This window comes from Scyliorhinus torazame, chromosome 15 (genome assembly GCF_047496885.1).
Source record: "Scyliorhinus torazame isolate Kashiwa2021f chromosome 15, sScyTor2.1, whole genome shotgun sequence".
NCBI lineage: Eukaryota > Metazoa > Chordata > Chondrichthyes > Carcharhiniformes > Scyliorhinidae > Scyliorhinus > Scyliorhinus torazame.
The window spans coordinates 195,588,033-196,164,748 of NC_092721.1; the positions used below are offsets into that span (position 1 = coordinate 195,588,033).

The 576,716-nt window shown below is 49.2% G+C and overlaps 1 protein-coding gene and 1 non-coding gene across 5 annotated transcripts; one reads left to right on the forward strand and one right to left on the reverse strand.

Moving 5' to 3' along the window:
• Positions 1-46,048: 46,048 nt before the first annotated feature.
• Positions 46,049-368,225, reverse strand: nlgn4xa (neuroligin 4 X-linked a). 4 transcript variants are annotated; one of them, XM_072477358.1, is made up of 7 exons: positions 368,097-368,225; positions 346,911-347,656; positions 250,469-250,528; positions 249,110-249,259; positions 96,513-96,698; positions 49,499-50,288; positions 46,049-48,624 (listed from the first exon to the last, which is right to left on the reverse strand). In XM_072477358.1, exons 2-7 carry the CDS (start codon positions 347,368-347,370, stop codon positions 47,772-47,774), a joined length of 2,499 nt encoding a protein of 832 aa, XP_072333459.1. In that variant the 5' UTR covers positions 347,371-347,656; positions 368,097-368,225; the 3' UTR covers positions 46,049-47,771. The 4 variants fall into 4 exon arrangements, with proteins under 4 accessions (XP_072333459.1, XP_072333461.1, XP_072333460.1 ...); XM_072477360.1 differs by lacking the exon at positions 368,097-368,225 and adding an exon at positions 367,802-367,821; XM_072477359.1 differs by lacking the exon at positions 368,097-368,225 and adding an exon at positions 366,366-366,444.
• LOC140392208 (U2 spliceosomal RNA) lies at positions 317,490-317,675 on the forward strand. Its single transcript, XR_011935272.1, has one exon. It is a non-coding gene; the product is annotated as a U2 spliceosomal RNA (small nuclear RNA).
• Positions 368,226-576,716: the final 208,491 nt, after the last annotated feature.

The window sequence follows — 576,716 nt, forward strand, 5'->3', positions numbered from 1 at the left end:
TCATTGAGACAGTGTATTGAATTAAATTGTGGCATGATTGCCATGACTGAAGTTACTTATTAATTCCCAAGTAGCCCGAATGGATTAAAGAAGCCGAATATCAAGCTTCAAATTGGATTCTTTTTCTTTTAATATCCTTTCACGATGTGGTGGTGCGGGCATCGCTTGGCTGGGCCAGCATTTGTTGCCCATCCCTAATTGCCCTGGAACTGAGTGGTTTGCGAGATTATTTTGGAGCGGCAGGTAAGAGTCAACCGCATTGCTCGTGCCTGGAGTGGCATGTGGGCCAGACCCGGGTAAGGGTGGCAGATTTCCTTCCCTGAAGTGGGATTAGTGAACAAACGACAATAATCGATGATAGTCTCAGGGCTCCCGTTACCAAGGCAAACTTTATAATTCCAGACTTTGTTCACTGAACTCAAATCCTACCAGCTGCCGTGGGGAGGATTTGAATCCATCCTGCAAGCAGCCCCCCCCCCCCCCCCCCCCGCAGAGCATTTGGCTGGGCCTCTGGATACTCATCCAGTGACATCACCGCCACACCATCATCTCCCCGGTTCCAAACTGTAATAACGCCCACGACACCCACGGGGATGACCTGATTGATTGCCCCCTCAAGCTTGAGGCATACAAGCTACGCTGCTGAGGGGGGGGGGGGGGAGGTCCAAAAGCGGGGTTCATGGCCGCCCACCAATAAAAGCAAGCCAGGAAGGGAAACTGACATCTTTGGATGGTCCCGTCTGGGGTAGAGGTACTCCCCGCCGCTTTGCGGTTTTGTTTTGGCTCGTTGAATAAATCTTCCTATTTGAATCCTTCTCAGGACTCCTGAAATACTGGCGACGAGGAAAAATGGGACTACAGGCTGCGATTCTGAATGTCCAGACCATGGCTGAATCTTGCTGCACAGGAGCAAGGTCAGAACAGATTTTAAAATGCCGTTCTTCGGGAGGTTCAATGCTTTTGACGTGAGAGGACAAGACTGGGCCCGGTATCTGAACAAATGTGTTTCTTTTTTTGGGCGAACTGCATTATAGAGGATGACCAGCAGAAGGCGATACTCCTGAGCGCCTGTGAAGCCCCTACTTTTAGCATCATCGAAATCCTGATCAACCCTGTGGCTCCAGAGACCAAAACATTTGACGAATTGGTGGCACTGTGGCAGACAACTATGACCCCGAACCATCGGTCATTGTCCAAAGGTGAAGGCTCAATACAGCCAAAAGACCCCTAGGGGAGTCAGCCACAGAATTCTTGGGTCGCCTACACAAGCTGGCTGAGAACTGTGATTATGGACCATCCCTTCCAGAGATGCTGAGGGACCGCCTTGCGTGCGGAATTAACAACATAGTGACTCAACGTAAGTTGCGGGCTGAACCATCTTTGAGCCTGAGAAATGCCACAGAGGTCTCGCTTTCACATGAAAACACGAAGAATCCAAAAGCTACAGGGCTTGCTAGAGATGGAGATAAATAGCGCTGGACTCTCCCCATTCAGGTGAACAACACCCCCTAAGAGGAGAGCCTCTGGGACTCAGACACTGCCCGAGCAATGTCGGAGTCAGACCCACTGGCCGAGGGCCTGTGCAGCCCAGCGAGGTGTCTGCCCTGAGCCCCAGGGGGAGGACCCACAGCGGTGCCGCACCTGTAGTCAGAGGAACCATGGGGACCAGGAATGCCAGATCCGCCAACAAACGTGCCACCCTGGTCGGGGGACACGACCATCTAGAGCCAGAGCGTTACACCCGGTGCAGCCCAATGAGGACGAGTACATGCAGCTAACTGCATCGCCGCACCAAGAATGGCCCCCATTAAAGTCACCGCCCAGGCTAACAGCACCCACTTGAAATGGAGATTGACACCGGGCCTGCTGGCTCGGTAATAGGATGGCAGACCTCCCAAGAAATCCGGACAGGAATCCAACGTCTGGACCCAAGGCGCATTTGGCAACGTACAGGACAGAACCGTGACATCGCGGGCACGACAATGACTCCAGTTGCCTACAGGCAGCAGTCTGTCCATTTGCCATTGCTAGTGATACAGGGGCCTGGCCCCAGTCTGTGGGCCGTGACTGGCTGCAGAGGCTCCACCTGGACTGCCAGCAGATTTTGAAGATCGGCCTTGGGGGATTGTACAAGTCTGAGGGGAATACCTGGAGGATTTCCAGAATGGTCTGGAAAAAAATAAAGGGTGCCATCGCTAAAATGTACATAGACCCAGATATCCCGAAGGTTTGTGACCATCAATACCCACAGGCGTCTTTGCGAATACACCAGACTTTCATTCGGGGCATCGCTGCCTGTGCGATTTTTCAGCGGGTCTTGGAAAGCATCCTCCAAGGGCTTCTGCGAGTGGCTGTTTACATGGACAATGTCCTGATCACCGGAGCCACCGAAAAGGGGCACCTGAACAACTTCGGTGAAATCCTCCCTTGGTTTTCTGAGGGAGGCATACGCCTAAAAAGGGGTAGTGGGTTTTTTCTCACAAAAGAGATCACATGCATAGCGTACCGCTCTGGTACTTTCATAACTGTAAAAACTGCAAGGGTAAATGAAGTATCTAGAGTAGCCACTAGATGGAGCTACAGTTATAAGTATATAAGGCAGTGATGCTAAGCCTTGTGGGAGAGTGTGTGAGGAGTTAGCTAGAGAGGGTCAGAAATACAAATAGTGTGAGTGAGAGCAGATTATAGTTTATATCAGTATTGAGATTAGCTGTGGATGAGTGTAGTTTAAATGTTAATAATCAACTCTGCATTCTTTAGGAGTATGTGTTGAATCCAAATTAGTAGTGTTAATAAATTTCTAGTTTTGTTTAAATTCAAGCTATGTTGTGGTCTTTGTGAACACTGCGCCAAACATCCTGAAATAAGCAACACAAAGAACACCACAACCACGTCAACAAGGGGAGCATGCACTCGATGGAAAAGAAGGTATGAGCCATCAAGCGCCTGAGAATGCGACTGAACTACGGCCGTTCCTTGGATCTCGTAAATTATTACGGTAAATTCATCCTGAACTTGGCAACCATCCTAACACCGATACATGCACTCCTTAAAAAACACCAGGACTGGTGATGGTGGGCACCGCAAGAAGGAGAGTTTGCAAAGGTGAAGTGACAACTGTTGTCCTCAAGGCTGCTGACCCACTGTGACCCTTCCAGGCCACTCTTGATCATAGAACAGAACATAGAACATACAGTACAGAAGGAGGCCATTCGGCCCATCGAGTCTGCACCGACCCACTTAAGCCCTCACTTCCACTCCATCCCTGTAACCCAATAACCCCTCCTAACCTTTTTGGTCACTAAGGGCAATTTATCAGGGCCAATCCGCCTAACCTGCACATCTTTGGACTGTGGGAGGAAACCGGAGCACCCGGAGGAAACCCACGCACACACGGGGAGAACGTGCAAACTCCATACAGTCAGTGACCCAGCGGGGAATCGAACCTGGGACCCTGGCGCTGTGAAGCCACAGTGCTGTCCACTTGTGCTACCGTGCTGCCCATCATGTGTGATGCCTTCCCATATGGCAGTGGGACGGTGTGGTCCCACCAGTTGGACGCTGGGATAGAACATAGAACATTACAGCATAGTACAGGCCCTTCGGCCCTCGATCTACACTATTCCATTATCATCCATGCATGGAGAGGCTAATAACCTGCTCATCAAGGACCTAGACCAAGACAAAGCTCAGATTAAGAAGGAAAGCCTGGCCGTCATCTTTGCAGTCATGACGTTCCACAAATACATTCATGGGCGGTGCTTTACAATAATACCGTTGCTTGACTTGTTCAAGGAGGACAAGGCAATTCCGCCGAAAACGTTGGCCCGCATACAGCTTCGGGTGCTACTATTGGCGGCAGATGAGTGTGTGTTCAAGTATCGCCCGATCGCACAAATCGCAGACGTGGGCGCTTTGAGCCGGCTCCCATTGCCGACATACGCCTCGACCCCACCAATATCAGACAAAGTCACGTTGGCCTTGGATTCCCCGGACACCGTGCCGCCACATCCTCGCAGATCCGCGAGTGGATTCAACAGGACCCGACCTCAGTGAAATTACGCCACATCCTGCACGGTGGGGGGCAGCAGGGAAGTATGTCTCAGGAGCTGCGGGTTTTCACGACTAAGCAACAAGAGCTTAGCGTGGGGGAAGCCATTCTCCCGTGGTGAGCTCGTGTTCTGGCCCTGAGCCAAGGCAGAAAGATTGTGGGCACGATTCAGCGACCGCTTTGCGCCCGGCGTGGATCTGGATGCAACAGATGAATCATGGGAGAGATCCCCAAATCGGGCTCCGCGCCGGGCCGACCGCGAGGCATCTGACTCACTCCACCTGGAGGGATCTGGATCTCGCCCTCGCGATATTTAAATAAGCCATTAGGGCCAAGGGGCAACACCTCCCAGAGGCCGGGACACAGAGGTGCGTGAGGTGGAAGGCTCAGGGTCAGACATGGAGACACAAGCGTCCATCGTCTCGAACGACAATTTGGCCAGGGAGCAGTCGCTGACAACACCCCCCCAGATGCAGAAGCGACGCTCCCAAATGCATTACACCTCCGATTTGTGTGATCGGGCGATACTTTCGCCGTCAACGAGGCTCAACTCTGAGTCATTGCGCAGTATGTTGTAGTTAAATTGACTGTCTTGGCTTCTCCTTCAGACAAGTTGCTCCGTTAAGTTTGAACTTAATTCCAGCGAGTAATTCTTTTTACAGAAAGGAACTAAAAAATATCAAGCTAAAAACGTTTGAATTTTCCAACACAAATTTCACTTTTCAGAGGCCGCACCACTGGAATGATAATAGAAATGTTGGAAATGAATGAGAATGACAGCTATTTTTTTTATATCAACTAAGAGCTTTCACTAGAGCCCAAGAATATGATTAGCGTAGAAGGTTTTCCATATGTACACAAAATATAACTGAAAGAAGTAAGTATATTGATTCGAGCAAAACGGTCAATCCTGAGTAACGCAACATTTGTTTTTAACATGATGGAGTATTTTCAGCATGGTGGAGAGGTATTTGACTTTAATTACTCTGCAGCTAAAAGAGAATTAATGCGATTTGCAAAAGCATCGACCAATAATCTGAAATAATATACTTGTCTATGAAAATGTTTTAAAAAAAGGTATTAAATAATCCATTAATAGGGCACAGAGACACAGCATAAAGCCTGGATAAGAAAGCAATTACAGGATATTCTGAGTTTAATTCCCTCTGACTGTTGGGTTTAATGCACCCTTTAACATAATAATATAAATTCCTGTTCGCAGGCATTAACCCATTCACTTCAACCAGTAGAAATGGAGTTTTAAGTGAATGAACACAATGAAGGGCTGCGTGGGTGGGATTAAACTCATTAATGTATGAAAACTATGGGTTATTTTACTATTAAGGTTGATAGACGGCGGGATACTCCGTCCGCCGATGTCGAAATCAGGAAACGTGGTTGCTTGGCGAATCGGTTTTGACGGCGAAAGCATGGCGAGTGGCTGTTTCACTCCAAATTGCAATTCTCCGGTGCCCTGACAGCGTCGTCAAGCCTTCCAGAACGCACATACGGTAAATACCCTGGGTATATCAATAGCGGCCTGACCCGGTATTCACCGGGGCCTCCGCAATTCTCCGCCTCCACCGGGGCAACTTCCCGACGGCGAGGTTCACTTGTGATTTTAAGAATTGTGAAACAGGCACCGTGGCTGCTTACGGAGAGAGAGGGGGTGCGGAAAGTGTCCAACATCGCCACAGTTTGCTGGCAGTCATGTGGCTGGCCGGGGGGCTTCTGCCAGGGTCGGGGGGAGTAGCAGCGGGTAGCCAGGGGATGGGCTTTGGTGTCGGGGTGGACGGGCGTGGAACACCATTACCGCGGACGACAAGGCAGCCACTGCCCGCTGTGAACTTAGGGCCACAGGTCGTATGGGTGTCCCCCCCCCCCCCAATCCATCACCTAGGTGCCCTCTGGCTCCAGCCGACCCATCAGCGAAATGGGCACGCTCCAGTGGAACCTGTGCCATCTTGTTGGCTGGGATGGTGTGTGTGTGTGTGGGGAGTGTAGTCTGTACATGCGGCTGCAGCTTGTCAGCCTCCCGAATGTCAATCACGGCCCTGGCGGATCCGGCACCGTTTCTCACTGGAGTCGATTGTGTTCCACGTGGCGCCGGTGCGAGCCCCTCTACGGTCGCTGAATCGGTCCAGGTGCACCGCCAGGTTTGCTGCCACGGTGCCAACACTTGGTCTCAGGAATAGGAAATTCCGCCAAGAATGTCTGCATTAGAAAAATCAAACACTTTTAAGAACATAGGAATTAAGAACAGAAGTAGGCAATTCAGCCCTTTGGGCCTGCTGAGCCATTCAATCACATCATGGGCAGCACGATAGCACAGTGGTTAGCACTATGGCTCCACAGCGCCAGGGTCCCTGGTTCAATTCCCCGCTGGGTCACTGTCTGTGCGGAGTCTGCACGCTCTCCCCGTGTCTGTGTGGGTTTCCTCTGGGTGTTCCGGTTTCCTCCCACAGTATAAAGACATGCAGGTTAGGTGGATTGGCCATGATAAAATGCCCTTCGTGTCCAAAAAGGTTAGGAGGGGTTATTGGGTTACGGGGATAGGGTGGAAGTGAGGGCTTAAGTGGATCGGTGCAGACTCGATGGGCCGAATGGCCTCCTTCTGAACTGTATGTTCTATGGCTGATGTCTTCCAGGTCTCAAATCCAACTCCCTGTCTGTTCCCCATATTCCTTTAACCGTTTTTTAAATTAGAAATATATCTATGTCCTTCTTGAAACAATTTAATGACTCAGATTCCACCGCACTATGGGGCAGTGAGTTCCACAAATTCACCACCCTTTGCGAGAAGTAGTTCCTCCTCATTTCAATTCTAAATACTACTGCCTTTCAAATACCAAGCCTTTTAGCTTGGTATTTTTTTGGTTGCTTTTATTTTGGCAAGATAGTGGCACGGTGGTCAGCACTTCTGCCTCACAGCGCCAGGGTGACTGTCTGTGTGGAGTTTTCACTTTCTCCCCGTGTCTGTTCGCGTTTCCTCCGGGAGCTCCAGTTTCCTCCTTGACTGGTGAAGCAGTAGATGGAACAAAGCAAACCAGTGGTGGTGGTTCTGTTCTGAACTAGCTTGACTGGTTACGGCAGAGGCTGCAGCATAATAATCTAAATTGTATAATTACAGTAGTGGATGATGAACCATTTTCTCATTATTCTGGATGTTAGATGTCTCTCTGCATGCATGGAATATATATTTCCAACTGGTGCTGTTTGCATGATTGCACATTTCTCTTCTTCTCAAATTGTTTTATTTGCTTTTTGTAACACGGGCATTATCCCATGTAAATTATGGGAGTTAACAATTGCACTGAAGAATAAAGCAGATTAATTTACAACAATTTGCGAAGCCACACTGTCCCTTTGAAAGAGCTACAAAATGCACCCTTGTTCTTTCCCTGGAGTCCCACAAGCAATTCCTGGCTTGGGTCACTGTCTCCCCGTGTCGGCGTGGGTTTCCTCCGGGTGCTCCGGTTTCCTCCCACAGTCGAAAGATGTGAGGTGAGGTGAATTGGCCAAAAAGGTTACACACTCATCTGCCGCCAATAGTAGCACCCAAAGGTGAATAGGTGAAGTGTCCAAAAAGGTTAGGTGGGGCTATGGGGATGGGGAGGAAGTGTGGGCTTGGGTGGGGTGCTCCTTCTGGGGGCCGTTGCAGATTCGATGGGCCTAATAGCCTCCTTCTGCACTATAAATTCTATGATTCTATGTTTGTAGATGTATGCAGTGTGCCACACATGTGTTCTCTGGTTTCTGACCTTCAGGCCAAAAGAAACATTTCTCCTCATTTATTCTATCAAATGCTGTCATCATTTTGAACTCTTCTGTGAAATCTCCCCATAAATTCTCTGCCCGGAGTAGAACAATCTCATCTCTCTAGTTCTGACATGTAACTCCTATCTCGTCTATGGAACCATTCCAGTGAATTTCCTCTGCCCCCCAATCCCATTCCTAAGGTCTTGACATCCTTCCTGAAGCCCCATGGCTGGTTTAGCACACGGGGCTAAATCACTGGCTTTTAAAGCAGACCAAGTAGGCCAGCAGCATGGTTCAATTCCTGTACCAGCCTCCCTGAACAGGTGCTGGAATGTGGCAACTAGGGGCTTTTCGCAGTAACTTCATTGAAGCCTACTTGTGGCAATAAGCGATTTTCATTTCATTTCGTTCATGAACACGTCGGAATTTTAATTTTGTATGGGAATGCATGATATACATTCAAGCAGGTACTGAGGGGGCGGAGGGGGGGGGGGGGGTGGTGAGTGGGTCACAAGTGGATCAGGTCCGACACAGATTTCTATTGATGTGGTGAATATCCACCTCCAACACCATCTGGATTCTGATTACCAAAGAACGTTTAAAGATGGTTGGCCAATCTCCTTGTGAGAGCAAATAGACCATTTTCCCTCAAAGGTAGACCTGCATCAGAGGTCAAACCATGGCCTTACAAGGCAATGATAAACTTTGGAGCGTTGGCCGACTAGATTTAGAACTGGTTCAGTACAAGATGAGTGAGTGTGATGTGTTGGTAAATTCAGGAGAAATTATCACCCCACTGATGCATCCATCTACATATATATCAGTCAAAGAGGAAGAGCACTGTAAGAAGTCTTACAACACCAGGTTAAAGTCCAACAGGTTTGTTTCGAATCACTAGCTTTCAGAGAACTGCTCTTTCCTCAGATGACCTCCTTCCTTCATTCACCTGAGAAAGGAGTTGCGCTCCGAAAGCTCGTGATTCGAAACAAGCCTGTTGGACTTTAACCTGGTGTTGTAAAACTTATTACTGTGCTCACCCCAGCCCAACGCCGGCATCTCCACATCATGACTACCAAAGAGGAAGATGTTACCCTTCAGTTGTATAGAGCCTTGATCAGATTCCCATGAAGGACTTCCCATGAAGCTCTGGGCATCATACCTCAGAGAGGATATGTGGCCATGGAGAGGGTGCAACATCAGAATGAGGGAGGGGTTTAGAGCAAGGGTAGATTGCATAAACATGGCTTGGCGTTCTGTTAAGTTCAGAAGATTCAGGAGTGGTCTGCTGGGGCTATTTAAAATATTGGAAGGTTTTGAGAGGATTAATATTGTGGTGAGCCACGTATGGCTAGGTAAGGCTGTTGTATATATGTTCTACTGTTCTCATAGAATTTACAGTGCAGAAGGAGGCCATTCAGCCCATCGAAGTCTGCACCGGCTCCCGGAAAGAGCACCCTACCCAAGGTCAACACCGCCACCCTATCCCCATAACCCCGTAACCCCACCCAACACTAAGGGCAATTTTGGACAATAAGGGCAATTTATCATGGCCAATCCACCTAACCTGCACATCTTTGGACTGTGGGAGGAAACTGGAGCACCCGGAGGAAACCCACGCACACACGGGGAGGATGTACAGACTCCGCACAGACAGTGACCCAAGCCGGAATCGAACCTGGGACCCTGGAGCTGTGAAGCAATTGTGCTATCCACAAGGCTACCGTGCTGCCCTATTAGTATTGTTCTCTCCACTGTTGTATATACTTATTGTTATTGCTGTTCTGTTATTGGTTGTTGCTGTTGTACTGTTGGAATGTTATTATTGGTGCTGCTGTTGGCTCTGCCTGTGGCTCCGCCCAGCGGTGGAGGTAAAAAGCCCGCTGACCTGGGTCAGCCCTGCAGTGTGGGAGGAGCTACAGGTCGGCACATATTTAGCTCATTGAAGCATCGGTTCGCCGCTTCTCAGCGTCTCGTCTGAATTGATGTCTGTCAGATATGGAAAAAAACTAACCGGGACAAAAGGGCATGATTTCAAAACTAGAGCTAGGCCATTTAGGAGCATTATCAAGGGGTGCTCTTTCACACAGAAAACAGGTGAAATCTGGAACTGTCTCCTACAAAATGGCTGCTGTGTCTGGGACTAGTGGAATCTGAGAGAGTTATGGGTTTGTTAGGCTAGGGGAGAAGCCACAATGTTTTTGTAAAATGTATTCTAATTTGTTCATGGGACATGGATGAAGGCCAACATTTATTGCCCATCCCTACTTGCCCTTGAGGGGGCAGTTAAGAGTCAACCTCATTGCTGTGGGTCTGGAGTCACATGTCGGCCAGACCGGGTAAGGACGGCAGATTTCCTTCCCTAAAGGGGCATGAGTGAACCAGATGGGTTTTTCCAACAATCGACAATGATTTCATGGTCATCATTGGACTTTTAAAATCAAGATGTACTGTTCAGTTTTAATCCCACCGCCTGCTGTGGTGGGAACCGAACCCAGGTCCCCAGACCATTATTCTGGGTTTCCAGTGACAATACCGCTCGGCCACTGACTCCCCGAGAACTTGTCAAACCCAAAGTTCTGCTCAGATTTTCAAAGATTGAAGCGTCTATCTGTTATTTTTAAGCGATGTCCAAGTCGGGCCTGTCCAACACTACATGTCAACATCACTTTTGAACCTTGAAGGTATAACTTTTGCGGACGCCTGTTTTGGGTGCAAGGGATTCGGTAGCTTTCTACTAATTGGTGCCGGAAATATTTTTGTTTTGTTATTTGCAGCACAGAAGGAGGCCATTCAGCCCATCGTGTCAGCACTAGTTCCCAAAAGAGCTACTCAGCTAGTCCCATTCTCCAGCCTTATCTCCCTCGCCCTCTACATTAATCCCTTCCAGATATGTATCCAGCTCTCTTTTGTAACCTCCGATGGAACCCGCCTCCACCACTCTCCCACGCAGCGCATTCCAAACCCCAACTACTCTTGCTGACGATACGGCCATAGTGGGACGGATCTCAAATAACGACGAGTGAGAATACAGGAGGGAGATAGAGAACCTAGTGGAGTGGTGTAGTGACAACAATCTCTCCCTCAATGCCAGCAAAACTAAAGAGCTGGTAATTGACTTCAGGAAGCAAAGTACTGTACACACCCCTGTCAGCATCAACGGGGCCGAGGTGGAGATGGTTAGCAGTTTCAAATTCCTAGGGGTGCACATCTCCAAAAATCTGTCCTGGTCCACCCACGTCGACGCTACCACCAAGAAAGCACAACAGCGCCTATACTTCCTCAGGGAACTAAGGGAATTCGGCATGCCCACATTAACCCTTACCAACTTTTACAGATGCACCATAGAAAGCATCCTATCTGGCTGCATCACAGCCTGGTATGGCAACTGCTCGGCCTAGGACCGCAAGAAACTTCAGAGAGTCGTGAACACCGCCCAGTCCATCACACAAACCTGCCTCCCATCCATTGACTCCATCTGCACCTCCCTCTGCCTGGGGAAAGCGGGCAGCATAATCAAAGATCCCTCCCATCCGGCTTACTCACTCTTCCAACTTCTTCCATTGGGCAGGAGATACAGAAGTCTGAGAACACGCACAAACAGACTCAAAAACAGCTTCTTCCCCGCTGTCACCAGACTCCTAAATGACCCTCTCATGGACTGACCTCATTAACACAACACCCTCTATGCTTCATCCGATGCCAGTGCTTATGTAGTTACATTGTATACCTTGTGTTGCCCTATTATGTATTTTCTTTTATTCCCTTTTCTTCCCATGTACTTAATGATCTGTTGAGCTGCTCGCGGAAAAATACTTTTCACTGTCCCTCAGTGCACGTGACAATAAACAAAACCTATCCAATCCAATCCAATCTCTGAGCAAAGAAGGTTCCCCACATAGAGGTCTACAAAATTATGAGGGGCATAGCAGAGTGGATAGCCAGAGACTTTTTCCCAGGGGGTCAATTACTAGGGGCATAGGTTTAAGGTGCGAGGGGCAAGGTTTAGAGGAGATGAACGAGGCAAGTTGTTTACACAGAGAGTAGTGGGTGCCTGAAACTCGCTGCCGGAGGATGTGGTGGAAGCAGGGACGATAGTGACCTTTAAGGGTTTAAGGGGCATCTTGACAAATACATGAATAGGATGGGAATAGAGGGATATGGACCCCGGAAGTGCAGAAGATTTTAGTTTAGATGGGCAGCATGGTCGGCGCAGGCTTGGAGGGCCGAAGGGCCCGTTCCTGTGCTGTACTTTTCTTTGTTCTTTGTTCTTTGTTCATCGCAGTCCGAGCCTGTCTTGCTGACCATCTTGAAATTGTGACCCCTAGTCACTGACATACCAACTATTGGAAACAGTCTATATAGTCTAACTGTCAGTCTGTAACTGCAAATGTGATGGCAAAAGAAAGACACTAACACCATGTTGTGTGGCCTGACACACGATTCTGAGTGCTGAGGGCAGCACTGTAGCACAGTGATTAGCACAATCGCTTCACAGCTCCAGAGTCCCAGGTTCGATTCCCGACTTGGGTCACTGTCTGTGCGGAGTCTGCATGTTCTCCCCGTGTGTGCGTGGATTTCCTCCGGTTTCCTTCCAAAGATGTGCAGGTTAGGTGGATTGGCCATGATAAATTGCCCTTAGTGTCCAAAATTGCCCTTAGTGTTGGGTGAGGTTGCTGGGTTGTGGGGATAGGGTGGAGGTGTTGACCTTGGGTAGGGTGCTCTTTCCAAGCGCTGGTGCAGACTCGATGGGTCGAATGGCCTCCTTCTGCACTGTAAATTCTATGAAAAAAAAAAATTCCTATTCATATTGGCATATTTTCCGTGTATATTGCCGTTCTGACAGGGGTGTAGCGTGCTCCCGCTTCAAGATTCGCACGACGAGTTTGCAGCTTGAAGCATTGGGGAAAGTGATTGGCTTTCTACTCACTCACTCGGCGGGGTTAATCACAGTTCGACTCAAGCAAGAGAATATTCAGAGCCCCACAAGTCAAAGCTCCTTGTTACCCAGTGACTGTTTCCTGCACTCTTGCAAATCTCCCTGCCAATTTGTGGACGTTGGTGCTTTCACCAAGCACGGTCAGCTCCAATTAAGTGTATTGATGTAGCGGCATTTCTGTTTGAAGGGGAGTCTGCTCTGATAAGGTGTATTTATTTCAAGTTTCAGATTTTGCAGAATCATTCTCCCCATTGCGTTGCCACCACTCTATGAATGGAGCCCAGCCTGTCTTAGTCACCCAGCTGTCTCTTTATGCAGTACTGAAATGTCATGTTGCCAGTACTTGACTCTAATATTCTGACTAGCTCATTAAAATCTCCAGAAGTAGGAGTGAGATGGCGAGGTTCAATGGCTATTGTTCACAATTTACAGCCACACTAAATGGATGCACTCTGTCCACTGGCTTTCCCCTTAAATCAGGGGCTGGTTTAGCACAGTGGGCGAAACAACTGGCTTGTAATGCAGAACAAGGCCAGCAGCGTGGGTTCAATTCCCTTACCAGCCTCCCCGAACAGGCGCCGGAATGTGGCGACTAGGGGCTTTTCACAGTAACTTCATTGAAGCCTACTTGTGACAATAAGCGATTAACTAATTAATGGGCGGCATGGTGGCGCAGTGGTTAGCACTGCTACCTCACAGCGCCAAAGATCCGGGTTCAATTCCGGCCTTGGTTGTCTGTGCGGAGTCTGCACGTTCTCCCCGTGTCTGCGTGGGTTTCCTCCGGGTGCTCCGGTTTCCTCCCACAGTCCAAAGATGTGCAGGTTAGGTGGATTGGTCATGATTAATGTGCGGGGTTACAGGGTAGGACGGGGGTTTGGGCCTAGGGAGAGAGCTCTTTCAGTGGGCCAGTCCAGACTCGATGGGCCGACTGGCCTCCTTCTGCACTGTCGGGATCCCATGGATAGATTTCACTGAGTGCAAATTTAGTTACCGAAGCATGTAAGATCTTGAGGGGCCTTGACAGTGTCGATGCTGAAAGGATATTGCCTCATGTAGGAGTAACTGGAACTCACGGATGAGGTTTAAAAATAAGGGGCGGGACTCTCCGTTCCCCGAGGTCAATTTCGGAATTGGCAATCGGGCGGCGAATCCCTTTTGAAGCTGAAACCTGTTTGACGCAGGTTTAGTATCGATACTCCGTGCCCCCCCCTCCCCCCATGGGCTGAGCTACCGACGGCACGGTTCACTTGCGCTGCTGGCGAGCTGCTGGCCGGGGGGGGGGGGGGCGGGGGGACACACACATCCGCGGTGTAGGAGCATTTCCAAGGCCTGAGTATTGAGCCAGCCTTTACGTGGGGTTCTTCCCTCTTTGTTAGGCCTTAGCTTCATAAACAGAGCAGACACACAACAACCTGGACAAGGTGGCTTTTATTATCCCAAGCTTGGTTTCGTGTACACCGGAGATGGACCTGGATAATGCCAAGATTGATCAACTGAACACTGATAAAAACACATCAATTATACAATTCCCAAAAATAGCCCACCCCAGTTGGACTTGATCCAATCCTTGAAGCTGTCATGTTCAAACTATCCAGTAAAATTGTGATCAGCCCATGATTTAACCCCATTGTTATCATGATATGCAAACATGCAGCTAATGAACACATAGAATAGGACATGGCCAATGAGCAGTCAGGACACTCAGGGGTGGTATCTCACTATAAAAGGGATGAGACACTCACACCCCGCCTCTTTCCACAGGCCAACATCTACAGAGTGAGACAGGGGGTATCCTCAGCATCACACCCCAGCACGTGGCTTAGAGCAAGGCTGGTTCAGTTAGACTGAGTTACTACATTTAGATTGATGTGGAGATAACGGCGTTGGACTGGGGTGAGCCCAGTAAGAAGTCTCACAACACCAGGTTAAAGTCCGACAGGTTTGTTTCAAACACTAGCTTTCGGAGCACTGCTCCTTCCTCAGGTGAAAGAAGGAACAGTATCACCTGAGGCAGGAGCAGTGCTCCGAAAGCTAGTGTTCGAAACAAAGCTGTTGGACTTTAACCTGGTGCTGTAAGACTTCTTACTGTGCATTTAGATTAGCAGAGAGTCGAACTCATTGAGAACTCTGTTAATAGTTCAAAAAAACACATTGAACTCACTTCAAAGTCTGTAGCATCTTTTACTCAAAACTGCATCAAGTGGCAACTTGTGTTATTCCAAATTACATAACACAACAATCGGGTCACCTGTTGTTTACCAAGGTTCTGTGTCCATTTTAAGTTGTTTTTCCCATCCTAATATCTCCGTCATATCTTGTCCATCTAGGGCAGGACATCTAAACCTGCTTCCTCTTTACTCCATGGATTGTTTCAGAGGATATTGGGGGCCACTGATAAAACTTGTTTACATCCACTATGTAATCTACTGACCACCCATCTCCTGTGTCTCAAAAACATGAGCAAGTTAGCTAGCCTAAATCCCATCATGCATTGCAGCCACTGCTTGTAGCCAGAGTTTACATGATTATCACTGCTTTGCCCTAAAACACAGGTTTAATGGTTAATAATGATTACTGGGTATACTTTCTATCATTAATCTCAATCCTTAATAAACTAATTTATGTAAAACTGGGTTATTGGGTTCTGGGGATTGGGTGAAAGTGAGGGCTTAAGTGGGTCGGTGCATTCTCGATGGGCCGAATGGCCTCCTGCTGCACTGTAAGTTCTATGTTCTATGTTCTATGTACTCTAATGGCATCCTAGCTATTCAGTTTTAAGAGGTCTCATCGCCAGACACCCCCTTCACGCGGGGGCTGGGGTGACTGGTGGGGTGGTGGCCAGGGGGTGGTGAGGTGGTGGCCAGGGGGTCGCTATCTGGCAGGTCGGGCCCACGCACGGCTGGCGCCACGTTCTACAGCGTGACCGCTGCAGGTTGTCGCTGTGCGTATGTGCGGCCACTGACCCGGCCGTTTATTTCGTGGAGGCTGGGAGTTATACGTGGCGCGGCTGCCAGCCCCCCCCCCGCCGGTCGCAGCACCGGTGAGGGGGCGCCGACGATTTTTTTCCACGTAAAATGCCACAGATCCTCCGCACTTAGCCTCAGAATCGAAGAATGTGCCCCAAGGGATTTTAAAGACTGAGGTGAGAGGAATTTGTTTTCTCATCGATTCATGGGCCTGTGGAATTTGGTTTCGCAGACAGCATTGGAGATAGGGTCGTTTTCACAGTAACTTCATTGCAGTGTTAATGTAAGCCTACTTGCAACACTAATAAAAATTATTGTTAATATTATTAAATATTTTTACAGTAAAGTTGAACATATTCTTGACCAGCAAGAGAGTCAAGGTTTTCAGGGGTAGGAAGGAAAATGGAGTTGAGGCCACAATCAGATCAGCCATGATTTATCAAATAGCGGAGCAGACTCGAGGGACTGGACAGCTTACTCCTGCCCCTAACTCAAACACTCATATGAAGGAACGTGGGAGGCAATCAGGGAAGCAGGTTTCAGCCTTTCCCTGTTCTGTAACTCAGCTATTCAATTTCCAGCTTGTTGGAAATGAACTGACTGGGGATGGTAAATCCCGGGCTGTGTCGCCCCAGTTTCACACAACACTCACCTACCGTGGGAGATTTGAACTTTGCTTTATTCAGTGTAAAATATGTTAGTTTTGCAGTATAGGCCGACATATTGCTGAAAATTTTCATAGGCCTGAATCTTGCGCTCATTGGGCGCGCGCGATCGGAGGGCATGCAAGCGGACACAATATGCACCTCCAGCCACGATGGGTCCCCGGATTATGATGTCACGCAGGCCGACCAGCTAATTGCCAGCCAGCATGGAAAGCGCGCTGCGAAAGGCGGGTAGAGGTTGGGCAGTGAGAGCAGCGAGGGTGCGGCTGGCCACGGGCAGGGGGCCACCTCGGGGAGTCTGTAAAAATGAAACGAGCTCAATAAAGTGCTGCAAACGTTGTCAATGCTGCAAATGGGCAGCACGGTAGCACAGTGGTCAGCACTATTGCTTCACAGCTCCAGGTTCCCAGGTTCGATTCCCGGCCTGGGCCACTGTCTGTGTGGAGTCTGCACCTTCTCCTCATGTCTGCGTGGGTTTCCGCCGGGTGCTCCAGTTTCCTCCCACAAGTCCTGAAAGACGTGCGGTTAGGTAATTTGGACGTTCTGAATTCGCCCTCTGTTTACTCGAACAGGCGCCGGAATGTGGCGACCTGGGTTTTTTCACAGTAACTTCATTGTAGTGTTAATGAATGCCAACTTGTGGCAATAAAGATTATTGAAGATTAAAGATTATTAAATTCAAGAACCCGACAGCAGACAACGCTGCCCTTCACCCCTCAAATCTTTTATTTTATTGAACGCCGGACGTGGTAACAAAAACTTGAAGGCCACCTGGCCGATTAGTCCATCTACCAACTATAAAAGTGGATGGGCCAGGTTCAATTGCTGACAATTGGCTCCTTAATGGGCTTAATTGCCCGCTTAATTGATGGAGGGATTTCTTCTGAGGCCCACGCGCACCCGCCAACCATAACAGAACCGTAGAAAGATAGAAAAAAGGCACCGGAGCGGGTCATTTGGCCTTCTGAGTCTGTTTCACCATTCAGCAGATTCATGGCTAGTCCTCTATTTCAATACCATTCTTCCAGTCTCTCCATATATCCCTTGACGCCTTTAGTTTCCAGAAATCTATCGATTTATTTTTTAAACGCTTCAGTGACTAGCCGTCCACTGCCTTGCGTGATAGAGAACCCCACAGGTTCACCACCCTCTGAGTGAAGACATTTCTTCTCTAATGCAAAGATGCCAGGGGGCGCACCCGACACCTTCTCTTGCGATTTCATGCGATTCCGGGTCGTGCACGCACCCGCCCTCTTGACTTAAAATTCTGGCCAACATTTCTGAATTTTGAAGCGAGAGGGGTGGGATTCTTCGAAAACAGGCGGGGCGGGCAACTCCGGCGCGAAGGAGTGGCGTGAACCACTCCAGTGTCAGGCCGCCCTTCATCCTCCGCACCTTCAGGGGCTAGGCCGGCGCCGGAGTGGTTTGCGCCCCGCCAGCCGGCGTGGAAGGGGCTTGGCGCCACGCCAACCGGCGCCAACGTGCCTCCGCCGGCCGGCGTGAGTTGGCGCATGAGCGGGAGCGCCAGCGTGTGCTGGCGTCATCCCAGGACATGCGCAGGGGGGTTCATCTCCGCGTCGGCGATCTCGGACTGTTGCAGCGGCCAACAAAGAGGTTTTCATATTTCAACACAGACTGATTGCGCGACGTGCCACCGCTTACTCAACAGAAAAACTCATCAATCACAGAACCTCGGTAAAATTAATTATCAAAGAGAGACTGATGCAGAGAGATGGATCTACTGCAGTTTACACACACATATTGAATGCCCAATTGTTTAATTAAGTCGGCAATGATAGAAACGGGATATTTTCCTTTGCAGTCAATGGAAGGCTTGAGTGAAAGAAAACTGATTTGCAGTTCAAATCGGTTATACATTTAATAAGCTTCATGTGAATCAATGGGACCAAGAGCATTAATTGTTAAGAATAATGATTGTGTGTTTAAGGAAATTGCTTTAGTGTGCATTTACTTTAACTCAATTGAGGATTTTCGTTTAAACTCAAAATAGAAAATTGCAGCTTTTGGAAATCAGACATTAAAAGCCATAAAATACTGGAACTGCAGATCGGGGGCAGGATTCCCCAATAGTGGGGCTATGTCCCCACTCCAGCATCAAAATGCTGGCGAATCACTCTGGACTTTCTTCTACCTGAAGGGTGCTAGCAGGGCCCTGAAGTGCTCCTCGGAGCCCCGGCTGCCGATAAGGGGCCTTGCACTTCCGGTTGGGGGGGGGGGTCAAGCACATGCGCACGGTAGCGGCCTCCGGCGGCCGCCCCGCGCGACATGGCGGACCCACACTGCAGACTGGCGCCAAAAAGATAGACCCCCACCCCCCCTCCCCGAGATCGCGCGGCGTGACCCCGCAGCCGCCATTCCCGACAGGCAAAACGTGGTTCGAACCACGGCATGGGGAACTCGGCCAGTTACACTTGGAGAATCGCCGCGGGGCCTCTGGCAATGGCCCCCTACCCGCGCCGTGTAGACCGCGCGTGCGATTCGTGGCGATTCTCCGGGGACTGGCATCGGACCGGACTTTGGGTTCGATGCCCATTCTCCGCTCCCGCGCCGATCGCAATTTCGGCTCAGAGAGTCCCGCCCAGGTTTATGGATACCTATTTGATCTCAACACCAAATACTTACATTTATATAGCGCCTTTAACATTATAAAATTTCCCAAAGCACTTCACAGATTTTGGGGGGGGGGGGCTCTCCAGTCTCCCAGCTGGGGCAGCATTGTGGATAGCACAATTGCTTCACAGCTCCAGGGTCCCAGGTTCGGATTCTGGCTTGGGTCACTGTCTGTGCGGAGTCTGCGCATCCTCCCCGTGTGTGCGTGGGTTTCCTCCGGGTGCTCCGGTTTCCTCCCAGAGTCCAAAAATATGCAGGTTAGGTGGATTGGCCATGATAAATTGCCCTTAGTGTCCAAAATTGCCCTTAGTGTTGGGTGGGGTTACTGGGTTATGGGGATAGGGTGAAGGTGTTGACCTTGGGCAAGGTGCTCTTTCCAAGAGCCGGTGCAGACACGATGGGTCGAATGGCCTCCTTCTGCACTGTAAATTCTATGAAAAGCAGCGCACTATTTAAACGGAGAGCAAGGCAAAAGGAATCTCAGAGTTAATTGTGAGGGGGATGAAATATAAAAGTAGGGAAGTTTTACTGCACAGGACCTTGGTGAGACCACATCTGGAGTACGGTGGACAGTTTTGGTCTCCTTATGTAAAAAAGGATATAATTGTGTTAAGCGCAGTTTGGAGAATGTTCTCTCGACACAATCCCGGGATGAAGGATTTATCAAACGAAGGAAGGTTGAGCCTTTACCCAGTGGAGTATAGAAGAATGAGAGGTGATCTTATTGAAAGGTTTCGGACATTTTCTGGAGAGGAACTTACTGTGGGAAGGGAAATAACGCAGTTGCCATGGTTCACGTAGGTACCAGTAACATAGGCAGGACATTTTTGCATAGTCAATATGAAGAGCTAGGCACCAAATTAAGAAGAAGAACCTCAAAGGTAATAATCTCTGGATTGTTATCTGAGCCATGTGCAAATTGGCAGAGGACAAATAAGACTAGAGAGACGAATACACGGTTCAAAGATTGGTGTGGGAGAAGTGGGTTCTGAAACGTGATTCACTGGCCATCAAACAGTATTGGTAAAATAGAGCATGGTATAAATCAGGAAACTATCGCCGCATTGTATTAGACTTGGTATTGTACAATGCGACAGGATTAATTCATGATCTCAAAGTAATGGAAACCCTGTGCTGCAGTGATAATATGAGTGAATTTTCCATCCAGTTTAAAAGGGAGAAGAGTGGGTCTTAGACGAGTATTTTAAACTTAAATAAGGTAAACTATGTGACCATGGATCCATGGAAGAATCCATCGAATTCCTACAGTGCAGAAGGAGGCCATTCGGCCCATCAGATCTACACTGACCCTCCGTAAGAGTACTCCATCTAGGCCCACTCTCCCGCCCCATCCTTGTAACCCCGTAACCTAACCTACACATATTTGAACAATAAGGGGCAATTTAGTATGGGCACTACACCTAACCTCTCATCTTTGGACACTAAGGGGCAATATGGCATGGCCAGTCCACCTAACCTGCACAGCTTTGGGCTGTGGGAGGAAACCGGAGCACCTGGAGGAAACCCACGCAGACACAGGGAGAAAATGCAAACTCCACGCAGTGCCCAAGTCCGGAATCGAACTCAGGTCCCTGGCGCTGTGAGGCAGCAGTGCTAACCACTATGCCACCATTTCCCCCCCCCTGAAAGCTGAGCTAGCTAAAGTGAACTGGGAAACGAGGCTAGAGGATAGATCAATAGAGAAATAGCGGCAGACTTTTAAGGATATTTCAGAATATGCTGAATAATTATAGTCCTACGGCAAAGAAAATTTTGAAGAGGCGGAGCTACCCTCCAGGGTTAACTAAAGAAGTATAAAACTTAAGGAAAAAGCATAGAATTGCACAAAGCTGAGTGGCTGGTCAGGTGATTGGTCAGAATATAAAGAACGGGCATAGGGCAAGATTAGAGAGTATGAGAGGAAGCTAGCCAGAATTGTAAAAATGGATAACAAGAGTTTCTGCAGATATATATATAAAGGGTGATAGTTGGAAAAGTGAGTGTTGGTCTTCCAGAGAATGAGAATGGGGAGTTAATAATAGGTAATAATGCTCAGTGGGTTAGCCCTGCTGCCTCACGGCGCCGAGGTCCCAGGTTCGATCCCAGCTCTGGGTCACTGTCCGTGTGGAGTTTGCACATTCTCCCCGTGTTTGCGTGGGTTTCGCCCCCACAACCCAAAGATGTGCAGGATAGGTGGATTGGCCACACTAAATTGCCCCTTAATTGGAAAAAATGAATTGGGTACACTACGTTTAGAAAAAAAAAAATAGGGAATAAGGAGATGGAAGATGAAATGACCAAATATTTTCTTTTGTCTTCACTATCGAAGATGCAAAAACATTCCAGTCATAGCTGTAAATCAGGGGGAGGAGGGGTGAGGGGAACCTGATGAAATTACAATCACTGGGGAAGTCATACTGAGCAAACTGGGGGAGATGTGGCTGACAAGTCTCCGGGTCCTGATGGACTTCATCCTAGGGTCTTAAAAGAGGTGGCGAATGAGGCAGTAGATGCGGTAATATTAATTTTCCAAAATTCCCTTGGTTCTGGAAGGATCAATCAGACAGCAAAGTAGCAAATGTGACCCCTTTTTTCGAGAAGGGTGGGAGGGAGAAAACAGGAAACTATAAATCGGTTAGCTTGATGTCTGTCATGGGGAAGGTGCTTCAAAAAACACAAGGTAATCGGGAAGAGTCAGCATGGTTTTGTGAAAGGAAAGTCATGTTTAACCAATTTATTGGAGTTCTTGGGTGGAGCAACATGAGCTGTGGATAAAGGGGAGCATGTGGATGTACTGTACTTGGATTTCAAGAAAGCATTTGATAAGCTGCCACGTCAAAGGTTATTGAGAAAAATAAAAGCACATTGTATAAGGTGTAACAAATTAAAGAGGATAAGAAACTGGGTGGCTGGCAGAAAACAGAGAGTATGCATGAATGGATCTTTGTCTGATTGGCAGGATGTGATGAGGGGAGTCCCACAGGGGTCTGCTGGGGTCTTAACCTTTTATAATTTACATCAATGACTTTGATAAGGGGGAGAAAAATTGCTAAATTTGCAGATGCCACAAAGATAGGTAGGAAAATACGCTATGAGGGGGACAGAAGGAGGTTGCAGAAGGATATAAATATAGGTTGAGGGATGGGACAAAAATCTGGCAGATGGAGTATAAGGTGAGAAAATGTGAAGTTGCTCACTTGGGCAGGAAGAATAAAAAGGCAGAGCATTACTTAAATGCAGAACGGCTGCAGAATTTCAGGTGCTGAGGGATGCAGTGGAAATAGGGGAAACAGTTCAGGAGTAAGAGTTGGATAGATTTTCAAAAAACAAGAGTCCAGGGTGTGAGAGGCAGACAGAAATTAAAACCACACCCACACCAACCACGATCTTATCAAATGGTGGGGAAAGCTTGAAGGGCTGAATGGCCTAATTTGTTCTTAGATCCCATTCTCCGATGTGTACAGGGTGAGGCCCACCGGACCCTGTCGAGAGTAAAGCGCATCGAAAACATTTGTTCCCTACAGAAATCAAGATAACCGATGTAATTCATACAATGAGTTCTGGGGTAAGATCACGGACCCAGAACGTTAACTCTGTGTCTCTCCACCGATGGTGTCTCACCTGCTGTGCAGTTCCAGCATTTTCTGTTTTCATATCAGATTTCTAGCATCCTCAGTAGATTCAATCCTTTCAAACCCATTTCAACGAGAAGCACCCTAATCATTTTCCAAAGTAACAAGCCTGAGGACATTGTTTCTGTCCCAGTTAATTTGGATTAATGTAGAGACAGCAAAGCCATAAGCATCTGCTTTTTCTACAATGTAGAGGCCAAAAAGCCTCCAGGCTTATCACCAAGCTCACAAGAATCTAATTGTGGGATCAGCACGAAAGAGACGTCTAATCTGAATCAATGCTCTGTGAAATTCTGAAGTTGAGTCGGTTTTCTGTCTTCTTTGGGTTTTTTTCAAGTTGCAATCTCATTCATGTTTGCCTGTCCAGAGCAATGGAAACATAATCCCTACAGAAGTTCTCCCCGCACAAGTCAAATTCAGCGTCTAATATTTTATTCAATTCACCAGAAGTGCTCAACTTAGATCAGACGTGAAGTTCCCCATTAAGACGAGGTGGAATCTTCACCAGCTGCTTCATCATGGACCTCCCTTCCATCATAAAGAGATAGATTTTTTAGTGGGGGAGCATTTTGGAGATAGTGACCACAATTCTGTGACTTTCACTTTAGTAATGGAGAGGGATAGGTGCGTGCAACAGGGCAAGGTTGACAATTGGGGAAAGGGTAAATACAATGTTGTCAGACAAGAATTGAAGTGCATAAGTTGGGAACATAGGCTGTCAGGGAAGGACACAAGTGAAATGTGGAACTTGTTCAAGGAACAGGTACTACGTGTCCTTGATATGTATGTCTCTGTCAGGCAGGGAAGAGATGGTCGAGTGAGGGAACCATGGTTGACAAGAGAGGTTGAATGTCTTATTAAGAGGAAAAAGGAGACTTATGTAAGGCTGAGGAAACAAGGTTCAGGCAGGGCATCGGAGGGATACAAGATAGCCAGGAGGGAACTGAAGAAAGGGATTAGGAGAGCTAAGAGAGGGCATGAACAATCTTTGGCAGGTAGGATCAAGGAAAACCCCAAAACCTTTTACACATGTGTGAGAAATATGAGAATGACTAGAGCGAGGGTAGGTCGGATCAAGGACAGTAGCGGGAGATTGTGTATTGAGTCTGAAGAGATAGGAGAGGTCTTGAACGAGTACTTTTCTTCTGCATTTACAAATGAGAGGGGCGATATTGTTGGAGAGGACAGTGTGAAACAGATTGGTAAGCTCGAGGAAATACTTGTTGGGAAGGAAGATGTGTTGGGCATTTTGAAAAACTTGAGGATAGACAAGTCCCCCAGGCCTGACGGGATATATCCAAGGATTCTATGGGAAGCAAGAGATGAAATTGCAGAGCCGTTGGCAATGATCTTTTCGTCCTCACTGTCAACAGGGGTGGTACCAGGGGATTGGAGAGTGGCGAATGTCGTGCCCCTGTTCAAAAAAGGGAGTAGGGATAACCCTGGGAATTACAGGCCAGTTTGTCTTACTTCGGTGGTAGGCAAAGTAATGGAAAGGGTACTGAAGGATAGGATTTCTGAGCATCTGGAAAGACACTGCTTGATTAGGGATAGTCAGCACGGATTTGTGAGGGGTAGGTCTTGCCTTACAAATCTTATTGAATTCTTTGAGGAGGTGACCAAGCATGTGGATGAAGGTAAAGCAGTGGATGTAGTGTACATGGATTTTAGTAAGGCATTTGATAAGGTTCCCCATGGTAGGCTTCTGCAGAAAGTAAGGAGGCATGGGATAGTGGGAAATTTGGCCAGTTGGATAACGAACTGGCTAACCGATAGAAGTCAGAGAGTGGTGGTGGATGGCAAATATTCAGTCTGGATCCCAGTTACCAGTGGCGTACCGCAGGGATCAGTTCTGGGTCCTCTGCTGTTTGTGATTTTCATTAATGACTTGGATGAGGGAGTTGAAGGGTGGGTCAGTAAATTTGCAGACGATACGAAGATTGGTGGAGTTGTGGATAGTAAGGAGGGCTGTTGTCGGCTGCAAAGAGGCATAGATAGGATGCAGAGCTGGGCTGAGAAGTGGCAGATGGAGTTTAACCCTGAAAAGTGTGAGGTTGTCCATTTTGGAAGGACAAATATGAATGCGGAATACAGGGTTAACGGTAGAGTTCTTGGCAATGTGGAGGAGCAGAGAGATCTTGGGGTCTATGTTCATACATCTTTGAAAGTTGCCACTCAAGTGGATAGAGTTGTGAAGAAGGCCTATGGTGTGCTCGCGTTCATTAACAGAGGGATTGAATTTAAGAGCCGTGAGGTGATGATGCAGCTGTACAAAACTTTGGTGAGGCCACATTTGGAGTACTGTGTACAGTTCTGGTCACCTCATTTTAGGAAGGATGTGGAAGCTTTGGAAAAGGTGCAAAGAAGATTTACCAGGATGTTACCTGGAATGGAGAGTAGGTCTTACGAGGAAAGGTTGAGGGTGCTAGGCCTTTTCTCATTAGAACGGAGAAGGATGAGGGGCAACTTGATAGAGGTTTATAAGATGATCAGGGAAATAGATAGAGTAGACAGTCAGAGACTTTTCCCCCGGGTGGAACAAACCATTACAAGGGGACATAAATTTAAGGTGAAAGGTGGAAGATATAGGAGGGATATCAGAGGTAGGTTCTTTACCCAGAGAGTAGTGGGGGCATGGAATGCACTGCCTGTGGAAGTAGTTGAGTCGGAAACATTAGGGACCTTCAAGCAGCTATTGGATAGGTACATGGATTACGGTAAAATGATATAGAGTAGATTTACTTGTTTTTAAGGGCAGCACAGTAGCATTGTGGATAGCACAATTGCTTCACAGCTCCAGGGTCCCAGGTTCGATTCCGGCTTGGGTCACTGTCTCTGCGGAGTCTGCACGTCCTCCCCGTGTCTGCGAGAGTTTCCTCCGGGTGCTCCGGTTTCCTCCCACAGTCCAAAGATGTGCAGGGTAGGTGGATTGACCATGATAAATTGCCCTTAGTGTCCAAAATTGCCCTTGGTGTTGGGTGGAGGTGTTGAGTTTGGGTAGGGTGCTCATTCCAAGAGCTGGTGCAGACTCAGGGGGCCGAATGGCCTCCTTCTGCACTGTAAATCCAATGATAATCTATGATTAATCTAGGACAAAGGTTCGGCACAACATCGTGGGCCGAAGGGCCTGTTCTGTGCTGTATTTTCTATGTTCTATGTTCTATAAAGTCAGAAGTGGGGATGTTTGCGGATGATTGCGCAATGTTCAGCACCATCCGTGACTCCTCATTAAACAGTCCATGTCCAAATGCTGCAAAACCTGGGCAAGATCCAGGTTGGGGACGACAGATGGTAAGAAACATTAGCGCCACAAAAGTGTCCGGTGTTGCCCATCTCCAATAAGAGAGCGTCTAACCATGACCCCTTAATATTCAACGGCATTACCATTGCTGAACTCCCCACTGTCAACAACCTGGGGTGGGTTACAATTGACCAGAGATTGAACCTGATCAACCATTAAAATACTCTGGCTGCAAGCACAGGTCGGAGGCTGAGAATCCTGCGGCAAGTAACTCACCTCTTGACTCCCCAAAGCGAATCCACTACCGACAAGACACAAGTCAGGGGTGCAATGGAATTCTACTACTATTACTACTAATAATAATCTTTTATTATTGTCACAAGTAGGCTTACATTAACACTGCAATGAAGTTACTGTGAAAAGCCCCTAGTCGCCACACTCGGATACACAGAGGGAGAATTCAGAATGTCCAATTCACCAAACAAGCACTTCTTTCGGGACCTGTGGGAGGAAACCGGAGCACTCGGAGGAAACCCACGCAGACGAGGTGGGGGTGGGGGGTGGGGGAGAGTGTTCAGACTTCGCACAGACAGTGACTCAAGCCGGGAATCAAACCTGGGTACCTGGCTCTGTGAAGCAACGGTGCTAACCAATGTGCTACCTTGTCGCCCTCTCAGCTTGCCTGGATGAGTGCAGCTCCAACGACACTCAAGAAGCTCGACACCATCCAGGACAAAGGAGTCTACTTGATTGCTACCCCTTCCACAAATATTCACTCCCGCCACCATCTACAAACAGTAGCTGCAGTGGTACCATCTAGAAGATGCATTGCAGAAACTCACCTCAGGCAGTACCTTACAAACGTACGATCACTACCATCTGAAAGTCAAGAGCAGCAGATACCTGGGAACCCCAATACCTGGAGGTTCCCCTCCACTCCACTCTCACCACCCTGACTTGGAAATATATCGCCCGTTCCTTGACTGTCGCTGGGTCAAAATCCTGGAGCTCCCTCCCTAACAGCACAGTGGGTGCACCTACACCACATGGACTGCAGCGATTCAGAAGATGATACACAAGCACCTTCTCAAGGGCAATTAGGGTTTGGCAATAGACGCTGGCTGAGCCAGAGACATTCACAGTGCACGGCGAGAGACAGCGGGCACGAATTAACCAAAATGTTTCTGAGTAGGGTAGTGAGGCCCTATAGGTTTCTCGCTGCAAATAATGGTCTGATTCGCCCAGGACCGTGCTCGCCATGTCCCCTTCTAACAAGGGAGAACAGCACTTAATAGGCAATGGCTCCTGCACGGCTCCGCTAGTTTCTTCTGCCTTGAGACACATTAATCCCTACATTACTTCCCGCTGCCATATCTTTCCACTATTCAGTCACTATGTTCCTGCTGGGATGGTGGAGGAGGAGGGGTGGGGCGCGGGAGCCTGCGGTATTTTTGCCTCCTGGCACCAGTACGAGATTTGACAACGTCGGATCTGCCCCTGATGCACCGCTCCCAATTTTCATTTTCATTCCAGTTCTACATCATCACTCGAAATTATAATCACGCGCCAAATTTGTGAAGGAGCAGAGTGGCTGCAGAGGATGAAATGAAAATGGCTGGCAGTTACTGTGAAAAGCCCCTAGTCGCCACATTCCGGCGCCTGTCCGGGGAGGCTGGTGCGGGAATCGAACCGTGCTGCTGGCCTGCCTTGGTCTGCTTTCAAAGCCAGCGATTTAGCCCAGTGTGCTAAACCAGCTCATTGGAATCGAGAAAAACATGCAAGAAAGGAGGGAAACCCTCCATCCCTTATTGTTCTAATTGCTTCAGTGAACATAGGAATGGGTGCAAAGCAAAACATTTCAAAAGGTTTCACACTCAGAAACCTTTTGGTTAATTCCCTGGAAAAGAACGTTGGATGTATGTTTCCCAAATCTCTCCACCACCGCACTTCTGACAGGACTTTGGATCCCTGTTCCCAACCCTGAAATGGGGATGAAATGTGGGTTGTAAATCCAGAAATCTGGCGGTGGGACCCCAAGGAAGATTTTAGCGGAGGGGGGCAATTAAATGGCTGCCTCCTGGAGCCCTGTCCAATTAAAGGTGGCAGAGGGGGCTCCCGAGTATGAAGGGCCAATAGGAGATTCACCAGAACTAAAGGATGGAGGGGTGTGCGAGAGCTGGTTACCAGTCACAAATGGGGAATATAAGAAGGATCAAAGTGTTGGCGCCATCAGGCAGGATGCCGATGCCCTCACAGTAATGGACACTGCCATAGTTGCAGCGGTTTATTGGCCTGATGACTTTCCTGTTGAATAGAGCCTCCAACTCCAACGGCTACCTGATCTGCCTCTGGAAGGCCACCACCAATTCATGAAAACCCGGACCGCATCGGGAGAGTGCCCTCAATAAAGCACTGAAGGGGCTGAATAGCTGACTGTCATGGACGGCCAGGTAAGCCATTCTGCGAGGCTATCTTGGCGAGGTGCCTTCTGCAAAACCCTATGCTGGTGAATAAATGTCATGGACTCGGCCCAATGTTCCCTGTGCCCACCCTCTCCACCAACTCCTGACCCTCCTCCATGGGTCCTTGAAAGTTCTACGCTGTAGGTCTGGGCCTGTTATAGTCAGAGTCAATGGATGGGAGACGGGTTTGCGTGATGGACTGGGCGGTGTTCACGACTCTCTGTAGCTTCTTGCAGTCTTGGGCCAAGCAGTTGCCACAGCAGGCTGTGATGCAGCCCGATAGAATGCTTTCCAATGGTGCATCTGTAAAAATTGATAAAAGTCAATGTGGACCTGCTGAATTCTCTTAGTTTCTTGAGGAAGTATTGTTTTAACCTGTTGTTCAAATTTTTGAGATACTTGACCTTTTGAGACTAATTAGAGGGAGATCAGGTAATTTTCAGGTCCTAAAGTTTCCCATTTATGAGTCTGAGATACAAATCAAGCAATGATCAGATCAGGAGAGCGATTTCTGCAAGATAGCTTTGACATGTTCTATTTTGGCATTGAACTTACAAAGTGAACAAATGGTTAAGGCTACATTTACAAGATTGCTAATAAGGGTAATCTTATCACATGCGTAGCTGTACGAATCCCAACCTCTTTATCTATCAATCTTGGCTTTAAAATTAACAATTGTACTTGTACCAATTGCTATTTGTGGAAGATGGTTACAAACATCCCTTTGAGTGAAGAGTTGTTTCCTAAATTCACTTGTGAAAGGTCTGCCTCTAATTTTCAAACAATGCCTCCGAGCCCAGGAGCCCCAGAGGAAATGATGACATCATGGTCATGTCACTGGACTAATAATCTATTATTAGTCCAGTCTAGGCTAATGTTCCAGTGACACGGTAGCACGGTGGTTAGCACTGTTGCTCCACAGGGCCAGGGTCCCAGGTTCGAGTCCCGGATTGGGTCACTGTCTGTGCGGAGCCTGCAAGTTCTCCCTGTGTCTGCATGGGTTTCCTCCGGGTGCTCCAGTTTCCTCCCACAAGTCTCGAAAGACGTGCTGTTAGGTAATTTGGACATTCTGAATTCTCCCTCAGTGTACCCGAACAGGCGCCGGAATGTGGCGACTAGGGGCTTTTCACAGTAACTTCATTTGAAGTCTACTTGTGACAATAAGTGATTTTCATTTCATTTTCACAGTAACTTCATTGCAGTGTTAATGAAAGCCTACTTGTGACAATAATAAAGATTATTATTATTATACGGTTTCAAATTCCACAACAGCAGCTGGTGGAATTTAGATTCGTAAAATAGAATCACTGCAGTGCAGAAGGCCGTTCCACCCATCGAGTCTGCACCGACCCTCTGAAAGAACACCCTACATAGGCCCACTCCCACCCTATCCCCGTAACCCAGTAACCCCACCTTGCCTTTTGGACACCAAGTGGAAATTCAGCATGGCCAATCCACCTAACCTGCACATCTTTGGACTGTGAGAGGAAATCGGAGCACCCGGAGGAAACCCATGCAAACACGGGGAGAACGTGCAGACTCCACACAGACAATCACCGAGGCTGGAATTGAACCTGAGCCCCTGGTACTAAGAGGCAGCAGTGCTAACCACTGTGCCACCATGCCGCCCAGTTAATAAAACCTAAAACTGAAGGCTAGCCTCGGTAATAGCGACCATGAAACGATTCTTGATTGTCGTAAAAACCCATCTGGTTCACTAATGTCCTATAGGGAAGGAAATCTGCCAACCTCACATGGTCTGGCCTACATGTGACTCCAGACCACAACACTGTGCTTCAGCCTTAACTGTCCTTTGAAATGGCCTTCTGGGCAACAAACATTGGCCATGCCAGGGACAACCACGTCATGAAAGAAGATTTTTATTAAAATCTGAGGGAAACTGTTTCATCCTGTCATTCCCTTTAATATCTTGAAAACATTATCGCTTACTTTTCTAAAAGTCCATGAAAACTCTAGTTTGGGTAATTTTGTCTTATATCTGGGGTGACGGGGATAGGGTGGGGGAGTGGGCCTCGGCAGGATGCTCTTTCAGAGGGTCGGTGCAGACTCATTGAGCCAAATGGCCTCTTTCTGCACAGTGGGGGTTCTGTAGAATTTAAACCTTGGAATCCAGTTATCATTCACATAAGTAGCAATGCATCTCACTGCCAATACATTCTCCCTAAGGTGTGGTACCCAGGACAACTCATAGTACTCCATGTCTGGTCGACCCAAGATTTTTTTATCCAACTGAAGCTTGATTTGCATCCTTTTAAAGAACATAAGAACTGGGAGCAGGAGTAGGTCATCTGGCCCCTCGAGCCTGCTCCGCCATTCAATGAGATCATGGCTGATATTTTGTGGACTCAGCTCCACTTTCCCGCCCGAATACCATAACCCTTAATCCCTTTATTCTTCAAAAAACTATCTATCTTTACCTTGAAAACATTTAATGAAGGAGCCTCAACTGCTTCACTGGGCAAGGAATTCCATAGATTCACAACCCTTTGGGTGAAGAAGTTCCTCCTAAACTCAGTCCTAAATCTACTTCCCCTCATTTTGAGGCTATTCCCCCTGGTTCAGCTTTCACCCACCAGTGGAAACAACCTGCCCTCATCTATCCTATCGATTCCCTTCATAATGTTATATGATTCTATAAGATCCCCCCTCATCCTTCTAAATTCCAACGAGTACAGTCCCAGTCTACTCAACCTCTCCTCGTAATCCAACCCCTTCAGCTCTGGGATTAACCTAGTGAATCTCCTCTGCACACCCTCCAGTGCCAGTACGTCCTTTCTCAGGTAAGGAGACCAAAACTGAACACAATACTCCAGGTGTGGCCTCACTAACACCTTATACAATTGCAGCATAACCTCCCTAGTCTTAAACTCCATCCCTCTAGCAATGTAGGCCAAAACTCCATTTGCCTTCTTAATCACCTGTTGCACCTGTAAACCAACTTTTTGCGACTCATGCACTAGCACACCCAGGTATCTCTGCACAGCAGCATGTTTTAATATTTTATTTAAATAATAATCCCTTTTGCTGTTATTCCTACTAAAATGGATAACCTCACATTTGTCAACATTGTATTCCATCTGCCAGACCCTAGCCCATTCACTTAGCCTATCCAAATCCCTCTGCAGACTTCCAGTGTCCTCTGCACTTTTTGCTTTACCACTTACCTTAGTGTCGTCTGCAAACTTGGACACATTGCCCTTGGTCCCCAACTCCAAATCATCTATGTAAATTGTGAACAATTGTGGGCCCAACACTGATCCCTGAGGGACACCACTAGCTACTGATTGCCAACCAGAGAAACACCCATTAATCCCCACTCTTTGCTTTCTATTAATGAAGCAATCCTCTATCCATGCTACTATTTTACCCTTAATGCCATGCATCTTTATCTTATGCAGCAACATTTTGTGTGGCACCGTGTCAAACGCTTTCTGGAAATCCAGATATACCACATACATTGGCTCCCCGTTATCTACCGCACTGGTAATGTCCTCAAAAAATTCCATTAAATTAGTTAGGCACGACCTGCCCTTTACGAACTCATGCTGCGTCTGCCCAATGGGACAATTTCCATCCAGATGCCTCGCTATTTCTTCCTTGATGATAGATTCCAGCTTCTTCCCGACGACCGAAGTTAAGTTCACTGGCCTATAATTACCCGCTTTCTGCCTACCTCCTTTTTTAAACAGTGGTGTCACATTTGCTAATTTCCAATCCGCTGGGACCACCCCAGAGTCTAGTGAATTTTGGTAAATTATCACTAGTGCATTTGCAATTTCCCTAGCCATCTCTTTTAGCACTCTGGGATACATTCCATCAGGGCCAGGAGACTTATCTACCTTTAGCCCGATTAGCTTGCCCATCACTACCTCCTTAGTGATAACAATCATCTCAAGGTCCTCACCTGTCATAGCCTCATTTCTATCAGTCACTGGCATGTTATTTGCGTCTTCCACTGTGAAGACCGACCCAAAAAACCTGTTCAGTTCCTCAGCCATTTCCTCATCTCCCATTATTAAATCTCCCTTCTCATCCTCTAAAGAACCAATATATACCTCAGCCACTCTTTTTTGTTTTATATATTTGTAGAAACTTTTCTATCTGTTTTTATATTCTGAGCAAGTTTACTCTCATATTCTATCTTACTCTTCTTTACAGCTTTTTTAGTAGCTTTCTGTTGCCCCCTAAAGATTTCCCAGTCCTCTAGTCTCCCACTAACCTTTGCCACTTTGTATGCTTTTTCCTTCAATTTGATACTCTCCCTTATTTCCTGAGATATCCACGGTCGATCTTCCCTCTTTCTACCGTCCTTCCTTTTTGTTGGTATAAACCTTTGCTGAGCACTGTGAAAAATCGCTTGGAAGGTTCTCCACTGTTCCTCAACTGTTTCACCATAAAGTCTTTGGTCCCAGTCTACCTTAGCTAGCTCTTCGCTCATCCTATTGTAATCTTCTTTGTTTAAGCACAAAACACTAGTGTTTGATTTTACCTTCTCACCCTCCATCTGTATTTTAAATTCCACCATATTGTGATCGCTCCTTCCGAGAGGATCCCTAACTATGAGATCATTGATCAATCCTGTCTCAGTACACAGGACCAGATCTAGGACCGCTTGTTCCCTCGTAGGTTCCATTACATACTGTTCTAGGAAACTATCGCGGATACATTCTATAAACTCTTCCTCGAGGCTGCCTTGACCGACCTGGTTAAACCAATCGACATGTAGATTAAAATTCCCCATGATAACTGCTGTACCATTTCTACATGCATCCGTTATTTCTTTGTTTATTGCCTGCCCCACCATAATGTTACTATTTGGTGGCCTATAGACTACTCCTATCAGTGACTTTTTTGCCTTACTATTCCTGATTTCCACCCAAATGGATTCAACTTTATACTCCATAGCACCGATGTCATCCCTTACTATTGCCGGATGTCATCCTTGAATAACAGAGCTACACCACCTTACCATCCACTCTGTCCTTCTGAATAGCTTGATACCCTCGGATATTTAACTCCCAGCCGTGACCGTCCTTTAACCATGTTTCAGTAATGGCCACTAAATCATAGTCAGTCACGATGATTTGCGCCATTAACTTATTTACCTTATTCCGAACACTACAAGCATTCAGGTAAAGTACACTTATGTTGGCTTTTATACCTCTGTTGTGAATCTTAACACCTTGATCAGTAAACTCTCCTAAGTTATATTTCCTCTTAACTTTTCTCCTAATTTTCCTTGTCGTTGAACCCACATCTTCATGTAACAACCTGCCGCTTCGCTGACCATTTATGTTTTTACTTCCCATTTTATTCCTTTTAGTATTACTGGGCCTATTCATTGAGCTACCCTCAGTCACTGTACCTTGTACTATTGCCCTTTTTGATTTTTGACTATGGCTTCTCTGCCTTACACTTTCCCCCTTACTGCCTTTTGTTTCTGTCCCTGTTTTACTACCTTCCGACTTCCTGCATCAGTTCACATCCCCCTGCCACATTAGTTTAATTCCTCCCCAACAGCTCTCGCAAACACCCGCCCTAGGACATCGGTTCCAGTCCTGCCCAGGTGCAGACCGTCCGGTTTGTACTGGTCCCACCTCCCCCAGAACCGGTTCCAATGCCCCAGGAATTTGAATCCCTCTCTCTTGCATCAACTCTCGAGCCACACATTCATCCTTTCTATCCTGACATTTCTACTCTGACTAGCTCATGGCACTGGTAGCAATCCTGAGATTACTACCTTCGAGGTCCTACTGTTTAGTTTAACTTCTAACTCCCCGAATTCAGCTTGTATGACCTCGTCCCGTTTTTTACCTATATCGTTGGTGCCTATGTGCACCATGACAGCTGGCTGTTCATCCCCCCCCCCCCAGAATGTCCTGCAGCCGCTCCGAGATATCCTTGACCCTTGCATCAGGGAGGCAACATACCATCCTGGAGTTTCGATTGCATCTGCAGAACCTCCTGTCTATTCCCCTTAAGACTGAGTCCCCTTTCACTCTTGCCCTGCCATTCTTCTTCCTGCCCTGCTGCGCAGCAGAGCCAGCCACGGTGCCATGAACCTGGCTGCTGCTGCCTTCCCCTGGTGAGCCATCTCCCTCAACAGTATCCAAAGCGGTATATCTATTTTGCAGGGAGATGACGGCAGGGGACACCTGAAATGAAAAATGAAATGAAAATCGCTTATTGTCACAAGTAGGCTTCAAATAAGTTACTGTGAAAAGCCCCTAGTCGCCACATTCCGGCGCCTGTTCGGGGAGGCTGTTACGGGAATTGAACCGCGCTGCTGCCCTGCCTGGTCTGCCTTAAAAGCCAGAAATTTAGCCCTGTGCTAAACCAGCCCCTGCACTGCCTTCCTACTCTTGCTCTGTCTTTTGGTCACCCATTTTCTATCTCCCTCAGTAACTTTCACCTACGGTGTGACCAACTCTCTAAATGTGCTATCCACAACGTCCTCAGCATCGCAAATGCTCCAAAGTGAGTTCACCCGCAGCTCCAGAGCCGTCAAGCGGTCTAACAGGAGATGCAAGTGGACACACTTCTTGCACGTGAAGGAGCCAGGGACAGTGGACGTGTCCCTGAGCTCCCACATCGCACACGAGGAGCATGACACGGGACTGGGATCTCCTGCCATGTCTTAAACCTTAGGTTAACTGATACAACTAGAATTCCAAAAAGTGAAAGAAAAAATAAATAAATAAGTTCGACAATGAAAATAAAACTACTTACCAATCACTTACCAGGGTTAAAAAGCACCTCCTCCCCACCCAGCTTCGAATTCCCCAACTCGCTCTTTGTTGTGTCTCACTCTGGCTGTGTCTTCTCTGGCTCACTGGGAGAACTCACTGGGAGTGAGTTACAAGTTTCTCTTTTAAATTGGCCTGAGTTGACTCTTCCCCCACCTGCTTTTAGATCAAAGTATATTAAGGTGACTGACACTTAACTGCCAACCAGTTATGTGAGTGGTTGGGGCAGCCCTTGTTAACCTTCACTTTGTTACAGTCTTCCAATTTAAAGGTCAGCATTCTATCAGCCTTTCTGATAATTTTTGTACCTGTTCATGCCTATAGCATATGCCGTTGCCATGTGTATTGATCGTCAGTGAGAGTTTCCCCTTTGTTGTGATTCATGCTGGGGGCTTTCCTGTCTCTTTTGACAGGATACGTGAATCGGAGCTCTGGGCACCCTGCTGATCCATTGGTGTGGGCTACCTCCTCATGCAGCATTTCCTTGCTGCTGCGGCCATCTTCCAGCCTGTGCATGTGCCCAAGCCAGAGAAGCCTTCTTTGCTTGACTAGCGCAAGCAAGCTTGGCATGTTTGCCCTAGAAAAGACTGCTCCATTGTTAACTTTATCCTTCCATGTGATGTCATGAATGCGTCGTAAATACCCAGTGGATTCGCTGGAATAAGAGCTACGTGTTGTAATGAGGAGACAATGGGATCCACATTCCTGATGGGCAAGATTAAGAAAGTTCGGGGCCTTCTTTGCTGGATCTTCTGAGGTGTCCCCACACAACAGGGCAATTCCTGTGTTGATGGATCAGAGATTATGGGCGGGATTCTGCGGGAATCGGCGGGGCGGGCAACTCCGTCGCCAAAGGAGTGGCGTGAACCACTCCGCCGCCGGGCCGCCCCAAAGATGCGGAATCCTTCGCACCTTCAGGGGCTAGGCCGGCGCGGGGGTGGTTTGTGCCGTGCCGGCCGGCGGGGAAGGGGCTTCGCGCCACGCCGACCGGCGCCGAAGGGCCTCTGCCGGCCGGCGCATGCGCGGCGTGTGCTGGTGTCATCCCAGTGCATGCGCGGGGGGGGTTCATCTCCGTGACCGCCATTGCGGAGGACCACAGCGGGCGAAGCGGAACAATAGAGTGCCCCCACGGCACAGACCCACCCGCGGATCGGTGGGCCCCGATCGCGGGCCAGGCCACCGTGGGGGCACCTCCCGGGGCCAGATCCCCCTGCACCCCGGAGGCCGCCCGCGCAGCTAGGTCCCGCCGGTAAGTACCTACTCTAATTTACACCGGCAGGACCGGCCGAAAACGGGCCATTGCGGGCCGGAGAATCGCCGGGGGGGGGGGGGCGCTGCCAGCGGCCGCCGACTGGCACGGCGCGATTCCCACCCCCACCAAATCCCCGGCGCTGGAGAATTCGGCAGAAATTCGGCGGGATTCACGGCGCCCCCAGGCGATTCTCCGACCCGGCGGGGGTCGGAGAATCCCGCCCTATGTCATTTCTGGACAATAACTGGCCAGGTTAAACCATAACAATGTGCATTCAGAGGGAATTGGTGCATTAAGTCACAAATTAATGGTCACTGTCGTCAATACAGAAAAGGGCAGTAAGACAGCCTTCAAATATTATTCCGCGGTGAGAAACTCACCTCTTGACACTCCAGAGTCCCAGGCAAAAGTCAGGAGTGTGATAGAATGCTTTCCACTTGCCAGGATGAGTGCAGCTCAAACACTTAAGTTCGATATTCTCAAAGACCAAAGCAGCCCTCCTGATTGGCATCCCATCTTCCACCTTAAGCAGTCACTCACCACCACATGGTGCACACTGTGGCAGCAATGTGCACCATCCACAAGGTACATAGCAAAAATTTCCCAAGGCCTCTTTCAAAAGCTCGACATCGACCATCTCAAAGGGCAAAGGTGCAAGTTTTTCTCCAAGTTGAACACCATCTTGATAAGGACAGCTATCACCATTCCTTATCATTACTAGGTCAAAGTCCAGGAACTCCCTTCCTGACAATACTATGGGTGCACCTGTGGACTGCAGCAGTTCAATGTGGTGTATTGTCACAAAATTCTCAAGAAAAATTAGGTATGGCTCATATGTTGCCCATGATGCCCACAATCCTTGAAGAAAATGTTTCAGGGGTGATGTTACTCAAGCATTCAAGATTATCACCAGAATAGACCAGTCAAATTGTGACAATATGTTCAATATTGACACAAGCCAAGATTGAGGGGGTACAGTCTCAAGTTTAGGAGATAGAAAGTACAAGGTGAGTTTATATTGAAATACTTTCAGAATAGGATGGTAAAAGCCACAATTATGGAAGTCCAAACCCGGACCAGACACCTGTCAGGGGCAGATTATAGTTTGCACACCTGTGTTTCACAGAGGCAATTGTAATGTGTAAAAGTGCAGCTGCCTTCAACAGATTCAATTTTAACTAATAGGGTGTCGAAAAAATGGCTTGTGGGCTTTACATTTTTCAAGAGGAGGGCTAAATTTTCCACAGATCCTTGGAGAGAGAAGGCGCCCTTGTGAGAGGTAAGGTACTCTTTTGGATTGGTCCAATAATACCTTTGGGAAAGATGAGGTGTCCTCTGGGGGAGGTCAGGTGCCATTTTGGAGAGGTCACGTACCCTTTAGAATTGTTAATGTTGGCATGAATATGAGTAAAAAGAGGAAATGCTCTCTCAACCTGTCAAGTTGTTAAGGCATTTAAATCTTATCCTTTAAATTTAAGAACAGTCTGCATTTAAAGAAACAATATAGTGATTCCTATTTCACTTTGTCTGTTGGCATAAGCCTGAGGGTTATCATAGGAATTGTGCTGCATGACTGATTTTACAACCTATCATTGTCACAGTGGGGTGCCTGTCAATTCACAGTTCATTGACAGTTCCAAATGGTTATAAGGTTTTGATGTGAGCCTATGCAGACAAATTGTTTTTATTAGGGATTAAGTATTTTAGGGAAATGTTTGTTTTTCATCGTGATTATTTGGTTGAAAGAATTTCAATGTGGTAAATTGCTTCTTAACAGAGAGTGCTTTCTTTAAATAGTGAAGTCATCAATTGGACATGTAGAACGTAATTTTACTTCAGCACGGCATGGGCCCTGCGATTTGCTCAGGATGGAACTGGTGGATTGACACAGAGGGTGCAAGGGAAAATGGTGGTGGGTGGGGTGCATGAGTTGGCACTAAGTTGGCATTGTGGCTATATAGGGTAATGCAGAGGGGCATAGGGTGGCATGGAATGTATGAGAGGCCTTTGGAGTTGGGTGAGAGGCATGAGTTGGCTTTGGTAATGAGAATAGAAGAACAGAATATTTCGAAAAGACGTTAAAATTGTAAATGTTGACGTTCAGAGGGACTGGGGTACACAAATAAAAGGAGCAGAAAGTTTGCATGCAGGTGCAACAAGCAATTAAGAAGGCAAATGGAAAGTTGACATTTATTGCAGGGGGATTGGAATACAAAAGTGGCTCAGTCTTACTCCAATTGTACAGGGCTTTGGTGAGCCCACGCCTGGGATACATATTTAAGGAAAGATATGCTTCCCTTGGAAAAGGTGCAGTGAAGGTTCACTAGATTAGTCCTTGGCATGAGAGGGTTGTCATTTGCTGTGAGAGGCTGAGTAAATTATGCCTATATTCTCTGAAGTTTAGAAAAATTAGCGACGCTCTCATTGAAATATACAGGGTTCTGATGGGGCCTGGGCAAAGGAGATACTCAGAAGTTCTGGTCACATCATTATAGGATGTGGAAGCATTGGAAAGGGTGCAAAGGAGATTTACCAGGATGCTGCCTGGATTGGAGGGTAGGTCTTATGAGGAAAGGTTGAGGGAGCCAGGGCTTTTCTCTTTGGAGCGGAGGAGAATGAGAGGCGACTTAATAGAGGTTTATAAGATGATGAGGGGGATAGATAGAGTGGACGTTCAGAAACTATTTCCTCGGGTGGATGTAGCTGTTACAAGGGGGCATAATTATAAGGTTTGGGGTGGGAGATATAGGAGGGATGTCCGAGGTAGGTTCTTTACTCAGAGAGTGGTTAGAGTGTGGAATGGACTGTCTGCTGTGATAGTGGAGGTCGGGCACTTTTGGAACTTTCAAGCGGTTATTGGATAGGCACATGGAGCACACCAGAATGACAGGGAGTGGGATAGCTTGATCTTGGTTTCGGACAAAGCTCGGCACAACCTTGAGGGCCGAAGGGCCTGTTCTGTGCTGTACTGTTCTATGTTCTAAGTTGTTTCCCTTGGCTGGGGGCTCTAGAACACAGTGGCATAGTGTCAGGATAAAGGGGCTGATCATTTAGAACTGAGATGAGGAGAAATACCTTCACTCAAAGGGTTGAGAAGAACCTTTGAGGGTTATGGATGCTCCATCGTTGCAGACATTTCAGGCCGGGATAGGCAGATTTTGGTCTCTCAGGGATTTGGAGAGAGGGCGGGAAAGTAGATTTGAAGTTGAAGATTAGCCATGATTGTATTGAATGGTGGAGTGGCTCGAACAGCCATGTAGCACACGCCTGCTCCTATTTCAGATGTTTCTACGTCAGGTGAAAGGTTTGTTGGTTGACATCAGCGGTGCAAAATCTTAGCCTCCTGATCAATGAAATGGATGTGCAATTATCATTATCCTGTGAATAATATATGAAAAGTTCTGTGGATTTCATTGATCCTGGTTGAAAGGATGCATGAAGGAAGTTATAATCAATGTTATTTGCTGGAAATTACACAGTCTCACAATGATAACTGCTGATCTTCTGAATTCCTTCAATCCAGAGCTGGACCTGTATCTGTCTGGGGAGGGAATCATCTCGTACAAGAGTTAGGCCCTGTTTCACACTCCTCAGGGCTAGAGTTGGCCCGTGCACTAGCTTTGCTCATGTAAAGTGCTTGGAGAGGTATTCCAGACATTTTCTCTGGCACAGTGGCACAACGGTTAGCGCTGCTGCCTCACAGCGCCAGGGACCCGGGTTTGATTCCAGCCTTGGGTGCTTGTCTGGGTGGGGTTTGCACATGCTCTATCTTCCTGGCTACTTTACACCATTATTACTCGTTTTAAAATGGGCAAATAGTTGGACTGCTAAAATGGCCATGGCTGACCACATGATGGTGGTTCTGGAAGTTTCTGAGCAGTTATGATTGGACAAAGGCTAACCCATCAAACTCCTGGAATGTAACACTCCTTGAATTGCATGAACATGCCAGCCAAGCCAACACAAGGGGCTAGTAGAAGAGGCGACTGCACCAGCCAACTCTGGACAAAGCAGAGCTATTGAGACCCCTCGGCCCCAACATTGCGCGAATGATTCTCTGTGCAAAATGCAATGGGGCTGGATTCTCCTCTGTTTCGCCGGCAACGCACTCACGCCCGCGGATTTCCCGACGGCATGGGGGGGGCTGCTCACAATGGGAAACCTCATTGACCGGCTGCTGGGACAGAGAATCCCACCGCCGGGGTGAGGGGGGGTGGGGGGCCACCAGAAAGCGGGTGCGGCGGGACAGAGAATCCCGCCTAATTTGTTTTAACGAGGGGGCCTCGTTAGCTGAACAGCTCAACTCAAAACATGACCAAGGCATGAATTGCTTTAATTATACAGCTTTTGGGTCCCATCTTCAGGCACGGTTCAGCCTCAGAAGAGGACTCTGCTTACCATTTACCACCTAACAGGGAGCAAAGTAAAGAGCTCTGACCAAGTTTAAAATTGCCTGGTCCTCACCTACACTGTGTTCCACGGCAACATTTGAACATCTGAATCTGAGTCGACAAGGCTAATTCATCTCTGTCTTCTCCCATCATGCAAGTCATCACTTCTGGAAAGGTGGATCACCCTGCATCAGTTTCAGACAGCTAACATCTCTGAAGGAATACACCATTGGTTTTTTTTGACTGCGCTCTGGATTCACATGAAACCATAATTATTATTTTCTTGTCTGTGGTCTTGGCCCAAACTCCTCTCGCCCCTCTTTTACTCTATGGATATACCTGGGGTTACGTGGCGACACCCCCCCCCCACCCCCCCTCCACATTTTGAGTGCTTGTCAAATAAACTAACCCTCTGATCTTACCCCATCCCAAGTTTGCCGTGGGGTTATCAATGGAGGATCGGATCACTCCCCAAACCGAAGGGTTGAGGAAAATACAGCACACCACTTATAAAAGGGGGAAATAAAAAAAAAACCTTCTGCGTACTGATTGGTAGTGAGAGGAGAAAACAAGGCCGGTCTAAATTAAATTCCCCACTCTCTGTAAGAGTCATCAATCCGAAACCCTGGGTGCGATTTTAACTCACTCCAAACCCGTTCATTGAAAAACTAAAATCCGGCCGTTGACTCTGTTTCTCTCGCTACAGAGGCTGCCCAGAACTGCTGAGCAGATCCAGCATTTTATGCTCTTATTTTTGATTTCCAGCATTGACATGACTTTGTTCTTGCCTGAGTTTGCATCTGTTCTTTCGCTTTTCTGAGAAGATTGTGCAGTTTGAGGGTTGAATGGTGGGTGTCCGTATTGCGGCACTTAGCACCACAATCATAGGTGACACGTCAAGTAGGCAGGTGGATGTTTTCCTGTCCATCATTTTTCATCTGCTCATAGGTATCAGTTGCACAGGGGCAGCAGTGTGTACCATCTACAAGGTGCACTGCAGGAACTCACCAAGACTCCTTGAACAGCCCCTTCCAAACCTGCGACCCCTACGATGTAAGACAAGGGCAGCAGATGCATGGGAACCCCACCACAAGGGGGTTCCCTCCAAGTCACGCACCATCCTGACTTGGAAATATATCGCCGTTCCTTCACTGTCGCAGGGTCAAAATCTTGGAACTCCCTCCCTAACAGCACTGTGGGTTTACCTACGCTACACGGACCGCAGCGGTTCAAGGAGGACAAATGGTTGGACCACCTTCCCAAGGGAAACTAGGTATGGGTAAGGAATGCTGGCCCAGCCAGCGAACACCACATCCCGTGAGCGAATAAAAAAGTTTATGAAGTCCTCAGTTGATTCCTGTTGGCAAAAGATCAGATGTGAATGCAAAGCAGGTTTCCATTGCAATGAGGAAGAGGTTTCCCTGCCTTATTATAGAACAAAAATATTTGCATTTCTGTAACACATTTCACCATGATAGGATACCCTGAGGCACTTTACAATCAATGTACCACATATTGGATCTCCATCACAAGCTAACTGTAATGAAATATGACATGACAATCAATTTAGCCGCAGCAGGGAACCAGGAGACGGCAAGGTTAGATCTGACGTAAATAATATTGGACTTTTATATGTGCACTTTATTTCAATGCAGTTTTGAGAAATCGGTCGTCCTTATATTATAATGATAACTTTGACAAAGAGTCATCCAGGCTCGAAATGTTCGCTCCGTTCTCTCTCCACAGATGCTGGCAGACCAGCTGAGACTTTCCAACATTTGTTGTCTTTGATTCTTATTTTATGCTGTTTTAAGAGAAAGGAAAGAAAGACTTGCCTTTTTACAGTACTTTTCACGAGCACCGCGCCTCCCGAAGCCAATGTAACACTTTTTAAAAATGTTGCCACTATTGTCATGTAGGAAACACGGCAGCCAATTCACACACAGCAAGATCCCACCCACCGTGTGATGTCAGTTGTGGGATGAATATTGTTCAGGACACAGGGGAGAATGCCCCTGCTCCTCTTCAAAGGAGGGCCTTCGATTTTTACTACCCACGCCAGCAGGCGGATGGAGCCTTGGCTTAGGGTCTCTACTGGGATTTCCAACCAATGTCGTGCTTCGTCAGTAAAGGAGTTTATTTTGGCAGGAATAGATAAGGGGTGGCATGGCAGCACAGTGGTTAGCACTGTTGCTTCACAGTGCCAGGGTCCCCGGTTCGATTCCTGGTTTGGGTCACTGCCTGTGCGGAGTCTGCATGTTCTCCCTGTGTCTGAAAGACGTGCTTGTTAGGTGAATTGGACGTTCTAAATTCTCCCTCTGTGTACCCGTACAGGTGGAATGTGGTGACTAGGGGTTTTTCACAGTAACTTCATTGCAGTGTTAATGTAAGCCTACTTGTGACACTAATAAAGATTATTAATATTAACAAGGGCCCCAAGTTCGCACATTTTACTGAGCAGCCTGAATATTGAAGAGAGGCATCAATCTGTTCTGGTTTTGGGAGTGGATTAGGAAGTCACTAAGTAATATGCTCCTCTAATTTACACTGTCAGCCTGTACCACGGGACCCATGTAATAAGAGTAACCCATTTCTCAAGCTTGTGGTCTTTGTCTCCTGTATTGTATTGCCTCTGTTGGCAGTGATCATGTTACTGGACATATTTTTGAGAGCTTTGTTTGAATGTTGTCTGGCCAAGATTTGCTACCTCACTCACAAATGCAGAAAACTAGCAAACCACTGGCACAGTATAACTTGACGCTCCCCCCTCCCCCCCCCCAAAAAAAACGGCATGAATATAGATTCATCAAATATGTGGCTGTCCCTTTGTCCCACCACTGACAGTCACTGCAACTAACCACCGAGCCACCTTCCCTTCAATCTTCAGGTGACTTGCCCTCAAACGTTGTTTGGTCATGCCCTGTGAAATCCCTTGGGATGTTTTATTACATTGAAGGTGCTATGCAAATGCAAGTTGTTGCTGTTGTTTAACTCCCTTGCTTTAAATGATGCATTTTGGTATGAAGAATATGCAGAGACAAAATAAAGGGTAACATTCTTAAGGAGCAGAAGGACCTGGGTGAAGACCATTGAAGGTGGCAAGACAGGTGAACAGAGCAGTTAAAAAAGTAGATGGTATTCTGGACTTTATTAATGGGGGCATAGGGTGCAAGAGCGAGGAGGGGATGCTGAACTTATACAAAATGTGGAGATGCCGGCGTTGGACTGGGGTGAGCAGTCTTACAACACCTTCACCTGAGGACGGAGCAGCGCTCCGAAAGCTAGTGTTTGAAACAAACCTGTTGGACTTTAACCTGGTGTTGTAAGACTTCTTACTGAACTTATACAAGACACTAGTCAGACCTTAGCTGGAATATTGTGCACAGTTCTGGACACCACACTGTAGGACGGATGTGAACACTTTGGAGTGAGGAAGAGGCGTAACGAGAATGTTTCGTGGGATGAGAAACTTCAGTGATGAGGATAGATTGGAGAGGTTGGGACTGTTCTCCTTGGCGAGAAAAGGAGATGGAGATTTGATAGAGATGTTCAAAGTCATGAGGGGGCTGGACAGAGACGACAGGGAGAAACTGTTAGCGCTTATGAAATTATCAAAAACGAGAGGGCACAGATTTAAAGATTTGCAAAACAAGGAAATGTGACGTGAGAAAAAACGTTTTCACACAACGAGTGGTTGGGGTCTGGGATGCGCTGCCTGAAAGTGTGGTGGAAGCAGGTTCAATCGAGGCATTCAAGACGGCGTTACATGATTATTTTAAGAGAAACAATGTTCAGGGGTACAGGGAAAAGGCAGGAGAACGGCACGAAGCCAGGATGCTCGTTTGGCGAGCTGGTGCAGGCACGATGGGCCGAATGGCCTCCATCTGCACCGTAACAACACTGATTCTGTGAAATGTTTCATGACGACTGTTGTCGATTGTTGTAAATGTCACTACTGCCGTTCAGAGAAGAAAACCCTCTGTACTTCTCCAATACAGACCCATACTTAATTTAACTTAACCGCCCTTTGAAATGACCCAGCAAGACACTTAGTTCAAGGGCAGTCAGGAATGGGCAATAGGGCGGCAGGGTAGCACAGTGATTAGCACTATTGCTTCACAGCTCCAGGGACAAGGGTTTGATTCCCGGCTTGAGTTATTGTCTGTGCATAGTCTGCACGATCTCCCTAGGTCTGCGTCGGTTTCCTCCGGGCACTCCGGTTTCCTCCCACAAGTCCCGAAAAACGTGCTTGTTAGGTGAACTGGACATTCTGAATTCTCTCTCAGCGCACCCGAACAGGCGCCGGAATGTGGCGACTAGGGGCTTTCCACACTAACTTCATTGCAGTGCTAATGTAAGCATACTTGTGCCACTAATTAAGATTATTATTATAAATACTGGCCCAGACAGTAATTACCACATCCTGTGAAAGCACACTGGGCTAAATCGCTGGCTTTGAAAGCAGACCAAGGCAGGCCAGCAGCACGGTTCAATTCCCGTACCAGCCTCACCGAACAGGCGCCGGAATGTGGCGACTAGGGGCTTTTCACAGTAACTTCAGTGAAGCCTACTTGTGACAATAAGCAATTTTCATTTCATTTCATTTCATGATAGATTGAAATGGTAGCTTGAAAACTTGAAATACGGTTTTTCTTTAAATCCTGAAGTAAGAATCGGTGGAAGTGACCATGAAGCAGGCGCACTGTTGAAAAACCACAATTAATAATAATAATAATCTTTTATCGTCACAAATAGGCTTACATTAACACCGCAATGACGTTACTGTGAAAAGTCCCTAGTCGCCACACCCCGGCGCCTGTTCGGGTACATAGAGGGAGAATTCAGAATTCTCAGCTGGTACGGGAATTGAACCCGCGCTGCTGGCCTTGTTCTGCATCACAAACCAGCTGTCTAGCCCACTGGGCTAAACCAGCCCCAATTAATTCGGTAACCCCCTTTAGAAAAGGGAATTTGCCATCCTTAGGCAATCTGGCCTCTCTGTGACTCAGTCCCACACCATCATGGTTGAGGTTGGCTGCCCTCAGCAGTGGTGGGGAAAGGCGCTCAAATGACTGCATCTCCTTCTCAGGGCAGTAAATGCCGAGCTTGCCAGCAGTACACGGACCCTGAGGGCGAATTTTAAAGTTTCCATTTAAAACAGAGGATGAGGAACATCACACAAATGCATCAAAATGGCCGGAATATTGAAGGCAGCGAAAACATTGGACCTGGGGTGGTGTGGAGTTCCTCTGGGGGTACGAGCAATATAATTATACAGAACAAAAGTACAATAAATTAGAAAATAGTGTGATCATTTTATTTAAAAAAGCTGCTGAAAATTTTATATATATATATATGTCCAGCCAAAAGGTCATTGTCTATTATCACTTAAGGCAAACAAAAGTTGAACGGAAACATATACATCGATATACTACATTTAGAGACCCTTCGTGCTTTAAAATGGATAGGACATAATGAGGGAAAAAATGCACACAGTCAACAAGATTCAAATGAAAGTCTATTACTTGTATTCTAGGTTTGTGTCCTTACGAGGCAAGTTTCTCCCAGTGGGGAATGAATTTTCAATCTCTGCGTTATTCCCTTGACCTTTGTATCCCAGACATCATGAAGCTCGTGGAGTAAAAAAGTTTCATTACGGACCTTCTAGAATTGCTACACACTCTTACAAACCTGACTAAACCAATTGCCTTCCCTCAGTCACATCGCCTGGACCTGCTATCCAAATTGAGTCAATAATCAGGTTCCTGCCTGCCCCCCCCCCCCCCCCGCCCTCCCCCCGAAGGCAAATAACAAAAGCGTTGTACTGAAGAAGTGACATAAGATGGACGATGAGGGAAAACTATTTTTGTCTGCTCTTAATATTAACAGTATTGTTTATTTGTAAACCCTCCCCATCCCACCTAACCGTCTGCTCGTCCTCTCGAATGAATCCCACTTCGCCTCGCGACCCATTTTTCCTTTCTCAGAACGTACCAAAAGAAAATACCGATTCACAGTCGCTCGCTACGATACTTAAACATGCACTAACATAATCTAAAACAGAGATAAGCTAAGTTACATAGAAGAAATGTTTCGGGCAGTAAGCATAAGCGAGCACCAATATCTTCTACAGAGGTTGATGTTACGAATTCCCAAGACTCAAAAGTACTCCAAGAACCATATTATCCATGGAAAGTAATTGGTGGAGGACGGAGATGTATCTACAGAAAGAACATGGTAGAAAGCACAAGCTGTCCAAAAGCTGATTCTTTTAAACTTAAAAAGAACAATAAAAGCTTTTTTTGTTTAACCCACAGCTATTTACAAATGTTTACAAAGTTTCATAAATACAGTTCAGAAGGACAAGTTGGTCTTACTTCATACAGACTTGGGATCCACGCAACTGAATTGTCCTTTCAGCGGTGAAACACCATCATATTCATCAATTGGAGTACAGCACACATTTCAAAGCAAAAAAAAATCCTTTTGTTCAGTAATCAATCCTGGCAGTAAGGGTATAACACAACATGGCACATTGAAGATACTGTACAGTCACTTACTTTGAAACTAGAGCAATCCTTTGTTCAATACACTGTCCCGTAGTTTATATTTCCCAGTCTCTGCCAGATGGTCATAAAGAGCCCATTCCCTGTGTGGTTGGACTGAGCTGTCAGTTTCTGAGGGATCCATCTGATACAGTGGATTGTGAAATTAGTTTTCAAATGTTCACCATTTATAAAAGACTGATGCTGTTTCTTCTGATTGTAGAATGCACTGTTACTTTTCTGTCTTTCCCCCATTAATTTTCACTCCCCAGTATTGAAACTGCGAAAGTGAATATATGAACCCCCCCCACCCCCCACCCCCAAATAAGTAGCTACTCAATACTTGTCTTCTACTTGTAGGATCCAGATGGTTTTCTGACAAGTTCTGCTTCAACTCTTGTTAAAATCATTTCAAAAATGAGCTTTCTACCCAAATAAGGAGCCACGAATGGGGGACACCGCGACGAAGGGAGCTATACTCGAGTCGTCGAATGTGCGTGGGGCAAATTCGTACTGTTCTGGCCTCCGGTGAAAGTATTGAAGGTGTGTAATTGCTGCATCCCAGCCAACGTGTTCGGGATCATGGTGATGGTGTTGGGCGTCATGAGCGGGATATCGTCTGGAGACCTCCGCAGGGTGAGGGTGTAGTCGGGCGGGCAGGTGAGCCTCAGGGTGTCGTGGGTCTGCATCGACTCGCACTCGTGGTCGTGGTCCATCTGCTTCATCTGCAGCGACAATATCTCCTCGTTCTGCAGGTGGGCCAGGTCGTTGGCGGTGCCGCGCTGCGGGCTCTGCCGCCGGTGCGTCTCGTGGCGCCGCTTGTCCTTCTTGTAGTAGAGGGCGGCGAAGGCCAGGATGTTGAGGAAGAGCAAGGAGGCCCCCACCGCGATGGTGACGCTCAGCTCGGTGGAGTAGTCCCGCTTGTCCTCAATCAGGACCGTTGTTTCGTCGGGGTTCGACTTGTGGGTCTCTTTCGCCTGCTTGGGGTTGTGGGAGGGAGTCAAGGGTGGCCGTTTGGTGGTGGAAGACCATAATTTCCCTGGGGCCCGCCTGGTCACATACGGGAACGGAGTGGAGTCCGTCTGCGGGACCTTTGTGGTGGTTGACACGTACTGGAAGATCTCATTCAGATTGTGCAAATGGGGGACAAGCTCCAGCCAGAAGGCTACCTTTGTGGCCCGGTAGTGTTCCCGCACCCTTGGCTTCAGGCCAATGTGAAGGTACAGTTGATCCTTCGGGTTGTACTTTGACCAGGCAACCTCCTCAAACCGATTCGGTTTTGTGTGGATGAACTTTGTGTCTTGTGGAACCGGCTGATTGGGGTCACTGAAATACAACATGGAAGGGAATCAGAAAATAATTTCAACACACACAAAAATTCCAAATGGTTTCCGCCAACAGGTTTGCGGCAAGATTATTTTGGGCAGGGAACCTAACTGACTTTCAGTGGCTCAGGGTAAGGCGCACGGCAACTGTCGGAATACCAGCCCCTCCCCTCCTCCCGAGTGATGTGAATTTGAGGCCTAGGCCGTTCAAAACTCCTGGGGCTCAGTTACTACGTGCCATCCTGAGACATGCACAAAACCAAGATTGTAGCTCGAGCCTGGAGGCCATGATAGAAACCAACGCGATGAAAGCGGAGTCAAGTTCCAGAAAGAGACGATGATTCCATTCCACAACATTAAATCCCAGGCCTTGAAGAGCGAAATTTACCCTATCGTCTTTCAGACATGGGAGCCCCAAGGCTTTCACAAGTATTCACAGGAATACAATGGGCAAATATTGCACAGTAAGTTCTCACAAACAGCAATGAGATCACATCCCGATATCGCTTTTGGTGATGTTGGCTGAGCTGTAAGTGTTGGCCATGCCACCAATGAAACTCCCCCGCTATTCTTTAAAGAGAATTCCAAACCTTTTTCACGTTGAGAGAACAATTGTGGGCCTAAATTTCGTGCTTCACCTGAAGGACAGCACCTTCCAGTAGTCCCAGCCTAGAGTTTGTTCTCAAGCCCCGTGGAGTGGAACTTGAACCCTCAACCTTCTGATTCACAGGCATGGGTGCTATCAACTAAACCACGGCGGACACTATATTCCTTTAAGTTAGCCCTACAAGTTGTGTCGCTCTTGAAATAAATTCATGAGTTTAATCTAAAAAAAACTCCCAAAATTTCAAAGACTCTGTGTAAAGTCTGCTTACCCGGTTTTGGCAAAGTTGGTCCAGTAGGTCATGACCACGGCGCTGAGCATCACGTCGTTCTTTGAAAAGTTGCAAGGGAAAAGCTCAGTGGGTCCAATCATGGGGACACCAAAGACATAGGGGACCTCATCGCCATGGGCAGCATCAGACCAGCCTGGCTTCATGTCACTCTGGCAGTGGTGGTAGAAGGCGTAGAAATAGGTGGGTGAGCCGTACTGTGCATGCAGGTCGGCCGTGGCCACCGCCGGCGCCACCCATTGGTGGTCGGTGAACAGCGCCACCAGGGTTTTGCGACGCGTCTCTGGGTTCTCCTTGTCCGCCCAGTCGGTGTACATGAACTTGATGGTCTCCCGCAGGGTGTCCTTCCCCTCCGGGTAGCCGTAGAGATTGTCGACAAAGTTGGAGACGGCAAAGTCAAAGTCGCTGGCCGAGATGCCGTCCTCGTTGTCCACCATGTTCTCCACGAATTTAAGCCCCTCTCCTTGGTTGACCCCCAGCATGATGTCATAGTTGAGGAACTCGCCCTGCTCCATCAGGATCTGGGGGTCATCGGGAATGACGTCACCATCGATCACTGGCCCGAAGGCGATGTGGTAACGGGCGGGCATGATGTCCTGCTCAATCAGCTCCTTGTAGGTCTTCATTCGCAGGCACTCCACCAGGTCAATGGTGTCGAGCATGCTGCAGCCAACCTTCTCAGCCAACAGCCGGGTGTACTTGGCAGGCTGGTAGTTGACAGCCCAGCTGGATAAGGCTGTTCCACTCTGGATGATCGCCTTCTGGAACAGACCTGTTGATTCAAGAAGATAATAGGAGAAACAATTTAATAATAACATAAAACAGAGGGGGTAGGAGAGCATGAAATCGAGGAAGTCAGAGCAGAAAAAGGCTCATGTGGAACATAGGATCATAAGAAGTAGGAGCAGGAGTAGATCTTACAGCTTGTTGAGTCTGCTCCGCCATTCAATACGATCAGGGCTGATCTTCAGCTTGAAGTCAATTTTCCCTCCATCTCCCCACATCCCTTAATTCCTGGAGATGCCAAAATCTGTCTATCTCAGCCTTAAATGAATTGAACAATGGAGCATCCACAACCCTCCAGAGTTGAGTATTCCAAAGATTCACAACCCTTTGAGTGAAGTACTTTCTCCTCGTCTCAGTCCTAAATGATTGACCCCCTCATCCTAATAATAATAATCTTTATTATTGTCACAAGTGGGCTTACATTAACACTGCAATGAAGTTACTGTGAAAAGCCCCTAGTCGCCACATTCCGGCGCCTGTTCGGGTACACAGAGGGAGAATTCAGAATGACCAGTCCACCTAACAAGCACGTCTTTCGGGACTTGTGGAAGGAAACCGGAGCACCCGGAGGAAACCCACCCAGACACGGGGAGAACGTGCAGACTCCGCACGTATAGTGACCAAAGCCGGGAATCGAACCCTCTGTTGATGAACAGTGGCAAATATTTAAGGAAATATTCAATTCCTCCCAACTAAAATATATTCCAGAGGAAGAAAGGTTGTAGGGGGGGAAAATGCATTTTAGGCTAGGAGGTTAAAGATAAGATAAAGACAAAACCTCAGGCCTGCCAGAGGCAGGCTGGAGGATTAGGAAACTTTTAAAGACTTTTAAAGATGGTTACTAAAAAGGTAATTAAAAAAACCCAAAAGTAAATTATGAAAGAAATCGAGCGCAAATTATAAAAATGGATAGCAAACGATTCTATAATTACATAAAAGGGAACATTGCAACTAAAGTCAAGAATGATTCCTTAGCGGACGCAACTGGTGACTTAATAATGGGGAACACAGAAATGGCAGAGGTACTAAATTAATATTTTGCCTCAGTTTTCATGGTGGAAAACACTGGAACCATCCCAATAGTAACAGGTAACGCAGAGGTTGTTGAAAAGGAGCAACTTAAAAGAGTCATCATCATTAGGGAATAAGTACTGAGTAAACTATTAGGATTAAAGGCAGACAAATCCCCAGGGCCTAATGGCCTATATCCTCGGGTCTTAAAGGAATTGGCAGCAAAGGTAGTGGGGGCATTGGTTATAACACAATAATAATATAATAATCTTTATTATTGTCACAAGTAGGCTTACATTAACACTGTAATGACGTTGCTGTGAAAATCCCCTAGTCGCCACACTCCGGCGCCTGTTCAGGTACACGGAGGGAGAATTCAGAATGTCCAATTCACCTAACAGCACATCTTTCGGGACTTGTGGGAGAAAACCGGAGGAAACTTACGCAGACACGGGGAGAACGTGCAGACTCCGTACAGACAGTGACCCAAGCCGGGAATCGAACCTGGGAACCTGGCGCTGTGAAGCAATAGTGCTAACCACTGTTATGTCCCAACAAGGGGAAAAATCCATTCCATATCTATCCTGTCAATCCACTTTAATCTTGTGTACCACCATTAGATTTCCTGGGCATGATTTAACGGGCTCGCCGCCCGGCTTGGTGTCAGGATGAGGCTGTTGAATTTCGCGAGAGGCCTCTGGCGAGATCTGCGTCTCTCCAAATGTTTCCCCAGATTTAACGGCATCTCTTGAGACGTCACAATCTGGATATCGCCCCCACTGGGCGTGATCCAGGACAGCGTATTTAAATGAGCCATTACACTAATTTGAATGTGTGTTCATGGGATTCTCGTGGCACCCAGGACCTCTGTAAGCCAACTTGTGACAATGAAGAGTATTATTATTATTACATTCTGGAACGAGAGGCCTCTGTTTTAGGCTAAGGGGTGGAAGACTGAAAACAGAATTGAGGAGGTGTTACTCCATTCAAAGGGTGGCGAATCTGTGGAATTCTCTACCCATAATACAGTGGGTGCTGGAACCCAAAACAAATTTAAGGAGGGGACAAATGGGTCTTTAATTAGTCGCGGGATGAAGGGTTCTGGGTAGCGGGCAGAAAGGTGGAGATGAGGCCGAGATGCGATCAGCCATGATCATATTGAATGGCAGAGATGACTCGAGGGGCTGAATCACCTACTTCTGCTCCTAGTTCTAATGTTATAACAGGATGGAAACAGATCATTGGGCCCAATTGATCTAAATCGATGTTAGTGCTCCTGTACATGTCCCCTCACGACACACTTTACTACACTTCACCTCACCTACTCACCCAGCTATTACTTAGTTTCACTGTCCAACCATTCATGAAGTCCCTCCTGAATTTCCGATTGGACTTATTGTTGTCATAGCGATCTGGCTCAGGACAGCTCCTCTGCTCATTTCGTCATGCCTCGCCGTCCCGTACTTTCCTCTTCAGTTACTCGCGGGAGCCTCCCATTTTCCATTTCAGTGAACAACATGTATGATCATGGAAAAGGGCACATGAGGTGATATTTCCATTCCCTTTCTCATGTGCGCTTAAAGGAAATGCAAGTACTCTTCCTGAAGGACCCTCCGCCTGCAAGCGGCCACGGACCTTCAAGCTCTTCCCCCGTCGCCATCAAAACTTTGCTTGTTCGCCCGGCATCGGCCATGGCTCGTAGCCCTGAGCATGGGACTCTCACCTGGGCCTGGGGCTTGTCGCAAAAGGGCAGGGACCACCGACCCCCTGAGGTCCCAAATGACCCTGCTACGCTGATCTATTTGTGACGACTAGCTTATAATTATAGCTGTTCGCTTTGGTCTTGCCCGCAAACGAAAATACCTTCTCTACATCTATGCTGACAAACCCTTGTTTAATTTAATGAACGATAATATGCGGCACACTGGCTAATTACCAGATAGTAATATCCTTCACAGATTGTTCCTACCATTGCATATTACAGGTATATAACACAGCCAGCGTAAGCAATGATGGTTGTATTATTATGAAGGCTTCACGTTCGCAGTTTTCATTTGCCCTATTCATTGCCTGCCTACACAATGAGCATCAACAGGTTATTCTCCAGTGGGTGCCAGCGCAGCTGCACTGGACTGATTCCTGCAATGAAAGGACTGTCCAGTGAGGCGGTATTGAGTTGGCTGGGCCAATATTCCTTGGAGTTTAGTAGAATGAGAAGTGATGTCATTGAAAGCACAAGATTCTAAGGGGCCTTGAGTAGGTAGACGTTGAGAGATCAATATCCCTGGATGTAGAGTCAAGAACCAGGGGGCTGGTTTAGCACACGGCTAAATCTCTGGCTTTTAAAGCAGGCCAACAGCACGGTTCAATTCCCGTACCAGCCTCCCTGAACAGGCGCCGGAATGTGGCGACTAGGGGCTTTTTGGGCAGCACGGTAGCATTGTGGATAGCACAATTGCTTCACAGCTCCAGGGTCCCAGGTTCGATTCTGGCTTGGGTCACTGTCTGTGCGGAGTCTGCACATCCTCCCCGTATGTGCGTGGGTTTCCTCCGGGTGCTCCGGTTTCCTCCCACAGTCCAAAGATGTGCAGGTTAGGTGGATTGGCCATGATAAATTGCCCTTAGTGTCCAAAATTGCCTTTAGTGTAGGGTGGGGTTGCTGGGTTATGGGGATAGGGTGGAGGTGTTGACCTTGGGTAGGGTGCTCTTTCCAAGAGCCGGTGCGGACTCGATGGGCCGAATGGCCTCCTTCTGTACTGTAAATTCTATGATAATCTATGATGTTCACAGCAACTTCATTGAAGCCTACTTGTGACAATAAGCGATTTTCATTTTCATGTGTCTCAGGATAGGGAAATGGGCTATTTCAGGCTGAAATGAGGAGAAATGTCTTGACTCGGGGTTGTGAGTTGTTACAATTCTCCAGCCCAGGATGCTCTGTCGTCAAGTGAATTCATGTCTGAGGTTTGTGGGCGCCGGGGAATCGAGGGGTTTGGGAATCGGACAAGAAAGTGCAGGTTAAGGGCCTGTATTGGGCCATGGGACAGCAGCACAACCAATATCATCGCCGTCGCTTGTAAAATCATGGCCGGATCATGCGGGCTGGCAGTGGGCATGGTGTCTGATTTCTGTTTCACCTGCCTGCTTCCCAACTCAAAGAGTGATGAGAACGTGATTAACGTCGTGGATGCATCTCAGGGGAAGCCATGTAAGTACACGATGGAAGAAAGAAACAGAAGGATCGTCCAGTAGGATTAGATGAAGTAGTGTGAGTGACAACGTATAAGCCCAATTGGGCCCAATGACCTGACTCTGTGTTCCATTTTCCATGAAAGCAAGCAAAAAAAAATTTCTTGCAATTTTCCTCTTTTGCAAAGATCGTCTAACTTTTTCTTCATGGAGAGTGCTCGTTCAGCAAGCACTCCTGAACAGGATAGATTTGTTAACTTTACCTATGGTCGTTTGATAGGACAGAGCTTGAATATTGCTGAAAAGAGAGACACATTGTCGCAGCTTTTCAGCTTGCACTCAGCGGGACAAACACAAGAATGTCAAATTTCAAACTATTGCAACAATTTATACTACAGGAGAAAAAATTGTGCTGGCTGATTGGCAAGCCAATCCTGATTGGCTGAGGCGGTGCGACGGGGGAAGCGATGGGGAACCATAGTTTCCCCAAGTTCCTGGGTAATTCAAAAAAAGGTGCAAGGTTTGAACATGCTCTTTTTGTTTGCAGAGCATGGGTCCCTGCCTGTGCAAATCAACTGTCTGATGTGAATCTGCAATTGGGCAGCACTTGCTGAACAATCATGACTGCGCTATTAGCTACACGAATAGGAAGTTAGAAATAATCAGTCAAGCTTATAACAGCTTATTTATGCTTGCCAAAAGAGAAATACATTGATGCAAGTATTGGGTACCCAAGTGAAAACAGCGACCCATTCGAGGGAAGCTGTTTGCACTTGTGATACAAAGTGCAAAACTAGGGAGCACAAATATGAGATAATCACTAATTAATCCAATAAGAAATTCAGGAGAAAAATCTTCAACCAGAGAGTGGTTATCATGCAGGACTCACCAACACAGCTGGAGTGGTTGAGGCTAGTAGCACAGATACATTTCAGGAGAAACTAGATAAATGTATAAAATCTTTTCATAGGGCGTAGGCATCACTGACAAGACCAGCATTTGTTCCCCATCCCAAAATGCCCTTGGACCGAGTGGCTTGCTCGGCCATTGCAGAGGGCAGGTAAGAGTCAACCACATTGCTGTGGGTCTGGAGTCACATGTAGGCCAGACCAGGTGAGGGCGTCAGATTTCCCTCCCTAAATGATACCAGTGAACCAGATGGGTTTTTACAACAACAGTCAGTGATGGTTGCCATAGTCACAATTGCTGATGGTAGCTTTCAATGCCAAATTTACGAATTGATTCAAGTTCCTAAACTGCCAAGGTGGGGTTTGAACACATGTCCAGCCAGAGCAACCTTCTGGGTTGCCAGTCAAGTGATATTACCACCGCCCCACTACCTCCCCATGTCCGCTGATAGGGTTAGATGAATTAGAATGGCAGGAGGTTTATACGGGGTGGAAACACCAGCATGTACATGTACACAATCTTTTATTTCATGAGATCTCCTCTTCCCAACAATGGCGCACAAGATCATGCCAGATATTAAGACACAAGTCTGCCTCCTATTACTTTGTAACCCAGTGCATTGACGCTCCATCATCTGCAAATGGATCGGAATAACCTCAAAATGGCTCAGAGTGTAATATTAGTCCAGGCTTCAGAGGTGAACATAAACTGATGTCAGTTTACTTCACCAACAAAGAGTTGAGGATTTTCTCCAGAGAAGTGCCTATCAGCTGTCAGTTCAGCTTAGGCTTGAACTGTGGCAATACATAGCTTCATATTTTACAGATTAAACAGCAAATGACTTAAGATCAATTTACTCATACATATCAAATTGGAACGGTGAAAAGTGACATCTTGATCAGACAACTACTGCTGAAAAATGATTGCCATGTTTCAGGACAAGCATGCCTGGCATGATCGCTGTTCACTTACCCATTGTCGAGTCCGAGATTGAATCCACCATTCCAGAGCCATGGAATAAACCCATCACTCAAGACCCAGAGAACAGACCCATAATTATAGACCCACAGAATAAACCCCCATCATTACAGATCCATGGAATAAGCCCATCATTACAGAACCTTGGAATTACCCTATCATTACAGACCTAGAGAATAAACCCATCATGATGGACTCACAGAATAAACCCATCGTTACAGGCCCATAGAACAGTCTGTCGTATTTAAAGTTGATAAGGCACTAGGACTGGATGAAACGCATCCAAGGACACTGACGAAAGTGTGAGCAGAAATCATTCAGAAACTGGCCAAAACCTTTTCATCTTCCTCAATGATGCCAGAGGAGTGGAGAATTGCAGATTTTGCACCCTAGTTCACACACGTGTAAAGATAAACCCAGCAAGAACAGGCCAGGCATAAACATGTGTTGAGGAATCTTCCAGCAACTATAATTCGGTACAAAATGAATGGTCATTTGAGAAAATATCAATCACTTAAGGAACGCCAGCAAGGATTTATTGAAGAAAAATTGTGTTTGACTAACTTGCTTGTGTTTTTCAAACGGCAAGAGGAAGGTTGATGCGGGTAATGTGGTTGGAGTACATGGCCCTCCAAAGAGGATTTGATGAAGTGCCACACAAGGGACTTGTGAGCGAAGTTAGTGCTCATGGGAACAAAAGGGACAGGGGCAAACTGATATGAAATTGGTTGAATGACAAGAAACAGAGAGTAGTGTTTATTGGTTGTATTTTGGGCTGGATAAATGTTTACAGTGGAGTCCCCCAAGGCTCGGTGTTGACACCCCTGCTCTTCCTGATGTATATTAATAACCAGGACCTCGATGCGCAAGGCATAATTTCAACATTTGCAAATTACACAAAGCTTGGAAATATTGTGAAACATGAGGAGGATTGTGTAGAACTTCAGAAGAACCTGGAGAGGTTGGTAGAATTGGAAGACAAGTGGTAGATTAAATTTGATGCAGAGAAGTGCAAAGTGATTCATTTTGGTAGGAAGAACACAGAGAGAGACCAGAAAGCGCACAATTCGAAATGAAATGAAATGAAAATCGCTTATTGTCACGAGTAGGCTTCAATGAAGTTACTGTGAAAAGCCCCTAGTCACCACATTCCGGCGCCTGTTCGGGGAGGCTGTTACGGGAATTGAACCGTGCTGCTGGCCTGCCTTGGTCTGCTTTAAAAGCCAGCGATTTAGCCCAGTGTGCTGAACCAGCCCCAGTTCCAAAGGGGGTGCAGGAGCAGAGGCAGCAGGAGCAGAGTGACATGGGTGATCCACTGTCGAGTGCTCCAGCAGCCCACAACACACCCATACCCATCGTCACAGCTTCCAAAGTCAGATCGGCCTTCCTGAAAGTGAACCCTCAGAAGGCGATGGGTCTGGACGGGATCTCTGGTTGTGCACTCAGAGCCTGCGGGAACCAGCTGGCAGATGTGGTCACGGACACCTTTAACCTGTCCCGATTCCGTTCCAAGGTCACCACCTGCTTCAAGAAGATCACCTTCATACCGGTGCCAAAGAAGAACCAGGCAACGTGCCTCAATGACTACTGTCTGGTGGACCTGACCTCAGTCGCAATGAAATGCTTTGAGAAGTTAGTCATGAAGCACATCACCTCCATACTCCCAGAATACTGTGAGCAATTTTGGGCCCCACCCCTCAGGAAGGACATACTGGTGATGAGGAGAAATTTCTTCAGCCAGAGAGTGGTGGGTCTGTGGAATTCATTGCCACAGAGGGCGGTGGAGGCCGGGACGTTGAGTGCCTTTAAGACAGAAGTTGATAAATTCTTGATTTCTCGAGGAATTAAGGGCTATGGAGAGAGAGCGGGTAAATGGAGTTGAAATCAGCCATGATTGAATGGTGGAGTGGACTTGATGGGCCGAATGGCCTTACTTCCGCTCCTATGTCTTATGGTCTTAATGCCTTGATCCACTGCAATTCGCATATCGCTGCATCTGGTCCCTCCCTGGCCCTACAGTCATCCCGAGAGCATCTCGACAACAAGGACTCCTACATCAGACTCCTATTTATTGACTACAGCTACGTCTTAAACATGATAACCCCATCCAAGCTCATATCAAAGCTCCAAAACCTAGGACCTGGCTCCCCACTCTGCAACTGGATCCTCAACTTTCTGACCCACAGACCATAATCAGTAAGAATAAACAACAACACCTCCTCCACAATAGTCCTCAACACCGGGGCCCCACAAGGCTGTGTACTTAGCCCCCTACTATACTCCCTGTACACACATGACTGCGTGGTAAAATTTAGTTCCAACTCCATCTACAAGTTTGCTGACGACACGATCACAGTGGTCAGATATCGAATAATGACGAGTCAGAATAAAGGAAGGAGATAGAGAACCTAATGGAGTGGTGCAACAAAAACAATCTATCCCTCAATGCCAGCAGCATTAAAGAGCTGTTCATTGACTTCAGGAAGCAAAGTACTGTACATACTCCTGTTCTACACAACAGTGCCTATACTTCCTCAGGAAACTAAGGAAATTCGGCATGTCCACATTGACCCTTACCAACGTTTACAGATGCACCACAGAAAGCATCCTATCGGGCTGCATCACAGCCTGGTATGGCAACTTCTCGGCCCAGGACCGCAAGAAACTTCAGAGAGTCGTGAACACCGCCCAGTCCATCACACGAACCTGCCTCCCTTCCGTTGACTCCATCTACACCTCCCACTGCCTGGGGAAAGCGGGCAGCATAATCAAAGACCCCTCCCACCCGGCTTACTCACTCTTCCAACTTCTTCCATCGGGCAGGAGATACTGAAGTCTGAGAACACGCACGAACAGATTCCAAAACAGCTTCTTCCCCGCTGTTACCAGGCTCCTAAATAACCCTCTTATGGACTGACCTGATTAATACTACAACCTGTATGCTTCACCCGATCCCGGTGTCTATGGAGTTACATTGTGTACCTTGTGTTGCCCTATTATGTATTTTCTTTTCTTTTCTTTTATTTTCATGTACTTCATGATCTGTTGAGCTGCTCGCAGAAAAATACTTTTCATTGTACCTCGGTACACGTGACAATAAACAAATCTAATTCAATCCAATCCAATGTACATAAATCATTCAATGTGCCAGGATAGGTTGTGAGAGCGGTTAATAAAGCATACAATATCCTGGGCTTTATCAATAGGGGTGTGGTAGAACAAAGAACAAAGAAAAGTACAGCACAGGAACAGGCCCTTCGGCCCTCCAAGCCCGTGCCGACCATGCTGCCCGACTAAACTACAATCTTCTACACTTCCTGGGTCCGTATTCCTCTATTCCCATCCTATTCATGTATTTGTCAAGATGCCCCTTAAATGTCACTATCGTCCCTGCTTCCACCACCTCCTCCAGCAGCGAGTTCCAGGCACCCAATATCCTCTGTCTAAAAAACTTACCTTGTACATCTCCTCTAAACCTTGCCCCTCGCACCTTAAACCTATGCCCCCTAGTAATTGACCCCTCTACCCTGGGGAAACGCTTCTGGCTATCCACTCTGTCTATGCCCCTCATAATTTTGTAGACATCTATCAGGTCGCCCCTCAACCTCCGTCGTTCCAGTGAGAACAAACCGAGTTTATTCAACCGCTCCTCATAACTAATGCCCTCCATACCAGGCAACATCCTGGTAAATCTCTTCTGCACCCTGTCTAAAGCCTCCTCATCCTTCTGGTAGTGTGGCGACCAGAATTGAACACTATGCTACAAGTGTGGCCTAACTAAGGTAGTCACCACTGTTGTATTATATTGTATACATGGGTATTACGGTAAGGCCCCTGTACTACAGGTACGGGGGTAGATCTCTGCCTGCTGGCTCCGCCCAGTATGCGGAGTATACATGTGTGTGCTCTCCGAACTGCAGCATTTTCACCAGCAGCTGTGGGAGGCCACACTTCTCTGTGTAATAAAGCCTCGATTACTCTCTACTCTCGTCTCGTCGTAATTGATAGTGCATCAATTTATTACACAGAGATTTTTCAAAGATGGACCTCCGCATTAAGCCGGATCGCCTGCACCTGAATCCTCAAGCAGGCAATGCCAAAAAGGACTTTGCACATTGGCTAGCTTGCTTTGAAGCATACATCGGGTCTGCGACAGACCCAATCTCAGAAGCACAGAAGCTCCAGATTCTGTACACGCGGCTGAGCTCTGATGTTTTTCCCCTCGTCCAGGACGTGCCTACCTACGCAGAGGCCATGGCGCGGCTGAAGGAGAACTACGCTCAGCAGACTAACAAGATCTACGCCAGGCACCTCCTGTCCACGCGGCACCAACTTCCCGGTGAGTCTGTGGAAGATTTCTGGCGTGCCCTGCTCGCCCTGGTGAGAGACTGTGACTGCCAGGCCGTTTCGGCCGCTGAACATTCGAACCTGCTAATGAGAGACTTGTTTTTTACGGGTATAGTGTCGAACTACATCCGCCAGCGCCTCTTAGAAGGGGACACGCTTGACCTCGCGTTGACCAAGAAACTAGCGCTCTCGCTCACAGTCGCCTCACGAAACGTACAGGTTTATGCCCCCGACCGCACGGCCCACCCCTCCTGGGCATCGTGGACCCCGCCAGCGGCCACCCCATCGTGGACCCCATCAGCGACCGCCCCCAGCAAACCCCACGCCTGCGCCGCGCGGCAGCCAACCAACCCCGGGGGACCCAAGTGCTATTTCTGCGGACAGACAAAACACCCCCAGCAGTGCTGCCCGGCGCGGAGCGCGCTCTGCAAAGTTTGTGGCAAGAAAGGACATTTTGCTGCAGTGTGCCAGGCCCGCACAATCGCCGCTAATGTCCCGGCACCCCCCACATGCGGCCAGTGGGCGCCGCCATCTTGCTCCACCCGCAACACGTGCGGCCCATGGGCGCCGCCATCTTCCCCACCTCAGGACCCCTGCCCGTCGGGCACCTCATCAGGCTGCTCATTGCCTGCAACCGCCACCGACAAGCCGCGACTCGCGGCCGTCACGATCGACCAGTCTCGACCGCACAACCTCGCGACTGCGTCGACAAAGGTGAAGGTTGACGGGCACAAGATATCCTGCCTTCTGTACTCCGGGAGCACTGAGAGCTTCATCCACCCCGATACGGTAAGGCGCTGCTCCCTCGCGGTACACCCCGTTAACCAAAGAATCTCCCTGGCCTCCGGGTCCCACTCCGTGGCGATCCGGGGGTACTGCATCGCCACCCTAACCATCCAGGGCGTAGAGTTCAGCGGCTTCCGGCTCTACGTCCTCCCCAACCTCTGCGCTGCCTTGCTACTCGGCCTGGACTTCCAGTGCAACCTCCAGAGCTTAACCCTGAAATTTGGCGGGCCTCTACCACCCCTTACTGTTTGTGGCCTCACAACCCTTAAGGTCGACCCGCCTTCTCTGTTTGCAAACCTCACCTTGGATTGCAAACTCCTCGCCACCAGGAGCAGCCGGTACAGCGTCCAGGACAGGACCTTCATCAGGTCTGAGGTCCAGCGGCTGCTGCGGGAAGGTATCATCGAGGCCAGCAAAAACCCCTGGAGAGCCCAAGTGGTAGTGATGAAAATTGGGGAGAAAAACAGGATGGTCGTTGACTACAGTCAGACCATCAATCGGTACACGCAGCTCGACGCGTACCCCCTCCCACGCATATCTGATATGGTCAATCAGATTGCACAGTACTGGGTCTTCTCGACAATGGACCTGAAATCTGCCTACCAGCAGCTCCCCATTCGCAAGGTGGACCGTCCATACACTGCCTTTGAAGCAGACGGCCGCCTTTACCATTTCCTTAGGGTTCCCTTCGGCATCACCAACGGGGTCTCGGTCTTCCAACAGGAGATGGACCGAATGGTTGACCGGTACGGACTGCGGGCCACTTTCCCGTACCTGGACAATGTTACCATCTGCGGCCATGACCAGCAGGATCACATGCTAACCTTTCCAAATTTCTCCACACCGCCACACTCCTCAACCTAACTTACAACAAGGAGAAGTGTGTGGTCAGCACGAACCGATTAGCCATCCTCGGCTATGTGGTTCAGAACGGAGTTCTAGGACCCGACCCCAATCGCACGTGCCCCCTCATGGAACTCCCCCTTCCCCACTGCCCCAAGGCCCTCAAGCGATGCCTGGGGTTCATTTCGCACACGCCCAGTGGGTCCCTAACTATGCGGACAAGGCCCGCCCCCTCATCCACTCCATCGGTTTCCCACTGACGGCCGAAGCTCTCTAGGCCTTCAACCGTATCAAGGCCGACATCGCCGAGGCTGCGATCCACGTGGTCGACGAGACGTTCCCCTTCCAAGTCGAGAGCGATGCATCAGATGACGCTCTGGCTGCCACCCTCAACCAGGCAGGCAGGCCCGTGGCATTCTTTTCCCGCACCCTCCATGCTTCCGAAATTCGGCACTCCTCCGTCGAAAAGGAGGCCCAAGCTATTGTTGAAGCTGTGCGGCACTAGAGGCATTGCCTGGCCGGCAGGAGATTCACTCTCCTCACTGACCAACGGTTGGTTGCCTTCATGTTTAACAACACACAGCGGGGTAAGATCAAAAATGATAAGATCTTGCGGTCGCGGATCAAGCTCTCCATCTTTAATTACGAGACTTTGTATCGCCCCGGTCAGCTCAACGAGCCCCCCGATGCCCTGTCCCGATGTACATGTGCCAGCGCACAAGCGGACCAACTCCGAACCCTGCACAACGATCTCTGTCACCCGGGAGTCACCCGCTTTTATCACTTCATTAAGGCTCGCAATCTGCCCTACTCCATCGAGGCAGTCAGGGCTATCACCAGACACTGCCACGTCTGCGCGGAATGCAAACCTCACTTCTACCGGCCAGACCGGGCGCGCCTGGTGAAAGCCTCCTGCCCCTTTGAACGCCTCAGCGTGGATTTCAAAGGGCCCCTCCCCTCCACCGACCGCAACACGTATTTTCTCAATGTGGTCGACGAATATTCCAGATTCCCCTTCGCCGTCCCATGCCCCGACATGACGACTGCCACCGTCATCAAAGCCCTCAACACCATCTTCGCTCTGTTCGGTTTCCCCGCCTACGTCCACAGTGACCGGGGATCCCCATTTATGAGCGATGAGCTGCGCCAGTACCTGCTCAACAGGGGCATTGCCTCGAGCAGGCCGACCAGCTACAACCCCCGGGGAAACGGGCAGGTGGAGCGGGAGAATGGGATGGTCTGGAGGGCCGTCCAGCTGGCCCTACGGTCCAGAAATCTCCCGGCCTCCCGCTGGCAGGAGGTCCACCCCGGCGCCCTTCACTCCTTTCGGTCGTTCCTGTGCACGGCGACTAACAAAACCCCCCATGAACGTCTCTTTGCCTTCCCCAGGAAGTCCGCCTCCGGTGTTTCGCTCCTAACGTGGCTGGCAGCTCCAGGACCCGTTCTCCTCCGCAAGCACGTGCGGCTCCACAAGGCGGACCCGTTGGTTGAGAGGGTACAGCTACTCCACGCAAACCCGCAGTACGCCTACGTAGCGTACCCCGACGGCCGCCAAGACACGGTCTCCCTCTGGCATCTGGCACCAGCTGGGTCCCCACACACCCCCTCCTCTGCCCCGGCACCACCCTTTCACCCCCCAGTGCACCCCAACTCAGCCCCCGCTCCAGGACAATCCGTCCCCCCCTTGGTCCCACCTGGCGATGAAGAGGATGTCGACACGCTCCCGGAGTTACCGACGACCAAGCCGACGCCTGATTTGCCACCAGCACTGCGGCGCTCTCAATGACAGATCAAGGCGCCCGATTGTATAAATTTGTAACCTTCTCTGAAATTTCAAAGCCAACCTGTATGTAAATAGTTTTCCACCACCCCCGCTGGACTCATTTTTAACAGGGGGTGAATGTGGTAGTCACCACTGTTGTATTATATTGTATATACTGGTATTACGATAAGGCCCCTGTACTACAGGTACGGGGTAGATCCCTGCCTGCTGGCTCCGCCCAGTAGACGGAGTATAAATGTGTGTGCTCTCCAAACTGCAACCATTTCGCCAGCAGCTGTAGGAGGCCACACATCTCTGTGTAATAAAGCCTCGATTACTCTCTACTCTCGTCTCGTCGTAATTGATAGTACATTAAGGGGCATAGAGTACAAAAACAAGGAAGCGATGGTAAACCTGTACAAAACACTGGTTCGGACTCAACTGCAGTCCTATTTTGTTCTTTCATGAGAATTGTGATTTGCAGGCAAAGCCATCATCTGGTGCCCATCCTTTGAACTGAATGGTTTGCACTGGCGGTTTCAGAGGGGCAATTAAGATTCAATCAGATTACTGTGCGTCGGGAGTCACATGCCGGCCAGACCAGCGAAGGATGGCAAATTCGAATGAATCCCGTTCTTCTGAAGCTGTTTGAATATTTAGTGAGGGGGAATAATTAGACAGGGAAGCCCGTTAATGATATTCAAATTTATTTAAATTAATTTAAATAAAGCTCCTGCCCTTTGTGGGCAGGAAGCTTGTTATGTCACCAGCGAGGGGCAGGGAAAATCAGGGAACAGGCGAGAATCTCGGGGGCGATTCTCCGATATGAAGGCCAAGTGTTTGCGCCGTCGTGAACGCCGTCGTGTTTCACGACGGCACGAACAGGGCCTGGGCACGACCTATTCCGGCCCCCACAGGGAACCAGCATGGTGCTGGAGCGGTTCACGCTGCTCCAGCCTCCGTACGCGGCGCCAAATGGGTGCCTCGCCAACCCGCGCATGCGCAGTTGGGCCAGATCAATCCTGCGCATGCGCAGTTGGGCCGCGCCATCCTGCGCATGCGCGGGGAACTTTCTATACGTGTTCAGGGGCCGGCCGCGCCGGAAAATAGGTCCGGGGGGGGAGAGGCCGGTCCGCCGACCGGTGGTCCCGATCGCGGGCCAGACCCCTTCGGAGGCCCCCCCCCCCTCCCCACAGGCCGACCCCTGAGCGTTCCAGCAGAGTTCCCGCCGGCTGTGGCCAGGGGAGAACGGCGTCGGCGGGACTCTGTCATGTCGGAGCGGCCGCTCGGCCCACCCGGGCTGGAGAATCGGCGGCCCCGCCGATCCCAGCAGCCCGTGCCACGCCAAACGCGCCGGTGCAAATGGCGCCGATTCGATGCACCTCGGAGAATCGCGCACCGGAGTCGGGGCGTCGTGGCGCAGTTGCTCCGATTCTCCGGCCTGGTGCGGGGCTCGGAGAATCGCCCCCTTGGTTCTCGACTCACAAGACTTTTTTTATATCAGTCCATAAGACCATAAGATATAGGAGCAGAATTAGGCCCATCGAGTCTGTTCCGACATTCAATCATGGCTGATATGTTTCTGATCCCCATTCTCCTGCTGTTCTCCCCATAACCCCTGGTCCCCATATTAATCAAGATCTATCTTTATCTTAAATACACTCAGTGATTTGGCCTCCACAGCCTTTGGCGGCAAAGAGTTCCACAGATTCACCACCCTCTGGCTGAAGAAACTCCCTCTCATTTCTGTTTTAAAGGATTGTCCCTTTACTCTGAGATTGTGTCCTCTGTTCTAGTTTTTCCTGCAAGTGCGGAGTCTGCACATCCTCCCCGTGTCTGCGTGGGTTTCCTCCGGGTGCTCCGGTTTCCTCCCACAGTTCAACGATGTGCAGGTTAGGTGGATTGGCCATGCTAAATTGCCCTCAGTATCCAAAATTGCCCTTAGTGTTGGGTGGGATTACTGGGTTATGGGGATAGGGTGGAGGTGTTGACCTTGGGTAGGGTGCTCTTTCCAAGAGCCGGTGCAGACTCGATGGGCCAAATGGCCTCCTTCTGCACTGTAAATTCTATGATAATCTATGATAAGTGTAAACACCCTCTCCACGTCCACTCTATCCAGGCCTCGCACATCCTTCCTGGTGTGTTGGCCTTGGAAAAGGTCCAGGGGAGGTTCCCAATTCCCAATTCACGACTCCAAGGACCCAAGTTCGATCACGGCCCCGGGTCACTGCCCATGTGGGGTTTGCACATTCTCCCCGTGTCTGCATAGGTCTTGTCCCCACAACCCAAAAGATGTGCTGGGTAGGTGGATTGACCACGCTAAATTGCCCCTTAATTGGAAAAAGAAAAGAATTGGGCGCTTTTTTTAAAAAGGAAAATAATTCAGCAGGGATTCGCCACATAATGCAATGCCAGGGATCAATAATAATAACAGCGAGTCAGAATAATTTTCCCTGAGTTCATCAGAAACAAGAAGGAATAAGTGTCTCAGCTCATGTGTGTCCTACCTGAAAAAAGTCTGCTTTTAAGTAGTTTTTCTGCTGAAGTTAAATAATAAAATGACTATAATCACTGTCAGACATTATTGTAGCTCCAGTGAATAAAAGTTTACTGTTTTTATGTCACCGTTTTCTCAGTAAGCGGGTGCTGGTAATGGTTCTGCTGTAACGACTTACTCCTCCTCTGGACCTATCTTTTGATGCATTACTTGTTATCATCTGTTTTGCCGTGCACTATTATCCCTTGCGGCGTTCAATCAGTCCTGATCTCAACCCTATTACAGACCTTCCCATTTGTTCCTTCTTCCCCCCCCCCCATCCCCACCCGCCTACCTTTTCCTGACACCACATTTGCTGTAAAACTGTTCGATCTCTGAGCTCTTCAAATTCTGCTGGTAATTCCTTGGCCTGCAATGTTAACCCTCCCCATAAGCAGCCTGACCTGCTGCCCGTTTTGTGATTTCACTGATGAAGGCATAAAGGCATCTTCCTTTGTTGGGTTAAACATGATGCTCCATGAATCAATCCTGGATGGAATCTAAAAGACTTTCCTGGCATTAACTGCACAAGGCGTGCGTGATGCTTTATTCCAGTCTCTAAAAATTTGCTTTCCAATGGGCATGGAGCTCCAGTTAACATTATTTAAATGATGTTGAGGCCTTATGATTGCAATTCCTGGAGCTAAGGATAAATGGGTAAGGCCATCAAGTATCTCCTGGTGGATTCATCATAGATTATCATAGAATTTACAGTGCAGAAGGAGGCCATTCGGCCCATCGAGTCTGCACCGGCTCTTGGAAAGAGCACCCTACCCAAGGTCAGCAAGGTGGTGTGTGGCACAGTGGTTAGCACTGCTGCCTACGGCGCTCAGGACCCGGGTTCAATTCTGGCCTTGGTTGACTAGGGAGTTTGCACTTTCTCCCCGTGTCTGCGTGGGTTTCCTCCGGGTTCTCCGGTTTCACCCCACAGCCCAAAGATGTGTAGGTTTAGGTGGATCGGCCGTGCTACATTGTCCCTTAGTGTCCAAAGCGGTACAAGGTTGCGAGGATAGGGCGGGGGAGTGGGCCTAAATAGGGAGCTCTTTCGAAGGATTGGTGCAACATTGATGCGCTGTAAAGGTTCTATTGGATAAACAGGAGTCAGTTCTTCCCGCATTGGATGACCCTTGAACTGCAAGCCAGGACAATTTCTAACCTTGCTTATGGGGTGGTCAACAATGGTGTGGAATCGGGAGATGGAGGTTGAGAGGCAAGATAACCCAATGGGTGAAGGTTGGGAAAACACCATCAAAGAGATGTGTAAACAGCCTGAATGTTGCAAAGTCTGGAAGCCTTACAGCGCCTTTGGGAAGAATTTAATAAGGACAAATGGTTGGCAGGCTCTTGCTTTGACAAAGTCTGGTTGGGGGCCTTGGAGATAGAATCATAGAATTTACAAAGGCCTTGGAGGCGGCTTGTGAGGGGGGAAGGAGGGCTCCGTTCCCGGGGGGGCCTCCGGAATGGCCTGGTACGCGATCGGAACCAACCGATCGGCGGGACGGCCTCTCTCTCGGCGGGCCTCCTTTCTTCCGCTGGCATGCCTGGATCCATTCGCCATGTTTTTGCGGGGCAGCCTGGGGGAGGACGGCCACCGCGCATGCGCTAGTTGGCGCCGGCCAAACTGCGCATGCGCGGGACGCAAGGCGCTGTGTCTTTTACGCGGCGCCGGGTCTCTGACGCCGTGCCGAGGCCGCGCCCCCGTAAATCGCGTGACGCCCCTGCTAGCCCCACGGAGGGGGGGGAATAGGGGTCTGGGAACGGGCGCCGACGCCGGAGTAAAACACTCCGGTTTTTACTCCGGCGTCGACACTTAGACTCCCGTTGGGAGAATCCCGCTCTATATGTCTGCTAAAGTTGTAAGTAAGAAGTAATAAAAAGTGAGCTCATGATTGATTCTAACCACTTACATGTTTACATATAGAGGGTTAATGGAACATTATTATGACTGCTGGAGATTCCCTGGAGTGGATAATCTATGAGGTATTGTATTTAGTCCTAGCTAAGTAGTCATGTGATATCTTAGTGGTATACAGATGATGAATTAATGGGAGGTGCCAGGTCCGTCTGTAGCTTTGCAGTTTGCCACAGGATTTGAGTTAAACAGCGGTTTTGCCAAATGCTGCGAGGTTGAGCAGAGGTGTACTGGTGTTGCTCCTGAAAGGAACTCTCCCCAAAGGTCTATAAAACCAAACGATAATCTGTTTGTTAACTTTATCTATAAGTGGCATTTGAACTGCATTGGGTTGCTTAATTGGTGTCAGTAGCAGATATAAGGAGTAACATCAAGTTTTTCCTTGTGTTTAAGAACTGTTTAACTGAAATTATAAGACAATTTTCTTTGATGGTTAATTCTGTGTTTAAATTAAAGTTTGTTTTAACATAAAATATACCTATGAGTCAGAATCATAGCTCCTGGGGTGATGTATCCTTTCCTAACAGCTTTACAAATTTAAAGAAAATTGTTTGAGGTTCTCGTCTGATATCCTAACAAATGTTGGGGTCTGGTCCAGTATCCTACTTCGGAACATAGAAACATAAGAAATAGGAGCAGAAGTAGACAATTCAGCCCCTCGAACCTGCTTCGCCATTCAATCAGATCATGGCTGATCTCTTCCTGGTCTCAATTCCACGTCCCCACGTGTTCCCCAGATCCCTTTAGCCCATTTTAAAAATCAGAAATATATATAACTCCTTCTTCAAACCTTCTTGAAACTCAGGTTCCACTGCATTATTGGGCAGTGAGTTCCACAAATTCACCACCTTCTGCGAGAAGTAGTTCCTCCTCATCTCAGTTCTAAATCAACCACCTCTCAACCTATATCCATGACGCCTCATTCGACATTGCCCCACAAGGGGGAACATTTGGTCTACGTTTAGCTTATCAATCCCATTTTGTATTTTATAAACCTTGATCAGGTCACCTCTAATCCTCGAAACTCCAGTGAGTATAAGTGCAAACTGTTTAACCTCTCCTCAACCCTTTCACTCCAGATTCAATCTGGTGAACCTCCTCTGAACTGCCTTCAATGCCACCACATCCTTCCTCAAATAAGGAGACCAAAACTGGACACAATGCCCCAGATGTGGTCTCACCAACACTCTATTGAATTGCAACAACACCTCTCTACTTTTATATTCCAGTCCTTTTGCAATAAACGCTAACATAGAGCAGCATGGTAGCATATGGTTAGCACATTGCTTCCCAGGTTCGATTCCTGGCTTGGGTCACAGTCTGTGCGGAGTCTGCACGCTCTCCCCGTGTGTGCGTGGGTTTCCTCCGGGTGCTCCGGTTTCCTCCCACAGTCCAAAGATGTGCAGGTTAGGTGGATTGGCCATGCTAAATTGCTGTTTGTGTCCAAAAAGGTTGGATGGGGTTACTGTGTTACGGGGATAGGGTGAAGGTATGGTTTTGGGTAGGGTGCTCTTTCAAAGGGCCGGTGCAGACTCAATGGGCCGAATGGCCTCCTTCTGCACTGTAAATTCTACGCTGAACATTCCATTTGCCTTTTTAATTACATGTTGTACCTTCTTCATACCAACTTTCTGAGATTCATGAACAAAGACACCCGGATCCCACTGCCCTGACGCATCTCAGAAATGTTGGTCAGATATCCTAACAAATGTAGGAGTCTGGTCCGGTAACCCTAACAAATGTTGGGGTCCATTATCCTAACAAATGTTGGGGTCCATTATCCTAACAAATGTTGGGGTCCATTATCCTAACAAATGTTGGGTTCCATTAACTAACAAATGTTGGGGTCCATTACCCTAATAAATGTTGGGGTCCGTTACCCTAACAAATGTCGGGGTCCAGTATCCGAACAAATATTGACCAACACGCCATCATCCCGTGCTAGCCCTTTAAAACTGTAGCACAGTTAAACCCATTCCATTGCCCTTGCCCCAGAGCTCCGTAAGATTTTTTTTTTACCCCTTTCAATTGTTTATCTAATTCTCTTTTGAGCCGACTTCCAACCTTACGGGCAATGCCCTCCAGATCAAAACAAGACCCTTGTGCAGAAAAAAATACATGTTCTCATGTCTCCTCTGTTCCTTGTGCCAATCACGTTAAATCTGACATTGAATCTATTCGTGGCGAACCAGGCCCTCTCATTTCCACGGTAACAAAACCAGCCAGCCTCGTATTGACTGATCGGGTGCACTAATTATTAAACTGGCCACCTGGACAACATGTTCTGTTCGCCAGCCAGTCAGTGAAGGATTGACAGGTGACCACACTGACAACGATTGTTGCCTGTGAGCGAAATGAAAACTGAGATTCAAGTAACTGCTTGTTGGAGGTTTGGTCCAATTTGCACTGCGTAAGGCTGTGACCGTGTAAAAGCGGAAAAAAAATCACCTCACGTTCGTGAAGCACTTTTCGTGACCTCAGGACAGCCTTAAAGCATTTTAAAATCACTATAGAATCCTGGATTAATTTACCAGTGCAGGGCCCTGAAATGCCATTTTATATAATGAGAGCAAAAGTACTGAGGTGCTGGAAATCGAAATTTAAAAAAAAGAAAATATTGAGAAAGCTCAGCAGGACCATTTTATATGTTTTACAAGCTCAGCATCGTTAGAGGCCATGGGCTGGACTTCGCCGTCCCTCTCAGCATTGCATGGTAAGTTAGCGAAAGAAGACAGGTTGGAGTGACCATCACCCTTCCGTCGCCATGGCATTTTATCAGCAGTGTGGAAGATGGCCTTGGCACCCAAGCGATTTAAAACTCAGAAGAGGCCAATCAAGGATCTCTTCCTGCAGGTGCTGCCATTTTACCAGCAGAACGTGGGCACTCTGCCTCATGAGGGGGACATCCCAATGATTGCTGGGAGCCTCCCTATGGTCGGCAAGGGGAGGATGACTGATCAGGCATTCTGTGGCCCACAGAGGTGCGCCATGGAAACCGCACACTCAACCTCCCCACTTAATCTTCCCTTCCCCTCTCGCCTGTGCGTGCCTGGCTGGTCCCAGCAACCCCACTCACTGGCTATCAGGGCAGTCAGGCCCTATGGTGTCCCAGCAGTGGCAACGTCAGATGCTGCCCCCCGCCAGCGTGACGTTACGCCGGGAACAATCATTACTGGTTTCCGAAACCTGAAACTAGTCCTGATTACCATGCCGGTGACATGGAGGTGAGTGTAACCCCCGAGTGGTGGGGAACATGGCTAAGCAGTGCTTCCCATCCCCCCCCAAATTGCAATGGTTCTGTTTCCCTCCCTCTCCCCCTTCCTCCATCTCTTCTCCTATCTCCATCTCTTCCCCCATCTCTTATACCCCTCCCTCCTGTTCCTCCTTCTCTTACCCCTTCTCCATTTCCTACCCCTTCCCCTATCTCTTACCCACTCCCCCAACTCTCTCCCACCCCTTCTCACTCCCTGTCCCTCTGTTATAGAATCATAGAATTTACAGTGCAGGAGGCCATTCGGCCCATCGAGTCTGCACCGGCTCTTTGAAAGAGCACCCTACCAGACCACACCTCCACCCTATCCCCATAACCCTGGAACCCCACCCAACACTGAGGGCAATTTTAGACACTAAGGGCAATTTAGCGTGGCCAATCCACCTAACCTGCACATCTTTGGACTGTGGGAGGAAACGGCACGGCAGCAGAATGGTCAGCACTGTTGCTTCACAGTTCCAGGGTCCCAGGTTCGATTCCCGGTTTAGGCCACTGTCCTTGCGGAGTCTGCACGTCCTCCCCGTGCCTGCGTGGGTTTCCTCCGGGTGCTCCGGTTTCCTCCCACAGTCCAAAGATGTGCAGGTTAGGTGGATTGACCATGCTAAATTGCCCTATAGTGTCCAAAAGATTAGGTGGGGTTACTGGATTACGGGGATGGGGTGGAGGTGTGGGCTTAGGTAGGGTGCATTTTCCAAGGGCCGGTGCAGACTCGATGGACCGAATGGCCTCCTTCTGCACTGTAAATTCTATGATTCTCTCTTCCATTCCTTACTACTAGCATTCTTCACATCGCTAGATTCAAAATGCATATATATTATAAATTAAAATTCCGTCATATTTTAGCACAGTTAATACATTTTATAACTGGGCAATTAAAATGTCAAGATTCACATCTACCTGACGTGCATTAATTAACGTGTTTTAAGTGCACCTTGGTTTTATCTGTCTCCAACCCCCTCCCTGACCAGTGTTTGAAGCTGAAGTGGACTGTTCGTCAGTCCGATGTCCTGTGGCTGCACATCCTCTATATATCATCCTGCAATATCGACCATATCCTCTCTATGCCCTGGACTAGTGACTCCCACTGCCTTATCCACTGCCTCATCCTTATTACCCACCATCTCTGACCCTGTCTCAGGTCAGCTGCTGCTGAAACCCTCATTTATGCTTTTTTCAACTCCAATCTTGACTATTCCCAGACTCCCCTTGCCAGCTTCTCATCTTACTCTTTTTATAAACTTTAGCTCTTCCAACAACAAATCGCATTTATACAGCGCCTTAAATGTAGTAAACTGTCCCCGGGCAAGTGCAATGCTGGCACAGCGGTCAGCGCTGCTGCCTCACAGTGCCAGGGACCCGGGTTCAGTTCCGACCTTGGGGTGACTGCCTGCGTGGGGTTTGCGCATTCTCCCCGTGTCTGCGTGGGTTTCCTCCCACTGTCCAAGATGTGCAGGTTAGGTGGATTGGCCATGCTAAATTGCCCCTTAATGAGCAAAGATGTGCAGGTTTGGTGGATTTCCCCTGCTAAATTGCCGCTTAGTGTCCAAACGTTAGGCGGAGTTGCGGGAATGGGACGAGGTAGGGTGCTCTTTCAGAGGGTCGATGCAGATTCGAAGGACCGAGAGACCTCCTTCTGCACTCTAGAGATTCTATGAAGGCGTGGCACAGCAGTGTTATCAAACCTAACTTGACACTGCTGTGCATCAGGAAATAATGGGATATCTGGAGGTAGCTTTGAAGGAGACTCTGTATGGTGAAGCGAGAGAGGGGGCAAGAAGCTTCTCAGGAGGGATTTTCAGAGTTCTCAAGGCAGCTGAAAGCATTGCCGCCAATGTGGGAGCAGTTACAATATGGGACATGCAAGTGACGAATGTGATATAAAATAGTTAGTTCAAATATTAGTTACAGTAATGTAGATGTAGGCCAGTTTACTTCTAGTGAGTTCACAAAGGGCAAAGCACAAAGGAATTCAGAAAGCATGGCAAGGACGATGGGTAAAAGGATGCTGGGTAACAAGAGGCCCAGGGTTAAGGAATGCGAAGTGAGCCAATCAGGATGTATGGCTCGGTCAGGAGGGGTATAGGATGACCTATGGGAATCATGTATGTGAAACGTGATGCCATTTGAATGTATTTGCAGAGATCTCTTTGTCTCCGACCTCATTCATTTTCGAGGGGTCCAGGAGTCAGTTTCTGTGTTCTGAGTCTCTGTGAAGCGAGTCAGCCTTGCAAGTTGGTTAAAATAAATAATACTATATCCACGAATCTACCTCGAGTTTTATTGAGGCCAGACTGACGGGTAAAGAATTCAATATTGTCATTTGGTGCCGAAAACCCGGGATTTCTCCAGACGGTCACCGGCCAGCCGCGAAATCAGAATTAGACTGATGTTGGACAAGGAAAGTGGAAATGGGCCCACAATGTGTGTAGCTGGAAAATGACCCACATTGGTTTTCCCCTCTTCTCATGGTCTGATTGGTCTGGTCACTCGCGGTTGGTACGGAAAGATCGTCTCGACGAAATCAAAGGTCAGTCTGGGGATTAGAAAATTAAACTGATGGGATATCATAATTGATAGTTCAGTTTTGGGTTAATTGTGGAACTGATGGGACTTCGGAAAGATGGTTTAGTTCCACGAGTGCTTTTGATGAACTGATGGGACATCGAACGGATGGTTCAGTTCCACGAATGTTTTTAAAACTATAGTTGATTAAGCTAAAATTGTATCCTTGGACTGTAGTGGCGAGAAACACAGTCTTGAGGACTAGTTAGAGATTATGGGGAATTGCTGGGATAAATTTCAAAACAAAGACGCATCCATAGAACTGGATGCTTCATGTTAGTTAAAGCAGAAGTCTCTCAAAGGGTTAACAGCAGCCAAAGTTAAAGACTACAGACAGTGCTTCTCACACGGGCCTTGAGATAACAGCAGCAGCCTGTGGTGTAATCGGATACCTTTCCTTTGAGTCAGTGAAACTCCAGCAAAGTTACGTTTTGAATTAATTAAAGGAAACCAGTGGATTTCTCCACCTCTTTGATAAAAGTTAATTATTTTAGCAAGCAATTGATTGAAATTGCCAGAATCGTAAGTTTGAATTACCTGAAATAATGTTTATTTCATTTTATTTGTGAATTAATAGAAACTTAAAGAAACTCACTGACACCATTTTAAAAAAGTGTAAATCTGGAGATGACAGTTGACTTTACTCCGGTATAAATCACCGCAGCTAACTGCTCCCTCATTGATAGCAGCCAACATTTTTGTGAATGTAAGAAAAACTTGTTAAAAGAAAAATTGTTAAGATAAAGAATTAATTAAGTTGTAAAAGTTATACATGTTTGTGTTAAGCAAATCGTAAATTCAGTTCTGAGTCAAGATCGGCACTAAGCTTGCAGTTTGCAGTAATTCAATTTGAATTTTCAAATATTTTAAGTTTTAAAAGAACACTGTTAAAACCTTTTAAATAACTTTGCCAAGTAGCAAAAATTGCCATTGGTTATAAATAGGCAAATAAATAAATAAATAAAAAAGAGCCAAAGTATGAAAGCTAAAGAGTTAATTGGATTATGGAGACAATATTGTCAAGAGGAGAGGGATAAGATCATGTTATTAAGTTGGCAAGAAAATGCCCTTAAAATGGGAATTCCAATTAGTGAAGGGGGGAACCAGAAACTCTGGAGATCTTGAAAAAGGAGTGTGCATTCAAAAAACGCGTAAATAAAGAGAGGGTGGACTCGAGTAAAAAAAAAAGGGCTACGTAGTTCAATGGCTGGCCTTGCATTGACAGACGCAGATGATGGCCTAGAGAATTGGACCATGTCGGCTAGAGTCCCGACTGCACCAGTAGCATTGTCTGCACTAATTCCGGAACCACCAGGGTATCATAATTTATATCCAGACACTGTTCCCAGATTCAAATCATGCCAGCCTCTCCAGCCCATTCGGTTAATAGTTTGGGCCCTATTTCTGCACCTTCACCGCCTGTTAGAGAAGGGGAGCTCTGTTCCACAAGCCCAGTTAGCTCTAGGACCCGATCTCGGACAAAGAGAGAGGGGCCTGATCCTATCCAGAAACAATTACGCATACCACCTAGATTCCTTAAGACCGATATAGTAGGACAGAAAAGTAAGAGAACAAAGAAAGAGGATGGGAATGGTTCTGAGGTGCTGGAGCTCCCCCTAGTGGAAGGGAAGGACGTCGAAGTCTTTGAAGAGCCAGAGGAATCCGCTAAAACGCCCCCTAGTGAGACTCTGAGACAGTTGCCAATTAGGAAAATACCCAATCCTGAGATGGCAACAGCAGCAGCCCAGCCCACGATAGACGTTCATTTCCCATTGAGACCCAGTGAGATGATGGCTATTCTGGCTGCAATCCCAGACAGGAAGAAATCTCCTGCTGCTTTCGTGGACTATCTGAGAACTACCATCTCAGTTTATCAAGGTGATTCAAGGGACCTCTTGGCCCTAGTCCAGTAGCTTTTAACCCCAGCAGAGCACCGCAGTTACCTCAACCACTTGAATTATGCTAGCCACGCCGCACTTCAGCAAGCCCATGCCTTGGACGATGATAGACGGGCACAAATCCTGAATGCGTTGAATGTCACATTTCAAAAGCCCATAAACATCTCTGCTATCTTAGACTCAAACCTAAAAAGACTGAAGAGCCAGAGGAATTTCTGGAACGTTTTAATGAAATCTACCATGGGCAGTCAGGCGACTTGCTGTACCAAAATGGTCAGAATTCCCCATAATATCGTGCTATGTTAATTCATTGCCTACCACTTTCCGTGGCTACTGCCGTGAAATGTAATAACATGAATTAGACAGAGAACGACCCTTCCCAGATGGCCCGGGCAGTCAGGTTTTATTGGAAGGAGGGTGTGGGCCAGGAAGGAGGCTCAGTTACAAAGATTAAGACTGAGTATGAAATGAAAAAGGATGATCTGAGACCCCAACCAGCGACAGATATAGAGGGAACAGTGCATGTTTTAATTGTGGCCGTACAGATCACTGGCATCAGGAATGCCCCTTTAAAAGACGGGCAGCAGAAGGAGACTACCCGTCCCAAAAGGAGGGGGTACTCACCAAGGGGAGGACAGACAAGGTACACCGACTTCTCCCAGGCAAATCCTTTCCCAACACAAGATTGACTAGCTAATTTAGTCATAAGGACTCTCCAATCGGACAGGGAACCTATTATTTCTCTGCAGATAGGAGATCAACACTGACCATTTGTAATCGACACTGGAGCAGCCATGTCTTCGGTGCAATCAGAACTTCGACTACCACTCTCCGACCACACCCAGCATTTGTCGGGGTTCCAAGGACAGGTGTTTGAGTATCCTATTTCTGAACCTGTGACAGTCAGTTACGAGAATAAGTCTGCAGATCATCAGTTTGTAGTGACTACTGGATTGGACTGTAACTTGTTGGCCCGAGATTTACTGTGTATCTTCCAGCTACAGCTAGAGTGCGGAGACGAAGGGGTAACGGTTCAATCATGGAGGATGAGACAACAGTGCTATATTTCTATCACACCCCAGTGGTGGACGTTAGACATTGAATATTCACTGCACTACGTTACCCTGGCCTATGACAGAACCGGACAAAACAGGGAGTTGGAGGACAAATACCAGCCGTTAATTGGGACCGAATGGCCAGTCAAGGTTACAGCCACAGTCACGGGAAAAGAAGGTACAGCCGATTTTGTTACAATACCACCACATTTATGGCCACAGTCAGCTTCTGTAGGCCCTCATATTACACGTCAGGTCCACGACCAGTACCATGCCAAGGATCTGGGGCCTATGGTAAGAAGGGCAGTGGATTATTCAGATCCAACAGAGTACGCACTTCAAGTCACGCCAGACAGCACTTCCATAAAATATTTTGAGGTCCCTGAAACGGTTAACACTCGACTTCAGCCAACCCACAGCTCTGGAAGAATAGGGGATTCCTTACCTCGGCCGGCACAAAGCAATTGCACCGGTCCCGGCGATGGGAGGGGAACATTACATGGACATTGCCTTGCTTTTGGAGTACATGTAAATTTGATTTTGGATGTGTTAAGATTGGTGCGATGAAGGTAAAGTCAGACAGTCAGGAGAGGGAAGGAAGAGGTTGTGAGAGAGAGAGGGGGACTAGAGAGAGGACGGAGCGTGTGAGAAGGGGAGTACAACTAGAACGTGGGTTATCAGGCGATATACTTAATTCATTTAGGACCCAGAATGAGGGAAACCTGGGTAGTATGAATCTCTTCTACCAGATCTACCACCGCTTGTATGGCCAGGGATGGGTGTCTGCTACCCGAACCCCACATCGGTGTCTAGGTTATTTTCTGTTTCACCGCTTTGGGGCACTCCCCAAACAGTGGTTCATTGTCAGCGTGCCGAGACACTGCCCGAGCAAGTCACTCTTCCTTATGATCGGGTTCCGCACCACCGGCTATTTGCCTTCCCCTTCCTCAGAATAATTCCCACTCACCGTATGATAGGCTGCAATGGTGGAGGGCATACATACCTACCCACTTCACTCCCAATAGAGACTCCCGGTCGTATGAGAATTGTTTCAGCAGTGTCGGGTACGGCTGTTTGCTGGTAGAGGTGGAAACAAATATAACATGTCTGTTCCCCACCTGTACGGACAGGAGGTGTCACATCACTCAGGCATTTGGCCACTGCGTCTGTTACAACACCACCTGCGTTCCATTGAACGCCGGCCTCCAGCTCCTTTGTGGCTGGGCGAATGTCTCTCACATCACTAGGGACTAGGGCTTTCCGCATTGCTGGGAGGCCCAAATGGGCGTTCCAAAGCTGGATAAACTGGGCTACTGGGGGATCCCTACGCAACCGATATACTGATTGTGATGCTAGCCTGAACACGGAGCAAGGATACTACTTTTTTTTAATGGCACAGCGCCCAATGTTTTGTCACCCCCATTTCCCCGCCAAATTGCTATCGGGTCTCTAGTCCCTACCACAGTCCCCTGCCCCTCGGCGTGGATGCTGCACAATCAGTTGGCACGCCGGGCAGTCTCAGCCGAATTCTGCAAGAACTGGAAAAAACCTCAGGTTCTCGCACCCAACCGGGGCCACTCAGCCGGATGGGGAATTCTGAGCGTCTTGACACTGGGAGGTGTGGGGGGGTTCCTTGACGGTTAGCGATAGGAATTATTTTATTTGTGGCCTTACCATCCTGGGAAACAAAACCTTGGGAGCCCTCGGGGCAATAACTAAGGAATTGTCTCAGGTGCGGTTGTTTGCCATGCAGAACCGGTATGCTCTTGACTATCTTCTGGCCTGTGAGGGTGGGGTATGCGCCATAGTGCAGGGCAAGTGTATCATGGGAGTTCAAGACCTAACCAGGGGCTGGTTTAGCATACTGGGCTAAATCACTGGCTTTTAAAGCAGACCAAAGCAGGCCAGCAGCACGGTTCAATTCCCGTACCAGCCTCCCCGAACAGGGGCCGGAATGTGGCAACTAGGGGCTTTTCACAGCAACTTCATTTAAAGCCTACTTGTGACAATAAGCGATTTTCATTTTCATTTCAACCGCTAACATCACTAAATTTATGGATCGCATACGGGATCACCTGGACGGTATGCAGGACCCTAGCACTTGGGGTAACTGGGGATTCAGAGGTTGGAAGGACTGGTTGATAAATATGGCCGTGTATTTAGCAGTGGCACTGGGTTGCATCTTTGTGGGCCTGGCCATCCTTAAATGCGTGCTGGGTAAAATGCAGGGTGCACTGGAACGGATAGACGCCCCTAGAATCTTGGATGTTAGTATCCACGAGGGTACAGCGGGTGACGGAGTGCTGCAACAGGAATTGGAAATGCAGCAATGAATCTTCTTAGATGAGGGGCCATAGCTATGGGTTGAATAGATAGGTTATCATGAAATGATAAAAGGAGGGAATGGCGAATGTGATATAAAATAGTTAGTTAAAATATTCGTTGCAGTAATGTAGATGGAGGCCAGTTTAATTCTAGTGAGTTCACAAAGGACAAAGCAGAAAGGAATTCAGAAAGCATGGCAAGGAAGATGGGGGAAAGGATGCTGGGTAACAAGAGGCCCAGGGTTAAGGAATGCGAAGTGAGCCAATCAGGATGTATGGCCAGGTCAGGAGGGGTATAGGATGACCTATGGGAATCGTGTATGTGAAACTTGATGCCATTTGAATGTATTTGCAGAGATCTCTTTGTCTACGACCTCATTCGTTTTCGAGGGGGTCCAGGAGACAGTTTCTGTGTTCTGAGTCTCTGTGAAGAGAGTCAGCTTTGCAAGTTGGTTAAAATAAATAATACTATATCTACAAATCCATCTCGAGTTTTAATGAGGCCAGGCTGGCGGGTAAAGAATTCAATATTGTCACAAGAGGCCAGAATTAGAGGATGATAGGTATTGCAGAGGGCTGCGTAGCTGGCGGAGGTGACAACGATGGGGAAGGGCAAAAGCAGGGAGGGATTTAAAAACTGGGGTGCGAAGTTTAAAATGGAAGGTGTTGCCGGACCGGGAGTGTGCACACAAAGGCACTGCAGTTAGAAGAAAAACCTTCTTAATCACCATGCGAACCATTAGTCCAGGCTTCCTGCTGCGTTAATCAGCAAAGCTCAGGTACTGAGTCATTACTCGTCCCACTGATAGGATGAAATATTAGGGCCACAACAAAGCATTTAACCGAAGCCACTAAATTGGTGTATGTTTAATTTGCTTTTTGTTTTTAGCTGTTGAACGGGAGACACATTTATTACGTATCCTAACCCGGTGTCGTTTAGAAAACAAATAAAATGAAGCCTGATTCTGAATGCCTGTCTTTTCTTTTTAAACTCTCCTTCATCCATCCGCTCTGTCTCAGACCTGCAACTATTTTCCTTAACATCTCTCCTCTCCTCTCCTCTTTGTGCCTTTGACACCAGACCTTGGCATCGGAGAATTCCCACTTCCTGATTTACCTCAGCGTCCCTTTTAAGCCTCGCTGCCCCGGTGGCGTTCCACACATTGACCCTCGACCCTTCACCTAGATTTCTCCAATTCTAAAAAGGCTAAATAATAATTTGAGCGGACAAAAGCGATTTGGCCTTTCGAAGGGTGGCGGGGGGGGGGGGTGGAGAAATGATAGGCAGTTCAACAAGTGGAGATCATTACATAAGGCCCCATAGATTTCATAATCCATGGCATTATTTGGGAAATTCGGCACAAAAGCATCTATGTACTGCTCAGTGTGATAGGCCACATTACTAAGTCATGAATAGATGACTGAACAGTCTTTGTTCACTCTGCTCAAGCCATGTCACTTGTGAAGAAAGTAATTCAAACTGAGAACAGACTTCATTCTTAGAGCAGGGAAAATACTGGGGGAGTATACAGTGGGAATGAAGTATTGGATTAAAAAAAAAAAATCTTCAAACAAGTGCTTGGAGCCAACAAGGAGGGTTCGGTCCGTCAAGTTGGCATTCAGTGCTGTTCCGTCCATTCACTCACAGCCCAAGGGGAACAGTGCGATGTCTATGCAGCAGAATTTGTTGCTGAATTGGAAAAGAGAGGGCACTGTGTTCTCCCAAACTCTGCTGCTGCCAGCAATGAGTGTCTGGCACTGTGCGCGGCCATAGATTTTACTCCCCGGTCCCGGGTCACAGGGGGCTGAGGAAGTCAGCGAAACGAAATGGGAGGCATGCACATTGTGGCCTCAATGGAGTCAAAGTGGGATGAGGAAGGCGGAGATGGAGAGGGGCCGGGGGAGGGGGATTGCGCGGAGGGAATCTACATCTTGAAACCTAATAATCGGGAAGCTCCCAGCGTCACAAAATATCCATCGAGGGTTATGTGACCTGTTGAGAGAAACACGTACAAGCTGCAGAATTAATGATGAAGTATGCAGCCACTGAAAGATGCAGAATCATAGGACGATCCATGTGGAAGAATGCCAGCCCTTCGTGATAGCTGTCTGCTCGTTATTAAATTAGTCCGATTGCCCTGCTCTTTTTTAATAACCCTGTAAGTGTATTCTCCTCAAGTGTTTATAAAATTCCCTTTTGACATTCCGACTGAATCAGTTTTCACCATCCTGTTAGGCATTGCATTCCCAAAAGTAACAAGTCAATTTGCGACAGAGAGAGAGAAACCGAGTTAATATTTCAGATCAGCGATCTTTCACCTAAACAGGAAGTTGTGGTCAGTTTTTAAGCAAGATGCAGTGATCACTTTTTCTGTGTTTGATTATGTGTATCTGCTTACTATTGATGCTCACTGTGTTTGACTAGTTAAGCTTGGGTGTGGACTCAAGGGGGATAAAAAAAGAACTGTAGCAAGAGTTGGAAGTCAGAGCTGAAACATAGACCAGACATTTTAAATCATTGTGAATAAACCCTGTTACATAGGAACTAGTGTTAGAAGGATTGTGGGGGGGGGGGTTCTTGAATAATATGGGGATCAGGGGTTATGCGGAGAAGGCACGAGAATGGGGATGAGTCATGATTGAATGGCTAAGAAGACTCAATGGGCCGAATGGCCTAATTCTGCTCCTATATCTTTTTTATTTTTATCGTTCATGGGACGTAGAAGCGGGGCTGTGCCAGCATTTGCTGCCCATCCAACTGCCCTTGAACTAAGTGGTTTTCTCGGCCATTTCAGAGGGCAGTTAAGAGTCAACCACATTGCTGTGGGTCTGGAGTCACATATAGGCCAAGCCAGGTAAGGATGGCAGATTTCCTTCCCTAAAGGGGCATGAGTGAACGAGATGGGTCTTTATGACAATCGGCAATGGATTCATGGTCATCATTAAGACTTTTAAAATCCAGATTTTTATTGAATTCAAATGTTACCATCTGACATGGTGGGATTTGAACCCAGGTCCCCAGAGCATTATCCTGGATTTAAGGTTTACTCATCCAGTGACAATACCACGGCGCCGCCACCTCCCCTTATGGCCTTATCTCTGCACAGATCCAAGATTTAAACATACTATACAAATTACGAAAAGGCAGAGGAAGGGAGCTGAACAAAAAGGGCAGCACGGTAGCATTGTGGATAGCACAATTGCTTCACAGCTCCAGGGTCCCAGGTTCGATTCCGGCTTGGGTCGCTGTCTGTGCGGAGTCTGCACATCCTCCCCGTGTGTGCGTGGGTTTCCTCCGGGTGCTCCGGTTTCCTCCCACGGTCCAAAGATGTGCAGGTTAGGTGGATTGGCCATGATAAATTGCCCTTAGTGTCCAAAATTGCCCTTAGTGTTGGGTGGGGTTACTGGGTTATGGGGCTAGGGTGGAGGTGTTGACCTTGGGTAGGGTGCTCTTTCCAAGAGCCGGTGCAGACTCGATGGGCCGAATGGCCTCCTTCTGCACTGTAAATTCTATGAAAAACGTCAAGGGATTCTTTTTATTCTTTCACTGCCCACCTTTCTCTGTCTCTGGAATTTCAGAGAAGCTGTGGCGCTCCAACATCTCCCAGTCCTGATGAAAGCTCATTGACCCAAAATACTAACTTTGTTTTTTTTAACTCTCTCCAGGTGCTGCCTGACCTGTTGGGGTTTGTTTTCCAACATTTTTCTGTTTCCGTTTCCCATTTCCAGCAGTCTGTTTTTGTCACAGCCATGTTAATGCTGCTGACGCCAGCAGTGACGACGCAGTGCCGCGGCCCGAGAGTAAATGAGGCAGGTGTCCTCGGCTCCAGAGGGTTGGGGGTGCCACCTGGTTATGGCGGCATCACCATCACCCAGTGGGAGAGGGGAATCCTGCCCCAAGTGCCACATTAAAATGGGTTGGGGTGCACGAACGTGGTGGGCACCCAGGACCCCATCGTCGCAAAATTAGGCTTAGACTGCTCGCACCTCCATCCTGGCAAATAAATGAATGGAGGTTCATGGGGAGCTGGCAGCCAATCTTAAAGTGGAGGCTGCTTCCTTGGCAACCCCCCTGCACTGAAAAGGAATGCATAACCCCGTGGTTCCCAACCAGTGGCCCACTGGTGGTCAATGCAAGTACTGTAAGTACTTCGTTATGTCTCATAATAAATGTTACATTACTATTCACAATGTCATTTGCTTCACAAGCACTCTTGGATGGCATTCTCCAGTCCCCCAGCCGCCGCGTGTTTCTCGACGGCGCACCGATCGCTGGTGGCGGGATTCTCTACTCCCGTCTCTTGTCAATGGGATTTCCCATTGAAGCCGCCCCACACCAACAGGAATTCTGGCTCGTGTGGAATACAATCCGCAATGTCTATGTGAGGGTGCATCATAAACTATTAGAGATAGCTAAAAACCCGTTGATACATAAGTTTGACTCCCGTCAGCCATAGGCAATACAAAAAATAATGTTTAAGTCGGTCTGCATATGGTGCGACCCGCAAAAGTTTTTGATGATGATCTATGGTCCTCATAAAGTGGGAACCATTGGTCTAACCCCTGTCTGTGTTGTGTTATGAACTCTGGGATAACACAGGCTGCAACTCGATGCAGCTTTGACTAAAAGATACTCCAGACTTTGAAGTAAGTTCAGTGTGATTTATTGAACCATTAGCACAGTTCTCTATGAGTTCGACCCTCCTGCTAATCTTGCTGTAGTAACTCAGTCTAACTAACCAGTCTGCTCTAAGCCACGTGGTGGGTGTGATGCTTCTGATCTGCCCCTGTCCTACTCTCTACGTGTCGCCTGTGGAAAGAGACAGAGCATGTGTACCCTGTCCTTATATATGGGTTGCGTCATGCCCCCTTGTGGTAGTGTCACCTCTGGGTGTCTTGACTGCATTGGTCGTGTCCTATTCTATGTGGTCATTAGCTGTATGTCTGCATTTCATGGCATCTCCGATGCTCCCTCTAGTGTATACTTAGTCGTAGTGGATTTACATTAACCCCTTGTGTATTTACAGTGATGCATATCACCACAGTCTGTATCTCAACTCAATTATTCCAAGTCTCTCCTGATTGGCCTCTCACTTTTCTCCCTCCATAAATGTCAGCCAAAATTATGTCTTCATCCTAACTCAAACAAAGTCCCGTTCGCTTTCCAACATTGGCTCGTAGTCCTCCACACCTCCCTCAATTTCAAAACTTTCAAATTGTTTTCAAATCCCTCCAAGGTCTTGCCCCCTCCCCATCTCTGTAATCTCCTCCAGCTCACCAAGACCTCCACTCTCCTCCAAATTTGTGCATCTTCAAGCTCTGGAATTCCCTCCCTAAACTCTGCGCCTCTCTACCCCACTCTCCTTTCCTGGAAGACACTCCTTAAAACGGGTACCTTTGACCAAGTTTTTTGTCATCTGTACCAGTATGTCATTACGTGACTCAGTGTAAAATTTTATTGGTGAAGTTCTTTGAAGCGTCGCGGCAGGGTTTACCACACTGAAGGATCGAGAAGGAGATTGACCACCACCTTCTCAGGGCAGCAACAAATGCGGGACTTGCCAGCGATGCCCAGCGACACTGACAATGAATAAAATGAGAGGATATGGGATAAAACTGTATATAACACTGGAACACGAGTTAGCCCTATGAGCTTGCTCCGCCATTCAATGGGGTCATGCCTGATTTGTATCTTAACTACATCCACATGCCATCACTCCATATCCTTAGAATCAAGCAAAGATTGGCATCACAGTTGGCAGGATGATTGGTGTAGGAGGCACAAGGTGTTGTTCTGAGGTTACGGACATGGAGGGTGATCGAAACGCTGGCCAAGACTGAAAAAAGGCTGGCAGCATCTGGCACTGTTACTGGCAGTGGAAAATAGCGCATTACTCAGCATTGAAATCTGTCAACACACAGCGCAAAAAATACATTGTTGGAAATCACAAATCATTTTTAAAAAATGACTGGTTGAACTTGCCTCGTCTTTGACATTGATCGCCTCATTCCTCAAAAGATTCGCAATCAATTGTTGAGTGGAGCTAGCTGAGTTCGACAATTGATATCACATTTCCTCCTGTACTCTCCACCCCCCCCCCCACCCCCCCCCCCCCCCCCCTTTCCCCACCTAGTTGCAGCAGTGGATATTCCTCTTATCTCCTCCCCTCATTGGGCTTGCTGACTGTGCTGACGGTGGGATCAAAACTCTACCATTGACATCCATCAGCCTAATTGGGAGAACTACGCAGTCTCATCAATCGCAGGCAGCCACTCAGCTACTCATATCGAAATGGGCCCATGCTGCACATCCAGTTATTAATCAGAACCTAGCACGCTGTCTGAAGAGACGGCTTTGGTTTATACACGAAGAAGTCCTCACTCCGAGCCGGAAGGGGGTGGGTTAAAACCCACTTGAGTGCAATCGAAGCTGAATGCTGAGGGAGCGCTGCACTGCCGAAGGCACGCTTCTTCAAGTGAGACGTCAAACCTAAGGGCATTCATTGCAGGTCCCGAAGCACTTGACAGCAAATGAAGTATTCCTGAAGTGCCATCTCAAAAAATGCAGCATCCAATTTATTGTTTTTAATATAAATTTGGAGTACCCAATTCATTTTTTCCAATTAAGGGGCAATTTAGCGTGACCAATCCACCTAACCTGCATTTGGGTTGTGGGGGTGAAACCCACGCAGACACAGGGAAAGTGTGCAAACTCCACACGCACAGTGGCCCAGAGCCGGGATCGAACCTGGGACCTCGACACCATGAGGCAGCAGGGATAATCCACTGTGCCACCGTGTTTATTAACAGAAAGATCCCACAACAAATGAGACAGATGACTGAAAAATCTGTTGATTGAAGGTTAACCATTAATATTTAAAGAACAGATTATCCAGTGATCTGTCTCTGTTGTTTTGTGGGACCGTCATATAATATCATCCCCATAGTGCAGGAGGACGCTATTTGGCCCATCGGGCCTTGCTGTGCACAAATTGGATGCTGCATTTTCTAGATGAAAAAAGGCAGGCCTGGCCGGGATTCTCCGTTCAGGAGCCAGCAGAGAATCAGGACTGGTCTCTGCTGGAACAAGGAGCGGGGCCCAGGTGCGGGTCTCTCTCCTTGACCAGGCAACAGTAAGCAAGGGGGAGAGCTCGCCGGATCCCGTCATCGGGCCGTCCATTCAAAATGAATGGCTGCCCAATCCCGTGGTCGGGCAACAGGCCCCGTCAACCCCCCCCACTCCCCCCTCTCCTCCCCCCTCCCCCGCTCCCCGTCTCTGAGTCAGATGGGGTCTGAGCAGCATGGAAATATGATTCCAAAGGTTACAGCACAGAATCCAGGTGGATGTTCCGGTGCAATCCGGGGAGTGCTGCGCTATTGCAGGTGCTATATTGCACGTGAGATGTTAAACTGAGGCCCCATCTGCCCTTACTGGGGGCCGGAAAAATGAAACCCTCACAGGGCAGGCAGTACTTGAACTCATGACCCTTCTGAATCAGAGGCATGACCCACACAGTCATTGCTGGAATGCTATCAACTGATGGCAGCTTCCTCCAGATAACAGGTTCCATATTTGGATTCCCAGAGCTGCGTACAGAGGAATATTCCAAGAGTATATTTCCCCTCCCCACCCCCTTCACTGTGCCCCTGTGCCATGATCACATGTGTGTCAAAAAGGAATATCTACCCCACCCCTGCCCCCTGATTTTGCTGATTTTAAGGCAAGAGGCCACAATTGGAGGGGTGCAGAGATCATGGAGGTTTGTAGGACTGGAATAGTTCACAGAGTTGGGGAAGGGGTCGAGGTCATGGAGGGATTTCAAAAGAAACAAGAGCATTTTCGATCTGGGGCACATGCAATATTTGCAGCCATTCCCAGAGCAAAATCCCAAAAGTGGTGAAGGAATGCTGGGAGCTGAACTAAGTGCTTACCCGGCAACTTAACAAGACCCTACCGACAACACCTGCCGAACCCATAATCTCTGCCATTTGGGAAAATGTAAATGTTGCTACAGTCCCAGAGGACCATAGGCTGCTCCCCTACCTTTTGGGAGAGAGCTGACTGGGGGTGATTTAACCTGAGCGTCACCACACCTCAGACAAGGGGCAAGGTTGAGAAGACGGTGCCTTCAGGAAGAGCCTTAGCCTACTAGAAGATCAAGGGCAGCAGATGCAGGAGAACACCATCACCTGCAAGTTCCCCTCCGAGCCACTCACCATCCTTACCAAGAAAAATCTGGAATTCGCTCCCTAACAGCACTGTGGGTGTACCTACACCACATGGACTGCAGCGGTTCAAGCCGGCAGCTCACCATCACTTTCCCAAGGGCAATTAGGGATGGGCAACAAAGGCCAGCGATCCCATATCGCTTGAAATAATTTTTTTCAAATTCTCACTCCAATCGAATCTGGGGCAGGGGCATAAGTAGTTGACAAATTCTGCCCCATAATCTTTAAAATTCAGTAGGGAGGTCTCTGCTTGAGTCTCTCAAAGGTGCCTTGGTAAGTTCCAATCGCAACAAATGAGCCCTCACATAGAACATTTTGACCAAATGGATATCTCCTAAAGGACAATGAAAATAAATAGAACAAGGTTAAAAAGGGCAAACACTGGATGGGATTCTCTCAGCCCGGGGCCGGGCCGGAGAATCCCCGCGACCGGTGCGAGTCGCGCCACGCCGCCCCGACGCCGGCATGCGATTCTCCGCAGAGCTGAGAATCGGCGTTGTTGGTGCCTGCGTGGTTGGCACGGTGCCGAGAGCAGCGCCCCCCTCCACCCCGCCGATTCTAGGCCCAGGCTGGCCTAGAATCGGCGGGGTGGAGGGGGGGGCTGCTCTCGGCACCGTGCCAACCACGCAGGCACCAACAACGCCGATTCTCTGCTCTGATTTTGTTTCTTGACACTCTTGTAGAATCTTTGGGCTATATTATTATATTGTAGGTGCGATATAAAGGAGCTTGTTTTTTTCCCTCCAAATCTGCAGAGTTTGGAAAGATCTGAAACACACTTCGTGCTTTTCCCCACGAGCAGGAGAATCCGATTTTCCGAAGAAGAATTGGATCCTTTCACCTTCCACTTTGGAATCTTTACCAGACCCTTGGATGACCCATTATTTGTGGGTTGGAATGGGATTATTGAACAGCGTGAAATTTAACTTGTTAGGGTTATTTGATCATCAGTGCAGTTTTCAGTGTGCCGCCAATGTCTGTAATGGATGCTAATGTAATGAAGGATGGGTATAGAGGGATCTGGGCCAAATGCGGGCAACTGGGAATAGCTTAATGGTAAAAATTGGGCGGCATGGACAAGTTGGGCCGAAGGGCCTGTTTTCGTGCTGTAAACCTCTATGACTATGACTATGACTAACCGTAGAGAGGCAGCATGAATTGAGAGGGTGCTGGTTAATAGTTCCTTGCGTTTTCAGTGCCAGTTGGACAATTTAATTTTGTTGCATCTCAGAGAGGTACAGGCAGCGTCTCCTCAGCAACTAGGTGTGGGCAACAAAATGCCGATTTTGCCAGCGGCTCCACATTCCAAGACAATTTTTTGTAAAAAGCTGCGTCACTATGTAGATGTCAAAGCGGCTTTCTGCTTTTTTGTGACCTACATGTTCGCTAAATCTTGGAGAATCTGTGCTGTATCCATAATGGTGCAGGGAACCCGAATCTGTAAATCCTGCCCCCATTTCCGATAGGCCCTGTGTTCGACACGAGGGGAACTGAGTTCACACACATGCCAATTTGTGCTGGAGGGCCTTATCCCGTAGTGTGTGAGTGACGTGTTTTAAGAGTAGATGTAACTGGACATAAAAGATGGATATATTTCTATAATGTCTGTGGAATTGTCAAGCTGTCAAATTATTTAAATCACCTGATGCTTAAATAAATAAAACAAATGCAGCCTGCCTCATCTGTGAGTGGAAACAAAATGTGTGCTTACTGTTTCAATAGCTGTTTGTTGATACAGCCTTAAGTGCTAACATTATACAACACTATTACTGCTTGACCATAACTTATCATTATCACTGTGGGGGTCTGTCGGTTCACAGTTTGATTGACAGCTCAAAGAGATTATTAAGTGTCATGTGAGAGTACCTTTAAGACATGGATGTTTAAGCAATGTACCTTTAAGAAAACAGTGATGTCAGAGAGTGGGTGGAGCTGGGCTTTAGGTCAGCCATTTAGCAGGTTTTTAGTTGCAGTTTAAAAAGCAGCTTGTGTGTGTCTGTGTGTTTTCAGAGAGCTGCAAGTTTGAAAAGAGCTTGGGAGTGTCTGTGTTTGCAGTGAGCTGGATCTCTGCCATGAAAGACTATCTCTGGATCATTTGGGTGATTTAAACTCATAATTGTAAAGCCTTTCACCTGATGTGATTTTGTTTAAAGGTGTTAAGTCTCTTGGAAGTTTGAAGGAACATTTTAAGGAATTATTTACTGTAGCAATATTTTCTGAGTTATCTTTGAAGTAAGGGGTGTTAAGAGATCCAATGTTTATTTGAGATGTTAAGTTGAGTTCATGGAACAAACAGTGTTTTGTGTTTAAAAACCTACATGTCCATAATTGTAATTCCACACCTCGGGAACAAGCCGCGTGCTCAGAAAAGCAACAAATCCATTAAAGGGAGAGGTTGGTTGAACTCCATGAGACATTTTGGGGCTCTGAAAACACCTCGCCCATAACAATTGGGGGCTCGAGGGGGATAAAAGTCTTATCTATTGGATTAGCTTTTGTGAACGTAAAGACAGTGAAGGATTGTTGCTTTTCTGGTGTGGTATTTTAGTCTAAGTTGGGAGAGTGTTGTGAACAATGGCTCTTTCAGAGGCTCAGAAGTTTTTGGGGGTGGAGAATGTCACATGTAGTACTTTACGGACAGAAACGAAAAGCAGACTGTTAGATTTGGCAAGAACATTGCAGTTAACATTATCTGACAAAACGCGAAAAGATGAGGTAATTATGGCAGTGGTTAAGCATTTAAAGTTGCCTGAGATAGCGTTTGACTCATTGGAAATGGCAAAAATTCAGTTGCAAATTAAACAAATGGAACATGAGAAAGAATTAAAGTGGCTTGAATATGAGAGTGAGAGAGAGGAAAAAGAAAGAGAGCGAGAGGAAAAAGAAAAGGAGAGCGAAGAAAGGAGAAAGGAAAGAATAGCCCTAGCAGGACAAAATGAAAAAGAAAGGGAGATACAGATCAGGGAAAAAGATAAAGAGAGGGAGTTTGAACTTCAGAAAATGGCCATGAAACATGACAATCAGTTAAAATTGGCAGACGTAAAGGGAAACGTACAGTTGGAGGAGATGGATGAGGATAATGACACAGAGCGTCATAGTCGAAGACGTGGTCAGGGTCTATTTAAATATGTCCAAGCATTGCCAAGGTTTGACGAGAAGGAAGTGGAAGCCTTTTTCATATCATTTGAGAAGGTAGCTAAACAAATGAAATGGCCACAGGACATGTGGGTGTTACTGATTCAAACAAAGCTGGTAGGTAGAGCTAGTGAAGTGTTTGCTTCACTACCGGAGGAGGTATCTGAAACGTATGAGGAGGTGAAGAAATCCATATTAAGTGCATGAGCTAGTGCCTGAAGCTTACAGACAAAGATTTAGAAATTTAAGGAAAGAATTTGGTCAAACATACATGAAGTTTGAAAGGCTCAAACAGAGTAATTTTGACATGTGGATAAAGGCTTTGAAAATAAACTAAACGTATGAAGCTCTCAGAGAAATTATACTTTTGGAGGAGTTTAAAAATTCAATTCCTGATGTCGTGAGAACTCATGTGGAAGAACAGAGGGTTAAAACTGCGAGATTAGCAGCGGAAATGGCAGATGATTATGAATTAGTTCATAAATCAAAGATTGGTTTCTGACATCAGTTTCAGCCGGTGAGGGGTAGAAACTGGGTACATAATACTCAAGTGGCAAAGGTAAAGGTGATCTGATGGGAGACAATAAAGAGAGTGTACCTCAGATTAAAAAAGAAATCCAGGAGGGTGGAAAAGAAATGAAAAGTTTCAAATGTTTTCACTGTAATAAACTAGGCCATGTAAAGTCACAGTGTTGGTGGTTGAAGAAAAGCACTGGGAAGGCTGATGTGGTAAAACAGGATAAGACGGTGGGGTTTGTTAGAGTGGTAAAGGAAGGCCCAAGGGAAGCGAAGGAGGTGCAAACGATTGTACAGCCTGTTCAAGAAGTAATTGTTAAGAAGCTGCTAGATGTCTTTAAAGAATTTACTTGTGTGGGTAAAGTTTACTCATGTGTACCAGGAGGAGCAGGTAAAGAAGTCGCAATTTTAAGAGATACAGGGGCTAGTCAATCTTTAGTGGTCAGAGATGAGAAATTATGTAGTTTGGGAAGAATGTTACCAGAAAAGGGGGTGATATGTGGAATATGTGGAATTCAGGGCGAGAGGAGTAGTGTTCCATTATATAAGGTAAGGTTGGAAAGTCCAGTGAAAAGTTCTGAAGTGGTAGGAGTAGTAACAGATAAACTATCGTGTCCAGGAATACAGTTTATCTTGGGTAATGATATAGCTGGATCGCAGGTGGGAGTGATGCCTACTGTGGCTGATATGCCAGTGGAAAATCAGACAACTGAAGGGCTGAAGGATGAATTTCCTGGGATTTTTCCGGATTGTGTAGTAACAAGGTCGCAAAGTCACAGGTTAAAACAAGAGGAGATATCAAAGAGTGAAGATGAAGTTGAAGTGCAATTATCAGAAACGATTTTTGATCAGATGGTTGAAAAGGAACAAGAACAGGTGGAGGATGAGGCGGATATCTTTAGTTCAGGAAAATTGGGGGAGTTACAATAGAAAGATGTAGAAATAAAACAGATATATCAGAAAGCATATACGGAAGAGGAATCTGAGAGTATGCCAGTGTGTTATTACCGTAAAAATGATGTCTTGATGAGGAAATGGAGACCTGTACATATGCAGGCGGATGAAAAGTGGACAGAAGTTCATCAAGTAGTATTGCCGGTAGGGTATAGAAAGGAGGTGTTGCGAGTTGCACATGAGGTACCAGTGGGAGGTCATTTAGGAATAAGGAAAACTCAGGCTAAAATCCAGAAATATTTTTATTGGCCTGGACTACATAAAGAGGTAGTTAAATTTTGTCAATCATGTCACACATGTCAAGTGATAGGGAAACCTCAAGCAGTGATAAAACCAGCTCCCTTAATACCCATTCCAGCATTTGACGAACCTTTTACAAGGGTCCTAATCGATTGTGTAGGACCGCTTCCTAAAACAAAAAGTGGGAATCAATATCTTTTGACTGTAATGCATGTGTCTACTAGATTTCCAGAGGCCATTCCAGTACGTAATATTACAGCTAAAAGGATTGTGGAGGAGTTACTAAAATTCTTTACTAGATATGAACTACCCACAGAAATTCAATTGGATCAAGGATCAAATTTTACTTCAAAGTTATTCAAAGAAGTTATGGATAGCTTAGGAATAAAACAATTTACATCAACTGCGTACCATCCAGAATCGCAGGGAGCGTTAGAAAGGTGGCATCAGACATTAAAGACAATGTTGAGGGCATATTGTTAAGATTATCCAGAGGATTGGGATAAAGGAATCCCATTCGTATTGTTTGCAATTAGGGATGCACCTAATGAGTCGGCCAAATTTAGTCCTTTTGAACTAATTTTTGGTCATGAGGTAAGAGGACCACTTAAATTGATTAAGGAAAAATTGGTGGGTGAGAAATCGGAAATTACACTACTGGATTACGTGTCAAATTTTAGGGAACGATTAAAAAGAGCAGGTGAATTGGCTAGACAACATTTGAAAGTTGCACAAAATGTGATGAAACAGGTAGCGGACGAGAAATCCAAAGTTCGTAGTTTTGCCAGTGGGGATAACGTTTTAGTGTTGTTACTAGTGGTAGGGGAGCATTTAAAAGCTAGGTTTTGTGGACCGTATCAGATTGAAAGGAAATTAAGTGAGGTGAATTATGTGACAAAAACACCAGATAGAAGGAAGACTCACCGAGTGTGTCATGTGAATATGCTTAAGAGGTACTTTGAAAGGGAAGGAGAGAAAAAGGAGGTTTTAATGATTCTAACTCAAAGTGACAAACCAAATCCAAATGGCTGTGAATTTGACATCTCTCAAATTAAATTGGAAAATGAGGATGTTCTTAAAAATTGGGATGAATTGTTAAGTTACCTTCCAGAGGAAAAACAAACTGACCTGAAAGAGTTATTGATATCACATGGGCAAGTTTGTAGAGATAAATTGGGAAGTACTAAAATGGCTATTCCTGATGTAGATGTAGGAAATGCTGTTCCTACCAAACAACATCCATATAGACTTAATCCTTTAAAATTGGCACAGGTTAATAGAGAGATTGAGAGTATGCTGAAGAATGGCATAACTGAAGTGGGTTGCAGCCAATGGAGCTCACCCATAGTGATGGTACCTAAACCAGATGGTACCCAACAGTTGTGTGTGGACTACAGAAAGGGGAATGCAGTTACAAGAACGGACTCTTATCTTATCCCACGTTTGAGGGATTGCATTGAGAAATTGGGACAATCTGCTTTTATTTCCAACTTCCAGACATGGAAAGAACATTTAAAACACCTTATGGAGTTCTTCGATCGACTTCAGGTGACGGGTTTGGTGATGAACCTAGCCGAAAGTGAATTTGGAGAAGCCCGAATCACTTTCCTTACGGAGTTTCCGATACCCTCAAGCCGAAGGGAAATAATGCGATTTCTTAGCATGAATGAATTTGATTGAACAGTTGTGCAAAGGTTTTGTGGCGTGATTACTCCACTGATGGAATTGCTGAAGAAACGTTAAAAATTTCAATGGACAGCGGACTTTCAACGGGCATTTGACTGCCTGAAAGCTGTGATCACCAATGCTCCTGTATTGGAGAATTGCAAGGGACTCTGTGGTCAGATTGAACTAAATTATCTGATTCTGAAGAGAAATGCCGAGGAATAGAGGAATGGATGGATCGTGCAGAGACTTTGTTCAAAGAGACTGTCAATTGAGAAGGTTTTCGGTTGGAGGAAGAAGAAAGAAAAATGGACTATATTACTATACCTGTTTGAGTGTGTTGTTTTCTTCGAATGAAAATGTATATTTACTGTGTACATTTCTTAGTGGATGGTGCAAAGGTGAAAAATGAAACCATCTTGAAGTTGATGGTTTATTTTTTTTCTTGGGGGGAGGTGTCACGTGAGAGTACCTTTAAGACATGGATGTTTAAGCAATGTACCTTTAAAAAACAGTGATGTCAGAGAGTGGGTGGAGCTGGGCTTTCGGTCAGCCATTTTGCAGGTTTTTAGTTGCAGTTTAAAAAGCAGCTTGTGTGTGTCTGTGTGTTTCCAGAGAGCTGCAAGTTTGAAAAGAGCTTGGGAGTGTCTGTGTTTGCAGGGAGCTGGATCTCTGCCATGAAAGACTATCTCTGGATCATTAGGGTGATTTAAAATCATAATAGTAAAGCCTTTAACCTGATGTGATTTTGTTTAAAGGTGTTAAGTCTCTTGGAAGTTTGAAGGAACATTTTAAGGAATTATTTACTGTTGCAATATTTTCTGAGTTATCTTTGAAGTAAGGGGTGTTAAGAGATCCAATGTTTATTTGAGATGTTAAGTTGAGTTCATGGAATAAACAGTGTTTTGTGTTTAAAAACCCACGTGTCCATAATTGTAATCCCACTCCTTGGGAAAAAGCCGTGTGCTAGGAAAAGCAACAAATCCATTAAAGGGAGAGGTTGGTTGAACTCCATGATACATTTTGGGGTTCTGAAAACGCCTCGCCCATAACATAAGTTACAGGACCAGAGTCACGGGTTCAATTCCGGCTTTGGGTGACTTTCTGTGTAGAGTTTGCACATTTTCCTCGTGTCTGTGTGGGATTCCTCCAGGTACTCCAGTTACCTCCCACCATCCAAAGATGCTAAATTGCTCCTTAGTGTCCAACATTGTATAGGTTATGTAAAGGGATCAGAGAGATAGGGTGAGCAAGTGGGCCCAAGTACAATGTTCTTTCGGAGGATCGTTGCAGACTCAATGGGCTGAATGGCCTCATTCTACACTCTAGGGATTCTATGATTAACTGAGTTTGAAGTAGGTTATGAATACAAATGCTTGTTTTTATTAGGATTAAGTACTTGAGTGGATTTAAATGAACTGAGCGGGCTTTAATGAATAAGAGGGACATATTATATAGTAAGGTCTGTAATTATTATTTGGAACATTATTTCTTTTCAGCCGAGCCCCTGAGGTTTGCCTATGATGGATACTGGAGCACGGAAAGTTTAAGGCACTTTATGATGGGTGGGGATCATAGGTTGGCATGATTTGGCAATAAGTTGACATAGGGGCAATGAGGGGCCATGTGGGTGGCTGGGAGTTCACAGGTGAGCATGAGTTGTCAGGTATGGGAACGGAAAGCGGGTTGGCGTGATGGGGATTGGAGTGAGGCCTAGAAAGGCTAATATTTAACTGGGGTGAACCTCCAGAGAACCAAGGCAGGCTTTTTAAGTAGCCCGTTTCGGCAGTGAGCAGCTCTGGTGGCTGCCTCAGATTTTCATTCAGGGGATAGGCACACCCAATTCCATCCTGCGTACCTTCCCCCGGAATGGAGACTCTGCCATTTGGGACGCGTTTTCCAGAGGTGGGTGTGCCAAGCCAGGAGATTTTCTGACGATGCAACGCTGGTCTCCATGGCAAAAACCTAGGCCGGGAGTTCCTTGTACAACTGTCTAAAATAAATCACATTGGTTATAAAGCCTCTTTAACAAATCCTCGGGAGGCCGAGGCCAGGTTGCTTTCTTCCTGTTGTTCTTCGTGTTCTTACCTTCTGAATAGTGGGAGAGCGTTAGCAAGCTGACACAGGATGCTCCAGCGCCAGATCCAAAGACTGTAATCCGCATAGAATCGCCTCCAAAAGCTCCGATATTTTCACTAATCCACCTTAATGCTTGGATTTGGTCAAGCAATCCATAATTCCCTTTGGCAGCTTGGTCCCCTGTGCTTAGGAAGCCTGCAAAGAGGAAAAAAGAATGGATTTAGTGTGAGATACCAGCCAGTGACCATTATGAGACAGTGGAGATTTGGCTTTCTATCTGTAAGGTTTCCAAGTGATCATACGGTTGTATATTTCATAGCTCAGGTCTACGCAGAGATGACACACCAGCTTATATGTGTATAGACACTTTGTTTACATTAATTTTAAAGTGTCTACCACACACTTCAGTTCTACCCTCCAGCTCTTCCTTCACCTTTGTTTACATTTTCACGAAGACCACACCCAGGTTTAACTCACCCAGCATGGTGAGCACAAATAGTAAACAGACTCACATAATCAGACATGGAACAGTTGAACCACTGAACACAACACAGACCTCCTTGAGCCTTCAGAGCTACCTCCAATACCTCTGAGAATTGGACTTACATGCCATTAAGATGAATAGGCTAAAGTCTCTCCTTTTTTTGCCACTTCTTTGTGGATTTAATGGGCATGAGTTGGACCAACATCAGCAAAGCACCCAAGGGAATCTGGGTCCTTAGCACCAAAGCTGTCATCAGCTGTAGCTAACAGAATCATAGATATATACGACACAAAAGGAGTCATTCAGCACATTGTGTTGATGCTGATTGAAAAAAAGCTATCTAGTCCAATTTGCATCTGTAGGTTCGGGCACTTCAAATGCACATTCAACTACCTTTTCATGTCTTTGCCGGCCGACACAGTGTCGCAATGTTTAGCACTACTGCCTCACGGCGCTGAGGATCTGGGTTGGATTCCGGGCCCACGTCACAGTTCCTGTAGTGTTTGCACATTAACCCTGGGCGCGATTCTCCGAAATGGAGACAGAGCGTTCACGCGTCGTGAACGCCGTCGCCTTTCACGACGGCGCGAAGCATACGCGGGCGCTATCTGTTCTGGCCCCCACAGGGGGCCAACATAGCGTGGGGGTTCAGGGGCCGGCCGCGTAATAAAATAGGGCCGGGGCTGGAGAGGCCGGCCCGCCGATCGGTGGGCCCTAACCCCATCGGAGGCCCCCCCCCCCTGGTGAAGGAGCGCTTTTCCCCGCCCAACAGGCCACCCCCCGACGCTACGAGCAGAGTTCCCGCCGGCTGCGAGCAGGTGTTAACGGCGCCGACAGGACTCTGCCGTTTCCGTGCGGCCGCTCGGCCCATCAATGCCGGAGAATCGGTGGCCCAGCCGCGGACAGCGGATCGTGACCGCCAAACGCGCCGGCGCAAATGCCCCCGATTCTCCACTCCTCGGGGAATCGCCTGCTGGCGTTAGACCGGCCAGCGCCGCGGGAAAAAATGGCGTGAACGGCGTATCTTCCATATGGCGCGGCATGGGAGAATCGTGCCCCCTGTGACTGGGTGTGTCTCACCCCCACAACCCAAAGATGTGCAGGGTAGGTGAATTGGTCATGCTAAATTAGAAATTGGAAAAGAAGAATTAGGTACTCTAAATTTATTTTTTTTAAAAAAAAATTTAAAAAGAGGACGGGCGGGATTCTCCGGGCCGGAGAATCGGCAGGGGGCGGCGTGAATCCCGCCCCGCCGCCGGCTGCCGGATTCTCCCGCGCTGGTTTTTCGCTGGGGGCGGGAATCGCGTCGCGTTGGTCGGGGTCTGTTGGCAGCGGTCCCCCCCGACGATTCTCCGGCCCGCGATGGGCACTCTTCCCCTCCCCGCCAGCCGCTGTAACGGTCCGCCATGGTCGGCGCGGAGAAGAACCCCCCTGAGCATGTGCTGGGATGACGCCAGTACACACTGGCGCTCCCGCGCATGCGCCAACTCGCCCCGGCCGGTGGAGGCCCTTCTGCTAAGAAGAATAGGTCCTACCTATCCAGTCTATCTAGGCCGCTCAAAATCTTACACACCTCAATTAAATCCATCACATCCCGGGAATTACCATTGAGTAGAAACTTAACTGGACTCGCCAAATAAATACTGTGGCTACAAAAACAGCTGGGAGACAAGCAGTGCTTGAGTAACTCACCTCCTGACTCCCCAAAGCCTGTCCACTACTGGCAAGGCACAGGTCAGGAATGGGATGGAATTCTCTCCACTTGCCTGGATGAATGCAGCTTCAACAACACTCAAGAAGCTCAACACCATCCAGGACAAAGCTGCCCACTTAGACACCCAGCCCATCCACAAACATTCAAACCTTCTACCACCGACGCACAGCAGCAGCTGTGTGTACCATCTACACGATGCACTGCAGGAAGCCAAGACTCCTCAGATAGCACCTTCCAAACTCATGCCTGCTGCCATCCTGAAGGACAAGTGCAACAGATATCTGGAAACTCCACCACCTGGAGGTTCCCCTCCAAGGCACTCACCATCCTGACTTAGAAATATATCGCTGTACCTTAACTTCTACTGGGTCCAAATCCTGGATGTCCCTCACCTAAAAGCATCATTGTGGGTGTACCTACACCCCTTGGCCTGCAGTGGTTCAAAAAGGCAGCTCACCATCACTTTCCCAAGGGCAATTAGGGACGAGCAGTAAATGCTGACCTAGCCTGTGACACCACATACCAAGAATGAATGTTAAACAAATCTCCCCTCAGTCCCTGCTGTAACAAAAAAAACAGCCCCGGCCTATCAAATCTTTCCTTATAGCTAAAATTCTCCAGCCCTGGGAATCCTCATAAGTCTCCTTGTGCCTTCTGTATTGCGATCGCATCCTTCCAGCCTTTGATCCAATTCTCCCCAAGTGCTATATCCAGCCACCTCTTGAATATATTCAATGTTTTAGCATCAACTACTTCCTGTGGTAATGAATTCCACAGGCTCACCACTCTTTGGGTGAAGAAATGTCTCCTCATTCTGTCTGAAATGGTTTACCCTGAATCCTCAGACTGTGACCCCTGGTTCTGGACACACCCATCATTGGTAACATCTTCCCTGCATCTACCCTGTCTAGTCCTGTTAGAATTTTATAAGTCTCTATGAGATCTCCCCTCATTCGTCTGAACTCCAGCGAGAAGAATCCCAACCTCGTCAATCTCTCCTCATATGACAGTCCCGCCATCCCTGGATTCAGCCTGGTAAACCTTCACTGCACTCCCTCGAGAGCAAGAACATCCTTACTCAGAGAAGGAGTCCAAAACTGCACACAATACTCCAAGTGTGGCCTCACCAAGGCCCTGTACAATTGCAGCAACACATCCCTGCTTCTCTCCTCGAAACCTCTCGCAATGAAGGCCAACATAGCATTAACCTTCTTTACCGCCTGCTGCACCTGCAAGCGGTTCAGCGAATGGTGCACAAGGACACCCAGGTCCCGCTGCACACTCCCCTCTCCCAATTTACAACCGTTCAGGTAGTAATCTGGATACCACAATCTGCCTTCCTGTTTTTGATTCCAAAATGAATAACCTTATACCATGGCACTAATTTAAATAAAAGCAGGGTAGTTCTCTCTGAAGCCCAGAATACCATTCAATCAATTATCTGTTGTGTAGTATTAAGGTGTTCGGTAGCGCAAGGCTTAATATGGGAAAGAGTATCGCACACATGACGATGTTGAGAGTGACTTAGGAGAAGTAGAGTGTAACAGGGAGTCTGTTGGAGATAATAGGACTGTAGTTGCGTATAGTAAGTAAAGTCGCCATAGTCCCAGATGACCATAGGCTGCTTTCCCCTTTGAGGGAGAGAGCTGACTGGTGGTGATTTAACCCGAGGATCACCACAGCTCAAATTGAGAAGGTGGAGTCTTCATGAATAATTGTGTATAAGTATATAGTTATGTGTTCTTAGTAAACAGTGCCTGCTGAACCATTCAAGCCTCTCGGCTTCTTCAGGAGACAACACATGACCTTCCAACAATTATCACCTTGATGTTTCTGGGAGTGGCTGCCTTGTTCACTACAACAGTACTTCATTGCACACCACCATATTGGGCTGCCTTAAGGGAGCAAAAGGCGTTATATAAATGCAAGTTCCATTTACGATCGCTTGAGAAATTGAGTCCTCGCAGTCGTGTGGATTTATGTTGTTGGAACGAAGGAAAGGAGACTGGCTCAGTCGAGTCAACTCTAGGGAGGGTAAGATTGAGCGATGGAACCAGTCAAGCATTTGGTCCAAAGAGGAGCAGGAAGCTGATTCTCTGGCACTTCCTATCAACCAAAAACAAATTAAGGGGGCGATTCTCCGAGCGCCGGGCCGGAGAATCGGCGCAACCACGCCCCGTCGCCGGCGAGCGATTCTCCGAGGTGCGGAGAATCGGCACCATTTGCACCGGCGTGGTCGGCGCGGCGCCGGCCGCTGGAATCGGCGGGGCCGCCGATTCTCCGGCCCGGATGGGCCGAGCAGCCGCGCGGATACGACAGAGTCCCGCCGGCGCCGTTCACCCCGGTCGCTGCCGGCGGGAAGTCTGCGCGAAGGGCCGGGGCGGCCTGTGGGACGGGGAAAAGCGATCCTTCACCGGGGGGGGGGCCTCCGATAGGGTCTGGCCTGCGATCGGGTCCCACCGATCGGCGGGCTGGCCTCTCCCCCCCAGGGCCTACTTTCCTGCGCGACCGGCCCCTGAACACCCGCGCCATGTTGAGTCGGGGCCGGCGCGCGGAATAATTCCCCCGTGCATGCGCAGGTTCGTGCGGGCCCACTGCGCATGTTGGCGCGGTGCCAATTTGGCGCCGGGAAGGTAAGCTGGAGCAGCGTGAACTGCTCCAGCGCCGTGCTGACCCCCTATGGGGGCCAGAATCGGTCATCCCTGTGCCCGTTTTGCGCCGCTGTGAAACGTGATGGCGTTCACGACAGCGCAAATATTTGGGCTCCATTTGGGAGAATCGCCTCCCAAATGTTGGAAGGTCTGAATCAGTGCGGGTCAATTTTGATCAGGAGAGACTCGGATGAGCTTAATTTATTTATTTTAAAAAATATATAAATTTACAGTACCCAATTCATTTTTTCCAATTCAGGGCAATTTAGCGTGGCCAATCCACCTACCCTGCACATCTTTGGGCTGTGGGGGCAAAACCCACGCAGACACGGGGAGAATGTGCAAACTCCACACGGACAGTGACCCAGAGCTGGGAATCAACCTGGGACCTCAACGCCGTGAGACTGCAGTGCTACCACTGCACCGTGCTGCCCCTGGATGAGCTTAATTAAGTTTATCGAAGGTGGACATGTACAAACATACACGAGCAAAAAAATGGAAGCAATTTGCCATAACAAGAACATTCGTTTCAGTTCCAGACTGTATGGAGTTAACAAAAAAAACAAAACAACTAAAGTTATTTTTTTTAAAAGAGGAGAGACGTTCGAGGAACAACTAGGGTTACTATAAAATAAAAAATAGAATATTGAAGCAACATAGTTGGAACTATTAAAAAACACAACTGGAGATATTGAAAAATCTGGTTAATTAAATAAAATACCAATTAGGACTGTTATAAACACTGTGGCCTTTAAAAAAAAGTGCTTAAAGTAACAAATGAGTTATTAAAACAATCGGAGCTACTGAAACTAATAGTGGAGTTATAAAACCAGTTGGGTTTGTTATATTAAAAAAAGACTAGTTAATAAAAGGTGGTGTTTTAAAGAGATCAGCTGAAGGTACATCACAGAAAAGGCAAAACTTAGGTATTTAAGAAAAACTAGGAGAACGTGGTCTTGCTGTACAGAATTAACTTTCTGCTGTTGGTATGTGTGTTTCCACTTCATGCGGCATGTTTCCTGGGAAAAAGGAATGGTTAGCCTGGAGCAGCTGGAGTTAGTTCTCCTTGGAGCAGACAAAGATAAGATTTGATGTAGGTGTTTACAATCCAGAGCATCTTTACAGTGCAGAAGAAAACCATTCGGCCCATCGAGTCTGCACCGACTCCCCTAAAGAGTACCCTAGCTAGGCCCACTCCCTCGCCCTATCCCCATAACCCTACGCATTGATCAGAGCCAATCCACCTAACATGCCCATCTTTGGACTGTGGGAGGAAACTGGAGCACCCGGAGTAAACCCACGTGGGGAGAACGTGCAAACTCCACACAGAGAGGTCGGAATCGGACCCGGGTCCTTGGCGCTGTGAGGTGGCAGTGCTAATCACTGTGCCACCATGCCGCCCATGACATGTTTAGAGTGAATAAAGAGAAACTCTTTCTGATGGCTGAAGGTTCAGTAACTAGAGGGCACAAAATGAAGGCAAAGGAACCAAGTGGCAAGATCCGAAAAATGTTCTCTACACGATGAGTGATTAGGATTTAGAATGCACTGCCTCACAGAGTGGCAGAAACAGGGGCGGGATTCTCCCAGCCCTCAGCCGGGCCGGAGAATGCCCGCGAACGGGCCACGCCGCCCCGATGCCGGCACGCGGGAGAATCGGCGCCATTGCCGCCGGCGTGGTTGGCGCGGCGCCAGTCGCGGGCCGCTCTCAGCCAGCGGGAACTCAGCGTGGAAGGGTCGGGTGGCGGCCTGTGAGGGGGGGAGGGGGGCTCCGACCCCGGCGGAGGCCTCCGATGCGGCCTGGCCCGCGATCGGGGCCCACCGATCGGCCTCTCTGGCTGGGGTCCTCCTTTCCTACGCGCCGGCCCCTGTAGCCCTGCGCCATCTTGCATTGGGGCCGGTGCGTTGAAGGAAGCCGCTGCACATGCGCGCATTGGCGCCGGTGCCACTGCGCATGCGCGTATCCCGCTGCGCCCCGTTCGCGCCGGGATCAGCAGCTGGAATGGCGTGAACCACTCCAGTGCCATGCTGGCCCCCTGTAGGGGCCAGAATTAGTCCTGGGAATGGCCCGTTCACGCCATCGTAAAACTCAACGGCGTTTACGACGGCGCGGACACTCTGCCGCGGGATGAGAGAATCCCGCCCCAGATTCAATAAGAAATGGGAACGTATTTGAAGGAGGAAAAGATTAAGAATACATGGAAAGCATAGGTGAGTGGTATGAACTGGATTGTTCTTTGAAAGGACAGTCATAGACTCGATGGGCTGAATGGTCTGTTTTTTCCCTTAATTTGTTCTTGGGATGTGGGTATTGCGAGGAAGGCCAGCATGTGTAACCCATCTCGAACTGACCTTGAAGCAAGTGACTTGCTGCACCATTTCAGAGTCAACCACATTGCCTTGCGTCTGGAGTCACACATAGGCCAGACTGGGTAAGGATTAGTGAACCAGATGGGCTTTTTACATCAGTGATTGCTTCATGGTCAGCACTGATTTATTAATTGAATTTAAATTCCACTAGCTCAACACATGTGTCTGAAGCACAGTCTGGGCTTCTCAATTATTAATCCAGTGACATTTCCACTGCCCACCAGCGGCACTATGCTGGACTGTTCGATGATTCTATGATTTCCCCGTAGACTTCTTAGGTGGAATTGTTAATTCACTTGGGGTGATGTTATTTGTATTGTACAGTTGTCAGCTGCAATTAGCTGAGTTGGAGAGGGTGGTGAAGAAAAATAAAATTTGCTTTGATATAGCACCTTTCATCACCTTGGGACATCAACAGAGCTTAAGAGCAAATTAGGCGCTGATGGAGTAGAGGTACTGTTGTAATGCTGGAAAGGGTACTTCTTGTTGATTCCCTGTTTATTTCCTTATTTCCTCTTTCTTTTATTTTTGCTGTTACATTTTTGATCCATGGATGATTAATGGACATGCCACTTGAAAGCAAGCAGCACGTATCTTTAATTCAAGCAGGACAAATCCGGAAGGGCGTGCTGGTTTAATCTGGAGTTGCAAACTGGCTGGCATCAGTGACAGAGAAATGAGTTGGGACGCAGTTTGATTGGTTGGCTGGTGGTCGATGAATTGGCTCAAAAGGCTGTGCTCTGCCCGGTAACAGGTGTGATTGGCAGCGGAGGCCCCCCCCCCCCCCCCCCCCCCCCGGGTCGGACCCCCCTCACCAGGCCGCCTCGGAAAGGATGCGCGCTGACGTCTCACCGGGTAAGACCACACGTGGACGGCGCCGGCGGGACTCCGATTTTATTTTGCGGCCACTCGTCCCATCCCGGGTGGAGAATCGCCGGGGGGGCCGCATAGAGCGTCGACCGCGCCAGCGCCAATGACGCCGATTCTCCGCTCACCGGAAAATCGGCGGACCGGCGTCGGGGCGGCGTCTCGCGATTCGCGCCCGGCCAGCGATTCTCCGACCCGCCGTGGGTTGAGAGAACCCCGCCCCAGCTGCCTCTCGAGGAAAAGCTGTGAGCAATGCATTTTTAAACTACAAGGAATCTGAATGAATGGATCTACAAAGAAGATTGTTGCAGGCTGCAAAGACTTTAATCTGCAAACTTCCTGTGAAGAAACATGTGCTAAAGCTATCATCTGGAACACAGACTCTTTCTTCCATCCACTTTTAATTTTTACCCCCTTCCACCCCTCTGTGTTTGTCTGTCTTGGGTGTGTGTGTAGAGGGCAGGGACAGGTTTAAGTGGGTACCAGTTGTATTTACTACATATTACATTATAGTTCTTGTTATAAATAAACAGTAATTGTGTTTACATTCACAAACCTGGTGACTGTTGGGCAGCCAGGGGCCAAGGACTTTGGGTTTTACGATAAGAATTATTGGTTAAGTCACTTGTGTTGTGACTCCAGGGCACACGGGACTGGAATTGACCGCACACTAGCCCAGGGTGTCATAACAATGTAGGCAAGCTCTGCAGCCCTGCTTCATCCAGTCGTGATGAATGGTGGTGGACAATTAAACAACTCACTGGAGTGATATCTCCATCCACAATAATGGGGGAGCCCAGCACAACAGTGCAAGAGGTAAGGCTGAAGCATTTGCAACAACCTTCACCCAGAAGTGCCAAGTGGATGATCCATTCCGACCTCCTCCGGAGGTCCCCAGCATCACCGATGTCAGTCTTCTGCCAATTCGATGCACTCTACCTGATATCAAGAAATGCTGAAGGCACTGGATACTGCAAAGGTAATTGGCCCTGACAATTTTACAGCAATAATACTGCAGACTCGTGCTCCAGAACTTGCTGCACCCTGAGCCAAGCTATTCCAGTACAGTTACAACATTGGCATTCTACCCAGCAATATGGAAAATTGCCCAATTATGTCCCTTACACAAAAATGAGGACAAATCCAACCCAGCCAATTACTCTCCATCATCAGTAAAGTGATTGAAGGGGTCATCAACAGTGCTATCAAGCGGCACTTGCTCAGCAATAACCTGCTTATTGACACTCAGTTTGGAATCTAACAGGATCACTCAGCTCCTAATCCCATTCCAACCTTGGCCCTTAACAGACATGCCCGCTGACAAGCGGCAAATAACATTTGTGCCACCACAAGTGCCAGACAATGACCATCTCCTACAGGACAGAGTCTAATCATCATCCCTTGTCATTCAATGTCATTACCATCACTGAATCCCTGCTGTCAATATCTTGGGGGTCACCATTGATCAGAAACTGAACTGGACTAGCCGTATAAATACTGTGGCTACAAGAGCAGATCCGATGCTAGGACTCCTGTGGCAAGTAACTCACCTCCTGACTCTCCAAAGCCTGGCCAACACTAACAAGGCATAAGACAGGAGTGGGATGGAATACCTCCCACTTGCCTGGATGAGTGCAGCTCCAACAACACTCAAGAAACTTGACACTGTCCAGGACAAAGCAGCCCCGCTTGATTGCCACCCCAACCACAAACATTTGCTCCCTCCACCATTAATGACCTGCAGCAGTGTATACCGTCTACATGATGCACTGCAGGAACTCAGCAAGCCCCCTTTGACAGCACCTTTCAAATCCACGGCCTTTACCATCCAGAAGTACACCCTTAGCAGTCAGCGCCACCTGGAAATTCCCTTCCAAGACATTCACAATCCCGACTTCGAAATTTTATAAAAATTCTTTGAGGGATGGGAGCATCGCTGGCTGGATCCCTGCTGGTTGCCCAGCCCTAATTGCCCTTGATCTGAGTGGTGTGCTGTGCCATTGCAGAGGGCATTTAAGAGTCACATGCAGGCCAGACCAGGTAAGGATGGCAGATTTCGTTTACTCAAGGACATGAGTGAACTAGATAGGCTTTCACAACAATCGGCAATGGCTTCATGGTCACCATTAGACTTTTTTTTAAGTGTTTTTAAGGCAAATTTTGTGGTATGCAAAACAAGGATAAGCGTGGACAAACATTAGGAGACAGAGGATAAAGAAAAATGTTTACACCTCGGTCTGTTTCTATAATTTATATCATTCTTCTTGCATTATTTACAGTGGTGGCTACGAATTCCTGTTTTTCTTTTGCGGTAATTTTTTGATTCTGGTTGTTTCCCCTGTTACCCCTCCCCTTTTCCACCCCCTTTCCGCCACCCCCCACCCCCAACCCGGTCATTTATCCTGCCTTCTTAACTCTTCTGCTCTGGTACCCTGCTCCAGTTATGTTGGTGTGATGCTGTGTCTCGTGTTTTTTTGTGGGGCATGGTTGAGTTCCATGTCTCCACCCCCCCCCCTCCCCCCCCCCCCCGCCCCCCCTCCCCTCTCCTGCCCCTCTTTTCTGCGTTGCGACTACCCTCGCCTATATTTTGGCTTCTTGGCTCTTGGCCACAAACAGCTCTTGGAACAACCGAGTGAATGGCTCCCACATTTTGTGGAAACCCTCCTCAGTTGGCGAATTTAATTTCCTCCATTTGGAGAAATTCCAATAGGTCGGACAGCCAGTCGGCAGCTTTAGGTGGTGCTGCCGACAGCAAGCCGAGCTGGATTCTCCGGCGGGCGATCAGGGCGGCAAAGGCAAGGGCGTCAACCCTCCTCCCCATGAATAGATCAGTCATGTTCTTGTGCTATGGCCGGTAGGAATGATGCACAATAGAATATCTAGTTCTTGACTAGTTAAAGTATTTTATTATGAAAGAAATGCATGGTAAAGATAACTAAAATAAATATATTACAAACTACTAATACGAACAAATTATCCTGGAGCTACTACAAGTATGACTGTCCACTAACACGACTAACTCCCAACTCTCCCAGATACAGAGTCACATGGCCGATTTACTGCCACCTGCTGGTCGGACGGCAGCACGGTAGCATAATGGTTAGCGCAATTGCTTCACAACTCCAGGGTCACAGGTTCGATTCCCGGCTTGGTCACTGTCTGTGCGGAGTCTACACGTTCTCCCCGTGTGTGCGTGCGTTTCCTCCGGGTGCTCCGATTTCCTCCCACAGTCCAAAGATGTGCAGGTTAGGTGGATTGGCCATGATAAATTGCCCTTAGTGTCCAAAAAATTGCCCTTAGTGTTGGTTGAATGGGGTTACTGGGTTATGGGGATAGGGTGGTGTGGGCTTGGGTAGGGTGCTCTTTCCAAGAGCCGGTGCAGATTTGATGGGCCGAATGGCCTCCTTCTGCACTGTAAATTCTATGATGCCATGTACATCATTATATACATGATTACTTATGCACATCATCACAAGATCTGGCTGTTCTGATACCAGATTGTTTATGGAATTTAAATTTCACACTCTGCTGTGATGGGATTTGAATCTGGGTCCCCAGGGCATTATCCTGAGTCCCGTGACAATGCCATTACGCTAGTGCCTCTTTCATCGTTCATTCACTGTCGCCAGGTCAAAATCCTGGGACTCCCTCCCTAACAGCACTGTGGGTGCACCTACACCACATGGGCTGTGCAATAAGGGTTGGACAATAAATGCTGGCCCAGTCCACATTCCAAAATTGAATTTTTTTGAAAAAGCTCAGCCAGAAACATTTGTACGGAAAGCTGTCTCGAACAACAATGCCTGGGAATCTTTCACACTCAGCTGAGTGGCCAGACAGGGCCTCATCTGAAAGAGGGCATCTCTGACAGTGCAGCACTCCTGCGATGCTGCAGTGGAATGGCAAACGTGATACGGTCACTTGAGCAAGGTTAGAACCCGCAGCTTTCTGACTTAAGAGGTGGCTGGGTTACACACTGACTCTAGGCAGCGCGGGAACATACTTAATCGTGTTTCCACAGCGACGGTCTCCCTTTCAGGCCTAAGAGAGAATTGAAAATCAATGCAAAACAAATACAGGATTTGACAGCAGGAACATATAGTTTCTGGTTCTGGGCCTTGAACTTCACATGTGCTTTACACAGCGCTATGTGCCCAAAGTAATTGCCATGCACTGTAATATTAATAGAGACACACAGTGTTAATCTCTCCCTGCAGGTGCACCAATAATCTCAACACTGAACTTGCTGAAGAAACCAGGCTGGCTGTCAGTCCCACAGATATCTTCACCTTGACAGATGCAGACTTCTAACCTCCGCGCTATTGATTAAAGTTGTCAGCTTCTTATGGTGTGGAATAGTGCGGAGCTACCTGTGGGAGGCTGGTGGCAAGGCTGCTGTCGACAGGGGCAGCTTTTGCTGAAACAAGTCCCGCCCTTTGAAAGGCAGTGTGAGAAATTAGCAGCAGGATCACACAGCCGGGTATGTTTGGAAGCATTAAGCAAGCGTCCAATCCTTCAGCCTCACCACAGGGCCCAAGCCGAGAGGTGATGCTCACCTGCTGACAGCCTCAGCTGGTGACAGGGTGGCCGAAAGGCGCAAGTGACTTGTTGCATTTGCCTCCTGTGAGTGTCTTGGGAGCATTGGGATGAATACGGCAGCAAACATGGGTTCAAATCCCACAACAGCGTGATAACTTGAATTCAGTTTTATTTTCATGTGTTGTTTTGGGGGACAGTGAGGCTTTGGGATTGCCAAAAAGAACCAAACATTAATGCCCGGTTTGGGCAGCATAGTGGCACAGTGGTTAGCACTGCTGCCTCACAGTGCCGTGGACCCGGGTTCAAAAAGCAAGGATTTAAGGCAGTGGAAAATTAAGCAATGGGCGAAATGAGGAAAAGTCCTTTCACCCAATGAGTGGTTAGGATCTGGAATGCACTGCCTGGGAGTACAGGAGAGGCAGGGTATGCCGTGGCTTTAAAAAGACAATTGGGCAATTATCTGATGAAAAATGAAAATTGCTGGGATACGGGTTAAATGCAGGGTTAGTGGGACAAGCAGAGCAGATCTTACAGGGAGTTTGAAGGCTTACGACGGGCCAAATGGCCTGCTTCTGTGCTGTAACCATTCTACAAATCTGAATCCTGAGAGTATGAACTTGTTTCCTGAGACCCATCTCCCAGCAATTATCATTGCTATCCTTTACGACATCAGGATTTGAGGATGCTGAGAAAATTATTATCTGGCTGGGGAATCTAGAACGTGGTGTCGCAGTCTCAGTGTTAGAGGTTGGCCATTTTGCAGTGGCACAATTGCTAAGTATGTTTAAGATAGAGGTCAACAGATTTTTTGGGATACTGAGGGAATTAAGGGTTCGAGGGATAGTTGGGGAAGGTGGAGTTGATCAGCCATGATCTTGTTGAATAGTGGAGTAGGCCTTAAGAGCCAAATGGCCGACACGAGCTTCGATTTCTTGCGTTCTTGTTTTCAAATGGAGAAAATCTAAGTACCTAACAGTTATTAGACATGAAGTTAAGAGTAATTGATAACAATGTAGGAGCAGGAGGAACCCATTCAACACTATAAATTTGATCATGGTTGAGCTAGGAATAGGCCATTCAGTCTGATGAGCCTGCTCCACCCTTCAGTTAGATAACGGTTGATCAACTATCCCAACATCACTCTTCCGTGTTATATCTCCATATCCCTTGATGTCAATATCTCCACAAATCTATTGATTTTGGTCTTGAACATGTTCAATGATTGAGCTTCCACAGCCCTCTGAGGTCAGGAATTCCAAAGATTCACCGCCCTCATGAGTGAAGAAAATCCTTCTCAGCTTAGTCTTAGAAGGCCTGCCCCTTATTCGGAGACCATGTCCCCTGGTTCTAGACTCACCAGCAAGGGGAAACATCTACCCTGTCATGCCCTCAAATAAGAATTGTGAATTTTCAACAAGGTCACCCTTCATTCTTCAGAGCTCTGGGGAATACAATCCCAGACTCCCCGGTTTCTCCTCATAAGACGGTCCCACAATTCGTTGCACTTCCTCGATCGTGTTATGGGCGAGGTATTTTCAGAACCCCAAAATGTATCATGGAGTGCAACCTACCTCTCCCTTTAATGTATTTGTTGCTTTTCCTAGCACACGGCTTTTTCCCAGGTGTGGGATTACAATTATGGACACGTGGGTTTTTAAGCCAAGTTCCGCACACATGAGTGCGGCCTCAACCGGGACCTGGGATTCATGTCGCATTACATTCACCCCCCACCATCTAACCTGCGAAATCCTACCAACTGTCCTGGCTTGGTACAATTCACACCTCTTTAACCTGGGGTTCCCCCATCTCTGGATCTGTAAAGATTTAATCACCTGCTACTGCTCGCATTCCAAGCATTGTCTGGCATCTTTGAATTTGTCTATATATATGTTTCTGGAACATACCTCTTCATTCACCTGAGGAAGGAGCAGCGCTCCGAAAGCTAGTGACATCGAAACAAACCTGTTGGACTTTAACCTGGTGTTGTAAAACTTCTTACTGTGCTCACCCCAGTCCAACGCCGGCATCTCCACATCACTGTTTATTCCATGACCTCAACTTAACATCTTAAATAAACATTGGATCACTTAACACCCCTTACTTCAAAGATAACTCAGAAAATATTGCAACAGTAAATAATTCCTTAAAATATTCCTGCAAACTTCCAAGAGACTTAACACCTTTAAACAAAATCACATCAGGTTAAAGGCTTCACTATTATAAGTTTAAATCACCCACATGATCCAGAGATAGTCTTTCATGGGAGAGATCCAGCTCACTGCAAAACACAGACACACACCCAGCTCTTTTCCTCTAAACTGCGAAACTGAACTGCAAAATGGCTGACCTGACCTCAGCTCCACCCACTCTCTGACATCACTGTTTTCTTGAAGGTACATTGCTTAAACATCCATGTCTTAAAGGTACTCTCACATGACACCTCCCCCCAAGAAAATAAAACCCCATCAACTTCAAGATGGTTTCATTTTTCACTTTTGCACCATCCACGAAGAAATGTACAGAGTAAATATACCTTTTCGTTTTTTAAAAAAACAACGCATGCAAACAGGTATAATAATATAGTCCATCATTTCTTTGTTCTTCTTCCTCCAACCAAAATCCTCCTCGATTGACAGTCTCTTTGAACAAAGTCTCTGCACGATCCATCCATTCCTCAACTCCTCGGCATTTCTCTTTAGAATCAGATACTTTAGATCAATCTGACCACAGAGTCCCTTGTAATTCTCCAATACAGGAGCATTGGTGATCACAGCTTTCAGGCAGTCAAATGCCTGTTGAAAGTCCGCTGTCCATTGAAATTTTTTACGCTTCTTCAGCAATTCCATCAGTGGAGTAATCATGCCACAAAACTTTTGCACAACTGTTCAATCAAATCATTCATGCTAAGAAATCGCATTATTTCCCTTCGTCTTGAGGATAAAGGAAACTCCGCAAGGAAAGTGATTTGGGCGTCTCCAAATTCACTTTCGGCTAGGTTCATCACCAAACCCGCCGCCTGAAGTCGATCGAAGAACTCCATACGATGTTTTAAATGTTCTTTCCATGTCCGGAAGTTGAAAATAAAAGCAGATTCTCCCAATTTCTCAATGCAATCCTTCAACGGTGGGACAGGATAAGAGTCCGTTCTTGTAACTGCATCTCACATGACAATAGCAAGTATATCTCTCCTTAGATAAGGGGACCAAAACTGCACACAGAATTTCAGGTGAGGTCTCACCAAGGCTCTATACAACTGTAAGAAGACATCTTTACTCTTGAATTCAAACCCCATCCCGATGAAGGCCAACATGCCATTTACCTTCATAATTGCTTGCTGCATTATAGCTTTTAGTGACTCATGAACAAGGACACCCAGGTTCATTTGGACATCCGCCCTTCCCAATCTATCACCCATGTACGAAGTACTCTCCTTCTTGTTTTTTCTATCAAAATGGATAACTTTACTCTTATTCACATTATATTCCATCTGCTATGTTCAAGCCCATTCACTTTGCCTGTCCAAGACCTCCTGATGCTTCCTTGTATCCTACTCACAACTAATGTTCGCACCCATTTTCATGTCATCAACAAATTTGGCAATAATATAACTGGTCCCCATATCCAAATCATTTATATATACTGTGAACAGCAGTGGACCTAGTACTGATGATGCAGTACCCCATTGCCATCCTGAAAATGATCCATTTATTCCTACTCTCTGTTTTCTGTCTGTTAACCAATTCTCAATCTGTACCTCTATATTACGCACAATCCCATGCACTCTAATTTTATTTACAAATTGAGCTGTGTGGCACCTAATTAAAAACCTTCTGAAAATCCAAATACACCACATCCACTTGCTCTCCTTTATCTATTCTGCAAGTGAGATCCTGAAAAAACCCCCAATAACTTTGTCAAATTTGATTTCCCTTTGATAAAGCTATGTTGTCTCTGCCCATGTTTACCATTATTTTCTAAATGTCTCATTATCACATCCTTTCTAACAGATTCAAATATTCTTTCTACTGCTGACATTAATTCTCCGACGCCCTGCCAGGTGGGAGAATCACCGGGGGTCGGCGTTATTCCCGCCCCCGCCGTCCTCCCAATTCTCCCGCCCCTCAAAGACCGGTGTGGCGTGAGTTGCGCCTCCCTCCTCGGAGAACGGCAGGGTCCGGCGCGACTCAATGGGCGCCGGGGGCACCCGGATTCTTCGGCCCGCGATAGGCCGAAGTCCCGCCTGCCTGTAGACGGTCCCGCCGGCGTAAATCAGAGTAGGTCCCTTACCGGCGCGACCTGGTGGCACGGGCGGGCTCCGGGGTTCCTGGGGAGTCGCGGGGGGGGGGGGGATCTTGCCCCGGGAGGTGCCCCACGGTGGCCTGGCCGATCCACGGGCCGATCAACGTGCCGTGGGGGGGCACTCTATTCCTTCCGCGTCGGCCATTGTGGTCCTCCGCGATGGTCGATGCAGAAGTGAATCCCTGTGCACATGCATGGGGTGACGCCAGCACGCGCTGGCGCTCCCGCGCATGCGGCGACTCGCGCCGGCTGGCGGAGGCCCTTTGCCGCCGGTTGATGTGGCGCCAGGCCCCTATCCAGCTGGCCTGCGGGGTGCTAACCACTCCGGGGCAGGCCTAGCCCCTGAAGGTGCGGAGGATTCCGCACCTTTGGGGCGGCCCGACGCCGGAGTGGTTCACGCCACTCCGTCCTGCCGTGACCCCCCACCCCGCCAGGTACGGGAGTATCCCGTAGTTCACATTCTCTCTTTTCCTCCCTTCTTAAATAGTTACATTTCTTACCTTCCAGTCGACAAGCACCTTTCCAAAATCTAGAGAATTTTGAAAGATGACCTTCAAGCCACCTTCCTCAACACTCTGGGATGCAGGTCACCTGATCCTGGGTTTATTAATCTTCAATCTAGTTAACTTTTCAAGTACTGCCTCTTTGCTAATGTCAATTTCTTTTATTCCACATACCCCGTGGTCGCCTCGTATTTCTGGGAGATTTTCTGTATCTTCTTACGTGAAGGCAGACACAAAGGAACTGTTTCGTTTCTCTGCCATACCCTTTGTTTCTGCCACAAATTCTCCTGTCCCCGCCTGTAATGGGCCCACATTTGCCCCAGCTCATCCTCTCCTTTTCGCACACCTAAAGAGGCTTTTGCAGTCCGCCCTTATGTTCCTCGCGAGTTTGCACTCATTTTCTCTTTTCCCTCTCTTCACCAGTTTCCTGATCCTTCTCTGCTGGATTCTAAATTGCTCCCAATCCTCTGGTTTACCACTTTTTCTGGCATGTTTATAAGCCACTTCCTTTGATCTAATACAATTTTTAACTTATTTTGTTATCTACAAATGATTTACCTTTCCTTTTTGGGTGTTTGTGCCTCAGACGAATGTATGTCTGGTGTAGATCATGTGGTATTTCTTCAAATAGTCGCCATTGTTTGCTCCCGCCAAATCTTTTATTGGGTTTTCCCAATCCACCACAGCCAACTTGTCCCTCACACCTTCGTAATTTAGTTTCTTCAGAGTTCAGACGCCAGTTATAGAATTAACTATATTGCACTCAATCTTAATGCAAAATGTTATCATGTATTAGTCACTTTTGTCCCAAAGGCTCCTCAATGCCCAGGTTATTAATTGGCCCTTTCCCGTACCACAGCATTACATCCAAAATAGTCCAACCCCTCGTTGGCTCCCCTGTGTGCTGCTACAGAAACCCCATCTCGTTTATGCTCCGGGGATTCCTCCTCTACATCATTTTTATGGGCAGCACGGTAGCATTGTGCATAGCACAATTGCTTCACAGCTCCAGGGTCCCAGGTTCGATTCCGGCTTGGGTCACTGGCTGTGCGGAGTCTGCACATCCTCCCCGTGTCTGCGTGGGTTTCCTCCGGGTGCTCCGGTTTCCTCCCACAGTCCAAAGATGTGCAGGTTAGGTGGATTGGCCATGATAAATTGCCCTTAGTGTCCAAAATTGCCCTTAGTGTTGGGTGGGGTTACTGGATTATGGGGATAGGGTGGAGGTGTTGACCTTGGGTAGGGTGCTCTTTCCAAGAGCCGGTGCAGACTCGATGGGCCGAATGGCCTGCTTCTGCACTGTAAATTCTATGAATTACTTCTATGAATCATTGGTGCTGATTTGGTTAACCTTGTCTATGTGTAAGCTGAAGTTCCCCATTAATACTGTATTTTCTACATTACATGTACCTCTACTTTCCCCATTTACACTGTGCCCAAACATTACCACTACAATTTGGTGACCTATGAATAACTCCCATCAATGTCCTTGGATCTTCAATTCCCAATCTTGGTCACCCTGCAGCCACTTCTCCGTAATGGTAATGAGATCATACTCATCTACCTCATTTTGTGCATTCAAATCATCAACCTTTTTGCGAATGGTCTGTGCATTGAGACAATGAGCCTTTAACTCTCCTTTTTTTTACGTTATTCTCTATTCTGATCTATTTGATGCTTACCTGCGCTTTGCCTGTCTTCCATTCTTGTGTTCTATATTTCTACTTTCTTTTACCAATTTTGCTTCCCTCGAATCTGAGCTTCCTTTTAGGTTCCCATCCCCTTCTCAATTTGGGCGGCGCAGTAGCACTGTGGTTAGCACTATTGCTTCACAGAGCCAGGGTCCCAGGTTCAATTCCTGGCTTGGGTCACTGTCTGTGCGGAGTCCGCACGTTCTCCCCGCGTCTGCGTGGGTTTCCTCCGGGCGCTCCGGTTTCCTCCCACAAGCCCCGAAATCTGTGCTTGTTAGATGAATTGGACATTCTGAATTCTCCCTCTGCATACCCGAACAGGCGCCTGAGTGTGGCGGCTACGGAATCTTCACAGTAACTTCATTGCAGTGTTAATGTAAGCCTACTTGTGACACTTATAAAGATTATTATTATCTCTAAAGTTGTTTCAAGAATCACACTTTCAGCGACAGATTTACCATCCATTTGTTTTGAAGCATAGGCACTGGGGGAGAGGATGCACATTCCCTAATCCAGTCTGTTAAGATCTACTTCTGGAGGGTTAATAGTGAAAATTCTCCTTAGCGACACAGGTGGTTAGATAGACGCCAGCGCTGATTTTCAGTCAACGTTACGGACAAGATTTACACCAACCAATCGGACAGGATGGAAGTCGACAGACAGTTAATTTCAAACTACCGGCCACTGTCCCAGGTTTCCAGCACAATCTCGCATTTTCCCAAAGGCCGTATCAGCGTTTCAACCATTGCCCACCCCAAGTATGAGAAAACCAACGGAGGTGAGTTAAAGGCCAATTATTAGCTGGCTTATGACCCCCCCACCAACTTTGTGCGATCAGAGGCAGAGCAGCTGGCTGGAGTCAGCCACCCAGTGGTACCACTGCTCCCGGCAGGTTCTGAGGCCGGGCTGCCCTGGGGAAGGGCCCACCTTAACCTCGATGGCCCCTATGGAAGCTAGTGCCAGTTTTCACTTTTAATGTTTTAAAAGTGCTAAGAAGGTGCCTTTAGGCGGAGCTGCCCTCTCCTTCTCTCTTCCCGGCCTACAACTTCAGGCTGCAACTCGCCCCTTGCTGGCGGGCATCAAATAGGCCCTCAAACTTTGAGAGCCCGACTGCCTTCTTTAATTGGATGGCGAGCAGTTGGCCACTAATTGGCCAATTTAGATTCTATCCCTGCCAGGCAACTGTTTGTGACACAGAGCGGTGTCAGAACCTGGGACCCAAAAGGCAAAACGCTACCCATTCTGTCAGCGAAAACGCCTCTCGGGATTAAGAGGAAACACAGTGATGTTGCAGGCAACCCGTGGGAGAGTGAAAACGAGCTTTCACTAAAAGATGTAGGTAATCTGACCTTACGAAAGAAAGGCTGTTGCTAATCCTTTTAATCGCCTTTGAGGAACACATGTTTCACACAATATTTGGCAGATATGAAAGGGAAAAGTTGGAAGAGTGCAAACCTTAGCCTTTTTATTAAATTGTACCCTGACCACAGTCAGATAAGGGAGTAATGTGTTCTGTCTGCTCAGCAGAGCAGTGAGGGGCCAGCTACTCGAGGTCTTGGCATCAGTCCGAACAAATGTTATCAGGCTGTGAGATCACCTTACTGTTTACAGATCTCCAGAAAGGATTGCTTCCAAACCACCGGAGGAATTTGAATGGCGAACAATATAAACAATCGTAATTTGTATTCATATAATGCCTTCAACATATTGAAGCACCCCAAGGTGTTTGACAGGAGCACTAGCAAATAGAATTTGGCACCACGTCAGGTGAATGCGAGAGAGGTGATCAAAAGCCTGGCTGAGGGCATAGATTTTAAACATGCCTTAAAGGAGGTGAGGACAGCAGAGAGGTAGAGAAGTTCAGGCAGAGTATCCCAGAGCTGAAGGTGTAGGCAGCTGACAGTGCAGCCATCAAGGATGTGCTGAAAACCAGGGGTGCGTAAGGCGCCAATCTCGGAGGAGCGCAAAAAGCCCAAGAGTGTTGTAGGGCCAGATAGGGAGGGACAAAAACCGTCAACGGCGCCATCGACCGGCTGCGTTGCACCCGAAAGGCAGCAAGGGGTGGCCAGTAGGGAGACCCCTCTTCCGCGATCTATCCAGCTCGCCACACCGAGAGAGATCTCAGGCGATCTCGCGAAATCACGTGATCTGAATGCCGCCCATTGTGGGCAGGATCGCTAGTTTGCAAATCTGCATATCAGAGTGAGACAGTTCGTTCTGTCTGCTCAGAACAGACAGAACACCCTCCCCCCCAGTCCGCCCCCCCCCCCCCAACCACCCCCCACAAACAGATGCCTATTTACGTGTTAAAAACAATATTGCCAATTGTACAGAGCTGCTGTTGTTCAGTTATTTTATTCTAATGTCTTTTTTGTAGTTGTTTGTTTTGATTTTTGTGCGTGTTCCCTTCTCTCTTGTGTATATATATATATATATATAGATATGTATTCTATTTTGTGTACATAATGGTAAATATACTTTGTTCAAAAACCCAACAAAAACATTTATAAAAACAAAGAACAGACGAAACAGACAGAATGGCTGTCTGGGGGTGTTCCCAGGGGAGCAGTGGCCCCCAGATGCTTGCCCCCTGGGTAGGATGGCACCCTGGCACTGCTCGTGCCACATGGACACCCTGGCAGTGCCACCTAGGTGCCAGACCGTCACTGCCATGGTGCCCAGGTGGCACTGCCAGCGCCCCTGCCAGCTGGCATTTTTCCCGTGCCGGGGATTGGTTCACGGGGGTGTGCGGTGGTGTGTCGGAGGCCTGAGGTAAGTTGGAGCTTTTGGTGCCATTGCGTCGGGATGGGGTTGGGGGGGGGGTCGAGAGATCGGGTCGCCATTCAAAAATGGCGTCCGGATCTCCTCCTGCACTGAGGAGTTCTGGTGAGCGGACCTCCTCAGTGCAGGAAACGGGAGGAAGTGCGGCCTCGGCGTGGGGATTCCCCGCTAAGGCCCCGAATGGAACCAGAGTTCCGATAGATAGCGTGGTGTTTCCTGGCACTGGCAAACACCTGGCTAAACACACTCGTCAGGGGACTCTGATCCAATTTAGTTAGATCGCGCCCCAAGTTTTTTGAAGACAAGCTGGGAGCCAATGTAGGTTGGCAAGTAGGAATGTGATGGGTGGATGGAACTTGGTGTGTGTGAGGGGATGGGCAGAAGGGTTGAGGATGACCTCACGTTCATGAAGAAACGGTGTTGGTAGGTTTTCAAATTGTTGACGAGATGCAAAACTGGTGGTTGCAGAATTGGCACCCAGAAGAGAACCACAAAGTTTTCCCATTCTGAACTGAGCACAATTGGTGTAACGGGACGGCCATTTTGAGCACAAATGGCAAGGTGACAATGACCAGGTAAAGAGATCAAAGAGATCTAGGTGTACAGGTCCACAGGTCAATGAAAGGGGCAACACAGGTGGAGAAGGTAGTCAAGAATGCATATGGCATGCTTGCCTTCATTGGCCGGGGCATTGAGTATAAAAATTGGCAAGTCTTGTTGCAGCTGTATAGAACCTTAGTTCGAACACACTTGGAGTATAGTGTTCAATTCTGGTCGCCACACTACCAGAAAGATGTGGAGGTTTTAGAGAGGGTGCAGAAGAGATTTACCAGGATGTTGCCTGGTATGGAGGGCATTAGCTATGAGGAGAGGTTGACTAAACTTGGTTTGTTCTCACTGTAACGAAGGAGGTTGAGGGGCGACCTGATAGAGGCCTACAAAATTATGAGGGGCATAGACAGAGTGGATAGTCAGAGACTTTTTCCCAGGGTAGAGGGGTCAATTACTCAGGGGCATAAGTTTAAGGTGCGAGGGGCAAGTTTTAGAGGAGATGTACGAGGTAAGTTTTTTACACAGAGGGTAGTGGGTGCCTGGAACTCGCTGCCGGAGGAGGTGGTGGAAGCAGGGACGATAGTGACGTTTAAGGGGCATCTGAAAAATCCCCAGCCATGAATGAGGATGGAAACTTTTGGCCTTCATGCTGAACCAACATAAAGAGGTCACGTGACTATATTTCCCTTCCTGGTGCAAACATTGGCTACAGGTCCTTACTCATAATAATTGGTGACACTCTAATAAAATGGCAAGGCTGCAAGCATTTTCAAATGTGTAGCCTGTCAGGATATGATTTCATAAGTATTAATAAAAACAAGCAAGCAATTAGGATGCAGCTGCAACAAGGAAACTTTAATGTTTCTGAAGCAGCTGTGAACTATTTAACTGATTTAATTGCTGACAAATCCATTAATCCAGTGATGAGCCGCACAACTTTTGCAAATGGCCCAAGCAAAATGGAGGTAGTCCCAATTTTATCTATTTATGTAGCAGAGAATCAGGTCATTCTGCCCAACAGCTCTGTTCTGGGGTTTATGTTGCACACTAGCCTCTTCCCAACCCCTCCCGTCTCCCCCAGTCATGTATCCTTCTATTCCTTTCTGTGGCAGCAGGTTCCACATTCCAGTCAGTTTCCGGGTAAAGAAATACCTCCTGAATTCCTTATTGGATTTTCTTCTTGACAGCATTGAATGTAGATATAATGAGAAAGAGGGACATGTCGCCGAAGCTTTTCATTAAGCACGCATCTGAACAATTGTAAGAATATTAAATTAATAATAATAATAATCTTTGTTAGTGTCACACATAGGCTCACATTGACACTGCAATGAAGTTACTTGTCGCCACACTCTGGCGCTTGCTCGGGTACATTGAGGGAGAATTCAGAATGTCCAATTCACCTAACAGCACAGGCGGGATTATCCGACCCCCCACCGGGTCGGAGAATCCCCGGGATGCGGCGTGAATCCCGCCCCGCCGCTCCGACGGCGGCTGCCATATTCTCCGCCGCCGGTTTTCAGGTGGGTGCGGGGATCACTCCGCGCCAGTCGGGGGCTGTTGGCAGCGCCCCCCCGGCAATTCTCCGGGCCCCGATGGGCCGAGCGGCCGTCGGTTACTGGCCAGTCCCGCCGGCGTGAATTGGACATAGTCCCACACGGCGGGACCTGGCTGGTAGGCCGGCTGGTGCGATCCTTGGGGGGGGGGGGCGCGGGGGGATCCGGCCCGAGGGGGGCCCCCATGGTGGCCTGGCCCGCGATCAGGGCCCACCAATCTGCGGGCGGGCCTGTGCCGTGGGGGCACTCTTTCCTTCCACGTTGGTCTCTATAGGGCTCTGCCATGGTCGGCATGGAGAAAACACCCCCCGGCACATGCGCCAGAACACGCCGGCTGGTCTGCGCATGCACGGGACCACGCCGGCCCTTCGCCGCCGGTTGGCGCATCGCCAACCTCTCCAGCGCCAGCCTAGCCCCCGGAGGTGCGGAGGATTCCGCAACATCCGGTGGGCCCGACACCGGAGTGGTTCACGCCGTTCTTGGAGCCCGCGTCGGGCCAACCCGCCAATTGCGGGAGAATCCCGCCCCACGTCTTTCGGGATTTGTGGGAGGAAACCGGAGCAGCCGGAAGAAACCCACGCAGACACGGTGGGAACGTGCAGACTCCGCACAGACAGTGACCCAAGCCGGAAATCAAATCTGGGACCCTGGCGCTGTGAAGCCACAGTGCTAACCACTGTGCTACCGTGCCGCCAATTTCAAACGATTATCTTAAATTGAGTAATAGTGCCTTGATAAGTGTAAGATGATAAACTTCTGCAACATGTTCAGGAAAACATATTGACTTGTTATTTACAAAGACGTCTCAATGGCAGGTGGGTAACTTTATCCAAAAGAACTTGCGAATTGATTGGAAGCAAGCCTCAGGTGTGTAGCCCTCTGTGTTCACTCACTCACGTCTGTATTGTTCAGGGTTATGACATTTCTGTTAACATTTGTGCTGGCTGCCCAGTATTTGTTCATATTATAGGCTTAGGTCCTTAGTGAGTGCTGAAGCACTGCCGGTTTTTCTGGTATTTAGATGGAGGTGAAAATGAAAAGGTTTCAAGGACACAAGACAGCAGTCAAATCTACATGTTTAGCTCAGTGCAAGGTATAGATGCTTAGTGGAACATGCTGGTTGCTAAGCTAATGGGCCCGTCAAAAAGCCACATCAGAAAGAAAACTGGCCGACAGTGAATAACTTAAAGTTGGTTACGTTTTGTGGAGTTTCCTCGCTTTACCTTCGAGGGGCAGCGTACTAACTTTACTGCTCGCTGTTCCTCCCCCCCATGCTCGCCCCCTCCCCACCCATCTAAACAGTCGGAAACCAACCAAACATGGGAACATTGATGCACGATCAATAACCTCAGAAACGAGATTGGAGACAACTGAAGGCTTTAATATGCTAGATGTTTCCCCCAGCAGCGCAGGTACAGAAGGAAGCTGCTGGGGCGGCACGGGATCTTATACCCCACCTTGCAGGGCGGAGCTAACATACAGGCTTAACCAATGGGAACAAGTACATTCTCCACCAATGGTATTCCGGCATTACTAGGTACCGTAATCCTCCTAACACAGACTACCACAAACATATAAACATATCAATCAGGAGCAAAAGTAGGCAATTCGGCCCCTCCAGCCTGCTCTGCCAATGAGTAAGGTCATGGCTGACCTGATTGTGGCTTCAATTGCCCATTCCGCCTGCCCCCCATAACATTTGACTCCCTTTATCGTCGAGACTCTAACTCCCTCTGCCTTAAGAATATCCATTAACCCTGCCCCCACCGCTCTCTGAAGGGTCATGTGACCCACACGTCCAATCTGTAGCTAGCAGAATCACTGAACACAGCGCAGGGCATTGGCTCAGTTCAACCCAGGAGGCAGACTGGCAGCATCTTGGCTGCACTACTCTGCAAATTGCATGTCGTGTAAATAAACATTTGCTGCTTGCACCTAACCGGTGGGGCCAAGTTACTACATTACACGACGAGGTAAGATAACAAGCAGACAGTGCCCTTGCAAGATCATCAGCTGAGAACCTGGTCCACTCGACGTCAAGCTTGCGGAGTGGTAGCGAGCTGCAGAGGTGCCTGTATTAAGGTGCATCCCTTCGCCACCTCTGCTGAAGTACGGGTGCGGTTTGTTGAGAGATTAGAATTTTTCTTCAGAGCAAATGGAATTGAGGTGGAGGGGAGGGTCCCAGGTTCGATTCCCGGCTTGGGTCCCTGTCTGTGCGGAGTCTGCACTTTCTCCCCGTGTCTGCGTGGGTTTCCTCCGGGTGCTCCGGTTTCCTCCCACAAGTCTCGAAAGACGTGCTGTTCGGTGAATTGGACATTCTGAATTCTCCCCCAGTGTACCCGAACAGGTGCCGGAATGTGGCGACTAGGGGATTTTCACAGTAACTTCATTGCAGTGTTAATGTGAGTCTACTTGTGACACTAATAAAGATTATTCTAAAATAATTATCTTATTGTTAAGAGCGTGTGGGACCCAAATCTATAGCTTAATCCATAACCTCACGCCCACAAACATGCCTGATGCAAGCTCGTTTATAGAGATCGTGGATTTATTAAAAGGGCATTACCACCCAAAGCTCTTTATAATTTTGCAATGATTTAAATTTCATCTGCTTCCATAGCGAGTAATTCCCAGAGCAGGTCGCTAGTCTGTCGGCAGAGGCTTATAGCTTGGGAGCTGCCACACCACCCACTCATGGCTGATCAGGAGTCTCTCCCGCTCTTACCACCAGGCATTTGCCTATAGGAAGGATTCACAGGTTGACCGTGAGCCTGTTTATCCCATTATGAATGTACCTTCCTTGGCCATCATGTTCTGGGGTGGGACTCAAAGCAGGAGCACCTGGCTCAGAGGCAGGAACATGGGCAGCACGGTGGCACAGCGTTTAGCTCTGCTGCCTCACAGCGCCAGAAACCCAGGTTCAATTACGACCTTGGGTCACTGTCTGTGTGGAGTTTGGATGTTCTCCCCGTGTCTGCGTGGGTTTCCTCCGGGTGCTCCAGTTTCCTCCCACGGTACAAAGATGTGCCGGTTAGGTGGATCGGCCATGCTAAATTGCCCCTCAGGCTGGGGTTGCAGGAATAGGGTCGGGGATTGGGCCGAGGGTGGTCTTTCGAAGGGTCGGTGCAGACTCGACGGGCTGAATGACTGTCGGGGTTCTATGTTCCCTGTGTTACGTACTGTGCCGTAAGAACTGGCTTGTATTTCCTTCTTCTATCTCATTCCTTCCTTGAATAGAGGAGTCACATTAATTATTTTCCAATCTGTTGGGACGTTTCCAGGAGCTAGGGAATTTTGGAAAATTAAAACCAATGCATCTACACCTCAGCAACCACTTCTTGTAAGATCGTAGGTTGATCGAGGGATTGTCAGCCCTTTGTTCCGATAATTTTCTCAGCAAACTTTCTCTGCTGATTGTGACTGTTTTACATTCCTCCCTCCTTTCCACTACTGGGAGGTTATTTGCATCCTCCATAATGAAGGTAAAATTAAAATCCACCCTGCAGAAATAACGCACTATGGGCAGCAAAAAGAAGAAATGTGTAGGACTTCCTCCCTTCATTCGGTACAAGTCTCACCCTCAGGAGCTTCCACCCAATCGGACTGTCCAGCAGCTCATGCAGTTCTGGCTGTGCCAGAGCTCAGTAGACCATAAGACATAGGAGCAGAATTAGGCCACTCGGCCCATTGAGTCTGCTCCGCCATTCAATCATGGCTGATATTTTTCTCATCCCCATTCTCCTGCCTTTTCCCCATAACCCCCGATCCCCTTATTGATCAAAAACCCATCTGTCTTAAAGACATTCAGTGATTTGGCCTCCAAAGCCTTCTGCGGCAAAGAATTCCACAGATACACCAACCTCTGGCTGAACAAATTCCTCCTCATCTCTGTTTATAAGGATTGTCCCTTTAATCTGAAATTGTGTCCTCTGCTTCTAGTTTTTCCTACAAGTGGATATATTCTCTCCACGTCCACTCTATCCAGGTCACGCAAATTTCAATAAGATCCCCCTCAGCTTCTAAACTCCAACGAGTACAGACCCAGAGTCCTCAACCATTCCTCATTCGACAAGCCTTTCGTTCCATGGATCATTCTTGTGAACCTCCTCTGGACGCTTTCCAAGGCCAGCACATCCTTCCTTAGATACAGGGCTCAAAACTGCTCACAATACTCCAAATGGGGTCTGACCAGAGCCTTGTACAGCCTCAGAAGTACATCCCTGGTCCTGTATTCTAGCCCTTTCGACATGAATGCTAACATTGCATTTGCCTTCCTAACTGCCAACTGAACCTGCACGTTAACCTTAAGAGAATCGTGAACAAGGACTCCCGAGTCCCTTTGTGCTGGGTGTTGACTTTGCAAGAGTCCTTCCTGTTTATTTGCTTTGTTCTCAGTTACTTCATTTTATAATTAAAATCTATCGATCGCCTCCTTAAATTTGTTTAGTGTTCCGGCGTCTACTGTACTCTGGGTTAGAGAATTCCACAGATTCACCACCCTTTCATTTAGTTTTAAATCTGCCACTCCTTAGACGAAAACCAAGACCTCTTGTTCTAGAATGACCAACAAGGGGGAACACTCGCTCTACGTCTACCCTGTCAATCCCCTTTGGCATCATATACACCTCAAGTAGATCTCCTCTCATTCTTCTAAACTCCAGCGAGTATCAGCCTAAACTTCTTAATCGGTTTAGAAGACAGCAATGGACTTCTGACTGCCTGCCCACACCAGGGGAGTTTTCGTGTGGGCACCTTGATCTTGGGGTCAATTGGTTTGTTATCAAGCTCAATTGACCCTTAATTGTCTCTTTGCATATATGGTGTGTGGAAGCCCACCTCCCCCCGCCGTACTGTGGGGAACAGCTCAGGGGGTGGGCGAGAAGCTGATTGACTTGTCACCCATCCCATTTTACATGCCCACCCACTAAAAATATGCCCAACAAGGGTGGGTCCATAAACTCCAGCCCAGTGTCTCAATCCCTTGGGACTGAGCCAATGCCAGGTTTCGATTCTGGGCCGAATGGTGGGTCAGCTCGGGCGCGTAGTGTAATGAGGATGGGCGGGATACCCCGTCCGTCGATGCCGAAACCGCGCTCGGCGATCGGCCGGAGAATCCTCGTTTACACCGGAATCGGGGGCGGCGCCGTTTGTGCGATGCTCCGCCCCCTCAAAAACGGCATACTCGGGGAGTACGTCGCACGCCGTGAGGACGACCTCAGGGTGGCACCTGAGGCCCTCCCCCGATGCTCCGCCCCCGACGGGCCGAATTTCCCGCTGGCGCTTGTCGCGTGTGCTCACACCGTTTGGGGATCTCGCGTGGCGGCTGCGGTCTGAGTCCAGCGCCGTCATGGTCGGGCGGGGGGGAGCCGTTCCGCTGTCAGGGGGCCTTCGTCGGGGGCTGGGGGGTGGTCCGGGGATGGCGTGGTTGGTCACAGGGGGAGGGCAGTTTTTGGTAGGCCGGGTCCGTGCGGGGCCGGCGCCATGTTGCGTGGCGCGGCCGCCGCAGGATGCCGCCTTGCGCACGTGCGCCCATGGAACCGGCCGTATGAGAATCCAGCCCGGCATGTGTTACAAGTGAGGATTGCAAAGGGCAGGTTTTGAAAGGAATAGGAAGAAGGCAGAAATTTAAGCCAGGAAATTCTTTGGAGGCACTTCAAATCCTTTGGTGTTACTCTGTGGGTCAGAAGCTCTGTTTCTGTGAACGGGGCTGCTGCTGCTCTTCAGTGAAGTGTTGGTGCTGGAGCCAGAGCAGCTCCAAGGAATTTCCTAGCCGTATAGTTAGACCAAAGTAGTCAGTGAGGAGGGAAGGTCAAGTGATGGCAGCTAAAAAAAATATCAGTTGATGAAAATTGCCTGTTTTCGGACAGCCAGATTTGAGACACTGTACCCGTGTAAAAGTATCTGTCGAAAGAGTGACCTTGTTTGGCACCCAACCTTTTCCTATTGATTGTTTTTTTCTTACATTAAGGGATTTGTGTAACCCCTTAGACTGTTTGTGATGTACTTATTAAGTTGTCAAACCTAGCAATAGACCAAAGGCTTGGACAAACCTAGCAATAGGCCAAAGGCTTGGACAAACCTAGCAATAGGCCAAAGGCTTGGACAAACCGAGCAATAGGCCAAAGGCTTGGACAAACCGAGCAATAGGCCAAAGGCTTGGACAAACCTAGCAATAGGCCAAAGGCTTGGACAAACCTAGCAATAGGCCAAAGGCTTGGACAAACCTAGCAATAGGCCAAAGGCTTGGACAAACCGAGCAATAGGCCAAAGGCTTGGACAAACCGAGCAATAGGCCAAAGGCTTGGACAAACCTAGCAATAGGCCAAAGGCTTGGACAAACCTTGCAATAGGCCAAAGGCTTGGACAAACCGAGCAATAGGCCAAAGGCTTGGACAAACCTAGCAATAGGCCAAAGGCTTGGACAAACCTAGCAGTAGGCCAAAGGCTTGGAAAAACCTCGCAATAGGCCAAAGGCTTGAACAAACCTAGTAATAGGCCAAAGGCTATTGAGTTGGACATGTCCAAGGGAGTAATAAATTGTTGATTAGGTGACACCATGTGTACATTGTGCCGATGATTGAGATTTCACAACTATCAGTTCCTGGATATATATTTGCTTGATTGCTAATTTTAGAGCTATTACTGAATGTGACACTAATGAGGTTATTAAGTGTGACATAAAGCCAGTATCAGTAAGCATGGCTGGTTTCCTTTGTTTGATAATCTGACAGCATCACAGTCATTTTTATTGACACCAACTTTTTAAAACAATTTAACTTTTGTTACAAACCAAATTCAAATTTCTCAAGGACCATCACAGGGCACAAACTTGCCTCCTCTAGACTGATGAGTCCAGGGAGAGTGCTTTCAATCCAGAGTCGGGAACCCAACACCCGGATCATTTCCGGGTCCTGACCCTGTGCCTTCTCAACACCGCTGATGTGACAACACTTTAATCATGGAATCGCTACAGTGCAGAAGGAGGCCATTCGACCCATCGAGTCTGCACCAACCCTCCGAAAGAGCACTCTATCTAGGCTCACGCCCTCACCCTATTTCCATCTAACTTTTTGGACACTAAGGTCAATTTAGCATGGCCAATCCATCTAACCTGCACATTAAACTCCACCCGAGGCCAGATTTGAACCCGGATCCCTGGCGTTGTGATGCAGCAGTGCAAACCACCATGCCGACCCTACAGGAAGCCGCTCATTGAGCCAGGGACAAGAAATATTAGCAGGAATAGACCATGCGGCCCATCGGGCCTACTCTGCCTTTCCGCACGATAATGGCTGATATTGGGTTTCAACTCCATTTACCCGCCCTCTTCCCCCATATCCTTAAATACCCTGAGAGACCAAAAATTGGTTTATCCCAGCCTTAAATGTGTTCAAAGCTGGAGCATCCACAATACTCTGGGGTGGAGAACTCCAAAGATTCACAACCCATTTGAGCAAAGTAATTTCTCCTCATCTCAGTCCTAAATGATCGGCCCCTCATCCTGAAACTGTGCCCCTTCAGTCCTCCCGTGTTTCAGATTCCCTGACTAATGGAAACAATCTCTAAGTGTCTACCCTGTCAAGCCCCTTAATGATCTCTGCTCGTTTTAGTGAGGTCGCTTATCTTTCTTCTACGTCCCAGAGAATATAGGCCCAATTTACTCAGTCTCTCATTAAGCTTAACCGCGAGTGGTGCAAGGCACTGCCTGGAGGCAGCTACTGGCTCTGCCGTGCAATCTGCCAGGGTAGATGGCAGCCATAACAGGCCTTGGAAAACAGAAGAGGGAGATGAGAAGGCAAACAGCTTCACGGGGCAGGGAAGCAGCCAATAGTTAATCAGAAGGAGCTTTATCTGCCCTGTTCAGACAACAGGAGCTTTGTGTCGTCCAGAAGGGGGGAAAAGCAGTACAACGGGGAAATAAAAATACTGGTCCAAACTGTTTTTTCCCTCTGGGAACCGCATGACTACCTCAGTTTAAAAAAACATCTTCCCTCAACGCACAATTTCTCCACACCATGGCTCCCCACAGTGCTCCGAACACTGGAACACCTCAGACAGTTCGCTCTTCCCGCTTTGAGAATTCTACCTGGCCTTCTCCAACCATGAACAAACTCTTCAATGAGCTTATCGTGCAGTTAATTATTGGTGGGCGTGTTGCTCTCGCCTGCCCACAGCACGTACAGGAGGTGTCGGAGGACTGGTGCACCACCCAGGAGCACAATTTACAAAGTTTACGCAATTTACCAACCTTGCAAACCCCCCCCCCTTCACATCATTTAAAAATCATGCCTCCGAATTACGCCAGTAACATAACAGCTACACCACCATAATCACAGTTTAACATTGAGGTTATAGCTACTATGTTCTACTACAAGAAGAACGAGCTAAGATTAACGGCTAAAATAAAAATGTTGGGCCACGATATCTGTCTGTTTGCCCTCCCCCTTCAGCATGCCACGCAGCCGTTCAGTGACATCCCTGACCCTGACACCTGTGAGGCAACATTCCATCCTGGAGTCTCCTCAGCGGCCGCAGAAATGCCTCTCTGTTCCCCTCACGATTGAATATCAGGGCACCGGCTGTCTCGGTATTTGAAGAGTCATGAATGGCACTGAAAATTGTGCACTTTTGACCTTATGATGGTCACTGATGAAGCAGCTGAAGATATTTGGGCCTAGGGCACAAACCTGGGACTGAGAAGATTGGCTTCAAACGACCACAACCATTTACCTTTGCGCTTGCTATGACTCCAAACAGCGGAGGGTGTTCCCCCTGATTGACTCCAGTTTTTCTGGGGATCCTTGGTGCCACGCTCGGTCAAATGCTGTCTTGATGTCAAGGGCAGTCACTCTCACCTCACCTCTTGAGTCCAGCTCTTTTGTCCACGTTTGGACCAAAGCTGTAATGAGGTCAAGAGCTGAGTGACCTTGAGTGAGCCCAAGCTGAACGTCAGTGATAGACCAATCCAAGACCAGACCCCAACAGTGGCGAGGACACGGGACCGAAACCCCAATATTTTAGCTTATTTGTAAGATTGTGTGGAAAGGCCAATTCGCTCCATGAAAAAAATAGGAATTCGGTATTTTAAAACAAATACAATATTAAACTCTTTAACTTCACACCCAAAAACACCAGCTTGCAACAATTACCCCTTAAACAATCGTACTCAACTCCCCATTAAGCAACAATTAAAAAAGAATCAGCTCTCAATCCATGTCTCAACTCAACATGGCACTGAGTAATACTTGCTTTGCAGAACAGATTTGGGCTCTGGTTAGAGCCTCTGCAGACTCCGGCTGGAAGTCTACAAAAGGCTGTCCCCACTGGATTGTTTCAGCTTCTTCCTTGTCCTCCGACAGGACTGCTCTGCTTTTAAATATTATTACATTTTTTTAACCTACCCTTCTGTGAGAGAATTGTGGACTCAATGTTAGACAGATCAGACTTCAACTCCCCTCTCCAAAAGCTTTTTCAAAATGTCTCTCGCTCCCTGAGCTTCACCCATCGTCTCCCCAAGCTGAAAAACAAATTAACTTCCCAGAGACTGAAAGTACATTAACTCCCCAGGGACTTTCCCCAGTCAAACCACAGTGCATTAGCCCCGACTGAAAAACACATTCCTCTGTCAAGGTCACCTTCTGGCTGCTAAACGCTCCCAGGATTTGCAAAGCAGAGGGGCACTCTTTCCCTTCCACCTCCGCCACAGTCTCCACCATGCCGGAGGCAGAAGAGACTCCCTACACTGCGCATGCGTGGGAATGCCGTCAGCGGCCGCTGACGCCCCCGCGCATGTGCCGCCCGGAGATGTCATTTCCGCGCCAGCTGGCGGGGCGCCAAAGGCCTTTTCCGCCAGTTGGCGGGGAGGAAATTCGTCCGGCGCCGACCTAGCCCCTTAATGTTGGGGCTCGGCCCCCAAAGATGCGGAGCATTCCGCACCTTTGGGGCGGCGCGATGCCCGTCTGATTTGCGCCGTTTTGGGCGCCAGTCGGCGGACATCGCGCCGTTTCCGGAGAATTTCGCCCCTGCTGTCAGCCAGCTGGAATTCGGCATGGAAGGGTCGGGGGGCGGCCTGTTTGGGGGGGGGGGGGGAGGGGGGGGGTCCGACCCCGGGGGGGGGGGCCCTCCGATATGGCTTGGCCCACAATCGGGGCCCACCAATCGGTGGGCCGGCCTCGCTGGCTGGGGGCCTCCTTTCTTCCGCGCCGCCCACCGTAGTCCTGCGCCATGCTGCGTCGAGGTTGAAGGAAGCCACTGCGCATGCGCGCATTGGCGCCGGTGCCACTGCACACGTGCGGATCCCACGCTGCCCAGTTGACGCCGGGATCAGCAGCTGGAGCAGCGTGAACCGCTCCAGTGCCTTGCTGGCCCCCTGTAGGGGCCAGAATTGCTGATGCTGAGGCCGTGTTGATGTTGTTGAGAAACGCAACGGCATTTCCGACGGCGTCAACACTTAGCCTCAGGATCACAGATTCCCGCACATGACCACTGCAGTCAAACATATGCTAACCCCAAGCTTTTAACCCTTTGATAGCCCAATATATTTATAATCCGATTTTCCTGAAATCCTCCACCCGTCACAGTGAGCAGGTTATTGCTGAGTAAGTGCAGCTTAATAGTACTATATGTGAACACTTCCTTCACTTTTCTGATAGAAGTGAAAGTGCCTTTAATGACCAGAGCACATCCCAAAACTTTTTTGTCCGTTTTTGAAGTGCAGTCTCTGTTGTAATGTAGGAAAAGCGGCAACCAATTTGCGCACAACAAGCTCCCACAAAACAAATTATTTCACAGTATGCTACTGTGGGCAGCACGGTAGCACAGTGGTTAGCACTATGGCTTCACAGCGGCAGGGTCTCAGTTTCGATTCCTGGCTTGGATCACTGTCTGTGCGGAGTCTGCACGCTCTCCCCGTGTCTGCGTGGGTTTCCTCCGGGTGCTCCGGTTTCCTCCCACAAGTCCCGAAAGACATGCTGTGAGGTGGGGCGTCATTCTCCGACCCCCCGCCGGGTCGGAGAATGGCCGTTGGCCGCCGTGAATCCTGCCCCCGCCCCCGCCGAAGTCTCCGGTACCGGAGATTGGGCGGGGGCGGGAAACGGGCCGCGCCGGTTGGCGGGACCCCCCGCTGGATTCTCTGGCCCGGATGGGCCGAAGTCCCGCCCAGAAATTGCCTGTCCCGCCGGCGTAAATCAAACCTGGTATTTACCGGCGGGACCAGGCGGCGTGGGCGGGCTCCGGGGTCCTGGGGGGGGCGCGGGGCGATCTGACCCCAGGGGGTGCCCCCACGGTGGCCTGGCCCGCGATCGGGGACCACCGATCCGCGGGCGGGCCTGTGCCGTGGGGGCACTCTTTCCCTTCCGCCTCCACCACGGTCTCCACCATGGCGGAGGCGGAAGAGACTCTCCCCACTGCGCATGCGCGGGAAACTGACAGCGGCCGCTGACGCTCCTGCGCATGCGCCGGGAAACTGACAGCGGCCGCTGACGCTCCCGCACATGCGCCGCATTTCCGCGCCAGCTGGCAGGGCAACAAACGCCATTTCCGCCAGCTGGTGGGGCGGAAATCCCTCCGGCGTCGGCCTAGCCCCTCAATGTTGGGGCTAGGCCGCCAAAGATGCGGAGCATTCCGCACCTTTGGGCCGGCGCGATGCCCGTCTGATTGGCGCTGTCTTTGGCGCCAGTCGGCGGACATCCCGCCGTTGGGGGAGAATTTCGCCCGTGAATTGGAAAGTCTGAATTCTCCCTCCGTGTACACGAACATGCGCCGGAATGTGGCGACTAGTGGCTTTTCACAGTAACTTCATTGCAGTGTTAATGTAAGCGTACTCGTGACAAAAAAGATTATTATTGAAATTTAACAATGCGATAGTGACCAGATAACCTAACATTAAGATATTAGCTAAGCGATAAATATTATCCAGGATATCGGGGATAGCTCCCTTGCTCTTCTCTGAAGTAGTGCCATGGGATCATTTACATCCAAGCTGGAGTGTTAGCTTTGATTTCTGTACTCTCGTCCTGGCGTGAAATTCCAACACACAGACTTCTGACTCAGAAGCAAGAATAATGAGTGACACAATACAGAAATGGGAACCAAGGTAATCCTTCTGTTTCAGTTCAAGCAGTCATCACGCAGGGTCGCGATTAGCATCGGCTCCACTGGAAGTAAAAGCCTTTAAATGGCCCACCGCGGCGATTCTCCGCGGTCGACCGGCCGAACTCCCGCCGGCGTGGTTTACATGTGGTACCACGCGGCGGGAGCTGGGACCCGCGGCCGCGGTCCTGGTGGCGGACATCTGACTCCGGGGGGGGGGGGGGGCCCAGAGCGGTGGCCGGTCCCGCGATTGTGAGCCACCGATCGACGGGCCATCGTGGTCTGGGAAGGACCTACCTCCCTTCGCGCGAGCCCGCTGTGTGGCCGCCGTGCGCCTGTGCAGCCACGCGGTCTGGACAGCAGGGCCCCTCCGGCAGCCAGAGCTGCGGGGCGCATGCCGGGGCTCCGCTAGCCCCTGGAAAACGGAGAATCTCCCCGGACCTTCGAGGAAAAAAATCCGGAGTGATTCTCGGCGGGCGAGGCGACATGAATCCCGTCCCACGTATTCCCAATCCTCCGACATGTGCCTTAACCCTGAATTCAGACGAATGCCACTGTGGCTTTTCCTTTTCTCATCCTAGCCTCTTTGTTTTTTTAATTTTGAAAAAATTATTTTTTTCCCAATTAAGGGGCAATTTAGCGTGGTCAATCCACCTAACCTGCACATCTTTGGGTTGTGAGGGTGAAACCCACGCAGACACAGGGAGAATGTGCAAACTCCACACGGACAGTGACCCAGGGCTGGGATTCGAACCCGGGTCCTCAGTGACGTAGTCCCAGTGCTAACCACTGCACCACGTGCCGCATCTATACTAGCCTCTTTGAGAGGTGTTGCTATGTTAGGGCCGATTGTTTGCCACATTTGCTGAAGGCTGTGGGGCAACTCTGCGTTTCAAAGCAGGAATCACGCAGTTAACAAAGACTGCCATCCCCTAAATCTGACTGCCAGTTCCATCGGTGAGCTATCCTGCTGCATTACCTCAATCTGTCCCTGGCACGTATTTCTACAGCCATTATCCATCTGCCTCACCTGTTCCTCAATAAATTGGCTTTAGCCAAAGATCACCTTCTCACAGGTCCTCACAATCAGATAAGGAGAAAGTGACCCGTACTGTGGGGATTTCAAAGCCATTCTTCCATTCACCGAAGGCCCCACCTTCTCAACCTCGCCCCTCGCCTGAGGTGTGGTGACCCTCAGGTTAATTCACCACCAGTCAGCTCTCTACCTGAAAGGGGAAAGCACCGTATGGTCATCTGGGACTATGGCAACTCTGCCACTTTACTTATTCATACTTCTGTTGCCTACAGGCTTGATCATAATAATAATGCTCTCCTGGTTGGCCTCCCACCTTCCACCCTCTGTAACCATCAGCGAATCCAAACATCAGCACTCCAGGTCCTCCCTACCCCAATGCCCCCCTCCCCAACCCCCCCTCCCCGCCCACCCGCCCCCCTCCACTCCCAAAGTCCATCTCTGTAACCTTCTGCAACTGGACAATCCTCCAAGAACTCTGTCTGCCTCCACTTCCTGATTTCCATTGCCCCATCGTAATAGCAGCTATACATTCAACTGGAACCAAACCTTGGACTTCCCTCCCCAATCCTCTCCCTCTCTCGGCCTTTCCCTCCTTCTGTGAAGAGCTTCTCGAAGCGCATGGCTTTGCTGCTCGCTTTTGGTCATCCTCCACATAGGCATTGATCACCCGCTATCAAATGTTTCACCTGATCAGACCCCTGTGAAACATGTTGGGGACCACCTTTCCACATCAAGGATGTTCTACCAATGCAAATTCTTGTTGTCTTAATGATCTAAATGCAGAATAACATCCAACCGAATGTAACTTGGAGCAAAATGGCCCTTAGAAGGGCTCTGGCTGACTCTAGCCCCCGGTGGAGGGGGACGAGGGATATTCAGGAGAAGAGGAAATGAGACTGGAAGACGGAACGAGGCAACAATTAAGCAGACTGTACAGCAGTGAGTAGCCACAGGAGACTTGCTCCAAGGCAAGACGAACAGCTTTTATTTGTTCTCATCGAGTTGTTGACACAATAGAAAGCGACGCTTCAGAATTGTGTGATTTGCTATTTGCCTCACAAGCTCCAAGACAAGAGGTTCATTCATGTCCATATTGCACATCATTGACTACTTTGTCAGTGTGCAGTGAATTAACACACACAGAATTTCTGTTTGGCATCCCGCAACGTGGCCTGCCGGTTTATGAGCCTGCAAAGCTCCAGTTAGCCATCTGCCTGCGTGTCACTGTATCTGACACACATTTTCAATGTTAAATCGAAAAGTTGGAAATATTCTTGAATGAAGGTATTTTCCATCTCGTTGGCCAAGATGATGAGGTAACGGCTGCAAGAGTTGAAATATAATGCGACGGAGGCAGATATTGAAGATATCGAGACATAGAATCTTCCAGTACAGTGGGAGGCTAGTGGCCCCGCCATGCCTGTGCTAGCCCTTTCAAAAAGCAACCTCATTAGTTCCATTCTTTCCCCAGAGACATGTATACTTTCTTTATCCGGTTTTCCACATTCTGAGCAATATGGAGGAACAGAGAGATCTTGGGGTTCATGTCCACAGATCTCTGAAGGTTGCCACTCAAGTGGCCAGAGCCGTGCAGAGGGCCTATAATGTATTAGCGGTTATTAACAGGGGGCTTGAGTTTAAGAGCCGCGGGGTTATGCTGCAACTGTACATGACCCTGGTGAGACCACATTTGGAGTATTGTGTGCAGTTCTGGTCACCACACTATAGGAAGGATGTGGAAGCATTGGAAAGGGTGCAGAGGAGATTTACCAGGATGCTGCCTGGTTTGGAGGGTACGTCTTATGAGGAAAGGTTGAGGGAGCTAGGGCTTTTCTCTTTGGAGTGGAGGAGGATGAGAGGTGACTTAATAGAGGTTTATAAGATGATCAGGGGGATAGATAGAGTGGACGTTCCTCGGGTGGATGTAGCTGTTACAAGGGGGCATAACTGTAAGGTTCAGGATGGGAGATATAGGAGGGATGTCCGAGGTAGGTTCTTTACTCAGAGAGTGGTTAGGGTGTGGAATGGACTGCCTGCTGTCATAGTGGAGTCGGACACTTTAGGAACTTTCAAGCGGTTATTGGATAGGCACATGGAGCACACCAGAATGACAGGGAGTGGGATAGCTTGATCTTGGTTTCGGAGAAAGCTCGGCACAACATCGAGGGCCGAAGGGCCTGTTCTGTGCTGTACTGTTCTATGTTTTATGTTCTTTCAGTTCGTGTTTTTCAGTTAGCTCACGAGTTTCCAATTTTCCATTCATTTCTCTTCACTCCTATCCACACTGAACATTTGAGTGTGTGTGTTTTGACTAAGTACTCGTAACTCTGTTCGGAAGCACAGGTCAACGTCAAATTTAATATGGTTTCTATTGACTGTTTTCTGAAGGGAGTTTTCATCATCATTCTGTATGTTAATGAGAAAAGGCAAATACACAGACCTGTCTGGAATATGGGGCGAGATTCTCCGACCCCCCGCCGGGTCGGAGAATCGCCGGGGGCTGGTGTGAATCCCGCCCCCGCCGGTTGCCGAAGTCTCCGGCACCAGATATCCGGTGGGGGCGGGAATCGCGCCGCGCCGGTTGGCGGGCCCCCCCCCCCCCCCCCCGCGCGATTCCCCGGCCCCGATGGGCCGAAGTCCCGCCGGTAAAATGCCTGTCCCGCCGGCGTGGATTAAACCACCTACCTTACCGGCGGGACACGGCGGTGCGGGCGGGCTCCGGGGTCCTGGGGGGGGCGCGGGGCGATCTGGCCCCGGGGGGTGCCCCCACGGTGGCCTGGCCCGCGATCGGGGCCCACCGATCCGCGGGTGGGCCTGTGCCGTGGGGGCACTCTTTCCCTTCCGCCTCCGCCACGGTCTCCACAATGGCAGAGGCAGAAGAGACTCCCTCCAATGCGCATACGCGGGAATGCCGTCAGCGGTCGCTAACGCTCCCGCGCATGCGCTGCCCGGAGATGTCATTTCCGCGCCAGCTGGCGGGGCACCAAAGGCCTTTTCCGCCAGCTGGCGGGGCGGAAATTCGTCCAGCGCCGACCTAGCCCCTTAAGGTTGGGGCTCCTGCCCCCAAAGATGCGGAGCATTCCGCACCTTTGGAGCGGCGTGATGCCCGACTGATTTGCGCCGTTTTCGGCGTCAGTCGGCAGACATCGCGCCGTTTCCGGAGAATTTCGCCCATGATGCTGAATTCTCCTGTCACTTATACAGATGAGTGTACAGGGAAAAAAAACAATTTACAGTCTACTCTGATGTCGTCTCATGTGTGACGTTAGACCGAGTCTCGATTTGCAAAAGCGATTGCGAAAGCTGAATTTGAAGTCGGTGTTAGAAGGGTGGATGGAGTCATTGACTTTGCACAGAGCTTGCTTGCGCTTAAAGCTTTGTTCTCCTCAAGTATCCAAATCACTTGATGACAGGGACTTCTCCTTTGGATCTGTCCAAGGTTGTTTTGCCCCATGTATAGGGATCCAATTTGCAAGCCCAGAGGCTGAATTTTAGGTAGTCTTTGTATCCAGATTTGAGGAGTTCTGTGGAGCAAGTTTGTGCTCAGCTGCCTTTGGTTTGCGGGAATCCCCCACCTGAGGAAGGATGTTCTTGCTGTGGAGGGAGAGCAGCAAAGGTTTACCAGGCTGATTCCTGGGATAGCGAGACTGTCATACGAGAAGAGACTAAATTAGGTTAGGATTATATTCATTGGAGTATAGAAGAGTGAGAGGGGATCTCATAAAAATTTCTAACAGGATTAGACAGGGTAGATTCAGAAAGAAAGTTCCCGATGGTGAGGGAGTCCAGAGTTTGAGGATAAGTGAACCTTTAGGACTGAGATGAGGGGAAAAAATTTCACCCAGAGAGTGGTGAATCTGTGGAATTCACTACCACAGAAAGTAGTTGAGGTGAAAACATTGTGTAATTTCAGGAAGGCATTAGATATAGCCCTTGGGCCGAAACGGGTCAAGGGATATGGCGGGGAAGGCGGGATCTGGGTATTGAACTTGATGATCAGCCATGAACATAATGAATGGCGGAGCAGGGCTGGAAGGACCGAATAACCTCTTCCTGCTTCTATTTACTATGTGTGTTTCTATGTATGTGAACTACATGACTGACCCAGTGAGTCTAGGCTCTGTTGAGCACGTTTTCGACGCCAAATAGTTGATAATTTACAAGAGCTTTGCTTTTGCTGATTTTGTCCGACCACCTAATGTTGCAAATAGATCGCTGGCATCAAAAGTAGAGATTTACTAGTTGCTTTACGTGACGCCGGTAGTTTGTTCAAAGGACTAGTGTAAGAACCTGCCTGGTAAATTCGATTGTTGTTCCGAGGCGAGCACCATGTTCTCTTCAAGGTCAAACATTTTCACACAGCGAGCGGTTCGGATCTGGAATTTGCGGCCTGGAAGTGTGGCGGAGCCAGGTTCAATCGGGGCATTCAAGAGGGAATGAGATTGTTATTTGAATAGATACAATGTGCAGGGGTACGGGGAGAAGGAAGGGGAATGGCACTGAGCCATGATGCTCATTTGGCGAGATGGTGCAGACACGATGGGCCGAAGGGCCTCCTTCTGCCCGGTGACTCTATGACTATGGGATTTTGGAGTATGTGACCAGTGGGGGATCAATCCAATATTCCTGTCTTCTTCAGGCGCATTGTCAGGCCAAAGTATTCTGAGGCTAAAGCAAAAGAGATCAACACAAAGCCAAATGTCCTCCGCAGTATGTGCTAGGTGTCCATGAACATGAGTTCACTCGGTAGCTGTTCAATAATCCTTGCACAAGATTTGAGCTTTTGTAAGTTGAAGATCAAGGTTGCCTTCTGTTCTGAATTGTGTCAAGATTTGTGAGTGCCTACAGAAGCATGACTGAGAAGTATACGGCAAACAGAGCTGGAGCTGATACACCGCCTTGCTTGGTGTCATTGGTGACAGGGAAGCCATCCAATGGAGTACCACTTTGAGTCATGCCATTGTGAGATGGGCGAATGACATTGATCATAACTAATCAATGACCAGTGTAGGAACATAGGAACTGAAGAAGACCATTCAGTCCTTTCTGCTGTTCCGTGGCTGTATCTTCAGTCCGTCTGTGCACCTTTGTTCCGTAACCCCTCATGTCCATGCCTAATAAAATTCTATCAATGTCCGTGATTGAACTTTTCACCTGGCCACCAGCCGTGACAACTTTTTCCAAATTTCCTCCACCCTTTGTACGAAGAAGTGTTTCTTGACACCACCCCTGAGAAGCCGAGCCCTAATTTTAAGGCAGTGTCCTTTTTGTTCTGGACTCGCTCCACCAAAGGAAATCGTGGCCGGGATTCTTCGATCCGAGTTCTCCCTGCCACCGCTGCCAGCGGGAACGCAGCAGCTGGCGCTCAGCCCCAACTCCATTCACTGCAGCAGGTCCGGAGAATCCCACCGGCGGGAACAGAAGGAGAATTCCGGCCAGTTTCTCTCTAATTCTTTAACCAACTGCTAGCTTTTAAGAATAGCTCTGTCACGAGTGGAAACTTTGCAAACCCTGAGCTCAAGAGCAATCCTATAAATGCCAGTGGAGCTTTGACGACAATTGAACCATTTTTCCTCAGACTCACACAAGTAATGAAAATCCAGAGTTGCCTCCTTGATTTTCTTTGGATTATTCCGCTCGTTCCCATTGCTTCCCCCATTCATATTGGAGCTCTGCTAACTTTCATAGATTATCATAGAATTTACAGTGTAGAAGGAGGCCATTCGGCCCATCGAGTCTGCACTGGCTCTTGGAAAGAGCACCGTACCCAAGGTCAACACCTCCACCCTATCCCCATAACTCAGTAACCCCACCCAACACTAAGGACAATTTTGGACACTAAGGACAATTTAGCATGGCCAATCCACCTAACCTGCACATCTTTGGACTGTGGGAGGAAACCGGAGCACCCGGAGGAAACCCACGCACACACGGGGAGGATGTGCAGACTCCGCACAGACAGTGACCCAAGCCGGAATCGAACCTGGGACCCTGGCGCTGTGAAGCAATTGTGCTATCCGCAATGCTACCGTGCTGCCCTTGGAGTGGGATTCTCCGGCTGTATGTTTCTCAGCAGCGCATCGTTCGCCCAGCGGCGGGATTCTCTACTCCGGCCGCGTGTCAGTGGGATTTCCAATTAAGCCACCCCGTGCCACCTGAAAACCCATGGGCGGGGGTGCACTGCTGGTGGGAGCAGAGAATCCCACCAGCTGGAGAATTCGGGCAGTAGTCTTTTTAATGCTGCAACACAGCTGCGGGCAGGATTGAGATGGGGCAATGCCTCCCTGCCAGCAGGTCACATGCACTATATGCCCCAGAAGGCATCCCACTGAAACAGGAAGCAGAGGTGGGCATAAAAAGAAGAGAGAGCTTGAACAGAGGGAGTTGGTTGTCTAAATGTCCAAAGTAAACGGACGTGGTGGTGTTTGATCGCCTGGTGAGCAACCTGAGAGGAAATGTGTTGACTACCGGGCTTTGAACTTTGTGTGACCTATTATTGGGATTACCCGGGTCCAGCCTCAACTTCTTCAGCAATGACTGAGCGATTTTCTGTCCGCTTTGGTTGACTGCGCTTGTAAATAGCTTAGCTTTTTGAAGGCATTGTAATGTTCGGTAAACGTGGTGAAATTAACACAGAGCGTATTCCATAAACAGCAATGAAATAATAGTCCTATAATTATGTTTTATAGTGCTGAAGTCTGAGCGATAAAGATTTGACAAGGCCCAGAGGAAGCTCCCCTGCTCTTTAATGCCATTGAAACATTTTCATTCGCCAAAGAGGGCAGACAGGTATTCTGTTTATCATCACAGAGCCTCCACCAATGCAGCATTCCTTCACAAGTGCACTGAGGTAGCAATCTTCATTGTATGGTCAAGCCACTAGAGTGGGATCTGAAGCACTAGCCGTGTGGCTCAGTAGACAAGAGCGCTGCCAATGTGCCTCCACCAATAGCTGGGTATCCAACTGGCTCTTGTGCTCTCGACACCCTCTGAAGTACCTTTGTGAGCGAGGCAGTTATTTAACAATCACTTTCAAGGCAAAGACTCAACGCCATCTTGCCAAGGCAACTGGGGATGGACAATAATTAGCAATGGCAACAACATCTGAAAACAAGCTTTCCCGCAGGATCAGTGAATACCTTTTATTCAACCTGTAAGAGTTTCAGATTTAGTGCGCCATGATGAATGCCGAGATAGACAGGCAAATGCCACCATTAGTAAGGCAGCAATCAGACAACTTCAGAAAAGAAAAGGGAAAAAAGGTGATGAAGAATGGGGAAACAAAGAGCGAGAGAGAAGAGAAGTCGATTACATTTCAGCCACTTGCCTGCCCTTGCCATACTTAGCCAAGATTTTATTCTATTTTATTCTCTGGTTTGAGCGTCTCGGGTACAAAGACCACAAAGAGTTCACACATTGGATTTATCCACCTTGACAGATCTTTATTGTGCCAGCTAACATTTGACACTGTTGGGCGGAACCCTGGCTCCAATCAATTGATAGTCGGAACACCTTTAACTTTGAATCAAATCACTTCTTCATTGAACACAAGATAAAAATCCCAATACTTATCGTTACTACAAGCGAGGTTCTACCATACACTGTATCAAAACTCAATTACACACAAAGCTCTGTTCGACAAAGGTATCAAAACTCACGGCTTTGACCTAAATGTCACCCGTTAAAGGGTGAAGTAATCAAACTCCCTCTTGGTGGATCCCGATATCCTCTCTGAGTCCCCGACCTAGGCCATGGCTTCTGACGAAGGTTATTTCTGCAGGTTATCGCTCCAGGAGTCTCTTTGTCTCTCCTGATCTCGCTGGCACTAATCTCGTACTTCCAGTCATGTACTCAAAGGACAGCACTGATTACTCAATGTCTTTGAGCCACAAATGCTCAAAGAGTCGTGACTCATTCGGGGGTCGCAATTCTCTCAGGAGTGCGACACACAGGGGTCTCTATTTAATCACTGTCCGTCCAAGGCAAATCAACAGCCATTGTCCAATCAGCTCCTGTGCTCACTCCCTGGCTGCAAATCCTGTTCTGCCCTGCAGACCCCTCACTGTTTATGTTGCTTACGCTGATACAGCCTTTTTAACCATCAGGATTTGCTAGTGTCTTCATTTTGCTGGTGTCTTTATGAATATACATCAGGCTACATCACCTTCCCAGCACAATTTTTCCAACCTATTAAAGGTCTTCACCACATCTTCTAGGAAGTCATCAGCATACAGCTGAATTCTTGCGGGTTGTGTTTTCTGTGGCAACTCACCCAATTTACCACCAGAATGTCAGCAACAATTTTGTGGACTATTTCCCAGTCCATTCCAGAAATGTTACAATGTACGACCTGAGATTCAACTCTTGGATCACTGAGTCTTTTTTCCCATTTTGTATCAGCCGATCTTCTGTAGATCTTCCTTCGGCCACGTCACTTCTTTACCAGGTCCCAGCGGAAACATCGGACTGCCTCTCGCTGCTAAAGATGTCCATTTAATTGTTCTGCGCTTCAAGCATTTTCAGATTTGTTCTATACGCATATCCGCACCTCAAATGATGCATCAGTCGTAAACTGGGTCACCATCTTTCCTAGATTGTCCATGAGCCTTTCGGACTTGGTGACTGATCATCTGGATACTGCTGTGGTGCAGAAGACATCCAAGAGCTTCCGGCCTGTGGTTTGCGACAGTGAGCTTCCTTCGCCATAGAATCATAGAGGCCTGCAGCACAGAAAAGGCCCTTCAGCCTATCGCATCTGAACCGGTCAAAAAACAACCAGCTAACTATTCTAATTTCTAATCCCATTTCCCAGCACTTGGCCCATAGCCTTGTATGTCTTTGCATTGCACGCGCACATCTAAATGCTTCTTAAATGTTATGAGGGTCTCTGCCTCCACCACCCTTTCAGGCAGCGGGTTCCTGACTCCCACAAACCTCTGGGTGAAAGAGTTTTTCCTCACATCCCCTCTAACGCTCCCACCCCTGACCTTAAATCTGTGCCCTTTGGTTATTAATCCCTCCACCAAGGGGAAAGGTTTGTTCCTTTATTTTACCTGCCAGTACACTTTTATGTCCCTTTTCCTGTTTAAGTTCCCTCATGCACAGTCTATAGTCCTCTCGGGCTTCTGCTATTTGAGCCCTCGATGGCTGCTGTAAGTCTCCCGTTCTCTCCTGATCCGATGCTGAATATCCCTCGATATCCACGTCTCAGTGGATTTGTTGATCCAACCCTTTTTCTTTTTTGGAACACGTTGGCCCTGTGCTCTCCCTATTTCCTTCTTGATGCGCCCCACTGTTCTATCACAGATTTACCTAAAAGTGTCTGTTCCCAGAGCACACCGACCAAATCATATGTGATCTTATTAAAATCAGCCTTCCTCCAGATTGGAACTTTGATTTCAGGCCCATCCTTGTCCTTTTACATAACAATCTTGAATTGAATGGAGTTATGATTGCTGTCTTTGTTATCTAAAATTAAGTCCAAAACTATCCCCTCTCTTTTAGGGCCTTCCACATGCTGGCTTAAAATGTTCTCCTGAATGGATATTAAGAATTCTGCTCCTTCTTAAACCATTTGCACTAGACTACCCCAGTTAATGTTGGGGAAGTTGAAATCTCCCACAATCACTACCCCAATCGCCACCCCAATTACTTTTAACCTTGTCTGAAATTTGCCTACATATCAGTCCTTCTATTTCTCTCAGACTGTTAGGCCTATAGAACACTCCCAGCAATGTGATTGTTTCTTTTTGCTTTCTAAGTTCAATGCATATTTCGATACATTTATTTGAAGAGCCTCCTGAGATGTCGTCCCTCCTGCTGACCGAAATTGTGACATCCCCTCCTCTTTTACCTCCTTCCCTGTCTTGCCTGAAGATCTTACATCCTGGAATATTGAATTGCCAATCCTGACCCTCTCTCCATCAAGTCTCAGTGACATTGGGCGGGATTCTCCGACCTCCCGCCGGGCCGGAGAATCGCCGGGGGGGGGGGGGCGGTGTGAATACCGCCCCGCTGCCGGCTGCCGGATTCTCCGGCGACGGTTTTTCGGCAGGGGCGGGAGTCGCATCGCGCCGGTCGGGGGCCGTTGGCAGCGGCCCCCCTGGTGATTCTTCGCCCCGCGATGGGCCGGTGTGGCTGCCCATTTTGGGCCAGTCCCGCCGGCGTATATTACACCAGGTCCGTACCGGCGGGACCTGGCTTTGTGGGTGGCCTGCGGCGTCCTCGGGGGGATCTGGCCCCGGGGGGGCCTCCGCGGTGGCCTGGCCCGTGATCGGGGCCTGTGCCGTGGGCGCACTCTTTCCCTCCACGCCGGCGGGTGTAACGGTCCGCCATGGCCGGCGCAGAGAAGAACCTCCCTGCGCATGGGCTGGGATGATGCCAGTATACGATGGCGATGGCAGAGGCCCTTCCGCACCGGTGGGCATGGCCCCAACCGCGCCGGCGCCGGCCTAGACCCTGAAGGTGCGGAGGATTCCGCACCTTCCAGGTGGCCCGACGCCGGAGTGGTTTACGCCACTCCTCGGCGCTGGTACAGCCCGCCCCGCCCGATAGTGGAGAATCCCGCCCATTACACCTACATGCTTTAATTTTTTTAATAATAATTTTTTATAATCTTTATTGTCACAAGTAGGCTTACATTAACACTGCAATGAAGTTACTGCGAGAATTCCCGAGTCGCCACATTCCGGCACCTGTTCGGGTACACAGGGAGAATTCAGAATGTCCAATTCACCTAACAAGCACGTCTTTCGGGACTTGTGGGAGGAAACCGGGGCACCCGGAGGAAACCCACGCAGACACGGGGAGAACGTGCGGACTCCGCACGGTCAGTGATCCAAGCCGGGAATCGAACCTGGGACCCTGGCGCTGTGAAGCAACCGTGCTACCCATTGCGCAGCGATTATCCACACATTCAAACCCGGGGGTTGGTTGTAACTTCATACATGCGCACACCATTAGAAGGTAGGAAAAAGGAGATTTTACAACTATGAATAACGTAAACCACCACAGATCGACATATTTGTTACTGCCAGAGTCCAGAAAGTCAGAATACAGTGAGGGTTCCTTCACGGAGGAACCACAGTTTAGTTAGCTGAAGAAGTATTTTTGAGAATTCTTGCAAAGTTGATGATGAAGCAGCGAGATGAGATCGGTCTCCAGAGATTTGGTCTGCCTGGCAGGCAATGACAGAAATTGTCCTGAAAACAGAGTTCAAGGAGGTTTAGAGTGGTGCAGACTGTTGGCCAACATGGAGGCCTGCTTTGATGTTTGCAAGCTGGAATTTAAACAGCAGACTGAGTTGAGAATCTGGAAATGGAGTGTTACAGCTTTCTAAGGACCAGGAGCTTAGACCATCCAATGTTGCCTATTAACGAGTCAGTTGCAGGTTCGCAAGCAGTTTCTCTGCGTCTGGTCAAAATCCAATATTCGCTTCAGGAGATGAATGGTGGATTTAACGGTCTCTGTCTGTATAACAGGTTTTGTTGACTTCCCGTTTGTGATAGGACCAGGCTGGGGAGGCAGGTCTCCTGCTGGCCCCTGGTTTTGGCAATTGTAATGTGTCTTCAAAATGGGAAGTGTGAGATTCCACAAGAACAAGGACTGAGTTCTTGTCCTATAACTGCTGTCGGTAATTTCTGGAAACTCTAGCCAATTTTTCAATCACGTGACCTATGGCAGCAATCTTTTGGTTCAACAAAGTTAACTTTTATTAAATTAGCAAAAAGGTAAGGTTTGATTTAACAGTCAATGGTCTCTTTCTTGTCTTAGGAGCATGACAAACAGATTAGCGAGCTGTTTAGTTGTGAACTAATCACTTCAAGGAGAAGGTCTACCATCTTCTCAAGGCAGTTCGGGATAAACAATTGCATTTGGCCTTGCTGGCGGCGGCTACAATCCAAAGTAAATAAAACAGCCAAGACCATTGCATGGGGTTAGAGAATGGCCTTTTGCTAAAAGTTTGCACGCCTCAAGATTTAGTGCACCATATTTGGTGCTATGATGAGGAGCTAGATATCTATACCTTCACTTCTGAGAGAGGGAGAAAGCAAGAGAAAACTGCAGCAGATATCACCAAAAGGTAGACATCAAAGAGAAAGGTGCAGAAAGAGAAAGAAAAGAGGGGATAAAAAGTGGAAAAGCTAAAGAAAAAAAGGGAACAAAAAAGTATTGACGCAGAATCCACTCAAGTAACTTTTAGCCATTTTGTAGCATTAGTGCCTCAGGTGTGCAAGGGTCACAAAGACTTCACATCGTGGGCAGCACGGTAGCATAGTGGTTAGCACAGCTGCTTCACAGCTCCAGCGTCCCAGGTTAGATTCCTGGCTTGGGTCACTGTCTGTGCGGAGTATGCACGTTCCCCCCATGTGTGCGTGGGTTTCCCCCGGGTGCTCCGGTTTCCTCCCACAGTCCAAAGATGTGCGGGTTAGGTGGATTGGCCATGCTAAATTGCCCTTAGTGTCCCAAAAAATGTTAAGTGGGGTTACAAGGTTACGGGGATAGGGTAGATACGTGGGCTTCAGTAGGGTGCTCTTTGTAAGGGCCGGTGCAGACTCGATGGGCCGAATGGCCTCCTTCTGTACTGTAAATTCTATGATTCTATGGATTTCTCCAATCTTGACAACTCCTGGTTTTGTTGCCATTTGCCTTTCAGCAATCTTTTCCAGCTTGTTTCAACAACTGTTTCCAAGCTGTTCAATCCATTCACCTCTCAGGTGGACATGGGCTCTGTCTTGAAGACCAGGGGAGTTCTCTCTGGCATTGTGGCCAACATTTATCCCTTAAACAACATCGCTATAACAGATGATCCTCCCAGCATTATATTGCTGTCTGTGGAAGCTTGCTGTCTGCGCCAATTGGCCGCTGGTTTTCCCATATTACAACAGTGACGCAACACCAAAGTACCTCATTGGCTGTTCAAGCGCGCTTCAGCATGGTGAGGTGGCGAAAAGCATTGGAGCAATGCAAGATCCTTCTTTCACAGCCGAGTTTAACTTTTCCAACTATGTTGGAGACGGGCCAAGGGATTACATTGTGGAATTCCCTGCTTCAGGACAGAAGCAGACAAGCTCACATAGGAATCATGTCAGTAATTGGCTTCAGGTTAAGGAGCCGAGTGGCATCCGGTTGCATCCTCTTTTTTATTCATTCATGGGATGTGGGTGTCACTGGCTGGTCCAGGATTTATTGTCCATCCCTAATTGCCCCTGAACTGAACAGAGCTTGTTTGGCCCTGTCTGAGGGCAGTTAAGAGTCAACCACCTTGCTGTGGGTCTGGAGACACATGTCGGCCAGACCGGGTAAGGGCAGCAGATTCCCTTCCCTAAAGCACATTAGCGAACCAGATGGTTTTTTTTCACGGCAACCGATCCGTGGCCATCATTAGACTTTTAATTCCAGATGTTTATTGAATTCAAATTTCATTATCACCCTTGGTGGGATTCGAACCCGGGTCCACAGGGCATTACCATGGGTCTCTTGATTATCAGCCCAGTGACAATGCCACTGTGTCACTGCCTCCCCTTACTGGAAGTAGCATCTGGTTGCAGCTGCAAGTAATGGTACCTTTTGCAATTCTGTCACGATTTTGGAACACAGCAAGGTGTTTGCTGATACGTCACTTCAAAACGTTCTTGCCTTTTTGACTTGGTTTTCTGGAGCTTCAAAGAGCTTCCACAAGACCAGCCTGAAATGGATCCGCACCTGAGGCCTACTTTGATATAGAGCAGTTAATTGAAATTTTGACCAAATCAATCACTTCTAACGAACTGAAGCCGAGAGTCTGCAGAGAATTCTTTCCTTCTGACCCATGCTATCATCAGAACTAAATACAGCTGATAAAGAATCACCGCTAGTTTTGTTCAACCAAACAGATTGAAGTCCGCAAAGCCCTCATTACCAGGCAGACGTTTGCCTCGCAAATGTGTTGTCAGCTTGGGTTACACAGAGGGAAGGTAAAATTGATCAATTCGGCAAGAAACTCCTATCAAAAGTTAAGACTTGCATTTTAAGTGACACTTTTCATGACCTTAGGACTCCCCAAAGCTCCTTGCAGCCAATGAAGTAATTTTGAAGTGTCGGCCGGAATTCTCTGGCCGCTGCGATTCACGTTTCCTGCCGGCAGCGCATCCCCGCCCGCAGCGCATCCCCGCCCGCAGCGCATCCCCGCCCGTGGGTTTTCTGGCGGTGTGAGGTGGCTTCAATGGGGAATCCCATTGACAAGCAGCGGGAGTGTAGAATTCCGCAGCCAGCGAACGGCGTGCCGCAGAGTAACACACAGCTGGGGGACCGCAGAATCCAGCCCATAGCTGCTGTTCTAATGAAGGAAATCTGTCCCTGTGATGTTTGGTTGAGAATTAAATAGCCACCCATCCCTGATTGCCCTTGAATCGAGAGTTGGTAAAAGTTAACCGCATTGCTAGGGGTCTGGAGTCGCATGTGGGCCAGACTGGGTAAGGGTGGCAAATTTCCTTCCCTAAAGGACATGAGTAAAGCAGGTGGGTTATGAACATACGTATGAGTTAGGCTCGAGTGGTAGGATTTGTACCCTTGCCCCCAGAGCATATTAGGCTGGGCCTCTGAATTTACGAGCCTGTGATACTAGGCCTGTATTGGATCCTTCCGTAAAACAGGGGGATCCAAATCTCTGTGTCATCAATTCGGTCTGGGTTAAAACGTGCGATCCAAAGGTGAAACGCGTGCGGTAACCCGTCATGTCTCCTGATATCTAATTGGTTCTGTCTCAACTGGGGAATAATTTACGAACATTCAAATCTATTGACTGAGCAAAGACCATGAGGGGCCTGTAATGCCCGTTTAAGGCTCTCCCCTTACAAAAATTAAACATCACAGAGCATTCCACCGGAATGTGATGCTCTAGATTCTACAACAACCAACGCAGTTGAGGCTGCACCCGATGACGTGGGCTAATATTTTATTTTCTAAATAGATTTGGAAATGTTGCTAAGGACCCAGGAGATGCAGAAGTGGCCCCTGCCTCCACAATGCCCTGTCGAACTTTGAGCAATACAGTAAAAGTGAGCTCATACCAAAGTGCAGATCTATTACACATACTCCTTACTTCACTTCAGTTGTGAAGGGCAATCAGACATGGTCAGCTGTGGGGGCTTGATTCAACATTAGCCAATTCTACACCAACAACCGGCGATAAAACTACCCCCATGTGATGAACTGTGGATCTGTAACAGGGGCTGATATAATCCACTTGCAGAGAGGCTGAAAGGAATGGTTACGAACGCTGAGTGCAGAGTGGATATGTGGGGGCGGCAGTGGGCACCAGAGTGAGCGAGAGAGCGAGAGAGAAAAAGAGAGATTGCTTCATTTGTGATCAGCTGGCAAACATTTTGGTTTAGATTTTCAGGCCCCTGCCAGGCTCTGAGGCGAATGGGGGCCAATTGAACATAGAACATTACAGCGCAGTACAGGCCCTTCGGCCCTCGATGTTGCGCCGACCTGTGAAACCACTCTAAAGCCCATCTACACTATTCCCTTATTGTCCATATGTCTATCGAATGATAGCCCCAGCAGCCGGTGCAACCGGATCTCTGGTGCCATCCCGTCTTTGAGCCATCTTTCCCAGAGGCGGGATCAGGGAGATGGTGGCCTAACACAGCCTCACGTGCTGGGTAGCCACTCAGGCTCGTGGAGGCCAATTAAAGGGAGTCAACTGAAATTTTCAGCCAGACTCCTAGTTGCCGTAGGCAGCTGGGGCCAGTTTAGGTGTCTGGGGGAAGCCTCTGAGCTGATGGCTGGAAGAAATAGAGGCCGGGGGAGGGGGGGGGCGGAAATAGAGATCCACACAGGCCTGGAGGCCCTTCCTGTCTCCCTGGATGTAGAAGCAACCAAAGGCACCCTGTAGAAGGTTTCCCCAACCTCTGCCAATAGTAGGGACTGCAGGCTGCCATTTACATTCATGATATTAAAAGATTGGAGATAGTGGCATCTATCTTGAATACCTCTCTCTTTTACTCGCCTGCTTTTGCAGCCTACTGCCCCTTTCAGGATGGAGGATCTCTGATTGAGCTTAGACTGTTGGCAGTTAATTGGCCACACCAGGGGAAAAAGCAGGTGTGTGATTCGCCCCTCTCCCTCCCGGTTTTGTGAAGGGTAGGTCGTGCCTCACAAACCTTGTTGAGTTCTTTGAGAAGGTGACCAAACAGGTGGATGAGGGTAAAGCAGTTGATGTGGTGTATATGGATTTCAGTAAAGCGTTTGATAAGGTTCCCCACGGTAGGCTACTACAGAAAATACGGAGGCATGGGATTCAGGGTGATTTAGCAGTTTGGATCAGAAATTGGCTAGCTGGAAGAAGACAAAGGGTGGTGGTTGATGGGAAATGTTCAGACTGGAGTCCAGTTACTAGTGGTGTACCACAAGGATCTGTTTTGGGGCCACTGCTGTTTGTCATTTTTATAAATGACCTGGAGGAATGCGTGGAAGGATGGGTGAGTAAATTTGCAGATGACACTAAAGTCAGTGGAGTTGTGGACAGTACGGAAGGATGTTACAAGTTACAGAGGGACATAGATAAGCTGCAGCGCTGGGCTGAGAGGTGGCAAATGGAGTTTAATGCAGAAAAGTGTGAGGTGATTCATTTTGGAAGGAATAACAGGAAGAGTACTGGGCTAAGATTCTTGGCAGTGTGGATGAGCAGAGAGATCTCGGTGTCCATGTACATAGATCCCTGAAAGTTACCACCCAGGTTGAGAGGGTTGTTAAGAAGGCGTACGGTGTGTTAGCTTTTATTGGTAGAGGGACTGAGTTTCGGAGCCATGACGTCATGCTACAGCTGTACAAAACTCTGGTGCGGCCACATTTGGAGTTTTGCGTGCAATTCTGGTCGCCGCATTATAGGAAGGATGTGGAAGCATTGGAAAGGGTGCAGAGGAGATTTACCAGGATGTTGCCTGGTATGGGGGGAAGATCTTATGAGGAAAGGCTGAGGGACTTGAGGCTGTTTTCATTAGAGAGAAGGTTAAGAGGTGACTTAATTGAGGCATACAAGATGATCAGAGGATTGGATAGAGTTGGTGATGTCTAGCACGAGGGGACATAGCTTTAAATTGAGGTGAGATAGATATAGGACAGATGTCAGAGATAGGTTCTTTATTCAGAGAGTAGTAAGGGCGTGGAATGCCACGCCTGCAACAGTAGTGGACTCGCCAACACTAAGGGCATTCAAATGGTCATTGGATAGACATATGGACGATAAGGGAATAGTGTAGATGGGCTTTAGAGTGGTTTCACAGGTCGGCGCAACATCGAGGGCCGAAGGGCATGTACTGTGCTGTAATGTTCTATGTTCTTCCCCAGGGGAGGGTTTGGGATCTGGAACCCTGACCAACATGGAAACATCCAGCCCACATTCTGTCATTTGGACTCTCTCCTCGGGCGGGATTCTCCGACCCCCCGCCGGGTCGGAGAATCGCCGGGGGCTGGCGTGAATCCCGCCCCCGCCAGTTGCCGAATTCTCCGGCACCGGATATTCATCGGGGTGGGAATCGCGCCGCGCCAGTTGCCCCCCCCCCCCCCCCCCGGCGATTCTCCGGCCCGCGATGGGCCGAAGTCCCGCTGCTGGAATGCCTGTCCCGCCAGCGAGAATTAAACCACCTCTCTTACCGGCGGGACAAGGCGGCGCGAGTGGACTCTTTTCCTTCCGCCTTCGCCATGGTCTCCACTATGGCGGAGGCGGAAGAGACCCCCTCCACTGCGCATGCGCGGGGATGCTGTGAGCGGCCGCTGACTCTCCCGCGCATGGGCCGCACGGCAAAGTCATTTCCGCGCCAGCAGGCGGGGCACCCAGGGCCTTTCCCGCCAGCTGGCGGGGCGGAAATCAGTGCGGCGCGGGCCTAGCCCCTTAAGGTGAGGGCTCGGCCCCCCAAGATGCGGAGAATTCCGCACCTTTGGGGCAGCACGATGCCGGACTGTTAATTTGTACACATTCAGACTTCAAAGTCCATCGGCGTGTGTGGACATTCAGCGTGAGCTTCTTCCCACGTCAACGCTTTGCCACTCGCAATTCAGCGGCAAACCAGAGTCGAGGAGAAACTACTTCTCCCAAAGGGTTGTGAATCTGTGGACTCCGCTACCCCAGAGTGCGGTGGAAGCTGGGACAGTGAGTAAATTTAAGGAGGAGTTAGGCAGATTTTTAATTGATAATGGGTTGAAGCATTTTGGAGAACGGGCAGGACGGTGGAGTTATGGCCATGATCAAATGGCGGAGCAGAACAGGTGGACCAAATGGCCTAATTCTGCTCACTATATCCGATGAACCCACGAACGTCTGAGAGTTTGACAACCCCGCATTGATCGTCACATCGATGGCCCCTGTGCCGGTCAGCCCAATGTTTTGGACAGCGGGAGACTTGGAGACAGGCAGGGTGATCATGGAAGGCAACGGGTTCTTAAGTTACTTTTAAAGTTAAGACAGGGTTAAAATAGGCACATCAGTTTGAAGAAAAGTAAAACTTAGAAGTTGAAATAATAAAATTACACGTTGGATCTTCCAGTGGATGGCAGAAAATGTAATAAAAATGCCACAATTTTCTGTCCATTGTTACCACAAAGCAAGAGAAGGAGAGACAGTAAAAGTTTAAAAAAAACAAAGAGACTACAGGATACGGACTACAGGCTACAGGGCAGCACGGTAGCATAGTGGTTAGCACAATTGCTTCACAGCTCCAGGGTCCCAGGTTCGATTCCGGCTTGGGTCTCTGCCTGTGCGGAGTCTGCACATCCTCCCCGTGTGTGCGTGGGTTTCCTCCGGGTGCTCCGGTTTCCTCCCACAGTCCAAAGATGTGCAGGTTAGGTGGATTGGCCATGATAAATTGCCCTCGGTGTCCAAAATTGCCCTTAGTGTTGGGTGGGGTTACTGGGTTATGGGGATAGGGTGGAGGTGTTGACCTTGGGCGGGGTGCTCTTTCCAAGAGCCGGTGCAGACTCGATGGGCCGATTGGCCTCCTTCTGCATGGTAAATTCTATAAGCAGAATTACAATTGTTTCTGAAGTAATCTACGGTAGCACAGTGGTTAGCACTGCTGCTTCACAGCTCCGGGATCCCAGGTTCGATTCCCAGTTTGGGTCACTGTCTTTGCGGAGTCTGCAGGTTCTCCCCGTGTCTGCGTGGGTTTCCTCCGGGTGCTCCGGTTTCCTCCCACAAGTCCCGGAAGAAGTGCTGCTCGGTAATTTGGACATTCTGAATTCTCACTCCGTGTACCCAAACAGGCGCCGGAGTGTGGCGACTAGGGGCTTTTCACAGTAACTTCATTGCGGTGTTAATGTAAGCCTACTTGTGACAATAATACAGATTATTATTATCAAGGAGACAGGAAGCTAAAGGTTTATTTATTTTTTATAAATTCATTTTTTCCAATTAAGGGGCAATTTAGCGTGGCCAATCCACCTACCCTGCACATCTTTGGGTTGTGAGGGCGAAACCCACACAAACACGGGGAGAATGTGCAAACTCCACACAGACAGTGACCCAGAGCTGGGATCGAACCTGGGACCTCGGTGCCGTGAGGCAACAGAGCTAACCCACTGCGCCACCATGCTGCCCTGGTAAAACCAAATTTAACTACGTGGAGGGAGCCACAACCTGGGGGGGGGGATTGCAGCAGTCCAGCTAAAGGTCCATTGAAGATGGTAGATCCCGCCAGTGGGAGGGGCTATTTTTTAAAAAAGTTGCTCTTTTCAATTTGATGTTCAGGATTAATATTACGACAGCAGCAATTTGCAGCGGAAAGTAACTTTGACATAGTTTAAAAATAATCCCAAGGCACTTCATAGAGGCATAGGGCATAATCGGACAAACTCTGACACTAAATCATGTGGGCAGCATGGTAGCAGTGGACAGCATGGTAGCACAGTGGTTACCACAGTTGGTTCACAGCTCCAAAGTCCCTGGTTTGATTCCCAGCTATGGTCACTGTCTGTGCAGAGTCTGCACATTCTCCCCGTGTCTGCGTGGGTTTCCTCCGGGTGCTCCCGTTTCCTCCCACAGTCGAAAGATGTGCAGGTTAGGTGGATTGGCCATGATAAATTGCCCTTAGTGTCCAAAAAAGCTTAGTTGGGGTTACGGGGATAGGGTGGAGGTGCGGGGATAGGGTGGAGGTGTGGGGATAGGGTGGAGGTGTGGGCTTGGGTAGGGTGCTCTTTCCAAGGGCCGGTGCAGACTAGATGGGCCGAATGGCCTCCTTCTGCACTGTAAATTATATAATTCTATGCATAGAGATGTGAGAACAGGAACCAATAGCTTGGATGCTTGGAGGCTTTCAGCTGCATCGTAAAGAAGGAAAGAGAGGTGTAAGGAAAATATTGCAGCGCTTAGGGCCCAGACATCTGAAGACACGGCCACCAATGGTGGAGCGAGGAAAGTTGGGGGCCGCAGTGTTACGTTTACTGTGACATCTGAGTCGTTTCATTACCACAATATTAGTGTGCATTCCAATGTGACACAGTGTGAGTCAGCTGAAAAGGACAGATGGGGCCTGGTTAACCAGATTTTCGGCTGGCCTGAGGAAAAATTGGCTCAAGATAATCGGATGTGACAAAAACGTCCAGTGGCTCTTTGGCACAAGATAACATCAATGTGGCACATGATATGTGACCCATCCCCCAGGTCATTCCTTTGAGTGGCAACAAATGTTTTCATTTTCCTTGCAAATTGAAATAATGGTAGCACCCTTCTCGGGCGAGGCTTTTACTTGATTAGAATGCATCTGTAATGCCGACATTTTCAATGTTAACAGGCAGTCGATTTAAGGTTTTAGGCTTGAGTAGCAGATTTAAACCCTCCTCTATCATATCCTCCAAATATCTTCCATGCAGCTCAAACATGTGAATATTAATTACATGGGGCGTTATTCTCTGACCCCCCGCCGGGTTTAAGAATCGCCGGGGGCTGCCGTGAATCCCGCCCCCGCCGGTTGCCGAAGTCTCCGGTACTGGATATTCGGCGGGGGCGGGAATCGGGCCGCGCCGGTTGGCGGGCCCCCCCCCGCTGGATTCTCCGGCCCGGATGGGCCGAAGTCCCGCCGATAAATTGCCTGTCCCGCCGGCGTGGATTATACCACCTTTTGAACGGTGGGACAAGGCGGCGTGGGTGGGCTCCAGGGTCCTGGGGGGGGTGCGGGGCGATCTGGCCCCGGGGGGGTGCCCCCACGGTGGCCTGGCCTGCGATCGGGGCCCACCGATCTGCGGGTGGGCCTGTGCCGTGGGGGCACTCTTTCCCTTCCGCCTCCGCCACGGTCTCCACCATGGCGGAGGCGGAAGAGACTCCCTCCACTGCACATGCGCGGGAAACTGTCAGCGGCCGCTGACGCTCCCGCGCATGCGCCGCCCGGGGATGTCATTTCCGCGCCAGCTGGCGGGGCAACAAAGGCCGTTTCCGCCAGCTGGCGGGTTGAAATTCCTCCGGCGTCAGCCTAGCCCCTCAATGTTGGGGCTCGGCCCCCAAAGATGCGGAGCATTCCGCACCTTTGGGGCGGCGCGATGCCCGTCTGATTGGCGCCGTTTTGGGAGCCAGTCGGCGGACATCGCACCGTTTCGGGAGAACTTCGCCCATGTGGTCTTACCGTAGGGAACTCAGGGCGCAATTCTCCCATCGGGAGACTGAGTCCCGACGCCGGTGTGAAAACCGGAGTGTTTCACTCCGGCGTCGGAGGCCGTTCCCAGCCCCCTATTCTCCCGCCCCCGGGGGGGGGCTAGGACCGGCGCCGCGTCATTTACACGTGCCGGGCCTTGGCGCCGCATAAAAGCGGCGCCGTGTAAATGACGCGACCGGCGCCGCGTAAATGACGTAACCCGCGCATGCGCGGTTGCCGTCCTCCCCGCGGCCGCCACGCAAGAAGGTGGGGGATCGATCTTGCAGGGCAGCGGAGGAAAGGAGGTCCCCCTTCAGAGAGGTCGGCCCGCCAATCGGTGGGCACCGATCCCGGGCCAGACCCCTTTTGAGCCCCCCGCCCCGGTGCAGGAACCCCCCTCGCCCCCCCACAGGCCGCTCCCCCCAGCGTCCCCGCACTGTTCCCGCCGGCAGTGACCAAGTGTGGATGGCACCGGCGGGAACCTGGCGTGTTGGGCAGGCCGCTCGGCCCATCCGCCGGAGAATCGCCGCTCGCCCATTACCAACGGCAAGCGGCGATTCTCCCAGCGGCCAGCCGTGATTCGCGCTGCGCCGGTTTGGGGGGTTGGGAGAATCGCATGCGGGCGTCGGGACGGCGTGGCGGGACTCGCGCGGCGCCCGGGCGATTCTCCCACCCGGCGTGGGGGGGGGGGTAGAATTCCGCCCTCAGTGTGGCGGCTGCGGATTCAGTTCAGCGCCGCCCCAGTCGAGGAAGGGCCAATCCACGGATAGGGGGTCATTACTCGGGGCTGGTAGCACTGTAGGGGGGGGCGGGGTCCGGGGCACATGAAGGGCCAAATTTGGGGGACCATTTCGCAGGCCAAGTCCGTGAGCGGCATCCGTCGTGCAGCACGGCGCGGGAACTGCAGGACGCCGCCCTGCGCATGCGCCGCCATGGACCCGGCAATTCTTCAGGCCTTATCGGCATCTAGAGCCGGGTGCTCGATACTGCCTCCCTGCTAGCCCCCAGCAAAACGGGGAATCGGTGGACGTTTTGCGCCAGTTTTCCCACCGTTCCCACACCAGGGGAGGATGTAGTCTTCAAGTCGGAGAATCCAGCCCAAAGTCTTTCAAAACATTGTCTTCCTCATAAAGAATTTCAGCTCCTCTTCTTGGATGTAGTTTGATTCCCAGCCAACTGCAAAGCACAACCAATCCAAGTTCCACAGGCGCAGTCTTCACCAGAAATGGCACATACCTGAAGAACCTCCTCAAGTTTGCTTACGATGGTCTGAATGGCATAGATACACCAATGCTACCTTCAAGTAACAGATATAGCTGCAGAAACTGTATATGTGCCTAATCCCAGTTCCGGTATTGAGCCTCTGCCTTCTTCAACCTGCCTGTACTGCACCACTGAAATCATCGTCTGGTTGCATATGTCTTAAGTTTTCATGTTCTTGCACATACCTTTTTGCCATTTAAGGCTTGAGGTGCAACTCTGTTTCACAAGAGTAACAATTTAAAGCACCTTTACCGCAAAGCAATGTCCTAAGGAATTTCACAGAAGCCTCATAAGACAAAGTGTTGTAAGGAGATATCAGGTCAGATGACCAAAAGTTTGGTCAGATGTAGATTTTACGGAGGGCCTTAACGGAGGAAAGTGATGTAGAAAGTTGTATGGAGGAAATTCCAATGCTTGCGTCCTTGGCAATTGAAGGAATGCCCACCAATATCAGAGCGATTATAACTGAGCATGCACAAGAGGCCAGAATTAGAGTATTGCAAATATCTTGGAGTGTAGGGGATTACAAAGACAGGGGGCGAAATTCTCCCCCAACGGCGGGATGTCCGCCGACTGGCGCCAAAGACGGCGCCAATCAGACGGGCATCGCGCCGGCCCAAAGGTGCGGAATGCTCCGCATCTTTGGCGGCCTAGCCCCAACATTGAGGGGCTAGGCCGACGCCGGAGGGATTTCCGCCCCGCCAGTTGGCGGAAATGGCGTTTGTTTCCCCGCCAGCTGGCGCGTAAATGCGGCGCATGCGCGGGAGCGTCAGCGGCCGCTGTCAATTTCCCGGCGCATGCGCGGGAGCGTCAGTGGCCGCTGACAGTTTCCCGGCGCATGCGCGGGAGCGTCAGCAGCCGCTGAAAGTTTCCCGCGCATGCGCAGTGGGGAGAGTCTCTTCCGCCTCCGCCATGGTGGAGGCCGTAGCGGAGGCGGGAGGGAAAGAGTGCCCCCACGGCACAGGCCCGCCCGCGGATCGGTGGGCCCCGATCGCGGGCCAGGCCACCGTGGGGGCACCCCCCGGGGTCAGATCGCCCCGCGCCCCCCCCCAGGACCGCGGAGCCCGCCCACGCCGCCTGGTCCGGCCGGTAAATACCAGGTTTGGTTTACGCCGGCGGGACAGGCAATTCCTGGGCGGGACTTCGGCCCATCCGGGCCGGAGAATTGAACGGGGGGTCCCGCCAACCGGCGCGGCCCGATTCCCGCCCACGCCCAATCTCCGGTACCGGAGACTTCGGCGGGGGCGGGGGCGGGATTCACGGCGGCCAACGGCCATTCTCCGACCCGGCGGGGGGTCGGAGAATGACGCCCAGGGACAGGGTTACAGTGTGTGAACTGAAAACTAAAGCAAGCACCTATTCTGGGCGAACATTCATTTCAGATGCGTCGCAGTAACAACGAAGCCCATGTTGATGCTAACTCTGCATCCGGTTTATTTATTTTAATGTCATTACCTTTCTTCTTTCCTGGCACTCCTGATTTTTTTTCCCCCCAAGTGCTCATCTAATTCTCTCTTAAGAATAATGATCGAATCAGTTTCAAAAACCACTTGTGATAATGTATTCCCTCAATCCAATGACATTTTTCAGATTCTTTCTGCCATGGGTGATTAGAATATGGAATGCATTATCAGGTTTTTTTTTAAATCAGTGGTAGAAGGCACAGAACAAGACCGTTTCAGATGCACACAACCCATGATTTAGGTGCTCATACCTGCACCCACCTCTCTGGAGGCCTGTTCATTGCTCTCCTGTCCGTCCTACCTCTGTTGGCAACCTCACCTGTTCATAAGAAATCTGCAAGATTCCAACATGGTTCCTTTAAGATTTGGATATGAGAATTAAGAGCAATAATGAGACAATACCCAAACTCCAACAAAACGCTAATGCCTGTACTAGGTTTGTCAAACAGCCAAAATAGCAATGCTCTGCAATATAATTTCTTGATTATTAACAAATGCATTAGCCCTGCACCACAGTGTACTACTTTACAATGTCTAATATATTATATTCATCCGGGGAGCAGACACTACGGGCGGGATTCTCCGACCCCCCGCCGGGTCGGAGAATCGGCAGGGGCTGGCGTGAATCCCGCCCCCGCCGGTTGCCAAATTCTCCGGCACTGGATATTCGGCGGGGGCGGGAATCGCGCCGCGCCAGTTGGCGGGCCCCCCCCCCGGCGATTCTCCGGCCCGGATGGGCCGAAGTCCCGCTGCTGGAATGCCTGTCCCGCCGGCGTGGATTAAACCACCTCTCTTACCGGCAGGACAAGGTGGGCTCCGGGGTCCTGGGGGGGGGCGTGGGCGATCTGGCCCCGGGGGGTGCCCCCACGGTGGCCTGGCCCGATCCGCGGGCGGGCCTGTGCCGTGGGGGCACTCTTTTCCTTCTGCCTTCGCCACGGTCTCCACCATGGCGGAGGCGGAAGAGACCCCCTCCACTGCGCATGCGCGGGGATGCCGTGAACGGCCGCTGACGCTCCCGCGCATGCGCCGCCCGGCAAAGTCATTTCCGCGCCAGCTGGCGGGGCACCAAAGGCCTTTTCCACCAGCTGGTGGGGCGGAAATCAGTCCGGCGCGGGCCTAGCCCCTCAAGGTTAGGGCTCGGCCGCTCAAGATGCGGAGGATTCTGCACCTTTGGGGCGGCGCGATGCCGGATTGATTCGCGCCGTTTTTGCCGCCGGTCGGCGGACATCACGCCGATTGCGGAGAATTCCGCCCTACATGTCAATTGTAATTTCTTCAGTGAGCGACCAAGTCACTCTTCCTTCTGACTGTAGCAACAAGGTTCCTTCAACAACAGCTTCTATGTTGTTCTTTCAACAGTGGGTGGGCTGTTACTCTCACAGGACCTCAGTGTCCTATCCAAATCTATTTCGGCTAACGTTCTGAAGGTATGTCAAATTCTTTGTTTAAACCATGGAGGGAAAGTGCGTCTTTGTATTTTTCATCCTCCATGAGCTTCTAAAGCTCTCACACTTGGCATCTGCCTTTGATCAAGCAAGCTTCTACATCGTCTTATTTTATCTCATCCGAGGGGCAGCACGGTAGCATGGTGGTTAGCACAATTGCTTCACAGCTCCAGGGTCCCAGGTTCGATTCCCGGCTTGGGTCACTGTCTGTGCGGAGTCTGCACGTTCTCCCCTTGTCTGCGTGGGTTTCCTCCGGGTGCTCCGGTTTCCTCCCACAGTCCAAAGGTTAGGTTCGATTGGCCATGCTAAATTGCCCTTACTGTCTAAAATTGCCCTTAGTGTTGGGTGGGGTTACTGGGTTATGGGGATAGGGTGGAGGTGTGGGCTTGGGTAGGGTGCTCTTTCAAAGAGCCGGTGCAGACTTGATGGGCTGAATGGCCTCCTTCTGCACTGTAAATTCTATGATTCCAGGCTGCATTTCATAACGCTCTTGAAATGTCTGGGGTGGGATTCAATGCTCAGTGTTGACAGCAGGGCAGGATTTGTGGAGTTCCGCAACAACGAAACGGCCGCCGCACCTGGACCAATTCAGCGACCGTAGAGGGGCTCGCACCGGCGCCACGTGGAACACAATCGACTCCAGTGAGAAACGGTGCCGGATTCGCCGGGGCCGTGATTGACATTCGGGAGGCTGACAAGCTGCAGCCGCATGTACAGACTACACTCCCCACACACACACACACCATCCCAGCCAACAAGATGGCACTAGTTGCGCTGGATCGCGCCCATCCCGCTGGTGGGCCGGCTGGGGCCAGAGTACACCTAGGGAGATGGCCTGGGGCGACACCCATACGACACGTGGCCCGAAGTTCAAAGTGGGCAGTCAGTGGCATACAGAGCTGCATGGCTGCCTTGCCGGCTGTGGCAATGGTGTTTTGTGCCCATCCACCCCGACCCCACAGCCCACCTCCTGGCCACCCCCCTACTCCCCCCGGCCCTGGCAGAAGCCCCCCCTCCCCCCGGCCAGTGGCACAACTGTCAGCAAACTATGGCGATGTTGGACACTTTCTGTTCCCCTTCTCTGCCGCTCAGCAGCCACCACACCTGTTGCTCGGTTTTTAAAAGCACAAGTGAACCTCGCCTGCCGGGAATTCCCCCCAGTGGAGGCGGAGAATCGCGGAAGCCCCGGAGAATACTGGGTCAGGCCCGCTAATGATATGCCAATGGTGTTTACTGTCCGTGCGGAGTGGAACGCATTGACGCCACTGTCGTGGCGATGGGGAATTGTGATTTGGCGTGAACCCGGTGCCTGTCATAGTTTCAGCGTCAAAATCGATTCTGCGCCCAATCGCGTTTCCGCTTCCGGCGTCAGCCAACTGAGATTCTTGCCCCTCGTCTCCGATTTATAAATCAACTTTCAAAGCTGAAGTGTTGGGTACTCTGAGACACAGACGAACAAACACGGTTGCGAATGGTACAACTCAGTTTTATTTCATTTAACTATTGACATAGTAAACTCTGGTACTCAGCACATGGTGACTGTCTGAGTGGCTGGCAATGAGGTCTGTGCCCTGAGCCGTCTCCTCTTGGACTGCCCAGGAAGTGTCGTGTTCCTTATTTTGTACTGTGTCTGCTCTTGTCTGTGATTGGCTGTCGTGTTGTGTGTGCTAATTGGTCCGTTGATCTGTCCATCATTATGTATGTATATATGTGCTGTGATGTTCACTTGAATATCATGACATCCTCCCTTTTCTACAAGATTATGTGCCTACGTGGTTATAAATAGAGATGTGTACTGAGTGCAGCTAAATGTGTGTGTGTGTAATATTTACAGTATGTACATGGGGCTTAACTATATACAAGGGGTGATGTCGGGTGTGACATAATAACGAGGTTGTACCATAACAAAGAACGGGGAAATGTGGAACGATAAAACTAATTCCTGTAACGATAAGAACATAAACATATTAATACAGTGGTTGCATGAGTTCAACGTGTAAACAGTCTCATAAGTCCAGTCTAGTAGGTGGGCGACGAATTTGGGTTGACCGTCAGGGTGGCACACCATTCATCACCCGGATTGATCGTGTTGACTCGGTTCCCATCAATGACCGCAACCCGGAAGGCGTCTCGGTCATCTGTGTCACCGGTCTGGATGTTGTCTGGGCCCGATTCGTAATGGGGAGGCTGAATGGTCCGCACGTCCCTGCGAGGTTGTCGGAGTTGTGGAAGATTGACAGGTTGAGTTGCTCGACAGTAAGCAGCGTAGTGGCCCACCTTGCCACAGCGGAGGCATTGTCGGGTTCTTGCGGGACATTGCCGCTTTAAATGTGCAGCTGCACAGTCACCGCACGTCGTGACATTATGGCGTTCGTTGCGCCACTGCGCATGCACAGTTCGGTCTTGCGTCGAGCACGCCTGCGCATCACGTCCCTCAGTGTTGCCGTAGGTTTTGGCGCGCACAAGCGCGGGAGGCCTCGAAAAGCGCGCTAAACGGCTGCCCTCGTCCGGGCCGCGGGCCGGGAGGAACTCGATCGCCTGGACCCATTCGGCCTCGTGGGGCACCTGGCTCGCCGATCCGGTCGCGTAGGACCCCCTCCGCGCCGATTTGGTCGCCTGAAATTGGGCATAGCGGCTAGCCGCGTTCTCGTGCAGGACACAGGCTGCGATTGCAGAGGCGAAGGTTAGGCCTTTTATTTTTAAAAGCTGCTGGCGTAGGGTGCCCGAGGTGATCCCAAAAACGATCTGGTCCCGGATCATGGACTCTGAGGTGGTGTCGTAACTGCAGGACTGCGTGAGTATGCGGAGATGCGTCAGGAATGACTGAAAGAGCTCATCCTTACCTTGCAGGCGCTGCTGGAAGACATATCTCTTGAAGCTCTCGTTGACCTCGACGTTGAAGTGTTGGTTGAGCTTGAGGAGGACCATCTTGTATTTAGATTTGTCCTCGCCTTCCGCGAACACCAGGAAGTTGTAGACATGGATGGCGTGCTGCCCTGCGGTGGTGAGGAGGATGGCGATCTTTCTTTTGTCCGAGGCGCTCTCTTTTTCGTTGGCTTCCAGAAAGAGTTTGGAACGCTGTTTGAACAACGTCCAATTTACGCCAAGGTTCCCAGCAACTTGCAACGGCTGCGGTGTGTTGACGGTGTCCATAGCGCAGGATGGCAGATTTGTGGATCGGTATTAATTCACTTCTGATACCATGAAGTGTTGGGTACTCTGAGACACAGACGAACCAACACGGTTGCGAATGGTACAACTCAGTTTTATTTCATTTAACTATTGACATAGTAAACTCTGGTACTCAGCACATAGTGACTGTCTGAGTGGCTGGCAATGAGGTCTGTGCCCTGAGCCGTCTCCTGCTGGACTGCCCAGGAAGTGTTGTGTTCCCTGTTTTGTACTGTGTATGCTCTTGTCTGTGATTGGCTGTCGTGTTGTGTGTGCTAATTGGTCCGTTGATCTGTCCATCATTATGTATGTATGCATGTGCTGTGATGTTCACTTGAATATCATGACAAAAGCTTCCTTGTTCTTGCAAAGGTTCGATGCACTCATTAACGTTGTGTTCCAGCAAACCTAAATCCTTAACACAGCTTCAAAATATGGTTGCGTGTTCATTCCCTTCTCCTTTTTGATAGTGGACCTCACAACCACCCATTGCATGAAAAATCCTGTTTTCCCATATCTGTGACAAAGCAGACTTCTGGCCTTTCAAAGCATACTGGTAAAATTTGGTCAATTTTTGAGTTTGTTTGACTTGTACCAAAAATGTATTCTCATAAGCTCTATCTCCAGATCTCAGCCACCAAATCTGCAGGCCCTTGCCCGAAACATGCTAAAGCCTGAGTCTTCCAACGGCAACTAAAACATCCAAGAGTCTGAAAGGACTTGCCTAACTTGTGTTTCCTCCGGGTGCTCCGGTTTTCTCCCACAGTCCAAAGGTGTGCAGGTTAGGTGGATTGGCCACGCTAAAATTGCCGCTTAGTGTCCAGTGATGTGCAGGTTGTGTGTGATTGCGGGGATAGGGCGGGGAAGTGGGCATGGGTTGGGTGCTCTTTCAGAGGGTGGGTGGGCCAAATGGCCTCCTTCTGCACTGTAGGGATTCTATAGTTCAATGATTCTGTGACTTAACTACCAAAAGAATGGCGTTATCACTTTAAATGGGCATTGGAAAGCCAGCCCACTCATTAGGTAGCTTCTCGCCACTGCTGAAGTCTTATTAGTTACCTGTCAATAAAGTTTAAATAACCATCAAGGCAGTCTTGGCCTCTTGCTCATGAAGTTCGATGGTGCATTGGTCTTAAGACACTGCCCAATGAACACCTCAGCAGAAAATTGACTCCCACCGATCACTGAAATCTGAGATGCAACACTATAAAGGCAACCTTCAACCAATTTGGATTCAATCAGCAAGTTCTACTCAAAAGGGTTGCACCGCAATGACTTCCGTTATCAATAAATTACACTAAGCACCAGAATCCAATTTTTATTCGTTCATGGGATGTGGTCGTCGCTTAACGGGCCAGCATTTATTGTCCATCCCTGAGGGCATTTAAGAGTCAAACACTTTGCTGTTTGTTGCTGTGGGTCTGGAGTCACGTGTAGGCCAGACGAGGTAAGGGCGGCAGATTTCCTTCCTTAAAGGATAACAGTGAACCAGGTGGGTTTTTAACCACAATCAACAATGGTTTCCTTGTCATCATTAGCTTTTTAATTCCAGGCTTTTTTCTTCAATTCAAATTTCACCAACAGCCATGGTGGGATTTGAACCCAGGTTCCCGGAGTCTCTGGTCTACCAGCCCAGTGACAATACCACTCTGTCGCTGCCTCCCCACAGAATTTTACCGAATCATCGAATGGTACAGCGCAAAATGGTGTGGCACAGTGGTTAGCACTGCTGCCTCACAGCGTCAGGGAGCCGGACTCTATTCCGGCCTCGGATGACTGTCTGTGTGGTGTTTGCATGTTCCCCTCATGTGTGTGTGGGTTTCCTCCGGGTGCTCCGGTTTCCTCCAACAGTCCAAAGCTGTGCAGGTTTGGTGGATTGCTCATGCTTAAATTGCCCCTTAGTGTCCAAAGGTGGAATTACAGGGATAGAGCAGGAAGTGGGGAGGCTCGGGTGCTCTTTCAGAGGGTCAGTGTAGACTCAATGGGCCGAGTGGCCTCCTTCAGCACTGTAGGGATTCTATGATTCTATTCTTCTTAGGCCCTTTGGTCCGTCGTGTTGATGCTGGCTCTTTAAAACAGCTATTGAAATAGTTCCCCTATTCTGCCATTTCCTCATAGCCCGATGATATACCATCAATTACCATGAGACAAGTTCGCTGGAGGAAGGGGGGGGGGGGGGGGGGGGGGGCGGCGCTGGGGTGAATGAGGCAACCAGGGGAGAAAGGAGCGGTGTCAGGTCGGGGGCCGTGGGTGGGGACCCAGTGGGTGCCAGGTCCCGGAGGAAGACTGTGTCCTGTCGCCGGTCGAGGTGTGCCACGTAGGCGTACTGCAGGTTTGCACGTAGGCGGTGGACCCTCTCGACCAAGGGTCCGATTTTTGGCTCCGCACATGCTTCCGGAGGAGGACGGGTCCAGGAACTGTCAGCCATGTTGGGAGCGAGACCCAGGAGGTGGACTTCCTGGGGAAGGCAAACACACGTTCGTGAGGGGCCTCATTAGTGGCGGTGCAGAGGAGCGACCAGATGGAGTGGTGGGCGTCGGGGAGCACCTCCTGCCAGCGGGAGACCGGGAGATTTTTAGACCGCAGGGCCAGCAGGGCGGCCTTCCAGACCGTCCCGTTCTCCCTCTCCACCTGCCCATTTCCCTGGGGGTTGTAGCTGGTCGACCTGCTCGAGGCGGTGCTGTTGCTGAGCAGGAACTGACGCAGCCCATCGCTCATGAAAGAGGATCCCCGATCGCTGTGGATGTAGGTGGGGAAACCGAACAGAGTGAAGATGCTGTGCAGGGCTTTGTTTACCGTGGCAGAAGTCATGTCGGGGCATGGGATGGCGAAGGGGAACCGGGAGTACTCATCAATAACGTTGAGGAAGTACACGTTGCGGTCGGTGGAGGGGAGGGGCCTTTGAAGTCCATGCTGAGGAGTTTAAAGAGGCGGGAGGCCTTCACAAGGTGCGCTCTATCTGGCTGGCACTCAATGGAGTAGGGCAGGTTGCGGGCCTTGACAAAATGGAAGAACCGGGTGACCCCTGTGTGGCAGAGGTCATAGTGGAGAGCCCGGAGTCGGTCCACGTGTGCGCTGGCGTCAGGATAGGGCGTCAGGGGGATCATTGAGCTTCCCCGGGCAATAGAAGATCTCATAGTTATAGGTGGAGAGCTCGATCCTCCACCTCAAGATCTTGTCATTTTTGATCTTGCCCCGCTGTAAATTATTAAACATGAAGGCAACCGACCGTTGGTCAGTGAGGAGAGTGAATCTCCTGCTGGCCAGGTAATGCCTCCAACGCCGCACAGCTTCCACAATGGCTTGGGCCTCCTTCTCGACAGAGGAGTGCCGAATTTTGGAGGCATGGAGGGTGCGGGAAAAGAAAGCCTGCCTGGTTGGGGGTGGCGGCCAGAGCCACTTCCGATGCATCGCTCTCCACCTGAAAGGGGAGGGACTCGTCGACCGCGTGCATCGTGGTCTTGGCGATGTCCGCCTTGATGTGGTTGATGGTCTGGCGGGTCTCAGCCGTCAGGGGATATACTGTGCACATGATGAGTGGGCGGGTCTGTCCGCATAATTAGGGATCCAGTAGGCGTAATATGAGAAATACCCCAGGCAACGTTTCACGGCCTTGGGGCAGTGGGGGAGAGGGAGTTCCATGAGGGGGCGCATGGGGTCGGGCCTAGGACTCCATTTTCCACTACATAGCCAAGGATGGTGCAGAACACGCATTTCTCCTTAATGTAGGTAAGGTTAGGGAGTTTTGCGGTATGGAGGAAGTTTTGGAGCTTTGCGTCGTGGTCCTGCTGATCGTGGCCGCAGATGGTGATGTTATCTAGGTACGGGAATGTGGCCCGCAGCCCGTACTGGTCAACCATTCGGTCCATCTCTCACTGGAAGACCGAGACCCCAATGGTGACGCCGAAGGGAACCCTAAGGAAGTGATAGAGACGGCCATCTGCTTCGAATGCAGTGTATTGGCGGTCCTCCCGGCGGATGGGGAGCTGGTGGTAGGTGGACTTTAAGTCTACTGTGGAAAAGACTCGATACTGCGCAATCTGATTGACCATGTCAGATATGCATGGGAGGGGTTACGTGTCGAGCTGCGTGTACCGGTTGATGGTCTGACTGTAGTCAATGACCATCCTGTGCTTCTCCCCAGTCTTCACTACCACCACTTGAGCTCTCCAGGGGCTGTTGCTGGCCGCAATGATCCCCACCCGCAGAAGCCGTTGGACTTCCGACCTGATGAAGGTCCTGTCCTGGGCACTGTACCGTCTGCTCCTAGTGGCGACGGGTTTGCAGTCCGGAGTGAGGTTCGCAAACAGGGAAGGTAGATCGAGCTTGAGGGTCGTGAGGCCGCAGACGGTGAGGGGGAGGAGGGGTCCGCCGAATTTCAAAGTAAGGCTTTGGTGATGGCTTTGAAAATCCAGGCTGAGCAACAGGGCAGCGCAGACGTGGGGGAGGTCGTAGAGCCTGAAGTTGCCGAACTCTATGCCTTGGATGGTGAGGGTTGCAATGCAGTACCCTCGGATTTCAACGGAATGGGATCCAGAGGCCAGAGAGATTTTCTGGGTGACGGGGTGTATCTTGAGGGAGCAGCGCCTTACCGTAGTGGGGTGGATGAAACTCTCTGTGCTCCCGGAGTCAAAGCGGCAGGTCGTCTCGTGCCCGTTGATCTTCACCGTCGTCGTAGTGGCCGCGAGGTTGAGGGGCCGAGACGAATCCAGGGTGATGGAGGCAAGCTGAGGAAGATGCTGGGAGGTCCGGGGCTGATCAGCGGTGGCGGAGGTAGCAGTAGGCGGCGAACGGCCAGACGAGCAGGGATGCTGAGGCGCGGTCCAAAATAACGCCGAAAATGGCGGCGCCCACGGGTCACATGGCGGGCGGCATCAAAGATGGTGGCGCCCGCGGGCCACACGTGGCTTGTGGTGGAGAAGATGGCAGCGCCCACGGGCCGCACGTGGCTTGCGGAGGAGAAGATGGCGGCGCCCCTGGGTCGCACGTGTGGGGTGTAGAAATGTTGGGCCTGGAAACAGCGGCGATCGACCGGGCCTGGCAAACGGAAACAAAGTGTCCTTTCTTCCCACACCCGTTGCAGGTCGCGCTCTGCGCCGGGCAGCGCTGCCTGGGGTGTTTGCTTTGTCCACAAAAATAACACTTAGGCCTCCCAGAGTTGGCTGGCTGCCGCGTGGCGCAGGCTTGCGGTGAGCTGGAGTCGGCTGCTGGTGGGGTCCACGATGCCCACGAGGGTGCCGCGCAGTCGGGGGTGTAGGGCTGCAGGTTTCGGGAGGCCACTTCTAATGAATTAGCAAGATCGAGCGTACCCACTTCCAATAGTCGCTGGCGGACGTACGTAGACTTCATGCCTGTGACATAAGAGTCTCGAATAAAAAATTTGGTGTGTTGGACTGCCGAAACTGCCTGGCAGTCACAGTCCCTACCGAGAATCTGTAGGGCCTGCAAGAAATCATCCAGAGTCTCCCGGGGAGTTGCTTTCTCGTGGCCAGGAGGTGCCTGGCGTACACTTGATTCACCGGTTTAACGTAATGTCCCTTTAGGAGCGTCATCGCTTCGGAGTAGGTGGGCGCATCCCGGATGAGGGGAAAAATGTCAGGGCTCACCCGTGAGTGGAGGACTTGGAGCTTCTGTGGGTCCGAGAGTTCTTCAGTGGCTGCTCTGAGGTAGCCTTCGAAGCAGGTGAGCCAGTGGTTGAAGGTGGACGTGGCGTTGGCTGCGTGAGGGCTCAGCTGCAGGCAATCAGGCTTGATTGGGAAATCCATATTTTACAATCTTGTTCAATAAATTGATGTACTGTCAATTACTATGGGACGAGAATGGTGGAACAATCGAGGCTTTATTGAACAAGATGTTGTGCCTCCTGTAGCTGGAACCAGAATGGCTGCAGTGCAGGAGAGCAGACACTTTTATACACCACCTGCTGGGCAGAGCCAGCAGGCAGGGATTTACCGTCGTACCCGTAATATACGGGCAGTGCCGTAATACATACAATATATCACTAGTGTCATTTACCACACCCGACAAGTATTTCCCCCTCAAATATTTATCCAGTTCCCTTTTGAAAGTCATTCGCATCTGGGATTGGCATTCTGACTTGTTCATTGCCATGTGGTAACGTTATAACTTCTGCCTTAAACAGAAAGTGGTGACGGTTTCCACCTTTGGAGTTTAGCAGCTTAACCCATGGAACCTTTGATCTCCCAAACCCATTTCTAAGCCATACTGAGCTGAGAGACGAAACATGAAGTCTGCCCCAATTCCCTAAAATGGGATCAGGAAAATTGAATTGGGCCAGTTTACCTGATTAATAGGAGGTCTTGTGGGGGCAGTGGGTCTGAGCCAGACGCTCCTGGTTCGAACCCCACTTCCGGATTTGATGACCAAGAAATGTGTTCATATCGCGGCCAACCAGGTTGAATATCGGTGTGCAAATCCTCCTGACACAGGCAATGTCAGGCGGAAAGTGTGGGGGAGAGTCCCGGTAAGTCATGTGATGGAAAGGGAGTTGGAGTCTCTACCATCGCTGCCCAGAGCCCGTTGCCACAGAAACCCGGACTTCCTGAATGATCTGTAGCACACCACCGCCGCCTGGCACTCTTGGTGACTAACTGAACTGTCTGGTGGGTCTTGCAGGCCAAGAACTCCCGAGGTGCCAACCCTGGCCCACACTGAGCTGAGAGAGCTTGGGTTCGGCGAGGATCGTCAGGACTGACCCAAGGCTTACAAAACAGACCAAAGGAGAATTCTTTTCACACAGAGAGTGGTGAGCATCTGGAACGAGCAGTCGTAGAAGCGGGTACAATTTTTTCCTTTAAAAAACAGTTACATGGGCAGGGTGGATATAGAGGGATCTGGGCCAAATGTGGGCAATGGGACTAGCTTAGTGATAGAAACTGGGCGGCATGGACAAGCTGGGCCGAAGGGCCTGTTTCTATGCTGTAAACATCTATGACTCTATGACTCTAAGGCTTGGTTTTTCAATCCGGAGTTGGGAATCCGATGCCCTGACAAAAGCCGGAATTCTCTGGCCATTCGCTGGTGGCGGGATTCCCTGGTCCTGCCGCCAGCTCATCACCTTGAGCGTGGGGTGGCTTCGATGGGAATTCCCGCTGGCAGCGACGGGACAAGAGAATCCCGCCGCCAGCAAACGGCGCACTGCCGCCCACCGCCGGGAAATCACGCACCTGGGAAGCCGGAGGATCCCGCCCAATTTCCGGGACCCGTTGTCATTGCTCCTGTGCTGCTGTCGTCAAATAGTAATGCCCCGTCTGTGTGGAAAGCGAGCTCTGCGTGGAGATGGGAGCTGCCTGCTGGAGCAAGAACATTAAAGGGAGGCAGCAGCCATGATCGGGCCTGTCACTGTCCTGAGAAAGAGAGCTCCAGATGCCACAAGGTGCTGAGAATCAGACAAATTATACCACGGCTGATCATGCAGTGAAGTCCCGAAGGCAAAAATGCTTCCAGTTTTAAAAAAAAGGAAGTTTGCAGCTCAGCACATTGAATCCAATAGCTGAGCTCTAAAATGCACATGACTATTTGGCTTTGGAAATTTCTGATTTGAAAATCTCATCCTGGTCCTCCCAGGCCCATGCGCAATCTCCTCAAGGAAGCGAATGGGCTGTTAATTGTTCATTGTTCCTCGCCCCTGCCTTTCGAAAATCCCAAGGCGTTCCGAAGACATTGAGAATCAGTGACACCCTTTGGAAACACAATTTTCAACGTGCGCCGCCCCGCTCACACCAACCTCACAAGTGCAAATTGAAGCCAGGGATTTAAAAAAAAGAAAGAAATTAGGCGGTTGGGGGGAAAAAAGCAGAAATTAAAAGAAAAACATTTGTCCCATTTGCCATTCGTTCCTCTCTTTAACTATCTTTACCTGGGCCAGTAGAACAACTTTTTTTTCAAACACAGGAGACATTGGAACATCAAATTGAAGCAAAAATAGAGCAAGGAACAAATGCAATACAACGACGTGATATCCTAAATAAAGTCCTTCCCTGAAGAGTTTCTGATTCTGTGCCAGCACATTAAAGCCACATATTTGTTTTAGTGCAGTATGGCATTAATTTATCAATGCCTCTCTTAATCCTGTAGCATCTTGTATCCCTCTAGATAAGAGGTCTTTGCTTCCGAGTGTTCAGAGCTGTCCTCATTTATAATAGGCGAGGGAATGTGACCATTACATAATGGGACTTATTATTTATAGCACCAAAGCTGACCATGTGGTCCATCATGGCCATGCTGAGAGTCTTCTACCCTTCTTCAAGGTGACCTTATCAATGTGTCCCTATCCAGCTTTTCCTTAAATGTTACTTGACTCCATGTGGTAAAGTTCCAAATTCTCACCGCTTCCTGGGTAAAGATTTTTTCCTGCATTCCCTATTTGAAGGTATTGGTCACTATCTTATATTTATGACCTCTAGTCTATCCTGCAAGTCGGGCAAAATCTTTTGGAAGGCACAATGGCCTCAACCACCTGCTCCCATCCCCCGCCCCCCACCCACACTGAGTCCCACGTATTCACAGGGAGGCCTGCCGCATCGTGTACCACACATGTACTTGGCAGGCCAGCAGTGGTCCTTTGCGTCCCTGTCCCCCCCTCAGGTGCCATGAGGCTGAAGACCCGCCCACCGGCAGCTGCCAGCCAATCAGAGGTTGGCAGCTCTTCTTTACTCAACAGCGCTAATGGAGATGCAGTGGCTGATGCCGGCAACTGCACCCACCTGAGGCCTCGGACTAAGGAGGGACCCAGGTATAGGTAGTGGTGATAAGGTGATTGCGGGTTGGGGGTTGAGTGGGGATGTGACGGCAACATTGGCATGGAATGGTTCCTAGTCGGCCCCCTGGGCGGCGCGGTAGCACATTGGTTAGCACTATTGGCTTCACAACTCCAGGGTCCCAGGTTTGATTCCCGGCTTGGGTCACTGTCTGTGGGGAGTCAGCACGTTCTCCGGGTGCTCAGGTTTTCTCCCACAAGTCCCAAAAGACGTGCTGTTAGATGAATTGGACATTCTGAATTCTCCCTCTGTGTACCCGAACACGCGCCGGAACGTGGCGACTGGGGGATTTTCACAGTAACTTCATTGCAGAGTTAATGTCAGCCTACTTGTGACAATAAAGATTATTGTTATTATTTTCCTGCTGGCCGGGTCCTTTCACCAAGCGCTGAGTGCCTTTGAATGAGGAAGCACACCAAACTAAATCAACATCTGCCACTTTCAGTCCGGTTAAATTCCCCCAACCACCAAAATCGTCCTAGGGGAGGAAACAAGATTCCAGATGCATCGACCCGATCAAACCATTCCATTATTGTATATGTCGTGTTAGGTACACTGGTCTAACACTGGCTGCAACTGGATGCAGCTTAGATCAGAAAGATACTCCAGACCTTGAAGTTAGTTCAATCAGGTTTATTGGACTAATAGCACAGTTCTCTGTGAGTTCGACTCTCTGCTAACGTAAATGTGGTTACTCTGTCTGACTGAACCAGACTAGCTCTTAGCCATGTGGTAGAGGTGTGAGATTGTAACAACACCCTTGACTGACTCTCTAGATGTACATCAGTGGAAAGAGGCGGAGTGTGAGTGCCTTGTGTCTTTTATAGTCAGATCCCACCCCTGAGTGTCCTGCCTGCTTATTGGGCATGTCCTGTTCTCTGTGTCCATTAGCTGCTTGTCTGTATATCATTATGTGTGTGTGCCTGCATATCATGACAGTATAGACATCAATGCGGTCCCTCCCTCAGTCTTCCCCTTTCAAGAGAAGGGCCCGGCCCCATTCAGCCTCTCCATCTATGCATGACCTTTCAATTCTGGTGGCCTTCAAGTGAATCTTTTTTGCATCTTCTCCAGTGCCTCTTTGTTCCTTTCATAATCAACACGCATTTTCATTTCGAGAAAACACAATATTTCTTGTCTCCTTCCAAGGCAAGAATGTTTTCTTCCAATGAGCGGTCCATTAAATAAACTACAAAGCTTCTCGGAAAACTACCAAGGACAAATCAATTTTGACCGAAGAAAGAAGGAATTTAGATTTCGACAGGGCCTTTTGTGAATCCAGGAGGTTCCAAAGTGTTTTGCAGCCAATTAAGTACTTACTGTTGCAAAAGCTGAAGAGATATCAAAACCTACGCCTGTGCTGCCTCTCAAAATTATTTGAAAGAAGGGAGGTGTTGTGTATTCATGTTTGTTCCTAGTTGGAATAAGGTCACCTTTAGAGTCCGAGCACCTGATGTATTGATGACATAATCAGCCGTTTGCGCGGGCAAACGGGCAGTTTATCTGCACAGCCTGTTGAGTAAACACCTTTCCAATAAAGCTCTTGTTTCCGTGTATTCGTGGTCTGCCAGCCTATCCTTTAAAAATACCACAGGAAGAAATGAACATTTCGAACTGAAGCTGTTTCAGCATTCTTGCAATTGGCCTCATCAGCTTATCTCACACGATTGTTCATACGCACGTATGTATATTTTAGCAACCGTCTGGTGAAAGATTGTTTCTGTTAACTGAACTTCAACCCCCTGATCTTTACTCTTGATGGTTCCTTCTCCTGTCTAAACCTATGGCTTTGGGATCTTGTTACCACACCACCTGGAAACACCTCAGGGTATGCTTCTTGCACCATCCATTTGACTTTGCACCAGCTTTTCAACCACCGTAGGCATCACTCCCAACAATGATCCAGCTGTACCATTACCCAGGATAAACTATATCCCTGCAAAAAGTAATTTCTCCATTACTCCGACACCACTTTGCCCGGATTCTTTAACCTTACCTTACATAATGGAACGCGCCTCACTTCACCAGTCACCTCACCAGCTCCGGAGACCCAGGTTCGATTCCAATTTTGGGTGACTGTCTGTGTGGAGTTTGCACATTCTTCCGTGGCTGCGTGGGTTTAATCCGGGTGCTCCGGTTTCCTTCCACGGTCCAAAGATGTGTAGGTTAGGGTATGCTAAATTGTCCCTAGGTGGGATTATGGGGATAGGATAGGCAATTGGGCCTAGATAGGGTGCTCTTATAAGGGTCGGTGCTGATTCGATAGGCCGAATGGCCTCCTTCTGCACTGGAGGAACTCTATAATTCTATGATATAACTATCTTTTCTGGCAAACTCCTTCTGAACTACATATCCCCTTATGAAATGAAAATGAAAATCGCACCATTAAAGATTGGCTTACTCCTGTAACCCTCAAGATAACAATAATAATCTTTATTAATGTCACAAGTAGGTTTACATTAACACTGCAATGAAGTTATTGTGAAAAGCCCCTAGTTGCCACACTAAGGCGCCTGTTCGGGTACACTGAGGGAGAATTCAGAATGTTCAATTCACCTGACAGCAAGTCCTTCGGGACTTGTGGGAGGAAACCGGAGAACCCGGAGGAAATCCACGCCGACACGAGGAGAACGTGCAGACTCCGCACAGACAGTGACCCAAGCGGGAATCGAACCTGGGACCCTGGCGTTGTGAAGCAACAATGCTAACCACTGTGCTACCGTACCGCCCATTATCTTAACTTTCTTACCTATACCACCTTGTACACATAAGTAAACCTTACCCTCACAAATAAAATCTTTAAAAAGATCTGACACCTTCTTATCAACCAACCTCTGAACAGGCTGTACACCCTTTTGCACCCTCTTCCACTGGAACCATATTTTTGTTTCCACTTTAATAAATCCCACTGTCTTATCCTGTTTTAAAGAGCCTGTCTACGACACCGACACGGTGACTTTGTGTGCCCAACCTTATCACAATGAAAGCATTTAAGCTTTCTTATCTCTCTTCCACCCTGATAAGTTTCCTTTTTAACCTGAGGCAAATCTTTTTAAAATCGCCAACTAGACCTCCTTTGTCTTGACCAGCCTGTGGATTTCTTATTTCCTCAGTTTCTAACCTTCACAGATTGAATTCGATGTTGAAAACTTAACCTTGATTATGATATAATTCAAAATAATCTGCCATCGCTGCTGCCTGTCAAGCAGTTTTAACACTTAGCTCTTCCACACGATTTCTATCTACTGCAGGAAGTCAACCTTTATGATCCTCCAAAAAAAAACATTTTCCTCAGAGCTTCATACGTTACGTAGCTTTTCTCAACTCATCATAATCCCTGGACATTTCCTCCATTGATGACGCAAACTAGGTCTATCTCCTAATTTTGCTTGAACAACAATACCCACATGGCTTTTAGCCACTTAAATTGTTTGGCTACTTTTTCAAATGAGATTTTTTAAAAAGGCCCGTACATCTATCTCATCAAACCTTGGATATATTTAAACATATCCCCACCAGGACTTGCACTACGAAGTGTTGCGCCTTCCTCTAAACTTTCCTCAATTTCTGCCTTGACCGTCAACATTTTCTGACATTCAAATCTCTTTCCTTTGCTTTTAATTTGAATTCAAGCTGTCTCAATTGTTCATCATATTGGAACTTTAATTTATGATTGAATTTTAGCTAATTCCAATGATTCAGATTGCCTCTGGCAAATATAAATGCTCAGCTATTGTTTTAATTATCTCCACCTTCCTCATCCCTTTTAGTAAAGGTGTTTTAAAAAAAACAAATTTAGAGTACCTAATTTTTTTTCCAATTAAGGGGCAATTTGGAATGGCCAATCCATCTACCCTACACATTTTTGGGTTGTGGATGTGAGACCCACCCAGACACGGGGAGAATGTGCAAACTCCAAATGGGCAGTGACCCGTTGCCGGGATCAAACCCATGTCCTCGACGCCGTGAGGCAGCAATGCTATCCACTGCGCCAACATGCTGCCCCCCTTTAGGTAAAGTCAACTGCAGAGTGACAGCCAAATCAAAAAGCTTTTTTTAACCATCCTTTGTAAACCCCCGAGAATGACCTCTTCAATGCCCAGAAAACGCTTAGCCACTGAAAGATCCATTGAACCAGTTACTCCATATTTAAACTCACAGAATTCAACACTGGAAAATACCAGTTCCTCACATTCGCTGTTCTTAAATTCAATAACCCAAACCAAACTAGGAATTATACTTTTTAATCCCAGTAAAGAGCCCCCAAGTTTGTTTGCATACCGGACCAGACCCTAACTTTTGTTGGGATACTGGACAAGAACCACAAACATTTTTTCTATTTGTGAACCTCTGTAGTGATGACTTTGACCAATAGATATCTTTTATGTTAAAACAAACATTAATTTAACCCAGAATTAATCATCTTCACATTAAGGAGTTAAACTGTTCTTAAATAAAAGGAAAAACTTTAACTTATTATCTACTCCTGTTATTAATTCCAAGTAAGCAACAGTTCAAATGCCACTTATAAATAAAGTTAATAAAACAGGTTACTTGTTTATCTGCGCAGACCATTGGTGAGAAATCTTTTAAGAGCAGATCCAATACAGGCCTGTCTCAACCTAACAGAATTTGGCAAAACTGCTGCCCAACGTAAAATCCTTTAACAGACTGCAAAACCACAGACAGACCTGGCTCCTCCCATTAATGATACTATCTGTACACACATTGAGGTCACCACGGAGACCCTGGTCCTGCAAAATGGCTAGTTTCTGCTGCACATGTACATAGGTCTGCACTCCATCGCGTTAGCAACGGGGCGGTTTTGTAGTGGCAACATGAGAGAGGGACGAGGCACCTCGACCTCCCTTCTGATGCACCTTTCCTCATGGAGTCAGGCTTGGGCCTTCGGGTGCCCAAAGGGAGAAGGCATGGCAGCTGTATACGGCTGGGTCATCCACTCAGAAATCGCAGGTGTCCCCTGCATCCTTCCAATCTCGTTTGCCTGTGACCGCTTCAACGTCTCTCTCTCTGTCACTGCAAAGGAAGCAGCAGGCCCACCGGTGGAAAACCAAGGCCTCTGAGCTTCGGAATGCTTCGGTGCAGAGGGATCTGGGCGTCCTCGTGCATGAATCACAGAAAACGAGCATGCAGGTACAGCAGGTGATAAGGAAGGCAAATGGAATTTTGGCCTTTATAGCTAAAGGGATAGAGTATAAAGTTAAGGAAGTGTTGCTTCAACTAAACAAGGCATTGATGAGACTGCACCTGGAGCACAGTGTACAGTTTTGATCCTCTCATTTTAGGAGGCAGTTCAGAGGAGGTTTCACTAGATTGATTCCAGAGATGAGGGGTTTATTTTCGGAAGATAGATTGAGCAGTTTAGGCCCATATTCCCGAAAGTTTAGAAGAATGAGGGGAGATCTAATTGAGGTAAATAAGATGATAAAAGGTATTGACAACGTAGACGTGGAGCGGGTGCTTCTCTTGTCAGACAGCCAACAACGAGAGGTCATAGATTTAGGATAAGGGGCGGCAGATTTAAAACAGAGATGAGGAGAAATTACTTCTCCCAAAGGGTCGTGAACCTGTGGAATTTGCTACCCCAGAGTGTGGTGGATGCCGGGACATTGAGTAAATTTAAGGAGATAAACAGATTTTTAATTAGCAATAGGTTGAAGGGTTATGGAGAACGGACAGGAAATTGGAGTTGAGGCTGAGAGGAGATCAGCCACGATCGTACGGAATGGTGGAGCGGGATCGAGGGGCTGAATTACCTACTCCTGCTCCTGGTTCTTATTTGTTATGTTCCCGAGGAAAATCGCTGAAGTCACCCAAGGCAAAAGTGCCAACTAGTCAGCTGGCTGCCTCAGCCCCTGCCGCTGACATCGGGAAGCTCCTCGAAGAAATGGTAGGCAGAGTAAAATAAAGACATTTTGATCATGACAGTAGAGCGGAGCTGCTGATTGGTGTTGCAAGGGAAATTTGCATACCTCCGTCGTGGTCACCCTAAATTGAAGGTGTACCTGAGCTAGAGACCCGAGCTGTTCGAGTGAAGACAAGCATCCAGCAGAGGGCAGTACAGCGGAGCTGCTGATTGGTGTTGCAAGGGAAATTTGAATACCTCCGTCGTGGTCACCCTAATTTGAAGGTAGTTTGTGGAGGAGCTGTTGTCAAGTCACACTTAAACCCGAAACACTTCTTCAGTGTTTCCCTCTCCTACCCCCTCCTCTAACCAAAAAAAAACAACCGCTGTGAAGATCAAGAGGAAGGCTCGAGGTCAGTGACTGGTAAGTAGTGTTTCTGTTTTCTTTTTCTTTTCATTGGTATATTTATATATTTTTTTCATCGTTGTTTATTTATTTATTTAATTTTTTTTGGTAAATTGTAATTGTTGAAGTTAACCGAAGGTTTAAGACATTGCAGGAGATCTCAGACCCGTGTCATGCTCCTCGTGTGCGATGTGGGAGCTCAGGAACACATCCACTGTCCCTGGCTCCTTCACGTGCAAGAAGTGTGTCCAGTTGCAGCTCCTGTTAGACCGCTTGATGGCTCTGGAGCTGCGGATGGACTCACTTTGGAGCATCCGCGATGCTGAGGACGTCATGGATAGCGCGTTTAGCGAGTTGGTCACACCGCAGGTGAAAGGTACTGAGGGAGATAGAAAATGGGTGACCAAAAGACAGAGCAAGAGTAGGAAGGCAGTGCAGGTGTCCTCTACAGTCATCTCCCTGCAAAACAGAGAAACCGCTTTGGATACTGTTGAGGGAGATGGCTCACCAGGGGAAGGCAGCAGCAGCCAGGTTCATGGCACCATGGCTGGCTCTGCTGCGCAGCTGGGCAGGAAGAAGAATGGCAGGGCTATAGTGATAGGGGACTTAATTGTAAGGGGAATAGACAGGCGGTTCTGCGGACGCAATCGAGACTCCAGGATGGTATGCTGCCTCCCTGGTGCAAGCGTCAAGGATGTCTCGGAGCGGTTGCAGGACATTCTGGGGGGGGGCGGTGAACAGCCAGCTGTCGTGGTGCACATAGGCATCAACGATATAGGCAAAAAACGGGACGAGGTCCTACAAGCTGAATTTAGGGAGTTAGGAGTTAAACTAAAAAGTAGGACCTCAAAGGTAGTAATCTCAGGATTGCTACCAGTGCCACAAGCTAGTCAGAGTAGGAATGTCAGGATAGATAGGATGAATGCGTGGTTCGAGAGATGGTGCAAGAGGGAGGGATTCAAATTCCTGGGACATTGGAACCGGTTCTGGGGGAGGTGGGACCAGTACAAACCGGATAGTCTGCACCTGGGCAGGACTGGAACCGATGTCCTAGGGGGGATGTTTGCTAGAGCTGTTGGGGAGAGTTTAAACTAATGTGGCAGGGAGATGGGAACCGATGCAGGAAGTTGGAAGGTAGTAAAACAGGGACAGAAACAAAAGGCAGTAAGGGGGAAAGTGTAAGGCAGAAAAGCCACAGTCAAAAATTAAAAAGGGCGACAGTACGAGGTACAGTGACTGAGGGGAGCTCAGTGAATAGGACCAGGAATACTAAAAGGAATAAAACGGGAAGTGAAAACATTAATGGTAAGCGACGCGGCAGGTTGTTACATTAAGATATGGGTTCAACGACAAGGAAAATTAGGAGAAAGGTGAAGAGAAAATATAACTTAGGAGAGGTTACTGATCGAGGTGTTAAGATTCAGAACAGTGGTAAAAAAGCCAACATAAGTGTACTTTACCTGAATGCTCGTAGTATTCAGAATAAGGTAAATGAGTTGATGGCGCAAATCATCGTGAATGACTATGATTTAGTGGCCATTACTGAAACATGGTTGAAGGATGGTCACGACTGGGAGTTAAGTATCCGAGGGTATCAAACTATTCGGAAGGACAGAGTGGATGGTAAGGGAGGTGGTGTAGCTCTGTTATTTAAGGATGACATCCGAGCAACAGTAAGGGATGACATTGGTGCTATGGAGGATAAGGTTGAATCCATTTGGGTGGAAATCAGGAATAGGAAGGCGAAAAAGTCACTGATAGGAGTAGTCTATAGGCCACCAAATAGTAACATTATGGTGGGGCAGGCAATAAACAAAGAAATAACTGATGCATGTAGAAATGGTACAGCAGTTATCATGGGGGATTTTAATCTACATGTCGAGTGGTTTAACCAGGTCGGTCAAGGCAGCCTTGAGGAAGAGTTTATAGAATGTATCTGCGATAGTTTCCTGGAACAGTTATGTAATGGAACCTACGAGGGATCAAGCGGTCATAGATCTGGTCCTGTGTAATGAGAGAGGATTGATTAATGATCTCATAGTTCGGGATCCTCTCGGAAGGAGTGATCACAATATGGTGGAATTTAAAATACAGGTGGAGGGTGAGAAGGTAAAATCAAGCACTAGTGTTTTGTGCTTAAACAAAGGAGATTACAATGGGATGAGAGAAGAACTAGCTAAGGTACACTGGGAGCAAAGACTTTATGGTGAAACAGTTGAGGACCAGTGGAGAACCTTCCAAGTGATTTTTCACAGTGCTCAGCAAAGGTTTATACCAACAAAAAGGAAGGACGGTAAAAAGAGGGAAAATCGACCGTGGATATCGAAGGAAATAAGGGAGAGTATCAAATTGAAAGAAAAAACATACAAAGTAGCAAAGATCAGTGGGAGACTAGAGGACTGGGAAATCTTTAGGGGGCAACAGAAAGCTACTAAAAAAGCTATAAAGAAGAATAAGATAGATTATGACAGTAAACTTGCTCAGAGGATAAAAACAGATAGTAAAAGTTTCTACAAATATATAAAACAAAAAAGAGTGGCTAAGGTATATATTGGTCCTTTAGAGGATGAGAAGGGAGATTTAATAATGGGAGATGAGGAAATGGCTGAGGAACTAAACAGGTTTTTTGGCTCGGTCTTCACAGTGGAAGACACAAATAACATGCCAGTGACTGATGGAAATGAGGCTATGACAGGTGAGGACTGAGAGGATTGTTATCACCAAAGAGATAGTGATGGGCAAGCTAATGGGGCTAAAGGTAGACAAGTCTCCTGGACCTGATGGAATGCATCCCAGAGTGCTAAAAGAGATGGCTAGGGAAATTGCAAATGCACTAGTGATAATTTACCAAAATTCACTAGACTCTGGGGTGGTCCCGGCGGATTGGAAATTAGCAAACGTGACACGACTGTTTAAAAAAGGAGGTAGGCAGAAAGCGGGTAATTATAGGCCAGTGAGCTTAACTTCGGTAGTACGGAAGATGCTGGAACCTATCATCAAGGAAGAAATAGCGAGGCATCTGATGGAAATTGTCCCATTGGGCAGACGCAGCATGGGTTCATAAAGGGCAGGTCGTGCCTAACTAATTTAGTGGAATTTTTTGAGGACATTAACAGTGCGGTAGATAACGGGGAGCCAATGAATGTGGTATATCTGGATTTCCAGAAAGCCTTTGACAAGGTGCCACACAAAAGGTTACTGCATAAGCTAAAGATGCATGGCATTAAGGAGAAAGTAGTAGCATGGATAGAGGATTGGTTAATTAATAGAAAGCAAAGAATGGGGATTAATGGGTGTTTCTCTGGTTGGCAATCAGTAGCTAGTGGTGTCCCTCAGGGATCAGTGTTGGGCCCACAACTGTTCACAATTTACATAGATGATTTGGAGTTGGGGACCAAGGGCAATGTGTCCAAGTTTGCAGACGACACTAAGATAAGTGGTAAAGCAAAAAGTGCAGAGGATACTGGAAGTCTGCAGATGGATTTGGATAGGCTAAGTGAATGGGCTAGGGTCTGGCAGATGGAATACAATGTTGAAAAATCTGAGATTATCCATTTTGGTAGGAATAACAGCAAAAGGGATTATTATTTAAATGATAAAATATTAAAACATGCTGCTGTGCAGAGAGACCTGGGTGTGCTAGTGCATGAGTCGCAAAAAGTTGGTTTACAGATGCAACAGGTGATTAAGAAGGCAAATGGAATTTTGTCCTTCATTGCGAGAGGGATGGAGTTTAAGACTAGGGAGGTTATGCTGCAATTGTATAAGGTATTAGTGAGGCCACATCTGGAGTATTGTGTTCAGTTTTGGTCTCCTTACCTGAGAAAGGACATATTGTCACTGGAGGGAGTGCAGAGGAGATTCACTAGGTTGATCCCAGAGTTGAGGGTATTAGATTATGACGAGAGATGGATTTGACTGGAACTGTACTCATTGGAGTTTAGAAGGATGCGGGGGAATCTTATTGAAACATATAAAATTATGAAGGGAATAGATAGGATAGATGCGGGCAGGTTGTTTCCACTGGCGGGTGAAAGCAGAACTAGGGGGTGTAGCCTCAAAATAAGGGGAAGTAGATTTAGGACTGAGTTTAGGAGGAACTTCTTCACCCAAAGGGTTGTGAATCTATGGAATTCCTTGCCCAGTGAAGCAGTAGAGGCTCCTTCATTTAATGTTTTTAAGATAAAGATAGATGGTTTTTTGAAGAATGAAGGGATTAAGGGTTATGGTGTTCGGGCCGGAAAGTGGAGCTGAGTCCACAAAAGATCAGCCATGATCTCATTGAATGGTGGAGCAGGCTCGAGGGGCCAGATGGCCTACTCCTGCTCCTAGTTCTTATGTTCTTATGTTATGACTCACTGCACAAGTGCACAAATATTGTCACAATCGAATCTCTGTAAATATTATCACTTCCACTACATAATGTCCACTGTTTCCTTTCAGAATCATTCTTGAGCGCGTGAGCCCCCACCACATGCTCTTGTCATGCACACAGCCAACCTCACGCGTGATTCTATAGGGAGCTCGGTGTGTGGCAAGGGCCTCTCAGAGCCAGGTGTAAGCACCCAAGCAGGGCTTTCCTCCATCAAATTCATATCACTGGCCCCTAGTAAACTCAATACTGCCTGCTGGCGTTTCCTTTCAGTTCCTTCCCCTCCCACGCACTGATCCAACTCCCATTAAACACTTTTGCCCGTCCAATACAAGGCTCTGTTTGCTTTCAATTCTGTCAGCCTAGTTGTTGTAACATATTTTTTGTGCTCCCCTTCTATTTAGCCTCCCTCAGTCACCTACACCCTTTCCCCCATCACCACTGGTCCCCGGGAGAAAGCCCAAAGTCCGAGCAAAGTCCCCGGCAGAAGACCCAAAGCCCGAGCAAAGCCCTCTGGAAAAGGCTCCAAGCCCGAGGGAAGTCCTGTGGAGAAGGCCCCAACGCAGAGCGAAGTCACCGGGAGAAGGCCCAAAGCCCAAGAGAAGTCCTGTGGAGAAGGCCCCCAAGCCCAAGTGAAGTCCCGGGACAAAGCCCGAAGCCTGAGGGAAGTCGCCGGGAGAAGGCCCGAAGCCCGATCGAGCACCCTTGGAGAAGGCCCAAAGCCTCAGTGAGGTTGCAGCATTGAGAACTCCCATGTTGCAAAACTGCTGGAGCTGCGTGGATGAGGCTTCATCCACCCTGCGACGCAGGTCGCTCCAGGGTCTGATCGATGGAGGCTTGCATCTTCTTCGCATTGAATGTCCCCAGGCTGGCCAGGGCCCTGAAGGTAAGTGCTGACTTTCATGAGATATTTCCAAATCAGGATGGTTAGTGGCTTGGGGAAGAACTCCCTGATGATGGTGTTCCTATGTATCTGCTGCCCTTTTCCTTCTTGGTGGTGGAGGAAGATGCTGTCGAAGGAGCCCTGGTGTGTTGGTACAGTGCATCTTGTAGATGGTGCACACGGCTGCCACAGTACGTTGGTGGTGGAGGGAATAAATGTCTGACCTTGCATGTTCCTGATTGCTACATAAGTTAAATGCTTGAAGCTGGTAGCGGTGTGGCAAGACACTCATTGAGGCAACTAACCTGTCAGTCAGGGAATCGTGCAAGAAAATATGTTGTCGGAGAAGGATCTCTGTTATTTTTTCCTTCAGGTTGAAAACTTCCCAGAGCAGCACATGGGATTGTCTAATTTAGCGGCGGAGGCTTCTGTTTAATTTCCCTAACCCACCATTTACTAAGATTTGAAAGTGTTTCCTCGGTAGAGTAGGCAATAGACAGGAGTTTTCTCTACATTGCTGCAATAAAGAAACATGAAAGTAGCTGCAACTGCATTTTACAACCCACAAGGTGCGGAACACTGCATGTTGGAGCAATTAGCTGCTGCTCTCAGGGGAAGCTTATCTTTTGTACATGGAAAGAGGCATTTAAAACAGTTTGAGCTTCTGAGAACGGGGCGGCATGGTAGCAAAGTGGTTAGCACTGTTGCTTCACGGCACCAGGGTCCCAAGTTCGATTCCCGCTTGGGTCACTATCCGTGCGGAGTCTGCACGTTCTGGTTCAGGGGCTGGTTTAGCACACTGGGCTAAATCGCTGGCTTTTAAAGCAGACCAAGGCAGGCCAGCAGCACAGTTCAATTCCCGTATCAGCCTCCCCGAACAGGCGCCGGAACGTGGCGACTAGGGGCTTTTCACAGTAACTTCGTTGCAGCGTTAATGTAAGCTCGGTAATAATAAAGATTATTATTATTATAAAGAGTTCATGCTCAACTGTAGGCCTGCAGACAGCGACAGGGAAACCATTTCCTGGGATTCCTGCCTTGTTCTGTTTTCAGCTCATGTTGACATTTTATTCGTTCTTGGGACGTGGCCGTCGCTGGCTGGGCCTGCATTCATTGCCAATCCCTAATTGCCCTTGAATTGAGTGGTTTGCTCGGCCATTTCATTGGGGGGGGGGCAGTAAAGAGTCAACCTCATCGCTGTGTGGGTCTGGACTCACTTGGAGGCCAGACAGTGCAAGGGCGGCAGATTTCCTTCCCTGAAGGACATTAGTGAACCAGATGGGTTTTTAGGGAAATCAACAATGGTTTTGTGGTCAGTATTAGACTTTTAATTCCAGATTTTTATTCAATTCAAATTTTACCATCTGCTATGGTGGGATTCGAACCCGGGTCCCCAGAGCCTTACCCTGGGATTCTGGATTATTAGTCCAGTGACGATACCACTAACCCACCGCCTGCTGAATAAGAACAATCATGGTACAGTGGAAGAAATAAAGATACGCTGACACGAGGGTTGCCAACTCGTCAGGATTGGCCTGGAGTCTTCAGGAATTGAAGATCAACCTCCCAGACATCATCGCGAGCAACCCCGAAGAAAAAGCATAAGGGTTTAAAAAAACATTTCTTTGAAGGCAAGGCCACATGAGGGAGGCCATTTTGCATGACTAATGGAGAGAGAGTGCTGGGGCAGGGCCGTTGTGGACAGGAAGCTATGTGACGGGGAATCCATTCAACCAGAGTTGGAAATCATGGGCTGGATTCTCCGTTATTGGGACTCTGTCCCCACGCCGGCGTCAGATCTGCGGACTATCCCGCCAGAAAAAGTGGCGTGAAAGGGCCACGTATTGCTAGCCCTGCAGGGGGCTAGCAGGTACCCAGTGTGGATCTCGCAGCTTTAGCTGCAGTTAAGGGCCCCCGCACGTCCGGGTCGGAGGCCGCGCACGCGCACGGCGGTGGCCTCCAGCGGCCGCGCCTTGCTCTATGGCAGACCCGGACCACAGAGCTGGACCCTGAATATAAAGTCCCGCTCGGCCGCGCGCCCGGCCCTCAACACCCACACAAACATTTCCCGGCCGAGTCTAAGGCCCCCCCCCCCCCTCCCCCCCCGCCCTCCGATCAGCCCGCCCCCGACCCGGGAGGCCGCGGACTGAGTCCGCGGCCGCCACGCTAGTTTCCCGACCGGCTGGACCACATTAGATCCACGCTGTCGGGACTTCGGCCGGTCGGGGGTGGCGAATGGCGGAGCGGGCCTCCGGCAATGGCCCCAGGTAGGTGCTGGGCGGCGCTCTCGGCGAGTACGCCGCTTTTCGTGCCTGCAGAATCGGCGAACTGCCGCCGGTCCCGGTTCCTTGCGGGGAAATGGATTCACTGTCTCCGCGCCGGCCGCAATTTTGCCGGCGGGGTGCGGACAATCCAGACCCATTTTCAATACACCAGGTATTGAAAAAGCAATTTTCAGGTCCTTCACTTCAGATGAGTTTGAATCCCCGGGGGAGTGTCTCGATTAGTGTGTTCATGCACTTGGCCTACCGGTCACTGGAGTTCGTTTTAACATTACAGATAGTGTAAAATGGGCCTTATTGAATCGCTCGCTCATTATACAGAAGTTAATGTAAATAAAATTGGGGTAGGGTGTGAAATGGATGTCCAATGTGAGTTACTTACACCATCGGCCAGCATTAAAATTAGCCCCGTTGTCTCAAAAAATCCAAATAGAATCAAAAGCACGAGGGTTAACTTTCACATTTGGGTGATACGACAAAATGCAACAACTTTTATTTTTTCCAGGTCGAACTCCATAAGACATAGGAGCAGAATTAGGCCATTCGGCCCATCGAGTGTGCTCCACCATTCAATCATGGCTGATATGTTTCTCATCCCCGTTCTCCTGCCTTCTCTACTTATTAAACAAGAACCTATCTCTGTCTTAAAGACACTCAGCGATTTGGCTTCCACAGCCTCCTGCGGCAAAGAGTTCCACAGATTCACCACCCTCTGGCTGAAGGAATTCCTCCTCATCTCTGTCTTAAAGGATCGTTCCTTCAGTCTGAGCCTGCGCCCTCAAGTTCTAGTTTCTCCTCCTATTGTAAACATCCTCTCCACGTCCATTCTATCCAGGCCTCTCAGTATCCTGTAAGTTTCAAAAACATCTCCCCTCATTCTTCTGAACTCCAACGAGTGCAGACCCAGAGTCCTCAAATTCTCCTCATATGACAAGCTCTTCATTCCAGGGATCATTCTTGTGAACCTCCTCTGGACTCTTTCCAAGGCCAGCACATCCTTCCTTAGATACGGGGCCCAAAACTGCTCACAATACTCCAAATGGGGTCTGACCAGAGCCTTATACAGCCTCAGAAGTATCTTGTATTCTAGCCCTCTCGGCATGAATGCTAACATTGCATTTGCCTTCCTAACTGCCAACTGAAGCTGCACATTAACCTAAACGTTGTCTGATGTTTTATGTATGGAAGCTACATTTACAAGGATTGCACCAACGTACACATAGAATTACACGGTATTTTCAACACAGCAAGAGATCATTCAACCCAACCAGACTAACCCTCTTCCCAGCATACTTCACATCACCCGGTGAGCTGATCCCGTTATTCCTTGCTCCCTCATCTATTTATCTAGCTTCTAGTTGAAATGATCCATGTTAATTAGGATGTACTGAGGTTGTAAAATGGATATAAATACAAGGCATTTCGTTTTAAACCACCATCCTAAATAACGAGTCATTTCGGATCTTCGCAAATTACATTGCCGACATATATACAAATGTAGGCAATGGAGTAGTGCTGATTGTCTACCTCGCCTCCTTCTGAATAGCAATTAGATCTCACTGCTCATAGGATGAATGGTTGCAGCCTTCCGAGTTGTACAGACAATGTGTGCAGTGCTAACCAAGCAGGAGACGTGACAAGCTCCAAATAAAACCTCTTTCGAAAGAGCTCTGGTCTCTGTGCCAGTTTGCTGCATTTGACATGTTTGTTTTAGTAAAGTATGGCTATCATTTATCAATGCCACTTGTGATCCTTGAGCGCTGCATTGCTTCAGACGGGGCTGATTACTCCTGGTTGAGTGACCTGACACATCAGAATCTCTGCAATTGGACTGGTTATGATAGGCACTCATATCATTAATGTGCAACGGTTACACAAGCTGGAAATATGGGAATCAAATCTGCATCTTACCCAGACGGAAGCTAACACACACACACACACGCACACAGACACACACGCATAATCCAATGTTCACCTTTGCAGGCAGATAGCAGTATTGATTAAAATTTCCATTTGTTGGACCATCTTGAAGCAGGTTACCATTTTTTCCCCAGCGAGCATTTATATTTGTGGTCTGGAGGAAGGATTTAATTACTTTTTAGAAGCAGTTCAGAGAACGTTCACTTAACAGACTCCTGGGATGAAGAGCTTGACAAATGAGGAAAGGTTCAGCAGGCTGCAGCCAATACCCACTGGATTTTAGAAGAATGAGAGGTGATCTTATCCAAACGTCCAAGATGCAAGTACGGAGGATGCTGAGGTGTTTCAACTTGTGGGAAAGATGAGAACTAAGGGGCACAGTTTTGAAATTAGGTTTTCTCCCATTTAAGATAGAGATGAAGAGGGATTTCTTCTCCCAGAGGGTCATTATTCCGTGGAATTCTGTTCCACAGAGAGCAGTGGAGGCTGCGGGTCATTGAATATATTCAAGGCCAAGTTAGACAGATTTCTGATCGAAAAGTGAGTCAAAAGTTAAGGGGGCAGAGAGGAAAATGAAATTGAGGCCACAGTCTCTTATCGAATGGCAGAGCAGACTTGAGGGGCTGAATGGCCTACTCCTTCTCCTGATTCTTGTGTTCTTAATTGTGTTCGTAGAAGCAGCTACCTAATTCATCGCCCTGTTGCATCTAGTTGGGGGCATCTACTCATGTATTTTGGTTTTCAGGCCTCCCTGTAAGCTTGACCTAGGATGGCACTTCCGCCATTGTAGTGGGCGAGTGCTTCATTGTCACAGGCAATGTCACACTGAGATCAGGCGTTGGACTGATTTAGGCAGACAGAGTGGGGGTGACATTCAGCTTAAGGCGGCCGTGCAAAATGGACTGTCGTCAATCAGCTGGCCACTTCACTCTGAGCCTCAGGATGGCAGGAGAGGTGTGTGCGTATACATGTCGGGAGAGGATTGCCGCCGGGCTCTTTCGTCACTGTGGGGTGACTGAACAGAGATCTTTAACACGGTGAAAGGCTTTGATGGCGGATACAAAGAGAATGCTTCTTCTTGTGAGGAAGAGTACAGCCAGAGGCTATCGATAGAAGATCATCGCCAAGAAGTCCCAACAGAGAGTTCAAAAGAAATTCTTTTAGGTTAGGAGAGATGAGAATGTGGAACTCGCGACCGCAGGGAATGGTTGATGTGAATTGTATGGACATATTTGAGGGGAAGCTGGACAAGCTTATGAGGGGGAAGGGAATAGTGGGCTACAATGAAGGCCGGCACAGTGGCATCGCAGCGCCAGGAAGGCTGGTCCAATTCCGACTTCAGGTGGCTGTCAGAGTGGAGCTTTCACTTTCTCCCCGTGGCTGCGTCGGTTTCCTCCGGGTGTTCCGGTTTCCTCCAAGGACGGGCAGGTTAAGTGAATTGGCCATGTTAAATTGCCCCCCAGTGTCAAAAGGTGTGTGCGTTGGGTGGGGTGGCGGGGATGGGACGGGGGAGTGTGCCCAGGCAGCTCTTTCAGAGGGTTGGTGCAGAACCAATGGGCCGAATGGCCTCCATTTGCACTGTAAAGATTCTATGGATTGTATGGATACCATAGATTTATGATGTGGAGAAGCCGGCGTTGGACTGGGGTGAGCACAAAGTCTTACAACACCAGGTTAAAGTTCAACAGTTTGTTTAAAATCACGAGCTTTCAGAGCGCTGCTCCTTCCTCAGGTGAATCTGAGGAAGGAGCAGTGCTCCGAAAGCTAGTGATTCAAAACAACCCTGTTGGACTTTAACCTGGTGTTGTAAGACTTCTTAGCATAGGTTTCGATGAGGAGAGATGAGAGGAGGCTGGAGTGGAGAGCAACCAGGGACATGGTGGTGAAGTGGGAATGTCACTGGGCGAGTAACGCAGAGGACCAGGCTAATTCTCTTGGCACATGGCTTCAAATCCCGCCACAGCGACTGATGAATCTGGAATTGAAAACTAGTTTGTGATGCAGAACAAGGCTACCAGCTGAGAATTCTGAATTCTCCCTCTGTGTACCCGAACAAGCGCCTGAATGTGCGGCTAGGGGCTTTTCACAGTAACTTCATTGCAGTGCTAATGTAAGTCTACTTGTGACAATAAAAAAGATTATTATTATTATTAATATGAATGCACAACAAATTCTGGAGCAATGCCTAAATCCCATCAAATAACTTTTTCCAAACACCAGCATGCACAGGTTGGGCTGAATGGCCTGGTTTTACGCCTATGTGGTCCTACCTACTTTCCATTGGGCCGCAGTAGATGGCACAGCACTATTCAACGGTATCTGTGTCCTGGGAAGATTTACTCGATGATGCACTATCAATTACGGCAAGACGAGAGTAGAGAGTAATCGAGGCTTTATTACACAGAGATGTGTGGCCTCCTACAGCAGCTTACGAAATGGCTGCTGTTCGGTGAGCACACACATTTATACTCCGCCTCCTGGGCGGAGGCAGCAGGCAGGGATCTACCCCCGTATCTGTAGTACAGGGGCCTTACCGTAATACCCATATATACAATATAATGCAACAGTGGTGACTACCACATTCACCCCCTGTTAAAAATGAGTCCAGCGGTGGGGGGGGGGGGGTGGAAAACTATTTACATACAGATTGGTTTTAAAATTACAGAGAAGGTTACAAATTTAGACGATCGAGCGCCTTGATCTGGCGTTGAGAGCGCTGCAGTGCTGGTGGCGACTCAGGTGTCGGCTTGGTCTTCGGTGATTCCAGGAGCGTGTCGAAATCCTCTTCATCCCCGGGTGGGAGCAAGGGGAGGACGGATTGTCCTGGAGCGGGGGCTGCGGTGGGGTGTGCCGGGGGTGGGTGGCACCGGGGGGGGACGGGACACCCAGCTGGTGCCAGATCGCTGAGCGAGGCTGTGTCTTTGCAGCCATCGGGTTACGCTACATAGGCGTACTGCGGGTTCGCATGGACTAGCTATACTCTCTCAACCAACGGGTCCACCTTGTGGGGCCACACGTGTTTGCGGAGGAGAACGGGTCCTGGAGCTGCCAGCCACGTTGGGAGCGAAACCCTGGAGGTGGACTTCCTGGGGAAGGCAAGGAGACGTTCATGGGGGGTTTCGTTGGTCGCGGTGCACAGGAGCGACTGAATGGAGTGAAGCGCGTCGGGGAGGACCTCCTGCCAGCGGGAGGCCGGGAGATTTCTGGACCGTAGGGCCAGCTGAACGGCCCTCCAGACCATCCCATTCTCCCGCTCCACCTGCCCGTTTCCCCGGGGGTTGTAGCTGGTCGTCCTCCACGATGCGATACCCCTGTTCAGCAGGAACTGACGCAGCTCATCTCTCATGAATGAGGATCCGCTGTCGCTGTGGACGTAGGCGGGGAAACCGAACAGAGCAAAGATGGTGTTGAGGGCTTTGATGAAGGTGGCAGACGTCATATCGGGGCATGGGATGGCGAAGGGGATTCGGGAATACACGTCGACCACATTTAGAAAATACGTGTTGCGGTCGGTGGAGGGGAGGGGCCCTTTGAAGTCCCGCTGAGGCGTTCAAAGGGGTGGGAGGCCTTCACCAGGCATGCACGGTCTGGCCGGTAGAAGTGCGGTTTACACTCTGCGCAGACCTGGCAGTCTCTGGTGATAGCCCTGACTTCCTCGATGAAGTAGGGCAGATTGCGGGCCTTAATGAAGTGGTAAAGGCGGGTGACTCCCGGGTGACAGAGATCGTTGTGCAGGGTCCGGAGTCGGTCCAGTTGTGCGTTGGCACATGTACCTCGGGACAGGGCATCGGGGGCTCGTTGAACTCACCGGGGCGATACAAAATCTCATTATTGTAGGTGGAGAGTTCGATCCTCCACCTCAAGATTTTATCATTTTTGATCTTACCCCGCTGTGCATTATCGAACATGAAGGCAACCGACCGTTGGTCAGTGAGGAGAGTGGATTTAATCTCCAGCCAGCCAGGCAATGCCTCCAGTGCCGCACAGCTTCAACGATCACTTGGGCCTCCTTTTCGACAGAGGAGTGCCGAATTTCGGAGGCATGGAAGGTGTGGGAAAAGAATGCCACGGGCATACCTGCCTGGTTGAGGGTGGCGGCCAGAGTGACGTCTGATGCATCGCTCTCGACTTGGAAGGGGAGCATCTCGTCGACAGCGTGCATCGTGGCCTTGGCGATGTCGGCCTTGATTCGCTTGAAGGCCTGGTGAGCCTCGGCAGTCAGTGGAAAACCGGTGAAGTGGATGAGCGGGCGGGCCTTGTCCGCATAGTTAGGGACCCACTGGGCGTAGTGCAAAAAGAACCCCAGTCATTGTTTGAGGGCCTTGGGGCAGTGGGGAAGGGGGAGTTCCATTCGGGGACGCATGCGATCGTGGTCGGGCCCCAGAACTCCGTTCTGAACCATATAGCCGAGGATGGCTAATCGGTTTGTGCTGAGCACACACTTCTCCGTGTTGTAAGTTAGGTTGAGGAATGTGGCGGTGTGGAGAAATTTGGAAAGGTTAGCATGTGGTCCTGCTGGTCGTGGCCACAGATGTTGACGTTGTCCAGGTACGGGAAAGTGGCCCGCAGCCCGTACCGGTCAACCATTTGGTCCATCTCCCGTTGGAAGACCGAGACTCCGTTGGTGACGCCGAAGGGAACCCTAAGGAAATGGTAAAGGCGGCCGTCTGCTTCAAACGCAGTGTCTGGGCGGTCCGCCTTACGGATGGGGAGCTGCTGCTAGGCAGATTTCAGGTCCACTGTCGAGAAGATCCGGTACTGTGAAATCTGATTGACCACATCAGATATGCGTGGGAGGGGGTACGCGTCGAGCTGCGTGTACCGATTGATGGTCTGACTGTAGTCAACGACCATCCTGTTTTTCTCCCAGGTTTTCACCAATACCACTTGGGCTCTCCAGGGGCTGTTGCTGGCCTCGATGATACCTTCCCGCAGCAACCGCTGGACCTCAGGCCTGATGTAGGTCCTGTCCTGGGCGCTGTACCGTCTGCTCTTGGTGGCGACGGGTTTGCAATCCGGGGTGAGGTTTGCAAACAGGGAAGGTGGGTCGGCTTTAAGGGTTGTGAGGCCACAAACAGTAAGGGGTGGTAGGGGCCCGCCGAATTTCAGGGTTAGGCTCTAGAGGTTGCACTGGAAGTCCAGGCCGAGTAGCAAGGCAGCGCAGAGGGTGGGGAGGACGTAGAGCCGGAAGCCACTGAATGTTACGCCCTGGACGGTGAGGGTGGCGATGCAGTACCCCCGGATCGCCACGGAGTGGGATCCGGAGGCCAGGGAGATTCTTTGGTTAGCGGGGTGTACCGCGAGGGAGCAGCGCCTTACCGTATCAGGGTGGATGAAGCTCTCAGTGCTCCCGGAGACAAGAAGGCAGGATATCTCGTGTCCGTCGACCTTCACCTTTGTCGAAGCGGTCGCGAAGTTGTGCGGTCGAGACTGGTCGATCGTGACCGAGGCGAGACGCGGCTGGTCGTCGGCGGTTGCAGGCGATGAGTGGCCTGATGAGGTGCCCGATGGGCAGGGGTCCTGAGGCGGGTAATATGGCGGCTCCCATGGGCCGCACGTGTCCCGGGGCAGGCAAGGTGGCGGCGCCCCCCGGGCCGATCGTGTCCTGGGGAAGGCAAGATGGCGGTGCCCATTGGTTCTGAGGCATGCAAGATGGCGGCACCCACGGGCCGCACGTGTTGTGAGTGGAGGGAGCAAGATGGCAGCGCCCACGGGCCGCAAGTGCTCTGAGGAGAGGAAGATGGTAGCGCAGGTGGGGGGTGCCGGGACAATAGTGGCGATTGAGCGGGCCTGGCACACTGCAGCAAAATGTCCCTTCGTGCCACAGGCGTTGCAAAGGACGCTCCGCGCCGGGCAACGCTGCCAGGGGTGTTTTGTCTGCCCGCAGAAGTAGCACTTGCGTCCCCCGGGGTTGGTTGGCTGCCGCGCGGTGCAGGCGTAGGGTTGGCTGAGAGCGGTCGCTGATGGGGTCTATGATGGGGTGGCCGCTGGCTGGGTCCACGATGCACAGGAGGGGTGGGTCGTGCGGTCGGGGGCATAAGCCTGTACGTTGCATGAGGCGACTGTGAGCGAGAGCGCTAGTTTCTTGGTCGCCGCGAGGTCAAGCGTGGCCTCTTCTAAGAGGCGCTGGCGGATGTAGTCAGACCCTATGCCCATAACGAACACGTCTCTCATTCACAGGTTCGAATGTGCAGTGGCCGAAATGGCCTGGCAGTCACAGTCTCTCACCAGGGCGAGCAGGGCACGCCAGAAATCTTCCACAGACTCACCGGGAAGTTGGTGCCGCGTGGATAGGAGGTGCCTGGCATAGATCTTGTTGGGCTGCAGAGCGTAATCCTCCTTCTGTAGCGCCATGGCCTCTGTGTAGGTCGGCGCTTCCTGGACGAGGGGAAAAACGTTGGAGCTCAGCCGCGTGTACAGAATCTGAAGCTTCTGAGATTGGGTCTGGCGCAGACCCGATGTGTGCTTCAAAGCAAGTTAGCCAATGTGCGATGTCCTTTTTGGCATTGTCTGCTTGAGGAAGCAGCTGCAGGTGATCCGGCTTGATGCAGAGGTCCATCTCTGAAAAATCTCTGTGTAATAAATTGATGCACGATCAATTACGATGAGACGAGAGTAGAGGCTTTATTACACAGAGATATGTGGCCTCCTACAGCAGCTGATGAAATGGCTGCTGTTCGGAGAGCACACACATTTATACTCCGCCTCCTGGGCGGAGCAGGCAGGCAGGGATCTACCCCCGTCCCTGTAGTACAGGGGCCTTACCTTATATATACACAATATAATACAACAGTGGTGACTACCACACTCGAAAGACTTCCTCTCTCAGCCAACACCACAGAGTCAGATCATTAAACCCATGACTGACTGTGGGAACTTTGCTGTGCGCAGACTGGCTGCTGTGTTTGCTCACAGGACAATGGTGAATGTATCGCAAGGTATTATGGGAAGAAAAATGGATTGGTTTTTCCCTGCTCTCCAAGCCAATATTAAGCAGTACAGCAGGCGTAAACAGAGAGGAAAGTGAATCAAAGAGTCCTAACCTGGCCAGTCTGTCTGCTAAATTCCCTTGTTTTAATCCCCAACTGTTGCTCAATTATGCATAATATAGGAACAGACTAAAAAAAAAGGCAGCCAATTCACCTGCCTCTGTGCTGTTGTGCTAACAAGCTGATTCTGCTCAGTTTGGGGAAAAGCACCTCAGGAAGGATACTTTCCCCTTTCCTCCATCGCTTCAAATATCCAATTTCCCTTCATTGGCTTAATGGCATGTTGGTCTCTCCAGGAAGCAGGAATTCAAATGAGAGGAAGCATTCCTCTCTGGTTCCCATCTGGAGTAACTGTGTTCAGTTCCAGACTTCTGGAGAGATAAATGGGGTGGAATTTTCCATAAAATAGGCAGAGTATCGTAATGGGCAGGAAAGGAGGCGTTGATGCTGCCAACCCCAATGGTGGCTTTCTCCGCCGTATCATTCTGCTTGGAATAAAAATGGCGAGGGGGGTGGCGGGTGGGAGGGTCACTCGACATCACACGAGCAGGACAGGCTCTGATTGAGCTCGCCCCGTTAGCAACTTGGGACGGAATTCTCCGACCCCCCGCCGGGTCTGTGAATCGGCGCGGCGTGAATCACGCCACGCTGCCCCGACGCCGGGGCGCACGTCTCAGTGCGGAGAATTGCCGCCATCGGCGTGGTTGGCGTGGGGCCGGTTGGGGTATGCGGCGACTCTCCGGCACGGGAAGGCCGCCCATTCTCCGGCCCAGATGGGCCGAGCGGCCGTCATCAAAATGCCGAGACCCGCCGGCACCGTTCTACCATCCTCTGAGCCGCCAGGACCTCGGCGTTGAGGGGTTCGGAGGCAGCCTGTGGGGGGGGGGTCCGACCCCGGGGGGCCCTCCGTAGTGGCCTGGCCCGCGATCGGGGCCCACCGATCGGCAGGCCGGCCTCTCTGTCGGGAGGCCTCCTTTCCCCCGCTCCGGCTCCTGCTGCCCTGCGCCATTTGGTTGGCTGGGCCGGAGCGGGTAAGAAGGCCACTGCGCGTGTGCTAGTTGGCGCCGGCCCAACTGCGCATGCGCGGACCCCGCGGCGCCGGCTTCAGGCTGGAATCGGCAGCCGGGGCGGCGGAGGCCGCTCCAGCGCCATCCTAGCCCCCCGTGGGCCGCAGAATGGGTCTCGGAATGGGCGACGGAGTAAAACACTCCCGGTTTTACTCCGGCGTCGGCACTTAGCCGTCCGATGGGAGACTCCCGCTCTTGGTTTTTTAAAAGATCGGGGCGCCGTTTTTAAAGGCAGCTTGCCAACAAAAACAGAGAATACTGGACAATCTCAGCAGGTCTGAGAGCATCTGTGGAGAGAAAAGGGAGCGAACCTCTCGAACCTGGGTGACTCTTTGTTAAAGCTGATTGTTAACCTCATTCAGAAGTGAAGCTCAAATAACAATGATAGAAATCTGGAAGCCTTTCCCAAAACTGGTCTGCGGATGTCGGGGGACAACTTCAAGACTAAGGTGGAGTTTTGTTTGGTAAAGTTTCAAAGGTTGAGCAGATGCAGTTGACAAATGAATGGGGGGCAGGCTGAATGGCCAACTCCTCTTCTTAAGCCACCGGCGTTAAGAGAGGGAATAGCACAGCCTCAAGCATCATCTAAAAGATGGTGGCCAGCATTTCCCACTCCTGTTTACGTTGGGCGGGTTCGGCACGAGGAGCGGAACCTATCACGAGAAGTGCAATGTCGTGTTTTACGTGGATGCAAATATATGATGCAGCTGTCTCCTCCCCCTGTCGGTGACAGGGCACATTTCCCAACGTTTAATGTCACGCACCTCATTTGAATACATTACCATGTAACTAACGTTGCCTGGACGCCAGAGTCATTCCCCCAGCAACCACCCCCCCTCAAAAAAATCCAGCAGCGGCGTGGGGGCAGAAAGGCGTGAAGCACGACTGGTCTCCCAAGACGGGCAGCTGGTGAGCAGACCCCCCCCCCCCCTCAGGGGAGCCCAGGTGTATGCAGCGCTCGGGGGTGGGGGGGGGGTCATGCCAGGGTACTGCCCTGGCACGACCAGGCCACCTCTCAGACAATACACAGGTGGTGCCGGAATAGTGCTTGGGGGTATGTTCGGCCAGTATGGGGGAAGTGCACATGGGGGGTTTCCAGCGTTAATTGGTTTGGACGCTGTGCGCTGGGGTAGCCTTTTATAAATGGCACCGCGATCCTCGCGTTTCTAAGTTACTGGCAGGGCCGAGTGAATTGGAGGCCAGCAGTACATCATGGGAACCATTCCTTTAAGCTTTTCTTTCTAAGTTCCAGACTAAGGATGCACAGTCGCCGGGAGTCGAACCCAGTTCCCTGTTGCTTCACAGCGGCAGGGACCTGGGTTCGATTCCCGGTTGCACGTTCATTCCGTGTCTGTGTGGGTTTCCTCCGGGCGCTCCTGTTTCCTCCCACAAGTACGGAAAGACGTGCTGTTAGGTGAATTGGACATTCTGAATTCTCCCTCTGTGTAGCCCAACAGGCGCTGGAATGTGGCGACTTGGGGCTTTTCACAGTAACTTCATTGCAGTGTTAATGTAAGCCTACTTGTGACACAAATAAAGATTGTTCTTCGTATTATCATAGAATTTTTTTCACAGATTTTACAGTGCAGAAGGAGGCCATTCGGCCCATCGAGTCTGCATCGGCTCTTGGAAAGAGCGCCCTACCCAAGCATATCTTTGACGGGGCAGCACTCCCCCAGCACTGCCCTGGAGTGTCAGCCCACATTGCATGCTCAAGTCACTGGAGTGAGAATTGAATTCATGGCGTACATGGACTTTTGGGGGGGGAGGAGGGATTGGGGAGGGTGAGGGGCGGGGGGGGGGGGGTGGGGTGGGGAACACGGGGGGAGGGGGGGGGGAGTGCTGTGGGTAGTGTTACCAACTGAACCTTTCCAAGCATTGAGCAAGACTCAAACAACGAAGTTGTAAACGATATGTCGCAACACCAACATTTCTGTTTATGATGCGAAACGCAATTGGAGCCAACCGTCCCTCAATTTCCCGGAACACTTTGAACAGCTTCTGGAGATTGCATGGAGAACAGAGATCAGCAAACCGATCAAGTGCTGCAACAATTGCCGTCTCTCAGATTGCATTCCAAACAGCCATCAGCCCTGAGGCACTCAATGCCTAGCTCCAGCAACAGAGAAAGAGTGTAATGAGGCCCTCTCGGCCACTAACGACCAAGATGTCTGAGTGAAACGATGTTACTATTACGCTATTATCAATCTGAGGCCTATTTCTGTGCTACGATGTGTGAGTGCTTTGTCATGCTGAGCATGGTGCAGAGCCTGAAGTGCGGGAGCACTGTAGATTTATAAATTTTACAGCCCAGATCACCAATCTCGAGCTCTGCTCCTCTGCAGACAGCTGCTACGTTTGTGAGTACATTTATACCGGCAGGGTGACATTGCAGTAAATGTCTTTGATTGCCTGTTGGCTTTGGGTTGAGTAAGTGATTAAAGGGACCAATTTTTCCTCTCCCTGTGTTTAGCTACATCAACCCTCGCCTGGCGCAGAGGGAAGCCAGGCAAATCTTTCATATTTAAATAGGCAGAATATTGGGAATGCTGCTAACGGCTATGTGAGCCCCCTGATTTTGGTCACCGAACTAGTCCTGGGTAATCCAGTGCAGGAAAATCACACGTTCACATTTTCCTTAATTAAAAATTAAACAATTTCAGCAGCACAGCTCATTAACATAAGGACTAGTTGGGCCGTAGCAATCCGGGAGAGCTTTAGGTTTGATCCACGGACTACATTCTGGGTAGGACAGGACCCTGTGATTGGACCGAATAACACTGGGTTAGGATGGAGAAAGTCTGCTCCAGATTATTTTCTTCTTTCCCAGTGTGGATCACTGGGAAGGCCAACGTCTATTGCCCGTTTAGAACATAGAACATACAGTGCAGAAGGAGGCCATTCGGCCCATCGAGTCTGCACCGACCCACTTAAGCCCTCACTTGAATGAAGTGAATGAAATGAAAATCGCTTATTGTCACAAGTAAGCTTCAAATGAAGTTACTGTGAAAAGCCCCTAGTCGCCACATTCCGGCGCCTGTTCGGGGAGGCTGTTACGGGAGGCTGTTCCTGATCTCGAGCGTCATGATTGGACAATATTGGGCGGCACGGGGGCGCAGTGGTTAGCACTGCTGCCTCACGGTGCCGAGGACCTGGGTCCGACCCTGGCCCCGGGTCACTGTCCGTGTGGAGTTTGTACCTTCTCCCCATGTCTGCATGGGTCTCACCCCCACAACACAAAGATTGGCCACGCTAAATTGCCCCTTAATTGGAAAAATTAAAGGAAGATAAAGGATTGGACAATATCCATGTCCAGCCACCGTATAACCTTCTGGGAGAAGCAAAGCAAACTCACCAAAAGAAACCTACAGTGCCGGAAATGTGGAAAACATTCAGAGAATTCCCCTTTGACCCACCTCACGGAATCAAAACTAGTGCAGAAAATCATATTGACCAAACTATGCATACATTAGCTGTCAAGCCGCTGCCCTTCTACTTGATGTGACCTCTACCCGAACTAATTCTGGTCCACCTCCCCTTTGAAGATATACAAGAGAGTCAGCACCCACTGCACAAACTGGCAAAAACATTCCAAAGATTCACTACCCACTGGGGACAAATGAAATGCTTAAGATTGTCACGAACTATCTAAACTTAGCGTGATCTGATTGAATGGCAAAACAAGCTCAGGAGGCTGAAGGCCTCCTCCAGTTCCTATGGTCCTAGCACCAAGACAATTGCCACTCCTGTGTGGTTCAAATGTGTCAATACAAGTTCTCGCCAATCTGTCAACGTGACATACCCGATCTGTCCTCACATGGTCAGGAACCTCCATGTCAACACTGCTTTAAAGTAAATAGTCCCATCTCTTTAAGAGCCACCTGAGTAACTTGGGCTGAGAATCAATGTTGCACCTCTTCTCTGGCACCTTTCCCAGGCCACCATCTGGGTGGTCTACAACTGGATTCAATAGTCTCTTAGTGCCTCTGAAGTAATGTTGCCATGCAGCTCTATTTTTCTGGACTTTTCCCGGAGGTGAGACTTCATTTTACGCAGGACGTTGTTGTGATCCGGAACATGCTGCCCTAAGGTGCAGCGAAAGCAGATTCAATAGTAACTTTCAAACAGGAATTGATTATATAGTTGACAACGTTTGCATGGCTACGGGTGGCAGAGTTGAGTGGGAGTAATGGGAAGCTCTTTCAAAGTGCCAGAATAGGCAGGATGGGCCAAATGGTGTTACAAAATTCTATAACACAACTAAGAAGCGCATTGTATAATTGGAAATGGGCTGCTTCACACAGCCGGAGGGTGTCAGCTCATGTATAATCTGTGCCTGGAGCTAAGCACATTACCTCTCCTTTACCTGGCAAGCTCGCCTTTCACACTTGGACCTTTCCTGCTCACCGAATTTGGCTTCCGTTAAAATGTTAACGGATAAGAAACTTTCAGCAGGGACATTAATGTGACTCGTGGCATTGGTTGATTGAGCGAGCATCAATCTTGGTCAAATGTTGGACATTCTGCTGATTGAAAAGAGTAGATTGAAGTGATGCCGTGAGTGAACCCTGAGGGCATGCGGAAATTTAAGAATTAATTTGACATTCACTCTTGTGGCTCAACTGAAGATTGCAAACATCTTTCTTCCACTTTGTTAATCAGCTCCAATTCGAGGCTGATTCATATTGAAAATGTTCATTAAAACCAAAATGACAGGCAGATCAGGTCATTATAAAGTACGACAGAGGAGAGAGTCGTTTTTTAATCAGAAGCCTCCAATAATATGACTTTTTAATTGATTACTGTTCTTGTTTTCCAATGACTCAGATTCATGAAGTGACAATTAAAACTTTCATTTCAATAATTAGTGTTACTTATATGTTGCTACTGGCAGGATAATGTGACTGCAGAGACAGAAATGGTTAAGGGCGGATAAAATAAAGGCAATGAAGGGCTATATGCCCTCGAAACGTTTACTGTCTTTCTCTCTCCATAGATGCCGCCAGACGTGCTGAGTTTTTCTAGCATTTTGTTCCGACATACGGTTAATGACAGACCCTGGCGCACTGTTATTAAAGCCTTGCCTTCTGTTTGCAATCCATTAAAGATTAAAATCGTTACTCTCTGGAATGCACGGAGAATGGATGATGCTGGATGATCAAAAATGCCGGTGACCTCAGAGTGCCACTTTCAACCACTCCTGGGAGATCTTGTGGTGTGCAATACCCCCACAACGTCCATCCTTGTATGCAGAGCAGGCAAACAACCCTTCTTTTGAAATCGGAGCATCTCAAACTCCAGGGCACGAACAGGGGCCGTCAGCATCTCCGTGGGTATGTTAGCCCGTGACTCAGCCTCTTTCTGTATCCATGGATATGTTGACTTGCCACTCGGCTTGCTGTCACTCCCAGACTTGCCAACTCTCAAGAACGGGTCGGGTGAGTCACAATTTCTCAGACAAACGCAGGCTCGCTCACCATTTCGCGAGAGGGCTGTGAAATCTTGGGATAATCCTGATAACGCTGACTGGAATCGCGGTGTCAGTGCTCTCATAAAATCCATACATTGCAGAAGGAGGTATTTCGTTCCTTCCAGTCTGCACCGACACTCCAAGAGAGCAACCCCACCCCACTAAGCCCACAGCCCCATCCTATCCCTGCAGGCCCATAACCCCACCTAACCTTTGGACACCAAGGGGCAATTTAGCGTGGCCAATTCACCTTTAGACCTCTTTGGACTGTGGGGGGAGCCGGAGCACCCAGAGGAAACCCACGCAGACACGGGGAGAAAGTGCAAAGGTTGGAATTGAACCCGGGACGCTGGAGCTGTGAGGCAGCAGTGTTAACCACTGAGCCACCGTGCCTCCCAGACCTTTATGCTCTTGGCTCCAGCATTGCAGAAGTGAGCTCATTTTCAAATTCCTGAATTCTGGCTTTCCAGTTTATCCTGGCCTCTTTTGCCATGAGTTTAGTGGTGTGTTTACTCGTGAGTTTAGTGGTGTGTTTACTCGTGAGTTTAGTGGTGTGTTTACTCGTGAGTTTAGTGGTGTGTTTACTTGTGAGTTTAGTGGTTGATTTAAAATAAATTGAGCTGTCTGGAATTCAGGTTACTGGAGAATTCCAGCTGGTACAGTGTCGAATAACACCAATATAGGAATTTGAAGCGTGATCTGATTGAGATTTCTAAAACATTAAGAAGACGACCGGCTACATACAGAGAAATGATTTCTTCTGATGGGGAAGTTGAAAATGAGGCGGCATAATCTTTAAATTAAAGAAATAGGTCATCATTCTTCACACTAATGTCAGCTAAAACCTGGAATTCTTGCCATTAAGTGGCTGTGGCTGCTGGAGATGAATTAGAGCTTTCAATAAGAAGATCGAGCGATCTTTGTTGAGTAAGTGGCATCAAGGGATATGGAGCTAAGGCAAGCAAATGATTTAACTGATCGGCAGAGGAAGGTCAAGGGGCTGAATGGATGACTCATGTTCCTACGTTCCTCAGGCACCGACTTTAGCGCCTGTTCCAATGCAAGGAAAAGCTAATACAAAAGCAAAAATACTGCAGATGCTGTTATAGGCCAGGGTTTAGGGAACCCCAAAGTGTCTCATACAGTTCACCTGACCCACAACGTTTGATAGAGTGTGGTATGGGGAGCGCACGCCCCACTCTACAGGTGTGGTACAGCAGAAATGGAAAAGTATTTTTTAAAGCAAAACAATGTTTATTCTATGAACTTTAGTTACCTTTTTAAAACATACAGTGAACATCTTAGCAACCATTAATTCAAACACAACCCCCAAAGAATACAACACTAAGTAATCCTTAATAACTTGCCAAACAACATCCAAAAGACAAATGAAGCACATCAGGTAAAAGTCACTACTGAGAACATTTATAATTCTGAATTCACGAAATGATCAAGAGATAGTCTTTACATGGCAGAGAGAACAGCAGTACACCTGCTTTGTCTGGCTTCATCTCCAACACTGAAAACGAAACTAAAACACACCCTGCAGCAAACAGCCTAAAACGAAAGTAAAAAGCTGCCAGACAGCCCAGCTCCACCCACTCTCTGACATCACGCAGTAATAAACACCCATTTCTTAAAGTTACTCTCACTACAGATACTTATATATACACCCATTTATAAACACCCATTTCTTAAAGGTACCCTCACATGACACCTCCCCCAAGAAAAAAAATAAACCATCAACTTCAAGATGGTTTCATTTTTCACCTTTTCACTATCCTTTAAGAAATGCACACAGTAAATATACTTTTCCGTTTCAAAAAACAACACACTAAACAGCTATAATAATACAGTCCATTTTTTTTCTTCTTCCTCCAATTGAAATCCATCTCAATTGACAGTCTCTTTGAACAAGAAGGTACCTACACGATCCATCCATTCCTCTACACCTCGGCATGTCTCTTCAAAGTCAGATACTTTAGTTCAATCTGATCACAGAGTCCCTTGTAATCCTCCAACATAGGATCATCGGTTATCACAGCTTTCAGGCAGTCAAATGCCTGTTGAAACTCCGCTGTCCACCGAAACTTTTGACGTTTCTTGAGCAAATCCATCAGTGGAGCGACCACACTGCTGAAATTCGGGACAAATTTCCGGTCAAATCCACTCATACCAAGAAATCGAATTATTTCCCGTTGAGTAAAGTGTATCGGAAACTCCCCAATAACTTACGTTTTCACATCCCGTGGGACCATTCGACCCTGGCCAAATGTATGGCCAAGGCTTTTCCAAATTCACTTTTGGCTAGGTTTATCACCAAACCCGCCTCCTGAAGTTGGTCAGATACTTTAGTTCAATCTGACCACAGAGTCCCTTGCAATGTTCCAATACAGGAACATTGGTGATCACAGCTTTCAGGCAGTCAAATGCCTGTTGAAAGTCTGCTGTCCATTGACATTTTTTATGTTTCTTCAGCAATTCCATCAGTGGAGCAATCACACCACAAAGCTTTTGCACAAATGTTCGATTGAATCCACTCATGCTAAGAAATCACATTATTTCCCTTTGTCTTGAGGATAACGGAAACTCCGCAAGGAAAGTGATTCGGGCTTCTCCAAATTCACTTTCGGCTAGGTTCATCACCAAACTCGTCTCCTGAAGTCGACCGAAGAACTCCATACGATATTTTAAGTTTTCTTTCCGTGTCCGGAAGTTGAAAATAAAAGCAGATTGTCCCACTTTCTCAATGCAATCCTTCAATGGTGGGACAGGATAAGAGTCCGTTCTTGTAACTGCATTCACCTTTCCATAGTCCACACACAACCGTTGGGTACCGTCTGGTTTAGGTACCATCACTATGGGTGCGATCCATTGGCTGCAACCCACTTCAATTATGCCATTTTTAAGCATACTCTCAATCTCTTTGTTAATCTGTGCCAATTTTAAAGGGTTAAGACTGTATAGATGTTGTGTAATTGGAACAGCATTTCCCACATCTACATCATGTGTAGCCATTTTAGTACTTCCCAATTTATCTCCACAAATATGCCCATGTGATATCAATAACTCTTTCAGGTCAGTCTGTTTTTCCTCTGGATGGTATCTCAACAATTTATCCCAATTTTTAAGAACATCCGCATTTTCCAATTTAATTTGAGGTATGTCAAATTCACAGTCATCTGGATTTGGTTCGTCACTTTGAGTTCGAATCATTTTTCTCTCCTTTTTCTCTCCTTCCCTTTCAAAGTACCTTTTAAGCATATTCACATGACACACTCGGTGAGTTTTCCTTCTATCCGACGTTTTTAACCACAAAATTCACCTCACTTATTTTTGTTACAATCTGATAAGATCCACAAAACCTTGCTTTTTAAGGTTCACCTACCACTGGTAACAATACTAAAACTTAATCCCCACTGGCAAAACTACGAACTTTGGATTTTTTGTCCGCTACCCGTTTCATCACAATTTTGTGCAACTTTTAAATGTTGTCCAACCAATTCACCTGCTCTATTTAATTGTTCCCTAAAATTTGACAATAATCCAATAATGTAATTTCTGATTTCTCACTCACCAATTTTTCCTTAACCAATTTAAGTGGTCCTCTTACCTCATGACCAAAAATTAGTTCAAAAGGACTGAATTTGGTTGATTCATTAGGTGCATCCCGAATTGCAAACAATATGAATGTAATTACTTTATCCCAATCCTCTGGATAATCTTGACAATACGCCCTCAACATTGTCTTTAATGTCTGATTCCACCTTTCTAACGCTCCCTGCGATTCTGGATGGTATGCAGTTGATTTAAATTGTTTTATTCCTAAGCTATCCATAACTTCTTTGAATAACCCGGAGGTAAAATTTGATTCTTGATCCGATTGTATGTCTGTGGGTAGTCCATATCTAGTAAAGAATTTAAGTAACTCCTCCACAAACTTTTTAGCTGTAATATAATGTACTGGAGTGGCCTCTGGAAACGAAGTAGACACATCCATTATCGTCGAAAGATATTGATTCCCACTTTTCGTTTTAGGAAGCGGTCCTACGCAATCAATTAGGACCCGTGTAAAATGTTCCTCATATGCTGGAATGGGTATTAAGGGCGCTTGTTTTATCACTGCTTGAGGTTTCGCTATCACTTGACATGTGTGACATGATTAATAAAAGTTAACTACATCTTTATGTAGTCCAGGCTAATAAAAATGTTTTTGGATTTTAGCTTGAGTTTTCATTATTCCCAAATGACCTCCCACTGGTACCTCATGTGCAACTCGCAACACCTTCTTTCTATACCCTACCGGCAATACTATTGATGAACTTCTGCCCACTTTGCATCTGCCCGCATATGTAAAGGTCTCCATTTTCTCATCAAGACATCACTTTTACGGTAATAACACTCTGGTATACACTCAGATTCCTCTTCCATGTATGCTTTCTGATAGATCAGTTTTATTTCTATATCTTTTTGTTGTAACTCTGCCAATTTTGCTGAACTAAAAATATCTGCCTCATCCTCCACCTGATCTTGTTCTTTTCCAACCATCTGATCAAAAATCATTCCTGATAATTGTACTGCAACTTCATCTTCACTCTTTGATTTCTCCTCTTGCCTTCACCTGTGACTTTGCGACCTTGTTACTACACAATCCGGAAAAATCCCAGGATACTCGTCCTTCAACACTTCAGTTGTCTGATTTTCCACTGGCTTACCAACCACAGTAGGTATCACTCCCACCTGCGATCCAGCTATATCATTACCCAAGATAAACTGTATTCCTGGACAAGATAGTTTCTCTATTACTCCTACTACCACTTCACCACTCTTCACTGGACTTTCCAACCTTACCTTATATAATTGAACACTACTCCTCTCACCCTGAATTCCACATATTACCACCTTTTCTGGCAATACTATTCCCAGACTACATAACTCCTCATCTCTTACCATTCGAGATTAACTTGCTCCCATATCTCATAAAACTGTGACTTCTTTGCCCACTCCTCCTGATACACATGAGTAAACTTTACCCGCAAAAGTAAATTCTTTAAAGAGATCTGGCACCTTTTTATCAATCACCTCTTGATCAGGTTGTACAATCTTTTGCACCTCCTTTGCTTCACTTGGGCTTTCCTTTACCACTCTAACAAACCCTCCTGTCTTATCCTGTTTTACCACATCAGCCATCCCAGTGCTTTTCTTCAACCACCAACACTGTGACTTTACATGGTTTTATTACAGTGAAAACATTTGAAATTTTTCATTTATTTTCCATCATCCTGGATTTCTTTTTTAACCTGAGGTACACTCTCCTTATATTGTCCCATTAGATCACCTTTACCCCTTGAGTATTTCTCTTTTCCCCAGTTTCTATCCCTCACAGGCTGAAACTGATGTCGGAAACCAAGCTTTGATTTATGAACTAATTCATAATCATCTGCCATTTCTGTTGCCAATCTCGCAGTTTTAAACATCTGCTCTTCCACATCAATTCTCACTACATTAGAAATTGAATTTTTAGCTCCTCCAAAAGTATAATTTCTCTGAGAGCTTCATACGTTTGGTCTATTTTCAAAGCCCTTATCCACCGATCAAAGTTACTCTTTTTGAGCCTTTCAAACTCCATGTAAGTTTGACCAAATTCTTTCCCAAATTTCTAAACCTTTGTCTGGGGGCTTCAGGCACTAGTTCAAAAGCACCCAAGATGGATTTTTTTCACCTCCTCATACGACCCAGATACCTCCTCCGGTAGTGATGCAAACACTTCACTAACCCTACCTACCAGCTTTTTTTGAATCAGTAATACCCACATGTCCTGTGGCCATTTCATTTGTTTAGCCACCCTCTCAAATTAATTGAAAAAGGCTTCTACCTCCTCCTCGTCAAACATTGGCAACGCTTGGACATATTTAAATAGATCCCCACCAAGCCTTCGACTATGACGCTCTTTCTCACTATCCTCATCACTATCAACCAACCATATGTTTCCCTTTCCGTCTGCCAATTTTAACTGACTGTTTTGTTTCATGGCCATTTTATGAAGTTCAAAATCTCTCTCTCTTTATCTTTTTCCCTGATCTGTATCTCTCTTTCTCTTTCTTTTTGTTCTGCTAGGGCTATTCTTTCTGTTTTCCTTTCTTCTCTCTCTTTTTCCTCTCTCTCTCTTTCTCTTCCTCTTTCTTTTTCCTCTCTCTCTTTCATATTCAAGCTGCTTTAATTCATTCTCATGTTCCATTTGATTAATTTGGAACTGACTTTTTGCCATTTCCGATGAATCAAACTGTATCTCGGGCAACTTTAAATGCTTAGCCACCGCCATAATGACCTCATCTTTTCACATTTTGTCAGGTAATGTTAACTGCAATGTTTCTGCCAAATCTCACAGTCTGCTTTTAGTCTCTGTCCATAAGGTACTGCGTGTGACCGTCTCCACCCCCAAAAACATCAGAGCCTCTGAAAGAGCCAGTGTCCACAACACACTCCCTACTTAAACTGAAATACCACACCTGAAAAGCAACCACAATATGTTCACCCCTCACTGTCTTTAAGTTCACTAAGCCAATCCAATAGATGGACTTTTATCCCGCTCAGGCCCCCAATTTGTTATGGCCCAGGGTTAGAAAACCCCAAAGTGTATCATGGAGTTCACCTGACTTTTAATAGATTGTGGTATGGGGAGCACACGGCCCACTCTACAGGTGTGGTACAGCAGGAATGGAAAAGTATTTTTTAAAGCAATACAATGTTTATTCTATGAACTCAAGTTCACCTTTTTAAAACATACAGTGGACATCTTAGCAACCATCAATTCAAATACAAACCCCAAAGAATACAACACTAAGTAATCCTTAATAACTTGCCAAACAACATCCAGAAGACAAAAGAAACACCTTTTAACAGAAGCACATCAGGTAAAAGTCACTACTGCGAACATTTATAATTCTGAATTCACCAAATGATCAAGAGATAGTCTTTTCATGGCAGAGAGAACAGCAGTACACCTGCTTTGGCTGGCTTCAGCTCCAACACTGAAAACAAAACTAAAACACACCATGCAGCAAACAGCCTAAACCGAAAGTAAAAAGCTGACAGACAGCCCAGCTCCACCCACTCTCTGACATCACTGCAGTAATAAATACCTATTTCTTAAAGGTACTCTCACTACAAATACTTATATACACACCCATTTATAAACCCCCATTTCTTAAAGGTACTCTCACATGACAATGCTGTAAATCTGAAATTAAATTACACAAGAGGTTAGACAGCATCTGTGGAGAGAGAAACAGTGAACGGGCTAAATCTAGCATGCCCAGCAAGGATCCTGTCCACACTTGGGCGATCCTAGCACAAGAGTTTTTTTCAAATTCTTTAACGGGCTGTGGGCATCGCTGGCTTGGCCAACATTTATGGCCCATCCCTAGTTGCCCTCGAGAGGTGCTGGTGAGCTGCCTTCTTGAACCACCACAGTCCATGTGGTGTAGGTACACCAGCAGTGCTGTTCGGGAGTGCTTTCCAGGATATTGACCGTGTGGGAACGGTGATATATTTCCAAATGGGGATGGTGAGTGACAGTGGGGGAAACTTGCAGGCGGTGTGGTGCCCCTATGCATCTGCCCCCCTGTCCTTCTTCATGGTAGATGTTACTGGTTTGTAAAGTTCTGTGAAAGAGCTTTCACATCTTGTTGATGGTACGCACTACTGCCACTGTGTGTCAGTGGTGGAATGAATGTTGAAGGTGATGGATGGGGTGCCAATCAAGGGGGCAGCTTTGTCCTAGATGGGGTTGAGCTTCTTGAGGGTTGTTGGAGCCGCACTCATTCCAGGCCAGTGGAGAGTATTCCATTACACTCCTGACTTGTGCCTTGTAAATGGCGGACAGGCTTTGAGGAGCCTGGAGGTGAGTTGCTCACCACAGGATTCCCAGCCTCCGATCTGCTCTTGTAGCTGTAGTATTTATATGGCTGGTCCGGTTCAGTTTCTGGTCAATAGTTTGAGTTGCTGGACCTGTTCGAAATCTATTTTGCTTGGTGTTAGTGCCACAAAACTCAGCCCAACGCATCACACAAGCTTGCCACCGTCACATTGATTCTGTATACACCTCCCATTGCCTCAGAAAGACAGACAGCATTGTCAGAGACCCCTCCCACCCAGGCATTGCCTTCTTCCAGACCCTTCCATCAGGCAGGAGGTACAGAAGTCTGAAGATCCGCACATCCAGACATAGGAACAGCTTCTTCCCCACAGCTACAAGACTCCTCAATGACTCCCCCTCAGACTGATCTGTTCCCTGTAAGAACACTATTCACGATGCCCTATGCTGCTCTTGTTTAGCCCTTTTTTCGCACTGTAACTAATCACTATTTGTTGATGTACCACTGTCAATGTACTCTGTAGATTATTCTTTTGTCTACTATGTACGTACTGTGTACGTTCCCTTGGCCGCAGAAAAATACTTTTCACTGTACTTCAGTACATGTGACAATAAATATCAATCAATCAATCAAGACTCAATGTGAAGACTGAACTTCACAGATGGGACTTTGTCTCGACAAGAATTGTGGGATGGTCGCTCCTATCAATTCTTTCATGGACAGATGCAACTGGTAGATTGGTGAGGAGGAGGTCAAGTAGGTTTTCCCCTCTTGTTCGCTCCATCATCACCTGCTGCAGACCTAGTCCAGCAGCTAAGTCCTTTAAGACTCGTCCATCTCGGTTAATAGTGGTGCTACCAAGCCATTCTTGGTGATGGACATTGAAGTCCTCCACCCAGAGTACATTCTCTGCTCTAAGCACCCTTACTGCCTCCTCCAAGTGGTGTTCAACATGGAGGAATATTGATTCATCAGCTGAGGAGGATGGGAGACTGGAAGAGGAGGGTGCAGGTGTAAGATTGGAACTAGCAGGAGACTTCTTTGCCCATGTTTGACCTGCTGTCAGGAGATATCATGGGGGCCAGAATTAATGATAAGAACTCCCAAGGCTACTCCTTCCCGACTGTACACCACTGCGCCAATGGGGCAGGTCATACCCATGGATAGTGACGGTGGTGTCAGTGACGTTATCTGTACAATATGATTACGTGAGTATGACTATGTCAGGCTGTTGCTTGTCTCGTCTGTGGGGCAGATCTACCAATTTTGGAGCAAGCCCCCAGGTGTTCGTAAGGAAGATTTTGTAGGATCAACAGGGTTGGGTGTTCCATCTGACTTTATTCCTTTTTTAATCATTTGCACTGAGGAGTTCTTGTGACACAGTGGGTCGCGCCCCCGGCTCGGAGTCAGCTCTGGTTTAAGTCACACCGCAGGACTTGATGGCCGAGGAAGGTGGGTTTGTAATGTGGTCAAACAGGTTAAGTGTCGCCCCGCCAATTCTTGCAAAGCACATCAACAGCAGAAGCTAGGAGTCCGGGAGATTCCTGGTCAGCCATTTGATGGAAAGGAAAGTTGGAGCTCCAATCATTACTATCCACAGCTCCCGGTCACAACATGCGTGTCAAATTGCCTCTTGCATTCCCTGAGCGATCTGTTCCATGCCATTGTCAGGATTTGAACTCACAACTTCTGCGTTGTTCATCATGAGCCGTAGCCCTTGGCTACTTGGGTTGATTTGTACAACTTGTGGTTATGATCCTGGCATGGCCTACGACACCTATTGGGATGCAGATGAGGCAGGCTCAGCCTTGAGATAGTCATGAATGGAATGAAGAAGGGATGGCCTTATTAATTCCAGAAGGGTGAAACTCAACGGACGCGCTTCCGCGGCCTTGTCACGCCCATTTTGGCATTCGGATGAGGCCTTCATCAATAGTCGTGGCGCTCAAAATATCTTGCGAGATTCAGCGGAACCTCATGGTGGGTCGCGATCTAGATCTCGCTCTCTGTGGGCGAGATCCAGGCGCGCATATTGAAATTATCCATTTGGCTAATTTAAATATGCACTCACCCAACTCACCTGCCGCCCAGGGTTCACCGGCCTTCCAGCGAGGTGTGCCATTTTGGTAACAGTTCACAAAGTCGTGAACCAGTAGTGATGGCACCTCCAGGGAGTCACATTTGGGGGGGGGGGGCTAGGCCGGACGGGAGGTGGTCGGGAACTGGGCAAGGTGGCACTCTCAAACTCCCCCTACCACCTGGGCACCTTGGCACTGCCAGCCTGGCACCATGGCACTGCCTGTTTGGCACCCCACTCGCTGGTGCCAATGTGGCACTGCCAGGATGTCTGGCTGGCACTGCCAAGATGCCCAGGTGCTAGGGATCGGGTCCTGGGGCGGGGGGGGGGGGCTTTGCCCCTAAGAGGTGGAATGAAGGGGGGGTGCTCAAGGACCCCAGAAGAGGTAGGCTGGGTAAAATGGGAGGTCCTGAGGCCGCAGTGGAGGCAGTGAGGGGGGGGGGGGTCGAAGGATTGGGTCTACCTTTAAAAATGGTGCCCAGTAGTCTTCCTGCATGGTGTGCTTAATGACTGACCACAGTGGGGAGTTCCTCATCAAGGCCAAAAAACCAGGAAAGTGCCATGGAATAGCAGGGTCTTTCTCATCACTGCAGCCCCCTAGAAACACCCTGCTAAACATGCCGTTCAGCAGAATTTAACTTGTGTCTGCTGAATCGCGCCCAATATTGGCGAGAGAGGTTGTCCAGTATAGATCCTACCACATGTTCCTTTCTATTGATAGCGTGGGTGAATTTCATTAGTCCTCTCTCCCCTGAGATTTTTGCTTCTTATTATCACAGTCTCTCATCTCTGGTCTTTGCTGAGACCAACCAAGGTTGAAACTAGCAGACAGGCGTCCATGAGTTATGGACGGTTTTGATACAGAGAGGACATTTCCTCATGTGTGAAAGAGCATAACCAAGTCACCAAGAAATCTCATGGAGAATTCTTCACCCAGAGAGTGTTGGGAATGTGGAACTCACCAGCACGGGGAGTGGTTGAAGTGAATTGTACAGATGTATTTAAGGGGAAGCTGGACAAGCCTATGAAGGAGACTGGAATAGAGGGTTAGGATGGTAGATTGAGATGAGGACAGATAGGAGGAGGCTCCAGTGGAGCATTATCACCACCGTGGACTGGTTGGGCCGTATAACTTTGTTTCTGTGCAATAGTGCAATATATCCAATATGATCTTCATGTCCGTGGAGGATTTTTCATTCCCGCTGGAATATCTGTGCCCATGTGTGGCAGGTGACTGGCAAGAACCAGTTTGGATAGAGTTTTCTAAAGATCACATTAGCATGGAACTATGCACCCAGTATAAATCAGTGACTTATGGAGAGGAGGTTTTATTTGAAGCGAGAGAGGGAGTGAGTGGATTGAGCTCCACCTTTACACAAAACAAGTGAAAGCAAAATAAATATGGGCGGCACGGTGGTTAGCACTGTTGCTTCACAGCTCCAGCGTCCCAGGTTCGATTCCTGGCTGGGTCACTGTCTGTGCGGAGTCTGCACGTTCTCCCCGTGTCTGTGTGGGTTTCCTCCGGGTGCTCCGGTTTCCTCCCACAGTCCAAAGATGTGCTTGTTAGGTGAATTGGGCATTCTGTATTCTCCCTCAGTGTACCCGAACAGGCGCACAGAGTGTGGCGACTAGGGGCTTTTCACAGTAATTTCATTGCAGTGTTAATGTAAGCCTACTTGTGACAATATTAAATATTATTATTATTTAAGAAATCACAAAAAAGTGGCAAGAATTCCTGGTCAAACAGGTACTCATCGTGTTAGTGAAGGCAGTGCGACATTAAACGCCTATCTACAAGTTCAAATTGATTTTAAAATCCCATGCAATGCTGAAGTAGGGGAGGAGCAGGTGTAAAAGGCATGATTGTATTACATGGCACAGCAAGTAGGCTGAATGGCCTCCTCCTCTTCTTATGCCCCTTGATCCTATAACGCAATTGGCTGGATAGTTGGTTCGTGATGCGGTGCGAGGTCAACAGCGTGGGTTCAATCCCCGTGACCGGTTGAGGTTATCCATGAAGGCCCCGCCCTGTCAACTTTGACCCTCGCCCGAGGCGCGGTGACCCCCAGATTAAACCCCCACCAGCCAGCTCTCTCCCTCTCTCTCTCAAAATGGGAGGCAGCCTCTGGTCATCTGGGACTGTGGTGACTCTCATTTCATCGAGTCAGGTCACAGATCAGCTGTGATCTGACTGAATGGTGAAAGAGGCTTGAGGGATTAAAAGGCCTACTCCTGTCTCTGTGGCTGTGGAGCGGAGTGCGGCCTGTGGCATCCCTTCCTCATAAACAGATCAACTGGGCAATCATCTCATTGTGTTTGTGTGATCCTGGTCACGAAATAGCTGCCGCATATGTCTACATCAATGCCTGCTGCGTTTGAAAGCATGTCCCCGTATTGCAAGCCTTTTGAGATGCTTCCAGGACAAGTCTTCCCTTTTTTCTCTCAACCCAAAATACTTGCTCCCTAAAGGATTCCATGCTTTTGTTTTGCAAACAAGCTACTTGTATTTTTTTGAGCAGTCCTGAGTTGAAGGATGTCTCCACTGTGTCTCAGGAGGGGGACATTGCGATCAAGGAGAACAGGAAAATACACAGTTTTTTAAGGGTTCCCCTGAATGACGTCCAAAGAGCTCTCCCTGTATCAATTCCCTTTGATTGAAATGTCTTTCTCATCTGTGCTACCTGTGCAAGCTCTTCGACGATGGATTCCACTCAATGAAAGGGAGGCAGGGGACACACCAGGGTGTAAGCTCTATATTCACAAGAGTAACCTCCATCAAAGAACAAAGAAAAGTAGAGCACAGGAACAGGCCCTTCGGCTCCCCCCCCCAAGCCTGCGCCGACCATGCTGCCCATCTAAACTAAAGTCTTCTACACTTCCGGGGTCCGTATCCCTCTATTCCCATCCCATTCAAGTATTTGTCAAGATGCCCCTTAAACGTCACTATTGTCCCTTGATGTACCGTCAATTACCACGAGACAAGAATGGTGAAAAAATCGGGGCATTATTGCACAAGATGTTGTGCCTCCCGCAGCTGGAACCAGCGCAGGAGAGCAGACACTTTTATACGCCGCCTGCTGGGCAGAGCCAGCAGGCAGGGATTTACCATGGTACCTGTACTATACGGGCGGTGCCGTAATACATACAATATATAACTAGTGGTGTTTACCACATCTCTGCTTTCACCACCTCCTCCAGCAACGAGTTCCAGACACCCACTACCCTCTGTGTAAAAAACGTACCTCGTACATCTCCTCTAAACCTTGCCCCTCGCGCCTTAAACCTATGCCCCCTCGTAATTGACCCCTCTACCCTGGGAAAAAGTCTCTGACTATCCACTCTGTCTATGCCCCTCATAGTTTTGTAGACCTCTATCAGGTCTCCCCTCAACCTCCTTCGTTCCAGTGAGAACAAACCAAGTTTATTCAACCTCTCCTCACAGCTAATGCCCTCCATACCAGGCAACATCCTGGTAAATCTCCTCTGCGCCCTCTCTAAAGCCTCCACATCAACTGAGAGATGGAACACTTCATGAGGATACCTTGTCGAGAAACCCGTGAGTTGACATCTGCAAATTCAGTGATTTTACTTGAACTGAATCACTGGGTTACACTGGCCACGTAACTACTGAGGGCTGCCAGGCAGCGACAGAGGCTGTGGGGGTGAATGCCTATATTTTGAATAAATTACTGGTTTCTGGTGCATTTTATCTGCAACATTAGAAGATTTCAACTGAAAGTCTTGCACCTTTCATGCCCTTAAGGTGTTCTAAAGAGATTTATATCAATTGAATTTTTCTTTTCAAGTGCAGCCACTATTATAGCTCACGAATCGGGCAGTCAATCTATGCGGAGCAAGGTTCTACAAGCAGCAGTATTTGCTCAACATCTGTGCTACCGTGTGACTCATTGTTTATTGAGCGGGGGCGGGGGGGAAGGAGTGAAAAGTGTTTGGGGGAGCAGGCTGGGAGGTGCCGAATGGCCTACTCCTGCTCCTGATTCATATGCCCGTAAACTGAAAAAAAGAGACATGCTGTAGAAGCTTTTCATCTTGCACTCATCAGGACAGGTGCAAGAATGCCAAATTTCGAACAATTTACACTGCGTGAGAAAAGGGTGCTGTTTGGTTAGCTGGTCAACTCTGATTGGTGGAGGTGTAGCCATGGAGAGTGCACCAGGGAACTGTTGCTTGTGGGGGACAAAAGAGCTCCCTGGTGCATTCTCCATGGCAATGCCTCATCCAATCAGAGTCATCTTGTCAATCCATCAGCATTCTTTTCTCATGGAGTATAAATTGTTGTTCCCTGTTGGAATTTGGGGTCCGTGCATCTTTTCTGATGTGTGGAAGATCAAAAGCTTTGGCAAAATGTCTCTTTTTGTCAGAAATGAATAACAATGAGATGAATGGCCAGTCTGCTTGGTTGAGGAATAAATATCGACCAGGCACTGGGGAAAACTGCCCAGCTCTTATCTGAACTGCTGCCCTGGCCTTTTTTGTGTGCACCTGGAGATGGCAGGCAGGGCCTTGGCTTACAATCTCACCCGAAAGATGGGAAACCACGCCCTCATTGATTGACAGCCGTTGAAGTGGCCTACTCGATTTTGGGCTCAGGTTCTTGGAGGTGAACCAGAAACCGTGGCCTTTTCCACTCAAGAGGCAAGATTGCTCCCCACTGCCCTGCAGCCAACAACTCATTACATTTTGGCCACAAAGGGGCAGCCCGATGGGATACAAAAATAAATGAGCGGGCGCACAAAACACTCGCTGCATCATAGCTGAGCACCGAAACTGTTCGGAGACGTACAAAGCACCGCATTGTCACAAAAGTGAATGACTTAAAGAGACCGAGTACAAGGTTCAAAATACACCACAGGGAGATCAGTAATGCAAGCATGGGATCTGACAAGAGCAGGGCATTAAACCTCCCTTCATGTTGTTTAACAGGATTCAATAGGATTGAGTTAAATCAGTGCACGGGGCAGTTACCGCAGGATACACTTACTCACTCTAACGCAATCCATTAAAATGAGACAGCTGAATAAAAACAGGAGATTTGCAAAAAGCAAAGCAGAATAACAGGGAGAAGGTTGAATCTTCTAAAGAGGCAATGAGCCCCCGGGTGAAACCATTCCTTTCAATACATTCATCACTTCCTATTTAGTTGGCCATGATCTTTGTCCCTCTCTCGCCTGTTTAAACACGCAGCACTCCCCGCTTACTTACTCCAAGTTCCTATGTTGCCATGGCGTTCCCTTTCTCCTGCTCACAAACGAGTTATGCCGCTGAATGGGGGAATTTTTTTTCCCACTCGCAAAGAGGCTTCTGGATACGGTTTCGGGTTGGAGCAATGAAAGAGGACGTGATCGGGGGTGGGGGGGGGGGGGGGGGGGGGGTCTCCGGTCGCGAAGCGAGGGGACAGCGGAAAGAAAGATTTGCATTTATGGAACGCCTATCGTCACTTTACAACCAATCTTCGTTGGCAGTGTAGTTTTGATGTAGGAAAAGCAACAGCACCAAGCTTTGCACAACTAGCTCCCACAAGAAGCAGTATGCTAACGTTCAGAGAAGCAGCTTTCTGGTGTTGGTGAAAGAATGGGGGCTGGATTCTCCGATTTTGAAGCTATGTCCGCACGCCGGCGTGGGAACGGTGGCGATTTATGACAGAAAGAAATGAGTTAAACGGCCACCGATCCTCCGTTTGGCGGGGGGGGGGCAAGCATCAAGGCAGCGTGGAGCTCTAGTTGCCGATACAGCCCGGAGAATTGCCGAGCCCGTGGCCACGCATGCGCACGGCGGCGGCTTGCAGCGGCCGCACTGTGCAACATGGTGCCGGCCGCTCGCGGACCCAGCCTGCGGAATAGTGCCCCCCCCATTGGTCGGCTCGCGCACCCCAGACCAGTGCCCCACAGCCCCTGACAAAGTCCCCCCCTGTCGCGGACCGGCCCTCCCCCGGCTGTGGCGGTGCTGGACTGAGTCCGCAGCCGCCACGCCGAGTTCCCGGCGGGTGGGACCATGAGGGGCCCACGCCGTCGGGAACATGGCCGGTCGGGGGTGGCGCATCGGGGGGGGGGGGGGGGGGGGCCTCGGGCAACATCCTGATGCCGTCGATATGTCGAGTACGCCGCTTTGGAGGTTGCAGAGCATCGCGAAAGCAACGCTGCCCCCAATTCGGTCGTGAACGGGGATTCTCCGGCCAATCGCCGAAAGCTGGGGGGAGTGGTGGGGGGTGGCCAGGAGGCGGGCTGTGGGCTCGGGGTGGGCGGGAACCCAGTTCAGCATGGCCGGCGCCATTTTTCTGGCGTGACCGGTGCGTGTGTGGGGCTGTAGGCCTGCGCGGCTGCACTTGTCAGCCCGGCGATTCTCCAGCCGTTTCACGCGCGCTCCGCGGGTGTTTCTTGCGGAACGTTGCTAGTCTCTCTCTGGTGACGGAATTGGGAAGTGTTTTGCCACCATTTTCCAATCGTGAAACACCACGGATTCTCTGTTGGCGCCGGCACTTAGGAACGGAGAATCCAGCCCGATGTTCTCCCTATTGGAGATGAATGGCCTCTGATTTGCGCTCGCATTGGGAGCGGGAATCGATGGGCAATTCACCAGGGATTACACTGCAAATCCCCCCATTGGGCCGCCATCTTGAGTGGGCAGCCCTATAGAGAGGTCGGGTGGCTCCTCCACCATGCAATTTCCACCCCCCCCCCCCAGGGATTTACTGGGTATTCCCGCCCCACAGTGTGAGGGTGCCCTGACCCCCTCCCCACTGACACCCCACCAGATACCACCCATTAGAGAGACTTCCATCAGAGAACCCCCCATTGCAGAAGCCCACCAGAGACTTCTCATTACAGCGGCCCCCACCACAGACCTGCCGTAAGTGATACACCCCATAAGAGCAATGCTCACCAGAGGACCCCCCATTATAAAGACCGCTACCAGAGACCCCACATGAAGGGAGACCCCCACCAGAGGGCCCCCCATTACAGGGACCCCCACCAGAGACACCCCATTACAGAAACCATGCCTGGAAGCTAAAGAGCAGACCAGACAGAGACAGTAAAAAATATCACTGCTTTAAACTCACCTGTTCCCTATACCTGCTGGCTCAGGCAGAGAAATCGGCAATTGTAAATTCCTGTAAAGTGGAAACCACATCAGCTGGGTTTAAACCCCCTCAAATCTTTGATCCGCAAGGCTTTCATTCACATCAATGTGAAAGTGGTTTTACTCAGCTGTGATTGACAGCTTGTACATGGCTAGCTGACTGGATTGTTTAATTTCATTTCCCTTCACGCTTGAATGATTGTCAAGTACCCAGTTGTTAAACTAACCGCAGCTCTTGGACCACGTCAAAAACAGTTAAGTGCTTTCTGCAGATTAAACGAGGAAGGGATAGGGATCCACAGTTCAAAAAATCCCGTGCGATACTGAGCTCAGGTCGGAAACACTAATTGTCAATGAGAATTGGAAATTCGAGAAGAGAAGGCGAGGGCGGTAATAAAAAGCTTGCGTAAATCCCGAGGAGAATGGACAATACATGACTCAACATCCGTTTACAGAAACAAAAACAGGAAATGCTGGACATTTTCAGCAGGTCTGAGAGAAGCTGTGGAGAGAGAATGGAGCTAACTTTTCGGGTCTGGGTGGCTCTTTGTCAAAGCCTTATCAAATACATTTACATGACCCTTTTCATAACCTCAAGATGTCCCGAAGTGCTTCAGAGATAATGTGGGCTACATTTGAAGGAGCATAGGGAAATGCAGTAGCCAACTTGCACATGGTTAGCTGCCACAGAAACCAATGAAGTAAATGACCTGATAATCTGTTTTTAATGATGTTGATTTTATTAACTGCTGGTGAGCAACAGAAATATTGAAATAAAGACTTTATTTCCATGGATTATAAAAGTAAGTGGGAGCCGAAGCTGTCATTATCCAACATGCAGTACTGGTTGAGCAGAAATTTGCCCCGATTATATATCGGGAGGCCAAAGTCATTCATTGACTGTGGTCCTTACCACAAAGTCTGTTCCCTAGCAACCGGCTCTATTCCGCTCCCCGGGAACCATTAGAGGCTGCATCATTGTTGTCATAGTTTATCCCAAGTTGTGCCTCTGATCACATATCCACCTTGTTGAATAACCTTTATTGCCACAATTAGGCTTACATTAACACGGCAATTAAGTTACTGTGAAAATCCCCCAGACGCCACATTCCGGCGCCTGGCTGGGTACACGGAGGGAGAATTCAGAATGTCCAATTCACCTAACAGCACGTCTTTAGGGACTTGTGGGAGGAAACCGGAGCACCCGGAGGAAACCCACACAGACACGGGGAGAACATCCACACAGAGTGGCCCAAGCCGGGAATTGAACCGGGGACCCTGGCGCTGTGAAGCCACCTTGGTTATCATCATAGAATCATAGCTTTTACAGTGCGGAAGGAGGACATTCGGCCCATCAGGTCTGCACCGGCCCTTGGAAAGAGCACCCCACTTAAGCCCACACCGCCACCCTCTCCCCGTAACCCAGTAACCCCACCCAACATTTTTCTTTGAACACTAAGGGCAATTTATCATGGCCAATCCACCGAATCTGCACATCTTTGGACTGTGGGAGGAAACCGGAGCACCCGGAGGAAACCCACGCAGACACGGGGAGAACGTACAAACTCCGCACAGACAGTGACCCAAGCCTGGAATCGAACCTGGGAACCTGGCTCTGTGAAGCAGCAGTGTTAACCACAATGCTACCATGCGGCCGAAAAGCACTTTGCCGGGCTCGTATCGAAAACCCACTATTTACTCTTCCATAACATCGGCAACTCCACCGCTGCCTCACCTCGTCTGCTGCTAAAGCTCTTCTTTCATAATGCATTTATCTCCAGAGGGTGTTTTATAACTGTGCTATATATATATGTACGTATTGTTGTGGTTGCGTATGCCTACAGGTGGTAAGGTCTGACGTATCTCCCAAAAATAAACCTGTGATATTCGTCAGTAAACCTGGACTCACCCTCCAGTTGCATGCTGGCCTCACAGCTCCAGGGACCTGATGAGGTGAGGCAGGGGTGGAGTTGGCGATGTTATGGAGTGAATACGGGGTCAGATTTTCCACACTCCCCCCCCCCTCCCCCCCCCCCCCCCCCCCACCCCCCACCCCCCCCCCCCCGCCACCTGTGGCCTGTTTCCCGTTGGTGAGAGGCGGTCTGCTACTTGGAAACCAATGGTGAAGGTTCACCACCGGCGAGACCAGAAAATCCCCCACCTCGGGCGGCACGGTGGCGCACTGGTTAGCACTGCTGCCTCACGGTGCCGAAGACCTGGATTTGGATCCTGGCCCCGGGGTCACTGTCCGTGTGGAGTTTGTACGTTCTCTCCGTGCCTGTGTGGGTCTCACCCCCACAAGACAAAGATGTGCCGGGTAGGTGGATTGGCCACGCTAACTTGGCCCTTAATTGGGGGAAAAAAAGTATTGGGCCTTGAAAAAAATGCTAAATTGGCTCCTGAGGTCTTGGAAGGCACTAAACGAACACAAGTCTCTCTTTCTTCATGTGTAGGAGACAGCACTTAGAGTGAAAGAATAGGTTAGTAAAAAGATAAATTTAATTAAACAGAGAAATAACATATTCCCCTCTGAGCTCTGTCTTTTCTCATGGCGGATGACGTGATGTCAGGTTTCCGACATTTTAATGAGTTCTGAAATTGTTCGCAATTATATTTTTCACTCTGCGTTTGAGTAAAAAGTAGAAATGCACAAGCAACCTGGACCATGAGTCGCAGATTTGTGATTAATTGCGCAATGTAGGGATTTCAGCTCCTTCTCCAATGATGCAATTTTCACCAAAATGAATGGATAATCAGCTTCACACTGTCATTACTTCACACCAACATTCGCATTATAGTGTGTTTGTGCTGCTATTTCTGAAGGTTTTCAGCGATCCAGCGATCAGGGCATGATGAATCGCTTTCATTTTTCAAAATTTATTTAGCTAGGAAGCGCAGCGAACCACAGATAAACTGATCATAGTTTATAATTTTACTGCCAGGTCCGTCATCGGCAAAGGAGAAAACAAATCCGCGGGGACAGGGAGTCCCATGTCTGTGTTAGTAAAGGCTGATTAATGAATTTGTCTGAAAAGGGGGCTGGATTCTCCGGTCGCCGACGGCGAAATCGCGTTAGGCGATTGGCCGGAGAATCAAAGTTCCCGATCAAATCGGGGGGCGGGGGGGCGGCGCCGCTTTCACGATGCTCCGCCCCCTCGGAAGCGGCGTACTCTGCCAGGACATTGCCTGAGGCCCCCCCCCCCGAAGCTCCCCCCCCCCCCCCCGACCGGCCGAGTTCCCGATGGCGTGGGCCTCTCATGGTCGCATCCATTGGGGACTCGGGGGTGGCGGCTGCCGACTCAGCCCAGCGCCGCCAGAGTCGGGGGAGGGCCGATCCGCGGCGGGCAGGGGGGGGGGGGACTTCATCAGGGGCTGAGGGCACTGGGGAGTGCGAGGCGGCCGAAGGGGGAGACTATTTCGCGGGTCGGGTCCGCGAGCGGCGGCCGCCATGTGGCACGGCACAGCCGCTGCAGGCCGCCGCCGGGTGCATGCGCGGCCACGGACCCGGCAATTCTCCGGGTTGTATCGGCAGCCAGAGCCGGGTGCTCTACGCTGCCTCCCTGCTAACCCCCAGCCAAACGGGGAATCGGTGGCCATTTTGCACCAGTTTGTCCGCGTAAAACACCACCGTTCCCACACCAGCCATAGCCCCAAAATCGGAGAATCCAGCCGAGGGTTTCCCATTCCGGCCTCGTGCTCATCTCGAGAGGTTTCGGAAACTGGACCCGTATTCTTTTGAGTTTTGAAGAATGAGGGAGGTTATCTCAGCGAAACTTGCAACATTCATCCAGGCCGTGACAGGGTAGGTGGGGATATGATGTTTCCCCTGGCTGGTGAGTCTAGAACTTAGCTCAAGGTAAGGGGCAGCCCTTTAAGACCGAGATGATGGATTTTCGCAGAGTTGGGGACACTCCTTGGACGGATAACAAAAGGTAGCAGGACCCAATTTTCGGATTCCTAGTCCCATTTCCACGTCCTCCAATTTTCTTTGGATAAGGGTGCAGGCTGGTGTGGGTAGTGAGCCTGCTTTACCAGCATGGTTGGCTCTATTGCGGAGATAGGCATCTCCTGGACCTCCACATTTTTCATTCAAACATGCCAGCCTTTCAGACTCTTGGTTCATGGAGCATTAAAAGGTTTCCTGGGTCATAGTCTGGGCGAGGGAACATCTTGAAAATATTTTCAAAAGGTTGTATCCAAAAGTCCCTCACCAACCCCTGCCACCCCATTCACTCCCAATGGCCACTCATACCCTCCATGCCCACCTCAATATACCACAATGACCTCTGTTATCTGCTATGCCAACCTATATCCCTACACACACACCCCATTGCACCCTCTTCCTCTCCATGCCAACCTATGCCCCGACACCCATGGAAATAGCCCCTTATATTTTCTATGCCAAACTGTCCGTCTACCCAGAACAATAGCCCCTTATGCCAACCTGTAGCATTTAGAATCATAGAATTTTACAGTACAGAGGGAATTTTGTACAGAACTTTGTACAGAACAGGGGCGTCATTCTCCGACCCCCCGCCGGGTTGGAGAATGGCCGTTGGCCGCCGTGAATCCCGCCCCCGCCCCCGCCGAAGTCTCCGGTACCGGAGATTGGGCGGGGGCGGGAATAAGGCCGCGCCGGTTGGCGGGACCCCCCGCTCAATTCTCCGGCACGGATGGGCCGAAGTCCCGCCCAGAAATTGCCTGTCCCGCCCTCGTAAATCAAAGCTGGTATTTACCGGCGGGACCAGGCGGCGTGGGCGGGCTCCGGGGTCCTGGGGGGGGCGCGGGGCGATCTGGCCCCGGGGGGTGCCCCCACGGTGGCCTGGCCCGCGATCGGGGCCCACCGATCCGCAGGCGGGCCTGTGCCGTGGGGGCACTCTTTCCCTTCCGCCTCCGCCACGGTCTCCACCATGGCGGAGGCGGAAGAGACTCTCCCCACTGCGCATGCGCGGGAAACTGTCGGCGGCCGTTGACGCTCCCGCGCATGCGCCGGGAAACTGTCAGCGGCCGCTGACGCTCCCGCGCATGCGCCGCATTTCCGCGCCAGCTGGCGGGGCAACAAATGCCATTTCCGCCAGCTGGCGGGGCAACAAACACCATTTCCGCCAGCTGGTGGGGCGGAAATCCCTCCGCCGTCGGCCTAGCCCCTCAATGTTGGGGCTCGGCCCCCAAAGATGCGGAGCATTCCTCACCTTTGGGTCGGCGCGATGCCCGTCTGAATGGCGCCGTTTCTGGCACCAGTCGGCGGACATCGCGCCGTTGGGGGAGAATTTCGCCCCTGATATCCCTTATAATAGCAATGACATGCATGGAAAAGCGTTTTAAAACCAGTCATTCATTCATAACTTTCTTGCAAAAAGCAGCTTTTACCACAGTTCCAAATAAGTGTCAATCAACCAGAAATTTAAAGTATCAGTCGCAGAAACTAAAAGCACTTGACACCTCTTTAACTTGGGTCAATAAACATTGCGCAATTGACAAAATAGATCTGAGAAAAAGCTGTAAATCAAGCTGGGGTACAGCTGCTTCAACGACTAATGGATGTCTGGGCTCTCAGCCAAGATGACTCCAGTTAGATCCCAGCTCGCCCTACCCCAATGAAAATCCCAACTTTGATGGCACTTCCTCCCGAAGCCAGCATACAGAGCTGAAGGTAGTCTGTATAATGTGCCCCTGAGAGCCGGCACCGATTTAGCTGTATCCCTAGAGAGCCTGTCCATAGATTGACCACTCAACCACTCTGAAAGTTTTTACTCAGATTGGTTTGGTATTTTCATGTCCTCTGTTGCTATCATTCTGGGAAAGGTGCAGAATCTGGCCACGCTTGGCATTATCTCGTCCTGCTTCTCATTTCTGACTTGTTTAAACTAACAACCTGACTTCCTATAGCTTAGCAAGCCTATTTTTAAACAATATTATCCTTGGAGGATGATGATGCATTGACAGTCACTGGTCCATGCCGTCTAGTGCAGCGTATCTACTTACTGACTTTTAATTTGGCATTAATCACTGATTTCCCAAATTGCCCACAGGTATGGTGTTCATGAGTCATTCTTGACAATAAACCTTCCTCCTCCTTTCCATATCTTCCTAAAAATCTGGAACCCTCCCTCGCTCCTCCACATGGCATGGTTTTTATCAGACCAGTGTATTCAGGGATTCAGGGTTATGGAATCATAGAATCATAGAATTTACAGTGCAGAAGGAGGCCATTCGGCCCATCGGGTCTGCACCGGCTCTTACAAAGAGCACCCTACTGAAGCCCACGTATCAACCCTATCCCCGTAACCCACTAACCCCAATTGAACACTAAGGGCAATTTTGGACACTATGGGCAATTTAGCATGGCCAATCCACCTAACCCGCTCATCTTTGGACTGTGGGAGGAAACCGGAGCACCCGGAGGAAACCCACGCAGACACGGGGAGAACGTGCAGACTCCGCACAGTCAGTGACCCAGCCCGGAATCGAGCCTAAGACCCTGGAGCTGTGAAGCAACTGTGCTAACCACTATGCTACCGTGCTGCCCCATGGAACAAAGGTGTACGGTGGAAGTTAATATTCAGATCAACATTCCGGTGAGTGAATGGAGCCGGAACAGGCTCGAACCACTGAAGAGTCGGTTTCTCCTATGTTCTCGTGTCAATGGGAAGAAAAAGCTGAAGAAACGTCATTAACCTGCTTCCCGCAGATGGGTGGGCCGTGAACGGCCCTCGGGGGTGTATTACTAGTAATAGCGACATGCTGTGTAATGTGCAGAGAGTTACAGCAGTGATGGAAACTGTGCCATTTCAGCTGTTTCACTTCATTTTTTTAAGGGGGAGCGGTGGCTTGGCGTTAATGTTTCCAGACTAGTTCCAAGGGCCAGGCTATTGCTCCATGGACAGGGGTTCAAATCCCACCACGGCAGTTGGGGGAATTTATTGATCAAAATCTGGAATTGAAATTTAGTCTCAGTAATGCTGACCATAAAACCATTGCTGATTGCTGTAAAGACCCATCCAGGGCTCAGTAATGTCCTTTAGATCTGGGTACATGTGACTCCAGATCCAGGTGAACGCGCTTGCGACACGGGTTTAAAGTCCACCATGGCCTTTGATAGGATTAACAAGCAGTCAATAAATCCAGAATATAAAGCTTTTGTCAGCTACAGTGGCTATAAAGCTACCTTTGATTGGTGTTAAAGAAAAACCCATCAGGTTCATTAATTCAGGAAACAAATCTGCCATGCTTACCTGGTCTGACCTGCACGTGACTCTGGGCCAGCGGCAATGCAGTTGTCTCAGAACTGCGCTATGAAATGGCCGGACAAGCCACTCAGTTCAAAGGCAATTTGGGATGGGTAACGATCGCTGGCCTTGCCTGTGACAACCACATCCCAGGACAGAATAAAGTCAACCAGTGATCATATTTGGCCTGCTAAAAGTGAAAACTCTATTATTTATTAGGAGCAGCTGGTCCCAATTCTTCACTGCTAACTTGTAAACCCCCACGCCACCCCCCGCCCCCCCCCCCCCCCCCCCCCGCACTCCCACCCTCCTCCACTCAGGACCTCTGTCACCCTCCCAACCCGAAAAGCTACCCTCCTGATCCAATCACTTTGCTCAGCGGAGAGGAGATGGTGGCACAAAGGACTGATAATCCAGAGCCCCAGGCGAATGCTCTGGGGGCGTTGGGTTCAAATGCCAAATCATAAGTAGATAATGATAAAATCTGGAGTTGAAAGCTGGTCTCAGTAATGGTGACCATGAAACTTTGATCAATTCTTGTAAAAACGTATCAGGTTCACTAATGTCCTTTAGGGAAGGAAATCTTCCGTCCTGACCCGGTTTGGCCTATATCTGACGCCAGACCCACAGCAATATGGTTGACTCCTAACTGCCCTTTGAAATAGTCCGGGGGCGATTCTCCAATATGGAGCCCAAGTGTTTGCGCCGCCATGAAGGCCGTCGCGTTTCACGACGGCACGAACCGGGCCCGGGTACGATCGATTCTGGCGCACACAGGGGGCCAGCATGGTTCACGCCGCTCCAGTCTCGTTTCCCAGCGCCAAATGGGCGCCGCGCCAACCCACGCATGCGCAGTTGGGCCACGCCAACCTGCGCATGCTCAGGGGACTTCTTTAGCGCGCCGGCCCGACTCAACATGGCGTCGTTGTTCAGGGGCCTGCCGCGCAGGGAAGTAGGCCCGGGGGGGAGGGAAAGAGGCCGGCCCGCCGATCGGTGGGCCCCGATCTCGGGCCACACCCTATCGGAGCCCCCCCCCCCGGTGAAGGAGCCACCCCCACCCCCCACACCCCCCACCCCCCAGGCCGCCCCCGACCGTTCGCGCAGAGTTCCCGCCGGCAGCGACCAGGGGTGAACGGCGCCGGTGGGACTCTGTCGGATCTGCCTGGCCTCTCGGCCCATCTGGGCCGGAGAATCGGCGGCCCACGGCCGGCGCCGCGCCAAACGCCGCACCTCGGAGAATCGCGCGCCAGCGTCGGGGCGCCGTGGCGCAGTTGCACCGATTCTCCGGCCCGACACAGGGCTCGGAGAATCGCCCCCTACATCTCTTCCTAATCTCCTCTGCTCCAAAGGAAATAATCCCAGCTTCTCTAGCTCAGGTCCCATGGAAGAATAAATAATTTTTAAAATCTCTTGGGCTGCGACACAATCTTCAAACGCCACCATCCCCCAAACATGACTCTTTTCTAAAAGACCCCTCCGACCCTGCCAGTTTTCGTCTTGCCAACCCTCAAGAGAAGGTAAAAATAAACAGTTTCTTAATGACCGCCAGCAAAGGGATAGTTGCCTGCATGAAAAATCCTGCCATGCATACACGCTTGAGGAAGCTGTGCCTCAAATACCCCGGGGATATCCAACTCAAAGGCATGTGGATAAATAGAGACAGCAGCAATCAGACCAATGTTTGCCCACAAACATCTCCCTGAAGGCCATTAAAGAAATGTCGTATTGCTGTTGCATTTCTTGGCTTTGTCAAGAATCGGAATCTATCCATGGAATAGAGTACCTTCACATGGAGAAAATATTGCTGTGAATGACTGGTGAATTACTCAAACTTGCCTTTCCTCATAGAATTGTACAACAGGAAAGAACAGTAAACCTCTGAAAGGAAGGGTACAAGTAAAACCCATGTCCGTACCCACGTGCACCTTAAAATGGAACTCCAGTATGACTGGCGCCAGCATTACTGATTTCTACTGGAATTTGACCATTTTGAACAATATTTTCCTTGGAGGGCAATTGTGCTGGGTTTATGAAAGAGCTATCCAATTCGTTAGCACAAGTGGATAGCACTGTGGCTTCACAGCGCCAGGGTCCCAGGTTCAATTCCCCGCTGGGTCACTGTCTGCGTGGAGTCTGCACGTTCTCCCCGTGTCTGCGTGAGTTTCCTCCTGGTGCTCCGGTTTCCTCCCACAGTCCAAAGACGTGCAGGTTAGGTGGATTGGCCATGATAAATTGCCCTTAGTGACCAAAAAGGTTAGGAGGGGTTGCTGGGTTACGGGGATAGTGTGGAAGAGAGGGCTTAAGTGGGTCGGTGCAGACTCGATGGGCCGATTGGCCTCCTTCTGCACTGTATGTTCTATGTTCAATTGGCCCCATTCCCTTGCCATTTCCTCACAGCTCTGCAGCTTTCTACAATGAAAGTGTTTAATCAATTCTCCATTTGAAAGTTGCTATTAAACCTGCTTCCACCGTCTTTTCAGGCCCTGACTTCCAGATCACAACAGTTGAATGAAATGAAATGAAAATGAAATGAAAATCGCTTACTGTCACAAGTCGGCTTCAAATGAAGTTACTGTGAAAAGCCCCTAGTCGCCACATTCCGGCGCCTGTTCGGGCAGGCTGTTACAGGAATCAAACCGTGCTGCTGGCCTGCCTTGGTCTGCTTTCAAAGCCAGTGATTTAGCCCTGTGCTAAACAGCCCCTACAGCCCCTAAACAGCCCAGTTCGCTGTGCAACAGAAAAAAAACCTCCATTCTCCCTGTTGGTTCTTTAGCTAATTAATTATGTGTCTATTGATCACCTCCTCTCCTGCCAGTGGAAAGAGTTGCTCTCTTTCTATCCTATCAAAGCCCCTTCAGAACTTTGAACATCGTCCCCCCTCTAGTCTTCTTCGATCTTCGACCAGGGTCTGGTTTAGCACAGCGGGCTAAACAGCTGGTTTGAAAAGCAGAACAAGGCCAGCAGCGCGGGTTCAATTCCCATACCAGCCTCCCCGAACAGGCACCGGAATGTGGCCACTAGGGGCTTTTCACAGTAACTTCATTTGAAGCCTACTTGTGACAAAAAAAGCGATTTTAATTTTTCATCTTCGGGAATCAATCCCAGCTTTTCTCGCCCCAGCGTGGTTTGGGTTACTAATTCGAGGATGCGCTGCATTCTGGAAATCCGCGGTGGTGGCGGGAGGGGGGGGGGGTTGCGGGGGCGGTGGTTGCAGAACTTTACAGTCCAATCCCGATGTAGCCACCCACCGGAATGTTCCTGAACTTGTAACGTCTCTTCATTACATGCGGGGGGAGGTTTTGGGGTTACCAGAGGATGACCTGCAATGGCTTCTCTTACTGCTCCTTTACATTCATAGGATGTGGGTGCCCCTGGCCGGGGCAGTATTTATTGCCCTTGAACCTCGTGACTCTCTGGACCATTTCAGGAGCATTTAAGCGCTATGCGCATTTCTGTGGGTCTGGAGTCACATGTAGGCCAGACCAATTAAGGATGGCAGATTTCCTTCCCGAAAGGACATTACCTGACCCGCACATCTTTGGACTGTGCGAAGAAACCGGATCACCCGGAGGAAACCCACGCAGACATGGGGAGAACATGCAGACTCCACACAGACAGCCACCCGCGGCCAGAAGCGAACAGGTCTCCGGCGCTGTGATGCAGTAGTGCTGACCACTGTGCCACCGTGCCACCCCCTAGTTTGAAGCCTCTGCAGAAACGGTGGGCAGTACACACCCCAATAAGAAAACCAGTATTCTTATGCCCCTTGTTTTTACAGATTTTTCTCTTCCGGGAGATATTCGTCACAAAAGCCATTTATCTGTCTCGACTGCCAAAAAGTAATTTTCAGACTCGTATCTCTGCCAAATCCATCGCCGTGTCCCAGCCTGAAAGCAGCGCTGATTACTCCTCTGGCAATTCTTCTCATTTCGATTCACCTTATTTGTTCTAATTTATCACTCACCTTGGGTAGCAGAACAACGTGTATCGGGTGATGAGTAAAACTGCAGTGAGACTCACTGTGCGTGGAGCAGTCTATAATTAACACAGTCTGCCAAGTCTATCTTCTGGGGTGTGAAAGTGATTAATATTCAGCAGGAGCCAATTATGATCTGAAATCTTAACGTATAAAATCGTAATGAGCGGTGCTAATAAAGCGTGGCTACAAGCGGACTAGTTATAGGAACACTCACGTGGATCGTCCATTTAATTATTAAACAGCCACATTTTAATGAAAGATACGGGCAGCATGGTGGCACAGTGGATAGCACAATTGCTTCTCAGCTCCAGGGTCCCAGGTTCGATTCCGGCTTGGGTCGCTGTCTGTGCGGAGTCTGCACATCCTCCCCATGTGTGCGTGGGTTTCCTCTGGGTGCTCCGGTTTCCTCCCACAGTCCAAAGACGTGCAGGTTAGGTGGATTGGCCATGATAAATTGCCCTTCGTGCCCACAGGGGTTGGGTGGGATTGTTGGGTTACGGGTATGGGGTGGTGTTGTGGGCTTAGGTAGGGTGCTCTTTCCAAGGGCCGGTGCAGGCTCAATGGGCCGAATGTCCTCCTTCTGCACTGTAAATTCTATGTTCTATACCCCTGCGTTTTTAAGCTCCTGCGAGTGGAATTGCTGGCTGAGTGTTAAATCCAATGGTGCGACACTCCTCTGGCCGACATTTGCATGGAACAATTAAACAACGCGTCAAAATGGACCACCCAAATTTCTGTGCCATGACTTTGCTTGGATAACACCTGGTCTGGAGGCCAAGGGGAATTCCCCTGCAGCAGCGATTGTTTTTCTTTTGCCTGAGAAGTCAGGTTAACTTGAGGTTGGGACCGGTCTTCTTGGGGAGAAGGAGGAGAGGGGATTTGATAGAGATGTTCACAATCATATGGGGGCTGGACAGAGTGGATAGGGAGAAACCGTTCTCGCTCGTAACAGGATCACGAACGAGAGGACACAGATTTATTTATTTTTGTTTTTTAAAATAAATTTAGAGAACCCAATTATTTTTTTTTCCAATTAAGGGGCAATTTAGCGTGGCCAATCCCCCTGCCCTGCACGTCTTTGGGTTGTGGGGGTAAAACCCACCTAGACATGGGGAGAATGTGCAAACTCCACACGGACAGTGACCCAGAGCCGGGATTCGAACCGGGGTCCTCAGCGCCACAGTCCCAGTGCTAACCACTGCGCCACATGCCGCCCTGAGGACACAGATTTAAGGCGGCTTGCAAAAGGAGAAAAAAAGCCTCGTCACACAGCGAGTGGTTGGGGCCTGGAAAATGCTGCCTCGAAGTGTGGTGGAGGCAGGTTGAATTGAGGCATTGAAGAGGGCCGTTAGATGCTTATTTAAACAGAAACAATGTGCAGGGGTACGGGGAAAAGGCAGGGGAACGGCACGCAGTCATGATGCTCGTTTGGCGAGCCGGTGCAGACATGATGGGCCGAATGGCCTCCTTCTGCACTGTAACGATTCTGTGAACATTCCGGTCCAAGGATAACACCTCTGACAATGCAGCCCTCCCTCAGTACTGCACTGGCATGCCAGCCTGGATTTTGTGGAGCTTGACCCCTTACGCAGAGGCAGGGGTGTTACCCATTGAGTTATAGTTGACAGGTTCAGGGGAGGAGATTTTCAAAACCGCATTGCACCAGATGTGGAGACGACGGGAATCAATATTGGTCTGCACAAATGGAGAGCAGACGTGACGACCACGCTGGGGCCATTGTAGACTCCTTGTGGTAAGGCAGAGGGCAGGGCAGTGTCCCAGGGGATGGTTCCAGGTGACAGTGGCAAGGGGCGGGGCCTAAACAGGGCAAGACGTGAAGTGCGAACCATTGGAAGGGCACCCGATGTTGCCAATTAACATTCGGGGGTGGCAGCGTTGAGATGAGGCCGGTGATCAATGTTTGGCAGGGGGAGGGGTGGAGAGATGAGGCCGGCAATCAATGTTTTGGGGAGGGGGAACATGCCAGTGGGGGAAGTGGGTCTTTAATTTCACTTTGGGTAATTGGCGCCCTTGACATGATTAGGCCCCGCCCCTCACAATGGCGGCACAAAACACGGCCGCCTGCTAAGAAAAATGGCAAGATCTCGTGGAGAATTCTTCCTGTTTCTCTGGGAGTAATCATACCCTGTTTTCTGACTGAACCTCACACATTTTTTGAGAACATTCCACCCATTATTTCTGCCTTCATCAGAGTATCAAAACTTAAAAGCGAAACATCGCTTAACCAACAGTTCAATCCTATCATTCATATAAAAGATAAAACAGCATTTTAAACATGTTCTGGAATTAATAAAACATGCGAACATCTTCCAGCCATTATCCCTCTGTGCAAAGACAACATCCTCGATAATGAGTTTCCCTCCAGCACTAACGGTTGTGACTTCAGCTGCCTTCAAACACTGTAATTCCCTCCGAAAATCCCTCTTTCCATCGCTCTCATCCAGTTCCTGCCCTCGGGACTCATTCAAAGATGCGCAGGTTAGATATATTGGCCACACTCAACTGAGCTCCTCTGGGAGATGCACAGGTCCTCCCAGGTGCATACCTTCGGAGACCAGTCATAATTTCTGCCGTTCTTCCGTCATGGCAGGGGACAGTGGGTCAGGGAGCGGAGGGGGGAGTATGGGTCTTGTAATAATATATTAATCCATTGTAATGATGTTCCCATGTGTGTAACACGCCCCATCCCCGACGGGGAAGGGGACACTTGCATCCTGGGTTTACAGCGACGTAAAATATTAACTTTGCACTTCTTGCGATAATTTCCCATTCCCGCTGCCAATCCCGCCAAGGCAAACGGGGGTGGAAAATTTCAGCCATTTTCTTCAGTCCGAATAAATACTCAGGTTCCTGATAATTGACGCCGAGCTGACAGCTGACTGAGGGCCAATCAGACAATTCCCAATCTTCTTTGAATATTTGACCCAGAATTGAACCCCCAATCATACATTCATCACCAAAACCGCTGACTTCCACCTCGGTGACATCGCCCAAGTCTACCCCAGCTCATCTGCTGTTGAGACCCTCACCCATGCCTTTATTTTCTCTAAATTTGGCTATTCCAAATGTATTCCTGGCCAGCCTCGCATTTTCCAACATTACACCAGGTTAAGATCATCCAAAGTTTTGCTCCCCTTATTCTTAACATTGCCCCAAGTCCCCTTCATTTCTGTGCTCACTGACGTACATTGGCATTGGGTTTAGCAACACCGCAATTTTGAAATTCTCATCCTTATGTTCAAATCCTTCCATGGATTTGCCCCTCTCTATCTCTGTGACCTCCTCTAGTCCTACAGACTACAAGATCTTTGTGCTCTTCTCATCCTGGTGTCTTGCACAACCCTGATTTTAATCGATCCACTCTTGGCGGTCGTGTCTTCAGTTGCCCTTGCAATTCCTTTCCTAAACCTCTCCTCCTTTCTATCAATTGTTCCTCCTTTGAGATTCCTTAGAACTGACCTCTTCGATCAAGGTTTTGGGCAGATGACCAGATACCTCTTTGTCTTGATTGGTGTCAAATTTGTTTTATTAAAGTTCTCTGAACTTCCCTCCAGCGTGAGGGCAGAATTGGGAATATTCACTGACGATGGCACCATCTTCAGCACCATTTGTAATTCCTCAGATACTGAAGCAGACAAAGCCCACATGCAGCCAAACCTGGACAACATTCTAACCTGGGCTGAGAAGTGACAATTGCCAGTCAATGATCATCTCTAATAAGAGACATCTCCCCTTGACATTCAATGGCATTACCATCACTGAATCCCCCACTATCAATATCCTGTGGGGTCACCATTGGCCAGAAACTGGAATGATCCAGGTTTACCAGACTGATTCCAGGAAAGGCGGGACTGTCTTGAAAGTTCTTGAAAGTGTGGATGAGCAGAGGGATCTAGGTGTCCATGTACATAGATCCCTGAAAGTTGCCACCCAGGTTGATAGGGTTGTGAAGAAGGCCTATGGAGTGTTGGCCTTTATTGGTAGAGGGATTGAGTTCCGGAGTCGGGAGGTCATGTTGCAGCTGTACAGAACTCTGGTACGGCCGCATTTGGAGTATTGTGTACAGTTCTGGTCACCGCATTATAGGAAGGACGTGGAGGCTTTGGAGCGGGTGCAGAGGAGATTTACCAGGATGTTGCCTGGTATGGAGGGAAAATCTTATGAGGAAAGGCTGATGGACTTGAGGTTGTTTTCGTTGGAGAGAAGAAGGTTAAGAGGAGACTTAATAGAGGCATACAAAATGATCAGGCGGTTAGATAGGGTGGCGGGTGAGAGCCTTCTCCCGCGGATGGAAATGGCTGGCACGAGGGAACATAACTTTAAACTGAGGGGTAATAGATATAGGACAGAGGTCAGAGGTAGGTTCTTTACGCAAAGAGTAGTGAGGCCGTGGAATGCCCTACCTGCTACAGTAGTGAACTCGCCAACATTGAGGGCATTTAAAAGTTTATTGGATAAACATATGGATGATAATGGCATAGTGTAGGTTAGATGGCTTTTGTTTCGGTGCAACATCGTGGGCCGAAGGGCCTGTACTGCGCTGTACTGTTCTATGTTCTATGTTCTAAGTTGGGATTGTTCTCGCTGGAGTTTTGAAGAATGAGGGGGGATCTCATAGAGACTTATAAAATTCGAACGGGACTAAACAGGGTAGATGCAGGGAAGATGTTCCCAATGATGGGTGTGTCCAGAACCAGGGGTAACAGTCTGAGGATTCAGGGTAAACCATTACGGACAGCGATAAGGAGACATTTCTTCACCCAAAGAGTGGTGAGCCTGTGGAATTCATTACCACAGGAAGTAGTTGATGCTACAACTTTGAATATATTCAAGAGACGGCTGGATATAGCACTTGGGAAGAATGGGATCAATGGCTATGGGGAGAAAGCAGGATTAGGCTATTGAGTTGGATGATCAGCCATGAATGTGATGAATGGTGGAGCAGGCACAAAGGGCCGAAAGGCCTCCTCCTGCTCCTATCTTCGATGTACCTATGATCCAGTGGTTAGCCCTGCTGTCTCAGAGTGCCAGGGACCTGGTTGACTGTCTGTGTGCAGTTTGCACTTTCTCCCGTTTCTGGTGTGAGTTTCCTCTGGGTGCTCAGGTTTCCTCCCCACAGTCCAAAGCTGTGCGATTTAAGTGGATTGGCCATGATCAATGCACGTGTGGGCTTACGGGAATAGAGTGGACCTAGGTTTTGAGCTCTTGCTGAGGGGTTGGTGCAGACTCCTGCTGTCGTGTGGGATTCTACAGATAAATACTGTGGCTCCAAGGGCAGGCCACAGGCTGGGAATTCGGAGGTACACAATTCACCTCCTTACTCCGCAAAGCCTGTGTACCATCTACAAGGCACTGGTCAGGAGTATGGTGGAATACTCTCCACTTTGCTGAGTGAGTACAGCTCGAATAACACTCAAGAAGCTCAACATCACCCAGGACAAAGTGACCTGCTTGATTGGCACCCTAACCTTTAAAGTAAATATTCACTCCCTCCAATACCGCCGCACAGCGTCAGCTGTGTGCACAACATACAAGTTGCACTGCAGCAACTCACCAAGGCTCCTTTGACAAAATTTTCCAGCCCTCCAATCTCTACCATTTCACAGGACAAGGGCAGCAGTCACAAGGGAACACCACCACCCATGAGTTCCCTTCCAAGTCGTACACATCCTGAACTATATCACCGTTCCTTCACTGTCACTGGGTCAAAATCTTGGAACTCCTTCCCTAACAGCACTGTGGGTATAACTACACCTCAGTGACTGCAGCACTTCAAGAAGACAGCTCACCTTCTCAAAGGCTCCGGTTTCCTCCCAAAGTCCAAAGATGCGCAGGTTTGGTGGATTGGCCATGATCAATGCGTAGGCCGAAGGACTGGGCCTTGGTAGGGTGCTCTTTCAAAGGGTCGGTGCAGACTCGATGGGCCAAATGGCCTCCTTCTGCACTGGGGGGGGATTCTATTCTAAGATAAAATTAGGGTTGGCCTGGCAAGTGACGGCCGCATCTGGGGCGAGATTCTCCGACCCCCCACCGGGTCGGAGAATCGCCGGGGGCTGGCGTGAATCCCGCCCCGCCAGTTGCCGAATTCTCCACCACCGGATATTCGGCGGGTGCGGGAATCGCGCCGCGCCGGTTGGAGGGCCCCCCTCCGCGATTCTCCGGCCCGGATGGGCCGAAGTCCCGCCGCTAAAATGCCTGTCCCGCCAGCGTAGATTAAACCACCTCTCTTACCGGCGGGAAAAGGCGGCGCGGGAGGGCTCCGGGGTCCTGGGGGGGGGGGGTGCAGGGCGATCTGGCCCCGGGGGTGCCCCCACGGTGGCCTGGCCCGCGATCGGGGTCCACCGATCCGCGGGCGGGCCTGTGCCGTGGGGGCACTCGTTCCCTTCCGCCTTCGCCATGGTCTGCACCATGGCGGAGGCGGAAGAGACTTCCTCCACTGCGCATGCGCCGCCCGGAGATGCAATTTCCTCGCCAGATGGCGGGGCACCAAAGGCCTTTCCCGCCAGCTGGCGGGGCGGAAATTCGGCCGGCGTGGGCCTAGCCCCTTAAGGTTGGGGCTCGGCCCCCAAAGATGCGGAGCATTCCGCACCTTTGGGGCGGTGTGATGCCCGTCTGATTGGCGCCGTTTTGGGCGCCAGTCGGCGGACATCGCGCCGTTTCCGGAGAATTTCGCCCCAGATCTCAAGAATAAAACAAATGTGTTGATACTTTTTTATGCTGCAACTTGGCATGCCAAGTAATCAGCATCCTCCACAAATTCAGTAAGAACGCCACCATCCATCTCTAATCCCACATAAATTCACTTCTTGCAAAATCATGCTGCACAGAAGGAGGCCATTTTGGCCATTGTACTGATACTATCCCTTTGATGGAGTCCAATTAGTCCCAATTCCTTGCTGTTTCCTCATAGCCCTGAAATGTTTCCAAATATTGAATAATCCCCTTGACAAAGGTCCGGCTGAATCTACTCCCATCATCTGTTCTGGCACAGCACAACGAGTCATTAGGCCTCAGTGGGAGTATTGTTCATTGTTAAGCACCACACTTCAAGGACAAGGGCTGAGAGAGGGTGGAGCGGAGACTGACCAGACTGGCGGCAGGATATGAAACTGTAGTTCAGCGGAGGGACTAGATAAGCCGGGGTAATGTTTCCCTGGATTATTTTGAACACCTCAACCAAATACCCCCTGAAGCTTCTCTAATCTAAGGATGATGCAATGAACAAATACTCCCTCTGAGGCCTAACCAGTGTTTGACAAAGGAATGGGTTCATTATTTTGCATTTGTATTCTATGCCTCTATTTCTCTTTGGTAATGTTCTCCATTGTGGGCTTTGATCCTTCACCTGAGTTCCTCGAAACCGCTCCGTGCCTCGTACTTTTCCGCTCATCTTAAGGTGACACAATTAAAAATATTTTTTCAGATAATGAGCCGGTCCCGTGGACGGTCACTGAATGCCTTCCAGTGGAGAGTACGTCCCTGTTATTAACTGAGGACGACTGGTACAATGCAGTGAACTGAAACGTTCCCTCTTATCCTCGGGGATCTGAGTTCCATTCAAGCACAGGCAAATGGAAAAAATGTCATTTCACTGTGATGGGAACAATATGTGATGTGAATTGAATAAGGTATGTGCTGATCCAGTCTCAAAACGCTCACCTGACCTCCCACTCAGTGTAAACATTGCATGCACCAGGACCTATATTTGGCGCTGTGCCTTTTCTCACATTAACATCAGGGGCGTCATTCTCCGACCCCCCTCCGGGTCGGAGAATCGCCGGGGGCTGGCGTGAATCCCGCCCCCGCCGGTTGCCGGAAGTCTCCGGCACCGGAAATTCGGCAGGGGCGGGAATCGCGCTGCGCCAGTTGGCGGGCACCCCCGCTCGATTCTCCGGCCCGCATGGGCCGAAGTCCCGCCGATAAATTGCCTGTCCCGCCGGCGTAAATTAAACCACCTTTTGAACGGCGGGACAAGGCGGTGTGGGCGGGCTCCGGGGTCCTGGGGGGGGCGCGGGGCGATCTGGCCCCGGGGGGTGCCCCCACGGTGGCCTGGCCCGCGATCGGGCGGGCCTGTGCCGTGGGGGCACTCTTTCCCTTCCGCCTCCGCCACGGTCTCCACCATGGCGGAGGCGGAAGAGACTCACTCCACTACGCAGGCGTGGGAAACTGTCAGCGGCCGCTGATGCTCCCGCGCATGCGCCGCCCGGGGATGTCATTTCCGCGTCAGCTGGCAGGGCAACGAAGGCCGTTTCCGCCAGCTGGCGGGGCGGAAATTCCTCCGGCGCCGGCCTAGCCCCTCAATGTTGGGGCTCGGCCCCCAAAGATGCGGAGCATTCCGCACCTTTGGGACGGCGCGATGCCCGTCTGATTGGCGCCGTTTTGGGCGCCAGTCGGCGGACATCGCGCCGTTTCGGGAGAATTTCGCCCCAGGTTTCTTTTTCTGCTATTTTAACGCTCTGGTTGGGAATAAAGGGATATGGAGCCCGAAAGTGCAGATGGTTTTCGGTTAGACGGTCATCGTGGCCGGCGCAGGCTTGGAGGGCCGAAGGGCCTGTTCCTGTTCTGTACTGTTCTTTGTTCTAGCTTTGAAACTAGCACGAAAAAAGCACGCTGTATTATTTCCGGACTTATGCCGACTATTTTTGAGAAGACAAAACGAAATCATGGAATGGTTACAGCACAGAAGGAAGCCATTTGGCCTCTTGTCTACCAGTCGGGAAACTGGCGTGGAATACTTGCCAGTTCCGTGAGGGAGGACTTCAGGCACTTAAGTGGCCACCAGCGGACCTTCCCCACCATTCAGGTCCTGGATGGCAGGCGTCTAGCTCACCAATGGCAGAGGCCAGCTGCCCGTCATTTCCACCAGCATTGATGGGAACAGTGGGTGGTGGTGGTACTGCATCCCCTTCAAAAGGCCACGAGCATCATGGGATCCCAGACCAAAGGTGAGCGAGGGTGGGATGGCGGGATGTGGGGGGAATGAGAGTCATATGGGGGGTCCTGAGGTCTGAGGTAAGGGTTTTCAGCAGCCAAACCTCTGCCCGATGCCATGTTCCTCGATCAGACACAGAGTGCCTGACAACGAGGAATCCTCCTGGGATACCGTTGACAAACCCATTGCAGACCCCCCCCCCCCCCCCCCCCCCAGATAATTGCCGATCCAGTGCCAAATTGCCGTGAGCTCAGGGATAATGGATGTCAATTGCTCATTAACGGGACAAATTGACATCTCGCCACCGCTAGTGGCCGGGGATCATGCACCAACCCCCTTCCCCGCTCCACCCAACGGGGGGGAGGTGGCGGTTTGTGGTACAGTGAGTAACATCTCTATCTCTGGGCCAGAAGCTCAGCACGGGCAGCACGGTAGCATTGTGGTTAGCACAATTGCTTCACAGCTCCAGGGTCCCAGGTTCGATTCCCGGGTTGGGTCACTGTCTGTGCGGAGTCTGCACATTCTCCCCGTGTGTGCGTGGGTTTCCTCCGGGTGCTCCGGTTTCCTCCCACAGTCCAAAGCTGTGCAAGTTAGGTGGATTGGCCGTGCTAAATTGCCCTTAGCGTCCAAAATTGCCCTTAGTGTTGGGTAGGGTTACTGGATTATGGGGCAGGGTGGAAGTGTGGGTTTGGGTAGGGTGCTCTTTCCAAGAGCCGGTGCAGACTCGATGGGCCGAATGGCCTCCTTCTGCACTGTTCATTCTATGAAATCTATGAAAGCTCCAGCTTCGAGCCCTAAGTCAGGACTTGATGGCCAAGGAAGATGCGTTTATAGTGTGGCCAAGCAGGTTGATAGTCAATCTGTAAATCCTTCCGAAAGGCCTATGTCAGACAGTGAGAACAGGAGAGGTTTCTGGTCAGCTAGAACCATGTAGGTAGCTGGAGCCAACTTCCTCACATTAAGCGACTCCACGAGCAAACGTTCGTCACAGGCTCCACGGCAAGGGTCCTCCTCACTTCAAAGGACTGCTAAAGAGAGAGGACCTCTCTGCATTCAATCCAGCCCTGTCCCACTCTCCAGCCTCTGCAAACTTTTCACCTTTACATAATTCTCTTTTGAAAGCTGTGATTAAATCCACCTTCACCAGATTCCAAGGCCAGGCATTCCAGATTCTAACTCTTTGCCGCATAAGTACGTTTTTCCTCAGATTGCTTTTAGTTCTTTTGCCAATCACCTTAAATCGGTGTCCTCTGGTTCTCTACCCATCAATCAAAGGGAACAGATTCTCTCTCCTTCGCCTGCCCAGGCCTCTCGTGATCGTGAACACGTCCACGCCTCCTCTCAACCTTCTTCTCTTCTCCAAGGACAACAGTTGCAGCCTCGCCAATCTATTCACACAAACTGAACTCCTTCATCCCTGGAACCAATCTCAGAAATCTTTTCGTCACCCTTTCTAATCCTTCCGAATTGACAGCGTCCAGAGCTATTTTTTCTATCCATTCACGCGATGTGGGCATCGCTGGCCGAGCCAGCATTTGTTGCCCATCTCAAAAGGCTCCCGGACGGAATGGTTTGCTCGGCCATTCGGGGCACTGCAGCGGGGGGTTTAGAGCCAATCACATTGCTGTGAGTCTGGAGTCACGTGTATCCGTGAGGATGACAAACTTCCTTCCATAAAGGGCATTAGTGATCCAGATGGGGTTTTTAACAACAATGGTTTCATGGTCTGATGACCATCAATTCAGTCGAGACAGTTTGTACCAAAGAACAGTGGCTTTAATCAACTAGATGTGTGCCAACCTGTAGCTTCTCCCGCACTGAGAGCCTGTCTCAGATCGGCCGGTTATATACCTCCTCAGAGGGGCGGAGCCAACAGCAGCATCAACACAACAATTCAACAGCAACAGTAACAGCAACAACAGTAAGTATATACAATAGTGGATGTCAATGACAATAGTAATAATAGAACAACAGTGAGTACATACAACAGCCATACATGGCTCAGCACATGGTCATCACTGGACTTTTTATTACGTTCAAATTTCACCATCTGGTGGGATTCGAACATCACGCGACATTACCCTGGGTCTCTGGATTACTAGTCCAGTGACAATAGCACAATGTCACCGCCTCCCCAATCATAGCCCAGTTGAGGTTGAACCAATGTTCACCTTAACGTTCATGCTTTTGCACTCTACGCTACCCTTTATAAAGCCCAGGATCTCATATAACCTTATTGACCACTTTCTCAATGTGCACTGCTTCCTTGAATAATTTAACAGCGAACTTCAGTTTGCCAAATACTCATTCAATATACTTGTAAATAGTGGTCAGTGTGGTTACATGCCAATCATGAAAATCATTCTGTTTCCTGCTCAAAACATGTAGCTGATTAAATTCTGTAGGCCCTGTTTAAACTTGGCTGCACTGTCGGGGATGCCACACCGCTACATATTCCCCAGACCCGCTTTCTCAAGGAGTTCAATACTTCCCCTTTAAACTTTCCGGCTTACACTCACCAGGACAAATACAAGAATGCCAAATTTCAAACAATCCCGACAATTTATACTACAGGAGAAAAGGGATTCTGATTGGTTGGCAAATTGACTCTGATTGACCGAGGTATTTCCATGAAGAAAGCAATAGGGTCCCCAAGCTCCCAAATAATTCAAAATAGATGCAAGTCTTGAATATTTCCCTTTTGTTTGCATTCGCTTTTAAAAAGAACTGACAGACTGTTTGTTCCTGAGATTTCCATCATCTATACACAACCTGCCTGAAGAGATCTTTTTGGAGTCTAAATGTTTTGCCTCCATTTTTCCAAATTGTTTGCCCCCTTCAAATTACTGTCCAGGCATCATTTGAAAGCATAGGCACGTCGCACAAAAGGTACTTTCGAATGGGGCCGCGAATTAACCCGGCAGCACACAGATGCATCAAGTGAACAAAACCTTGGTTAGAACACAGCTGGAAGGTAGCTCTGGACGCCACACCTCAGGAAGGTTGTATCAGCCTTGGATGGAGTGAAGCATAGATTTACCAGAAGGATACCTGGACACAGATTTTCATGGAATCACGTAGTCACCAGGGACATTTAAAAATGGTAAGCAGGAGCAAGATCCAAAAGTCCTGTTCCATTTCTGACAGATCCCATTTTTGCTGCTGGGGGAATGGGGGCAGAACATGAAGCATACATGAGGGAAACCCAAACTCAGTAGGACCATTTAAACTCAGTGCGATGTTCACAGATTCGATATTTAAGAGTGTAAGGATCTTATCCTGCAATGTGGGTGTTAGATATTTTGAGGTTAGATGTAAATGCTCCTAAAGGGAAGATACAGGGCGGGATTCTCCCGCAATTGGCGGGGTGGCACGTTCCGGCGCCAAGAGCGGCGCGAACCACTCCGGCGTCCGGCCGCCTGGAAGTTGCGGAATCCTCCGCACTTCCGGGGGCTAGGCCGGCGCTGAAGAGGTTCGCGCCAAAAGGCCGCCACGGATCAATGGCGCATGCGCAGAACACGCCGGCGTGTTTCCTGCGCATGCGCAGGGGGTTTCTTCTCCGCGCCGGCCATGGCGGAGCCTTACAGAGGTCGGCGCGGAGGGAAAGAGTGCCCCCACGGCACAGGCCCGCCCGCAGATCGGTGGGCCCCGATCGCGGGCCAGGCCACTGTGGGGGCCCGCCCCCGGGGCCAGATCCCCCGCGCTCCCCTGAGGACTCCGGTAGCCGCCCACCAAGCCAGGTCCTACCGGGATGGACCATGTCTATTTCACGCCGGCGGGACTGGCCGAAAACGAGTGGCCGCTCGGCCCATCGGGGCCCAGAGAATTGCCGGGGGGGGGCGCTGCCAACGACACCCAACCGGCGTGGCGCGATCCCCGCCCCCGCCCGAAAACCGGCGCCGGAGAATTCGGCAGCCACGTCGGAGCGGCGTGATTCTCCGACCCATCAGGGAGTCGGAGAATCTCGCCCAAGGCCTGTGGTACAGTCATTTTGTCAAATTATTTTAATAGCTTGTCCTTTAGAAATTGAAAAAAACTGCCTGTATCTGTCTGTGAGATGAAAAGATATATTTGCAAGCAGTTTCAATATCTGTCTGTTGACATAACCCAAAGTGCTATCAGTATAACATTATTAATGTTGACTGTTTTTCATAACATATAATTTTCACAGTGAGGTTGTAGGTTCAGTTTTATTGACATATCAAAAAGGTTATTCAAGGATATCTCTCTTCAATGTGGGGCTGTGAAGACAACTTTTTGTTTTTATAAGAGATTAAGTACTTGAGAAGATGTTAATGTTCTGAATGCCCATGCAGTTAGCAGCCCATGTGACCACTTCAATTTGCAACCAGGAGTGGCAGACCAAACTCCATCCTGCACCCACTACTCCAGAATGAAGGTCCCACCATTCGAGGCACTTTTTCCTGAGACAGATGCGGTAAACCGGGAGATTTACCAACACTGCATGCCAGATTTGTTTTGCCTCCATTTCACCACATGGCATGCCCCTTCAAATTACTATTTAGACATTGGCTAGACTACATAGATTTATCAGAACAATACCTGAACTCCAGGTTTTAAGCTAAGAGCAGAGATTACACAAACTGGCATTATATCCCCTCAAAGGTGGAAAGTGAAAAGATGAATTAATCAAAGTTTAAGTATGGAAGCAAAAAAACTATTTCCATTAGTCATGAAGACTAGACCCAGGGAGAACAATGTCAATATGAGAGCCACACTTTTCAGGAATGAAATTAGGAAACACTTCTACACATAGAGGGTGGAAGAAGTTTGGAACTCTCTTCCACAGGAAGCAACTGATGAAATTAAATGAAAATGAAAATCGCTTATTGTCACAAGTAGGCTTCAAATGAAGTTACTCTGAAAAGCCCCTAGTCGCCACATTCCGTGGCCTGTTCGGGGAGGCTGGTACGGCAATTGAACCGTGCAGCTGGCCTGCCTTGGTCTGCTTTCAAAGCCAGCGATTTAGCCCTGTCTTCAATCAGCCGCTTGCTAATGGATGCTAGATCCATTGTTAATTTAACATCTGAGATTAATAGATTTTTTGTTAGCCAAAGATATTAAGGGATGTGGGGCAAAGGCGGGCATGTAGAGTTAGGTCCAAATCAGCCATTAATTCATCGAATGATAGAATAGCCTTGAGGAATGAAGTGTCCTCCACCAGTTCCCCAGTTCCTATGCTCCTACATTTACTGCACATCCATGTGAGATGTCAGATGTGAGGATTTCAGCAATCTAATTGCTAATCAGAAATTTCTGTCAATGAGATTCAAGCTGGGATTTAACATGAGGCGGTGGCCTGGCCTGTCACTTTAAAACCCACCTCCGCTAGCCCAGGAAGCCACAATGCTATTTTGCATGGCTGAGGCAATTAGTGCCAGAGGGCATGTTTTCCACTCCCCTGAGGCAGGATGTCCCCCCTCCAAGAGCTGTTCACTAATCAGAAGACCGGCGGCGGCTCTTTCTCCCAGCAGCACCACTGAAAGCGGTGGCCACTACCGGTACTGCAGCAGTCCCCAGACCAAACCAGTGATGGAACCTGGAGAAGAAGCTCCATGGGGCAGGCTCGCCGGGTCAGTTAGGTACGGCGGGGGTGCCTTGGGAGGGGCTTTCAGCAAATCTGTTGTGGATAGTGGGGTGTTTGTGTCTCCATGCAGCACATGGTGTCCAATCCAGAGGGAACCACACCCCCCCCCACCCCCCCCACCCCCTCTCCCCAAGCCTCATTACATGGTGCAACCACTTCCGACCATTGACTGTTCTCATCAGGTTCACACTACCTTATTCCAACATGCATTGAGCCAATCAACACCGTGGGAAGCACGGTAGCACGGTGGTTAGCACAGTTGCTTCACAACTCCAGGGTCCCAGGTTCGATTCCCAGCTTGTGTCACTGTCTGTGCGGAGTCTGCACGTCCTCCCCGTGTCTGCGTGGGTTTCCTCCGGGCGCTCCGGTTTCCACCCACAGTCCAAAGATGTGCAGGTTAGGTGGATTGGCCATGATAAATTGCCCTTAGTGTCCACAAAAGTTGGGTGGGGTTACGGGGGGAAGGTGGAGATGTGGGCTTAGTTAGGGTGCTCTTTCCAAGGGCCGGTGCAGACTCGATGGGCCGAATGGCCTCTTTCTGCTCTGTAAATTCTATGATCACAAAGCACGTGGTCAACGTGGCGCCGGTCAGGGGCCGTTGAAAGAGATCCCCACGCTGATTCTCCGCGGACGAGCTTCCGAATTCCCGCCAGCGTGGTTCACGGATGGTTCCACCCAGCAAGAGCTCGGAGTCGCGGCTGTGGTGGCCGTCCTGGTGAGGGGGGGGGGGGGGGGGGGGGGGGCGGGGGGATCCATCAATGGGGGGGGGGGGGCATCCATGACGGCCAGGCCCACGATTGGGGGCCACCGATTGGTAGGCGCGCATGATCTGAGGGGGGGCCTACTTCTTATAGTGTTCAATTCTGGTCGCCACACTACCAGAAGGATGTGGAGGCTTTAGAGATGGTGCAGAAGAGATTTACCAGGATGTTGCCTGGTATGGAGGGCATTAGCTATGAGGAGCGGTTGAGTAAACTCGGTTTGTTCTCATTGGAACGACGGAGGTTGAGGGGCGACCTGATAGAGGTGTACAAAACTATGAGGGGCATAGACAGAGTGGATAGTCAGAGACTTTTTCCCAGGGTAGAGGGATCAATTACTAGGGGGCATAGGTTTAAGGTGCGAGGGGCAAGGTTTAGAGGAGATGTACGAGGTAAGTTTTTTACACAGAGGGTAGTGGGTGCCTGGAACTCGTTGCCGGAGGAGGTGGTGGAAGCAGGGATGTGGTAAACACCACTAGTGATATATTGTATGTATTACGGCACCGCCCGTATAGTACAGATACCATGGTAAATCACTGCCTGCTGGCTCTGCCCAGCAGGCGGCGTATAAAAGTGATTCACGCCCGTTTTCTCGCGGGCGTTGGGTCATAGCCCCATTATTGGAGACTCCCGCCCCAGATTTCACATCTTGACCTCAAACAACTTTTAATGCTCCAGGAGTTGCTGTCGAAAACATCTCGTGAAGGAAAAACACACTTCAGTAGCAACACAGGGAGTATGGGTGATAAACTTCTTTACCTTCACATTATGAGTGCTAAACACCTTATCCATCAAAAGCGTAGAATAATGTGTGAGTGTAAATGAAGCTATTATTCACATGGACCTAAAGAACCAACATAAGTCATCTACTATCAGCTCCATAATTCTCTTGTAATCAGGTTTGTGACAACACTCTTTGGTACTTCTACCTGGAGGTAGTTACAAAGGTTTATTATGGATGACAATCACAGCTAGGGTCCAATCAAAAGGAATCAAGGTTCAAACCAAGCCTGAAATGGCTGTGAGATCTAAAATAATCAAAGCAGCTTGAGTCCATCGGATTTCCTGTTATACAACCATGTACATCCCATTTAATAATGAGCCAATTCCCTGCAGAAAGTGAGATCCACCATTTGTAACATGCAAAATTCCCATACTCCTGATTTAACGCCTAATAGGAGGGAAAGCATCAGAGAACTCGTTATAACACGGCAACACAGTGGTTACCACAGTTCTTTCACAGTTCCAAGGTCCCAGGTTCGGTTCCCGGCTTGGGTCACTGCCTGTGCGGAGTCGGCACGTTCTCCCTGTGTCTGCGCGGGTTTCCTCCGGGTGCTCTGGTTTCCTCCCACAGTTCAAAGATGTGCAGGTTAGGTGGATTGGCCGTGCTAAATTGCCCTGAGTGTCCAAAAAAAAGGTTCGGTGGGGTTACTGGGTAACGGGGAGAGGGTGGAGGTGTGGGCTTAAGTGGGATGCTCTTTCCAAGGGCCGGTGCAGACGTAATGGGCCGAATGGCCTCCTTCTGCACTGTAAATTCTTTGATTCTATAATGATAACCAAGGCGACTTGTTTTGGCTTTGTTCTTGTGGCGAGGTTAGATCATAAAGGTTTTGTCATGGAAGGCCTCTGATGAGGAGCTTGCTGGGAGCGAGCACATCAGTCGTGATAGAGTGACAGCCTTACAGCTAGGGGTGCGCAACTATCCATAAAAAGATCTCTGTGGATGGGGCCATAGCCAACATTAATCTGACAGGGAAGCCTCTGAAGGCCGGAGGCTTCCCTTTGCCATCTGTTCACTTCAAACCTTTTCCTTTACCGCAATAATTCAAGTGCAGAACCGGGTGCACAGAAGACACACTGGGGTACAGACATTTCTCTGACCATATTGGCCAAAATGTTGTATCCTTTCCTGCTGGAGGGATCTTCCAGTCCCGCTGATGTTGAACCCCCCCCCCCCCCCCGTCCCGTGGCATGTTCCCCAGCGGTGGAGGATGCGGGGCATTAAAACCCTGTCGACACCAGTGGGGACAGAAGATTCCGCCACGGGCCAATACACTGCGAGGGGGATGGAAAATCCTACCCAATGTGTGCGTAAATGTCAGAGGAACTCTGGTAAACTATAGCCATGATCTTAAAAAAATGAATGCTTATGATTGTACTGGACATACAGAAGATGCGTTGCCATGAAATTATTTTGCTCATCGATGCACACAGCTGTTAGAGGGATTCTTATTCTTTTGCGATGAGGCTGCAGACTTTAATGTTTGCAATGGGTTTGATTGGCGATGAGCAGATCACAACTGAACTTCCACCTATACCACATGTCAATTCAATAATGGGTTCAACTCAAGCCACAGTTGACTAAACTCCAAACGATTTGTCTCGGGAGGTAGGAATATCCTCTTCTTTTTTTCTAATAATCTTTATTGTCACAAGTAGGCTTACATTAACACTGCAAAGAACAAAAAACAAAGAAAAGTACAGCACAGGAACAGGCCCTTCGGCCCTCCAAGCCCGTGCCGACCATGCTGCCCGTCTAAACTAAAATCTTCCACACTTCCTGGGTATCCCTCTATTCCCATCCTATTCATGTATTTGTCAAGATGCTCCTTAAATGTCACTATCGTCCCTGCTTCCACCACCTCCTCCGGCAGCGAGTTCCAGGCACCCACTACCCTCTGTGTAAAAAACTTGCCTCGTTCATCTCCTCTAAATCTTGCCCCTCGCACCTTAAACCAATTCCCCCTCGTAATTGACCCTTCAACCCTGGGAAAATGATGTTACTGTGAAAAGCCCCTAGTTGCCACATCATGTATATAATGCAATCATGATTATAATGATGTACACAACATCTGACCAGCAGGAGGCCGTGTAAATCTACCATGTGACTCTGTACCTGGGGGAGTTGGGAGATAGTCGTGTTAGTGGCCAGTCATACTTATAACTTATAATAATAATTTTATTGTCGCAAGTAGGCTTACATTAACACTGCAATGAAGTTACTGTGAAAAGCCCCTAGTCGCTACATTCCAGCATCTGTTCGGGTACACAGAGGGAGAATTCAGAATGTCCGAATTACCTAACAAGCACGTCTTTCGGGACTTGTGGGAGGAAACCGGAGCACCCGGAGGAAACCCACGCTGACACGGGGAGAACCTGCAAACTAAGTGCAGACAGTGACCCAAGCCTGGATTCAAACCTGGGACCCTGGTGCTGGGAAGCCATAGTGCTAACCACTGTACTACCGTGCTGCCCACGGTTCTGGTTAAAGTAAGATTATATTGATTTTCAGGCCCAGAACTGATTTTAGGAGTGTGGTGGATTGGGTGGGGTTGCAGCGTCATAAACATATGTAAGACATATCGGGACTCAATTAGCCTTGGGCGCCAGGTCTAAGCAGGAGGTAGGGCAGCACGGTAGCACAAGTGGATAGCACTGTGGCTTCACAGCGCCTGGGTCCCAGGTTCGATTCCCGGCTTAGATCACTGTCTGTGCGGAGTCTGCACGTTCTCCCCGTGTCTGCGTGGGTTTCCTCCGGGTGCTCCGGTTTCCTCCCACAGTCCAAAGACATGCAGGTCAGGTGGACTGGCCACGATAAATTGCCCTTAGTGACCAAAAAAGGTGAGGAGGGGTTATTGGGTTACGGGGATAGGGTGGAAGTGAGGGCTTAAGTGGGTCGGTGCAGGCTCGATGGGCCGAATGGCCTCCTTCTGCACTGTATGTTCTATGTTCGAAGTTCTATGTTCAGATAATAAACTGACAATCAGCATTAAAATTCCACTTGGGGTCAATGGACCCATTTTTTTTATCAGAAAAGGTAAAAGGCACTCCAGGCTGATTCACTACCATCGATTTTGCAATACCAGCCAAGGTGAAGTCATACCACCCCCTCCATTCATTTTTTCAACAAACATTGCAATCGCAGAATCTGGAATTTGAATATTGCTGAAAAGAGAGACATGTTGTCAAAGTTTTTCATCTTTCACTCATCAGGACAAATGCAAGGAAGCCAATTTCAAACGAGAACAACAATTTTGCCCGAAGCGACATGCATTAACAACAACGGGCCTGATCTCTGCAAACAAAAGGAATATGTTCAAGCCTTGCAACGTTTTTCAATTAGCTGAGAGCTTGGGGAATCTACGGTTCCCCATTGCATTCAACAATGGGAACGCTTCAGCCAATCAGAGTTGACCTGCCAACCCTCACCCTAACCCTTTTCTCTTGTAGTGTAAACTGTTGTGAATGCTTAAAATTTGGCATTCTTTTGTTTGTCCTGATGAGATGAAAAGCTTCGACAACGAGCTTCTCTTTTAAACAATCTAGAATTGTCGAACAGAAAAACATCTGCACAAATACAATCACCTGAAGCACATTACAACAGGAGAAACCGTCCCACCCCCACAGATGTTTTGTTCAAAGTGACATATAATATTCTGAATACAGTGCATTGGCATTTTAGGAAATTGAAACATTTACGGTGTGGAAAGATACCGATACAATACTCTTGCTCCAGTGCATTTCTCCCCACATTACTTGCATTGGGCTACAGGGTCACCAACATGCCATGAGAAGAAGGGAACAATGTGTCATTCCTCAGCAGACGACTGCCGAATGATCTTGGCAGATGCCCAGGAATTGTTGCCCTACAACCGGGAATGAGGGTCACACTCACAGCCAGAGACGTAACAGTGGAGCCATGTCAGCCTAGGAAACCGATTCACCTTCACAGAGGAGCCTAAACATTGTGTGAGAAGCTAGCGATGCAAGACATTGACGGGCGAACCCATGACCCCCCAAAAAGCAACGCAAGGTGGATTATCATTCTTTTGAAACAACAAGCAGTCATCGAAAGTCAACACGTTGCGAATCCCATCAATCGGTAAATATTGAAACTGATCCAGTCACTCACCTAAAACCCCGAGCCTGTAGTTGAGCGTTACGACAATGACATTTCCGTAACTTGCCAGAATGCTACCATCGATGAGGTTGCCAGTGCTTTCCATGTAGGAGCCACCATGAATGTAGACCATAACTGGCTTAGGGCCATTATCATGAATATCTGTAAGAAAATACATAAGGTTTGGCCTCGGATACATTTAGCCACTAAAACACAGGCGTGGATACATAGTATAAGTGCATACTTACATACACACACATACGCACCCACACACGCACGCACTCACTCAAACACACACACAACACACACATCTCTTGTAATGATATATGATGGATTTAACAGGAGGATCAAACTGCTAATGCTCAATGGATTCACAGCATTCTTTATGGGCTAATATGGTCCATACATGCCTCCAAATTCCAAATGCAACCTGAACCTTTCCCTGATCATTCTTCCAATGAGACGGATTGTTGCACTTTCATGACATGTAGAAGATTGAAATGGGGTTCATGCATTAGGCACCAATCCTCCCCAGATTTAATCTATGTCACTTTGTCACGATGAATGGAGCAACCTGAAGACGTTATCCTCAACGTCGTCGATGCCATGGTCTTCACTTTGGTATGCCGAGGACATGGAAATTCTGTGAACTCAACCTTCGGAGCTTTTCCCCACATGGCTTAGCCCGTGACTGCTGCTCAATGTGGAAGGAATTGAGAGAATGGACCAGGAGAATGCCAGGTCCGATACCGCCCCACCCACCGCCACCACCACCATCAGACAGGGTGCCAGTCGGGGTTTGTCTGGTATCCATGTCTCAAAGCCAGGAAGGGGGAAACGTCTCCCACAGGCAGGGGTGCCCCCCATTTGGATAACTCTTTCTCAAATGTAATGCCTGTAGAACACACATGGGGGGCCCGAAGTGTGATCCCCATGTGGTCAGATAGCCCACTGGCACCTCTTGTGTAGGCTCGGAGAGGTGAGGTACCAGAGGGAGGGGTCATGAGGTGTGTGAGGGAGGGGGCACGGGGTGGTAGCCGCAGAGGCCTGCCACAGAGTGAAGTGGAATATCTGAAAGGGAGAGGACCACAAAGGAGGAACAGCATACTGCGTGGCATAAAGAAACCCCATTCACTTATCGCAAAATGCCCCCCGCCCATCTACCACAATGGAGGTTTATTCTGTGAAGCAAGTCAGCATTTGGGATGAAGAAAAAAAGAGAGTAAAAAAACCTCAGGGTGCACACGGATTGTGCATGGCTTAAGTAAAGAAAGAAAAAAAATGGGTTGGAAAAACGTCGAAAGGTTGGTTCTCATGCATCGGGTGGGGGGGGGGGATGCGTGTGGGGAGGGTCGAGCACAAAAAAAATACCTTCATCTTCGCCACCATCATTACTGGTTATATCATCAGCGTGTTTCTTTGTGTTGGCTCCTAGGTTCAAGAAAAAAGATGAGGACAACAAAGGGAAAAAGAGAATTCAAAAAAACAGCAAAAGGTTTGCCCCCAAAAAAGACGCTGAACATTCATTAAAAGAGAGAAAAAAAAAAATTGTCCGGAAAAAAAAAAAAATCTCAGTATTAGATTAAGTTAGTGTAATAAAAGCTTTGAGTTCGAGAGAGGCTTTGCCATTGCGAATCAATAGTACCATCTGAAAAAAAGAAAGAGGTGACAAAACGGCCCTCTCCGCCAGAAGGTCAAGAAGGTCGGCGGCAAGAGGTTGGTCTTTTTTTTAAGCACAGGTTTCCCAAAAAAAGAACAATCAAGCAGTTAGCAATTTAGACGCACAAAAATAGAAGTCAAGGATTTCTTTAAACCTCCAACTTTATCAAACAAGGGTCCTGCCACGTTAAAATAACCAACCACAACAGAAAAAGAAGACTTGAGTTCACCACGGGGCCGGGCTGTCAATGGAAGTGTAAAAAAACATTCGAACAGTATCCAGCAAAGGATGAAGTCCAGTCGGGCCCATTAAAAGTAATAGTGGTAAACATTTGCATTTGCCAGTATTGTCCGACCACGAGACCGGTCCGGCTTTTTGAGCAGGCTGACTGGAATCTTCGGGATCAGAAAACAGAATCTGAGTTCCTCACTCAACTCTTTCAGAGCAATGAGAGGCGAAGGTTCGCAGTGAATCGTCAGTCTTCCAGCGCTATGGCCAGCATGCCATGCCATCCACCTTGACAAGACAGAGGGAACCTGGAATACTTCAGGTGCCTCCGTCAGGATTGCCACATATATATTACATGATGTCCAGAAATCTTGGCCCAGAACAATGCGGGGCATCACTAATCCCAGGACTCTTAGGAGAGAAGACGACGTGAATCAAGAAATGGCGGCTAAGCGATGCCAGGCTTGAGTTATAAACAACTAAGGATGGTGGGGAGGGTTAAGGAAGAAAGACTGACATTTATATAACGCCTGTTATAGCCTCGGAACGTCCCAAAACACTTTACAGCGCTTATTTTGAAAAGTGGGGTTGAATTCTCCGGATGTCTGTAGGCGGCGGGATTCTCTGGTCCCGCTGGCAGACCGCCCCCGCCCGTGGGTTTCCCTGCCGTTTGGGGCAGCTTCAATGGCGGCTGGGAGGCCGAAGAATCCCGCCCGTGGTCTCTGCTGTGATGTGGGAAATGCAGGTGTTAATATTGGACACAGCAAGATCCCACAAACAACAACTGACCAGATCGGCTCTTTTTTTTTTTTTCGATTATGCCGGTTGAAAGATAAATGCTGGGCCAGGGGTAACCCCAATGCTCCCCAATAACATCGACCTGGGAGGGAAGACAGAGGCCTGGGATTCCCATCGCACCTCAAAGGCAGCAGTACCCAAAACGTCAGCTTCAATCGCCTGCTCAGGACCCTGGAAGGGGACATGAACTCACGATCTTCTGACGCAAAGAGCCAAGTTCTGCCAACTAACCCATGGCTGACGCATGATGGGTGAGGGGTAGCGCTGGTTTGAGACCTTTGAGAAAGAATGCTTTGTTGCAAAGATTTTTGTGACAAAGATTTTAGATTCAGCTCAATGAAGATGGAGGGAAACTGAAGTGCATATTGGACAGGTGACATTTTCCTTATTCTTTCATGGGGGGGGTAGGCTGTGCTTCACTGGCGAGGCCAGCATTTGTTGTCCATCCCTAATTGTACTTCATAGATTTCATAGAATTTACAGTGCAGAAGGAGGCCATTCGGCCCATCGGGTCTGCAGCGGCTCTTGGAAAGAGCACCCTACCCAAGGTCCACACCTCCACCCTATCCCCATAACCCAGCAACCCCACCCAACACTATGGGCAATTTTGGACACTAAGGGCAATTTTGCATGGCCAATCCACCTAACTTGCACATCTTTGGACTGTGGGAGGAAACCGGAGCACCCGGAGGAAACCCACGCACACACGGGGAGGATGTGCAGACTCCGCACAGACAGTGACCCAAGCCGGAATCAAACCTAGGACCCTGGAGCTGTGAAGCAATTGTGTTATCCACAATGCTACCATGCTGCCCCACTTGGACTGAGTGACTTGCTCGGCCATTTCAGAGGGGCAGCTCAGAGTCAACCACATTGCTGTGAGTCTGGAGCCGCACATAGGCCCGAGCAGGTAAGGGCGGCAGATTTCCTTCTCTCAAGACACAATGGTGAACCAGATGGGCTTTTAGAACAATCGATAATGGTAGTGGTCACCATGACTGAGACTATCTTTAGATTCAAGATTTATTTTTTATAAGAATAAATTAAGGGGCAGCACGGTGGCACAGTGGTTAGCCGAGGTCCCAGGTTCGATCCCGGCCCTGGGTCACTGTCCGTGTGGAGTTTGCACATTTTCCCCGTGTTTGAGTGGGTTTCGCCCCCACAACCCAAAAATGTGCAGGTCAGGTGGATTGGCCACGCTAAATTGCCCTGAATTGGGAAAAATGGATTGGTTACGCTAAATTCATTTTTAAAAATTGAATAAATTAATTGCTGGCATGGTGGGATATGAACTCAAGGCCCTAGAGCATTAGCCCAGTGTCTTGACTAGTCCAGCGACATTTGGGGTTGGGAGGCGTTGGAAACGACGGATCAAAGGAGTAATGGCCACAGTAGCAAAACCGAAAGGAATAAGCAACGTTGGAATGGGGACAGTGAAGATTTGGAATGAGGTTATAAGATTCAATTGTGAATGAATAAGCAACCTAAAAGCCTGAATGGGCGTCTTTCTCAAGAAAGATCGGGTACAGACTCCAATGAAGTGGAAATCCTTCATTTCCCTCAGGGTTAAAGGCCGAGTGAAAGAAAATCTAAAGCAGTGCTCAACATCAGAGGTGCCCTTACACATGGACGTGCTCTTATGGACATAACACAAATATGGCAAGCAAAGAGGTAATCCCAATAGACAAGAGCTGAGAGTCCAATGTTGTTGAAATGCGCAATCCAATTAAGTTGAACAATCAAATAAGATGGCGACTCTGAAACACTGGGCTGGAGTAATGAGGAGTCTCTGAATTCTCTTCACGCTGCCCTGTCGATCCATTAGAACACAAACCTGTAGCAAAATGCACCAGTAATTAGGGTTGTTAAAAGCAAGTTATACAGAAAGCTGAAAGTGAGCTATTTTTTTGAAAGAAATGTCTACAGGCCCATGTGTTATAGGAACATAGGAATTAGGAGCAAAAATCAGCAATTCAGCCCCTCGAGCTGCTCCGTCATTCAATCAGATCATGGCTGATCTCATCCTGGTCTCAAATCCACCTCCCCATATCACTTTAACTCATTTTAAAAATCAGTAATATATCTATCTCCTTCTTGAAACCATTTAATGATTCAGATTCCACCGCACTATGGGACAGCGAGTTCCACAAATTCACCACCCTCTGCGAGAAGTAGTTCCTCCTCATCTCAGTTTTAAATCTACTGTCTCTCAACCAATATCTGTGACCTCTCGTTCTAGATTGCCCCACAAGGGGGAACATTTGGTCTACTTTTACTTTATCAATCCCTTTTAGTATTTTATATACCTCGATCAGATCCCCTCTCATCCTTCTAAACTCCAGCGAGTATGAGCCCAAACTGTTTAATCTCTCCTCGTACATCAACCCCATTATCCCCGGAATCAATCTGCTGAACAGCCTCTGAACTGCCTCCAATGCCACCACATCCTTCCTCAAATAAGGAGACCAAAACTGGACACAATACTCCAGATGTGGTCTCACCAACACCCCATACAATTGCAACAACACTTCACTACTTTTAATATGCAGTCCTTTTGTAATAAACGCTAACATCCCATTTGCCTTTTTAATTACATGCTGTACCTGTATACCGACTTTCTGCGATTCATGAACAAAGGCACCCGATCTCTCTGCCCAGACACATTTTGAATCTGCTTTTCATTTTGATAATAATTTGCCTGACTATTTTTTCTCTCCCCACCCCCCCCCCCATGGACAGCTGTTGCATGGAGCTCAAAAACATCAAGGCAGTGGGAATGCCGAACAGGCCTTTCCAACCTCATCGTGAGCAATTCATTGTCCATCATGTGGTTGACAGGAAAATTGAGGGTTGGGAACCAATGAAAGGTCTTACCCAAAAATCATGGGCAGGATTTAGCGGCTGTGTTAGCCACAGACTCAAATCCCGTGATGGCTGCTAAATCTGGGAAGAGACCAAAAACGGGATTTGCATCGGCGAGATTTCGGAACACTATCTTCCCAGGACCTCCATGATGACGGGATCAGGTTCACACCCAGTAAGGGTGAAAACCCGACTTACATGAATTTGAATCCATTCTAATGTACTCAGCCTGGTTTACATTACATCGTCAGCCCTCATTGAATCTTCCCACCCACCAGTATGGCGCGAATTACTACTGCTTTTTATGAATGGGATCCAGACGTCCAGGAAGGAGGTGGGCACATCTGTCTCCGGCTAGCAGCAGGAAGTCCAAGGGGACAGAGTCCACTGCTCAGCGCCAGGAGGCTGGAGGAGTGGGCCCAGGAGTATCTGGGGAGTTGTCTGTGATGTTCCTCAGTTGTTGCTTATTGCTTATGACTTCTGTTGCCAGAGCGCGGAACCCCCCGGCTCATGTCTGAGTGAGGTTCAGCCCTACATTCCTTTGTCCCTTCGCTCAAGAGGGGGATTAGGGACGAGGGTCCAGGGTTCACTGAATCATGCCAGTATCCTTTCACTGCGAATGATGGGGAGAAGCGCTTTGTCACTGGGAGGAGGGTTGTGGAATGTGAGGTGTTCAGGTGGTGAAGAACAATATTTAATGTGCAGATGTTACAAGAAATAATGACCCACAACTGCCTGTGCCTAACCTCACCCGTGCCCATGCTGTGCCCCTACAATTCCTTACACTTGCGAACCCTCCCATTAAGTCCAGATGTGTTCCCAGGATGAATGTCAGGGGTGGAGGATGCCGGTTGCCTTCCACGCCCTACTGTTTGAGATGCCCTTGGTGGGCTTCCTCTGGACGGCCAAAACCTGGAGGGCCCCGGCCTACTTTCGGGCGGCACTGGTGTTGCCGCATCACCATGTTCTGCTCACCGCGCCTGAATGGCATCAGTTTCAGGAAAGGGGTATTCAGATTGGCTGGTCACTCCCAAGCTCTCCTGGGTGGAAGGTCCCAGGATGGGATCCAGCCACTCCCCCTCCCTCCAGGTGCTTGTGAGCACCTGGAATATCCATGGAATGGAGAGACAGCTGGAGTGAGTTACAGAGGCTTCAACATCATCTGGCGTTACCAGCCTTGGAGACCCGCCATTGTCTGAATCATGTGGTTCAAGCCCGCAGCCTCAGAGATTGAGCCATGCTTCGGAGTTCTCCCGTCATGGATCTGACGCCTTGTCCCAGGCTTTCCATTGAGGACGGCACCCTTGCAGCATTGCCCTGAGTGCCACGCATCACCGGCAACATCTCCTGTGACAAAAGGCTTTGGGACTCCCCCATTCGGCCTTGCAGTCGCAGTAGTGTTACTGACACCCCCTCCTGGTATCCCGGCCCTGCCTTTTGCTGCTCCAGGAGCTGAGAGCTGAACGGATCCAAAGGCACGGCACCTGGCTGGGGGCACAGCTGGATCCCAGGGTCCAGCAGACCTCCGACTGTCCGATCGCTGGAATGTTCCTGCCTCCACCTGATGTCCTTCAGAAGCAGTGTGGTGCTCACCAGAAAGTGACCCAGAAGCCTGCCTGCTTATTTCGCCCAGTGAAGTGTGTGTATCTCTGAGGGTGGATTGATAGCTGTGACTCTTCATCCGTGTCGTCCTTTGAGATATCCTCCAAGATGGTGTCGAGGATGGGCAGGAAGACACTGCTGGTACATGGGCCAGACTCTTGGATTGATGTTCCTGCAAGGCAAGGGACAAGGTACACAGCCTAGCCAAAGGTTTGGATTCCACAGAGCTCACTTGAGACAGATCATCTGGTTGACGGTGCGGTGGTTCCTCACTTTCCTTTCGCAAGCCCACCTTGCTCCCAGCACAGGCCTGCTCCTCCCCTACGAGCGCCATGGCCCTCCTCTCCTGGTACGGAGTCAGCCTCCTCAGCTCGGGCATCCCATCGCCCGTTTTCTCTCACTCGCGGCGGTTGTGGGCGAGCTTCTCCTGCAGAAATACAAACGGGGATAATGTGAGCAGGGCGCTGGGAGAGTTGAGAGGTCGATGACACCTGGTCTGCGCTGAAGCAGGAAGGGGTGCGAATGAGGAGTTGGGGGAGGGGTTTAAAGGATGCCGGCGGTATATTGAGCCCTGGGGCCCTGCGAGGTGGAGGCATGTGTGATCGGAGTGACATTCCGGGGAGGGGGAGGATTTGTCACCTTTCCGGATGGCCTCCTGCCAGCCTGAGGGCATATTGTAGCCCGCCTCCATTCCACAGCCTGGGATCTCTTTCATAAATCAAGGAGCTGGTCTCCTCACCGCCATCCTCCTGTTTGAATGAGAGCACGTGCTGTGGAGCTATTTAAAAGCAGCTCCCCTTCATTGAAGTGCTCAGATGACCCACGGGGTGGGAACATCTGACAGCGATTTTCACGCGGACCCCCCAGCTCATGTCTGAGTGAGGTTCAGCCCGACATTTCTTTGTTCCTTAGCTCTAAAGGGGGATTAGGGGCGAGCGTCTAGGATTCACTGAATCATGCCAGTATCCTACCACTGCGAATGATGGGGAGAAGCGCTTTGTCACTGGAAGGAGGGTTGAAGAATATGAGGTGTTAAGGTGGTGAAGAACAATATTTAATGTGCAGATGTTACAACAGATAATGACCCCCAACGGCCTGCGCCTAACCTCACCCGTGCCCATGCTGTGCCCCTACAATTCCTCACACTTGCGAACCCTCCCACTAGGTCCAGGTGTGTTCCCAGGATGAAAGTCAGGGGTGGAGGATGCCTGTTGCCCTCCATACCCCGATGCTTGAGATGCCCTTGGTGGGCGTCCTCTGGAGGGTCAAAAGCTGCAGGGCCTCGGCCTACTTTCGGGCGGCACTGGTGTTGCCGCATCACCATGCTCTGCCCACTGCGCCTGAATGGCATCAGTTTCAGGAAAGGGGGATTCAGATTGGCTGGTTTTCACGTTGGGCAGGGGAGTGGGCGGTGAAGCATTTTGATCAAAGCCCAGATTGCGCTCTTTCTCTTTGGGCGCGGTCTTCGCAAAAGGGAGAATGTTCCAGAGCGAGCGCATTTAGCCACATGTTTCCCGGCACTCACATTGCCGAGAAACCTATAGCTATTCAACGCAACTCGCTTTCAATCAGGGGCCTAAATGGGTAACGCGCGGCCGAGGCCGCACATGGCCTCATTTGTGGGAGCTCCACTCGCCGGAACTCCCGTTGTAGTGAGAGGCCCCCCGCCCCCAAAATCCCCGACCGACCCCCAGTCTGAAAGCAACATGGGAGCGTCCCCTAGCCCCCCATTCAACCCCCCAACACCCACACAGGGATACCCCAGCCCGATCGCGCACACAGAAATGCCAGCTTGGCACTACCAGGCTGGCAGTGCCAGGGTACCTAGATGGCTCCAGAAATTCCAAGGTACCACCCTGCCCAAAGAGTGCAGCTGGCGGCCTCTGATTCCCTTGGAGGCGCCCACGACCAGTACCAAACAATGCTCACCCGTGGTCCCCGAGGCGAAGGGGTTGATTCCCAAAGCCTCAGGTACCTCGGGAACTTGCACATTAGAGTAAGGCTTACTGCCTCGCTCTGATATGCAGATTTGCCAAAAACCGATTCCCCCCCCCCCCATTGTGGGCTGGATTCCTCTTGCAACGTTTCGCGAGATTGCGTTGAATCGCGTGAGGTGTTGCAGGCCGGGTAGATCCCGGGAGCGGCGTCTCCCGGCTTTCACCGGCCACTCTGCGCCGCAGCGAGCTGCTTTTCCTGCACAGGGTGGCCGGAAGAATGTGGCCTTTGTCATTTTGGGGGAAATTCCGACCTTGTGTAAGAACACACACTCAGATATCCATCCAGGGCTCGGTAGAAAACAGCAACTTGCAGTTGGCCAGGGCCACAAAACAGAAAACCTCCCGAGGTGTTTCACAGGGGTGTCAGTCGGCAACATCCAACAAGACCCGTACAAAGAGACATTCTCCGTGACATTCCGCCTCCCCCCCCCCGCGGTAGGCTCTCCTGCAGAGGGTGCGACGATTGTTTAAATTCCTGCTGATTTTGGCGGGACTGGAAGATGCCACCATTGGGATGGACTGGAAACCCCCTCACCCCACTTAGCACAGGTGACCAAAATATAGGCAAAGGGGCATCTCTGAGGAGGGAAATCAAGGTAGAGAACAGAGAGGCTTTCGGGAGGCAATCAGAGGTGGGGTGGGCTGGGGGGGGGCGGGGGGGGGGGGGGGGGGGGGGGCGGAGCGGAAATCGGGAGGTGCGCAAGGAGACCAGATTTGTAGAAGCGCAGAGATCTTGAGTAAGCAGGAGGATGTTGCTGAGATGTGGAGCAGGTGAGGCCCCGGGAGAGATTTCAACCGAAGGCCGAGAATTTCACAATCTAGTTGGAGCCGAACCGGGACCCAACGGGAGCACAGGACCTTGCGAGAATTGAGAATTGAGAAGCCTGCAGCAGAGCGAAGACGGGATTTTGCCCGGTGGGTGGTGGGAAGCAAAGGAGGATAATCGTTGATTCTGGAGGCATCTAATGGCGTGGATGTGACAATCCCAGCAGTAGGCGGGCCGAGGAAGGGGGACAGTGACCAGAAGAGTTGCAGCAGTCAGTCTTGGCGAGGGTGACGATATGGCGTTCATCTCTGGGTCGTCCCAGCAGGATGAACACCAACAAGCAGACACTGCCGACGTTCCACGGTAACATCTGGGAAACTCCTGGCTGAACCAGCAGCAGGATGTTGACTGGTGGTTTGTGCTGTCGTGCTGTAGAGCTTTCATTATATTATTTTCCTGTGATGGCCGCATTGCTGGCAGGGCCAGCATTTATTGCCCCACACTAGAAATGTTTTCTTCTTGAACTGCTATAGTCTGTGTGGTGAAGGTGCTCCCAGAGTGCTGATAGGAAGGGTGTTCATCCATCAACCATGAAGATCCAGCTGGTTAAATTGCAAGAGTAACCCTATGCACGTTTGGCAGTTGCCAATGTATAGCCAAATGGGACTGCCCCACAATGGGAAACCCCATTGACCGGCTGCCGAAACGGAGAATCCCGCCGGCCAGTCGGGGCAGAAATGTGGCGCGGCAGGGGAGAGATTCCCGGCCGTAGGATTTTAGATATATTGGATTGAAAACATTTAAGAGATAAAAGCCTGGGTTAGAGTGTGTTTGACTACTTCTGCAGTATAGTTTTATTAAATAATCTTATTTTGCAAGATCATAAAGCTTTTCAGAGCCAGAGGTGAAATTGACCAGAGTAATGTGTTTTCAGCCCGGGTTAATGCACTTTTGTTTCACGATGGGGAGTCCCTGGGGAGTTAATGTGTTTTCAGCCTGGTGAGATTATGTAATTGCTGGGGGGAATTCAGACATTTTGAGAAAGCATTTTGAGTTGAGTTCTAATCTGGACACCTTTTTGTTTTGCTTTCACAGTAGGATAGTTAAAAAAAGAGTAATGACATTTAAAGCAGAGCAGACTTGTCTGAGGACAAGGAGGAATCTGAAACAAACCAGTTGAAACTGCTTTCTGGAGACATCCAGCCAGAGGCTGCAGGGGTTATAACAGGAGCCAAATCTGTTCTGGAAAGCAGTTTTATTCTGTGCTACTGGGGATATAGGATGGATTGAAAGCTGCATGTTTTTTTTCCCCCTTTCTTGTTGTTTAATTGGGGATTGTAATTAAGGATATTATATTTACTGCATTGAGTACTATTGTTTAAGGGTAATTGTAAGCTATTTCCGGGTGTGTTGTGAAAGAGTTTAATTTTGTGTCAATAGTAAAGTTTTATTTTAAAATACCAAATTACCCATATCTTTGTGCAATCACTCCTGAATCGAAGTGTTCTTTTTGCACAGTCTTACAAAAACAAAATTAAATATTGGGTTTTCGGCCCAGTATCTCAGCCACTGTTGGGGTCTGGTCTGGGATGGTAATAAACATTCAAACGTCCATTTACATCGGCGTTACCGGGAGATCCCGCCGGTAGGTGAGGGCGAAAAATTACGGCCCAAGTTTCCCTCTCAATGTATCAATATTATTCACATCAACCACTCCCCGTGGTAGCGGTTTCCAAAGTGGTATCTTCTGCATTCCCCATTGGGTTTCTCGATGACTATCTTTTCATCGATGCCCTGGGGCTGGTTTAGCACAGGGCTAAAGAGCTGGCTTTTAAAGCAGACCAAGGCAGGCCAGCAGCACGGTTCAATTCCCGTACCAGCCTCCCCGAACAGGCGTCGGAATGTGGCGACTAGGGGCTTTTCACAGTAACTTCATTTGAAGCCTACTTGTGACAATAAGCGATTTTCATTTTCATTTCTCGTTGTGCGTTCTCCCCCTCACAAGAGGAAACATTCTCGGTGTCTCCTCTCCAACAAAACCTGACAGAATTCTAGGGACTTCGATCTGAGCCTTCACCTTTCTGGGGAAGAGGGAGGCAGCCTGTTTGCCCTTTCCTGATAGGTACGGCAAGAAAAGACCAAGAAAGAAAACCAGGTTTCAGAGCACTGCGATTACCCTCAGTGGCCCTGGGTTGGAGCGGGTCAAAGCCTGCAAAGGTTACCGCCCCCCCCCCCCCCCCGCCCCCCCCACGCCGACTGCTGTCCGGTGATCCAAGCCCACAGCCCCTAGACACTGGAAAACTAATTGTGTGGGTGTCTCAGTCGGATGGGAGCAGGTTCGACACACAGGACTGGACAACCTGCCAAGATTTTTTGTCTAAACCGTCGGTTACTTGGACAGAACGCCCAAAGAGGTACCAGGACCAGCGCCATCGTACTGCAACCTGAGTCAGTGCCCATCGGGGAGGAGCTGTGGAGCCTGAAGGAAGAAAAGGGCCTGGAGGAAGAAAAGGTCAGTCTGTTTCCATATTTTTAGGTTTGGTGACAGCTTTTGAAGTGCCAAGACTGGACGAGTTGATTCCCGATGGAGTGTGCAGGTTGGGCAGGAATCAGCGGGTTTGAACAAAATTCCTTCTCTCCCGGCTGCCACCATAACTCTGTTGTTACATGATAGAGCAGGAGGAAAATCCCACTGAATTCATATGGATTGGGACCAATCGTGGGTGGAACGGTGGCACACGGTTAGCACTGTTGCCTCACAGCCTCAAGGGACCTGGGATCGATTACCGGCTCGGGTCACTGTCTGTGTGGAGTGTGCACGTTCTCCCCGTGTGTGCGTGGGTTTCCTCCGGGTGCTCCGGTTTCCTCCCACAGTCCGAAGATGCTAGGTCGATTGGCCACGATAAATTGCCCCTTAGTTTCCAAAGGTCAGATAGGGTTACGGAGATAGGGCTGGAGAGTGGGCCTGGATGTGCTCTTTCGGAGGTAAACTCAATGGGCCGAATGGCCCCCTTCTGCACGGTAGGGATTCTATGACATTCTGTGTTTCCTTGCTGTCCCAGCTTGAGCCTGTCTAAGTTCGGACACCCTGGGCTGAATTCTCTGCTGGCGGGATTCTCCGTTGCGTCGGCAGCACGCCCGTAACGGTGGGTTTCCCGGCGGCATGGGGTGGCCACAATGGGAAATCCCTTGGCAGGCGGTGAGGACACACCACCCAGGAAAACGCAACTGGCTGACGGGAGAATCCCACCCTCTGTCTAAACCTGCATCCTACATTACATAGCTGTCTTCTATACAGCCCATTTTAATGGCCAGAACTGTGGCTAGGATGCTACCTTGTCCCACACTGAAATCAATAATCTGCATCGGTACTGATCCTTATAATCCTCAGTAGTGTACTCAATAGTTGAGATAGTCTCAATATTCAGTAGGCTAGAGCAGAAATTTGATTCCTTGCAGGGTAATGGGACCAGCTTCGTAATAAAGAAATGCTTTCATATAACATTGCTTCGGAGCGCAGGACCTCCCAGATCACTCAACAGCCAATGAGTTGATTCCTGAAGTGCAGGTACTGCCGTCATGTAGGAAGCACAAACAGTTAATTTGTGCACAGCAATATCCCACAATCAACAATGAGCTAATTGACCAGATAATCTGTTCCTTCATGATTCTGATTGTAGGCTAATCATATCAGCACTTATCATCTTCACATTTAAGTCAGCCTCTCAGTATAATGTCACCTGGCTTCGGCAATCTTTCGTAATTGACCACAGCAACAGTGTGTCCTGTAATTTGAGTGGTAATGAGTGCCTGGGCACTTCATGCCCATTGAGAACATAGAGAAGCTAATTAATGCGCTTTACCGGAAAATTTCCCCTTCTCCTGGTCAAATAGGTGTATAATGCGTGTGAAAAATTATCACTTTGCTTAATAGTCTCCAACTCTGTCAGCTGAGGCATTCATACAGCTGGTTCCTGTTTGGTGAGTTATTGAGGATCATGTTGGCAAGATCCAAGGCTTTGGGGTCCAAATGAATGTCCATGAATGCTGCTGGCGGTTAACCACATAAAACCTTGCAGAGACTATGCATGTCGAGCATTGTTAAGGTTCCATGTTTGTTCAGCCAGTATCACACTTGCTGGGAGGGCATTGGTCTGCTGAGCACTTTGCTGCCAAGTAGACAAATCCCAGCTAATCTTGGCACGTCTCTCCAATTCTCACGAGTTAGCCGGACTGGCTGGTCAATCACCATGGTGCAGAATACCTCAGACCTGCCTGGACTATTTTCTGTAAAGGGCTGAGTTAATTGTAGCTTTCCTTTGCCAGGCCTGCCATCTTGGAACGCTTGGATTGCCAAGAGATCCTGTGAATTTCTATGGTGAGTGTGGTAATACCAGGTATTGCAGTACCTGAGAGGTGAATGACCATTGGCTAGACCTAGGAGTCTACCACTGGCTAATGTACATAGCCCCGCCCTGAGAGGCGGGGTATAAGAACCCATGCCGTCCCAGCAGTCTTCACTTTCTGTATCGAAGCTGCTGAGTACAGTTCTAGCTGATTAAAGCCGATTAGATATGACTCCCCTTGTCTCGAGAGTTATTGATTGTGCATCAATTTAATCAGCTATTACTTCAGAAGGATGGATCTCCGCACCAAGCCGGTGTGCCTTCAGCTCAGCCCCCACGCAGACAACTCCGCTGCTACTTTTAAGCATTGGCTGGCGTGTTTTGAGAGCTACCTCGACACGGCTGCCGACACCCCCACGGAAAGGCAGAAAATACACCTCCTACGCACGCAGATCAGCCCTGCGATCTACCCTCTGATCGAAGGGGCGGCGAACTATGGAGCTGCTAGAAGGATATTACATCCGTCCACTGAACCAGGTCTACGCCCGTCACCTGCTGGCAACTAGACGGCAGAGCCCAGATGAAACACTGGAAGACTTCTATCGGGCACCAAAACTGCGGCTGCCCAGCAGTGACGGGGAACGAGCACACGGAACTTTTAATTTGGGACGCTAACGTGGCAGGTATGACTTCCCCCGACATCCGCCAAAGGCTCCTTGAAATGAACACACTGGGCCTCACTGAGGCACGGGCCCTGGCAGGGTCCATGGACGTTGCGTACAAGAACGCACTGGCTTTTGCCCCCGCCCGCACGGCGCCCCCCTGGGCTGCGTGGCACCCCACCGCGGCAGCCCCCCACACTTACCCGCTAAACCCGCAGGCCTGCGCAGCAAGACGGCCTGCTACCGTGCCGGCCAACGCTGCTTCTTCTGCGGCCAGGCGAATCATCTGCGCGCGCGCTGCCTGGCCCGCACCGCCACCTGCAAAGGGTGCGGCAAGAAAGGCCACTATGCCGCGGTCTGCCTGGCCCGTGCCGTGGCCGCGGTCTCCAGCGACTATCAGCAGCCTTTCTTCCAGGTCCCGGTCATCCAAGGCCCACTGCAGCCTTTCTTTCAGGTCCCGGCAATCCAAGGCCCACCGCAGTCTTTCGTTCAGGTCCCGGCAGTCCAAGGCCCACCGCAGTCTTTCTTGCAGGTCCCAGCCGTCCAAGGCCCACCGCCGCCATTCTCTCCCCAGGGAGCGTGCGACCCACGGCCATTTTGCCCCCCGGCAACCACGCTGGATGATGGGTGGGCGCCGCCATTTTGTCCCTCGCCACCGCCATCTTCGGAATCCCCGTCCCCGGACTCCATGTGCGACCCATGGCCGACGCCATCTTGGATGGGGCCTCAAGCCCCCAGCACAGCTGACTACACGCTGCCCGAACAGAACTCCCCCTTGCTGCAGCTGGCCTCCGTTACCCTGGATCAGAGTCGTCCCCGGACGCTAGTGAAAGCCACCACAACGATCGTCATCAACGGCCACGAGACGTCGTGCCTGATCGACTCGGGGAGCACGGAAAGCTTTGTCCCCCCGACACGGTAAGGCGCTGTTCTGTTGTCACCCATCCTGTAAAACAAAGGATCTCCCTGGCCTCCGGGTCACACGCGGTGGAGAGAAAGGGGTTCTGTCTAGCGAACCTCACTGTCCAAGGCAGGGAATTCCGCAATTTCCGCCTGCACGTTCTGCCGCACCTCTGCGCAGCCACCCTTCTTGGGCTGGATTTCCAGTGCCATCTACAAAGCCTGACCTTTCAATTTGGCGGCCCTATACTCCCCCCTTACTGTCTGCGGCCTCGCGACCCTTAAGGTCGACCCGCCTTCCCTGTTTGCGAACCTCACCCCGGATTGCAAACCCGTCGCCACCAGGAGCAGACGGTACAGTGCCCAGGACCGGACCTTCATCAGGTCCGAGGTCAAAAGGCTGCTGAAGGAAGGGGTCATCGAAGCAAGCAACAGCCCCTGGAGGGCTCAAGAAGTGGTGGTAAAGACTGGGGAGAAACATAGGATGGTCATCGACTACAGTCACACCATCAACCGGTTTATGCAGCTGGACGCGTACCCTCTTCCCCGTATAGCCGACCTAGTAAACAGGATTGCTCAATACAAGGTCTTCTCCACGGTGGATCTCAAGTCCGCCTACCACCAGCTGCCCCTCCGTCATGGGGACCGCCAGTACACTGCCTTCGAAGCAGATGGGCGGCTCTACCACTTTTTAAGGGTTCCCTTCGGTGTCACGAACGGGGTCACGGGCTTCCAGCGTGAGATGGACCGAATGGTTGACCCGTACGGCTTACGCGCAACGTTCCCGTATCTTGACAACGTCACCATCTGCGGCCATGAGCAGCAGGACCACGACACCAACCTCCGAAAATTTCTCCAGACAGCGAGTCTCCTTAATCTGACCTACAATAAGGAGAAATGTGTGTTTAGCACCGACCGTCTAGCCATCCTAGGCTACGTAGTGCGAAATGGAGTCATAGGCCCCGACCCTGAACGCATGCGCCCCCTCATGGAGTTCCCCCTACCTCACTGCCCCAAGGCCCTAAAGCGGCTTCTTTAGCTATTATGCACAATGGGTCCCTAATTACGCAGACAAGGCTCGACCCCTGATCCAGTCCACAACCTTCCCCCTGTCGACGGAGGCCCGCCAGGCCTTCTGCCGCATCAAAGCGGACATCGCAAAAGCCATGATGCGCGCCATCGCGAGTCCCTCCCCTTCCAGGTCAAAAGCAACCCGTCCGACGTAGCTCTGGCGGCCACCCTCAACCAAGCGGACAGGTCTGTGGCTTTCTTCTCCCGTACTCTCCATGCTTCCGAAATTCGCCACTCCTCGGTCGAAAAGGAGGCCCAGGCCATAGTAGTAGCTGTGCGACACTGGAGGCATTACCTGACCGGCAGGAGATTCACTCTCCTCACTGACCAACGGTCGGTTGCCTTCATGTTCGATAATGCACAGCGGGGCAAGATTAAGAACGACAAGATCTTGCGGTGGAGGATAGAACTCTCCACCTACAATTAGGAGATCTTGTACCGTCCCGGGAAGCTGAACGAACCTCCTGATGCCCTGTCCCGCGGCACTTGTGCCACCTCACAAGTAGACCGCCTCCGAGCCCTCCACGAGGACCTCTGCCACCCGGGGGTCACTCGTTTCTTTCATTTCGTTAAGACCCGAAACCTGCCCTACTCCATCGAGGAGGTCAGGACAGTCACCAGGGACTGCCGAATCTGCGCGGAGTGCAAACCGCACTTCCACCGGCCAGAGAGAGCGCATCTGATAAAGGCTTCCCGTCCCTTTGAACGCCTCAGCATGGACTTCAAAGGCCCCCTCCCCTCCACCGACCGCAACACGTACTTCCTGAGCGTGATTGACGAATACTCCCAGTTACCATTCGCCATCCCCTGCCCGGACATGACCATGACCACCGTCATCAAGGCCCTCCAAAGTATTTTTACACTGTTCGGTTTCCCCGCATACATTCACAGTGATAGGGGGTCCCCCTTTATGAGCGACGAACTGCGTCAATTCCTGCTCAGCAAAGGCATTGCCTCCAGCAGGACGACCGGTTACAACCCCCGGGGAAACGGGCAGGTAGAAAGGGAGAACGGAACGGTCTGGAAGACCGTCCTGCTGGCCCTTCGGTCCAGGAATCTCCCAGTCTCCCGCTGGCAGGAAGTCCTCCCGGCTGCCCTCCACTCCATCCGGTCACTGCTCTGTACTACCACAAACCAGACACCTCACGAACGCCTTCTTGTTTTCCCCAGGAAGTCCTCCTCCCGGACCTTGCTCCCCACCTGGCTAGCGATACCCGGACCCGTCCTGCTGCGGAAACATGTGAGGGTGCACAAGTCGGACCCGTTGGTCGAGAGGGTCCACCTCCTGCATGCCAACCCCCAGTACGCCTACGTAGCGTTCCCCGACGGCCGCCAAGACACGGTCTCCCTTCGGGACCTGCCGCCCGCCGGAGCCCCACGCGCACCCGCACCATTGCCCCCACCCCCACCTACCCCGCAGCACCTGACCGGAGGGTCAGTACTGCCGCCGGAGCCCCTACCCAGCGCCGAACAGACACCGACACCCCCTACAGGCGCCCCTCCCCCCTGCCCACCTTTCACCCCAACAGCGCCGCCTAGGGGTGACGAAGCTGCCTGGGAGGAAGACGCCACGTTCCCGGAGCCACAACCGCCAGGGCCCCCACCAGGATCATCGCCGAAACTCAGACGCTCCAGAAGGACGACCAGGCCACCCGATCGTCTGATTGCTGCACCATAAACACTTCTTCTGTTACCCTCGACATCACGGTACCTCCATACCTGGTCCTACCATGCAAAAGGCGACAGTAAAGCTGGCCATCACCCCGCTGGGTTCCTTTTTAACAGGGGGTGAATGTGCTAATACCAGGTATTGCAGTACCTGAGAGGTGAATGACCATTGGCTAGACCTAGGAGTCTACCATTGGCTAACATACATAGCCCCGCCCTGTGAGGCGGGGTATAAGAACCCATGCCGTCCCAGCAGCCTTCACTTTCTGTATCGAAGCTGCTGGGTACAGTTCTAGCTGATTAAAGCCGATTAGATATGACTCCCCTTCATCTCGAGAGTTATTGATTGTGCATCAATGGATTTCTATCCTTAAGAAGGTAAATGGCACTGGTGAATTATAGCATTGGGAGGAAACACTTGCCAGTTGTGATTGAGGATAAGTGAGGCACCCGTAAAATAAAATTGAACCACTATCGGTGTGGGCGTTGTAGTTAAGTCACTGGAATTATTGTTCTGAAACTCACAGAAATGTTCTGGGAACCACGGCAGCTGGGTAAATTTGAATTCTATTAAAAAAATATGGAATTTTAAGAAGTCCAGTGATAACCATGGAACCATTGTTGATTGGTGTACAACCCATCTCATGTCCTTTAGGGAAGGAAATCTGCCATCCTTACCTGGTCTGGCTTACATAAGACTCCAGACCCTCAGCACTGTGGTTGACTCTTAAAATGCCCTCTGAAAGGGTCTGGCAAGCTCCTCTGTTCAAGGGCAATTTGGGATGGGCATCAAATGCAGGCCCAGCCAGCGACGCCCACATTGCATGAATTAATTTTTAAGAAGTACCTCTGTCCAAATATTTGGGCTTCCATTGCCTTGAAATTGGATTTCCCAAGTGTTGTATTTTACACCTGAGTGATATGCAGAGAGGATACACCAGGTTCTATGTGTGCTGGAATGCAATGCTTTAAAATGTCCACTCTCATGGTTCCAGCCATTTGACTATAGTCCAGACATTTTTTCACTATAACCACACACGCACAGAGAACACACATAAACTATCACTGAGAAATTGGCCAATTGAATACCGCGCAAATACTTACTGCAGTGGGTTAGATCAAGGGTTCTGGAATCTGCTAAGTGTAATTAGAAAGGGAAAGATATCCACAGATGGACATCAGAAGGAAAGATCCGACAGTCTTGTCCTGGCAACAACTGAAGGAGAATCCATAGATTCCCGACAGTGCAGGAGGAGGCCATTCGGCCCATTGAGTCTGCACTGACCTTCTGAAAGAGCACCCTGCCTAGGCCCATCCACCGCCCAATCCCCGTAACCCCATCTAACCTACACATCTTGGGCACTAAGGGGCAATTTATCAATGCCAGTCCACCTAACCTGCGCATCTTTGGACTGTGGGAGGAAACCGGAGCACCCGGAGGAAACCCACACAATACGGGGAGAACGTTCAAACTCCACACAAACAGTCACCCAAGGTCGGAATTGAACCCGGGTCCCTAGAGCTGTGAGGCAGCAGTGCTAACCGCTGTGCCACCGAGCACAGAAATTGGGGGTAAAAACTGAAGAGGAAGAAGAAAAATCGAATGGGTGGATAACATTGAGAGGCGGACTGAGGGAGGCTTGAAGAGAGTCAGAGAAGGAGCAAGATGGTGCCAATAGTCCCACTGGCACTCTGGTGACAACGAACAAACGGACACATTTAGACCCATTCAAGGATAAATCTAGATAAGCATGAGGGGGAAAGATTAGAAGGATATGCTGCTGGGGTTAGAGGAAGAGGGATGGGAAAGGGGTTGTATAAGGTGTAGGTGCTGTTGTTGGGCCGAACACCTGTTTCTGAGCTGCAGAGTCTGTTGGTCAGATTATTCCCATTGGAGGCGGGAACCAAGAGGCGGATATAGTTCTGGGTCATGAACATGCCTCCGTCTCCTGTGTGCTGGGTGTGGTGTTATTTACATCACTAATTTTATGATTGTTGGTGTAGTGTTCACAAAGACCACAAATAGCTTTCAAATTGAACAAAGCTATAGATTTAGTAACACTACTTAATTGGATTCAACACTTACTCTTATATAATACACAGTTGGTAATAAACATATAATCTACACTCATTTACTACTAGTCTCTACACTATTACATTAACTATGATCTGCTCTCACTCACACTAACTTTCCTTCAGTCTGTCTTCTAGCATTCTCCTCAACCTCTCACCCACAAGACTTAGCATCGATGCCGAAACAGAACACCCGGAGGCCTTGTTCATCGTGGCCGGAGACTTCAACAAGGCCAACCTCAAGAGTGTACTGCCAAAATTCCATCTCCTGTCCCACCAGGGGCGACAACACTCTTGACTACTGCTACTCAAAAATCAAGGGCAACTACCATTCCACCCCCGACCGCACTTTGGGAAATCAGACCATAAGACGGTGCTCCTTCTCCCGGCATACAAGCAGAAACTCAAGCGGGAGAATCCAGCAAAGAAGGTCGCGCAGTGCTGGTCCGAGGAGACAGAAGAGTTCTTACGTGACTGCTTAGAGACAGTGGATTGGTCCATATTTAAGAACTCAGCGACCAACTTAAATGAGTATGCCACCACCGTCACAGACTTCATCAGCAAATGTGTGGACGACTGCGTGCCAAAGAAAGCAGTACGTACGTTCACCAACCGGAAACCATGGCTCAATCGCGAGATTGACTCCCTACTGAAGGACAGATCTGAGGCGTTCAAGGCAGACGACCCTGACCTATACAAGAAATCCAGGTACGACCTCCGCAAAGCCATCCGAAATGCCAAGAGAGAATATCAAACCAAGCTAGAGTCACAGACAGACTCTCGGTGGTTGTGGCAAGGACTAAACAACATAACGGGCTACAAAGCGAAGCCGAACAGTATCTCCGGCAGCAGCGCACCCCTTCCCGATGAACTCAATTCATTCTATGCTCGGTTCGAGCAGGCAACCAACAACCGCTGTGGAGTGCCCCAGCAGCCAATAACTCACCCTTACCCACCATCACAGCTTCCGAAGTCAGATCGGCCTTCCTGAAAGTGAACCCTCGGAAGGTGATAGGCCCGGACGGGATCCCTGGTCGTGCACTCAGAGCCTGCGCGGACCAGCTGGCAGAGGTATTCACGGACATCTTTAACCTGTCCCTACTCCACTCCGAGGTCCCCATCTGCTTCAAGAAGACCATCATCATACCGGTACCAAAGAAGAACCAGGCAACGTGCCTCAATGACCACCGTCCGGTGGCCCTGACTTCAGTCGTAATGAAGTGCTTCGAGAGGTTGATCATGAAGCGTATCACCTCCATGCTCCCAGCACGCCTTGATCCACGGCAATTCGCATACCGTCGCAACCGGTCCACAGCAGACGACATTTCCCTGGCCCTCCACTCATCCCTAGAGCATCTCGACAACAAGGACTCCTACATCAGACACCTATTTATTGACTACAGCTCCGCCTTCAACACCATAATCCCAGCCAAGCTCATATCAAAGCTCCAAAACTCAGGACTTGGCTCCCCACTCTGCAACTGGATCCTCGACTTTCTGACCCACAGACCACAATCAGTAAGAATGAACAACAACACCTCCTCCACAATAGTCCTCAACACCGGCGCCCCGCAAGGCCGCGTACTTAGCCCCCTACTCTACTCCCTGTACACACACGACTGCGTGGCAAAACTTGGTTCCAACTCCATCTACAAGTTTGCTGACGATATGACCATAGTGGGCCGGATCTTGAATAACGACGAGTCCGAATACAGGAGGGAGATAGAGAACCTAGTGGAGTGGTGTAGCGACAACAATCTCTCCCTCAATGCCAGCAAAACTAAAGAGCTGGTCATTGACTTCAGGAAGCAAAGTACTGTACACACCCCTGTCAGCATCAACGGGGCCGAGGTGATGGTTAGCAGTTTCAAATTCCTAGGGGTGAAAATCTCCAAAAATCTGTCCTGGTCCACCCACATCGACGCTACTACCAAGAAAGCACAACAGCGCCTATACTTCCTCAGGAAACTAAGGAAATTCGGCATGTCCACATTAACCCTTACCAACTTTTACAGATGCACCATAGAAAGCATCCTATCAGGCTGCATCACAGCCTGGTATGGCAACTGCTCGGCCCAGGACCGCAAGAAACTTCAGAGTCGTGAACACAGCCCAGTCCATCACACGAACCTGCCTCCCATCCACTGGCTCCATCTACACCTCCCGCTGCCTGGGGAAAGCGGGCAGCATAATCAAAGACCCCTCCCACCCGGCTTACTCACTCTTCCAACTTCTTCCATCGGGCAGGAGATACAGAAGTCTGAGAACACGCACGAACAGACTCAAAAACAGTTTCTTCCCCGCTGTTACCAGACTCCTAAATGACCCTCTTATGGACTGACCTCATTAACACTACACCCTGTATGCTTCATCTGATGCCGTTGCTTATGTAGTTACATTGTATATGTTGTGTTGCCCTATTATGTATTTTCTTTTATTCCCTTTTCCTCCCATGTACTTAATGATCTGTTGAGCTGCTCGCAGAAAAATACTTTTCACTGTACCTCGGTACACGTGACAATAAACAAATCCAATCCAATCCAATGTAGTTCTACATCTAGCTCCGTCTAGTGGTTGATGTGGACATAACATTAACCCATACAGTTCTTTACATTTATGAGAATATCACACCAGGAGGCAAGACTCGTCCATGGAATCAGAATCTCAATGACCCAGGACGCAGGCCTGTTGCCCAGGAAGTGGCTGGGGGAGAGGGGAGGTAAAAGAGTGGAGGTGGTAGACCAGGGACGTGGGCCCCGATCTGACCCCAATCAGCAGCCTTTGCAGTGCTGCTGCCTGTTGCTTGATCTTAAAAAAGAAGATAAGATCCGCGTCTTCAAAGCTGCCAGAGCAAATGGAGGGGTGGGATCCGGCATAGGCCAGGGAAAGGTTGGTTTGTAAAATGTTATTACCACTTATCCAAAGTTCTATTTTTTCTATTCATTCAAGGGAATCGCTGGCTAGGCCAGCGTTCGCTGCCCATTCCTAATTGCCCTTGAGAAGGTGGCGGAGAGCTGCCTTCTTGAACCGCTGCAGTCCATGTGGTGTAGGTACACCCACACTGCTGCTAGGGAGGGAGTTCCAGGATTTGGACCCAGTGACAGTGAAGGAACGATGCTATGGTTCCAAAGTCAGGGTGGTGTGTGGTTTGAAGGGGAACCTCCAGGTGGTGGTGTTCCCGTGCGTCCGCCGCCCTTTGTCCTTCGGGATGGTGGCCAAGGGCTTTTTTTCCATTATGGAATGGTTTAGACACTGCCAGACCTGTTCCCACCGTCTGCAGCTGGTCAGATTCGGTGGGTTCCTAACTATAGTCCATCTCCAAGAAAATCCAGGAAGGTCAGAAAGTGTGCTCTTAATGCGCTACCCCGTGCTCTCAAGCTGCCCAAATAACAAGGCGAGCGACTTGATTTCTTGCCTGAGTCGTCTCTCGCCGCTCGGGTCCTTAGAAAATCAGCAGATCCGCAAAGAAGGAAGCTGGCTGACATGCAGTCTCCCAGATGTCCCACCTCCAGTCTGCTCCAACTCAGGGTGGGAGAATCTGTCCCTGTATAATCTTATCCAATTCTTTTGTCAAATATCCTTTTGAAATGGCGGTGCTAATCCATTCCAGGTTTTCAGATTCCCCAGACGTAATTCGTTGAGGGCTCCTCCAGCTTGCGGAGAGAGAGAGATTTTCATTTCATTACTCTGATGCATTTGAACTCTTGTTTCCTGAAGTTAAATATGTGGAGCCACTAGACTCCGCAACGCCTCAAGGGAGTAAATCTTTTTAATGCATTGAAAAGGTTGACATTTCCCAGTAGATTCACTTTGTAAATAGGACTGTCGTAGCAAACAGTGTCACATTCATTGAACGCGTGCATCCTGGGGGAGGGGGGTATGGGGGATAAAATGCGGTCAGATTGTCAGTGCAGGCAGCATACAATCAGCAGGCTTGTCTGAAAATGGTGTCGTGTCTGAACAATGATGGCAGAAGATGCTGTAAACGTCCATCAGGGCCCGGAGCGTAAAGGCCAGCGATGTTTCAAGGTGGAACATTAAACTATTTTCTTTCATGCACTCAAAGGCTGGTTTGCATTTTACACCGCACGTCATGTCTCGCAGAAATATCTCCTTGCGAACTCACATACAGTGACGTTGCTGCAAAGTGTACTGACTGCTAAATAGACAAATGAAGGAATGCATTGCAGAGCCTGACGAATATTGTAATCTCTTCTTTCTTAAGGAAGAAACATTAGCCAAGGGACCAGAGGAGACTCATCACCAAATAATGCTTTGGGACAGGACGATAAGACGTGTAGCTCATTTTCAGGAAGTGGCCATCGCTGGCAAGGCCGATATGTATTACCCTGCCCTCGTTGCCCTTGAGGAGCCGATGCTGGGCCTTCTCCTTGAACCACAGGGGTCTGTGTGGTGTGGGTACATGCACAGTCCAGCTAAGTAGTGATTCCAAGGATATTGGCTCATGCCACAAAAGGAATAGTCATTTATTTCCAGGTCAGGATGGTGTGTGGCTTAATTGGAAGGGAATTTGGGGGTGGGCGGTCTTCCCATGTGCCTGCGCCCTTCACCACCTTGGTGACAGAAAGTCACCAGGTTTTGGAGGTGTTAATCTCTCAATCGAAGGACAGATCTCTAACGATGCAGGACTCCCCACTGTTGGACAGTCACAACCAAGATCATGGCCGGGATTCTCCCCTACCCAGCGGGGCGGGGGAATCCGGCGTAATGGAGTGCCGGGAACCACTCCGGCATCGGGCAGTCCCAAAGGTGCGGAATTCTCCGTACCTTTAGGGGCCAAGCCCTCACCTTGAGGGGCTAGGCCCTCGCTGGAGTGGTTTCGGCTCCTCCGGCTGGCGGGAAAGGCCATTGGCGCCACGCCAGCCGGGGCCGAAAGGACTTTGCCGGGCGACGCATGCGCGGGAGCGTCAGCGGCCGCTCACGGCATCCCAGCGCACGCGCAGTGGAGGGGGTCTCTTCCGCCTCCGCCATATTGAAGACCATGGCGAAGGCGGAAGAAAAAGAGTGCCCCCACGGCACAGGCCCGCCCGCCGATCGGCGGGCCCCGACCACGGGCCAGGCCACCGTGGGGGCACCCCCCGGGGCCAGATCGCCCCGCGCCCCCCCCCCCCAGGACCCCGGAGCCCGCCCGCGCCGTCTGCCCCCGCCGGTAAGGCAGGTGGTTCAATCCACGCCAGCTGGCGAGGGTTGACAGCGGCAGGACTTCGGCCCCTCGCAGGCCGGAGAATCGCTGGGGGGGGGGAGCCCGCCGACCGGCGCGGCGCGATTCCCGCCCCCGGCGATTCTCTGGTGGCGGAGAATTCGGGACACGGCGGGGGCGGGATTCACGCCAGCCCCCGGCGATTCTCCGACCCGGTGGGGGTGAAGAGACCCCCTCCACTGCGCATGCGCGGGGATGCCGTGAGCTGCCGCTGACGCTCCCGCTCATGCGCCGCCCAGCGAAGTCCTTTCGGCACCGGCTGGCGAGGCGCCAAAGGCCTTTCCCGCCAGCCGGCGGGGCGGAAATCACTCCGGCGCGGGCCTAGCCCCTCAAGGTGAGGGCTTGGCCCCTAAAGGTGAGGAGAATTAAACTAACTTAATACGAACAGCTCGAGCATTTTTGTTTTGTACTAATCGTTGAGCGTAATTGGCTTTATTCCTTTCAGGCCTAAAGAGTGCTGTATCACTTTTCGTCTTCCAAAAAGTGAGTTCCTTCACTTCCTGAATCCAACATTTTTCTGTAAACTTGGTTTCAGTGGCACAGCCAAGGCTCAAAGGCATTGAGCTGGTAGTTTTTCTCTGATAATTAAAGAGCTTCATTGTTTTTTAAAATTCATAAATGGGATGTGGGCATCGCTGCCGAGGCCTACATTTATTGCCCATCCCTAGTTGCCCTTCAGGAGGTGGTGGTGAGCTGCTTTCCTGAACTGCTGCAGTCCCTGAAATGTAGGTACATGCACAGTGCTGATAGGAGGGAGTTCCAGGATTTTGACCCAGTGACAGTGAAGGAACGGCTGATATGTCTCCAAGCTGGAGTGGTAGTGACTTGGAGGGGAACCTCCAGGTGGTGAGGTTCCCAGGTTGTCACATGTAAGCTTTCCTTCCCTAAAGCGATAGTAGTGAACGAGATAGGTTTTTAACGACAATCGGCATGGTCATCATGAGAACTTTTAATTCCAGATATTTTATTGAGTTTATATTCCACCACCTAGTGTGCTGGGATTCGAACACCGGTCCCCAGATCATTACCCTGGGTCTCTGGAGTACTAGTCCAACGACAATACCACAACGCCACTGCCTCACCTCTTGGTACACTTCGAATGGGATCTTTCATTAAATTAGGCTGGAAACATAGGCCAAAGAATGTCAAGATTGTAGCTTGTGCTGCCTTCACTAATTAATATTCATCGAACAAGCAATCTTCACAATCCAATGTGTCCTCGCTGGAAAAATCTGAATGAAAAACTATTTTGAACTGGTAACTGATGTGTATTACACAGTGGTCATCCGCTGACCGACTTTGTATATGTTTCACTGGTGTACTACAAGTTTGCAAAGCAAAGATAGCAATTATCAATGTCTAACCATCAACATGAACACATCTTGACCCATAACCGATGTGGAATTTGCCCCGGTGACCTCAATGGGAGATTGGTGGAACAGGGCTATCAACCCTGCGTTCTGACGATCTGCAAAATCTGCAGCAGGCGCCTGGGAGAACCCTTTATCCATTCAGAGTCATTGGGGTTAAAACTGGTCTTTGCCAGTATTGAGGTGGATTGTTTTAAAACACGTCACGCTCTGTTTCCCATTGACACTTGTTAGCACAGCGGTTAGCACTGTTGCTTCACAGCGCCAGGGTCCCAGGTTCGATTCCTGGCTTGGGTCCCTGTCTGTGCGGAGTCTGCACGTTCTCCCCGTGTCTGCGTGGGTTTCCTCCGGGTGCTCCGGTTTCCTCCCACTAGTCCCGAAAGACGTGCTGGTGAGGTGAATTGGACATTCTGAATTGTACCTGAACAGGCGCCAGCATGTGGCGACTAGGGGATTATAAGGGATTGCAGCATGACACCACCAGAAAGGAAGTGTGTCACTCGCGATCCAGTTTTAGTTTCACTTTTGCTTTTAAGCAGAGCACAGTACAGACAGCTGTGCTGATGTGCCTTTAAACTTTGCGCGAATGCAAACTGTTCACCTGTGCCTAGTCTCAGTGAGTTAACCCACAACATGTTTACACAATCCCTGGGGAGTGATTGGTCCCTTTACATCACTGTCACAACACGGCAATGTGGGCAAAAAGAAAACAGGGTGTAAATCGAGCTGCTGATTCACTGTGTGCCTGGCTTTTGCCACCGGGTGAAGGTGAAGTTCACCCCCTCCCCCGATTCTCTCTACAGCACTCCTCATTATCACATTGCCTCCATCACACCTCCGCAAAACGCTGCGTAGCTGGTGCAGAGTTGTGTCTTTCCTTCCACTTGATCAGCTGAAATGTCAGATTCATGAAACAACATCAAATCGCCAGCAGTGTGTCGAACCAGCACTAAACCGCCAATGAGAACAACAATGACGGTGACATGACAACAGTGATAAGCACTCAGCAAAAAGAAAGAAAGACTTGCGCATTTATATAGCACCTTGCAGTGGATGTCCCGAGTTGCTTTGCAGCCAATTCAGTACTTTTGAAATATAATCACTGCCGTAAGGTGAAAAAGAAAGAGTACAGTGATGGCCATGAGTCGACGAGGATCACATCTCTCCTGATGCTAGCTGTCCCAAAGCCAAATGGCTGAAGGCGAGAAATGTGAACCAGACGAGTGGGGTTCCAGGATCTCACGATGTGAATCCCGTCTGCTGTGGCCGTTTCGGTTTCTGGCAAATCTGCATTCAATTATGGGATCCCGAGATCTAACCAAGGTGGGATCGAACCCCTGCCACCGGTGTCCAGACGGAACGGCACTCGTGGGGTTCTCCGATGACAGCCTGGTACTGCCCAGGTGACTGCCAGGGTGCCAGGATGGCCGTGCCAAGCTGGCATTTTCACGTGACTTGGATCGGACCCAGGTTGCCCTGTGTGGGTGTAGGGGGTGGAGGGGCAGGGCAGGGGCCCCCTTATAGGTGAGCTGGGGCTTGAGGGGGCGTTCGGGGGTCACTTTGGGGGGGGTCGAGAGATCGGGATGCCATCTTAAAATAGCGTCCTGATCTCTCCTCGTACTGAGGAGTTCCGGCAACCAGAGGCCCTCGGTGCAGAAAACGGGCCTAAGTGCGGCCTCAACCGTACGTTCCCCACTGAGCCCCCCCCCCATCTACCCCAATGGCCGATCGATAGCCTGGTGTTTCTCGGTGCTCCGAGTGCCAGGGAACACCCGGCTAATCGCACGACATGGGACTCTGTTCCCATTTGGGTAGATCACGCCCGGGATTTACGGTCACTATTTACTGTCTAAAACAACTGAATTAAAATTCTCAGCATCCTCTTACCCAATAAGATAATTTCTACACACAGCACCCTCTATTTCTATCCCAAATCGATGGTTTAAAATAACCACCTTTCAAAAGAAATGAGGAATTGTCAATAAATGCCACCTGTAAATGAAAAGCAAGAGAAAAGCACGGAGCGCATGTTTTCCCTCTTAGGGGTAAAGTTCTAGGAAGCAGAACTGGTGCCCACTCCTCCATTTAAAAAAATATTTCACGGGAGGGGGGGGGCATCACTGGCATTCCTGGTTGCCCTTGACGGGGCATTTCAGAGTCAACCACATTGCTGTGGACTGGGAGTCACGTGTAGGCCAGACCAGGTAAGGGCATTAGTGAACCAGATTGGTTTTTACAACAATCATTTCAGGGTCAGCACTTTTTAAAATTCGATTCAAATTTCGCCTTCAGTCCCAGTGGGATTCGAATCTATGCTCCCCAGCGTAATAGCCCTAAGTCATTGTCTCCCAGGTTAGTCTCACCACGTTTAAGTAGGCACAAAGGGCTCCCAGCAATATTCAAAATGGGCACCCAGCAATGCAAAGGGATGGGTGGTAATGTTGGGGAAACATAGCATTACAGTGCCCCTATTATGAAACCAATGCTGTGCATTGTCATAATATACACCAGTATGTCATGGTGCAGACACACACTGATGGACACACAGTGGGACCAATCAACACACACAACACCGCAGCCAATCACCAGTGAGAGCACACGCACTATAAAGACAGGGGGCATCGGAGTTCCCGCTCATTCGAGTTGCAGCTAGCCAGGAGGACAGAGCTCACAGCCTGTAACACAGACATTCAGCATGTGCTGAGTGCATCGACTGGTTAGAATAAGGCAAAGGTCTTTAGTTAAAGCTAGTATTGTATTAACCCACAGTCGGAGTATGTTTAAACAGTTAATGATTCAATAAAATAGTGTTGCACTATTTTAAGTGTTGGGGACCTGTATGTGATCCAGAACACCCAACACATCATGCATGACCTGAATCAAGGCACCTTATAGGTTTACGAAGTGTCTAGAACAAAGGAAATTACAGCACAGGAACAGGCCCTTCGGCCCTCCCAGCCTGCGCCAATCCAGATCCTTTATCTAAACCTGTCGCCTATTTTCCAAGGATCTACTTCCCTCTGTTCCCCGCCCGTTCATATATCTGTCTAGATGCATCTTAAATGATGCTATCGTGCCCGCCTCTACCACCTCCGCTGACAAAGCATTCCAGGCACCCACCACCCTCTGCGTAAAAACTTTCCACGCACATCTCCCTTAAACTTTCCCCCTCTCACCTTGAAATCGTGACCCCTTGTGATTGACACCTCCACTCTTGGAAAAAGCTTGTTGCTATCCACCCTGTCCATACCTCTCATAATTTTGTAGACCTCAATCAGGTCCCCCCTCAACCTCCGTCTTTCCAACGAACACAATCCTAATCTACTCGACCTTTCTTCATAGCTAGCACCCTCCATACCAGGCAACATCCTGGTGAACCTCCTCTGCACCCTCTCTCAAGCATCCACATCCTTCTGGTAATGTGGCAACCAGAACTGCACGCAGTATTCCAAATGTGGCCTAACCAAAGTCCTATACAACTGTAACATGACCTGCCGACTCTTGCAGTCAATACCCTGTCTGATGAAGGCAAGCACGCTGTATGCCTTCTTGACCACTCTATCGACCTGCGTTGCCACCTTTAGGGTACAATGGACCTGAACTCCCAGATCTCTCTGTACATCAATTTTCCCCAGGACTCTTCCATTGACCGTATAGTCTGCTCTTGAATTGGATCTTCCAAAATGCATCACCTCGCATTTGCCTGGATTGAACTCTATCTGCCATTTCTCTGCCCAACTCTCCAATCTATCTATATTTTGCTGTCTTCTATGACAGTCCCCCTCACTATCTGAAACTCCACCAATCTTAGTGTCATCTGCAAACTTGCTAATCAGACCACCTATACCTTCGTCCAGATCATTTGTGTATATCACAAACAACAGTGGTCCGAGCACGGATCCCTGTGGAACGCCACTAGTCATCCTTCTCCATTTTGAGACACTCCCTTCCACCACAACCCTCTGTCTCCTGTTGCCCAGCCAGTTCTTTATCCATCTAGCTAGTACACCCTGAACCCCATGCGACTTCACTTTTTCCATCAACCTGCCATGGGAAACTTTATCAAATGGCTTACTGAAGTCCATGTATATGACATCTACAGCCCTTCCCTCATCAATTAACGTTGTCACTTCCTCAAATAATTCTATTAGGTTTGTAAGACATGACCTTCCCTGCACAAAACCATGCTGCCTATCACTGATAAGTCTATTTTCTTCCAAATGTGAATAGATCCTATCCCTCTGTATCTTCTCCAACAGTTTGCCTACCATTGACGTCAAGCTCACAGGTCTATAATTCCCTGGATTATCCCTGCTACCCTTCTTAAACAAAGGGACAGCATTAGCAATTCTCCAGTCCTCCGGGACCTCACCCGTGCTCAAGGATGCTGCAAAGATATCTGTTAAGGCCCCAGCTATTTCGTCCCTCACTTCCCTCAGTAACCTGGGATAGATCCCATCCGGGCCTGGGAACTTGTCAACCTTAATGCCTTTAGAATACCCAAAACTTCCCCCTTCCTTATGCTGACTTGACCTAGAGTATTTAAACATCCATCCCTAACCTCAGCATCCGTCATGTCCCTCTCCTTGGTGAATACCGATGCAAAGTACTCATTAAGAATCTCACCCATTTCCTCTGACTCCACGCATAAATTGCCTCTTTTGTCTTTGAGTGGGCCAATCCTTTCTCTAGTTACCCTCTTGCTCCTTATATACAAATAAAAGACTTTGGGATTTTCCTTAACCCTGTTAGCCAAAGATATTTCATGACCCCTTTTAGCCCTCTTTATTGCGCGTTTGAGATTTGTCCTACTTTCCCGATATTCCCCTAAAGCTTCATCAGTTTTAAGTCGCCTCGATCTTATGTATGCTTCCTTTTTCACCTTAGCTAGTCTCACAATTCCACCCGTCATCCATGGTTCCCTAATCTTGCCATTTCTATCCCTCATTTTCACAGGGACATATCTGTCCTGCACTCTAATCAACCTTTCCTTAATAGACTCCCACATTTCAAATGTGGATTTACCCTTAAACAGCTGCTCCCAATCCACATTCCCTAGCTCCTGCCGAATTTTGTTATACTTGGCCTTTCCCCAATTTAGCACTCTTCCTTTAGGACTACTCTCGTCTTTGTCCATGAGTATTCTAAAATTTACGGAATTGTGATCGCTATTCCCAAAGTAATCACCGACTGAAACTTCAACCACCTGGCCGGGATCATTCCCCAATACCAAGTCCAGTATGGCCCCTTCACGAGTTGGAATATTTACATACTGCTCTAAAAAACTCTCCTGGATGCTTCTTACAAATTCTGCTCCATCTACGCCTCCAACACTACATGAGTCCCATTCAATGTTGGGGAAGTTAAAATCTCCCATCACGACCACCCTATTGCTCCTACATTTTCCTATAATCTGTCTACATATTTGTACCTCTACTTCACGCTCGCTTTTGGGAGGCCTGTAGTAAAGTCCCAACAATGTTACTGCACCCTTCCTATTTCGTAGCTCTACCCATATTACCTCAGTGCTCGAATCCTCCATAGTGCCCTCCTTAATCACAGCTGTGATATCATCTCTGACCAGTAATGCAACTCCTCCACCCCTTTTACCTCCCTCTCTATCCCTCCTGAAGCATCTATACCCTGGGATATTTAGTTGCCAATCTTGCCCTTCCCTCAACCAAGTCTCAGTAATACCAATAACATCATATTCCCAGGTGCTAATCCAAGCCATAAATTCATCTGCCTTACCTGCTACACTTCTCGCATTAAAACAAATGCACCTCAGACCACCTGTCCCTTTGCATACATCATCTCTTCTCTGTCTACTCTTCCCCTTAGTCACAATGAGTTTATTATCTTGTACCTTACTGGCTTTAGTTGCTGCCTCTTTACTGACCTCTAACTTCCTAATATGGTTCCCATCCCCCTGCCACATTAGTTTAAAACCTCCCCAACAGGGTTAGCAAAAGCACCCCATAGGACGTTGGTTCCAGTCCTGCCCAGGTGTAGACCATCCGATTTGTAATGTTCCCACCGCCCCCAGAACTGGTTCCAATGTCCCAACAATCTGAACCCCTCCCTCCTGCACCATCTCTCAAGCCATGTATTCATTCTGACTATTCTTGAATTTCTACTCTGACTGTCTCGTGGCACTGGTAGCAATCCTGAGATTACTACCTTTGAGGTCCTACTTTTTAACTTATCTCCTAACTCCCTAAATTCTGATTGTAGGACCTCATCCCATTTTTTACCTATATCGTTGATGCCTATATGCACCACGATAATTGGCTGTTCACCCTCCCCCTTCAGTATGTCCTGCAGCCGATCTGCGACATCCCTGACCCGTGCACCTGGGAGGCAACATACCATTCGGGAATCTCATTTTCGACCACAGAAACGCCTTTCTACTCCCCTTACGATTGAATCCCCTATGACTATAGCCCTGCCAGTCTTTTTCCTGCCTTTCTGTGCAGCAGAGCCAGCCACGGTGCCATGAGCCTGGCTACTACTGCCTTCCCCTGGTGAGCCATCTCCCCCAACAGTATCCAAAACGGTATACCTGTTTTGGAGGGAGATGACCGCAGGGGACACCTGCACTGCCTTCCTGCTCTTTCTCTGCCTTTTGGTCACCCATTCCCTATCTCGCTCACCAATCCTAATCTGCGGTGTGACCAACTCACTGAACGTGCTATCCTCGACCTCCTCAGCATCGCGGATGCTCCAAAGTGAGTCCATCCGCAGCTCCAGAGCCGTCATGCAGTCTAACAGGAGCTGCAGCTGGACACACTTCCCGCACATGAAGGAGTCAGGGGCATCGACCGCGTCCCTGAACTCCCACATTGAGCACGAGGAGCATAACACGGGTCTGGGATCTCCGGCCATTTTTACACTTTTCCTCAACTGATTACAAATATAAAATCAAATAATGAATAAGTGAAAGGAATAAAGATTTTACTTACCAATCACAATACTTACCAACACACGAAGAGTTAAATTTCTCCCAGCTACTGCTAATTGGAGCACTTTCCTTACCAGCCAATCAGGTCACTGCTTTGCTGTGATGTCACTCTTCAAATTTATCCCCAAAGACCCTGTGGCCGCTGTTTCAGCAGCGAAGCAGCCCCGCCCACCTCAACAGCTGAATTCCCGCCAAAAAGACTCGAATCCGCGAAGCAGCTAGTTTAAATACTCGCCGCTCGACTCTGTAGCTCCGCCCACCCCAACAGCTGAATTGCCGCCGAAAAGGTCTCGTCCCCTTTGACTAAGACATCCTTATTTCATCGAGATTTTAATCAATATCATTACAACAACAACTTATATTTAAATAACACCTCTAAATAATGAATGATCTCAAGGCCCTCCACAGGCGCATTATAAAACACAGTATGACACCGAGCCACTGCGGGCGAATTAGTTCGGATAGCGAATATCTTGTCTTGGCGGAGCAGATGCGATGGGCCGAGTGGCCTAATTCTGCTCCTATAGTTTATGATCTCGTGGCCTTTAATGAGGAAAGGGAGGGAGAGAGGCTGAGAGTTGTGGGGGGGGGGGGGGGGGGCGGGTAGAGAGGCAGAATGGTGCAGGGAGTGAATTCCAGTGTTCGGGGCCCCAGGCAACTGAAGGCATGTCTACAAATGGTGGAGTAATTATGATTGGGAATGGACCAGCAGAAGCCAGCGTTATGGATGCACAGAGGTTTCCCGCAGGTTTGTGGGGTTGGAGGAGATTACAGGGATGGGGAGGGGGCGAGGCTGGAAAGGATTTTGAAAACGAGCAGGAGAATTTGCAAACCAATGTGTTGGGGCGGCACGGTGGCGCAGTGGTTAGCACAGCTGCTTCACGGCGCCGACGACCCTGGTTCGATCCGGATCACTGTCCGTGTGGAGTTTGCACCTTCTCATCGTGTCTGCTTGTGTCTCACCCCCACAACCCAAGAGAATGTGGATTGGCCACACTAAATTGGCCCTTAATTGGAAACATTTTTTTAAAAATTGACATGTTGCTCGACTGGAAGCCAACATAGGTTAGCGAGCACAGAGGTAACAGGTCTTGCTGCGGGTTAACGCACACTGGCAGGAGAGTTTAGGATGGCCTCAAGTTTACAAAGAGACATTAATGCCCCGAATGTGTTACGAGCAAAATATGGACGAAGAGGCAGGTGTTCTCAGTTCAGATGATGGGAATTAATGGTCTCCTGAGTTTAATTGGAAAATATTAAAGAAATGGGTTAGCTTCCAACCAGTTTTCTGTTGAACATCAGCCACCCGCTGGAGGATTTGTAGAAATCACTCAGGTGAGAGAAACATAGTGGCAGCTCAGGTCCCATCAGATTTCTTTCAACCGCCTCAGCAAACTTGGCAGGGTCTTCAGCTCCGTCTATTGGGAGTTTGAATGCTCCTGAGCCAAGCTTCCATCACAAACTGCACAGCTTTCCCTTCCCTCCCTCAGTTGTGACATTTCAGTTGGCATTTATAAATGGAAGTTTTGCGGCTCCATCTAGTTATGCTGTGCCACAGCAGATGGTCAGATTGTGCACTCGCTGGAATGGTTTAAACCGGGCTTTTCACTGAATCATTTGCATTTCCTCCATAAAGCAGCATTGATACTCATCGCTAGTCGCCAGTTCGTCAGTGCACAGCCTCATCTGTGAAATACGCAGTGTGCTCTGACCACTTTGTCGCTTTTTATATACCCATTGGCCGGGTGTTATTGCCTCTGACAAGGATCCCAATAACCAAAAATAAGGAACTTGCATTGATATCGCCGCTTCCATTGCCGCTAATGCAATCAGATGCTTTTGAAGTGTCGTCACTGTTGGAAGAAGCGCTCAATTCTCACATAGCAAGCTCCCACAAATAGCAATAAGGGAGGCAGTAGCATAGTGGTGTCTTCACGGGACTTGTAATCCAGACATCCGGGGTAATAGAACTGGATACAGAACTGGCTAGGTCATAGAAGGCAGAGAGTAGCAATGGAAGGATGCTTTTCTGATTGGAGGACTGTGACTAGTGGTGTTCCGCAGGGATCAGTGCTGGGACCTTTGCTGTTCGTAGTATACATAAATGATTTGGAGGAAAATGTAACTGGTCTGATTAGTACGTTTGCGGACGGCACAAAGGTTGGTGGAATTGCGGATAGTGATGAGGACTTTCAGGGGATACAGCAGGATTTAGATCGTTTGGAGACTTGGGTGGAGAGATGGCAGATGGAGGTTAACCCGGACAAATGTGAGCTAATGCATTTTGGAAGGTCTAATGCAGGCAGGGAACATACAGTGAATGGCAGAAAACTCTCAAGAGTATTGAAAGTCAGTGAGATCTAGGTGTATAGGTCCACAGGTCACTGAAAGGGGCAGCACAAGTTGAGAAGGTAGTCAAGAAGGCATACAGCATGCTTGCCTTCATTGGCCGGGGCATTGAGTATAAAAATTGGCAAGTTATGTTCCAGCTGTATAGAACCTTAGTTAGGCCACACTTGGAGTATAGTGTTCAATTCTAGTTGTCACACTGGAACGAAGGAGGTTGAGGGGTGACCTGATAGAGGTCTACAAAATTATGTGGGGCATAGACAGAGTGGATAGTCAGAGGCTTTTTCCCAGGGTAGAGGGGTCAATTACTAGGGGGCATAGGTTTAAGGTGCGAGGGGCAAGGTTTAGAGGAGGTGTACAAGGCACGTTTTTTACACAGAAGGTAGTGGGTGCCTGGAACTTGCTGCCGGAGGAGATGGTGGAAGCAGGGACGATAGTGACGTTTAAGGGGCATCTTGACAAATACATGAATCGGATGTAAATAGAGGGATACGGACCCCGGAAGTCCAGAAGATTTCAGTTTAGACGGGCAGCATGGTCGGCGCAGGCTTGGAGGGCCGAAGGGCTTGTTCCTGTGCTGTACGTTTCTTTGTTCTTTGTTCCTTGTAACGATCTAGTGACCCAGATTCAAATCCCAGTTAATGAAATTAATGCTGGCCTTGTTAGCAAAGCCCACATCCCATGAATGAATAAATAAGATAAACCACCAGATTCGCTGTTTGTTCAGTTTGAGGTATAAAGTTTGGCCAGGTCCCTGCACGGGAAGTGCCGGAGGAGTTCTTCTATCCACTTGCAAGAGCATTGGTTTAATACCTCTCCCTACAGATGGCACCTCTGACAGATGAGACACCCTCTCGGTACTGGCACCAAAGGGCCAACCCCGATTTTGATGCTTGCATCCTTGAAGTACAACTCAGTTTGGACTCAGTCAGTGAGAACTCTACCCACTGATCCACAACTGACACATGAATCCAAAGCCTACCTGAGGAGCGATCGAGCTAAGAGATGACAGAGGCTTTGTGTTTATTTTGTAACATTGCATCTTTCATTAAAGCTAATCCAAAGTTATGGTCACTATAATGTAAAGGGAACTGTGACTGGCTGGAGACCCACTGTGAATTTGAAGACAAATATGTAACTAATTCACATCTTAAGACTCCAAATAAATAACCCAACTGTGAATAAAATTACTTTGATCCCCAGCATGCGATCATTTTGTGTCTAATGGAATCTGAAGAGAGAGGCACATCAAAGCTCACATTCGAGAACGCCTTTATGCTCTGCAACAGAGTCTGAGTGTTCAAGATTGACAATAGGGAAATAGTTCACAGAGAATGTAATCTTATATTCTTGATACGGTTAGATGTTGCAATGAAGTCAATAATTTGCATTTATATAGTGCCATTTCTGACGTCAGGCCACCCCAAAGCACATTGCAACCCCTGTGGTACTTTTGAATTGCAGTGACTGCTATAAACTAGGAAAAACAGCAGACGATTTGTGCGCAGCAAGCTCCCACAAACAGGAACGTTTTCGTGGCAGAAAAGCAAAGTACTGTGGATGCTGGAAATTTCAAAAAGAGCCTCAGCAGGTCTGGTGACAAGTGTGGAGAGAGAAACAATTGCTGGGTGTAATTCTCCCATGCTCCCCATCGGAGGCTTCAATAACAGGCGAGAGGATTCGACAGGGAGCCAAAGAAATCCGATTTACGCCAGCGTGAATATCCCACAAGATCTTCCACTGGTGTCCGCCTTGGCAGATTGGGAAAACTGCCAGTGGCCGGCATGAAACTGATTCGCGGGCATCACGGTGACGCAGTGGGTTAGCACTGCTGCCTCAAGGCGCTGAGGTCCCAGGTTCGATCCCGGCTCTGGGTCACTGTCCGTGTGGAGTTTGCACATTCTTCCCGTGTTTGCTTGGGTTGTGCCCCCACGACCCAAAGATGTGCAGGATAGGTGGATTGGCCGCGCTAAATTGCCCCTTAATTGGAAAAAATGAAAGTGATTTGCGAATGGGATGGAGATAAGACCATAAGACATAGGAGCAGAATTAGGCCACTCGGCCCATCGAGTCTGCTCCGCCATTCAATTATGGCTGATATTTTTCTCATCCAATTCTCCTACCTTCTCCCCATAACCCCTGATCATGTTGAAATTACTATTAAACTATTTTGCTAGTAGGGACAGCTGATCCCCTTATTAATCAAGAATATCATAGAATTTTCAGTGCAGAAGGAGGCCATTTGGCCCATCGAGTCTGCACCAGCTCCTGGAAAGAGCACCCTACCCAAGGCCACCACCTCCACCCTATCCCCATAACCCAGTAACACCACCCAACACTAAGGGCAATTTTGGACACTAAGGGCAATTTATCATGGCCAAACCACCTAACCTGCACATCTTTGGACTGTGGGAGGAAACCGGAGCACCCGGAGGAAACCCACGCACACACGGGGAGGATGTGCAGACTCCGCACAGACAGTGACCCAAGCCGGAATCGAACCTGGGATCCTGGAGCTGTGAAGCAATTGTGCTATCCACAATGCTACCGTGCTGCCCATATTAGACACCAATATATCTCTTTCTGTCTTAAAGCCACTCAGTGATTTGGCCTCCACAGCCTTCTGCAGCAAATACTTCCACAGATTCACCACCTCTGGCTGAAGAAATTCCTCCTCATCTCTGTTTTAAAGGATCGTCCCTTGAGTCTGAGATTGCGTCTTCTTCTTCGAGTTTTCCCTACAGTGGAAACATCCTCTCCATGTCCACTCTATCCGGGCCTCGCAGTATCCTTTAAGTTTCAATAAGATCCCCCCTCAACCTTCTAAACACCACGGGTACAGACCCAGAGTCCTCAACCGTTCCTCACACGACAAGCTCTTCATTCCAGGGATCATTCTTGTGAACGTCCTCTGGACCCTTTCCAAGGCCAGCACATCCTTCCTTAGATACGGGGCCCAAAATTGCTCACAATACTCCAAATGGGGTCTGATCAGAGCCTTCTACAGCCTCAGAAGTACATCCCTGGTCTTGTATTCTAGCCCTCTCGATATGAATGCTAACATTGCATTTGCCTTCTTAACTGCCAACTGAACCTGCACGTTAACCTTAAGAGAATCTTGAACAAGGACTCCCAAGTCCCTTTGTGCTTCCGATTTCCTGAGCATCTCCCCATTTATAAAATAGTCTATGCCTCCATTTCTCCTTCCAAAGTGCATAACCTCACACTTTTCCACATTGTATTCCATCTGTTACTTCTTTGCCCACTCTCCTAGCCTGTCCAAGGCCCTATTCAGATAAGGGTGATTAGTGTTCCCCGGATCCAGCCAGATCTCCTGGCACCTCAGATTCCCGCTGTTACCTTACATGGAATAGGGTTACGTGCGGACAATGCACCTGAAAATGGACCGGGGGAGAGGGTGGAATTCTTGGTGCCCTACAGATTTGAAATCGGAAACTCTATTGGGTGTTGCGACCCCCGCCCAGTGACCTCATTGATGGACGGTCAGAGAATCTTCTGAAAGGGTGCGAAGAGCGGGGGGGTGGGGGTGGGGGGGGGGGGAGAAGGAGGGACAACTAGAGACGGCCCCCAACGAAGACTTAACGCGGAGACTACGGCAAGGCTCGGCGAGGATCCAGAGACGGACGTGCGAGAACCAACTGTGCAAACGAGTGAGACTCAGCAAGTCGGATCCACGTCTCGATCGAGTTAACCGGCACGGGTTAAACTGGTCGAAGTGTCTGATCAGCACAGCACCGCATAGCGATGCACCGCATAGCGATGCCCCGCGCCGCCCCCCCTGAATCTACCGCCACTGGGTTAATATGCCCAGTAGCAGGATGAGGCCAAATGAGTGGCTTCAACTGGTGGCAGGGCAAGACGTCTGAGCTTGGGCATTCCTGCCGCGCGGGTGGGAGGCAGGAAGGTGATGGCGGTCCCCATCCTCCGATCCCCCTGCCTGATTAAATAGCTGCCCTGCCACTAAATCCGCCACGGGGAGGGGAGAGCATTAAATATCACCCACTAGGAATTGCTTATTTCCAATTGTCACAGCTGAGTTAAATATTCCGATTTTATTCATCAAATGGAGACCTGCTGTCACTGTACTTTCTGGTGGCGTTTGACTTCATTTCATGATTGGAATAACCCTTATTATCCCATTCAAAATTACAGTCACACTGCCAGGAGGCCTTTATGGAAAAAAAATCACAAATTATGATTAACTCCATCGCATTTTAATTCTATCAATTTGTTGATTACTTTGCTCAGAGTGAGGACTGATGACATCAACTGGATTAGCAATCCAAACAGTCAAGGCGACAACATTAACATACATAATTGATGCTGAAGCGTTGTTAGATTAATTGCCAGCTCCCACTGTTGTTAATACACCTCCCTGGAAAACTTGCCCTTCCCAACCTGTTAAAAATAGCCCCCCCCCACCTCCCCCGGCCCCCCCCAACACCACTTCTAACAAAACACCTGAAATCCAAAAGAAAATAGACTTAAATCAACCCAAAAAAAGAAGAGTGGTCATTTTACGCAAGGTGGATTTAAAAAAAACATTTCCCTCACAAAAAAGGCTTGATCTTCATTTTTACTCTTCCCCAATTGTCTCCCTCCCCCTTTTCACCTCAATGTTCTGGGTCAGGTCCCATTGCGAAGTGCGGGGGGGGGGGGGGTAAAATTCTGGCCAAGAAAAAATGATTCAAACTCACGCTATACTGCCCCTTTGAACCCACAATGCCCTACACACCAGTGAAGAGGTATCGCTGTTCCACACGAAGGGTAGAGCTGGTTCCGTTGCACAGAGGTTTATTGTCCAGTGGACTGGCGAACATTGACTGGGAGTTCTTTCACAACTGGTATCTCTAACTTCACTGTTAATTTAACTGTAGAGAAATACATATGATTTCCTTAAATTAATGTATCAATGAATGTTACTCCTGTTACATAAAGTATTTTTCACTCTAAGAAATAGCTATAACCCATGATTATTTATTGATGAGAATAAACTGTTGAGTTTTCCATTAAGCTGAAACCTAGTAATTCATAAAATAGAATCACAGAATCATAGAATCCCTACAATACAGAGGGAGGCTGTTCGGCCCGTCGAGTCTGCACCGGCCCTTGGAAAGAGCACCTCACTTAAGATTAAGCCCACGCCTCCACACTATCCCTGTAACCCACCAAATTGTTTGGACACTAGGGGGCAATTTAGCATTGGCAATCCACCTAACCTGCACATTTTTGTGGGAGGAAACCGGAGCACCCGGAGGAAACCCACGCAGACACGGGGAGAATGTGCAAACTCCGCACAGACAGTCTCCCGAGGCCGGAATTGAACCCGGGTCCCTGGAGCTGTGAGGCAGCAGTGCTAACAACTGTGCCACCGTGCTGCCCAAACATTCTTCTTCTTCGTCGATCCCTCGCTAACGAGTTGATGCGCAATCAGTTACTCTCAAGACGAAGTGATTCATAACTGAAGGCTTTAATCTGCTAGAACTCTTCCCCAGCAGCTTTGGTACAGAAAGTGAAGGCTGCTGGGACAGTACCGTTTCCTATACTCCGCCTCTCAGGGCGGGACTCCATACATCAGCCAATGGTAGACTCCTGGGTCTAACCAATGGTCATCCACCTCTCAGGTATCGCAATACCTGGTATTACCACATTCACCCCGTTAAAAAAGAGCCCGGCGGGGTGATGGCCAGCGTTAATAGTCACCTTTCGCATGGTATGGAGGTACCGTGATGTCGAGGGTATTAACAAAGTGCTCATAGTGCAGCAATCAGTCGATCGGATGGCCTGGTCGTCCTTTTGGAGCGTCTGGGCCTTGGCGGTGATTCTGATGGGGGTCCCGGCGTTTGCGGCTCTGGGGGCGTGATGTCGTCCTCCCAGGCAGCTTCGTCACCCCTAGGCGGCGCTGTTGGGGCAAAAGGTGGGCAGAGGGGGAAAGCGCCTGTAGGGGGCGTCAGTGTGTGTTCGGGCCTAGGCAGGAGCGGAGGGAGTACTGACCCTCCAGTTAGGTGCTGTGGGGGGGGTGGGGGCAATGGTTCGGGTGCGCGTGGAGTTCCAGCGGGCGCCAGGTCCCGAAGGGAGACTGTGTCTTGGCGGCCGTCAGGGAACACTACGTAGGCGTACTGGGGGTTGGCGTGCAACAGGTGGACCCTCTCGACCAACGGGTCCGACTTGTGCGCCCTCACATGTTTCCGGAGCAGAATGGGTCCGGGTGTCGCTAGCCAGGTTGGGAGCGAGGTCCCGGAGGAGGACTTCCTGGGGAAAACAAGGAGACGTTCATGAGGTGTCTGATTTGTGGTTGTACAGAGCAGTGACCGGATGGAGTGAAGGGCCACCGGGAGGACTTCCTGCCAGCGGGAGATTGGGAGACTCCTGGACCGTAGGGTCAGCAGGACGGTCTTCCAGACCGTTCCGTCCTCCCTCTCTACCTGCCCGTTTCCCCGGGGGTTTTAACTTGTCGTCCTGCTCGAGGTGATGCCCTTGCTGAGCAGGAATTGACGCAGTTCGTCGTTCATAAAGGAGGACCCCCTATCACTGTGTATGTACGCGGGGAACCCGAACAGTGCAAAGATACCCTGGAGGGCCTTGATGACGGTGGTTGTGGTCATGTCTGGGCAGGGGATGACGAATGGGAACCGGAAGTACTCGTCAATCACGTTAAGGAAGTACGTGTTGCGGTCGGTGGAGGGGAGGGGGCCTTTGAGATCCATACTGAGGCGTTCAAAGGGATGGTAAGCCTTTATCAGGTGTGCCCTCTCTGGTCGATAGAAGTGCGGTTTGCACTCCGCGCAGATTCGGCAGTCCCTGGTGACTGTCCTGACCTCCTCGATGGAGTAGGGCAGGTTGCGGGTCTTGATAAAATGAAAAAAGCGAGTGACCCCCGGGTGGCAGAGGTCCTCGTGAAGGGATCGGAGGCGGTCCACCTGTGCGGTAGCACAAGTGCCGCGGGACAGGGCATCAGGAGGCTCGTTCAGCTTCCCCGGACGGTACAAGATTTCCTAATTGTAGGTGGAGAGTTCTATCCTCCACCGCAAGATCTTGTCGTTCTTAACCTTGCCCCGCTGTGCATTATCGAACATGAAGGCAACCGACCGTTGGTCCGTGAGGAGAGTGAATCTCCTGTCGGTCAGGTAATGCCTCCAGTGTCGCACAGCTTCTACTATGGCCTGGGCCTCCTTTTCGACCTAGGATTGGCGCATTTCGGAAGCATGGAGAGTGAGGGAGAAGAAGGCCACGGGTCTGCCCGTTTGGTTGAGGGTAGCCGCCAGAGCTACGTCGGAAGCAGCGCTCTCGACCTGGAAGGGGAGGGACTCGTCGATGGCGCGCATCGTGCCTTTTGCAATGTCTGCTTTGATGCGGCTGAAGGCCTGGCGGGCCTCCGTCGACAGGGGGAAGGTTGTGGACTGGATCAGGGGTCAGGCTTTGTCTGCGTAATTGGGGACCCACTGTGCGTAATAGCTGAAGAACCCGAGGCAGCGCTTTAGGGCCTCGGGGCAGTGAGGGAGGGGGAACTCCATAAGGGGCGCATGCGCTCAGGGTCGGGGCCTATGACTCCACTTCGCACTACGTAGCCTAGAATGGCTAGACGGTCGGTGCTGAACACGCATTTATCCTTACTGTATGTCAAATTAAAGATTTTCACGGTCTGGAGAAATTTGCGGAGGTTGGTGTCGTGGTCCTGCTGGTCATGGCCGCAGATGGTGACGTTATCCAGATACGGGAATATTGCGCGTAAGCCGTACCGGTCAACCATTCAGTCCATCTCTTGCTGGAAGACCGAGACCCCGTTCGTGACACCGAAGGGAACTCTTAAAAGGTGATAGAACCGCCCATCTGCTTCGAAGGCAGTGTACTTGTGGTCACCATTACAGAGGGGTAGCTGGTGGTAGGCAGACTTGAGATCCACCATGGAGAAGACCTTGTATTGTGCGATTCTGTTCACCAGGTCGGCTATACGGGGGAGAGGGTATGCATCCAGCTGCGTAAACCTGTTGATGGTCTGACTGTAGTCAATGACCATCCTATGTTTCTCCCCGGTCTTTAGCACCACTACTTGAGCTCTCCAGGGACTGTTGCTCGCGCCTATGACCCCTTCCCCCAGCAGCCTATGGACCTCCGACCTGATAAAGGTCCGGTCTTGGGCACTGTACCGTCTGCTCCTGATGGCGACGGGTTTGCAATCCGGGGTGAGGTTCGCAAACAAGGAAGGCAGGTCGACCTTAAGGGTCACAAGGCTGCAGGCAGTAAAGGGGGGGGTATAGGGCCGCCGAATTTAAAGGTCAGACTTTGTAGGTGGCACTGGAAATCCAGCCCAAGGTGGGTGGCTGCGCAGAGGTGCGGCAGGACGTACAGGCGGAAATTGTTGAATTCCCTGATTTGGACAGTGAGGTTCGCTAGGCAGAATCCCTTTCTCTCCACCGCGTGTGACCCGGAGGCCAGGGAGATCCTTTGATTTACGGGATGGGTGACAAAAGAACAGCACCTTACCGTGTCGGGGTGAACAAAGCTTTCCGTGCTCCCAGAGTCAATCAAGCTAGACGTCTCGTGGCCGTTGATGGAGATCGTCGTTGTAGCTGTTGCAAGCGTCCGGGGCCGACTCTGGTCCAGAGTCACCGAGGCCAGCTGAAGTAATTGAGGGTTCTGGTCGGGCAGCGTGTAGTCGGCTGTGCTGGGGGCCTGGGGCCCCATCCAAGATGGCGTCACCCATGGGTCGCACATGGTGTCCGGGGATGAAGAAGATGGCGGCGGCGAGGGACAAAATGGCGGCGCCCACCCGTCCAGCGTGGTGTCTGGGGGGCAAATGGCCACGCCCGCGGGTCGCACATGGCCTTAGGATAGGAGGGTGGCGGTGAGCGCTGGGCGGTCAGGGCCTGAAGTGGGGGTTGCCGATAGTCGCTGGAGACCGCAGTCACGGTGCGGGCCTGGCAGACCACCGAAAAGTGGCCCTTCTTGCCGCACCCTTTGCAGGCGGCGGTGCGGGCCGGGCAGCGCGGGCGGGGATGATTCGCCTGCCCGCAGAAGAAACAGCAGGGCCCGGCGGTGTTAGCGGGCTGTCTCGCTGCGCAGGCTTGCGGGGTTAGGGGGAAGGCCTGTGGGGCTGCCGCTGCGGGGTGCCACGCAGCCCAGGGGGCCATCGCACGTTCGGGCGCAAAGGACTGCGCGTTTTTATAGGCAACGTCCATGGACCCTGCCAGGGCCCGTGCCTCTGTAAGTCCCAGAGTGTCCATTTCTAGGAGTCTTTGGCGGATATCGGGGGAGCTCATACCTGCCACAAATGCATCCCTAATCAAAGTGCCGTGTGCTCGCTCCCCGAAACTGGCGGGCAGCCACAGTTTCGGCCCAGCACCAGCAGCGCCCGGTAGAAATCTTCCAACGTTTCCTCGGGGCTTTGCCGCCTAGTCGCCAGCAGGTGACGAGCGTAGACCTGGTTCACAGGGCGGATATAATGTCCTTCTAGCAGCTCGATCGCAGCAGCATAATTCTCCGCCTCCTCGATAAGAGGGTAGATCCTCGGGCTGACCCGTGAGCGTAGGAGATGCATCTTTTGTCCTTCCGTGGGGGTGTCGGCGGCCGTGTCGAGGTAGCCCTTAAAGCACGCCAGCCAATGTTTAAAAATAGCAGCAGGGTTGTCCGCGTGGGGGCTGAGCTGGAGGCACTCCGGTTTGATACGGAGATCCATCCTTCCAACTGAAGTTGTAGCAGATTAAATTGATGCGCAATCAATTACTCTCAAGACGAAGTGATTCATAACTGAAGGCTTTAATCTGCTAGAACTCTTCCCCAGCAGCTTCGATACAGAAAGTGAAGGCTGCTGGGACGGCACCATTTCTTATACTCCGCCTCTTAGGGCGGAGCTATGTACATCAGCCAATGGTAGACTCCTGGGTCTAACCAATGGTCATCCACCTCTCAGGTACCGCAATACCTGGTACTACCACACGAGTATGATTGTCCGGCTAAGAAACTCCCTGTACTGGTAATGGGTTCTGTGGGTTCTTGAATTGCCGATGAGTCCCATCCGAGAGCCATGTTTTTAACCCGTGCCTGGCAGGTGTTTCCGGGAGATGGGATCTAGATTGCTGGGATCTAGGTTAACTTTGAAAAAGGGTCATCTTGACTCGAAACGTTAGCGCCTTCCTCTCCCTACAGCTGCTGCCAGACCTGCTGGGATTTCCAGCATTTTCTCTTTGGTTTCAGATTCCAGCATCCGCAGTCTTTTGCTTTTATCTGGATCGCTGGTATTCCAGCTCCTCTTCCGGGCCTCCTCTTGCCGTCGGGTGTCCTTGAAGAATTGTGTTCCTTCAATCAGGAGGTCTCTTCGAAGCAAGAACCTCCCAGGCATTGATGTCCCATGTTGCATTTCTTGAGGTAAGCCTTCAGAGTGTCTTTGAAGAGCTTCCTTTGTCCTCCTCTTGTTCGGAAACCTTCCTTGAGCTGGACGAGGAAGATTTGCGTTGCCAGTCGGGGACCTGATAGCCTAAGTATAGAGTGGACCCAGCAGAGTTAGTTTTGGAGGATTATGGCCTCGTAGCTGGTGCTCTTGGCTCCTTCAAGGACACTGATGTTGGTCCGCCTGTCCTCCCAGCTGATGTGGGGAATCTGTCTCAGACAGCGTTGATGATATCTCTCCAGCACCTTGAGGTGGCGTCTGTACGTAGTCAAAGTATCTGAGCCATATCTGAGCTGAGTTAGGAGGAGTCTGAGGAGATCACATAGCTTTGGAAGAATTGTGTATCACATTGTTGGATACTAATGTATGAATGTTATTCCTGTTGCATAAAATATTTTTCACTCTAAAAATAGTCTCCAACCTACAACCATTTATTGATGTGAATAAGCTGCCGAGTTTTCCAATAAGTTGAAACTTAGTTTTACCATAAACATTCACAGTGATCCTGAGCTTCTGCTATTGGTTACAAAGGCTTAATACGTTCACTTGAATTTCCTTCTGGAAGCAAGAGCTACTTTAGCAGAAATACTGATTCATTTACAAGAAGAGGGAGGGGTTTCAGATGTAGACGTCAAGCATTCATGAACTAACTAGCCATAACAATTACAGACCAAAAAGGAACTTGCATTTAGATGGCACCTTCCTCGTCCACGTAATGTTGCAACACAGGTCAATAACAGTCCAGGACATGTTAGAAATTTGATCATAGATGTAATGGAGGCAGAAGCAGCAATTAATTTGTACATAGGTTGGTCCTTCAAACAACAAAGAGATGAAGACCAGATTGTCCATTTTGGTGGCATTACCTGAGGGATGAATATTGGCCAGAACACCCGAACTCCCTGGTCCCCTTTCTCAAGATGATCATGGAATCTTTTAGACAGATTATTGGGATGAAGGGGTTGTTCTTTGAGGAGAGATTGAGTAAGGTAGACCCATATCTCCAGGGGTTTAACAGCATGAGAGGTGAAAACGTTGCAAAAAAAAAAAAATTCTTCATGTTTGGAGCAGGGTACCCGCTGAGAAAATGTTTCGCCATACTCGGGACTCTTGAACAGTTTCAGGATCAATCGACGCACATTTAGGGCTGAGATGAGGATTAATGTCTTTAATCAAAGGGCAGAATTTTGCCGATCTCTCCATGGAGGGTTTAATGGTGGGCAGGGGGAACAATGAGGCAGGAGTTCCAAATTTTGCTCTCACGCTGGCATACAATGATGACAGGACCTTTCAATCCTGCCAGTCATAGTGGGTCCCAATTCAAAGAACAAAGAACAAAGAAAAGTACAGCACAGGAACAGGCCCTTCGGCCCTCCAAGCCTGTGCCGACCACGCCGCCCGTCTAAACTAAAATCTTCTACACTTCTGGGGTCCGTATCCCTCTATTCCCATCCTATTCATGTATTTGTCAAGATGCCCCTTAAACGTCACCATCGGCTCTGCTTCCACCACCTCCTCCGGTAGCGAGTTCCAGGCACCCACGACCCTCTGTGTAAAAGACTTGCCTCGTACATCTCCTCTAAACCTTGCCCCTCACCCCTTAAACCTATGCCCCCTAGTAATTGACCCCTCTACCCTGGGAAAAAGCCCCTGACTATCCACTCTGTCTATGCCCCTCATAATTTTGTCGAGGCTAGTGAAATGAAAAAAAAAAATGAAAATCGCTCATTGTCACAAGTAGGCTTCAAATGAAGTTACAGTGAAACGCCCCTAGTCGCCACATTCCGGCGCCTGTTCGGGGAGGCTGGTACGGGAATTGAACCGTGCTGCTGGCCTGCCTTGGTCTGCTTTCGAAGCCAGCGATTTAGCCCTGTGCTAAACAGTGTTGAACAAATTTGCATCCTCCGCTATGCCCGACCTTTCTCGCCACCAGTGGGAAATCACGTCGGTCCAGAACATGTCTGGGCCAGCGAGGTATGTGCATATCGGCGCTTCCCTGAAGAAGGCCTGGGGCTGCCTTCAGAGCTCGGGATGGAGGCCACCAGTGATCGTGGACCCTGGAACACGCAGCAGTGAGCGGCACGAGCATCTGTTGGTGGATCTTCCAGCTTCAGCATCTTCAAGGAAATCCTTCTTCCAGCTTCAGAGTTTTCCTAGAGGGTCATCCTCTTCCTTCACAAGGCCCATCTTCTTGCTCCAACGTTTGGTCGGTTATGTCCGGCCTCCTATTAAAAACTGGCGCCTGGACATGTTGGCGGGATGTGAGCCGTCCAGCCCACCGCACCGCACGAAGCATCCCATAACCCCCCCGATGCATATTTAATGAGGCCAGGGTCGCGCAATGCCCTTCCACAGCAGGGTGCATCCCCCAACGTCCCTGCACCCACATAGAACCGAGTCTGGGAGGTTAAATTCCAGGTAACAGATTGTGAATCTTTGGAATTCTCTCTCGCAGAAGGCTGTGAATGCTCAGTCATTAGACAGAGAGTGATAAGGGGCTGTGTTCTCCGGTTCCCCAGCTCCATGTTTCCCGGCAGCACGCCATTCACTAGCGGCGGGATCCTGTCTCCCAGTCGCTTGCGAACGGGATTTCCCACTGAAGCCACCCCGTGCGGCTGGCAAACCCATTGGCGGGGGAGCACAGAGGGCGGAAGAGGGGGTGGGGGGGGGGGGGGGGGCAGGGGGGGAGTGAATTGCAACGACCAGAGAATTCCAGCCAATATTTTGGGATACTGGGGGAATTAAGGGATAAGGGGTCAGTGCAGGAAGGTGGAGCTCCGGTAAAAGTTCAGCGTGATCTTGTTCAGTAATGGGGCAAGCTCGAATGGCCAAATACCACTCTCCAGCTCCTATGTTGTTATCATAGATTATCATAGAATTTACAGTGCAGAAGGAGGCCATTCGGCCCATCGAGTCTGCACCGGCTCTTGGAAAGAGCACCCTACCCAAGGTCAACACCTCCACCTTATCCCCATAACCCAGTAACCCCACTCAACACTAAGGGCACTTATGTTTCAGTGTCTACTTGACACCTGGCAATGGAGCAATTCTGCAGGATAGTATTATACTGAACAGGCAGCAGGGTTTGAAACTACAACCTTGTGAGTTAAGTCAAGAGTTCCAACACTGAGTCCATGTGGATAATTAGAAATTAACGTGGAGTGACTTTCATACTGTGGAAGATTGTCTTTTACACAGTTGCGTAGCAGTCAATAAATGTTGCGAAGATTCATGCTCAAGCTGATAAGTGGCAAGTAACATTCACAGACGTGCCAATGATTGTCTCCAGTAATGCAGAATCTAACCCTCTCTTCTTGACATACAATCACCATTGCCGAAGTCCCCACCATTACCATCCTCGGGGTGGGGGGGTTACCATTAACCAGACGTGTAACTGGACCAGCCATATAAATACTGTGGCCACCAGAGCAGGTCAAGTCTGGGAATTCTGAGGTGAGCAACTCACATCTCCTGACTCTCCAAAGCTTATCCACCATCTACAAGGCACACATCAGAAGTGTGATGGAGGACTCTCCACTTACCTTGTTGAGTGCAGTTCCAACAATACTCATGAAGCTTGACACCATCCAGGACAAAGCAGCCCACTTGGGCAGCATCCCATCCACCACCTTCAACATGCACTCCCTCCACCACAAAGCATAGTTGCAGTTGCGTGCATATTCTACAGGATGCACTGCACAAGCACAACAAGACTCCTTCAACAGCACACTCCAAACCCGCAACCTCTACCATCTAGAAGAACAAGAGTAGGAGATTATCATAGATTATCATAGAATATACAGTGCAGAAGGAGGCCATTCGGCCCATCGAGTCTGCACCGGCTCTTGGAAAGAGCACCCTACCCAAGGTCAACACCTCCACCCTATCCCCATAACCCAGTAACCCCACCCAACACGAAGGGCAATTTTGGACACTAAGGGCAATTTATCATGGCCAATACACCTAACCTGCACATCTTTGGATTGTGGGAGGAAACCGGAGCACCCGGAGGAAACCCACGCACACACGGGGAGGATGTGCAGACTCCGCACAGACAGTGACCCAAGCCGGAATCGAACCTGGGACCCTGGAGCTGTGAAGCAATTGTGCTATCCACAATGCTACCGTGCTGCCAAGATGCATAGAAACATCATCACCGACAAGTTAACCTTCAAGCCACACGCCATCTTGGCTATGAACTCCATTCTTTCACTGCCTCTGGATCAAAACCCTGGAACTCCCTTCCAAACGGCACTGTGGGTGTCCCTACACCGCATGGGAATGCAACGGTTCAAGAAGGTGGATCTCCACCACCTTCTCAACAGGAAGTTATGAGTGGGCAAAAAGATTGTGGCCTAGCCTGCAACTGTCAATGCATGAAAAATGTTTTAAAAACTCAGCGAGAAAGTATCTAACACAGCTTTTCCACTTATTACCTGAGGGAAATTAAGCCACTTGATCAGAGGTTTTTTGAATAGTTCAAATTGACCTTCTCAACACGAGAAAATAAGGGATTTAACCTGCGCTAATTAATCAAATGACACACGTTGGTTTTTGATGAAGGATGGAAAAGGGAATCAAACCAGATGCAAAGACAACCATAGTTATTAAGAGTTAAGTTGTTCATTCTGATTAAACAGTTCCTGAAATAACCAACTCCCCCATGTGGACTATCGCCCACTGTGTGGCTCTATCACTAACAACTGTTAGTCAATATTAGCCCGCATTGACGTGACAACATTCGGAACTGCATTTTACATGCCCCCACCAGGCGTGCTTTCAGTGGGGAGGGTATATATAATAAGCCAGATGCCGCATCGCCAACTTACTGCCCAACCCTGAGCCCACCCCCAGAATAAAGGGATGGGCGGGGGCAAAATTAGCTGCCACCTACCATATTTAAATAAATAATCAAGGGTCAATTGGTCTTGTTAACAAGCAAATTGACCCTGGTCTTCTTCTTCTTCAGGAATCACTCGTGAACGAGTATGATTGTCCACCTAAGAAACTGTGTGTTACTGGGATCCGTGAGTTCTGGCATTGCTGATGAGTCTGATCCCGAGCTGTATCTTCGACTGCACACTTGGCAGGTGTTTCCGGGAGGTGGGATCGATCCTTTGACTCTGGATCGTGGATTCCTTTCTCAGGCTCCTTTTCCAGGCCTCCTCTTGCCGTAGTGTGTCCTCGAAGAATTGTGTCCCTTCAATCAGGAGGTTCCTCCAAGTAGGTGTCTTCTGAGCCTGGGTCTCCCAGGCCTTGGCATCCTTGTTGCATTTCCTATGGTAAGCCTTTGGGTGTCTTTGTAGCACTTCCCTTGTCCTCCTCTTGTTTGGAAGCTATCCTTGAGCTGGACACAGAAGATTTGCTTGGACAGTTCAGTATAATACAACCCTGCAGAATTTCTCTATTGTCAGGCATCAAGTAGACACTGAAACATAACATCATAAGAGCAGGAGAATGCTATTTGGCCCTTGAGCTTGAACAAGATCACACTGAAACGTGAACTGAACTCCGTCTTCCTCCACTAACCTCTTGTCCCTTAATTCCTTTATATCCAAAAATCTTATCGCTCTCCTAGTTGGAAATGCTTCGAGACTGAGCATTCACAACCCTCTGAGATAAAGAATTCCAAAGATTCACAATCCTTTGGCTGTAATTTTCCTCCGCAGTGGAGGGGGGGGGGGGGGGGACGTCCCACTCTGCCTCAATTCAGCCCACCCACACGTGCCATAGCTGGCGGGGGGGGCAGGCTGGCATGAAGCGGATTGGCTTCACACTGGCTTTGCTTCTGGGGGAGCCTCACAACCGCCGCCCCCCCCATCACCCCCCAAGCTACCATTGTCAAGATATTCTGAAGATATAAATCCAGTGAAAGCCAGTGCAAGGGAAGCTTTTATAAAACCACAGAAATAGCACACAAGAGGACACTACACCCCTTCATGTCTATGCCAACTCTACGCTCAAGAAATTCAAAATTAATCTCCCTGCCCTGTTCCCTTCGCATTGGCCTGAATCCTCTCCGTCAAATATGTATCCAATTTCTCGTTAAAGTTGTAATAGTCTGTGGTTCAACCATGCTCAGCAACCTTCTCCATAATAGAATTTATCTTAAACTCTCTCCACAATCACTTTGTCATCTTTGAAATTATAACAAGATTTCCCGCTGGCTCCCTCACCAGAGAAGATGATCTTTTCCTATTTGCTCTATCAAAATGATTCGTGATTTGGAAAAAAACTCTATTAAATATCCTCGGTCTTCTCTTTACAGATATAAATGGTCTCAGTGCCTCAAATCTCTCCTCATAGCTGTTATCTTCCATCGCTGATATAATCGTGATGATTCACATCAAAGGATCCCTGTGACTTTAATGCTTTTGCTATAAGATTATAAAATTGTCTTCAAATCCCTCCCTGGCCTCGCTGCTCCCTATTCGCGAACCTCCTCCAGCCCTACAACCTCATGAGATCTCCGCACTCCCACCGTCCTGACCTCCCCGTTTCAGTCCCCTGCTTTCAGCGATAGAACATGGAACTTACAATGCAGAAGGAGGCCACTCGGCCCATCAAGTCTTCACCAGCCCTTGGAAAGAGCACCCCACTCAAGCCCCACACTTCCACCCTATCCCCGTAACCCAGTAACCCCATCTAACCTTTTTGGACACTAAGGGCAATTTAGCACGGCCAATCCACCTAACCTGCACATCTTTGGGCTTGTGGGAAGAAACCGGAGCGCCCGGAGGAAACCCACCCAGACACGGGGAGAACGTGCAGACTCCGCACAGACAGTGACCCAACCCGGGAATCGAACCTGGGACCCTGGCGCTCTGAAGCAACCGTGCTAACCACCGTGCTACCAAAGCCCCAAAGCAGCCTGAGCAGCTGGAATTCACGTAATTCATAAACCATTCCAGCTCTCAACCTCACTTGCCTCATTCCGGATGTTCCGCAAAATCAATCCCTTTGATCAAGCGTTTGGTCTTCCGCCCGCATGTCCCCTTTGTGGGTCAGTATTGGATTTTGTTGAACAACATTCTTGTGAAGTGCCTTGGGACGTTTGACTACGTTTAAAGGCGCTTTATAAATGCAAGCTATCACGACTTCTTCATCCATGTTCATGAGACCCAACATATTGTGAGGTTGGAAATTCCACGATACTGTCCCAGTGATGACGAAGGAACAGTGATATATGTCTACGTCAGGCTGATCCGTGGCTTTGACTGGGATACCCCGACCACACCGACGTGGGGCCCACCGCAGGGGATGGAAGGTGCTGGCCAGAAGCCCATTGACTTTCAGCGCGGGACTGCAAGATCCCAGCGACAGGCGGGGCCAGAAAATGCTCTGAAGTCAACTTTGAGGCGATTGCATTTCCACCACGTCCAGCCGCAAGAAAACAGTCTGACTTGAAAATGGACAAACCCTGAGGAAAACAACTTCAAACTCTTCCAAAAGACGATTGGTGAGAATTAAACAATGGACCGTAAGACATAGGAGCAGAATTAGGCCACTCGGCCCATCGAGTCTGCTCCGCCATTCAATCATGGCTGATATTTTTCTCATCCCCATTCTCCTGCCTTCTCCCCATAACCCCTTATTAATCAAGAACCTATCTATCTCTGTCTTAAAGAAACTCAGTGATTTGGCCTCCACAGCCTTCCGCAGCAAAGAGTTCCACAGATTCACCACCCTCTGGCTGAAGAAATTCCTCCTCATCTCTGTTTTAAAGGATGGTCCCTTTAGTCTGAGATTGTGTCCTCTGGTTCTAATTTTTCCTACAAGTGGAAACATCCTCTCCACGTCCACTCTATGCAGGCCTCGCAGTATCCTGTAAGTTTCAATAAGATCCCTTCTAAACTCCAAAGAGTAAGAAAATGAAAAAAAGAAAAAAAATTGCTTATTGTCACAAGTAAGCTTCAATGGAGTTACTGTGAAAAGCCCCTAGTCGCCACATTCCGGCACCTGTTCGGGGAGGCTGGTACGGGAATTGAACCGTGCTGCTGGCCTGCCTTGGTCTGCTTTCAAAGCCAGCGATTTAGCCCAGTGTGCTAAACCAGCCCCAGTTCCAAAGGGGGTGCAGGAGCATTGGAAGCCAGCGATTTAACCGAATGTGCTAAACCAGCCCCTGGCTAAAACAAACCCAGAGTCCTCAACCGTTCCTCAAACGACAAGTTCTTAATTCCAGGGATCATTCTTGTGAACCTCCTCTGGACCCTTTCCAAGGCCAGCACATCCTTCCTTAGATATGGGGCCCAAAACTGCTCACAATACTCTTCTGAGCAGAGACCCCATTGTGCACTGTAGCTCTGAGAGCATTATTTCACATTCATCCATCATCATGGCCAAAATTCTCCGGCCGTTGGATTCTCTTTTTCCGATGGCAGCGTGCCCCGCCCGGCGGGTTTCCCGGCGGCGTGGGATGGCTTCAATGGGAAATCCCACTGACAAGCGATGGGAAGAGAGAATCCCGCCACCAGCAAACGGCAAGCTGGAGGATCGGAGAATCTGTCCCCGATTTGCTGGTTTGAGAGGCACACCAGAAACGTGAACACACAATCCAGCTTGGCACTTTTGTGCAGCACTGAGGCAGTGCTGCCCTGTCACAAGCGCCATCTTTTGAATGAGACATTGAGCCCATCTGATTCCATGGGATCGGTGAAGAGCAGGGTGAGTCTCCCCCTGTGTCCTGGTCAATGTCCATCCCTTAACCCACAGACGATCTGGTTATTTATTTAATTGCTGATTGTGGAACAGCGAACATGTTTCTTCGAATCCAAGAGTGGCCACACTTCAAAATTTTTCCGTTGGCTGTGAGGCGTTTTAGAATCTTCCGAGGTCATTAATGAAAGCAAAAGGGATTATTATTTAAATGGTAAAATATTAAAACATGCTACTGTGCAGAGGGACCTGGGTGTCCTAGTGCATGATCCGCCAAAAGTTGGTTTACAGCAGGTGATGAAGAAGGCGAATGGAATCTTGTCCTTCATTGCTAGAGGGATGGGGTTTAAGACGAGGGAGGTTATGCTGCAACTGTATAAGGTGTTAGTGAGGCCACACCTGGAGTATTGTGTTCAGTTTTGGTCTCCTTACTTGAGAAAGGTCGTACTGGCACTGGAGGGTATGCAGAGGAGATTCACTAGGTTAATCTCAGAGCTGAGGGGGTTGGATTACGAGGATAGGTTGAGTAGATTGGGACTGTACTCGTTGGAATTTAGAAGGATGCGGAGGGATCTTATAGAAACATATAAAATTATGAAGGGAATAGATAGGATCGATGCGGGAGGTTGTTTCCACCGGTGGGTGAAAGCAGAGCTGGGGGCATAGTCTCAAAATAATGGAATGTAGATTTAGGACTGAGTTTAGTAGGAACTTCTCACCCAAAAGGTTGTGAATCATTAAATGTTTTCAAGATTAAGATAGATAGTTTTTTGAAGAATAAAGGATTAAAGAGTTATGGTGTTCGGCTGGGAAAGTGGAGCTGAGTCCACAAAAGATCAGCCATGATCTCATTGATTGGTGGAACAGGCTCGAAGGGCCAGATGGCCTACTCCTGCTCCTAGTTCTTATGTTCTTATGAAGGACCACATATAAATGCGAAATCTTTCTATCCTTTTTCTTTCCAGTTACGCAAACAGCAGAGGGAATCCTTACTGCTTGCATATTTTACAAAAACAAATTCCTGTGCAAAGTCAGTAATTAAAGGTCATAGATTTGCATACAAATTAGGTTACAGCTCATCATTGGCTCTAATGTGGCTTGATATCAAAAATCCTCTGACAGGCAGGAAGACAGGAATTATGCTGTGCAATTATTACGGTTCCAAGGCTTAACATGTTTCTCTGTAGCTCCCTTGTCCATTATTCTAACAAATGCATCAGCCCATTTAAAATAAATCTGTAAATACATCTGTTAAGGAGCATACAAAGGGCGAGTATAAACATGATCTTAACGCTGGCACAGCAATCGCCACACAATATAATTTCAAGGCAGGAGCGAGATAAAGAGAAAAGAAAGGTCCTTCCATGTATATAACCCCTTTCACAATGTCAGGCACCAATTAAATGTTTCACAACCCATGAAATACTTTCTCAAAGTGAGGTTGCAATTGTAATGTAAGGAGCAAACAGCCAATGTGCGCACACAACCCAAAAACAACAATGTGATGATGGCCAAATTATCTACCATAGATATGTTGCTTGAGGGGGGAAAAAAGCAATGGCCAGTGTAGATAACTCCTCAGCTCTCCTAAAAAAAATGTTGCAATGATTAAGGAGAATATTGCAGTGCTGGAGAGAGGGAATGTCCTGGGGGGTGTCAAGGACTGAATCTCTTGCTTCAGAGTTAAGAGAACAAAGTACCAGATATAGTACTCTAAAGGTCACTAACTATTCAAGTGAGAAAATACTGGTATGTAGGAACAGCGGAAATTACATCGGAGTGCAAATAGGGACAGGTTATCTCTAATGGGAATGATTTCTTGGGGCACAATGATAGCATACATGCTTCTGAGCCACATCCTTCAAGCTCCACTTGACCGGCATGGTAACACAGTGGTTAGCACTGTTGCTTCACAGCGCCAGGGTCCCAGGTTCGATTCCCGCTTGGGTCACTGTCTGTGCGGAGTCTGCACGTTCTCCCCGTGCCTGGGTGGGTTTCCTCCGGGTGCTCCGGTTTCCTCCCACAAGTCCCGAAAGACGTGCCGTTAGGTGAATTGGATATTCTGAATTCTCCCTCTGTGTACTCGAACAGGTGCCAGAGTGTGGCGACTAGGGGCTTTTCACAGTAACTTCATTGCAGCGTTAATGTGAACTTACTTGTGACAATAATAAAGACTATTATTAGTATATAAGATCTTGAGGGGGCTTGACAGGGTAGACACTGAGGGGCTATTTCTCCTTGTGGGAGAGGTAGGGGACGTAGTTTAAAAGTAAGAGGTCTCCCATTTAAGATGGCGATGAGGAAAATCTTTTCTTCCCCTCAGAGGGTCGCGAGCCACTCTCTTCCTCAAGAGCACGGTGGAGGCAGGATGACTGAATATTTTTGAAGGCTTGAATTCAATAGATTCTCGACTGACAAGGGAGGAGAGCGAGTGGAGGGCACAGTCATCCCAGCCCACGATCTTTTGAATGGCAGAGCAGGTTCAAGGGCTGAATGGCCAGGCCATTCTCCGAATTTGTATTGGCCTGCTGACCAGGATTGTTGAGAATGTACTCGACTTGGAAGGAAGTGACTTACTGATGTCCTATGGGGATTTGTGCTGAATCTCAACTATTCACTGTGTTCATGAATGACTTCAATAGCTCAATAGAGGGACAGATATTGAAGTTGGACAATGATGCAGAGATTGGATGCCAACCGAGTAATGAAGGCAGGAGCATAACATTACAAAGAGAAGTGAGTGGGAAAAACTGGAGCTGACGGATTTAACACAAGTAAGTGTGAGGTCATCCATTTTGGACCCAAAGATGGATAAATCCAAGCATTTTTTAAATGATGAAAGGTTACTTATCAGCGGGGGTTCTGGAAGAGTAAATGGTCCATGTACATAGATCACTGAACTGCAGTGGGCCAAACAAAAAATAATCAACAAGGCTAATGTGAGATTGAAATATTGGAATAGTAGGTCTTTATATCCAGGGAGTTGAAAGTCAAGCGGAGGAAGTTTTGCTCCAACTATGCCAAGCCCGGGTTAAACCACAAACTAACAGCACTGCAGCACTGATCATCCTATTACAGAGAGGGTGTAATTGCAGTCGAGAGGTTACAGAGCAGATTTGCGAGGACGTTGCCAGGGCTGGAAAACAGCAGCTACCAGGAGAGATTGGACAGGCTGGAGTTGATCTCCTTGGAACAGAGGAGGCTGAGGGCAGGTTTGATTGAAGTGCACAACATTGTGAGGGGCCCGGATGGAGTGGACGGGGAAGGGCCCATTTGATTTAGCAGAGAAGAAAAGATTTAAAGTTATTGGTAGAAAGATTAGGGTGGGCTTGAGGCAAGGTTTTGTTCCACCCAGAGGACTGTTGGGGTCTGGAACTCATAGCCTGAGAGGGTAGTAGAGGCAGAAACCCTCAATTCATTTTAAAAGGTGTCTGGATATGCACCACAAGTGCCGTACTCATGCATTACAACAGTGTAATGGGCAGACCTGAGGTTGTGAATGGTGCCATATAAATGCGAGGGTTTTCTTTTAGGACCAATGTATCACCCCTTTATTTCCGGTATATCACCCCTTTAATTGAATTTGAGGGCTGAGACGTTATGAACATATGAATCTGGGGCGGGGGTAGGCCATTCGGCCCCTCAAAGCCTGCGTCATCATTCGGCACAGCATCCATCCCTTTTAGGCTTACAATGCTGGCTCTGGCGGGTATACATTTTCATCAGTCCCAGCATCCCTAAGCTGAATGTGAATCAGAATTCACCCAGTATCTTAGTCAATATTTCACCAGAAAGAGCTTAATAAGAATTTATTGTCACATGTAGGCTTACATCAACACTGCAATGAAGTTACTGTGAAAGTCCCCTCGTCGCCACACTATGGGGTACACTGAAGGAGAATTCAGAATGTCCAATTCACCTAAGAAGCTCGTCTTTCGGGACTTGTGGGAGGAAACCGGAGCACCCAGACGACACACGGGGAACTTGAAGGCACCGCGCAGATAGTGGCCCAAGCCGGAAACGAACCTGGGACACTGGCTCTGTGAAGCAACAGTGCTAACCACTGTGCTACCATGCCGCCCGACTGCTACCATGCTGCCCACCGCTACTGTGCCGCCTAACTGAACATTCATCGTAATATCCATCCATTGATGTTGCCAGAATTGGACAATTGCAGCTAAGGCGAACGATTGAATAGGCTGGGGTTGTTCACCTTGAAACAGAAGAGGCTTAAATGAAATTTGATTGCGATGGAAAAAATTGTGAGGGTCCGCGATAGAGTGGCTGGGAAGGGCCTACTTACTTTAACAGAGGCGTCGGTGACCAGGGGACATACATTCAGAAGGCAGCACGGTAGAATAGTGGTTAGCAGTATGGCTTCACAGCACCAGGGTCCCAGGTTCAATTCCCACTTGGGTCACTATCTGTGCGGAGTCTGCATGTTCTCCCCGTGTCTGCATGGGTTTCCTCCGGGTGCTCCGGTTTCCTCCCACAGTCCAAAGATGTGCAGGTTAGGTGGTTTAGCCATGATAAATTGCCCTTAGGTTAGATGGGGTTGCTGTGTTACGGGGATCGGCTGGAGGTGTGGGCTTGAGTAGGGCGCTCTTTCCGAAAGCCGGTGCAGACTCGATGGGCCGAATGGCCTCCTTCTGCAATGTAAATTCTATGATTCTAAAGTGATTGGTAGAAAGATTAGCGGGAAGGTGAAAAATAATGGGCGGGATTCTCCTTCCCGTCAGCCCCACTTTCTGTGCTGCGCGGAGCCCCCGCCCACAGTGGGATCCTCTGTTCCGACAGCCAGCCAATGGAATTTCCCATTGTGGCCATCCCACGCTGTTGGGAAAACCCGTGTGAGTGGGTGCGCTGCCGGTGAAGCGGAAAATCCCGCCGACGGAAAATCCCGCAGAATATTTTCAGCCAGAAGGTTGTGGGGGCCTGGAACTCACTGCCTGAAAGGGAGTTCAACTTATTTAAAAGGATGTGGGCCTGAAGTGTCGTAACCTGCAGAGCTACGGACGAAATGTTGGAAAGTGGAGTTAGGCTGGGGCGGGGGGGAGGCTCATTTTTCGGCCGGTACAGGTGCGATGGGCCAAGTGGCCTCTTTCTGATCCGCAAGCGGTCTATGAGTCTGTGGTTGTAACACTGTTGGAATGCCCCACTGTGTTGTATTTTGCCTGCTGCATTTCGCTACATAATGACTGTGAGTGGGGTAATTGCACCGCGAGGGACTTAATTGCTTGCAAAGTATTTTCAAACGTTGCTGGGAGATGCGGTTCGGTCCTTTGGAAATCTACAATCGCCTGATGGGCAAACCTCATTTGGAACCTCACATTTCAGCACAGGCATTCTGTCCCAATCCAAAACTGTTTTTCTTGCAGATATTGAGTGTGGCACATTTCCAACGTTCGTCTGTCACTCAGATTGCAGTATTCCACAAGCAGCAAGAGTGTGGGTGAATTTCTTTCCCCCCTCTGGTGATCTGACGGAAGGTGGCACATTCACCCTGGTCTTCTTCACCTGGCGCGCAGGAACTTTGGTTTCAGTCGAGAACCTTATCTAAAGGACAGCAATTCCGCGGTGCAAAGTCAAACTACCTTAAGTTGACCACAAGCCTCTGGGGTAGAGAATTCCAAAATATGGGAGCGTTGGGAACAGGGAAAGACCATTCAGCCCCTCAAACCCACTCCACCATTCAGCCCCTCAAACCCGCTCCATCATGTAATCAGATCCCTGGCTGACCTGCATCTGAAGCCCATTTGCTCACCCTGGACCCATGATCCCTGCTCACTGAGATTCTGCCGATCTCAGCTTTGAAACTTTCGATTGGTCTTCAGCCTCGGCAGCTTTCTGGGGGGGGGGCGGGAGTTGCAGAATTTCTGCTCCCCTTTGAGTGGAGAAGTGTTTCCGGACGTCTCTCCTTGAACCGACCTAGCTTTAATTTTAATGGTTGAACCCCTCGTTCTGGGCTCCGTTTCTCTCTTATCTACCTGAGCAACTCCCTCAATCGGTTTGAGCACCTTAGATCACCTCTCAATCTTCTAATCTCAAGGGAGTACAAGCCTGACCTGTGCTACCTCATCATTTAACCACTTAAACTGTAACTGTGCTGTTCGTTCAGTCAGCTGCGCAGAACTAAAAGCACTTTCTTCCTTAGCTGGCTTGACTCCAGCACTGTACTTTATTGGACCCTGCAAAACAACTCATGCTGATGCAGTGTTTGTCAAACTCCAGTGTGATTAATATTGAGAATAACAGGTCTTTGGGACTGATCACAGACCTCTAATCATTCTAGGGAACTTTCATCTTCTCCACATACAGACACCACAGCATATATTAAAACATCTGCAAGGTGCTTTTATTTTAATCAATTTTCCACTGCATTGATTCCCACAGGGTTAGATAAAGTGAAGCTTTGCAAACAGTGCCTCACTGGGTACTATTTTAACTTCTAAGTCAGGAGCTTATGGGTTTACGGTATAAGCTAGTTTGACATGCCCGGTGATGCAATGAAGGAGCTCTGCACAATCGAAGGTAGCGTCTTTTGAATGAAGGATTCAGCCAAATCCCCGCCTGCTTTGTCAGGTGGATGTGAGAGATCCCATGGTACTGTTTTGAAGAAGGATATTCTACCCCAGAGGGTTGTGGAGGCCACGCGTGTGAACTTATTTAAGGCCGAGATAGGAAGGTTTTTGACTTGTTGGGGTATCCGGAGCGGACGAAAAAGGGAAATTGAGCTAAAGGTTAACGGTGATAGTATGGAATGTGGGAGCAGGCTCGACGGGCTGTATGGCGTCGCTGGGTCGAAATCCTGGAACCCCCTTCCTAACAGCACAGTGGGTGTACCTCCACCACTTGGATTGACTAAAGCAGCTCACTGCCGCCTTCTCGAGGGCAATTAGGGATGGTCAATAAAAGAATTATCAAAATTGCCTATTCGTCCTCCTCTTCTGTTCCTAAGCACAGGGGTGTTCTTCCTCATTTTATTCACTGGCCAGCACTTGTTGCCCATCCCTAATTGTCCTTGAACTGGGTGGCTTGCTTGGCCGTTTCAGAGGGCAGTTAAGAGTCAGCCTATAGGTCACATCAGGTGAGAACAGAAGATTTCCTTCCCTAAAGGGCACTCTGGATGGGTTTCTATAATGGTTTCACGGTCAGCGTTACATTTTTAATTCCACCGTGGGTGGGATTCGAACCCGGGTCCCCAGGGAAATACCGGGCTCTCTGGATTACCAGTTAGTGAAAGTACCATTCTGCCACTGCCTCCCCATTGACGTTCTGGATAATATTTATCACTCAACAAACTTCACTAAAGCAGGTTATATGGTCATTATCGCATTGTTGTCTGTGGGGTTTTCTATGTGTGGGGTTATGATCATGTCACTGGGCTATTAATCCAGAGGCCCGGGGTGATGCTCCCGGGCCTCACATGGATTCAAATCCCACCACGGCAGCTGATTAAATTCAATTCATTAAAATATTGGATATAAAGCTAACCTCAGTCATGGTAATGTGACAACAATCACCAATTGTTGCAAAAACCCATCATCCCCACTCACGCCTCTTAGGGAAGGAAATCTGCCATCCTGAGCTGGCCTGGCCTACATGTGACCCACAATGTGCACCGCCCTCTGAAATGGCCTTGAAAGCCACTCAGTTCAAGGGCAATTAGGGGTGGGTGACAAAGGCTGGCACTGCCCGTGATGCCCACATGCTACGAAAGAATAAAGGAAATACAACTGGCCGTTGCATGTCCAATACGATGACAAGTCCTTCAATGGCTGTAAAACAGCTTCAGTTCGGGTCATCATGAAAGGTGCCTGATAAATAAATTCAGATTTACTGGCAGACGGCTGATCGAGATCCATGGTAATCGGCGATCGGGCGGGGAATCCCTTCCGACGCCCGAATCGGGGGCGGCGGTGGTTTGACACCGAGTCTCCGCCACTCCGAGACGGCGTCATCGCGTCATGTGCCGCATGTCGTTGAAACGGCGTTGACGCATCATCGGAAGGCCCTCCCGCTCCGCCCCCGATGGGCCGAGTTCCCGACCTCGCGGTTGACGTTTGGTTTGAACGGTTGGGAACCCGGCGTGGCGGATTCAGGCTGTGTCCAGCCCCGCCACACTCGGTCGTGATCCATGCCACTGGCCGGGTTGGGGGAGGGGGGGGGGGGCTTCCGCGAGGGCTGGGAGGAACTGGTGGGGGATGACCTGGGAGTGGCCAGGGGGTGTCCAGGGAGGCGCTACTTGGCAGGTTGGGCCCGCGCACGGCCGGCGCTATGTTGTACGGCGCGACCGCTGTAGGCCGTCGCCATGCGCATGCGCGGCCACGAACCCGGAAATTCTCACATTTTGTCGCGGAAACCCGGAGTTTACCTATTTATTGAAAGAGCAGCTGATCTTTCCCAATATTTGTACTCCTCATTCTGGAGAGCTTAAAACCTAAAACTCACAATGGGTTAATATTATCGCAGTGTGTCTATCGGCAGGCAGTCAGAGGAGAAATCTAAAATGATTGACCGACTCCCTGCTGTCACCCAGCACAAGGCTGGAAGGTCGGGTCACACAGTTGCGTAATTAGGTAAATACCGGTGCTTTCTTTTTAAGCAACATGCAAAGGGGCTGGTTTAGCACAGGGCTAAATCGCTGGCTTTTAAAGCAGACCAAGGCAGGCCAGCAGCCCAGTTCAATTCCCGTACCAGCCTCCCCGAACAGGCGCCGGAATGTGGCGACTAGGGGCTTTTCACAGTAACTTCATTTGAAGCCTACTCGTGACAATAAGTGATTTTCATTTCATTTCATTTTCATCTGGTAAAGATCACAGGCATTGCAGTGCACCGAAGGCACAGCATTGCAAACACTGCAGCAAATCATTGGCCCGAGCAGGAAAGTATTGCACCATCAGCTACAAGATGCAGCCTCAGCACCGCACAGCTCGAAGACAAATGTGCAGCGCAGTCCTGTACACCAGGCCCAACTTGCCTGCGTTGCAGCAAATCACGTTAGCCTACACAGCAGGTGGGGGGGGGGGGTGGGGGGTGGCGGTTGTGGTGTTTAAAGCTTAAAAATAGCCTCCTTTGCAGAGGGAGCCAGCTCTTTGGAAGTATGGTGGCACGGTGGTTAGCACTGCTGCCTCACAGCGCAAGGGACCCAGGTTCAGTTCCAGCCTCGGGTCACTGTGTGGAGTTTGCACTTTCTCCCCGTGTCTGTGTGGGTTTTCCTCCGGCTGCTCCGGTTTCCTCCCACAGTCCAAAGATGTGCAGGTTAGGTGGATTGGCCACGCTGAATTGCCCCTTAGTGTGCAGAGATGAGCAGCTTAGACGGGGTGACAGTGATAGGGTGGGGGGAGTGGGCAGGGCCAGGGTGCTCTTTGAGAGGATCGCTACGGTCAATGGGCCAAATGGCCTCCTTCTGCACTGTAGGAATTCTATTAAAAATAATCATTCTATAAATGAATAACACCCCGAGGGAAAGGCTCCTGCTTCAGCAGGAGCAGGGTGATCTGACGACAAAATAGGCCAGAATATCCAAGGAACGTCAGGTAACATCACTGGACTTTCAAACTTGAACGGGAAAAGGAAAAAAACTGGGGAAAGAGCAAAGAGACCAATTGGAAAGCTCTATCCAATGAGTTGGTGCATTTATGTTGCGCCCAATTGCACCTTCCTGTGCACCGTTCTATGATCCCATGAACCTTGGGTGAAAAGCCAAACTCCATATTGCAGGATTGAAAAAGTTGGGGACTTCGTGAAGCCAAACTCAATTTTTAAAGCCTGAAAGTTATAGGAGGATTGAAGCTTTTGGGGCGGTGTGTTAACAGCTCCCACAGTTTTCATTTTCTGGGAGTGAATGAGTTGGAGGTTCTGGCTGGTAAAGAGAAGGGACGTTCACCCCCCCTCCCCCCTCCCTCCTTCAACACCCCCCCCCCATCTGCCATGATTTGATTCACATTAAGAGGTATAATAGGACCACCTCACCACCCATTCCTTCATTTTGTACCAAATTATATATATTTTGTTAAATGGCAGGAACATCTTTGTTAGATTCCTTGAATGTGACAGCATTCCATTGATGTAGGTATAACATGCAGCACACGATCAGGCCATTTGCTCCATCTAGTCTGCTGCTGTCGGTGCTTTACTTGAGTCTTCTCCCATTCCAGCTACCTCATCAGCTGTGGCTCAATTGGTAGCATTCCTAACCCTGAGCCTGAAGATTGTGGGCTCAAGCCCTGCTCCAGTCAGTTGATTACAGAAGTTGCGTTGACACTCCAGTGTAAAATGTGTCTCTCAGATGAGGAATTAAACTGAGGATCTGTCTAATCTCACTGGTAAACGTGTGCAGTCCCATTGATATTGTTGTTTTGACGAGCAGGAGAGTTATCCCTGCTGCCAATATTTATCCCTCTCGAGATTTATCCCGGCACAGCGACACAGCGGTTAGCACTGTTGCCTCACAGCACCAGGGACCCGAGTTCGATTCCGGCCTCGGGTCACTGTCTGTGCGGAGTCTGCACGTTCTCCCCGTGTCTGCGTGGGTTTCCTCCAGATGCTCCGGTTTCCCCCCACAATCCAAAGATGTGCAGGTTAGGTGGATTGGCCATGATAAATTGCCCCTTAGTGTCCAAAAGGTTTGGTGGGGTTACTGGTTACAGGAATAGGGTGGATGTGTGGCCTTAAGTCGGGTGCTCTTCCCAAGAGCTGGTGCAGATTCGATAGGCCAAATGGCCATCTTCTGCACTGTAAATTCTATGATACTCTGAAAAGGTACCTAGTGTAGTAACTGCAAGGCTGGGGAACAGGTGCTGGAAAGTGGGATTAAAATGAATGGCTAGTTATGTGGGAGGAAACTTGGGCACCAGGAGGAAACCCACGCAGACAGGGGGAGAACGTGCAGACTACAGTGTAGAAGGAGGCCATTCAAATCACTGCGTCTGCATTGACTCTCTGAAAGACCACCCCACCTCGGCCCATTCCCCCGCCCTGTCCCCGTAACCCAAGTTAATCTGCACATCTTTGGACACTAAGGGGAAATTTAGCATGGTCAATCCACCTAAACCGCACATTTTTGGGCTGTGGGAGGAAACCGAGGAAACTCACACAGACACAGGGAAAACGTACAAACTCCATACAGACAGTCACCAAAGGCCGGAATCGAACCCGGGTCCCTGGCATTGTGAGGCAGCAGTGCTAACCACTGTGCCACCCATAGCTGGAATGCACTGCCTAACAGGGCAGTGGAAAGCAGATGTGACGGTAGCTTTCAAATGGAAATTGTACAGCACTTGAAATGAAGAGATTTACAGGGATTCAAGAAACGGCAAGGGAGAGGAGCTAATTAGATTCCCCTTTCACGGAACTGGCTCAGACAGGAGGGGCTGAATGACCTCCTTCTGTGCCGTGTGTTTCTGTAACATAGCATCATTACTGCGATGCTCCAGTTCCTATCAAAATTTTTAAATTTGAAAAAGAAACTGAAGAATATAATGTCAGTCACATATTCCCAAGGCAGATGTAAAGAGATACTCCACAGGGAGCATGTGGCTAAGTGCAGCTCAGAGATAGTCTGATCAATGAGGCTCACCCATGCAGACTCTACCTTAATGGAACAGTGTAGAACCAGATAGATGTTACTTATCTTAAACAGTTACTGTCGAGGCTCCAATAATTTAATCTCAGGTTGTGGGCAAGGACTGCCTATCGTCTTGCTGTGGAGAGCAAAGGCCTCCTGAGGGGACTATCAGGGATGGGGTGGGGCGTCCGATCACTACAACTCGCCGGACAGATGGCTCCAGTATCCAAGGGCCCTCGCCTGGACATGGCTGCCGGGTGTCCTGAGACCCAGGAGTAAGTGCTGCATGGAAATGAGGCACACATCGTCATGACTGATGAAAATATTTAAACTACCAACCCACCTCCTGGGACCAGCCTGATTGTTCACTTCCATTCTTCCTGGGTGGGTTGGCGATGGGCTGGCGTCAGGATACAGGCTTTCAGATAGCGCCAACCACGCCTCCTCCCCCAACATCTGACTGAAGCCCACCCATTGTGTGGAGGTAACTTCACCCTCAAATGTCGAACTCCAAGAGACCCCCTGGAAGATCTTCAGATCTGCAAAATGGTCGTCAACGTTCTCCAACTGAAAATGATTGAAACCGCCCATTATCTGTGAGATGTTTCTGAGAGGTTTGTCAAGATTCTGTCTTTCTCTCAAAAAAGTGGGCTTGATGTGGCTACAGAAATAGGGACAACTTCCTGGAATAGGGCAATCCAGTGGTTTGAGATGGTTGGGATTTATATCATCAGAGCTGCCACACGGGGTTATCAAAAAAATAGTTTCCCTCACCAGCCTGGCAGTCACATGATACAATGACAATGGATTTGTTGACTAATCACAATGACCAGTCCCTAACGCTAGTCAGCACTTGGCACTTAACAGAAGATCCAGACATGAGGAAAATCCCAGGGATGGAGAGATTTGAGGAAAACAGAACCAGAAATGCTACATTCACTTTGTCACGTGGTAGGTTACTCATGTATCACAAAACGTTATTTCCCAAAAGGAACTAGCAATGGATCAATGCTATCTGCTTCTATCAATTGCCTCGGGAACCTGGTTCATAGATTATCACTTGCTCCACGAAGCATTAATATTGCAGAAGTGCTCAGAATTTATCCTTTTTGAAGAACAGGCCATGTCCTCTGGCTCTGCTGTCCTTGATAAGGAGAACGATCTCGCCATGGCTGCCATTATCAACTCCATTGGAATCTTTAATAAGCATCAATCATGTGGGGCGCATTGCTTCTCGGCCTTTTGGCTAAGATCAACGTGAGGTCAGGTGAATGTCTTTCTTGTGGGAGCATGAATTGGATTGAATTTGAATTGGTTTTTGGAGCAGGCAAGGATCTGGATTAGGGGTTTGCCCCTGACCCACACTCTGTGCTCTAGCTTTGTAACTCTGATCAAATAATAAAGAAAAAAAAATCATGTGGGGCGCAATTTTGCCAACCAGTTGGATTGGGAGCATCGCGGGAGTGACCCAAATTGGGCTTCGCACTGGGCGCAAAACCACCCGTGAGTCACCCGACCCTCGCTGGGCGTGATCCAGATAATCACGGCAAGTCCTCAACCAGACGCCAGAGTATGCTGGCAGCCTGGTAGTGCTAACCTGGCCCTGCCTTGGTGCAGGATCGGCACTACCCAGGTGCCAGGGGCAGTGCCTGGGTGCCAGACTGGCAGTGCCAAGATGCGAGGTTGGCACTGCCAAGGGTCAGGGGCTAAGGGGGGCCATACCCATAAAAGTGGAGGTGAAGGCGGTATGAAGGGTGCGGGGGGGGTGATGGGGGGCATAAAGGGGTGGGGAAGGGGGTGGTCCTGAAAGGGTGACCTTCAGCAAACAAATAGCAGGATGTGCTCACTTGGGGGGAGGGTGTCATTCCCAAGTCTGCTGGGGGAGGGGCGGATGGCATTGCCTGTGGATGGGGTGTGAGGCATCCTCAAGCTTACTGAGAGATCTGGGCACCCTTTCAAAACGGTGGCCCGTTCTCTGAGGAGGCGGTCTGGCCTGTGAGTTCAGCTCCCCAGTGACGGAAACACTTGAAAGGGTGGGTTAGACCAGAGAGAAACTCCCCAAGGCCTAAAAAAAAATAGAGTCTGTTTTGGGTGGGAATCGAGGCGTCGTTCTTGGCGCTTGGAGCACCGGGAGCAACCCCATTATTGAACAGCACTCCATATTTTCCAGCTCCCCCAGCCTGGAACGCTAGAAGTGCCCCTGGCAGTTCCACCTGGGCATCTTGGCAGCCCCAGGCTGGCACCCGGGTGGCATTTCCGCGTGTCCAGGTGGTTCTGCCAGGGTGCCAGGCTGGAAGTCCCAAGGTGCCCGGGTGGCACCAGCAGTGGCAGGGTGCCAGCCTGGCCAGGGGCCGACCACCTGGGAAGCCCCCAATCGCCTGGGAGCACCCCCCCCCCCCCCCCCCCGCCCCACCGAAGTCCCAGTACGCCTGGACCCTGTTTCTGGGGACCAGTACTAATTAGCACACGGCTGGAGTCTGCTCGGTGAGACCCATAGATATCGGGCGTCGGCCTGGCTAAGCCGGTCTTTAACCTCACTTAACTGTGCAAGACTGGGCCCCGCCCACTGAGGGCGGGTTCCAGATCGCAGCGTCTGGTGAGATCTGGTTCGGTCTCGCGAGGCACAATGGCCGCCGGGAATCCTGGGTGAGTCCTCACCCCGGATCTACCACCCATGTCCCGATTCCGTCACGGCGTAGCCGGGCCATCGCACCCTATGCGTCGGTGAATTCAGGTCTGGATCTCACTGAAAAAGCCATCAGGAAACACCTCGCCAGACACCCCCAAAATGGCACTTGGAAATTTTGGGGGAGAATTACCTCCGCCAACTCTCAACCTTTTCTTATTTCCGGTGAGAATGTGCCCAATTAAATAACCTCACATCTCCATTTCCTCATTCATCTTGATCGCTCTCTTCAGTGTCTTTGCGATAGCGGAAATATGGGATTTTGTGGTCCCGCGAAATTCCCACTCAAATTGAGTGGACTGTCTGTCAAATATTCTTTCCCGCCCACGACCAGCCCGGAAAGCCCCGGCCATTGCCTTTTTTTGTCCTGTGAGCAGGAATTCCATCGCCATGGCGATACGTGGCCTCAGAAACCCCAAAGCACAGGCCGGCCCTGCCAACGAGGCGTCGGCAGAGGTCACAGCACACCGCCGGCGAGGGACAGCCTCACGTCCTGTGGCAGAATCGGTTGGTTCAGCGCGTCGGAAAGGAATGCAGCAGATGATCTCAACAGTTCTCACCAGACTCTGAGGATCCGTCCTCATTACCACCCACTGTGAATGACCAGGACTGCGCACAATACGTGTGGCCGCCCCGATAATGCGGAAAATAGCAAGAACAGCACAATATTTCAATGGCCTGCCCCTCCTTCCTCCTCCTTCTGCTACTCTTAACATGATCAGAAATACTTTCTCTCCGCTGTCTGCTGCTCTTCTCATGATCTTCCATTTGAAATTTCTCTTTGTCACTTCAATGTACTTTTTCGCATTCCAAGCATGCTGGGCAGGACTCTCTCAGCCCGGGGCCGGGCCGGAGAATCTCCGCGATCCCACCGATCGGCGGGCCGGCCTCTCTGGCTGGGGGGCTCCTTTCCTCCGCGCCGGCCCATTTAGCCATGCGCCATGATGCGTCGGGGCCGGTGCGGTGAAGGGAGACACCGCGAATGCACGCGTTGGCGCTGGTGCCACTGAGCACGCGCGGACCCCGCGGCACCCAGTTCACACCAGGATCAGCAGCTGTAGCAGCGTGGGCCGCTCCAGAGCCGTGCTGGCCCCCTGTAGGGGCCAGAATTGCTGATCCTGAGGCCGTGTTCACGCCGTCGAGAAACCCAGGATCAGAGAATCCCGCCCGTTATTTGGTATTGAATCCATCGTCGTAAATTATGGCTGGGGTTCTCCAGTCATTGGAATTCACTTTTACGACTGCGCGCGGGTTTCGCGACAGCGTGGGCTGGTTTCAATGCGAAATGGCGTTGACAAGCGGCTCAAAGATAGAATCCCACCGTCAGCGAACGGCGTGCGGCAGAGAAACACGCGGAGAATCCAGCTGACCATTTTTGTCTTCTTTATTAGTTGCTTAGAAGTCCTGCTCACTCAGCCAGGAGTGCCTTGAAGCTTGGCATCTTTGCCTGGGCATGGGTACACATTCAAAATCACCTCCTTGAAGGAACATCCCGCTTGCCAAACTCGAACCGTCCAAGGCCACTCTGACAAGGTCAATCAACGGCACAAAGTTGGTCCTCTTAAAAAGAAGTAACTTGGAGCTTGAATGCCCTCTCCAATTCCTCTGATCATATTATGATTAATGCCACTCCAAGCCTCGCTCTGATCCGATCATAGAATTTACAGTGCAGAAGGAGGTCATTCGGCCCATCGAGTCTTCACCGGCTCTTGGAAAGAGCACCCTACCCAAGGTCAACACCTCCACCCTATCCCCATGACCCAGTAACCCCACCCAACACTAAGGGCAATAGGTTGAAGGTGCAAGGGAGAAAGTTTAGAGGAGATGTGCAATGCAAGTGTTTTACACAGAGGGTGGTGAGTGCCTGGAATGCGCTGCCGGGGGAGGTGTCAGAAGCAGATACGATAGTGACGTTTAAGGGGCATCTTGACGAAGAGGGTGGAATAGTGGGATACAGACCCCGGAAGTGCAGAAGATTTCAGTTCAGATAGGCACCATGATCGGCGCAGGCCTGGAGGGCCGAAGGGTCTGTTCCTGTGCCTCACTGTTCTTTGTCCTCAGCCCTGGCTAGATGCCAGAGAGAGGGAAGGTTTTGGTGCTCGGGGAACATAGCTTGTGGCAGAGTCAGGGGAAGCAATTCAAACCTCTTACTCACTCTTACCAAACCTCTTACTCTTCTGTATAAATTTCTGAATAACAAATATCCAATCCAAGTAGACACTAACCTGCACAGTCTGAGGGCGGAGGTTTTTTCTAAAAAAAAGAACAAAACCACTTGGTTTAAAGAAACACTCGGCTGTCTCAGAAGATGACGGCAAAGATAGAGGGAATTATTTTCCCCCTTCACATACTCTCTGACCAATTCCTTCCAACGCTCAGAGGAAAATAATGGCCAACAAGGGTTTCAATGAGATGGTTTGAAAAAAAAAGGTAACAGATTATTATATTCCAGCTTTTATCTCATACTCAGACTGCACTTAAATCCACTGGGAGCGACAAATGGAAAGCACAGCAGGTTCCTGTGATCGCAACCTGTTACCCCTTCTCGCCCGAACCCTCTGATTAATTGCACTCAGCTCATCTGAAAGATGTTTCACGGGAATATTTATCCTTTCTTCTTTCAGCCCCTCTGTTCTTAAAGCGTTCTGTTCTTCTGCTATTTATTTTAATTGGCTGGAGTGATCAAAACCAACAAAGCGGGTCACTGCGAGCCTGCAGGGTGGGGCGGGGGGTGGGGGCTGCTGCCAGCTGTCCCTCGGTGGATAGAGTCTTGACTTGAGGTCAGAGGTTTGTGTGTTTGAGCCTCGCTTCAAGAGGCGACAGTGCAAAATGGGGGCTGATATTCCAGGTGCAGGTCCTGAGGGAGGGCTGCATTGCATTCCTCAGAACGAGACCTCGAACCAAGGTGAGCATAAAGGAGACTATTTCGAGGAGAGAGGGAGCCCCCTTGCATCCGAGCCAACGCTTATCTCTTGCACCTCACAGAAGCAGACCATCCGGTCGCAATCGCATTGCTGTTTGTGGAGATTTGTCATTTGCAAATTGACTGCTACATTCCAGCAATGGCTACACTTCAGGGGCGTCATTCTCCGACCTCCCAGAGGGTCGGAGAATGGCCGTTGGCCGCCGTGAATCCTGCCCCCGCCGGTTGCCGAAGTCTCCGAAGGGAGAAAAGTCGGCGGGGCGTTAATGGCGCCGCTGCCACGGAGAATGTCACGGGTCTGCGCAAGGCAGCCGATTTTCAGCCTGCCGATATTCTCCCTTCCGGATGGGCCGAAGTCCCGTCGACGTGATGACCGTTCACGTCGACGTGGATCAAACCTCCTTTTCATCGGCGTGACCCGGTGCTCCAGGCTCACGCCGACCAGCGTGGAGGTGAGTGACGGCCTGGGGGGTTGGCTCTGGGCAGGCAATGGCGTGGCCGCAGTCTGATTGCGTGAGGAGAGGTGTGTCTCGGGTTGTGTGTGTGTGTGTGCGGCGGGGGGGTGGGGGTGGTTAGAGTAGGCTGGGCTCCGGGGGAGTGCCGGGAGGGGGTCCGTGCCGGGGTGGAGGTTGGGGGGGGGTCCGTGCTGGGGTGGAGGCTGGGGGTTGGGGGGGGGGTCCGTGCTGGGGTGGAGGTTGGGGGGGGGGTCCGTGCCGGGGTGGAGGTTGGGGGGGGGGTCCGTGCCGTGCCGGGGTGGAGGTTGGGGGGGGTCCGTGCCGAGGAGGGGGATGGGAGGGCAAGTGAGTTGGTCCACCTGGCCAGGTGCCAGCCTCCAACAGTTGGACCCATGCGGTCCATGCCACCTGGTTGGGGGGAGGAGGGGATATGGGGGATATGGGGGAGGGGGGGATATGGGGGATATGGGGGAGGGGGGATATGGGGGATATGGGGAAGGGGGGATATGGGGGAGGGGGGATATGGGGGATATGGGGGAGGGGGGGATATGGGGGAGGGGGGGATATGGGGAGGGGGGATATGGGGGAGGGGGGATATGGGGGAGGGGGGATATGGGGGATATGGGGGAGGGGGGGATATGGGGGAGGGGGGATATGGGGGAGGGGGGATATGGGGGAGGGGGGATATGGGGGAGGGGGGATATGGGGAGGGGGGGGATATGGGGAGGCTCACCCTGCCTGCTCTGACGAGGTCGTTCACCTTCTTGTGGCACTGGGTGCCTGTCCGTGGTGTCAGGGCCACAGCGGTGACGGCCTCTGCCACTTCCCTCCACAGACGCCGGCTGTGGCATGGGGCAACTCTGCGGCCATACCCGGGATACAGGGCATCCCTCCTCTGCTCCACCGCGTCCAGGAGCGCCTCCACATCGCGTGACTCGAACCTCGGGGCTGAGCGACGGCCAGCCATCCAGTCGGGTGTTGCGGTCGGGTGTTCCGGTCGGGTGGGGGGGAGCAGCGCCGCCTTATGAGCCGTCACGCCGTGCAGCGCGTATGACGCTGCACGGCGTGAACCACTGCGCAAGCGCGGATCCCGTTACGTCGCTGCTAGCCCATTTCGGGCCGGAGACTATCGACCCATTTTTCCGACGTGACGCAAGTCGGATTTGCGCCGTTTTTTGCGCCGATCGGCGGACTTTCCGCCGATAACGGAGAATTTCGCCCCAGATAAGCACTTCAGTGGCTGTAAAGCACTTTGAGATACGCTGAAGTAAGCGAAAGGTGCCACGTTAATGCAGGAGATTCTTTAAACAACCAGGAAAGGGCAGTTGATGAATGCCAAAAGTAGGTTTCAAAAGACTGGAGGTGAAAGGCAAGGTTGAAGAATATAAAGTTCCATTTTGTTGAGATGCCAGGGAGGAAAATAAGCAGAATCTTATGATGTGCTCCAGGGCGTCAGAAAGCACATGACACCACTTGAAGGATAGCTATACAACTAATTGGACACTGCAAAACCTACGAGTGACCAGACGAGCGGCTTTGATTTTCTAAGAGCACGCAAGCTCACTTTCCCGTTAATAAAAACATAGCTCAAATAAATTAAAAGTGTTCCTATTTGTGGGTGTGTTTCAAACAACCCTCCATTTATAGAAACAGTTTCGCTGAAAAGAGAGACATCCTGTCGAATATTTGTGTCTTGCACTCGTCAGGACAAAAGCAAGAATACAAAATTCAAATGTTGGCAATAATTTCCACTGCAGGAGAAAACGCTGTTTGCCGCTTGTTTGACAAGGTGGCTGGGCTTGGTCGAAGCACTGCCATGGAGAGATATTTTTAGTACACTTGTGAATGACTGCCAGAGTTATTGATGACCTCTCAAGCACTAAAACCAGGGGCTGGTTTAGCACAGTGGGCTAAACAGCTGGATTGTAATGCAGAACAATGCCAGCAGCGCGGGTTCAATTTCCGTACCGGCCTCCCCGAACAGGCGCCAGAATGTGGCGACCAGGGGCTTTTCACAGTAACTTCATTGAAGCCTATTTGTGACGATAAGCGATTATTATTATCATTAAAAATAGAGAAGAGCCCTCTGCTGAACAACATGTCTGTTGCTGGAGAAGTGGAAGCGTTTTCATTCATTTTATTTTTCACCTTTTTATTTTCACTCCTTCAATAATAATCGAATAATAATCTGTATTAGTGTCACAAGTAGGCTTACATTAACATTGCAATGAAGTTACTGTGAAAAGCACCTAGTCGCCATACACCGCCACCTGTTCAGGTACACAGAGGGAGAATTCAGAATGTCCAGTTCACCTAACAGCACGTCTTGTGGCACTTGTGAGAGGAAACCGGAGTACCCGGAGGAAACCCACGCAGACACAGGGAGAACGTGCAGACTCCGCACAGACAGTGACCCAATCCGGAATCGAACCTGGGACCCTGGAGCTGTGAAGCAACAGTGCTAACCACTGTATTACCGTGCCGCCCCGTGCCGCCCTTTAGTATGAAGGTTGATGATTCATATGGGTGAGAGGGAGAAGGAGTTAGGGCCGGGGGTACAATTCCAGGGACTTCATTAATCCTGTGGCCCTTCATAAAATCAGTCACTTTTTGTGTGAAATTGTGCAGTGAGGACCATCGATTGATTTGACTGTGGAAAAGGAGGATGCCGACCTGATCCCAAACCCACCTCTCCCCTAAATTGCGTCAACAGCCCCATTTATCTCGCACCTTTAGAATAACACATCGTCCATGATGTTTCACAGGAGTATTATAAAACAAAGTATGACACCCAGCCACATAAGGAGATATTGGTCCGAATCTTCCGAGGAGCAGGAAGCACTGTCGGACTGCAGGTGCCTTCCTACATTCCAGCACAATGCTGAAGCTGCTCCTCTCCGATCCCGGCTTCTCCAGAATTGTGGAACGCGTCTGACATGAAACCGCTTCTTCGTAGCTCGGATCATCAGGGGAAGACGAGCCACACTTTCTTTTAGCAGCAGTAGCTACGTATTTTGATAAGTGTCCACTGATACACTGCAAATCTGGGACTGTTCAGCAGTTTCTCAGTGTTTTTGTGTATGAGAGAATGGGTGAGTTAATGAGTGGATGTGGGTAAGGTGTTGGAATGGGTAAGATTGGCACGTGGATCGGCCGATAGTTGGATAGTGTGATAGGCACGAAGGGTGATAGGTGGGTAGGGTGGCAGGTGGGTAGGGTGGCAGGTGGGTAGGGTGGCAGGTGGGTAGGGTGGCAGGTGGGTAGGGTGGCAGGTGGGTAGGGTGGCAGGTGGGTAGGGTAGCAGGTGGGTTGGGTGACAGGTGGGTAGGGTAGCAGGTGGGTTGGGTGACAGGTGGGTAGGGTGGCAGGTGGGTAGGGTGGCAGGTGGGTAGGGTGGCAGGTGGGTAGGGTGGCAGGTGGCTCAGTCAGTGAAAGGACCAGACTTTAGCTCTTAGATTAGTAAGACAACAGACTAAAGCTCTCTTCAGGGTCACTTTTTTTTAGCTTACATCCCCGTCCATCTGAAGGAAGATCCTGAGGGAAAAGCACAAAGCTGATGCCCAAATTCACGATCTGTTTTCCGAGCTCTGTGACAGCATAATTAAAGATAAAGATTTGCCCCAATTGTTCTGTTTCTCTGGAGGGAATGCCATTATTTCAGATTCTTCCAAACCATCTTTAACTCTCAAACTACCCTGGACCCCACACTGAGTTATGACAAGGTGAAATCTGGCATTGCCCCGTTCTATTTCCCCCAACCCAGCAAACCTCCAAAATCTCAGTACTCCTCCAATTCTGGCCTTTCACAGAATCATAGAGCTGTTCGGGTACAGAAGGCCATTCGGCCCATCGAGCATCATGGTTTAGTGCCATTCCCCTGCCTTTTCCCCGTATTCCTGCACATTGTTTCTATTCAAATAATCATATTGTGCCCTCTTGAATGCCTCAATTGACCCTGTCTCCACCACACTTCCAGACCCTAACCACTCGCTGTGTGAAAAACATTTTTTCTCACATCACATTTGCTTCGTTTCCAAATCACTTTAAATCAGTGAACAGTTTCTCCCTGTCTACTCTGTCCAGCCACCTCATAATTTTGAACATCTACATCAAATCTCCTCTTAGCCTTCTCCTCTCCAAGGGGAACAGTCCCAACCTCTCCAATCTACCCTCATGATTAAAGTTACTTGTCCCTGGAAACATTCTTGTAAACCTCTTCTGCACTCTCTCCAATGTCTTCATATCCTTGCTACAGTGTTGTGTCCAGAACTGTGCACAATATCCCAGCTGAGGCCTAACTAGTGTCTCGTATAAGTTCAGCATCACCTGCTTGCTCTTGTAAGCAATGCCCCTATTAATAAAGCCCAGGATACTTTATTAATTCTCGACCTACTCTCTCCACTTCTTTTACCATCTTCAATGATTTATGCACACGTACACCAAAGCCCTTCTGCTCCTGCACCCCCTTAAGAATTTTACCCCTTATTTTATATTGTCTCTCCATATTCTCCCGAGCAAAATGCATCACCTCACACTTCTCTGTATTGAAGTTGATCGGCCCACCCCACTAAATGCTCTATGTCCTTTTAACGTTCACAGTTTTCAATACTTCCAAGTTCTGTATCATCCGTAAACTTTGAAACTGTCCCCAGCAGACCAAGATCTAGTTCATTAATATCTATCAGGGAAAGCAAGGTTCTCAATACCAACCCCTGGGCAACATCACTACAAGCCTTCCTCCAGCCCCAAAATATCCATTGACCACATAGAGCTTAGAACACAGAACATTACAGCGCAGTACAGGTCCTTCGGCCCTCGATGTTGCGCTGACCTGTGAAACCAATCTAAAGCCCATCTACACTATTCCCTCATCGTCCATATGTCTATCCAATGACCATTTGAATGCCCTTAGTGTTGCAGGCAGGGCATTCCACGCCCTTACTACTCTCTGAGTAAAGAACCTACCTCTGACATCTGTCCTATATCTATCTCCCCTCAATTTAAAGCTATGTCCCCTTGTGCTAGACATCACCATCCGAGGAAAAAGGCTCTCACTGTCCACCCTATCCAATCCTCTGATCTCTGTTTCCTATTATTAAGTCAATTTTGTATCCACGTTGCTACTGTCATTTTATTCCATGAGCTGTAACTTTTCGCATAAGTCTGTTGTGTGGCACTTTACCGAATGCCTTCTAAAAGTCCATATGCACCACATCAACAGCATTACCCTCAGCGACGCTTTCTGTTCCCTCCTCAAAAGACTCCAGCAAGTCAATTAAACATGATTTCCCCTTTTGAAATCTATTCTGGCCCTTCCTAATCAACCCGCATTTTTCCACATGACTTCCTAATTCTATTCTGAGTTAATTGTTTCTGCAAACTTCCCCAGCACTGAAGTTAAACTGACTGCTCTTGCGCACGCATGATTTGCTTCGTCTTGTAATAGGTGGCTACGCTTTCAGCTGACTCGACTCCGAGCTGATGAATTTCCTCCCTCAGCTTTTTGGTAATTTTCCTGAATATCTCGTTGTGTGGCTCAGTGTCAAACTTTGCGCGGTGAAGCTACCGTGAAATGCCATGAGACCATTTACTAATTTAAAGGTAAGATATAAATGCAAGCTGCTGTTAAGGGAGAAGTTTTCCTTCTGCTCTTCCTCGCTGAAAATGCGAATGGAATTCAGGAATAAAAAGATAAAAGTGCTGGAAATCGGCAGTACCAATGGAGAAGGAAGTGGCTAATGGGCTGAATTTAACTGAACACCATGTTCTCCACACCCCGCAGCACCTAGCTAAGAAGACAGAAGTTGTCCCAGGGAAGAACTGGTACCCCACTGTCACTTAACAGTCAATTGACCACTAATAGGCCATCGCACGGGGACTAAACGTTCCAGGTTAGACAGCTGCTGGCCAATTGGATGGCCACCTTCTCAAGGACACTTTGGGATGATCAATGAATGCTAGCCAGCGAGGAAGAATTTCACGAAAGCAGCTGCATTTGCTGCCAGCCCCACGGATACGCAGTTCTCCGTGCAGCCGCCATCTTTGCGCTCCGGAGCCTCTCCCCTTTTTCCGGCTGAGTCGGAACAGGCCCCGCAGCTGCAAACAGAATCGCGGCCATTGCCCGGTGGATTGGAAGACTCCATCTCCTTCCACGTCCTGAAATCCAGAAACTTCGGGGAAGCCGGGTTCCGACTGCCTGCCCGCCATGGGGGCTCAGGGACAGGGTGAGGGGCTTCAGGATCCAAATAAGATCTGACGGGCATTGTGCTCCCTGCAAATTATGTCATTGGATTCTGTGCAAGTGTGGGCAGGCACGCATCGATGGATATCAGTGGCCATCTTGCATTGGTGGGGCGATGCAGTGATAATCTTAATGAACACAGATGAATGTGACAAATAGACATAGACACCAATACTCTCCATCCGCAATGGCTAATTGAAAGTGTGATCGTGCTTTGCATAAGAAATTGACTATTTTTCTAATCAAACGGAATTTGACAGGCTAGCAGAACTCTCGACTCATTTAGTAAAAGCCCGCTTCTTACTAAAACCATTGAATACTAACTAAGAAATGTATTAGCCTCCCCGAACAGATGGCGGAATGTGGCGACTAGGGGCTTTTCGCAGTAACTTAATTGAAGCCTACTTGTGACAATAAGTGATTATTATTATTATTAGAGTAAGAAGGAGCACGTGCATACCCAGCCGGAGTTCGAGGGAGAGTCTGTGCAGAGTCGCATCAATGCGTTCAGGAGTGCATCTTCCAAAGGCCGAGAATTTACACTCTAATCCTGATAAACACACAACTCGTCTGCCAAAAAAAATTGCTTGGATGAGGATTAATGAGGGATTATGATTTCTATAAACAGATAAAAGCAGCCAATTTTACGAAATCCCTGTCCTGTACTCGACTGGCGGAATAAAACCAAGTCAGGTACTTTGATATCTGCACGGGTAAAAACAGCCGTCCCCCAGGGCGCTGAGGCCAGAGAGTGTCATCTCCAGTTCCAGCTGTGCTCTGGGTTAACTGTTCGCAGTCTGTGTGTGGGAAGGACTCTTCAATTGACTTCAGCTTTCCTGGGGGTAAGGAACAGACAATTAGAGGCTGGTGTACTGACTACTATTAAATTAAAATTGCAATTTGCTGAGTCCAAATCAAATTATTTATTCTTAACCATTGACTAATTAGAAAGCTTGTTTCAAAGAGCTGACAGAGGGATGATGGACACAATACCTTCCCCGTGCCGTGATTTTATGATTCGATACATTCAATCGGAATTTTGAACAAAGGACAGGAAGAGGCCATTCTTCTCCTTGCATCGTGTGGGTGAAGGCTTGTGTTTGCTCCAAACGCCTGGCACAGCACCGTGGACTGTTCCTGCGCTGTAAATTCGACATTGACACAATTGGCCTGTTTCTCTGCTGTATGACTCTATGATGGTGGAGTACCGGCAAGAAGCACAAAAGATCGGCAAAGGTGGAGTGCAGTCAACCACCCTCAGCAACACTGATTTTATGGTCCACCTGAGGTTGATCTTATCTATTCCTAAATTCCTAATTTCTCCCCGGTCAATGCCATTTTCCTGCTTCCTATATCTCCCTTTTGACAATTTTCTTTAAGGAATTTTCCAATATCTTCTGATTCCTAAAATGTTGGTAAATTCGCACCACTCATCATCTAAGTGGAAAAAGTCTGTCCAATCTCCCATTTATGTAACTATTGCTCAGCTTACGACAATGAGACTTGTCATCAAATTTTTGCCCTTCCTGAGTTTATCACTTTGAGCAATTATGGGGCGCGATGTAACTGAAGAAAGAGTCCATTCTGGGCGGGATTAGCGGAGCAGTTGCCGGTGCTAACAACCCCGCTATCTAGCGGCTCTCTGTCTGTTTTTAGTGCCCCAATGGGGAATGCCCTCCAGAGAGGGCACTCGGGAGTCATTTCCTGCACTGAGCAGCTCTGGTGAGGGCAAGTTAGCGTGGCCAATCCACCTACCAAGCACATCTTTGGGTAGTGGGGATGAGACCCACACAGACACGGGGAGAATGTGCAAATTCCACACGGAGAGTGACCCAGGGCCGGGATCAAACCCGGATCCTCGACCAGGAGTAACCTCTTGAGAGGTTATAGGTGGCCGTCAAAATCAGCATCCAGCCCACCATTTTTTGAAAAGTATTTAACGGATAATTAAGCTCATTAGTAGCAAGCCATTCGACACAGATATTATGCTGACCTCGCCATTTAGGCTGGCGAGGGGGGGCGAAGCTGCTTTTCGAACCCAACTGGTAAAGATGTGGGAAGGACGGAGCATGTCCCTTGGAGGGAGAAGCACGTGTACCCTACGCACCCAAGAGTTTACCATCCTGTTATAACCCGCAAGAGACCTACGGGGTTGGAGCAATCAGACTCCCCATGATTCTCGCCGAATATGAACTCACCCGCTTAGAAAGCAGGGAGCCCAAGGACATTTATAGAAAATAGAACATACAGTGCAGAAGGAGGCCATTCGGCCCATCGAGTCTGCACTGACCCACTTAAGCCCTCACTTCCACTCTATCCCCATAACCCAATAACCCCTACTAAACATTTTGGTCACTAATGGCAATTTATCATGGCCAATCCACCTAACCTGCACGTCTTTGGACTGTGGGAGGAAACCGGAGCACCCGGAGGAAACCCACGCACACACGGGGAGACCGTGCAGACTCAGCACAGACAATGACCCAGCAGGGAATCGAACCTGGAACCCTGGCGCTGTGAAGCCACAGTGCGAGCTACTCGTGCTACCGTGCTGCCCTTATGATTGACATCTGTATAAAGTCGGCCAGGTATGGAACCACCAGAGAATATGTGGCTGGGATCTGATGTACATTGTAAATATAATTGCTTTGCAATAAACCACGTTTTCTTTTTACCAACTTGTTTTGAACTCGTTTGTGGCCGACCACACACCCCTTTGTCACTTCCCGCCGAGCTACCAAACCCCTCCACCCTCCTCACCACTTTCCTCTGCTCTCCAATCCCTCTCCATCTAATACCCCCGATGTACCTCTCTCTGGGATCCATTTGTCTTCATCCCCAAGCTTGCTTGCAGTACCAGTAGCGTCCACTATTGTGCTCTGGAGCTGCTGGGACTGCTGGAATTGCCAGCTGATCAGATTGGTGGGCATTTCTCGGGGGCAGGACTTCCTCACCTCATGAATGCCTCCCGGAACGCATTATGCCTATGGCGGTTTGTTCCACATTGACCAGCTCAGTGCTGCTACTTTTCGGGTCGCAGGGAGCGCCAGGGGAGAAATTCACTCCCCTCACATAAAACTCAGCCCAGTGAAAAGGGTTGATAGGATCTATGCAGGGAAGATGTTTCTACTTGTGGGAGCAAACCCAGGCTAATAGCCATAAAGATAAGGGCAGGAATCCTCCAGCCATTGGGATTCTGTGGCGGGGCACCTCCACCTGGGGGTTTCCCGGCGGCGTGGGGGGGGTGTTTTCAATGGGAACCACAACCCTCGTCTCCCCAACCCTCGTCTCCCCAACCCCCCCCCCCCCCCCCCCCCCCCCCCCGGGGTATGTAAGGGGTCATTTGAATTTTGACAATTGCTTGTTTCGGAACAGTGCGATTTGCTTTAATCGGAGTGACTGTAATTGCCCTCACAATAAATTGCAATAAATTCAACTCAGTGAATTACTGGGAATAGCCTTATTCAGTCAAGCATGATCAAATGCAAGGTTTTTACTGATGCGAATATACCAGAGAACAAACGACTACACTGCCGCTCCTATAGGATCAGTTTATACACTGATATGCATTTCATAACATGCACCAAGTCAAAAGATGTTAGTGGTTGGAAATCTTCAGTTCAGCATGGGTGATCGAACATGTGTTGGAAAATCGGTGCTTAAGTCTCCTGAAGCAAATGTCAAAGGAGCATAAGAAATAAAAGCTGTAGGAAGCCATTTATCCCCTGCAGCCTGCTCCATCATTCATGGCTGAACTCCCAACTCAATTCCACCTTCTTGCACGATCTTCATATCCCTCAATTCACCCAATATCCAAAAACCTGTCAATCTGTCTGTGCGGAGTCTGCACGTTCTCCCCGTGTCTGCGTGGGTTTCATCCGGGTGCTCTGGTTTCCTCCCACAGTCCAAAGATGCGCAGGCTAGGTGAGTTGGCTATATTAAAATTGCCCCTTAGTGTCCAAGGATGTGTAGGTTAGGTGGGGTTACGGGGATAGTGCGGGGGAGTGAGCCTCGGTGGGGTGCTCTTTCAGGGGATTGGTGTGGATTTGATAGACCAGATGACCTCCTTCTGTGCTGGAGAAATTCTAATTTCTGTTTTGAACACTCTCAATGATTGAACACCCACCCAATCACTGAGGGGAGAGAGTTTCCAAAATCCACAGCCCTCTTGGTGAAGATATATACCCTCATCCCAGTCCTAAATGACTCCGTATTCTAATTCTGAGACCTATAGTCCTGGACTCCCTGGCCAGGATATCATCCATCCAGCGTCTACCCTATGAAGCCCCTTCATGTTTTGATGAAACCACCTCTCATTCTTCTAAATTCTACTGGATAGGGGCCGAGTCAACTCACCATCTCCTCATTGGACAGCCCCCTTCATTTCAGGACTCAGCCTGGTGAACCTTCCTTGCATTCTCTCGAACGCAAGTCTACCCTTTCTTAGGTAAGGAGACCAAGGGGGTTATTCTCCAACTTGAGGCCAAGTGTTCGCGCCGTCGTGAACGCCGTCGCGTTTCACGACGGCGCGAACCGGGCCCTGGTACGACCGATTCTGGCCCGCGCCAGAGAGTAGGCCCGGTGGGGGTGAGGCCGGCCCGCCGATCCGTGGGCCCCGATCGCGGACCAGACCCCATCGGAGTGCCCCCCCCCGGTGAAGGAGTCCCCCCCCCCCCAAAAAAAAGGTCGCTCCTCGACCGTTCGCCCAGAGTTCCTGCCGGCAGCGACCAGGAGTGAACGGTGCCGGCGGGACTCTGTCGTATCGGCGCGGCTGCTCGGCCCATCCGGGCCGGAGAATTGGCAGCCCCGCCGATTCCAGCGCCCCGCGGCCGGCACTGCGCCAAACGCGCCGGCGCAAATGGCGCCGATTCTCCGCACCTCGGAGAATCACGCGCCGGCGTTGGGGCGTCGTGGCGGGGCTCGGAGAATCGCCCCCCAAGGCTCCACACACTAGCTGACCTAGTCTGACACATAGGAAGAGGCTATGACCAATATCTCTCAAAGGTCAACGGTTAAAGTAGCAGAACTGCTTTACCTTATGTAAGAAGCTGACTTAACCATCCTTTTATCTGAAATGTGTGGTTGACGTTATTCAATCCGGGGTGGGAGGGTGGCATTGTGGGTGTTGGCCATTGACACACACTACAGCACGTTGTTGCTGTATGCAGTTACAGATTCTTTTTCCATTTCATATAAACAGAGGAGACAACACGGGCATGGAGAGGATGGCGGTGGGATTCCCTGATCCGGCCGGCAGCGCACCCCCCGCCGCCCCCCCTCACCCCACCCCCTCCCGGAGGTTTCCTGGCTGTGGGGTGGATTCGATGGGAAATTCCATTAACAAGCGGCAGGAATAGAGAATCCCGCCGCCGGCGAATGCCGCAAGATTCCTCATCCTCGCCAGCAATGGTAGCGTGGCGGACCCGCAACGGAGCCTCCCGTCCAATGTTTCCTCGAGTGGGCAAATCTCAAACTGGACGTCATTGTTTGAAAATGATGGGGTCGCTCATTTAAGACAGAGATGATGAGAGTTCTTTCCTCTCACAGTGTCATAAAATTCTAGGCCGGATCATCCCAAAAGGAAACAAAGTTCCCCAGCGAGCACGTTTAGCTGCACGTTTCCCAGCACTCATAGTGGCGAGGAACATGTGGCTATTCAAGGCTACTCGTGTTGGGGCTGGTTTAGCACAGTGGGCTAAACAGCTGGCTTGTAATGCAAAACAATGCCAGCAGCGCGCGTTCAATTCCCGTACCAGCCTCTCCGAACAGGTGCCGGAATGTGGCGGCAAGGGGTTTTCACAGGAACTTCATTGAAGCCTACTTGTGACAATAAGCGATTATTATTATAAGGAGCCTAAACAGGATATTCGGGGCTGGAACACCCCATTGCAGCGAGAGATCGGGACGGAATATATTCCTGACCGCGCCCCAGCCCGAATTCAACATGGGAGGGTCCCTCAGACCCCCCTCGCACCCCCCAACGACCCACGGTGGGCAACCCCGTCCTGATCACGTGCGCACAAAAAATGCCAGCTTGCCACCTTGGCAGTGCCACCTGAGCACATTGGCAGTGCCAGGATGGCACCCAGGTGGCACTGCCAGGGTGCAAGGCTGGCACTGCCTCCAATTCCCTTGGGGACCACCCGAGTGCCGTTCCATCTGGTCCCTGTTTGCGGAGACCTGTACCAAACGGCACTCGCCCAAGGTCCCCGAGGCGAAGGGATTGAGTCCCAAAGGGATTGCGCCATGGCGAGCTGCTTTGCCGGCGCAGCGTGGCCGAAGATCACGCCCTCTGGAATTCTCTTCCTCAAAGGGCAGTGGGAGCAGAGTCTTTGAGTATTTTTAAGGCAGAGCGAGATAGATTCTTGATGAACAGGGGGGTGGAAGGTTATCGGGGGCAGGTGAGAATGTGGGGTTGAGGTTACAATCAGACGAGCCAAGATCCTATAGAATGGTGGAGCAGGCTCGAGGGGCCGAGTGGCCTACTCCTGCTCCTAATTCCTATATCCGTATGATCGTTGGTCTGAACACTTCAAAATTTGGATTGTTTAACCAAAGGGACAAAAAGTGGCAAAATTGAGTTTGAGCAAATGAACGACAAGCTTCAAAGATATTTTAATAATAGTAGTAGAATAATCTTTATTGTCACAAGTAGGCTGACATTAACACTGCAGTGAAGTTACTGTGAAAAGCCCCTAGTGGCCACATTCCGCTGCCTGTTCGGGTACACAGAGGGAGAATTCGGAATGTCCAATTCGCCTAACAGCACGTCTATCGGGACTTGTGGGAGGAAACCGGAGCACCCGGAGGAAACCCCCGCAGACACGGGGAGAACGTGCAGACTCCGCACAGACAGTGACCCAAGACGGGAATCAAACCTGGGACCCTGCTGCTGTGAAGCAACGGTGCTAACCGCTGTGCTACCGCGATATCGAACTTAGAACTTTGGGGAAGCTTTAAATAAACAAAAACATGCAGCCATAATATCTGACAGCACAAAGATAAGGGATTGACGTCAGGGTCGGGAGACGGGAGCGCAGATGGTGCTGAACACTGGAGTTTGGGAAGGCTAAAGGGCGATCAGACTCGGTGTTATAAACTGAGTTCCTTATCATCCGGCCTAAGTAGCCAGAAGTGGAGCTTCAGGCCTGAAAAACGTATTTATTTTGAAAGTGGAAGTGGCAGGCCAATGGTTCTTTTTGTTTAAAGCTGGTCTTTCAGGACAGTTTCACAGACGGCTACTGCATTGCTGATTCCAACCTTCCGGAACTTCGTGGTTCCAATTTTCTTTTTACAACGTGCCTGAAAACCACCAAGCTGCCTGAAGGTGAAATGATGGTTCCTACTCATAGGAACTGTCGTGAGAGTACTTTTGGTTAAAAAGCTGGTTGGAAAAATGCTAAGCGAAGTCATTTTTGAGGCAATTGGATGTAGGGGAGGGGGTGATGAGGTGCAGGTGTGGACAGAGGCAATGGGAGTGCGGTCTGGGTGTTTTAGGGGTGGGGGTCTATTTTAAGGTTTAGTGCCAATACTGCACACTTTTCAAAATTCTCTTTTGAATTCAAACGAGCAAATAAATAGCAGTCTAAATTCCCATTATGCCCCCAAGTGGGCAAGTGGGCATAATTCTGAAGGCATTCTCTGTTCATGTACCAGAGGCTTCAGAATCTTGAGCCTCGTCACAATAGATGTCAGAAACTAAAGACTCACTTTCATCCGTTTTATCGTTCTTGCAATGGTATGGGAAAGGAACACCTATAAATGTCACCAAGAGATTGCTTGAAGGAAGGTTTTACAAATCTATACTCAATCCTACATTCACTCCAGCCTGCACCAGCGCTGCAAAAATCTAGCATAAGGTGGTCACACTGAGGGACGACAGCATCTCTGTGGAGAAGGTTCCCATACGCCTATTGTGGAAAAAAATCCATTGAAATCCTAAAGAAACAGCTCAAAGGCCTATTACCATTAAGGCCTTTCTAGAAACCCAATCCTATGATTTAAGTGTATCTAGAAATGGTTTCTCTCAGAATATTGTTGTCACACTCCCTTTTTTGGAGTTCTTAGGAGTTCCTTATTTATTAATTACATGTTTCATTTCATTTGCCTGTTTTTCTCACACTTCAAACAACAATTAGAATTTAAAAGAATTACAATTTTCACATGTATTACGTTCAAATGTAATGCAACATCAAATAGAACCTGTGTGAATAGGCTGTAAATACACAGTGTGCAACACAATTTGCATGAGAGCTTCTAGGGGAAGGGGTAATAGTCCATTCCTGGAGTTAAGACCATTTACACCATGTATCACACACCTCTGAAAAATTCAGTAAGAAGTCTTACAAAACCAGGTTGATCCAACAGGTTTGTTTCGAATCACTAGCTTTTGGAGCGCAGCTCCTTCCTCAGGTGAAAAATTCAGATTAACAATTTAATCTATATTTTTCTTGAGTTGCTGGGAGATGTCTGATTGATGAATCCTGGAGAATGTCATGAGCATAAAAGGAGCAGATGCCATTTATGGTATATTGTGGGGGTGGTACCAGAGAAGTCAGAATGGTAAGGTTGTATTAGTTACAGAGTTCAACTGTTTTGTAAATGTAGTTATTTCTTTGTAGCCTCTTCTCTAACATCAGTTGATTGCTCTGTGATTAATTATACTTAGAGAATCAGCATTGGGCCCCCAATTTCACCATTACTATGGTCGCTCTGTCTCCTGTTTGCAGGTGTAATGAAAGAAAGACAAAACCGACATATATTCAGCCTCTTTCATGACAGAACAAAGAACAAAGAACAATACAGCACAGGAACAGGCCCTTCGGCAGTCCAAGCCTGGTCATGATACCAACCTTAGCAAAAACCCTTAGCACTTCCTTGTGCCGTATCCCTCTATACCCATCCTATCCATGTGTTTGTCGCGATGCCTTTTGAACGCCGTTGTAAAAAAACTGCCTCGCACATCTCCTCTAAACTTTGCCCCACAGACCTTAGAACTATGCCCCCTGGTGACTGACCCCGCCACCCTGGGAAAGAGTGCCTGCCCATCCACTCTATCCAAGCCCCTCATAATCTTGTAGACCTCTATCGGGTCACCCCTCAACCTCCGTCTTTCTAATGAAAACGGTCCGAGTCTATTCAGCCTCTCCACATAGCTAACACCCTCCAGACCAGGCAACATCCTGGTAAACCTTCTCTGCACCCTCCCCAAAGCCTCCACATCCTTCTGGTAGTGTGGCGACCAGAATTGTGTGCAGTAATCCAAGTGCAGCCGTACCAAGGTTCTCTACAACTGTAGCATGGCTTGCCAGTTTTTATACTCGATGCCCCGTCCAATGAACGACAACATTCCGTATGGTTTCTTTTTTTTCCATAAATTTAGAGTATCCAATTATTTTATTTTTTTTCCAATTAAGGGGCAATTTAGTGTGGCCAATCCACCTAACCTGCACATCTTTGGGTTGTGGGGGCGAAACCCACGCAGACATAGGGAGAATGTGCAAACTCCACACGGACAGTGACTCGGGGCCGGGATTCGAACCCAGGTCCTCAGCGCCGCAGTCCCAGTGCTAACTACTGCACCACATGCCGCCTCCCGTATGCTTTCTTGACTACCTTGTCCATTTGTGTTGTCACCTTCAAAGACCTGTGGACCTGCACGCCCAGATCTCTCTGACTTTCTATATTCCTAAGAGTTTTACCATTTACGGTACATTATGGTATGATGTCCCAAATCACTTTGCAGCTGATTAAGTGTTTTTGAATTGTAGTCACTGGTATCATGTAGGCAATGTTATCCAACAGTGGGGCAGGCTCGAGGGGCTAAATGGAATATTTATGCTACGAATACATTAGTGTGTATGTTGGATCAATGAGATGAATTGTGCTCGACAATCTATGTCAGTATAATTATCTTGTAAACAGAGTGTGGAATCATGGCTGTAGTTCTGTTTTTTTAAATTATGGAAGTTTACTATGATCAGGTTCTGTGGGGTTGAATTGGTAGCACATAATGGGCTCATAACCAATCAGTAACCTGTTTTAGATTGCACATGATTTTTAAGATGACTTCAATCTTATTCTTTTGCCTACTTACCTGTTATCACAGTCCATCTTGGTGCTTACAGGAGTTTTTTGAGGCATTGAAATATGATAAAGCTGTGCTGCATAGCGGATATTGAAATTATATTGTAGTGAGAAACACCAATCAACACTTCACCAGTCTTCGGACTTGCTGATTAAGAAAATATAGATGCAATTGTGAATCATTCAATCTTTGTCCTCTGGCCTCTTAAAGGTTGTGTTACACAGAGACACATGAGGTTTCCAACACTTCTCACTGACAGTGAAAACCTATGCCATTCAAATATTCCACTTTGTTACTCAGGAATCCTTTGATAATTCTATCCACTGAGACTACTGGTAAAATAGAATCCATTTACACCCTTGTATGAAATAATGATTCTGCAGCCAACCAGGAGAATGTCTTTTACTTCCACCGAACGGTTTATCCAGGCTCCAAATATTGAATGTTTCCCCCAAGTATTTAATTTAATCATCTTTATTGTCACAAGTAGGGCTTAGATTAACACTGCAATGAGGTTACTGTGAAAAGCCCCCAAGTCTCCACATTCCGGCGCCTGCTCGGTCACTGAGGGAGAATTCAGAATGTCCAATTCACCTAACAGTACGTCTTTCCGGACTTGTGGGAGGAAACCGGAGCACCCGGAGGAAACCCACGCAGACACGGGGAGAACGTGCAGACTCCGCACAGACAGTGACCCAAACTGTGCTACCGTGCTGCCCAATTTACTGTCACCTTGTCCATATGGTGCAATGTGTAAACCATGTTAATGAAGGCTGAGGCAATCGCTGAAATCAATGTTGTCATCCACACAGTGTCATAAATAATGAAAGGAATATTTTCCTGTCAAATTAACAATATTGCATGATACTGATAAGTAAAATATGCGTTCTCTGGGTTGGTAATAATTATGGTGGGATCACCTATATGGTGCACACAAACTAGCACTGCATTATATCATTGCTGCTCTTAATATTAATGACCCATGTTGCAGATATATTTGTAACCAGATGCCAACAGTGGGCTTTATCACTTTAGTAGTTCTCTCTGTGATTGATTGGTAAGTCCTGAAAGGGAAAGAAAATCATAGAACATACAGTGCAGAAGGAGGCCATTCGGCCCATCGGGTCTGCACTGACTCACTTAAGCCCTCACTTCCACCCCATCCCCGTAACCCAATAACCCCTCCTAACCTTTTTGGACACCAAGGGCAATTTATCATGGCCAATCCACCTAACCTGCACGTCTTTGGACTGTGGGAGGAAACCGGAGCACCCGAAGAAAACCCGGGGAGAACGTGCCGACTCCACACAGACAGTGACCCAGCGGGGAATCGAACCTGGGACCCTGGTGCTGTTAAGCCGCAGTGTTAGCCACTTGTGCAACCGTACTGCCCTAATCAATCATGCATGATTGATGGGATGGTGGTGGGGGGTGGGGTTAACAAGGGGGTAGGGAATAAGGGGTCTAGAAACAGGAGAAGCATCAGAGAAGACCATGATTTGTCTCCTGTCCCTGGTTGACATGACTGAACGGGTATGTTATTAAAAATGCTAATTTGACTGTCCAAAGTAGCCTAAAGTGTTTTGATAGCTCAGAGAGAGTGATACAAACTGATATTGGTGGAGGATTACACAGCTTGATTCCTTTTGAAATGTAGAGAAACGAGAAAGCATGATTTTTATACGTTTTATCAGACAAAAACTGTTTTTAATTCTCTAATTCTTTGAAAGAAGCAGTAATTTAAGAGATTTGGATCATTTAATTGCCCCGTGGTTATTAACGTGTGAAAGTGACCAGGAAAGAAAGCTACTGCTATTTTTACTGATGAATTAGTAACATTTGCGAAGGATGGAAAATTAATCAAAGAAGTTTAAACAGCTTGATACTGTTAAGAGACTCTCTCGTATCATATCTGGGGAAAACATTAGTCACTTCATTGGACAATTGTAGTTTAAGGTGGATTTTAATAGGACAGTATGATCTTGTCCATGAGCCATCTTGCTCAACTTGAAAAGAAAGGTATGAAAAATGTTGCAAAGAATGATTGGGTGCATCGAGTCAGATAGCCAGCCTCATTGTGGGAAAGATTCCTTAAATGGTCCCTAATATCTCAATTGAGGCCGAGGTGTCTTCCATCCCACCATAAAATTGTATACAGATTGGGGCTGGGGTGGGGATTCATTGTGGAGGCCATCCATGGAATTTTACAAGCCCCCTGCTCCGGCCAACTCACCATTGAAGGAGTGGAAAATTCTGCCCAATGTTTTATTGAGTGTGGCTAATCTATGGATCAAACCTCCTCGGGGAGACCTATGCTTCCCAAAGCTTTCCAACACTGGGACTTTTGCTCACCTCGTGACCAGACGATAAGAGACTGATGGATATGATTAATCAACATCCGTTATCGATGCATGAGGATGGGGACAATGATGTCGGGAGACCTTGATCGCTTTTCAGAAAATGCCAGAACCGCTCAGGGTTAGATGGTGGCCTCGTCGTAATATTACCAAACAACCAACCCAGAGGCACATGCTAATGCCCTGGGGGACATGCGTTCAATTTCCACCACAGCAGCGAGCGGATTTTGAATTTAATTAATAAACCTGAAATACAGGGCGCGATTCTCCAAAATGGAGACAGAATGTTCGCGCCGTCGTGAACGTCGTCGTGACGCGGGGACTACCAATTGTGGCCCTTACAGGGGGCCAACACGGCGCTGGAGCGGTTCACGCCGCTCCAGCCTCCCTTCCCGGTGCCAAATGGGCGAGCGTCAAGCCGTGCGTGCGCGGGGGACTTCTTCAGTGCACCGGCCCCGACGCAACATGGCGCAGGGGTTCAGGGGCCGGCCGCGCAACAAAATAGGCCTGGGGGGGGGGAGAGGCCGGCCCGCCGATTGGTGGACCCCGATCGCGGGCCAGATCTCATCGGAGGCCCCCCCCCCCCCCCCGGGGACGGAGCCCCCCCGGGGACGGAGCCCCCCTCACCCCCCTCCCCCCCCCCCCAACGAGCCCCCCCGGGGACGGAGCCCCCCTCACCCCCCTCCCCCCCCCAACCCTTCGCGCAGAGTTCCCGCCGGCTGCGAGCAGGGGAGAACGGTGCCGGCGGGACTCCGCCGTTTCCGCGCGGCCGCTCGGCCCATCCAGGCCAGAGAATCGGCGGCCCGGCCGCGGACAGCGGCCCGCGACCAGCGCCGCGCAAAACGCGCCGGCGCAAATGGCGCCGATTCTCCGCACCTCAGAGAAGAGTGCGCCGGCGTCAGGGCGGCGTCGCGCGGTAGCGCCGATTCTCCGGCCCGGCGCGGGGTTCGGAGAATCGCGCCCACAAAGTCAGCCTCAGTGAAGGTGACCCTGGAAGTATCATCGATTGTTTTAAAAAAGTAGCCTGGATCATTCCTGCCTTTCAGAGAAGGAAATCTGCCAACGCACAAAGAAAGCACAAAGAAACCTGAAATAATCTACCAGCCTGTTCCGGGAAAGCCCTATCCCGAGCCCGGGGATTTAGTTCATGACCAGAAGTTGTCGGCAGTGGATAAGTTCCCTTATCTCATCAGCACAATCTCTCGAGCTGTCTATATTGACAAGAATTGGCAAAGGAAGTGTTGCCTTCAGCGGACTTTGAACACGAGTCTGGGAATGAAGAGAGTCAGTTTGCCCACCAAACTGAGAGTCTGTAGAGCAATAGTCCTGCCCAATCTGCTTTATACATGCGAGCCTTGGACTGTGCACCAACCTCATGCTAAGAAGCCCAACCACTTTCACCGGAGCTGCCTTCGGAAGATTCTGAAGATTAGACGGCAACACACACCATCAGACAATGAGACGCTCAGCTTTGCTGGCATGTCAAGCATCCACACCCTATTGAGACAATCAAGACTGAGTTGGGGCTGGTCATGTGGCCAGAATGCCTGGCACTCGCTTATCAAAGCAAATCTTTGGTGGAGAGCTCCAATCGGGGGGCGGGGGGGGGGGGTGCGCTCCCATGGTTGTCAAGGGAAGCATGACAAGGGCACTCTGGAGGCTTCACTCATGAGTTTTGTATTGACTTTTGAGGCCTGAGAGAAGCTCACCCAGGATTACTGGCAGGACCGAATAAAAAACGGGGCAGCAAGTGCACATCGGAGGCAGTGAGTGTACATAAGGAGAGGAAATCCTTGGCCAGGTAGTCATCTAAACGTCCATCAGCTGCGCCAGCCTGTCGTATTTTCAGTTGCCCTTTACAGACAGAAATCGGCAGTTACCGACATACCCACCGGAACCCGATCAAACATCCCCGATGATGTTCGCGGTCAACTTCACCACAAACAGTGAACAGGGACTCCAATGTTGAGTTTCCAGATGCTGTCAAGCTCTCACAGAAGATTCATTTGTTAAGTGGTGTCTCCGAGAGACAGCAAGTAGTTACTTAATAGGAGGAGGCCAAGGCTCGATACATCTAACGATTTGGGGCTGGCTGCTCCATGCCACTCTCTGGTGAGGGAAAACATAAATCGTAAGAGGCATTTGGTTGTCATGTCATTTGAGCATTAGTAATGGGAGAGTCCCAACTGCTGGCTCCTCGACAGCATTATGGTTGCCAATTCTAGTTGAGGCAAGTCCGGCCCGCAGTGCCACGTCCTCCACCATGGGTAGGGAAAAGAGAGCAGGTCCCAAATCCAGCATAGCCGGCACGGAACTCGAATCCTGTACTGGCCCCGACCTGATCATAGCCGGCCAGCGGAGCCAGCCGGACTTCCCGAGTTGCTACGGCACTCACAGGCTTGCATCGCGCCGCCCCAAAGGTGTGGAATTCTCCGCATCTTGAGGGGCCGAGCCCTCACCTTGAGGGGCTAGGTCCGTGCCGGACTGATTTCCGCCCCGCCAGCTGGCGGGAAAAGCCTTTGGTGCCCAGCCAGCTGGCGCGGAAATGACTTTGCCGTGCGGCGCATGCGCGGGTGCGTCAGCGGCCGCTCACGGCATCCCCGCGCAAGCGCAGTGGAGGGGGTCTCTTCCGCCTCTGCCATAGTGGAGACCATGGCGAAGGCGGAAGGAAAAGAGTGCCCCCACGGCACAGGCCCGCCCACGGATCGGTGGGCCCCGATCGCGGGCCAGGCCACCGTGGGGGCACCCCTCGGGGCCAGACCGCCCCCCCCCCCCCGCCCCGCCCCCCCCCCCCCCCCCCCCCCCCCCCCGCCGCCGCCTTGTCCGGCCGGTAACATGACGGGCCGGAGAATCGCCGGGGGGGGACCCGCCAACCTGCGCGTCGCAATTCCCACCCCTACCGAATATCCGGTGCCGGGGAATTTGGCAACCGGCGGGGGCGGGATTCACGCCAACCCCCGGCGATTCTCCGACCCGGCGGGGGGTCGGAGAATCCCGTCCGTGATTCCTGACCCACACAGCGATGCAGTGGACTCTTAATTGCCCCCCTCTGAAATGGCCTGGCAAGCCACATAGTTCATAGAATTTACAGTGCAGAAGGAGACCATTTGGCCCATCGCGTCTCCGCCGGCCCTTGAAAAGAGCACCCAATTTAAGCCCACAACTCCATCCTACCCCCGTAACCCAATAACCCCACCAAACCTTTTTGGACACTAAGGGCAATTTATCATGGCCAATCCACCTAACCTGCACATCTTTGGACTGTGGGTGGAAACCGGAGCACCCGGAGGAAACCCACGCACAACGGGGGAGAACGTGCAGACTCCGCACAGACATTGACCCAAGCCGGGAATCGAACCTGGAACCCAGGCGCTGTGAAGCAACAGTGCTAAGCACTGTGCTCCTGCGCCGCCCGCAGTTCAAGGGCAATTAGGGATGGGCAACAAACGCTGGTCCAGCCAGGGGCGCCCACATCACAAGAACGAATATTTTTTTAAAAGAGTTCCGTGGCCATCAGATCTTGGGACTGGGATTTGAACCCCGAGCTTCGGGCGGGATATTCCGGCCCTGCCATGGCAGGACGTGTGGCGAGTGGTGGGGGCGGGGGAGGGGAGTCGCAAAATCCAGCCGCTGGTTCGGAGAACGGGTATGCTACCCACTTCCCCAAAGGACCTCACACTGCGCTCTGTACAACACATATAATGGCGTGATGACCAGAGCTATTAAAATGAAGGCAAGCATATCAGGGCAGACCACAGTGGAGTGAGCCACTGTGCTTTTTTTAACTCTTCTGAAACAACATCTGTAATAAATATGATAGATCAACCAACATGGCCTTACAATTGTCATCGGACAGATGACGAACAGCGATCTTCTCGATAATAAAAACAGCAGCTATTTTTTCGAACACTATTATAGTTATGACGAAAGCAATTTACAAAGTCTCCACACCATTCCAACACCCCCAGACCCAGCAGCCAGCATAGATTGAATCAGGTCACTGCACTAATTTTCGGGAGACCATTTGGCTAGCTGCGGTTATTAATGGCGTTTCTATTCTCAACTCCTGAAAGGTTGAAGAAAGTTAGCAGCTATTCATTATTTTTTTTTTTGCCGGTTTGAAATTAACTTCTTTGTCTTTTTAGAAAAAAAAATGGATTTGGATTACAAGAAGCCTCTTTCCGACTCGCTGGGACTTTAGCCAATCTTTAATATTTCGGGGATGCTGGCAGTCAGGAAATTGGAGTTACGGCCACATTCAGATCAATCATATTCTTATTAACTGACGGAGCAGGCTCGAAGGGCCAAGTGATCTACTCCTGCCTCTATCCTTACACACTTGCTAGAACTGAAAATGAAATGAAGGCTCCCACTGAGGCCTCAGGGTATACCGCTTGCGGTTAAATTCAGGCTACAGGTATAGGGTACTGGGCCCAATTGACCTCTGCTCGTATTTTTGCTCCGTAAGAGCCTTGTCCTGCCCCTCTTTGTCTCATCTCATCTTATTCGTGGATCCATTGAAATAAAATGTCGCGTTACGAAGGGGGCCGGCAACATGGATGCAGGCCAGTGGGACCGGCCTGGGCAGCAAATTTCAAACAAGGAAAGCTACAGGGGGGAGGCAAATGTACAGATATGTGGGGCGAGAAGCCAAAGGCGGCCGTTCCTGGCTCCAGGAACCTGGTGAAAAGGTGGAGGATCGCGGTTCTGGAGAAGGGGCGGTTCCGACTCGAAAGGTCAGCGACGCGCCACGACCAGCTGGCGTGTTTCTCCTGCACTTTCCGTTTCTAATTCAGATCTCCAGAACCTGCGCAGGGGCTATACATTCCAGTCCCACCCACCTCAGGAATGGTCATGGACGGGGCGGACAAGTTAAAGGTCTGTTGACCTCGGGCGGGAATTTCCGATCTTGGACTGGCTTGACCGGAAAGTGCCCGAATGTATGTTGCAGTTTAGCCGGTCTAGGGCCAGTTTAGCTCAGTCGGCTGGTTCATGATGCAGAGCGGAGGCCAGCAGCGTGGGTTCAATTCCCATACCGGCCGAGGTTATTCATGAAGACCCCGCCTTCTCAAACTTGCCCCTCGCCTGAGATGTGGTGACCCACAGGTTAGATCACCACCAGTTAGCTCCCCCCACCCCACACAAAAGAGAAAGCGGCCTGTGGTCATCTGGGACTGCGGTGACCTTACTTTACTTATTTTTACTGTGGTGACAATTGACGTGAGTATCTGGAGCTGATCTCTCTGGCGATTTGAGTTTGCAGTCTGACTGAAGGCAGCTCGCTAAAAGCTATGTTGGCTGTAAAATGAAAGAATCAAGGGGGGGGGCGCGGTTAAATGGGACTTTGTCGATCTATTGGTTACCGAGGTGACAGCGCCATTGATTGGCTGACAATAAGTCATGCCATGATCATGTTAATGCCTCACAAGGTAAAAGGACCCCCATCAGGGGTGCAGGGTGAAGAACAACAGCTCACTGTCGGACTAAATAAAATCAGACAACTTATGCAAGTGGGTCGCCAGCTTCTTGAGAACAACTAATTGTACTTGGTTATTAAAACATGCGCAGGGCGGCCATATTGGTTTACTCGTCGAGTCTGAGGACGGGTAGCATGGATTTTCTTATTTCTTTCTCTCTTTCTGAACACCATTACACCTCTAAATATAACCCCCTCCCGGGGAATCTGTGCTGAACGGCGATTTTCTCACATTAACCACGACGGTTTGAAGGAATTCCCCCTCACGAAGGCCGACAAACACGATCGGTATTGCTGGGGAAAGGATAACCCGGCTCAATCAATCAATCAATCAACCAATCAACATTGACTTCGTTTCCCCGCTCTTTGATTCCCCATTTTCCCGGGGGGTGGGGGTGGGAGGGTTAAACGTGGCAACTTACCATCCTCAGTCGGGACATAGACATTCAGGTAAAGGCAATCTTCGCTTTGATCTTGAATGTAAGTGGCCACGATATCCAAGTTGGAAGTAAACCAAACTGGCAGCATGACGTCGGGCAATATCCCGTGAATATTTTGAGGGCAGACTGGGGCGAAGTGGGTGGCATTCCTGACGCCTGTCCAAGAGGACGGGGACTCCGGATGCTGAAAGCGCCTCTCGCCAGTCGGAGCCGAGGCGTACGGTATTCCAAGGTATTGGTCCACGGGTCCCAGGATCTCATTGGGGAGTGGTGTTCTGACCCCCCTGAGCTTCCCGTAGTTGGTGGTGACGATGGGATAGCTTTCCTGGCAGGTGAGGAGGCCGACCCGCACGGCAAGGCTCGTTATCCAGAGCAGGGCGTTAATATTCAAGGTGGAGGCAAGAGCGAAAGAGATCCATGGTGTTCCCTTGGAGTCGGACATTGTTTATGATCCAATGCGAGCATGCGACCTCCCAGAAGCGTTAAAAAAAAGCAGCCGGGGTTTCAGTGCCGATCTTCACCTGTTGCGACTGGGCTGAGATCCAGAGGGCTCCATTTAAAACCGAACAGAACCAATTAATTGCATTTAGCCCCGGTATTATCCATCTGAGTCTGCGGTGACCATCTTGCGATCAGGGTACCTCCTCCAATTAGACTGAAATGAAGTCAAGGTGCTCTTCTCGAACAGTGAGGACTTTCTGCCAAGGCGATTTGGAGGGTTAACCAACCTAAAAAGCAGGAAAAGGAAGATGATGATTGAAGTTTATCCCTTGACAGAGAGATAAGCAAAGGAACATGTTATGCAGTCAAGAGGACAGAACCTCTTCAAGACACATACACGACAGCACCGAATAAAATGAACAGGACCCAAATGAGTAATTGGGGAGCAATTGTTGGTTTGCATCCTGGTATAATTACATTGAAGGGCACAGAACCTACAGCAAAGCGACAGGTTCTTAGACCAAATAGTTTAAGCTCCACATGAGCCTCCTCCCCCTTTACTTCATCCAACCGAGCAGCAGATCTCTCCAATTTGTTCTCCCTCATGAGTTTATATGGCTTCCTCTTCAACATATGTTTGGGTCAAAATCCTGGAACTCCCTCCCTAACAGCACTGTGGGTGTACCTACAGGGACTGCAGCAGTTCAAGAAGATAACTCACCACTCACCACCTTCTCAAGGGCAACTAAGGAAAGCAATAAATGCTGGCAGAGCCAACGACACCCACGCCCCATGACACAAAAATAAACTGTGCCATTTGTCTCAACTCGTTGGCCAGTACCACACAACCCTCTGGGTAAAGTCATTTCCCCTGTATTTGTGGTGGATTTATAAGTAACTATCATATCTTTATGGCTCCTGTTTTTTTTTAAATCTCCCAGAAATATCTTCCCTCTCTCTATTTTGTCAAACCTCTTCATAGTTTCACAGGCCTCTATCAGGGCAATTCTCTGTCTTTCTTCGAAAAAAATGAGCCTAGCCCTATCTAATTTGTTATAATTAAAATTAAAATAATATTTAATGCATTGTACAAATGTAAGCTGTTCTTGTTCAATCTCTCCTCCTGGTTATAACCTTCCGGTTACAGTAAATCTTCTCCAGTGCCTCTAGGTCCTTTTTATAACGTGGAGGCCAGAACTGCGCAACATACTCTAAATGTGGTCGAACCAAGATTCAACGCAAGCTTAACATTTTTAAAATTTAGAACATAGAATATACAGTGCAGAAGGAGGCCATTCAGCCCATCGAATCTGTACAGACCCACTTAAGCCCTCACTTCCACCCTATCCCCGTAACCCAATAACCCCTCCTAACCTTTTTGGACACTAAGGGAAATTTATCATGGCCAATCCGCCTAACCTGCACGTCTTTGGACTGCGGGAGGAAACCGGAGCACCCAGAGGAAATCCACGCAGACACAGGGAGAACGTGCAGACTCCCCACAGACAGAGACCCAGCGGGGAATCGAACCTGGGACCCTGGTGCTGTGAAGCCACAGTGCTATCCACTTGTGCTACCGTGCTGCCCTAAGGAAAAAGAGACATTTTGCTGAAGCTTTCGCCTTTCGATTTCGCTAGAATGTAGTGTAAAGGGAAATAACAAATTTGTACTGTATGAGAAGAGAGTGCTGATTGGTTGGCAAATGGGCTCTGAGTGGTAGAGGCATTGCCATGGAAAATGCACCAGCTGATGGTGACTGACAGTTAACTACCATAGAATTCCTACAGTACAGAAGGAGGCCATTCGGCTGCACCGGCCCTCTGAAAGAGCCCACTCACCCACACTATCTCCGTAACCCCACCTAACCTGCACATCCCTGGACACTCAGAGGCAATTTTAGCATGTCCATCCAATCCATCTAACCTGCATGTCATTGGACTGTGGAAGGAAATCGGAGCACCCGGAGGAAACCCACGCAGAACCAAGCATTGTTTGAAATTTAAACTAAGTAGCTTGACTCTGACTGGCCAAGACATTGCCCTGAGGAATGAACCAGCAAATGGTTGTCACTTATTTTTTTTTTTAGCTGAAACAGGTGCAATCTGTACACATTTTCTTTCTGACTGTAAAGAACTGGCCCTAGCCACACTACAAGCCCGACTGACAACCTTAAATTGGTTGTCAACGTAATTCTGAGAGCACTGAGGCTGAGGATTATTGAGCAAATGTTGTCCGATTATGAAGTCACATCTAATGTTGAACACTGTGTTTTGAGATTTCCAAGCCCAGGCTGGTTGGGTACCTGATGAATTGTCCTGATGAGTGCAAGATGAAAAGCTTCGACAAAAGGTCTCTTTTTTCAGTAATACTCAAGTTCTGTATTACCGAACAACTATATTTAAATTTAACAATTTCAAATTGGAATGGGAATTTAAAAAATGAAGTGGTGCTTTACCAGAGAAGACAATGTAGGTCAGAAAGTACAGGGTTGAAGGAAAATGACTTTGTGTGAGTTAAGTTACAGGGAATAGAGTTTTGAATGAGCAGAAGATTTTGAAAGGTATAGGATGGGAGGTCAGGCATGAAATGCTGTGGACACAATTATTTACAATATATATATGACTTGAATGAGGGACGGGAATGTACTATCGCCAAGTTGCGCCTGACACAAAGATAGGTGGGAAGACAAGTGGTGAAGATGACACGGAGTCTACAGAGGGATACAGACATACTGATAAGATATACTGGCATTGGAGGCAGTCCAGAGAAGGTTCTCTAGGTTGATCCCGGATATGGAGGGATTTTCTTATGAGAGGTTCAGTAGGTGGGCTTGTACTCATTGGAGTTTAGAAGAGTGAGAGGCGACCTCATTGAGATGTATTGGATGCTCAGGGGGTTTGACAGGGTAGATACTGAGAGGATGTTTCCCCTTGTGAGAGAGTCTAGGACCAGACAGCATAATCTCAGCGTAAGCCCATCTAAGGCAGAAATGAGGAGGAATTTCTTCTCTCAGTGATCAGTCATGATCTCATTGAATGGTGGTACAGACTCGATGGGCCGAATGGCCCACTTCTGCTACTACATCTTATAGCCTTATAGATCATTGAAATGACCAAGTCTAGAGATAACACAGGCATGGGTGAGAGTTTCAACAGCAGACAGGCTGAAGCATGAGTAGAGTTGGGCAATATCACGGGATATTTGATGGGAAACTCATCTATATTGCCATGAAACTATGCCCCTTTATTGTAGAAAATATGACTTTTCAACGGATTGGGAATTTTGCAACTTGAAATGAGACAGAACAAACTTTCCAGGTGAAGGTGAAAAACAACCAAACCTTCAGACCCATCAAAACCCGTCACTGTCTAAGGGAGATACATTAAACTGGACATTGAAACAATGGCCGACAAAGACAGATCCACCCAAAACCTTTTGGGACGACACAGGTGGGTGAAATATAACAAGCCAGGCTGCAGCCTGCAGAGAGATTGCAAGTGAGACAAGGAGCAACAATAATGTTTACAGTAGAGGAAGCAGGCTGAAGGGCTTCGCTCTCTCCCTGTCCCTCTCTTTTGGAACAAGTGTATTAACCAGTTTGGAGGCAACCTTACTCAAAATCCACCCGCAAACTGAGATCTTGTAATAATTGCAACAGCTTCTACATCTGGCTGCATCCACAAAACCAGCTGAGCCACAACATTTACAAATTTATGCCTGCAGAGCAATCAGAGGATTCATAGAATCATAGAATTTACAGTGCAGAAGGAGGCCATTCGGCCCATTGAGTCCGCACCGGCCCTTGGAAAGAGCACCCTACCTAAGCCCATACCTCCACCCTATCCCTACACCTCCACCCTATCCCCGTAACCTCAACAAACCTTTTGGACACGAAGGGCAATTTAGCAGAGCCAATCCACCTAACCTGCACACCTTTGGACTGTGGGAGGAAACCGGAGCACCCGGAGGAAACCCACACACACACGGGGAGAACGTGCACACGCCACACAGACAGTGACCCAAGCCAGAATCGAACCTGGCACCCTGGAGCTGTGAAGCAACTGTGCTAACCACTATGCTACCGTGCTGCCCAAGGATTCTTAATTATATTATTCTTACTTTTTCTATTGGCCTCTAACTTCCCTTATTACCGATACCCGTGTGCGTGACGTTGTGTCTGTTAGTGGTGAATGCATTTGCTCTTTCTTTAACTCAAGAAACCCTTATTTGATTGGCTCGTTATTGCTCACTCACGGCTTAATTACTTAAATACATTCAGATTTGGAAATGGCCAATCCTCATCAAAAGGAAATGTAAACCTTTGTTGTGACCTTTTGAGGAAGTTGAATAGAGGGAGCCAGTTCAAACTGCATCAGGAGCTAAGGATGGTGGGCCAGCAGGGAGGCAATTAGGATTTGTAACAATGACTATTCATTGGGTATTATTGGGTACTATTATTGGGTACGATTCAGCAGCACGGTAGCATAATGGTTAGCAATATGGCTTGTCAGGGTCCCGGGTTCGATTCCCGGCTTGGGTCACTGTCTGTGCGGAGTCTGCACGTTCTCCCCGTGTCTGCGTGGGTTTCCTCCGGGTGCTCCGGTTTCCTTTCAGAAGTCCTGAAAGACGTGCTGTTAGGTGAATTGGACACTCTGAATTCTCCCTCTGTGTACCCGAACAGGTGCCGGAATGCGGTGACTAGGGGCTTTTCATAGTAACTTTATTGCAGTGTTAATGTAAGCCTACTTGTGACAATAAAGATTATTATTATTCATTAGCCCTCATCCATTATAATCAGCCTTCCGAATAAGATATTCATCTAGATTGTGTGTTCTCTCAATCCAGCAGTTATGCACATCCATTTCTTCACCTGTGCCTGGTTCCTGCTCTCTATATATCTAACAATCCATACATATGACTGCTTTTATTCATGTTTTGCTTCTTTGGAACAATTTATCTGTCTATTTATGCCAACCTGTCTAATCCGTTGCCAAGTCACCACTTCTCTTCACAATTTCTAACCGTGCTTCCTTGTAACTGGTGTAGCGGTTCCAGCAATAAAACCCGGTGCAGTGTGACTGTTCATTGTGTCCTGCAGTTCAGAAGAATGAGACATGGTCCTAACTGGATTCTGATGGGGGGGGGGGTCTTGGCCGGGCAGACGCTTAAGAGCACCTCTTGGGAAATCTAGAACTGGCAGCCATAGTTTCCGAACAAGAGGTCGCCCCGTTTAAGATGCCGATGGGGCGAAATTTCCTCTCTCGGAATTTCAGGAATCTTTGGCGTTGTCTGCCCAGAGAGAGCAGCGCATGCTGAATCACTGAATGTGTTCAAGGCTGAGTTGGGTCGCTTTTTGAACTATGACAGGGTAAAGGATTATGTGGAACAGGAGGGAGAATGGAGTCGAGGCCTCACTCAGGTCCAATTGAATGAAGGGGCAGGCAGGAGGGGACGAATGGTCTTACACACGCTGCTATTTCTGAACTTTTAGTGTTCTCAGTGGAGGGTTCCAACAATTTTGCGCCACTTTTTAATTGACTGATGATGCTGCTGTTCCAGAATCTGATAGGGTGCCAGCCAGAGGAAAGAAAGCAAGAGAGAGGGAAGGGAACGAAACAAAACGTATGACGGTTCACTAGATTGGTTCCTGGGACGAGGGATTATCCCATGCTGAGAGATGGAGTCGACTAAACCCTTATCCCCTCGAGGTTAAAGGAATAAGAGGTGATCTCATTGTATCATATATTTTCAAGGGATTTAACAAGGTGCACGCTGAGCGGATACCTCTCCAATTGGTCGCATCATCCCGAGAGGAGGGTGGCCACTTTCAGGACTGGCATGAGGGAAACTTTTCTCGTTCTCAGGGTCGTACATTTTTAGAATTCTCAACCCCAGAGAGCTGCAGCAACCCATGGGCTGGATTCTCTGCCCTGACGTGCCACATTTCTGCCCCGTTACGCCGGCCGGGCAATGGGGTTTCCCATTATGGGGCAGCTCCACGCCATTGGGAAAGTCCCGGGCGCCGTCAAAATGGAGCATCCCGCCGGTGGAGAATCCCGCCGCCTGTGCCTGAGTATATTCAAGACAAGAGGCGGGATTCTCCGCAATCACCGCGCTGTCCGCCGACCAGCGCCATAAACGGCGCGAATCAGTCCGGCATCGCGCCGCCCCAAAGGTGCGGAATTCTCCGCATCTTGAGGTGCCGAGCCCTCACCTTGAGGGGCTAGGCCCGCGCCGGACTGATTTCCGCCCCGCCGGCTGGCGGGAAAGGCCTTTGGTGCGCGACGCATGCGTGGGAGCGTCAGCAGCCGTTCACGGCATCCCCGCGCATGCGCAGTGGAGGGGGTCTCTTCCGCCTCCGCCATAGTGAAGACCATGACGAAGGCGGAAGGAAAAGAGTGCCCCCACGGCACAGGCCCGCCCGCGGATCGGTGGGCCCCGATCGCGGGCCAGGCCACCATGGGGGCACCCCCCAGGGCCAGATCGCCCCGCGCCCCCCCCAGGAGCCCGCCCGCACCGCCTTGTCCCGCCGTTCGAAAGGTGGTTCAATCCACGCCGGCTGGCGTGGGTTGACAGCGGCGGGACTTCGGCCCATCGCGGACCGGTGAATCGCCGGGGGTGGGCACGCCGACCGGCGGGGCGCAATTCCCGCCCCCGCCGAATCTCCGGTGGCGGAGAATTCGGGACACGGCGGGGGCGGGATTCATCCCGGCCCCCGACGATTCTCCGACCCGGTGGGGGGTCGGATAATCACGCCCATGAGGTTGACAGATTTTCTTTTTGGACCCTGAGGGAACATTGGGGGTGCTGTGATAGTGCAGTGAGCGGTATTGAAGTGGAAGAGCAGTCAGCTCCTACTTCCCATGTTCTCATCTGTGAACGAAAGAGGGAGAGATAATGGAAGAGGTGGATAAAGGGAGAGAGGGGAGGAAAGAGAAAGGAGTAGAAGGAGAACAATTGAAAGTTGTCGACGGAAAGGAGAGAAATAGGAAGGAGTAAGCACGGATAGAGCGAACGAAATAAAGAGAGCAAGAAGGAAGGGAATGAGGACGGATGGAAAGGAAAAAGAGAAAGAGATGAGGAAAAAAGAAAGGCAAAAAGAGAGGAGAAATAGAGAAGCACAGAAATGAGAGAGAGAGAGAGAGAGACATATTCATTGCAGTTGCTTTAAGTAGCAGCCGGAAGGGGAGCATGCCATTAGGTGATGGAAGCCATGGTCATTTATTAAGCTTCTCCTCCATTAACAGCTCTACTGCAGAGTAGAGAATGGATTGATCACTGCATTCCCCCATTGATCTGCACAGCACTGCGTCTGCAGACCAAGCCTGTATGCTCCTCTCCTCTCCCTCTCTCTCTCTCTCTCTCTCACTCATCCTCTCTCTGTGAACGCTTTCCCTCAGTTGCTGCAAAGACCAGAGTGAAAAGGGCCAGGCCAGCTGATAGAATTTTTTATGGCCAACAATTAAATAAAATGGAAATTAAAATTGAAAATCATGCATCTCTAAAGACATATGTGATTGAAAGTGATGCAGACCCATACTAAATTAGACTAAAGAATGATCAGAATTCAAATGCAGCAATGCAATTGAAAGGAGTGAATATATGAGCCAGTTTTAGTTAAGGCCTTCAATACGTTGCTTCACCTCCGGCGTACAATAAAGGGACAGCAGTTAATTGGGAAATGTGTTGGGAATTTAAGTTATCCCCTTCAGCAGGCGCTGCCCCTTGGTGTGATCATAGCATCAAGCATATGACACAGATGTGCCTAATTTGCAGCACTCTCTCCAATGGGATATGAAGGAAAATGCATGCCGCCAGTAAGGTTGCCAGGATAGCGAGGGAGGCTTGGCTGGGGACGTTCTGATCCACCAGTGCCTCCAACCGCGGCACTGTTAATGGGATTAGCTCCCGTGGCGGGACCGAATGGCACTGCCACTGAGGCCTAATTGACAAGCCAGTTTGTGTGCGTGTCTCGGCAGTGTGGGATGGTATTTCATTTTGTGGGGAAGCAGCGTCAGGGCCAATCATCATTACCTAACGACGCAACACGTGCGCCGACAGCCAAGGTCGCCGATCGGATGGGCTGAGGAAACTGAGTCCAAGTTGAGGTGAGAGTGGCAGCATTTCGCCGAGTGTGGCATCAAGGGCCCCTCGCAAAATTGAAGTCAAAACAGAATCGGGTGGGAAACTCTCTCCTGGCTGAAGTCATATGTAGCACAGAGGAAAATGATGGTGCTTTTTTTGGCGGCATGGTAGCACAGTGGTTAGCACTGTTGTCTCACAGCGCCAGGGTCCCAGGTTCGATTCCTGGCTTGGGTCCCTGTCTGTGCGGAGTCTGCACGTTCTCCCCGTGTTTGCATGGGTTTCCTCCGGGGGCTCCGGTTTCCTCCCACAAGCCCCGAAAAACGTGCTGTTAGGTAATTTGGACATTCTGAATTCTCCCTCCGTGTACCCGGACAGGTGCCGGAATGTGGCGACGAGGGGCTTTTCGCAGTAACTTCATTGCAGTGTTAATGTAAGCCTGCTTGTGACAATAAAGATTATTATGAATTAATTTGTGGAATGTGGGTGTTGTTGACTCGGCCAACATTTATTGCCCATCCCTAATTTCCCTCCAAAAGGTGGTGGTGAGCTGCCTTCTTGAACTGTTGCAGTATCTGTGGTGCAGGTACACCCACAGTGCTGTTAGGGAGGATATTCCAGGATTTTAACCCAGCAACAAGAAAGAACGGCAATATATTTCCAAGTCAGGATATTAGTGACTTGGATTGGATTGGATTTGTTTATTGTCACGTGTACCGAGGTACAGTGAAAAGTATTTTTCTGCGAGCAGCTCAACAGATCATTAAGTGCATGAGAAGAAAAGGGAATAAAAGAAAATACATAATAGGGCAACTTGGAGGGGAATTTCCAGGTTGTGGTATTCCCAGGTACCTGCTCCCCTTGTCCTTCTCGATGGTGGTGGTCGTGAGTTTGGAGGATGCTGCCGAAGGAGTCTTGGTGAGTTTCTGCAGTGCATCGTGTCGATGGTACGCGCTGCTGCTACGGTACGCTGGTGATGGAGGAAGTGAACATTTATGGAAGGGGCAGCAATCAAATGGGCTGCTTTGTCCTGGGTGTTCTCCAGTTTCTTGAGTGTTGTTGGAGCTGCACTCATCCAGACAAGTGGAGAACATTCCATCACACTCCTGACTGGTTGTAGCGAGTCAGGAAGTGAGTTACTCACCACAGGATTCCGAGCCTCCAACTTGTTTTTGTAGACATAGTATTTATACAGCTACTCCAGTTCATTTTTGGTAAGTGGTAACCCCCAGGATATTGGTGATCCAGCATCCTAGTCATAGGACGTCACTGCAGGAGTTCCTCAGGGTAGTGTCCTAGTGCCCTCCATCTTCAGCTGCTTCATCAATAACCTTCCCTCCATCATAAGGTCAGAATTGAGAATGTTTGTGGGTGATTTCAGCACCATTTTTGACTCCTTAGACAGTGTAGAAATACAGCAAGACCTGGACAATATCCAGGCATGGGCTGACAAGTGGCAAATAATATTGACGCCACACAAGTGCCAGACAATGACCATCTCCAACAAGAAAGAATCCAACCATTGTCTCTTGACATTCAATGCCATTACCATTAGTGAAACCCCCATTATCATCGTCCTAGGGGTTACTATTGACCAGAAACTGAACTGGAACAGCCATATAAATACTATGGCTACATGAGCAGGTCAGAGGCTGAGAATCCTGCGGCAAGTAACTCACCTCCTGACTCCCCAAAGCCTGTCCACGATCTATTGGGCACAAGTCAAGAATGCTCTCCACTTGCCTGGTTCAGTGTAGCTCGAACAACACTCAAAACGCTCAACACCAACCAGGATAAAGCTTGATTGACATCTGCCACCTTCAACATCCACTCCCTCCACTATCATCACACAGTGGCAGCCATGTGTCCCATCTACAAGATGGACTGCAGGAACTCACCATGCGCTCCTTTAACAGCACCTTCCAAACGCACGACCTCTACCATCTAGAGGCTTAATGCTGTATCTGTGGGAGCACTACCGCCTGCACGTCCGCCTCCAAGTCAACCATCCTGACTTGGAAATACATCCCCATTCCTTCACTGTCGCTGGGTCAAAATTCCAGAACTCCCTCCCAAACAGCTCAGTGAGGTATCTCCACCACACGTACTGCAGCGGTTCAGGAGGAGAGCCCACCGCCACTACTTTCTCAAGGGTAATCAGGGATGGGAAATGTACGCTGGCACCGCCAGCGACACCTACATCCCATGAGCGAATAAAACAAAAGCTAATTGTCTACCATCCTGTGATTGTTTAATCACCAGAAGGCCATTATTGCGCAAAGCAAGACTCATGTTAAGCAGGTTTGGACAGCACGGTAGCACACGTGGATAGCACTGTGGCTTCACAGCGCCAGGGTCCAAGGTTCGATTCCCCACTGGGTCACTGTCTGTGCGGAGGCTGCACGTTCTCCCCGTGTCTGCGTGGGTTTCCTCCGGGTGATCCGGTTTCCTCCCACAGTCCAAAGACGTGCGGGTTAGGTGGACTGGCCGTGATAAATTGCCCGAAGTGTCCAAAAAGTTAAAAGGAGTTATTGGATTATGGGGATAGGGTGGAAAGTGAGGGCTTAAGTGGGTCGGTGCAGACTCGATGGGCCAAATGGCCTCCTTCTGCACTGTATGTTCTATGTTTCTTTTGAAGAGAGGTGATCCAATTGGAATTGTCAAGATTATGATGGGAGTTGACAGGAAAGGTCCAGGCAAATTGTCCATTGTGTCGAAAGGCTGGAATGTAAGGAAACAGGACCCAAAACTGGGAGAAAGAAGACAAGCCGGCAGGAATAACTCAGCCAAATATCTGTGAAATAAAGTGAGATAGAAGAGGACAAAATTGCTTCATGATGCAACCAGATACGTTCACTTCTGAAGAAAGAAAGCATTATTGTTGTAAAGAGAGCCACGTTGCCAAAGGGGGCTGGTTTAGCACAGTGGACTAAACAGCTGGCTTGTAAAGTAGAACAAGGCCAGCAGTGTGGGTTCAATTCCCCGAACAGGCGGCGGAATGGGGCGACTAGGGGCTTTTCACAGTAACTTCATTTGAAACCTACTTGTGACAATAAGCCATTTTCATTTCATTTCAATGCTTTTCATCCTCCACTCATCAGGGCGAAGGCAAGAATACCACATGTCACATCCCTCTGCAAACAAAAAGCATATGTTCAAGCCCTGCATCTTTTTCTGAATTACCAGTGATCTTGGGGAGCCTACAGTTCGCCGTTGTTTTCTCCATGGCAGCACCTCAGCCAATCAGAATCGACCTGCCAACCAATCAGCACTTTACCCATGTGGTACGGATTGTTGTGCTGATCTGGAAATTTGGCATCCTTGTGTTTGTCGTGATGGGTGCAAGATGAAAAGCTTTGGCAACACGTCTCTTTTCAGCAACGCTCAAGATATTTACTACATTGTGGAAAAAAATAATTACGAGGGGTGGCGAGCTGTGAGATAGGTCCGCTGATCGATGGCAAAGGTAAAAAAATATTGAGTCAGACTGGCTTTTTCATGTATCCAATAATTACTTTACCGTGAATCTAGGCTCTGTCACTGGATAGACTAGATGGGGAGAAAATGTTTCCACCAGCGAGAGGCTCTCTCAGCCAAGGACAGCGGTTTACAATAATTGGCTGAAGAATCAGAGAGGCAGATCAGATTGTTTATCACAGGACGAGTTGTTATGATTTGGAATGCGCTGCGTGAAAGCTTGCTGGAAGCAGATTCAAAAGTAACTTTCAAAAGGCAACGACTTACATTCTTGATGATGTGTGGGGTTCTGGCGACGAGCAGGAGAGGCAGGCAAATAGTGTAACTCTGTCAAAGAGCCAGCATGCAGGCGATGGGCTGAATGGTTTCACTCTGTGATGTGCCACTCTCTGATACTGCTGGGCACAAGCTATCGCTGATTACGGATCAACAAGAGTGTGAGCACAACATTATATGGCATTGTCTTGCAGCTTACTGCTATCAGCAAGCTGAATGGGAACCAGTCAGCTGTTATAATATCTGTGAGTCATTAATCTGTAACCTACTTCTGACTTTGCCTGCCTTGCTTTTGGAACTACTTAGATGCCCGCTTTAGCTTGTCGGTAGCAATCTCACCTCATGAGCTCGAAGGGTGTGGGTTGAAGCTCACTTCCAGAGCTGATACTCCAACGCTAAACTGTCAGAGGTGCCGGCTCTCAAATGAGACATTAAACAAAGGGCCTGCTTCAGTCAGGCTAATGAGTTCATCATGAAGAGACGTTACCCTGCACCCCTTCGTTGACTGGTAACAGGTGTGTTCTGTGACCATAGTTGCTCTTGTCTCAGGGTCGACGATGAGACACTAAGAGGGGAGCCTCATTAACTCTTTAAGGTGTCAGACTTGCCCAGCGGTGTAGCTGAGGCTATACATTCGGATCTCACTCTGGTGACTTAAGCATCGAATCCGGGCTGTCGCCCCAGTGCAGTACTGATGGAATGCTGCACTGCCAGAGGTGCCAGCTTTCAGATGAGACATCAAACCAAGGTCCCAGTTGTGCCATCTCAACGGACATAACCCAGGGCCAGGTAATTCTCCCCAGTGTCCTGCCCAATCATACTCCATGAACCATCATGACGAAAATATATATTACTTGGTCACCAGTTCACTGCTATTTCTGGGATCTTGCTGTGTGTATTAACACTTTGCCGACATTCCAAAAGTAATTCATTAGCAGTAAATTTCTTTGGGATCCCTGAGGAGTGTGAAAGACGCTATCGGGGGAGAGGGTGGGATGGTGGTGACGTGAATCCACAATCAGCCGAAACCAGCTCCGTTGAGCAGGCCACGTGCTTCGGATGTCAGAGTCCCGACTGCCACAGCAAACCTTCTTCGCCCAGCTCAAGGAAGGATCCCGACAAGAGGAGGACAAAGGAAGCACTTCAAAGACACTCTGAAGGCTTACCTCAGAAATGCAACATGGATGTCAACGCCTGGGAGGCCCTTGTTCAGGAGAGACCTACTTGGAGGGACCTCCTGATTGAAGGGACACAATTCTTGGAGGACACCTGACGGCAAGAGGAGGCCTGGAAAAGGAGCCTGAGAAAGGAATCCACGATCCAGAGTCCAAGGATCGATCCCACCTCCCGCAAACACCTGCCAAGTGTGCGGTCGAAGATGCGGCCCTCGGACTGGGCTCATCGACCGCGTGAGGATCCACAGAGCTTATGACCAGTAACACGGAGTTTCTCAGGTGGACAATCATACTGGTTAACGAGTCATCGCTGAAGAAGATGGTGGTAATGGAATTGGACTAGTAACCCAGAGGCCCAGGCTAATGTTCTGGGGACATGGGTTCAAATCCCACCACAGCAGCCCGTGTTAATTTAAATTCAATGAACATTTCTGGAGTATCTCGCTTCGCCAATGATCTTCCCTCCATCAGAACTGTGATGTTTGATCACGATTGCACCATGTTCGGCTCTATCTGAGATTCCTCAGACACTGAAGGAGTTCATGCCCATCTGCAGCAAGACCTGGATAACATTCAGGTTTGGGCTGAGAAGTGGCAAGCAGCTTCTGCCACACAAATGCCAGGCAATGGCCAGCTCCAAAAAGAGATAATTCAACCACCTCTTCTCCGTTTGACATTCATTTGCATCACGATCGCTGAATCCTATACTATCAACATCCTGGAGGTTACCACTGACCAGAAACTGAACTGAACTAGCAATATATATATATCTTGTGGCTCTAAGAGCAGGTCAGAAGCTGTTAATTCTGCAGCGAGTAACTCACTTCCCGACTCCCCAAAGCCTGTTCACTATGTACAAGGCACAAGACAGGAGTGTGATGGAATACTCTCCACTTGCCTGGATGAGCGCAGCTCCAACAACACTCAAGAAGCTCGACACCATCCAGGAGAAAGCAGCCCCGCTTGACTGGCACGCCATCCACCAGCTTCAACGTTCAAACTCTCCACCACCGACGCACAGAGACAGCCATGTTCACTGTGTACAGGATATTCTGTAGCAACTCACCAAGTTCCCTGCGATAACACCTTCCAAACCCATGACCTCTACCATCTAGAAGACAAGGGCAGCAGATGCATAGGAACACCACCACCTGAACAATTCCCTCCAAGCCACACACCATAAGACCATAAGATGTAGGAGCAGAATTAGGCCACTCGGCCCATCGAGTCTGCTCCGCCATTCAACCGTGGCTGATATTTTTCTCATCCCCATTCTCCTACATTTTCCCCATAACCCCTGATCCCCTTATTAATCAAGAACCTATCTATCTCTGTCTTAAAGACACTCAGTGATTTGGCCTCCACAGCCTTCTGCGGCAAAGAGTTCCACAGATTCACCACCCTCTGGCTGAAGAAATGCCTCCTCATCTCTGTTTTAAAGTATTTCATCACCCTCTGGCTTAAGAACTCCCTCCTCATCTCTGTTTTAAAGGACCGTCCCTTTAGTTTGAGATTGTGTCCTCAGTTTCTACTTTTTCCTACAAGTGGAAACTTCCTCTCCACGTCCACTCTATCCAGGCCTCGCAGTATCCTGTAAGTTTCAATAAGGTCCCCCCCTCATCCTTCTAAACTCCAACGAATACAGACACAGAGCCCTCAACCGTTCCTCATATGCCAAGCTCTTCATTCCAGGGATCATTCTTGTGAACCTCCTCTGGACCCTTTCCAAGGCCAGCACATCCTTCCTTAAATACGGGACCCAAAACTGCTCACAATACTCCCAATGAGGTCTGACCAGAGCCTTATACGGCCTCAGAAGTACATCCCTGCTCTTGTATTCCAGCCCTCTCAGCCTGAATGACCAACGACTGAACCTGCACGTTAACATTAAGAGAATCTTAAACTGGGACTCCTAAGTCCCATTGTGCTTCTGATTTCCCATTCAGAAAATAGTCTATACCTCCATTTTTCCGACCAAAGTACATAACTTCACAGTTTTCCACATTGTCCTCCATCTGCCATTTCTTTACCCCCTCTCCTAGCCTCATCCTGACTTGGAAATATATCACTTTTCCTTCACTGTCACTGGGGCAAAATCCTGAAATTTCCCCCCCCTAACAGCATTGTGGCTGTACCTACACTGCAGCGGGTTCAAGAAGGCAGCTCACCACCGCCTTCTCAAGGGCAATTAGAGATGGGTAAGAAATGCTGGCCTACCCAGCGATGCCCACATTCTGCACATTCTGTCTCAGTAATGGTCACCACAAAACTATCTTCGGTTGTTGTGAAAACCCCTCTGGATTCACTGATGTCCTTGAGGGCAGGAAATCTGCCGCCCTTACCCGGTCTGGCCTACATGTGACTCCAGACCCACAGCAATGTGGGTGACTCTTAACTGCCCCTCTCTGCAATGACCCAGCAAGACACTCAGTTCAAGGGCTATTGGGGGATAGGGACCAAAGATTGGTGTTACCAGAAAAGCCACATACCATGAAAGAATAAAGGAAAACAAATAATTAGGTTAATCTGATGATTTAACAACAACAACTTGCATTTATGAAGCATCTTTAACAGAGTGAAATATGCCAAGAGCGCTGTATTGAGCTCATTGCCGCTGAGCCGATGAAGAGGTCAACAGGATGTGAGATGTAAATCTTGGTCGTAGAGGGTGGCTTTAAGCAGCGTCTTAAAGGAGGGGAGAAGGGTGTAAGATGGGGGGGGGGACTCCGGAGCTTTGGGCCCAGGCAACTGAGAGCATGGTGGAGTGATTAAATTTGGAGATGTGCAAGGAGGTCGGAATTGGAAAGATGCAGAGGTGGTGGGGGCTGCAGGGCAGGAGGAGATAGGACGAAGCAGCCCATGGAGGAATCACAGAACATTTACAGTATAGAAGGAGGCCATTTGGCCCACTGATTACACACTAGCCCTCTGAAAGAGCGTTCTCTGCAGTCCCACTCCTCTACAGAATTTGAAGAAAAGAGATTTTTAAAAAAAATAAACCAATGAGTTGCCGCACTGGAAGATAATGTAGGTCAGCGAGCGATTTGGTGCGAGTCAGGATACAGGCTTTGGATGTAGGATGTAGGAAAAGTGTTAATACACACAGCAAGATCCCAGAAATAGCAGTGAACTTGTGACCAAGTAATATATATTTTCGGAAGTGTTTTGGATGTTTACATGTAGGTGAAATTTCATAGAATTTACAGTGCAGAAGGAGACCATTCGGTCCATCAAGTCTGCACCGGCTCTTGGAAAGAGCACCCTACCCAAGCCCACACCCCCACCCTATCCCCATAACCCAGTAACCCCACCCAACACTAAAGGCAATTTTGGACTAAAGGCAATTTAGCATGGCCAATCGACCTAACCTGCACATCTTTGGACTGTGGGAGGAAACCGGAGCACCCGGAGGAAACCCACGCAGACACGGGGAGAACGTGCAGACTCCGCACAGACAGGGACCCAAGCTGGGAATCGAACCTGGGACCCTGGAGCTGTGAAGCAATTGTGCTAACCACTGTGCTACCGTGCTGCCCAGGTGGGATATTGCAAATGTGGGATGTTGACCAGGAGAGCATTGGAGTAGTGGAGTCTGGAGATAATAAAAGCTGGGATGAATTCACGCCATCAGGTTAACCGAATATAGGAAAATGGGGAACTGGAGGGGGCCATTTTGCCCCTCATTCCACCATTCAGTGATCTAACTCCACATCCCCACCTCTGTCCCACATCTCTTCTGGATAACAAAAATCTGTCAAACACAGATTTAAAATCAATAATTGTTCCAACATCAATTGCCATCTGTAGACGCGAGTTCCAAACTTTTGTGTGTGTAAAGTGTGTCCTCATTTTCCTCCCTGAAAGTTTTGACTATTTTCTTTTCACTGGACACCCAACCAGCAAACAAACTCTCTGCCAATCTAAAAAAAAATAACCTTTATTGTCACAAGTAGGCTTACATTAACACTGCAATGAAGTTACTGTGAAAAGCCTCTCGTCGCCACATTCCGGCGCCTGTTCGAGTACACAGAGGGAGAATTCAGAATTCTCAGCTGGTACGGGAATTGAACCCATGCTGCTGGCCTTGTTCTGCATCACGAACCAGCCGTCTAGCCCACTGAGCTAAACCAATCTACCCCATCCCTTCCCATTACTGTCTTGGAAACCTCAATCAAATCATTGCTTCACCTTCTAAATTCCAGGGAACACGGCCCAAGTTTGAGAAACTTTAGTTCAATCCCTCGAGTCCAGGTCTCACTCTGTTAATCCTAAACTGGTTGATCTGTATGCCTTTACTAAATAGTGTCTACAAGGAGAGACAGGGAGACTGTTACTATTAATTACTGTGGCTCTGTTCAATACAAATTCACAGGCTGCTGACAGGGACTGAGAGGCTACAAAAGGCCAAGGGCTCACTCCAAAGGCTTGCAAGTCTTGTGCCAAGATTGAGGCGGGGGGGGGGAAGCAAGAAGGGGACTGAGACCGCTGAGGAGAGCAGAAACACTCATGAGTAACTATACACTAATCAGACGTTGGTCTCCAGCTTCCCCTCTCATTGTGTGGCTGTTTTTTTGAGGGCTTCTTTTTGTTGGAAATCGTAAGACATTTTGAATTATCCATAGTATCCATAGAAACGCTACAATGCAGACAGAGGCTGTTTGGCCCATCGGGTCTGCACCGTCCCTCTGAAAGAGCACCCTCCCTGGGCCTACTCCCCCGCCCTATCCCCGTAACCCCACCTAGCCTGCAGATTTTTGTTCACTAAGGAGCAATTTATCAGGACCAATCCACCTAACCTGCACATCTTTGGACTGCGGGAGGAAACCGGAGCGCCCGGAGGAAACCCCACGCAGACACGGGGAGAATGTGCAAACTCCACACAGTCACCTGAGGCTGGAATCGAACCCTGGCCCCGGGCACTGTGATGCAGCAGTGCTAACCACTGTGCTGCCCTTAATGAATTAATAACATCTACGGGACGACATTAATAAATTTTTACTGTGACAATTCCAACACTTGTCTCAAATCTCCTCTCTGCGTAAAGGCTGACTTCATCCCTCAGAATGGATGGCAATTTCAGGTGATGGCTTTACCCTGAAATGCGGCAAGAGGGGGGAACAAAATGATGTGTTGGACTTGGAAGACTCTTTTGGCTGCCTGGAAACATGCACCCCATTCAAAATGCTCACCCAATAGATGCACCCAGTAACGCCAGGCTAATTTTGGGATTACATGCACTGAGCTACAACATTTTTGTTCCTTCCACAGACTGGTGCATTTTAGACTGAGACGAAAATAGCACAAGGTTTCTTTATTGTCCAGGGGAGGAAAAAAATGGCTATTATAGATAAGAATTAAAACAATTCACATGTCGTGACTGGAGAACAAAATGTGCTTTTTTTTTACATTGTTGTCCCTGGCTGTGTGAAGACACATTTTTCAACACTTTCCTGCCTGTTGACAATCCAGGAGGGACTCACTCCAGAGACTAGTCTCTTAATTCCCATTGAGCACAACTAGAGAGGGGGGGGGGGGGGGGGGACTGGGTAAAAATAACCCCCACCCCCAACACACACACACATACAAACGAGGATCAGGGGGGTAAACCACCCAATCCAAGTGTCGGTGCTGCCATCTCGTGGAACACCCGCGCCACATCAAACCAAAAATAAAATTATGACAAGTGCATCCGACACGTTCTGGGGAAGGGGTCGGGGGGGGTGGGGGGTGCAGAGAGAAAATTCTGTATCTGTTAAATGTGGGAAAGCCTCTAATTATCCTAGGAGTTTTGCTCCACGATTTTTCAGTCTCTCTCCCTGGCAGGCTTCACAATCCCACTTTGATTCATTGCAAAGACCATTTTGGTTGCAGATGCTCTCCACCAGGCCCCCACCCCGACCTTTCCCCACCCAGCCAGTCAATCCAGAATTGTTGAAATGTGTGTGTTTGTGATCACTGCAGATCCCACCACCGAGGCTGCACGTACCTGCTGCAAAGCGGGAATCCACATTGTCCATGTTTGTTTGCAGGAGGGTTGCAGGCAGAGCAGGTGCTGAATGAACACTTTTGGGGGGGGGGGGGGAGGGGGGGGGGACAGGATCAGTGTGAGAGACTGCGGAGGACCCGTGCTGGACTGCTTCGCTGATAAGATTAGTTCGTGCCTCCAGCACTGGAGCTCGACCAGACCCCAGCCTCTCTCCCCTTAACCCACTTTTGGGTGGGAAAAATGGAGTGGGGCTCCATCAACTCAGAAACATTTATCAGGGCACCCACCGGCTGATGTGTTAGTCCCAGCATCCAGATATCTCCCCCTCCTCCCAGAGAATTAACCAATGCTCCAAACAAATCGAGCACAATTGCAATGTATCTTCCCGGGTCCGCGTGTCGCAGTGTCTCCGACAGGAGGGAGGGGGGCATAGTACAGATTTAAATAAAGTCATTAAGTGAGGGAATCAGCAAGGGGGGAGGGAGAGAGTCAGGGAGAAACAGATAGAGGCAGTGGGGGGAGAGACAGATGGGGACAGAGAGATAGATAGAGAGTCAGAAACAGAGAGAGGAAGAGTCAGATAGAGAGGGGGGGGGGGTCAGGTGGAGGCAGAGAAAGAATATGGAAGATGGATCGTCAGTTTAAAAAAAAGATTGTCAGGATGGAGAGTCAGATAGAGACAGGGGCAAGTGGAGAGAGAGAGAGGGGGAGAGACTGAGTCAGTGAGACCCAAAGACAGAGAGAAGGGGCTAAGGGTGGGGGTCAGAGACAGATAGAGAGACAAAGATAGTCAGATAGAGAGGGATAGGGGCATGGGGGGGGGAGAGGTAGTGATGGAAAGACAAGGAGAGGGACAGAGAGTCAGACAAGGATAGAGACACAGAGATGGTCAGATAGAGACGGACATATGGAGATAGAGGGGGGGGGGGGGAGACAGAGACATGGTGAGACAGAGATTCAGGTAAACTAGGGACAGGCGGAGAGATTGCGACAGACACACAGGGAGACAGAGAGAGGGGGACGGGACTGGAACACGGAGACTGGTGTAGATACTGGAGGCGGTGAATTCCGATTCTGTCCACACACTGTGCCGACCTGACTCTCACCCACACTATCCTCGCACTCTGGAATAACCAGCCTGGCTTCTCTCTGCAAACCCCACTGTGTAGAGAGAGATGGGGGTCAGAAGGCGAGTGGTGCGGAAGAACATTGGGGGGAGGGGGTAACATCTAAAATGCATTCAAACCCAAAAAAAACACAGTCCCAAATCACAGATTGCAGTTAAAACTCAATCGATTGAAGCAGTGTCTAGTTCAGCACCTCGGCCACAATAACAACATAATCAGCACAGTGAAATAAAACAGGTTTCAGAGACCAACTAGTGTCCCCTCTCTCTCTCTCTCTCTTGGGAACATTTTCAACACACACACACTCACACAGCTCCGTTACTTGCCCGGGCTGCAAAGAACACCCTTTGCTCACATTCCACATCCAAATCCTGCTCAATTCCACAATAAAGCAAACAGAACACGACGCAAGGGTTGAAACGACAGCGAGATGGGAAATCTGCATTGAGATTGGAGAGTGTTCTGAGCGAAGGTATTTCTCAGCCCCCCCCCCCCCCCCCCCCGCCAACAGCTCGGGGGTCCCTGGCTCACTCTCCAGCCCAATGCATGTGCAGCCCCCCACCCCACACCGGGCGAGATGGCTGGAATTGGCTGTAACACTTACCCGCGTCCAGCAAGCAGCAGCCCCGCGGGCCGAGTCCACAGCTTTCCTCTATTTTTTTTATTATTTAAAGAGTCCTCTCTCGGCCACTTCTCTCTCTCCCCCAAAACGCTGTGTGCCAATCGACTTTACTCCCCCTCCACCTCCCCCCACACACACACCCCCTCCCGTCTCCCCCAACATCAGGACGAAACAGACAGATTAATCCACTCCCGCAGCATCCAGTTGTGTTGGAGGGGAAATCCCCCCTTCCTTTTCTGAGGTACAAGTTCCAGTCTCTGCTCTCTCTCTTCTTGTCACTCTTTCCTCCCCCTCTCCGGATCCGAGATGAAATGTGCTCTGTAACTGAGCAGACTGGATGGGTAGGGGACGCTGTGCAATTCCTCCCTCGGATTTGCTGAAACTGCTCCCGATATTAACCTTGAAATGGACACAGGCTGGTTTTTTTTTTTGGGGGGGGGGGGGGGCAGCGCAGAGACACACACACAGCGCACACACACAGTCAGGAAAGAGTGTGTGTGGAGCAAGGTACAGCGGAGGGGTGTGTGTGTGTGTGTGTGTGTCACTGCCCAGCGCCTTTAACCCCTGCAGCTTGCCCAGTGCGCTGATGGAGACAGGGCGAGAGGAGAGCAGGGATGCGGTGACACGCCGAGATGCGAGCAGGGGGGATGCGGCCAGCCAGTCAGGCAGCCGGCAGCCCATTCCTCTCCCGCCCCGCTCGCTGCCATTGGACAAGTGCAAGGAGAAATTTACAAAGAGGCCAGCCAATGGATTGTCTCCTCCTGACTGCTGCCTCAGTCCTACTGCTGCCGAGTGTGAGAGCTGAACAGCCAACAACCCTGCAGGCCTCTGCCACTTACACTGTGCATCTCTATCCATCCAACTATCTATCTATCCATCCTATCAATATCTATCCATCCATGTCTAACAATATCTAGCTATCACTATCTATCTATCCATCTGTCGTATTAATATCTAGCTATCGATATCAATCTGTCTATCTACCCATCTGTCCTATCAATATCTATCCATCCATGTCTAACAATATCTATCTGTCTATCACTATCTATCTATCCATCTGTTGTATTTATATCTAACTATCAATTTCTATCTACCTATCTATCTATCCATCTTTGCATCTGTCCTATAAATATCTAACGATCCATGTCTATCAATATCTATCTGTCTATCACTATCTATCTATCCATCTGTCGTATTAATATCTAACTATCTACCTATCTATCTATCTATCTATCCATCTTTGCATCTGTCCTATAAATATCTAATGATCCATGTCTATCACTATCTATCTATCCAACTGTTGTGTTAATATCTAACTATCAATATCTATCTATCCATCTGTCCTATAAATATCTAATGATCTATGTCTATCAATATCTATCTGTCTATCACTATCTATCCATCTGTCGTATTAATATATAGCTATCAATATCTATCTAGCTATCTATCAATCTATCTATCTGTCTTTCTATCTATCTATCCATCCATCTGCCTATCAATATCTACATGTCTATCCATCTGTTTATCTGTCTATCTGTCTGTCTGTCTATCTATCTATCTATCCATCTATCCATCTATCATAATATCTATCCATCTCTATTTATCCTTCTATCTCTGCATCTATCTCTATAACTCTTTCTACCTCTATCTTTCTATCTCAATTTTTTTCTTTCCATCTTTATTCATCAGTGCAACTATTTCTATCGCTCTATCTTTGTATTTCTCTATATTGTTATTCTTTTCTCTTTCAATGTATGTAGTTATCTATCTCTCTAATAATAATCTTTATTAGTGTCACAAGTAGGCTTACATTAACACTGCAATGAAGTTACTGTGAAAATCCCCTAGTCGACACACCTCGGTGCCTGTTCTGGTACACAGAGGGAGAATTCAGAATGTCCAATTCACCTAGCAAGCACGTCTTTCGGGACTTTGGGAGGAAACCGGAGCACCCGGAGAAACCCACGCAGACACGGGGAGAACGTGCAGACTCCACACAGACAGTGGCCCAAGCCGGGAATCAAACCTGGGACCCTGGCTTTGTGAAGCAACAGTGATAACCACAGTGCTACTGTGCTATCCCTCTTTCTTTCTATCTCTCAAACATTCTACCAATCTATCATTTTATCCATCTCTCAATCTTTCCATTTCTATCCATTTATATCTCTCGATCTATCTTTTTCTCTTGAACAATACAGCTATCTATTTATCTCTCTATCTCTGTGTCTTTCCAACTATATCTTAAACTTTCTATTTGTTAATCTATAATATTATCTATCTCTATTTTTCATTTGTCCATTTCCTTTCTATCTCTATCAATCAATTGTCAATCTATTGCTGCCTATTCATTCTTCAGACTATCTGCCTATCTCTCTCATCTCCTGCTTTCTCCGTCTGCACAGGTTGCTGGCCCATGTTGTTTCGACTCCCCCCGCCTCTGAAAGAAACACTCCCACAATTTCTAAATAGCTCCACCCCCCTTACACACCGAGTGGTAACAGCTCCCAGGATGGAGGCTACATTTGCAGCTCCCTTTGCAAAGGGGATCAGATACGCTTCTCTTCCCAGTGTGAGGGGACAGGGCCAGAATGGAGGAGGCCAGATCATAATCCACTCTGCCACAATGCTCCGACTGATATGCCTGGGGTGAGCAGGGTCTAAATGGGCAGTCAAATATTCAGAATAACCTGAATGGGAGTGTGTGTGTGTGTGTGTGTGTAGGGGGGGGGGGGGAGGAGGTGAGTGTATGATTTAATAATAATCTTTATTGTCACAAATAGGCTTACATTAACACTGCAATACTGTGAAAAGGGCTACTGCTCATAACAGGGGAAGGAGGGGCTGTCTGAGGGCAGTTATTTTACTTGGTGTGGTAGCATCTAGCCCATTTGTCATTTTCCCCATGAACCCTGTGGGGCACACAGAGCTCAATTATGTCGGGTAATAGACAGGGCCGAATGGCCTCCTTCTGTGCTGGACGTCTCTATGATCCTAAAGCGTTAAACGCTATTGTTCTGCTGAAGGGTCTTCAAACCTGAAACTGTGTTTCTCTGCACAGATGCGGGCTGACCTGCTGAGAGTTCCCAACAGTTTCCACAACCCGTATAGTAACACATTAGGCTCAATGGTTAGCACTCTCGGCTTACAATTCTATTCTGGGCTGTCTGCCCATAACTTAGGACGCTGTTTCGGCCAAATGTGCTGCCTTTCATATATTTTATTGAACCAAGGTCTCAGACTGGTGAATATTAAAGATCCTTATGATAGATAAATAGTGAGCAGATAATATGGGACAGAGTGGTGCAATGTGAGCAATTGCTATGGGTTTTGGGTCACATGTAGGCCAGACCAGTTAAGGGTGGCAGATTTCCCAAAGGACATTAGTGGGCCAGATGTGTTTCGACAACAATCGGTACTAGTTTCATGGTCACCATTACTGAGAGTAGCTTTATAATTCCAGAGTTATCAGCTATTGCTTTTAAATTCCACCAGCAGCCATTTGAACCCATGTTTGCCCAGAGCAATAACCAGGGCCTCTGAATTACTAGCCCAGCAATATTCCCACTGTTCCTCCATATCCTCCTCACTTCAAAGTGCAGGGCAAGACTAGAATACTTAATGAGCACTTTGCATGCATGTTTACCCAACAAGAAGAATCTGGCAAATAACAGAAAAAGCATAAGTGGTAGAGGTACTGGATGGGGTGACAATTAAGAGGCACGATGTACTGGAAAGACGATGTACAGGTGGCCTGTGTCACAGATTGCTGAAGGGCTTGCCATTAGCATCATGTAAATTAGGTAAGGTGTCGAGCCCAGCTTCGAGAAGACCCCCAAAATGTGCTAAGTGAGTGGGCGCCAAATCGGCAGCCCTCTCATCATATGTAAATAAATAATTAGTGATATATTCGACCTGTTAGCGAGCCTATCGACCTAGATAATATGCTGCCCACGCCATAATACAGCTGGTATGGGCAGGAGTGGGCAGTGAAGTCTTTCGGGCCAGCATGAAAAAAAGTTTGGGAAAGATGTGGGGGGGGGGGGCGGTGGGGGCACCTCATTTGTGGGCTGTGCATTGGGAATAGACAACCCCCCACAGGATGTCACCCTCCCACTTCTTTCTGTGCCACATGCCTTACAAAACCCAGCCCCACCCATTCCCTCCACTCCCACAACTCGTTCTCCCTGGACTGCCCTGGGATTTACCTTTCTGAGGCAGCTTTCCCTCTGATAGATTCTCCTGCCTGCAGTCCCGGCAGTGGCCACTGCTGAGCTCAATCGCTGCCGGGACTACTGCAGCTACCAGCCAATCAGATTGGGCTTCCACTGAGGGTGGGAGTTGCACTCTCAATCAATTTAGCCCCCCCCCCCCCCCCCCCCCCCCCCCCCGGCTCCCGCAGTGAATTATGGCTTTGGGGTGGGCTTTTTGCAGACATTTTGGCTTCTGACAGGCTTTTCTTCGTGGGTCGGGAGGAATGGGGGGGTGGGGGGGAGCGGGTTGGCATGGTGGCGACAAAACAGTACACCCCACCCCCTCCGCCCAAAAGGCTGCCCAATAATCACAGGGGAAAAAAGCAACAGGTTTGAATGAATTAAGTCGAACCGACGCAGGTTTATAGAAGGCTGATCGTGCTTGACTAATCTAATTTAATTTTTTGACGAAGTGACAGAGAAGGCTGACGAATGGAATACAATGGACGCAGTCTATATGTATTTTAAGAAAACGTTTGACAAACTACCATGTAAAAGGATGGTTAACAAAATTGAGGCTCATGAATAGGATCAGTACAAACTTAATTTTAAAGAAATCGCTTGAGGACAGAAATGAGCGAGTCTTGGTGAATGGTTATTTTTCAGACTGGAGGGTGGTAGACAGTGGCGTTTCCCAAGGGTCAGTGCAAGGACTAATCTTTTTGTGATAAATATTAATGGCTTGTATTTTGGAATACAGAGAACATTTTCAAAATTTGCTGCTGGTACCAAACTTGGAAGACGATACCGACCAATTGCAATAGGACGTCAATGGTCGTTAGCAGAACGGGCAGGCAAAGAGGCAGATAGAATTTAATACAGGGAAGTGTGAGATGCTTTTTCTTTCAGCCCATCTTCACACACACACACTATGTCCCCTTTGGGGAATGGAAGTAGGAGGATTCCTGAGCTGATTATCAGCCTGTTGAACCGTATTACAAACGCTCCTTCCGTGGCCAGCAAGCCCTGGTTTTAACCTGGAAATCAGAGCTTCTGGTCCAGAAGTAGGAACATAGGAACAGGGGTAGGCCGTTCGCCCCTTTAGGTCTGCTGTGCCATTCAATGAGATCATGGCTGACCTGTGACCTAACAACAGGCCTTTGGCCTAACAATGGGCCTTTGGCCCATATCCCGTAATACCTTTGCTTAACAAAAATGTATCCATCTCAGATTTAAAATTAACAACTGATCTAGCATCAATTGCCATTTGTGGAAGAGATTTCCAAACCTCTCCCATCCTTTGTGTGTAGACCTGCGTGTGGTGCTTCTCAACATCTCTCTTGTACAGTCTAGCACTAACCTTTAGATCATGCCCCCTAGTTCTACAATCTCCAACCAGTGGAAACAGTCCATCTTTATCTGCCCTGTCTTTTCTTGTTAATACCTTGTCAGATCACCCTTTAACCTTCGAAGTTCTCGGAAAACAGGCCTAATTTGCATATTTGGGACGCTGCCCTCTGTGCCACAAGACCTCCTGCCTATGAGGTGATGCATTTTGGTAAAACGGATAGGAAAGCGAAATACAGACTTAGTGGTACAAATATAAGTGTACATTGTGATGAATGTATGAATTTCAGATGTATTGTACTATAGGTATTTGGTACAGTAACGGTTAAAACTCTGGGTTAAAGTGTGTTTGACCGCTGCGGTCACGTTTTAAAATAAATCCTAGTTTGAATGGTTGGGAGACATGGATGCTATTAAAGCATCATAAAATATTGGACTAATGGAACTTTGTTCTGATTAAGGGGATTCCCTGTGGAGTCAATTAGATTTCAGCTTGGTAAGGTAATGCTTTGCGAGGTGGAGCTAAGGCATCAGACGTTTTGCAGAAAGTAGGTCAGTTCTGATCTGAATGAAGCTGTGTGCAGAATTGAAGCTGTTTTGCTCTCTGCAGTTCAGTTAAAAGAGGTTAACCATCTTTAAAGCAGTGCAAACTTGTCTGAGAACAAGGGGGTGCAGAAACAAGCTGAGAAACAGCTTCTGAAGACATACAGCCACGGTTTCTGCACGGGTCTGACAGGATTCACATCTTGTCTTTAAAGCAGGATCAAGAGATCTCTTTTTCTCAAAGAATATCTCTGTACCATAGGTAGTTAATGTGGATTTTGGAGAGCTGAGATGGGGTTTTGTCTTCTTGTTTAAGTGGGATTAAATATAGAACATTACAGCGCAGTACAGGCCCTTCGGCCCTCGATGTTGCGCTGACCTGTGAAACCAATCTAAAGCCCATCTACACTATTCCCTTATCATCCATATGTCTATCCAATGACCATTTGAATGCCTTTAGTGTTGGCGAGTCCACTACTGTTGCAGGCAAGTCATTCCGCACCCTTACTACTCTCTGAGTAAAGAACCTGCCTCTGACATCTGTCCTATCTCTATCTCCCCTCTATTTAAAGTTATGTTCCCTCGTGCTAGACATCACCATCCGAGGAAAAAGGCTCTCACTGTCCACCCTATCTAATCCTCTGATCATCTTGTATGCCTCAATTAAGTCACCTCTTAACCTTCTCTAACGAAAACAGCCTCAAGTCCCTCAGCCTTCCCTCATAAGATCTTCCCTCCATACCAGGCAACATCCTGGTAAATCTCCTCTTCACCCTTTACAATGCTTCCACATCCTTCCTATAATGCGGCGACCAGAATTGCACGCAATACTCCAAATGCGGCCACACCAGAGTTTTGTACAGCTGCAACATGACCTCATGGCTCCGAAACTCAATCCCTCTACCAATAAAAGCTAACACACCGATTTGATCTACCAAAATGCATCACCTCACATTTATCCAAATTCAACTCCATCTGTCATTCATCGGCCCACTGGCCCAATTGGTCAAGATCCTATTGCAATCTTATACAACCTTCTTCACTACCCACTATGCCACCAATCTTGGTGTCATCTTCAAACTTAGTAACCATGTCTCCTACATTCTCATCCAAATCATTGATATATATAACACATAACAGTGGACTCAGCACTGATCCCTGAGGCACAGGCCTCCAGTTTGAAAAACAACCCTCCACGACCACCCTTTGGCTTCTGTTGCCAAGCCAATTTTGTATCCAATTGGCTACCTCACCCTGGATTCCGTGAGATTTGACCTTTTACAAGAACCTACCATGCGGTACCTTGTCAAAGGCCTTGCTAAAGTCCATGTAGACAACGTCGACTACCTTCTTGGTTACCACTTCAAAAAACTCTATCAAATTGGTGAGACATGACTTTCCCCTTACAAAGCCATGCTGACTTTCCCTAATTAGCCCTTGCCTGTCTAAACGCCTGTAGATTCTGTCCCTCAGAATACCTTCTAACAGTTTACCCACGACAGAAGTAAAGCTCACCGGTCTGTAGTTCCCAGGCTTATCCCGACAGCCCTTCTTAAACAAGGGCACAACATTTGCTACCCTCCAATCTTCAGGCACCTCCCCTATCGATGTTGATGATTCAAATATCTCAGCTAGGGGGCCGGCAATTTCCTCCCTAGCCTCCCACAACGTCCTAGGATACATTTCAAGATCCCGGGGATTATCTATCTTGATGCGCTTTAATACCTCCAGCACCTCCTTCTCTGTGATATGTACACTCCTCAAGACATCACTTTTTATTTCCTCAATTTCCCTAACATTCGTGCCTTTCTCAACAGTAAATACTGACGGGAAATATTCATTTAGGACCTCTCCCATTCCTTGTGGATCTGCACATAGATGACCTTGAAAATAGTAGACCGGTGTAATTTGTTGAACTTAAAGACAGCGAGCACGTGTGGAACTTTCTTTCAAGATTTGCAGTTTAAATAGGGAATGACTGGAGATGGCTTTCAGTTGCAAAATATTTCTTGGGTGTGGAAGAGGTTACTCGGGATGGTTTCGAAAGGGTGACTAAATGACAAATTTTGGTTTTGGCGGAAAAGCTGCATTCAACTTTATCTGAAGGTGTGAGGAAAGGTAGAGATAATACAAGCAAAAGCGCAGCGTTTAAATTTGCCAAGGACACAGCCTGGATCATTAGAATTAGCTAGAATTCAATTTTAAAAATGAAGCAATTAGAAATGCAGGAAAAAGATAAACAGAAATAATTAGAACTGAAGAAATTGGAAATAGAAGACAAGGAAAAAGAGGGGAACGTTCAAAAGGAAAGGAAAAGGATGAAGCTTGAGGTAGAAATAGAAAGAATAGCAAGGGAAGAAAGGGATAATCAAAAAAAGAGAGATTGGCAGTGGCAGAAGCAAAGGAAAAGGAGAGAGATTTTGAATTTAGGAAACCAGAACTGTAAAGAGAACATCAACGGCAAATATTGGAGTTAAAGGTAGAAGCTGAGGAAGGTCTGGAGGAAGGAGAAACACTTCCCAGTCAAAAGCTTAGTGGGGACATGTTTAAATATAGTCAAGGTTAGATGAAAAAGATGTGGAAGATTTTTTTTTAAATCTCATTTGAGGAAGTGGCTGAACAATTGAATTGCCAAAGGCCATGTGGGCAGTGTTGGTTCGAACAAAGTTGGTAGGTAGAGCTAGTGAAGTGTTTTGCATCACTATCAGAGGAGGTATCTAGGGGTTATGACAAGGGGAGCAAACTAAACTAGTACATATGAACTAGTGCCAGAATCCAACAGACAGAATCCTTGAAATCTAAAGAAATAATCAAGTCAGACAAATATAGAATTCGAAAGAATCAAACAAAATAATTTTTGTAGGTGGAAATGAGCATTAAAAATAGACCAAATGTATGATGCTCTTCGGGAAGCAAGTATTTTGGAGGAATGTAAAGATTCACTTCCCCAGTAATGATAACTCATGTGGAAGAGTTAAAACTGCTAGATTGGCAGCAGAAATGGCCGATTTATGAATGAATTAGATCACAAAGCAAAGTCAACATTTTCAACATCACTTTCAATCTGTGAAGGATGAAAACTGGGGAAATGAGAAACTGTTACACCATCCTGGGCAAGTGTGCGGTCAATTCCAGCCCCATGTGCCCTGGAGTCACAACACAAGTGAATTAACCAGTAATTCTTACAAAAAATTCCAGAAATCGTTGACACTTGTCCAACAATTATATCACCAGGTTTGTAAGTTTAAAGACAATTAGTGTTAATTTATAGCAAGAACAAATCTGAAATATGCAGTAAATACAGCTGCTTAACGGAAAACTAATACCCAACGCTCCCTTTAACTGCCCCATCCTCCAGTCACATCCATAAGACAGACAAAAACAGAGGGGTGGAAAAGGGTAAAAATAATAAGGATTAAGCTAAAAATGAAAATGAAAATGAATATCGCTTATTGTCACAAGTAGGCTTCAAGTTAAGTTACGGTGAAGAGCCCCGAGTCGCCACATTCCGGCGCCTGTTCGAGGAGGCTGGTACAGGAATTGAACCGTGCTGCTGGCCTGCCTTGGTCTGCTTTAAAAGCCAGCTATTTAGCCCAGTGTGCTAAACCAGCCCCATCCTTGCTTCAGATGATGAGTTCTTTAGTGCACTTTGTTCACTGTATGAGTCTGGATTAAAGTCTCTGGTTTTCAGCCTATGCTGCCTTCTTTGCAGTTAACAATATCTTACTCACTGCTTTTCCAAGAGAGGCCCTTGACTTCATTTCAGCCTGTTCTTCTGAGAGAATAATCAGATTCTGGTCGCTGCTTACATCATCTTCTTCAGCAGAGTTATCAGATTCTGAATTCTGCTTGCATCAGCCTTTTCTGCAAAGATAGTGGTTCCCATAACGGCCTTCTGGTAAGAATTCCCTGGTTATTTCTGGAGGAAAGAGACTGGGAAAAAGAGAGATTTTCTACCTTAGCTGCCAGAGTGAAACTGAAAACTCCTTGGGTCTCTGAACTACTTATGTGGGAAAAGATCCAATCACCACCTGTTACTGGGCAGAACGCAGTCTTTTGGGCCAATCCATTGGAAGTCAGCCAAATCAATCAAACCGAGACTTAGTCAATCTCTGTCATTGGTGCTTATCAGTCCACAACTCCAGTCCAAGCCAGCACAGGCTTCTGCTCAAATTAAAACCCAGGCTGCTTCCCTTAAAGACACATGTCCATAAATCATCCATGGATCAAAAATGTAATGACAAAAAAAAAGGAAAGGGGAAGTAAGGGATTAGCCAGGGAATATGTAGGGACAAACACGAAGGACCCTTACAAAACTCACAGGTAGTCAAGGCAAATGATGATGTTGAGGAGAGTTTGACTCGGGTTAAAAAGGAAACCTATGATAGTGGAAGAGAGAAACAAAAACATAAGTACTTTCATTGTAATAAAGTTGGACACGTGAAGTTGCATTGTTGGTACAAAAGTACTGGGAAGACAGACTCGGTAAAATAAGATAAGCCAGTGGAGTTTATTAAAGTGGGAAGCTAAACCATTGTTCCCGTGGAAGAGGCGAAACAAAGTGTACAGCCTGTTCAGAGGTTGGTGGATAAGCAGGTGTCAGAACAGTTTAAGGATTTCATTTGTGGGGGTAAGGTTTACTCATGTGTGGAATAGGCAAGGAGATTAAGATCTTAAGGGATAAGGGGGCAAGTTTAACGGTGAGAGATAAGGAGATTCGTAGTTTGGAAGGAGTATTGCCAGAAAAGGTGGTAATATATGGAATTCGCGGTGAGAGGAGCAGTGTGCCGCTATGTAAGGTAAGGTTAGATATTAAAGTGGTGAAGTGATGGTGGGAGGAATAGAAAAATAACCTTTTTCAGGGGTACAGTGTATCCTCGGTAACGGTGTAGCTGGATCACTGGGAGTGCAGACTACTGTGGTAGACAAGCCATGGAAACTCAAAAACCGAGGTGTTGCAAGAAGCATATCCGAGACCACAAGACCATGAGACATAGGAGCAGAATTAGGCAACTCAGCCCATCGGGTTTGTTCCACCATTCAATCATGGCTGATATTTTTCTCATCCCCATTCTCCTGCCTTCTCCCCATAACCCTTGACCCCCTTATTGATCAAAAACCTATCTATCTCTGTCTTAAAGACACTCAGTGATTTGGCCTCCACAGCCTTCTGCGGCAAGGAATTCCACAGATTCACTACCCTCTGGCAGAAGAAATTCCTCCTCATCTCTGTTTTAAAGGATCGTCCCTTTAGTCTGAGATTGTGTCCTCGGTTTCTAGTTTTTCCTACAAGTGGAAACATCCTCTCCATGCCCACTGTCTCCAGGCCGTGCAGTATCCTGTAAGTTTCAATAGGATCCCCCCTCATCCTTCTAAACTCCAATGAGTACAGACCCAGAGTCCTCAACCGTTCCTCATACGGCAAGCTCTTCATTCCAGGGATCATTCTTGTGAACCTCCTCTGGACCCTTTCAAAGGCCAGCACATCCTTCCTTAGATACGGGGCCCAAAACTGCTCACAATACTCCAAATGGAGTCTGACCAGAGCCTTCTACAGCCTCAGAAGTACATCCCTGGTCTTGTATTCTAGCCCTCTCGACATGAATGCTAACATTGCATTTGCCTTCCTAACTGCCGACTGAACCTGCACGTTAACCTTAAGAGAATCGTGAACAAGGACTCCCAAGTCCCTTTGTGCTTCTGATTTCCTAAGCATCTTCCCATTTAGAAAATAGTCCATGCCTCCATTTCTCCTTCCAAAGTGCATAACCTCACACGTTTCCATATTGTATTCCATCTGCCACTTCTTTGCCCACTCTCCTAGCCTGTCCAAGTCCTTCTGCAGCCCGCCTGCTTCCTCGATACTACCTACCCCTCTACAGATCTTTGTATCATCTGCAAACTTAGCAACAGTTCCTTCAGTACCTTCCTCCTGATCATTAATGAACATTGTGAAAAGTTGTGGTCCCAGCACAGATCCCTGAGGCACACCACTAGTCACCCACTGCCATCCTGAAATAGACCCCTATATCCCCATTCTCTGCCTTCTGCCAGTCAGCCAATCCTCTATCCATGCCAGGATCTTACCCTTAACACCACAGACTCTTAACTTATTTAACAGTCTCATATGCGGCACCTTGTCAAAGGCCTTCTGGAAATCTAAATAAATCACCTCCACTGGTTCTCTTTTGTCTAATGTCCTTGTTACCTCCTTAAAGAGCTCTAACAGATTTGTCAGACATGACCTCCCCTTCATGAAGCCGTGCTGACTCAGTCCTATGCACTTCCAAGTACTCTGCGATCTCATCTTTAATAATGGACTCTAAAATCTTACCAATGACCGAAGTCAGGCTAACCGGCCTATAATTTCCCGTCTTCTGCCTCGCTCCCATCTTAAACTGGTGTTACATTAGCCACTTTCCAGTCCTCTGTGACCAATCCTGCCTCCAGTGACTCCTGAAAGATCATCACTGATGCCTCCACAATCTCCTCAGCTATCTCTTTTAGAACCCTGGGGTATAGTCCATCCGGTCCAGGTGACTTATCCACCTCCAGACCTTTCAGTTTCCCCAGAACCTTCTCCTTAGTAATGGTCACTGCGCTCACCTCTACCCCCTGGTTCACTTGGAGCTCTGGCATCTCACTGGTGTCTTTCACCACGAAGACTGATGCAAAGTAACTGTTCAATTCATCTGTCTTTTCTTTGTTTCCTGTTATTACTTCTCCAGCCACATTTTACAGTGATCCTGGGGTGTTTCCGGACTGTGTGGTGACAAAGTCACAAAGCCACAGATTGAGACAGGAGGAACAGAACCTTGAGGTGTACCGGTGGGGAGGCTGAAGTTCAGTTGTCAGAGACCATGTTTAATCAAGTGGTTAATAAAGAACAAGAACATGTGATGAAAAAAGAGGAGGGTAAGAAATCAGTTAGTGGGGAGAAAGTATTCGTACTGTTACCAATGGTAGGTGAACCATTAAAAGCAAGATTTAGTGGGCCTTATCAAATTGAAAGGAAATTGAGTGAGGTGAATTGTTTGATAAGAACGCCAGATAGAAGGAAAGCTCACAGAGTGTGTCATGTTAAAATGCTCAAAAGGTATTTTGATAGGGAAGGAAAGAAGGAGGAGGTGTTAGTCGTAGTAACTCAGGGAGAAGAGATAAATCCAGATGATTATGAATTTGACATTCCTCAAATTAGATTGAACAATGAGGAAGTAAGAAAAAATTGGGATAAATTATTGAGTTACCTTCCAGAGGAAAATTGAAATAACTTCAAAGAGTTATTACAGTCACACAGAGATATATGTGGGAAAGAATTGTGAAATATGAAAGTAATTATGCAGATGTAGTTGTAGGAAATGCTATTCTAATTAAACAATATCCATACAGGCTCAATCCACTAAAGTTAGCACAGCTACAAAAGGAGATTGAAAGCATGCTTAAGAATGATATCATCAAAGTTAGTTGCAACAATTGGAGCTCACCTATTGTGATGGTACCAAAACCGGATGGAACACGACTATTATGTGTGGATTATAGAAAAGTCAACGCAGTTACAAAGTCCGATTCATATCCTATACCTTGTTTGGAAGTAAGGGATTGAAAAGGTGGCACAAGAAAATGTTATTGCCAAACTTGACTTACTTAGAGGATATTGGCAAATACCTTTATAAGACAGAGTAAAAGACATTTCAACTTTTGCGACGCCAAATGGTCTGTAGCAGTTTAAAGTCATGCCATTTGGAATGAAGAATGTGCCAGCAACATTCCAAAGATTAACCAACGAGGTAATTTCTGGACTGAACAATTGTGCAGTGCACATTGATGATTTGGCAGTGTTCACTCAAAAGTGGAAGGAGCATTTGGAACATTTAAAATAATTATTCGATCGACTACAGGAGTCTGGATTGGTGGTAAATTTGGCTAAAAGTGAAAGTGCGGAAGCTCAAGTCACATTCTTAGGCCATACAATTGGACACGATCGGACGGCCCCATGGAATGGGGAAAACAAAAGCTATTGTGGAGTTTCCAATAACATCAATGAGGAAAGAAGTTCTAAGATTTATGGACATGAGTGGTTTCTACAGCAAATTTATGCCAAATTCTAACAGTGTGATAGCTCCACAGTCTTCCAAAAAGCACAGGAAATTTAATTGGACATCAGACAGTCAGGAGGCATTCGATAATCATAAAACTGTGTTAACCACCTCACCAGTGTTGATGACACCTAATTATGCCAAGTAATTTAAGGTGGCAATTGACACGAGTGATGTGGGTGTTGGTGCAGTACTGTTGCAGGAAGGTGACAAAAGAATTGAAAGGCCTGTAGGTTATTTTTTCTCAGATTAAATATTAATCAAAATAAATATTTAACCATCAAGAAGGCAACAGTGAGTTTGGTATTGGCGGAACAACGCTTTGACATTTATGTTGCTAACAATCCATTGGAGACAATTGTAAATACAGACCATAATCCATTGAAGTTTTTGGAAAGTTTAACGATCGAAATGCAAGACTGTTTAGATGGAGTTTATCATTACAACCATTTAACTTAAATATTATACATGTAGCACGAAGAGAAAACGTGATTGCCGATGCAATATCACGACTGAGAAGTGTGAGATGACTGGAATGTTCGAAGGTGGAAAAGACTGAAATAGACTGTACTCATGTTCAAGATTGCATGTTTAAAATGTTATATGATAGGTATCTTATGGAGCGTTAGTTGTGCTTAACAGTGAGAAATGTTTAGAGTTAAAAGACATTGGAAAAATTAAGCCATCTTTTTATATTGCTGGTTCATTTTTTTAAGGGTGGAGGTGTGATGAATGTAGGAATTTCAGATGTATTGTATTATAGTTATTGGTGCAGTAAGGGTTAAAAACCTGAGTTAGAGTGTTTGACTGCTGCAATCATGTTTTAAAAGAAATCCTAGTTGGAAAGGTTGTGAGCCAGAGGTGCAATTAAAACATCGTAAAAAGCTTGGGCAAATTGAATTTTGATTTAAGTAAGGCGATTCCCTGTGGAGTTAATTAGGTTTCAGCTTGTTAAGATGCTAAGTGGAACTAAGGCATCAGGCATTTTGAAGAAAACATGTCAGTTCTCATCTAAAAGAAGCTATATTCAGAAGTGAAGCGGGTTTGCTCTCGGCAGTTCAGTTAAAAGCGATTAACAGTCTTTAAAGCAGTGCAGACGTGTTTGAGAACAAGGTGGAGCTGAAATAATCTGAGAAACAGCTTCTGAAGACATACAGCCGGATTTTCTGCAAGGGTCTGACGGGAGTCAGATCTTGTCTTTAAAGCAGTATCAAGAGCTCTCTCTTTCTCGAAGAATATCTCTGTAAAGCAAGTATTCCTCAGTGCCATTGGTATTTAAAATGCATTGAGAGCTGAGATGGGTCTTTTTTGTTGTTTAAATGGGAAAAAAGATAGCTATTATGGGTAGGTATTGTACTCACTGTATTGAGTAGTATTGTTTAAGGGGTAATTGTAAGCTATTTTCTGGTGCGATGTTAAAGATTTTAATACTATTCTAGTAATAAAGGTTGTTTTAATATACCATATCCCTATTTCTTCTTGAAATCGCTCCGGGTATCCTTTCCTCAGTCTAACAAAACCAGAATAAACCACTGGGCTTTCTGTCCTGTATCCTAGCTACTGTTCTGGTCTGGGATTGTAATAACATATCGAGACAGTAGTTAGCAAAACACATACAATCATGGACTTCATGAATAGATGGTAGCCATGATGTGGAGATGCTGGCGTTGGACTGGCGTGGGCACTGTAAGAAGTCTTACAACACCAAGTTGCTCCCTTCAGTTCAGTTAAACTGAACAGTTCAGATTACCTGAGGAAGGAGCTGCGCTCCGAGAGCTAGTGACTCGAAACAAACCCGTTGGACTTTAACCTGGTGTTGTAAAACTTCTTCATGAAGAGAGGCAGAGGGCGGGATTCCCCGCCCCGCCGCACCACATTTCTGCCCCGACCGGCCGGCGGGTTCTCCGTTACGCCAGCCGGTCAATGGGGTTTCCCATTGTGGGGCAGCCCCACGCCGTCGGGAAACCCCCGGGCGCCGGCACGACGGAGAATCCCGTCGACGGAGAATCCCGGCCGTAGAGTGTCAAAAGCAGGACAGTTATGCTGACCCTTTATAAAGAGCTGATTAGGATACAATTGGAGTATTGCAACCCGTTTTCATCACCACATTTAGAGGCATCGGACCTCAGTTCTGCTCTGCAATTTAATTAGATTGCAGCAGATCTTCTAGTTCAATGGCATCTTCCTGTACTATCCTTGCATTCCTTGATCTGATTGGGTATTTATATATTTATCAACCTCTGCTTTGAACATACTCAGCGAGTCCAAAACTGCACACAATACTCCAGATGTGGGCGCACCAGGGACCTACACAACAGCAACAACATCTCCTTACTCCTGTACTCAAGTCACCCCGTGCAAGAAAGATTAACATACCAGTTGCCTTCCTAACTGCTTGCTGCACCAGCATGTTAGCTTTCAGTGAGTTATGAACACAAACTCCCTGGGCCCTTTGGACATCAGCACTTCCCAATCTCCCCCCGTTTAAGGAATACTCTGCGTTCCTGTTTTTCCTACCAGAGTGGTAATCCATGTTATATTTCAGCTGCTCATTCACTTGGCCTGCCTGAATTCCACCTAGGTCTCTTTGCATCCCCCTCACAACTCACATTCCCACCAAGTTTTGTGTCGGCAGCACAGTTGGAAGTATTACGGCCGGTAGTGAATATTACGACAGTGAATCCCACTGCCAGCGAATGGAACGCCTCCGAGAAACACGCGACTGGGGGACCGGAGAATCCAGCCCTACATTTGGTCCCCACAGCCAAATCATTTATGCAGATTGTGAACAGCTGGATCCCTTGTGGCACTCCACTAGTCACAGCCTACTAATCTCAAAATATTCCGTTTATCCCTACTCTTTGTTTTCTGTTCGTTAATGCAGCCTCAATCGATGCCAGTATAATACCCCCAGTTCCCTGTGATCTAACTTTGCTTAATAATAATAATAATAATAATAATAATCTTTATTATTGTCACAAGTCGGCTTACATTAACGCTGCAATGAAGTTATTGTGAAAATCCCCTAGTTGCCACATTCTGGCGCCTGTTCGGGTACACAGAGGGAGAATTCAGAATGTCCAATTCACCTAACAGCACGTCTTTCGGGACTTGTGGGAGGAAACCGGAGCACCCGGAGGAAACCCACGCAGACACTAGAAGAACGTGCAGACTCCGCACAGACAGCCAGCCAAACCGGGAATCGAACCTGGGACCCTGGCGCTGTGAAGCAACAGTGCTCACCACTGCGCTACCACGCCGCCCTATACTAACCTCCTATGCGGGACCTCATTAAAAATCTTCTGAAAATCCAAATACACCATATCCATTAATTCTCCCTTATCTATTCTGCTGGTAACATCCTCAAAAAACTCCAACAGGTTCATTGAGTTCAACGGAAATGGGAGATCCCAGTGCTCAGGTCAGTTAAGGGAATGGGCAGCTGGCATATAATGTGGAAACAATCAATGATTTCAGAAGAATATTGGATGGGCACTGAGGCAAATGAATTAGCAGGACTACAGAGATAGAGCTGGGGAATAGGACCAATTGGTTTGCTCTCCAGAGAGACAGCGTGCACTCAATAGGCCTGTGCTGCAATGACTTTACCACTATTATTGGAAGAAGGGGTTCAATCAGGACAAACTATTCTCTGAGACCGAGATATTTAGAGGGAAGAGAAGAAAGGAGGAGCTGGGTGACTATAACCTTAGTTGAAGAGGAGGGGGCCTATGGCAGGCATTAAAGGGGGGGAGGGAGGTGTGGAAGCTGTAGGATTTTGGAAGACAATTGCAGAGCCCAGTACATGGTTGAAGGCAGGGTTGCAAATGGTGGGGTAATGGTTGAGGATGTGCTGAAGGCCAGAGTCAGAATCCTGGGGAGGAGAGTTGAGCTCGTGTATTTAGGCCCGTATGGGTGCAGCGAAATTGGAAGCTATGTGAAAGGGCACTAATTGACTGGATCTGACATTAGAGCTAAATGACTGGAAACTGAGCTTGAGTGTTGCGGTCTAACAATATTTCACACATTAGTTTATGTTATTATGCATTAATTAGCATTCAAAGGTACACACTCGGAGCGAGAAAAGCTTGACAACTATGATCACAGCAGTCACTTGACCCAGGATCTCTCCCTGATGACTATTATACATGAGTGAAATGTGCTAATGTTCGGAATAGCTTGAGAATAAAATAAGCTAGGCCATCAACAGATTTAGCAGCAAGTAACCTATCAACAAACTATTCAGATCGGTCACAATGACATTCTGGAAGTTATTCAACTGAACAGAGCGACACCCACCTCTCAGTATCACAGTTAATTGGTGTTGTTTCTTAGTATCTGCGCAGTGCCCAGATCTCACCCAGGGTTTCCAGAAGGAAGACTATAGAGCAGTTAATGGGAAAGCCTGAATGATATGTTGTGACAAATGATCCATTGCTTCCAGGAAATGTTATCTAAACGTTTCATTTTTGCCGAACATGCGTGTGTGTGATTGGTATGATGGACGTGTGTATATTACCCATGACATCTAGGAGTCTTGGCTTGATTGCCGTCCTATCTGCCATCTTAAACATTCACTCCCTTCACCACCAACGCACAGTGGCAGCAGTGTGTGTACCATCCAGGAGATGCACTGCAGGAACTCACCAAGGCTCCTTCGACAGCGCCTCCCATACCCACGACCTCTGCCAGCTGGAAGGACAAGGGATGCATGGGAACACCGCTAACTGCAGAGTTCCCCTCCACACACCACCCTGACTTGGAACTATGTCGCCGTTCCTTCACTGTTGCTGGGTCAAACTCATGGAACTCCCTCCCAAACAGCACAGTGGATGTTCCTACACCACATGGACTTTCCTGATGACAATTGGCGATGGGCAATAAATGTTGCCAGAATCAGAGAAACCCACATCTCAAGAATAAATTAATAAACAGGAGGCCCCAATTGCCTTTGCTTCCCATTAGTTGCTGAATCAGACCCTCGGCCAGCTCATCCATTTGCAATTCTTCCCCTTAAACTATTTCTCCAATTTTCTTTCAAAAGTCATTCTTAAATCTGCTTCTACTCCCTTTTCAGGGAGTTTGCTCTAAATCACAGCACCTTGCTTTGTGAAAAAATCGTCTTCATCTCAACTCTGCCTCTTCTGCGAGTTACCTTAAGTTAGGTTCCTGACCCTTCTGCTACTGGAAGCATTTTCTCCATCAAAACCCTTCATGATTTTGAACACCTCATCAAACCTCTCCTTATCCCACCAAATGTGCTCTCAGCAGTAAAACTCCAGTTCCAACCGTCTCTCCATATACCCAAAGTCCCACATCCCTGCTACTATTCTAAAGAAATCTTCTCTGAAACTCTCATCCTTCCTAAAGTGTAGACACAATGCATCAATTGGGACCTAACCAGTGATTTAGAACAAGTCATAGGTGTTTACAGCATGGAACAGGTCCTTTGGCCCAGCTTGTCCATGCCGCCCAGTTTCTATCACTAAGCTAGTCCCATTTGCCCACATTTGGCCCATATCCCTCGATACACACCCTGACCATGTAACTGTTTTTTAAAGGAAAAGAATTATACCCGCCTCTACCACTGCCTCTGGCAGCTCGTTCCAGATGCTCACCACCCTCTGTGTGAAGAAATTTCCCCTCTGGTCTCTTTTGTGTCTCTCCCCTCTCACCTTAAACCTGTGCCCTCTAGTTCTAGACTCCTCTACCTTTGGGAAAAGATATTGACAATAAAGTTTTGGCATAAACTGATCTGGTCAGATGCCTCCTTGCTGGTACCGGTGGCACAGTGGTTAGCACTGTTACCCCACAACGCCAGGGACTGTGGGACTTTTTCTGACACATATTGATTGGCATGTTTCCCCACGTTACCATAGCGATTACACGTCAGAAGAACGTGGTCAGTCGTGAGACACTTTGACACATCCCGAGCTTGTGAAAGGAACAAATAAAATGTGAGTTACTTTTATTTTTATTTTCTAACCGTTATTTGCTTGCAAGCTTGTGACTGACTCTGGCGGGGAATGTGAAATGCTCTTTTAGTTTTGCCTTTGCTGCTTCTGAACAATGAGACTTAAAAGTGTCGAACAGGATGTTAAAGCTTGACGTACAAATCTCCTCATCTCATCAGATAAGAATATGAGATCATAAGAAATAGGAATAGGAATCGTGAGGCCCCCTCGAGCCTGTTTCGCCTTTCAACAATATCACGGCCAACCCTCCATAATCCTTAGCCTCCCTGTTCATCAAAAATATGCCCGGCTCAGCCTTGAGTATGTTCAATGACCCAGCCTCCACTAATCTCTGGGGAACATAATCTCCCAGACCATTAACCCTCTGGGAGAAGAAATATCCCCTCATCTCTGGTCTCTCTCCAAGTTTGCCCACACAATGAATTCCGAATGAAATGCTGCTATTCAGGCAAATACAGGAGTTGTTCCCTCCCAGGAATATTCCATAAATAGCAAAGGGAAAATACATCAAGGCAGCAGGGGGATAGGAATAATTATGTTGACAGGACACCACTAAGGTGAGAGGAAGGTCTTGCAGAGTAGAAAGCTTCTCTTTCCTAGTAATCTCGGACAACGGTTCGGCACAACATCGTGGGCCGAAGGGCCTGTTCTGTGCTGTATTTTTCTATGTTCCTCGAGAAAAGAGCCTGTTCAGCCTTTCCTAATAATTCTAGCACCTCAGTTCTGATCCATGTAGACCTACGCTGCAGATTTCCCGTTGCTTCTCGCAAACATCAACATGTTTAATAACCTGCCTTGGAATTGTAAACACTGTGCAATCTGTTCATCAGATCTTGCTGTATGTAAATGCACTGGCACACAGGGCAGCACAAAGCATCTGGGACAACATGTCAAAAGTAACGATTTGGCTTGGAAATGCTTCAGGGGATCCGGAGATCCGCAAAGTCTCGCTTTGCCTTTACTAGAGGAAGGTGGTATGAATCACTGCCTTTCGCTGAAGTCTATCGTCTTCTTGGATCGTAGAAGTCCCACAGTGTGGATGGAAGCCATTTGGCCCATCAAGCCTGCGCTAATCCTTGGCAAGAGCACCCCACCCTATCCCTGTAGCCCTGTAACCTAACTTGCACATCCCTGGCCACCAAGGGACCATTTAGCACGGCCAGTCCACCTAACCCACACGTCTTTGGACTGTGGGGGGAAACCGGAGCACCCGGAGGAAACCCACGCAGACAAGGGGAGAGCGTGCAAACTCCACACATTCAGTCTGGGAGGAATTGAACCCGGGACCCTGGCGCTGTGAGGCAGCAGCGCTAACCACTGTGCCACCGTGCCGCTGTACGCTTCTGCATGAAAAAGTGAGAACGTGCATTCTGAGAATGCAAAATCTCCAGAATTAGAGTTCATCCTCGGGTTACTACTTACAGATAGTGTTCTGCATGAAAGGCCGAACTCCCTGGACAAGGAATTTTTAAACAGGTAAAGAGCCGGAATTCTCCGGCCGTTGAGATTCTATTTTCCCGCTGGCAGCGCACCCCCACCCGTGGGTTTCCCGGCGGCGCGGGGTGGCTTCAATGGGAAATCCCAATGACAAGCAAACGGGAATAGAGAATTTCGGCACCACTGAATGGCGCACCGGAGAGAAACACACGGCCAGGATACCAGAGAATCCAGCTCAAGATCGTAATTTTAAAGGGCACACGTGTAATTTTCTGTTGTGTTAAAACATCAAGAATGTGCTCCCTTTATAGCAACAACGTAATTGATTTTAACAACTCAAAAGCAGAGGTATATAAAATAATTCGACTGCAACAGAAGTATCTGGGTCTCTTGACCTCCCAACATCAGACTTAACAATGAATGACTCCGGCTCAGACGCCCATCTGACTGGGCCCCACCTGTCTATAAAATCATACAGCTTCCATTTCCTGAACCATGTCTAGTTGTAGGCAGGATCTACCATGGACCCAACTGATGTTGGGGGAGGGGACAAAGGGAAACAGGAGCAAAATAACCCAGACTCTTCCACACAATTTCTGGGCAATGACTTTCTTTCCCCTCATACAGTTATTTCATGATGTGGAGATAACGGCGTTGGACTGGGGTGAGCACAGTAAGAAGTCTTACAACACCAGGTTAAAGTCCAACAGGTTTGTTTTGAATCACTAGCTTTCGGAGCACTGCTCCTCCACCTGAGGAAGGAGCAGTGCTCCGAAAGCTACTGATTCGAAACAAACCTGTTGGACTTTAACCTGGTGTTGTAAGACCTCTTACAGTTATTTCAGACATTGTAGGTGCTTGGAGGAATGTCATAATTCTTTATAGGTGTACCTCTGGCTCTCCGTCATTTCATCTTCATTCATCTAACTTCACAAACTTCAATTTAAGAAGATTAGAATACAATAAAAAGAGCAGGAGTAGAGGAGAAAGCCATTCAGCCCTTTGAGACCTTTCCACCGTTCAATGAGGTCATGGCTGAACTTCTACATCAATAATAATAATCTTTATTATTGTCATAAGTAGGCTTACATTAACATTGCAATGAAGTTACTGTGAAAATCCCCACTGGCTCTCTGGTGATAGGTTGTGAAAGCCCACCGTGGAAAAAATCCTGCCTCTCGTCCCAGACACTTCAGTCGGGGGAACATGGAGCGGGATTCTCCGACCGCACGCCGGGGGCTGGCATGAATCGCGCACCCGCCATATCCCGAAGTCTCCGCCACCAGAGATTCAGCGGGGGCGGGAATCGCGCCACACCGGTCGGCGGGGGCAGGAATCGGACCGCGCCGGTCGGCGGGCCCATCCCCGCCGATTCTCCGGCCCGCGATGGGCCCAAGTCCCGCTGCTGGAATGCCTGTCCCACCAGCGTGGATTAAATCACCTTTTGAACGGCGGGACAAGGCAGCGCGGGCAGGCTCCGGGGTCCTGGGGGGGGGGGCGCAGGGCAATCTGGCCCCGGGGTGTGCCCCCACGGTGGCCCGGCCCGCGATCGGGGCCCACCAATCCGTGGGCGGGCCTGTGCCGTGGGGGCACTCTTTTTCTTCTGCCTTCGCCATGGTCTTCGCTATGGCAGAGGCGGAAGAGAACCTCTCCCCTGCGCATGCGTGGGGATGACGTCAGCAGCCGGTGACGCTCCCGCGCATGCGCCGATCCGCGTCGCCTGGCGAAGACCTTTCGGCCCCGGCTGGCATGGCGCCAAAGGCCTTTCCCGCCAGCCGGTGGAGCGCAAACCACTCCGGCACGGGCCTAGCCCCTCAAGGTGAGGGCTTGGCCCCGAAAGGTGCGGAGGCTTCCGCACGTTTGGGGCGGCCCGCCGCCAGAGTGGTTCCCGCCACTCCATTACGCCGGAACCCCCCCGCCCCACCAGGTAGAGGAGAATCCCGCCCAGTATCTCTAACCAACCAAGCCCAAAACTGAAGCTGAATTCTTAACTGCGCTGGTGGGATTTGAACCTCCATATTAGTTCATCAATGTAATCGCTGCACTATCATATCCCATGCTCATAATTCTGGCATTCTCTGCAGGGAGTGATTCTCAGAGGAAAATTGGACATGGTGTGGGGCTACCACCATTTTGTATCAAATCTTTGACTTTATTTATTATTGAGAATTGGCAGGATGAAGACTCTTTCCTAATTCATTCATTCTAAGAGCCATGGGTGGACTTTAATGTCAGCGATGGGCGTCCCGCACACCAGTTGGGAAACGAGAGAAAACCTCGCCCCTCCTTTCCCAGAGGCCCGATGCAATAACAAGCAAACGGGCACATATCTGGACAGCATGGAGCTCCCATGTAATCAAGCCCCGAGTAGGGTGGAAACCCTGCCTTTGAGAGCTGCAGACCAATCAGAGGCTGGCATCTCTCCAGTGGCAGCAGGGTCACTGGGACCAGTAGACAATGCCGGTCTTGCATTTGGGCCTACCTTGAGCTGCCGGTGGATCCTTTTGTTCTTGTTATTCTTTCAAGGGATGTGGGTGTCACTGGCTAGGCCGGTATTTATTGCCCATTCCTATTTGCCATTGACAATGCGGTGTAGAGTCGCCTTCTTGAACCACTGCACTCACAGTGATGTATGTACACCCACAGTGCTGTTAGGGAAGGGATTCCAGGATTTTCACCCAGCGACAGAGAAGGAACGGCGATATATTTCCAAGTCGGGATGGGATGTAAGACACAAGGGAAGGATGAGAAGGTTGGGTCGATATTCATTGGAGTTCAGAAGAATGAAAGGTGGTCTTATATAGGGCGGAATTCTTCAAGCCTCTGCGGTCGGCGTGGGGGTGGAGAATGGGTGTTGGCGCTGAAATCCAGCGCGACGCTGCTCCCGCGGATCGCATTGACAGAGGGGCCCCCCCGCCCCGCGGATCGCATTGACAGAGGGGCCCCCCCGCCCCTCGATTCTCCGACGAAAACTGCCCGAGTACCCGACTGCGTGGTTTATAACCACGTTTTGCTTGTCGGGAACGGCAAGTGGCGGCCGCGGAGTCAGTCCGCGGTTGCCCTGGTGGGGGACAGGGGGACCCTTCACCGGGAGGGGGCCTCACGGGTGGCCAGGCTAGCGATCGTGGGACCGCCGATCCGCGTGCACGCACAATCTCGGGTCCGCAGTGTGCGTCCGCCATGTCGCGCGGGGCAGCCGGCGAAGGCCGGCGTCGTGCACGTGCGCAGAATCCCGGTCGGAAGTGCAGGGCCCCGTATCGGCAGGCAGAGCTGCAAGGAGTACTCCGGGGCCCTGCTAGCCACCTTCAGGGAGGAACACAGCCCCGTTATTGGAGAATCTCGCCCTTAAGATTCCAAGGGGCCTTGACAAGGTAGATGCTGAGATGATCCCCTCATGGGAGAGTCTAGCACTTTGAGGAATATTAATCATGGAATTTTCTGTCCCAGAGACCAGTGGTGACTGGGTCACTGAATATATTCAAGGCTGAGTTAGAGAGACCTTTGACCATAAACGGAACTGGACGAACCATATAAACACTGAGGCTTCAAGAGCAGGTCAGAGGCTGGAGATTCTACAGCGAGTAACTCACTGCCTGACTCCCCAAAGCCTGTCCACCATCGTCAAGGCCCAGGTCAGCAGTGTGATGCAATACTCTCCACTTGCCTGAATAAGTGCTGCTCCACAACAACACTCAAGAAACTCGACACCATTCAGGACAAAGCAGCCCAGACAGTGGCAGCAGTGTTCGTCATCCACAAGATTCACTGCTGCAACTCAGCAGAGCTCCATCGACAGCACCTTCCAAACCGGGACCTCGGACACCGAGAACAAGGGCAGTAGATGTATGGGTACCCCACCACCTCCCAGTTCCCCTCCAAGTCACTCACCACCCTGACTATATCGTCGTTCCTTCACTGTTGCTCCACCCTGATAGGAACCTGATAGGAACGTGGATGTACCTACACGACTTGGGCTGCAGCAGTTGAAGAAGGCAGCTCACCACCACCTCCTCAGATGCAATTAATGGCGGGCAATGATGCCCACATCATGTGGACGGATAAAAAAAGAGAAAAGAGATCGCGCCTGTCAAGTCTTTCTGGAAAAACATATCCACACATTTCTGCAAATGTTTTCTGCACTCTCTCCAGTACCCTTATATCCTTTTCGTAATATGGTGGATGCAGTACTGTCTGAGTGTGGTCTTATCAAGGTTTGATAACTTTGTTGCTTTTCAGTCGTATCTTGCAATCGTTCTCATTTTTCTCTCGTCAATCAACACTACTCTAATATACTCGGCAGGATTCGCTGTCCAACGATGAAGGAATCGCGAAACGTGATTAGGCGGAGAATCGTGCGTGAGTCAAAAATCGTGGCCAGCGCTGGGCACCAGACAGAATGCCATGCTCCGGTGCCGCGACAGCGGTGTGAATGCATTATACTCCGCACGTACAGTTGACATATCATTAACGGGGCCGACCTGGGACTCTCCGGGGCTCCCGCGACGCTCCGCCTCCGCCTGGAGCAATTACCGACAGCGAGGTTCACTTGTGGTTTCAAACATTGGGAAACAGGCGCCACGGCTGCTGAGGGAGAGAGAGGAGGTAGGACATGTTCCCAGAGACATGACCATGGAATGTGGGGGGTGGGGGCTGAGAGGGAGTGGGAGGGGCAGGATACTGGGGCGAGGTGCGGTGTCTGACCTCGGCACCTCTGCTCATCTCCCGCCCAACCCCCAGAGCCCCATTAGCAGCCACACCAGCCCAACCCAACCTAGCCCAGCCCAACACAGCCCAGCCCAGGACAACCCAGTCCAGCGCAACCCAACCCAGCCCAGCCCTGCCCAGCCCAACCCAGCCCAGCCCAGCCCAGCCCAACCCAACCCAGCCCCGCCCAGCCAAAACCAGTCCAGCCCAGCCCAGCCCAACCCAACCCAGCCCAGCCCGGCCCAACCCAGTCCAGCCCAGCCCAGCCCAACCCTACCCAGCCCAGCCCAGCACAGCCCAGCCCAAACCAACCCAGACCAGCCCAACCTAGCCCAACCCAGCCCAGCCCAACCCAGCCTAGCCCAGCCCAACCCAGACCAGCCCAGGACAACCCAGTCCAGCCCAGCCTAGCCCAACCCAACCCAGCCCAGCCAAGCCCAGCCCAACCCAACCCAGCCCAGCCCAGCCCAACCCAACCCAGCCCAGCCCAGCCCAGCCCAACCCAGCCTAGCCCAGCCCAACCCAGACCAGCCCAGGACAACCCAGTCCAGCCCAACCCAGCCCAGCCCAGCCCAACCCAGCCCAGCCAAGCCAAGCCAAGCTCAGCCCAGCCCAGCCCAGCCCAAACCAAACCAACCCAACCCAGCCCAGCCCAGCCCAGCCCAGCCCAGCCAAGCCAAGCCAAGCTCAGCCCAGCCCAGCCCAGCCCAAATCAAACCAACCCAACCCAGCCCAGCCCAGCCCAACCCATCACATCCCAACCCAGCCCAGCCCAGCCCAGCCCAGCCCAACCAAGCCAAGCTCAGCCCAGCCCAGCCCCACCTAGCCCAGCCCAGTCCAGCACAGCCCCTTCCATCTCAGCTCAGCCCAGCACAGTCAAACGCAGCCCAATTCAGCCCAGTCCAGCCCAGTCCAGCCCAGCCCAGCCCAGCCCAACCCAGCCCAGCCCAGCCCAGCCCAACCCAGCCCAACTCAGCCCAGCCCAGCCCAGTCCAGCCCAGCCAGCCCAGCCCAGTCCAGCCCAGCTCAGCCCAGCCCAGTCGAACAGAGCCCAGTCCAGCCCAGCCCAACCCAATCCAGCTCAGCCCAGCCCAGCCCAGCCCAGGCCAGCCAGCCCAGCCCAACCCAGCCCAGCCCAGCACAGTCCAGCCCAGTCCAGCCCAGCACAGTCCAGCCCAGTCAGCCCAGCCCAACCCAACCCAACCCAGCTCAGTCCAGCCCAGCCAGCCCAGCCCAACCCAGCCCAGCCCAGCCCTGTCTAGCCCAGCTCAGTCCAGCCCAGCCAGCCCAGCCCACCTCAGCCCAGCCCAGCCCAGCCCAGCCTAGCCCAGCCCAGGCCAGTCCAGCCCAGCCAGCCCAGCCCAACCCAGCCCAGCCCAGCCCAGCCTAGCCCAGCCCAGCCCAGCCCAGTCCAGCCCAGCCCAGTCCAGCCCAGCCAGCCCAGCCCAACCCAGCCCAGCCCAGCCCACACCAGCCCAGCCCAGCCCAGCCCAGCCCAGCCAGCCCAGCCCAACCCAGCCCAGACCAGCCCAGCCTAGCCCAGCCCAGCCCAGTCCAGCCCAGCCCAGCCCAGCCAGCCCAGCCCAACGCAGCCCAGCCCAGCCTAGACCAGCCCAGCCCAGCCCATCCCAGCCCAGCCCAACCCAGTCCAGCCCAGGTCAGTCCAGCCCAGCCCAGCCAAGCCCAACCCAGCCCAGCCCAGCCCAGCCTAGCCCAGCCCAGCCCAGCCCAACCCAGCCCAGCACAACCCAGCCCTGTCCAGCCCAGCCCAGCCCAGCCCAACCCAGCCCAGCCCAGCCCAACCCAGCTCAACCCAGCCCAGCCCAGCCCAGTCCAGCCCAGCCCAACCCAGCCCAGCCCAGCCAGCCCAGTCAAACCCAGCCCAGTCCAGCCCAGCCCAGCCCAGCCCAGTCCAGCCCAGCCCAGCCCAACCCAACCCAGCCCAGCCCAGCCCAAACCAACCCATCCCTGCCCAACCCAGCCCAACCCAGCCCAGCCCAACCCAGCCTAGCCCAGCCCAACCCAGACCAGCCCAGGAAAACCCAGTCCAGCCCAGCCCAGCCCAACCCAAACAAGCCCAGCCTAGCCCAGCCCAACCCAACCCAGCCCAACCCAGCCTATCCCAGCCCAACCCAGCCCAGCCCAGGACAACCCAGTCCAGCCCAACCCAGCCCAGCCAAGCCAAGCTCAGCCCAGCCCAGCCCAGCCCAGCCCAGCCCAGCCCAAACCAACCCAGCCCAGCCCAGCCCAGCCCAGCCCAGCCCAACCGATCCCATCCCAACCCAGCCCAGCCCAGCCCAGCCCAACACAACCCAGCCCAGCCCAGCCCAACACAATCCAGCCCAGCCCAGCCCAGCCCAGCCCATCACAACCCAGCCCAGCCCAGCCCAGCCCAACCAAGCCAAGCTCAGCCCAACCCCACCTAGCCCAGCCCAGTCCAGCACAGCCCCTTCCATCTCAGCTCAGCCCAGCCCAGTCGAACACAGCCCAATTCAGCCCAGTCCAGCCTAGTCCAGCCCAGCCCAGCCCAGTCCAAACCAGCCCAGCCCAGTCCAGCCCAGCTCAGCCCAGCCCAGTCGAACCTAGCCCAGTCCAGCACAGCCCAGCCGAGTCCAGCCCAGCTCAGTCCAGCCCAGTCGAACACAGCCCAGTCCAGCCCAGCCCAGCCCAACCCAACCCAGCTCAGCCCAGCCCAGCCCAGCCCAGCCCAGCCCAACCAGCCCAGCCCAAGCCAGCCCAGCCCAGCCCAGTCCTGCCCAGTCCAGCCCAGCCAGCCCAGCCCAACCCAGCCCAGCCTAGCCCAGTCTAGCCCAGCTCAGTCCAGTCCAACCAGCCCAGCCCAACTCAGCCCAGCCCAGCCCAGCCCAGCCTAGCCCAGCCCAGCCCAGTCCAGCCCAGCCAGCCCTGCCCTGCCCAACCCAGCCCAGCCCAGCCCAGCCTAGCCCAGCCCAGCCCAGTCCAGCCCAGTCAAGCCCAGCCAGCCCAGCCCAACCCAGCCCAGCCCAGCCCAGACCAGCCCAGCCCATCCCAGCCCAGCCCAACAAAGCCCAGCCCAGCCCAGTCCAGCCCAGCCCAGCCCAGCCCAACCCAGCCCAGCCCAGCCCAGCCTAGCCCAGCCCAGCCCAGCCCAACCCAGCCCAGCACAACCCAGCCCAGTCCAGCCTAGCCCAGCCCAGCCCAACCCAGCCCAGACCAGCCCAACCCAGCCCAACCCAGCCCAGCCCAGCCCAGTGCAGCCCAACCAGCCCAGCCCAGCCCAACCCAGCCCAGCCCAGCCAGCCCAGCCCAGTCAAACCCAGCCCAGTCCAGCCCAGCCCAGCCCAGTCCAGCCCAGCCCAGTCCAGCCCAGCCAGCCCAGCCCAAACCAGCCCAGCCCAGCCCAGTCTAGCCCAGTCCAACCCAGCCCAGTCCAGCCCAGCCAGCCCAGCCCAACCCAGCCCAGCCCAGTCCAGCCCAGTCCAGCCCAGCTCAGCCCAGCCCAGTCGAACACAGCCCAGTCCAGCCCAGCCCAGCCCAACCCAACCCAGCTCAGCCCAGCCCAGCCCAGCCCAGCCCAGCCCAACCAGCCCAGCCCAAGCCAGCCCAGCCCAGCCCAGTCCTGCCCAGTCCAGCCCAGCCAGCCCAGCCCAACCCAGCCCAGCCTAGCCCAGTCTAGCCCAGCTCAGTCCAGTCCAACCAGCCCAGCCCAACTCAGCCCAGCCCAGCCCAGCCCAGCCTAGCCCAGCCCAGCCCAGTCCAGCCCAGCCAGCCCTGCCCTGCCCAACCCAGCCCAGCCCAGCCCAGCCTAGCCCAGCCCAGCCCAGTCCAGCCCAGTCAAGCCCAGCCAGCCCAGCCCAACCCAGCCCAGCCCAGCCCAGCCCAGCCCAGCCCAGCCCATCCCAGCCCAGCCCAGCCTAGCCCAGCCCAGCCCAGCCCAACCCAGCCCAGCACAACCCAGCCCAGTCCAGCCTAGCCCAGCCCAGCCCAACCCAGCCCAGACCAGCCCAACCCAGCCCAACCCAGCCCAGCCCAGCCCAGTGCAGCCCAACAAAGCCCAGCCCAGCCCAGTCCAGCCCAGCCCAGCCCAGCCCAACCCAGCCCAGCCCAGCCCAGCCTAGCCCAGCCCAGCCCAGCCCAACCCAGCCCAGCACAACCCAGCCCAGTCCAGCCTAGCCCAGCCCAGCCCAACCCAGCCCAGACCAGCCCAACCCAGCCCAACCCAGCCCAGCCCAGCCCAGTGCAGCCCAACCAGCCCAGCCCAGCCCAACCCAGCCCAGCCCAGCCAGCCCAGCCCAGTCAAACCCAGCCCAGTCCAGCCCAGCCCAGCCCAGTCCAGCCCAGCCCAGTCCAGCCCAGCCAGCCCAGCCCAAACCAGCCCAGCCCAGCCCAGTCTAGCCCAGTCCAACCCAGCCCAGTCCAGCCCAGCCAGCCCAGCCCAACCCAGCCCAGCCCAGTCCAGCCCAGTCCAGCCCAGCCCAGTCCAGCCCAGCCCAGTCCAGCCCAGCCCAGCCCAGTCCAGCCCAGCCCAGTCCAGCCCAGCCCAGCACAGTCCAGCCCAGCCAGCCCAGCCCAACCCAGCCCAGCCCAGCCCAGCCAGCCCAACCCAGCCCAGCCCAGCCAGCCAAGCCCAGTCCAGTCCAGCCCAGCCCATCCCAGCCCAGCCCAGCCCAGCCCAGCCCAGTCCAGTCCAGCCCAGCCCAGTCCAGTCCAGCCCAGTCCAGCCCAGCCCAGTCCATCCCAGCCAGCCCAGCCCAACCCAGCCCAGCCCAGCCCATCCCAGCCCAGCCCAACCCAGCCCAGCCCAGGTCAGTCCAGCCCAGCCCAGCCCAACCCAGCCATGCCCAGCCCAGCCTAGCCCAGCCCAGCCCAGCCCAACCCTGCCCAGCACAACCCAGCCCTGTCCAGCCCAGCCCAGCCCAGCCCAACCCAGCCCAGCCCAGCCCAACCCAGCTCAACCCAGCCCAGCCCAGCTCAGTCCAGCCCAGCCCAACCCAGCCCAGCCCAGCCAGCCCAGCCCAGTCAAACCCAGCCCAGTCCAGCCCAGCCCAGCCCAGCCCAGTCCAGCCCAGCCCAGCCCAACCCAACCCAGCCCAGCCCAGCCCAAACCAACCCATCCCTGCCCAACCCAGCCCAACCCAGCCCAGCCCAACCCAGCCTAGCCCAGCCCAACCCAGACCAGCCGAGGAAAACCCAGTCCAGCCCAGCCCAGCCCAACCCAAACAAGCCCAGCCTAGCCCAGCCCAACCCAACCCAGCCCAGCCCAGCCCAGCCCAACCCAGCCTATCCCAGCCCAACCCAGGCCAGCCCAGGACAACCCAGTCCAGCCCAACCCAGCCCAGCCCAGCCCAACCCAGCCCAGCCAAGCCAAGCTCAGCCCAGCCCAGCCCAAACCAACCCAGCCCAGCCCAGCCCAGCCCAGCCCAACCGATCCCATCCCAACCCAGCCCAGCCCAGCCCAGCCCAGCCCAACACAACCCAGCCCAGCCCAGCCCAACACAATCCAGCCCAGCCCAGCCCAGCCCAGCCCAACACAACCCAGCCCAGCCCAGCCCAGCCCAACCAAGCCAAGCTCAGCCCAACCCCACCTAGCCCAGCCCAGTCCAGCACAGCCCCTTCCATCTCAGCTCAGCCCAGCCCAGTCGAACGCAGCCCAATTCAGCCCAGTCCAGCCCAGTCGAACACAGCCCAGTCCAGCCCAGCCCAGCCCAACCCAGCCCAGTCCAGCCCAGCCCAGCCCAGCCCAGCCCAGCCCAGCCCAGCCCAGCCTGCCCAGCCCAGTCAAACCCAGCCCAGTCCAGCCCAGCCCAGCCCAGCCCAGTCCAGCCCAGCCCAGCCCAGCCCAGCCCAGCCCAGCCCAGCCCAGTCCAGCCCAGCCCAGCCCAGCCCAGCCCAGTCCAGCCCAGCCCAGCCCAGTTTAGCCCAGCCCAGTCCAGCCCAGCCCAGCCTAGCCCAGTCCAGCCCAGTCCAGCCCAGCCCAGCCCAGCCCAGCCTAGGCCAGCCCAGCCCAGTCCAGCCCAGCCCAGCCCAGCCCAGCCCACCCCAGCCCAGTCCAGCCCAGCCCAGCCCAGCCCAGTCAAACCCAGCCCAGTCCAGCCCAGCCCAGCCCAGCCCAACCCAGCCCAGCCCAGCCCAGCCCAGCCCAGCCCAGTCCAGCCTAGCCCAGCCCAGTCTAGCCCTGCCCAGTCCAGCCCAGCCCAGTCCAGCCCAGCCCAGCCCAGCCCAGCCCAGCCCAGTCCAGCCCAGCCCAGCCCAGCCCAGTTTAGCCCAGCCCAGTCCAGCCCAGCCCAGCCTAGCCCAGTCTAGCCCAGCCCAGCCCTGCCCAGCCCAGCCCAGTCCAGCCCAACCCAGTCCAGCCCAGCCCAGCCCTCACAGTCTGCTGAAGGAGCATAGAGGCAGTTTGGAACCTTTGTGCACACGTGTTTATTTTGAACTTTAGAGGTAAACATTTTGAGAACGGTTTGTGCCCTCGACCCTAACGCTATCGTGTATCCTGCTTCCTTGCCAACTTAACTGGTGCCTACCTTTCTGGCCTCACAGAGTCCCCCAGGCCTTGGACATCCTGACCCATGGCCGATACCTTTTGCCCCAAGGCCTCCCCCACGAACGCCACCCATGTGGTGTTGGCCTGGGTGCTGTGCATTTTCGACATCGCCTCCTGCCCCTTCCAGCCGTTGGACCCCTCTAACTGCAGCTGCTGGATGGTTGCTGACCACCCCTCATGCAGTCCCTGGCTCTGCGTCTGCATCTCAATTATCGATGGGACCGTCCTGTCCAGACGTCCGAGGCTCGTCTGGACGGCAGCTAGTCCCTGGGTTCAGGCCGCCCTCCGACTGTCCGTCCCCTTGGAGATTCCAACCTCCACCACTGCATGTGTGTGGTGCGCACCAGATAGTGCCCCAGGAGCCTCTTCACTAACATGCCCAACCGAGGTAAGTGTTTCAGGCATGCTGAAGGATGTTAGTGAAAACTGTGACGGAAAGTCAGCGCCGTTCCCGGACTGGTGCTCCAGGGTGTCTCAGGTTGCCGTTCGCTGAGTTACAGTGTCCCTATGGCACGTGGGGCAGGGTCCCTCACCATCTCCTAACCACCCGCTCACCACACTCTCACCTCCCCCACACCGCCCACACATCACCACAACCCACACCACACCGCCCACCCATCACCCCACCTGCCCCATACCGCCCACTGCCCCAACCCACGATCCAATCACGCGTCATGTCTTGTGTCTTGCAGCATCACCTGGCGATGAGGCGGGCCTTCCTGAGCCCCCGACCCCAACTCCAAGAGAATTCAAGCGAGGAGTCGCGGCAACCGATAGCTCTGTGTCTGCATCTCCACTATCGATGGGACCGTCCTGGCCAGACGTCCGAGGCTCGTTTGGACGGCAGCTAGTCCCTGGGGTCAGGTCGCCCTCTGGCGGTCCGCCCCCTTGGAGATTCTAACCTCCACCACTGCATGTGTGTGGGGGCTCACCTGCTTGCCCGATGCCAAGCACCGTTTGGCGACTGCCTTCTCTCCAGGCCCACCTACCAGGTCCAGTGCCCACTCCGTGCCAGTGAGGGGCCGCAGGTTGGGTGGTTCACCTCCGGTCTTTCTCGCTCTGTCTCTGTGATTAGGTGCCGCCTGTTCCTGGAGTGGGAGGGGTAAGGAGAGAAAGCGAACAGAGTTAGACAGTCGGACACATGCAGCACAGTGGATGGGCAGCTGGGGGCCTTTGTGAGCAGAGGGTGCAACCGTGACAGGCGGTATGGGTGCTGACATGTGGTACAGGGTGGGGAGCACGCACATTGCCGGGGGCGTGGGGTTTGGACGCCCTCCAGATGGGGCGGTGAGGTGGTCACAGGTGTGTGGGATGGGGCTTCGTGCCAGGGGGCATGGTGCTGGTTAGTCACCCTTGCCGCCCTGAGGAGGTCTTGCAGCTTATTCCTGCACTGTGCCTGGTCCTGGCAGTGGGGCCCATGGTGCTCACGGCCTCTGCCACCTGAGCCCGAGCCCGGTGTACGGCGGAGGTTGGCAGCCTCCTTCCCACCCTGGGGTGCAGGGTGCCCTGCCTCGCCTCCACGCCGTCCAGCAGGGCTTCGAGTTTGTGTCTGCAAACCGGGGTGTCGCTCTCCGTGCTGCCGTCCTGTTGACTGGGATGAGTGTGGGGAGTGGAGTGCTGAGGTGCGGCTGCAGCTTGTCCATAAGACCATAAGACCATAAGACATAGGAGCGGAAGTAAGGCCATTCGGCCCATTGAGTCCACTCCACCATTCAATCATGGCTGATTTCAAGTCCATTTACCCGCTCTCTCTCCATAGCCCTTAATTCCTCAAGAAATCAAGAATTTATCAACTTCTGTCTTAAAGGCACTCAACGTCCCGGCCTCCACCGCCCTCTGTGGCAATGAATTCCACAGACCCACCACTCTCTGGCTGAAGAAATTTCTCCTCACCTCTGTTCTAAATTGACTCCCTTTTATTCTAAGGCTGTGCCCCCGGGTCCTGGTCTCCCCTGCTAATGGAAACAACTTCCCTACATCCACCCTATCTAAGCCATTCATTATCTTGTCAGTTTCTATTAGATCTCCTCTCAACCTACTAAACTTCAATGAATATAATCCCAGGATCCTCAAACGTTCATCGTATGTTAGGCCTACCATTCCTGGGATCATCCGTGTGAATCTCCGCTGGACCCGCTCCAGTGCCAGTATGTCCTTCCTGAGGTGTGGGGCCCAAAATTGCTCACAGTATTCTAAATGGGACCTAACTAGTGCTTTATAAAGCTTCAGAAGTACATCCCTGCTTTTATATTCCAAGCCTCTTGAGATAAATGACAACATTGCATTTGCTTTCTTAATTACGGACTCAACCTGCAAGTTTACCTTTAGAGAATCCTGGACTAGGACTCCCAAGTCCCTTTGCACTTCAGCATTATGAATTTTGTCACCGTTTAGAAAATAGTCCATGCCTCTATTCTTTTTTCCAAAGTGCAAGACCTCGCACTTGCCCACGTTGAATTTCATCAGCCATTTCTTGGACCACTCTCCTAAACTGTCTAAATCTTTCTGCAGCCTCCCCACCTCCTCCATACTACCTGCCCCTCCACCTATCTTTGTATCATCGGCAAACTTAGCCAGAATGCCCCCAGTCCCGTCATCTAGATCGTTAATATATAAGGAGAACAGCTGTGGTCCCAACACTGAACCCTGCAGGTTTTATCCCAACTCTCTGCCTTCTGCCTGACAGCCAATCGTCAATCCATGTTAGTACCTTGCCTCGAATACCATGGGCCCTTATTTTACCCAGCAGTCTCCCGTGAGGCACCTTATCAAAGGCCTTTTGGAAGTCAAGATAGATAACATCCATTGGCTCTCCTTGGTCTAACCTATTTGTTATCTCTTCAAAGAACTCTAACAGGTTTGTCAGGCATGACCTCCCCTTACTAAATTCATGCTGACTTGTCCTAATCCGACCCTGCACTTCCAAAAATTTAGAAATCTCATCCTTAACAATGGATTCTAGAATCTTGCCAACAACCGAGGTTAGGCTAATTGGCCTATAATTTTCCATCTTTTTCCTTGTTCCCTTCTTGAACAGGGGGGTTACAACAGCGATTTTCCAATCCTCTGGGACTTTCCCTGACTCCAGTGACTTTTGAAAGATCATAACTAACGCCTCCACTATTTCTTCAGCTATCTACTTTAGAACTCTAGGATGTAGCCCATCTGGGCCCGGAGATTTATCAATTTTTAGACCTCTTAGTTTCTCTAAAACTTTCTCCTTTGTGATGGCTACCATATTCAACTCTGCCCCCTGACTCCCCGGAATTGTTGGGATATTACTCATGTCTTCTACTGTGAAGACTGATGCAAAGTACTTATTTAGTTCCTCAGCTATTTCCTTGTCTCCCATCACAAAATTACCAGCGTCATTTTGGAGTGGCCCAATGTCTACTTTTGCCTCCTGTTTGTTTTTAATGTATTTAAATAAACTTTTACTATCATTGCTAATGTCACTGGCTAGCCTACCTACATATTTGATCCTCTCTTTCCTTATTTCTCTCTTTGTTATCCTCTGTTTGTTTTTGTAGCCTTCCCAATCTTCTGACTTCCCACTACTCTTTGCCACATTATAGGCTTTCTCTTTTGCTTTGATGCATTCCCTAACTTCCTTTGTCAGCCATGGCTGCCTAATCCCCGCTCTGATAACCTTTCTTTTCTTTGGGATGAACCTCTGTACTGCGTCCTCAATTACTCCCAGAAACTCCTGCCATTGCTGTTCTACTTGTCAACCTCTCCAGTGGCAATCCCGCTCCCGGTGAATTGGACATGGTTTTTCATCGCAGTTGATCGAGTGCCGCGGGTGCTGGCCCATTAACGGGACCGGCGACAATATAGTTGTCGTGGAAATCCACGGATTCAATCCCGGAGTCAACACTGTCGCCAAAATCGGGAAATGCAATTGGGCAGCACGGTAGCATTGTGGGTAGCACAATTGCTTCACAGCTCCAGGGTCCCAGGTTCGATTCCCAGCTTGGGTCACTGTCTGTGCGGAGTCTGCACATCCTCCCCGTGTGTGCGTGGGTTTCCTCCGGGTGCTCCGGTTTTCTCCCACAGTCCAAAGATGTGCAGGTTAGGTGGATTGGCCATGCTAAATTGCCCTTTGTGTCCAAAATTGCCCTTAGGGTGGGGTTACTGTGTTATGGGGATAGGGTGGAGGTGTTGACCTTGGGTAGGGTGCTCTTTCCAAGAGCCGGTGCAGACTCGATGGGCCGAATGGCCTCCTTCTGCACTGTAAATTCTATGATCTATGATCATCTCCTCCTCCATCGGGGTGCCCAGTGGCCCCCGGGCTACTCCATGGGACGGGGGTGCAAATGGAGCTAACCCCTGAGGCTTCCCCACTACCTACCGTGCCAGCCCTGGGGACCCGCTTTGGTCTCGGCCAGGGTCTGCATGCTTGCAGCCGTGGAACACATGGAATCAACCATCGCAGTCTGGGGCTGCGGCACATCACCCATTGGCTGTGCCACCACCTTCTGGGTCTGTGTCGCTTCTCCCATTGACTGTGCCACCACCTTCTGGGTCTGCGTTGCATCACCCATTGACTGTCCAACACCTTCTGGGTCTGTGTCGCTTCTCCCAGTGACTGTGCCACCACCTTCTGGGTCTGTGTCGCATCACCCATTGACTGTGCCATCACCTTCTGGGTCTGTGTCGCGTCTCCCATTGACTGTGCCATCACCTTCTGGGTCTGTGTCATTTCTCCCATTGACTGTGCCATCACCTTCTGGGTCTGCGTCACATCACCCATTGACTGTGCCACCACCTTCTGGGTCTGCGTCGCATCACCCATTGACTGTGCCACCACCTTCTGGGTCTGCGTCGCTTCTCCCATTGACTGTGCCATCACCTTCTGGGTCTGCATCGCATCACCCATTGGCTGTGCCACCACCTTCTGGGTCTGTGTCGCTTCTCCCATTGACTGTGCCATCACCTTCTGGGTCTGCGTCGCATCACCCATTGACTGTGCCATCACCTTCTGGGTCTGCGTCGCATCACCCATTGGCTGTGCCACCACCTTCTGGGTCTGCATCGCATCACCCATTGACTGTGCCATCACCTTCTGGGTCTGCGTCGCTTCTCCCATTGACTGTGCCACCACCTTCTGGGTCTGCGTCGCTTCTCCCATTGACTGTGCCACCACCTTCTGGGTCTGCGTCGCTTCTCCCATTGACTGTGCCACCACCTTCTGGGTCTGCGTCGCTTCTCCCATTGACTGTGCCACCACCTTCTGGGTCTGCGTCGCTTCTCCCATTGACTGTGCCACCACCTTCTGGGTCTACGTCGCTTCTCCCATTGACTGTGCCACCACCTTCTGGGTCTGCGTCGCATCACCCATTGACTGTGCCACCACCTTCTGGGTCTGCGTCGCTTCTCCCATTGACTGTGCCATCACCTTCTGGGTCTGCATCGCATCACCCATTGGCTGTGCCACCACCTTCTGGGTCTGCGTCGCATCACCCATTGACTGTGCCACCACCTTCTGGGTCTGCGTTGCTTCTCCCATTGACTGTGCCACCACCTTCTGGGTCTGCGTCGCTTCTCCCATTGACTGTGCCACCACCTTCTGGGTCTGCGTCGCTTCTCCCATTGACTGTGCCACCACCTTCTGGGTCTGCGCCACGTTGGCCAGCACCTGGGCAATGCCGCCGACCTTCTCAGGCATTGCCTGTTGTGTCTGGGCCACGCTCAGCAGTGCCACTGCAATGTCCAGATGGCTCTAGCACATGGCTGCCTGTGAGTCTGCAACTCTGTCCAGGGCCTTGGCCAGCACCTGCACAGAATGCCCCAGGTCTCGGAAATGCCGATCCATAGACTAAACCCTCACTCCCAATGTCTCCACCGCAGACGCCACCCCGTGCGGTTTTGGTCTGGGTGGCATGCGTGACTGGCAACACCTCCTGCCCCTGCACATTGTTGGACTCCTCCAACTGCACCTCAAGGTGCTGGGTGCTCGCCGATAACCCCTCATGGAGTCCCTGGCTCTGTGACTGCATCTCCACGATTGATGGGACCGTGCGGTCCAGAAGCCCGAATCCGTTTGGACGGCAGCTAGTCCCTGGGTCGGCCTGCCCTCCGACCGTCCGCCTTTCGGGTGCTCTACCTCTAGCTGCTGTACCGGATCAGCTGTGTGTTGCTCACCAGGTAGTGTCCCAGGAGCCTCTTCACTAATGTGCCCAACCGAGGGGAGTGTCTCTGCGATGATGGAAGGTTTTGGGGACAGCTGTGACGGGAATGTCTTCCTCCGATCCAAGCTCCAGGGTGTCTTGGGTCACAGGAATATGGCTCCCGTGGTGCTGCTCTTGTTGCTCGGCACACCCGGGGGGGGCTCTGGCTGTGGCACTGGCTGGGGGCGGGATGCATCAGATGGACCCACCCCATTACCAGCAGGTCCTGCAAGACATAAGACAAGGTGCATGATTGGACCGCGGGCCGGGGATGAATGGGTTTGGTGGGGGTGAGGCGAGGGTGGGGGTGAGGGTGAGGATGGTGTGCAGGTGGTGTTGGGGGTGAGGATGGTGTGAGGGTGGCGTTGGAGGGTGTGTTGACCCTCATGTCACACAGAACCACAACTCAGCAAGGTCTCACTTCCTCTTCCCCCCCCCCCCCCCCCCCCCCCCCCCCCCCCGCGGCCGATCTGCCTTTTCCTCTGGGCCGCTGACCGGGTCCAGGGCCCTCGGCTCTGCCATGGTGAGGGGCCGCAGGTCCGGTGGTCCCCCTTCAGTTTTTTCCCGCTCCCGGCGGTTATGGGCGGGCTTCTCTTGGGGGCGGGGGAAACAGAAAACGACATTGTCAGAATGTCCAACGCATGCAGCCCGTCCACATCGCCCGTATGGGTGCCGGGGATGTGGTGCAAGGCGGGGGTTCAGCTGCCCTCCGGGTGGGGGTGGCGTAGAGTTACGGGCGTGTGGACCGGAGGTTAATGCCGTGGCAATGTGTTGCCTACTCACCCTGAGGAGGTTGTGCAGTTTGACCAACTTTGCTACCTGCGCCTAGGCATGGCAGCCTCCTTCCCGGGCCGGAGCACAGGGTGGCATGGCTCTCCTCCACCGCGTCCAGGGGGGTCTCAGCTCAGCGTCTGTAAATCGTGGGGCCGCGCGTCTTGCTGCCACCGTCTTGGCTGGGATGATGTATGTGGGGACTGAAGTGTGTATATCCGAGTGCAGCTTGTCAGCCTCCTGAGTGTCAATTGCAAATCTAGCGAATCCGACACCATTTACATTGGAATCGATTGTGTTCCACGTGGTTCCGGTGCCAGCCCCTCAACAGTTGCTCAATCAATCCAGGTGCGGCGCCAGTTTTGCTGTCGCGGAAGTCCACGAATCCTGCGCCGGCATCAATACTTAGTCTCAGGATCCGAGAATCCCACCGACTTGAAGGTAGAACCCTCAAGAGAATTGACAGTCAGAGAGATCTAGGTGTACAGGTCCACAGGTCACTGAAAGGGGCAAGACAGGTGGAGAAGGTAGTCAAGAAGGCATATGACATGCTTGCCTTCATTGGCCGGGGCATTGAGTATAAAAATTGGCAAGTCATGTTGCAACTGTATAGAACTTTAGTTCGGCCACACTTGGAGTATAGTGTTCAATTCTGGTCGCCGCACTATCAGAAGGATGTGGAGGTTTTAGAGAAGGTGCAGAAGAGATTTCCAGAATGTTTTCTGGTATGGAGGGCATTAGCTATGAGGAGAGGTTGAATAAACTTGGTTTGTTCTCACTGAAACGAAGGAGGTTGAGGAGCGACCTGATAGAGGTCTACAAAATTATGAGGGGCATAGACAGAGTGGATAGTCAGAGGCTTTTTCCCAGGGTAGAGGGGTCAATTACTAGGGGGCATAGGTTTAAGGTGAGAGGGGCAAGGTTTAGAGGAGATGTACGAGGTAAGTTTTTTACACAGAGGGTAGTAGGTGCCTGGAACTCGCTGCAGGAGGAGGTGGTGGAAGCAGAGACGATAGTGACATTTAAGGGGCATCTTGACAAATACATGAATAGGATGGGAATAGAGGGCTACGGACACCGGAAATGAAGGAGATTTTAGTTCAGACGGAGAGCATGGTCGGCGCAGGCTTGGAGGGCCGAAGGGCCTGTTCCTGTGCTGTACTTCTCTTTGTTCTTTGTTCTACCTTTAATTCAGTGAAGCATTCCAAGGCATTTTATAGGAGTGTAATCAGGCACGTTTTGATCACCTGATCGTCTGAGTCTCCCTTAGTTTCGGTCGCACTCAGATTCAGAAGATTACTTTAAGTCCCGGTGCGAACATGTAACACGTAGCCTCGGCTGACACTCTGATAAGGTACCGAGTGATCTCAGAGGCAATGTTAGACCAGCTCCACGTCAGATAGGTATTGAAAATATAAAAAGGAGTGCTGAGATAAATTTCGACTTAATTTATTTCAGCTGTGCGCGACCTAAACTGGGCCTGAAATTAACCCTTTAACCTGCTTTTGTCTGACGGAAGACTAACCATCAGGCAAAGGCACTCGAATTGACAAAGAAAACCAAAGTTTACTGAGTAAATGGTAAAATAAAACAACGATACACCGACCAAAGACTTCAAATGGATGGCCTGGCCAGAATAATTAGGAAACAAGTTCAGCCTTTCCCGTCAATGACAATGCTGCCTCGGTCTCGGGAGGAAGTTTCACTGTCCGGTCACCCATGCCAACAGGAACCTGCCTCTGTCTCTGAGAAAACACAACACTCGATGGACCCTTTACTCGATGAACTCAAACAAAATGGTGCACAAAACCCTCTTTGGCACCTACTTTTGACTTCACTCCACCTTCAATCTAAAGTTGGTGCTCATGGAGAATAATGTTGTGAGGGTAATTTCGCACATTGCCTTAAATATAGGACAATGGATTATTTCAGGGTGTATTCTTCACCTTAAATTGCGCAGGCTCCTTATTCACTCGAGGAACTTACCAGGCTCGTCAAGGACAGTTTGGTTTGATAAGGGCCTTGGCAAACGATGCAGCCTCTTCCCACAGACACCCTCACAGCATGTTTACAATACGTACAGGAATGGTAGTGGAAAAGCAGAAATTAACAGAATCCAACCGTTAGTAATCATCAGATTCACTCAGCATTCTTCAATTCGTGAATAGTTGAGTTACTTTTTCCAATAATCATGTTATGACGCTTGGCCAGACACCGCGTTGTTGGTGACCGACGATGTGCTGTTTGAAGTAGACAAGGTTTGAGATCCAAGTGAAGGAAGTCACAAGATTCCACAGGTTTTGAATAGGTTGGAAACCATTTTGTTTGTGTACACCAAGTAAAGGGACCCTTTTAGAAAGATAAAACAATTTATAATATCTATCTTACACTCAATCATTCCGGTTAAGTTGATGTGCATGCAAATAAACAGGCCAATGGTGGTCAGACATGCCACAGTGCACAATAAATGCCAAATGCAACCAAGACAGATTCCATGGATTTCACAATAACCCACCCAGACATCGGTAACACTGTAAGTAAACCGATATTTTTACAGGCTGAGGAGCATCTCATGGGTTGGTGGCAGTCGAGGCAGCCAGGCACCGGAGAAGGTGTCGGTGGCAGCATGAATGCAGGCTCGAGGAGGTAGCCCATGTGCATGGTCCTGCCCCACACCCTGAGGACCCTGCCATCCATTAGGCCAGGGAAGTCACGGATGCCATGTTTGTTCAGGCAGCTAGCTTGACCTGGACGAAGCCCAACAGGATGCCCAGGCAGCGGTATTCTCTGCCACCATGGGGTGCCCCAGGTCCAGGGGGTAGCAGATAGCACGTATGTCACCCTGCATGCACCAGGGCATCAGGGAGTGCCCTTCATTAACAGGAAGGGGTTCCACTCCCTGAATGTTCAACTTGTGTGACCGCCAGCTCCGGATCAAGGACGTGCGTGCAAGTCGGAGATCCCCGGCATCTTCGAGGGACACCTCAGGATGATGGGTTGGCTCTTGGGTGATAAGGGGTAGTCACTGAGGTCCTGGCTAATGACACCAGTGCGGAGGCTGGAGGCCAATGCGGAGACCCGATATAACGAGGCCCATGTGGCCACCTGGTTGTCATTGGGTGGTGCATCGGACTGCTCAAAATGCGGTTCCAATGCCTCGACTGCTCCGCTGGTGCCCTGCAGTACACTCCCCACTTTGTCGTGGTCTGCTGTGCCCTCCACAACCTGACACTGCAGCGGGGTGACTTGCTGGAGGTGGGGGAGGAGAGGCATGTGGCCTCATCTGAGGAGGAGGGTGAGGAGAGGCCAGACCAGGAGGGGCTGGAGGATGAGCCTGGGGTGGGCCAGCAGGAGCAACCGGGCGATGGAGGACAGGCGGCAGCGAGGGCCCAGCACGCCCGGAGGATCAGGAAGGCCCTCATCCTTGCCCACTTCTCATAGGTCGAGGCTTCGTCCATCATCTCACGCCTCTCCCTAACCCACCAATCCACCCCCTCTCCCCCATCCCCCCATTCCCCAGCCCTGTACCCCTCTCCTCCCCCTCCCCGGACCACCCTGTTCCATCCTTCCAGGACCTCTGTGACATCACTCGAGGGTGATGGGCCTGTTGGCACTGTCAGCTGGGCCAATATACAAGGCAGGTGGGTGATGATAACCGGCTATGAGACAAGCTCTGGTGCTCCTCAATCTGTTCCATAGCCTGACTCCTGTCTTTCTGCTGACAGCACACTCACACCCATCACCTGCATGCTTGGTTTTATTTGTTCATGGGATGTGGCCATCGCAGGCTGTGCCAGTTACCTAATTGCCCTTTAGGGGCCAGTTAAGAGTCAACCACATTGCTGTGGGTCTGGAGACACATGTAGGCCAGACTGGGTAAGGGCAGCAGATTTCCTTCCCTAAAGGACAGCAATGAACCAGATGGGGATTTATGATAAACGGCAATGGATTCATGGTCATCATTAGACTTTTAATCCAGATTTCTTTTATTTAATTTAAACTTCACACTCTGCAGTGGCAGGATTTGAACCGGGGTCCCCAGTGCACTACCCTGGATCTCTGTTTTACTTGTCCAGTGACAAAGCCACTTCGCCACCACCTCCGCACTACCCCCTGGCGGCCTCCAGGGCCTGTTCCTCATAGGGGGTGAGGACCCTGATGTCCGGCACCCCACTGCCCTTCTGGGTCCTTTCCCGTCTATTGTGGGCTCACTTACCCTGCAGGGAAAAAGAGAGGGCATTGTAGGCCGCAGGCTTCATGCATCGCGGAGGGGGGATAGCCAGGTGTGGGCATGGGTGGGTTGTGCTGGTGGCTGCCAGGGAGTGCTGGGGCACAGAATTGTGCTGGGGAGGGGGGGGGGTGGGGGGGTGGAGGAGGTGCGGTGCCAACCGCTGGCAGGTGGGATCGGTGCCGGTAGGCCAATGCCAACTCACCCGTGTGACCCGGTGGAGGTCGTTGAGCCTCTTGCAGCGCTGGGTTGCGATTCTCCTTGTGACAACTCCCGAGCTGAGGGCCGCTGCCACTGCCTCCCAGGTGACACCGGCTACCCTGTGGCTGACTGTCCCACCACCTCGGGGGAACAGGGTGTCCTGGCGCGATTCCACCGCATCCAACAGTCTGGCCAGGTCGGCACCTGCGAATCGTGGAGCAGTTGTGCGCGGTGGCGTGGCCGCGTGCTGTCTGGGGTTTGCTCAGAAGGAGCGGTTTAAAAGTTGCTCCCTCTCGTTAGCGGGGACCTGTCGGGCGCAGTCCAGGCGTATAAGATTGTGGGACAGCTATTTCTACCGTGAAGCCCATGGGGCACCATTACCGGCACTAATTGACGGTAGATACCAGTCACAGTCTCGCAGGCCAGCCGTGGAGAAACACCTGGCAACTCACTCTCGCTACCTCACTTAGTGCTTCTCCCATTAGATTGCACCCCATATTTCTAGTCAGTGCCCCCTAGTTCTCGATCCCCCCAGCGGAGGAAACATCCTCTCCATATCCACCCTGTCAATGCCCCTCAGGATCGTATATGTTTCAATCAAGTTGCCACTCACTCTTCTAAACTCCAGCGGACACAGGCCCAGCCTGCCCAACCTTTCCTCATAAGACAACCGCCCTTTGAAGTAAAACTGCTTCCAATGCATTTACATCTTTCCTTAAATAAGGAGACCAATACTGTACTACAACATTTAAGAAGTATTTCGATGAGCACTTGTGATGCCAAGGCGTACAAGGCCATGGACCAAGTACTGGTAAATGGGATTAGAATTTTTTAGGTGGATGTTTTTGCCTGGCGCAGATGCGATGGGCTGAATGGCCTTTTCTGTGCTCTAGACCTCTATGATGATAACACTCCAGATGTGGTCTCACCAATGCCCCTGTCACGTGAGAGTACCTTTAAGACATGGATGTTTAAGCAATGTACCTTTAAGAAAACAGTGATGTCAGAGAGTGGGTGGAGCTGAGGTTAGGTCAGCCATTTTGCAGTTTAGTTTTGCAGTTTGTTTGAAAAGCAGCTTGTGTGTGTCTGTGTTTTGCAGTGAGCTGGATCTCTGCCATGAAAGACTATCTCTGGATCATTTGGGTGATTTAAACTCATAATAGTAAAGCCTTTAACCTGATGTGATTCTGTTTAAAGGTGTTAAGTCTCTTGGAAGTTTGAAGGAATTATTTACTGTTGCAATATTTTCAGAGTTATCTTAGAAGTAACGGATGTTAATTTAAGATGTTAAGTTGAGTTCATGGAATAAACAGTGTTTTGTGTTTAAAAACCCACGTGTCCATAATTGTAATCCCACACCTAGGGAACAAGCCGTGTGCTAGGAAAAGCAACAAATCCATTAAAGGGAGAGGTAGGTTGAACTCCATGATACATTTTGGGGTTCTGAAAACGCCTCGCCCATAACACCCTGTCCAGCTGAAGGAATGCCCTGTATAACGAGGAATAAAGAAATGGCAGAAATTAAACAAATGTGTCGGTCTTCACCTAAATAAACATTCCAGTAATAGCAGGGATCAAATGGCTCATTGAAATGAGGAACTTAGGCACATAATTATTAGAATTTGCTCTGTCTCAGCTCATCTACCTTCACAGGGCGGCACGGTGGCGCAGTGGTTAGCACTGCTGCCTCACGACGCCGAGGACTCGGGTTCGATCCCGGCCCTGGGTCACTGCCTGTGTGGAGTTTGCACATTTTCCCCGTGTCTGCGTGGGTCTCACCCCCACAACTCAAAGATGTGCAGATTAGGTGGATTGGCCATGATAAATTGCCCCTTAATTGGAAAAAATAAATTGGGTACTCTAAATTTAAAAAATAATCATGCCTTCACTGTTTCCAGACTTGACGATTACAACACACCTTTGGCTGGTCCCTCACATTTCACTCTCCAGAAATTTGAGGTCATCCAAAAAGCTGTGAGCTCTTCTTCGAACTCACTCCGAGTCCTGGGGCGGGATTCTCCGACCCCCCGCCGGGTCGGAGAATCCTCGGGGGGGGGGGGGGGGGGGGTGGGGGGGGGGGGGTGGGGGGGGCGGCGCGAATCCAGCCCCACCGCTCCGACGCCGGTTGCCGTATTCTTCGGAGCCGGTTTGCGGGCGGGGGCAGGTTTACGCCGTGCCGTTCGGGGGCCATTGGCAGCACCCCCCACCCCCCCGCAATTCTCCGGGCCCAGACGGGCCGAGCGGTCGCCCATTTTCGGCCAGTCCCGCCAGTGTAAAATGGACATGGTCCATCATGGCAGGACCTGGCTTGTTGGCCGTCTAGCGGGGTCCTCGGGGGGGGGGGGGATCCGGCCCCAGGGGGGCCCCCACGGTGGCCTGGCCCGCAATCGGGGCCCACCGATCTGCGGGCGGGCCTGTGCCGTGGGGGTACTCTTTCCCTCTGCGCCAGCCTCTGTAGGGCTCCGCCATGGCCGGCGGGGAGAAGAACCCTCCTGAGCATGTGCCGGAACATGCCGGCGGTTCTGCACAAGCACCATACCAGAACATGCCGGCGGTTCTGCACAAGCACCATACCAGAACATGCCGGCGGTTCTGCACAAGCACCATACCAGAACATGCCGGCGGTTCTGCACAAGCACCATACCAGAACATGCCGGCGGTTCTGCACAAGCACCATACCAGAACATGCCGGCGGTTCTGCACAAGCACCATACCAGAACATGCCGGCGGTTCTGCACAAGCACCATACCAGAACATGCCGGCGGTTCTGCGCATGCGCGGGACCACGGCGACCCTTCAACGCCAGTTGGCGCTGCGCCAACCCCTCTGGCGCCGGCCTAGCCCCAGGAAGTGCGAAGGATTCCGCAACTTCCGGTTGGCCCGACGCCGGAGTGGTTCGCGCCATTCTTGGCGCCGGCCTCGGGCCATCCCGCTGATTGCGGGAGAATCCCGCCCCTGTTCCCTCATCACCCCCATTCTCGCTGACCGAGATTGACTCCCAGTCAAGAAACATTCCAATATTAAAATTCTCGTACTTGTTTTCTGGCCGGTCTTGCCCGTCCTTATCTCTGCAATCTCTTCCAGCTCCAAAAAAACAAATATCTGAGGTGCTGCATAAATATTGGTTATCGTTGCTGTGAAGAAATTGGGCTCGAGAGAGTCAAATTGTTTTACAGCCTTCCCTCCGTCACTCCTGCACTCTATAGCCCGTCGAAGCCAACTTTTAGTGTCAGCTAATTATACTTTAATTGATATTTTTCACTTTTGGCGGTGTCCTGTTTTACGCGCCTTGTCCTTTCACTTAAGTTGCTAAATAATCATTTTAAAATTTGATAAGCCAAGCATGCAATATTCCCCAAATGTCTAAATGTTTATGTACTTGGTAATAAGTATCATCAATCCACTGTCAATTTTTGCCCAGTGTAAGTTGCACAGATTTGGAAACCTAATCATTTCAGCTTAAAAATACGGTGGTTATTTTCCATTGATTTTTTTTTTGTTGTTGGTTGTTTTGATTGAAGTGCTGAATGAAGGATTAAATGGGCTGTCGTACAAATATTGTCAAATTACACGACAAACAGAATTTCCGAGCCATGTTTTATTCTAATGGAGGCACAGGCAATTCTTGGCAAAGGGGCGCTGTGTTTATCACAGTTAAGCTGTGCGACTTTAGCAATAGCGTGTGCTAATTACCAATTATTTTTCTTTAAGTGATCGATGGCACTTGGTACAGCGCGTGCCTTCAGAAAATCATAAGAATGCAGGGAAACATGGAGAAAAGATCACTCAACCGTGAAGCCCACTTCTTCGGCAGCCTGTCTCCAATTTACATTGTGTTACGTCGAATTAACTGCACAGCAACAGCCCATTTTATGCTTCACTCCACAGGCTTCCTCCCACTCTAATTCATCTAACCCTGTATGCATGTCCTTCTCTCCCCTTCTCCCTTTCTCCCCCATGCATTCATTTAACTCCCCCTGTTTTGATTTCTGCGTTGGAGAGGTGGTTCAGACTTACAGACGTTCAGTCATAAACCCGAAGATGGTAGCTTTGCAGCATCAGGGCAGCACGGTAGCACATTGGTTAGGACAGTTGCTTCACAGTTCCAGGGTCCCAGGTTCGAGTCCTGGCTTGGGCAACTGTCTGTGCGGAGTCTGCACGTTCTCCCCCTATTTGCGTGGGTCTCCGCCGGGAGCTCCGGTTTCCTCCCACAGTCCAAAGATGTGCCGGTTAGATGGATTGGCCATGCTAAATTGCCCTTAGTGTCCAAAAAGGTTTGGTGGGGTTACTGGGTTACGGGGATAGGGTGGGCTTAAGTAGGGTGCTCTTTCCAAGGGCCAGTGCAGACTCGATGGGCAAATGGCCTCCTTCTGCACTGTAAATTGTATGATTCTATGACTCCTCAGCACAGCGTACACCAGAACACCAGAAGAAATAGGAACAGGAGTAAACCCTTTGGCCCCTCGAGCCTGCCCCGCATTGAATAGGATCACGGCTGATCCGACATTCCTCACACCCACTTTCCTGCCCTTCCCCCGTAAACCCTGATCCCCTTACTGATTGAGAATCGATCTCAGCCTTAAAGCTACACAAGGACTCTGGCCCCATAGCTCTCTGGCAAGGAGGTCCAAAGGCTCACAGCCCTCTGAGAGAAGAAATTCCTCCTCATCTCGGTCTTAAATTAACCCCCCTTTATTCTGAGACTATGCTCTCTGGTCCCAGACTCTCCCATGAGCGGAAACATCCTCACAGCATTTACCCTGTTAAACTCTTTAAGAATCCTTTGTTTCAATAAGATCACCTCTTATTCCTCTAAATCCAATGAGTAGAGTCGTAACCTGTGTAACATTTGCTCAGAAGACAACCCCTCCATACCGGGAAGCATCCTGATGACCTACTCTGAACCGCCTCCATGAAATAATATCGTTCCTTAAATAAGGAGACCAAAACTGCTCACAGTGCTCCAGATGTGGTCTCACTAGTACCTTGTGCAGTTGCAGCAAGACTCCCCCACTCTTACCCTGTTGAAATAGGGGCCAACATTCCATTCGCCTTCCTGATTATCTGCTGTCCCTGTGTGCTAGCTTTCTGTGTTTCGTGCACAAGTGCCCCCAAGTCGCTTTGTGTTGCAGCTTGCTGCAGTTTTCTCCATTTAAATAATGCTCTGTTCTTTTGTGCCAAAATGAACAAAATCACACTTTCCCACTTTTTGCCCACTTACTTAACCTATCAATATCCCTTTGCAGACTGTTTGTATCCCTCACGCAACTTGCCTTTCCACCAAATATCTGAAACTGTGGTTCCTCTGGTACTGACTGAGCAGGATGTCTATTACAACAACACATCATCAGTAGGGGTAAAACTAACCTGTCCGACAATGGTCTATACCCACCTCACATTCCCTCGGAAGGAAAGGGCTCTCACTCGCTGGGTTAAGAGGTTTGTCCGGAATTTCTGATTGGATTTATCAGTCACTATCTTATCCATATGTCCTCTAGTTCTGGTCTCCCCCACAGTTGGAAATCCTTCCTATGTATGACTTATCAGATTCATTCACAACTTTAAGGAATACTATTCAGTCATCCTTCCACCCTGGTCTCCCAGGCATTGACGTCGATGTTGCAGGGTGTCTTTTGAGACCTTCCTTTGTCCTCCTCTTGATGGAGCCCTTCCTTGAGCTGGCCGAAGGAAATTTGCTTTGGCAGTCGGGACTCTGACGTCCTATGCACGTCGCCGGCCAGCGGAGTTAGTTTCGGATTATTATGGCCTCGATGCGGGCGCTCTTGGCTCCTTCAAGGACGCGGATGTTCGTGCCTCTGTCCTCCGAGTGGATCCACAGAGGATCTATCTCAGACAACATTGATGGTACATCCCCAGGGTTTTGAGGTGGTGTTTGTACATAGCCCAAGTTTCTGAGCCAAATAGAAGAGTTGGGAGCACAACAAGGATCTTGGTGTCAGCGTGGATGTCTTGGTCGTCAAAGACTCTTGTCTTTTGTCGTCCAAAGGAGACGCTCGTGGATTGGATACCATGTTGGACCTCTCCATCAATGTCAGCCTTAGATGAGAGGTGGCACCCCAGGTAAGGGGAGTTGATCTAGCTAGAGGGGGGGACCAGATCTTGCCCTTGGGATGAGTTGGTAAAGGACTTGAGACTTCTTGAGGTTGAGGCTGAGACTGATTCTTTGGTATGCTTCCACGAAGGTGTCAAGCATAGCTTGGAGATCCTCTTCTGAGAGAGTGGAGATGGCTCTGTCATCTGCATACTGAAGTTCCACGAGTGATGCCAGTGTCGCTCTCCTCTTGAATTTCAACCCATTGAGGTTGAAAGATTATCCACCTAGCCTGTAGACGATGTGCACTCCGCAGGAAGCTTGCTCTCGTACACATATGTTACAGAGGACCAGATCGTGGAAATTGACAGGGTGTCTGCAGAGGGATATAGTAATTCTGATGAGCAGGCTGAGGTTATTTGCCCCAAAGGTCAACTGACAGAGGTTGGCACTAAACTGGCATACTTTCCAGAAGGGGCCACTGGAAGGATGCAACTATCATTGGTAGAGCAGGGAAGGCCACCGGAAAATATAAAGCCTGGTTGAATGTGCAAGGTAAAGGGGAAGAGGTTAGGCCCATAGATTGGGAACATGAAATACAAAAATAGAGAGCACAGAAACATAGTAGTCAGTTCGGACAGTAGGTATGGCAGTGAAAGTGCCCATAGGAAGAGATGAAGGCCTGTTGAAAGGATATGGCATAATATGAGGGACAGATCTAGCAGTCCGGAACAAGATATAAGGCAGGATAGAGGGCGCAGCTTTACAAAGTCAAGAAACATGATACAGACTAGGAATGCCACAAGGAGTAGAAGACAATATGACCAAGAACTCTTAGTAGCTTCTAACAAATTAGATGATAAATAATGAAAAGATGCAAAACAGCAAGAACTGCAAAGTTGGATAGAATTTGGTGTGTGTATGGTGGTCCCAGATAGGGGACAATGGTTTAACTCATAGGTAGACGTGCATGGAGAAGAGCTTCCAGATGGAACCTCTAAAGCCAAAGTCAGGCTGGTAGCACACTGTCTGGAAGAAAACTTGGGTGACCAAGATGTAAGCGTTGATTCACCTGTCATGATATGCAAACATGCAGCGAATGAACACTTCGAATAGGATACGACCAATGAGCTGTCCGGACACTCAGGAGTGTTATCTCACTATAAAAGGGATAAGGCACTCACAACCCGCCTCTTTCCACAGACCAACATCTACCGAGTGAGACAGGGTGTATCCTCAGCATCACACCCCAGCACGTGGCTTAGAGCAAGGCTGGTTCAGTTAGACTGAGTTACCACAATTAGATTAGCAGAGGGTCGAACTCATTGAGAACTGTGCTAATAGTTCAATAAACATATTGAACTCATTTCAAAGGCTGGAGCATCTTTTACTTAAAACTGCATCAAGTGGCAGCCTGTGTTATTCCAAACTACAGAACGCAACATCACGTACAGCAGGAAAAGTTATTTTGAGGATCTTCTTGGCTCTGTCAGCCGCAAATATTTGGGAATGAAAGTTGCTAGATATGCTTTCTCACAGGGACATCAGCTTCAAAGATGAATTTTCCTTCGTCCTCCGAAAGGGAGCCAAACACACAGGGGTACTCTGGAAGTTAAATAAATGTGTAGACAGGTTGAATAGCGCCTGCAGAGTTTGGTATTTCTCAGTGAGGTCACAGTAAAGTTTGGCTATCTTCAGTTGAAAGCAAACTCTACGATGTTTTATTGGCACCACGTGGGAAACTTTCGGGCATCTTCATGAAGCATGTAGATGATTTTTTTTGTGGGGTGGTACTAGCGAATTTGAAAATACTGTTATTAATGGGCTTAGAACAGAGTTGAATATTGGACGTCAGACCTCTGGCACATTCAAATACATTGGGTAAGAAATCGGCCAGAGTGGTTCGCATATCCCTCTACATATTTGGAGAACATTAACCCCAAAGCAAATGCTCGTGGTCGGGCCCCACAAAAGGATACAGGTTGAGCATCGCTTATCCGAAATGCTCAGGGCTGAGTGTGTATCGGATTTTGGAATTTGTCAGATTTTGGAATATACTGTGCATCTGCGGCACTTTAGGAATTGCGCATGTGCGGCGCATTGGGAACTGCGCATGTGCGGCACGTTGGGAACTGCGCATGAGCGGCGCGTTGGGAACTGCGCATGTGCGGCGCGTTGGGAACTGCGCATGTGCGGCGCGTTGGGAACTGCGCATGTGCAGCGCGTTGCGAATTGCGCATGAGCGGCGCGTTGGGAACTGCGCATGTGCGGCACGTTGGGAACTGCGCATGTGCGACGCGTTGGGAACTGCGCATGTGCAGCGCGTTGCGAATTGCGCATGTGCGACGCGTTGGGAACTGCGCATGTCAGCGCTCGGAAAATAGTGTGGATTTCGGAATTTCGGGTTTTGGGAATTTCGGATAAGAGATGCTCAAACTGTATGATGGCTTCTGAAACAGGAAAAGGGGAACTCCGAAGTTTAATTAGACAGCTGAATTGGTTATCGAGACAAACAAGATTCCGTGCCAGTTTTAATGTTTTAGAACTAAGCACTAAAATGAATGATCCCAAAGTTGAAGAAATTGTTCAAGCAGACACAACGATGATTGAAGAATTGTGTTTTGAAATTCCCATCTTTAGGTGATATTAGACAACTGAAACTGATGATTATTGTGAAGCATTTTTTGCTAATCTCTTTGCTGGCTTTTTGGGTGCGGGAAGATTTATAATTTTTCACAGGGTGGAGAAAGGTAAATGTTGCCCTTTGACAGATACGAAAAGTGGTGAAAAATACATTGACAGCGGAGGTACTTGCCCCAGTTGAGGTGGGAGAATGTCCACTCTACGAAAGCGTCAATGAAAAGAGACCCCAGATTGACATAGCAAACCTAAAACAGCTGCTGAAGAAGAGGGAGAATTCAGAATGTCCAATCCACCGAACAAGCATGTCTTTCGGGACTTGTGGGAGAAAACCGGAACACCCGGAGGAAACCCACGCAGAGAGAACGTGCTGACTACGCACAGACAGTGACCCAAGCAGGAATCAAAGCTGGGACCCTGGCGCTGTGAAGCAACAGTACTAACCACTGTGCTATCGTGCCGCCCATGGAGGTTGACGAGATCAAGTGGGTCTACAGCAGTTACCAATTATCTGACTGTCTGACGAAAAAGGGGCTAGCTTGAAGGAGTTATTAGAAATTGTGAAAGAGGGGCTTATTTTCCTATAAGGGGGAGAATGTAAGTGTGGATATTTTACAAAAGGTCGGGAGAATAGGATATATTTATTTTAGAAAAGAAAATATATACATTTGTGTTATGGTAATTTATATCAAAGATTATTTTGTTTCTTTCAGATAGGGAATCTGTTAGGAAAGCGTTAATGTTCCCCAGTGCTGAAGTTAGAATTGGAGTTTTAATTGTTTAATAGGCCATACTTATTGTTTGGTAGGTTGCTGGTATATATAAAGGGGATATAGGTGGTACTATGGTGTCTTGATGGAGAGGTGATTGTTGGATACAACTTGAAATTGTAGAAGCCAATACTTGCTTCCTAGTTCTTATTGCACTTAATAATTAACCATCCACAAATATGCACTCACTCCATCACCAGTGGCAGAAGTGTGTACCATCTAACACCCTTATCCCATTACTTAATAAAGAAAACTACATTTAAAAGCACCATTTAGGGACAATTGCCAAGAACAACAACAACTTGCACCTTTAATATAACTTAGTTTCCCAAGACACTTTTCAGGACTATTATCAACCAAAATATGACTGAACCACAAGAGATATCAGGATTGAGGAACTTGGTTAAAGGGATAGATTTTGAGAAGTGTCATAAAGGAGGGGAACTCAGTCGAGTGGTGGATGTATTCAAGGAGGAAATTCCAGGGTCCAAGAAGCTGAAGTCACTCGAGAGGTGCCAATGGTGGAGTGATGAAAACAGGGGACGATCAAGATGCCAGAATTGGAGAGGGATGCATCAATCTTGGAGGGTTGCAAGGCTGGAGGAGGTTAAAGAGATGGGGAGGATTTGAGGTCATGGAGGGCTTCAAGGACAAGGATGAGTTACCAGTGGGGCTTTACACAGGAGAACTGGAATGTCAGGCAGTAAATTAGCAGAGTCAAGGAAGGCTATAAGGAAGGCAAAGAGAGATTATGATGGTGGAAATATTTAAGTATTGATTTCTTGAGGGGAAGGCCAATGCAGCTGAAGGCGCTGCCAACAATAGTGGAGGGTTAGTCAAACATAGATAAATGTAAAATAGGAGCAGAAGCCAGCCATTCGGCCCCTGGAGCGTCTACACCATTCAACATGATCATGGCTGATCATTCACCCGCTCTCTCTCCATTGTTATGGGTGAGACGTTTTCAGAACCCCAAAATGTATCATGGAGTTCAACCAACCTCTCCCTTTGATGTATTTGTTGCTTTTCCTAGCGCACGGCTTGTTCCCTAGGTGTGGGATTACAATTATGGACATGTGGGGTTTTAAACACAAAACACTGTTTATTCCATGAACTCAACTGAACATCTCAAATAAACATGGGATCCCTTAACACCCCTTACTTCAAAGATAACTCTGAAAATATTGCAACAGTAAATAATTCCTCAAAATGTTCCTTCAAACTTCCAAGAGACTTAACACAAACAAAATCACATCAGGTTAAAGGCTATTTATGAGTTTAAATCACCCAAATGATCCCGAGATAGTCTTTCATGGCAGAGATCCAACTCACTGCAAACACAGACACTCCCAAGCTCCTTTCAAACTGCAAAGCTAAACTGTTAAATGGCTGACCTAACCTCAGCTCCACCCACTCTCTGACATCACTGTTTTCTTAAAGGTACATTTCTTAAACATCCATGTCTTAAACGTACTCTCACATGACACCTCCCCCCAAGAAAAAAAAAACCCATCAACTTCAAGCAGGTTTCATTTTTCACTTTTGCACCATCCACTAAGAAATGTACACAGTAAATATACCTTTTCGTTTTTAAAAAAAAAACACACGCAAACAGGTATAATAATATAGTCCATTTTTCTTTGTTCTTCTTCCTCCAACCGAAAACCTTCTCGATTGACAGTCTCTTTGAACAAAGTCTCTGCACGATCCATCCAATCCTCTACTCCTCGGCATTTCTCTTTACAATCAGATACTTTAGTTCAATCTGACCACAGAGTCCCTTGCAATTCTCCAATACAGGAGCATTGGTGATCACAGCTTTCAGGCAGTCAAATGCCTGTTGAAAGTCCGTTGTCCATTGAATTTTTTTACATTTCTTCAGCAATTCCATCAGTGGAGTAATCACGCCACAAAACGTTTGCACAACTGTTCAATCAAATCATTCATGCTAAGAAATCGCATTATTTCCCTTCGTCTTGAGGGTATCGGAAACTCCGCAAGGAAAGTGATTCGGGCTTCTCCAAATTCACTTTTGGCTAGGTTCATCACCAAACCCGCCTCCTGAAGTCGATCGAAGAACTCCATACGATGTTTTAAATGTTCTTTCCATGTCTGGGAGTTGGAAGTAAAAGCAGATTGTCCCAATTTCTCAATGCAATCCTTCAAACGTGGGATAGGATAAGAATCCGTTCTTGTAACTGCATTCACCTTACGATAGTCCACACACAACCGTTGGGTACCGTCTGGTTTAGGTACCATCACTATGGGTGAGCTCCATTGGCTGCAACCCACTTCAATTATGCCATTTTTAAGCATACTCTCAATCTCTTTGTTAACCTGTGCCAATTTTAAAGGATTAAGTCTAGATGGATGTTGTTTGATAGGAACAGCATTTCCTACATCTACATCATGTATAGCCATTTTAGTACTTCCCAATTTATCTCGACAAACTTGCCCATATGATATCAATAACTCTTTCAGGTCAGTTTGTTTTTCCTCTGGAAGGTAACTTAACAATTCATCCCAATTTTTAAGAACATCCTCGTTTTCCAATTTAATTTGAGGTATGTCAAATTCACAGTCATCTGGATTTGGTTCGTCACTTTGAGTTAGAATCATTAAAACCTCCTTTTTCTCTCCTTCCCTTTCAAAGTACCTTTTAAGCATATTCACATGACAAACTCGGTGAGTCTTCCTTCTATCTGGTGTTTTTACCACATAATTCACCTCACTTAATTGCCTTTCAATCTGATACGGTCCACAAAACCTAGCTTTTTAAGGCTCCCCTACTACTAGTAACAACACTAAAACTTTACCCCCACTGGCAAAACTACAAACTTTGGATTTCTTGTCCGCTACCCGTTTCATCACATTTGAAAATGAAATGAAATGAAAATCGCTTATTGTCACGAGTAAGCTTCAATTAAGTGACTGTGAAAAGCCCCTAGTCGCCACATTCCGGCGCCTGTTCGGGGAGGCTGGTACGGGAATATTGTGCAACTTTCAAATGTTGTCTAGCCAATTCACCTGCTCAATTTAATCGTTCCCTAAAATTTGACACGTAATCCAATAGTGTAATTTCTCACCCACCAATTTTTCCTTGATCAATTTAAGTGGTCCTCTTACTTTATGACCAAAAATCTGTTCAAAAGGACTAAATTTGGTAGACTCATTAGGTGCATCCCTAATTGCAAACAATATGAATAGGTTTCCTTTACCCCAATCCTCTGGATAATCTTGACAATACGCCCTCAACATTGTCTTTAATGTCTGATGACACCTTTCTAATGCTCCCTGCGATTCTGGATGGTGCGCAGTTGATTTAAATTGTTTTATTCTTAAGCTATCCATAACTTCTTTGAATAACTTTGAAGAAAAATTCGATCCTTGATCTGATTGAATTTCTGTGGGCAGTCCATATCTAGTAAAGAATTTAAGTAACTCCTCAACAATCCTTTTAGCTGTAATATTATGTACTGGAATGGCCTCTGGAAACCTAGTAGACACATCCATTATAGTCAAAAGATATTGATTTCCACTTTTTGTTTTAGGAAGTGGTCCTACACAATCGATTAGGACCCTTGTAAAAGGTTCCTCAAATGCTGGAATGGGTATTAAGGGTGCTGGTTTTATCACTGCTTGAGGTTTCCCTATCACTTGACATGTGTGACATGATTGACAAAATTTAACTACATCTTTATGTAGTACAGGCCAATAAAAATGTTTCTGGATGTTAGCTTGAGTATTCCTTATTCCCAAATGACCTCCCACTGGTACCTCATGTGCAACTCGCAACACCTCCTTTCTATACCCTACTGGCAATACTACTTGATGAACTTCTGCCCACTTTTCATTTGCCTGCATATGTAAAGTTCTCCATTTTCTCATCAAGACATCATTTTTACGGTAATAACACTCAGATTCCTCTTCCGTATATGCTTTCCTTATTCCCAAATGACCTCCCACTGGTACCTCATGTGCAACTCGCAACACCTCCTTTCTATACCCTACTGGCAATACTACTTGATGAACTTCTCCCCACTTTTCATCCTCCTGCATATGTACAGGTCTCCATTTTCTCATCAAGACATCATTTTTACGGTAATAACATTCTGGTATTTTCCGATTCCTCTTCCGCATATGCTTTCTGATATATTCATTTTATTTCTACATCTTTCTGTTGTAACTCCGCCAATTTTCCTGAACTAAAAATATCCGCCTCATCCTCCACCTGCTCTTGTTCCTTTTCAACCATCTGATCAAAAATTGTTTCTGATAATTGCACTTCAACTTAATCTTCACTCTTTGATTTCTCCTCTTGTCTTAACCTGTGACTTTGCGACCTTGTTACTACACAATCTGGAAAAATCCCAGGATATTCATCCTTCAACACTTCAGTTGACTGATTTTCCACTGGCTTATCAACCACAGTAGGCATCACTCCCACCTGCGATCCAGCTATATCATTACCTAAGATAAACTGTATTCCTGGACAAGATAGTGTTGCTCTTTTTAACCTTAGTCTATTTGCTCTGTTTAGGTCACCTTTGCTCATGAGTCGCCAGGTATCTTTATGATACCGCCACATGGTTCAAGTTCAGGTTATGATTAATAACACAGTACACCGCTTAGTAAGGATTAAAACAACGGTCATTTATTATATACAACAAGCAATATTAATACCCTAATACTACTTTCTATATAATAAACCTATCACTACTGGCCAATACTTAACTTAGGAAGAGCCCACCAGGTCAGGGAAATGAATGGCTTATCCAATCAAATCTGGCCCGCGGGATTCAAAAGGCTGCTACAGATCGGTGGCTAGGTGTCTCTACCGGATAGCGATCGTTGGATTCAAACTTACTGTTGCCGGTGGCTGGTCTTGCGAAGGTCTCGAGCAGGCGAAGAGGAGAGAGAGAGAGCGATCTGAACTTGGACCTTCACTTTTATAGGGCCCAGGGGCTTCCCGCCTCCCGGGGCGGCCCTTGACCCTGAGTCCCAAGTGATTGGATTCTGTCCCCAATCTCTGGGGTCGATGTGTCCAATGGTGAGGCGATTCCTCGATCGGGGGGTGGTCGCTCACCTGTCTTTGTTTTGGCCACTGCAGGCGCCGACAGGTCTGGCCCGGTATTCAATTGCTAATATGTTGCAATTGTTCCCGGGGATAGCCGATTTAACTGCAGCTGTCTGGATAGATGGGCTGCAAACAGTCCTGAATGCAACTGTGAATACCTGGGTTGATGGGCTGTTGATAGCCCTGAGTATCGATCTGGGCTACCTTCCCAGAGCCCAATATGCAAAACTGTCTGCAGCTGCCTGCTTGTGTCTTCTTGGCTGCTTTTCCCAGCAGTCTTTCGTGTTAGCCGTTTTAAACTGGGTTTTGGCCAGATTAATCGGAACACAGCCATTTTACATGGCTACAATAGTTCTTCTATTCCTCCTACTACCACTTCACCACTCTTCCCTGGACTTTCCAACCTTACCTTATATAATGGAACGCTACTCCTCTCACCCTGAATTCCACACATCACCACCTTTTCTGGCAACATTATTCCCAAACTACATAATTCATCATCTCTTACCATTAAAGATTGACTAGCCCCTGTATCTCTTAAAATTGTGACTTCTTTACCTGCTCCTCCTGATACACATGAGTAAACTTTACCCACACAAGTAAATTCTTTGAAGACATCTGGCACCTTCCTAACAATTACTTCTTGAACAGGCTGTACAATCATTTGCACCTCCTTCGCTTCCCTTGGGCTTTCCTTTACCACTCTAACAAATCCCCCTGTCTTTTCCTGTTTTACCACATCAGCCTTTCCAGTGCTTTTCTTCAACCACCAACACTGTGACTTTACATGGCCTAATTTATTACAGTGAAAACATCTGAAACTTTTCATTTCTTTTCCACCCTCCTGGATTTCTTATTTCATCTGAGGTACACGCTCTTTATTGTCTCCCATCAGATCACTTTTACCTTTCAGTATTTCTCATGTCCCCAGTTTCTATCCCTCACCGGCTGAAACTGATGTCGGAACCCAATCTTTGATTTATGAACTAATTCATAATCATCTGCCATTTCCACTGCTAATCTCGCAGTTTTAACCCTCTGTTCTTCCACATGAGTTCTCACTACATCAGGAATTGAATTTTTTAACTCCTCCAAAAGTATAATTTCTCTGAGAGCTTCATACGTTTGGTCTATTTTCAAAGCCCTTATCCACCTATCAAAATTACTCTGTTTGAGCCTTTCAAACTCCATGTATGTTTGACCAAATTCTTTCCTTAAATTTCTAAACCTTTTTCTGTAAGCTTCAGGCACTAGCTCATATGCACTTAAGATGGATTTCTTCACCTCCTCATACGTTCCAGATACCTCCTCCAGTAGTGATGCTAACACTTCACTAGCTCTACCTACCAGCTTTGTTTGAATCAGTAACACCCACATGTCCTGTGGCCATTTCATTGTTTAGCTACCTTCTCAAATGAAATGAAAAAGGCTTCCACTTCCTTCTCGTCAAACCTTGGCAATGCTTGGACATATTTAAATTGATTCCCGCCAAACCTTCGACTATGAAGCTCTTTCTCTCTATACTCATCACTATCATCCTACTGTACGTTTCCCTTTACTTCTGCCAATTTTAACTGATTGTCACGTTTCATGGCCATTTTCTGAAGTTCAAACTCCCTCTCTTTATCATTTTCCCTGATCTGTATCTCCCTTTCTTTTTCTTTTTGTTCTGCGAGGGCTATTCTTTCTTCGCTCCTTTCTTCTCTCTCCTTTTCTTTTTACTCTCGCTCTCTTTTTCTTTCTTTTTCCTCTCTCTCACTCTCGTATTCAAGCCACTTTAATTCTTTCGCATGTTCCATTTGTTTAATTTGCAATTGAATTTTTGCCATTTCCAATGAGTCAAAATCTATCTCAGGCAACTTTAAATGCTTAGCCACCGCCATAATTACCTCATCTTTTCGCATTTTGTCAGGTAATGTTAACTGCAATGTTCTTGCCAAATCTAACAGTCTGCTTTTCGTTTCTGTCCGTAAAGTACTACTAGTGACATTCTCCACCCCCAAAAACGTCTGAGCCTCTGAAAGAGCCATTGTTCAGAACACTCTCCCCACTTAAACTAAAATACCACACCGGAAAAGCAACAATCCTTCACTGTCTTTAAGTTCACAAAAGCCAATCCAATAGATAGACTTTTATCCCCCTCGAGCCCCCAATTGTTATGGGCGAGGCATTTTCAGAACCCCAAAATGTATCATGGAGTTCAACCAACCTCCCCCTTTAATGTATTTGTTGCTTTTCCTAGCACACGGCTTGTTCCCTTGGTGTGGGATTACAATTATGGACACGTGGGTTTTTAAACACAAAACACTGTTTATTCCATGAACTCAATTTAACATCTTAAATAAATATTGGATCTCTTAACACCCCTTACTTCAAAGATAACTCAGAAAATATTGCAACAGTAAATAATTGCTCAAACTGTTCCTTCAAACTTCCAAGAGACTTAACACTTTTAAACAAAATCACATCAGGTTAAAGGCTTTACTATTATGAGTTTAAATCACCCAAATGATCCAGAGATAGTCTTTCATGGCAGAGCTCCAGCTGACTGCAAACACAGACACTCCCAAGCTCTTTTCAAAAACTGCAAAACTAAACTGCAAAATGGCTGACCTGACCTCAGCTCCACCCACTCTCTGACATCACTGTTTTCTTAAAGGTACATTGCTTAAACATCCATGTCATAAAGGTATTTTCACATGACACCATGCCGCTTTACTATCTAGAAATCTCAATCATTCTCAAATATATTCAGTGACTTGGCCGCCGCAGCTTTCTGTGGTAGAGAATTCTACAGGTCCACCTCCCTCTGTGTGAAGAAGTTTCTCCTCATCTCAGTCCTAAATGCCCCCCCCCCCCCATTGCATCAGAACATACACTGGATTGGATCAGGCGATGTATGAGTGCCGAAACACTCAAGAGTTCCAATACTGTGCAGACAGGGCAGTGTGTTTTATCAGCACCCCATTCGCTGAAGTAGGCATGGACATCCCGAGAATGAATAAAACAAAATTGTTAAGTCTGTCTCTTCCAAGGCCGAGATTTTCCGGCCCCCTCTGGCAGTATCTTTCCCCGCAGCGGAGGAGGCTTGCCATTGGCTGATGGTGGGATCGTCCAGTCCAACCAAAATTTATGGTGCTCTGCGTGGCTCGCCTGCCCTGCGTCCGGGAAACCTGACCGTAAGGAACAGAGAATCCCGCCCTTAGTGTGAGACTTGGAGATGAACTTCATCGATATTCATATAATCCATACAGTGCAGAAGGAAGCCAGCATTCCTTTGATAAACTGCACGCAACATGGTCTATCGAGTGCTCCAGCCAGCTCCCTAAATCCCTTGAGGAAAGAGTCGACACCTGGGGCGTCATTCTCCGACCCCCCGCCGGGTCGGAGAATGGCCGTTGGCCGCCGTGAATCCCGCACCCGCCCCCGCCGGAGTCTCCGCTCCCGGAGATTGGGCGGGGGCGGGAATCCGGCCGCGCCGGTTGGCGGGACCCCCCGCTGGATTCTCCGGCCCGGATTGGCCGAAGTCCCGCCCAGAAATTGCCTGTCCCGCCGACGTAAATCAAACCTGGTATTTACCGGCGGGACCAGGCGGCGTGGGCGGGCTCCGGGGTCCTGGGGGGGGTCGCGGGGTGATCTGACCCCGGGGGGTGCCCCCACGGTGGCCTGGCCCGCGATCGGGGCCCACCGATCCGCGGGCGGGCTTGTGCCGTGGGGGCACTCTTTCCCTTCCGCCTCCGCTACGGCCTCCACCATGGCGAAGGCGAAAGAAACTCTTCCCACTGCGCATGCGCGGGAAACTGACAGCGGCCGCTGACGCTCCCGCGCATGCGTTGGGAAACTGACAGCGGCCGCTGATGCTCCCGCGCATGCGCCGCATTTCCGCGCCAGCTGGCGGGGCAACAAACGCCATTTCCGCCAGCTGGCGGGGTGGAAATCCCTCCGGCGTCGGCCTAGCCCCTCAATGTTGGGGCTAGGCCGCCAAAGATGCGGAGCCTTCCGCACCTTTGGGCCGGCGCGATGCCCGTCTGATTGGCGCCGGCTTTGGCGCCAGTCGGCGGACATCCCGCCGTTGGGGGAGGATTTTGCCCATTATCTTTGTGCACAATCAATGGCAAATTTAGCGAAGGAGAACTCTCTGGCCTTATGGCCCGCAGTGTTTATGTCTCCGATCAGCCAAGATAATGTAAGATGTAACTGATCGGAACAATTTAAAGGCTCTCACTGTTGTGTACCAAGTGAAATCAGACCAGCCAGCACGTCCACACCCCTTCTGCCATGGGTTTTCCAGATTGGCCAATGGAAACCCCATTAACACGCACCAATCTCAGGCTCACCCTCCGATCTTCCGTCAAGTGTATGGGAGCCAATCAGGAGGAGAACTTCACAAGGAAATTCCTTGCAAGGTTGTTTACTTAATTGGGACCTTACGTCAGCTCCTTGCACACAAGAACAATGGCAGACAGAAATAGGCAGCCCAATCCATCCAGCCTGCCCCATATAATTGGAATACCCTTGGTTCAGCAAGAAGCACTCCTGTCCCTGTGGCAGAAGGTCAAGTGTTCAAGTCCCACTGCAGGAATCTGGAGTACAGGTTCTGAGCAGGCACTTAGGGGGCGATTCTCCGATATGGAGGCCAAGTGTTCGCGCCGTCGTGAACGCCGTCGCGTTTCATGATGGCGCGAACAGGGCCTGGGCACGACGTATTCTGGCCCCCACTGGGGGCCAACACGGCGCTGGAGCGGTTCACGCCACTCCAGCGTCCTTGCGTGGCGCCTAATGGGCACCGCGCCAACCCGCGCATGTGCAGTTGGGCCGCGCCATCCTGCGCATGCGCGGGGAAAGTCTCACACACGCCGGCCCCTCACCAACATGGCGCCGGTGTTCTGGGGCCGCGCGCGGCAGGAGGTAGGCCCGGGGGGGGAGAGGCCGGCACGCCGATCGGTGGGCCCCGATCGCGGGCCACACCCCACCGGAGGCCACCCCGGTGAAGGAGCCCCCCTCCCTCCCCCATAGGCCGCCCCCCCAGCGTTCCCACAGAGTTCCCGCCGGCAGCGACCAGGGGTGGACGGCGCCGGCGGGAACCTGTCGTGTCGTAGCGGCCGCTCGGCCCACCCGGGCCGGAGAATCGCCGCTCGCCGGTTCTCCGAGCGGCCCAGTTCGAATCGCGCGCTGCTGGTTTGCAGGGGGGGGTGGGAGAATCGCGCGCGGGGGTCGGAGCAGCATGGCGCGATTCGCGCGGTGCCCCGGCGATTCTCCCACCCAGCGGAAACCAGCGGCGTGCGATTCGCACTGGGCCGCTCGGAGAACCGGCGAGCGGCGATTCTCCGGCCTGGCGTGGGGGTGGGGGGGGGGGGGGGGGAGGGTGGGGGGGGGGAGAATAGCACCCTTGCACCCTTGATCTTTTTTCTATCTTGTCTTTCAAAAGGGAATTGGATAATTATCTGAAGAGAAAAGAATTGCAGGGCTATGAAATAAAGGCCGAAGAGGACAGGCTGAGTTCCTCTTGCTCAGCGACAGCACAGACACAGTGGTAATACTATTCTATGATTCTACATGCACTGTCCACAGTCATCCAGAACCCATGGGGTTTCCTGGGGCAGGCTTAAGGCCCATGCAAATTTGGGGACGGAATTTGGGAAACTCCTCTTTGGATATACATGCTAGTCCATGAGATTTGGCTGATTATGAGGCTCCCACGTTAATGCCAGAACCCCGGAAGAACTTGGAAAATTTTCCAGAGTAGCCGAAGAACTTGTTCATGCAAAACACTGGCATCTTTCCAAGGCTTTTAATTTTACGAATGTTAATTTGCAATTCGGAATTTCAAGCACTGGAATTAATATGGAAGTTATTGATTTGATTTGAGACAACGGGCGGACGTTTCACAGAAATCGGCAAAGGCTGACGTCAAGCGGAAAACGTGGAGTTGAAGATCAGACAGATAGGTGGCACAGTAGCACAGTGGTAGTTAGCACGGTTGCTTCACCGCTCCAGGGTCCCAGGTTCGATTCCCGGCTTGGGTTGCCATCTGTGCGGAGTCTGCACGTTCTCCCCGTGTCTGCGTGGGTTTCCTCCGGGTGCTCCGGTTTCCTCCCACAAGTCCCGAAAGATGTGCTGTTCGGTGTATTGGACATTCTGAATTCCCCCTCTGTGTACCCGAACAGGCGCTGGAGTGTGGAGACTAGGGACTTTTCACAGTAACTTCATTGCAGCGTTAATGTAAGCCTACTTGTGACACTAATAAAGGTTATCATTATTATTAGCAATGGCAGCTTTCTAGACTGTGTAGTCCCACACGTGGATTGAAAAAGTTTAAAGGGGCGGGCCCTGCAACAGAACGCTGACAGGGCTGCCTCTGATTCGTCTGCCCCTCCCAAACATAATCGCTTGAAGATCGGGCACCATTTCGAAAAGACCACCCCCTGTGCACCCGGGAGCCCTCCCCCCCCCTGTCTGTTCCTCTTGGCCCTGCCCCTGACATTGCCTGGGCACTGCTGGGAACAGTACCAGGCCATGACCCGCTCCCTGCTGAACGATGCACTCGCCTGAGCTCCCCCAGGACGTCTGCTCGCCAGGTGCTCACCTCGGGAGAGCAGTCGGGTTCCACGCCGTTCTGCCCTCACGCCGGCAGATGAATGATTTATCTGGCGGGGGGGGCGGTTGATTCAGGTGTAGAGGCCTGATAATTAGATGCTAATGCATTCAAATGATTTTCCGTCGTTGAAACGCACCCTGTCGCTGATGGGGTTAGGGGACAATTGCGCCACGTGTTCACATTGTGTGGAATGGGTATTGGAAGTTCTTGCGGGATTTTCTGGTCCCTTCGCCGACCCGCCCGGCAAAATTGGGAGCGGAATACTCTGGCCAATGTGTCCCCCACTCTCCCCCGCCCCCCCCCCCCCCCGCCCCAGCCTCTATAATCCTCCCCCTACCCCTCGCTGAGGTTTACCAGGCAGACCCAACCAACAGTCCTGGACGTCCCTTATCTCCGGGATCTATTTAAACCATGGCCAGGATTTTCCGGTCCCGTCATGGCGGAGCTCGACGTGGGGGATTCGGTGGCCCGGCCAAAAGCCCATTGATTTTCTGTGGGACTGGATGATCCCAGTGGTCGGCGGGGCTGGAAAATCCTGCTCTTGGTCTTCAGGAGGTGCTTGTAACCCCAGCCGCTGCCTCTACCCAATTCTGGCACTGCTGGGGCCGCAGGACGAGCAGATTGGCTGTCAGCTCTGTAACCCACGGATAGGAGAAAGGACATTCACGTGAGACTTGGCTGCATTGTTGAAGGTTATCACTTGTGTCTTTGCCCCACCTCTCCCTCTCCGTCAGTAAGGTCAAGGGCTCATTCATAGAGGCATAATGTTCAGAAAAGGCCATTCGGTCCATCAAATCTGCACCATCAAATCTAGATTAATCTACATTATCTCCCTGCTCTTATGATCTATGCCACGACTGCCCAAGGCAAATATCCCCTATTCCCTTCTTAATTACCCCATTAACCTGTCCTGCTACCTTCAGGGATCTGTGGACAATCACCCCAAGATCCCTCTGTTCCTCCGAGCTACCTAGTATCCTGCCCTTCATTGAGTATTCCCTTGTCTTGTTACTCCATCCAAAGTTTCCAAAGTGCAGCATCTCACACTTTTCAAGGTTAAATTCGATCTGCCATTGATCTGCCCATCTACCAACCCATTTTTATAAAAGCAAATTACTGCGGATGCTGGAATCTGAAACAAAGGGAGAAACTGCTGGAAAATCTCAGCAGGTCTGGCGGCATCTGGCGGGAAAGAAAACAGTTTTGACAAAGGGTCACCTGGACTCGAAACGTTCGCTCTTTTCTCTCTTTACAGATGCTGCCAGACCTGCTGAGATTTCCCAGCATTTTCTCTTTCGGCCTCTTTCGATCTTCCTGCAGCCTAAGGTCTTCTTCCTCACGATCAACCACCTTCCTAATCTTGGTGGCTTCTGCAAACTTACATATTGGGTGCGATCTAATGAAAAAAAAGAGTCCACTCTGGGTGAGATTAGGTGGGTTGTTCTCTGCGCTTGTAATGCCGGGAACGCCCCAGCTGTCTGACGGCGCTCTGGGTTTTTTTTGGGCCTCAGCACGGAGCGTCCGAACGAGGCCGCACTCAGTCCCATTTCCTGCACTGAGGAACTCCACTCGGCATGGCAGAACGAGATTAGGGCGCCGTTTTAAAATGGCATCCTGATCCCTCAACCCCCCCCCAAGCGACCCCGGATACTCTCAATGCCCCAATTCACCTATTGGGGGGTACCCGAGCCCCCCAGCACCCCATCTCATATGGCAGGGCACCCCCGAGCCTGATCCCCAACATGGGCAAAATGCCACCAGGGCACCTGGCAGTGCCAAGCTGTCACCAAGGTAGCACTGTCAATGTGCCAGGCGGACAGTACCAAAGTACGATCAGCAGTGCCCTGCCCTTATACCTACCATCCGGGGATCTCCGATCGTCTGGGTGACCCTCCTCCCCCCACCACCCCCCCGCCCCCACATCTGCCATTCCGCCTGTCCCTCTTTGTGGGGACCAATGCTAAACAGCATCTGGCTGGGATCTCCACGGCGAAGCTGGTAGATCCCGGAGGCCGGTTAGATCTGGCGTTGGCAGAGATCCCGGAAAAGGCCTCTCACGGGATCTCCCGACCGCGTCCCGATTCCGGCAGACGCAACCGGTAAGTCGCTCTCATCAATTCCCCACATTCTTATCTCTCCCTTTTATATAGATCACGAACAATGTGGGACCTATCACTGATTCCTGTGGAACGCCACTGGACACCGGCCTCCAGTAACAGTCTTCTACCACCACCCTCTGTCTCCTGCACTAAACCCCAGTTTTAGACCTAACTTGCCAAGTTACCCTGGATCCCATAGGCGTTTACCTTCTTTGTTAGTCTCCCATGTGGGACTTTGTCAAAGGCTTTGCTGATATCCATATAAACAACATCAACTAGTTGATGTTCCAGTGAGTTCTCCCAGTGAGCCAGAGAAGACACAGCTAGAGTGAGACAGCAGAGTGAGTTTGGGAATTTGTATCTAGGTGGGAATTGAATCAAATCAAATCAGTAAGTCAGCTCCTTTTAAATTTCAGGAGTTTAAATTAATTTAAATTAATCTAGAATTGTGCAGTGTAGGTTAACAAGGGCTGCCCCACCCACGCACATAACTGGTTGGAAGTTAAGTGTCAATCACTTTAAATCTACCTTGATCTAAAAGCAGGTGGGGGAGGGGAGTCAAATCAGGCCAATTTAAAAAGAGCAACTTGTAAACTCACTCCCAGTGAGTTCTCCCAGTGAGCCAGAGAAGACACAGCCAGAGTGAGACAGCAGAGTAAGTTTGGGAATTTGAATCTAGGTGGGAATTCAAAGCTGGGCGGGGAGGAAGTGCTTTTTATACCTGGTAAGTGACGGGTAAGTAGTTTTTCTGTTTTCTTTTTCTTTTCATTGGTATATTTATTTATTTTTTCTTTGTTGTTTTTTTTGGGGGAAAATTGTAGTTGTTGAAGTTAACCGAAGTTTTAAGACATGGCAGGAGATCTCAGACCTGTGTCATGCTCCTCGTGTGCGATGTGGGAGCTCAGGGACACGTCCACTGTCCCTGGCTCCTTCACGTGCAAGAAGTGTGTCCAATTGCAGCTCCTGTTAGACCGCTTGATGGCTCTGGAGCTGCGGATGGACTCACTTTGGAGCATCCGCGATGCTGAGGACGTCGTGGATAGCACGTTTAGTGAGTTGGTCACACCGCAGGTAAAAGGTACTGAGGGAGATAGAAAATGGGTGACCAAAAGACAGAACAAGAGTAGGAAGGCAGTGCAGGTGTCCCCTGCGGTCATCTCCCTGCAAAACAGATATACCGCTTTGGATACTGTTGAGGGAGATGGCTCACCAGGGGAAGGCAGCAGCAGCCAGGTTCATGGCACCGTGGCTGGCTCTGCTGCGCAGAAGGGCAGGAAGAAGAATGGCAGGGCTATAGTGATAGGGGACTCAATCGTAAGGGGAATAGACAGGCGGTTCTGCGGACGTAATCGAGACTCCAGGATGGTATGTTGCCTACCTGGTGCAAGGGTCAAGGATGTCTCTGAGCGGCTGCAGGACATTCTGGGGGGGGAGGGTGAACATCCAGCTGTCGTGGTGCACATAGGCACCAACGATATAGGCAAAAAACGGGATGATGTCCTACAAGCTGAATTCAGGGAGTTAGGAGTTAAACTAAAAAGTAGGACCTCTAAGGTAGTAATCACAGGATTGCTACCAGTGCCACGAGCTAGTCAGAGTAGGAATGTCAGGATAGATAGGATGAATGTGTGGCTCAAGAGATGGTGCAAGAGGGAGGGATTCAAATTCCTGGGCATTGGAACCGGTTCTGGGGGAAGTGGGACCAATACAAACCGGACGGTCTGCACCTGGGCAGGACTGGAACTGATGTCCTGGGGGGGGGTGTTTGCTAGAGCTGTTGGGGAGAGTTTAAACTAATGTGGCAGGGGGACGGGAACTGATGCAGGAAGTTGGAAGGTAGTAAAACAGGGACAGAAACAAAAGGCAGCAAGGGGAAAAGTGTAAGGCAAAGAAGCCATAGTCAAAAATCAAAAAAAGGCGACAGTACAAGGTACAGTGACTGAGGGGAGCTCAGTGAATAGGACCAGGAATACTAAAAGGAATAAAACTGGAAGCAAAAACATTAATGGTAAGCGACGCGGCAGGTTGTTACATGAAGTATTGGGTTCAACGACAAGGAAAATTAGGAGAAAAGTTAAGAGGAAATATAATTTAGGAGGGGTTACTGATCGAGGTGTTAAGATTCAGAACAGAGGTAAAAAAAAACAACATAAGTGTACTTTACCTGAATGCCCGTAGTATTCGGAATAAGGTAAATGAGTTGATGGCGCAAATCATCGTGAATGACTATGATTTAGTGGCCATTACTGAAACATGGTTAAAGGATGGTCACGACTGGGAGTTAAATATCCGAGGGTATCAAACTATTCGGAAGGACAGAGTGGATGGTAAGGGAGGTGGTGTAGCTCTGTTAATTAAGGATGACATCCGGGCAATAGTAAGGGATGACATTGGTGCTATGGAGGATAAGGTTGAATCCATTTGGGTGGAAATCAGGAATAGTAAGGCAAAAAAGTCACTGATAGGAGTAGTCTATAGGCCACCAAATAGTAACATTATGGTGGGGCAGGCAATAAACAAAGAAATAACTGATGCATGTAGAAATGGTACAGCAGTTATCATGGGGGATTTTAATCTACATGTCGATTGGTTTAATCAGGTCGGTCAAGGCAGCCTTGAGGAGGAGTTTCTAGAATGTATCCGCGATAGTTTCCTAGAACAGTATGTAGTGGAACCTACGAGGGAACAAGCGGTCCTAGATCTGGTCCTGTGTAATGAGACAGGATTGATCCAGGATCTCATAGTTAGGGATCCTCTCGGAAGGAGCGATCACAATATGGTGGAATTTAAAATACAGATGGAGGGTGAGAAGGTAAAATCAAACACTAGTGGTTTCTGCTTAAACAAAGGAGATTACAATGGGATGAGAGAAGAACTAGCTAAGGTAGACTGGGAGCAAAGACTTTATGGTGAAACAGTTGAGGAACAGTGGAGAACCTTCCAAGCAATTTTTCACAGTGCTCAGCAAAGGTTTATACCAACAAAAAGGAAGGTCGGTAGAAGGAGGGAAAATCGACTGTGGATATCTAAGGAAATAAGGGAGAGTATCAAATTGAAGGAAAAAGCATACAAAGTAGCAAAGATTAGTGGGAGACTAGAGGACTGGGAAATCATTAGGGGGCAACAGAAAGCTACTAAAAAAGCTATAAGGAAGAGTAAGATAGATTATGAGAGTAAACTTGCCCAGAATATAAAAACAGATAGTAAAAGTTTCTACAAATATATAAAACAAAAAAGAGTGGCTAAGGTAAATATTGATCCTTTAGAGGATGAGAAGGGAGATTTAATAATGGGGGATGAGGAAATGGCTGAGGAACTGAACAGGTTTTTTGGGTCGGTCTTCACAGTGGAAGACACAAATAACATGCCAGCGACTGATGGAAATGAGGCTATGACAGGTGAGGACCTTGAGAGGATTGTTATCACTAAAGAGGTAGTGATGGGCAAGCTAATGGGGCTAAAGGTAGACAAGTCTCCTGGCCCTGATGGAATGCATCCCAGAGTGCTAAAAGAGATGGCTAGGGAAATTGCAAATGCACTAGTGATAATTTACCAAAATTCACTGGACTCTGGGGTGGTCCCGGCGGATTGGAAATTAGCAAACGTGACACCACTGTTTAATAAAGGAGGTAGGCTGAAAGCGGGTAATTATAGGCCAGTGAGCTTAACTTCAGTAGTAGGGAAGATGCTGGAATCTATCATCAAGGAAAAAATAGCGAGGCATCTGGATGGAAATTGTCCCATTGGGCAGACGCAGCATGGGTTCATAAAGGGCAGGTCGTGCCTAACTAATTTAGTGGAATTTTTTGAAGACATTACCAGTGCGGTAGATAACGGGGAGTCAATGGATGTGGTATATCTGGATTTCCAGAAAGCCTTTGACAAGGTGCCACACAAAAGGTTGCTGCATAAGATAAAGATGCATGGCATTAAGGGGAAAGTAGTAGCATGGATAGAGGATTGGTTAATTAATAGAAAGCAAAGAGTGGGGATTAATGGGTGTTTCTCTGGTTGGCAATCATTAGCTAGTGGTGTCCCTCAGGGATCAGTGTTGGGCCCACAATTGTTCACAATTTACATAGATGATTTGGAGTTGGGGACCAAGGGCAATGTGTCCAAGTTTGCAGACGACACTAAGATGAGTGGCAAAGCAAAAAGTGCAGACGATACTGGAAGTCTGCAGAGGGATTTGGATAGGCTAAGTGAATGGGCTAGGGTCTGGCAGATGGAATACAATGTTGACAAATGTGAGGTTATCCATTTTGGTAGGAATAACAGCAAAAGGGATTATTATTTAAATGATAAAATAGTAAAACATGCTGCTGTGCAGAGAGGCCTGGGTGTGCTCGTGCAGGATTCGCAAAAAAGTTGGTTTACAGGTGCAACAGGTGATTAAGAAGGCAAATGGAATGTTGTCCTTCATTGCTAGAGGGGGCATAGCCTCAAAATAAGGGGAAGTAGATTTAGGACTGAGTTTTGGAGGAACTTCTTCACCCAAAGGGTTGTGAATCTATGGAATTCCTTGCCCAATGACGCAGTTGAGGCTCCTTCATTAAATGTTTTTAAGATAAAGATAGATAGTTTTTTGAAGAATAAAGGGATTAAGGGTTATGGTGTTCGGGCCGGAAAGTGGAGCTGAGTCCACAAAAGATCAGCCATGATCCCATTGAATGGTGGAGCAGGCTTGAGGGGCCAGATGGCCTATTCCTGCTCTTAGTTCTTATGTAACTACACTATCCTAATCTATACACCTGATCACTTTGTCGAAAAATTAAATTATATTTGTTAGGCATGACCTCCCTCTGACAATGCCATGCTGACTATCCCTCAGCAAACCTTGCTGAATTAGTTTAAATTCTTCCCAACAGCACAAGCAAAACCACCCACAAGGATGCTGATTCCATTCTGGTTCCTGTGCAAACCATCCTGCTTGCACATGTCCCACCTTCCCCAGAAACAGCCCCAGTGATCCAGGAATCTAAAACTCTCTGCCTTGCAACCAACTCTTGAACCACGCATTCATCTGCCCTATTCTCCTATTTCTGTACACGCCAGCACATAGCACTGGGAGTAATCCAGACATTATAACCTTTCAGGTCCTGCTTTTGAATCTGCTGCCTAGCTCCCTGAATTCTTGATGCCAGCCCTCATCCTTCATTCTACCAACGTGTACCACAGCCACCTCTAACTTATCACTCTCCCCCTTTAGGATGCCTTACAGCCGTTTAGTGAGATCCCGGGCACGAGAGACGCTCGAGCTGTGAGACCGGGAACTCAGCTTTCTGCATTGGGAGCACTTCATGCACATTGAGTCATCTAGGATGTCGGTAAGGTCCATGACTTCCCACATATGACAGGTCACACATCCCATACGGCTGAGCTCACTCGCCATGGCTGAAACTTCAACCTATTTTGTCGTACTTGCTAACTTTTCAAATTATTTAATCTTAAAAAATACCCTTCTTACCTTACCAGCCTCCTTGTCTAATTCTATTCTGACCAACTTATTCTTGTATTACTTATTATAATTACTTTTCACTTTGTTATGCTGGCTCTGACTTTGACTTATCCCATGGTTAATCCATGAAAATGACACATTTCTAATTTATTGCTATTTAGGGTCAGTCCTGATGTGTTGGGTGTTCTGGATCACAAACAGGTCACCAACACTTGAAGTGGTGCAACTCTGTTTTATTCTAAGGTTAACTATATTAACATACTTGAACTGTGGGTAAATACAATACCAGCTTTAACTGTTGACCCTTGCCTAGTCATAACCAGGTGATGCACTCAGCACATGGTGAATGTCTGTGTTGCAGGCTGTGAGCTCTGTGCTCCGAGCTGGCTGCTACTAGAATGAGCGGGAACTCTCCTGTCCCCTGTCTTTATAGTGCGTGTGCTCTCACTGGTGATTAGCTGTGGTGTTGTGTATGCTGATTGGTCCCACTGCATGTCCATCAGTGTGTGTGTGTGTGTCTGCACCATGATATACTGGTGTATATTATGACATCCCTCCTTTTATATAAAGAATATGTGCCTGCGTGAGAATAAATATCGTGGAGTGAATGTACCTAATTTCGTGTGTGTGTGTTATTTACATGACTATGTACATGAGGCTAATCTATTTACACGGGAAGGTGCCTGGTGCAGAGAAATAGGGTGTCACACCAACAACAAAATTAACATTATATACAAACTACTGGAACGATGAAACAGGATAACAGAACAGATCAAAGAGTCCAACATCGTAAAACTCATAAGTCAAGTCTCTGAGGTGGGCGACGAATTCAGGTTGACCGCCTCAAGGGTGGGTCAGGAGCCACCGGCTGAGGAACGGGCTGGGCCACGGCAGAGTGAGGAGAATGCAGAGTATTCAGAATCTCCACAGAGTCCAGGTTGGGGACAACAGGAGGGCGTGGCACCGGTGGAGGATCACGTAGCGAGCGTGGAACGAGACGAAGGGCACGCCGATTACGGCGGTGAATGGAACCATCTGGCAGACGAACCAGGAATGAGCGGGGAGACACCTGCCGAAGAACCACAGCAGTTGCAGACCAGCCACCCTCCGGAAGATGGATGCGGATGTTGTCATCCGGCGCCAGAGCAGGGAGATCAGTCGCCCGAGCGTCATGCGCCGCCTTGTGTTGTGCACGAGACTGTTGCATCCGCTGAAGGACCGGAACGTGGTCGAGGTCTGGGATGTGAATGGACGGCACCGTCGTCCTGAGGGTGCGACCCATCAGCAGCTGGGCTGGCGACAGGCCCGTGGAGAGTGGGGCCGAACGATAGGCCAGCAAGGTGAGGTAGAAGTCGGATCCTGCATCGGCAGCCTTGCAGAGGAGCCGTTTGACGATGTGGACGCCCTTTTCCACTTTACCATTGGATTGGGGGTGCAGGAGACTGGATGTCACATGCACAAAGTTGGACCATTCCTGGCTCGTGAAGCAGGAGCCATTGTCCGACATCACAGTGAGTGGGATGCCATGACGAGCAAAGGTCTCCTTGCAGGCACGGATGACCGCTGATGATGTGATGTTGCGCAGCTGTACGACCTCTGGGTAGTTCGAAAAATAGTCTACAATCAGAACATAGTCCCTGCCGAGCGCATGGAACAGGTCAACGCCTACCTTAGACCAAGGGGACGTGACCAACTCATGGGGCTGTAGGGTCTCACATTGTTGGGCCGGCTGGAACCGCTGACAGGTGGGGCAGTTGAGCACTGTCTTGGTGATGTCCTCATTGATGCCGGGCCAGTACACAGCCTCTCGGGCCCTCTGTCGGCACTTCTCCACGCCACGATGGCCCTCGTGTAGCTGTTCCAAAACGAGCTGGTGCATGCTGTGCGGGATCACGATGCGGTCCAGCTTCAGGAGGACACCATCGACTACTGCCAGATCGTCTCTGATATTGTAGAACTGCGGGCATTGTCACTTGAGCCACCCGTCCGTCATGTGGCGCATGACACGCTGTAGTAGGGGGTCAGCCGCAGTCTCGCGGCGAATGTGGATGAGGCGTTCATCCGTGGCCGGCAGATTGGAGGCCGTGAAGGCCACATGGGCGTCAACCTGGCAGACGAACGCCTCTGGTTCACACGGGGTGTTGACTGCCCTGGACAGAGCGTCGGCTATGATCAGGTCCTTGCCCGGGGTGTATAGCACAGGCTTCTCTTACCTTTTCTTGCTGGTTGGAGTGTGTTTTCCTCACAGTATTTGCCGAATTTGTCCAGGACTGCCTGGAGGTCGCTCCTGTTTTGCCCCTTGGAGAACTTGAATTTTTTTAAGATTTCTTCTCTGGCACCGGCGATGGTGAGGAGAAGCTCTATTTTTTCAGGATCGGCCAGGTCTTCCAGTTCGGCTGCCAGCAGGAAGATTTCAAACTTTTGCCGGAATGCCCGCCAGTTTTCACGGAGATCGCCGTGGCACTGGAGCTGCTGCGGAACCCGGATCTTGAACATCTTGCCTGGGTATCGTTGCTGGGTGTCACTGTGCGCTGAGGTATGGCTATCTGGACTGAACCAGTTCACTCCTGGTCTCATGATGTGTTGGGTGTTCTGGATCACAAACAGGTCACCAACACTGGAAGTGGTGCAACTCTATTTTATTATAAGGTTAACTATATTAACATACTTGAACTGTGGTTAAATGCAATACCAGCTTTAACTGTTGACCCTTGCCTAGTCCTAACCAGGTGATGCACTCAGCACATGGTGAATGTCTGTGTTGCAGGCTGTGAGCTCTGTGCTCTGAGCTGGCTGCTACTAGAATGAGCGGGAACTCTCCTGTCCCCTGTCTTTATAGTGCATGTGCTCTCACTGGTGAATGTCTGTGTTGCAGGCTGTGAGCTCTGTGCTCCGAGCTGGCTGCTACTAGAATGAGCGGGAACTCTCCTGTCCCCTGTCTTCATAGTGCATGTACTCTCACTGGTGATTAGCTGCGGTGTTGTGTATGCTGATTGGTCCCACTGCATGTCCATCAGTGTGTGTATGTGTGTCTGCACCATGATATACTGGTGTATATTATGACAAGTCCCTAATGATAGTTCCTTACCAGCTAAGTCTGAGTCACCTGACCTTATGCACGCAATCAGTTGCTTCCTTCTGGCCCACACCACTTCCTGAATCCCGATGTTAACTCAAGGGTTCCGCCTCTGGATTCAGTGAAGATTCACTGCGCTGCATTTGTTAAAGTTTTCCCGCCGCTCCGATCAGCTGCGCCCCTCCAGGTTGGATCTCTTTCTCTGGCCTCCCGGGCTCTGATCCTCGAATGGGGTTAGGGTCTCGAGCTCTGGCGTGACTCCTGCTGGCTGTGACCGCCCGTGCCGGCTGTGCTCGAGTTTGTCCTGCAATGGTGGGGAGAGGGTCGGCGGGAGTCGTGCCAGGTAAGGTGGTAGGATTTCTGTCGTGGGGGGGGGGGGGGGGGTGGAAGCACGGTTATGGGGAGCAGAGGAGGTACTGAGTGGGGGGGGAGAGGATAATGGTGGATTGGGGGGGGGGGGATCAGCATGGAATTGTTGGGTCTCCAAGGGATGTGTGGGAGTGAGATTTCCATGGAGGTGTGAGGGGTGTTTTTAAGAGATGCCGTGGGACACGGAAGTAGGTAGACTACGAAAGAGAAAATGCTGGAAAATCTCAGCAGGGTCTGGCAGCATGTGTCGGGAGAGAAAAGAGCTAACGTTTCAAGTCCGATGACTCTTTGTCAAAGCGTACGTAGACGTACCCTGGCTGCACAGAGAAGGGCATTCATTTTTTTTACAACGCTGTGGCCCCGTCCTCTTAGAGAGCGGTCTGGCAGTCACTACCGTGGCCACAGCCTCCCAGGAGGGGGTTACTGACTTTGTTGGTAGGATGTCTGCCTGACCGAGGGTACAGGGTCTCCCACCTCTGCTGGACCCCATCCGGGAGCTTCCTCGGTGAAGAGCGCTGCAATCTTTCTGGCAACCATTCTCCCGAGTGGGTTTGGAATGAATGCTGGGAAGGCACTTAAATGGTGATTCCCATTGATTGTAGCCATTAATTCATGGCGGGGCGAGCGAATCAGAGGCCGGCCATCATGGGCGCAGCGCGAAACAAAAAGATGTTGAAGAGGCTGAATATACGCCGACTTTCCCCACTGACAGCGCCTGCAGGATTCTTTCCGGTTTCCTCGGTGTTGTACCCTCAATAACCACGCGAGAGAGTAAAACGGTAAAGAAGGCTTTAATAAACCAAGAACTAGCCTGGTGCTGATACGGGTGCACAGTGGGTGCTGCCTGCAAGGCGGCCCCTTATATACGACTCCCAGCTGGGCGGAGCCAGAGGCGGAGTCCCCCAGGGTTCCAAGCCCGGTCTTAAAGAGGACATCACCTTACACGATGATAAGGATACAGTAATACAGTAACTGTTCATCACACTCGGTGAGACCGGCACTTTGAAAAAACATCAGGAAATTCCCGCTGGTGAGTTTTTCCAGCACTTTCTGTTGTTATTTAATGCTGGCTGATCTTCGTTGTTAACTTGTCGGCAGATGCTAAGTGTGCACGTCCTGCTTATTTTTCAAAAATATACTTTTGCATAACATTTATAAAAATATATTTCCTGACAGTTCAAAGCTGACTTCACATATAGTGCGCACATGATCGGTTCATTTCACTATCGGATATGGCACTTGGAGATGCAACACTACACTTACAATTAGAGCCTGTATCTACAATACTCATCCATGTCAAACATACAACCCGAGGAGTTTTACACAAGCAAAGGATCGGATCTAAGCGTTTCAGCCCTGCTACATCCAGTTGTGGATAATTAAACAACTCACTGCAATCACAGCCGACAACTCCAGTGAGTTCTTTAATTATCCACCACCAGTCCGGCCACACCCAGCCATGAATGGTGGTGGACAATTAAACAACTCACTGGAGGAGGAGGCTCCACAAATACCCCCACCCTCTAAGGTGGGGGAGCCCAGCACATTGGTGCAGATGATAAGCCTGAGGCATTCGCAGCATTCTTCAGACAGAAGTGCCGAGTGTGTGACATTATCATAAACGTAAGAACTGCAAGGGTTAATGAAATGCCTAAATCAACCACTAGAGGGAGCTAGATGTACACGCATATAAAACATTGATGCTAAGCCTTGGGGGAAGAGAAGTTAAGGAGATAGCTGGAGTACAGACTGAAGGAAAGATAATGTGAGTAAGAGCAGATCATAGTTAATGTAATAGTGTAGAGATTAGTAGTAGGTGAGTGTAGATTAAGGCCGGGATTCTCCCTTCCGGGGTCTAAGTCCTCAAGGCGGCGGGAAAACCGGCGCCAACGACTCCGGCGTCAACGGGCCCCCAAGGTGAGGAATGGCCAGGAGGGGACATGAGAAGTCCTTGGCAGGTAGGATCAAGGAAAACCCTAAAGCTTTCTATAGGTATGTCAGGAATAAAAGAATGACATGGTGTAAGAGTAGGGCCAGTCAAGGACAGCAGTGGGAAGTTGTGCGTGGAGTCCAAGGAGATAGGAGAGGCGCTAAATGAATGTTTTTCGTCAGTAGTCACACAGGAAAAAGACAATGTTGTCGAGGAGAATACTGAGATTCAGGCTACTAGACTAGGCGGGGTTGAGGTTCATAAGGAGGAGGTGTTAGCAATTCTGGAAAGTGTGAAAATAGATAAGTCCCCTGGGCCGGATGGGATTTATCCTAGGATTCTCTGGGAAGCTAGGGAGGAGATTGCAGAGCCTTTGGCTTTGATCTTTATGTTGTCATGTCTATAGGAATAGTGCCAGAAGACTAGAAGATAGCAAATGTTGTCCCCTTGTTCAAGAAGGGGAGTCGAGACAACACTGGTAACTATCGACCAGTGAGCCTTACTTCTGTTGTGGGCAAAGTCTTGGAAAGGATTATAAGAGGTAGGATTTATAATCATCTAGAAAGGAATAATTTGATTAGGGTAGTCAACACAGTTTTGTGAAGGGTAGGTCGTGCCTCACAAACCTTATTTAGTTCTTTGAGAAGGTGACCAAACAGGTGGACAAGGGTGAAGCAGTTGATGTGGTGTATATGGATTTCAGTAAAGCGTTTGATAAGGTTCCTCACGGTAGGCTATTGCAGAAAATACGGAGGCATGGGATTGAAGGTGATTTAGCGATTTGGGATCAGAAATTGGCTAGCTGTAAGAAGACGGAGGATAGTGGTTGATGGGAAATGTTCAGCCTGGAGTTCAGTCACTAGTGGTGTAACACAAGGATCTGTTTTGGGGCCACTGTTGTTTGTTATTTTTATAAATGACCTGGAGGAGGGCGTAGAAGGATGGGTGAGTAAATTTGCGGATGACACTAAAGTCGGTGGAGTTATGGATAGTGCAGAAAGATGTTGCAGGTTACAGAGGGATATAGATAAGCTGCAGAGCTGGGCTGAGAGGTGGCAAATGGAGTTTAATGCAGAAAAGTGTGAGGTGATTCATTTTGGAAGGAGTAACAGGAATACAGGCTACTGGGCTAATGGTAAGATTCTTGGTAGTGTGGATGAGCAGAGAGATCTCGGTGTCCATGTACATAGATCCCTGAAAGTTGCAACCCAGGTTGATAGGGTTGTTAAGAAGGCGTACGGTGTGTTAGCTTTTATTGATAGAGGGATTGAGTTTCGGAGCAATGAGGTCATGTTGCAGCTGTACAAAACTCTGGTGAGGCCACATTTGGAGTATTGCATGCAGTTCTGGTCGCCGCATTATAGGAAGGATGTGGAAGCATTGGAAAGGGTGCAGAGGAGATTTACCAGGATGTTGCCTGGTATGGAGGGAAGATCTTATGAGGAAAGGCTGAGGGACTTGAGGCTGTTTTCGTTAGAGAGAAGAAGGTTAAGAGGTGACTTAATAGAGGCATACAAGATGATCAGAGGATTAGATAGGGTGGACAGTGAGAGCCTTTTTCATCGGATGGTGATGGCTAGCACGAAGGGACATAGCTTTAAATTGAGGGGAGATAGATATAGGGCAGATGTCAGAGGTAGGTTCTTTACTCAGAGAGTAGTAGGAGTGTGGAATGCTCTGCCTGCAACAGTAGTGGACTCGCCAACACTAAGGGTATTTAAATGGTCATTGGATAGACATATGGACGATAAGGGAATAGTGTAGATGGGCTTTAGAGTGGTTTCACAGGTCGGCGCACCATCGAGGGCCAAAGGGCCTGTACTGCGCTGTAATGTTCTCACCTGTCTAGGGGGCTAGGTGGACACTGGAGGGGTTGGCGCCGCCCCAGCCGACGCCGAAGGGACTTCGCGAGTTCCCGCCTGCGCAGAACGGCTATTGTGATCTCGCGCTTGCGCACACCGGCAGTCGTATTTTGGCGCGTGCGCGGGGGGTTCTCTTCTCCACGCTGGCCATGGCTGAGCCCTACAGAGGCCTGGTGCGGAAGGAAGAAGTGCCTCCACGGAACAGGCCCGCCCGCAGATCGGAGGGCCCCGATCGCGGGCCAGGCCACCATGGGCCCCCCCCCCCCCTCGGGGTCGGATCCCTCCGTGCCTCCCCCAAGGACCGCCCCAGCTGACTTACCTGCCAGGTCCCGCCGTGTGGGACCATCCGTAACCCACGCCGGCGGGACTGGCCAAAATGGGTGGCCGCTCGGCCCATCGGGGCCTGGAGAATCGGGGGGGGGGGGGGGGCCACTGCCAACGACCCTCGACCGGCGTGGCGGGAATCCTGCTCCGCCCGACAAACGGCGCTGGAGAATAAGGCAGCCGGCGTCGGGGCGGCGAGGCAGGATTCGCGCCGCCCCCCCAGGATTTCCCCGATCCAGCGGGGGGCCGGTGAATCCCGCCCTGTATGTTTATTAACAACTGTGTATGATCTAGGAGTAAGTGCCAATTCCAAATTAGTAATGTTAATAAATCTATAGCTTTGTTCCATTTTAAACTATTTTGTGGTCTTTGTGAACACGACGCCAACCCCTAAAATTAGCAAAACAAAGAACACCACAGAGTGGATGATCCATCTCGGTCTCCATGGAGGTCCCCAGCATCACAGATGTCAGTCTTCAGCCAATACCATTCACTCCACGTGACATCAATAAACAGCTGATGGCATTGGATAATACAAAGTATTTGGGCCCTGATGACATTGTGGCAGGGCAATTCCAACCCGTCCAATCACAGCCCACATCTAGATCATCAGCAAAATGACGGAAGTGGTCATCGACAGTGTCATCAAGTGGCACTTACTCAGCAATAATTTGCTCACGGGCGCTCAACGTGGGTGTCCCAGTGACTCCCACATCCCAGGAAATAATTTGCAAGCTACAGTTTCCAATTCCTCAGTGTACTCCGGACGTGGGACGTTAGACAGTGGCTTTTCCGCATTGAGCCTTTGGAGCTCGTCCCAAGCTTTGGTACATCCCTCAGCATGGAACACTGGACCTAGGGATGTGCCGGTCCATAAAACCATAAAACCATAAGAAATAGGAACAGGAGTCGGCCATCAAGCCCTTCGAGCCTGCTCCGCCGTTTAATAAGCTCATGGCTGATCTAACACTCGCTAAGTCTACTCTGCCGCCTTCTCATTATCCCTGACTGATTAAAAACCTCTCCATGTCCGCCTTGACAATGTTCAGGTCCTCAACCTCCACAGCTTCCTGGGGTAATGAATTCTAAAGATTCATCACTCTTTGAGAGAAGAAATTCTTTCTCAAATCCGTCTTAAACGAACACTCCCTTATTTGGGCACCGGACTAGTAGTCCAGAGACCCAGGGTAACGGGATCGAATCCCACCTTGGCAGATGGTGAAATTTGAATTCAGTAAAAATCTGGAATTAAAAGTCTACCATGAAATGATTTGTCGATTGTCATAAAAACCCACCTGGTTCACTAAGGATAGAATCATAGAATTTACAGTGTAGAAGGAGGCCATTCGGCCCATCGAGTTTGCGCCGTCTCTTGGAAAGAGCGCCCTACTTTATCCCACGCCTCCACCCTATCCCCATAACTTAGTAACCCCAGCTAACCTTTTTTTGGACACTAAAGGCAATTTATCATGGCCAGTTCACCTAACCTGCACATCTTTGGTCTGTGGGAGGAAACCGGAGCACCCGGAGGAAACTCACGCAGACACGGGAGAACGTGCAGACTCCTCACAGACAGTGACCCAAGCCGGGAATCGAACCTGGGACCCTGGAGCTGTGAAGCAACTGTGCTACCGTGCCCTTTGGGAAACTGCCATCCTTACCTGGTCTGGCTGACATGTGGCTCCAGGTGCGCAGCAATGCCTAGCGAGCCGCTCATCCGAGGGCAATTAGGGATGGGCAATAAATGCTGGCCCAGCTGGGAGTGCCAACATCCCCCGAATTAATTTTTTAAAAGTCGCCTCGAGGGCATTGCTCAGAGGCTCTGTCCATGCGGGAAGGGATCTGACGGGGAAGGCACTTGCCACCAGCAGCCAAGTGAGCGCCTCCTGTTTAGCAGATCTGCATCTTCCAGCAGGCACCTCCCTATCAATCAGACACAGGGCTTTGAGCAGTGTGTATTCAAAACCCGGCTGTTTAGGTCAGCGCAGGCACTGAGATGCTACAGAGCAGACATGGTCTAACAAGAGGCCTTAGATTAATCTTACGGCTGTCTGTACACACTGTTTACTTCTAATCTCCTATTCCGTTATTAGATTATTTCTGACCAGTGAAACACTAAAATTGAAAGGCTGCAGAAAGGCTAGCATTTTTAAAGATCGTTTAAGATTCTGTTCAGATTTGCTTTCCTCATGTCCAACTCAGCTGCCTTGTTGTGCCTTTTCAACCTAAATGTTGGATCTTCCTGTGCAACTTTGGAAATTCTGCTGAAGAATAATTGGCTGGGTATTCTTTTTTTTAAAAATTGGTTTATTATTAATAAGGGCCAAAATTTAACTTGGCTATTCCACCTACCCTGCACATTTTGGGTTGTGGGGGTGAAACCCACGCAGACACGGGGAGAATGTGCAAACTCCACACGGACAGTGACCCAGAGCCGGGATCGAAACCGGGTCCTCAGCGCCGTGAGGCAGCAGGGCTAACCCACTGCGCCACCCTGCTGCCCCTGGGAATATTTATCAGGCATATACGGACAGTTAGGTGGATAGATCGGAGAGGCTGGAGCTGTTCACGTGGGGGAAGAGAAGGTGGGGAGGAGATTTGATAGAGGTGTTCGAAATCACGAAGGGGTAGAGATATAGAAACTGTTCCCAACTGCTGGAAAGATCGAGAGCCGGGTGGCAAACGTAAGGGGCAAAGGGAGCAATGGAGACACGAGGCAATGTTTTTTTGCGCAGCGATTGGTAAGGGTCTGGAATGCGCTGTCTGAGAGTGCGGTGGAGGCAGGCTCAATCATGGCTTTCAAAAAGGATTTGGATCATTCACTGCAAAGATGCAAAAATTGCCGGGCTACAGGGAATGGGACTTGCTGAGTTGCTCTCGCTGAGAGCCAACAAGGACATGAGGAACCAAATAGTCTCTTTCGGTGCTGCAGCTGTTCAATGATTTTATGGTATTAATAGGGACGGGTACCAAATATGGGTAATGGGCTATGGAATGCAGATACCAATGGCGCAGTGCAAGCCAGCAACACTATCAATGGGGTAAGATTGTCACTATCATTTGTGGGATAACAAAGCAAATCAACTGGAACTCACCTGGTTATATTGTGGGTATCCTCCATAGTAAAATATCCTTTGTAATTTCGGTATTGGTTTATGAGGTTAATGAAGAGGAGACGGCCATTCAGCTCCTTGAGACATTCAGTGAGATCATGGCTGTTCTGCGACCTCATTCCTCATACCCATCTTTGTCCCGTGCTTCTCAATAGCTTTGTGATGCACTATCAATTACGACGAGACGAGAGTAGAGAGTAATTGAGGCTTTATTAAGCAGAGATGTGTTGCCTCCTACAGCTGCTACCGAAATGGCTGCAGCTCGGTGAGCACGCACATTTATACTCCGACTACTGGGTGGTGCCAGCAGGCAGGGATCTATCCCCGTACCTTAGTACGGGAGCCTTACCGTATTAACTCTCATATACGGATTATACAAACAGTGGTGACTACCACATTCACCCCCTGTTAAAAAAAGAGTCCAGCGGGGGTGGTGGAAAACTATTCACATGGTATGTGAGCATTTTTAAATGTACAGTTTGGTTCACAAATTTAATCGGCCGGGTGCCTTGATCCTCCGTTGTGAACGCCGCAGTCCCGGTGGCGATGCAGGCGCCGGCTTGGCCGAATGTGACTCCTGGGGAGTGTAGTCCTCATCTTCATCCCTGGGTGGAACCAATGGGAGGATGGGTCGTCCTGGAGCGGGGGCTGTAGTGAGGTGCACTGGGGGGAGGATGGGTGATGCCGGGGCAATTGGAGGGAGAGGTGGGGAACCAGCTGGTGCCAGGTCCCTGAGGGAGACTATGTCTTGGCGGCCGTTGGGGTACGCCATGTGGGCGTACTGCGGGTTCGCATGCAGCAGCTGTACCCTTTCGACCAACGGGTCCGCCTTGTGGAGCCGCACGTGCTTGCGGAGGAGGACGGGTCCTGGAGCTGCCAGCCACGTTGGAGCGAAACCCCGGAGGTGGACTTCCTAGGGAAGGCAAGGAGATGTTCATGGGGGGTTTCATTAGTCGCAGTGCAAAGTAGCGATCGGATGGAGTGGAGGGCGTCGGGGAGGACTTCCTGCCAGCAGGAGACAGGGAGATTTTTAGACTGTATGGCCAGCAGGACGGCCTTCCAGACCGTCCCGTTCTCCCTCTCCACCTGCCCGTTTCCCCGGGGGTTGTAGCTGGTCGTCCTGCTCGAGGCAATGCCCTTGCTGAGCAGGAACTGACGCAGCTCATCACTCATAAAGGAGGATCCCCGGTCGCTGTGGATGTAAGCGGGGAAACCGAACAGGGTGAAGATGCTATTGAGGGCTTTGATGACTGTGGCAGACATCATATCGAGGCATGGGATGGCGAAGAGGAATCTGGAGTATTCATCGACCACGTTCAGGAAGTACGTGTTTCGGTCGGAGGAGGGGAGGGGCCCTTTGAAATCCATGCTGAGGTGTTCAAAGGGACGTGAGGCCTTCACCAGGTGCGCTCGGTCTGGCCGGTAGAAGTGCGGTTTGCACTCCGCGCAGACCTGGCAGTCGTTGGTGACCGCCCTGACTTCCGCAATGGAGTAGGGTAGATTGCGGGCCTTTATGAAGTGATAGAACCGGGTGATCTCTGGGTGACAGAGACCATCGTGTAGGGCCCGGAGTCGGTCCACTTGTGCGCTGGCACATGTATCTCAGGATAGGGCATCGTGGGGCTCGTTGAGCTTACCCGGGCGATACACAATCTCGTAATTGTAGGTGGAGAGCTCGATCCTCCACCTCAAGATTTTATCATTTTTGATCTTGCCCCGCTGTGTATTATTGAACATGAAAGCAACCGACTGTTGGTCAGTGAGGAGAGTGAATCTCCTACCGGCCAGGTAATGCCTCCAATACCGCACAGCTTCTACGATGGCTTGGGCCTCCTTTTCGACAGAGGAGTGCCGAATTTCAGAGGCATGGAGAGTGCGGGAAAAGAATGCCACGGGTCTGCCTGCTTGATTGAGGGTGGCGGCCAGAGCGATGTCTGATGCATCGCTCTCGACTTGAAAGGGGAGGGTCACGTCGACCGTGTGCATCGTGGCCTTGGCGATGGCAGCCTTGATACGGTTGAAGGCCTGGTGGGTGTCAGCCGTCAGAGGGAAAACTGTGGAGTGGATGAGTGGGCGGGCCTTGTCCGCATAGTTAGGGACCCACTGGGCGTAATACGAGAAAAATCCCAGGCATCGTTTGAAGGCCTTGGGGCTGTGGGGAGGGGGAGTTCCATGAGGGGGCGCATGCGGTCGGATTCGGGCCCTAGAACTCCATTTTGCACCACATAGCCAAGGATGGCTAAGCGGTTGGTGCTGAACAAGCCCTTCTCCTTGTTATACGTGAGGATCAGGAGTTTGGCGGTGTGGAGACATTTGAAAAGGTTAGCGTCATGGTCCTGCTGGTCATGGCCGCAGATGGTGATGTTATCTAGGTAGGCGAAGGTGGTCCTCAATCCGTACCGGTCAACCATTCGGTCCATCTCCCGTTGGAAGACCGAGACCCCATTAGCGACTCTGAAGGGGACCCTAAGGAAGTGGAAAAGGCGGCCGTCTGCTTCGAACGCAGTGTATTGGCGGTCCGCCTTGCGGATGGGGAGCTGGTGGTAGGCAGATTTCAGGTCCACTGTAGAGAAGACCTGGTACAGTGTAATCTGATTGACCATATCAGATATGCGTGGGAGGGGGTACGCGTCAAGACGCGTGTACCGATTGATGGTCTGACGGTAGTCAACAACCATCCTGTGTTTCTCCCCAGTCTTTACAACCACCACTTGGGCTCTCCAGGGGCTGTTGCTGACCTCAATGATGCCTTGCCGCAGTAGCCGCTGGACCTGATGAAGATCCTGTCCTGGGCACTGTACTGTCTGCTCCTGGTGGCGACGGGTTTGCAATCCGGGGTGAGGTTTGCAAACAGCAAAGGCGGGTCGACCTTAAGGGTCGTGAGGCCGCATACGGTGAGGGGTGGTAGGGGTCCGCCGAGTTTTAGAGTTAGGCTTTGGAGGTTGCACTGGAATCCAGGCCGAGTAGCAAGGCAGCGCAGAGGTTGGGGAGGACGTAGAGCCGGAAGTTGCTGAACTCTACGCCCTGGACGGTGAGGGTGGCGATGCAGTACCCCCGGATTTCCACGGAGTGGGATCCGGAGTCCAGGGAGATTCTCTGGGTAACGGGGTGTACCGCAAGGGAGCAGCGCCTTACCGTAGAGGGGTGGATAAAGCTCTCCGTTCTCCCGGAGTCGAGAAGGCAAGGTGTCTTGTGGCCATCGACTTTCACCGTCGTCGTCGCGGTTGCGAGGTTGTGTGGCCGAGACTGGTCGAGCGTGATGGAGGCGAGCTGCGGCTGGTGTTGGTGGGCCCCGGATTGGTCGGCGGCGGTGGCGGGCGATGAGCGGCCAGATGAGGTGACTGACGAGCAGGGGTCCTGAGGCGCCGTCCAAAATGGCGCCGCAGATGGCAACGCCCACGGAGCGCACATGGCGGGCGGCGTTAAAGATGGCGGCGCCCACGGGCCGCACGACGTCTGATGGGGGGGAAGATTGTGTCGCCCATGGGCCGCACGAGATCTGATGGGGGGAAGATGGCGTTGCCCACGGGTCGCACGTGGGCTGCGGGGACGAAAATGGCGGCACCCACGGGTCGCACGTGGGGGGTGCAGGAACAATGGGCCTGGATACAGTGGCGATCGACCGGGCCTGGCACACCGCAGCGAAATGTCCCTTCTTCCCGCAGGTCTTGCAGATTGCGCTCCCCGCCGAGCCGCGCTGCCGGGGGTGCTTTGTCTGCCCGCAGAAATAGCACTTGGGCTCCCAGGGTTGGCTGGCTGCCGTGCGTCGTAGGCTTGGGGTTGGCTGGGGGAAGCCGCTGGTGGGCCCCATGATGTCCATGAGGGGGGTGCCGTGCAGTCGGCGGCGTACAATTGTATATTACAGGAGGCTACCGTTAGTGAGGTCGTGAGTTGCTTGGTCACCACGAGGTCGGGTATAACCCCTTCTAAGAGGCGATGGCGGATGTACGCCGACTCCATGCCCGTAACAAAAGCGTCCCTGATTAAGAGTTCAGTATGTTCAACGGCCGAAACTGCCTGGCAATTGCAGTTCCTCGCCAGGATGTGCAGGGCACACCCAAAATCGTCCAATGACTCACCGGGGAGTTGTTGCCACTTGGACAGGAGGTGCCTGGCCTAGAGTTTGTTGATCGGCCGGATGTAGTTCCTTTTCAGAAGCGCCATGGCCTCAGTGTAGTTGGCCGCATGCCGGATAAGGGGAAAAGTATCGGAGCTCACCCGTGAGGACAGGATCTGGAGTTTCTGTGCCTCTGAGGGTTGTTCTGTCGCTGATCCGATGTAGGCTTCAAAGCAAGCTAGCCAGTGGTCGAAGGCCGACATGGCGTTGTCTGCTTGAGGGTGCAGCTGCAGGCGATCTGGCTTGATGCACAGGTCCATCGCTGTAATATCTCTGCTTAATAAATTGAGGCACTATCAATTACGAGACGAGAGTAGAGAGTAATCGAGGCTTGATGAAGCAGAGATGTGTTGCCTCCTGCAGCTGCTACTGAAATGGCTGCAGCTCAGTGAGCACACACATTTATACTCCGCCTACTGGGCGGAGCCAGCAGGCAGGGATCTACCCCCATACCTGTAGTACAGGGGCCTTACCGTATTACCTCTCATATACGTATTATACAAACAGTGGTGACTACCACACTTTGGTTGACAAAAATCTATTCATATCGGAGTTATCAATTGATCTAGCATTAATTGCCCTTTGGGAAAGTGAATACCAAACTTCTGCCAGCCGTTAGGTGGTAGTTAGTGGAGTCGTGCTCGCTGGCTGGAGGAATGCTGAGAGCCCTGCATCATCTCTCTGGGGGAAGTGCCACTCTTGTGCTTAACTGATCAAGGACGCCAGGGGCGGTCAAGTCCTGCCTGCCAAGAGCTGCTGGCCAGCCAGAAGCGGGCAGCTCTTCATTAAGCGACAGTGCTAAGGTTGTGTGCTGACTGCTCAGGCTACTGCACTGGGAGGCCTTAAATCGGCATTGGATCCCAGGCCAACAGGTGAATGCAGGTGGGGTGGGGGTTGCAAGGATGTTGGGAGGCAGAGGTTGATAGAAAGGGAAGAGGTGGGGATGACTCTCTCTGGGTCCCCCTTACCCAGTGTTGGGTCCTTCAATCAAGCACTGAGTGCCTGATATTATGCACCCCCCCCCCCCCACCTCCCCCTCCACCACTCCCCAAACTCACTCCCAACAGCGTACCTCTGCAAACATGCCGGGATCTTCTATTTAGGCCCGCTGCTTGATGTCAGGCCCGGCTGTCACTGGTATACTACCAGCAGCAGCAGCAGGATGATACTCTGGGGACCCGGGTTTGATTCCCACCACCGCAGATGGTAAAATTTGAATTCCACAACAATCTGGAATTAAAAGTCCAATGATGACCAGGAAACCGTTTTCGATTGTCGTAAAAAGCCACCTGGTTCGGCAATGTCTTTCAGGGAAGGAAATCTGCCGTCCTTACCCGGCCTGGCCGACATGTGACTCCAGACCCACTGCAATGGGGTTGATTGTAGGGCAGCACGGTAGCACAAGTGGATAGCACTGTTGCTTCACAGCGCCAGGGTCCCAGATTGGATTCCCGGCTTGGGTCACTGTCTGTGCGGAGTCTGCACGTTCTCCCCGTGTGTGCGTGGGTTTCCTCCGGGGGCTCCGGTTTCCTCTCACAGTCCAAAGACGTGCAGGTTAGGTGGATTGGCCATGATAAATTGCCATTAGTGACCAAAATGTTTAGTAGGGGTTATTAGGTTACTACTGGCCCAGCCAACGATGCCTATATCGCAGTGATGAATTTTAAAAAGCAGCAAGATGAGGCATTTAAATGCTATTAATAGCATTCCAGACTTTTGTGGAATTCACATTTTACCATCTGCAGTGGTGGGAATGAAGCTCGGGTCGCCGGAGTATCATCCTGCTGCTGGCAATACCCCAGTGACATTAAATTCCACACTCCATGACTTAGGGGCAGGAGTAGGCAACTCGGTCCCTCGAGCCTGCTCCGCCATTCAATAAGGTCATTGACTGATCTGATTGCAAGTTCCCGCCTACCACCGATAACCCGTCACCCACTTGTTGACCGAGAATCTATCCAACCTCTGCCTTAAAAATATGCAAAAGACTGCTTCCGCCGCCTCTTCAGGGAGAGAGTTCCAGAAGCTGCCCACTCTCCGAGGGAGGGAAAAAAAATCTCTTTATCAGATTCACTTGATGTTCACGCAGGCGCAGGCGTGCAACACACACATATCTTAAAGTCATGAGGAGGGGGGAGGATCCAAGTCAACGATCGAGAGCGAGAGTCAGTCATGAGCCGAGTGGGAAAGACAGTAGAACAGCAATGGCAGGATTTTCTGGGAGTAATTGAGGACACAGTACAGAGGTTCATCCCAAATAAAAGAAAGGTTATCAGAGGGGGAATTAGGCAGCCATGGCTGACAAAGGAAGTTAGGGAATGCATCAAAGCAAAAGAGAAAGCCTATAATGTGGCAAAGAGTAGTGGGAAGTCAGAAGATTGGGAAGGCTACAAAAACAAACAGAGGATAACAAAGAGAGAAATAAGGAAGGAGAGGATCAATTATGAAGGTAGGCTAGCCAGTAACATTAGGAATGATAGTAAAAGTTTCTTTAAATACATTAAAAACAAACGGGAGGCAAAAGTAGACATTGGGCCGCTCCAAAATGACACTGGTAATCTAGTGATGGGAGACAAGGAAATAGCTGAGGAACTAAATAAGTACTTTGCGTCAGTCTTCACAGTAGAAGACATGAGTAATATCCCAACAATTCAGGAGAGTCAGGGGCCAGAGTTGAATATGGTAGCCATCACAGAGGAGAAAGTGCTAGAGAAAGTAAGAGGTCTAAAAATTGATAAATCTCTGGGCCCAGATGGGCTACATCCTAGAGTGCTTAAGGAGATAGCTGAAGAAATAGTGGAGGCGTTAGTTATGATCTTTCAAAAGTCACTGGAGTCAGGGAAAGTCCCAGAGGATTGGAAAATCGCTGTTGTAACCCCCCTGTTCAAGAAGGGAACAAGGAAAAAGATGGAAAATTATAGGCCAATTAGCCTAACCTCGGTTGTTGGCAAGATTCTAGAATCCATTGTTAAGGATGAGATTTCTAAATTCTTGGAAGTGCAGGGTCGGATTGGAACAAGTCAACATGGATTTTGTAAGGGGAGGTCGTGCCTGACAAATCTGTTCGAGTTCTTTGAAGAGATAACAAATAGGTTAGACCAAGAAGAGCCAATGCATGTTATCTATCTTGACTTCCAAAAGGCCTTTGATAAGGTGCCTCACGGGAGACTGCTGAGTAAAATAAGGGCCCATGGTATTCGAGGCAAGGTACTAACATGGATTGACGATTGGCTGTCAGGCAGAAGGCAGAGAGTTGGGATAAAAGGTTCTTTTTCGGAATGGCAACCGGTGACGAGTTGTGTCCCGCAGGGTTCAGTGTTGGGGCCACAGCTGTTCTCTTTATATATTAACGATCTAGATGACGGGACTGGGGCATTCTGGCTAAGTTTGCCGATGATACAAAGATAGGTGGAGGGGCAGGTAGTATGGAGGAGGTGGGGAGGCTGCAGAAAGATTTAGACAGTTTAGGAGAGTGGTCCAAGAAATGGCTGATGAAATTCAACGTGGGCAAGTGCGAGGTCTTGCACTTTGGAAAAAAGAATAGAGGCATGATCTATTTTCTAAACGGTGACAAAATTCATAATGCTGAAGTGCAAAGGGACTTGGGAGTCCTAGTCCAGGATTCTCTAAAGGTAAACTTGCAAGTTGAGTCCGTAATTAAGAAAGCAAATGCAATGTTGTCATTTATCTCAAGAGGCTTGGAATATAAAAGCGGGGATGTACTTCTGAAGCTTTATAAAGCATTAGTTAGGCCCCATTTAGAATACTGTGAGCAATTTTGGGCCCCACACCTCAGGAAGGACATACTGGCACTGGAGCGGGTCCAGCGGAGATTCACACGGATGATCCCAGGAATGGTAGGCCTAACATACGATGAACGTCTGAGGATCCTGGGATTATATTCATTGGAGTTTAGGAGGTTGAGGGGAGATCTAATAGGAACTTAGAAGATAATGAATGGCTTAGATAGGGTGGATGTAGGGAAGTTGTTTCCATTAGCAGAGGAGACTAGGACCCGTGGGCACAGCCTTAGAATAAAAGGGAGTCACTTTAGAACAGAGATGAGGAGAAATTTCTTCAGCCAGAGAGTGTTGGGTCTGTGGAATTCATTGCCACAGAGGGCGGTGGAGGCCGGGACGTTGAGTGTCTTTAAGACAGAAGTTGATAAATTCTTGATTTCTCGAGGAATTAAGGGCTATGGAGAGAGCGGGTAAATGGAGTTGAAATGAGCCATGATTGAATGGTGGAGTGGACTCGATGGGCCGAATGGCCTTACTTCCGCTCCTATGTCTTATGGTCTTATGGTCTTATGAATAATGCCTTCCTGGCGGGGATCGCCTAAATGAGCGGAGATTGTGAATAAACATCCTCCATTATTCAAATTCGTCCACCCCCTCACTCCCGCCCTGCCTCCGAAATCTCCTCTCGCCCCACGGTCCTCTAAGACCTCTGCGCTCCTCCACTTTTGGGGCAGCACGGTAGCACAGTGGTTAGCACAATTGCTTCACAGCTCCAGGGTCCCAGGTTCGATTCCGGCTTGGGTCACTGTCTGTGCGGAGTCTGCACATCCTCACCGTGTGTGCATGGGTTTCCTCCGGGTGCTCCGGTTTCCTCCAACAGTCCAAAGATGTGCAGGTTAGGTGTATTGGCCATGATAAATTGCCCTTAGTGTCCAAAATTTCCCTTAGTGTTGGGTGGGGTTGCTGGGTTATGGGGATAGGGTGGAGGTGTTGACCTTGGGTAGGGCGCTCTTTCCAGGGGCCGGTGCGGACTCGATGGGCCGAATGGCCTCCTTCTGCACTGTAAATTCTATGATAATCACTCCTGGCCTCTTGTGCCTGACGACTCATTCGGATTTTGCTTTATCCTGTGTCACACTTTGATCACTTCCATGAATGCTTTTTCAATCTTTGAGACAAGCTGTGATAAGAGAATTTTAAATGGAGGTAGCTTAGTCAGTGAATTCAGGATCTAACATCGGTAATCCCAAAATAACAATAACAGATTTAATTATGAGGATCATAAATGATTAATTACTTTCATAAATATTCATAAATATATTCATATAATCCAAGTTTATTAAATACAGATATTTAGATTGGGTGTTAACTCATTAATCACATCTTTCTTTCCCCTCTGGAATTTGGAGTTATCTGCAGTCCAGGTTGCTGGGGTACTAGTCAGCTATCACTCACCTGAAACCTTAAAAGAGGGGAGAATATTTGATTCTCTCCATGGCTAATATCTCATGGAAGAAGCATAGAATTTACAGTGCAGAAGGAGTCCATTCAGCCCATCGAGTCTGCACCGGCTCTTGGAAAGAGCACCCTACCCAAACCCACACCTCTACCCTATCCCCATTACCCAGTAACCCCACCCAACAATAAGGGCAATTTTGGACACGAAGGACAATTGAGCATGGCCAATCCACCTAACCTGCACATCTTTGGACTGTGGGAGGAAACCGGAGCACCCGGAGCAAACCCACGCACACACGGGGAGAATGTGCAGACTCCGCACAGACAGTGACCCAAGCCGGGAATCGAACCTGGGACCCTGGAGCAGTGAAGCAATTGTGCTAACCACCATGCTACCGTGCTGCGCTACCGTGCTGGTGTGAGGCCATCAGTCGATTTCGGCGGGAGAACAGCTGGTGAGTCAGTTTCAGTGGGAGCAGTGCGTAAGTGGCTGCTGGGAGGTAAGTCTGTCCTTTAAAAGCACTTGTCTTTGCAGGGGCAGGCCAGTCGATTTCGGCGGGAGAACAGCTGGTGAGTCAGTTTCAGCGGGAGCAGTGCGGAAGTGGCTGCTGGGAGGTAAGTCTGTCCTTTAAAAGCACTTGTCTTTGCAGGGGCAGGCCAGTCGATTTTGGCGTGAGAACAGCTGGTGAGTCAGTTTCAGCGGGAGCAGTGCGGAAGTGGCTGCTGGGAGGTAAGTCTGTCCTTTAAAAGCACTTGTCTTTGCAGGGGCAGGCCAGTCGATTTCGGCGGGAGAACAGCTGGTGAGTCAGTTTCAGCGGGAGCAGTGCGGAAGTGGCTGCTGGGAGGTAAGTCTGTCCTTTAAAAGCACTTGTCTTTGCAGGGGCAGGCCAGTCGATTTCGGCGGGAGAACAGCTGGTGAGTCAGTTTCAGCGGGAGCAGTGCGGAAGTGGCTGCTGGGAGATAAGTCTGTCCTTTAAAAGCACTTGTCTTTGCAGGGGCAGGCCAGTCGATTTCGGCGTGAGAACAGCTGGTGAGTCAGTTTCAGCGGGAGCAGTGTGGAAGTGGCTGCTGGGAGGTAAGTCTGTCCTTTAAAAGCACTTGTCTTTGCAGGGGCAGGCCAGTCGATTTCGGCGGGAGTGGAGCTGGCTGGTTAGTCAATTTCAGCAGGAGCTGAGAATTATTTTTTTTTAAAATTAGTGTTTTAGGCGGGAACAGGAAGTCGACCCGCGGACGTCTGGGAAGACCCTCACCAATAAATTCTGGTGGAGAGGAAACCCGAGACACTACACGTGGAGGCTTTGGAGTGGGTGCAGAGGAGATTTACCAGGATGTTGCCTGGTATGGAGGGAAAATCTTATGAGGAAAGGCTGATGGACTTGAGGTTGTTTTCGTTGGAGAGAAGAAGGTTAAGAGGAGACTTAATAGAGGCATACAAAATGATCAGGGGGTTGGATAGGGTGGACAGTGAGAGCCTTCTCCCGCGGATGGAAATGGCTGGCACGAGGGGACATAGCTTTAAACTGAGGGGTAATAGATATAGGACAGAGGTCAGAGGTAGGTTCTTTACGCAAAGAGTAGTGAGGCCGTGGGATGCCCTACCTGCTACAGTAGTGAACTCGCCAACATTGAGGGCATTTAAAAGTTTATTGGATAAACATATGGATGATAATGGCATAGTGTAGGTTAGATGGCTTTTGTTTTGGTGCAACATCGTGGGCCGAAGGGCCTGTACTGCGCTCTATTGTTCTATGTTCTATGTTCTAAACTGTTGCCCTCCCCTAATTCTGGCCTCTTGCCCCAATTTACTTTCTTCACCATTGCTAGTCTTGTCTCCAGGCCCACCCAGTCTCCAGGCCCTCGAATTCTCTCCTTCACTGCCCCAGCTCTCTCTTCTCCTTTAAACCCTCCTGAGAACCTACCTCTTTGAGAAACCTTTTGATCACCTGCCCTGATATCTCCTTATGTGTCTCAGACTTTGCCTGACAAAGCTACTGTGAGGAGCCTTATGGCGGTTTACTCCGTTAAAGGGGTTATACAAATGCAGGTTGGTGCTGATGTTGCATGTCCCTCTTCCCCACCGCTGCCCACCACTCCCACCCCCTCCTCAACATGAACTGGGGAGATGCTGGTTTAGTGGTTATGTCACGGGGCATGTAAACCACAGGCCCAGGCTAATGCTCGGGGGGGGCGGGGGAGGGGGGGGGGGGGGGGGGGGGCCTCAGTCGGTGGAATTCAAATTCAGTTCACCAGGAAATCTACAGTGCTTACCTGGTCTGGCCTCCATGTGACTCCAGATCTACAGCAATGCGGGGGTGGATTCTCTGCTGCCCGCTGCTTGGAGAGGTGTTCCCGATCCAATGAGGAATCAAGCGCCTGGCGAAAAATGGGATTGGCGTCCATTCCAATGCTCCGGACCCCCGCCAGCAGCAGCAATAAACCACACAGCCCAGGCCGGCAGGAGGATGCAAATGGGTCATTTGAACCTATTTGCAACTGATTAACGGGCTGGAAACCTAATTCTCCAGGCCCCCGTGATGCTCCAGGCTAGGATTCACATTGGCGGGTATTTTCAAGCGTGACCCTAGCACAGTAGACCCCAGCAGTGGTCAAGGGGGTAAGTGTGTAATGTAGCTACCCCCTCAAAGTCCATCGGAGAGCCCCCTCCCCCCACAACGCCAATCCTGCACCTCATCAGACCCTCACATAGGCACCCCAGCACCCCATCAGAACCACCCGTCACACACCCCCAGCCCGCCACGTCTGACCTCCCCAACAGAGACCCCATCAGATCCCCAAGGGGTACCCCCCCATCAGACCCCCAACAGAGACCCCCCCCAACAGAGATACCCCCATCGGACCCCAAACAGAGGCCCCCCCATCAGTGATCCTGATCAGATTCCCCCAACAGAGCCCCCTGTATGAAAGCTGAAGAGCAGTCCAGGCAACAGAGTGAGAAATCACTGCATTTTTTGTTTACCCTTTCCTAACACCTGCTGCCTCAGACAGAAATGTTCAAAGCAACAGCTGATATACGTGGCAGAGGTTTCCTCCAAAGCCCAATACACTTAGAAGGATTTGAACTCCCTTGACAGCCTTTGAAATACAGATCTTCCATTCAATTTGACACACCAATACATTGCATTAGCCAGTGATTGACAGATTTATTACTCCAGAGACAGCTGCTTGGTGGATTGTTTATTGATCTTTACCTTCACGCTTGAATACCTCTCCATTACTCTGCTTTGATGCTAACCACAATATTAATTAACACACTTGCAATGATTTACAGATCTTTGCCACATCAAAGACAACTAAGTGCTTCCTGATATGAAAAAGAGGAAGTCCCACAGTTCAAAGATGCATAGGTTAGGTGGATCGACCATGCTAAACTGTCCCTTAGTGTCCAAAGATGTACAGGTTAAGTGGGGTTCGGAGGCCAAGGGAATTGGTGGGGGAGTGGGCCTAGGTAGGGTGCTCTTTCGGAGGGTCAGTGCAGGCCCAATGGGCCAAATGGCCACCTACTGCAGTTTAGGGATTCTATGGATTTATAATTGGGTTGAGAGAATATCTTTTTGGGGCGGCATGGTGCCGCAGTGGTTAGCACTGCTGCCTACGGCGCTGAGGACCCGGGTATGATCCGGATCCGGATCACTGTCCATGTGGAGTTTGCACATTCTCCCTGAGTCTGCATGGGTTTCACCCCCACAACTCAAAGATGTGCAGATTAGGTGGATTGGCCACACTAAATTGCCCCATATTTGGAAAACAAATGATTGGGTACTCAAAATTCAAAAAGAGAGAGGACATCTTTACATTTCATTCTGAAATGAGGATGATGGAGGCTGTAGGCAGGTTGGAATTGGCCAGACAAGGACGCTTCATTTGGACTTGCTGATGAGGGTTCAAATCATACAAAGAAAAATTATACAAAGAAAAGGAAAGGCTTTCATTTATATATGATGTGGAGATGCCGGCGTTGGACTGGGGTGGGCACACTAAGAAGTCTCACAACACCAGGTTAAAGTCCAACAGGTTTGTTTCGATCACTAGCTTTCTGAGCACTGCTCCACCCTCAGGTGAGTGAAGAGGTGGGTTCCACAAACACATATATAGACAAATTCAATGATGCAAAATGAAACTTTGAATGCGAGTCTTTGCCGGTAATTAAGTCTTTACAGGTCCAGACGGCGCAACTGGAGAGAGGGATAATCACAGGTTAAAGAGGTGTGAATTGTCTCAAGCCAGGACAGTTGGTAGGATTTTGCAAGCCCAGGCCAGATAGTGGGGGGTAAATGTAATGTGACATGAATCCAAGGTCCCGGTTGAGGCCGTTCACATGCGCGCGGAACCTGGCCAGCAGTTTCTGCTCGGCGATTCTACGTTGTCGCGTGTACTGGTGGTACCCATGTCGATGATCTGGCACCTCTTGCAGAGATTGCCATGGCAGGGTTGTGTGGTTTTGTGGTCGCTGGTCTCCTGAAGGCTGGGTAGTTTTCTGCAAACAATGGTCTGTTTGACGCGGCGCGGTTGTTTGAAGGCAAGTAGTGAAGGTGTGGGGATGACCTAGATAAACAGATACAAAGACAGATAGATAGATCGATAGATGTTCGTCTTCATCAATAATGTTTTGAAGGCTGCGAAGAAGATGTCGTAGTTTCTCCGCTCCGGGGATGTACTGGACGATGAAGGGTCTGTCGGTTATGTCCCATGTTTGTCTTCTGAGGAGGTTGATTTGATTTGATTTGATTTATTATTGTCACATGTATTAGTATACAGTGAAAAGTGTTGTTTCTTGCATGCTGTACAGACAATGCATACTGTACATAGGGACGGAAGGAGAGACTGCAGAATATAATGTTACAGTTATAGCAAGGTGCAGAGAAATGATCAACTTAATACGAGGTAGGTCCATTCAAAAGTCTGATGGCATTAGGGAAGAAGCTGTTCTTGAGTCGGTTGGTACGTGACCTCAAACTTTGGTATCTTTTTCCTGATGGAAAAGGTCGGTGCGGTTTTTTGCTGTGGCACGTTGGAACTGTCGATCGATGAGTCGAGCACCATATCCCGTTCTTACGAGGGTGTTTTCCAGCGTCTGTAGATGGGTACCACCATTACACGTGAGAACACCACCCACCAGGTATGCGGTACATGCTCATGCGACCCGGCCAATATTGTCTACCTCATACGCTGCAGGAAAGGATGTCCCGAAGCGTGGTACATATGCGAGATCATGCGGACGCTGCGACAACGGATGATCGAACATCACGCGACAATCACCAGGCAGGAATGTTCCCTTCCAATCAGGGAACACTTCACAGTCGAGGGCATTCAGCCTCTGATCTTCGGGTAAGAGCTCTCCAAGGCGGCCTTCAGGATGCGCAACAACGCAGAATTCCCGAGCAGAAACTTATAGCCAAGTTCTGCACGCATGAGTACGGCCCCAACCGGGACCTTGGATTCATGTCGCATTACATTCACCCCCCACCATCTGGCCTGGGCTTGCGAAATCCTCCCAACTGTCCCAGTTTGAGACAATTCACACCTCTTTAACCTGTGATTATCCCTCTCTCCAGTCGCACCGTCTGGACCTGTAAAGACGTAATTACCTGAAAGACTCACATTCAAAGTATCATTTTGCATCATTGGATTTGTCTATATATGTGTTTGTGGAACCTACCTCTTCATTCATTTATATAAAAAGAACAAAGAACAAAGAAATGTACCGCACAGGAACAGGCCCTTCGGCCCTCCAAGCCCGTGCCGACCATGCTGCCCGACTAAACTACAATCTTCTACACTTCCTGGGTCCGTATCCCTCTATTCCCATCCTATTCATGTATTTGTCAAGATGCCCCTTAAATGTCACTATCGTCCCTGCTTCCACCACCTCCTCCGGTAGCGAGTTCCAGGCACCCACTACCCTCTGCGTAAAAAACTTGCCTCATACATCTACTCTAAACCTTGCCCATCTCACCTTAAACCTATGCCCCCTAGTAATTGACCCCTCTACCCCGGGGAAAAGCCTCTGACTATCCACTCTGTCTATGCCCCTCATAATTTTGTAGACCTCTATCAGGTCGCCCCTCAACCTCCTTCGTTCCAGTGAGAACAAACCGAGTTGATTCAACCGCTCCTCATAGCTAATGCCCTCCATACCAGGCAACATTCTGGTAAATCTCTTCTGCGCCCTCTCTAAAGCCTCCACATCCTTCTGGTAGTGTGGCAACCAGAATTGAACACTATACTCCAAGTGTGGCCTAACTAAGGTTCTATACAGCTGCAACATGACTTGCCAATTCTTATACTCAATGCCCCAGCTGATGAAGGCAAGCATGCCATATGCCTTCTTGACTACCTTCTCCACCTGTGTTACCCCTTTCAGTGACCTGTGGACCTGTACTCCTAGATCTCTTTGACTTTCAATACTCTTGAGGGTTCTACCATTCACTGTATATTCCCTACCTGCATTAGACCTTCCAAAATGCATTACCTCACATTTGTCCGGATTAAACTCCATCTGCCATCTCTCCGCCCAAGTCTCCAAAAAATCTAAATCCTGCTGTATCCTCTGACAGTCCTCATCGCTATCCGCAATTCTACCAACCTTTGTGTCGTCTGCAAACTTACTAATCAGACCAGTTACATTTTCCTCCAAATCATTTATATATACAACAAACAGCAAAGGTCCCAGCACTGACACCTGTGGAACACCACTGGTCACAGCCCTCCAATTAGAAAATATAGTGATAGATAGAAAAGGTGCTAAAAAGGGCTGGCAACATTGCAGGTAGAGAAGTCGCCAGGCCCAGATGGGATGCAGCCTGCTTTGCTGAGAGAGGTAATGGAGTATATTGCGGAGCCTTTGACAGAAATTTACCAGGCCTCTCGGAGCACAGGACTAGGCCTGGGGGACTGGAGGAATGCAAATGTTACACCGTTGTTTAAGAAAGGGGCAAAGGATAACCCAGGAAATTACAGACCTGTCAGCTTGACATCAATAGTGGGAAAACCGATGGAGGCTATCATGTGGGACAAGTTAACTATTCACTTAGAGAAAAATAAGTTCATTCTGGACAGTCAACATGGCTTTGTCAAGGGCAGGTCATGTCTGGCAAATGTAACTGAGTTCTTTGACGAGGTGATACATGCAGCAGATAAGGGTAATGCTGTGAATATTGTATATTTGCACTTTCAGAAAACACTTGAGACAGCGCCACATGGTAGGTTGTATAGCAAATTAGAAATGTTTGGGATTGATGGGTCCTTGGCAGCACGGATTAGAAGTTGGCTATGAGATAGGAAACAGAGAGTAGGTATAGATGGGCATTTCTCAGACTGGAGACCAGTTGAAAGTGGTGTTCCCCAGGGCTCAGTGTTGGGACCCTTCCTTTTTCTGATGTACATAAGTGATTTAGAGATGGGTTGTTGAGGAAAAAAAATCTCTAAGTTTGCAAATGATTAAGCTCGGGAGAATAGTGAGTTGTGAGGATGACGCTGAGCGATTTCAAAGGGACATTGATATGTTGGCCAAATGGGCAGACACCTGGCAGATGAATTTCAATGCAGAAAAATGTGAGGTAATGCATTTTGGGAAAAGAAACATGGGGAGACAACATAGGCTCATTGGTACAACTTTGAGGGGAGTACAGGGGCAGAGGGACCTCAGGGTTCAAGTTCATAATTCTCTGAAGGTGGCCAGTGAAGGGGGGAATCCAGCGATGAGGCCTCTTAAAACTACTCTAGTGGCTGAGGTCTCATCGCTGGGCCCCCACCCTTCAGCCAGGCAAGTTGAAACAGTTGTTAAGAAGGCTTATGGCATGCCTGGATTTATAAATAGAGGCATAGAGTATAAAAGCAAGGAAGTGATGCTACACCTCTACAAATCATTGGTCAGACCACATTTGGAGTATTGTGTTCAGTTCTGGGCACCTTATTTAAGGTCCTAGAGAGAGTGCAGAGGAGATTTACTAGAATGATATCATGAATGAGGAATTTTAGATACAAGGGAAGATTAGAGAAATTGGGCTGGTTGTCCTTGGAGCAGAGAAGATTAAGAGGTGACCTTATTGCGGTGTTCAAAATTCTGAACAATTTTAACAGGATAAAGAAGGAAATTCTGTTTCCTTTAGTTAGTATGTCAGTGACTAGGGGTCACAATTTCAAGATGGTCAGCAAGAGAGCTAGAAGTGAGATGAGAAGAAACTTCTTTACTCAGAGAGTTGCTGGGGTTTGGAATGCGCTGCCTGGGAGAGTAGTGGAGGCGGATTCCATAGGAGGTTTCAGAAGAGCTGGATATGTATTTGAAAGTGATTATGGAGATCGGGCTGGGGAATGGGACTATCTAGGTAGCTCTTTTGGGAGGCGGTGCAGACAGGGTGGGCCGAATGGCCTCCTTCTGTGCTGTAAAACAATTCTATATAGCAACTTTAAAGACCCCAGGAAGGCCCAAAGCACTTTGAAAAGTTAATTAAGTAGCCTTGAAGTGTGGTCTGCATTAACAGCCAATTTACACACAGCAAGCTTCCACAAACAACAACATGATGACTAGATTATCTGTTTTGGTGAATTTCCTTTTGAAGGCACAAGTATTGGCCAGGGCGTCAGAGAAATCTCCCCTGCTCTTCTTCCAAATTGCACGACAATTCACAACCGCCTGAGAACAAAGACCGAGCCTCGATTTAAAGTCTTGTTTGAAATGTGGCGTCTCGGACAGAGCAGCAGTCCCTCAGTGCGGCACTAGGGGGCTAGCCTAGAAACTGCATCCAGGTTGCTGAGTGGGATTTGAACCTGCAACACTCTGGCTCAGAGGTGAGAACACTAACCTCAAAGCCACAACTAACACCTACTGCACAAGGCGGGAATGGTTGGTGTAGTGGTAATATCACTTGGCTAGCAATCCAGAGACCCAGGTTAATTCTCTGGGGGACATAGGTTCGAAACCCACCATGGAAACTGGTGGAATTTAAATTCAGTAATAACTCTGGGGCCAAAAGCTAGTCTCAGTCATGGTGACCATGATGCCATCATTGATTGTTGCAAAGATCCATGCATTTGAATTTGCTGTTGTTAAGATGTGGCTGAAAGGATGAGGTGGTCTTGTGGCGCAATGGCCTGTGGCCCTGCCTCTGAACCAGAGGTTCCGGGTTTTAGTCCCATACCAGGACTTGGTGACCAAGGAAGGTGTGTTCATAACGAGGTCAAGCAGGCTCAATGTCAACCTGGAAATCCTTCCAACACGCTATTGGCTGGCGGTAAGAGCGGGAGAGACTCCTGGCCAGCAACGCTAGATGTGAAGTGGTGGCACTCAAACTATAAGCCTCTGGTGACAGACGAGGGGCCTCCTCCTGGAATTACTAGCTGTGGAAATGGACAGAGGTCTTCCTTAATGAACCATTAGGTGCGGGAAGGGAATTGGAATTGAGAAAGGTTGGACAAAACATTTGTCCCTGTGTGGGAACTCTTGTACCCCAACTGGTACATATTGGTAGTTTGTGACATGAGTAGGAACGCTATTTCACTGCTGATGTCTTCCATCTTGGTGAGTACATTGAACAAAAGAACCAATTGTTTTCATGTAATTGTACGAGCAGTACCATGTTATTCACAAAGTGGCACCACTACTGAGTCACGTCACCCATCAGGAAATCGAACGGAACTTCCTAACCTTCGCATTATTCATCCATGACGACTTCCTCGCCCTACTGCGAATATGTTCACACCTCAGGAGTCACCCCATTTTTAGACACGCTCTTCCTTATAACTGCCGGTCTCATTTAGAAAAATCACAAACGATTTGGGAAAGGTATTTGCCTCACTTAGCTAGGCAACACAACAAACTTACAGTCATCTTTCACCTTCCTGACTCCATTATGGGTGGCACGGTGGCACAGTGGTTAGCACGGCTGCCTCACAGCGTCAGAGTCCCCGGTTCAATTCTGGCCTCGGGTGACTGTCTGTGCGGAGTCTGCACGTTCTCCCCGTGTCTGCGTGGGTTTCCTCCGGGTGCTCTGGTTTCCTCCCACAGTCACAAGGTCTTGCAGATTAGATGGATTGGCCACGCCAAATTGTCTTTTAGTTGTGGGGGTAGGGCAGGGCGACAGGGATAGGGAGGGGAGAGGGCCTAAGTTGGGTGCTGCTTTGCTCTTTCAGTAGGTCGGCGCAGACCCGATAGGCCGAATGGCCTCCTCCTGCACTGTAGGAATTCTATTTTATTCTATGGTTCTATCGCCCGCAATGCTCAACTGCTTCAGGTCCAGGGGAAGATTCATACTGGACTCGAAACGTTGGGTTCAGAAATTCACGTCCATATGTCAATGCACTTTTTTGCTGGTCGATCATATTTCCCATCCCACCGGCAACGTTTCCCGCTGCGGGAAGGACCGGAAAACCTCGTTCGGAAGCTCTGTTTCTCCCTCTCGGCAAGTGCTGCCGGACCGACTGATTTTGTTCCACGTTTCCTGTTTTTTTTGTCTGAGATACCCTCAATTACAACAAGAGAGAGATGATTGGTAATACAAAGGCTTTAATTAGCAGAGAACCAGACAGCTGCCGAGAAGTGTGCTCACTGCCCACTGAACATTACCTTGTATATGGCTCCCTGGGGGGGCGGAGCCAGAGGCGGAGTCCCCCAGGGTTCCAAACCCGGTCTTAAAGGGATCATGACATTCAAGGTACAGTTATCATTCATCACATTGTCCAACTCATAAATGGCAGCCACGGGGTAAATGCAGAGAGTTCAGGGGTACCCGCTGATTTCCAACAACAGCTTGCTTTTATGGAGCATGTTTAACGGGGTAAAGCTTCTCAAGGCCCTTCGCAGGAATGATTATCGAACACAGAGTCACATAAAGACAGAATAGAACATAGAACATAGAACATAGAACAATACAGCGCAGTACAGGCCCTTCGGCCCACGATGTTGCACCGAAACAAAAGCCATCCAACCTACACTATGCCATTATCATCCATATGTTTATCCAATAAACTTTTAAATGCCCTCAATGTTGGCGAGTTCACTACTGTAGCAGGTAGGGCATTCCACGGCCTCACTACTCTTTGCGTAAAGAACCTACCTCTGACCTCTGTCCTATATCTATTACCCCTCAGTTTAAAGTTATGTCCCCTCGTGCCAGCCATATCCATCCGCGGGAGAAGGCTCTCACTGTCCACTCTATCCAACCCCCTGATCATTTTGTATGCCTCTATTAAGTCTCCTCTTAACCTTCTTCTCTCCAACGAAAACAACCTCAAGTCCATCAGCCTTTCCTCATAAGATTTTCCCTCCATACCAGGCAACATCCTGGTAAATCTCCTCTGCACCCGCTCCAAAGCCTCCACGTCCTTCCTATAATGCGGTGACCAGAACTGTACGCAATACTCCAAATGCGGCCGTACCAGAGTTCTGTACAGCTGCAACATGACCTCCCGACTCCGGAACTCAATCCCTCTACCAATAAAGGCCAACACTCCATAGGCCTTCTTCACAACCCTATCAACCTGGGTGGCAACTTTCAGGGATCTATGTACATGGACACCTAGATCCCTCTGCTCATCCACACTTTCAAGAACTTTACCATTAGCCAAATATTCCGCATTCCTGTTATTCCTTCCAAAGTGAATCACCTCACACTTCTCTACATTAAACTCCATTTGCCACCTCTCGGCCCAGCTCTGCAGCTTATCTATATCCCTCTGTAATCTGCTACATCCTTCCACACTATCGACAACACCACCGACTTTAGTATCGTCTGCAAATTTACTCACCCACCCTTCTGCGCCTTCCTCTAGGTCATTGATAAAAATGACAAACAGCAACGGACCCAGAACAGATTCTTGTGGTACTCCACTTGTGACTGTACTCCATTCTGAACATTTCCCATCAACCACCACCCTCTGTCTTCTTTCAGCTAGCCAATTTCTGATCCACATCTCTAAATCACCCTCAATCCCCAGCCTCCGTATTTTTTGCAATAGCCTACCGTGGGGAACCTTATCAAACGCTTTGCTGAAATCCATATACACCACATCAACTGCTCTACCCTCGTCTACCTGTTCAGTCACCTTCTCAAAGAACTCAATAAGGTTTGTGAGGCATGACCTACCCTTCACAAAGCCATGCTGACTATCCCTGATCATATTATTCCTATCTAGATGATTATAAATCTTGTCTCTTATAATCCCCTCCAAGACTTTACCCACTACAGACGTGAGGCTCACCGGTCTATAGTTGCCGGGGTTGTCTCTGCTCCCCTTTTTGAACAAAGGGACCACATTTGCTGTCCTCCAGTCCTCTGGCACTATTCCTGTAGCCAATGATGACATAAAAATCAAAGCCAAAGGTCCAGCAATCTCTTCCCTGGCCTCCCATAGAATCCTAGGATAAATCCCATCAGGTCCCGGGGACTTATCTATTTTCAGCCTGTCCAGAATTGCCAACACCTCTTCCCTACGTACCTCAATGCCATCTATTCTATTAGCCTGGGGCTCAGCATTCTCATCCACAACATTATCTTTTTCCTGAGTGAATACTGACAAAAAATATTCATTTAGTATCTCGCCTATCTCTTCAGACTCCACACACAATTTCCCATCCCTGTCCTTGACTGGTCCTACTCTTTCCCTAGTCATTCGCTTATTCCTGACATACCTATAGAAAGCTTTTGGGTTTTCCTTGATCCTTCCTGCCAAATACTTCTCATGTCCCCTCCTTGCTCGTCTTAGCTCTCTCTTTAGATCCTTCCTCGCTACCTTGTAACTATCCATCGCCCCAACCGAAACTTCACACTTCATCTTCACATAGGCCTCCTTCTTCCTCTTAACAAGAGATTCCACTTCCTTGGTAAACCACGGTTCCCTCGCTCGACGCCTTCCTCCCTGTCTGACCGGTACATTCTTATCAAGAACACGCAGTAGCTGATCCTTGAACAAGCCCCACTTATCCAGTGTGCCCAACACTTGCAGCCTACTTCTCCACCTTATCCCCCCCAAGTCACGTCTAATGGCATCATAATTGCCCTTCCCCCAGCTATAACTCTTGCCCTGCGGTGTATACTTATCCCTTTCCATCATTAACGTAAACGTCACCGAATTGTGGTCACTGTCCCCAAAGTGCTCTCCTACCTCCAAATCCAACACCTGGCCTGGTTCATTACCCAAAACCAAATCCAACGTGGCCTCGCCTCTTGTTGGCCTGTCAACATATTGTTTCAGGAAACCCTCCTGCACACACTGTACAAAAAACGACCCATCTATTGTACTCGAACTATATCTTTTCCAGTCAATATTTGGAAAGTTAAAGTCTCCCATAATATCTACCCTGTTACTTTCGCTCATATCCAGAATCATCTTCGCCATCCTTTCCTCTACATCCCTAGAACTATTAGGAGGCCTATAAAAAACTCCCAACAGGGTGACCTCTCCTTTCCTGTTTCTAACTTCAGCCCATACTACCTCGGAAGAAGAGTCCCCATCTAGCATCCTCTCCGCCACCGTAATACTGCTCTTGACTAGCAGCGCCACACCTCCCCCTCTTTTGCCTCCTTCTCTGAGCTTACTAAAACACCTAAACCCCGGAACCTGCAACATCCATTCCTGTCCCTGCTCTATCCATGTCTCCGAAATGGCCACAACATCGAAGTCCCAGGTACCAACCCACGCTGCCAGTTCCCCTACCTTGTTTCGTATACTCCTGGCATTGAAGTAGACACACTTCAAACCACCTACCTGAACACTGGCCCCCTCCTGCGATGTCAAATCTGTGCTCCTGACCTCTATACTCTCATTCTCCCTTACCCTAAAACTACAATCCAGGTTCCCATGCCCCTGCTGCATTAGTTTAAACCCCCCCAAAGAGCACTAACAAATCTCCCCCCCAGGATATTTGTGCCCCTCAGGTTCAGATGTAGACCATCCTGTCTGTAGAGGTCCCACCTTCCCCAGAAAGAGCCCCAGTTATCCAAAAATCTGAATCCCTCCCGCCTGCACCATCCCTGTAGCCACGTGTTTAAATGCTCTCTCTCCTTATTCCTCATCTCACTATCACGTGGCACGGGCAACAACCCAGAGATAACAACTCTGTTTGTTCTAGTTCTGAGCTTCCATCCTAGCTCCCTGAAAGCCTGCCTGACATCCTTGTCCCCTTTCCTACCTATGTCGTTGGTGCCAATGTGGACCACGACTTGGGGCTGCTCCCCCTCCCCCTAAGGACCCGGAAAACACGATCCGAGACATCACGTACCCTTGCACCTGGGAGGCAACATACCAAACGTGAGTCTCTCACGCTCCCACAAAATCTCCTATCTGTGCCCCTGACTATAGAGTCCCCAATTACTAATGCTCTGCTCCTCTCCCCCCTTCCCTTCTGAGCAACAGGGACAGACTCCGTGCCAGAGGCCCGTACCCCATGGCTTACCCCTGGTAAGTCGTCCCCCCCACAAGTATCCAAAGCGGTATACTTGTTTCTCAGGGGTACGACCGCAGGGGATCCCTGCACTGACTGTTTTTTCCCAGTCCCTCTTACAGTTACCCACCTATCTCCAATCTTTGGTGTAACTAATTCCCTGAAGCTGCTATCTATGACCCCTTCTGGCTCCCTAATGATCCGAAGTTCTTCCAACTCCAGCTCCAGTTCCCTAACTCGGTTTTGGAGGAGCTGGAGATGGCAGCACTTCCTGCAGGTAAAATCAGCAGGGACACTAACTGCATCCCTCACCTCAAACATCCTGCAGGAGGAACATTGCACTCCCTTCCCTGCCATTCCTCTAACTTTCTACCAAGATCTGGCTAAAAAATAATAATATAATAAAATATGGTACTTACCTCAGACCAATGGGTTTTATTATTAGGTTAGAGGAGGAGGGCGGGTGGGAGACACTACACGTGTAGTGTCTCGGGTTTCCTCTCCACCAGAATTTATTGGGGAGGGTCTTCCCAGACGTCCGCGGGTCGACTTCCTGTTCCCGCCTAAAAAACTAATTTAAAATAAAATTAAAAAAAAGAAAAATTCTCAGCTCCTGCTGAAATTGACTAACCAGCCAGCTGTTCTCACGCCGCCGAAATCGACTGGCCTGCCCCTGCAAAGACAAGTGCTTTTAAAGGTTGACTTACCTCCCAGCAACCTCCTTCCGCAATGCTCCCGCTGAAACTGACTCACCACTCACCAGCTGTTCTCCCGCCGAAATCGAATAGGTCGAAGTAAAATCAGATGGGTGGCTAACATTGAGACAATCGAGGACTGGGGGAGACGTGAAGAAAGTCAGAGAAAGGGTAAGACAATGCCAACCGCCCCACACAATGTCCCGTGATGCACATCAGCACATTCTGCCACATTAAGGTGCTATGTAAATGCAAGACAGTGGCGTGTTCATTAATTCACCAGCTTCAAAGCGGTTTGGGATGCAAAAGGCACCAAACAAATGCACGTCTTTCTCGCAGGGCTGCAATGCAGCCATTAAGAAAACCATAAATCAAGAAAAATCAATAAGACTGCATAATATACGGTTCAATCTCAATAAACATGTGGCTCGTTTGCCAAGCAAGGTCATGTTTGAATTTAAAACTGTGCTTGAGTCAGAATTTCCACAAACTGTTTGGGAAAGTTACCATGCAAATCTTTCTGTCGTGGCCCGCGGAATCACTCATTCGGACAATATAATTCCAACACAAACAGCAGAAAGCTGCTGAATTAAAAACGGTGTTTTACACAAAAATCATTAGATTTGTGAAATGTGCTGTTGTGTTGAGGTGGAAGTTGGCAGCATCTCAACTCCCTTAACTGTGTTGAATATGAGATACTGCATAATGAAACAGACTTTTATGGTCCATGGTGTTGGAAGTGGGGACATAGATTACATGTGTAGAAGTAATGATGACTTTATGCAAAACACTGGCTAGACCATAATTCCAGTTCTATTTGGAGCAGCGTGTTCCTTAATTAGAGAAAAGGCATGCAAGAGATGCAGAGTGTAGGAACATAAGAACACATAGAGGCCATTAAAGCCCATTCAAGTTCAAGTGCCATTCGTTGAGATTTTAGCTAATCTGCAACTCATTTCCATATTTGCCGTCCTTTCCCCATATCTCTTAATATTTTAGGTTGATAAATATTCAACAATCTCAGATTTAAAACTGATCAAACTTCCATTGCTGGTTGCAGTGGATAGCTCCAGTTTTTACCACCGTTTAGGCAGTGTTTAATTCAAGTGATTGGCAGGTTCGCCTGTCAGCTGCAGACCTGGCCAAAGCCCTACGCCACCTTCATTGGGGGAGATCTGCCAGCTGAGGTGCCAACTAGGTACTTAAGTAGCCAGCAGTGGGTCTTACCCGGGATCAGGGACTCTTGGGGAAGTGAGGAAATCTCACCCCGCCCCGAGAGCTGCCAACCAATCACCATTGCAGGCAGCGCCGCCGGGAGGGTGGTGGCAGCTACCGGCAATGCATCCGCCAGAGGCCCAGGATGGGTGAGGGACCAAGACCACAGGTGAGTAAAGGTAAGTTGGGACGTCGCAGCGATGGGGGGGGGGGGGGGTGCATAACGGTGCAGGAGAGGTAGATGATGGCTCCCAGAAAGCCTGACAGAGTGCCTGTCAATGGTAACATCCGCCGCATCAGCCAGCCCCCTGCAGCACGCCCCACCCCACCCTCCCCAAGCGAGCCAACAGCAAAGCCAACAGTGTGCCCACCTGTTGCTGGATGCATTCCAGTGGCGATAATGGGCAGCACGATAGCATAGTGGTTAGCACTATGGCTTCACCGCGCCAGTGTCCCAGGTTTGATTCCCGGCTTGGGTCACTGTCTGTGTGGAGTCTGCATGTTCTCCCCGTGTCTGCGTGGGTTTCCTCCGGGTGCTCCGGTTTCCTCCCACAAGTCCCGAAACGCATGCTATTAGATCATTTGGACATTCTGAATTCTCCCTCTTTGTATGTGAACAGGCGCCGGAATGTGGAGACTAGGGGTTTATCACAGTAACTTCATTGCAGTGTTAATGTAAGCCTACTTGTGACAATAAAGATTATTATTATTAATGTGATGAAACACACAATCATGGCGAGGTAGCATGGTCGCCCACAAGCCTTCTGCCTCAGACTCAATTGGAACAGAGACAGGAAGGTGGTGAAGTGCTCAACTGGCCACCTGATTAAGTCCCAACCAACCCCACCCCCCTCACCCCTCAACCTCCACACACCTATCCCCCATCACCTCCAAACTCACCTGGAAGGAGCGAACTCAATTTCAATCTTTGTGTGAAGAAACGTTTCCCACCTTTGCTCCTGGAAAGTCAGGCTCTAATTTTTATATTATGACATCCAGGCCTGAGTTCTCCGCTGTCCGCCACCGGTAGCTGGGTCCCCGATGCGGCGGAGAATCGAAAAAGTGTGAGATCGGCGGCAGGCGGCAGCAAGTGCCAATCCAAACGCGATACCCCAACTCCCCGCTGGCAGTGGGAGCTAGGTATAAACTTACATGGCCAGGGATGCTGAATTTTAGATTAGATTTAGATTTATTGTCCCGTGTACCGAGGTACAGTGAAAAGTATTGTTTTCGTACAGTCCAGGCAGATCGTTCCATACATGAAAGCATAGAACATACAATAAATACACAATATAAATGCATAAACAAGGGCAGTGATGTGTTGGGTGTTCTGGATCACAAACAGGTCACCAACACTGGAAGTGGTGCAACTCTATTTTATTATAAGGTTAACTATATTAACATACTTGAACTGTGGGTAAATGCAATACCAGCTTTAACTGTTGACCCTTGCCTAGTCCGAGCCAGGTGATGCACTCAGCACATGGTGAATGTCTGTGTTGCAGGCTGTGAGCTCTGTGCTCCGAGCTGGCTGCTACTAGAATGAGCGGGAACTCTCCTGGTCCCCTGTCTTTATAGTGCGTGTGCTCTCACTGGTGATTGGCTGCGGTGTTGTGTATGCTGATTGGTCCCACTGCATGTCCATCAGTGTCTGTGTGTGTGTCTGCACCATGATATACTGGTGCATATTATGACATCCCCCCTTTTATAGAAAGAACATGTGCCTGCGTGACAATAAATATCGTGTAATGTACCTGACTATGTGTGTGCGTGTTATTTACATGACTATGTACATGAGGCTAATCTATTTACATGGGAAGGCGCCTGGTGCAGAGAAATAGGGTGTCACACCAACAACGAAATGAACAGTATTTACAAACTACTGGAACGATGAAACAGGATAACAGAACAGATCAAAGAGTCCAACATTGTAAAACTCATAAGTCAAGTCTCTGAGGTGGGCGATGAATTCTGGTTGACTGCCGCAAGGATGGGTCAGGAGCCACCGGCTGAGGAACGGGCTGGGCCACGGCAGAGTGAGGAGGATGCTGAATATTCGGAATCTCCACAGAGTCCAGGTTGGGGACAACAGGAGGGCGTGGCACCGGTGGAGGATCACGTAGCGAGCGTGGAACGAGACGAAGGGCACGCCGATTGCGGCAGCGAATGGAGCCATCTGGCAGACGAACCAGGAACGAGCGGGGAGACACCTGCCGAAGAACCATAGCAGTTGGTCCACCTCCACCTCCGGAAGATGGATGCGGATGTTGTCATCCGGCGCCAGAGCAGGGAGATCAGTCGCCCGAGCGTCATGCGCCGCCTTGTGTTGTGCACGAGACTGTTGCATCCGTTGAAGGACCGGAACGTGGTCGAGGTCTGGGACGTGAATGGACGGCACCGTGGTCCTGAGAGTGCGACCCATGAGCAGCTGGGCTGGCGACAGGCCCGTGGACAGTGGGGCTGAACGATAGGCCAGCAAGGCGAGGTAGAAATCGGATCCTGCATCGGCAGCCTTGCAGAGGAGCCGTTTGACGATGTGGACGCCCTTTTCTGCTTTGCCATTGGATTGGGGGTGCAGGGGACTAGATGTCACATGCACAAAGTTGTACCTGCTGGCAAAGTTGGACCATTCCTGGCTCGCGAAGCAGGGGCCATTGTCCGACATCACAATGAGTGGGATGCCGTGACGAGCAAAGGTCTCCTTGCAGGCATGGATGACCGCCGATGATGTGGTGTCGTGCAGGCGTACGACCTCCGGATAGTTCGAAAAATAGTCTACAATCAGAACATAGTCCCTGCCGAGCGCATGGAACAGGTCAACGCCTACCTTAGACCAAGGGGACGTGACCAACTCATGGGGCTGTAGGGTCTCACGTGGTTGGGCCGGCTGGAACCGCTGACAGGTGGGGCAGTTGAGCACTGTCTTGGTGATGTCCTCATTGATGCCGGGTCAGTACACAGCCTCTCGGGCCCTCCGTCGGCACTTCTCCACGCCAAGATGGCCCTCATGTAGCTGTTCCAAAACGAGTTGGCGCATGCTGTGCGGGATCACGATGCGGTCCAGCTTCAGGAGGACACCATCGACTACCGCCAGATCGTCTCTGATATTGTAGAACTGCGGGCATTGGCCCTTGAGCCACCCGTCCGTCATGTGGCGCATGACACGCTGTAATAGGGGGTCAGCCGCAGTCTCGCGGCGAATGTGGATAAGGCGTTCATCCGTGGCCGGCAGTTTGGAGGCCGTGAAGGCCACATGGGAGTCAACCTGGCAGACGAACCCCTCTGGGTCACACGGGGTGTTGACTGCCTTGGACAGAGCGTCGGCTATGATCAGGTCCTTGCCCGGGGTGTGTAGGAGCTGGAAATCATACCGCCGGAGTTTAAGCAGAATACGCTGGAGGCGAGGGGTCGTATCGTTCAGGTTTTTTTGTATAATGTTGACCAGCGGGCGATGGTCGGTCTCGACAGTGAATTGGGGGAGACCGTACACGTAATCATGAAATTTGTCGATCCCAGTCAACAGGCCCAGGCACTCCTTTTCGATCTGCGCGTAGCGCTGTTCCGTGGGGGTCATGGCACATGACGCATATGCAACGGGGGCCCATGATGAGGCCTCATCGCGTTGCAGGAGCACCGCCCCAATGCCGGATTGGCTGGCATCCGTTGAAATTTTTGTTTCCTTCGTGGGATCAAAAAATGCCAATACTGGGGCCGTGGTAAGCTTGGTCTTAAGCTCCTCCCATTCGCGCTCATGGGCGGGAAGCCATTGGAAGTCTGTCGTCTTCCTGACCAAGTTCCGGAGAGCTGTGGTATGGGAGGTGAGGTTGGGGATGAACTTCCCCAGGAAGTTGACCATGCCCAAAAATCGGAGGACCGCCTTCTTATCCACTGTCTTCTGCATGGCCGTGATAGCTGCCACCTTGTCCGCATCCGGCCGCACACCCAACCGGGGGTGTGGTCCCCTAGGAACTTGAGTTCTGTCTGACCGAAGGAACATTTGGCTCTGTTGAGGTGAAGGCCTTGGTCCTGTATTCGTTTGAAAACGCGCTGGAGGCGACTGATATGCTCCTGCGGGGTGGTGGACCAAATGATGATGTCGTCAACATAGACGCGCACACCCTCAATGCCCTCCATCATTTGCTCCATGATCCGATGGAATTCTTCTGATGCCGATATAATCCCAAATGGCATCCTGTTGTAGCAGTATTTGCCAAACGGGGTATTAAAGGTACACAGCTTTCTGCTGGACCTGTCTAGTTGAATTTGCCAGAATCCTTTTGAGGCGTCAAGTTTGGTGAAGATGTTGGCCCGAGCCATCTCGCACGTGATCTCCTCGCGCTTGGGGATATGGTAATGCTCCCTCATTATGTTGCGATTCAGATCCTTTAGGTCAATGCAGATCCGGAGCTCGCCGGAAGGCTTCTTTACGCACACCATGGAACTGACCCAGTCGGTTGGTTCCGTCACTCTGGAGAGCACTCCTTGGTCCTGGAGGTCCTGCAGCTGCTGCTTGAGGCAGTCCTTGTGGGGTGCTGGGACTCTGCGAGGTGCATGAACTACAGGCATGGCGTCTTGTTTGAGCAGGATTTTGTAAGTGTATGGAAGCGTGCCCATGCCTTCGAAAACATCGGGGTGCTGGTTGATGATGGCATTGAGTTGCGCCCTGAAGTCCGCATCCTGGAAGGCAGACGTATCCTCTGGAGAGAGAGCGTGTACTCGTTGAACGAGGTCTCGGAGTTTGCACGCCTGTGCGCCTAGCAGAGAGTCCTTCAAGGAACCCACGATCTCGAAGGGAAGGATGGCTTTTTGCGAGTTGTGCGTCACTTCGAGTTGGCATGAACCGGCAGCAGGAGTGACGTTGCCATTGTAGTTCACTAGTTGGCAGGTTGACAGAAGAATGGTTGGTTTAACCCCAAGGGTCTGAAAGTCTGACCACGCTAGGAGATTAGTTGAAGCACCAGTGTCCAGGCGGAATCGTATCTGGGATCGGTTGACCGTCAGGGTGGCATACCACTTGTCGTCTGGATCAATGCTGTGCACCGACAGCGGCTGGTGGTTTTGATTCGGGGATAGCCTGTTCTTTGTTACAACAGCGACTCGAAAAGGCTCCCTCAGGTCCTCGGTGTCACTGATCTGCGGTAAATCGGAATCGGACTCGGTGAACGTGGGTTGAATTGCCCGAACGTTCCTGCGAGGCTGGCTGAAGCGATGCGAATTGGCAGGCTGAGCTGCTCGACAGCAGGCAGCATAGTGGCCAAGTCTGCCACATCGTAGGCACTGTCGCGATTTTGCAGGACATTGCCGCTTTAAATGGGCGGAGCCACAGTTGCCGCACGTCGTGACGTCAGTACGCTCGTTGCTCCACCGCGCATGCGCGGTGCAGTCCTGCGTGGTGCACGCCTGCGCATCACATTTCTCCACGTCACCGTCCCCTCGTTTGGCGCGTACAAGCGCGAGAGGCCGCGGAAAGCGCGCGAAATGACCGCCCTCATCCAGGCTGCAGCCTTGGAGGCGTTCAATTGTTTGGACCTGTTCCGCCTCGTGGGGACCTTGCCGCGCGTTTCAGCCGTCTGTATGTGGGAGTACCGGCTGGTAGCATTTTCATGCAGGACACAGGTCTCGATGGCAGTCGCTAGGGTGAGTTGCTTAATTTTGAGGAATTGCTGACACAGGGGATCCGACAGAACACCAAATACGATCTGGTCGGTATCATGGTGTCGGAGGTGGGCCCGTAGCCGCAGGACTGCGCAAGGATGCAGGGGGGTGTTAAAAAGGATTGGAAAGGCTCGTCCTTCCCCTGCAAGCGCTGCTGGAACAGGTATCTTTCGAAGCTTTCATTGACCTCTATGCTGAAGTGGGTATCGAATTTGAGGAGAACCGTCTTGTACTTTGTCTTGTCCTCGTCGTCTGCGAATGTGAGGGAGTTGAAGATGTGGATGGCGTGTTGCCCGGCCTTGGAGAAGAGAAGAGCAATCTTCCTGGTGTCCGAGGCGTTCTCCCTGTCCGTGGCTTCGAGGAAGAGCTGGAAGCACTGTTTTAAAATCTTCCAATTGACCCCGAGATTGCCGGCGATGCGGAGCGGCGGCGGCGGGTTGATGTTCTCCATACTTCAGGATGCCGGAATGCTGATTAGTTGCAGGTGGGTCTCAGGAGTGCTAGTATGCAACCACTCCTTGTACCATGATGTGTTGGGTGTTCTGGATCACAAACAGGTCACCAACACTGGAAGTGGTGCAACTCTATTTTATTATCAGGTTAACTATATTAACATACTTGAACTGTGGGTAAATGCAATACCAGCTTTAACTGTTGACCCTTGCCTAGTCCTAACCAGGTGATGCACTCAGCACATGGGGAATGTCTGTGTTGCAGGCTGTGAGCTCTGTGCTCCGAGCTGGCTGCTACTAGAATGAACGGGAACTCTCCTGTCCCCTGTCTTTATAGTGCGTGTGCTCTCACTGGTGATTGGCTGCGGTGTTGTGTATGCCGATTGGTCCCACTGCATGTCCATCAGTGTATGTGCGTCTGCACCATAATATACTGGTGTATATTATGACAGGCAGCACGATGGCACAGTGATTAGCACTGCAGCCTCATGGCGCCGAGTTCCCAGGTTCGATCCCGGCTCTGGGTCACTGTCCATGTGGTGGTTGCGTGGGTTTCGCCCCCATAATCCAAAGATGTGCATGGTAGGTGGATTGGCCACACTAAATTGTCCCTTAATTGGTAAAAAATGAATTGGGTATTCTAAAAAATTTTTATTAAGTGAATGCATAAACATATACATTGGTAAAGCAAACGGAGCTACTCAGTGGAGAAGATGCGTGAAGAGATCAGTTCAGTCCGTATGAGGGTCATTTAGGAGTCTGGTAACAGCGGGGAAGAAACTGTTTTTGAGTCTGTTCGTGCGTGTTCTCAGACTTTTGTATCTCCTGCCCGATGGAAGAGGTTGGAAGAGTGAGTAAGCCGGGTGGGAGGGGTCTTTGATTATGCTGCCCGCTTTCCCCAGGCAGCGGGAGGTGCAGATGGAGTCAATGGATGGGAGACGGGTTCGTGTGATGGACTGGGCGGTGTTCATGACTCTGTAGTTACGGTCTTGGGCTGAGCAGTTGCCATACCAGACTGTGATGCAGCCAGATAGGATGCTTTCTGTGGTGCATCTTTAAAAATTGGTAAGAGTCAATGGGAAATGCTGAATTTCCTTAGTTTCCTGTGGAAGTATAGGCGCTGTTGTGCTTTCTCAGTCGCAGCATTGATGTGAGTGGACCAGGACAGATTGTTGGTGACCTAGGAATTTGAAGCTGTCAACTTTCTCCACCTCAGCCCCGTTGATGCTGTCAGGGGTGTGAACAATACTTTGCTTCCTGAAGTCAATGACCAGCTCTTTAGCTTTGCTGGCATTGAGGGATAGATTGCTGTCATTGCACCACTCCCCTAGGTTCTCTATCTCCCTCATGTACTCTGACTTGTTGTTTGAGATCTGACCCAGCACGGTCGTGTCATCAGCAACCTTGTAGTTAGAGTTGGAATGGGATTTTGCCACACAGTTGTGTGTGTATCGGGAGTATAGTAGGGGGGTAAGTACGCAGCCTTGTGGGGCCCTGGTATTGAGGACTATCATGGAGGAGTTGTTGTTTATCCTTACTGATTGTGGTCTGTGGGCCAGAAAGTTGAGGATCCAGTTGCAGAGTGAGGAGCCAAGTCCTACGCTTTGGAACTTGGATGTGAGCTGAGCTGGAATTATGGTGTTGAAGGCGGAGCTGTAGTCATTGAACAGGTGTCTGCTGGAGGTGTTCTTGTTGTCGAGCTGCTCCAGGGATGTGTGTAGGGCCAGGGAGATAGCGTCTGCTGTGGACCAGTTGTGGCGGTATGCGAATTGCAGTGAATTGCTTCGTGATTTATGGTCCCAGTGGGAGCGTAAATCGGAGCAATTCCCCTCCGGCGGGAGAACATCCCCCAAACGGAGAATTTCGCCTCTAGTCTTAGACTCACCAAAGAGGGAAAAGAACTTTGCCCTATTACCCTATCTGCTCCCTTAATACCTTGGGAACTTCTTCAAATCCCCGTTTAATCTTCTAGATTCCAGGAAGTACAACCTGAGTTTTAGTAACCTCTCCTTGTAACTTAACTCTTGGGGTCCAGGTAAACCTCCACTGTCCCCTTCCGAGGCTAATATATTCTTCCGCAGGTCCGGCTGCACCCTAACAGAGCTGACGCTGAGGATGGATCAAGTCATTATGAGAGGAGGTTTGAGACAGTGGGGCAGAGGAGGCTAAGGTGAGATTTCATTAAAATTTTATTTAAAGTTCTGAAGTGGACGAGTGAATTGGGAAAAGATCACTTCCTCCACTTGAGGAATCAATGACAAGGGATTTTCCATTTAAATTATTACGAGGTAATCTTAGGGAATGGTTGGGAGAAATTTATTGATGGAAAGAGCCTTTGAAGCATGGAATGTTACAGGGAGAGGTTCAAACCGAGACCATTGCACATTTTAAAAGGAAAATTGGATACTTGAAGCAGATCCAGATAAGAGCTGTACAAGGGGACACGGGGCAATGAGATTTGTTTAGGAATACTCTGGACAGGCTGTTACTCCCGTAACAGCCTCCCCGAACAGGCGCCGGAATGTGGCGACTAGGGGCTTTTCACAGCAACTTCATTTGAAGCGTACTTGTGACAATAAGAGATTTTAATTTCATTTCACAAGGGGACAAATGGTCACCATCTCATAAAAGCGAAAGAGAAAATGTTGGAAAATCTCAGCAGGTCTGGCAGCATCTGTAGGGAGAGAAAAGAGCTAACGTTTCGAGTCCGATGATTCTTTGTCAAAGCTAACAGTCAGAGAATGTGGGGAATATTTATACTGTGGAGTGAGAATGAAAGGTGACTCATAGCCACAGAAACCCAGGGAAACCGGGTGCTAATGGCCACAGAAACCAAGGGGAAAGAGTGTTAATGACAGTCCCCAGAGAGGACAAAAAGTGTGAGAGGCCAAACAGCAGAGAGACTAGCATCAGAGGATGAACTGTGACAGATGGAGATGTGGGGGAGGGGAAGGGGGAAGCAAAGGGGAAAAGGGGTAAGGAAAGGTGGATAATATTGGGGGGGGGGGGGTTAAATACACATGAAGAAAGAAAGAAATGGTAAGAGACAATTGAAATGAAATGGGCACCATCTGTTCTGTCAACCTCTACGGTTCTTTCATTGAGTCAGAGCTTTCTATTGTCTCTTGGTTATTCATTCTCAGAATACGGACACCACTGCCAGGGTTGGCATTTATTGCTTATACAAATCACCCAAAGAGTTCCTTTGGCTACCCCCTGAAGGAGGCACGCTGACAGTCACTGAGCTGTTACGTGCTGTGTGCAGATGGAGCGATGCTGCATCGTCAAGAAGGCTTGTCTCTCTCTTGGTACACTGGTATATATTCAGACCTGAAGTGAAGGAGAGGGGCGAGAGTCCGTTTCCAGTGTGACAGGAGAGAGAGGCGGTGATTCAGCCAAAATATTTCTAAGTCCAGTTTCGGGCATGTTTGGCAGGGTTCAAAGGCAGTTATCTTTTTTGGGTGTCTTGGAGAGTTCCTCCCCATCGAGGTCACACATGGAAGGTTTTCCTGTATTGGGGAGCTGAACCTGCCAGCAGGACCAGCTCCTCACAGAACAGGGTGCTATTTTGAATAGCTGTGCCAATCACTACACCCTCACCTGCTTCAGGAACTACGCTTTCACGCCACACACCCCCCCCCTTTCACCCCCTCAACTATTTTTTGGCCCCCTCAAACCCAGCTCACCCACCCCCCTCAGGCCCCAATACCTAGCAGTGTCAACCTGAAACCCAGATATCTTGGCACTGCCAGCCTACGGCACACGTGGCACCACCCTCACACCACCTCATCTCAACCCACCACCCTATCACCCCCACACCATCTGCAGCCCCACACCCAGCACACCATCACCTCCACACCACCTCCCCACCACCCCTCCACCATCCCAACCCCAGCATCTCCCCACCACCCCTCCACCATCCCAACCCCAGCATCTCCCCACCATCCCTCCACCATCCCAATCCCAACACCTCCCCACCATCCCTCCACCATCCCAACCCCATCACCTCCCCACCATCCCGTCACCATCACAACCCCATCACCCCTCTACCATCCCAACCCCACCACCTCCACACCACCCCATCACCATCCCAACCCCAACACCTCCCCACCACCCCATCACCATCCCAACCCCAACACCTCCCCGTCACCACCCCAACCCCAACACATCCCCACCACCCCTCCACCATCCCAACCCCAACACCTCCACACCGCCCCGTCACCACCCCAACCCCAACACCTCCCCACCACCCCTTCCCCATCCCAACCCCATCACCTCCCCACCACCTCCACACTATCCCTCCACCATCCCAACCCCAACACCTCCACACCACCCCTCCAGCACCCCATCACCTCCACACCACCTCCCCACCTCTGCATGCAACCACCTCCCCACCACCCCTCCACCATCCCAACCCCAACACCTCCCCATACACCCTTCCACCATCCCAACCCCAACACCTCCCACCATCCCTCCACCACCCCACCCCAACACCTCCCCGCCACCCCTTCACCACCCCAACCCCAACACCTCCCCACCACCCCTCCACCATCACAACCCCACCACCTCCACACCACCCCATCACCATCCCAACCCCAACACCTCCCCACCACCCCATCACCATCCCAACCCCAACACCTCCCCGTCACCACCCCAACCCCAACACATCCCCACCACCCCTCCACCATCCCAACCCCAACACCTCCACACCGCCCCGTCACCACCCCAACCCCAACACCTCCCCACCACCCCTTCCCCATCCCAACCCCATCACCTCCCCACCACCTCCACACTATCCCTCCACCATCCCAACCCCAACACCTCCACACCACCCCTCCAGCACCCCATCACCTCCACACCACCTCCCCACCTCTGCATGCAACCACCTCCCCACCACCCCTCCACCATCCCAACCCCAACACCTCCCCATACACCCTTCCACCATCCCAACCCCAACACCTCCACACCACCCCTCCACCATCCCAACCCCAACACCTCCCCACCACCCCTTCACCATCCCAACCCCAACACCTCCCCACCACCCCTCCACCATCCCAACCCCAACACCTCCACACCACCCCTCCACCATCCCAACCCCAACACCTCCCCACCACCCCTTCACCATCCCAACCCCAACACCTCCCCACCACCCCTCCACCATCCCAACCCCAACACCTCCACACCACCCCGTCACCACCCCATCCTCAACACCTCCACACCATCCCTCCACCATCCCAACCCCACCACCTCCCCACCACCCCTCCACAATCCCAACCCCACCACCTCCCCACCACCCCTCCACCATCCCAACCCCACCACCTCCCCACCACCCCTCCACCATCCCAACCCCAACACCTCCCCACCACCCCTCCACCATCCCAACCCCAACACCTCCACACCACCCCTCCACCATCCCAACCCCACCACCTCCCCACCACCCCTCCACAATCCCAACCCCACCACCTCCCCACCACCCCTCCACCATCCCAACCCCACCACCTCCCCACCATCCCTCCACCACCCCACCCCAACACCTCCCCACCATCCCTCCACCACCCCACCCCAACACCTCCCCAGCACCCCTTCACCATCCCATCACCTCCACACCACCTCCCCACCACCCCGTCACCATCCCAACCCCAACACCTCCCCACCATCCCTTCACCATCCCAACCCCAACACCTCCACACCACCCCTCCACAATCCCAACCCCAACACCTCCCCACCACCCCTTCACCATCCCAACCCCAACACCTCCACACACCCTTCCACCATCCCAACCCCAACACCTCCCCACCACCCCTTCACCATCCCAACCCCAACACCTCCACACCACCCCTCCACAATCCCAACCCCAACACCTCACCACCACCCCTTCATCATCCCAACCCCAACACCTCCACACCACCCCTTCACCACCCCACCCCAACACCTCCACACACCCTTCCACCATCCCAACCCCAACACCTCCCCACCACCCCTTCACCATCCCAACCCCAACAACCCACCACCCACCCAACACCCCAACCCGTGATCCAACCTTACATCATGTCTTGTGTCATGCAGGATCACCTGTCAACATGGCGAGACCTTCCGCACCGCCGGCCGCAACCCCAGGACACAAGGAGCGACGAGGCGGAACCGGACAGTGATACAAACTCCCAAACGCCAGCCCGCGACGCCCCAGAGTACAAGCCCGGGGGCAGCACCGACCTTCCATCACAGCTGACTCCAAGATCCTCCATCATCCCAGAGACACTCGGTTGGGCATTTTAGAGAAGTGGTTCCTGGGGCACTAACTGGTGTCCACCACACATGGAGCTTACATCAGGTGGAGGTAGGAACCCCCGAGGGGCGGACAGTCGGAAAGCGGCCCAACCTCAGGGACTAGCTGCCATCCAGAAGGGTCTCGGACATCTGGAAAGGGCAGTCCCATCGATACTGGAGATGCAGTCACAGAGCCAGGGCCTGGATGAGGGGCTGTCAGCAACCATCCAGTGCTGCAAGTGCATTTGGAGGAGTCCAACCACCTGTAGGGGCTGGAGGTGGTGTCGACCATGCGTGCCATGCAGGTCAACAATGAATGGGTGACGCCAACAGTAGAGGTCTTGGGGGGCGAAGGTACTGGCCATGGGTCAGGATGTCCAAGGCCTGGCACTCTGTGTGGGCAGTGGCCAAGGCCCATGAGAGGGTGGCCCTGTCACAGGCAGCCATGTACCAGGGCCACAAGGACATGGCAGCGGCTCTCCAGAGCCTGGCCCAGTCACAACAGGTCATGGCTGCCGGCGTCGATGGCATTGCCCTGGCACTGGCTGACCTGAGCCAATCACAGAGGGACGTGTCACTATCCCTGTGCTCCATGGTCGCGAACATTGAGACGGGACCAGGCCTCCAGGATTGGTAGTTGCAGGTGGCAGAGGAGCCCCCACCCCAAGGAGTATTCTGGGGACCATCGGGCACCTCGAGGGAGGAGGAGGTGGTGCGGGGCCCATGCCACTGACCCCCGCAGGGGAGGGTCAGAACACTTGTTCACAAACGTTCCATCCTGCCTCAATTCGCTGTCAGAGAGGTGTGAGGGATGGGCTTGGCTGGCTACAGAGTGGGCGTGGGGGGGCAGATGGGCAGCCATTGGAGGTGGCCCTGCCCTCCCTCTCTCTCCACCCTCCACACCCATCCACGTCTGCCACCCCAAGGGTTCCGAACTGAATGGTGATTTAATGGCTCGCCGCATCGCCAGGAGAAGACACACCATTCATTCAGCATGATCGTAATATCCCGCCAGGTGGGAGGAGCCATGGGTTCTCTAAAATTGGTTCCTGAAGAGGCTTGAAAAATCTCCAATTAGAGAGGTTGACCTTCTGCCTGGTGCAGAGACATTATCTGACTGCCCATTTTGTTTCCCTGTCTCTCTCTAGGCAACAGCATAGTTCTTTTCTACTTTTTTAACTGCTAACTTCTTGGTACCCCTTGTCTTCACTTCAAGAGTTGTGGAGCCTCACTAAAATGCTCAGGGCCCCAGAGGTTCCAACATCCAGCTCACAGAAATTTGAAATGTAACTAAAACCAGGTTTCACCTCTCTAAACACCCAAATATAATAGGGGTGAGGGCTATGGTGAGATGTTGTTGTTTTTTGATGAGGTGAGATGGTGGATGAGAGTTACGATGAGATAGTGGAATTGAGGGATATAGTGCGATGGTGGGATTGAGGGACACAGCAAGGTGGTGTGGGTGAAGGATACGGTGAGATGAACGATGAGAGGTACGCTGAGATGGTGTGATTCAGGGATATGGTAAGATGGTATGGTTGAGGGCTACGGTGAGAATGTGGTTGAGGGATACAGTGAGATGGTGTGGCTGAGGGATACGGTGAGATGGTGTGGCTGAGTGATACGGTGAGATGGTGTGGTTGAGGGATACAGTGAGATGGTGTGGCTGAGGGATACGGTGAGATGGTGTGGCTGAGGGATACGGTGAGATGGTGTGGCTGAGGGATACGGTGAGATGGTGTGGCTGAGGGATATGGTGAGATGGTGTGGCTGAGGGATACGGTGAGATGGTGGTTGAGGGATACGGTGAGATGGTGTGGCTGAGGGATACGGTGAGATGGTGTGGCTGAGGGATACGGTGAGATGGTGTGGCTGAGGGATACGGTGAGATGGTGTTGCTGAGGGATACGGTGAGATGGTGGCTGAGGGATACGGTGAGATTGTGTGGCTGAGGGATACGGTGAGATGGTGTGGCTGAGTGATACGGTGAGATGGTGAGGCTGAGGGATACGGTGAGATGGTGTGGCTGAGGGATACGGTGAGATGGTGTGGCTGAGGGATACGGTGAGATGGTGTGGCTGAGGGATACGGTGAGATGGTGTGGCTGAGGGATACGGTGAGATGGTGTGGCTGAGTGATACGTGAGATGGTGTGGCTGAGGGATACGGTGAGATGGTGTGGCTGAGGGATACGGTGAGATGGTGTGGCTGAGGGATACGGTGAGATGGTGTGGCTGAGGAACACGGTGAGATGGTGTGGCTGAGGGATACAGTGAGATGGTGCGATGAAGTGGCTGAGGGACACGGTGAGATGGTGGCTGAGGGATACAGTGAGATGGTGTGGCTGAGTGATACGTGAGATGGTGTGGCTGAGGGTACGGTGAGATGGTGTTGCTGAGGGATACGGTGAGATGGTGTGGCTGAGGGATACGGTGAGATGGTGTGGCTGAGGAACACGGTGAGATGGTGTGGCTGAGGAACACGGTGAGATGGTGTGGCTGAGGGATACGGTGAGATGGTGTGGCTGAGGGATACGGTGAGATGGTGTTGCTGAGGGATACGTGAGATGGTGTGGCTGAGGGATACGGTGAGATGGTGTGGCTGAGGGATACGGTGAGATGGTGTGGCTGAGGAACACGGTGAGATGGTGTGGCTGAGGGATACGGTGAGATGGTGTGGCTGAGTGATACGGTGAGATGGTGTTGCTGAGGGATACGGTGAGATAGTGGCTGAGGGATACGGTGAGATGGTGTGGCTGAGTGATACGGTGAGATGGTGTTGCTGAGGGATACGGTGAGATGATGGTTGAGGGATACGGTGAGATGGTGTGGCTGAGGGATACGGTGAGATGGTGCGGCTGAGGGCTACGGTGTGATGGTGTGGCTGAGTGATACGGTGAGATGGTGTGGCTGAGGGATACGGTGTGATGGTGTGGCTGAGGGACACGGAGAGATGGTGTGGCTGAGTGATACGGTGAGATGGTGTGGCTGAGGGATACGGTGAGATGGTATGGCTGAGGGATACAGTGAGATGGTGTGGCTGAGGGATACGGTGAGATGGTGTGGCTGAGGGATACGGTGAGATGGTGTGGCTGAGGAACACGGTGAGATGGTGTGGCTGAGGGTACGGTGAGATGGTGTGGCTGAGTGATACGGTGAGATGGTGTGGCTGAGGGATATGGTGAGATGGTGTGGCTGTGGGATACAGTGAAATGGTGTGGCTGAGGGATATGGTGAGATGGTGTGGCTGAGGGATACGGTGAGATGGTGGTTGAGGGATACGGTGAGATGGCGTGGCTGAGGGACACGGTGAGATGGTGGCTGAGGGATACGGTGAGATGGTGTGGCTGAGGGCTACGGTGAGATGGTGTGGCTGAGGGACACGGTGAGATGGTGGCTGAGAGATACGGTGAGATGGTGTGGCTGAGGGATACGGTGAGATGGTGTGGCTGAGGTATACAGTGAGATGGTGTGATTGAGGGATACGGTGAGATGGTGCGGCTGAGGGATACGGTGAGATGGTGTGGCTGAGTGATATGGTGAGATGGTGTGGCTGAGGGATACCGTGAGATGGTGTGATTGAGGGATACGGTGAGATGGTGCGGCTGCGGGATACAGTGAGATGGTGTGGCTGAGGGATACGGTGAGATGGTGTGGCTGAGGGATACGGTGAGATGGTGGCTGAGGGATACGGTGAGATGGTGAGGCTGAGGGATACGGTGAGATGGTGTGGCTGAGGGATACAGTGAGATGGTGGTTGAGGGATACGGTGAGATGGTGTGGCTGAGGGATACGGTGAGATGGTGTGGCTGAGGGATACGGTGAGATGGTGTGGCTGAGGGATACAGTGAGATGGTGGTTGAGGGATACGGTGAGATGGTGTGGCTGAGGGATACGGTGAGATGGTGTGGCTGAGGGATACGGTGAGATGGTGTGGCTGAGGGATACGGTGAGATGGTGTGATGAAGTGGCTGAGGGACACGGTGAGATGGTGGCTGAGGGACACGGTGAGATGGTGGCTGAGGGATACGGTGAGATGGTGGCTGAGGGATACGGTGAGATGGTGTGGCTGAGGGATATGGTGAGATGGTGTGGCTGAGGGATACAGTGAGATGGTGGAACTGAGGGACACGGTGAGGTGGTGAGGTTGACGGCTATAATGAGATGATGGAATTGAGGGAGTGATGAATTGATTGACTGATTGATTGTCACATGTACCGAAGTACAGTGAAGAGTATTTTTCTGAGACCAAGGAATGTGCACAGTACGTACACACGAATCGACAAAGTGCATCGACATATAGTACATCGACAAATAATGATTGGTTACAGTGCAGAACAAGGGGCCAAACAAAGCAAATACATGAGCAAGAGCAGCATAGGGCATCGGGAATAGTGTTCTTACAGGGAACAGATCAGTCCGAGGGGGAGTCGTTGAGGAGTCTGGTAGCTGTGGGGAAGAAGCTGTTCCTATGTCTGGATGTGCGGGTCTTCAGACTTCTGTATCTTCTGCCTGATGGAAAAGTCTGGAAGACGGCAAAGCGTGGGTGGGAGGGGTCTCTGACAATGCTGCCTGCCTTCCTGAGGCAGCGGGAGGTGTAGACAGAATCAATGTGGGGGTGGCAAGCTTGTGTGATGCGTTGGGCTGAGTTCATCACACTCTGCAGTTTCTTGCGATCTTGGGGCGCGCAGTTGCCATACCAAGCTGTGATGCAGCCGGATAGGATGCTCTCTGTGGCACATCTGTAGAGGTTTGTGAGAGTCGATGCAGACATGCCAAATTTCTTTAGCTTCCGTAGGAAGGAGAGATGTTGTTGGGCTTTCTTGACTTGCATCAACGTGAGTGGACCAGGACAGACTGTTGGTGATGGTGACCCCCAGAAACGTAAAGCTATCGACCATCTCCACTTCGGAGCCATTGATGTAGACTGGGGTGTGTGTCGTGCTACATTTCCTGAAGTCAATGATCAGTTCCTTGGCCTTGCCGACATTTAGAGAGAGGTTGTTTTCGGTACACCATGCAACCAAATGGTTTATCTCCCTTCTGCAGTCTGATTCACCGTTGTTTGAGATAAGACCCACCACACTCGTATCATCCACAGATTGAGTTGGAGTTAAATCTTGCCACACAGTTGTGAGTGTATAGGGAGTACAGTAGACGACTTAGCACACATCCTTGCGGGGCCCTGCTGTTGAGGACTATTGTGGAGGAGGTCCTGACAGATTGCGTTCTGTTGGTGAGGAAGTCGAGGTTCAGCTGCACAGGGAGGGGTCAAGTCCAAGGTTGCAGAGTTTGGTTATTAGTCTTGTTGGGGTAATTGTGTTGAAGGTGGAGCTGTAGTCTCTAACAGCAGTGTGATACAGCAAGAAGTTGGATAAATGGAAAAATGCTAACAAAAAAGACTTCCGTTTTTTAAATTCTTGTCAATAAATTTTGTTCACATATTACTTAAAGGAGGTCTCAGTTGACCCCAGCTGGAATCTTCATGAACAGAATTTTACACAAAATTCAGTAAACCTTATAATTGTATGAATACTAAATGTACACATGCAAACAAAATTATATTTAATTACTTAATAAGCCATAATAATTGAGAATCATATAAACACTCAGAAATGTCGAAAGAATATTTCCATGATGATCCACGATGGGGAAGTACAGAGTGGTTGCAGTACAGTAGGAGGCCATTCAGCCCATCAGGTCAGTGGGCGGAATTCTCCGTTTGAGGTGTTGGTGCCAGGACTGTGTTGCATGGGTTTTGCATTCCTGCTGGGGGCGCCAGTTCCGGAGCAATTCAGGACCTGCTAATGGGCCAGCATTCTGCCCACGTCAACCTAGTGCAATTGGCATTGAATTAGTGCCGTCATTGGATTCGCTGGGGCATGAATTGCCCTGGAGAGACTGACGAGCTGGAGCTGCTTATAAGCACTCCACTCCCCACATACTCTCATTCCAGCCAGGAAGATGACACTGAGGAGACCGTTCCCCCCCCCCCCCCAGTTCACTGATGCTGAGCTAGACCGGATGCTGGATGCAGGGGAGGAGAGGCGGGTCACCTTCTTCTCCAGGATGGGCAGGAGGCTACCACCTGCCGATGTAAAGCGGGCCTGGGCAGAGATGGCAGAGGTCATGAGCACCGTGGGCCTCGTCTGGCAGACTGGCACGCATTGCTGACAAAATGTGAACAACATTCAGAGTCCTGCAATCTCTCACCTTGAAGAACAAATGCTTACTTTTTACTCTTTCTGCCTAAATGAGAACTTCACATTTTCAACAATGTTTAACAATAAAATGAAGCACTTTAACCCACAACTGTTATCTTTTTTTAAATCTCCAATCAAGCAAATCCCATCTCAGGTCAAAACCACTTTTAAATATAGTTAGAAACCACAGGAACAATTGCTTTATAGGGATGCCTTTGAAAGATTGCTTGGAGAGAGAGAGAGATCCTTCAGGAGAGAGCCTGTAGATTATTGTCTGTGTCCAGAAGCTGCTGTTCTGTTCATAGCCAAATCGAAACTGACTGACTGACAAGCTGACTACTTCAGCCCTGACTCCTTCCATTAATTAGATCATTTTTATTCCACTCAATTCCCATGGCCTGATTACTTAGGTTTAAACACAATGGGCAGGATTCTCCATTTGGGAGACTGTTCTCCCGCTGGAGCTGAATGGTACCTGATTTGCCCAGATCTCTCTGATTTTCAATATTTTTAAGAGTTTTGCCATTTATGGTGTGTTTCCCCTCTATGTTAGATCTACCAAAATGCATTACCTCACGTTTGTCTGGATTAAACCCCATTTGCCATTTCTCTACCCAAGCCTCCAACCTATCTATCTCCTTTTAAACATAAGCATGGTTTGAAATAAGGATGATCTCACTTTTACGATGCCTTAATTACACCTTATGTAGCCACAGTGTCTGCCTATCCTTTAAACCAGGATTTTTAAAACCATTACTACAGCAGATATAAACACACACAAACCCAGGTTTTTAACCATTAATGCACCAGATACACAGAATACAATATATGTCTGAAGTTCCTACATCCATCACACAGGTAGTAACAGATTCCACAAAGATTAGGGCAGTCTGGTGAAATGGTCAGACACATGGAAGATTAACTTTAACGTGAGAAAATATGAAGTGTTACGTTAAGGTTGGAAGAATGAGGATGGGCAAGATAAACTACATGGAACATTTGTAAAGAGGGTGCAGGAACAAAGAGAGACCTAGGGAGTGCAAGTGCATAATTTTACAAAGTGGCAGGTGAAACTGAGAAGGCTGTTAAAAAAAGCTTTACGAACAGAGGAATGGAATCCAGAAGCAAGGAAGTCCTAAGCTTCATGAAGCACAGGTTAGGCCTCAGCTAGAGTATTGTGTTCAATTCTGGCCGCCACACTTCCGGAAGCAAGTCAAGGGGAAAAACCTTTCACAGCGGCGGGAGCAGGGAATCCTGCCGCCAACGATCGGGAAACACACAGCTGCGAAGCCGAAGAATGCCACCCAACATGTTTGTCAGCTGTACTTATGGGGGCAACCATTTTAAACCTGGAGAATATCCCACCACCCTTATGTGGGTCATGGGAAATACCGATATTGGTTTGTTACCTTTGGCAAGGCGACACAGCTCCCGTTGAAATTTTACATACACCTGAAAAGGACAGCGTTTTAGTATCTCATCTCAAAGACAGCACCTCCAACAATGCAGCACTCCCCCAGTGCAGTGTCAACTCAGGGTGTCAACCCTCTAGGCCTGGAGTCTAAGGGTTGAACATCGAACTCCAGCAGTCTGCTGTGTGCGACGAAAATCACCAGGATAGTGAGACATATTAGGCGTAATTCTCTGTAGCCCGACGCTTAAATCGAAAACTGTGATTGGCCGGGGAATGGCTCCGCCTCCGATGGCCCAAGTCCCCGACGCCGCGGGTCACGTGCGGTCCCAGTGGTCGGGAGCCTAGCGTCCCGGCTGCAGTCAGTCTCCAACACCGCCACACTTGCCCACAATCCGTACCCCTGGCCGGGGGGGAAGGGGCGGGGGAGGGGGGGGGCTTCTGCTAGGGCTGGAGGGACTGGTGGGGGGTGGCCATGAGGTGGGCTGTGGGGTCAGGGTGGGCGGGCACGCAGTCCAGCACGGCCGGCGCCATGATTTCCAGCGCGACCAGTGGGGGATGTAGGAGCCTGGGACCCGGAGATTCTTCTGCGTGATCCGCGGGTGTTTCACGTGCCGTCGGTGCAAGCCACTTACCGGTACCGGAATCGGTGATGGGTTCGTGCCGAATTGCCGGCGTGAAACACCACAGGCTGGATTCTCCGCAGCCCCGCACCGAAACACGTTCGGTGCTGGGGCTGAGACTCCACTCTTACTCCAAAATCGGGCCCGGCGGCGGTCCGGCGATTCTTCGGTGTTGTGTAATGAACTCTGGGATAACACAGGCTGCAACTCGATGCAGCTTTGACCAAAAGATACTCCAGACGTTGAAGTAAGTTCAATGTGATTTATTGAACCATTAGCACAGTTCTCTATGAGTTCGACTCTCCTGCTAATCTTGCTATAGTAACTCAGTCTAACTAACCAGTCTGCTCTAAGCCACGTGGTGGGTGTGATGCTTCTGATCTGCCCCTGTCCTTCTCTCTGAGTGTCACCTGTGGAAAGAGACAGAGCATGTGTGCCCTGTCCTTATATATGGGTTGTGTAATGCCCCCTTGTGGTAGTGTCACCTCTGGGTGTCTTGACTGTCCATTGGTCGTGTCCTATTCTATGTGTTCATTAGCTGTATGTCTGCATGTCATGATGTCTCTGGTGCTCCCTCTAGTGTTTACTTAGTCGTAGTGTATTTACATTAACCCCTTGTGTATTTACAGTGATGCATATCACCACACAGTCCACCTCTCTTCGTGTTACATATTTTCTGTACAGTGTTAAAGAAAAATTGAACAAAAACAGGTAAATAAGTGATGACATGTACAAGTTATGATGACTGTGATGACTATACAAGGTCAAAGAATAGTTATGATGACATTGAGGATTATACAATACCAAATAATAGTTATGAACCAAAGTTCATGAATTTATACGGTCGAGTGGCTTTCTCGTGCTGTTATGGAAGTGTCGATGTTGATGTTGTCATTCCCTTGTGAACGCCGTCAGTGTCCTGGTGTTTACGTAACCAAGAAATCATCAAGACGTGTACAAATGGTCAAATCACTTCATTGTCTGAGGTGGACTCTTTTTTTTTATGCTTGTGGTAGCGATTCTTGATGACATCTTTCCTGAAAGCTGGTTTGCTTGTCCGTAGTGTAGCAAACGTGAATTGGTAAAATGCGTTGACATGCCATGGTATGTTTGCACTCTCGCCATTGTTCTGAGCTGAGAAGTAACATTGTCCTTCATGGGCAGAGTTGTACCATGTCGTACCAGTTGTTGTTCTATTGTTGTTGTCTTTGTTGTTGTTTTTGTCGGTTTTGTTGTTGTGTTTGTTGCGGTCAATGACCACACCGAGTGGAGAATTTGAGTCCTTCACAAAGTTACTTGTGTCAGTGTCCTTTGTGGCATCTGCTGTTTCATTGAGCGTGCCGTCTCTGGGGCGTCATTCTCCGACCCCCCACCGGGTTGGAGAATCGCCGGTGGCTGCGGTGAATCCCGCCCCCGCCGGTTGCCGAAGTCTCCGGTACCGGATATTTGGCGGGGGCGGGAATCTGGCCGCGCCGGTTGGCGGGACCCCCGCTGGATTCTCCGGCCCGGATGGGCCGAAGTCCCGCCGATAAATTGCCTGTCCCGCCGGCGTGGATGAAACCACCTTTTGAACGGCGGGACAAGGCGACGTGGGCGGGCTCCGGGGTCCTGGGGGGGGCACGGGGCGATCTGGCCCTGGGGGGTGCCCCCACGGTGGCCTGGCCCGCGATCGGGGCCCACCGATCCGTGGGCGGGCCTGTGCCGTGGGGGCACTCTTTCCCTTCCGCCTCCGCCATGGTGGAGACCCCTCCACTGCGCATGCGCGGGAAACTGTCAGCGGCCGCTGACGCTCCCGCGCATGCGCCGCCCCGATATGTCATTTCCGCGCCAGCTGCCGGGGCAACAAAGGCCGTTTCCGCCAGCTGGCGGGGCGGAAATCCCTCCGGCGTCGGCCTAGCCCCTCAATGTTGGGGCTCGGCCCCCAAAGGTGCGGAGCATTCCGCACCTTTGGGGCGGCGCGATGCCCGTCTGATTGGCGCCGTTTTGGGCGCCAGTCGACAGACATCGCGCCGTTTGGGGAGAATTTCGCCCCTGATTCCTCGGCGCTCCCAGTCTGGAGTCATGTCCGGTTCACTTGAATCATCTTCGTCTTGTCGATGCTCCCCGTCTGGAGCCCTTTCTGGTTCACCTGAATCACCTTTGATTTCTTGATGCTCCCCGTCTGGGGTCATTTCAGGTTCTTGTGGAGAGGCTCGAGTGGATGAGATTTGAATTAACGTGGTGTCACTGGGGTCACTAGTAGTCTCACTTTAATTGTCGAGTGCCTCTGTACATACTAGCTGAGATCTGTCAGTCTCGCTGAGATGACGCACATCTTGTATGGGAATTGTGAAGCCTTTGTCACTTGTCGCACATACAGTGGGTAGACGTTCAGTGTCTTCTTGTCGGTTAGATGAGCTGGTTAGACTGTCAGAGTTTTCTTTTGGTGGCTCAAATAATCTGGGTAGACTGTAATAGTCTTTTTGTTGTTCACGTGAGTGTGGTAGACTTGCATCATCTGCCGCTGGTTGCTCAGATAAGGTTGCTAGACCTTCATGGTCTTGTTCATGCAAGGACTGCGCTCTTGAGTCTTGCATTGCTTCCATCGTGGAGTCTATCAACGAGCTCGCTGTGGAGGCTTGTATCGCTCTCTCTGTGGTGTCTGGCATCGTTCCCTGTGTGGAGTCATGCAGTGGTCGCACTGTGGAGTCGATCTGTGCGCTCTCAACGGAGTCATGCAGTTGTCTCGCTGTGGAGTCTTTCTGTGTTCTCTGTGTGGAGACGGGCATTGGTCTCGCTGTGGAGTCTGTCATCGCTTTCTGTGCGGAGTCGGGGACTCTTTGTGGTGCGTGGACCACTCTCTTGGCGTCAGGCCGCTCTCTGTGGGCTTGTACCGCTCTCTGTCTCTTGGCATCAGGCCGCAGCAGAAACCTGTACTCATGGGTCGGGATGTCGTCAATACTGGGCTGAGGATCCTCAAATCCGAAGAACTCGTCCATGACTGTGTCGGATGCTTCAATGTACAACACATCTCGTTGCGGTTTGGATTTCGTACCGAGATCGCCACGTCCAATGATGAAATCATCATCTGAGTCGTTGTCTTCAAGGACTAAGTCACCTCTTAGGGTGGTGCTAACTGCTTGTTGCAGGGTTCTGCATAGGTTACTTTCAGTTACTGGTGAAAGTCCAGGTGAAAGAATTGTGTTTTCTGCCGCAAAATTTTTTTTTCACTATTTTCGGGCATTTCCCCTTTAAGTGGGCGTGGTCCGGGGCCTCTGTTGTCATGACGCTTGTGACGTAAAGTGTAGGAATGGATTGCACATGCGCAGATCGCTTTTCCTTCACTGCGCATGCGCGGCTTCTCGATTTATGTTGTGTTCACCTCGCAGCAGTTTTCAAACTTGTCCAGGACTGTCTGGAAGTCTCTCTTGTCCTGCCCTTTGGAGTACTTGAAGGAGATGAAGATTTCTGTTGCACTTTCACCCGCAATGGTGAGTGGAAGACCTATCTTCTCAGCATCGGCCACGCCACCTAGGTCGGATGCTACCATGTAAATCTCAAATCTCTGCTTGAATGCACGCCAGTTGGCACTGAGATTGCTGTGGTACCTGAGCTGCTGAGGAACCAGAATCTCAAACATCTTGCCTGGGTGCTGTTGCTGGTAGTCACGGATCTTGCTGAGTTGAAAGATATAGATTCAACAGGCACTACTGGTACCATGTTGTGTTATGTACTCTGGGATAGCACAGGCTGCAACCTGATGCAGCTTTGACCAAAAGATACTCCAGACTTTGAAGTAAGTTCAATGTGATTTATTGAACCATTAGCACAGTTCTCTATCAGTTCGACTCTCCTGCTAATCTTGCTATAGTAACTCAGTCTAACTAACCAGTTTGCTCTAAGCCACGTGGTGGGTGTGATGCTTCTAATCTGCTCCTGTCCTGCTCTCTAAGTTTCGCCTGTGGAAAGAGACAGAGTATGTGTGCCCTGTCCTTATATATGGGTTGTGTAATGCCCCCTTGTGGTAGTGTCACCTCTGGGTGTCTTGACTGTCCATTGGACATCGGGGGGGGGGACCTTATAGGCGGCCGGGGGTTAGATCCGTGCGGTCAGTTGATCGGGTGCCTGGCCGTTCAGGAAGGTCTAATTTTTGCGTCTGCCTCCACGGTTCGAATCCGCCATGGAGCCCGACGTGGCCACTAGAGGCCGCCGCCGCACACATGTGCGGACTCCACACCGGAAGTGCGGGCGCCCGTATCCGCAGCTAAAGCTGCGAGATTCACTCCGGGTCCCTCCTAGCCCCCTGCAGGGCATTGAATTCGTTCATCTTATTTCTCGGAATCTCTGGAGTAAAGCTCCAGTGCTTTTACGCTGGCGTTTGGGACATAGTCCCATTTTGGGAGAATCCAGCCCCACGGATCCTCCTTTGGCACTTAGCCTCAGGAACGGCGAATCCAGCCCATTCTTTTTCAATAATTTTCTTTGAACATTTCTCTTCATCAGATACAAAAATATTGAAAAGGTAACAAGGAGAGAAGGCAGTCAGTCACAAGGATGGATGCGTTGGTCGACTAATGGCTGGAGTGAAGGGGCAAGTCACACGATGAATCCTCCAGGAATACATTTATAGATTATCATAGAATTTACAGTGCAGAAGGAGGCCATTCGGCCCATCGAGTCTGCACCGGCTCTTGGAAAGAACACCCTACCCAAGGTCAACACCTCCACCCTATCCCCATAACCCAGTAACCCCACCCAACATTAAGGGCAATTTTGGACACTAAGGGCAATTTATCATGGCCAATCCACCTAACCTGCACATCTTTGGGCTGTGGGAGGAAACCGGAGCACCCGGAGGAAACCCACGCACACACGGGGAGAACGTGCAGACTCCGCACAGACAGTGACCCAATAGGGAATCGAACCTGGGACCCTGGCACTGTGAAGCAATTGTGCTATCCACAATGCTGCCGTGCTGCCCACTTTAGTCACGGTTGGCAATGTAAATCTGGATTAAGTGCTCATTTCTCTGGAGGGTTAATTGAACGTATGACCTCTGGACTTAAGGGGCAAGAGATCTGCCTCCTGAGTCACGGCAGCTCTTGATTATTTGTAAGAGGTGTAAAGTATCGTTATATGGAGCCCTAAGCTGTCACCCCAGAGCTGGGAAATTGGAAAAGAGAGGGGATCAAATCACTGCAATCGGCAAAACACCGTTTGACGCCTCCCTCCATCAAGAGGCGTCGGTAAACTCTGCAAAATATAAAAACCAAGGACATGAAAGATCATATTTAATAACTCTTCTGTGAGAAGTTAAAATAAATTCCATAACCTTTTTGTATTTGTCTGCACAAATTTGTCAAAGCAGGTGGAGCGATACTCATGGGATTCGACTGATCCAATTTTAAATCTTATAATATTCTCTCTGAACTATTTAAATCTGTTAATAATGAGACAGTCTGAAATGACTTGATCCTGAACATTAACAGCTATCCCTCTCATTTGATAGACAGCCCTCAGGTTACAAGTTACCAATTGTGGGTTTATGGGAACTGAAAGCAAATATAGAACTTTTACAAATATTTTCTCAATGCCGTCATCCAAAGTGCACTGGTAAAAAAAAGGAAGATTTGCATTTATAAAGCACTTTCCACAACCTCTGGATGTCTCAAAACATTTCATAGCCACTGAAGTACACCTGGAGCATAGTCACTCTTGTGTCTTATACCGATTTAAGGACACCAATCGCTCATAAAGGATTAGATAAACACATTGTGGGTTCATTCGTTTAGATGAGGCACCTGTGAACATATATAAATGGGTTTAACGTTCGAAGACATCAGAGCAGCAGAGCTGAGTATGTGTGTGCCTTACTGAAAAGCAAAAGTGAAATTAAAACTGGATCGCATGATGCACTTCCTTTCGAGTGATGCCGTGCTGCAATCCCTTAAAGGCACACTGCAGCAGTCACTGTTGCAAAGTCGGAAACTAGGCAGTCAATTCGAAGACACCGAGCACCACAAAAACAGTAATGTGATAATATTCTGTTTTTAGCGGGGTTGATTAATAATAATAATCTTTATCAGTGTCAGAAGTAGAATTACATTAACACTGCAATGGGGTTACTGTGCAAATATCCGAGTCGCCACATTCCGGCACCTGTTCAGGTACACAGAGGGAGAATTCAGAATGTCCAATTCACTTGTGGGAAGAAACCGGAGCACCCCAAGGAAACCCGTGCAAACACGGGGAGAACGTGCAGACTCCGCGTAGACAGTGACCCTGGCTGGGAATCGAACCTGGGACCCTACAAGAAACACCAAGTAGAACATTGGAGAGAACTTAGTTGCTCTTCTTTGAAAGTGCCCTGGAATATTTTACGTTGGCTCAAGCAGGCAGATGGGGGCCTCAGTTTAACACAGCATCTGAAATACAGCAGCCCTGACACTGCAGGACTGCCCCAGGACTGCATTGGAGTGTCAGTCTTGATTTTTGTACTGAAGCCCTGGAGTGGGACTTGAACCCAGAACGTTGCAATTTAGAGAAAAGAGTGGGGGTGACTGAGTCTTCGCGACACAGCACTCTGTCCTCTGTGTTAGAAGACTGTGGATTCAAAGTCACCTCCCCTCCTCCCCCCAGAACCTGGAACGCAAACCTATGCCCTCATCCAGTGCAGAACTGAGGGACTGCTGCATGACTGTGGTATCGTCTTTCAGATGGGCCATTAAACTGAGGCCTTGTCTGTCCTCGAAGGTGGATGTAAGAAACCCTGTGGCACTATTTCAAAGAAGCGCAGGTGAGTTTTTTCTGGTTCCCTGCCCAATATTTATCCTTTACTAAACATTACTAAAAGACCGATTCTGGTCAGTATGAGAGTTACGTTTGTTGTGTGAAAATTGGTCACTGCATTTCCCATGTTACAACTTCAAAAATACTTTTTAGGCTGTAAAGTACTTTGGGATTTCCGATAAACGCATGGCACAAATGTAAGCCTTGCTTTATTTCAGTGTCGGAGCTGCGGGTGGACATACTGTGGAGCATCCGTGATGCTGAGAACGTCGTGGGTGGCACGTCCAGCGAGGTGGTCACACCGCAGGTGAGGATTGCACAGGCAGGAAAGGATTGGGTGACCATCGGACAAAGTAAAAGGCTCAGGAAGGAAGTGCAGGAATCCCCTGTGGTCATCCCCCTCATTTTATTAAGTGAACTTCATTATCATAAGTAGGCTTACATTAACACTGCAATGAAGTTACTGTGAAAAGCCCCTAGTCGCCACATTCCGGCACCTGTTCGGGTACACTGTCCTTCACTGTCGCTGGGTCAAAATCCTGGAACTCCCTCCCTAAGAGCACTGTGAGTGTACCCACACCTCAGGGACTGCAGCGGTTCAAGAAGACAGCTCACCACTACCTTCTGAAGGGCAACCGTGGATGGGCAATGACTGATGGCATAGAAAAGTCTTGACATTTGCTGACTGTAAATAATTTCCCCAACTGAACCTTGCAAACTGTGCTTCGAGCAGCCTCCGGGAGTAAGAACTGCTGGTTCGACCACTTACAATGTCGTATGAGTTGGCAGACTGGGTGGGTGGTATGGAGGGGGTGGCATTCTGTTCATATTTTGATCTGAACATTGTAAACAGGGTCCTATAACTGCGGTACGTTCATGATTTACACACTGGGGCAGCTTCCTGCCTGTTTAGGCACAGTGTGCCCATACACTGGTGAACCCAAATATTGTCAGATCAGCCTGAAACATTCAGGGGGAAGCAAAATTGTTGTTCGCAAACCTTCCATTTTTCAGGTAAGAAACAGGATGCCAACCGATGACAACATCCCAACATGGTAATGTAAACCTCCACTCTCCTGCCTCCACGCACCAATCTTGCAAACAAGAGGGGGGGAGCGATGATGTTGTGGATTTAAATACCGCCCTTAATATAGTGAAACAATTGAATATGCTTCACAAGGAGCATTGTCAGAGGAAATGTGACAGGAAAGGTAGTGAAAAGGTTGTTCAAAGAAGTAGGCTCTACAGGACTTCTGAAAGGAAAGAGAAAATGCTGGAAAACCTCAGCAGGTCTGGCAGCATCTGTAGGGAGAGAAAAGAACTAACGTTTTGAGTCCGATGACTTTGTCAAAACTTCTTCTAAAAGCTTCTTCAAAGAGTCTTCTATAAAGGAGGGAGAAAGGTGGCGCCATGGATCTGCGCAACAGCAGGTAGAAATCTGCCTAGTAACAGCAGTGACACAAATCTAACAAGGCATGGTGGGATGCGATCTGCCCAGCAACACGTGTCATGTGCCTGCCCAGCAACAGGTAGAAATCTGCCGAGTGATAGCGGTAGCCTCCATTCAAAAGACATAATGAGATGCGATTTTAAAAGCAATGAGATGCAGGTGCCGAGACAAATGGTATATAGTTGCCAGCACCCTCAGAAACAGAGAGACAGTTTAATAGTCTCTGAGGCCAGTCTTCTATCCAACAGCCAGAAACCTAGACTAGCACCTAGGTCTTAGAGCCAAGGTCATGCAAATACCTTCGCTGGACCAGGAAAAGACGTTTTCCTGACTTGGCTATCTGCACTGTATACTGTGGTATCTATAAGCTCGCATTTGACTTATAGATTTATTTAATTGGGATGTTATTTGGGAAAGGGAACGTCTTAAGGAGTTCAGCGCTCATAGATCATTTTGGAATAAGGGGTACATTCTCCATAAACTGTGTGTATTTAGTGATTCATATACTTAAGGATCTCACAGTATTGTAGCCCTGTTCAGGTGCATTTGTCTTTTCTTTAATTTAATAAATAGTCTTTAATAATTGTTGCACAATAACTGGCATGGTTCTTCTTACTGGGCTTTCACTTGAATTCCAAAAACGAAACTGTACACCCCCACGACCTGGTGTGTCAAGTTTGGACACCCTCACAAATACCATCAGCGTGGTTCATGACTGTGGAGCGGTAGAGTGGCTTGGGGATTGAATTCCGATGTTCAGGGTCCAGGCGGCAGAAAACTAGACCACCAATGGTGAAGCAAACAAAAAATCTCGGCTGCGCAAGAGGCCAGAATTGGAGGAATGCAAATTCTTGAAGGGTTGGAGGCGGTTGCGTGACATGACAAAGTCTCTCCCAGTTACTGGCCAAGTACAGAAGCAGTTAAACATGAGACAATGTCGAATTGACGCCTTCTCACCAGGAACAGCTGCCTAGCCCCAAAATGGAAGACGTGTGAACATGTAATAGTGCAATGATTGAGTTAGCTGACAACAATATACTGTTGCAGCAAAAAAATTATTAATTGAACCCTTTCTTTTTGAGTGCCTAAATGCGAATGAATAGAATACATAAACCTGTTATTAATGGAGAGCAGGCAATATTTCCACCAAATAAATCTCCAAAGATATAAATTACCACATACTAACTGAAATCCCTAGATTCACAGATGAGTAAGGAAATATTTTACAACTTATGCAGAGGCAAAACCCACATTGTTGATTTATGGCTTTGATCCAGCAGATATATCCCTGTTTTTGAAGCATTTCGAAGCTGATTCACTGGAGTCTATTCAAGGTCTCTTTGGCTATAAGTTGTTAGGTGGGTTTCTGACCTTTGTGGGGTTGAAAAGTAAAGGTGGGATGAGTCCTCTCTCTCAGTCCCTCTGTTGGGGATATCAGTTTGAACAAAAATTAAGCAAAATGCAGCTAAACCTTTGCAGCGACTCTCAGAGTGTATTTTGTAAATGAGCCTCATAGGAATTGGTTGATCTTGGCATATCTCAAAGATTTCAAGCAAGGAAGTAATTCCACTACTTTATAAATGACTGCTTGTCCCGCAGCTGAAGTGCTGGGCCAGGTTAGCTCAGTTGCCTGGGCGGCTCGTTCATGATGCCGAGCGAGGTTAGCAGTGCGGATTCAATTCCCACACTGGCTGAGGTTATTCATGACAAGTCTCGCCTTCTCAGCCTTGCCCCTAGCCTGAGGTGTGGCGATCCTCGGGTTAAATCACCACCAGTCAGCTCGCCCCCTCAAAGGGGGAAGCAGCCCATGGTCATCTGGGACTGTGGTGACTTTGAATACAATTATGGACACCACATTTCAGGAAGAACGCCTTGAAGAAGACGTAGTACTGTTTTATTGGAATGATACCTGGACTGAGGGACTTAAGGGATTGGAGATGCTGGTGCTGTTATTCTTAGAGCAGAGAAGGTTAACGGAAGATTTAATGAAGGTGTTCAAAATCATGAGGGGGTTTTCTTCGGGTAGATAAGGATAAACCATTTTCACAAGCTCGACGATCAGTCAGCAGCGAACACAGATTGAAGGTACTAGGCACAAGGGCGAGAGGAGAAGAATTTTTTTATCTCGCTGAAGAGAAAAGCTTCTTGCACTCATTGGGACAAATGCAAGAAAACCAAATATTCCGACAATCGTAACAATTTACACAACAGGAGAAGAGGATGCTGATTGGTTGGAAAGTCGACTCTGATTGGCGGAGGCACTGTGAGGGAAAAGGAACTGGTCCCCGTTGCTTTCTGCATGGCAATGCCTCAGCCAATAAGGGCTAACTTGTCAACCAATCAGGATCCTTTTCTGCTGTAGTATAAATTGTCGTGATCGTTTGAAATTTGGTATATCTGCATTTGCCCTAAGGGGTGTAAGACGGGAAGCTTTGTCAACACGCATCTCTCTCTCTCTCGGGGCAGCATGGTGGCGCAGTGGTTAGCACTGCTGCCTCACGGCGCTGAGGTCCCAGGTTCGATCCCGACCCCGGGTCACTGTCCGTGTGGAGTTTGCACATTCTCCTCGTGTTTGCGTGGGTTTCGCCCCTACAACCCAGAAATGTGCAGGGTGGGTGAATTGGCCACGCAAAATTACACTTTAATTGGAAAAAAATGAATTGGGTACTCTAACTTTATTTTTAAAAACATGCATCTCTCTTTTCAGCGATATTCAAGAAATATTTTAAAGTAACAAGTTGTGATGATCTGGAATAAACTGTGTGGAAGCAGATTCAACATTAACTTTCAAAGGGGAATAGGATAGGGCCGTGTGGGTGGCATACGGGTGAACACTGCTGCCTCACAGCGCCAGGGACCTGGGTTGAATTTTGGCCTTGGGTCACTCTCTATGTGGAGTTTGCACGTTCCCCCCCTACCTGGGTGGGTTTCCTCCGGGTGCTCCGGTTTCTGTGGTAAAATGGACAACGGGCCCGAATTTTGGGCCGGGTATCAAGCTGGGCACTAAATTAAAATTGGATATTTTAAATCAAATCACAGTCAGCCCCAGGATTGGCCTGTTGGGAATTTAAACTTGGCCAAGTTCAAATACACTAAATGCAGCCAAACTTCCAGCACATGTCTGGAGCTGCCCTGTCAATCATCCATCAGGAAATCAAAGAGAAAATGCTGGAAAATCTCAGCAGGTCTGGCAGCATCTGTAGGGAGAGAAAAGAGCTAACGTTTCGAGTCCAGATGACCCTTTGTCAAAGCTAAAAGACAGAGAAAGTGGGAGATATTTATACTGTGGAGTGAGAATGAAAGATTAGTCGTAGCCACAGAAAGCAAGGGGAAAGAGTGCTAATGGCAGTCCCCAGAGAGAACAAAAGGTGTGAGAGGCCAAACAGCAGAGAAACTAACATCAGAGAGTAAACTCATTGACTGAGGGCCAGAGAACGTTCTGACCAGTCGAAAAGGGAGGTTTAAAGATTGACCACCAGATCCTTCCCAGCGCAGACCCACAGAGGCAGTGGAGAAGATTGAAGCAGCATGCAAGACCCACCTTTGTAGAGAAGGCCTTGAGGAATGGAAACTCCGAGAATCGGACTCGCAGCTCGATTGACTTCATCGGCACGGGTAGCATTAAGAATTTTGGGATCATTATTATTTGGGATAATTTCGGCGCCGAGGTCCCAGATTCGATCCCGGCTCTGGAATTTGCACATTCTCCCCGTGTTTGTGTGGGTTTCACCCCCACAACCTAAAAATGTGCAAGCTAGGTGGATTGGCAATGCTAAATTGCCCCTTAATTTGAAAAATGAATTGGGTACTCTAAATTTTAAAAAAATATTTGAGATAATTTAAAGGGGGGGGTGACTGTCATACTGTGTTTAATAATAAATTTGGTTGAATCATAAACTTTTGTCCTTTGTTCATCTGGTAAATAAGAGCACCTGAGTAAAATGTTGAGTAATAAACTGGTCGAAATGTCTGAAGTTTTAAAGACAACTCTTCCCACAGTCTAAAGTTGTGCAGGTTAGGTGGATTGGCCGCACTAAATTGCCCCTTATTATCCAAAGATGTGCAGGTTAGGTGGGGTTACAGGGGTAGGAACAGGGGAATGGGCTGCTCTTTCAGAGGTTTGGTGCAGACTCTATGGGCCAAATAGCCCCTTTCTGCACTGTAGAAATTCTATGACTTATATTTCAAATATAAAAAGCATTTCAAGATTCTGGGGTAAGAATTGGGGAAATGGGGCGCATTTCACAATGGTGCAAAAGGACTTTTCAGGCTGTAGCAGATTGGATGATTCTATAAACAGATAAATTGAACATTCAAAATTGTTCCTGACCAGAACCAGTGGATGCAGGCCCAAGTTTAGAAGAGAACAAGACTGGCTAAATGTAAAAAGAAATGTCAGTCTTGATTGCTGTGCTGAAGCACTGGAGTGGTACTTGAGATAGATAGGTTCTTGATTAATGAAGGGATCAGGGGTTATGGGGAGAAGGCAGGAGAATGGGGATGAGAAAAATATCGGCCATGATTGAATGGCAGAGCAGACTCGATGGGCCGAGTGGCCTAATTCTGCTCCTATGTCTTATGGTCTTGAACAAAGAATGATCTGAGCCATGGCTGCTCTGTCAGTAATGTTCTCGTGATGAAGCCCTGGCCATTCTTCCTATCACCCTGTAGAAGTGAGGGCTGGAGGCGGCCTGAAAGGTCAACTTTAGTTTGGGCCTCACACTCATTTAGATCCATTGTCAGCAACATTGACTTTAAAATAACAGACAGGGAAACATTGTACAAATGTGATAAGTGCCACAGCTTTAAAAGTAATTTCTACCCATGTGCCTCAGGACAGACATCCGCAGCTCACTGACTGATGGGGCAATGCAAACAACTGCTCCATAACTCTTCAGAATGTCTTAACACCCAGCAGCGTGGATATAAATCAAAAGAAACGCCAACTTAAAACTCTTCAGGTGCATAATTCTATTCATCACTAATAATGCACTCAACACTTCGGGAATAATAACCCGACTTGCTTCCAAATCAAATGTGTTGAGACGAGGCTTAGTGTAAAAGAATGGCACTGAATTTATGAACATATTGCTGTGGATGCAAAAGGACAAACGGCTTCTTGTTAAAGCTTCTCTTTCATTCTGTCAAAGCACAGTTTTGACTCTTATTACAACAGATCAGCGAAAGGTTCTTCCTCAGTGCCGACATTTTTAATCTGATCTGAGGAACCTCCCCAGTGTGAAATCTCGGCCAGCCTCTTGCGCTTCCTAAACCATACAGTGTTACTTCACCAAATACATGGAATTCAGTGCAATCTACAGCACAGACCATTCAACTCAGCTTGTCCAGGCTTGTGTATATGCTGCATGCTTATTTTATCTCGCCCTGTCAGCAGATCCTTCTCTTTCCTTCTACCCTGTGTTGTTCTCTGCCTTGCTCTAGCCAGATGGTTTTGATATGTAGTGTTGATCAGAGAACAACGAGTCTTGAAAACCAACAAAACTATTTATTTAACACTGCAATTGGATTCGACAATTATCCCGAAGAACTAACAGTTGCTTAAACACACATAAACTATATTCATCTAAGATCTAACTCACTAACTCATTAACTACTCTTGCTCGCTCACTATCTTCAGTACTCCTAGCTCAGTTTCTGCTCCTACCACCTACTCCAAACCTCTGTCCCACAAGGCTCAGCCTCATCCCTTATATACTTCTAGGAGTGCTCCCTCTAGTGGCTGGCTGTACACATTTCATGAACCCTTACATTGCTTTCATGTATGATAATAACCACACACACCCCTGTGTTTATCCAGCATCCCCTTAAATGCATCTATGCCATTCCCTCCCACTAACCCTTGTGGCAGCAAACACTACATTCTCACTTCTCTGTAGGTAAAGAGATTCCTCCTGAATTCCCTCTAGACTTTGTTGGAGATTTTGTTACAATTTGGAGAAAATTCCTGGGTCCAGCCAAGTGAAGCTGTGACCAAAATATTAGGCGGCGTCTGTTACGCTAAAAGGTACAAGCACTAATTAATGGACAGGTGTCCGGGCTGCCAATCATGGAGACTGGCCACACACGGGATAATTTAATTCTCCTCCCATCGCACGAGCGTTGTGTGGGGTACTGGCCCGTGGGACGTACCCCACTGAGTGCTGGCTCGGCCAACATCAGCAACAATGTGCATTTATACAGCACCTTTAATAGAGTGAGAACATCCCCAGGTGCTTGACAGGAGCATTATCGGGCAAAAGTTGATGTCACCCCACATAACAAAACGTTGGGACAACCGATCCTACTCTGGATCAAAGGGGATAGGTGTGACTTAAAGCAGGGAAGAAAGGTGGAGAAGTTTAATAAAGAGATTCCAGAGCTTAGGAACTAGGCAGATAAAGGCACAGCAGCCATTAAAAAGAAGAATGTTCAAGAGGCTGGAATCAAAGCACAGATATCTAGGAGGTTGGGGGGCTAGAGCATGGTGCCAAGCTAAAGAGCCGCTTTATAAACTACTAAAATATCTTTGTAAACGTCATACGATCACTTCATAAACTATATTCCAATATATTAACCTTGATATATCATAGCTTCATAAATCTACTGCATGAATGTACAATAGGTCTTGTGACAGAGGAATCGTATTCTAATCAGTCTACAGAATTATTTCCCTTACCTATGCAACATATCGAAGAATTATTTTCCCCTTAAGATACTATTTACATGTTTTGTGTCATTATCTTTGTATGTTAAATGTTTGCCCTATCATTGAACGTCTCACCAGCTCGTAGGAGTAATCTAATGCTGTTCGACCCTTTTGTGTGCTTGGTGATAGCTCTCAGGTCACCAGTTAACCTCTCAGTGAAAAAGAAGGTTCAATTCTCCCACTGTAACTTTAACTCCTCGCACCCAGTAACATGTTCGAAGCATTATCCTGCATCTTTTCTGTTCCTTCTGCCCACTTCCTAAATGGTGACTCCCCAAAACCATATACAGTTCTCCAAAAGCCAACTCAACTTCCGTCAATATTTCCTCCCTTTTCACACTCAGACTCTGGGAAAGACACCAAAGGTGAGGCATTCTCCATCCCACCGCACCTGTTTTCAGGTAAGGTGCGCCCTCGCTGGCAGCGGGATCCTTCTTCCCGCCAACTGGCCAGTGGGATTCTCCATTGTAGGCACCCGCACGCCATCGGGAAATCCGCGGGCATGAGTGTACTGCCGGCCAAGCGGAGGATCCCGCTGGCGGATAATCTGACGGGCAGCACGGTAGCATTGTGGACAGCACAATTGCTTCACAGCTCCAGGGTCCCAGGTTCGATTCCAGCTTGGGTCACTGTCTGTGCGGAGTCTGCACATCCTCCCTGTGTGTGCGTGGGTTTCCTCCGAGTGCTCCGGTTTCCTCCCACAGTCCAAAGATGTGCAGGTTCGGTGGATTGGCCATGATAAATTGCCCTTAGTGTCCAAAATTGCCCTTAGTGTTGGGTGGGGTTACTGGGCTATGGGGATAGGGTGGCGGTGTTGGCCTTGGGCAGGGTGCTCTTTCCAAGAGCCGGTGCAGACTCGATGGGCCGAATGGCCTCCTTCTGCACTGTAAATTCTATGATAATCTATGATGAATCCACCAGGAGATACTTGGTGGCCTTACCCATTTTTTCCTGTTGCCCCTATTTCCCTGTGCGGTTGCAACCAAAGTCCTTCTGCTCATCTGCATTAATTAAAATCATACTAAGGTCTAAGGTCTATTCCCTTCCAAAATGCATTACTTCATATTTCTCCCATCCTGATACCTTTTACCTTCCCTCATTTCACTCATCTTGCCCAGCTTCCCTCTCAATAATTATTTTATTAATTTAGGGATGTGAATGTCCCTGCTTAGGCCATCCCTAGTTGCCCTTCAGAAGGTGGTGGTGAGTTGCCATCTTGAGCCGCTACAGTTGCCAGGGTGCAGGTACACCCACTGTGCTGTTAGGGAGAGAGATCCAGCATTTTTACCCAGCGACAGTCAGGGAACGGTGCTATATTCCCAAGTCGGGATGGTGAATGACTTGGAGTGGAACCTCCAGGTGGTGGAGTTTCCAGGTCTCTGCTGCTCTAAGGAACCTCAGCGAGTTATGCAGTGCATCTTGTAGATGGTACACGCCTAAGTGAGTGACTCTTAACTGCTCTTTGAAGTAGCCGCACAAATAATTTGGTTGTATCAAACCAAATGTGATTCCGCCCCCACTTTGCCAGAGAAACACTGAGAATGACTTCTTAAAAAAAACATACTGAGTATTTATGGGAATGGTAAATAATAGAACCCAAATCCAAATGGATGAGGAACATTAATACCAATAGGATTTTGTCTTAACCCTACAATGTACTTTCTGCCTTACAGGCATCTCTCTATCTTAATAATCACATTCTAACCCACCTTCCTCTCTCTGAGCTTGTTATACCACTAGTCGCACAGGTTGCAATTGTGTCAAAAACACATGATCAGTTCCAATCACTCTCAGCACCTTGAAATCTTCAGCAAGCGTGCATTCTTATTGTGCAAACATTCTCAGTCTCCGTAATTGCTAATTATAGCTCAGGCAACTAAACGGGCTTTTCATTTTTTTGTACTCTTTATTAGGATGTGCAATTGTGGCATTGAAGGAATAGCGAAATATTTCCAAGTCAGGATGGCGTGTGACTTGAAGGGGAACCTGCAGGTGGTGGTGATCCCATGCTACTGCTGCCTTGTCCTTCAAGGTAGTACAATTGCGGGTTTTGAAGGTAATGACAAAGGAGCCATAGTGAGTTGCTTCAGTGCATCTTGTAGATGCACACACTGTTACCGCTGTGTGTCAGTGGTGGACGGAGTGAGTGTTTAAGATGGTCGATGGGGTACCAATCAGGCAGGTTGCTTTGGCCTGGTATCGAGCTTCTTCAGTGTTACTCACTGAAGGATACACAGCCTTTGACCTGTTCTGCCAGTCATAGGGCAGGATTTTCCAGTCTCACCTGTCATGTGAGAGTACCTTTAAGAAATGGATGTTTAGGCAATGTACCTTTAAGAAATGGAGCTGATCATATTACTGAAGTGATGTCAGAGGTTGGGGCGGGGGGGGGGAGCTGAGCTCACTTCTGCTTTTGGCTTCAGTTTGAGAGAGCAGCTTGGGTGTGTCTGTGTGTTTCCAGTGAGCTGCAAGAAGAAAACACAGAACTGGTCTGTTAATGTCTGCAAATCCAAAGACTATAAGTATATTGAATGTAACCTCATGTCTGTTGTTAAAGGGGAAGTCTTTTGGATGTTTGAAGGAACATTTTGAGGGATTATTTAGTGTTGTATTATTTTCGGGGTTATCTTTGAAGTAAGGGGTGTTAAGGGATCCAATGTTTATTTAAAAGGTTATGTTGAGTTCATGGAATAAACATTGTTTTGTGTTAAAAACCACGTGTCCATAATTGCAATATCACACCTGGGGAACAAGACGTGTGCTTCAAAAGCAACAATCCATAAAAGGGGGAGGTTGGTTGAACTCCATGATACATTTTGGGGTTCTGTAAACACCTCTCCCATAACCCACCAACCGCTGGGATCGGCCATCCCTGCCAAATGTCCAATGGATGGGCGGCTGACTCTCCCACCCCATGCCCCAGTACAGAGGACCTGGATATTCCCGGCTATGGTATTTATATGGTTGGCCCAGTTAATGTGTTGGTCAATGGTGCGTCTCCAGGATGTTGATGGAGGGGGATTCAGCTCCTTTTTGTTGGACATGATCATTGCCTGGCACGTGTATGGAGTGAGCATTAGTTACCACTTGTCGGTCCAGGCCTGAATAATTGGAATCCAATAATAATCGGGCAGCGCGGTGGCACAGCAGTTAGCACCGCTGCCTCACTGCTCCAGGATCTCGGGTTCAATTCTGGCCTCGTGAGGCTGTCTGTGTGGAGTTTGCACTTTCTCCCCATGTCTGCCTGGATTTCCTCCGGGGGCTCCGATTTCCTCCCACAGTCCAAAGATGTGCAGGATAGGTGGATTGGCCATGCTAAATTTTCCCCTAGTGTCCAAAAGGTTAGGTGGGGTACAGGGTTACCGGGATAGGATGGAGACGCGGGTTTAAGTAGGGTGCTCTTTCCAGGGGCTGGTGCAGACTCGATGGGCTGAATGGCCTCCTTCTGCACTGTAAATTCTATGATTCTATGATCTGAGGCATTACGAATGGAACATAGTTCAATCATCAGTGAGTATCCTGACTCCTGGCCTCATGTTGGAGGGAAGGTCATTGTTAATGCAGCTGAAGGTGATTTGGCTGAGGGCACTTCCCTTAGAAACTCCCGTAGGGATGCCCTGGGGGCTGAGGTACTAGCGTTTGGCTCGTTGTTCTTACTTTGTCATGTCCAAATCCAGCATGCTGCCACTTTGTAATGACAGCCAAATTTGTACATAGCACTGCAGTATTCAACATAAAGTTGTTACCACACTTTAGGCATTGTTTAGAATTACTTTGGCTGTATAACTGCAAGATCTCTTAACTGCGCTGAGGAATTCAATGTGCTCTTCACCAGACTCCCAAATGTGTTGCATTTGTATAGATTCATTACAACTCCAAAGCCCTTCATAGCCAATAGAATACTTTTGAAGTGTAGTCACTGTGGTAATGTGGGAAACGTGGGAGTCAATATATGTACAGCAAGATCTCATAATGAGATAATGGCTGATAATCTGCTTTTGCAGTGGAGTTGATTGAGGGATACATTTTCAGCAGAAGATTAGGGATGCTTCCTCTGCTCATGTGATCTTTTACATCTACCCGATTAGGTGCCTCGGTTTAAGGCTGCGATCAAAAGATGGGTATGTTAAATAGGAAGTGGCCTCTCCAGCGTCATCAATTTCCTTTACCACTACCCTTTGCCTGTTCACCCTCCAACCATCCCGCTGTCCACAGTCCCCCTTAATAATGGCTTCTCATCCAGTAGCAAGCAATGGGAAACAGCCAAAGGAAAACGGTGAGAGTGTATCCACGGGGCCCTGAAAAGGGGTGGCACGATAGCACAGTGGTTAGCACTGTTACTTCACAGCTCCAGGGTCCCAGATTCGATCCCTGGCTCGGGTCACTGCGCGGAGTCTGCACGTTCTCCCCGTATCTGCGTGGGTTTCCTCCGGGTGCTCCAGTTTCCTCCCACAAGCCCCGAAAGACGTGCTTGTTAGGTGAATTGGACATTCTGAATTCTCCCTCTGTGTACCCGAACAGACCCCGGAATGTGGCGACGAGGGGATTTTCACAGTAACTTCATTGCAGTGCCAATGTAAGCCTACTTGTGACAATAATAAAGATTATTATTATACTAATGATGTTGCTGGCCAATGGAAAGAGATCATGATTAATGACATCAATGATCAACTGAGGAATGAGAAACAAGCATCGAAAGTTCAATTCGTAAATATTTATTTCAAACAATGCAAGAAAGTACCTTCAGGAATACAGACTTAGCCAGGAGGCAATGCTGTTACATGTTGCTCAGAATGGCTGAGGGCCATAATTATTCGGCCTTGATACCAAAACAGAAAAATATCTCGTCCCCGTATATTTCTCACAACTCAGAAGGTGGGAACAGAGGTCATTCAGCCTGTTTCACATTCAGTTGGGTCATGGATGATTTGTATCTTAACTTCAATTACCTGCCTTGATTCTGTAACCTTTAATACACTCACCAAACAAAATTTATCTGACTCAGTTTTGAAATCTTCTCGTATCAGATGTTTGTCAGACGAGATTTGCTAGTGTCACACGGGAGGGTTTAAACTAGTATGGCAGGGGGGTGGGCACGGGAGCAATAGGTCAGAAGGTGAGAGCGTTGAGGGAGAACTAGGGAATAGGGACAGTGTGGCTCTGAGGCAGAGCAGACGGGGAGAAGTTGCTGAACACAGCGGGTCTGGTGGCCTGAAGTGCATATGTTTTAATGCAAGGAGCATTACGGGTAAGGCAGATGAACTTAGAGCTTGGATTACTACTTGGAACTATGATGTTGTTGCCATTACAGAGACCTGGTTGAGGGAAGGGCAGGATTGGCAGCTAAACGTTCCAGGTTTTAGATGTTTCAGGCGGGATAGAGGGGGATGTAAAAGGGGAGGCGGAGTTGCGCTACTTGTTCAGGAGAGTATCACAGCTATACAGCGAGAGGACACCTCAGAGGGCAGTGAGGCTATATGGGTAGAGATCAGGAATAAGAAGGGTGCAGTCACAATGTTGGGGGTATACTACAGGCCTCCCAACAGCCAGCGGGAGATAGAGGAGCAGATAGGTAGACAGATTTTGGAAAAGAGTAAAAACAACAGGGTTGTGGTGATGGGAGACTTCAACTTCCCCAATATTGACTGGGACTCACTTAGTGCCAGAGGCTTAGACGGGGCAGAGTTTGTAAGGAGCATCCAGGAGGGCTTCTTAAAACAATATGTAAACAGTCCAACTAGGGAAGAGGCGGTACTGGACCTGGTATTGGGGAATGAGCCCGGCCAGGTGGTAGATGTTTCAGTAGGGGAGCATTTTGGTAACAGTGACCACAATTCAGTAAGTTTTAAAGTACTGGTGGACAAGGATAAGAGTGGTCCGAGGATGAATGTGCTAAATTGGGGGAAGGCTAATTATAACAATATTAGGCGGGAACTGAAGAGCATAGATTGGGGGCGGATGTTTGAGGGCAAATCAACATCTGACATGTGGGAGGCTTTCAAGTGTCAGTTGATAGGAATACAGGACAGGCATGTTCCTGTGAGGAAGAAAGACAAATACGGCAATTTTCGGGAACCTTGGATGACGAATGATATTGTAGGCCTCGTCAAAAAGAAAAAGGAGGCATTTGTCAGGGCTAAAAGGCTGGGAACAGACGAAGCCTGTGTGGCATATAAGGAAAGTAGGAAGGAACTTAAGCAGGGAGTCAGGAGGGCTAGAAGGGGTCATGAAAAGTCATTGGCAAATAGGGTTAAGGAAAATCCCAAGGCTTTTTACACTTACATAAAAAGCAAGAGGGTAGCCAGGGAAAGGGTTGGCCCACTGAAGGATAGGCAAGGGAATCTATGTGTGGAGCCAGAGGAAATGGGCGAGGTACTAAATGAATACTTTGCATCAGTATTCACCAAAGAGAAGGAATTGGTAGATGTTGAGTTTGGAGAAGGGGGTGTAGATAGCCTGGGTCACATTGTGATCCAAAAAGACGAGGTGTTGGGTGTCTTAAAAAATATTAAGGTAGATAAGTCCCCAGGGCCTGATGGGATCTACCCCAGAATACTGAAGGAGGCTGGAGAGGAAATTGCTGAGGCCTTGACAGAAATCTTTGGATCCTCGCTGTCTTCAGGGGATGTCCCGGAGGACTGGAGAATAGCCAATGTTGTTCCTCTGTTTAAGAAGGGTAGCAAGGATAATCCCGGGAACTACAGGCCGGTGAGCCTTACGTCAGTGGTAGGGAAATTACTGGAGAGAATTCTTAGAGACAGGATCTACTCCCATTTGGAAGCAAATGGACGTATTAGTGAGAGGCAGCACGGTTTTGTGAAGGGGAGGTCGTGTCTCACTAACTTGATAGAGTTTTTCGAGGAGGTCACTAAGATGATTGATGCAGGTAGGGCAGTAGATGTTGTCTATATGGACTTCAGTAAGGCCTTTGACAAGGTCCCTCATGGTAGACTAGTACAAAAGGTGAAGTCACACGGGATCAGGGGTGAACTGGCAAGGTGGATACAGAACTGGCTAGGCCATAGAAGGCAGAGGGTAGCAATGGAGGGATGCTTTTCTAATTGGAGGGCTGTGACCAGTGGTGTTCCACAGGGATCAGTGCTGGGACCTTTGCTCTTTGTAGTATATATAAATGATTTGGAGGAAAATGTAACTGGTCTGATTAGTAAGTTTGCAGACGACACAAAGGTTGGTGGAATTGCGGATAGCGATGAGGACTGTCTGAGGATACAGCAGGATTTAGATTGTCTGGAGACTTGGGCGGAGAGATGGCAGATGGAGTTTAACCTGGACAAATGTGAGGTAATGCATTTTGGAAGGGCTAATGCAGGTAGGGAATATACAGTGAATGGTAGAACCCTCAAGAGTATTGAAAGTCAAAGAGATCTAGGAGTACAGGTCCACAGATCACTGAAAGGGGCTACACAGGTGGAGAAGGTAGTCAAGAAGGCATACGGCATGCTTGCCTTCATTGGCCGGGGCATTGAGTATAAGAATTGGCAAGTCATGTTGCAGCTGTATAGAACCTTAGTTAGGCCACACTTGGAGTATAGTGTTCAATTCTGGTCGCCACACTACCAGAAGGATGTGGAGGCTTTAGAGAGGGTGCAGAAGAGATTTACCAGAATGTTGCCTGGTATGGAGGGCATAAGCTATGAGGAGCGATTGAATAAACTCGGTTTGTTCTCACTGGAACGAAGGAGGTTGAGGGGCGACCTGATAGAGGTATACAAAATTATGAGGGGCATAGACAGAGTGGATAGTCAGAGGCTTTTCCCCAGGGTAGAGGGGTCAATTACTAGGGGGCATAGGTTTAAGGTGAGAGGGGCAAAGTTTAGAGTAGATGTACGAGGCAAGTTTTTTACGCAGAGGGTAGTGGGTGCCTGGAACTCACTACCGGAGGAGGTAGTGGAGGCAGGGACGATAGGGACATTTAAGGGGCATCTTGACAAATATATGAATAGGATGGGAATAGAAGGATACGGACCCAGGAAGTGTAGAAGATTGTAGTTTAGTCGGGCAGTATGGTCGGCACGGGCTTGGAGGGCCGAAGGGCCTGTTCCTGTGCTGTACATTTCTTTGTTCTTTGTTTGTTTGAGAGAGTTGTTCAATTTCGAATAGTCTTTGTGTGAGAAAGTGTTTCCTGGCATCTCCTCTCAATGGTCTTGCTCTGATTTTGAGGCTATTTTAACGAGGGCACAGGGAGTCCATACCGAGTAAAGGGGTAGATTTATTTAAATGCCTGGTAGCTCCCTATCAGGTGGCTCTCTGGATGAACTTTTATACATTGGTTACTTAGAGTAATTACTTAATTAATAATCTTTATTGTCACAAGTAGGCTTACATTAACACTGCAATGAAGTTACTGTGAAAATCCCCGAGTCGCCACACTCCGGCGCCTGTTCGGGTACACAGAGGGAGAATTCAGAATGTCCAATTCACCTAACAGCACGTCTTTCGGGACTTGTGGGAGGAAACCGGAGCACCCGGACGAAACCCACGCAGACACAGAGAGGACATGCAGACTCCGCACAGACAGTGACCCAAGCCGGGAATTGAACCTGCTACCCTGGCGCTGTGAAGCAACGGTGCTAACCGCTGTGCTACCATGCCGCCCACCGCCCCGAGCGGGAGTACCCCTACTCCGTGAGGGCGATGGGGAAGGTAATTATTCCCACCCCGTATGCCCCATGAGGGATATTATAGCCATGATACCTTGCTCTGGACTATTCCACCAGAAGAAACAATGGGAAACATTTCCTGGTACCCCATTGTCAGGCAGGTTCCTGGCAGATGTCTTAGAATATTGTAGGTGCATCGTCACCATCTCTATACCCAAATGGTCAGGAAATTACAGGGTAGCACAACCAGGAACTTCCCAGAAACCACTTGCCATGCAGAATATTTCCATATTATCATCTTGGTTTTCAAATGCCTCCATGGCCTCTGTATCTCAGAAACCTCACCCATTCCTGTAATGTTCCAAGTTCACTCCTTCAGTCCTGGCACCTTGAGCATCTCCGATTTTAGTCGCTCCACCTTTGGCGGCCGTGTCTTCGGCTGCTTTGGCCCCTAGCTCCGGAATTCCCTCTCTAAATCTCTTCAAATCGCTCTATCTCTGTCTCCCCTCCTTTAAAAGAATCATTGAAATCTACCTCCTTGACCAGCTTTTGGTCACCTGTCCGAACTTTCCCCTTAGGTTCTCAAGTCTTTTGCTGAGGAGCTCGAAACATTTTACACTGTTACAGCCACAAAATAAATGGAAGAAATTGTTGTCAGTTAAACAGCAGGATCCGGGAGAATTTCACTGATAGAACTTGGGCGGGAATCTCCGGTCTCCAACACCGAAATCGCATTCGGCAATCGGCTGGAGAATCTCCAGCCCTCTCCAAAACGGCGTACGCTAGGAGTACGCCACACACCGTCGGGAAAGCCTCAGGATGTTACCCGAGGCCCTCCCCCCCCGATGCTCCGCCCCCAATGGGCCGGGTTCCCGACGGCGTCAGTCACTCATGATATTTATTTTCGGGAACTCGGCGTGGAAGCTGCGTACTAAGTCCAGCACTGCCACAGTCAGGGGGGAGCTGATCCGCAAGCTGGGGAGGCTTTGGCGAGGACTGGGGCACTGGTGGGGGGTGGACCAGGGGTGGCGGGCCTGGCCAAAGGGGGTCAACATTTGGCAAGCCGGGTCCGTGTGCGGACGCCGCCATGTTGCACGGCACGGCTGATGCAGGCCACCGCCATGCGCATGCGCGGCCACAAACCTGGCAATTCTCTGGCAGTATCGGCAGCTAGAGCCGGGATCTCTACACTGTGTGCCTGCTAGGCCCACCCCCTGACAGGGGATCGGTGGCCGTTTAACGCCATTTCTTCGTTCGTAAAATGCCACCGTTCCCACGCCAGAGTCAGCACTTAGTCTCAGAATGGGAGAATCCAGCCCGCTGTCTCCTCTTTCAATAGCCAGGTTTCATTAAAATAAATTCAGCGAAAGGTTTTCAATTATTCGTTGACAACAAATGTCCCACTGTTTAAGAGGTGCTTGCATCCTTTAATTAGCTAGGGTTAATTAACGTTAATGAATTCTGTGAACTTAGCTTCATTGACATACGCTAATTGGGTTAAATAGAAATTATAACGGTAAGTTATCTCAACAATCAAAGAGGGGCGTTGGGGATTCCTCTGTAACCTCTTCCATCAACCTTGGTAAAAGTTCAAGGCAAATATCTTAAGTGGGGGCTGTCAGGTGGATTGTTCTGAAGATTTTTTAATTATTCATTCCTGGTAAGTGGGTGTCACTGGCTGGGTCAGCATTTATTGCCCATCCCTAATTGCCCCTGAACCGAGCGGCTTGCTAGGCCATTCCTGAGGGCATTTAAGCGTCAACCACATTGTTGTGGGTCTGGAGTCACATGTAGGCCAGACCGGGTAAGGACACCAGGTTTCCTTCCCTAAAGGGACATTAGCGAACCAGATAGGTTTTTGCAGCAATCGACAATGGTTTCATGGTCTTCATTAGACTTTGAATTCCAGATTTTTATTGAATTAAAATGTTACCATCAGCCATGGTGGGATTCAAACCAGGGTCCCCAGAACATCACGCTGGATCTCTGGATTACTAGCACAGCGACAATACCACTATGCTAGCCCTTCTGTCTGACTTATTGACAAGTACCAGCTTGGCTATTCTTTCGGGCTGTATTCTTCAACGTTTTCCCATCAACAGGTGATTAAATCGAGTTCCATCCTGGCACAATGAAAGAGTGTGATTTCTCGAAGGTCCACGTGCACTCCACTCGTTTTCTTCTCTAGTTTTCATTGTCCCACTGGCTCAATTTAAATCCAATCTGCTCCTCTGGCCAACGGCTCAAGGGCCGGAATCATTGCTGGAGGCTGAACTGGGAGCCCAGGGCCCCCGCCTTCCTTCCCTCCTCCCTGCCAACCTCTCACTTCCCCATCACCTCCCACCCCGATCGCCCCAGTTTGTCCTTATGCCACTAGTGGCCGTTCTTGTAGGTGAGATCACTGAGGTCACCACATGCACTTCACCTATATGTACTAGGCCGTGGGCAGTATAACTGCTGACCCTGAAAGGAATAAGACCATAAGATATAGGAGCAGAATTAGGCCACTCGGCCCATCAAGTCTGCTCCGCCATTCAATCATGGCTGATATTTTTCTCATCCCTATTCTCCTGCCTTCTCCCCATAATCCCTGATCCCCTTATTAATCAAGAACCTATCACTTAAAGACACTCAGTGATTTGGCCTCTACAGCCTTCTGCGGCAAAGAGTTCCACAGATTCATCACCCTCTGACTAAAGAAATTCCTCCTCCCCTCTGTTTAAAGGATCGTCCCTTTAGTCTGAGATGGTGTCCTCTGCTTCTAGTTTTTCCTACTAGTGGAAACATCCTCTCCACGTCCACTCTATCCAGGTCACACAGTATCCTGTAAGTTTCAATAAGATCCCCTCTCATCCTTCTAAACTCCAACGAGTACAGACCCAGAGTCCTCAAACGTTCCACATACGACAAGCTCTTCAATTCCAGGGATCATTCTTGTGAACCTCCTCTGGACGCTTTCCAAGGCCAGCACATCTTTCCTTAGATAATAAAAGGAAGGTTCACAACTGCTCCAAATACCTCAAAATGGGGTATGACCAGAGCCTGATACAGCCTCAGAAGTACATCCCTGGTCTTGTATTCTAGCCCTCTCGACATGAATGCGAACATTGTATTTGCCTTCCTAACTGCCGATTGAACAGTTAGGAAGTGAGCACCCCTTAAAACAGCTTCAAACCACATTGTCCCCTCTTTTCAGCCACGTTTCAGTGGCACTCTCACTCCTGGATCAGGCGAGGTCAATCCCCACCCTAAAATGTTGAGCACAAAATGTATGCTGAAACTTCTGATGGAGCACTGAGAGAGTGCCGCACTGCCAGGGATTCCATTGTCCAGGTGAAACCTTAAATGGGCCACATCTTCCCTTTCAGTTGGGTGTAATCCTGTGGCACCATTTTGAAGAAGAGCAGGGGAAGTTACGTCCTGGTTCTTGGCTGGTAGGAATGATGCACACTAGTTCTTGACTAGTTAAAGTATTTTATGATAAAATAAATGTGTGGTAAAGATAACTATGAGAAATATATTACAAACTACTAATACTGATAAATTATACAAGAGCTACTGCAAGTATGACTATCCACTAATACGACTAACTCCCAACTCCTCAAGGTACAGAGTCACGTGGTCGATTTGCACAGCCACCTGCTGGTCGGAGTTAGTTTACATAATTATATACATGATTGCTTATGCATATCATTACATTCTCCTGGGGTGCTGTTGCTATTGCTCAAGCAACATCAAGGAAAAATAGATTATCAGGCTACTATCACACAGTGTTTTGTGAAGTTTGCTTGTGAAAATCAGCTTCTGCGTTACCTACAATACAACAGCGGCTACTTTAGAATCCCTACAGTCTAGAAGGAGGCTATTCAGCCCATCAAGTCTGCACCATTCCTACCAAAACAACACCTACCCAGTGTCATGTGAAAGTACCCTTTAAGAAATGAGTGTTTAAGAAATGTACCTTTAAGAAATGGAGCTGCTCATGTTACTGGAGTGATGTCAGAGTGTGGGTGGAGCTGAGCTCCACTTCTGCTTTTCTAGTTTCAGTTTGAGAAAGCTTGGGTGTGTCTGGGAGCTGCACTGCTGTTGATCTCTTGCCACGAAGGACTATCTCTTAATCATTTGGTGAATTCAGAAGAATTGTAAATGTTTTCAGTCTTGAATGTTAACCCTAATGTGCTCATGTTTGAAGGTTTGTTAAGTCTTTTGGATGTTAAAAGAACAGCATACAGATTACTTAGTGTTGTATTCTTTGGGGGGTGTATTTGATTTAATGGTTGCTAAGATGTTCACTGTTTGTTTTAGAAAGATTAACTTGAGTTCATAGAATAAACATTGTTTTGTTCTAAAAAACCACTGGCCCATGTCTGCTGTACCATACCTGTAGAGTGAGCCGTGTGCTCCCCATACCACAATCTATTAAAAGTTGTGGGTCAGGTGAACTCCATGATACACTTTGGGATTCTCTAAACCCTGGCCCATAACAATTGGGGGCTCGTGAGGGGTAAAAGTCTATCTATTGGATTGGTTTGGTGAACTTAAAGACAGTGAGGGGTGAGCATATTGTGGTTGCTTTTCAGGTGTGGTATTTTAGTTTAAGTGGGGAGTGTGTTGTGGACAATGGCTCTTTCAGAGGCTCAGAAGTTTCTGGGGGTGGAGACGGTCACATGCAGTACCTTACGGACAGAGACTAAAAGCAGACTGTTAGATTTGGCAAAAACATTGCAGTTAATATTACCTGACAAAATACGAAAAGATGAGGCAATTATGGTGGTGGCTAAGCATTTAAAGTTGCCTGAGATAGAGTTTGACTCATTGGAAATGGCAAAAATTCAGTTGCAAATTAAACAAATGAAACATGAGAAAGAATTAAAGCAGCTTGAATACGGAAGAGAGAGAGCGGAAAGAGAAAGCGAGAGAGAGGAAAAAGAAAAGGAGAGAGAAGAAAGGAGAACAGAAAGAATAGCCCTAGCAGAACAAAAAGAAAGAGAAAGTGGGACACAGATCAGGGAAAAATATAAAGAGAGAGAGTTTGAACTTCAGAAAATGGCCGTGAAACATGACAGTCAGTTGAAATTGGCAGACGTAAAGGGAAATGTACAGTTGGTTGATAGTGATGAGGATAGTGAGAAAGAGCGTCAAAGTCGAAGGCTTGGTGGGAATCTATTTAAATATGTCCAAGCATTGCCAAGGTTTGATGAGAAGGAGGTAGAAGCCTGTTTCATTTCATTTGAGAAGGCAGCTAAACAAATGAAATGGCCACAGGACATGTGGGTATTACTGATTCAAACAAAGCTGGTAGGTAGGGATAGTGAAATGTTTGCATCACTACCGGAGGAGGTATCTGGGACGTATGAGGAGGTGAAAAAATCCATCTTGGGTGCATATGTACTAGTGCCTGCAGCCTACAGACAAAGGTTTAGAAATTTAAAGAAAGAATTTGGTCAAACATATATGGAGTTTGAAAGCATCAAACAGAGTAATTTTGATAGGTGGATAAGGGCTTTGAAAATAGACCAAACGTATGAAGCTCTCAGAGAAATTATACTTTTGGAGGAGTTTAAAAATTCAATTCCTGATGTAGTGAGAACTCATGTGGAAGAGCAGAGGGTTAAAATGCGAGATTAGCAGCGGAAATGGCAGATGATTCTGAATTAGTTCATAAATCGAAGCTTGGTTTCTGACATCAGTTTCAGCCTGTGTGGGATAGAAACTGGGGACAAGAGAAATACTCAAGTGGTAAAGGTAAAGGTGATCAGATGGGAGATAATAAGGAGAGTGTACCTCCGATTAAAAAAGAAATCCAGGAGGGTGGAAGAGACATGAAAAGTTTCAAATGTTTTCACTGTAATAAACTAGGCCATGTAAAGTCACAGTGTTGGTGGTTGAAGAAAAGCACTGGAAAGGCTGATGTGGTAAAACAGGATAAGACCGTGGGGTTTGTTGAAGTGGTAAAGGAAAGCCCAAGTGAAGCGAAGGAGGTGCAAAAGATTGTACTGCCTGATCAAGAGGTGATTGATAAGAAGGTGCCAGATCGCTTTAAAGAATTTACTTGTGTGGGTAAAGTTTACTCATGTGTATCAGGAGGAGCAGGTAAAGAAGTCACAATTTTAAGAGATACGGGAGCTAGTCAATCCTTAATGGTAAGAGATGAGGAGTTATGTAGTTTGGGAAGAATGTTGCCAGAAAAGGTGGTGATATGTGGAATTCAGGGTGAGAGGAGTAGTGTTTCATTATATAAGGTAAGGGTGGAAAGTCCAGTGAAGAGTGGTGAAATGGTAGTCGGAGTAATAGAGAAGCTATCTTGTCCAGGAATACAGTTTATCTTGGGTAATGATATAGCTGGATCGCAGGTGGGAGTGATGCCTACTGTGGTTGATAAGCCAGTGGAAAATCAGACAACTGGAGTGTTGAAGGATGAATGTGGAGTGTGCGGGCGGCACAGTAGCACAGTGGTTAGCATTATCGCTTCACAGCTCCTGGGTCCCAGGTTCGATTCTCGGCTTGGGTCACTGTCTGTGTGGAGTCTGCACGTTCTCCCCGTGTCTGCGTGGGTTTTCTCCGGGTTCTCCGGTTTCCTCCCACAGTCCAAAGACGTGCAGGTTAGGTGGATTGGCCATGCTAAATTGCCCTTAGTGTCCAAAGGGGTTGGGTGGGGTTGCTGGGTTACGTGTATGGGGCGGAGGTCTGGGCTTAAAATGGGGGTGCTATTTCCAAGACCGGTGCAGGCTTGATGGGCTGAATGGCCTCCTTCTGAACTGTAAATTCTATGTAATCTATGAATATCCTGGGATTTTTCCGGATTGTGTAGTAACAAGGTTGCAAAGTCACAGGTTAAGACAAGAGGAGAAATCAAAGAGCGAAGATGAAGTTGAAGTGCAATTATCAGAAACGATTTTTGATCAGGTGGTTGAAAAAGAACAAGAACAGGTGGGGGATGAGGCGAATATTTTTAGTTCAGGAAAATTGGCGGAGTTACAACAAAAAGATATAGAAATAAAATGGATGTATCAGAAAGCATACACGGAAGAGGAATCTGAGTGTATACCAGAGTGTTATTGCCATAAAAGTAATGTCGCGATGAGAAAATGGAGACCTCTACATATGCAGGCGGATGAAAAGTTGGCAGAAGTTCATCAAGTAGTATTGCCGGTAGGGTATAGAAAGGAGGTGTTGCGAGTTGCACCTGAGGTACCAGTGGGAGGTCATTTGGGAATAAGAAACGCTCAAGCTAAAATCCAGAAACATTCTTATTGGCCTGGACTACATAAAGATGCAGTTGAATTTTGTCAATCATGTCACACATGTCTAGTGATAGGGAAACTTCAGGCACTGAAAACCAGCACCCTTAATACCCATTCCAGCATTTAAGGAACCTTTTACAAGGGTCCTAATTGATTGCGTAGGACCGCTTCTGAAAACAAAAAGTGGGAATCAATATCTTTTGACTATAATGGATGTGTCTACTAGGTTTCCAGAGGCCATTCCATTATGTAATATTACAGCTAAAAAGATTGTGGAGGAGTTACTTAAATTCTTTACTAGGTATGGACTACCCACAGAAATACAATCGGATCAAGGGTCAAATTTTACTTCAAAGTTATTCAAAGAAGTTATGGATAGCTTAGGAATAAAACAATTTAAATCAACTGCGTACCATCCAGGGAGCATTAGAAAGATGGCATCAGACATTAAAGACAATGTTGAGGGCGTATCGTCAAGATTATCCAGAGGATTGGGATAAAGGAATTCCATTCATTCTGTTTGCAATTAGGGATGCTCCTAATGAGTCAACCAAATTTAGTCCTTTTGAACTAATTTTTGGTCATGAGGTAAGAGGACCCCTTAAATTCATAAAGGTAAAATTGGTGGGTGAGAAATCGGAAATTACATTATTGGATTACGTGTCAAATTTTAGGGAACAATTAAATAGAGCAGGTGAATTGGCTAGACAACATGTAAAAGGCGCACAAAATGTGAAGAAACGGGTAATGGACAAGAAATCCAAAGTTCGTAGTTTTGCCAGTGGCGATAAAGTTTTAGTATTGTCACCAGTGGTAGGTGAACCTTTAAAAGCTACATTTTGTGGATCTTATCAGATTGAAAGGAAATTAAGTGAGGTGAATTATGTGGTAAAAACACCAGATGGAAGGAAGACTCGTCGAGTGTGTCATGTGAATAAGCTTAAACGGTACTTTGAAAGGGAAGGAGAGAAAAAGGAGGAGGTTTTAATGATTCTAACTCAAAGTGACGAACCAAATCCAGATGACTGAATTTGACAAACCTCAAATTAAATTGGAAAATGAGGATGTTCTTAAAAATTGGGATAAATTGTTGAGTTATCTTCCAGAGGAAAAACAAACTGACCTGAAAGAGTTATTGATATCACATGGGCAAGTTTGTGGAGATAAATTGGGAAGTACTAAAATGACTGTACATGATGTAGATGTGGGAAATGCTGTTCCAATAAACAACATCCATACTAACTTAACCCTTTAAAATTGGCACAGGTTAACAAAGAGATTGAGAGTATGCTTAAAAATGGCATAATTGAAGTGGGTTGCAGCCAATGGAGCTCACCCATAGTGATGGTACCTAAACCAGACGGTACCCAATGGTTGTGTATGGACAATAGAAAGGTGGATGCAGTTACAAGAATGGATTCTTATCCTATCCCATGTTTGGAGGATTGCATTGAGAAAGTGGGACAGTCCGCTTTTATTTCCAAATTGGATTTATTTAAAGGTTACTGGCAGGTACCTTTATCCGAAAGGGCAAAGGAGATTTCAGCTTTTGTGACACCAGATGGTATATACCAATTCAAAGTTATGCCATCTGGCATGAAAAGCGCCCAGCTACATTTCAACGGTCAACTAACAAAGTTGTTTCAGGATTACCCAATTGTGCGGTCTACATCGACGATCTGGTAATTTTCAGCCAGACATGGAAAGACCTTTTAAAACATCTGATGGAGTTATTCGATCGACTCCTGGAGGCGGGTTTGGTGATAAACCTAGCCAAAAGTGAGTTTGGAAAAGCCCGAATCACTTTCCTTGAGCAGTTTTCGATACCCTCGAGATGAAGGGAAATAATGCGATTTCTTGGCATGAGTGGATTTGATCGAACATTTGTGCAAATGTTTTGTAGTGTGATTGCTCCACTGATGGACTTGCTTAAGAAACGTCAAAAATATCAACGGACAGCGGACTTTCAACAGGCATTTGACTGCCTGAAAACTGTGATCACCAATGCTCCTGTGTTGGAGAATTACAAGGGACTCTGTAATCAGATTGAACTAAATTATCTGACTTTCAGGAGAAATGCCGAGGCGTAGACAATTGGACGGATTGTGCAGCGACCTTGTTGTTCAAAGAGACTGTCAATCATGAAGGATTTCAGTTGGAGGGAGAAAAATGGAAAAAATTGACTATGTTATTGTACCTGTTTGCGTGTGTTGTTTTTTGAAACAAAAAGTATATTTACTGTGTACATTTCTTAAAGGATGGTGAAAAGGTGAAAAATGAAACCATCTTGAAGTTGATGGGTTTTTTTTTTTCTTGGGGGGGGAGGTGTCATGTGAGAATACCCTTTAAGAAATGTACCTTTAAGAAATGGAGCTGCTCATGTTACTGGAGTGATGTCAGAGTGTGGGTGGAACTGAGCTCTACTTCTGCTTTTTTTAGTTTCAGTTTGAGAAAGCTTGGGTGTGTCTGGGAGCTGCATTGCTGTTGATCTCTAGCCATGAAGGACTATCTCTTAATCGTTTGGTGAATTCAGAAGAATTGTAAATGTTTTCAGTCTTGAATGTAAACCCTAATGTGCTCCTGTTTGAAGGTTTGTTAAGTCTTTTGGATGTTAAAAGAACAGCATACAGATTACTTAGTGTTGTATTCTTTGGGGGGTGTATTTGATTTAATGGTTGCTAAGACGTTCACTGTTTGTTTTAGAAAGGTTAACTTGAGTTCATAGAATAAACATTGTTTTGTTTTAAAAAACCACTGGCCCATGTCTGCTGTGCCACACCTGTGGAGTGAGCCATGTGCTCCCCATACCACAATCTATTAAAAGTTGTGGGTCAGGTGAACTCCATGATACACTTTGGGGGTCTCTAACCCCTGGCCCATAACACCAGGTCCAGTCCCCCATGTTATCCCCGTATCCCCACCTAATCTGCACATCTTTGGACTGTGTTAGGACTGTGAGCACCCGGATGATACCCACGCAGACAGGGGGAGAACGTACAAACGCCACACAGAGAGTCACCCGAGGTGGGATTCGAACCCAGGTCCCTGGCGCTGTGAGGCAGCAGTGCTAAACACTGTGCCACTGTGCCACTACTTTTCAAAGGTATATCATGGGCCATGAAATGCTTTGGCATTTTCCAAATGCAAACAGAACATTTTGTTGCATGCTCCTCCAGGCTCCATAAAAGTACTACATGGAATGTGCTACAGTCCCAAACATGTCCTCTGTGACATCATGAGCCAGCGAAAGGTGGGATGCAATAGACACTTTCTTTATCCAGAACACAGAGTCAATATTTGCTGTTTTTAAAAAAAATTTCACATTACCCTCATTTGCAAAATTATCTTTTGTCATCAAAATGCAATTTTCCATTTCTGTAACTCGAACAGAAGTTTATTTTGAACTACAGAATGTGGGTGCTGACCTTACCTGTTCTGAGCCATCGCCTCCAATAAGGGAAGTAACTGTACTAATTGGGAATTAATTTACATATGGAAATATGCTTACATAAAATTCAGTCCTTAAACAAAAGTGCACACACAGCCTTTATAAATTGTCAAGAGTATAATTACTAAGCTATTAGAGATAATACTGGGATGAAGACTTTTAATAAGACTTATGATAAATGTAGAGATTAGGTTAATTAGGCAGCAGACTTTAAAAGAAATCACAATCCTGATCTTTGCAGCATATTCATTCCGCTGTGCAAAAGAAAATAGAAGATGTTTAATTAAACGGGGGAGAAACCATACTTAACAGCTCCCGACAAGACAGGAACACAAGAAAGCCATTCAGCCCTTTGAGCCTGTTCTGCCATTCATTCATCATGACCCTGTTCCCCAACATCTGCCTTCACCCACATCCCTGAATACCTTTGGTTAACAAGAGGATGTAATAATAATCTTTATTAGTGTTACAAGCAGGCTTACATTAACACTGCAATGAAGTTACTGTGAAAATCCCCTAGTCACCACACTCCGGCGCCTGTTCAGGTACACAGAGGGAGAATTCAGAATGTCCAATTCACCTGACAGCACGTCTTTTGGGACTTGTGGGAGGAAACTGGAGCACCCGGAGAAAACCCACGCAGACACGGGGAGAACGTGCAGACTCCGCACAGCCAAGCCGGGAATCAAACCCGGGTCCCTGGTGCTGTGAAGCAACAGTGCTAACCACTGTGCTACTGTGGCGTCCAATCAGGTCCCCCATCAGCCTTCTCTGCTCTAAAGAAAACAACCTGAGCCTATCCAGCCTCCCTTCATAGTTCAGACGCTCCATCCCAGGCAATACCTTATCTCCTCTGCACCCTCTCCAGCACAATCGCAAATTTCCTATACTGAGATGCCTAACCAATGTTTTCTACAGCTATTATAGTTTATGCCACTACTGATAAAGGCAAGTATCCCGGATGCCTTCTTAACTACCCTAATAACCTGTCCTACCAACTTCAGGGATCTGTGGACATGCACCCAAGATCCTTCTGTTCCTCTGAACCTCCTTAGTCCTGTCAATCATTGCGTACTCCCTTGTCTTGTTACTCCTTCCAAAGTGCATCACCTCACACTTTACAGGGTCTGAAAGGGTGGTAGAGGGGGGAACCCTCACAACATTTAAGAAGCGTGTCGATGAGCACTTAAAAGCGATAGATACATGGCTACAGACCAGGTGCTGGAAAATGGGATTTGGATAGGTACTTGATGGTCAGCACGTACACGATGGGCCGAAGGGCCTCTTTCTGAGCTATGAAATTCTGTGACTGTATGTGTTCAAATCCCACCTGCCACGAACGTGTCCATCTGACCAATCCGTCTATACCTTCCTCCAACCGAAGGCCTTCTTCCTCACTATTGATCACACTGCCAATCTTCGTGTCATCCGCAAACTTACTTATCAACCCCACTCACATTCTATATATTGTTGATATATATCATGAACAATAAGGGGCCCAGCACTGTCCCCTGCGGTATGTCATTGTACACTGGCTTCCAGTCACACAAACATCCCCGTCTGCTTCCACTGAGCCAGTTTTAGATCCAACTTGTCAAGTTACCCTGGATCCCATCTGCTTTTACCTTCTTTATCAGCCTCCCATGTGGGACCTTGTCAAAGGCTTTGCTAAAATCCATACAAACTACATCGCGCCTGCCATCAACTGCACTACATTCATCAACACACCTGGTCACTTTGTCGAAAAATTCAATCATATTTGTTAAGCATGACCTCCCTCTGACAAAGCCGTACTAACTATCCCTGATCAAACCTTGCCTCTCCAAGTGGAGATTCATTCTTTCCTTTAGAATTTTCTCCAATAGTTTCCCAGCCATTGAAGTGAGACTCGCTGGTCTGTAACAGTGGCGTATCTCTACCACCCTTCTTGAAATGTGGAAACACATTAACTGTTCCCCCAACCCCCTCCCAAGTGAAGACAGATGTGAAGTACTCGTTTAACACCCTACCAAGTCCTCCGGCTCCACGCACAGATAGCCCCCTAATTGGGCCTACTCTTTTCCTGGTTATCCTCTTCCCCTTAATATACTTTTAGAATAACTTGGGATTCTCCCTAATCTTACCCGCCAGTGCTTTTTCATGCCCGCTCTCCTAATTGCTTTAAGAATCCCTTCACTTTCTACACTCCATGCAGGTCTCGGCTGAATTTCTCCCCACTGAAAGCCTCTTTTCTTTCATATCCAGTCCGAAATATTCTCGGACAGCTGGGCTTGTTGCTGCTACATTTCACCCTAAAGGGAACATGTTGGGCCTGTACTCTCCCAGTTCCTTCCTGCTTTGTTGTAGCTTTTCCCACAGGAAGCTGTTCCCCATCTACTTTGGCCAGAACGTGCCCTATTTTAATAAAATCCTCTTTCCCCAATCCAAAACCGATTTTTCGCGGACCATCTTTTTCCTTTTCCATAACAACTCCAATCGTATTCTGTTGATCCAGCACTGCGCTGTCCCTTGTTGCACCTATCTTCTGAATATTGTGGTGGCTCGAGATACACACACTGGATGCTTCCAGTGTATACCAAACAAAATAATAGTCAGTTACTGTCACAAGTAGGCTTCAATTGTCATGTGAGAGTACCTTTAAGACATGGATGTTTAAGCAATGTACCTTTAAGAAAACAGTAATGTCAGAGAGTGGGTGGAGCTGAGGTCAGGTCAGCCATTTTGCAGTTGAGTTTTGCAGTTTTGCAGTTTGAAAAGAGCTTGGGAGTGTCTGTGTTTGCAGTGAGCTGGACTTCTGCCATGAAATACTATCTCTGGATCATTTGGGTGATTTAAACTCATAATAGTAAAGCCTTTGACCTGATGTGATTTTGTTTAAAGGTGTTAAGTCTCTTGGAAGTTTGAAGGAACATTTTAAGGAATTATTTACTGTTGCAATATTTTCTGAGTTATCTTTGAAGTAAGGGGTGTTAAGAGATCCAATGTTTCTTTAAGATGTTAAATTGAGTTCATGGAATAAACATTGTTTTGTGTTTAAAACCCCACATGTCCATAATTGTAATCCCACTCCTAAGGAACAAGCCGTGTGCTAGGAAAAGCAACAAATACATTAAAGGGGGAGGTTGGTTGAACACCATGATACATTTTGGGGTTCTAAAAACGCCTCGCCCATAACACAATGAAGTTACTGTGAAAAGCCCCTAGTCGCCACATTCCGGCACCTGTTCAGGGAGGCCGGTACGGGAATCGAACCCGCGCTGCTGGCCTTGTTCTGCATTACAAGCCAGCTGTTTAGCCCAGTGCGCTAAATGTTTGTTACAGAAGATAAAAGGCAAGCATGATACAGGCACACAACAACGATATACATGTGTTAACTCCCCAGTTCCTCGACCCCGCGTTGTTGCTCTTTTGGCCGGGGCTCATGCGCGATTGGCCCTGGGCCCATCACATGGGCCGTCGAACACGCCCCTTAAACGGGCCACTCTACCACAAATACATTTCAAGAAACCCACCCCCTTTAAATCCTTTACACTGTGACTATCGCAATTAATGTTGGGGAAGTTGAAATCCCCGAATATAATTACCCTATTATTACTATTTTTACACATCACACTACCTTGGCCCAAACCCCCACCCTATCCCCATAACCCCACCTAACCTTTAGACACTAAGAGGCAATTTAGCACGGCCAATCCACCCGACCTGCCTGCATATCTTTGCACCTTCTGTGCCAAGGTGCCTAACACAGACATGGGTTCATCCCAGTGGGACATCTTGAGTGTTTTGGTGCTTCATCCGCCCACCAAATGGAGACTCTTCCAACGCTTCCTGATTATTCCACTCAAACTCATTCTCCTAGGATCGCCAGATGGTAGAGGTCTATAACCTCTAGCATGGTAGCATTGTGGATAGCACAATTGCTTCACAGCTCCAGGGCCCAGGTTCGATTCCTGACTTGGGTCACTGTCTGTGCGGAGTCTGCACATCCTCCCCGTGTGTGCGTGGGTTTCCTCCGGGTGCTCTGGTTTCCTCCCACAGTCCAAAGATGTGCGGGTTAGGTGGATTGGCCATACTAAATTGCCCATAGTGTGCAAAATTGCCCTTAGCGTTGGGTGGGGTTGCTGGGTTATGGGGATAGGGTGGAGGTGTGGACCTTGGGTAGGGTGCTCTTTCCAAGAGCCGGTGCAGACTCGATGGGCCAAATGGCCTCCTTCTGCACTGTAAATTCTATAACCTCCTTCCCACTTTCCTGGTTCTTACGGGGCTTTTAAAAGCCCAATTGGCACCATGGCATGGCTTATTCTTAATTTACCTCACCTACCCCATTACTACTTTCGGCCTTTCCTTTCACAGGAAGGGGGAATGAGGCAAGGCCTTCAAGAGGGTACCAGTTGATTACTTCAAGAGAAACAATATGCAGGGGCACTGGGGAAAGGCAGGCGTGAGGCTCGAATGAAAAAATGAAATGAAAATCACTTATTGTCACGATTAGGCTTCAATGAATGAAGTTATTGTGAAAAGCCCCTAGTCTAAACAGCCACATTCCGGCACCTGTTCGGGGAGGCTGGTATGGGAATTGAACCGTGCTGCTGGCCTGCCTTAGTCTGCTTTAACAGCCAGCGATTTAGCCCAGTGTGCTAAGCCATGATTCTCACTTGTAGAGCCGGTGCAGACACAGTGGTCCTCATTCTGTGCCGTAACAATACTATGATATTAGAGATTTCATAGAATTTACAGTGCAGAAGGAGGCCATTTGGCCCATCGAGTCTGCACCGGCTCTTGGAAAGAGCACCCTACCCAAGGTCAACACCTCCACCCTATCCCCATAACCCAGTAACCCCACCCAACAGTAAGGGCAATTTTGGACACTAAGGGCAATTTACCATGGCCAATCCACCTAACCTGCACATCTTTGGACTGTGGGAGGAAACCGGAGCACCCGGAGGAAACCCACGCACACACGGGGAGGATGTGCAGACTCCGCACAGACAGTGACCCAAGCCGGAATCGAACCTGGGACCCTGGAGCTGTGAAGCAATTGTGCTATCCACAATGCTACCGTGATGCCCTGAACCAAGCACCTGAACCGTATCTTCAGGAGGCTGAAGCACCACTCGATCACACCCTTGGTCGCTGTATGGACCTCGGTGTCGCGGGTCTACGAGTCAATCTGTGGCCTCCGGATAGATGTCATTAGCCACAGCCACAGTAGGTACTCCGTCACGCAGGGGCCAACCCCCCCAGCCGGGGGGGGGGGCTCGCAAACATGTCAGGAATCGTCGAGTGTGCCAGGATGAAGGAGTAGTGCAAACTGCCCGGTTATCGGACGCAGAGGTGAACGATGCACATCTGATGACTGGCCGGCAGGTCTCGAACCAACCGGCAGCAGTCTCAGGATAAGAGACCAGGTTGTTTAAGACGGAGATGCGGAGGAATTTCTTCACTCAGAGGGTGGTGAACCTTTGGAATTCTCTACCCCAGAAGACTGTTGAAGTTCAATCATTGAGCACGTTCAATACAGAAATCCAGACTTCAGGAGACTAATGACGTCGAGGGATTCGGGGATAGCGCGGGAAAGTGGCGTTGAGGCAGGTGGTCAGGTGGGACCTAATTGAATGATGGAGCAGGCCGACTGGTTTACCTCTAGTCCGATATTCCTCTGATTCACTGAAGAGAAAATATATGAAACCCCAAAATTGGTAGCTTAGAACAATGAAGTTTAATGATCTGAAAGGAATTTGCCAATTGAAATACGGTCCTGTGGGCCTTGTCTTTGTTTTATTAAAAGCAACAGATGATTTGACTATGCTGGAATGTGCAAAAAAAGTGCTATAGCTGTGTAATCTTCAATTAATCTTCCTGGGTCAGAGCAGTCGGAACCCTCTTTGTCCCTGAAGGACATGGAAGATTAACTTCAAATCTTACTGCAGCAAGAGGTGCTCAATCTTAATCTCATTCTGAGTTGGGAATAACTTTATCTGACAAAGGAAACTGTGTTTGCTCTCCTTTAATCTTCTTAGATCGTAGGTCACACTCTTGCCACGTATGAAATGTCTGATGTGCAGTGTCCACAGGATTGCTTTCCATCAGCCCTCCTGGTTTATTCAATTTATGGATTTGTGGAATCAAACATGATTTAAATGGTAGTATCAGCTTCTGTAAACAGTGAGGATTGAATTTACCCAGGAGTTTAAAGAGCTGGAGAGGAAGATTAACTCCAATATTGAATCGCGTACGGAGAATGGTCTCCTGCAATGCAATCTGCTGTTCAGGGGCTTGTCGGAATATTGTCCTGTGTGAAGGGTGTTACGGGATGTAAGCTGCGGAGAGCAGAAGGGATCTTTATTCATCTCAGAAACCATGGGGAGGCGAGGAGGGGGGATTCCAACTGCCAGCTGCCAGTAACCAGCCTGAGAAAGGGATGGTACCGGACTTTACTCAGTCACTTGCAGCAGTGTGGCCTCCAGGCGTGGCTGACAGGGACGATTGCCAAGTCTTTCACTCTCGCCAGTGTACTGATGTCACAATGTACCCCTGCTGCCAGCAATGTGAGTTCCACTGTTCCTTGGGATGAGAGAGAGGGGGGGGTGGTCTTGCTCAGAGGTGAGCCGCGACAGGCCTGCATGGCTCAGTGGAATGCACTCTTGCCCCTGAGTCACAAGGGCATGGGTTCAAGTCCAACGCCAGCACTTGAGTGCAAAGATCGAGGCTGATGCTCCAGTGCAGTACTGAGGGAATGCTGCACTGTTGATGGGGGGGGGGCATTAAACTGCCTGCTCAGGAGGTAGGTAAAAGACACCATGGCAATGTAGTGAAGAGGGGTAGGGAAGGGGAGTTATCCTTGGTGTCTTGGGCAATAGTTATCTCTCAAAACAACATCAGAAAACACTGATAATCTGGGCGATACCACATGCCGTTGGCGGGAGTTCGCTGCCCTTACATTGGACACATGGCAACAATGACTACACGCGTCAAAAGGTACTTCATTGGCTGTGTGGCACTCGGAGAGGCGTGGTGATTACCAATGCAATTCTCTCTTTCTTTTATACTTAGCTAGAGCCGTGAGAAACAATCTCATTGGATTCTGAGGGGGCTCAACAGGATGAATGATCTGAGAGGGCTTCACCGACTGGGGAGCCTGGACTGGGGGGAAAACAGTCTCAGAAGGCAGGGATGTGGGATTTAGGTTACAATCAGATTAGCCGCGCTCTTATTGAATGGCACAGCAGGTTCGAGGGGCCAAAGGGCCGACTCCGAAGGGGATTGTTTAGCACAGGGCTAAATAGCTGGCTTTGAAAGCAGACCAATGCAGGCCAGCAGCACGGGTTCAATCTCCCATAGCAGCCTCCCCGAACAGGTGCCGGAATATGGCGACTAGGGGCTTTTCACAATAACTTCATTTGAAGCCTACTTGTGACAATAAGCGATTTTCAGTTCATTTTTCATTTTCATTTCTCCTGCTCCTAATTACAAGCATATTCGCCTTTCGGGCTGAGGTGAGGAGAAGTTTCCTCATTTAGAGGGTTGCAAATTTTTGGAACTCCCTACCCCCGGAGGGGGCAGTCACACATGTGTCCCGCTGCAGAGGATTCAGGTGAGGAGGGGGATGGGCCAGAAATTGGGTTCACACCAAAACACTTGGTGTATTGGAAAGGCTGCCAGGAAGCACCAACTTATCACAGCTGGGCCTCGGGCAGAGTGCGTGACCAAATCCGTTAGCACTCCTGTGGGCCGAACCATAGCCAATTCCGTTAGCACTCCTGTGGGCCTAGCCATACTGAACAAATGTTGTCCCCTTGTTCAAGAAGGGGAGCAGAGACAACCCCGGTAACTATAGACCAGTGAGCCTTACTTCTGTTGTGGGCAAAATCTTGGAAAGGTTTATAAAAGATAGGATGTATAATCATCTGGAAAGGAATAATTTGATTAGAGATAGTCAACACGGTTTTGTGAAGGGTAGGTCGTGCCTCACAAACCTTATGGAGTTCTTTGAGAAGGCGACCAAATAGGTGGATGAGGGTAAAGCAGTTGATGTGGTGTATCTGGATTTCAGTAAAGCGTTTGATAAGATTCCCCACGGTAGGCTACTGCAGAAAATACGGAGGCATGGGATTCAGGGTGATTTAGCAGTTTGGATCAGAAATTGGCTAGCTGGAAGAAGACAAAGAGTGGTGGTTGATGGGAAGTGTTCAGACTGGAGTCCAGTTACTAGTGGTGTACCACAAGGATCTGTTTTGGGGCCACTGCTGTTTGTCATTTTTATAAATGACCTGGAGGAGGGCGTAGAAGGATGGGTGAGTAAACTTGCAGATGACACTAAAGTCGGTGGAGTTGTGGACAGTGCGGAAGGATGTTACAAGTTACAAAGGGACATAGATAAGCAACAGCGCTGGGCTGAGAGGTGGCAAATGGAGTTTAATGCAGAAAAGTGTGAGGTGATTCATTTTGGAAGGAATAACAGGAAGACTAATGGTAATATTCTTGGCAGTGTGGATGAGCAGAGAGATCTCGGTGTCCATGTACATAGATCCCTGAAAGTTGCCACCCAGGTTGAGAGGGTTGTTAAGAAGGCGTGCGGTGTGTTAGCTTTTATTGGTAGAGGGATTGAGTTTCGGAGCCATGAGGTCATGTTGCAGTTGTACAAAACTCTGGTGCGGCCGCATTTGGAGTATTGCGTGCAGTTCTGGTCACCGCATTATAGGAAGGATGTGGAAGCATTGGAAAGGGTGCAGAGGAGATTTACCAGAATGTTGCCTGGTATGGAGGGAAGATCTTATGAGGAAAGGCTGAGGGACTTGAGGCTGTTTCCGTTAGAGAGAAGAAGGTTAAGAGGTGACTTAATTGAGGCGTACAAGTCGATCAGAGGATTGGATAGGGTGGACAGTGAGAGCCTTTTTCCTCAGATGGTAATGTCTAGCACGAGGGGACATAGCTTTAAATTGAGGGGAGATAGATGTAGGACAGATGTCAGAGGTAGGTTCTTTACTCAGAGAGTAGTAAGGGCGTGGAATGCCCCGCCTGCAACAGTAGTGGACTCGCCAACACTAAGGACATTCAAATGGTCATTGGATAGACATATGGACTATAAGGGAATAGTGTAGGTGGGCTTTAGATTGGTTTCACAGGTCGGCGCAACATCGAGGGCCGAAGGGCCTGTACTGCGCTGTAATGTTCTATGTTCTATGTTCTATGCAAACGATGGCCGGTATCTCAGTTTCCACTTCAGCGGAAGCAGAACCCACCCAATGACCGGGAGCTGCAGTGGAAGCTCAGACAAAGACCATGCAAGGCCACTGCGCTGTTGGACGAACTCAGCGTGCTGCCCTCATGGCCGTGGGTGCCAGTGCTCAAAGTGGTTTCCAGAGCGCCGCAGTAGCCCAGCAATCTGTCCTCCAGTGACGGTTAGCACTGCTGCCTCACAGCGCCAGGGACCCGGGTTCAATTCTGGCCTTGGGTGTCTTTATGGAATTCGCACATCCTCCCCGTGCCTGAGCGGGTGTCCTCCGGGTGCTCCGGTTTCCTCCCACAGTCTAAAGCTGTGCAGGTTAGGTGGATTGGCCATGGTAAATTGCCCCTTCAGTTTCCAAAGAGGTGTAGGTTAGGTGGGGTTACGGGGATAAGATGGGGGAGTGGGCCTAGGTAGGATGCTCTTGGTAGGGCAGATTTGATGGGCTGAATAGCCTCCTTCAGCAGTGTAAATAAAATTGCGAGGGTTGGTGAGGGAACTCTCCAGGAGAGTGGTAGTGACTCCATGGAGCACAATCCTGGCCACCTCTCAGGAGGAGAACATTCATTCTCTCAATAATGCGGCCGGTCCCTTGCAGTTGCCCGCCCAGGCTGCTGTCGCTCATCCCCACCGGAGATGGTGCAGTCCGAAAGCTTGTGGCCAAGAGAAGCTTGAAATCACCCTGCATGGAAATCTGCCGTCCCCTCCACTCAAAATCAGCAGTCCTCCAGCAGCCATGCGACAGTCACTGGGGATAGCATTGCACGGGAGCACACAGACATTCCGATAGAAGGCAGGCGCAAAGCAGGTACTCAAGGATGATTAGTTTAACTTCATTTGCAATTTTTAAAAATGTCTTTTATTTGACCGTGGGATGTGGGCATCACAGGCTCTGCCAACATTTACTGCCCATCCCCGAAGGGGGCAGTTAAGAGTCAACCCGTTGCTGTAGGAGTCACATGTAGGCCAGACCAGGTAAGGACGCTGATTTCCTTCCCTAACGGACATTAGTGAACCAGTTGGGTTTTTAACACAATCGGCAATGGTTATCATTAGACTATTTAAATTCCAGAATTTTATTGAATTCAAATTTCACTATCTGCGGTGGTGGGATTTGAACCCCGGCCCCCAGAGCATTATTCTGGGTCTCTGGATTACTAGTCCAATGACAATACTACTACGCCACTGCCTCCATCCTCAGTGGATGTAGGCATCGCTGGTTGGACCAACATTTATCCCTATTTGCCCTTGAGAAACATAGAAACATGGAAAATAGGTCCTTTGAACCTGCTCCATCATTCGCTATGGTCATGGCTGATCATACAACTGAGAAGGTGGTCAACTGTTGCTGACCGTCACATCGTCCTCTTGGCTGCAAAGATAAATGGTGACACAAATACACATTCCAACCCAAACCATGGCATATTGGTCAAGATCATGGAGCTCTCTATCTAACAGCGTTGTGGATGTACCTACATCACCTGAACTGGAAAGATTCAAGATGGCAGTTCACCAACACCTTCTCAAGGGCAATTGGGGATGCCCAATAAATGCTGCCCTAGCCAGCGATGCCCACATCCCATGAAAGAATGAAAAGAAGGTTGTTGCTAGTCATGGGCAATGCAACCTCTGCCAGCCTCTGAGATTGCTATTATAGCTGCAGACGTTGGAAGATTTGATTGACTTTTGCTCAGTTTCAGGTTGGAGAACTGCTCCCTGAACTACCCTGAGAGAATATGACCTCCTGATGAAAGCCTTCCTCATCTTCCTCCTCTTCTTCGCCTTCCTCCAACATCTAGTAGCTTACCATGCTCTGCATGGCCTCCAAGACACGGAAAATACCTACTGGTGTAATATGCCTTTAAATGCTATCAGCATTTGTTTCACTTTTGTCCTGAGCAGAGCACACGCGCACAGCTCTGTTGTCTTCAGGTTTTGGAGCTACATTTAACTGCGCCTAGTCTTAATAAGTGATCCCACAATGGGGGTGATTTTGAGCTCACATTAACCATGCACAGGATCGCCGACATGGGCGGAAAGTCCGGAGCAAATCAGGAAACTCTCAGGAGAGATCGCGTTTCCCAATGTTCCACGCACCTTGCCGGTAACGTCACAAGGTTGACATCCACAAAGGGTGAAAACCTCATTTTAATGTTTTTGAATACATTTCAATGTAATTAAACCAGACCCTCCGCCACATGACTTCCACCACCCCCCCGCCCCCCCCCTCCCCCCACCGCGCCCCCCCCCCCCCCACCCCAGCGAATATTCAAACCTCGCCAAAGTGACGTTTACAACAGATTTTGAAAAACGAGATTTGGTCGAGAGTTTCCACCCAGGAGTGCAAGGGAAAGTATAGCCCTCGGGAGAAGAGGGACCTGCTCAGAAACCCCAGAAACATGTAAAACTACAGCAACAAGCAACAGAAATCATCCAGTAGCTAACCTGTAACTCGTTGCTGATCTTTTTAAACAGTGCCATTTAAGCAGAGGCGGTGAGGTCCTTCATGATTAATGAGTGTTCAGTTGATCTTACGAGAAGGTGTATTTTCTTTAATTCACTCATGAGATGTGGGTGTCGCTGGCAGTGGCTTGCTCGGGCACATAAAGGTCAACCCCATCGCTATGGGGTTGACCTTTAAGGTAGTCACAGGTAGACCCGACCAGGTGAGGAGAGCAAATTTCCTTCACCAAAGGATGTTGTGGGTTTTTATGGCAATTGATGAGGGTTGTTATGGTCACCGGTACTGAGACTACCATTATATTCCAGACCTTTTACTGAATTAAGATACTGTCAGCTGCCATGGCAGGATTTGAACCCTTGTCACCTGGCCTCCCGAGCAGTTAGTACAGTTACTTTGCCACTATTTCATCAACTTGCCCTGAAGCACATGCTGCCGTGTTAAGCTTCACTTCAACACAAGGATTGGACTTTGAAAATCTCAAGATGACCGGGTGGGAATGGATGAAGAAGGCCATTTGGCCCATTTCAGAATATTCACCTACAAAGGGCAAACCCAGTACTTTGTGTGCTTATTAGAAACACTGATGGGAAATAACCCCACTCACAGCCCATTGGCGATAGTGGTTAACACTGTTGCTTCACAGCACCAGGGACCCTGGTTCGATTCCCGGCTTGGGTCACTGTCTGTGCGGAGTCTGCAAATTCTCTTCGTGTCTGCATGGATTTCCTCCGGGTGCTCCGGTTTCCTCCCACAAGTCCCGAAAGACGTGCTGTTAGGTGAATTGGACGTTCTGAATTCTCCCTCCGTGTACCGGAGCAGGTGCCGGAGTGTGGCGACTAGGGGATTTTTACAGAAACGTCATTGCAGTGTTAATGTAAGCCACCTTGTTACACTAATAAAGATTATTATTATTATGATTTTCTGCCGATTCAATCGCACGGCCCTGACCATTATTATGGGCCAGGGTTTAGAGAACCCCAAAGTGTATCATGGAGTTCACCTGACCCACAACTTTTAATAGATTGTGGTGTGGGGAGCACACGGCCCACTCTACAGGTGTGGTACATCCGAAATCGAAAAGTATTTTTTAAAGCAAAACAATGTTTATTCTATGAACTCAAGTTAACCTTTTTAAAACATACAGTGAACATCTTAACAACCATTAATTCAAATACAACCCCAAAGAATACAACACTAAGTAATACTTAAACGTTCCTTTTAACATCCATAAGACTTTTAAAAAACTTCTAACAGAAGCACATCAGGTTTAAATTCACTACTGAGAACAGTTATCACTCTGAAATCACCAAATGATCAAGAGATAGTCTTTACATGGCAGAGAGAACAACATTACACCTGCTCTGGCTGACTGCTGCTGCAACACTGAAATGAAACCAAAAAAACACAGACACCCCAAGCCTTTCTCAAAGTGAAACTAAAAGCTGACGGACAGCCCAGCTCCACCCACACTCTGACATCACTGCAGTAATAAACATCCATTTCTTAAAGGTACACCCACTACAATTATTTTATAAAAACATCCATTTCTTAAAGGTACCCTCACATGACAACATGCAAGTTCCTGACAGTGCTCATGCCAAGATGAGCAAGTGGACGCGGTCCACTTTTATAACCTGCCATGGCTTGAAAGTAGCCCTCTCACCTCAGAGTCGGACATTGGTGGGTGCAAGTCCCACTACACAGATTTGAGCACATTGGCTGGAAGTCTAGTGCTGTGTTGCAAGACTTTCAGACCAGATGTGAAGTCAGGCCCCGTCTGCCCTCTGGGGGGGACACATAAGATCCCAAGTCATTGTTTGAAGGACAGATGAATTCTCCTGATACCCTCCTGGCCAATATTTATTCTTTAACCAGTAGATCCACTGGGCTCTGTGTTCCCTTAATAGACTCCCGGGGTAATTGCCGGCCCCCCTCCCATCCACTCCCCGGTGCATGTTTTGCAGTGGCAGAGGTGGCGTGCCATTGGCCAGCACAGTGGAATCTACCAGTCCCACTGTTATCCAGTTGTTCACACACACCAGGGTTTGGGGTGGGTGGGGAGGGGGGGGGGGGGGCGGTGGCACCATTGGCGGTGTGGTGATATGCTTGTGCACAGTTTTCTGTATAGTTGCCCATCAATGTATTTAGTTATCAATGCAGCCACCAACCAGCTGGAGGCGATAGAGATCTACCATGTGACACAAGATATCTGGCAGTGGGTAGTAAGATGTACATGAGGTTGGTCACACTAGAATTAGCTGCAGGAGAATTCACTGAATTCATTTTTTCGTCACTGTCTGTATCACAATTCGTTAGTTATCTTCCACGTGTTAATCTTGTTGATAAATCATCTTACTAGTCAAAGAACTAGATATTCTGTGTGCATCTGTACTACGGGCATAACACAGAACACAACAGGCAGGGCCCAAAGAACCAGATAAATTTCAGCCAAAGTGTGCAATGCTCACAGAAGGCGAAAACAGATACCCCTGTTTCTGATCCATGCCCCTGTAAAAAGTGCCTCGGGCTGTTTCACAGTGTCAAAGGTGCTGCGTAAATGCAAAATGTTGTTGCTGTGTCTCAATTCTCACAAGGCCTCCGCCATTTGAAAAGCTACCCCTTGTCCAGCTCGCAACCATTTCCTGCAGGAACGGCGGGGGTTGGGAGGGTGGCGGGGGGGGGGGGGGGGGGGAGGGGGGGGGGGCGGAATCACCACATTCTGCTGCTCAACTTAAATTCCTCTCAAACCCTGAAGAGGGTGACTGATGTATAATTTAAAACATCAGGTTGAAGGTTAAATTAGTTATTGAACCGCCCAAAGGCTGATATCATCTATTTCAGTTGGGGAGTAGACAGGCTGATTACTGAATGCATAAATCATCATATCGCACTGTGTTTAGCTTCAATACCTCACTGTCAGATTTGCAGGGATTGTTTCTTTGGTGAAGAACACAATTTTTAAAAGCTGTACACAAATTGATGCAAACGTGCATTGCTCCATATTGCAATTTCAACACTGTCCCAGGATATATATATATAAACAGAGGGAGCGTCAGCCACCTTGTGGCTATTCAGCCCTGCAGTGCATCGCCGGTGCTGATAGAATCTAGGGGAGGCTCCGAATGAGCGTGTGGGCAAAGTGACTGGGCGGGTTCAGCCCCCTTGGATCTCTCCCTGGTTCATAATCTGAACACGTACTTGCTGGAGACGGAGGCAAAGCGTGTGGAGAAAGGAAAGGCTGAAATGTGAGAGCTGGTTGGGAGCGAGAACACTGGCGCGCCCTTCAATGCCCTGAATGGCCTCTTTCTGTGCCAGTGCATTTCGTAAGGGAGCGATGATTCCTTTTGGAATTCACAGGGGACCTCGTGAATTGGTGTGTGGTGAATAGGGAGGCCGCTCAGGACTGTCGGTGAGCACAAAACGCTTGGGGTTCAAATTTCCTGAAAGAAATGTTTGCATATAGATGGAGTCATTTACAAAAACAACATCAATAGCGTCTGGGGTTTGCTAACAGCAGTACGGACGACTAGAGGAAAACTAAGAAAATGTTTTGACAAGACCACTGCTAGATTTCATAGAATTTACAGTGCAGAAGGAGGCCATTCGGCCCATCGAGTCTGCACCGGCTCTTGGAAAGAGCACCCTACCCAAGCCCACATCTCCACCCTATCCCCATAACCTAGTAACCATACCCAACACTAAGGGCAATTTTAGACATTAAGGGCAATTTAGCATGGCCAATCCACCTAACCTGCACATCTTTGGACTGTGGGAGGAAACCGGAGCACCCGGAGGAAACCCACGCAGACACGGGGAGAACATGTAGACTCCGCACAGACAGTGACCCAAGCCGGGAATCGAACCCGGGACCCTGGAGCTGTGAAGCAATTGTGCTATCCACTATGCTACCGTGCTGCCCAAGCTCGCTGTATACACTTTGGATGAAGTGGAAGACAAGGGGTTTCGGAATGAAGGAGGGCAGTAGGGGACTAGATTTGGAGTGTCTGAAAATAGAGACGGCACAGACACAAAGTGACACTCCACCGAACCTGCGCATCTTTGGACTGTGGGAGGAAACCAGAGCACCCGGAGGAAACGGGGCCAGCACGGTAGCACACTGGTTAGCACTGTTGCTTCACAGCTCCAGGGTCCCAGCTTCGATTCCCGGGTTGTGTCACTGTCTGTGCAGAGTCTGCACGTTCTCCCTGTGTGTGCGTGGGTTTCCTCCGGGTGCTCTGATTTCCTCCCACAGTCCAAAGATGTGCAGGTTAGGTGGATTGGCCATGCTAAATTGACCTCAGTGTCCAAAAACTTCAGGTGGGGTTAGAACATAGAACATAGAGCATTACAGCGCAGTACAGGCCCTTCGGCCCTCGATGTTGCGCCGACCTGTGAAACCACTCTAAAGCCCATCTACACTATTCCCTTATCGTCCGTATGTCTATCCAATGACCATTTGAATGCCATGATGTGGAGGTGCCGGCGTTGGACTGGGGTGAGCACAGTACGAAGTCTTACAACACCAGGTTAAAGTCCAACAGGTTTGTTTCGATGTCACTAGCTTTCGGAGCGCTGCTCCTTCCTCAGGTGAATGAAGAGGTCTGTTCCAGAAACACATATATAGACAAATTCAAAGATGCCAAACAATGCTAGGAATGCGAGCATTAGCAGGTGATTAAATCTTTACAGATCCAGAGATGGGGTAACCCCAGGTTAAAGATGTGTGAATTGTCTCAAGCCAGGACAGTTGGTAGGATTTCGCAGGCCAGATGGTGGGGGATGAATGTAATGTGACACGAATCCCAGGTCCCGGTTGAGGCCGCACTCATGTGTGCGGAACTTGGCTATACGTTTCTGCTCGGCGATTCTGCGTTGTCGCGGGTCCTGAAGGCCGCCTTGGAGAACGCTTACCCGGAGATCAGAGGCTGAATGCCCTTGACTGCTGAAGTGTTCCCCGACTGGAAGGGAACATTCCTGCCTGGTGATTGTTGCGCGATGTCCGTTCATTCGTTGTCGCAGCGTCATGAATGCCCTTAGTGTTGGCGAGTCCACTGCTGTTGCAGGCAGGGCATTCCACGCCCTTACTACTCTCTGATTAAAGAGCCTACCTCTGTCTTATATCTATCTCCCCTCAATTTAAAGCTATGTCCCCTCATGCTAGACATCACCATCCGAGGAAAAAGGCTCTCACTGTCCACCCTATCCAATCCTCTGATCATCTTGTATGTCTCAATTAAGTCACCTCTTAACCTTCTTCTCTGTAACGAAAACAGCCTCAACTCCCTCAGCCTTTCCTCATAAGATCTTCCCTCCGTACCAGGCAACATTCTGGTAAATCTCCTCTGCACCCTTTCCAATGCTTCCACATCCTTCCTATAATGCGGCGACCAGAATTGCACGCAATACTCCAAATGCGGCCGCACCAGAGATTTGTACAGCTGCAACATGACCTCATGGCTCCGAATCTCAATCCCTCTACCAATAAAAGCTAACACACTGTACACCTTCTTAACAACCTGAGTGGCAACTTTCAGGGATCTATGCACATGGACACCGAGATCTCTCTGCTCATCCACACTGCCAAGAATATTACCATTAGCCCAGTACTCTGTCTTCCTGTTATTCCTTCCAAAATGAATCACCTCACACTTTTCTGCATTAAACTCCATTTGCCACCTCTCAGCCCAGCGCTGCAGCTTATCTATGTCCCTTTGTAACTTGTAACATCCTTCCGCACTGTCCACAACTCCACCGACTTTAGTGTCATCTGCAAATTTACTCACCCATCCTTCTACGCCCTCCTCCAGGTCATTTATAAAAATGACAAACAGCAGTGGCCCCAAAACAGATCCTTGTGGTACACCACTAGTAACTGGACTCCAGTCTGAACACTTCCCATCAACCACCACCCTTTGTCTTCTTCCAGCTAGCCAATTTCTGATCCAAACTGCTAAATCTCCCTGAATCCCATGCTTCCGTATTTTCTGCAGTAGCCTACCGTGGGGAACCTTATCAAACGCTTTACTGAAATCCATATACACCACATCAACTGCTTTAACCTCATCCACCTGTTTGGTCAGCTTCTCAAGAACTCAATAAGGTTTGTGAGGCACGACCTACCCTTCACGAAACTGTGTTGACTATGTCTAATCAAACTATTCCCTTCCAGATGATTATACACCCTATCTCTTGTAAACCACAACAGGAGTTTGCCCACAACAGGAGTTAGGCTCACTGGTCTATAGTTACCGGGGTTGTCTCTACTCCCCTTCTTGAACAAGGGGACAACATTTGCTATCCTCCAGTCTTCTGGCACTATTCCTGTTGACAAAGCTGACTTAAAGATCAAAGCCAAAGGCTCAGCAATCTCCTCCCTAGCTTCCCAAAGAATCCTAGGATAAATCCCATCCAGCCCAGGGGACTTATCTATTTTCACCCTTTCCATAAAACTAATAACAATAGTGACTTTAACCTGATATGCTTCTGGTAAAAGGTGTTTTAAGTCTTATTTATGTTAAAAGGAAAGCTTAAAGGATTACTTAGTGTTTGTTCTATTCTTTGGGGGTTGTATTTGAATTAATGGTTGGTAAGATGTTCACTGTATGTTTTAAAAAGGTTAACTTGAGTTCATAATAAACGTTGTTTTGTGTTAAAAAATACTTTTCCATTTCTGCTCTATCACACCTGTAGAGTGGGCTGTGTGCTCCCCATACCACAATCTATTCAAAGTTGTGCGTCAGGTGAACTCCATGATATACTTTGGGGTTCTCTAAACGCTGGCCCATAACAGTGGGAATGACCACTCTAACTCCTCACAATAGTACGCCGTCTTCACAACTTAACCCGTCTTTTCTTATCAGCGAGGGCCGTAGCAAGTAAGATCTCTTATTGTAATGCCAGCTGTGAAGGATCATGTGCTTGATTCGAGATAATAACGGGTCCTTTTGAGTCACAGCTTGGCCTGCCTCACCAACACTGGAAAAATATCAAAGAAGTGGACAGCAAGAATGATCTCCTGAGGTACCGCTGGTGGCGGTATACCCTGAGGTGGGGGAAGATGGTTCAAAGCATCTGGCGTGAAATGTGGGTGCCCGGTCTATGTCGAAACCTATACTCGTAAGAGGACAATAGAGCCCTGTGCTGGATCCTAGCTGAAGCTATGGGGGATATGGCCTTATCCTCCTTAAATAACCCCAATACGGGTTTGTGATCGATAACTACAATGAAATGTCATCCATAGAAGTATTGGTAGAACTTTTTGACTCGGAATATCATGGCCAGCCCCTCCTTTTCAATTTGGGAATAAGCTTGTTCAACGCTAGTTAAAAGCCCTGAAGCCTAGGCGATAAGCTATTTGGTACCATCTTCCATTCTATGGCCCAAACCACCCCTGTTCCTTGAGGGGATGCAGCAGGTAAGGATTATCGATTTTGATGGGTCAAAATGAACCAAGAGACTGGATGATTCTAAGGCTAATTCAATATGTCCAAAGGTTTCCTTCTGATGCTCTTTCCAATACCATCTGAGTAAGGTGTGCAAGGGTGCAAACAATGTGGAAAGATTGGGAATAAATCTATTATAGCAGTTTACCGTTCCTGAAAAGGATTTCAATTTGTAGTATATATCTTTGTAGTATATATAAATGATTTAGAGAAAAATGTAACTGGTCTGATTAGTAAGTTTGCAGACGACACAAAGGTTGGTGGAATTGCGGATAGCGATGAGGACTGTCAGAGGATACAGCAGGATTTAGATTGTCTGGAGACTTGGGCGGAGAGATGGCAGATGGAGTTTAATCTGGACAAATGTGGGGTAATGCATTTTGGAAGGTCTAATGCAGGTAGGGAATATACAGTGAATGGTAGAACCCTCAAGAGTATTGAAAGTCAAAGAGATCTAGGAGTACAGGTCCACAGGTCATTGAAAGGGGCAACACAGGTGGAGCAGGTAGTCAAGAAGGCATACGGCATGCTTGCCTTCATTGGCCGGGGCATTGAGTATAAGAATTGGCAAATCATGTTGCAGCTGTATAGAACCTTAGTTAGGCCACACTTGGAGTATAGTGTTCAATTCTGGTCGCCACACTACCAGAAGGATGTGGAGGCTTTAGAGAGGGTGCAGAAGAGATTTACCAGTATGTTGCCTGGTATGGAGGGCATTAGCTATGAGGAGCGGTTGAATAAACTCGGTTTGTTCTCACTGGAATGAAGGAGGTTGAGGGGAGACCTGATAGAGGTCTACAAAATTATGAGGGGCATAGACAGAGTGGATAGTCAGAGGCTTTTCCCCAGGGTAGAGGGGTCAATTACTAGGGGGCATAGGTTTAAGGTGCGAGGGGCAAGGTTTAGAGGAGATGTGCGAGGCAAGTTTTTTACGCAGAGGGTAGTGGGTGCCTGGAACTCGCTACCGGAGGAGGTGGTGGAAGCAGGGACGATAGTGACATTTAAGGGGCATCTTGACAAATACATGAATAGGATGGGAATAGAGGGACATGGACCCAGGAAGTGTAGAAGATTGTAGTTTAGTCGGGCAGCATGGTCGGCACGGGCTTGGAGGGCCGAAGGGCCTGTTCCTGTGCTGTACTTTTCTTTGTTCTTGTTCTTTGTATTCCAACATGCTTTTGGGGCTGGTGCATCTTTAATCACTTTGATCTTCTGGCCCATTGGCACAAGTCTTTGTTGGTGTTTATGGTAAAAAATTCCCTGGAAGTTTCATCTAACTCAATTGTTGGCACCCATGACTCATATCAAGTTTGGTATAAGTTAAGCCTCCTGCTAATTTGGCGTATAAATCTTCAATTGGATATCGGTCCAATTTGACTGCCTGGGTCCCAGTTAGTTTGTAGTCCCTGCTTATTCCGATGGTTCCATCTGGCAATCATCTGGCACGATTGGAGCCGCCCACTCCGAAAACTGTACACTTTTGATGATATTTAATTCTTCTTGTTACTTGAGCTCAGGCTCAACTTTCTCATTTAAGGTGTTGGGGGACGGGTCCAACTCTGAAAAACTTGGGCGTGGCCTTCGGATCCACATCAGTCTTTGCTTGAAGGCCCTTTACCTTGCCTAATGCATTTTTGAAAACCGCCTGATAGTTTTTTAAGACGTCATGAAAGCCTCCTTAGGTCATTTGAAAGCTCTCCCAACAATTCAATTTAGCGGAGCCAAAATCACACCCCTCAGACTTTAGCCTTGGCTCCTCACTACTATTAGGGGCAGTTGAGCTCACGGTTACTGCGGTCATTCGAAGGATTCTCCCAGCATCCCCAGTATACATGGTTAGCCTGGCCAACGTGCTTCTCAACTTCAAGGGCTGGACCCTTCCTTGCAGAAAACGATATGTTTGCTCACCTTCCTATTCTAGGTGGCTGACCATTTACTCTCATCACAATTGTAATTAGAGGTGTCTTGCCCATTTTGACATTGTTTAAACTCTATACCTCATCTCATCTTCAGAGTTATCCTCAACACTGTGTACTTGAGTTAGAGGTTCGTTTACCAGCCTCCTGTGGGCTATCTCTAGTCTTGCATTTCTTTCTAATATGCCCAATATGCAGGCATAACATGTAGGTTCCCTACATTTGCATCTTTACTGCGGGGTTGATCTCTCCCACAGGGGTAGCATTGTTCATAGCTCGTGGTCTGCAGACCAAATTTTCTTTATCTCTGCACTTTCTTTTGCACTGAGCCTCTTTGCCCCATGGTTTCCGCGCCATCATCTCTGGTGCCATGACTGCCAGCGGCTGCCCGCCAAACTTGGTGGACCTCACCTGCTTGCACGCTTTGCAACTGTCACGTGCTAATTATCCATTGTTTTCTCTTCTTATCCGTATCTTTATGATGGTAATATTGCCTGTTTGATATCCTCTCTTTAACCATGACAGTATTGAGTGGTGTCATTGCCAGGACGTGGGTGGAAGGTTTAGGTCTTTGTGTGTGAGTCCAAAATGCAGGTGACTCATTTGGCTCCCTTTCCCTTGTTGGCCTTTTTCTTCTCCACTCTGTCGAGGACTTGCCTCCTGATGGTGATGATAGTGTGGCCGCAGGTGTAGGAGCGTTTTCAAGGGCTGAGTATTGAGGTGACTTTAACGTGGGGTTCCTCCCTCTTAGTTGCAGCTCAGCTAAACACAAAAGCCTGCAGACGCATCAATTCAGGTTAAGACGGCTTTATTGCCAAGCTTGGTCAATGTACGAGGGAGAGTGATTTGGATAAATGCCACAACCACTCTACTTTTACACTGGCGCAGGTGCCACAATTATACAATTTTCCAAAATCAATGGCCCTCCCGCCTTGGAGCTGTCAATTTTATCATAATCAATGAAGTTTACTTTAAGCAAGGACTGTGATCAGCTCATGATTTAACCCCATCCTGCCACCTGGTGTTTACCAGGACTCTTTATCTGTTATGTCTTGTTTTGCTCCCATTGCCATGTTGCTTCTCACCGCCAGTTCCTGCCCACCTTATTGTTCGTCTGGATGCAGGATGTTGAAGTTGGTTCCTCTTTACACCATGGATTGTCTGAGAAAGGCTGTTAGGGCCACTGGTCAGAACTGTTTACTGAGCTGACTGTGTTGTTGCTGACCACACTATTTCTGTGTAATTCTGTTTGTTTTAAAAACATGGGCAAGTTAGCTCGTTTAAATCCCATCATGCATTGCAGCTATTGCTTTTAGCAAGAGCTTAAATGCTTGTTACTCCTAATAATACATGTTTAATGGTTAATAAGGATTACTGGGTATACTTTCTATGACTAGTCTCATGTAGCTAGTTTTATGGGGTCTCATCTCAGGATACCCCCCTTCAGCAGGGTCCTCACTTGTGTTGACGATGAATGTCTCTTTAGAACTATTGTGGTTGTGATTGTTTTGTATTTTTGTTGTGTTGGGGGCTGTGTTACGTTGATTGAATCCTGCAATACTACAGACAGGTGCTTTATCCGAGAAAAGAACATTATAAAGACTTCATGGTGTCTCTGGTGTAACTTGAGATGGGGGTGGGGTGGGGGGGAGGTATGTTTGGTGCATGCCCGAATTTGGTGCAAAACCCCTATCCTATATTTCTTCCGATGGTCTGTGAAATGGCGGTAGCTAATTTTAAACCATGTTCCTGGAACGTACGGGGAATTCACCATCCTATCAAAGGGAAAAAGATCCTGGGCTGGTTCCTCTTGCGACATGATCCCCCGCTTCACCGGCAGCGCACACCACAAAGACATGTGAGACTTTAACTCAGGCTTTAATATACTACATGGGAGGCTTACCCGACACAGACGACCCCAGAAAGAATGGGGGCTGTCCCAGAAGAGGTTCTTATACTGACTCCCGGGGGAGTGGCTAAGGCGGAGCTCTCCGTGGCCAGGTCGGGTTACCTACCAGTGACCGAACCTCTGCAGAGTTACAGTACAATACACAGTATTACAGGGCCACGTTACGCACAACTATTATATACTATGTACAATGGTAGGGAGGTACAGTGGCGTATCACCACATTCACCCCTTGTTTAGAAGGAAGTCCGGGGTGAAAATTTGGAGCAGTGAACAGAGTCCATCAGGAGGTTCCGTGTCGTCAAAGGTCGAGACGAACGATGGGTTTGGTCGATCTCCTGGAGAAGAGAAACATCCGCTCATGAGGGGTAGCATTTGTTGCAGTACACAAAAGAGACCGGATGGAGTGGAGTGCGGCCGGGGGGGCCTCCTGCCAACGGGAGACTAGTAGGCCTTTGGACTTGAGGGCTAGCAGCACGGCCTTCCAAACAGTCGCGTTCTCCCTCTCCACCTGTCCGTTCCCCCGGGGGTTGTAGCTGGCCGTCCTGCTCGAGGCAACGCCCCTGGCGAGCAGGTACCGACGCAGCTCCTCGCTCATGAAGGAGGAGCCCCGGTCGCTGTGAACGTAATTGGGATAACCGAACAGCATGAAGAGGTCGTGCAACGCTTTGATGACAGTGGCGGAGGTCGTGTCGGGGCAGGGAATGGCGAAGGGGAAACGCGAGTACTCGTCGATGACGTTGAGGAAGTACGTGTTGCGGTTGTGGGTGGGGAGGGGCCCTTTGAAGTCAATGCTGAGACGTTCAAAGGGGCGGGTGGCCTTGATTAGGTGCGCCTTGTCTGGCTTGTAGAATTGCGGCTTGCACTCCGCACAGACTTGGCAGTCCCTAGTCATGGCCTTGACCTCCTCGACTGAGAAGGGTAGGTTGTGGCCCTTGATGTAGTAGTAGAGCCGCCTGACGCCCGGGTGACAGAGGTCATTATGTAGTGCCCGCAGCCGGTCATCCTGTGCGTTGGCACAAGTACTACGGGACAGGGCATCAGGAGGATCATTGAGCTTACCTGGCCGGTATAAGATAGTATAATTGTAGGTGGAGAGTTCGATCCTCCACCGTAATATCTTATCATTTTTGATTTTACCTCGTTGTTTGTTGTCGAACATGAACGCGACTGATCGTTGGTCAGTAACGAGGGTAAATGGTTTTCCGGCCAGGTAGTGCCTCCAGTGCTGGACGGCTTCCACTATGGCTTGTGCCTCCTTCTCAACAGAGGAGTGGCTGATCTCAGGGCCTTGGAGTGTGCGGGAAAAGAAGGCGATGGGCCTGCCCGCCTGTTTGAGGGTGGCACCCAGGGCAAAGTCGGAGGCATCGCTCTCGACTTGGAATGGTGCAGACTCGTCTACCGCATGCATGGCGGCTCTGGCAATAGAGGTTTTTAGGAGGTGGAAGGCCTAGCAGGCCTCGGGCGGGAGGGGGAATGAGGGGGAACGGAGGAGGGGTCGGGCCTTGTCAGCGTACTCGGGCACCCACTGGGCATAGTAGGCAAAGAATCCGAGGCATCGCCTCAGTTCTTTGGGGCAGGTGGGAATTGGGAGTTCGAGAAGGGGGCGCAGACGGTCGGGATCGGGGCCGAGGACACCGTTCGCCACCACGTAGCCGAGTATGGCGAGGCGGGTGGTGCCGAAAACACATTTTGCCTCGTTGTACGTGAGGTTGAGGCGTTTGGCAGTTTGGAGGAATTTTGTGAGGTTGACGTCATGGTCCTGCTGGCTGTGGCCGCAGATGGTGACGTTGTCCAGATACGGGAAGGTAGCCCGCAGTCTGTTCTGGTCCACCATTCGGTCCATCTGCCGTTGGAAGACCGAGACTCCAATGGTGACGCCAAAGGATACCCTAAGGAAGTGGTAGAGGCGGCCGTCCGCCTCGAAGGCCGTGAAGTTATGGTCCTCCGGGCGGATAGGGAACTGGTGGTAGGCGGATTTCAAGACTATGGTGGAGAACACCCGGTACTGTGCAATCCGGTTAACCATGTCAGATATGCGGGGCAGGGGATACGCATCAAGCAGCGTGTACCGGTTGATGGTCTGACTGTAGTCAATGACCATGCGGTGTTTCTCACCAGACTTGACTACCACCACTTGGGCTCGCCAGGGGCTGGTGCTGGGAGCAATGATATTTTCCGAGAGAAGGCGCTTAATCTCCGCTCGAATGAATTGGCGGTCCCCAAAACTGTAACGCCGACTTTTAGTAGCCACGGGCTTGCAGTCGGGGGTGAGATTAGCAAACAGTGAAGGGGGGGGGGGATCCTGAGCATGGAGAGACTACAGGTAGGACCCGGGGGGGAATCAGGGAAGAAGTGGGGGTTGGAGACCATGAGGGGGGGGAGGGGGCCGTTAAAATGCAAGGTGAGGCTGCGCAGGTGGCATTGGAAGTCCAGGCCGAGGAGCGCGGGGGCGCAGAGGTGAGGGAGGACCATGAATTTGAAATCCTGGAACACCGCGCCGTTCACTGAGAGGGTGACGACGCAGTAGCCCAAAACCTCGGCCGACTGGGAGTTGGAGGCCATGAAAATATGCCTGCGCGTGGGTAGTACCTTGAGGGAGCAGTGGCGCACGGTGTCCGGGTGCAGGAAGCTCTCCGTGCTGCCGCTGTCGAAGAGGCAGGTGACAGTGAAACAGTTTACCTGAACCTCCATGGTGGATCTGGCGAGCTGATGCGGTCGGTCCTGGTCGAGGACGATGGATGCGATGGTGGAGCTGTTGGAGAAGGGTGCCGGATCCGAGGAGCGGCCTGTGGGAGAAGGTGGCAGCGCCCAGGCGTCGTAGGCTGCTGCTGGAGGCCAGGTTGCTGTTGGTGGCTGCATCTCCTTTGTTTGCAGCATTTCGGTCCAGTGCGCAGGACCGGAAGTGACGATCGGCGGTGGACCGGAAGTGACGTAATTCGGTGGCGGGGCGGACCCGGAAGCGACGATCGGCGACGGACCGAAAGCGACGATCGTCGACGGACCGGAAGCGACGATCGGCGACGGACCGGAAGCGAAAATCGGCGAACCGGAAGTGACGATCGGCGAACCGGAAGTGGCGATCGGCGAACCAGGAGTGAAGTGAGCCGGGCCGGGGATGATCAAAGATGGCGGCGCCCTTGCGTCGCACATGTTGAACAGCGAGCCGGGAACGGAGGACGGCGGCCGAGGCAGCAGTGGAGCGGCAGACGTTTGCAAAGTGGCCTTTCTTGCCACAGGCTGAACAGGTAGCATCTCTAGCAGGGCAGCGTTTCCTGGGGTGTTTTGCCTGGCCACAAAAGTAACACTGGGGCCCAGGCATTTTTACTGCTGGTGTGGCTGGGTGGGCCGTGACTTGCAGGGGTTGTTGCTGGGAGGTAGCGGCCACGTAGGGAGCGTGGACAGGAGCATAGGAAGTTTGTGCAGGCGTGTAGGACGCAGGGCCTCTGCCATAGTGACTGCCGTGTCCAGAGTCAGGGTAGTTTGTGTCAGAAGGAGTTGGCAAATTGGGACGGAAGCGATGCCGGCTACAAAGGCATCAAGCGCCAGGGCCTCAGTGTTCTGCTCAGCGGAGACTGCTGGCGCGTTGCAGGTGAGCGCGAGGGCACGGAGGTCCCGAACAAACACGGATAGGGGTTCACCCGGCTGCTGGTGCCGGGAGGCGAGGCGGTGGCGGGCGTAAATAGAATTAACAGTTCGTGCATACCGGCTTTTGAGCTTCACGATGGCCTCGGCATAGGTCGTTGTTCCCGTGATGAGGTCGAAAAGCCCGTAGTCGAGCTGTGAGTACAGGAGATTGAGTTGGTCGGCGTCCGTTTTGGCGAAGGCGGAGGATGCTTCCAGGTAGGTCTCGAAACACCGGAGCCAGCAGTTGAAAAGGTGATCCGCGCGTGGAGCGTGGGTGTCGAGCGAGAGCTTGTCGGGTTTCAGAGCAGCCTCCATTATAACTGTAGTATATTAAATTGATGCGCTAAGCGTCAAGAACCACAAAGACATGTGAGACTTTAACTCAGGCTTTAATATACTACATGGGAGGCTTACCCGACACAGACGACCCCAGACAGAATGGGGCCTGTCCCAGAAGAGGTTCTTATACTGACTCCCGGGGGAGTGGCTAAGGCGGAGCTCTCCTTGGCCAGGTCGGGTTACCTACCAGTGACCGAACCTCTGCAGAGTTACAGTACAATACACAGTATTACAGGGCCACGTTACGCACAACTATTATATACTATGTACAATGGTAGGGAGGTACAGTGGTGTATCACCACAAAACCATGTTCCTGGAACGTACGGGGAATTCACCATCCTATCAAAGGGAAAAAGATCCTGGGCTGGTTCCTCTTGCGACATGATCCCCCGCTTCACCGGCAGCGCACTCACGCCCGCGGATTTCCCAATGGCGTTGGGATGCCCGCAATGGGAAACCACATTGGCCGGCTGGCGGGACGGAGGATCCTCCAACCGGCGGGAGTGCACCGCACCAGAAAACTGGTGCGGCGGAATGGAGAATCCCGCCCCCTGCCTTTTCTTAAGAAGAAAGTGCGCATAGCTTTGTTACAGGAGACTTATTTGGGTGACAAAGGGGCACTTAAAGCTAAACGGAAACGGGTGGGGCAGGTCTTCTTCACTTTTCTTTCGACCAGCAGATGGGACGCGGCAATTTTGGTCAAACAAAATTTTCCCTCCGTGGTGAAGAATTGTGTGAAGGATAAGGGGGTAGATGTGTGATTATTAAGGGGAATGTATATGGGGAATCCGACTCAATCACTCTCTGGAGTTTGTTTCTAAAGTCTTCATGGACCTCACAGAGCTGACTTCGACCAATTATGTTCTGGGTGGGGACTTTAATTGTCATTTGAACCCCTTGATGGATAAGCTCCCAGTAACCAGAAATCTCCCCACCCTACACGTAAGGGCGCTGGGGTCAGTATGGTGGGATACCCGGTCAGGTGGGATGCCCAGACGAAAGGAGGACTTTGCATCCTAGAGATGAAGGATTTACATTTTTCTCACCTCCTCATCAATGTCATACTAAAATTGACAATTTATTTATGCCAGGGTAATCCCACATCTGGTATCCTCCTTTTCTATGGGTAGCATCATGATATATGACTATGTTCCTGTCTTACCTGAGTTTTCGTTCGAGGGCCTGCCTCCCTGAGCTAAGTCGTGGCATTTTGACGTGTCCCTGCTTATGGACAAATCCTTTGCTATGTATTTTAAGGAAGACTTTGAGCTTTTTAACTCAGCCAATTCCCTTTCTGATGTGACTCCCTCAACCTTGTGGGAGACCTGCAGTGTTTATGCTTAGGGATTGGTTAGTTCTTATACAGTTAACAAAAGGCTTAGGGCGGCGTAAAACCAGTGCCTGGTTGGAGGCCAGATTGGCCGAAGTGAAGGAGGGATATAGGAGGAATCCTAACCGGCCGTTGATAATGCAGCTTGGGTGGCCCTTGTTCCTTGCTGACACAACGAGCTGACAGGCAGAAAAAGTGTGGTGGTATGTATTAGGGGTATTAAGGTACCCTGTGATGCCAAGAGGCTATTGGTGGATAGACGCTGGGTCCCGATTGGATCAGCCGCCTGCTGGCTCCACCCAGTAAGGCGGAGTATAAGAGCCCGGGTTCTCCCAGCAGCCGCATTCTGTAACTGTGCTGCTGGGGAACAAGTCTGCGTAATAAAGCCATCGTTCGACTCCTTCTCATCTCTTCTCGTGAGTGATTGATTGTGCTACATAAAGTTTCCGAAGCAAATATTGTATGAGTTCTGGAATAAGCTGAGTAAATACTTGAACTCTTTGTTTTAAGTAAGTTTGTTAAAAAAATTTCTATAACAATCAACACAATGCAGAAGATCACAAGCAGATATAAAAGTTAAAAAAACACGCAACTTACAATAAAGTTAAATCCTAAAACTAACCGAAGCCCCCAAACAGCTGATGGTGACAAAATCCTTAAGGAAGGAAATAAATGGGTGCCATCTGAGATAGAACCGCTCCACCAACCCCCTGATGGTGAATTTGACTTTCTCCAAGTGTAGAAATGACATTAAGTCTCCCAACCAAGTAGATGCTCTGGGCCGAGTGAGAGACCTCCAACCGAGCAATATTCACCTCTGGGCCAACAGCAAGGCTAAGATGACAATATCTGACTCTAACTCATATTGAATCACTGGCGAATCCGATACATCAGGTATGGCCACCAACAGACATGGGTCTAAATCCACATAGCATATCTCTGATATGGTATTAAAGAAGGAAGCCCCAGAAGCCTACAAGTTTGGGGCAGGACCAGAACATATGCGTGTGGTTAGCTGGACCAAGAGAACAACAATTACACCTATACTTTGGGAAAAACCCATTCATCCTTGCCCTAGTCATGTGCGTCCTGTGTAACACCTTAAACTGAATTAGGCTCAGCCGAGCACGTGAGGACATGGAGTTGACCCTGTACAGAGCATCACTCCAAACTTCACCAGTAGGGTTAGGACCCAATTCACTTTCCCATTTCACCCTCCGCTTGATGGAACATAATCCGATGAGAGAATATGGTTGTATATGTCCAAAATAGACCCATCGCCAGGCTGAGCCAGGGACAGAGGCCGGGATTTTCCGCCGGCGGGATTCTCCGTTTTACCGGCGCCCGGGGGTTTTCCCACGGCGCGGGGCTGCCCACAATCGGAGACCCCATTGACCGGCTGGCGTAACGGAGAATCCGGCCGGAGGGTCGGGGCAGAAATGTGGCGCGGAGGGGCGGAGATCCAGCCCAGAATCTCTTCATCAAGGAAAGGAGGTGGCACCAATATACTTCATCGAATCTTTTATCATAGAATTTACAGTGCAGAAGGAGGCCATTCGGCCCATCGAGTCTGCACCGGCTCTTGGAAAGAGCAGCCTACCTAAGATCAACACCTCCACCCTATCCCCATAACCCAGTAACCCTACCCAACACTAAGGGCAATTTTGGACACTAAGGGCAATTTAGCATGGCCAATCCACCTAACCTGCACATCTTTGGACTGTGGGAGGAAACCGGAGCCTCCGGAGGAAACCCACGCACACACGGGGAGAACGTGCAGACTCCGCACAGACAGTGACCCAAGCCGGAATCGAACCTGGGACCCTGGAGCTGTGAAGCGATTGTTCTATCCACAATGCTACCGTGCTTGACCTGTTTGACAATAAACTAATGAAAGTCCAGGTCATTAACGGGGCATTTAAGGGTTTTTATGCTGAACTGGTTGAGGGAAGGGCAGGATTGGCAGCTAAACGTTCCAGGATTTAGATGTTTCAGGCGGGATAGAGGGGGATGTAAAAGGGGAGGCGGAGTTGCGCTACTTGTTCGGGAGAATATCACAGCTATACTGCGAGAGGACACCTCAGAGGGCAGTGAGGCTATATGGGTAGAGATCAGGAATAAGAAGGGTGCAGTCACAATGTTGGGGGTATACTACAGGCCTCCCAACAGCCAGCGGGAGATAGAGGAGCAGATAGGTAGACAGATTTTGGAAAAGAGTGAAAACAACAGGGTTGTGGTGATGGGAGACTTCAACTTCCCCAATATTGACTGGGACTCACTTAGTGCCAGGGGCTTAGACGGGGCGGAGTTTGTAAGGAACATCCAGGAGGGCTTCTTAAAACAATATGTAAACAGTCCAACTAGGGAAGGGGCGGTACTGGACCTGGTATTGGGGAATGAGCCCAGCCAGGTGGTAGATGTTTCAGTAGGGGAGCATTTTGGTAACAGTGACCACAATTCAGTAAGTTTTAAAGTACTGGTGGACAAGGATAAGAGTGGTCCGAGGATGAATGTGCTAAATTGGGGGAAGGCTAATTATAACAATATTAGGCGAGAACTGAATAACATAGATTGGAGGCGGATGTTTGAGGGCAAATCAACATCTGACATGTGGGAGGCTTTCAAGTGTCAGTTGAAAGGAATACAGGACAGGCATGTTCCTGTGAGGAAGAAAGATAAATACGGCAATTTTCGGGAACCTTGGATGACGAGTGATATTGTAGGCCTCGTCAAAAAGAAAAAGGAGGCATTTGTCAGGGCTAAAAGGCTGGGAACAGACGAAGCCTGTGTGGCATATAAGGAAAGTAGGAAGGAACTTAAGAAAGGAGTCAGGAGGGCTAGAAGGGGTCATGAAAAGTCATTGGCAAATAGGGTTAAGGAAAATCCCAAGGCTTTTTACACGTACATAAAAAGCAAGAGGGTAGCCAGGGAAAGGGTTGGCCCACTGAAGGATAGGCAAGGGAATCTATGTGCGGAGCCAGAGGAAATGGGCGAGGTACTAAATGAATACTTTGCATCAGTATTCACCAAAGAGAAGGAATTGGTAGATGTTGAGTCTGGAGAAGGGGGTGTAGATAGCCTGGGTCACATTGTGATCCAAAAAGACGAGGTGTTGGGTGTCTTAAAAAATATTAAGGTAGATAAGTCCCCAGGGCCTGATGGGATCTACCCCAGAATACTGAAGGAGGCTGGAGAGGAAATTGCTGAGGCCTTGACAGAAATCTTTGGATCCTCGCTGTCTTCAGGGGATGTCCCGGAGGACTGGAGAATAGCCAATGTTGTTCCTCTGTTTAAGAAGGGTAGCAAGGATAATCCCGGGAACTACAGGCCGGTGAGCCTTACTTCAGTGGTAGGGAAATTACTGGAGAGAATTCTTCGAGACAGGATCTACTCCCATTTGGAAGCAAATGGACGTATTAGTGAGAGGCAGCACGGTTTTGTGAAGGGGAGGTCGTGTCTCACTAACTTGATAGAGTTTTTCGAGGAGGTCACTAAGATGATTGATGCAGGTAGGGCAGTAGATGTTGTCTATATGGACTTCAGTAAGGCCTTTGACAAGGTCCCTCATGGTAGACTAGTACAAAAGGTGAAGTCACACGGGATCAGGGGTGAACTGGCAAGGTGGATACAGAACTGGCTAGGCCATAGAAGGCAGAGGGTAGCAATGGAGGGATGCTTTTCTAATTGGAGGGCTGTGACCAGTGGTGTTCCACAGGGATCAGTGTTGGGCCATTTGCTGTTTGTAGTATATCTAAATGATTTGGAGGAAAATGTAACTGGTCTGATTAGTCAGTTTGCAGACGACACAAAGGTTGGTGGAATTGCGGATAGCGATGAGGACTGTCTGAGGATACAGCAGGATTTAGATTGTCTGGAGACTTGGGCGGAGAGATGGCAGATGGAGTTTAATCCGGACAAATGTGAGGTAATGCATTTGGAAGGGCTAATGCAGGTAGGGAATATACAGTGAATGGTAGAACCCTCAAGAGTATTGAAAGTCAAAGAGATCTAGGAGTACAGGTCCACAGGTCATTGAAAGGGGCAACACAGGTGGAGAAGGTAGTCAAGAAGGCATACGGCATGCTTGCCTTCATTGGCCGGGGCATTGAGTATAAGAATTGGCAAGTCATGTTGCAGCTGTATAGAACCTTAGTTAGGCCACACTTGGAGTATAGTGTTCAATTCTGGTCGCCACACTACCAGAAGGATGTGGAGGCTTTAGAGAGGGTGCAGAAGAGATTTACCAGAATGTTGCCTGGTATGGAGGGCATAAGCTATGAGGAGCGATTGAATAAACTCGGTTTGTTCTCACTGGAACGAAGGAGGTTGAGGGGCGACCTGATAGAGGTATACAAAATTATGAGGGGCATAGACAGAGTGGATAGTCAGAGGCTTTTCCCCAGAGTAGAGGGGTCAATTACTAGGGGGCATAGGTTTAAGGTGAGAGGGGCAAGGTTTAGAGTAGATGTACGAGGCAAGTTTTTTACGCAGAGGGTAGTGGGTGCCTGGAACTCGCTACCGGAGGAGGTAGTGGAAGCAGGGACGATAGGGACATTTAAGGGGCATCTTGACAAATATATGAATAGGATGGGAATAGAAGGATACGGACCCAGGAAGTGTAGAAGATTGTAGTTTAGTCGGGCAGTATGGTCGGCACGGGCTTGGAGGGCCGAAGGGCCTGTTCCTGTGCTGTACATTTCTTTGTTCTTTGTTTGTTTGTTCTAACTATATAAGACGGGCCAATCTTGAGATGTGTTGACGCGTACGGAGTGCTTCTTCGCTTCCGTCAAGCTTCCTACAGCTCAGGAGGATCGCCGATTTGTCCAAAATGCTCCTATCTGTAAAGGAGAAGTGGGTATGGTCATTGGGGATTTCCAACCAGGCAGGGCCCTTGGACCAGATGATTTTGGGTGTGAGCTTTACAGGGAATCTAAGGGCATGTTGATAGATCTGTTAGTTGGTATGTGCTATCATTGATTTGAGGCAGCTCTGTTATCACTGATGCTCTGGGAAGCAAATATTTCCTCGATTTTGGAGGCAGGCAAGAACCCGGAGGAGTGTGCTTCCTACCTGCCAATCGCGCTTCTCCCTTGCAGATGTTGCCAATCTTATTGTCTGCTACAGTCTTAAAGATCAATGGAATGTTCAGCTCGTTTATATGGAATAAAAAGAAGCCTCGTTTAAAGTTCACAAGTTGCAGCTCCCAGGTTTTAAGCAAGGGTTTGGGGGTCCCGAACATTAGATTGTACAAATTAGCCTCTCATCTTAGGTTTATAAGGGATAGGGTTAAAAAGGACCCCGCCTCCATTTGGCTCGTTATTGAAGCAAACCAGTTGGCTTATTCTTTGCGGGTCCTGTTATTCTATGGGGGCTTTAGGTCAGGTTCTGCTAGATGCAAAAATCCGATTATTATTACTGTTCTTAGAGCATGGAGGATGGTCCGTCAATTAGAAAGGAGACGAAAACTGACTTCCGCTCTGTCTCCCATCCAGGGCAGCTCGGACTTTCCACCGGGTCTCATGGGCCATGGATTCGATACTATTTCCATGGAACCTAAACAATTAGTTAGCAAGTTTTATGATACCTTGCGTTTTGGATCCTGTGTCAGTACATTTGGTATCTTGCAGTCTCGGGAAGGGACTTGGTATCTAATGTTGATGAGGAGACATGGGGTAGTATATGGGGTTATGCCAAAACATTTTGGTGCGCAACAGAATGAAGGAGACCCAGCTCAACATACTGCACTGCTTGCATATCACACCGAGGTTTAGACACAGGTTTTATCCTGCTATATCCCTGATGTGCCTAAAATGCCTGGTAGTCAAGAGTGATTATATACGCTGCCCAGGGCCCTGCAGCAAGATTCAATCCTATTGGTCTGTTGTAGTTAAGGAGCTTGCGAGGGTATTTGACAGGGCTTTAGAATTTGATCCTTTGTTCCTAATTCTGAGTCTTAGGCGAAATATTGGCCTGAATGAAAAAAGGCTGTCTACCATTCTATCCTTTGCAGCTTGTTAAAATATCCTCTGCTCCTGCATCAGTGACACGTATCCTTCAATTGAAAACTGGCATAATATAGTCACGTAGTGTATCCCTATGGAAATCTTCACATCTGTGATCCATTTTAAGTCTGATATATTCCGTAAAGTGTGGAACACTTATATCAAATTCTTAGCTCCACTTTGTCTGCCCTGCCCCTGCTAGGGTTCCCATGAGCCATATGGTGAGTTGTGATCTCGTTATACATAAAGGGATTTTCTTTATCATTAACCTATCATGTTTATATGGCCTTATTATTACGGGACAGGGTTTAGAGAACCCCAAAATATATCAAGGAGTTCACCTGACCCACAACTTTTAACAGATTTTGGTAATGGGGAGCTGAAGGGCCCACTTTACAGGTGTGATGCAACAGAGACCTAAAGTATTTTTAAACAAAACAATGTTTATTCTATGAATTCAGTTAACCCTTTATAAACACACAGTAAACAGTTTATCAACTACCACCACTGATAATCCCCACAGATACAATACTCTATAAGTAACCTAAGTAACTTTCCTAGCAACATCCATAAGTCAAACCCTTTTTTTGAATTCTCTACGGAAACAGGTATTACTTTGAAATCATCAAGTGAGCTGAAGACATTCTTTAGCTTGTAGAGAGAGAGAGATCAGAACATCTTCTTGCTTTGAATGCAACTCTCCAACACTGAAAACAAAACCAAAAACAGGGCCACAAAGCAGCTTTTCAGCTCAAAACGAAAGTAAAAGACAGAAAGGCAGCCCAGCTCCACCCACACACTGACATCACTGCAGCTATTTGATAAACACCCATTTCTTAAAGGTACATCCAAATGACATTATCCTCTCTCTCTCCCATTTTCCGAACGATCCGATATAAAAATGGAGGAACTCGGTCATCGGGCTGCTGTTCTGAATTTAACCTATCTTGCTTGTTCTAAGGTACAGAAATATTTGTTCTGTAATGTTCTAGCTGTGCTTTGAAAATTATGTTGCGTTATTTGTAAAAATTATAAAAATCTTTTTTAAATGGAGCTGGTCTACGGATATTGCCATTGGTCCGAATAGGGTCAAATGCTTCTAGTTTATCAACAAGGGACATTGTCATTCATGGACAGTGCAAGGAATTTGCTCCAATGGAACCGCTTTCACGTGAGGTCTGCTCTCCCAATTTCTGTAACCGCAGGAAGCTACTTCAGTTGATCCTCATCACCAATGTGATATCGTGACCACCAGTTGGATTAACAAATTAATGATTTATTAAAGTAACCAACTATGTATTGAGATTGATGTAAAGCTACCATGTTCCAAATCTCATAAGTCCTCACTGGATGGGAACCCGCGCTCCGGTCCCATTGGCCGACTTGGTCACATGACGCTCTGGGGACACGCCCCCTCAAAGGGGCACACTATCACAGTCTGTAATAGGATGAAAGGTAGGAGAGATTAAATCAACAGCAAAATCAATTCAGCACCTACGGTCCAAAATAATGAGAGCATCGGTTCTGGCCTGAGATGGTGTTGACTACTGTAGGTGTAAAGTTATTTTAAATTTTGTTCCTGGGTCTGAGTGTTGTTCGCTAGACCAGCATTTTTGCCCATCCCAAATTTCCCCTGAGAAGGTGGTGGTGAGCTGTCTTCTTGCAAAACGGCGGTCCATGTGGTGTAGGTACATCCACTGTGCTGTTAAGGAGGGAGTTCCAGGATTTTGACCCAGCGACAGTAAGGAAATGGCGATATATTTCCAAGTCAGGATGGTGAGCGGCTTAAAGGGGAACTTGCAGGCGGTGGTGTTCCCAGGCAGCTGTTTCCCTTGTCCTTTTAGGTGGTGGTGGTCATGGGTTTGGAAGGTGCTCTTGAATGAGCCTTGGTGAGTTGTAGCAGTGCATCATATAGATGGTACACACTACTGCTACTGGGCGTTGGTGGTGGAGGGAGTGAATGTTGAAGGTGGTGAAAGAGGTGCCAATAAAGTGGTTTGCTTTGTCCTGGATGGTGTTGAGCTTCTTGAGTATTGTTGGAGCTCACTCATCCAGGCAAGTGGGGAGTATTTCATCGCACTCTTGACTTGTACCTTGTAGATGGTGGATAGGCTTTGGGGAGTCAGGAAGTGAGTTACTCACCGCAGACTTCCCAGCCCCTGAGCTGCTCCTTTAGCCACAGTATTTATATGGTTGGTTCAGTTCAGTTTCTGGTGAATGGAAACCCCTGAATGTTGAGAGTGTCCAATCAAAAAACAAGGTGTTGATCCTCGACCTTGCCTTGAGCTTCATTGGAGCAGTGGCCGAGGACAGTGAGGTCAGCATGAGAGTCAGACAGAGAACATAACGCCCAGGTTCAGGCTTGCTGATTGGTGGGAATGTTGCCAAAGTCCTGGCAGCATATTATGAAATCCGTTTGTGCCTGGGTCACACCAGCTTGGAGAGGAAACGGCAACACATCAATGAAAGGAAAAAAGTCGTGAGAATTAATTACGCAACTGCCATTGCCTAATCTCCCTGTCTCTCTCACTCTCTCCTTTTAATTATATTCGTCTGTACAAGAATGACAGATTGGAGAAATAGTCTAAACATCCATCCATATGGTGTAAATGTATGATTGCTCAACCTACCCCAATGAAATTATTTTCCTTTGCTTAACAAACGGATTATATCAAATTATTTTTAATTAGGTTTATACCTCGATTAAACCAACATTGATACGAAGTTTCATCCTTTGAACAATGATATCGCAGGTGTTCCTTGACTTTCACTGGGGAAGCTTTGCAGTTGCAAACCCAACTTCCTCCGTCGTCATTGGTGCACTAATTAAAACATAGATTCATAGCCGCGGAGGTTTCCATCAGGCAATCAGAGCCAAGAGTTTCAGCAGCGAAAAGGAATTGCCACCACGTTTACGTGCCACTTTGCTGCGGCATTGGCAGCTGGTGGCATTGGGCACAGGAGTCGATCATTCAGTCCCTTGGACGCGTTTCTCCGTTCAATTAAGAGTTTTTCCGATATGGACCCAAATCAAATTGCTTTGCTCCTATTTCTTAACATCCTTACCAAACAAAATTGATTGATCTGATTTTTGAACATTTCAATTGCCTGCACCCCGCTATCGTCATTGGAGGGGAGAGTTCTAGATTTTCACCAGCCCTTAGCGTGTGATGAATGTGGCAATTTCAGATATTTTGTATTATATGTATTTGGTGCGGTAAGGTTTAAAAGCCTGGGTTAGTGTGTGTATGACTGCTGCAGTCATGTTTTTTAAATGCTGGTTTGAAAGACAGCTAAGCCTTTTGGAGAGAGAGGTGCAATTAAAGCACCGTAAAAGTTTGGGCTAATGGAATTTATTTATACTGAGAGGGTTCCCTGGGGAGTAGAAAATTAGAGACATTGTGTTCAGCTTAGTAAGATGATGTTAGCTAATGGGAGGAGCCAAGGGCTGAAGCAGTCAGGTGTTGAGGTTTTCAGAGTTAGTTTTTGGCTGGAAGGTGAGCTGCGGAGGTTTCACAAGAAATACAGCCAGAGATTCTTTAATATTCTGACAGGGGGTGGGGGACAGGTCACTTTCTCTAAGGCAGTCTCAAAATATATCTCTTTCTCAAAGCAGAGTATTGAAAACTGCCTGTGTGGAGTCTGCACGTTCCCGCCGTGTCTGCATGGGCTTCCGTCGGGTGCTCCGGTTTCCTCCCACAAGTCCTGAAGGACATGCTCTTAGGTGAATTGGACATTCTGAATTCTCCCTCAGTGTACCCAAACAGGCACCAGAATGTGGCAACTAGGGGCTTTACATAGTAACTTCATTGCAATGTTAATGTAAGCCAACTTGTGAAGCTAATAAAGATTATTGTATTGTTATTATTAAAATCACTCTTGGAGTGAGGTATCCTTTGCTCACGGTCTTACAAAATTTAAAAAAATCATTGGGGTTTCTGTCTGGTCCATGATCGTAATAGTGAAGATTCTTTATCTTGTTCCAGAATGTTCTTGCTCCAACTGTAAGATCATACCTTTTTGTTCTGGATGCTGAGTTTGTTGCCATGCAAAGATGTATATAATACATACATAAATATACCTAGACATACATATACATTCATGTATATCGCTGAAAAAAGAAACATGCTGTCAAAGTTTTTTATCTTACACTCATCAGGGCAGATTTTCATGAAAACAAAATCTCAAAGGAACTTTATACTGCACGTGAAGAGGGTGTTTATTGGCTAGCAAGTGGACTCTGATTGTTCGAGACATTGTCTTGGAGAACGTGTCAGGGAACAGTTAACTGCCAAGCTTCTGTTTAAACTCAAACTAGGCAAGACAACATCTGACTGAGATTCTCAACTCCGATCCTGAGCTGACATAATAATGACAGCGACACGGGCTGAAGAGCCTTTCACAGAGGGGTACATCAAATGGGCTTTTTCAGAGAGCTCAGGAAATACGAAGGGAAGAGGGGAAGAAGTTAAGGGCAGAAGCCAAAGGTAAGGCCAAAGAGCTTGGTATCAAAAAGGTTCTGAAGGTTGGCGTGAGGGAGGCAATTGGTTAAAAGGTTTAGGGAAAGAGGACCCTGATCGCTGAAGTTTCTATCAATGCTGACAGAGCAAAACTCAGAAAGGGCCTCCAGAATAGGAAGAACAGAAAGGAGTGAGGTAAGATGACTGGTTGGGGCTAACATGTTAATGTCGTCAGGAGTAAAACTGTGTGGCCTTGCTTCAAGGGCTCGTTTCACACCCGCAAACTGTAATACCTAAATACCTAAAAGGACAAGGTGGCAACACCCCCAGCTGCAAGTTTCCCTCCAAGCCATATGTATATCACTGAAAAAATATATACGCTGTCAAAGCTTTTTATCTTACACTCATCAGGATTGGATCTACATCACCGTTTCTTCATCACCGCTGAATCAGAATCCAGCAACTCCCTCCAATGCAGCACTGTGTGTGTCTTCACAACACCGAGACTGCAGGCTTTCAAGAAGGGGACACACCACCAAATTAGCAATAAATGTTTGCCCGGCCAGCAATGCCCACATCCTGTAAATGGATATTTAAAATTTGAAAGAAAGGACTAAAAGGTGGGGGTGAGGGAGAGGGGCAGGAATTGGTTCTGAACGTGAACTTCAGCTGAACATGGTGGCACTGGGAGTGCAGCCTGTGAGCCAAGATGCAAAAAATGATTTCACTTGCACAGGGATCACAACGTATAAAAGCTCGGTATCATTCGAGCTCACGCGAATTGCCCGTGATCTCCAGGATTGGTTTTAGTCACGTGAGGGGAGTATAAAGGAATTTTCCAGAGTATGTGTTGCCCTCATTAGCTCTGGATTTAGTCTTACAGATCACAAATATTGCTGATAAAAGAGACCTGCTATCCAAGCTCTTCACCCTGAGCGCAACAGGATAGCTGACAGGAAATGTTCAAACTGTAACATGGGCGCAACAATTTGGACTGCACGAGAAGAGAGTGCTCACTGCTTGGGTGGGTGGACTCTGATGGGTAAAAGCGTGGGAAGCTGCACGGAACAGTTAACTGCTAAGCTTTGTTCAAATTCAGACCGGGCAGCTTGACTCTGATTGATCAAGACATTGCTCCAGGGAATGTTGATCCCCTGTTACTGTTGGTAATTGATGCAACTGAGACCTCAGTGTCCTCGTGCATCAGTCGCTGAAAGTAAGCGCGCAGGTACAGAAGGCAGTAAAGAAGGCGAATGGTATGTTGGCCTTAACAGCGAGAGGATTTGAGTATAGGAATAGAGATGCTTTACTACAATTGTATCGGACATTGGTGAGGGTACACTTGGAGTGTTGTGTGTAGTTTTGGTGTCTTTATCTGACGAAGGATGTTCTCGCTATGGAGGGAGTACAGCGAAGGTTTACCAGACTGATTCCTGGGATGGCGGGACTGTCATATGAGGAGAGACTAAGTCGGATAAGATTATATTCACTGAAGTTTAGAAGAGTGAGAGGGGCTGGTTTAGCTCAGCGGGCTAGACAGCTGGTTTGTGATGCAGAACAAGGCCAGCAGCGCGGGTTCAATTCCCGTATCAGCTGAGAATTCTGAATTCTCCCTCTGTGTACCCGAACAGGTGCCGGAATGTGGCGACTAGGGGCTTTTCACAGTAACTTCATTGCAGTGCTAATGTAAGCCTACTTGTGACAATAGAGATTATTTATTTATATCTCTTAGAAACTTATAAAATTCTACCGGGCTTAGACAGGATAAATTCAGAAAGAATGTTCCTGATGTTGGGGGAGTTCAGGACTAGGGATCATAGTTTGAGGATAAGTGGACTGAGGTGAGGAGACATTTCTTCACCCAGAGAGTGGTGAATCTGTGAATTTCACTGCCACAGGAAGTAGTTGAGGCCTAAACATTTCAAGAAGGAATTAGATGCATCTCCGGGAGCTAAAGTGATCAAGGGATATGAGGGGAAGGCGGGCTCAGGCTATTGAACTTGATGATCAGCCATGATGATAACGAATGGGGAAGCAGGCTCGAAGGGCTGAATGGCCTCCTCCTGCTTCTAATTTCTATGTACATTTCTATGTATATTTCTTGCTGAGGGCACGTTGCAAAACTTAGATAATACTTCTTTTTTTTCCAGTAATGGGTTCATCATGCATCCCGCCACCCCCTCCTCCCGGCGCCAGTGGGAGAGGGGACAGGACAGGAAGCGTCCATTCATGACGTTGCCCACCATCATGCTGAACAAGGGCAGGTTTTATAGACCAACTGGTCATTCCTGCCCATTGTGGTGTTGGGTGCTCTGAGGTACAGATGAACCAACACGGTTGCGATTGGTACAGCGCAGTTTTATTCCAACTTGTTATTTACAGATCTGTCTTGGTACTCAGCACGTGGTGACTGTATGACTGTCTTGTTAATCAGGTCCTGTCCTTGTCCTTGTCTCCAGATGGACTGTCCACCAGGTGTCGTGTTTCTTGTCTTATACTGTGTCTGCCCTTGTCTGTGATTGGCTGTCGTGTTATGTGTGCTAATTGGTCTGTTGGTCTGTCTATCATGATGTGTGTGTTTGAATATCATGACACCCATCAGTTTGGTAACGGGACCGACGTAAAGACACGAAAAGTCACCTGGAGCCTTCCACATTCAATGGCCAACTTTATGATTGACACTCATGCTGGCATATCTGATGTGCGGCAAGATTGGGGGGGGAAAAACAAGGTATATGTTTTTAATTAAATAACAATGTTTGTTTGCGAAAGAATGTCATAGCGATCCTGGGAAAACAGCAGTCTTGTTTCTGAACCAACTAATTGACCATTCTGTTCTCAGTTCCAGAGACTAGATTAATAGCACACTCAGGAATAGTTGCGCCATCGGGTCATTAATGAATGACTAATGAAGCCGGCTGCATGGCAAATAGTTGCAAGGTCATTGAAGATGAGAAAAATAATTATAAGGCAAAACGTTTTGCTATTCATCAGAATAATTAGTGCTGCGGAAGAGAATATTTGGGATGAGGCGGGTGGGTGGGGGCAAGAGCAAGAAATGTCAGGAAGAGCATCAGGAGGGAAGTTCAAATATACTTCCCACCGCAAACCTAACCTGGGCACCACCTGAAAAGGAAAGACTTGCATTTTGATGGCGCCTTTCACAACCTCAGACTATCCCACAGTGTTTGGCAGTCAGTGAAATACTCTTGAAGGCTAATGTCGGGATTGAAGCGGCCAGTTTGCGCGCAGGAAGTTCCCATAAACAGCAATGTTACAGTGGCCAAGTGATCTGCGGCATTAGTTGAGGGAGAGCTGCCCTGCTCTTCTTTGAAAGAGCATCACAGGATTCTTTGCGCCCACTTGGGGGCCTTGGTATAACATGTCACGCATAGGATGACAGTGCAGCACTCCCTCCGTACTGCACACGAATGTCAGGGTTTACTCCGGATGCTCCGGTTTCCTCCCACAGTCCAAAGATGTGCAGGTTAGGTGGATTGGCCATGCTAAATTGCCCGTTAGTGCCCTAGGATGTGCAGGTTAGGTTGTGTTGCAAGGTTACGGTGACAGGGCAGGTAGGACGCTCTTTCAAAGGGACAGTGCAGACTCGACGGGCCGAATGCCCTCCTTTTGCACTGTTGGGATTCTATGCTCAACCTTGCTCTACTTAAATGCAGACAGAGGGGTGGCAAATGTTAAGCATTGCTAATGTCACATGTTGTGCCATATCAAATCTTTCTCAAACTTCTTGAAAGAGTTTCCTCGGGGATTTGAGCGCCTAAGAATCAAGGTAACATAAACCGGTGAGTGGGGAGGAAAAATAAGAACTTCATATGATCTAATCTTCGAGCATTAATTAAATGTTTTAATTAAACTAGCTGTAATAGATTCTTTAAACTCAAGCTTGTTGTAAGTACTTAATTACACCAATTGTCACAGACTAGTCTCAAGAGTGTAAAGGCTATTAAAAAATGAAGCCAAGGGACGATTAAATTTTAACAGGTATGTTTTATTTCACATAATATATTTATGACCTGCATAAATGAGGAGAAGAATTTTGACTGTTTTAATTCAGCGAGAGCATTCTTGGGTTCTAATTTCATTTGTTCCTTTTTCCCCTCAAGCAGGTATTGCCAAGGGCACACTGAGCCTTGGTAATGGGTACGCCATTTTGTCTTTGTTTTGACCTTTGCCCCTCATTCCCGTGTCCAGAATGCTGCAATATGCTGGCACAGGTTGCTTCCCTGCAACCAAGTGAAGGTGGCATCCAACCGATTGATGGGCCAACACCAATCAGACATCATTGGCAGGGTTCCAAAGGTAACTTCCTGGCAAAAAGGTGAATTGGCAGCTGTTGGGGAAAAGCAAACTTGTGTTTGGTGAGAATGAGAATGAGAACAAAACCACGTTAGAAATAGGAACAAGACGAGGCCATGCGGCCTCCTCAGTCATTCAATAAGATCCCGGCACTTCTGTAGCAGCATTTTCCCACTGCTCTCCATATCCCTTCATCCTTTCAGTATCGAAAAATCTATCATCGCAATCTTGAATACACTCACTAGCTGATCATCCCGAGTTGGAGAATTTCAAAGAATTTCATAACCTTCTGAATGAAGATGTTTCTCATCTCACTCCTAAATGGCCAACCCCGTTACCGTGAAAAGTTAACTCCCGACCTGGGCTCTTAATTCAAGGAAGACAGCCTCTCAGCGTCTAACCTGTCGATCTTTCTCGTAATGTTACACTTTTCAAAGGCATGAGTTGTGAATGGTGCTGGGCATTGCACAATCATCGGCGAGCATCCCCGCTTCCCAAGTTATGATGGAGAGAAGGTCTTTGATGAAACAGTTGAAGCTGGTTGAGCCTAGGACACCATCCTGAGCATCTCCTGCAGTAATTTTGTGGTGTTGAGGTCCCTGACAACCACAACCATCTTCCTTTGCGTTTGGCACAATCAGTAGGGCGTCCCCACCAATTCCCAATGACTTCAATTTTGCCAAGGCTCCTTGATGCCACACTCGGTCAAACGTGGCTTCTCTGTCAAAAGCCGTCACTCTCAACTTGATGCGTTATGTACTCTGGGACAACACAGGCTGCAACTGGATGCAGCTTTGACCAAAAGATTCTCCAGACCTTGAAGTTAATTCAATCTGATTTATTGAACCAGTAGCACAGTTAGCACAGTTCTCTGTGAGTTCGACTCTCTGCTAACCTAAGTGTGGTTACTCTGTCTGATTGAACCCGACTAGTTCTTAGCCACGTGCTGGAGGTGTGATACTGTACATACACCCTGACTCACTCTGTCGATTGTTCATCAGTGGAAAGAGGCGGAGTGTGAGTGCCCCATGCCTTTTAGAGTGAGATCCCACCCCTGAGTGTCCTGCCTGCTCATTGGTCATGTCCTGTTCTCTGTGTTCATTAGCTGCCTGTCTGTATATCATCATCTACATGTTTGCTTCTCATGACACAACTCACCTCAGGAACTCAGCTCTTTTCGCCCATGGACCAAAGCTTTAATTCATTCTGAACCAATTACGCCTTAATTTTATTCATCCTTTTCATAGAATTACAGAATGGCTACAGCGCAGAAAGAGGCCATTCAGTCCATTTAGTCTGTACTGGCTCAATGCAAGAGCCATCCTCCTCGTGCCACTCTGCCACCTTTTCCCCACAATCCAGTAATTTAACTCTCTTCAGATAATTATCCAATTCCTTTTTGAAAGCCATGACTGAACCTGCCTGCACCACACTTGTAGGCACTCTCCGAACCACCCACTGCAAAAGCATCTTTCTCTTCCCCATTGCTCCTTTACCCGCTCAGTCCCAATCAGTGCCTCCGGTTCTTGATTCTTCCACCAATGAGAACATT

Bases quoted from the DNA above. Each gene is read 5' to 3' on its own strand.
- nlgn4xa (XM_072477358.1), bottom strand. From the start codon at position 347,370: ATGTCCGACTCCAAGGGAACACCATGGATCTCTTTCGCTCTTGCCTCC. The intron at 50,289-96,512 runs GTAAGAACACGA...TTGAATCAACAG, and splicing joins GCTCTCCCACTATTCAGAAG to GTCTGTTCCAGAAGGCGATC. The intron at 48,625-49,498 runs GTAAGCAGACTT...GTTGTATTTCAG, and splicing joins ACCAACTTTGCCAAAACCGG to TGACCCCAATCAGCCGGTTC.